Below are 488,271 nucleotides of genomic sequence, written 5' to 3' on the forward strand. Positions count from 1 at the left end.
AAGCCCTGTGGACACCCCCTGATTCCATGTTCTCATCCCAGGACTGCTTTTCAACTCTCTCCCAGAGAAGTACTCTCCCAAGCCCCAACCCACACACCTCTTATGCTTCCATTCTTGCTCCTTGCCCTACACTTGTCTAGTGTGGCGTTTCCTGGGAGGTGGGAAAGGACCTAGAGAAAAGGGACTGAGGACCTAAGCAGACTCCTTTTCCAGATAAGGGGGCGTGGAAGGTTAGGGACACTCGTGCTAAATAGTTTTTGTCCATTTGCACACACATTTGGGAAAAGTGAGGAGGGACTTCCTTTCAAAACTTATTCCTGGAACAGCATTGCCACTTGTCACTTGGAGCAAGTCCCATGACCATGTGGACTTCTAAACTGGAGAAGGACTTGTATAGACTGGGTTTTCCAAAAATTGTCATTTCGTCTACAGAAATTTACTGAGCATTTACTGTGTGCCAAGCAGTATCACAGGTACAGAGGGTGATGTGGTAGTTAATGAGACAGAGAAATTCCCTGACCTTGACGAATTTGTTGTCTAGGGCAGGTCTTGTCCCTGTCCCACAACTGGCTCTGATCCTTCATCATTACAATACACTCAGCATTAAAGGGTGGGGTGGGGACTAAATATGGAAGTGCTTGGAAAAGCTGAGGCAGATCCTGGCTGACATTGCTTGTAAGATACACTACAATCCTTGAAATGAGGTCGGCTGGGCACATGAAGGGTTGGAGCTTTGGGTACTCACACCTGTAGTTACCCTGGTCTGCCACTAGATGTCAGTGATGTGTAGGAGGGGGCGGGGAGCCAAAAGTGATGAGCTTTTTGATCAAGTTATGGAAAGTGCAAAATAATTGCTGTCTGCTAGATGCTGTTCTAAATATATTTGTTATGTCATTTGATGCTCACAGTAACCCTGTATTTGCATACCTTATCCCCATTTTACAGACAAGGAAGTTGATGCTCAGAGAGGGGTTTCCCCTTCTCCATCTGAGAGTACCAGTCAAAGATTGCCAAAGAGTCTAAAAACAACCTTGGTGTAAAAGAGCCTTTTACTGCTTCTAAACTGCTATGAACAGCATCCCCTCATATTTGGGCAGCAAATGACTACACGAATGCATGGGAACCAAAAGGCTCTGCAGTCAGTAAAAACCCCAGGATGTCCACGAGGGTTTCGGTATGAGTGCTAGTTAGACAGATGGGAGGGTGCGGGTTGACAAGAGCCAAGTGGCGGCAGCAGGGCTGTCTGTGTTCTCTGTCAGGTATGTTGGAAGCAACAACGGCTATTGCCAACTTGGGCTAGACATGAGATTACAAAAAGATCTCTGGGGACCCGTCCTTAAAGAGATTTACAGGATGTCAGCACTGAAGAGCTCTAGTCTAGGTACTTCCTAAACAATAGCTGAGCAGCTCTGCTGAAAAGTTAAAGGGTAACGTGGGGGAGAGTTCAAGATCAAATTCATTTGGGGAAAATCTGCAGATAAAAGTTCCAATGATCATTGCAATCAATAGGTCCATTGAAGACTTCATCCACCTCCTTGTTTTACTCCCAGGGGAGCAAGTGCCCCTGAGAGGAAAATGACTGGTTCAGGGCCACAAAGACAAAAAGGACACCAAGTCTGTGACCTTAGTGTTCACAGACCTTAAGTTCATGCCATGGGGCATGACAAGGCAAAGGACATGACCTATGGGATGGGATGCACCACAGAAGACTGCAGGGAGACCTTGCAAAGGAGGGGGCTGGTGCAGAGGCACAGGGGCTGGATCCCCACTGAAGAAAATCACAGCAGCACTCCCTTGAATAGAGCCTCTCCGAGGGTGGGAACCAGGTAGGGGAACCAAAACAAACAAGAGACCATCCGGGAATGTCTGAGGGAGGGGGTTGCTTAGACAGGAGAAGGGAATGCTGGCAGGTCCTGGTGTCAAGATGAAAATGTCTCTGTGGGATGTCCCAGGCACCTGTAGCCACAGCATGAGTTACCAGGATGCAGGTTTTGGCTCAGTGGGATAAATGCTTACATTTGTACTGATTAAAGTTTATAAAGCCATTTTTATATGTATCATCTCATTCCATCCAGATGGCCATCCTCTGAGGGGCTCTTATTATCCCCACTTTACAGATGGGGAAAGTGAAGTTCTGAGGAGTTCACTCATTTCCCCAAGTTCTGGAGCTGGAATTGGAATCCAGGTCTTTCTAGCTCCAGTTCCACGTTCTTTTCACCCTGAGACAGTCCAGAGATGATGATGATGATGATGTTCATGAGGTTGCTGATGGCTGTGAGGTGGGACTTGTTAGCCCTGTTTTACAGATGGGAGGTCTGAGCCCCAGAGAAGGCCTGCTCACCCAGCATGGCCCAGCTGGTAACTAACTGGGAGAGAAGGATTTGAATGCAGACTGTAATGTGCAAGCCTAGCCGCCTTTCTGCTCCTCTTCCTAGCCAGAGTGAGTGAGCTCTTCATACTGGAGGGGTGGGAGCATGTCCCGATGGCCTCTCAGCCAGCTTCCCTTTAGGGTGAGACCTCCCTAGGAGAGTGGTTTGGAGTAGCTGGTAGCTAAGGTCCCTGCTTCCTGCCTGGACTTTCTCTGACCTGCTGAGTGGAGGCCAGCACACAGGCAGGTGCTTTGCTTGAAGCAAATTCCTGGGAAGTGATGAGCAGGGAGGAGGTGGCCAGAAGCCAGGGATGGGGAGGAGGGTTCTGGGGGCAGAGGTGGGTCTTCGCTTTTGAGGAGCAGGGAAGCCAGGAGAGATAAGCAGAGCTGGGAATGATGGGACCAAACTGCCTGTGAAAGATGATTGTCACCGAGCCCAGAGATGGGGCAGGGGAGACGCAGGAGACCCACGTGGAGGTTTCTGAAGGCAGCAGACACAGGGGCCTGGGCAGCCCAGAACTGGCCAGCAGACGGTCCCAGGGCCGGGCAATTCCGTGAGTTGAGAAAAATCAATGTACCTCTAAGGTTATGCTTAGGTCTTTGCAGCCTTCATCTCTTATAGGATAAACTCTTCCCTCCTCTCCTTGGGTTCAACCTTGATGCTGCCAGTTTACTTGGGCACTGTCTTCTTCATTTTACTAAATTATCTGTATACTTGTCTGTTTTATTTGCTTATGGTCTGTCTGTTGACTCCAAATGCCAGTCTAGGTGGTGGTAATTTATCAAGGCTCCTTACCTGTTTCAGATTCTGGTTTTAAGGAAAAGCAAGATGTTAATTGAAGCCTAATGAGGAGTTTCTGGGTGAGAAATATCATCTACTGTATCCCCGAGTTTGCCAAATGGTGTTGAGACAGATTTGCATGTTCGCTGTTTTGTAATGTCCTGGAAATGCTACCATGCATGTGGATTTTTCTATTCTCAGCCCACAGGGCAAAATGGTGTTCACTTTTTCTATTTATCTTTGTAGAAAGTTCAAGGGGGGGGCGGCGGGGGGAGAAGAAATTCCTTTGGCGTGTTTTGAAGAGGACAGAAATACAACCTGGCTTTTGTGTGGTGAAAATGTGGGAAATTTGTTTCCAAATGTCTGTGCTGGAGGAAGCGAGCTGTGAGGCTTGCTTCCCGGGCTCTCAGCCCAGAGGAGGGAGGGGAACGCTGGCAGGGACTAAGCTGCCTTGGAAAAGCAGTGAGGGATTCATGTCAGAAAGTGCAGGGCAACTTCGGGTACCTTCCTGAAATGAACCTCCAGGGTCATAGACTCCAGTGGTGAAAAAGAACCCCTCTTTGTAACTTTACATACCCAAAGAAAACCTATCCAACTGATTAACTCTCTATGCATGATTGGAGGAGGTGGCCGGAGAAAGGAGAAGGGAGTCCTGGGTGCCAGGGTCTTTAGACCTGTGCTCCAGTGCCAGCTCCGGCACTGACTAGTAGCCTGGCCCTGCAAGTCAGCCTGCCTTTGTTTCCTCGTCTGTAAAACAGGGACAATAGAGCCCCTATCTCAAGAGTCATTGTGAGGACTATGAGAGATGATGAATATAATAGCTACTTTTTACTTAGCTGTTCTAATGATTGCTATTATTACATTTGTCACTGAAATCTTATTTAATCATACAGGGGACAAAATTGAGTGTGTGTGTGCGCACCCATGCAAGAATTGGTCTTTCAAGAAAAAGGATTTATGTGTGTGAGAAAGGAGCAAATTATTCCCTGAGAGACTGGGATGTCCTGAGAAAATTTCTATAAGTTGCTGAGACTATGTCTTCTCATTGCCAGAATATTCCAAGGAACAGAAGAAAAGTCAGCCAGTGGCCCAGCTGTTGACTTTACTGGGCCACGGGTCCATATGTTTGGCTGGGTTTGTCTTTCTGGCATTCCAGCCTTGCTGGGTGGAAGGAGGGACATGTCCCAAGGAATAGCAGCCCTGGGAGCCTTCCAGACAGCTGCTTTGCTGTCCTAAAGAAACAGGCCATGGGGGAGTTCTGAGGTACACCAGGGGAAGAGGAGAATTGGCAGATTCCTGTTTTGGGTGGGCCTTATAGTGTTGGTATGGGGGCGGCGGGGAATCCCTGGGGACCTGAGCTATTGGATTAACTGTCCATGCCGATGAGCTCCATCTGGAAATTCTGCCCCCATGACAATGGCACCAGCAGTTTTACCCAACGCTTTGTCAGTACATCCCCCTGATTTATCTCCTTCTCGAGTCAACAGGGCTTTCTTCATTGACTGATATCAGTGCCAGCCCTGTGCTGGGCATCGGGGGAACAGGGCTGTCATGACAGTGAACATTTGTTGATAGCTTACCATGAACCAGCATGGGGCCAGGTGCTTCCTAGGAATGATCCTTGTCACAGCAGTTCCCTGGGGTAGACAGAGAACATCCCCATTTTGCAGAACAGGAAACAGGGACCCAGAGAGGTTAAGTTACTTGTGGAAAGTTACACAACTGGTAAGGAGCAGCATGGGGGTCCAGACCCAGGCTTTGACTCTATTGTCCACACTTGTAAACTCTACTGTGTTGTTGCTTGGAAATAAGCCACCATCTGGGCAGAGAAACAAGGAGTTGACAGTCATATGACACGTCATAGACCCTCACAGCGTTATCCCAGTCTGGCCTGTGATTGGAAGCTAGGTCTTGCAATGGGAGCAAAGGGAGTTAAAAACAAAGGCAGCCAGGTTGAGCCCTAGCTCTGCTACTTATTAGCTGTGGGGCATAACCCCTCTGAGCTTCTGCAAATCAGGTAAAAATATTTACTTTCGCAGTTTACTTAAAGAAACAGTGATAACTGAGTGGTCTGGTACCTCCTGCGCAAATGTCTTTAAATGTTGACTAGTCCTACAATTGCTGATATCTGAAGAACTTCTGGCTTCAGTGAACACTGGAGAGTTTGCTTCCCTCACAGTAGGACAACAAGTCAGTCACTGTAGGGGCCACAAGCTGGAAGAGGCCTCAGGAGGTCACCAGGTCTCCACTCTCCTGGCAGGCTGTGGGCTCAGATGTTGGCCCTGACAAGGGAGAGCATCTCATTTTATAAACTTCCCAGGGCTGGATAAAGTAGTCTCCTCTCATCACTCATTCAAGCGTATGCAAAAGCTTGAAAGAGTGTAAAGGAATGAACACTTCCTATTAATGATGCAGGTTGCAAGTTGTGCCTTTGTTGGTCAAGAAAGACCTGCTGAGTGTGGGGTACTGCACAAGGAGGCAGAGTGCAAGAAGCTGGGGGTGGGTGTCAGACATGGGCTCCAACCCTGCCCTGCTGCTGACTACCTTGCCCTCTCTGAGCTACCATTTCCTCATTGACAAGGGGCGAGGCCTGCCTCCCCAAAGGGTTGCCATGAGGTTCGAGGCCAGATGTAGGGAGAGCTTGCTGACCACAGTCTGTACCCCACTTCCAAGAGCACCCTAGCCCTACTTCTCCCCCTCTCCCAATCACCTATTAGGTAGGGCTGAGAATGCCCAGGTTGACCCAAGAGTGTGGACATGGACACATCCCTGCCAGGCACAGCTAACCCCAAGCCCTCTTACAGAGGACATCTGGCCTTGTTCCAGGTCTCCCTCAGGTCCTCTGACCCATCCCTGGACCAATGCACAGTTTGGGGCTGATGCAGGCACTGATCTGGGACAGCCTGGAGCCACTGGCAGCCTCATAAATCAGGCCCTGCCTTTGAAGCTTCTGCAAGCTCCCTGGGAGAGCCCAAACAGCTTGATCTTCTTGCAGCAGGAGTTCCTCCCCCATGGTCTGGAGTCTCCAGCGGGGGCAGGGACCTGATTTATGGAGGCCTCTGATAGCAACAGCCCAGCCTGGGAGGGAAGGCCCAGGAAAGAATGAGTATGGCCTATGACCTGGCCTCCCAGGCCGGGGAGACAGTGCTGCCTGCAGGGAGGGCCACCTTCCCCAGGGCCTGTGTGGATGACGTCCCCCACCTCCAACTCCTACTGGAATTTGGCCCTCCTTGCTGAAAATATTCACCTCTTCCTTTCAAAGAGGAGTGAGGGTAGGAAATCCCTCCAAACCTGGCATCCTGAAAAAGAGAGGCATGGTACTTGGATCTGGGTTCCCAGTCAGATCTGGGTCCACATCTGAGTTCTACCATTTCCTAGGTGTGTGGCCTTGGACAAGTCTCTTCACATTCCTAAGCTTCAGTGTCTTCATCTGTCACATGGAATTAATAAATGGCACTGGCTTAGAGCTGGTGGGAGAGCTGATGAGCTGCAAGCACACTGCACAGTGACCAGCACACAGGCACATCATAGGCACTCAGGCAATGTTCTTTCCTTCTTTTCTCTTTCCTCAGTCCAAACACCCAGCGCATCTGGCCCCAGACCCCATGCATGGATCACTGTGCAGGCCCGTGTTCTGCAGGCCCGTGTTCTCCAGGCAGAATCTATGAATTATTCTGATTATCCCAAGCTTCTGGACCAGCACTGTCTGATGGGACTTTCTGCCATGATGGAAACGTTCTGTGTCTGAACCATCCAATATACCAGCCACTGTCCACATGTGGTTTTTATACTTTTGGAATGTGGCTAGCACAGCTGAGGAACTGAATTTTAAACTTTGTTTAATTTTAATTGCAAATTTAAATTTAACTAGCTGCATGTGGCTGGTGGCTGCCATATTGGACAGCACAGGCCTAGATCATGAAGACCAGACTTGAAGACGCAGCTTGGTGTTGGCTCAGGGGTATGACATCGGGCAAGTCTCTTCACCTCTCTTCACTTCTAGTTTCCTCATCTGTAAAATAAAGGCTGTTGGTAGAACTAAATGAGGCAAGAAATGTGCTTCATTCAGTAACACATGTAGACACACACGTTTGATCTGATTATTTAGTGTATATTGAGCTGCGAGCAATGGAGTTTCCAAGAGGAGGAGTCAGGAGCCCTGGCTGTGGGACTTTTGTATGATTGTAGAGATGAGACTTGCACCTATGAGATAGAGACAAGGGGGGCAGTTCCAGCCCCTCCTCCAGTGTTCTCTGACCTCGAAGCCATCCCCACTCTGGCCTGGGCCTCCCTCTTCTTTGTTCCCACAGTGTCTAGTGATTTCTTTACCCCAATGACTTTCCACACTGGACTATAAGCAACTGTTTTCAGCATCAGCATCTCCCCCGACTTTTCCATTTTAGCAGCTTAACTCTCACAGTTTATTATTAGATGGCATCTGATTAGTGGTATAGCTGCCACCCAGGAGAGGGGGCAAATGCCACAGGAATGGAGTTAGTGGAAAGGGAAAGTTAGTTGGTCCACTCCACCATCCTTAAAGCTGACTTGTGGTCCTCACACCTGTAAGCTTATGATCCCAAGATGGCCACCAGAACACACATATTACTGCCACATTTATAGCAAAAATAAGAAGGGAAGGAGTGCTATATCAGCCATTGCCCTCCCAAGCTCCCTCTTCCAGTGAACCTTCTTTTCCATCTTATTGGCCAGAATTGGTCACATGGACATTAGCTGCAAGGGGGGCTGGGAAGCTAAGTGTCTGGCAAAGAGAAAATGGGCTTATTTTGGTTGCCTTAGCAAATCATGATTCATGGCCCGGAGCTGAGCATCTTCCTTCCCCAAAAAAAACTGGGCAGTGTTAGCCTGGAAAAGGGGTAGAGAGTGGCTCTTGGGTGGGCCAGTAGGAGTGCCTGCCTCCATAGCCATCCCACTCTTAGTACAGTCCTTTACAGTTTACCAAGGACTCTGGATTTATGATTCTGTTTGAACATCTCAAGTTTGGGAGACAGCTCAGAGATTGTAACCCTCATGTTGCAGATAAGGAAAATGAGGCTCTGAGAGGTAACTTACTCCAGAAAACAATGGAGCCAGGCTAGGAACCAATTCCCCAGACTGTTGAGCTGCCTCCCGTGAGCTGGGAGAAAGACCTCAGCTGAGGGAGGCAACCCGAAGTCATTTATCTTTGTATCCCAAATATCTGCCTCAGTGGCCTGGCACAAAGTAAGTGTTCAGTAAATGTTTGATGGCTCTATTAATTAATGCATTACTTTATTAATTTATTAACTTGACCCCTGGCGCATGGGATAGGAATGACAGGTATTGGCCACCCACTCTTCCTTCAAAACAAGGAAGCACAGACCCTTTCCAGGCCAGGCTAGCTATGAGCATTTCCCTTGTGGGCACCCCTCTAGCCTTGTAAGAAGACAGAGGCCAGGGGAGAGGTGGGTCCTCCGTGGCCAGGAGATGGTGGGTCCATGCATATGACTCAGTCTCCTGAGAACTCAGCCCAGACACCCAGGGCTCTTCCTCAGGGTCAGTGTAAGCTCTGTAGGGAAAGATACACGAGGAGGGATAAGTGAGGGGGCTACTCACTTGCCTCCCTCAGCCTCAAAAATGGTTCAGCTCAGTAACCATCCCGTTCATTGCCACAAACCTGTGTGCAGAAGCTTACTTGCACTCATTACCTTGAAGGTCAGTCTGCCCCACCAGACTGGGGGTGCCCCAGGGCAGGCTCTAAATCCCATCTGCATCCCTAGTGCCTGCATAGGCACTGGAGTGGAGTTGGGAAAAGTGGATGTAAAGAAAAAAAGGCCTGTCTCTTTGCTCCAAGGCTCATCATCTTTTGAATAAGACTGACACACACCTAAATGACAGACAGCTCCCGAGCACTGGGTTAGGGAAATGGTGGGACGAGGCGGCTCCTGGAGGATTGGGGCCTGGCTGCCAGGGAAGGAGGGAGTTACAGCTGGTGCCCTAAGGGGAAGGCTATTCTAGTAGAGGGCAGTCTTTGTACAAAGGTTTGGAGGCAGGAAATGACAGGTGAGCAGGCTAGAATGGCATTGAGTATAATGTGTTTGGAGAGAGTGGAGATGAGACAGGATGGGTAACCACAGGTATCAGCAGGATGTGCTGGCATCCTACAGTCCTGTGCTTTTCAGACCCCAGTGTCATAGGAGTCACCCGGGGAACTAACTGCAGATTCTGATTGAGTAGGTCTGAGGTGGAGCCTGAGATTCCACATTTTTAACAAGCTCCCAGGTGATGCTGATGCCACTCGTCTGTGGACCACACTTCATCTCGCAACGCTTTAGGCAGTAGGGAGCCACTGAAGATTCTGAGCAGGGACATGATTGTAATCTGATTTGCTTTTAAGAAAAATTACCCTGAAGGCTGTGAAGAAGCTTCAGCAGCATAGAAGAATGCAGACAGGATGAGAGATTTATTTTTTCTGTATCTCCAATGCCTAGAATGGTGTCTGGATCATAACAGATAATCAATAGACATATGTAAAAGGAATAAATTAGCCATTTATGATGGACTTCTTAGGTGATAAAACAGGAAGAATGGAGGAGTCGAGTGATCCCAGGCTGATATTATACAAATTACTCATCCAGGCCAGTCCAAACTGAAACTATGTCTTGAGGCAGTGATTTTGTAACTTGTTTTAGCCAAAGATCTGATTGCTTAAATGAAATGCTAAATGGAGGCCCAATATGTGAATTACAGAGAAAATAACTAAGTGCCCAGGTTGGCCCAGGGGTAGGGGATCTAGAACCTGATAGCCCACCTCCTCTTTCTGCCTGCTGCCAATAGCTGGCAGATCCCTCACTGCACCCCCAGATCTCACAAGCATCCACTGCCCCAAGAAGCCAGCCTGACTCCTCCTCTGCCCCTGGGCTGTGTGAGGTGGCCCTTCTGCAGGATCCTGAATGGAGATTATCTGTTTCTGGCTCAGGTTCTCCCACTAAACAGTACAGTCCTACAGGATAGGACCATGAAAGACCCATCTCAGCATTCTCATGTCCCACACAGGGACCTGGGTCAAATGAGGCACTTAGGAAAGGAGATGGGCAGAGATGGACAGATGAGCCAGCAAGTCCCAAGGACAGGATTTGCATTCCCAGAACCCCAAACTCATTACTCCTTCCCACCCAAGCAGCAGCGGTCATATGGGCAGCAGAGGCATGAAGGGAAGGGAGCTGAGATTTTAGAGTATAACAATTTTGGCTTCAAATCCCAGCTCAGTCATTTGTTGACGGTGCAACTTTGCATAAGTCCTGAGCTCCTCTGGGCCTTGGCTTTGCCTCAATATCAGGAATAAAAGAAGTCCTCCCTTTGGAGGGATGCAAGGCAGAATGAGCAAGTTACTAGATCGAGCAGTGCCTTCTCCATGCGCTGCCCTTGCCAGCACGCAGCCCGCCATCCTTCTGCACGAGCGGAGCGTCTGTATGCTGCATTTAAGCAGGAAGCATCAGTCACACTGACAAATCTCTGTGCCCCCAGGTGGTATTCCTAACCAGTTAGAGGTTTGGCATTTATTCTCAACTGCTTGTTATATTTTTCAAATAGCCAAGTATTTAAATATCATCAGCCTGATTACTCCTGCAGATTTGTAGCCTTCATCCTGCACCGGGGAAATCCTCTCACAGACAGGTGTAACAGACAGCAACTGTGGCCTCGTGGAAAGGACACTAGGTGTGGGAACACTGAGATCAAGTCCCAGGTCTGCTTCTTGCCAGCTGGGTGACTGTGGACATGTCACTTTACCTCATGAAGGCTTAATTTCCTCCACAAGAATACAAATATTTTTGTAGTGCTTCACTGTTTCAAAGCCACGTCCACCTGCTCATGTGATACTTGCAACCTCTCTGGATGTAGCTGATCTTCATCATCTCAAAAAATTGAGACCCTTTGTGCAAGGCTTTGAATCCCAGCTCCCTTAAAAGGAGCTGTAAGTTAGGGCAAATCATTGACCCCTCTGATTCTCAGTTCATATAAAATGATGACAATATGGCAAGAAGGATCACCAGGCATCTACCAGGTGCCCAGTATATGAGCCACTGTTGTGATTATTTATGTATTATTGTCGTTTGCCTAGGACCACAGAGCCAGGTCTCAAAGTAACCTCTCCTGCCTGCTGCTCTGTTGAAATGAGGATGTGAAACCTCCTTCTTCTCAGGGCAATGGAGGCTAAGCTGAGGTGGCGTGATTGGCAGAGCTGTGTAAACTGTGAAGTGCCAGGTCCAGGTAAGGACCTGGCATTATGTTTTCTCAGTGCAGCCCTGGGCCTCCCCTCTGGTGAGCAATCAGTTGCTTTGCATAGGCTATGAATGTTAAGCCTGGACTTTTTCTAGATCACATCTTCTCCAGGCCCTTCCATTTCCTTCTTAGCTCAAGGCTCTGACTTACCCTTGTCTTGCCCTCAGGAATGGGAAGAGAAGGAAAGCTAGCAGACTCCTTCCCCCCACCATCAGGCTGAAGACGGGCACAACTCAGGAAGGCTGAGGCAAAATGGGCTGGTTTCCAGCCATCTGGCCTATATGTGGGGCCTGGTCCTCTTTGGGGCTAATCCTGTTTTGTGAAGCTCCCTTGGAGTGGCATAGAGCCTAAGCCAATTAAAACTCCCTCTGAAGGTGGCTCAGGTTTCCCAGAGAGAACAGGCCTGCAGTGACCCGAGGCAGTTTTCCTCTCCCCACCCCCCACTGCCCCCCCAGCCAGAGTGGAGGAGGACGGGCTTTGTGGTGAGGACGCATCCCATTCTCCAGCTCCAGAACCCCACACACCATGAGGGTCCTCTGGAGAGGAAGGTGGGCAGAGATATACATAACTGACCATGTCACAGGTGAGGAAGGTGAGGCCGGGACGATTTGCCCATAGCACGAACCTAGGAAATGCAGGCCTGAGGTTCAAACTGAACACACCTGCTCAAAACTGATGCCCTTTCTGTCTCTCTAGGACAAGAGCCAAACCCTTGTCACCTTGCATCCCAGCACAGATAGGGGTACAGAGTAGGCTCCTAGTAAATATTTGTTCAGTGACTAAATGAATGAATATATAATGCTGGAGAGGGACATTAATGCCATAGTGTGAGTGGGATAGAGAAATCCAGAACTATATCTGGGCCAGAGTGAAATACCTTATGATAATAACAATAATAATAATAAATAGCCAAGTGCTAGGCCTGTGCTAAGCACTTTGCACACATTAACTTACTCGGTCCTCCCAACAACCATATCAGGTAGGTACAATTACCATCTCCACTTTAGAGATGAGGCACGGAGAGGTTACATAATAAATCGCCATGGTGCATTGCAGGCCATGTCAGTGCTGGGCTATGAACCCTCGCCATGTGACTGCAGAGTGGCTGCTCTCAGCTGCTCTGCATTCCTTTCTAACAGGGAGTGTCCTGGTCTGTAAGGTGGAGGTGGTGGTAATCTCTACCCTGCCCATCTCATGCTGTCCACCATGCTAGACAAATCTTAGCTGCTGCTGGCCAGTATAGGCCAGGCTGGGCCCTAGACACCGTAACCCTCCAGCTCCTGTCCTGAGAGCACAAGCAGCCTTCTCCGCTTCCTCTGCTGGCTGGAGCAGCCTCCAACTCAGTTAACAACTGAGGTTAATGACCCAAAGTGCAGAATTGATGGAGTGACAGGCAGTTTCTCAATGAAAACAAATTTAGGGTTACAATCAAGAGAACAAAGTGAGGAGGGTCTGGCCCCAGGAAGCCAGACTGCAGTGTCCCAGGTGTAACATTAGCCAGCAGAGGGGCAAGAGCCAGAGCTTCCCCAAGGAGAAAACAGGCTCAGAGCTCTCCTGGAAGGTAGAGAGGCAGCTGCAGCCACGAAGGGAGGCTCTGCTCGGGCCATAGGCGCCCACTGTGGTGCTTGGGCAGCCTGGAGGTATGAAGGAGCACAGTGTCTGTCCTCTGCACCTGGAGGCTGCTGGAAAGGCAAGCAGCAGAGCCTTCTCTGCTACAGTCAGGGCTTCCCCAGAGCACAGCGATTAAGCGCATTCTGAGAATGTCACCTCTGTGTAGTGAGCAGCAGGGAAGGACTGAGCAAAGGGAAAGGGGCACCTGAAACAGGAGAATGCAGAGCTTAGAGCTAACATCTGCTGGTCCCTTACTACGGAACACGCGGCCTGGCCCAGGGCCAAGGGCTGACCTTTTCAGCGTTCCTATGTTTGCTGGGTGGTTTTGTGTTTGATTTGGGCACCCCATAGGGATTAGGGGCTGGATGGTACAAGTTCACACAGGACTTGGGCTAACAAGCATCTCTGATCCCAAGCAATGGGGTTCACACTGCAGCATGTTTCTGCTCCAGCTGGGAGCTTGGTTTGATCAGAATCCTCTTAGTGGGGATTGGCATTCCTTAAACATGTGGAATTCATCCAACAACATTCCCTCCTGACTGTGGGGTAGTTATTCATTTCCTTGTCTGTCTCACCCTCGGGATGCATGGAAAATTTAAGGGCAGACCTTTGCACTCAGAGTCAAAAGAACTGGGCTTTGGCGAGTCCTGGTTCCTGCCTCTTATAAGCCTGTGACCTTGAAACAAGGCACTTCACCTCTCTCAACTTCAGTTCCTTATCTAATAGAGGGTCATAACATAGCTTCTCAGAGGTGTTTGTTCATTTACTCAGTTAGTCACAGTTTACTAAATGCCTACTGTTTGCAATGCTGGAAGCTTGGGAATCCATGCTGAACGAGATAGGCACAGTCCCTATCTCCACAGAGTTTGGAGCATATGATTAAGCAACTACTTTAATATAAATATAAACATAATTTTGGTAAGTTCCCAGAATAAGAGGTACAGGGTGGTAGATTAAATCACATGAAAATGTGGAAGAAATTTACAAGTGTTGTTTAAACATTAGGCATCATTCTTATTATCCTCATAACATTTCCTCTTATTTTTAAGGTACTTTAATGATCTGAGCCTCAGTTTCTTTATCTATAATATGAAAATTATAATAACACTGTGTTCATTAGCCTTTGCTATGTAGCATATCACCCCAAGGTGTAGTGACTTAAAATGACCATTTGTTTGTTCCTGTCTCTAAGGGTCAGGAACGGAGCTGCTCCCAGCTTTGCGCTGGGAGGAGTTAGGTGGTTCAGCTAGTCTCCTCTAGGCTCACTCGTGTGGCCACGATCTACAGCAGGCAGGTCGCTCAGCCCTGTGTCTCTAGCAACAAACAGGCTAGCCTAGGCTCTTTACATGGTGGCTGTTTTCCAAATGCAGGAGAAGCCAAGCCCAAACATCAGTGGTTTTTCCTGCCTCTGATTCGACTTTGCTGATGCCCCTTTGGCCTATTAGCCAATGTTAAGTCACATGGCCAACCCCAGAGTCAGTGTGGGGGACTACACAAGGATTTGGATACAGGGAGGTATGACTGCTCGTGAGCCATTACTATAGCAATCTATCACCATACCTAAATCCCAGAGTTGTCCTGAGGATTTATTAATAAATATATGATGTCATGCTCATTGTGTTTGTATTAATACCTGTACAGCATTACTAGGGAAATATGAATCTGTGCAGCTTGCTATCTTATTGGGGGGAAAAAATTACACAGGAAATAAGTGGCAAGTGATTGGCCAAAACAGCACATAAAATGTGACATCATGGCTAGAAATCCTAAGGTGCCAGAGCAGTTTCTGATCATGAGACTGCATCAGACTCTTCCATTTTTAACCCTGGCATTTTTAAGAGCAACATTGACCAAAAGGAACTTTTTCAGGAAGGATGGCCGGGATTGAGGCAACGGGGTGAAACTGAATCAAGAGACCGCCCAGAAATATTTATCCTGGATAGTGATGCAATGCTTACACTTGTTGTTCATTAAGTCTTTATTATGTGCCAAGCATAGAGTTAAGCATTTTCATGGGTTGCCTCATTTAAAAGCCTCAAGACAACTCTGTAAGATGGTAGATACTACCCCCATTTTATAGATGAGAAAACTGAGGCTCAGAGAATTTATTTGTCCAAAGTTGCACAGGAAGTCTATAATAAGTTCATGGTTCAAATCTAGGTTTTCCTGAATCAAAACAAAAACAAAAACCCTGTTTTTTTAATTAAAAATTTTGAGATCCTTATAGTTCTCATGCAATCATAAGAAATAATACCGAGATATCCTGTGTACCCTTTATCCAGTTTCTCCCAGCAGTAACATTTTGCAAAATTATAAGAGAACAGATATTACAACCAGGATATTAACATTGATACAATCCACTTAACTTATTCAGATGACCCATTTTACTTATATTTATTTGAGTGTGTGTGCATGTCTGTGTCTGTTTAATTCTATACTATTTTATTACATGTGTTAGTATAACCAGTCGAGACAATGAACATTTCCATCACCACAAGTTTGCCTTACATTGTCCTTGTATAGCCACACCTACCTCCCTCTCATCCCTACCCCATCCCTAACCCCTACCAACCACCAATGTTCTCCATTTCTAAAGTTTTGTCATTTCAAAAACGTTGTATAAGTGAAATCACATAGCATGTAACCTTTTCAACTGGCTTTTTTTCACTCAGCATAATTTTCTGTAGATTCATGAGAATCATTAGTTCATTCATTTTTATCACTGAGTAGTAGTCCATGGTATTCCACAATTTATTTAACTATTCACCTGTTGAAGGACATATGGACTGTTCCCAGTTCTTGGCTATTATGAATAAAGCTTCATAATACATTGTACAGGCTTTCTGTGAACATAAGCTTTCATTTCTGAGATTAAAATGCCCAACAGCGCAGTTTCTATGTTGTACAGAATTGCATGTTTAAGTTTCTAAGAACCTGCCAAACTGTTTTCCAGAGGGGCTATACCATTTTATATTCCCACCAGCAATGTATAGGTGATCCAGTTTCTCTGCATCCTTGCCAGCATTTAGAGTTGTCACTATTTTTTATTTTAGCTCTTCCAGTAGGTGGGTGGCAATAGCTCATTGTGGTTTTAATGTGAATTTCCCTGGCTAATGATGTTGAACATCTTTTCATGTGCTTATCATCTGTATACCCTCTTTGGTGAAATATCTGTTCATATCTTTTGGCCATTTTCTAATTGGATTGTTCGTTTTTCACTGTTGAGTTTTGAGAGTTCTTTATGTACTTTAGTTATCAGGCCTTTATTGGTATGTGGTTTGCAAAAACTTTCTCCTCCCTGTAGCTTGTGTTTTCATCCTCCTGAGTCCTTTGCAGAGCACGGGTTTTGAATTTTAGTAAGGTCCCATGTATCAATTTTTCCTTTTTGGATCAGGCTTTTGACGTGAAGCCTGTGTTTTTAACCACTGTGCTCCACTGCTTCTGGGAGCATGGAGAAGAGAGGTCTTGATCTAGGGAGGAGGGCTTCAGCTTGTTTGTGAGGTTGTAAGGCACAATGAGAAAGCTCCTGAAGGAAGCAAATTCCAGCTCATTATCAGGATGGACTCAGGCCAAGTTTAGAGGATGCAGTTTGCTAGGAGTAGGCTGCCTGTCACCAGGGATCAAGCAAGGACTGGCTGGTGTCCGTGTGGACTCATAGAAGGAATCCAGGCATCAGATGGTGCTTAGGCAACTATATCCTTTATGTTCCCTTCTACCTTGTGGTCTTTGAATTACCCTTGCCTGGATTGGAGTTTCTAACAAATACATCCCCCAGAGACCATCCAGATTGAGAAATCTAGAAAGGCTTTGGGTGACAAGGTGGTACCAAATTCATCAGGAGGTGGCCAGCTGAAGCCACAGGTCTGCAGTGACCTTGTCTAGGGGTATAATGTACAGAGGCCAAAGCTTGCGAGGGGCTGGGGCCTGTCCCCATCTTGGGGCCAGCTGCCTGGCTGCCTGGCCTGCCTCCACCCCAGTAGCCTCTTCATTCAGACTGCCCCGGAGAATCCCTTTCTCCACAGCACTTTAGAGACTTAATTACTGAAGGCAAAGTCCTTTGAGGCCTTGGATGAAAGGGATGGGAGAAGTGTAAGGCTTGATGAGACATGTAGAACTCTGGGCACAATTAGCTTCATGAGAGACCGGCCCTGTCTTTATCTGTCTCCAGTTCGGTGTGACTTACAGCAGCTAATTATTGAAATAAAAATCGCCTGGCCACCCTGCTGTTGGGAAGAGAGCCCTGATATCTATTAAGTCTGCCTTTAATTATTGGAAACGGAAGCAGCTTCAGGAAATTAGGGTTTTCCTATCATTACAGGCCTTTTTCTCCACCCCTTTGAGGCTTGGGTACCTGGAGATGTAAGTGAAATTCTGGCAACGCCACTCAGTTCTCCCCTCCTTGCCTTCCACATGACATCGCTTTTTGGGACGCCTTCACTAACTAGCCTTCTCTGCTGTGAGGACCCCTCTTGGCACATCCCCACAGGGCTTTGCAATCATTGCACCTTACAGAACTCTTGGACCTTGACAGAGTACTTTAAATTCCTTTGCGTGTGTGCTTGTGTGTGTTCTGGAACATCGGGGCAGTCCTCAGGCATAGATCAAGTAGGACACCCCACACCCCTCTGTGTTGCAGAAGAGCGAACTGAGGCCATGAAAGGAAGCAGATTGAAGCTGCAGCTCCTCCTGGCTCTCCACTTGCTGGGATGTGGCTGACAGCAAGTCCCAGCCTCCCGAGCCTCAGCTCCCTTCTCTCTCAAAACACAAAGTCCTGAGCAGCTCTAGGAGTTCACAGTCAGTTGTTACCTTCACAAATCTAGGGGGCTTATGTGGGTTGGAGAGTGAATTTGTTCTCAAGAGAAAGCACGACCTAGGGGATGCCAAGGGAAAGAGCTGGGCATGCCCAGCCACCTGAGCATGCCGAGAGAAGGGTAGGCCTGGAGTGCTGGTGGCCGCCGGTTGCTGCTGAGATCCAAGCAGCTTTGGGGCTGTCACTAGGCAAAGAGAAAATCAGAGAGCTTTGTAGCCAAAAGGACCATAGAGGTCAGCAAAAGGTCTGGCAGACAGAGTCACAATCGAGCCTTCCCTTTCCAAGCAATCACAGGAATGGGCCAGCAGCCACTAAGCATATATATGCATGCACACATGCCTCATCCCTAAAAGGAATAGAACCCAGGTAATCCCTGCTGTTCTCTCTGCAGTGATTCATTGGACAGCCTAATTATGACTTCTTAATTTCCATCTTTTCTGTTCCTGTGATACCATCAGTGTCAGGTGTGCCCACGGCATAGATGGCATGTGTCCTGATCTGGTGTTTTATAAGAAGCTATTGTGCACCCAAGTATTTCCACATTCCATATAACAACCTAGGAGGTACAGGATCCTCATTCCCATTACACCGATGAGCAAACTGATGCTCAAGTGAAGTGCTTATCTATGATCACAGCACCTAAGAGTCACAGTAGGGATTTGAATCCAATGTGTCTGTCTCTAAATTCCACATATATTTCAGTTGTTCTGTGCTGTCTGCCCTCTGAAGAGGGGAGGTTCCTTCCCTCAAGTGCCGCTATCCACAGTCTCTGTGCCAAATTCTTTGCATGCATTATTCACTTCAGCCTCAAACAGCTCTTCCTAAGAAGATCCAATGATTATCACAGTTTGACGGACAGATGGGGAAACTGAGGCTCAGAGAGGTTCAGTGACATGTCCCTGGCCCCATAGCTGGGACACGGTAGAGCTGGAATTTGAACTCAAGGCAGCCGACTTCAGAGATGCTGCCTGTCACCACTGAGTCTGACTGCCTCCCAGGAGTGTAAGGAAGTCTGGAACATCGATGGATGTGAGGAAGAGGCTGCTCAGTGTCCAGGTTCTAAGGTAGGGTCCTCCTGTTAGTGCCAGGAGGAGCCATCTTGATATTCCCTCCCTGGGCAGCAGAGTGTCTCCTGGTCCACAGCCCGAAGAAGAGAAAGGATGTCTCTGAATCCTTCTCCTGCCCATAGACCCTAAGCTGCCCAGGACTCAGGCCGAGCATCTGGCTGAGAAGATGAAGGAAAAGAAGGACCAGCCCCTTCCCACAGCTGCTGAACTCTCCCAAGAACTTGCTTCAGGCTGAGGAATCCTTCATGCTAGAGCTAAGAGTCTCACCATTTCCAGAAGCCTTAAATTGATGCCTGCTTCTCTGGGGTGCTGGTTTCCCCTCAGGCTCACCCCTCCCCCACCTCACAAAGTGGAGCCATAGAGGGAGCCCCTGGAGATCTCAGGTGAAGGGGGTGTGTGGTGAATCAGCCTCTCTCCCCTCCCTCTCACTGTCTCAAAGTGTGGTCCCAGAATAAGCCCATAAAAATCAGAAAAAAAGAAAACTTTCTATGGAGAATTGGCACTCAATAAGCTGGGTTTCTGGCTTGACCCTTGAAGGTGTTCTCTAGGAAAAGGAAAAGTTGTCCCTTTCAGTCAGGGCAGAACTGCAGAAGAGACAGGCAGTTTCCCGAGGTGTCCTCACGAAGAACCTCAGAGTCCTAGCAGACGGCCAGCTTAACCTGAGGCCCCAGTGGGTCTGGCTTCTGAGAAAGCCACAAGGGGTTAAGCTGCCCTAAGGGACATGGTGTCAGGTGCAGGAGAAAGGGCTATGTAGAGGATATTCAGGCTGCACCAAGAAGTGCCCAGTGGATTCTGGTCAACACGCAGGAGAAGCAGGCCCACCAGCACGAGTCTCTTCCTCTCCCTGCCCCCTGGCTAACTCCCAGCATGCCTTACGGACTCAGCTCAGGTGTCCCCTCCTCCAGGCAGCCTCTGCTGCCCACCCCCACCCAAGTTGGTGTCCCCCTCCTGCCCTCAGAGTGTCTGTGTCAGTGGCTTTTTTGTGTACCTTATGTTGGAGTCACCTGTGGACGTATTTGTCCTTCTGACCATTCCGTGGGCTCCTGAGGACCAAAACTGCATCTGATCCAACTCCCTGTCCCCAAATCTAGCTGAAGCTCTTAGAAAGCCCTGTTAGATAGGAAAGAGGGAGCAAGGATGGACAAACCCCAGTGAAAGGTCACCAGGAAGATGAAGGTTTGAAGATCAGAGGAGAGATGTTCAATCTGACCACAGGACTCAGGACATACAGACGGGCCCTGTCTACAGTCTGGAAGGACTACTGCTGGGGCGAGGGCATTAGGTTTACTTCCTGAGATCCCAAGGTGTAGAGCTAAGACCCATGGAAGGAGGGAAGGTAGAAGGAGGCGGGTGTCAGGAAGCACAGTCTAGCAGCCAGAGCTGGCCCCAGATATAGGGAAATCCCCAGCTTTGGAGGTGGTGTGACTGCTTCATGGGGATGAGACTGAGGTGGGGGAGGGTTTCAAGCATTCAATAGGGCATGAGTCAGCTGACCTTTGTTGTTTTCAATCCTAACAGCACACTTTCTGGCTCAAAGATGCCAGCATTTGTAAAGGGGAATTGTTGGTTAGTGAATGGCTTTGCGGGGAAGAAAAGATATACGCCAAGGAATCTGGAAAACACAGCCATCAGAGTACCACCTGTTGATGCAGGGCCTGGTGTATCCTGGGTCCTGCACATGCCCAGCCCTTTGAAGCAGTGGGAGCTCCCCCAGCTCAGGAGCTGGGGATCAGAGGAGTGGTGCCCATACAGCAGCCGTCTGCCCTGTGATATCTGGCCTCTGACAAGCCCTCCAACAGAAGGGCAAGATGGCTCCTGCAAGCAGCAGCACCATCTGTCACCTGCCCACCAGCCGCTGATTAGGGATGTCCCTGCAGCCAGGCTGGGCACACAGCCACACTCAGCCACATTCCCAGGAAAGCCCTTTCCCTGGCTCAACAGTGTTCATTCTGTGCGGGGCATGCGTCAAGAAGCAGCTGTAAAAGCACTTCTCCCAGAAGCCCAGCTTGGGTTCATCAGAAGAATTAATACTATTTTTTTTAAAAAAATGAAAGAATAAATAGAACATTTAAGCAAATAAGAATAAGGGATGACCTATGTGGGAAGTGGTATAGGTTATGATTACAAGCTTGAGCCCTGGGGTCGGGCAGACCCAGGTTTGAATCCCAGCTCTGCACTTCATGGCTACGCCTCCGTGCAAGGTACAGAACTTCTCTAAATCCTGGTTTCTTTGTCTATAAAGTGGGGATTGTGTAGGGTGAGTGAGGATTAAATTAGGTGATGCAGGTAAAGACCCCTTCCCCACCATTGCTATGTTCACTGTCTCACTGTTTACTAAGGCAAGGGGCTCCCCACAACAGAGAGCACAGACTTGCGAGCAAGATCTCCCAGATTCCAGTCCCAGCACGTCATGTGAACTTGAGTGTCACTTTGCTACTGTGAACCTAGTTCCCAAATCCATAAAGTGGGGATAACGATGCCTCCTCTGGTTTGCGCGTAGCCCAACACAGTACCTGGCACAAGAGTAGGTGCTCTCACCCCCCATCCCCCTCCATCCCTGGTTTGAAACAAAGTACTTGCAAGACCAAAGTTTGAAGGACTAAGGAAGGTTAAATTTATGATGATTTTATACACACACAGATACTACCCAGGAACACATTTTAGCTCTGAAATATTTATGGGCCCTTTTTGACACACAAAGAACTAAAAATATCACCCTGTGCTTATGTGAAGGAAAACTTATAAAACTTTAGTCCAGTAGGAATTCAGTCAATTTCCTGTCTCGTTTCTGAGGTTGTGAGGTAACCCAAGGTGATAACAGCCCCATTTCCCTGTGGGCTTTGGCCAGGGCAGAGGTTTCTTGGCAGCATTGTACTGTCTGTGGATGTCTCCCTGCAAATGCTCCAGGCCCTGCCCCTTCATAAATATTGCTGGAGCCCATGTGAAGGGCCCAGGTTTGCTTCTTGAGTTTCTTCCCAAGCACCAAATCTTTGTCTCTGCTCCCAGAGCCCCACGCCCCTGTCATTCTTCCACGCCAGCTCCAGCCCCCCTCCCCCGCTTCCTTTCCCTCTCCCCAGCATCAGGACCTCTGAAAACCAGCTGGAGGAGACATGCTCCCTCCCCAGACTCCCTGCTGAGATCTCCCTCTGGGTGCAGGCTTTCTCTGCCACGTGTGTTTTTGCATTTTATTGTCCACTTATATTATCATTTATGGAAACTGCTTTACTTCTTCTACCAGGCTGCTCACTTCACCTCTCAAGCCTTATCTCCAACCTCTTTCTCTCCCTGAAGTCTGAACTCTGAACTCCAGGAATAACTGGGCTTCTATCTGTTCTGGGTTCATTCATTCATGCTGTGACCTAGAACAGTGTTTTTCATACTGTCAGTTGGCAACCCACTATAATTCTGTGCAAGTAGGGTAAAATAGAAAATATCAGATTCCACCCTTACAGTAAGGTGAAGTATAGCTTTATGAAATTTTTTAGTTAGAAATTTGTTGATGTATGTGCACCCTAGATTGTGATATAAGTGTATTTTTCCTGTAAGTCAGAGAAACTTGGAAGCCACAGATCTAGACCCCTTTTCTCTCCTTATCTCAAAACCGTCTGGCCTGGCTCACTTTTTACCTGACATCTTTTGGTCTTGGTTTAGATGTCACTGAGTCAGGGGAGTGGTCCCTGATCCCCTCTCTACCTCTGGCTCACCTCCACCTGGATGTGGGCCTCTGTGGGGTCTGTCTCTGCCTCTCTCTCTGTCTGACTTGCCCACTGTGTAGAAGCTACTGGGAGTTGGAAGGAAGCACATTTGTCTTGTCTTCTGCCTCAAACAAGGCTTGGCCCAGCGGGGCAGGAAGAGTGTTGGAGGAGGAAAGGCAGGAAGAGGGGAGGGAGGCAGAGGAGGCAAGAAGGGAGCCTCCTGGGACGCCCTCTTGATCTGCAGCACTTAGGACAGAAAAGGGACTTAGCAATTATTTGCCAAATGAATTAGCCTAGGGTACTAGGTGTTCAGTACTCTTCTTGAGGTTTAAACATTTTCTTCAGGTTCAAATCTAGGTCCTGGCATTTGGAAGCCATGTGATCTAGAGCAAGTCACTTAATCTTTTTGAGCTTGTTATCACATTGGTAAAATAAGAGAAAATATAAAATAATAAGAGAATTATACCTAACCTGCATAGTTGTTGTAGGGATTAAAAATGATATGTACACAGTATCCAGCCCATGAGGAGGTGTTCAATTGACAGTAGTTATTTTATTGTGGTCAGCTCTTCTCCTATCTGAAGTGATACCCTGATCTCCATCACCACCAGGTGTCTCCCAGGCCCCCCACATTTATACCCTTTTCAACCTTCCAGGTCCATCCAAGCCCAGCTCCACGTAAAGGAAAAAAACAAAACAAAAAAACACCAAAACATGAGTTTTAGAGTCAGAGAGTCCTGGGTTCAGGTCCCAGCCTTCTCCTTTACTGGCTGTGTGAACTTGATCAACCAACGGGGTCATTCAACCTGGTCTCTAAAATGAGAGATAACTAGGGTTTCCACATGGACTGTGGAAAGCTCTGAGTTCTGCGCTCCCATACATAGGTGTTTCTTCCCACCTCACATCCTGGGCCACTCTCCTTCCCCACTGTCAGACCAAAACTGATACCCATGTCAGAGCACAGGGAGAAACTTGCAAAACTGCAGTTCAGACTCCGTTAAATGCATTTGTCACTGATAGGCCCAAGATCCTCTGGAGGGAAGGTGCACTGTCACCGCAGGGCACGTGTCCTGCTCATGTCTGGATTGTGGAAATGAACCCTGCTCTGAAGGCGCTGTGTGGTGCTTGGGTTTGCCTTGGAGAAGAGTTTCAGAAGGCCATGCCTTGGGAGCAGGCTGGCAGGCTGAGACCTTGCAAGGCTCTGCACATCTCACAGATTTGGTCAGTGTCAGCATTCTCATGTGAGGGTCAGATGCTCTCTGTCTTGACTGTCATCTTCAGCTAGAGCCACAATTGGAGCCTCCACATTTGGCCCGAGGCCTGCAATGACTGAGCTGCTAGTTCTGTCCTTTAGGTGTATATTTGCTAATTGAGCTTCCCACAACACACACACCTGCTTAGTATAGGCTATGTTTAAAGTAGTTATATAATTTGTTGGTTAGAAATAACAGTAAAGCAATAATGATGATGTTGATAGTAATAATTTTCCAATCCCTACTACCTATTTAGTACATTACAGTTTACAAAGCATCTAACTAATCCAGCCCTTGGGGTAAGGGAGTTGCCGAGGGCCACACAGATAGGAGGGGGCCAGAGCAGAACCGCTAACCTGGAGATCATTCTACCACTGTGCATTATGTAGAGCGTTATAGAAAGGAAGGTTTGGATTTGGACACATCTAGCCCTTGATTCTCTTCCTGACTGTGTGATTTTAAGCCAGTTATTTAACTTCTCTAAGCTTCGAGTTCTTCATCAGTAAAATGGGACCAATTCACAGAGGTAGGTGTGGTGAGAACTAAAGGAGATTGTCTAACTGAAGCACTTCACCCCATGCCTGGCCTGTGGCAAGCCCTAAGTAAGCAGTAGCTGTTGGTATTATTTGTTTGATGATGGTGATGATAATGATTGCAGAAAGTCAACCGGATAGTAAGGGGTGGAGCTGTAGAATCAGTCAGGATCCTGATGGGAAACAGAATTCACCCCAGATGGTTTAGATGAATGGACTTTAATGAAGAGACAGAGGTGTGGCAGGTACAGGAAGCCAACCAAGGTGGTAAGACACCCCGAGTCTAGTGACAGCAGGAAACTGGCACGTCCCCCTTCCCCCTGCTCCCCATCTCCTTCTGGAGCCTCCCTAGGTGAACCCAAAAAACATGTATATAGAGGCTCAGCGATATTAAAGAGTGCAGGATGTCTGCAAAAGGGCAGGCAGCCCTCTGGGACTGAAATAGAGGGTGTGTGCCTGGGGGAGGCAGGGTCGGGAGGCAAGTTGTTCTGCGGCAGTGGGAGAGTTAGGAAGGGTCAGGTCTTAAAAAATCTTGAATGTCATACTCATGGATTTCACGGGCAGTGGGGAAGCCAGGGGAGGGCGGGTAAGGAGGGAATGAACACATCTAAGCATGGGTATGTGCTGTGTGCTTCTGCCTCCCAGCCCGTGGATAGGGGTTGCAGCGTCCGAGGTAGACACCCCTCCCCGGCATTCCTCCCATCTTCCTGCCAGGGGCCCAAGGTCACTCACTGCACTGGAGACCCTCATTCCAAAGGGGAGATTTTCTCCACCATCACTCCTCTTTTGCCCCAACCTTTCTTTCTCTATTAAGTGCCAATTTGATGGATTAAAGACTTGAATATAAGACCTGAAACTATAAAACTCCTAGAAGAAAACACAGAGGAACACTTCAGGAAGTAGGACTGAGCAAAGACTTTATGGATATGACCCCCAAAGCACAGGCAACAAAAGGGAAAAAAACAAATGGAATTATATCAAACTAAAAAGCTCCTGCACAACAAAAGAAACAATTAACAGAGTGAAATGACAACCTCCAGAGTGGGAGAAAATATTTACAAACTATGCATATGACAAAGGACTAATACCAGAAAATACAAGGAACTCAAATAACTTAACAGTAAAAAAACAAATAACCTGATTTAAAAATGGGCAAAGGAGAATACATATTTTTCAAAGGAAGATATACAAATGGCCAGACACATGAAAAAATGTTCGATATCACTGAGCATCAGGGAAATGCAAATCAAAACAACATTAAGATATCATCTCACCCCAGTTAGACTGACTATTATCAAAAAGACAGAGAATAACAAGTGCTGGTGAGGATGCAGAGAAAGGGGAACTCTCCTACACTGTTGGTGGGACTGTAAACTAGCACAGCTGTTATGGAAAACAGTACGGAGGTTCCTCAAACAATTACAGATAGAACTGCCATATGATCCAGCAATTCCACTGCTGAGTATATACCCAAACGAATGGAAATCATCATGTTGAAGAGATACCTGCACTCCCATGTTTATTGCAGCTCTATTTACAATAGCCAGGAATTGGAACCAACCTAAATGTCCATCATCAGATGACTAGATAAGGAAAATGTGGTATATTTACACAATGGAATACTACTCCGCCATAAAAAAAGACTGAAATTCTGCCATTTGCAGCAACATGGATCAACTTACAGAAAATTATGTTAAGTGAAATAAGCCAGGCACAGAAAGAGAAATAATGCATGTCCTCACTCATGGAATGGAATGGAATGGAAGTGGGAGCTAAAAAATAAACAAATGGGAGTTCCGGTCAAGATGGCAGAATAGACAGTCCTCAGTGTCACTCTCTCCCACAAATCAACAAATTTACAACTATAAAAATGTAACATCAGCCAAGCTGGGGCCGCTGGAGCTCAGGGGAAGAGCAGGAGAGACCTACGGAGTTCATGAAGGTGGGAGAAACCACGATGAGAGAAAGAAAAAACTGCTCTGATCATTTCAGGCCACGGCTGCTTTAAGACTCCAGCTGTTGAGCGCATGGAGCAGGAGCCAGCAGAAGCTGCAGCTGTGCCCTTCAGATGGAGTTACTTGGAGGCAGCAGGCGAGAAGAGAGCTTTGGTGGCCCCCAGGACAGCAAGACCACTAATAGGGTTCCCGTGGACCCACGCAGGAACAAGGAACCAGATCAGCTGCAAAAGGGGAGCCATTCAGAGGCCCATGAGTCATTGCAAGGGACTGGAGCAGGGCCCATCCCATGGGAGGTGTTTGGAGAATGGGCAGTGGGGGAGACAGGCCCACCTGGAGAACACTGGGACACAGAAAGGACAGCCAATCTGCCCCCCAGTCAGCACAGGACCACTCAGAGGAGACTGATCGGGAATGCAGAAGTGCATGGGTGCAGTTTGATGAAAAAACTCAGTCCCAGATCAGAGTTTCTACACAAACCATGTGCACCATGTCTCTGGAGAGCCAGAAGTACTATAAGGTCGACCATTAAACCCTGAGCTACACAAAAAGCCTTCCCTAGGGAAATAGCAGCAAAGCAGCAATTTAGCTCAACCACAGAGCTCAAGTACTGGTTCCCACAGGAAGTTCCCCCATTTAAGAAATAAGCAAAGGACAAAAAATTAGTTTCAGCCCAGGCACACCACCAGTGCCTTGGGGCCTGCCAGGGGACATGAGGCATGGAACCAGGGACCAGACCCTCCCCACAACCAGGCACACCACCAGCACCAAGGACAATGCCAAAAACATCACCTCCATGTGGGTGGCCCACCACAGCCACCATAATAACCATGGCTACCACCAAAGTGGCTAGACGACACAACCACCATGCAGATGGTCCACCAGTCACTGGAGTGCATTGACACAAGGAGAGTCACCAGTAGAGACCAAAGAGAAAGAAAGGGATGTCTCTCTCCACAAAACCCATTCCAGAGAGACAGGAGAAGAATCTGCTCTATGATAATATTGGGAGACCTGATCATACCTCTCAGCATTGGACAGATCATCTAGGCAACAAATCAACAGAGTAACCATTACTCTTTCAGAAGGAGAGAAGAAATCTAGGGTAATTAGAAGGGGGAGAGGGGAGGGAGAGATGGTTGGGGAGAGACTGGACAAGGGGCATAAAGAATAAGTGCGATTTGTAACAATATATACACTAGTAGTATTGATTTGATTAACATATCTCAATGTTGAACCCAAAAAACATGTATAATCAATTTTGATTCAATAAAAAATAAACAAATAAATGAAAGAAAGAAAGATACAACAATCACAATAATACATGGAAATTTCAAAAGGAGAGGGCAGAACTGAGGTTACCAGAGATGGGAAAGGAGAATACGGGGGGGGGGGGGGGTAAGGGTGGAATTGATAAAGGGCCAAAAAAATGATTACATTGTATAAAGTTGAATACAGTAATTATCCTGATTTGAGCATCACATATTGCACACAGGTATTGATATTCAACTCTGTACCCCACAGATATGTACAATCAACTATGTTACAACAAAAAAAAATTTTTTTTAAATGCCATTTGAGCATGAACCAAGACCAACCTATCTGTTCAAAAAAAAAAAAATGTAAATATTTACTGAATTTCTATATTAGGCCTAAAATGTAATAAATAATTAAATAAATACATGGAAATGAGAACGAGGCAAATATTCTCTCTGCTCTGGTTTGTGACAGGGAAACTATGAGTTTGGGGACTATGTCCTTAATAATTTGTAGTTACTGAGCCTTTGCCTTGAGCCAATGTCTTCAGTCAACAGGCACACACTGATAAGAAATAGTCATCCACCAACTTAATAGCCTAAAATGTTCCTCAGCCTTATTAACATAAGTTTCTGAGGGGTTGTTCTTTTTCCAATTATAACTGACACCTAGCTGAAACATTCTAAATTATGGCTTTTGAAAAGAAAATGTGGGTTTTTTCTAATGATAATAATAGTTAACAAATATTAAGTGCTCATTATACACCAGGGACCATATGTACCAGGGACATGGATTAACTCATTTAATCCTTAGAACAACCTTGAGAAGTTTGACAGATGAGGCAATCGAAGCACAGAGAGGTTGAATAACTTACCCACGGTCACACAGCTGGTCAATGGGGGACACATACTTCCAGCCCAGACTGCCTTTGAAATTTAAAGAGAATACATGTAAGCAATGCCCAATTCAGTCTCAGATGGACATAATTCATATTCTCCTAAAGTGAACTACCAATATTTTATTTTACTTAAGATTGGTAAGGAGGAATGAAGTTACTGTCAGGTAATTTTCTTCATTCATTCACTCAACAGACATTTTGTGAGCACTGTGGATGCCAGCCCTCAAGGAAACGTAGCCAAGGGGAGAGGCAGACCTGAAAATAGACCATCTAGTCAGCTGCGTGTACAGTGATGGGACAGTTTGCACAGTGACGGAGAGGCCATAGAATTAATGTCCAGGATGGTGCAGTGGCTCAGTAAGATGGAAGTGAAATAGGCCAGATAGACAGGAGCCTTTATGTTGACCAAGAAACTGGAATTGATCCTGAAGGCTCAGCTGGGCCGCTAGAGGGGCATGGCAGGACAGTGGCATGTCCTGGGCTTTGGAAGGTCATCTGGCACAGGCTATAGAGGCAAGACCACCTAGCAGTTCTATCTGTGTGCCAAGTTCAACCCCCTGGCTCACAGTTCTGGCTCCAGCCCTCAAGAGCTGTGTAACCTTGGGCAGGAAAACTAACCTCACAATTTCTCATCTATAATTTGCAGATAATCATAATACCTACATCATAGGATTGGCGTGAGGGTTAAAAATATTGACATATATAATCATAGTAAAAGGAAGCACTCAATAAGTATTTGCTATGAGTAATCACTGTATATTAGCTATTATTGTTAAAACTATTATGAATTATTAGTGACTGGCATTAATAATGGCTAACATGTATTAAGTGCTTACTCTTATTATTATCACCATCATTATTGTCACTCAGGGGTTCAAAGTAAAGGGCCAGAGGGCACAGGGGCAGCAGTTGCCATAAATCCTTATCCAAATTAGACCAGAATAGTGCTTTAGATCAAAAGCCAGTACTGAGTTATGACATCAATTTAGAGAGTTATAATCAGCTTTTTTTTTTAAAAAAAAAAAAAAAAAAAAAAAGAAAGAAATAGAACGAAATAGGGACTAGAGTGCACTGCTCATTGTGCAGTAACTTTTGTTAACTCTTTTCCACTTTATACATATAAAGGCACACAGTCACATCAATATGTGTATTTAGATGTAAGATGTTTTTCTAATTATGAACTGCAATCAAGATAGTTTTAAAGACCCTGGAGTATTATCACCGGTCTTCCTTGTGATACTGCGTCTCCGACACTCAGAGGAGCCTTATCGTGCCAGCTGGTGCAGGGAGGCTGAGCAGCAGGATGGCAGAGCTCCAAGCCCTGGGTCTGGGCCCCAGAAATATGATTTGATTTCTGTGTATCCCAGGTCACACCCCTCACCCCAGCATTGAGAACTAGGAGCCAAAAAGTGTCACTTACCCATTTTAATTGGCCCTAGGTACATCCCTAAGGCAATGTAGTCTATCTAGCAATGCCAGCTTTGCCACTAACTCACTATGCAGCCTTAGGCAGGAAACTGTATGGCCCTGGGTCACTGTTGCTCCAGCTCTTTAACAAGAGGTTAAAGACAGTTTTGCATTGGAACCAAGCTAAGACCTGCACTGGGGAGGGCCTGTGAGGTCTTGGGAGAGATGGGAACATCTTTAGGACAACCTCCAATGTCCATGACAAGACAGAACTTGGAAACCATTACTTTTCAGACCACATCTGACCCGCCAGTATGATTTGTTTGGCCTGCAAAGTATACTGAAATTGAAAAAAACAATAATGGATAACATTTAATAATCAGAAATGTTACATATAAGTCCAAATTTCCAGCTTGTCTTAAAAATTCACAAGCCACCCCCCCCACACACACACACACACTCTCACACTGCAGTGTGGGCAGCACTGAGCACCCACCGCCATCTTGGACAGACCCGCCATTGACACTTAGCCCCAATGCTCACACCACTGATCACAGCCCCTGCTCTGCTGTTTCTCTAATAGGACAGTGAAGCAGAAGGATGTTCAGTATACCCATGTTGCTCTGAAAAATGGAACAAAGCAGACAGAACTGAGGAGTATGTTTCAAGAAAAATCAGAGATCTCATATATCTTTGTGGTGGATATTCTGCTTTCCTCCTATACTTACTCCTGGCCTTGGAAGGGGTTCCGTCTGCTGCCCCACAGCTAAAAGGAGACATTTGGAACAAGAAGGAGTGTGCTGTCACAGCTAAAAAACAAACAAACAGAAAAACCCTGGAGTGTCAGTTTACAGCAAAAGGATCAAGATGGGGCAGAGAGGAGAAAGTGCAATTAGGAGCTTCCCACCAGTCAGACTCCCCGGCAACACCCAGACATATGCGGCAGGCACTGTGTTCCCAGGCACTGGTGGTGGCACCAATGAGATGGACAAGTGTGCAGGTGCGGGCATTCTCTGACTAGCTGGAGGGACACTGTGTATAGTAAGAGTGGGAGGGAGGGTCTCAGGGAGGCAGAACAGGATAGGAAAAACTCAGGCTTTGGAGCCAAATGGACTGGGGTTCTGGTCCTGGCTTTGCTCCTTGCCACTTAAGTGACCTTGAGGGAGGTTGTGCACTTCAGTTTTCTCATCTGTCTGATGGGGGTTAGTTAGCTCATTAATTAAACATTTATGGTGATAACCGGACCCAGCCTTGCTCTAAGTGCTGTAGATCAGGAGAGAGCAAAACCGGTAAGGCCTCTGCTCTCCTGGAACTTACATACTAGGGGAAGGAAACAGCAAATAATTGTATAATAATCTGGAGGTGGTAAGTGTGGGCTGGCTGTTTGTACCTTAGCTCATTTGCATAAAGTGATGGAGAAAGTAATAACACCTCAGGATGGGATGATTTAATGAGACAGTATACAAAAAGTGCTTACCCCAGTGCCTGCGTGTAGTCATTTATTTCACAACTTCTTAAGGAGCCCTTAAGAATTCTGAGTCAGGCCCTGCCCCAGCTGGGATATGATGGGAACAAAACAGGTGGGGTTCCTACAGAGGGGCATTTCCAAATCCCAGTGTCCTCTGGCCTTGGTTGTCAGCTTCCCTGACACGCATCACAGAGGAGAGGCTGAGGCATCTTCAAGGTGGATAGGCTAAGTAGCAGAAAGAGACAGGAGTCACAGTGCAAGTCCCCTCTGCCACTTACGGGCCGGGTGGTTGTGGAGCGGTGCCCTCACCTCTGAGGTTCTTTGTCCTTGTCGCTGCGAGGCCAGGGGAGGTCGAGGATGGACCCAGGTGTTGCCTTTGCCTCCCGAGGCCGCAGCTCATGCCCTTTCTTTGCTTTCCCGGCTCCAGACCACTCGGCCCTGAGCGCGGCGAGGACCCTGTTCGTGGATGTAGAGGAGCGTGGGCCGGAGGCCATGGACGTGAAGGAGAGAAAGCCATACCGCTCGCTGACCCGGCGCCGCGACGCCGAGCGCCGCTACACCAGCTCGTCGGCGGACAGCGAAGAGGGCAAAGCCCCGCAGAAGTCCTACAGCTCCAGCGAGACCCTGAAGGCCTACGACCAGGACGCCCGCCTCGCCTATGGCAGCCGCGTCAAGGACATGGTGCCTCAGGAGGCCGAGGAGTTCTGCCGCGCAGGTGAGGCAGGGCGGGGGGGCGGGGCCTGGCGCAGGTGCGCGTACAGGTGTGCCCCTGGGCACGAGCGAGCGCGGGTGAGCAGGCACGCGGGCCGGAGCAGCGAGTCAACACCAATTCTCTGCTATTTTGGCACCTGCATCTGGTAAAAGGCTGCCTGTAGTTCATTCTCGGTTCATTTACTTTCTTGCTCACCCGCTTCCTTGGCGTAGTGAGGTGGTTAGGGGCTGGGCTCCAGTGTGGCGCTGCCTAGCGGTGAGCTAGGCCCTCCTTTGAGCCCTAGTGCTCACCGGTTAGATCGGCATTCAGTCTCCCTACTGCGGAGAATTGCTCTGAGGACTTAATGAGATGACGCGTTTAAGTGGTAAGCATAACACCAAGTGCTGAATAAATGTTAGTTCTTATTTATTCATTTAACAAACATATCTTAGCACCTTCTTTGTGTCAAGCCTTACGTGACCTTGAGAGGATGGTCCTGAGATGGTTAGACTTTAAAACTTAGTAATTTGGAGGATATCCTGGCGCCTGGCTCCCTCTCCTTCAATTCCTATGTGCAGTAGTCACCAAAACGTATTCATTCTAGCCCGGAATACCTTTCAAATCCATCCCTCGTTTTCATTCCCTCTCTACTTACCAGTTCAAGCCACCATCACCTCCCTTGGAGGATTAACCACAACCACCCACCTTCGCTCAGGGCTGCTTCCTTTGGGCCGTTCTCTGCACTGCAGCCAGAATGAAGCTTGGTGTTAACTCCCCATTGCCCTTAAACTGAGCTCCTTAACCTGGCATTAGAGGTCTGTCCCCAAATCCGTTTCTGTATTCCTAGACGTCTTTGTGCCCTGCCTCTCCGCACCCAATCATACCTGATCCAGCCCCTCTGAGCTGCTTGTTTTTCCCACACCTGCCCTGATATCTGTTTCCTGCCCTGGTGCCCTAGTGATTCCTGTTTTTCCTCCTGCAGAGCCCTCTTTGGTGCCTGGTGGGTCACTACCAATCCCTGGCAGTTTGTGCATCCCACCCCGATTCTGCCCTGCCTTTCTCCCCCTCCACAGATAGGGCTAGCTATGCACTGTGCAATGTAATTTATACACATTTTGACAATGTCATTTAATCCTTACAACAACCCCAGGCTGAATCATTTGCCCAAGATAACAGAGGCAAGAGGAGCTGGTAGCACACACGTAGCCCACCCATGACCTTCCCATTTCCATTGCATTCCCTCCCACAGCCCTGGATCCACATGAAAACTGACCTTTTAGCAGGGCTGCCTCTCAGGCTTGAAGAATGAGGGATCCTCAGCTCTTTCCCAGCTTGGAGTTAAGAGCTTAAACTCTGGCCTCAGACAGGTCTGGATGTGAATTCTGGCTCTGCCATTGTTACTGCCCTCTGCTTCTTCACCTGTGCAAAGGGATCATAAACCCTATTAATGGGGTGGCTGTGAGGATTGATGAGGACTGTAAATACAGCATTTGACACCAGTGCCTGGCATGGAGCAAACACTTCACAAATGCTGCCTACTATTAACTGTCAGCTCCAGGTCTTAATGAGGGGAAGAGACAAATGATCTCAAAGCTTTCTTCTAGCACTTCCTGCCCACGCTTGATAGAGCTCAGCAAGCCCTGCTTGGCTTAGATGCCACCCTAGTACATGGGGCTCAGGAAAGGAGCCCCTTCTTGACTTTAGAAATAACAAATAGGAAGCATTCTCGTCTTGTAGGCAGGTATGTGCATAACAGTTTACAAATTACTCTCCCCCACATTACCACCCTGGATCCTCAAAAGTCCTTTGAAGGTCATAGGTCATAGATTATCACCTCATTTTAAAGACAAGAATGTTGAAGCCCAGAGGATCACCAGCCCATGATTGCACAGCTAGCTGTTGAGTGAGGTGGATGTCAACCCGTGTCCTAGGCTCCTCAGGAAAAAGGACAAAAGGACATAAAGCAAACAGACCATGAGGACTTTTCAAACTTGATGAAATAAATCTTTGGAACTCACACATCAGAAGGGAGGGCTGGCTCAACAGGATCACTGAGCCCTTAGAGTTAGCCCTTACTTTGCTTTTCTCTAGTCCTGAGATGTTTTGTCTCACTCATATTGACGCTGAGTATGGCTGCTTAAAAGTGTTTGCAGGGAAGCTAGATGGAAATCAATGCTGCCCAGGCTGTTTATTGCAAATAAATTTGATTTTTCACTTAACATAGCAATCATCCTTCATAACATGGGAGTGGTCTCTCTTGAGAGGAATGGCCGGCAGAGCATAGATGGGGCAGGGGTTGGAGGGAGGTACAGGACAGGAGTGGGCATTGCAGGTCAGAGAGTGTGATGTGCAGAGAGGGTGGGAAGCGGACTGAGGGGTTTAGGCTCCAATTTGGAGTTTTCTTTTTCTTAGAAGGAGAGCAAAGTAGAAGGGCAGATTGGAGGATGGCACACAGGGGTGATACTCAAAATGTTTAACATCTGGTCTGGCCCAGACTCTAGCCGATCAGAATGTCTGCCTGGCCACTGAGCAGAGCCCAGAGACCCCAGCTGACATTAATGGTTTGTTTAGTAACTGGATCATGGGGAGATGGGAGGACCTGGAGGGAAGGAGCTAAAGTAGCCAGAGCAGAGGCTGGGAGGCACTGGGTTTGTAAGGCGGCACTGAGGTGGTTTGGACACCAGTTATTTACCAACCAGTAAGAAAGTATTTTATCACTTTAGCCTCAAATCAAGACCATACCAGCATAAGCCACCTGGGTCTCAGGCTTGGAGCACACCTCCTCCCCCCCTTCCTTCTTCCCTTATCTATGCTCCCAAGTACTACCAGCATGTGTGCATTTGTGTGTTCATTTAACTAATTTTCACCGAGCACCTACTCTGCAGCAGGTGTGATAGGTGTTGGGTACAAAGACGACTAGGATACTCAAGGAGCCTGAGAGTTACTGGGTAACACACACAGTCATAAATGGATGCCATCTCTGCGCTCCCTTCCCACCTCTCTGGCAGTTCCTTCTCACTGTGCTTTGCAGGCTTAATGTATTCAATCCTGGCCCTGGTTGCAGGATGTCTTTAAAGCTCAGGCATCCAGTGCTCTGTCTTCTTATGCTGTTCTCCATTCACTCATCTGTAAACCTCTCCTCTGAACTCCCCATCCAGATATCCCACCTTCTGCTTCTGTGCTCCCAGAAAACTCTCCATGGATCTCTGCACATTGGACTTTCACCCTTAATCATGTGTCTCGTTGTGTCTGCCCCACTTGACCCTGAGCTCTGTGAAGTCAGGCACCACACCTCCTCATGACTGTAGCTCAGTAAAGGCCTAGGGCCAGCAGGAGTCAGTTTATTTTTATTTATTTTTTTTAAAGGTGACTGGTAAGGCAATCTTAACCCTTGACTTGGTGTTGTCAACCCCACACTCTCCCAAGTGAGCTAACCGGCCATCCCTGTACAGGGATCCGAACCTATGGCCTTGGTGTTATCAGCACCACACTCTCCCAAGTGAGCCACGGGCCAGCCCTGCAGGAGTCAGTTTAAATGTGGGTGCTACTGATTCTAAGACTCTTTCCTCAGATCATCAGTTTAATTGGGATATGACCCTTAGTGCCTGCATGTACTTCCTTTTTCTTATTGCCCAAGACACTCCTGTGAATATTAGATAAATGGCAGAAGCTGTCCCTGCATAGACATTGAGTTAAAACACGAAGGCTGTGTTTCCCATTACATCAGCCATTCCTTTGTTGCTCAAATACTAATCCCTGCATGAACGTCCCTCACCCATGTCTTCCCCTGCCTCAGTCCTGGACATTGCCAGGCCTTCCCGAGCCCTCAAGAGACCTGTCCCTGCTGATTTCCCATCACAGCCCCCTGGTGTGAGGCAGCAGCAGGCACAGCCTGCTTCCTTGTACAAGGTCGGCTTCTCCTTGCCGGTCACCATCTTCACCCTCATGTTCCAGACTCACCTGACCTGGCCAGAAAGGAACTTCTGGTCCCAGGGGAGCCATTTAGGTCTCATCGGCTAGGCTTCTGCCCTGCTCAGGACTTGCCAACAAGTCCTCCCTGGAAGAGGAGACCTGAAGCCCTCAATTCAATGTAACAGACATTTACTGAGCTCCTTCTGAGTGCTGGATTTTGTTCTAGGCACAGGGGGTTAAGAGTAAGCAGGACATGGCGCCTGCCCTTGTTGAGATCATCTCCAACAGAGGAGACAGACCCTTCAACCACCCTGCTATGCAGTATGACGGGGCCAAGGACTGTGAGAGGGAGCTCGGAGGAAGGAGCACTGAATTCCACACACGGCAGATACTGGGTGGGAGAGACTTCACAGAGTTGGTGCTATGAGACTTGGGCCTTAAAGGATATGGAGGATTTGGGCTGGTGGAGAAGGGGCCGAAGGAGCCCTACAGGCAGAGGAAATCGCTTGAGCAAAGGAATGGACACGGAACGCCACAGCGAGTTCAAGAACAGCTCTGAATCATGGGGTAACGGGCCAGCCTTCCTCAGGGGAGACCCCTCCTCAGCGCCTAACCCAGCTCACCTGTGCTTCCCTCCAGGCACCAACTTCACCCTGCGAGAGCTGGGGCTGGGAGAGGTGACACCCCCGCACGGGACCCTGTACCGGACAGACATTGGTCTCCCCCACTGCGGCTACTCCATGGGGGCCAGCTCCGACGCCGACATGGAGGCCGACACCGTGCTGTCCCCTGAGCACCCCGTGCGGCTGTGGGGCCGGAGCACGCGGTCAGGGCGCAGCTCCTGCCTGTCCAGCCGGGCCAACTCCAACCTCACACTCACCGACACCGAGCATGAGAACACCGAGACCGGTGAGTAGTCCGCCAGGCCCGTGCTGGGCACCTGGGTTGCAGGACCAGGGTTTTCTTTACAGTATTGATTTTCTACTCCATCGCTTGGGGTCTGGTGAAGTTGGTGAAAAACTGCTTTGTTCTCAGTGGTCAAAAGTCAGAGCCTCTTGCATAGTCATGTGAAATACCCACCCGTCGGCGACATGCCAGAGATTGGGTGTCTGCTCCTCCTTCCCTATCAGGGAGGCGCCTGAGGGACAGGATTATGCTTACCAGGTGCCTACATATGGAAGAGCAGATGGGGTACGGGACAGTGGTAACTGATACCCCATAGCTTGTCCTCTACCCAATCAGCAGTGCCTGGTCCTGCCTGAATCCTGCTCGTACAATCTCTAGCCTCCAGGTGCTCAGCAGTCCTGGGCCATCTCCAGGGGCGCTGTCCCACCCTGGTATCTTATGTTGGGGGGAGGATGGCTTCCAAACAAAAACTGTCATTTGAAGGTAACTTAAAACTTGAGGTTTAGGGACGATGATCAAAGATGTAAAGTTTCAGTTATGAGGAATAAGTTTTTGAGATCTACTGCCCAGCACGGTGATTATGGTTAATGTATCCTGTATTTCAAAATTGCTTAAAGCATAGATTTTAAATGCTGTGACCACACACACACACACACACACACACACACACACACACACACACACAATAAGAGATAAGTATATGAGGTGATAGATATGTGAATTACCTTGATTAATCATTCTACGATGTATACATATATCAAAATATCACATTGTACCCCATAAATATATGCAATTAGTATTTGTTGATTAAAAAGAAAAAAAGTGAAAAAAGGCGAAAAATAAAAATAAAGGTAAATTCAAAAAATAAAAACTTGAGGTTTTGCTCCTGCCTCCCATGATATCATGAAGTGCTGGCTCCAGACTCCTTATCCCACACTCATCCCTGCAGCTCCTTCTCCCAAGGCCCAAGAGATGCTGTGGGAGAAAAAGAAGACAACTAGATGCCTCCTTTTTACGGTGGAGGAAAGGGAGCCCAGTTTGAGAATTTTCCTCCTTCCTCTGGAGACCTTGTTGGCAGCTCCCTGAGGGGTGCTAAGTCAAACAGTCCTGTGTGGGGAGTGGAGGGGTCTCCCTTTCTCTGGCCTTTTGTGCCCCACCCACTCTCAGGCAGCTTTGTGAGCCAGTTCAGCACTGAGGAAGGTCCTGCTGGGGATCTGGAGAGAGTGGCAGAGCCCAGAGACAGCCCTGCTGCCTGAGGGAGGGCTGTTGTCTCTGGGAGGCCCAGTGAAGAGGTCTGCGGGTGCTTCCACACCAGAGAGGGCAAAGGGGATGTGGGGAGGGCAGTCTAAATTAGAACCAGAAAAGCCAAGCTGGGTGCCACTGCCCCCTACTGGCTTCCAGCTCCAAATGCAGGAGACCAGTGATTCCGACCCAGGATTCCCCCAGGTCAGGGCAAGACCAGATCAAAGATGAGGGCTTAGATGACTTAGTCTCTGGAAAGGAGGCTCCAGCTGAGTTGTGCAAGACCAAATCCAGATTGGGGATCAGGCAGGAGACCAGGTAAGTCAGATTCAGGTGGAGAAATTGATCCACTTAAAGAGTTCCAAATGTCCATCCCATCATCCTCTCAGAGGTCTCAGATGTTTTCCTAGAGAGCCTGTATACTTGTCTGGGGAAGGGGAGCAGCAGAGACTTGGGGACTGGGGACTGTCTTAGCAGCGTCACCGGGGACTGGCTTAGCAGCGTCACCCCCCCTGACCCCCAACTAGCCCTGTGAGGGGGCCAATGCCCCCAGTACCCGAGGACTTTTCCTCTGCATGGTGGGGAACCACCCACACTCCTCACCCACCTTTCCACCAAGGCCCAGGCGGCAGCCCCACCTCTCCCCACAGCACTAAACCAGAGGGCAGTGGCAGCCGAGCATGGAGAAAGTGGGGTCTGTGCCAGCACAACCCCTCCATCACTGGCCTAGGGCGTGGCCTTGGATAACTTGCTTCCTTTCCCTGGATGTTAGGTTCTTCATCTATAAAATAAGTAGCTTAAGTGAAATTAGCATTTCCTGTGTTCTAAGAATATTAATAGTTCTTAAATTAGGGGGAAAGTGTTCTGTAGTCATATGATGTACAAAACACTGAGTTAAACAAATTTAAAACTGTTTCTTTACTTCAGGACTTCTCAGAGCCTTTAAGATGTTAATGTAGATGCTAATAAATAAATTACCAAAAAGGGATATATGCAGCATTCCCCACTGTCTCAGTGCATCTGGTGGGACCAGTGTTCTAATAAACACTTTTGGGGAATAGCTGAGCTGAATGACCTGCAGTCCCTTCTAGATCTAGGGTTCTGTAATTCTAAGCACACATGTAAGATGAAGGTACACTAGAGGAAAATGATAATAACATCAAAAGATAGTAGCTGCTGCTGATTATCAGATCCAAGCACAGTGCTAAGCACCTTAGCTATACAATCTCATTTACTCCCCCTCAATCCTTTTAAAAAGTTTTTATTATCCCCGTTTCACAGGATAAGGAAAGTGCAGCCCAGAGAGGTTAAGAAACCTGCATAGGTCACACAGCTAGCAAGACAGGATTGGAACGCAGGCCTGTATGACTCTATCATCCTTACTCTTGCAGCCCTGATTATAGTGAACTACCTCTGTAGCAAAATACTTGTGTTGGTTGTTTTTTTGAAGGCTCCTTGCCATGGTGAAAAATGATCACTTTCCACAAAGTCATGACAGAGTGAATAACACACAGCTCACATTAGTGTATGTTCCCTGAGAGCTGAATTATAGCTGAATTGAGCCTCTGTCGGGCGATAATGACATATTCAACAAGCCTGAGAGTTTCAGCCTCTGATCATGCAGATGGGGAAACGGCTGCCTTCTCCCCAGCCACACCACCCTCTCCTTCTCATAGTCCATTTCCATGCTGGGAGGTGGGTAGGTGAGCTGGACAAAGGGGCTCCAGCCTCGGCATCTCTTCCAAGCCTGGATTCCCCAAACCCAGACATGCCACAGGCACTGGCACACTCCTCCACTTCCTGCTGGTTGGGAGGTTGCAGTAACAGATTTGATGAGTCTAAGTAATGACAGTGATCCTAGGAATGGCTTGCTTTTATTCACTGAGTAGCTTCACAGTGCTCTTGTTCACACTGTTATCTCCCCAAATTATAGCTGAAGAAACTGAGGCACAGAGAGATGAAGGGCATGCACAGGGCCGCATGTCTAATTGAGCTGGAGCCAGGCTCTATCACAAGAGTCTTGGTTCTTTTTGGGCTCTCCCTGCCCTCTCTAATCTCCTGTCTTTCCCTAGTTCCTCTTCTCTTTCTCTCCCATCCATCCCCCTGGCCCCAGCTCTTTTCTTTTCCTTTGATGAGAACTCAGATCTCTCTCTCAGAACAGGGCTTGATTCCACTGGACATGTTAGCAGAGGGAAGCCAATGACCTCGTGCTATGGGCCTACCACTGCACATGTGAGATTGCCTTTAATCCTCATCACAGCCCAAAGGCATTCCCATTAGCAGATGGGAAAACTAAGGCTCCAAAAATGTCAGCTGACATGACAACCAGTAAGTTAGCAAGTTGGCAAAGCTTGTATTTGGAGAACTCAGGTCTCTCTAATCCTATGGTCTGAGAGCTTTGCCCTTTGAGTTAGCCAGAGTGTTGGGCTCTCAACTGAGGCCACCAAGGTTGTGCAGCTGAATCTCAGAGATCCTTACCAGATAAATGTGAAATGCAAGACATAACCCCCAGCAACCTCCAGCCACAGGCACATTGACTCCACCTCCACACCCGGCCTTGCATCAGTCAATAGTAATTGTCAACAGTATTGATAGTGGTGGAGGCTTTTGCTGAGGTCACAGTGATTCTGCATTCAGCTGCCATCAATAATAACTTTTATGGGGTCCATTAAAGCCAATTTCTGCCCTGAAGGTTAACGACAGCAGCTTTTATGTCACTGCTTAATATCTAAAATAAATACAGAATTGACTGGGTAAATGTAAACACAAATCTCCCTCCTTGGGACCATCAGGAAGAGCCAGCTCTCAAACCTCTCCTGCCCAGAGGGGCCAGCAGGCTGGGGGGGGGCGGGCAGCAAGGCACTGGCATGCCAGGCACACAGTCAGCATCTAACAAATGTTTTTTAGAAAGCAAAGTTTGCAATTTGAGCTCCATTTCCAACTACTGGGTCAATTTGACATAGGGTCTTTTGTGTAGATTCATTCTGTAATGCATTCCATAACTGAGCTGAATTCCTTCACTATGCCAGGCATTATTCTAGAACGTAGCGTCCAGATGAATAGTGGGGGAGGTGGTGGAGATGTAGCCACCTTGTGGCTCTGTATTATAATAAAGATGTAGCAGGAAGCATCTCAAAGTGGAAAGAACGCTGGTTTCAGAGTCCGGTAAGGAGACCTGGCTGTGAGACCTTGGGCAAGTCATTTCACCTCTCTCAGCCAGTTTTCTCATTTTAAAAACAACATGCCGGTGGTTATAAGGGGCTGGAGAAGTGGATAATAGGGAGTTGCTATGTAATAGGTTCAGAGTTTCAGTTTGGGATAATGAGAAAGTTCCAGAGATGAATGGTGGTAATGCTTGTGCCACAATGTGAACGTACGAATGCCAGTGAACTGTATACCTTAAAGTGGTGGAAAGGGTTAAATTTTATGTTATGCATATTTTACCACAATAATTAAAAAAAACATAAGTGGTTTGCCTGCATCTTCCTTTCATGAAGAGTTGTGGTGAGCTGTACCACAACATTTGTGAAGCAACTGGTCTGTGTTGGTCCTTAATTCATGCTAGCTATTAATATTAATTTGTTAAAGAGCTGTGGGATGACAGTAAAGGAGCCATTCATTTTGCCCTGAGAGTGCAAAGGCTCATTCCTTCATTCCACTTGTGTTATGTACCTGGGCTTGAAAGCCAAGTTAGGATTTCACTGAGCATAAGGGATCTGAGAGAGGCGTTCCCAGCAGAGACAATCTCATGAGCCAAGGCTCAGAGGCACGAAGAGGCCTGGTGGGTCTGGGGAATAGGGAGAGCGTGCTCCATGCTTTAATCCCAGAGGCAAATTGAGAAATTCACTTGGAAAAAAAATAATGAAACAGAATCACAGGTACCTCCTCAAATTATCAAGCAACCTGGTGTCAAAAGGGAAATTATTGGTTAACCTAATTAGGCAGCCACATTGCTTATTCAGAGTCAGTAGATTAGTGAGCATCTCCAAAGCACAGTGAGAAAGGAGCTCATTACCAGTCTAACTCAATTTATCCTCTACCCTCCCTGGCCTCATACTCAGGAGACTTGGTTTTAAAAATCTATAAGAATATCTAGCATTTAGTCCCAAAGTGGTCTGAGTACTGCAGAACCCAACCCATTGTACAATGGGACACTGTCTTCTAATTCTAGAAGGGAAGTTGGGCCTATCAGCTGGGGTAGGGATTAGACCCTCACATTTGAGTACTCTTCTGCCATGGGGGCCAGCCCACACTCCCTACCAGGAATGCAGAGGTGCCTGATGTTTTCAGAGAATTAGAGTCTTCTACTGGACAGAGTTATTCATGTAAGCCCTGTGCACACTTATAAGTCCCCACATTCCAAAGAAGACTGGGCCGTGCCTAGTGGAGTCAGAACATCTCAGAATCTGCAAGCTAGGAGGGTCCTTAGAGACAACAAACCCCTTGATTCTTAACCTTTCCTCATTTTCTAGCCAAAGAAACAGATTTGGAGAGGTTGGCTAACTTCTTGAAAGTTGCACAGCTAGTAAATGGCAGAGTCAGGGTTTGAGTCCAGATCTGTCTCACTCCAATGACTATTATCTTTCTTGACCACCACACTCTACAGTTTGTTCTGTTTTAGGATAACATGTTTTTATTTACTCAATGCATAAAATATATGAAGTCTGGGGGATGATTCTAACTGTGTCCAGAACATAAACTTCTTCGTCAGTGTTAAAAACTTCCAGAAGATAAACTGAATCCATAACCTGTCAGAGCTGATCGGGTCCTAGAAATCATACTAAGCCATTCTCAAACTAGGACATGTTAAAGAAAAGATATTAGTAGAGATTGTAGGGCTGAGCCCGTGGCGCACTCGGTAGCGTGCTGCACTAGCAGCGCGGCGACGCTCCCGCCGCCGCGGGTTCGGATCCTATATAAGCATGACCGGTGCACTCCCTGGCTGAGCGCCGGTCACGAAAAAAAAAAAAAGAAGTAGAGATTGTAGAGGTTTAAGAGAAAAATTCAACCAGGAGGTATCTGAGGAGGTTTTATAGAAGAAGTGCTGGTCCCCAGGCTTTGAGGGATGGAAAGGACATTAACAGGTAAAGAGGGGGATGAAAGGGCCTTCTGTGTGGACACAGGCTTGGAAGTGGACAAGTAGAAGGTGTATCCCATGAGGCTAGAAATAAGCATGTGTAACTGGGAATATGGGGCGGAGTGTGCTAGGAGGTAAGGTTGGCAAGTTAGGTGGGTTGTCTGCCATTTTACAGCTATTCGTTGAGCACCTACTATGTGCCAGGAACTGTTCTAACCATTGGGATTCCGTCAATGATCAAAACAGACCAAACTGTCCCCTCTCGTGGAGATTACATTCTAGTGGGGAGTGTGATGATGAACAAGTTAGAAAACTAAATCACATAGGTGCTAAGTGTTATGGAAAGGGGGCTGGCCGTGTCCCAGCCTGAGGGAGGGGGCTGCAGTTTTGCATATTGCCGTTTTAAATATGGTGGCCAGGGAAGGCCTCCCAGAGAAGGTGACCTTTGAGCAAAGCCTTGCAGCAAGTGAGGGAGCGAGTTGTGAGAATGTTCTGGAAAAAAAAGTGAGCCTAGCAGAGGGAAGAGCAGGTGTAAGGGCTTGTGGCAGAAGCATGTGTGGCTTGTTTGAAAAGCAACAAAGGAGCCAGTGTGTCTGGAGGAGAAGAGGAGACCCAAGAAGTGACGTGGGGTAGGGGTGCATGCAGGCCATTGCATGGGGAGCCACAGAGGGCTCTGAGCTGAGGAGTGACACAGTCTGGCTAGTGCTTGAACAGGATCATTCTGGAAGCTGTGTTGAGGGTAGACTCTAAGGGGCAAACGTCAAAGCAGGAGGCTGGTGCAGCAATCTGGGAAAGAGATGAGGGGGACTCAGCCAGGGCAAGGCATGGAGGTGGTGAGGGTGGTGTCTGTGTCTGGTGAAGGGAGCAGAGCTGCTCATCCCTGCCTGCCATGTCTTGTTAGCATTGAGGATGACCTCAGTAGAGTTCTGTGACCAAAATGGGCTCCCCTGTACGCTAAAGGGAGGGGCTCACATCTGATCCTTCCCCTGGCCTCACAGCTGCTTCCCCCAGTTGCCTGCTCCCTTGGCCACCACCTGTCTTTTGCCGCATCCCACACTGTCTCTCATGGTTCATGGCTTTGGTCAGGAGCCACGTGCCATGCCAATTCCTCAAACCACACTCCATCCTGTGTTGATCATCTTGTTTTCTGACCTGGCTGCCACTCCCAGCCTTGCCTTTTCTTCCACAGGAGACTTTTGGCGCTGTCTTTTTTTGTTATAATCTTCGTTTTCCTCACACCATGATTTCAGCCCTTCCTTCTGCTCTCTGTAGTGAAGTCTGACCAGGGGCCTTCTCTCCATAACATCATCTCTACTGGAATTGCCTGTGATCTGGGAGCAGGGGCCTGATGGCTACTAACATTGCTGTTCTTGGGAGTTGGCCCAGATTAAATGCATTCCGCACCCACACCCCACCTCCCCTCCCCACTGGCAGGCTCTGTTACTCTCCCTGGTGGACATCAGCACCCTGCTTCTGAACTGGGAAAGGAGGGAGAGGGAGACAGGGAGATTCGAAGCCACGCTAAATTAAGACAGATTGCACTCTTGAAACTCGCTTAAGACCCACTGGGTGTGCAGAGAGGTGTGGCAAACAAGGGTTTGCTTTTAATTTGAGCCAACATGACTTTCAATTCCAGGGAAGCAACAATGTGCACGATGACAAAATTCCTACCAAAAGATGTTTGAGAGGCATTTTTTCCCCATTGGTAAGCTCAGCTTTGTCCAGGGAGAGTAGTTTCTGAGTAATCTTTCAACTTCATCTAACCCAGGATGACTTCAGGGAAGGAAGAGAAGAGCTGATGGTAGGAAAAGAGCTTCCTGCCTGCAGGAGCCTAGTTCTAGGGTTGGACATGTGGAGTCCAGAGATGCGTCCGGTATCAGTTTTAAGCTGTGTCATAAGTCTCAGCGTGACCTCAGGCCAGTCATCTTTCCTCTCTGAGCATCAGTTTCCCCGTCAGCCAAATAGGGTCATTGGAGTCTCAGGCAGTGAGATAATTTGGAAAGAGAATGGGCTTTGGAGTCAAACTCAGAATCCCAGCTCAGCCACTTAGGAATTGGGTGGTTTTGTGCGAATTACTGAATCTCACTGAGCCTGTTTCTTCATCTGCAACATAGGAACGAATAAATCTCTACCTTATAAGGTTGTAATGAGGATGGAAGGTGATTATGTACATGAAAGAACCAGGATGGTGTTTTCCAAACCATGGGCCACAACCGATCATGAAATAAAGTCTATGGCTCAGCACTACGATTTAAAATAATAATAATAAATAGAACAGAGAGGAGCAGAATATAGTATATAGCACACAGTAAGATAAGTATTATTTTGTGAAATTTAATTTCAGTTACACTTTATTCATGGCACATATACTAGGTCATCATGTAAAATGTTTTTGTTAAAAAAAAAAAGTTTAAATGATGGTACCTGGTACATAGCTGCACCTTGTGAATGTTAATTCCCTTCCTTCAAGGACCCCTCAGCTTAAAAATGCTACGCTTCATGATGTAATAGTCTTGACTGAAAACTGTTGGCCTAGTATTTCTAGGGCCCCCTTACTGATAATGAATGTGTATCTGGGAAGGGCCTCGTGATTCAGTTGAAAGAAGACAGAGACTGAAATTGGATGGACTTTGCCCAAGGTCACAAGGCTTATATAAGCTGGTTTGTAGAACTGGCCACTCTCTCTTCTCCCAGTCCCCTCCTACATAAATGGACATTAGAGTATAAATGGACATTCCCCCAAACAGAAAGAGCTGACTTAGGAGGATACCGATGCTGGATGAGTCTTAAGCTGGATCTCTCCCCATGTCACAAAGGCAGCTTAGAGAGGACCAAACCCTCCCCCAAACTCTTCCCAAAGTGACAGTCCCAACTACCTCCAATGGTGGGAAGCAGCAGTGGGGAAGAAGAGGACTTGAGCCTAACTCCCGTCTGAGTGGACTGTTCAGGAGACAGCAAAGGATTGTTTTGTCTAAAGCCCGTGGGGATTAGGAAGAGATGTGGCCCGAGAGGAAAGCTGGGCTCCATCATGGAGGGGATGGTTCTGAATCACTGGCTCTAGAGTTCAGCCTCTCTCTTGAAGGAGATAAGGAGCCACAGGAAACTTTTAAACAGGGAGAGGTTAAAGATGGCAAATACTTTTCCTGATTTGGGTGAGGACAGATGCTTAGGGTGATCTTCCCCTTGAGAAGAGTGGAATTACCTTTAGCTTTGAATTGCAAGCAATTCATTAAAGTAAGTCTGCAGGTCTGGCTGGAACCTATGTTCTTAATGCATTTACCCTGGACAATTAACCATTGACTTATCAATAATCTCAAGTTCTGCCTCTGCTAACTTTTGACTTTAAGGATCCATCAAGGGTGCCCAAGTAGTTATCAGAGTTCATTTATAGAGTTTGCTTGTGCATATATATAATCCCTGTCCTCTTGTCTTGGTAAACTTGATTTAGTGTGGGTTTCCTAGAAAACAGCTTAGGGCAAGTATAAGTGCTGATGCTTTATGTGGGAGGCACAGTCTCAGAGCAGTGAGGGGAAAGGGAAGTAATGAGGCAAAGAAAGATAAGAAGCAAAGAAGGGTGCTGTGTCCCCATGCTGGCCACTGCTTCCCAACAAGCAGCAAAGAGACACACCTGGTCTCAGCAGGCATGTCTCCTCAGGAGGTTCCCACGCAGGCTTAGAGAAATCACACCTCCAGGACAGCCTGCGGGAGGAAGGCAGCAGAAACACCTGACCGGCCTTGGACAGCAGTTCTCAGCAGGCCCAGGAAGGATCAACTGGCCACAGCAGCAGCGGATCTGTTGGTGGAGGGTCCAGCAGATGGTGGCCCCGAGAGAATCCAAAAAGTTGCATAAGCTGAGATCAATACCGCTGTTAACTGCTGCTCTCTCCCTCCCTCTCTCTTCCTTTGCCCCATCCCCCTGCCTCTTGTTCTATTCTTTTTACTCATGAGTTCTACCTGTCAAAAATTACAAGAGTAATACTATTTATTATACTTTTACAAAGAGCCTTATAGTGTGCAAGCATTGTTTCATTTAATTACCATGATCAGCCTGTAAGATAGGGTTTGTGATTCCCATGTTATGGACGATGAAACTGAGGCCTCAAAAGCTTAAGTAACTTGCCAGCCACAAAGTCACAAAGCTGATACCCAGGCCAGGGCTGTCTAAAATCAAAGCTCTTCCCCTGGCCATACTGCCTGATGGAGACATTCACTATTTGAGTGAATGACTGCCAATAATTTTGCGGGTTAAAAAGGTGTCAATATACCAGACCATCCCCTCCAAAAAAACAGTTATGATCTCACACTTATACTTCTTATATAAGTATTACACTCACACTCACACTTATGATCACAGACTCTGGAGCCAGACTGCTTGGGCTCGAACCCCTGCTCTCCCATTTCTTAGCTGTTTTACCTTGTATTATGCAAGGGAAACCTCTGAATCTCACCATGCCTCAGCTTCCTCACCTGTAAAGGGGGGATAATTCTGGTATCTCCCTCACAGTGTGGCTATAAGGATTGAAAGAGTTAAGAGACTTATGTAGCATTTCCTGGCACACAGAAAATGCTACATAAATGTATGCTGTTATTATTAATTACATGGCATTTCATGACTTAAGTGTTTTCCTTTTTTATTTAACATTTGCAACAGCCTATGAGGTAGACGTCAGTCTCATTGTTTGGGCAGGTTCTGAGATCACATAGCTGGAAAGTGGCAGAGATGGGATCCAACCTGGGCTTGTCTGACTCCATGGCCATGCACAGCTGTTCAGAACTCTCTCTGGCAGCTGGTCAGCCTGTCTCCTACCAGCAAAGATGATTCCCCAGGCACCAGGGCCAAGTGTGAAATGTCTCCAGCAAGCCTGATTTTCTCTCAGTCTGCTCTGTTGAGAAGGATCCTTCTTCTGAAAGGAAGTTCCCTTCACATCAATAGCCAAGCCTTTTATGTTCCAAATACAAAAGAGGAATTTTCTCTCCGGCCCCACTCAGCTGCCTGGCTCCTAATGAATTTGCTGTGCTTAGTTTTGTAGTACCTTGACTGCAAAACAGATTGCTTTCCTGAATGTGCCTCCAAGAAGGAGTTACGCATATGGAACAAACCAGGTTCAAAGCATGGTATAAACAAAGGGAAATTGTTTGCAATTCCAGCTCCTTGTGAAGATGAAAGAGGGAGGAGAGAAGAGCCACCATAGGTGTGAAGAGGGCCATGAACAAGCAGAGGAAGGCTCTTCAAATAGGAACCAAACAGCTAAGTCAGAAGTTGACAACACTTAGAGGCGAGGCACCTCCCACCGCACCTGGTAGCAAAAACAGGGGAACCGCTCAAGCCCAAAGGATTTGCCCTTCTTTCTACCTGCATCCACAGCCTTCAATAATTTATTACCTCAGCACCAGAGTTCGTAGTGCTAAAAGATGGATTTTATTGGAGAAAATATTGTGTCATTTTTCCCCCAGCTGGATTTAAAAAGCTCTTCAAGTCTGCTCCAGCAGCCTGGCCATTATTTCTCATATTTAGGGAGTGCATAATAGCTCACAGCACCCTTTAATACCTGACATTTCATAAATTATTACACCATCTCTTCAGTCCTGGGCACCTGAGTCTGCACTCTGACTTTGAACCCTGGCAGTGGACCTTCCAACTTGGAGCCTGTGTCAGGGTGTGCCCAGGTTCAGTGAGTCACTGTAAAGACCCAGCATATAGGGGGACTCACGGCTAAGACTTACTACAGCAAAGGGTGCAAGCAAATTAGCAGAGGAAAGAGGCACGTGGGTTGAAGTTCATAGGAAACCAGGTGTGAGCTCCCAGGAGTTCTCTCCTAGCAGAGTCACACGGGATGTGTCCATTCCTCCAGCAGTGTGTTGTGACAACACTCACAAAGTGCTGTGTACAAGGGAAGCTCAAGAGAGACCCAGGGCCCAAGGTCTTGATCAGGAGCTGGTCACATAGACACCCTCTGCCTAGCATGTACCAACTTCCAGACTCTCAGAAGGAAAGCAAGTGTTTGGCATAAACCTCGATATTTGTACAAACAGTCTAGGCACAGCGAGCCACTCTTATCATTTAGAGACTAGGGAACTGTGTACCACCCAAGGTCTCAGGCACCAGCCAGGGCCAGCCTTGCAAGCAGTCCTTTCTAAGGACGCAGTCCCAGGCCTGCCATGTGAACTCTTCTCTGCGCACTGCCGCCTGGACTCCCCTCCTATTTCACTAGTGAGTGACCCTGGCAGACCTCTGCTGTATAATTCTCAGGACAGCTTAGTAGTTCTTTCTCTACTTATCTTTCTTAGAAAGTGATGATAAACTTTATCTCTGAGAAATCACCTGATAAAGAAAGCTCACTGCTAGTGCTGGTAATGAAAGTGAAGAGAGAATGAAATGATGGATCTTGCTCAGGGGGAAGAAAACAAATCATGTTCAAATGAATCTCGCAGTGGGACAGTGCTCCTTGGCCTAGAGTGGCACTGATGAGTTGGGGTTGGGGGAGGAAGCTGTGAAAGCCAGTGACTGACCATGTGCTGCTTCCGTTCAGCCACGTAAGCCAGGCCGCATGTCTGCAGGAAGGCTGAGGAGCAGGCCTGCGCTCTGCCTCAGGGCTCATGGTGTAAAGAAGATACACACCTACGCAGGCAGCTACTCTGCACTCATATGTGCGTGCTGCAACCTACCCTGGGTGGCCAGCAGCCAGAGAATCAGCAGACAAAATCCGGCCCTGCTTGGGCAGCTAGATAAAATGATTCCTAAGACCCCCTGCAGTTCTAAGTACCTGACCAAGGGAGAACTGGGACAGGACCACAGGAAGAAGAATGTCCACCAGAATGGCTTCTCACCCCCTACCAATCCTGGAACAGTTTTTAGAACTTCCATTGGCAAAAGAGGCAGTTTGGAGGTATTGGCACCAGGATGTTTGTTGCATAGAGAAAGTAGGCTAACAGAAAGCTTTACCTGGTGGTTGGGTATAGAAAAGTCCCAAACATCTTGCTATCCTAATTCCAGCTCTCCACTAGGGCAGGATAACATCAAAATCCCTGTTAATGCCACCAGCCAAAGACCACCAGAAACTCACCGATAGTTAGTTGAATAAGGATGGGTTTCGTGACTCTCTGCAACAAGAAAGAGTGCACACTGTAGAGAGCCATGAGGATCTCAGTAGAGGGTGTTAGACAGGACATACAGGATTTGGCCTTCTGTTAGGTGATTTGGGGATGGGTTCAAGGAGGTGGAGCTTCGCTCTGGACTGGATGCTGTCAGGAAACAGGAGCAACTCTGTGCCTGGGTATCTTAATAAATCTTATGTGGAAGGCAGAAAGAATGATGTGAGGTTAAAGTGGTAATTGGAAAAGAGGTAGCAGTCACTCACATTAGGCAGGATAGGGGGATGTTTCATCATTTTGTGGTTTGCACAACGTTCTTGCTTTTGTCTAAGTTCAGACATGACTCCAGTGTGGGCTTGTATTCATCTTGATCCATTACAATCACAGAGTTGCCCTGTCTGAAGCCGGTACGTGACATTTTTATATTCAACAGGAGAATGCCACAGCCTAGCTGGGAGTGCCAGGCCAGTTCCTGGCTGTCAGGGACTGTTTTTCTCTTTCTGATCCCAAACCAAAGACAAAGGAATAGAACAACTACCAGGTGTGATGGCTTGCTTCAAGGGCCTCCAGTGACCTGGGCCCACGGTAATCTCAGTGTCCAGGGAGAATAATAATGAAAATGACTTATTTAATAATATGTACTATTACATTAATTGAGTACTCTTAAATAAGTTCTTATTTAATAATATCTACTCAATAAATAATAATTATACGTTAGGTACCATACAAGCCTCTTTAAATACATAATCTCATTTCATTCTCTTAATATTTCTGCAAGATGAATACTTTCTCTTTTTGCATATAAGAAAATAGAGGCTCAGACAGATTAAGTGCCATCCCTAAGGCCATCTACCTAATAAGTAGTAGAGGCTGAATTCAAACATAAATATCTGTCTGACTCCAAAGTCTGCATTTTCCCACTGCCCCAGGCCTCCTTGACACATAGGTGCACATGGGCACCTATGACAGCTTGCCAAGCTGTTTGCTGAGACTGGCATTAGTCTAAGGAGCATGACAAATCCAAAGTGTGTTCATGGACAGGGAGTTTCCAGGACACAGAATGTCATGGCCCACAGAAGCCCAGGCCCTGGCAGAGTGTGGTGGTTCCTGTGTGTTGTCATGGCACCAGCAAAGTGAGCCCATCCTGGCATCCCCATAGAGCAAGGGTGGGTTTGATCTATTTTTTATTCCTGCACAGCTGGCTAATTAATATGAAGGAGAGCGGCCCATTATTGACTAACTTCGTTTTCCACCACACGACGTCTTAATGAAACTCAAGAGTCTTAATGTCTATAGCTCAAAAGCTGGGGCGAAACCTCTTAAGTAGGAGTGATGGTTAACCTTGCCATCCCCTTCAGAGGCCCAGCATTGTTTCATTCGGGGGGACGGGGGTGAAGACCTTTATAAGCATGTTGCCTGGTCTGAGGCATTATTTTTCTTTATTTTTCTTTCAGTGATCCCCTTTTACTTATCTTGCCACCTTTTCACAAACCTATGTAGATTCAGGCAAGACCACGGTTTGTTTATCTATCTCAGTATCATCAGGGACTGATGCATGAGATTCCATAAATATGTATAGATTAGAATGTTCTCATTGCATCCTGGTGAATAATCATACCTGTGTTTCCGAATACCAGACTGAGGCCCAGAAAGAGGGAACAAGAAAGGCACTATATTTATTGGATGCTATATTAGCTTCCTAGGGCTGCAGTAACAAAGTACCACAAACTGGGTGCCTTAAATCTGCAGGAATTTGTTGTCTCATAGTTTTGGTGGGTAGAAATCTGAAATCACTGTATGGACAGGGCCATGTTCCTTCCCAAGCCTGTAGGGATCCTTGCCACTTCTAGCTTCTGGTGGGTCTGTGGCTGGCTTCGGCATTCCTTGCCTTACAACCGCCTCACTCCAACCTCCACCTTCATGGTCACATGCATTCTCCCTGTGTGTCACTGTCTTCCCATGACTATCTTCTAATAAGAACCCTTCTCAAATGGATTAGGAGTTTACCCCGCTCCAATATGACCTCATCTTAACTAACTATATCTACAATGATCCTATTTCCAAATAAGGTCCCATTCTGAGGTAGTGGAGATTAGGACTTCAGCATATCTTTTTTGGGGGGAAAAAGTTGATCCTAAAACAAGGTGCCAGTTAGGTGCCAGGCACTTTGAATTCCCCACCACTTAGAAGCCTGACTCCTAAGTGAAATCACAGCTTCTCAGTGCCCTGTGAACTATAACAGGCAAAACCGTTTTAGTCTGAATGATACAGCATTTGCCATTCTCCATCTGGACTTCGGAGCCCCTGGCTGCAATCCCCTCTTCTTCTCCCTGGCTTTCACCACCTCCCCGCTGAGCAAGCCATGTCAGGGCACCCAATCTCAGGCCACTTCAAAGTGAGTCACTGGAGACATGATGCTACAGAGAAGATTCCTGCCTGGGACCATGTGGGTGACCCTCTGGCCTTGCTTGTAACAGCAGGGGGTGTGAATGTGTGCGAGTGTGTGCTGATCTGAGCGTGTGATGTGTGGGAATGCACGTGTATGTGTGATTGCGGGTATAAAGCACAGACACACTCGACAGTGTGTGAGCATGGGTGCATGGCACTGTCAGTGTAATTAGTATAGCAACAAGTGAACAAGACTGTGTGGGTTTGACTATATGTGAGGGGGTGTGTGTGTGTGTGCATGCATGCACATAAGTGAAAGAGTGGGTGGGGATTTCTGCCAAATACCTTTTGTGTTTTAGAATCAGCCAGCAATCAGAGGTGAAGTCTTTCTTCCCACAAAGATGGGGAAGAAAGGCTTTGGAGGCCTTTTTTTTTTAATGTTAAAGAAATAAATAAATAAAGAGGCATCATCCAGTTAGTGGTTGTTAATTAGGAGCAGGTCCCAGGGAAGCCACTTCTGCAGCAGCACCAATAAATCACTCATTAACTGTCCATGGCTGCCTGCCTCCAAGTCAGGCTTCTCTACAGGTTGAGCTCCAGCAGCAGCCAGGCCAGGGCCCTCAATTGGAGACCTGTCAGTAAGGGGGTGGGGTTCATGTCTCCCAGTCCCTCTCCTCCTGAGAGCATCCCCAGGCCACACCAGGCAGGAGAAAAAATGGCTGAGCCTCCATTCATTGATCCATGGACTTAAATCCAGGTCTCTCTACATCTGGCCCCTCCCTGATCCAATTCCTGACCACACTGGCCTCATCTTTCCCCTCTGTGCATTGCTTTAGGTTCCAACTCCACTGTGCTCCTTAAAGTCCCCTGATAACAGCTTTATGCATGTCTAATAGAGTTGTGACCATGCATCTACCTATGCTTCCCCCAGAGATGAACACACAGTGGCTACTTGGGAAACACTTGCTTGACCAGCCCCTGCCAACTTTCTCACCAAAGCGGTGTCTGCCAGCAGTAATTTAAAGTATTGATTTTAGCTCAAACCACCATAGACTTGGGGAGGTGGGAAAGGGAGTAATTACTTAATGCATTCAGGGTTTCTTTTTGGGGTGATGAGAATGTTCTAGAACTAGGCAGTGATGATGGTTATACAACATTGGGGATGTACTAAATGCCACTGAATTGTGCACATTAAAATAGTTACAATGATAAATTTTACTTAACGTATAATTTTTTTTATAATAAAAAAAATACTGTTTAAAAAAACCAACCTACAGCCCCTTGTTCGCCTATTTCTTCAGCACATGTTTATTGAATGCGTCCATACAATCAGGCCCCAAAAATAGAAAAGTGTTTGGGGCTAAGGGATGCAGAAACATGCCACAGATACAGGTTTCCTGTTTGAACACAAGTGATCTGTGTAATCCTTAAAACACTGGAGGTTGCTGTATTTGTCCCTACTTTATACATAGAAAACTCAAAATCACAGATTTCTTAACATATGGAATAGGATATGAACCCATCCTGTTTCCGGTACCTTGGGCTTTCTCCTAGTTTCAGGCCCAGCCCTCACAAGCTAATTTAAGCACAGCAAAGCTAGAGATAGAAAAAAACATGTAGACGGCAAAACAAACATTGGTCAAGGACGCTTCGTCTGCCTCCTCTGGTTGAGGGCCCCACCATCTCTCCCCACAGTCTCCCTGCCCTCCAGGCACCTGCCCCACTCCATTCTCAGCACTGCCAACATGGAGCTCTTTCTAACCTGATTAGCTAGATGATCCCTTCTAGACATTTTTATTAGTGCCCTGACCTTCTTGCTAAGCAGTAATTTCAGGAACCTGTGACTTTGGAATGACATTCTTTATGTTTGTGTTTGTTTTTGAAAATATGTAAAATCAATCCAGAAATCACAGCCTCTGCTTTTGTGCCTAACTGAAATGTGTTGAAAGATTTAAGGATAATTACTGAATATTTTCTCCACATGCAAAAAGATATTTGGTCTAATGAGGCCATTCTTTAATCTAGCAGGGAGGTGGAAGAGCTGTTTGAATTAGGAGCCTTTGGTCCAGGGAGCTAAGGAATCCCCAGTCTTGGGACCAAGTCCAGATGTAACCCTGGAAGCATGAAGTTCAAAGTCAGTGGGATTATAGCTTGGTGGAAAACTGGCAAAAATATATCACCAGTGCCCTTCCTCCAGACACTGAGGCATAAACCAGGGTCTGCATGTAGTTTGGGTTGGCATCAGTACAGAGACACTTCAGAGAGAGGAATCAAAAGGTTAAATCCTGTCTTTGGGGCCACATGAAAATAAGAATAGCACTGTGGGGGAAAGAAAGACATTGGGTGGTTATTATAAGCTATTTTCTTTTGACATGAGATCTCATGTTCTTTCTTCTAGGCTTATTTGTTTATTTACTCATTCCTGCATTCATTCATTCATTCATTCATTCATCAGATATTTAATGGAGAACCTGATTTTTCCAGGCCCTATTTTAATGATTATAGACAGAAATAAGATTTCTGTTATTAGTCAGTATAGGTTAATGGCTAAATTAACAACCAATGGTTAATTTATTTTACACTAACAAACTATCCTGATATCTTGTTTACCAAACCAAGTGGGGTCCATTTGCCCTCGCCCTGTGGAAAGCTAATCACTGAGGCACATGTCTGCCGCAGAGAAAGAAGTTTTAATCACAAAGTAGCCATTGTGAGAAGACAGGAGATTTGCATCTCGGATCCCTCTTACCCACAACGGGGAAGTTGGTACAGTTATGGGAAAGTGGTTAGGGGTGGTGCAAGGCATGGGGGATCATGATTGGCTAACGGGTTTAAAGGAGTCCTTCAGTGATTTGCACAGACTCAAGCTGTCTTGAAGATGACAGCATCTTTGAGGTGGAACCCTCGGCCCTCTGACGTCAAAAGGTCAGACATTCATGCAGGCTCATTAGAGACGTCAGCGGGCTCAGCCAGCCTAGCCCGGTTTGGGTTGGACGAAGCTAACACCAAGAACCCTGAAAAAGAAACACTTTAGGCACACAACTTGTGACTTCTGCACTAGAGGAGTTAGTTTTGTTACGGGACAGGTATTATCTTCAAAAGCAGATAGAAAGAAACTGAATGAGTGGCTAGTTATGTAAATTTAAAAGAATGAGCAATTTAAACAGGGAATAAACTTTAACTGAAAAGCCACAATTACAGTCCCAGTGGCTTAACAGAGTTTGTTTCTCATGTTATGTACCCAACATGCTTTAGGAGGGCGGGGAAAGAGACTTTGCCCCACATAGTCTTTCAAGAGCCAAGGGTGACAGAGGCTCCACATTAAGCTACACTACCTGAAGCAAATGGCCTTTCTGGCTGCTTCTCACAGCCCATAGCCCTGATTTAGTCATGTGGCCCCACCTAATTGCAAGGGAGTAGGGAAAAGTGCTTCTTTCATGTGCCCAGAAACAGAAGATAACAAGATATGGGAGCACCAGAAGTCTCTACACAACTTGGTATAAAAAGGGCTGGGGTATGAACACAATTGAGTATCTCCCATCCAGCAGAAGAGACAAGTGAACAGACCTGCCAGCTGAGGGAAGTCAAAAGTGTGTTGGAGATGGGGAAGAGGAGTTGTGACGTGAGATCAGAGAGGAGGAAGCAATTTGCTGGAGTCTTCTGGGGTGGGGTGGGGGTGGGGGTGCTGGTGACCTAGCCAGAAAATATCCTGCATGCTCATGTGTGACTGCTGGAGCTCAGTGGGGTGGCTGTGTAGCAAGAGGTGAGTATGTATAGATAAGCAGGGCCCTGGGCACTGTATGTAGTGATTGAACCTTATTCTGTAGGGAAGGGAAAGCCATTGAAAAGCTTTCTAGGAAGTGACGTGACCCACATGTATATATTGGGAAGATCACCCTAGGTTCCAACCCATGGAGGAGATTTAGAGACAGATGGTGGCCCACAGAATCAAATTAGTGGTCATGCAGACAGATTTGAGAGGTACTTAGGTGAAAGAACTGATAAAATTTGGTAACTAAATAGATGTGAGAGAGGAAATGGACTCAAGTTTGTAACCTGCTTTTTGACTGGGTATGTCTTGGTCCACTCAGGCTGCTATAACTAAGACTGGGTAAGTTACAAACCACAGGAGTTTATTGCTTACAGTTCTGGAGGCTGAGAAGTCTGAGATCAAGGCACCAGCAGATTCAGTTTCTGATGAGGGCTCACTCTCTGCTTCATAGATCATGCCTTCACTTTGTGTCCTCACATGGTGGGAGAAGCAAACAAGCTCCTCTGGGCCTCTTTTATAAGGTCACTAATCCCATTCATGAGGGTTCTGCCCTCATGACCTAATCACCTCCCAAAGGCCCACCTCTTAATACCTCTTATTATACTTCTGAATACACACTGGGGATTGGTTTCAATGAATTGTGAGGGGACACGAATATTCAGACCATAGCAAGTTAATTGTGTATATGCAGTGAGGAAATGCTAGAGCATGATTGTAGAGAAGGATAATAAGCTGTGTTAGACATCTTTGAGTCTAAAATATCTGTGGAACCTCCGAGTCAAGTGTCCATGAAGCACTTGGATATTAGGGAAGCTTATGAGAGTCTGCCTACCCTTCCTGAGTATCTAAGAGATGACAGGAGTGGGACTAATTTCTGGGGAAAATAGTTCTTTCCTCCAGGGATCTCAAATTATGCATCTGTTGGCACCAGAATTATTTCCTAAATTGTGGATCAGTCTGGGTGCTTTCAAAATGGAGTCATTTTCTGCTGATCACCTTCCTAAAACCTAGTCCCCTAGGCTGAAGGAAGTCAGTGCTCTCTGGGTTTCCACAGCCCCCATCGTGGTCCATACCAAGTTGTTATCTGAGCCCCCAGAGGACTTATACTTGGTCATCTGGCCTGGTGCTCAATAAATGTTTCTTGAACAAATGAATGAATTAACTATAAACTATTTAAAACTGTTGTGTCCCCTGTGAGAACATAAATAGTACTTCCATTTTTCAAAATCCTTTAATAAATTATAACTCACCAAATTGAAATAAACATTTGTTTTATCTTCCAACCAAGTCTCTGGAGAATTTGACACCTTTTCATCTTCAAAGTGCTTTCAAAACAAGAGCTGGCTTCCCCCAAAGGCTGCTCTTTGGCTGTTATAGATTGTAAACATATACAGAAATGTATTAACATTCAGGAGCAAAGATGCCTAAGGCCGGTTTTAAAGAGAATCTTCTTCAGGAAAGAAAAGTAAAGTGTTTCTTTGATTTTTTGAGTGCCTTCAATGTGCCAAGAGTTGTGTTAAGGGCTCTCAATATCTATTATGTTATTCTCTCAATGACCTCATGAGGTAGGAATTCTCATTCCTGCTTTTGAGATAAGAAATCTGAAGCTCAGAGAAATAAAGTAACTTTCCCAAGGACATGGAGAAAGGGAGAACCAAGAACCAACCTTAAATTCTTGTAGCTCCTGAATTACAGACCTATCCTTTGCACGTTTGTATCTCGACATTTGGTCTGCAGGTTACCTGGATTAAGCACATGCAAGGTGAGACTTCTAGGGCTCAATCCCAGATTTATTGGAAGGAACTCTGGGGAGAAAAGCTTGGGAATCTGCATTTTGAGTAAACTTCCCAGGTCCTTATTATGCACACTAAGATTTGATATCCTACACTTTATACCCGTAGTGAGCTTCTAAAAACTTAGAGGGATTTTTGTCTAAAGGAACAAGAGAAAAAACAAAGGGAGAATAACTAGGCCCTGAACACCAGATGCCTCTCATTGAGCTTGGCAGATCTGCTTTCTGTGGACAGCATGGCAGCACCTTCCTCCCTCCCTGCCTCCCAGGCTGTGCTGGCCAAGATGGAAAACTTCCTCTGTTCCCCTGCTTTTCATGGCAAGCTTGGGTTGATGTTTTCTCTCCACTCCATATGGATTTTGCAATTAACTCACTAGAAAAGTAAATCACAGGGTGCCTGGAATACTAAGTGCTGTGAACACGAGGCTTCAGCCAAGTAGACTGGGACTGGATCCAGACAGTGACTAAGGTTTCTGGGCTGGCACGAGAAGGAGGCAGGAGGCTGGAAGCTGGCAGCTCCTGGAGGCTGGACAAAGGCAATTGATGGGGAAGAAGGAGAGGGAACTCCTTACTGGTTGAGACTGAGCACCTTTTGTGTCTGTGCAGCATCTGCTCAGTGTTTCACATTCTTTATCTCATCAATTGCACACTACTCTTTTAGGTCAATATTATTGTTCCCATTTTACAGAAAAAGAAACTGAGGCTCAGAGAGACAAAGTCACTTCCCAACTTCCAGCCTCTCCAGGAAGCCTTCACTACTATCTCCTGGTAATCTTTCCTTTCTCTGAGCAGCCACAGTGGGGGGAACGTCTTACAAGCAGGTGACCTAAGGGTAGTTGAGAGACAGTGAGAGCTGATCTCCAGGAACCTGGCTCCTTACCTGTGACGTGGGATGATGACTGTACTTAGGTGGCAGGGCTTTTGTGAGTACTGAATCCTGATATCTTAGGTGGGAGCACTTTAGACACTGCCTGGCACATAGGAGGCACTTGGAACATCGCTTCCTTTTTATTTCCACATTGCTCAGCTAAACCATTTCCTGTCACAGAATGAGGGATTCTTCTTTCAGAGGTAAAACACCCCTGTGTTACACAAGAAGTAGGGACACACCCAAGCTAGCACAAGGAATGGGGTTTATAGAAGGGTTACACTTTGATAGACAAAATGATGGATAAAAATGACTGGCACGGGAACCAAGAACAGAGTCTTAGAGACTGGAGCTAGCTGGAGGTTCTGGATTCAAGGCTGGTGGTAAGTCTTTACCTGACTGGTCCTCAAAGAGACCAAGGATCCTGCATGTGTTGTCCTCTTCTTGCTTCTCGGTGGGTCACTTTGTGCTTCCAGTTTTAATTTCAGAGAGAAAGAATCTGATTGACTGAGCCATCGTTAGCTGTGGCAACATTGCGTGGGCAGAGTCATGGGATCCACAACATGGCTGCCTAGGCCACTTCACCAGAAGCCTGGGCCAAGCTGCCTGCTTCTGAAGGGGACGTGGGCAGACATACACAGGATGGTCTCTTTGTCCCAGCTGGCCCTGTCTAGATTTTTCACTCCACAAGAAAAGGGATTTTGTCTCATGCATTTTTCTGTTCCTCGCACTGGGCCTGCACTCAGTCCTCAGGAAAGACTGGGTCAGGAGGGAGAACAGAGACTAGAGATGCAAACAGGTTCCGTTTGCTGTAGCCAGTTGTGGACTTTTCATAGAAAAGTCTTCCCTGAAAGTACACGTCCTGCCCATCTACTGTCCAAAGGGGTTCTTTGCTGTGGAAGAGCTCTGCTAGGAACCGTGTTTAGGGCCTGACACACTCCTGTGATGACATCCACATCCAAATATGTTCATTTACCAGTCAAAAGATGTCTTCTTCCCTCCAGAGCCTAAAAATCAAACTGGCTTCTTTCTGCTTCTCACAGCTTCCTGAGCAATAAAGATTATGAAATCTGAGCCAGGCTGACAGTTCCGTTGATGTATGGGAAACGTCGGGCTCGGATTTGTCCTCTGTTCCATGGCATTCACTTGGCCATCACCACAGCTTTAAAACCCTTTGGGGGCTGTAAGGCATGTGGGTATGATTCAGCAGAGTTCCAAGAGCAAGCAATGGGAATCAAGAAAACACTTGCTCTTGATGGGGTTTGAAGGTTGTTTCTTTGCCTTGCTAAAGAATACAGCAAAGGGCAAAGACTCAAAAAGCAGGTACAACTATTTAAGCTGGAGGGTAGGGACCCATTTTCTCTAGAACTGCACTGTACTATACTGTAGCCATCAGCCACATGTGATTATCAAGCACTTGATATGTAGTTAGTGCAACTAAAGAAATGAATTTTTAATTTTACTTAATTTTAATTAATTTCATTTTAAATCTAAATTTAAATACCCGTATGTGGCTAGTGGCTATCACATTGGACAGCGCAGCTCAAGCACCGAGTCTTTCTCCAGCTCTGTGAGGGCAAAGTACCTGTGTTGTATCCAATATCCTCAATGCCTAGCACAGTGGCTACCATGGGCTCAGAAATATTCATATAAATGAATGAGTAGACACTGAGAGTGATAAAATGGAGACAGTATCATGTAGAAGGTAAAAACACAGGATATAGAGTTGCTTAGATCTGAACACAAATTCTGGCTCTGACATTTACTTATCTCTGTGACTGTGGGAATGTTACTAGCATCTTTAAGCCTTTCTCATAAAGGAATAAATGAGTTGATATATACAGAGTGATTAACGCGGTGCTGGACATATAATAAGTCCCTCAATAAGTGGTAAATCCACAGAAGAGAAAGTAAAAAACAGCCCTACCGACAACCAGACTGATACTCCCAACAGGCAGAAACAATGCTCTGAACAAGACAGAGGCAAAACCTCTCCATGACCAAGTTCAAGGCATAAACATGGCCAGTATGTGACCACAAAAGTAACCACACATCCACCTCTTCTGACTAGCGTTGCCCTCCTCTGAGTGACTGCTGCTGCTTTACCTATTACAAACTCTAGCCCTTCTTCAATCTTCCTACCTCTAAATAAAAATGTTCACTAATTAAATTGTCTCCGCTTCTCAAGAGCATCCAATCCAGAACTGGCCCCTGCTTCCCTGATTCTCTTTAGAATCATCCAACACAAGTTAAAACTCTGTAAGTAGTTCCCTCCAGCCCTCACCCCAACACCCTTGCTGCAGCAAACTAAATACACAACGTTTTTATGACTCCAGATTTGATCCTGGTGGTCTTTGGGCAGTCGGTGGTCTTCATCAGAAGTTTTAAACCTTATTTTTCCATTGTGATACCTGAAAGCAGAGCAGTCACGAGAAAGCTTTGTCCCTTCGCTGTTTCTTTCCCTTCTTGTGAGGCTGGACTTCCTGCAGTCTAACTGCCAAGTTAAAACTCCTACAGAATTATAAGATGGCTTTTTCCTAAGCCAGAATTTCAACTTATACAGTCAGTGGCTAAAGCTCTTGGCTTTGTCCACTTCCCCCAAATAGGGTTCTGTTTTATTGCAGCCAGAAAAGCAACAGAGAGGGAAGAGATGGAAGAGGAAAAAATAGTTTCTGCCCTTCAGAGAGAGTTCAGCTGCCTTTGTGTTTGGCTCAGCCTCCCTTCCCAGTTTACAAAAAGCCCAGAAATCAGTTCAGACTGTAATCTATGTTTAAATAAGAAGGAAGGCCAGTGGGGAAGGGCAGGGGAGAAGTGTCCAGGAAAGGCATCAGAGAGGAGGGAACATTCGCATTGGGAGTTTTGTAGATGAAGAAGGTGAGAAAAAGTTCAGACAGTTAAAGATGGTGCTGAAATTCCAGAGCCCCAAAGGAGCAGTTTGCAGGGACAGGGTGGTGCTTGATGAGTTGGAATTTTGGATGTGATGAGTCTGAATGAAGCACCTGAGAGGCATCTAAGTAGAGGTAATCTCTAGACACCTGGAGCTGAATGACAGGCCCTGGTGATATTGATTTAGAAGTGATCGTTCTCTCACCCACTATCCATTCATTCACTCATTTGAGGGAAATGTATGCGTTACCTACTCTAGGCAGACCCTGTGCTAGGTGCTGGCAATACAGTGATGAACAAAACAGATGTCCCAGATGACAGTGGCCCCTGACTTCCTTTGCCCAGCTTTGGCTTTGCAGGACCTCTGGTTGGGATGGTCTGGCCATATGTCCTTGTATTCTCCCTGGAGATGTTCCATGAAAAGAATTCGCCACAGAGCTGAGACTGACTGTCAAACATTGGTTCTGAAGCACAAGCCCTTCACTGTGCTCCACCATAGACGTCATTTTCTAGGACTGTTGTTGTTCCAATTGGATTAGGAAAGAACTAAATCTTTCTGATGATTCTCATTCAGATGAAATTCATGGATGGTTTATTAGAAATATGTATTTAGTCCCCTCACCCCTTGCATTCTTTGCTTTGAATATCCTGATGGATTTGAATAAGCGTCCACTGGCTTCCTTGGGCAGGCTTCAGTTATTTGGGAGGAATGATATAGACAGAGAAATCATGGAGAAAAATCTCTTGCAGAACAGCAAAGAAAATTTGAGACGTGGTGGTCTATTAGGGAGGGGTTTTTTGCTAAAGGATCTGGACTTAAGCTACTCTGTAGTAGCCAACAGCTTAAAAAATGAAGCAAAATGAAATATGGTGTGCCTAACTGTGGAAACTGTAAGGAATGTGCTTTCTAGGCTCTTATTATCCTATCACTAACCCAGCAGAAATCCCAGCTCTTTGGATCTCAGAGTACAGCGGTGGAGGGAGATTCTCCTTAGGCTTCCCAGGTTGATGAGAAGTCTGACCGTGGGATGAACTCCTAGGGTATTGCCCCCACCTCTGCACCCAGTGCCGAGGTCACTATGAAGTGCCAGGGGGCTGGGGTTTAAGAACTACACTGGGTAGAAGTGGCCACGTTGTCAAGAGCTCCCACACCAGAGGTTAGAGAAGCAGGCAGTTGGCTTCTCAGTGGTCTCTTCTGCCTGTGTGCACAGCCCACCCCATGCTATCCCTGCTCTGTCACACAATGTGTGTAGACACAGTCGCCCCTTTCCTACCTGCAGCCCATCCCTACCCCCAGTGGCCTTTGTCAAAATGAATCTCGAGTGTATATTCTTTCACTAACTTTCCCATCTCTGCTTCTCAGGCTCGCTTCATCCACCACCTCTACTTAGTTGCCAGAAAGTACTTGACCACTTCAGCCAACTTGGGTGTCTAAATCTTGCTGTGCTTCTTTGAGCTTCTTTCCCCCATTGGGTTAAAACCTCCTCACTGTGGCCCCCCTTGGATGTCTTGGCCCAGTGCTCATGACACATCTTTGGAGAGTTTGGTACAGTGATGTCTTCTACTCTTCTAGATGTTTCCCCTGTGCAGAAGGGGCCTGAATACTGATTCACTTTTTGTTTTGAGACCCAGAACCTGGAAGAACCTTATACTACCAGTTACCCCAAATCTTGAGAAAGAATCATGCATTGGGCCTAATTCTGGCCAATCAAGAAAAGCTGTTGATGCAGGCATGTGTTGAGGCCAGTGCCCAACTGTGCAGATGGGTGCCCTGAGCCTTACTCCTCGGAGTGCTCCAGGGACCTACTATAGCACGAGCTGGTTAGAAATGCAGAATCTCAGCCCCATTCCCCACCTACTCACTCAGAATCTGCTTTTTAACAAGCCCCCCAGGTGGTTCATACACACACTACAGTTGAGCAGCACGGCCCTAGACTTTTAAGAAAGTTCATTTCAGAGAAAATACTAGGCTTAGTTTTAAGGTCAGACACTTTGAAAAGATGATTCAAAAGCCTTGAGAAATAAAACAGTAGATCTAAGACAATCTTTTATGCTTTTAAGCATCAACAACTGACTATAATATGGAAATACATAGGAATACATCTGTAAATACAACACGTAACGGGTTCCTCAGGACGTGAGTGGGATGAAGAGGTGGGAAGGGGAAGGAGGGCTTTTGTGTCCAGCTTGTTTCTGAATTGCTGGAATTCAAATATGCAAAATGTCAGTATTATTTTTGAGATAAAAGTTGTGCAAAGTAACTAAAAAAAAGAAAGATGGGAGATTTTGTTAAATGTAAGTATAACAAGACAGCAAAGAATAACCTCAGGAAGTTCACAGGCATTCTCAGATGAGCTTAAACTGAAAAGGAACACATTTTCATGTTAACAGGATACCTCCAAGTGGTGGAATTATGGGTGATTTTGTTTTGTTTTTCTTTTTTTGTCTGAATTTTCACAATGTTTCACAATGAATGTGTATTACTTATGTAATAAGAAAAACAGACAAAAAATGTTTTAAGGAGGAATTTCAAAAGCAGGATGGAGAATCAGAAGCTAACACAGGCACAGTAGTGACACAGAGCTGTAGGATGCAAAGGGCTATCACTGATGGCAAGCTGAGAATTTAAAAATAAAATAAAAGGTGGAAACAACAGAAGAATGTTTGGGGTATGGTGGGTGTCATGTCTTGAGCCTCTGCTGTGTGCCAGCACGCGCCAGTGCCTAGTCTGTAAGATGAGCACCGTGGCCTCTGCACAGCGGGGGAAGCAGAGGCTGGAGAGGGGGAGGAGCTGTTGGGGCGCCAGGGAGGGGTGAGCTGGTGTTCAGACCTCATCTGTGACTCTGCACCAGCACTGCTTGGCCCAGAACAATGAAGGCAACATTGTAGTCTGAAGATTAACACAAAGTTCAGGCTGCCTCAGAGGCCTCATGTCCTCATCTGTTCCAGGGCAGTGATCTTCCACGTTTTAGGAAGCCATGCTGCAGGAAGCAAGGGGACCTGTGCCCCAGGCTCTGTAGCTCCTCCGACTGCCTCCAGGAACCTCTGGGATCCTGCTGAGCTCCATGTGCAAACTAGTTTTAGAGCAGAGGTTCTGAAAGTTTGTTCTGTGAAAAACTAGTCCCCCAGATGTCCTGAGGAACAAAGATTTCGAGGTAAGTTCGAGAACCTCTGCCTGCTGTGTGTGCTCTTACAGATGTGCTGTGCACACCAGCATGGTTCACACCCAACAAGTCCGACAACCACATGTTCACTTTCTCATGCAGGCCTTTTCCAGGCCTGATTGACTACAGATGGCTTTTTATGGAATGCCCATTAACATCACACAGGTATACACATCGTGTTCCAAAAGACAGTTTTTGAGTTTGAGATGCTTTCTTAGGCCCCATAGAGAACTTTTTTAAAAAAATAAAATAAAATTTCACAATATTATCTACGTGGTGATTTAAGATTTCTTCAGAACATTTTGGTCTTTGAAAAAATATCTGGAGAGCTAAAAATGTCTGTAATTATCCCCATATCGAGAGCGGGATCTCCAGTGTGTGCCTCTGAGAGCTGGAGGTTAACAAGGATCGTGCTGTCGTGAGGCCCCAGAATAGCATCTGTGGTTACGCTGGTTAACTACGCTACAAATTACAGGGTCCTCGCAGCCCTGACATGCAGTGGGAAAGGAAAGACATTGAAATCAGAAATCGACATCCGTAAGCAATCCTGCCATTGTACACTATTCTAGGTGGTAGTTTCTATTTTTAACTTTTTCCATGTACATGATTAAAGCTACTTTGAAATCAAGTGCTCACAAGTGGGCATAAGATGCCAGAATTTCTACAACTGTGATAGCTGATGCCTCTTTGTTGCTTTGCAGTTTACAAAAATGCTTTCAAGTCCATGTCCACAAAATAGGCCGGAGTGAGCTGCATGTTATTATCCCCATTTTACAGGTAAAAAACCGGAATCAACTCGTAAATGACAGCATTAGGACCCTACCCTGCTCTCTTCATTCCCCGTCCTATATTGTTTCTATTACACTAAGTTGCCTCCCATAGCAGGTTAATGAGGTAGCAGGTTAATCGAGGTAAGCCCTAGATTTCCTGGGATAGAACTGATTTCAGGGAATTTAAAAACTAAAGTCAGTTCATTAAGTGCTTAGCAGAATGTAGTTTATTTGTATCTTTGTAGGACCTTTCAAATAAGTAATTTCATAAATCTTAAGTCCACAAATCAAATTAACTCTTTATTTATTTATTTTTATCTACTGAGGAAATAGGCTTCTGGTGTTCTGATAGCAAAAACAGCACCTTTAGTAAGTGCCTGCGTTAAATATGAAAACACCAGTGGACTGAGGCTCTGTTCTGACAGATTCCTGCCTGTCCAAGCAGGCATCATCAGGGTGTTATGGAACCATTGGAAATATATTGTGTATGGAGCAAGAGACAGCTTGGTAGAGCAGCAAAGCACATGCTTTGGTGCTTTGTGAATCCTGGCTCTGAGTATCCATTATTTCCTTGTCAATAAGCTGGGGACCATAGTACTTCACTTACAGGTATGTCAGGAGGACCAAACCTGGGACCCTAAGTGCCTCAAGCAGAAAAGAGGATAGGAAATATTAGCATCCTCCCTTCTTTGGTACATATAGAACATCAAAACAGTATCTAACTCTCCATCCCCACCACTCATATCCCATTCCTCTCCTGGTATGCACCTTCTCTTCGTGGGTACCACCTTTCCCTGCTTGACTTTCAGGAATCTGGCTTTGACAAATCAACAAATATTTATTGAGCACCTGTTGTATACGTATCCCTGTGCCAAGCACTAGGGACAGATCTCAGTCTAGTAGGAGAGACAGACAACCCAACAAACAAATTCATTACATATCAGGGTGCTGGTATAGATACAAAGGGTGCGTCACAAGGTTCATGGAAAAATAGAATTAGAAGATAATGAATCTTTCCCTGAACTTTCGGAAGTGTTCTCATATGTAAGGGTCCTCGAGCCATCAAGTGGTGCAAGTTTAGTTCTTCTTTGAGGAGGGGGTGGTGAGAAATGCCTGCTAGGGTGGGTGATGCAGGGATGAGGAGTGGATGGGGGGGCAGAGAGAATTTTACTGCTCCCTGACTAGTTAAATGACCTCTCCTGTCTGGCTGAGCTTGTGCTCTTTAATTCCAACTCCAAATGAGTCAGTCACTGCTATGTTCTCCCTGCACAAGTGAATAACAGCTTTTTAGCATCACAAGTCTCAGGGGCCTGGGTAATGGGAAGAAATATCAATGCCTATTTGTGGTGCTAATCTTTTACTTCCTAGCACTGCCTTTCCTCAGGACAATAGGGGGAGAAGTATCCTAAGAATTGTCGTTGGATATTTGGGGTCCTCCCTGAATGCTTAGGACATCTTCAAGCAGTTACCTTTCCATGGCAGGTGAATCACTCAGCCACAGGCTCCCATCAGAACTTTCTCTTAGGTTCTTGCTCCCTGAGCAACTGTCAGTCTAAGGTGAGCTGCATCTGACCTGAATGTTTGGCAGGCTCTCAACAAGTCACTAATGGGTATCACACTTCTCTCACTGCAGGTGAGGAGTCACCAGAGGCTCTTTCTCATAGAAGGAACACTAGGCTAGCAGTCCAGACACCTGGGTTCCAGGCCTGGTCTGCCTCTCACTTGCTCTGTGACCCTCAACAAGTCATTTCGCTCTTGGACCTCAGCTTCTCCATTTGTGAGATAAGACAGTGGGACCACATGCTCCTATAGGCCCTTCCATTTCTAAGATCCGAGGTTGTAGATTCCAGAAGGCTAAAGGGGAGTCGCTGGCATGAAGCTTCCCTCAGGGTGCAGTGGTGGTGGCTGGCATGATCTCAAGTCTCTGGCTGGGCTATACAATGGATTGTGTTCACGTTGGCCTTTTCTGAATTTCAACACTGTCATCTGTTTTAAGAAAAAAAATATGAGATTGCATGTATGTGCTTTTATGTGTCAGTGCTCGGTAAATCTTTATTAATGATAGTGATCTTAATTTTGTGGCTGGAGGTTAAGGATTAGGAAGGCAGTGGAGTTCCCACGGGGCTATGGAGCTGGCTTTTTCAAGCCTGACATTTTGGGCCAAATAACTGTATGTTGTGGACTCTATCCTGTATGTTGTAAGATGTTTATCTAAATCACTGGCTCTACCTGACTGGATGCCAGTAGCACCTTCCCCAAATTGTGACAGCCAAAAATGTCTCCAGACATTGCCAAATGTCCCCTGGAGAGCAAAATTGCCTCTGTTGAGAGCCACTGCCCTAGCATGAAGGTAGAGGCCATTTTCCCACACCTTTGCCCAGAGGCACCAAGTCTTAAGGCAGGGCATGTCCACCATGCCCTTTTAAGTGTCTGTGCCCATGTCACACATCACACTGCCCTTTCACAGGTACAGTCCTAAGCCCCTCACCTTGACCCCCTCATCCCACAACCCTGTTCTCATTCATTAATTCAGCAACGTTCTACTGCTGCCAGTTGCATGCCTGGATTGGTGCTAAATTCTGAGAAAACGGTGGTGAGTTCCCGACTCTGTTCCTGAGATTGGATGCATCCTGCTGGCTTCCTGGTGCCCAGGAGAAGGCTCCTTTCCCTGCTGAGTCCCCATCCCGGCTCTGAAGTCCCAGGCCTAATCCCTAGCCTAGGCCGCTTGGCTCAGACTCAGCCCTTGGCCATTAGCCCTCAGCCCTCAACATTTCCTTCCCCTGCTGGATCTACCAGGTACCTGTCCTGGAAACTGGGTATTTCATCTCTCCCCAACCCCCAGAACACTGTCTGTATGTAGGCATTTAGTCAGTCAGCAAACACTTACTGGGCTCCTCTTGTCTGTCGGGACTTGTGTTCTCTGTACCCTCACCTCTCCCATTCTCAGTTTCACTCAGTAAGCACTTAGAGCACCTCCCCTGTGTCAGGCACTGAGTGGTTGCTGAGGACACAAGAGTGAGCAGAACCAGACATGGGTCCTACGGTGTGGTGGGAGGGGCAGGCTGTCGTCATGTGACCAACCACCCACCCAAATGTCCCGATCTCGACCTTGATGTCTCCTCTCTCTGTCTTCCTCCCACTCTCCCTGCCTCGCTCCTCTTTCACCCCTCTCTCCCTTGTCTCTCCAGCAATCTCCATCCTTCACCCCATCCATAGCTGCTGGGGCCGGCTGAGAGGCTTCTCAGCAGTGCTGGATCTCGATCACATATCTGTCACCCTGGTTTCCTCCTGGTAGGAGAATTACTGTCGTTTAAGGGGGTCTGCCGAGGCTGTTTGACAGGAGTCGGCTGGGCTGTAAGTAAGAAGGATCACTTCTTCCTGGGGATGGCAGAAGAATATGTGCCCATAAATCATCCACTGAGAGCCCGGCCTGAGCAGCACGGGCCTCCACTCTGCTCCATGTGCCGCTGGGGGAGAGTCCTAGGAATGGAGAGGGATTGAGGGCCCACATTCCCGCCTGAAGGAAAACAGCTGCTGGGTTTGTTGGTGGCATGTCCAGCTGAAATGGTTCTTTAGCTTTGAAAGAGGCACAATCTTCCTGTAGAATTGGGCCAAGGTGTCTCCAAACCTAGCATCTCAGCCAAGGTGGGGAGAGAGGGTTTCTGAGACTTCCTGTAGAATTGGGCCAAGGTGGCTCCAAACCTAGCATCTCAGCCAAGGTGGGGAGAGAGGGTTTCTGAGACTTCCTGATTTAGAATGAGGACTTGGGAACCCAACCTGAGCTCCCCTTACTGTCCAGGTAAACTTGAACAGATCCCTTCATTTCTCTGAGGCTCAACTTCCCCTTATGTAAAATGGGGTAATATTAGAAGCTTTGTCATCCCATAGGTTCAAGGAGCCCATTAAATAATGCTTGTAAATGGCTTAGCACAGTACCTGCCACACAAAGTGCTCAGAAAACACCAGCTCTGGCCCCCAAGTTACTCTCTGCTTCCCAGTTTTCTTTCTCCGATTACAAGTCTGACTGCTGAATGCAAAGTAGGCAAGAATCTTGCTTTTAATCCTGGGTGGATTCTGATTGCCTCCCATTAAAGGGGGTGGAGCTCTGCCTATTAACTTTCCCTAAATTCTTCCAAGGCCCTAAACCTCCCCTTCCCTGGGCTAGAGTAATGCAGCTGGTTAACAGCTGTTAACTTACTCTGTTCAGCAGATCAAGTTCATTGTCGGGTGATATGATTTCTCCCCGTAAAGGACTAGGGGATTTCTCAAAATGAAAGCTGTTACCAAAATGAATAGTGTTATTAATAGGGCTTCCTGGAAAAGAGCCCACCTGGATAGAGAAAGCTACTTGTCACACATAACAAATTACTCTTGCCCCGTTTTATGCCCTCCCCCTGCTTTCCTTTGCCCTCCAACTTTGAAGGTACTTTCTGAATTAAGATTCCAACTGCAAAGGCCCCTCTGGGAATGGGACTGAGAAATGTTAAGGCCTGGTTTTGAGCAGTTCTAAATCATTCAGTCCTCTTGGGCCTTCTGCTCCCCCATGGGCTCTTGGGTTTCCAAGACAGCCAAACATCTAAGATTAAATAGATGACTGTATTTGAACGAGAACAATTTAATGATTCAGAAAGTAGAGAACATGGACAGAGGAGAAACTACACCAGCCATACACTGCCCTCAGACAGAAAGAAATTGATCGAGGGTTGGGGGAGGTGGCAGTCTCAGGCAAAACAAATTTGCTAACCCCATGAAAGCACTGGTTATTCAGCTCCCAGAAAACAAGTTTGAAAGCAGGTGCATCTAGCAGGCAGAGGAGGCCAGGGGAAAGATTGCAGCTCTGGAAGATGCCTTGTGTATTAGTGCTCTGCTAGACTTCCAGCTCCTTGAGGGTAGAGGCTGGGTCTTAATATATTTGTATCCCCAGCAGGTAGTGAAGATTCAAAGAGAGACAGCAGAGCTTCTAAAACTGGGTGTGGGTACCCTTGGGCTTGTGCAGAGGTTGTCAGGGAACATAATAATAGCCTGCATTTCTGAAAATAGGAGAGGAAACACTTTTGTATTAAAACAAGGATGAATATATTATAAAAGAGGATGCAAAATTGGAGTGAATTCTTAAGATGAAATATAAGAATGTAATGAAATGACCACTTAAGGCCAATTTTTCAAGACTCTTTGGAGCATTGCTTCTCAAACTTTAGAGTTCACACCTACCATGTGGGGTGCTTGTTCAACTTGCTGAATCCTAAGCCCCCTGCCCAGAGATTATGATTGACAACAGTTTTAAAGTGGTACTCAGAAAGCTGCATGTTAACTAGTGCCCTAGGCGATATCATGCCACTATACTAGCACCAATCCTGCCATGACGAGGGCGGATTACCTACCCTTCTGCTCTTCGGTGTTGTAGTGGATGCTGTGCTACACCGCTTAGAAGTGCCCCCAAGACCAAAGCACTCATTGTCCCAGGTGACAGGGGATATCAGAAGCTCATGGCTCACAGCTACTTCTCTCTCTGAGACTTGTCCTTGTATTGTCTTTGTATTGTTACAGACACTTGTATTGCTACGCTAATTGTCTGGCTAGGCGACTACACCAATTGTATTACTAGGGCAATTCATAACTAAAGCCAAAATGTTTCATTATTTTAGTTACACTAAGATTGTCAGGGCCAGGGCCCACAGACCCTTCAAACCCATTGTACAGACTGGGTCGCAGACCCCTCACATGCCAGCCTAGGTACCCCTCACATACAGGCCCACAAGCTAAGTAACTGGGAAAGATCCCAGGAGCCACTGGCAGATGACAGGAGCTCAGTCAGCTTCCTCAGCAGCAGCAGCAGCAGCTTATAGGTGCAGCAGCTTATAGGTGCAACAGCTTACAGGTACAGTAGTGGCCTCTCTGGGGCATCCTAGGGGCGGGGGCTCTGTAAATCAGAGCCACTCATTTATACTTAAGTCTGATAACCCAGGATGCCTAGGCGCACATGCACAATTACATTAGACAATAACCAAGGAACACCTGGGTGCACGTGCATATTTACGTCAAATGCTCAGCAAGATTCTGAGCATATGAGGGGCCCTGATCATTTTCCTATATTTTCCCTACAGTCCTCTCCTGAAGGGTGCTGCCATGCTCAGCTCAAGGTTAAGATCTATCCCCGGAGGCAGCCTGTATCCAGTGACTCCTCTGTGGGAAAGGTGGAGGTGGGGGTGAGGATTATACAAAAGCCCAGCTTTCTTGCCCCAATTTGAGACAACTCTGACTAAGCCAGCTCAGCTCCAGAGCTCTTGACAAGATTGGGTTGGGGGGCCTCACTGCAACTGCACTGCAGTTCAAGTCCCCCTCTCTGCCCTATCCTGCTTCCCTCCCTCCCTCCCTTACAGGGGTGCTCAGGAGAGCAAGAGACTTCCTGCCAGCAAACCTCCATCTCAGGGTTGGTTTCCCAGGGAACCTGACCTAGACAAGTTTGAGAAACATTAGATAGTGGAAAACACATAGTCTTGAGAATTAGATAACCTTAAATATAACAATAATAACATAAGAAGAAGGCTAATAATAGCAACAACTAATATTTATTGGGCTCTTACTATGTTTTAAGTGCTCTATATTTATTTTCTCCCTAAATCTGTACAAAAATCTATTACTATCTCCATTTCACAATTGAGGAAACTGAGGCAAAGGAAAGTTAAGCAACTTGCCTGGGGTCACACAGCTGCTGAATGGCAGAACTGGGGTTCAAATCCGTACAGTCTGGCCCTAGCAGACTTTTCCACTACAATCTGTTATTTCTCAGAATCAGATCGAGGCTCTTCCATGTGTTAGCCATATGATCTTCCTGCAAGTGAACCCAGCTGAGCTTCAATATCCTAATCTGTGAAATGGGGTTTGTAGGACCTACATGGCAGGACTATTATGGAGCTGAATTGAAGCTCATCAATGTCAAGTATGTAACACGTGCCTGGGGCCCATCAGCCACTAGATGAACAGGTAGGTCAGGTGATAGTGGAGCCTTGACTGGTGCTCAGTAAACATATCTCAGAGGATGCATGAAGGAAGCCAGCTCTCCCTCAGGAAGCCCTGAGCTGGCTACAGTTCAAAGAAAGTCAGAGAAGAAACGGCCAAGGAAATGAGACATATAGGTCAAAGAGGAGATGAGTGTGTGGAATAAGACTCAGCAGAAGGATAAATAAATTGCCCCAATACACAAATCGGCAGCTATTGGGAAAGTGGAAACATCAACTCAGGAAACTGAAGTTACAGCCAAGGATGCTGATTTCTGACACAGTGACAGGGAAGATTCAGGTGATCTGGTAGAATCTGGGTACTATGGCCACCTAACCTACATACACCTCACCCAAACACTGCTAGACCATGACTTGAAGAACATCTTATCCTGGGTCTGTCACAAAATAGCTTTGTGATCCAGGAAAAGTCAGCATTCCCTGATTTTGGCCTCACAGAAATGGAGGTGGGAATCAGGACTTATCTCCAAGACTCAACTGGGTCAGACACTTGATGACTACATGAATCTTTGGGCCTTACCTTAATTTGGGGAGAGTGGCTAGCCCTCTGTGGTGTGTAGAGAGAAACCACAAACTGCACACCTACTACAAGAAGCATTTTTTGCCCTAACCTCTTTCCCTGAATTTCACAAAGTTCCCTCTTAAAACTGTTATGTCTGGATAATTCCAAGTTCAAGTTTCAGGTTTAGCCCACATTCACCCCTTCTTTGCCTCCTCACTTACCTCTTACGCCTTTGCATTACACATGGGAGTATTTGTCTTTGAGCATCTTTGAGGACAAGCGTTTAATTCCTGCCTTAATTCCTCTTCCTGTTTCTGTGTCCAATTTATTAAAAAGTAACATTAGGGAGATCTCACTCAGTATGAAGTATCAGAACACCCAGAATACTGACTTACAGATCTCACTGCCACCCCAGCCATCTCTCTCTGTCATGTGCACAGGCACGTGCACGCACACACACACACACATACTCACACTCACTCCTACACAGAAAGTTTCCAGAATCTAGAGTAGCCAGCTTTGCACAAGATTGTTTGGATGGAAGGCTCCCAAGAAATTCCATATGCTTTGCTTTTTTATCAGAGTCTGAGAGGCTCTGTCCCTTCTGCTGCATAAACATCTTGATTAATCCATTTCATCAAGGAAGCCACTCTGTAGGGTTTGGGGATCAGACCACCTAGCTTTTATTCAAACTGACAAGAAGTTATTGAATCCCTTCTCTGGAAAGCTGAAATAATAATCCTCACCTTTCTTGGTTGTTGTGAAGATTAGATTAAATAATTCATTCAAAGTACCCAACAGTGCCTGACCCAAAATCAGCATTCAAAAAAGCACTAAAAGTACTGCTTCTAATACCATTGATCCGGTTCCAGAGGGGCTGATTTCTGTTTGAACTTGGAGGGCTGGGAGATGTCCTAATTGCTCAATTTCTTTTTCTACTAGATTTCTTTGGTAGAAAACAGTCCTATGCTCTCGTAGAACTCTTTATAAACCTTCCTTCTACTCGCTTCCTTCGGTGATGAGCCGCAGTTCCCTACACCCTGATTACTGTCAGAAAGAACTCTGCCTTGAATTCCATCTGCAAACATTTGCTCTCATTCCTCCCTGAGATAGTAGTGCCTGGTTTAAAAGCCTTAAATTGGTTTTATTATAGTCACCATTACATTTTAACAATTTCTGGCCTCACACCCAGGGTCATGCAGAGCTGGTAGAATACCTACAATGAATGTTACACAGAATGAAAGTCAAATACACTTTCTGTACTCCCTCTCAGCACTAGGGCACACCCTCCAGTATACACCTGTCCAAGCACTGCCCTGAATCCTGCTCATTCATGCTATGACCGCTAACATCACCACCCTTCACTGGAGCACAGAGAATCGAAGGCTTGCAGCATCAAGGAATATTTAAGAGACCTGAGTGGGTCCATTTTTGCCTCAGGGAAGACAAGTATGCACACACACACAAACACACACACACACTCTCTCTCACTCATGAGCAGCATGCACATGACCCAGGGCCAGCCATGCAGACTCACGTTCATTGTAATCGAGAGATTGGGTTTGTTTTTGTTGTTCCTATAAAATTCCCAATTAGTCTCCATTCTGCTGAGCAAGTTGTCAGCCTGACAGTGCCTCATTAGGGCGTCCAACTCCAAGCTTCAGGAATGCTGATCCGGGCAGATTAGCCCTAAGTAGAAAATGCTCAGGCTGGGGAGTCAGATCAGTTTGGCTTTAAATAAAGTTACTGACCATGTGACCTTAGGCAGATTACTTTCTGGGGCCTCAGTTTCCTCATCTGAAGAGTGGAGGTAATAACAACACCTATTATAGAGAGTTCCTATCCTTACCCAGGGTGGAATGAGCTGTTACCAGCAAAAGGCCAGTCACATGCTCAGTACATGACAGCTACTTATACTGTCTCTGTGGCCTTGGGCAAATATCCCAAACTGAGATGATAATCCTTGCCCTGGAGAAGTGTTTACGAAACTTCATGGAGCTAGGGAGATGATTATTATTATCTATTAAAAAATCATAGAACAGTTCTTAGGGCCTGGGAGACCACATCTGCTATTTGAAACCTTCTAGATGTCCCCACTGATTGAATGAATCACTCACCCATTCATTTATTCACTCCAATGTTATGCCAGATCTTCCTGGGTGTTGGCAGTGGGGGAAGTACACAGAAAGATGGCCCAGATCCTGGCCCAGGGAGCTCACAGGTTAGTGTGAGAGACAGAGTGGCACCTAAGTCACCAAGCCTTATTTCTTTTCTTTGGCCTGGAGAAAGTACCAGGAGACTACCTCCTCACTGTTCCTTACCCTGGTATCCTCCAGGGTTTCTCAAAGGATCCTTGACAATTCTCTAAATGCTGCCTCTGGCAGGTTTTTCCAAGGGTTGCTGCTGTCTTCAAGAGAGGCAGTTCCGAACATCCTCATGCCTCTTCTGAGGGAGGAATTTGTCCCTCTGAAAAGGGCTGGTGACAAGATCCCTGGCCTGGGAATCAGGAGCCCTGGGGCCAGCCCTGGCTCTACTGCTGGCTGGTTTGCAGGCTTTGGCCAAGGTTTTGGCTTCTCTGGGCTCCAGTTTACATCTATAGAAAGTGGGGATAGTAGGCATAGTATTATTCAAGGTGACCTCTGTGACAATACATGAAGGTGCCATGTACAAGTACTGAAACATTGCTTTTCATAATAATCCAAGCAACAATACTTATCAGTCCCTTTCCATGCCCCGGTCTAGTCTAGGGTCTATGGGGGATGCCAGAGAAGCAGGACATACTATCCCTGCCCTCTAGCTGCTCACCCTCTTATGGGGAAAACAATTTACACAGATGATCTAGGCAACGAATGAGAGAATACAAGGCAATATATCTGATTTTAGGATATAAGCCAGTTTTCTATATATTGAACCTGATTTTTTTCCATTGAGTAACCTACTTACCCCAGAAATGTGTTTTCTTGGATGTTAACAGCAGGAGAGTAGCTAAGTCTTTCCATGTAAGCTGCACAGACCACCTACCCTGCCTCTCTGTCTGTCCTGGGACTGTTCTTATGATCAGATGAGTTAAAGAATAGTTGAGCAATCTGTAAACCAGAGTTTTAGAAGTTTAGGGAAGCTAAAAGGGACCCAAGAACTCCCACAAACCAGCTGTTTTTTGTTTTTTTTTTCTGGGTGAAGATCCTGAGGCATAGAGAACAGAGATGTTGCAGGCAGGTGAACAGCCCAAGTCAGTGATAGAACTGGGCCTAGATGCCCTGGCCCAGACCTGTTCTGGGCTTTCTCTGACTCCTTCCCACTACGCAGGGGATGGGGAGAGCATTTGTATTTATGGCAACTCTTAGGTAAACTTACAAAGCTCATAGGCAGATACAGTCACATCTTAATTCCCTCACTAAGCGAATGACCTTAGAGAATTCATTTAACTTCTCTGAACTGTAAAACTGTTATAACAGTGCTTGCTGCTTCTTTCATGATGCCATTGTGCTGGTTCAGTATCTGGCATGGCACTCAGTAAATGCCAGGGAATGAGGCCCAGCAAGCCACCCCAGGAATAACCATGCGGTAAGCACTGTCCACATCCCCAGCCATGTCTGCCTCCCACTTGTTGGCCCAGCACTTTGAGCCCTCAAGAGCTCTTCCTGGAATTCACCTGTCCTGGTCCATGGGGCCCCCTGCCTAGAGCACAGGGTTTAGTAAAAAAACAGGGTAACCACTCTCCTTATCAACCCATTACTAAGCAGCTTTACTGCCACATCAATTAACAGAGAAGCCAATAATTGGCTTACAGGAGCTAAAAAATCATTGACGGTTCTTTTCACACTAGTTATAGGAGCAGTCATTGTGGTAAATCTTGACTTGGATGTAATTCACCCTCATTTCTATTTATTCCTAATTCAAGGATGAAGGCATTTTCTTGACATAGGAGGGATTAGAAGGGTCTAACCGCTACAATAGGTATACCTGGGACTAAGTAAATATTTATGGGATAGATAAATGCATTTGAAAAATAAATGAACAAATGAAGGAGTAAATGAATGAAGCAGTTAGGTTAGTGGTTACAGTCACAGGATTTGGAGTAATAATTCAAGCAATAATCTCCGTCAATCCCTTTGCACGCCTGGTGTGCTGACCCCAGGCAGGTTACTTCACTTCTCTGAGCTTCAGTTTCTCATACGTTGAGTGGAGAAGCTAATCCTCAACCTACAGGGTTATTGTAAGAATCAGAGATAAGGGCCGAGCCCGTGGCGCACTCGGGGAGAGTGCAGCGCTGGCAGCGCGGCGACGCTCCCGCCGCGGGTTCGGATCCTATATGGGAATGGCCGGTGCACTCACTGGTTGAGTGCAGGTCACGAAAAAGACAAAAAAAAAAAAAAAAAAAAAGAATCAGAGATAATGTACGTAAAGTGCCCAGTATAGTACCTGGGCCATTTAAGTGCTCAGGAAACGGTAGCGGCTGCTACCACCGTCATCGTTGCCACCATTATCTTCATCACCATCACCATCTCAATATAATCATTGTGATCATCATTATCCTCTTCATTGTCATCATCATCGTCATGGTTTTTTACTAAGCTTCACAGACTTTGATTAAAGCTAATCTTTGTCCTTGTTGGGAATATCGGTTTCAGAAAAACAAAACGCTATCTTGTGTGTGTGTCTTTTAGATACCTTTTATTCTGAAATAAGGGCATCTCCAGACAGGACCCTGTGTCCTGCAGTCTGCAGAGTAATTGCTGTAGCCAGTGCCGTGCTGAAAGGTTTCCAGGGCCGCGCGAGGGGAGGAATGCGTGGGAGTGAAGACTACTCTCCCCAGTCCTGGGACTGATTATCTCGTTTGCCTCTACTCACAAATCAGCACAAAGATCCTTTGCTGGGGCTGTTTACTGCATAGCTGAGCCCAGTGGCACATGCTTTGAAGGTCTGTGGAGGACCAGCTGTAGAGAAGGGCACCGCAGGGTCACAGAATGAGGAACAGACTCACATTCCCACCTTGGTTTTGTGTTTACTATTGGGCCTCTCTGAGCCTCAGTTTATTCACCTGCAAAATGATATTTTTATAACGTCTTCCAGGGTTGCTGTGAAGATTAAATGATATAAATTAATGTGTGTGAAGAGTACCTGACACAAAGTAGGTGGTTGATTGTAAAGCTACACGACTACTCCAGTTGTCGGGTTGAGGCAATAGCTACACTAATGGTATGCATTTCATAACTAAAGCCAAAATGTTTCTCAGACCCTTCAAACCCATTGTACAGACTGGGTCACAAACCCTTCACATGCAGGTTCACTCTAGGTAATTGGGAAAGATACCGGGAGCCATTGGCAGATGACACGAGTTCAATCCTCAGCTTCCTCAGCAACAGGAGCAGCTTACAGGTCCAGCAGCCCATAGGTCTAGTGGCAGCAACAGGGGCCGTGGCAGCAGCAGCCTCCAGCAGCAACAGCAGCTGCCTCCCTATACCCCCACCCCACCCCCCCGGGAGCATCGCAGGGGCATGGGGCCCTGTGGACAGAGCCACTTGCCCTTTATATTTAAGTCCATAGCCCAGGACACCTGGGTACACATGCGCAATTACATTAGACAGTAACCGAGGAACACCTGGGCGCACGTGCACATTTACATCAAATGCTCAGCAAGATTCTGAATATCTGAGGGACCCTGACCATTTTCCTTCACTTTCCCTACACTGGTAAAATGTCAGATGATTTGGTGGCAACCAGCAAGGTGGTTGGACCTCTCTAACATTTCACGTATGGACTCTAGCCCACTTATCTCTTTATTATTGGGGGTTATCTCACCATCGGTATCCCTCATTTTCTCTAGAGATCTACTTTTATATATGAGTGACTGAGCTAAACCACCTAGGTATCCCCTCCTACCCTATGTCACACACACACACCTCTCCCTGGGTCTTTTACTTGCTCAACCCAATGACAAAGGGCTTTTCTTCTGAGGATGGTTTGCTCTTCAGAAGCAATGTGACACATGGAGCCATAGCATCCTAGAATGCTAGTACTGTAAAGAGCCTCTGATGTCCCCTAGTCCTAACCTTCAGATATATTATGACTATCCAAATCCTGCTCTTCCCCTCTGGATGTCCTGGGGGGATCTCCTATCATCATATGGTCATAATTCCTCACCTTCAGCTGCTGCAGGGGCTGCCCCATTCATACCCTCTGGTCATTCCAGTGCAGCCAGCCCAATTTCCAATGCTACTCTTTTTTTTTTTTTTTTTTTTTCTTGAGGCTTTCTCAGGCCTTTGAAGGTGACTTTTACCACACATGGGGCAGATCAGAGATGACAAGGGATGAACACCCCCTGAGAGCAGCTCTCACCCAGTGATTGATGGGCATTGGTGAATAAATACTCCAGTCCCATCACTCCTCGGGTGGAATAAATCCACGGACACACCATTATTGGCTGCGTTCCCTGACCCACATGCCTCCTCCTTCATCTGTATTTATTTTATTCTCAGATACTACTTGCACCTGAATCCTTTTTTCCAGGTTTGCTCCTGGGGGAACCCAAACAATAGGATACTAGTCCTAGATAGAAGAGGAACCGCTGGAGGAGGCATGGCCATTCATTGCACAAAAGTTTCCTGAGGGCCTAGGAGTGAATCGTGAATGGCCCCTGCCTTCAGATGCATGTATTCTTGGGAGGGGACTTGGCAGTACTTACATTTAGCGTGATGAGGACTATGTAGAGAAAAGGGCCACGTTCTGGCTCATTACTATGAGAACTCAATAAAAGAAGGTATATAAAATTTCAGGTGATTCATTATAATCCACCAAACATTTGTTGAGCATCTATTGGCTCTGGGCAGGCCCAGCAGGGGGGATAGAAACAGGAAAGGTCATTTCAACACTATGCAATCTATGCGGTACGCAGCTGCAGCGGGTATCGTGGGAGCTCCAAAGAATAAGACACGTGCTCAGCAGTAGTTCTTTCCTTCCCATATGGAATTATCTTTAGTTAGGGCCTTAGGTGTAGCTCAAGGTTTGGCACAGAGTAGGTGCTCAGTGATGCTGGTTGAATTGAACTGAGCAGTTCAGTGGGAGAGGAAGAGGCCTCCGACCCCGTGATTTCTTTGCTTAACTGAGAAACACCTTTCTCCTTAGATCATTGACCTTGGAGGAGAAATAATGCCCAAGTCATTTGAACATTATCAGTACCAGTAGACAACAGGGCCAAAAATACAAATTTTTTATCTTTTTCAGGCAAAAAAGATTCACATTTATATTCCAAGGTTTAAAAGCATTTCAGAGGTGGGGTGGGGAGGAAGAATCAGGGCTGCAAGCTATTGTTCATGCTTGGCTGATATTTAATCAGTTTGTTGGGTTGTAATTGAGAATACAGCTCCAAAGACACTAAATTTGAACGATAAAGTCAAAGCCAATGAGTCTTCCTCATTATTTATCTTACAGTAGAGATAACCTTTTCATTATTGAAATATAATTGCCAAATGAGATAGTTAATATTAAAACAGAATTAGCAACATGAGCTCAATGTTTGGAAAGAAATTTCTAATAGCACTTTTTATGTCTGTAAAATTAGTGTTCACTGTCGATCTTGCTGCGGCGTTAATTGATGGCTGAGGGCTGGATGAGAGACCTGTCCCAGCTGCCCTGCTCTCTAGCAAAGGGCTTCTTTCTCCTGAATCCTCTGGATCAGTAACATAACCTGATGTTGTCTGTACCTGGAAGACAGGAAGCTTTGTTTTACCCTAAGCAAGGGCTCCTGTTGATCTATTTAACAAAGAAGTGATGAGTCTGGGAAAGGGAGAGGGGGCTGTGGGTGTAAAAAGATGCATGAGTCATGGCGGTCCCCACAAAGCTAACAAGCTGGCAGGGTGGTAAGATATTGAGATAAGTAATGGCAGCAGAGTACCAGGTGCTCACATGCCTGGAGGCCTTCGCACCTGTCTTTACCTTTCACCCTTATTCCCCCACCCCACCCCCACCCAGTCACTGCAGGCTCACCTTTCAAGAGGCGGCTCAAGTCTCTCTTCTCCTAGGAATCCTGGGTTGGGGGGTGTTCCCTTGGTGTTCCCTCAGCCCCCAGGGCTTCCTTCTAATTCCACATTGCAATAGTGTGCTGTCTATGTTTGCACCTCCTCAATCCCCTCCCCCTAGACTGTGAACTTGAGGATAGTGACAGTATCTTATTTGTCTTTGCATTCTCTAGTCCTAGCACAGAACCTGTACATAGTGCAGAACACAGTACGGAGTAAGTGATCAATAAATATTCACTGAAATAATAAAGAAACGGTGGGAGGAGTGCTGTGAGAACAAAGTAAAAGTCCTCTTAAAAGGCTTTCTGGAAGAGATGACATTGACATAGGAACTTGAAAGATAGGGATGGTGGTTCTACCTTTTCCAGCAGAGTGGGCTATTACAGCTAGTTGAGGGGAAATGGCACCCTGGATGGTTTTACAGGCACATGAGTGGGGCTTTGCAGAGGATGGGCTATCTGACTCTGTGACCACCACGGGTAGCCCATTCCCAAAGAAGTGCCAAACTCCTACACTAACTTCCATCCCTGCTTACTGCCCTGCTGCGTCCTTCTACCTGGCTCTGGTCCAGGCCCTGGGGACCTAGTGATGAGCCTAGCCTTTGGAGGAATTTACTGCCTTCAGTACAGTCGGGCAATGGCATTTCAGGTGGAGGAGTAGCTTTCACAGAGGCATAGAAGTGTGCAGGGGAAGTAAGTTATCCAGAAAATCCCTCTGCATATCTTTTGTAGAGTCTTTGCTTTGCTTTCCCATAAGTGACATCCAACTACCATGGGTTAGAGAGTACCCCAGAAGAAATCCTAAAGATGTGGGGTCCCTCAGAGTCAAGGCTCCTGGCTATGAAACCCTGGGCAAGCCTCTTCCCTCTCTGGGCCACAGCTTTCTCCTCTGGGAAATGAGGAGCTTGTACTAGCTCATCTTTAAAATAATCTTAATAATCTTTGCCAGCCCTGTCATTCTAAAGCTGCTAATTTGAAAGTCTGGCTAAAAAATGTTGATGAATAACATATGGATCAGCTTGGTTGGAGTGAATCACCTCCATTCCTCACTCCCTGCCCAGTCACGTTACACATATGAAACCCTTTCTGAAAATAAGGGGTGGGGGAAGGTCTCCGGGAAACAAGTAAACCTGTTCTGAGTAATCTCTCTCTGGCCACTCTTTCGTCCTCAGACAGAGATAAGCACATTGTTTCAATCAGGCCCGAGTTCCATTTCCTTATCTTAAAACGATCTTCTGCCACATTATAAATAATCAGCTTACTGGTGAGCTAGACCAGGCATGTATGTGTGTATATGTGTGTGTGTGTGTGTGTGTGTGTGCACGTGTGTTTGTGTGTGTGCACGTGTGTGTGCGCATGCGTGTGTGTGTGTGTGTGTGTGTGTGTGTGTGTGTGTGTGTGTGTGTGGTGTGTGTCCAGGGATAATGGACAGGAGCCAGGTAGCAACCCAAATGAATGAGGTTCCCTCGGCCCATCAGACCACGGGGCTGGCTTTTGCCAGGAGAGCCTTAGGTTAGGGTGCCCACGTAATTAGTTGTCCAAGCCAGAGCACTTCTCAGCATGAATGTGATCACTGCTAATAATTACGCTGGGACAACAGGCACAAACAAGGATCATCCCAGGCCAGCTGGAACATGTGGCCATCCTAGCTATAGGGCTCCGGTGTAAGAAGCGCCTAGTATTGGGAGGTCCCAGCATTCAGTCAGGCAACAAGATGTTATTGCAGGGGGGAGGAGTGGCTCCATCCCATCCCATGCTTGAAAATGTCCCATGGCATTCAGCCAAATGGTTTTCTAGCCCCAGCCTACATTCCCTCAAGGATGAGGACCACCCTTCCTGCCCAGCAGGACCTGCTACATAGTTTGTAGAACCCAGTACAAAATGAAAATGCAGAGCTCCGTGTTCAAAGATTATAAGAATTTCAAGACGGCAACAGCAGAGCATTAAATCAAGTGTGAAGACCCCTGTGGCCAGGGCCATGTACAGCCACACAGGGCCCTGCCCACGACGCCTGTCCCGCACCCCAGGCAGCCTGTGCCGTGTTTGAAGAGCTCTGATTCAGAATGTCCTTTCCTTCCTGCCTCCTGCCTGCCTGCCTGCTTGCTTCAATTACCTTTTTAATTTAATATTTTGAATCTGTAACATGTTAACTTAGTTCAAAAGTTAAACAACAAACATAAAATGGTATATGGTAAAAAGTTTACTTCCATCCCTTCCCCACCCACTTCCCAGCACCCTTTATCCTCTTCCCATAGGTAACCACTTTTTAGTTTCTTTTGTAACCTTTTTGTTTCTTTATGCAAAAATAAATGTATATGTTTATTTTCTCTCTCTTTTAAAATTCAAAGGTTGCGCACGACACGGGCCTTCTGTGCCCCGTGTTAGAATGTTTTTCCTGGTATCCAGTAGAAGTTTGTCTCCCTGTAGCTGTCCCCTCTGCTCACCTCCTTTGGTACCACACAAAACAAGGCCAACTCTTCTTCCCTGGCAAAGCCCTTCAAAGATATGAAAACAGAGACCAATTACCCACCCACTCCACCTCCTCCAGTCTCAACTTTTTTTATCTAGACTGTTCCTTCATCCGTTCTTTAGGGTATGGTGTCTGGACTGCTCTATTTATCTGTGACTTTCTGAGTATGCAGGGCCCAGACTGGCCATCCAATCTACCAGGGACAGTCTGCTCTGCTCAGAGTAGAAAGAAATTGATCTTTTCCATCACTGTAGTCACCTGACCTTTATGCAGCCAGCTTAATGATAATAATGGCTCCCTTGAAAATTTCCTCTGTGCCAGGAACCATTCTGCGCACTAACAAACATCACACTGACCCTCATGACAACTCTATGAGGTAGGTCTTATAGTCACTCCTTTACAGATGAGGCATCTAAAGCTCAGGGAGGTAAAGTAACTTATAGAACATCATCCAGCAAGTATGTAAATGTTAGAGAAAGGATTCAAACTTAGATCTGCCCAACTCCAAACCATGCTCTTGACCAATCTACAATCCCATCTCCCCTCTCAATCACCTTGGGATCTTTTGGTGAATCCGACATGTGGCTGACAGCTGAATGCTTCCCCCAAAGACTTCCTCACACACACAATATTTCGTTCAGCTAGTTTTTCCTGGACATGGTGAGTATTATCTCTTTTATTATCTGTCCTGTGCTTTACTAGTCCCTTCCTTGACTCTTAAATTAATCTCATCATTTACATACCTTAAATATCAACTATATTGCAGCACAATTTACAACAGCCAAGATATGGAATCAACCTAAGTATCCAACAACAAATGAATGAATAAAAAATGTGGTGTATACACACAATGGAATACTACTCGGTCATGAAAAAAGAATGAAATCCTGTCATTTGCAATAATATGGATGGACTTGGAGGTCATTATATTAAGTGAAGTAAGCCAGGCACAGAAAGTCAAATACCGTATGACCTCACTTACATGTGGAATCTAAAAAACAAAAAGATTGATATCATAGAAGCAGAGAGCAGAGCAGTGGTTACCAGAGACTGTGCAGGGGAGGGAAGAAGGGAAAATAGGCAAAGATTTGCCAAAGGGAACTAAATTACAATTAAATAGGAGGAATAAGTCCTCGTGTTCTACTGCACAGTAGGGTGACTATGGTCAACAGTTAAGTTTTGTGTATTACATAAGAGCTAGAGGACAGGCTTTTGGATGTTTTTGCCACAAAGAAATGATAAATGCATGAGGTGATGGATACATTAAGTACCCTAACCCAATCATTATACAACATATGTATGTATGAAAATATAAGATTGTACCCATAAGTATGTGCAATTAAAATGTGTCAGTTAAAATAGATGAATTAAAATTTTTAAAAATCAATCCAATTTATATCTTCAGCCCAGACCTCTCCTCCAAACTCCAAACTTCTGTCTATTGACATCTCTACTTGAATGTTAGTGAGCCTCTCAAACATAACTAAAACATAACTCATAGTCATGACCCCAAATCCTGTATCTCTCCAAAGTCTTTTCCATCTCAGCAAATGGAATGATATACCTACTCACCCAAGTTAGAAACCCATGTCACCTTTGATTCCTGCCTTTCCTTCAGCTTCCATGTCCAAATCACCAACAAGTCCCACTGGTTTCACCTCCAAAAATGTATCCTACATCCATCTTTCTTCCTATCTCTATTCAGAACCTTAAGTCAAATCTCTATAGTCGCTCACCTGAACTACTGAGATATCATGTTAATCTTCTCCCTGTTTCCTCTCTTGTTCCCTGCACAGTAGATCTTTGAAAAATATAAAACAGGGCATCATTATGTCCCTGCTTAAAACCCTTCTATGGTTTCCCTTTATTCCTAAAATAAAATCCAGAGTATTTATCATGTCTGTAAGATTCTCCCGTGTCTGTGATCTACTCTGGCTCATTTTCTACACTTCTGCTTACACTGCCCCAGCCACACCTTTGGCTCCTTGGACACATCAAGCCCAGCCTTGCCTTTGGCCTTTACACATGCCGTTCCCCTTCTCGGAATGCTCTTCTATCTGCTCTTGGCTTTTTTTGCCCCTTGTTCTTAAGATCTCACCCTAACGGTCACCTTCTTGAGGCCTTTTCTGACAACCTTGTCTTAATTAATGCCTTGGTATCCTCTCTCAAGGAGTCCTGTTTGTTTATGTTCATCGTGGCACTTTTGACCATTTTTGGTTTTTCTTTTGGTTTATGTTTAGTGTACCTCTTCTCACCAAGACTATATGCTCCATGAGGACAGGAACCATGTCTCTCTTGTTCACCATAGTACCTCCAGCAGTAAGCACAGTGCCAGACATGCAGCAGACTCTCAAATATTGTGGAATTCTTTTTCCCTCCTTTCTTTTGTTCTTTCCCATTATAGACCTTACTGAAAAGCTGTAATATAATTTTTATTACCTGTTGTTTTAATTGAATAGGTTTTGCACTGTGGGAGAGTTGAACAATAAAAATGTATCTTGGACTACACACACACACACACACACACACACACACACACACACACACACACACACACACACACACACACACACTGGTCTTTTCTTATGAAATCAGCAGTGTAGCTTTTTCCCATACATTAGTGATCCACAGTATGAAATGGAAAGAGGTGGCCATTAGCATTCCTCATGCATCATTTGATTCAAAGGGTGCCTGGGACCACTTGGTGCAGCGAAAGTGTTTGCAATTATAGTGGCTTAGACAATGGACTTGGAGCTAGATTGCCTGGGTTTAAATCTCATCTCTGCCTCAATTCCTCATCTCTACAATGGGGTGGTAAAAATAATGCATACCTCCTACAGTAATTGTGAGGACTCCATGCATTAATAGACAGTGCCTTGCAGGCACTAAGTACTTAGTAACTCATGATCATTTAGCATCATTACCATGTGCTGAGTTTTTTACAGATATTTTCTCCCATCAGCCTAATGAGGTATTTTTATTTCAGTTCAGTTTAACAAACATTTCCTGTGCCCATCTGCCAGGGCCTGGAGATACAGGGATGAATCAATCCTAAAGGGGCTCCCCACTTCTTGGGAACACCACACAGCTACTGTAGAGTGAAGCAGTCAAGTCAGTGCAATGTCAGAGGCATGCCCAGTAAGGGGCCATGTCTGCGAACACACTGCCCCTTAGCTTTCCTGGTTGTAAAAGTCACCTCCTAGCCAAGGCTGCAGGCACGATGGGTGAAGTCTCTCTTGCTCATCTTTACCCGTCTTCTCATCTCCCAGAGCCCACTTTCTGTGGTTATAACTTGATTTGCAAATGGCAAGCAAAAGGCCATTCTCCCCACAAAGAGCCTTGCTTACTCATGAACCCAGGATCCTGGAACGGCTGCCTCTCACTCTCTAAGCAGAAGAGCCCTGATGGCCACTGTGCAATTAAACCGTTTGGGGCCTAATGAAGTGAAGAGGCATTTCCCTGCCCTAGGCCCTGGAGTGCAGCAGTTACTGGCTGCTGAAAGCAGACATTAAGGAGAACCATTTTAATTGATTAGAATGCACATATGCTGTATTGGTTTAGTTCGAAGGCATTTTGGAACAAATAGGGCTGTCATTGTGGGCTTTAATTAGATAATAAATTAATAGATAAATGGATTCCAAAGTTCCGGTGGCCTCTGCCACCCCCTTGCCAGCACCAGCCCTGAGACAGAGGCTTCCTCTTGTATCCTTGCATTGCTGTGAGCTGTGGGGAGGAGGAAAGAGCTGGGTCATGGGCAATGGCTCCTAAGGTTGTCTTGGCTCAGGCATCCCATAGATAACATTTAAATTAGATGCTGAGGCAGAGAGCAGCTTTTCCTTATAGTGGAAATGGCACAGAGCATGAGTCCCAGACTCACTTGTGCACTATCAGTTCTTTTAACAAATATTTGTGGACTACCAGCTCTGTGCCAAAGGCCATGCTGGGCACAGCAAAAATCCCTATCCTCATGGACAGATTTAGAAAATAAATAAGAATGTCATAGAATGTGTTAGGTAGTGAAAAAGACTATAGAGAAAAATTAATTAGGAACGGGGGGGAAATCAAGACTATAAGGTAGGGAGGTCAGCAGGGAGGGAGGTCGCAATCTTAGAGTGGTTAGAAAAGTGACTGAGGAGGTGACATTTAAGCAAAGAATGAAAGGAGGTAGGAGGTGAGCCATCCAGGAGAAACATTTTCTCAGCAGAGGGTCGGCCAGTACAGAGGTCCTGAGTCACGAGAGCACCTGGTGAGTCTAAGGCAGAGCAAGGAGGCCTGCATGCCCTTAGTGAGCAAGGGGGCATAGGAGGTGGGGAGGCCGGACAGTGCCGCTGGATCACCAAGGCCCTGAGGGCCCCGTCAAGGCTTAAGCTTCGGCTGGGACTGAGGAGAGGAGCAGTGCAACCTCAAGTGTCTCCTCCTTGGTAGTCGCAGGAGGCGTCCAACCTGGAATGGCAGACGCGCGGCATGCATAGAGCGGCTACCCTTGGCAGGTATCACTAATTGATCACTGCCCTCTTTCTCTGGTGAGCTTGATGTGGCCTTAAAGTCTTGCTCTTCCAGCCTCGGAATCGTGCTCATCCCGCTTTTGCTCTGAGTCTGCACTCCACTGAAGCATTGGCATGCAGCTGCTTCCTCGCACGTGACTGCGCCAGGCCTGCACTGACAAGGCACACGGGAGACGGCGAACCTGGTGCCTGTCCCAGAGAGCTCAGGGAAGGAGGGCGGGTGGGGAAGGAGCATCCAAAACAGGACAGCAGGACAAGTGGGATAAGCACTGGGGAGAGACATGGGGTGATCAGGGCTGCCCAGGAGAGGGGTTTGGGAGAGCATCCTGGAGGGGGTGAACTCAAGGGTATCTTGAAGAATAGGTAGGACATTAATGTGAAAGAGCATAGCGGCCTGAGGAGACACCACGAGGAGTGCAGGGAGGCTGGGAAGGGGCGGAGGATGCACAGGTGTAGGTGCTCTGGAGAAAGAGGCAAGGGAAGAAATACGAGGAAGCACTTAATCAGAGCTCTCATGCCCCTGACTGTGTGCTGTCCCCCCAATGTCCACGTTGAAAGAGGCACAAGAAGATAAACCACGTGGAGCACATTAGCTAGGGTAATGCCAGTTACAGGAGGAAATAAAGCCCACCGTTCCAGAGGCTCACGTAGATCTGTCTTATTCACTGTCGGTCTGGCGCGGTGTTCTGGTGAGAGGCAGGATTTCTTTGTGCTGGAGGTGATTGAGAGATTTGGACTCCTTCTACCTGTGGCTCTTCTATCCCCTGGAGCTTCAGAGTCATCTGCAAAAAGGAGAAAAAGGAGTAAAGAAGGCACCTGCTTCTTAACCATCTGGACTCCCTTCTGTTCAGTTCTGTGAGTGAGATTGAGTGCCTTGGTGCCACTTCGACACAAGGGGAGCCAGGAAATGCAGTCCTTGACCAAGCAGCCACTGTCGGCCACAGCTCTGTGCTCTGGACAGGGGAGCACACACGCGAGGGACATCGGCCCTCACTCCTGTGTGAACGCGCCATAAACTCAGCAAACATTGTCCTTCATCTCATTCAGCACAGCAACCTACATTGACGATGAGAGTTATAACTCTTTGCCTTTTCATAAAACTTTATCATTTCTCAAGAGCTTGGAGATAAGTTCAAGTTGAAAAGCATTTATTAAGCACCTACTTTGTGTCAGATAGTGAGAAAACTTTGCCTCAGTTTCCACCTCTGGAAATAAGGGTAAATATGCTCCTCAGCTCAGGGTTATTACAAAGATTAAATGGGGAATTGCCTGGCACATAATAGTGCCCAGTAAGCGTCGGTAGCCATCCTCTCTTCTTTCAAGCTTTTCCAGGAGAGATCCTGAGGGTAGGTGGGATGGTCCAGCAGCCTTCTCTCTTCTTTAGGACCCTGACTTGAAAAACCTTGTCCCACCACAAGGAGAAGAGTCTACTTGCAGAGGCAAGCCCATCAGGGGAAAGCTGAATGCACAGAGATTAAATAGCGGTGACTCTCACGGCAACTTCTCTGAGTCTTTCTATCTCAAAGATCTGGAATTGTGCTGATGGAATTTAACTCCATGTTCCCCAGGACAATGGAGGCGGTCCCATTTCTCTGGATGCATATTGTGGGGCCTTTGCTCCTGTGAGGACTGGCAGCTTGGATTGCTGTTTGTCACGAAGGCTCCGGCAGGCCACTTGGCTACTGCCTGCCCACTTTATGCAAAGATGCTGGGGAATAGGCCGGGAGTTCCTCTCAAGGAGAAGGGGTTTCATCCAAAGAAAGGAAACTGAGGGAGGAATTATAATCAGAGTTTGGTCTCCTCAATTAGAATGAGAGTCAGAGCCATTGGATTTTTGAAAAAGCAATAAAAAAGAGAGGAGCAGGGTCCCCTTCATGAGGAAATTGCCTGTTCTTCATGCATGGCGACTGTGCCGGTGATATCAGTTGTAATGTTCCTCTAAATTATATTCATTTCTGGACATAAGTTTCTCCCAAGGATCAGGAGGCATTGGGCACTAGGCGACTCCCTGGAGCTGGACAGAGGTTGCCAAGCAAGAGGGGTGCAGACCCCAGCCGGGGTTCCAGCCAGCCACAATTGGGATTCTAGGCACATAGGCCAAGGATCCAGGGAGGTCAGTTTTAGAAAAAGGTCTCATAGAAGCAAGGCAGAACTGGCCTAGGAGGGCCTTGGGCAGGGATCAGAAGGGTCACTCAGAAACAGGGCCAAGGCCAAAACAAGGCTGGAACTGGGACCCAGAACTCACATGTAAGAGCTTCATTAGCAGAATGAAGGCACCTGGAAGGACCCAGACTGTGCTGTGATTTCGACTCGGAATAATTCATGGGCCCAGGAGCCAACTTAATGGAGGGCTAGAGTCAGATCAGTGCTCAGCCAGAAGGGAGCAGGCAGGGGAAAGGAGGAGCACCCTCTAAGGAGCAGGGCAGGGTGGAGCCCATGGGTGGGCCCTTTAGTTCCTGATTCAGGGAAGTTCTTTTTAAAGAGAATATTCTAGTGGAGCTTAATATGGATGGAACAGAGAAGGGAACATACCTACTGTGTGTCAAACACTCTACCATGTGCTTTATTTCTCACAGACAACCCAGTGGCCCATTCTAGAGATCAGAAAACTAAGGCCCCAAGAGTAAAGCAACTTGCTCAAGGAGCCACAGCTAGTAAGAAGTAGAGCCTGACTCTGAAGCCTGTATTCTTTCTCCAAACCACTGTGGGCCAGGTGCTGACGTGGAGCTTTCTGCCGGGACCTTAGCTCTGGCCTTCCTTGCTTTGTGTCATCTGGCACACTAAGGGGAAACTCCCCAGGGCAACGTGAGCCAAATGAAGATTTCCACCCTGACCTCCCCAAGTCTCCTCTGAGCACCCGTGGCCCAAAGTACTTACTCTGTATTCCTCTCATTACTGATACTGTCCCCTCCAAAGCCCCCCTCCCCACTGATTCTAAGTTACATTGGGGCAGAAACCTTATTTTTAACTCCATGTCCTGGTGCTTGGCACACAAAAGGTATTATGTAGAGGTAGGCAGATGGGTAAGGAGAAGGAGGAAAGGCTTGTAAGTAAAGAAAGACATTGAGGTACTCACAAAAAAGCCTATACTGGGAAGCAGGAGAGACCTGGATTCCAGACCAGCTCTGGCATTAACTTACCCCAACAATTTGATTATGTCACTGCCCTCTCTGGGCCTCAGTTTCCTCATCTGTAAAATAGGGATGTTCAACTGAACGATTGCTAAGGTCCCCTCAACACCAACACTGTGTGATCCTGTGGACTGAGTCAGGGTTTCTGGGTTCAAAGACTGACCATGTGCTCTACAGAATTTAAGAAGCTGAATCACAGGTATTGGGGCCATACTCCTAGCAAATGGCATTTATTGCCCCCTGCCTCAGACTCTAGTCTGGCTGTACTCGTTTTATCTCCACCTAGGCTACAAGCTCATTGAAGGGCTGAGTCTTCCTTGTCTTCACATCCCCAGGATCTGGGCACATGGGGTCAGGTTCATGAGAACAATACGGTAATTGGTCAGGGACTGGCAGCTGAATCTGGGCCCGAAGCTAAAACACCAAACCCCACCACCAAAAACTGGGGCTTAGGGCACCCATGGGGTGATCATTGTACAGCTAAACATCAGTAACTGGAAATCCATGTGTGCCCAGCTTGGGTTGTGCTTCAAAAGTTTTTCAGGAATAACAAATTGGTAAAATTAGTTTTCTTTTCTTTTTTGGGGGGGGGAGGGGTCAGCAGCTGGGCAGTGTGGAGATCTGAACTGGGTAAAAATATTTTTCTAAAAAATATGACAGACAGTCCTTTCTGTAGTAAACAGGAAAGCACTAGGACTCCAAAAGAACAGAATAAATGCAAACAGGTGATACACAAGTGAGCAAAATGTTCAACCTTGCCATTAATCGAAAAATTCAAACTAAAACAGTGAGATGGCATTTTGTACTTAACAAATTAGTAGATACGTTTAAAACAAAAGATCTCAGTGTTGACAGGGGTGTGGTAACAGAGACATTCTCATGATGGCCTCTATGAAAAGCAGGTTGGCAATTTGTATCAGGACATGTTAAAATATGTCCATCCCTTGGCCCAGTAATTCTGCTTCTAGAAGTTTATTCCAAGGAACTCATTGGAAATATGAGCAAAGCTTTATGTTGATGTCATTATTTATAATCACAAAAGGGAAAATCAGAAACCAGCTTTGTTTCTAACAATAAGAAAATAATATCACCTTATGCTATATCAATCTAATAAAATATTATAACGTTACTTAAAATTAGGTTCTACAAAGAGATTTTCATGACCTCAAAAATGTTTATTATAAAACATTAAACAAAAGTTATAAAACTGTATCATAGCTGTGTACAAGCTATGTCAAAAATATATGTGTATGTATAACAAAATGTTAACAATAGTGTTGTGTAAATGATGTCATTACAGTTCATTTTCTTTTTTTCAAATTTTTTATTATTTTATCTTTAAAACGTATGTTTATAAAAGAAAGGAAAAGAAGGGGCTGGACAGTTAGGTTAGCTCAGCTGCTTAGAGCACAGCCTTATAACACCAAGGTCACAGGTTCAGATCCCAGATCCACAGAAGAAAAAAAGAAAAGAAAGAAAAGAAAAAGAAAGGAAGGGAAGAAAAGTTTGCTGGCAGCCAGAATGGGTAGGACCCATTTGTCTTTGCAATCACCATAGACCGCCTGCTAAGGAAGCCTGTTAAATCCGGGGTGGCAGAGCCCCTGTGCTGAAATCGCTCTGTCTCTGGAGCATATTTTTTCTTTACTGAGGAAATTGCTTTCCATAAAACCAGCTCTCTGACACCTCTGAGTACCAGGAAACCATGCAAGCCCACTTTCCTGGGGACATTCTCTAATGGGGAACTCCATCACGTTCCAGCTTGGCGCTTCCAACAAATCCCAGCCAGCCATAAAAATTTTTAGCACCCTGTATGCAAGACTGATTGTGGCAGCCTCATAAAAATCCCATTCACCCACCAAGAGCTGAGGTCTAAAACTCTCAAGTCCCCTGCTGTTTTAAACCCAGTGGCATGTTGCATTGCTAAGTGACGCCTAGCAGAACTCCACACAGCAAGCCAGGACTGGGATCTGGGGCAGAACTAGTATAAAAAAAAAAAAAAAAAAAAAAAAAATCAAAAAATTGGGCCTGTGCAGAACGTGCAGTGTATGATCATGATAAAAAGCCACCTTCTCGCTGCTCTTTTGGGAAGGGTAAGTGGATTTGGCTGAGCAAGGGAGAGGTTTAGGGAAGCTTAAAAGAAGGGGGAAAAGTTGTAAGGGGTGTTAGAGGAGGAGCCAGCCGTGGGAGCATCCTGCCCCCTTACATTTTGTAGCTCCCTTGGGATGGGGATGCTCTCTTCTTGTCTGCCTCTAGATGACAGTGGAGGGGGCACAGGCTACTCAACGCCCCCCTGCCCCTCCCACACATACCCTTTCTACCCATCATATTAAAATTTTATCATAAAATGCTTCAATGCTCCAGTCAAGTAAAATCTTTCAAATGTCATTTAAGCACTGTTAGCAGTCAGGTTCTCCAGAGAAACAATAGGATGTCTGTATAAAAAGAAAAAGATTTATTTTAAGAATTTGGCTCATATAATTATGGAAACTGGTAAGTTCAAAATTTGCAGGGTAGGCTGGCAGGTTTGGGACCCAGAAAGAGCTGATTTTGTAGTCCAAGTCCAAAAGCCATCTGCTGGCAAAAATTCCCTCTTGCTTGGTCTTTTTTTCCTATCCCGGCCTTCAGCTGATTGGATGAGGCCCACCCAAATAATGGAGGGCAATCTGCTTTACTCAAAAGTCTACCAATCTAAATGTTATTCTCATTCAAACACACCCTCACAGAAACATCCAGAATAATGTTTGACCACATATCTGGGCACTGTGGTCCAGCCAAGTTGACACATAAAATTAACCGTCATAAGAACTCATCTTTAATGTTTCTTGTGCTCCTTTGTATTCAGAATTGTCTGCACCTCTGTTCTCTACAAAAGATAGCAGTTTCTCTCTAATGTAGGCCTCAAGGCCTGTGCCCTATCTCTAAATTTGGCAGGTATATGTCCCATTCCTGACACTTTCTATACTACTTTGGGTGACTGACTTAACCTAGGAGAGGAATGGAGAAGCCCTAGATTTCCTTTTGTTGGTGATTTCTAATATAATCTATTCTGGCCAAAATAAACACAACCTGTATGATCTTAATCCTTTTATATTTATTGATATTTGTCTTATGATCTGACATATGGTCTGTCCTTTAGAATGTTCCATGTTCACTTGAAAAGAATGTGTGTTCTGCAGTCCTTGGGTGGAGTGTTTGCTAGATGTCTGTTAGGTCTAGTGGGTTTGTAGTGTTGTTCAAGTCTTCTACATCTGTGATGATTTTCTGTCTAGTTTTTCTATTAATTATTGAGAATGGAGTATTGAAATTTACAATTATTGTTGAATTACCGATTTTTCTCTCAATTCTGTCAGTTTTTGATTCATGAATTTCAAGGCTCTGTTGTTAGCTAGATCTATGTTTATAATAGTCAGATTATAAAATGCCCCTCTTTGTTTCTAGAAATAGTTCAACTGGTTTTACAGTAGCCACTCCACCTCTCTCATGGTTATTATTTGCATGGTATATCTTTTTCATTCTTTTATTTTTAACCTATTTTTGTCTTACAATCTAAGTTATGTCTCTTGTATAGACAATGTATAATTGGATCTTGCTTATTTATCCAGTCTGACAATATCAGCGTTTTGATTGGGTCACTTAAGCCATTTACATTTACTGTCATTATTAATATGATTGGATTTACATTTGCCACTTTTCTATTTGCTTTTCATATATTTCCTGTCTTTTTAATTCCACTGTTCCTAATCTACTACCTTTTGTGTGTTACACAAAGCTTTTTTTAGTGTCGCATTTAATTCCTTTGTTGATTTTTTAACTGTATTTTGAGGTTTTTTTAGTTGTTGCTTTAGAGATGACAATATGTCTCTTAATTTATCATGATCTGCTTCAGATTAATAATAACAATTCCACTGAAACCTAGAAAATTTGCTCTAACAGGACTCTATTCATTTCTTCCTTCCTTCTTTATGCTATTTTTGTCATATATATACATCTGTACATGTTATAAACCTAACAATACAGTGTTATAATTATTGCTATACTCAATCTTCTGTTTTTGAAAGATGTTAACAGAAGAAATTAGAACATTTATATTGTTAGGCCTATTTATATTAACCCACATATTTTGCATTTATCTTGCTCTCCATTTCTTCCTGTGGATTTGAGAACATCCCAGCATCATTTCCTTTTAGCTTAAAAGACTTGATTTAGACACGTAAGGCAGGTCTCCTAACAATAAATTCTCCCAGTCTTTGTTTATCTGGGAATGTCTTTATTTTGCCTTCATTTTTTAAGGATAGTTTTGCTGGATATGAAATTCTTGATTGACTGTTATTTTTCTTTCTGCTTTGACCTGGTTTTCATTGTTTAAGAATCCATCTGATAATTTTATTGATGGTTTCCTGTAAATAATGAGTCATTTTTTCTCGTGGCTTACAAGATTTTGTCTTTGTTTTGGAGTTTTAACAGTTTGACTGTGATGTGTCTATACACAGATCTCTTTAAGTTTATCTTACCAGGGGTTATTTTGCTTCTTGGATGTATAGATTAATGTTTTTCATCAAATGTGGGAAAGTTTCAACCATTGTTTTTTAAAATATTTCCTCTACCCCCCTTCTGTCCTCCTTCTGTTTCCTCTTTCTCTCCTCTCCTTCTGGGGCCCTTATTAATATATATGTTTGTTGCATGTTTAATGTTATCCCACTCTCAATCAGTTTATATTGACTGATTTTCTTCGTAAGTATACAACACACTTTCCTGTTTCTTTGCATGCATATGTTGTAATTTTGTTGTTGTTGAAAACTGGATATTTTGGTTACTATATTGTAGCAACTCTGGATTCTGATTTTCCCTCATGAAGATTGTTGTTACTACTCTGTTTCTTTGGTTTTTATCTTTGTTTAGAATATGCCTATGCTAAATCTGTGAATTCTTTCTCTTCCCCCTAGTGTCTCTAATCACTTATTTTTTTATTCTTGCCTTTAAGCTTCTTTCTGCATAGCTCAACGGTAGAACAATGGTTGGACAGAGATTGTGTTCAAACACATCCATCCAGGTGTTCTGCCAGTGGAGATGCAGGGAGAGGAGCACATTCAAAGTTCAGGTCATTTTAAAATCTGTCTGGCTTTTGATTTCCACTGGATCCTTTTGCATTTCCTCTATGCATGCATGCATCCTCAGAGTTGGCCAGGAGTGAGTGGACATCCTGGGCCCTCTCTGGTCTGCTTGACCAACCATGGCCTTACGCTAGTAAAGTCTTTAGCGCACCCCACTTGCCTGCCACCATGGATCATTACTTCTACTTACAATGCCACTGGCCATGGGTATCATTGGCCATTGCTCTTATCAACCTCAGCCACCAAGTTGCCAATCCTCATGGCACTTCACTGTTGCAAAACCTCTGTGGTGACCAAGCTATGGAGGATAGGACAAGCCCAAGGTGATAACACCCCTGAGTCCCACTGTTCTCACCTAAAATTTAACAGCTTTTAAAGCATAAATCACTTCTGAGATTATTGTGTGCATTTGGTCAATTTCTGGAGCACTGAAATGATTATTTTTGTCAGTTTTGTCCATCTTTATAGTTCCTTTTGAGGGAAGATGATTTGCCCACCTCATGATTCAGCCATAGCCAGAAATCCCCCGTGTAGTTTCTAAAGTTCTTTTATATTTTATATCTATGGTTTCATTTGATTGTAACTCTACATGAGATAAGCAGAGCAAGGGATGTTAGTCCCATTCCAAAAATAAAGAAAATGAAGCTCAAAGAGGTTAAGTGACTTGCCCAGTGTCATCCAGCTTGAAACTAGCTGAGCCAGAATTCCAGCTTGATCTTCTGTCTTTCAGTGTCTCTTCTCCTACGCCACGGAGCCTGAGTGGGGCTCCGTTGTACACTGAGCAAGGAAGCTATCTTTGCTGGGGGTGCTATAATAAAATACCATAGAGTAGGTGGCTTAAACAACGAACATTTATTTCTCACATTTTTGGAGAGTGTGAAGTCCAAGATCAAGGTACCAGAATATTTGGCTTTTGGTAAGGGACTGCTTCCTGGCTAGCAGACAGCCGCCTTCTCACTGTGTGTTCCTGTGGCCTTTCCTTGGTGTGTGTACATCAAGTAAAGAGAGAAGTCCTCTCTTATAAAGGCACTAATACCATCATGAGGGTCCGGCTCTCATGACTTCATCTAAACCTAATTACCTCCTAAAGGCCTCACCACTAAATGCTATCAAATTGGGGGTTAAGGCTTCAACATATGAATGGGGGAGGGGGAAGAAGGTGCAACGGGGCACATGCAACCCATAACAGAAGCCAGTCTCAAGCTTAGCTTTTTCTTGCTGCCTTGAGGCCTGTAGAGTTTCACTCAGTCTTCATATTCATCAAAAGCCAAACCTCAGGGGGAAAGAAACAAAAGATAAACTCCAGCTGTGGATTCAGATGCTCAAAGCTTTTCCTCTTCTCACCATTAAGGTGAGAGCTGATAGTGGGACTTCCTTTCTTCTACAGCCATCCATCCAGCTTAGGGACAAGGCACTTTCTCTGTGGGTAGCCCCTGAATTATAGCTATGGCATTTTGACCAGTCTTAAAGTTGTAACAGTCATTTTCTTTTTACAGCTTTCTCTGTTAAATGGTGCAGCAAAGAAAGGTGACATTTGCTTTACGATTCAGAGATTCATAACCCCCCATATCAGAGTATTGTTTTCTGTGCTAAAACAAGGCCTTACATAAGCAAACTTTGGAGACTGATGGGATTTGCCTGAGTCTCCAGAGCATATTCTGAGCTCTGCATTCTTGGGGTGACTGCTGCTGCCTCTTAAGTGACCCCAGAGCAGTTGGCAGGGGCAGAGTCTCATGAAGAGGAAGTAGTGCACTGCTCTGGATATGTGGGCCACTTCCCTAATGATAAAGGCTGTCAAATACTGAGCACTTCCCTTTACCAAACACTATGTTGGGAGATTTATATATAGAACATGAATGTCCCCTGACCTCACCATGGTCACATTGATGGAAAAGCCCAGATTTCCTTTATACCCCCCACTCTCACCCCCAACAGCTTGTATAGGACCTACAACTCACGCAAAGCCTCATTCCGGGCTTTCTGGAAACCCCCAGTGGCCTCGCATTTGTTCAGGAGGAAGTCTACTATGGTACCTTCACATCACACTCCTTGTTAATATCCTGTCGACCCTCAAGCCCCTGGGAGGTGGTGCCATGCCTCTGCACTTACAGCTGGAGCCCTCCATAAGACCGCTGTTTTGCCCAAGGGGCTAGCTCTAAGTGGTCCCGAAGATGCAGACCTTCAAGTGCCACACTGTCTACCCTGTACCATAAACATTCTGTTCCCTAGAGAAAGAGGGAGAAGGAAACTCATGCCCAATCTCTGCTATGCCTTGGTGCACTGCTTGGGTCTGGAATCTAACAGCTCCTTCAGCTTCCCATTCAGGCTCAGACCTGACCCTGAGCCCAGGCAGGAGAGCAAGCCTTCCTATCTCTGCTGGGTATTCTTTGCAGTGTAACAAATACCCTAAAATTCAGTGGCTTAAAATAACAATCATGTATTATTTTTAATAATTCTGTGGATGGACTGGGCCTCTCTGCAAGTCCATCTCAGCGTTTCTCATGAGGCTGTAGTCATATGGTGTCTGGGGCTAGGACATCCAAGATGGCTTTACTCATGTGTCTGGTGCCATAATTAGGCCAGCTGGAGGGCTGACACCTCTGTCCCTCCATGTGATCTTTCCACTTGGCTAGCTTGGACTTCTTTTCATGATCACTGGATCTCAAGAGTGAACATTCTAGTAGGGAGGAAGCAGAAATTACTGGCTCTGTTAAGGTCTAGACCCAGAACTAGCATAGCATTACGTCCACTGCATGTAATTAGTTAAAATAGTCACAGGGTCAGCCAGGATTCAAGAGTAGAGGAAATAAGCCCCACCTCCTGATGGGGCTGGTGACAAAGAAGTAGTAGCCGTCTTTTATCCACTACCATCCCCCCGCTTCTTGAGGCTGTTCCCAACGAAACAGTCCTCCTTGTGGGCTCTCCCCTGTCCATGTAAATCAGTTGAACAACTGAGCAGCTGAGGACTTGCTCAGTCCTCATATTGCTCAGTCTAGGCTCAAGGGGAACCACACCACTGATCTCATATCTGTCTTATTTCGATCCAGCAAGGTGGGTTTTATTATCCTCCAGTTTGTAGATGAGTAAACTAAAACTCAGAGAGCTTAAGTGATTTACCCAAGATCATGTCTAGTAAATAGCCAAGCCAGGATTCAAACTCAGGTCAGCCTAACTTCAAAGCTAAGAGCTTTGCCCTCTACATCTCATGTCTCTGGGTCTCAGTTGCCTCCAAAGTAATATATTAAATTAAGGGAACAACGGAATGATTTCAAGAGCCATTCTAACTCTAAAATTTTATAATTCCTCTCCACCCACCACTTTCATGAAAAAAATCTCCTGCTGCATTTGTTGCTTTTCTGTGTCACTGTTGAAGAGAATTTGACCCCATAAGATTTGTTTGTAACTGTCTTGTACTATTTTTTAAAAACTCCAAATAGCTCTTATGAAAGGTCCTTCAAATTCCTGGTGGAAGAGAATTAACTTCTAATAGCCTTCCCCAGTCCCATAAATCACCTTGGAGTACTCAGTACTTTTCCTGCCAGCTGGGAGATGTCAAGGACAAGAGTTTGGGGAATATCACTCCCCCACTTAAAAACTTCCCATGGCTCCCCCATTGCCCCAGAATAGCATCTGAACTCTTGAACAGCATACGAGGCCCCTGAAGATCTGCTGTGCCTCTCCAGTCTCGTCTCAGACGGCCACACTGTGATGTGTGCCGTGTCGTGTGGGTGCCTTGTGTCTGTGCCTCTGCTCATCTCGTTGCCTTGTTCAGAAGGCCTCTATCCATCCCACCCCACCCAATCCTGGTTAACTCTTACTCATTCTTGGAGACACAGTGCTTATGTCACAGCGGAACCTAGACCTACAAGTCCACCTCTCCTCTCCCATAGCACCTGAGACATAACTTTGTTACCTCACTCACTACTTTATGTTGAAAGCAACTCTATTCATCTCTCTCTGCCCCAAAAGAGGAGTTGTGTTTTACTCTTCACCACCTTCCTGTAGCAGCATGGTGTCTCACACAGCGTAGACATCCAGAGTATGGTTGAACAGAGATCAGAACAAGCTGTCAACTCCATTAGGGAAAGTCTCCATTTGTCTTATTCACCACAAAATCCCCAGTGTATCACACACAGCAGGGGCTCAGTAGATATTTGCTGCTCTTGCTGAAATGAGCCTCATTTATTGCCTTATGTCTAGATTCTACCTATTCTTCAAACAACTATTCCAATTCTCCATTTTTCACCCTTCCATTTCTAGTCATGATGTAGTAACTGGATCTGGAGTAGCAACCCCACCATAAACAACTGTAAAAATGGACACAATACATGAAATGATTGTCTTCTTATATTGCACAAAACTATGGTTTCCAAGAGAAAGGAAGCAAACAAAATGAGCCACATAGTTGTCCCAGCTTTCGGCTTATAGGAACTTTATGAAACCCTAGGGAAGGAGAGGTCAGGCAGAACTCAGCCATCCTACTAAGTTTATGGCCATTGACAAATCTGGAATTTATGGAATAGGATACTAGAGAGAAAGGGCTGCAGAAATCTGCTTAGAGATCCTCTTGAGTCTTTGATTAAATACTAAGCTTCACGTGTACAGGGAAAGGCTCCACGTGGCTGGAGAAAGAGCAACTGAGGGGAATGAAGAAACCACCAAGCAACTGCATGTTGAAGCTCACACAAGGTTGACAGATGTTTAAGTTCCAACTATCCAGAGTAGAAAGACCTTGTTAAACACTCTAGGCTTCCAGTAGACTGCATAAAGGCCGTGTTTTAGGAATAGGGTTAATCTAGCAGTAAAGGATGCTTGAGGCCTATTTTATTTTATTTATTTATTTTTCTAATTTTTATTTTGTCTATATACAGTGTGGTTGATTATTGTGGCCCATCACCGAAACCTCCCTTTCTCCTCCCTCTCCTCCCTCCCACCCCACAATGTCCTTTCTGTTTGCTTGTCATATCAACTTCAAGGAATTGTAGTTGTTATATCTTCATCCCCGCCCCCCCCCCGGTTTTTTTGTGTGTGTGTTTGTGTGATTTTATTTATTTATTTTTAGCTCCCACCAATAAGTGAGAACATGTGGTGTTTCTCTTTCTGTGCCTGACTCGTTTCACTTAATATAATTCTCTCAAGGTCCATCCATGTTGCAAATGGCAGTATTTCATTCGTTTTTATAGCTGAGTAGTATTCCATTATGTAGATGTACCACATTTTCCGTATCCACTCATCCGATGATGGACATTTGGGCTGGTTCCAATTCTTGGCTATTGTAAAAAGTGCTGCAATGAACATTGGGGAACAGGTATACCTTCGACTAGATGATTTCCATTCCTCTGGGTATGAAGCTTAAAATAAGCCTTGAAAGAACTGGGCAAAGTCTATGAATAAGACCCCAAAAGCACAAGCAACAAAGGAAAAAGTAAACAAACGGGATTATATCAAACTAAAAAACTTCTTCACAACAAAGGAAACAATCAACAGAGTGGAAAGACAACCCACAGAATAGGAGAAAATATTTGCCAACTATACATCCGACAAGGGATTAATATCCAGAATACACAAAGAACCCAAACAACTATACAGTAAAAAAACAAATAATCCAATTAAAAAATGGACAGAGGACATAAATAGACATTTTTCAAAGGAAGACATATAGATGGCCAATGGGTATACAAAAAAATACTTAGCATCACAAGTCATCAAAGAAATGCAAATCAAAACCACATTGAGATATCATCTCACCCCAGTTAGACTGGCCATGATTAAAAAGATTGAGAATAACAAGTGCTGGTGAAGATGCAGGGAAAGGGAAACTCCTCTACACTGTTGGTGGGACTATAAATTAGCACAGTCATTATGGAAAAGAGTATGGAGGTTCCTCAAACAGCTACAGACAGAACTACCATATGATCCAGCAATCCCACTACTGGGCATATATCCAAAGGAATGGAAATCATCATGTCGAAAGAATATCTGCACTTCCATGTTCATTGTAGCTCTATTTACAATGGCCGAATTATGGAACCAACCTGTGTCCATCAATGGACAACCGGATAAGGAAAATGTGGTATATACACACAATGGAATACTACTCAGCCATTACAAAAATGAAATTCTGCCATTTACAGCAACATGGATGAGTCTGGAGAAAATTATGTTAAATGAAATAAGCTAGACAAGGAGAGAAATACTTCATGTTCTCACTCATAACTAGGAGGGAGGGATGGAGAGAGGAAGGAAGGATGGACTGAAGGACCACAACAATACTTTGAACTTACAGAAGGAAAGAACAAACCTAAGGATATTAGAGAGGGGGGAGGGAGGGAGGGGGTTGAGGAATGATAGTTGAGGGTAAAGGGCATAAAGAAAAATCACAATTTGTAATAATAAATATGCTAATAATAAATAATTTTTTTAAAAAGAATCAAGCTCATTTACAAGTAAATTAACTGCCTACCTAAGCAAAAACTCAAGTCTTCTTTTAAAGAAAACAACAAAACTCAGACCCTGAACATTCTAGCATTCATAATGTGCAGTGTACGATCAAAAATTAGCATGCATGCAAAGGAGGAGATAGCACCCTAACTAAGAGAACAATTCTGTCAATAGAAACAGAATCAAGAGATGATGGGATTAGCAAACAAGGACTTTAAAAATGGGTATATGTTCAAGGAGTTAAACATACGAACATAATGAGTGAGCAAATGGAAAATCTCCATAGAGAAATAGAACCAAATGGAAATTCTTGAATTGAAAAATATAATATCTGAAATGAAGAGGTTACTGATGACTTTAACAGCAGATTATACACTGTAGAATAAAAGATCCATGAACTTGAATACAGGGCAATAAAAACTATCCAAACTGAAACAGAGAGAGAAAAGAGGAGGCTGAAAAAATGAATTGAACTTCAGTGACCTGTGGGACAATATCATGTAGTCTAACATGTAATCAAAGTCCTACAAAGAGAGGTAAGAGAGAGATGAGGACAGTAAAAATATTTGATTAAATGATAGCTGAAGTTTTTCCAAATTTGATGTAAACTAAACCCCCAGATCAAAGAAGCTCAACAAATCCTAAGAATAAACACAAAGAAAACAATAATAAAATTGCTGAAAATCAATTATAAAGTGAAAATCTTAAAAGCAACCAGAGAAAGTCATAAATTCCCCCTTTTAAATACACTGACCTCCTTCTATAATGCTCCCTCTTCCTCAGCCTTCCTTAACACCCTACCTTCAGCTCCCCTTTGACTCTGCCTCGACCACACGTCCATGCCTCATGTCCCCTAGAGATTCAGATCTTTCTGATGGCTGGGAAAGATCTTTTCTGATTGCTCTGAGGCTATCACAGCATATTGCAACATCTCGCCAATAGTAGTTGCTCAATGAATGAATTACATTAATGAATGATGTACATTAATGAGTAAAGATAAGAATAATACAGGTTGGTTATCAAATGCTGGACATTTAAGCAAACATTGCTAAGAAGCAGTAGGACCCAGGTCATCCCACAAGAGATATATCTCCCTGTTCAGAATAATAATATTTAAAACCACAGTGTACTGAGTGCTCACTGAATGCCTGGCACTGTGGTAAGCCATTTATACAGACCTAATTAAAGTCTTATGATGAGAAAACCTAAGGGCCAACAGTGAAGTAAATCGCCTCAGGCCACACAGATAGTAAGTGATGCTGCTACATTATTGTCTTGGGACTGATTTCAAAATCTGTGCTTCTAACCACTTTTCTCTACTCCCTACTCACAGCTCATTTCTTCTTCGTGCATTTCCATAACTCTGTGCCTTTGCTGGGGTCATTTCTTCTACCTGTAATGCGCTTTCTCTCATCTGCCTGGTGAAGTCCAATTCTTGCTCAAGATCCATATCAAATACTATCTTTGGCAGGAAAAATGAGTTCACACACCACCATGAATCCAGAAGTCTGAGCCCGTACTGAGTGCTCACACTGTTCTAAGTGATGGGGATCCTGAGATGAATAAGATATGCTTTCTGTCCGAAAAACACACATAGTTCAATCAGAGAGAGAGAAAGTGTCCTGTGACAAATGAGATCAGTACAGGAAAGAAGGCAACATTAAGGACTTGGAGAGCCCTAAACCATCCCGGAGTGGTGAAGGGGGCTTCCTGGAAGAGCCCACCCTGATGTAAGTCTTAAGAATATGAGGACCAGCCAAAGTGTAACATACCACGGTGAGAAAAAATCCGTTGTGCCTGCATTAGAGGACGCAATGACAGGGAAGCCTGGGTCTGCGGGGTGGTGTGAAGAAATCCTTTTAGAAACTGCTCATTCTCCGCAGTGTCCTTCTCCAGCAGGTTTTTGCAGGTCTGAATTTTCCTAAGAGGGGTCTTCAGTAATTCTGACTCCTGGTCGCCTCGTAGCACAGGGAATTAAATTCCTTCTGAATAGACCTACCTTAAGAGTGAGAAGTTAATGACTTACAATTTTTCAAATTTAGGGGAAATCTATAGTTGTCCCGGTTTTATAGCTTGATATTATTGGATAATCAAACACAACTATTTTCTCAAAATAGAATGGGGTTTCCCCTGCCCCCTCCCTTGCCCTTCCCAGCTGCCTGCATGGGGGAAGGGGGTGGTAATTTTGCCTGGGTCCAGGCCTACATTACTCTTTTTATTCTAGACTGTCTAATTGGCCCTTGCAGACAGAGGTTAATTTCCCACTGTGAATTCCCTACCAATGTAGTGTGGGTCCTGGGGGGAAACCAGGAGAAATTGCTTCCAGGTGCCACCTGGTCTCCCTGCACCACTGTGAGGGAGGCCATGTGGGAAGCACAAGGAGCACGGGCTTAGAAGCCTACACACCAGAGTCTGAGCTGAGCCACTTACTAGCCAAGGGCCCTGGGGCTGGCTCAGTTTACTCATCTGTAAAATAGGGATAATACCACCCTAGTAACTGTAGTAAGAGATGTAATGGCTTGGCACAGTACTTGTATGAATAAGCATTCAAGAAATGCTGTTGCCTCTTGCCCGCTTGGTACAATCCTGCCACCATCTGCCTCTTTCTTTCTCAGGGAATTCTTTCTTTCTGAGGCATTCAGGTCACCTACCTCCCAGATGTTTCTTCTCTAAAACTGAAGGTAATGATAATTTTTTTTTTTTTTTTTAGCCTCTAAGGGAATGTGAAGTTCAAATGAGGGACTAGATAGAAACATTTTGAAACTCTATATTTAAATATTCTACCAGTGTTTCTTCGCAGGGCTCACTGGCATTTTGGACAAGACATTTTTGGCATTCCCAGCTCCAGAATATTAAGTGCCAGTAGCTGCCTTCTTAGTCATTGTGACAACCAAAAACAACTTCTACATGACTCCAGATACACCCAATACACACACTCTCACACACACACACACACACAGAGACTCCCCCAACCCATCTGAGAAGTCACTGCCAGGTGACAACCTGATCTCACTTGTGCAGAGCGTATCATCTCTCTGTGTCCTGTGTCTTAAAAGCCTTGCTACAGAGCCAGTATTTTGATGTAGAGCATAATATGTATTAATTTTTAATATCTTTTTTCTAATCACACAAGTAATACATGGTAGTTTAAAAAGCCAAACAATAGAGAAGTGACACGTAAAAAAAAAAAAAATGGTAGTCCCTGGCATTAACAATTAAATATTTATACTATATTTTTATTATAAAAGTAATAAAGTCACCTCGTTAAAAATTCAAGCAGTGCTAAAGGGTATAAAATGAAAAGTAAAGGTCTTTAGCATCAACCCCATCCTGTCAATAACAGTTTTACGTGTATCTGTCTAGAAATTTCTGTACAGACTTTCATGTCTGTGCATACCCTTTTCAAACACGAATGGAATCTTGTACTCTATTTGCTGTTCTGCAAGTTGTTTTGCTGTTGTTGTTATTTTTTTTCACTGAGTAATGTATCTTATAGATCTCTCCCTAGCAGCACATTTAGATCTTCCTCATTCTTTTTAACGGCTTCGGAATATACCACAGAATATAGGGCCCTGGCTGTTTCCATGTCTTCAATCTTATCAATAGTGCTGTGTGGTGGAGATTGTTGTCTGTGCCAGCTGCAAGGTCCTGCGGTCCTATTGTTGTCAGTGGTAGTAAGAGGATAGACGTTCAGAGAATGGAGATGTGTGATGGGAAATCATCATACCTGGGTTCCAGACTCAGCTCAGCTGCTCTGTCAGTGGGTGACCTTAAGCAGTCTTCTTTGGGCCATAGTTTCCTCAGCTCTACAATTAAGGGGTGGGAGAAAATGACTGCTGCACCTCTAACATATCTGCGAGTCTAAAACTGTGAAAAAAGTTCTAAAATGATCCCGTGATCCAGTAAAGGAGCAGAAGGGCAAACCCGTGGTCCTTATGCTCTGTGCTGGGCCAGTGCACTCATTAGGCACTGCAGCTTGGAAAAGAGGAAGCATTCCTGAATGGCCGTGCATGGGATGTAAGGAATGGGGAAGAGCCCCGGGAGGTTCATGCAGAGGAGACAGGGCTGTCTACCCTGAAGATGAGAAGCCTGCGCTGTGATTTAATTGCTCTCTGTGAACAGATGCAGGGTTTCTCTGAAGAGAGTTCTCGACACTTGTTCTTTATGTTCTCAGAAGATAAAGCAAAAGGAACTGAAACGAAAGCAATAGAAATTTGTGTGAGATGGAAAGACATTTATTTAGTTATTAGAATTAGACAAAAAAATAGGAAGAAATTGCTACCAAAGGATATCATGTGGGTCTCTGACTCTGGATATATTCAAACATAGGTAAAACATCTGCCTAGCAACAGAAGGGCTGGGCCAAAAATATGTCTAGGTGCTTTCCCACATCCTGGAATTCTTCCACAGTCTTTAAATGCTAAGTGCCAATGAAAAGGTAACCTCTGGGGCCGGCCCATGGCTCACTCAGGAGAGTGTGGTGCTGATAACACCAAGGCCACAGGTTTGGATCCCATATAGGGATGGTTGGTTGGCTCACTGGCTGAGCGTGGTGCTGACAACACCAAGCCAAGGGTTGAGATCCCCTTACTGGTCATCTTTAAAAAAAAAAAAAAAAAAGTAACCTCTGGTTAATGAGTAGAATCAGGCAAATCTTGACACTAATGATTAACATTCTAATGAAAAGAGCTGGTATCAAATACATCTAAACTGTTGATATGCTCTGCGTCTTCAATAGGGCTAACTTATTAATAAACAAGTTGCAAATTTTTATTTCTTCTTTGTAAGATTTGACATTATTTGTGCCTGCAGGATTAAGGTTGAGAGGATACAGCTAAAGTATGCAGTGGCTGAGGTCTGGACCTTAGCTGTGTGGAGATAGCACAAAATCAAAAAGCTAAAGAGAATCATGAAGACCTGCGAACAACTAAAAACTAAGCTATACATTGAGAAGCAGCCACCTGAGTCTTAGCCCTCAAGCAGGGCAGAGATTATTGGCTTGGTGATTCTTTTGAGACATGAACTCAATTGTGAGAGCTGCTCACCATTTAATTCGAATGGCCCTTCTCTTATGCATTAGTTTTTAATTGCTCTGTAACAAATGACCCTGAAATTTAGCCACGTAAAACAACAACATTTATTACCTTACAGTTTCTGAGGGTCAGGAATTTGTGAGCTGCTTAGCTGGGTGATCTGATTTGGTGTCTCAGCCAGGATTGCAGTAATCTGAAGACTTGACCAGGGCTGGAGGATCCATTGCTGAGAAGGCTCACTCACACAGCTGGTAAACTGGTGCTGGCTGTTGGCAGAAGCCCTCAGTTTCTCACCACATGGACCTCTGTAGCTGCTTGAGTGTCCTCACAATATGGCAGCTTGTTTCCCTGAGAGCAAGTAGACTGAGCAAATACCAAGAGAATACCACAGTATCCTTTAGGACCTAACCTTGGAAGTCACACTGTATGTTTCCACAATATCCTATTGGTATCACAGGTCAGTTCAACAGCGAGGAAGGGAATTACACAAAGGCACAAACACCAGAAAGTGAATATCATCAGCAGCACTCTTGGAGGCTGGCTATACCTTACATGGAAGTCCCAAGTGCTGTCAGTGGGTATTAGCACAGGACAGGCCTTGGGGAGACACAGACCTGACCCTGAGTCCTGGCACTATGTGGGAGTGGCCTGAGGCAAAGAATATAACCTGTTTTGCCATCAGCTTCTTCATCCAACAAATAGAAATAATAATAGTACCTACTCTTGGAGTAATGAAGAATAGATGAAATAGAATATATAAAGAGCTTCACAACATGCCTACAACACAGAAAGTGGACTGTAATAGTAACTACTATTCTTATTATTTAAATAGGATACCTTCACATTTATCATTTTTTAGATTTCCTCTTATTTTCTCTCCCTTGAGAATTTTTTTGAGGAATAATGTGTGTACATTAAAGTATATAAAGTATACTTAAGTGTACAGCTCAACAGTATTTTACAATGTATCTATCCCTGTAGCCATAATCCAGATCATGATAGAAAATAAACCTGAAACAACCACTGTCCTGACTTCTATAAATATTTCTCAGCTTTGCCTGCTTTCGAATTTTCTAGAAACAGATTCATACAGTATGTGTTCTTGTATCTAGCTTCTTTCACTTGACAGGACTGAATCTGTGGAAATCTGTGAGATTTATCCATGGTGTTGCATTTATCAATACTTTTTTTTTTAATTGCTGTGGAGCATCCCATTGTATGAATATACTATAATTTGTGTATCAGTTCACCTGTTGACAGACATTTGGATGGTTTCCAAACTATTACGAATAAAGCTGCCGTGAGCATCACTGTTATTATATCATCATCACCACAGAGTAGACTAAGGATATGAAAGTATGCATCTGGGAAGCTCTATGATTCATAGAGAAATAATATGATGGGGAAGAAGGCATGAAGTAGCTTTTGCTGCTGTCATTATTGTTATTATTATTATTCCTAAAATGTATTAAGCCATTTTTGTGTGCCCGACATGAGATACGTGTTTTATATTCTTTTTCCTATTTAACCCTCACAGAATCCATATGAGAGAACATAATTACCTTCATTTGACGGTTGAGAAAACTGAGCTCAGAGAGGTTAAGTTATTTGCTTAAGATCAAATTGACAATAATCCAAAGAGCTAAGATAAACTTTGCCCATTTGGCTCCAGAGCCCTTACCCACTATGCCAGGAGTCAGAGGGCCTGGGCCCAGGTCTCTCACCCACATACAGTATGATAAGTTCTTGTGTGGTCTCCCCAAGCCACCAACCCTCATCTGAAAATGGGGATGATTCTACTCATAACCACAGATGGGTGAAACTTTTATGAAAGTAAAGTGTAAAATCCCTTAGCTCAGTATCTGAATATGTAGTATGTGTTGAATTAATATCAGATTTCTTCCTTCTGAAAAATTAAAAATCTTTAACGTTAGATATGTTTCTTGAATCTTCTAGAACTTGCAAAAAACATCAATCTACTTCTTTAACAAACAACCCAAATTAGAATTTCCTGGGAAACTGTGGATTTTATTCACATTTTGTCTGCCCCTCCATCCCTGCTTCTCCAAATTAGAACAGTTCATGAAAATGTTTATAATTTCACAAGACTGTCATCACCGTTCTTACACTTACCAGTGTCATAGTGATGCTGCATCTGACAACAGTGAGAAGCTTCAAGAAATGCTAATGGTAATCCTGTTTTATATAAATTGTTAGCAATTTATGGCTTATCTACAACCTCACTTCTTCTTTTGGCCCACGTTCATTTTCCTTTAGGTCTTGGAACCTGAGTTTATCTGTGTGGCTGTTTCCCACCCACTTTATATAGTCTCACTGGTAAATAAATCATTTCCAATTGGGTTTGGTCTCCATTCCAGGGAGAAGAAGAGCCCAATAGAAAAGAGGGAATTGCTCCTGGTATATTCAAAATGAAAATCCAATTTTCTGAAGGGATTGTGCTCCTTCTCCTGGTATACCCAGGAAGGAGACTGGGGACTTGAAAGGCAAGAAAAGGCTCTCTCAGATGCAGAGGGTCTCCTGAGTGCACATGGGGGGAGTACCTGGGTGCTCCTATTTTGTCTCTATGCTGCTTTGCTGGTCTTTAGACCTAGAGGGAGCCTGAGCAGATCTGACAACAGGAAGCAATTCAGGAAGTTGGCTGACCTTCACAGAATCCAGAAACCATAAAGAAAAAGACTGAGAAATACGAGTTAAGCATTTCTGCATAAATAAATAAATAAATATTTAAAAGAACAAAAACCATAAGCAAGGCCAAACTGGAAAAATATTTGCACTATATGAAATATACTAATTTCCTTAACATACTGAAAGCCCTACAAATCAAAAAATAGAAAAAATAAAGAACCCAATAAGAAAAAAATGTGCAAAGACATATAGTAATTCACAGACAAGTAAATGCTGCATAAATATCTGATAAACAGAAAAGATGCTCAAATTCACTTATAGTTAAAGTAATGAACATCAAAATGGCTTTAAGATATTTTATATCTATCAGATAAACAAAGATCTAAAATGTTAAGACTATCCAGGGTTGCCTAGCCTGTGGAGAAGCATGCATTATTAGCTTTCCTTTGGCAGCTAGCTGGTATGGGGATCTGAACACAAGACCTTGGTGTTATAAGGCTATGCTCCAACCAACTGAGCTAACTGGCCAGCCAAAGCATGCATTATTAGTGAGAGTATAAAATCTGTACATTCTCTTTTGGAAGGCAATTCAGCATTATCTTTTTTAAATATTAAGTATCCATGTTCTTTGGCCCAGCAATTTATCTTTTAGCTTGCAAAAAGTACTCATTTCAGTATGAACAAAAAATGTCTGTATGGCATGTGTTCCTCAAATGCTGGCACAGAGTAGGTACCAAACCAAGGATGGCTTTTATTAAAAAGCAGACACACAAAACCAGAATATTTCTAAGCACTGTACATGTATTAGTTCATTTAATTCTTACAAAGACCCCATGAAGCAGGTCCCATTTTCCCCCCCATATTACAGATGAGGAAACTGAGGCACAAAGAAGTTAAGTAACTAGAGTAAGAACACACAGTTAGTGAGTGGCAGAGCCAGGATTCTATCCCTGACAGTCTGGACCTAGAGCAATGCTATCCAGTGGAACTTTGTTATGATGGGAATGTTCCATAACCTGTGCTGTCCAATACAGTAGCCACTAGCCACATGGAGCTATGGAGCACTTGAAATGTGGCTAGTGTGATTGAAGAGCTCAGTCTCTAATTATAATTAATTAAAATTTAAATGTAAAATGGCTACCATATTGGACAGCACAGCTCTAGAGTCTATGTTCTTAATCACTATTCTGTGTTGCCTATGGTTACTATTCTGTGTTGGCTATAGCAGTGGTGGTGCTGGTGGTGATAGGAGCAGCAGCTGTAGCAGTAGCGTTAGTACTTTGGTGTATTAGAAGGAAGAATTTTATGGTACTCAGAGCTGAATGAGAAGGGAATAGGGTTGCCTCTGGAGTGAATAGTGAATTCCTTGTCATGTCAGCAGCAGCCATGTTGCAGATGAGATTCAGGCATTGGATCTGGGAGGGGTGAGAGGGCAGAGAACACTAAGGGGTCAGACACTTGTTGAAGGTCCAGTCCATCAATGAAACTCTGATCCTAAGAGGCAAATGCAGCCCACATCCCTCATCCCAGTAACATATCAGGTAGGAGTCTGTGTCACCAAAATTTTTCCTTTTAAGGACTCTCAAGGCAGAGGTTAACATTTTCTGGGTATTTACTCTGTGCCAAGCACTGCACCAAGCTTTATTTATGATTTTCTAAGCCTTTTACCAATATAACAAGGCAGATGTAAATGCCCATTTTGCACTGGAGGAAGCTAAAACTCAGAGAGATTAAGTAACTTTTTACAGATCACAAAGTGCAAGGCAGACATGAGATTTGAACTTAAACCTCCCTGATTCCAAAGCCTGATCCCCTCATTTTCCAGATGAGACACCTGAGGCCCAGAGCAGTGCAGAGAAAGCCAGAGTCAGGAGGGGCCAGAGCTTCGTCTTGGTCCACCCCTCCCCTCCTTTCCATTGCTAAAATCCCCTCCACATGATCCTTGACTGATAGATGACCATCCACTTCCTCTAGAAATTCTCTGAGGCCTTCCTTTTTATAGCTGAGAAAAGGCTGTTGATTTGCTGAAGGTCACAAAGAAAGTTAATGAGAGGATTAGGCCAAAAGTCAGGGCTCCTGACTCCCTGTGCTGTGTGGCCTCCCCACTTACTGCACTCCATCCCACAAGGATAGGAAACTACCCAGGAGAGAGGCCTGGCCACAGACTTCTCTAGAGCCAGGGTGGCCGATTCAGGAGCAGAAGTTGCTGTTCCTTCCGATTCATCTCTTGGGTTGGTAAACACTCCCTGATTAGAGCACCTCCCTTGTCAAGTTTGGCACAAGGCCTCTCCCCACCTTAGGAAGCCCCAGGTCTCCAGCAAGTACTACACTGTGCTAAGTTCAATAGTTTTCACATCAGAATCCCCAATTAGGTGGTGAACTCCTTGAGGTCAGAGCCATGACGCATCCATCTGTGTCCCTGGTGCCCAGGGCAGGGCCCGGCACACAGTAAACATGAGTAATGTGTTGTTGAATGGATGGCAAAACAAAAGCACAGAGGAGGGCACAGTTTAGCAGACATGTGGCATTAACAGCAGTTTTCCTCATCTGTAAAACAGGCATTAAAATACCTAATAGGTTTGTTGTGAAATAATGCATTTAAAGTGTTTGGCACATAGTGCCAAACACTAGTCTATAAGTTTCCTGAGGGCAGTGCCATTGGCCTATCCCCAAAGCTTGACACAGGGCCTGACACATGTGTGGCTTTCAAAAAATGCTTATAGAATGAATGAATGAATAGGTGAGTGAATGAATGAGTGATTTAACAAATGAATATGAATAAGCTGTGAGATTTTGAGGACCTTGTATACACTAGTGCTTAAAAAGTATGAGTTCTCTTCCCTCCTCTCAAGAATGTGGCATTTGACTGGGCCTTCAACAACAGATATTGGAAAGGATATTATTGAAGATCAAAGGAACAGCTCAAGTGAAGGGCAGAGGCCAGGAAAGTGCCAGGAGCCTCAAGAAAGGTCCAGGGAGCTAGTTCCTCAGGCCCAGGCCATTATGTGGTTAATAACTGCAAGAGTGGCCATGGAGACCCTATGCAGGGGACCAGCAAAGACAGTCCTCGGGGCTGTTTTTAAAAGGGGCCAAGCTCAGAGGCTTTCCCAGAGCGCCTCAGAGAATAACAAATTTCCAAAGAGCAGGAGATGCAGAGATTTAACACCAGTGGGCACTGCAGGTCTGGGACATCTCAGCTGGGCATCAGGAAATAATTTTTGACATGGAGAGCCATCTGTTGCGCCTTGGATAACTCCTCTGAGGGAAGTGTACAAGCCCAGGCCTGGCTGGATTGTTGGCCATTGCAGCTGGGTGGAAAATTGGCATCAAGAAGAGGAGCAGTCCCCGGTGAGTGTGAGCACATCCTAAGGCTGTCGGGCCCACTGGGGGTGTGTGGAGGGTGGGAGGGGCAGGGCCCAGCTTGACCACTTGTCAATCACGGATGCAGACAGGAAACAGGAACTCAGGGGGAAGGTCCTCAGACTCTGGCCTCATCCCTGTGGTAGAGGGAAAATCCTGGCCACTGGAGATCAGAAGAGGCCATAGCCCTTAGTGGGTCTGGGGCTAACATGGGGGCAAGGCCTCCAAGTGTGTCACCTTATTAGAGGCACAGTGCCACAAGAGCAGGAGTGGCTCTATTTGTCACCACTGTTCCTAGTGCCCAGCATGTGGTACTGCCAACCAGAGGCCCAGGAATTATTGCTGATTAAGGAAAGTGGCATTTCCTTGGAAGGAGGCTGAGGACATCACCCCCTTCCTGTCCCACAACCAGTCTGCAAGGTGAGTATTGTCCCACCGAAGCGTTGAGGAGGCAGTCTCAGAACTGTCATGCAACTGAACGGACCAGGCTTCTTGTGAGTGGGTTCCTTCTTGCCTGCCCTCTGGCAAGCCCTGGCCCAGCAGCAGACACTGGGAATGCAGGAGAAGCTTATATTGGTTGGGAGGGAACCCAAGGAACCGAGCTATGGTTTGCTGGACACTGAACGAGAGCCACAGAGGCATGCCTAGCACAGGACTGGCTCGACCACAAGGTGAAAAGGAAGCGTAGTGGGAGTGGATTTTTATGAAGACCCTGTCCACAGTGAGGAGGATATCTTCTACAGAACTGCAGCTCAGACTGGCTTCAACAAGCATCATTAACTTCAGCCTTTATCATGTCACTTAGTAAGAAGTCCTGAGCCAGGGCAGTTTCAGGCATGCTCATCAGGCTCAGATTCAGCTTCTTGGCTTCAACTACTGAAGTCTCAGGCATTGTGTCCAGATGGCTTCAATCTCCTGGGAAACCCCAGACCTCTTCTCATATCCGATTGGCCAGTGGCTCACGTTCTCCCAAGAAGAGTGGGACTGTTGTTGTTTGCCAGTCGGGATCTACCAGCTGAGACACGTAAGGGAAGCATGGCCAGCTGAACAAAGTCAGGGTTCTGTAGCGAGGGCAACGGGTGTTGGTAGGCAACCAAGAGTGGCTGCTACGAATGGAAAATAGTATAATTAGCTCTGCACCCCACCCTACAGGGCTGTTATGGAGATGCGTTGAGATAATGGTATGAAAGGGTTTCCTGAACCATAGAGGGCTCTGCACATGGGATGGGTCGTTGTTATTCTTATAGAATAGTTGTAATTCTATTACAGAATAATAGATGATACTCGAATGCAATCACCCACCCTATGTTTCTTGCTCATCAAACACTCCTCCCCCCCTACACACACACACCCCTCTCATGGAGATATAAGAATTATCAGCACTTAAAAATAGGCCAGATACTTCACAGTAATGAGATAATGGATGTCAGCGCTCTCTGCAAAGCCGTGTGCATAGAGGAGAGATTATGGTGGAAAATAACATGACTCAGGGATCAGACAGTCATGGGTTCCAATCCAGCTTTTATGGCATCCGTGCCGTGTAACTTTCAACACAGTTTAAAATTTCTCTAAGCTTGTTTCTCCATCTGGAAAATAGGAATAAAAATGCCCCTCACAGGTTGGTGTGGGAATGAGAAATAACGGACACCAAGCTCAGTGCCTGGCACAGAGCAGGCAGCAGACCAGCAAGCAAACAGGAGCTAGAGTGTTCACGCCTGAACCCTTCATCCCTGTATACCCTGGGAGGCAAGGACGTTACTACCTCTTTTCTACAGAGAAAGAAACCGAGGCCCAGAGAACTTTGAAAACGTGCCCATGATTGCACAGCTAGTAAGTGGCAGAACTGGGGTTCACACTCAGGCAGTTGCCTTCAGAGTCCATGTTCCAAACACCCTGCTGGGCTGCCCCCTTGTTCTGCTACTATTACTGAGATTAAGGGCACAAAAACATTCTGCTGCTGCCCTATTGTAGGACACTGGGCTCATTCTGTCACCTCTCCAGGCTTCAATTTCCTTGTGTAAACCTACAGGTTCTGCTAGAAGAGCTTTGCCCTTTCAAGCCTCACAGAGAAGTGATCAGGAGCTCAGGCTGTGGGGGAAGCAGCCACTTGGGGCCACCTCCTGCTCTGCCCAGCTGGCCACGTGACCTTGGCCAAGTTGATTGACTGCTGTAAGCCTGAGTTTCCTCATCTCTGAAATGGGGATAATAAAAGTCCCTACCTCAAAAGATTGTAGTGAGGATTAAAAATGAATGCGTGTCTAGGCACACATGGTACAATGTTTTTGGCAAAGAGAAAGTGCCTGATCAACAGAAGCTATTATTATCATTGTTATTATTAACAAGTCATCTTTCTCTTCCCTGCATAAAATTCCTCTGAGAACAAAGAACTCAGTTATCCAGGCAGAAAGCCTGCGGCAGTTTCTTTCAGAAAATCATAGACTTACAGAATGTAGTCACTTAACCTTCTTTGAACTTCTCTTCCCCTCATCTGCTAAATGGGGTAATAAAGAGTAACTCAGAGAGCTGATAGGAGGATTTGGCGGGATAGCACAAATTGGTCTTGCTAGTTTTATTATTGGAGCTCTAAAAGAGCTTAGAAGGCAACTGTTGTAACCATGGTAATTTTCAACTAAAGAGACCCAGAGACGTTTGGTGGCTCAATTCAGGTGGTGCAGACTAGTTGGTAACTGATGCTGGGTCTACAGCCCAGAGGTTAGGGGCAGGCCCTGGATTCTACAAGAAGCCCTTCTTTACAGGATCTAATTTCTGCCTCTCTCCCCTCTTATTGCTTTACCACTTTCCCTACCTCTCCTCCAGACATTTTCAGCTCTTAGTCCTCATAGTTCCCTAGCAGTAGTGTCCTCTTTTGGGCCTCAGCACATGCAGTTCTCTGCCTGGATGCTCTAACCAGCCCACCCCTCTGCACACACAGCACACACGTGCATGCACAGCACACATGCGTGCCCACTGTGCCTCCTTACCTTGGCCAACTCCTAGCTCACCTTTAGGTCTCTGTTTAAACATCATTTCCTCTAGGAAGGTGCCACTGAGCTTGAGTCTCCATGATCGACAGCCTTCTCTTTTGCTTCCCACTCTCATAGCACTGTGGGGCAATTGCCTTTTGGGGTCTGCTTGCCCACTAAACTGGGAACTTCTCAAAGTCTGTCAAGGGACTCAATCTGACTTCCCTCCATAACTCTACTGGGTGCTGGTTGGAGGTCCCAGCACCCCCACCACCACCTTGGGATTGCTGAGAACTGGTGGTGGGACACTCTGGAAGGATGCTTGGCCTTCTTCCCCAAATGGCTGGCTTTCCCCTCCCCTGACTAGCCCAGGGACCTGTGACCAATTACACAGAACCAGCCACCCCTCCCAGGCTCACAGACCACTGTACTCCATGGACTTGGCATGCAGGAACATCCTAAATGTATTTCCTACCCTGTGGGCACCTTGCTCTTCCCTCATTTCCCCAACCACATGAGATCTGAGGCAAATGTAGTCCATGTGTGCTGGCGCTGAAGTCACGGGATGCTGCTTCTCAGGATCTGCCCACAAAACTCCAAGAAGCTTTGTACATACACAGGCTTTGCCCAGTGTCCTCCCTTCCAGAAGGCAAGAAATCTGTTTTGCTAGCAGCAATTGTGTATGCTACCCAAGGAGTAGAGCTAGATATGAACTCCTGGGCTTGGGATATTGAATATCTTTTGCCAAAGTATGAACTCTTCTCTCTCCAGATGAGCTTTTTTGGTTAAAAGAAACAAAAGCAGTCAAACATTTATTTATTTTTCAACTCAGTGCCCTCAGTCAGGGTGACAAGCCTTCCCAGGAAGCCTTGGGGCTTGGGCCTTTTCATTAGCTAATTGTGTTGATTTCTGGCTCCATTCTGGGGTATGATCGCCCTCCCATGATACTATAATCTCCTTGGTGTGGATGCAGAAAAAGCATGGGTAGAGAGTCTACCCACTTGGGTTCAATTCTATTCCTCTTATGATCAACTGACCCCAGTCTTTCTGGGGCTCCTTTTCTTTGTCAGTAGAATGGGAGCAATAATACCTCTCTCACAGAGGCGTTGTCACAAGGACCAAATGTGTTGACGCATGTGAAGCTCCTTTTGTACAAATGGCCACCAAATAAGGAAACCCCACAGTGGCAAGGCAGGGTAGTATGGTAGAAAGAATGTGGGCTCTATCAGACTGGGATTTATGATTTACTCCCTGTAGATCCTGAGCAAGTCGTTTGGCCTCTCTGTGCCACAACTTACTCATCTGCCAAAGGGGCTTCTATATGATAAGCTCCACAAAGAATGTCATGGGTTGAATTGTGCCCCCCAAAAAAGATATATTGATGTTCTATCCCCCAAGACCTAAAAATGTAACTATACATGGAAATAGCATAGTTGCAAATGTAATTATTTAAAATGAGGTCATACTGGAGCAGAGTGGGCTCCTAATCCAATGTGACTGGTGTCCTTATACGAAGATGGCCATGTGAAAACAGAGACACATGGGGAGAACACCATGTGCTGACAAAGGCAGAGACTGGAGTGATGCAGCTGCATGCGAAGGAACGCCAGAGCTGGCCCGCAACCCACTCGGAGCTGGCAGGAGGCGAGGCGGGACCCCGACAGGTTTCAGAGGGAGTGTGGCCCTGCCAGCACCTTGAGTTTTGGACTTCCAGCCTCCAGAGCTGTGAACATTCATATTGATTATTCAATTTCAATTGATATTTATTGAGTGAGAGATGGCCCTTGTGGAGACACAATGGGAAGCACGTGTACCGTGAACAGTGCCTGACGCACGAATGATACTTGGTAAATGCTTATTCCTATCATCTCAAAAGCTCCTTTCTGTACAGTGTAGTTTCCGATAAAAGGCAAGTCTGTTTTTCTTCTAATTTGTGCCTGTATCCTCCAAAAAGCCCCTGCTTTGCGAACCTCCCTAGGGGAAGTTCACAGCCCAGGTGAGACACGGTCACTTGGGGGCAGACTTGGGCAGCCTTTTCTCCACCTGTCCACGCTCTCACTAACTGCTTTCCTTGATTTTCAAGATTTCCTGGAGTGAGAGTAGAGGGATTTCTGGAACTCTTGGCCCTTGCCACATTTGTGTTTTCCCCAAAAAATTCTCAAGAATCTTTACAGAAATCTAATGGGAGCAAGAGGCTTTGGCACAGTGAGTGGCTCAGAGAAAGCTGTTTTGAATCAGGGCATTTACTGGAGAGAAGCTGTTCGAGGAAAATGTCTGTCTATATGCTTACACCCACGGCTTTCTGTTATTTTTTTAAACTTTGTATTGAAATATAACAGATATGGAGAAAACTCTACAAATGATATATGGCTCTGGCTTTATTTTACATGCTTTGTTTTTTCTTCTTCTTCTTCCTGGTTGGTTTCTGCCTAGTTCATTGGTTACACTAATCCCTGACTCCCACTCTAAAACTCTGAAAAACAGAGTGAGTCCCTGGAAAGAACTCCAGCTGAGGCTTAGGTGGCTGGCGTGTGAAGCCCCGCCCCATACCTCTCTAGCTCTGTGGCTTTGAGCAAGTGGCTTACCTTTGAACCTTATTGTCCTTTTCTCAAGGCTGATAAAAGATCAGGGAAGTAAACCCATGAACTGACAAATGTACATTCTTATGCTTTTTCCTAGTATTTGTTCAGGTTATTTTAGTGGGAAGAGTGTGGGCTTAGGGTCCATCAGCTGGGTGACCTTGAACAAGCTCTCTCGGAGCCTCAAATTCTGCATGTGTCAGCTGGAGACATTCAGGAGGTGTGAGGATTGATTAAGATGATTTATGTAAAGGACCTTCCACAGTGCTGGACACATAGTAGGTGCCCACTGAATGTCTGTGCCCTCCCCACCCTCCAACAACTCAGCTCTTCTCCCCCCAGAACTCCCTATCTCTTGCCTCTTTCCTCTGTATCTAATACCTCCATCACCCCTCCAGTACCTGAGCAGAGGTAGGGCTTGACAATCAGGTTGCGCTCTTCCTTGGTCTTGGGGCCTGGAATTTTGCAGCTGTGTAAATTGAGTGAGGGGAGATACACACACACACACACATACACACACATATACATACACACACACACACACATACATATGTATCCACAGGAAGTAATAAATGACTTTAAACAGCTGCTTGGAAGCACTGTCTTAATCAAATCTCAGTGCAAAAGTGCAAAGGCTGAGCCTCCCTGTTGAAGAGAGCGCTCTGTGACCACAGATTATTCAATGCCTGCCATAAATTTAGTGGCTCCTAGGTCACGTTTGCCGGCAAATTTTGACAAACAGAGATAATCCAGCTTGCCTTGTGCCTTCCTTCTCTCCCACATCCCACAGAAAGTGGCCTCTCCATCCGGCCCAATTTGAGCCTCCAGAGGCCCGGATGGACCATCTTAATCTCCCCGGGAGGCAGCTCCTGGGAAAGGTTAGAGCAGCCTGTGGGAGACCTGGGTTGCAGCTGACACTTGGAGCTGAGTTTTCCCATTGCCCCCCTCATCCCTCAGCACCTCCCTCACTACTCTCCCTCATTCTCCAGCATCCTGCCTGTCTATATTAAAGTGATGCATATGTCTTCTCCCTCCGTGGGACTGGGTGCCCCTCCAGGGGAAGGGCTGGTCTGAGCTCTGTGTCTCAGGTGCCCAGTCAGAGCCTCACACAGAGGGTCTGCCTTGGCTAGATTGGTAATGAAAGGGAGATGGGAGAGAGCTACTACTACTGAGCTCCTGCTATATGCCAGGCCCGTGGCTGGCCCCCAGACAGGCATGCTCTTCTTTATTTACTCTTCATGGGACTCCGGTAAGGTAGACCCAGATCCTAAAGATCCCAGGGCTCTGAAAGATGAAACAACCTGCCCCAAATCACAACAGTTTTAAATCCAGATCTTACTTGCCTCTCCCTGGGTTGGAGTCCCAGGGAGACTTTTGACCCCTTAGCAGTTGCGTGTCCCTGCACAAGTTATATCACCTCTTCTAGTCTCAGTTTCTCTATCTGTGAAATGGGTGTGATGAGGATCAAATCAGATCATGGATGTGAAAATCCTGTGGAAACTGCAGAGCAAATACTATTCACATGGAAATGTTTTTATTAGGAACTCAGCAAGTTAAAATCGACTCTAATATGTAGTGAGTGCCCACTATATGGGAAATTACTGTGTGGGCTGTAGACATATGGAGATGAATAAAACCAGTCCCCACCCTCAGGGAACTCACTAATAAGAGCAGACATGCATAGTAGCCCTTATTTTAATTATTTATTTATTTTTATTGTGGTGTGTGTAACGTAAAGATTGCCATTTTCATAGTGGCCTTTAGTTTGCAGTATTTGCACGTCTGTAACCTGGCCCTGGCAACATCTCAAGGCTTATTTCCTAGCATTCCCCTCCTTGTTATGCTCCTCCAGCCGCATTACCTTCTTTGCTGTCCCTCAAATGAACTTGGTCCTATTGCAGGACTTTACAATTGCTGGGCACTCTGCCTGCAAAGTTATTCTGCAGGTGTTTGCATGGCTCATGCCTTCACTTCAGGTCTCTGCTTGAATGTCACCTCCTCAGAGAGGCCTTCCCTGACCACCCTATTTAAAATAGCATGCCCATCGCATCACTCCTAGTCCTGTATCCACCTCACTTTTCTTCATAGCATTTGTTACCTCTTGATCTTATTCTATATAGTCATTTGTTTATTGATTTTCTCTTCCTTTAGAACATAAGCTTCTTTGTCCTCCTTGTTTATCAGTGATACTTAGAACACTGGCTGGCTAGATAGACACAAAATAAATATTTGAAGAAAAAAACCAATGCCTACAGCTCAATAATGACATGACAAATGACTCAAATAATGGGCAAAGGATCTGAATAGACATTTCCCCCAAGAAGATGTACCAGTGGCCCATAGGGACATGAAGAGATGCTCAACCTCATTAGCCATGAAGGAAATGCAAATCAAATCACAGTGAAATACCACTTCACACCCACTAGATTGGCTGTAATCAAAAAGTGAGATAATAACAAGTGTTGAGAAGGATGTGGAAAAATTGGAACCCTCACACACTGCTTGTGGGAATGTAAAATGCTATAGCCACTTTGGAAAGCAATCTGGCAGTTCCTTAAAAGGTTAAACATAGAGTTACTATACAATCCAGCAATTCCACTCCTAGGTATATACCCTAGAGGAATGAAAACATACTCCCACACAAAAACTTGTACCCAAATGTTTGTAGCAGCATTATTGATGATAGCTCAAAAGTAGAAACAACCCAACTTCGAATCAACCCAAGCTTGAAATGGATAAACAAAATATGGTATATACACACAGTGCAATGTCATTTGGCAAAGAAATGAAGTCCTGATCTTTCAACATGGATGAACCTTGAAAACATTATGCTAAGTGAAAGAAGCCAGTCACAACAAAGCACATATTTTATGGTTCCATTTTTATGAAATGTCCAGAACAGGCAAATCCGTAGAGACAGAAGGTAGATGAGTGATTGCCCAGGGCTGCATTGGAGGACAATGGGGAGTGAGTACTAATGAGAGTGGAGTTTCTTTTTGTGGTGATAAAAAATATTCTAAAATTGATTGTGGTGATTGTTACACTACTCTGTGAATACACTAAAAACCATTGAATTGTACACTTTAAATGGGTTACTTGTATGGTCTGTGAACTATATCTTAAAGTTTTTTGATATTACAAAAAACTTAATAAATGTCCTCAATGAATATGTCCATGTCAGACAAGCAGACTAGCTGGTAGTCTGTCCCCAAGTGATGACCAGAGAGACCTGAGCACTCTCTTCTTTGTGTTAAGGAGGCTTCCCAGGCAGGCAGGCAAAAACAGAGCTCGGTTCCCCGTGAAGGCTTAAAAAAAATTTTTTTTTTCAAGTCCCTGAGAAACCTGTGAGGAGGAGAACTGGAGATCAAATGACCTGAGCCTGAGAAATTTACTGTGTCCTGTTTTCCAGACACCATTTTCCCAGCATCAGTCACAGAGGCAGGTGGCCTAGGACCGGCTTCTGAAAATAACCGCTGTCAAAAAGAGTTGATTTTGTGGGAGCTGCCGGGCCAGGGGAGTGAGCTCACCAGATTTAATAGGCTGGAAAGAGGCGAGTTTGGAGCTGGGAGGCTGTGGTTTTGCCAAGCTCACCCGTTACTTGTCTGACTTTCTGTGCATGTGTATTTTCTTCCCTTTTATAGTAAATTTTATTGTTTGTTTTAAATCTCATTATCACATTTGTTCCTTGAAAAAATAGAAAATATAGAAAAATATAAAGAAAAAATAAAATTCATGCATAATTCTGCCCTAAAATAACTGGCATTAACATTTTTGTACAGATTGCACGTACACACAAAGTTAAACAAAAGTCAGAATTACTTTTTACACACTTTAGCATCATGCTTTTTTTATGTCCTATTTCCCAAGTCACTAAATATTCTTTACAAATATGTCTTACAATGTCTGCATAATATTAGCATTGTATTCATGTGCCTTAATTTACATAATTACGTATTTACTTTTTAACGTTAAGGCTGTTTTTCCTTTTTGACATTTTTTAAGTTTTTTACTATTACAAATGATGTTGTGATGAATATCCTTACAAGTACATCTCTTGAGAAGTCATAATTTTTGGAGTAAACTCGTAAAAGTAGAATTGCTCAGCTAAAAGATTTTTATGTTTTAAAAATTAGTTTAGACCAAATTATACTACCAATATCAATGCATAAAATCTTGTTTGTATTTAAAACTAACATCTTTTTTAGCACCTATTAGGTGACAGATGTTTTCACATCTATTATTTTATTTTCTCTGTACTTTAGAAAAAAAACCTTTAAAAGTATAAAAAGAACAATATATGCTCATTGTAGAAAATTTTGAAGATATAAGAGCATATTAAAAATTCAAAATTGGCCACAACAGTGATAACCATTGTTAAAGTTTTTTTTATTTTGGGGGCCGATTTTTTTCCTATGCATTTATACAAATTCATTCATTCTATAAACATTTTATGAGCATCTACTATGCTAGAGGAATCTGACTTTACATTGTAACTGAAGTCATTTATATGCTTAATTTTTTCCCATAGTTTCCTTTAATCCTCATATCAACCCCTTGAGGTGTAGACTACTGTGATTCCTATCTCATATAATGTTGGACCACAAAAGAACCCACATAGTGTCAGTACAACAGAGAGGTAAGAGGACTTGCCCATGATCACACAGTGCTTTATTGACCTGCACCAAGATCTCTTGACCCTCATTGCTGCAGACTATAGCCTCTGATATGGAAATGAATCTACACTTTACTGCCCTAAAACAGGGTGGTCGTATAATTAATTGTCTAAATCAAGACATTTTTGTAGTAAACAGGGGCACTCTTATTAATCAATGAAGGATAACAGGTGTTTATTGGGACTATAATTGACAAACCAGAATGTATGGTCGTTCTAGATTTTCAGATTTCCAGCTCTTTGAAATGCTCTACATGAGTGGATTCCAATCCATTTCAAATAACTAGGGGAACAAGTTCTGCAACCATTTGCTGAACTGTGACTCAGCCAGAACACAGAGATGAGCTGCAGGATAGTCTGTTCAAGCAGTAGCCACGAACATTACTCCCTGGGATAAAAAACAAGACATGATACCATACTGCAGGAGTTCCTGACCCTTCAGGGGCCCCAAAAAACCTTTCTATCAGAAGGAGACCTAGGTTTTCTTCAGTGCTCCATCCTCCACTCGCAAGTGAGTATGATTTTACTTATTCATCAAAGCAACTGGATGCCCTATATGTTGGTGCATGAGAAGAGAAAGAATGCATTTGGTTTTAGTGTTTCTAGAAAGGAGAGCCAGAAGATGAAACACAGTTAGCTGTCATACGAAGGATGACTCCATCAGATCAGTGTTCCACTGAGGTGAGGTATCTGTGTAGGCCTAAAGGTCTGGTTTTGTTTGTTTCTAGGTGTCACTTATTGAGTAATGGCTGTGTACTGGACTAAGCGTTTTACATACAGACTTCTAAATTACTGGGCTAACAGTTAAAAGATTATTAGGAAGCTCTTTCCATAATCCAGGGAATTGCCAGGAAGAATGTGCCTTCCCTGCAGCCCACAGCTCGTGCTCATGTTTTACATACAAGGACTCACACCTTCCTATTGTGTAACAAGCCATGAATTTCCCTACCCTTAGCCTACATGGAGTTTTAACATAGATCAATAAGATTCCATTTGTGCATTTAGATGGATATCTCAGGACTGCTGAGCAAAGTATAAAAAGGTGCATTTTGTTAATGGTCTTTCTTTCTTTGGCAAAGTAAAAAACATTTCCATCAGCTAGCCCTTCACACTTTTAGTCTCATGGCATATCCCAAAGACACTCTCAGAATCCAGAATGCTAGAAGGTTCTTTGAGAACTGGCTTGCTCTAGTTATATGTTAGATTTGAAATGCAAAAGAAAGCTACCATCAATTCACACAAAGGTGTGAATAAATAAAATTGTTCTTTCTGCAGATCTCGGGATTTCTTGTCTGTGTTCTTTTCATATATCATGGCTGTCTCCCTAACAATTTTCCTTTTTTTAACATCAAGTAACACATACTGATAAAAAGTGTCATTGGCAGGCTTGTCAGTTTGTCATTGTTTCTTCCCAAAAGCCACTCTGTTCTCTCTATGACAGACCTACAGCTGGAGGGATGGCAGAAGGAAACAATATTGGTTGAGCTTTTACCATGAGCAAGCAAACTGCTGAGCTCCTTACAAGCTTCGTATCATCAGTCCCTCAGCAACTGTTCACAGTGGGTATTAGCACTCCATTTTTCAAACAAGAAAACTGAACAAAGAAGTAAAGTGACTTATCCAGAAGTAAAGTGACTTATCCAAGGTCATAGACTCGGCGGTGAAACTGGACTTTGATCCTTAGTTTGCCCTGTAAGAAGTTCATGGTCTTTCCACTTTAGCTGTGTTTCCTTGTTGGACAGTCCTCTCCCTTTCCCTATGCCTAGTGGAAAATCCAAACCAGGGCTGATAAATTTCATTCTCACCACTTAGTGGAAATAGCATTACAGTTCTCATTCAGGTCCTGTGACCACAGACAAATTACTTCACTTCTCTAAGCTTCCATTTCTCAGCCTTGAAAATGGGGATGAATTTTTCTATCCATAGTGTTGTGAGGAAAAGATCTTATAAAGCATCTGGCCCAATTCGTGGTCTCCAGGAGGAGTTCTGCAAATGTTTATCCTGCACCCCGTCCCAACCATATGGGTGTCTGCATTTCTTCACTGTTTCCTTCCTTCTCCGTATTTATCTACTATAAGCCAGATGTAGGCTCACCAAGACCTCTCAAGAAACTTGGGTGGTTCCCCTCGACCCTTCACTGGTCCCCTTGGTTGCTGGGGTGGGGTGTGGGGAGGTTCATTCCAATCATGTCGTCTCACTTTAGCAGTCACAGCAGAAGAATCTACAATAATACCAGGTTCCCTTCAGTTGACAACCAGGATGAGTGGGAAGGCACACCTAAATCCAAGTCCCCTGGCATCAGGCATCTTTATTTGCCTATACGAATGTGCATCTGGGCCCTACCCCAAAGACAAGCCCAGATCATCTGTATTTTCAACATCCTGGCTGAGCTGAGCCAATTAGAAAGGAGATCTGGGTGAGTGAACAGATGCCATCAGTTGAAAGAGCAGATCCTTCTGAAGCACAGCTCTGGTCTTGTCACCATCCTGCTTTAAAAACATCTATGGCTCCCCAGTTAAGGTCTGATTTCCTTTTTCTAGTGTTCAAAACCTAAATCTACTATTCATTTCTCACTACTCTCTTTTGTGCCATAATCAAGGTACTCTCCTTCTTCCCTACCTTCCTTCCATCCTTTCCTCATTTAACAGATTTTTAGTAGTGACTTCTTTGTGTAAGATGTTGTTCTGGGCATTGGGAAATATGGTAATGGGGAAGCCAGGCAGGCTAGTGGGCAGACACAGACAAGTAAACACTGCAGGATGAGAAATGTTGCAACCAGGAGAGTCCAGGAGCTGTAGGAGCTCCTGAAAGGGGTGCCAACTCTGGCTTGAGGCCAGAGGGAAGCCTTCCTTGGGGAAGGTAACCATGAGATTAAGCTCTAAGGATGAGTGGAAGCTTGCGAGACACACAGGGTGGCAGTGATGGGGGAAGGGAAGAGGAAAGTAAATGCTTAAGGGAGAAGGAACAGCACGTTCAAAGCTCAGAGGCAAAACTTTCTGTGGTTGTGCTCCAGGGGGTGTCATTCCGAGAGATTCAATGCAAATAGTGCTCTGGAGTTGTGCAAAGTTGGGTGAAGAAAGAGCAGTGAGTCCATGGAAATTACAGTAGACCAGCATGTCTTAGCAAGTCTCAGCAGACTTGGTGAGAAGATAACGAAAGTTACGGTAACGCATGAGACTAGAGAAGTTAGGGGGGCAGGGAGTGGACAGATGGCCTGAGACCAGGTGAAGGATGGGGGCTTTGGGCTGGACTATTCTCCCTCTGCCATGGATGTTCATGACCCCATCTCCTCCCACTGGAATCCTCCATGGCTCCTTAAAGCCTTTCTCATTTCATCTCCCCATGCACTGGGCGGTTTCTCTGTTCTGAACTGCCGCCCACCCCGCCTTGCTTACAGCTCCACGTGCACACCCTCCCTCCCTACCCACCAGCTCCCTTGTGGCTGTGTCTCTCCCAGTTGTGTCCCCCTCACCTCCTAGCGCCTGATCAGGGGGAGTTTAGGAAATGTTTGTGGAATGAAACAGTGTTCACCATACTTCTGCGATCATACACTGCTCTTATAAAATAGAAAAGATGAAGAAAGTTAGTGTCCCTCACTTTACGTATCCACATTTATGCACAGCAACATCTAACTTGTATTGGGTGTTTACTGGCTGCCACACACTGTTCTCTGCATGTTACTTGTTTTAACTCCTTTAATCCTCAGAGCAACCCCAAAAGAGAGTAGGCACTCTTTTTTTTTTCTCTCCTCCATTATAGATGAGGAAATTGAGGTGCAAAGGGTGAAGTAACTTGCCCAAGGTCACTGAGCTAGCATGTAGTAGAACTGGATTTCAAGTGCACGTGGTCCAGCTCCAGAGCTCAAACTCTCATTACAACTCTACCCTGCTTTTGTGCATGCTGAATTGGCGCAGCAGTGTGTTTTAGCACATGTATTTCAAGCACTTACATATTATGCACATTATAAGACACATACTAAATAGAAGTTTGAAAACGATGAGTTAAAAAAATAAATATTTTCTAATATTTTCTTGCATCCTAGGAAGTCATTTTATGCACCCTGCCTTGGAGACTACTTAAATTAAAAGCTGCCAGTGAATAAGAGGAAGGGGATTAACATGTTTCCAATAATATCTGTATCTCACAGAAACTTCATGCACCTACTAAGGGCCTGGCCCCTCTTGGGGGGTTTTGTATATGAGTTATGAATATTCAGAGTGACCCCAGAGGACTGAGGAGAGGCTGGGAGATGGGATGGAAGGAAAAAGAGGTGGGCACAAGGCCTGGGAGGGTACCGTGCTGTTCTCAGCCCAGCGTCCCTGACATTTGTAATGGAACAATTTACTTAGTTCTGGAACTATTTATTTCATAAAGCTTGACAGATTTACTCAGGAAGAGGCTGTAACAAGCACCCTGGAACAACGTATCTTGTTTCTTAACTTTGTCTGAAATTCTAACAACTCAGCATGGTATGGTGCTGGTTATCTCAAGCTCATCAGAAGCTCTGATTGGAGATTATAAGATGTCTTTGGTTAATAAAAGATGAGGAAATGAATGTCTGTTTACTTAATAAATGCAGCCTGGTAGACAAAAATCTTTCCAAAACTAGGACCGCAGGGGAAAGGGAGTCATGAATGGGGTCCTTGGTGGGGTGGTTTTGTTCAATTTAATAAATATTTGCTGAGCACTGACCATAGATTCCTCCTAGCTCATGCATACTGTGTGCTCACATACGAGGGGTCTCCAAGAAGTTCATGGAAAGATTTGTATTCTCTTTTAATTCTTTTATTCCATTAACTTTCGAAGCACTCTCATATAGTATCTTAAGTTCTCACAGCAACTATATCAAAGGCCAGGGTGTATAGTGTGGACAACTTACAAATGAGGAACTGGAATTAATTTTCCCAAGATCATACATCTAATAGGAGGGATAGGCTGTGATGCAAACTCCAATTCTGCTGCAGTCCAAAGCCCACTTTAAGAATGCACCATACCCAAGAACGTTCTGTATGCTTTTACATGGGAGACAGATACAAATAGCTGCAGATACAGCAGGACAAATGAAATATCAGAAGTGAAGACAAGGTTAATTCAGAGAAAGGAATGCTTAGCCCTATAGCACTGGGTGGTAAGTGGTATCATGGAAGGCTCTCAAGGTGATGAATTGGAGACACTGGTTTAGATGATTATAAGGTGAATCACAGACAAATTTTTAGGTAAAGAAACCAGAACACAGAGGAAGAAGCCACCCAGAAGTTGTATCTTGCTCACTGATCCCCGCTGCCTCAATTGTTCTAACTGAATTTCTAATATGAACCAGCCAAATGGCATACACAGCAATTCTATAAAATGTTGTCACAGTTAGGCTCAGGGGTTGCATTAAGAGTCATGGAATCTGCAAAACCCTTTAGGATTTGGTGACTGTGAAATGAGTAGTCTTCTCTTGTGTGGACAAACCACAAAAATCTTTTTTTTCTCCCCCAATCAGCAGTTCTCTGTGCCACCTCCCCCTTAGAGTCTTGCCTAATCTTGCAATAGCACATCAGGGCTGCATTATGTTTCCTAAGGTTCAGTCTCTTTGAAAAGCTGGATGGATATGATTATGTTATAAGCCTTCTATCAGTTAAGGTGCGAGGAAATGAGTAGCCCTTGCTGTCAAGTGGAAGTATTGTCTTGTACTGTATACTTTTATATGTCTGTGCTTATGTTCCCTCTCTTGTAGACGATGTACTGCACATGTTGAAAGGTCAGCCACAGATAAGACTGCAAACTGAGCTCAAAGGTGATGTCCCAGGCCATCACGTCCTCCTTCTGAAGAGTTGGGAGTTTGCTCATAGAACTATAGAAAGCTGCGATTTTAGAACCATGACATGGTAGAAACTTGGAGTCAGAGTTACTTACTGCATCTTGGAACTCACAGAATGTTAGTGCCCTAAAGTTATAAAATTTTCTTATCTTTGACTATTGAAATGTAAGGATCCTAGTATATTAGATTCCTGGAATTAATCTATTCAGCAAGTGTTTCTTTAGTGCCTATTACGTACTGGGCACAATGTAGATTCTGGAGATAAAGACATAAACAAAACTTCTAAGGTTCTTGCTTTCAAGGACTTTGCAGAGACCCTCAAAATTTAAGAATCATAAAATGTTAGATTCTTAGAAAAGTAAAACCCTGGTTTGTTGTCGAAATCCTGGAATGTCAAAGGTGGAAGGAGTCTTGGATCATTCTCTCTTGCTCTCTCTACCTTTTATGAGGCCCAGAGCCTATTCCAGGCAAGTCGGATTAAAATCTCACTAATAACATCATTTCAGTTCAGTGATATCACAGAATGGCCGGCTTGTAGGGGCTCAGCGATCACTCAATCCTGGCTGCTCCTTTTACCAGCAAGGCCACTGAGGCTAAGAGAGGGGCAGCTGTTTGATAGATAACATAGCCCAGTCAGGGCTAGACCCCAGGCTTGCTGGCGTCTCTCAAAGAACAGGCAAAACAGGGAAGGCTTCCCGCGCGTTTCCAAGGTGCATCTTTGCAAGCCGTGCAGATTTCTGCACCGGGCCGGCTCTTCAGAAGGAGTTTGCACCAACTTTCTCTGCGGAGCTTCCGCCCGCCCCGGGGCACGTGTGCAGTAGATCGCCCAGTGATGGGAGCCCCCTCCCCCGTTGGTGCGTGTTTTATTTTGCTCCCTCCCCTTCCCCGTGTGCCTCAAAATCAATTTTCATTTTTTTTTTTTTCTGTGTTTGTCTCTGTGGTTCGCAGGTGCGCCCTTGCATTGTTCGTCCGCTTCATCAACCCCTATTGAGCAGTCCCCCTCCCCGCCCCCCCTCCCCTCCGGCCAATGAGAGCCAGAGGCGGTTGCTAGGCAACGGTGTGGCCCAGCCAACCCCGGACTCAGACTCTGAGGAAGAGTTTGTCCCTAATTCATTCTTAGTTAAAAGTGGCTCCGCCAGCCTGGGGGTCGCGGCGAACGGTAAGTCCTTCTCTCTTCCTAACTTTTGCGGGTTTGTTTGTTTTTTTCCAAACGTTGTCGATGCCTGCTCGGGCCGCTTGCTGGGGCGGAGGGGCCTGGTGCACGGTGGGCTCGCGGGGGAGTCGGGGCCCTGGCGCGGCTCGGCGCGCTCGTGCAGCCCCACTCCTGCCTCCCGGCGCCGCTGGGGTGTGCGGGGGCGGGAGGTGGCTGCTGCTGTCCCCCACTCCCATGACAGACATCGGGCAGGCAGATGCACGGACAGAGATACACTCGCAGACACCATGAGACAGAAACATCAGGTAGAGACCGAGACAGGTAAAGACACAGAGACAAAGACTGACACAGGAAAAATAAAAGGTGAAAACATAGATAGCATTGGCCACTATGTGCCAGGGACTGTGCAAGGCACTGTCACTTGTTACTTCATTGGATTCTCCTCACAGCCCTGCCTGGGATACTCCCCATTAACAATGAGAAAACCGAGAGAACTGGTATGTTACCTGAAGCACAGGGCTGGCTTTGAAAGTTCACACAGCTGGAGACAGAGGGCCCTGAAGTCCCAGGCCGCTGCAGGGCTGGACGCTGGCCCCTGAGAGAGCTGCTGGGTTTAAGCATGGATCTGCCCATTATGAGCTCTCTTTTTGCAAGCTCTGGTCTGGCTTTCTTACAGAGAGGAGGTTTGGGGATATGGTGGAAGACCTCTAAGCTGATCAGGTTTTAGCCCCTGATCAGGTGCTGTTAGACCTGAGCCAAGGTGGGTTGCCCTCTCTGTGTCCAGCAGAGGCCAGTCCACTTCTTTGCGAGCATGTCCTGGAGGGGATTCAAGCTTCTAAGAGGGGAGAGGGGGGAGGGGGTCTGAAAAGGGAGGGGAGGGAGGGGGTTGTACATGAAGTAACCCAGGATCACCCTTATGGACCCAAGAGCTCCTGATTCGAGAAGAAGAGGAAGGGAAATGAGACAATTTTCCCACAAATAACACTGTAGGTGTGTGTGTTGATTTGGCAAACATTTATTTACAGGTGCCTGTATGGCACCAAGTTCCAGGCCAGATTCTGGAAAAGGAGGCAGAGATTCAAAAAGGTTTAAGGCAGAGTCCCTGAAATCAGACAGCTTTGAATTCAATATACGCTTTGTTGCTGTGGGACTTTGGATAAGTCACATTGCCTCTCCAAGCTTATTTCCTCAAGTGTGAAGTGAGCAGTATAGTGCCCACCTCAGGATAAGTGCCCATCAAGTGCCTGGGACAGAGAAGGGTGCATTGAATAAATGTTCGTCATTGCCCCAGGCTCCTCACACCTCCCTCTAGAGGATTTACAGACAACTTGTAAGTAAGTAAAAGCTCCCAGCCCACTGCCTGGGTTTAGGAATGCTGAAGAAATGTCAGCTACCTTCTGCTCTCTTGGGAGTAGGTCATTACAGCCCAAGGTGATAAGGGAGGTAGGAACCTGGTGTGCTGGGTGAGGAGTGAGCCTCGACTCTGCCTGGGGGAATTAGGAAATGCCTCCTGCAGGAGGCACCCTCTGGATCTGAATGAATAAGGAGGGTGAGCCAGGCAGAGATTATCAAGGGCATTAACAACCAAGGACATTCTGGGCCAAGGGAAAACATGGACAAAGAGACTGAGGTGGGGAGGTGGGAGCCTGCCCTAGTTCTGTAAACCTAGGAACCTGAGCAGAAAATAGGGATTAACCTTGAAAGGCCACATGGTAAAAGTGACCTGAACTACTCTAGGTGCTGAGTCCAGGCCCCCCACCACCAAATAGCAAAGAAGGGTCATTTATTACGCACCCTCACTTCCCTAGCCAGGACCTCTCACAGCCTGTGCTCTCTGAAAATCAGAGATCTTTGGCCATGATAGTTCTCTTCTGGCAGGATTTTAGGCCCTGTATTCTCTATGACCAAAAACCAAACCATCTTCCAGGGCCTTTTCCCTCTCTGCTCCTGAGGGTGGGGTTGTCCTTTCGATGGTTCAGTGTTGCTGTTCTTGTATCTTTTATCTGCTGATGTTTCAAATGATGCAAAGATACAGGAACCCTGGGCTGAGACAGAGAAGACCTGGGTTTCAGGCCCAGCTAGTGGCTCACTGGCTATTTGTCCTTGGCAAATCACTGTCCGTCTCTGGGCCTCAGCTTCCCCATCTTGCCAGTGATGGAGCAATCTCTAAGGTACTCCAAATGCATGTCCTGTGGTGCTCATAGAGTTGTTCCTGCCGGTAGCCTTCTTAAGTTTACTGGGGAAATATATATACGATGATGTTCTTTGTTCATTTCTGAGTAAATAAGCGTTGCAGGTAAAAGAGAAGGCAGGAGATTAAAGTCCTTAATCTCTCCTTTGCTAATTAACTGAACAAGAGCAATTCCTTTGTTGCAAGTTCTGGGGCAAATTGATGGCATCGCTGCATTATTGATGTGCAGGGAAGATGGGGGGACTTTGGCCTACAGCTGTCTGCTCAGTTCTGCTCCTCTGTACTCCTCCCCAGGGAACCTTGAGATACTTTGGATTCCTTCCCTGGGGTCTTGCTCTGAGTGTCACTCTAAAGGTTGGTAATAAATGTGTCCCATGCCTAAAGGGAGAGTCTGGGTCCTTACTGGTCTTTTGCTCTGGGGTTGGGGTCATGAGAGAACCCAGTGAATCTCACCCTGGAGCTGAACCCTGCCTGCCTCCTTCCTGTCCCCTGAAACACCAAACCAAGGGGCCTTCTATGAGCCAGACGACCTGCTGGGTACTGGCAGGACCCAGCACTAACCAGTGAAGATGAGTAGGCCCTGCTACATTGTGGGCCCAATAAATGTAGTTTTGCTTGATTTCAAATTTTTTCCTGAAAAAAAAAATTATTTTAATGGATTATCTTTGTTTTTGCCAATTATAAAAGTAACAGTGCTTGTTAACATTCAAGTAATACAGGGGCCGCCCGTGACTCACTCGGGAGAGTGCGGTGCTGATAACACCAAGGCCCCGGGTTCGGATCCCATATACGGATGGCCGGTTCGCTCACTGGCTGAGCGTGGTGCTGCCAACACCAAGTCAAGGGTTAAGATCTCCTTACCGGTCATCTTTAAAAAAAAAAAAAAAAAAAAATTCAAGTAATACAGAAAGGTAAAATCTAAAGTTCTCTTGTAATCCTTTCTCCCAGAGATAACCATGTTTAATAGTTTGGTACGTGGCTTTAAGGGTACTTTTTATTTAGTGTTAATTTAATGAGTGAATGAATGAACCATTGAGCAAGCAATACAAACTACTTAAAAACCATGGTGTAGCAGAGAGAGTGAAACTGGATCCCAGATATGCAACCTTGAGCAAGATTCCTAACCTCTCAGATCATCAGCTGATCCATCTGTGAAATGGGGAAAACCTCCCAAGTTCGTTCTGCAGTCTAAAAACAATAAAGCTGATAAATTTCTCTATCTCCCTTCCCTATCTTCACACCTCCATCCCTTCTACCAACATACAGCTTTAGAGACCACCCTACTTAAATCAATTGCTTTAGGGCCTACTTCCTGTGAGACTTAATTCAGAATTTATTCTAAATGACAAAGGATGCCCCTCTGGCTCCTAAAGGGTGGAAAACAAGGCAGTTTCCTGTGCTTAGAGCCTACCCTCTTGAAACCAGGAGCCTGGGCTGTTTTCTCCAGCAGCTCCCCTAGAGGCCCTCTGCCTACAGCTGTGTCAACTCCAGACCCAGGCTGCGATCCCAGGTCTGCTGCACCTCAGAACTGCTCTAAAATCCCCATGTAAAGTGCAAGGAGAATGCGTGGGGCACCATAGAACAGCTCGCTGTCCCTGTGGAAAAGAAAACAGAGAAAGTAACTCTTTCTGTTATCAAAAACCTAATCCACCCCCAAGAGTAATCATCCAGAAATCGCTGATACATATAAAGAAAAATTTCACTAAAATATCAACTAGTCACAGTTAAAAAGCTAAGGAAGTAGTTAGGATTCAGTTGGTATTAAACCCTATCCCACAGAAACTTTTCAGAATAAATATTAAATGTTTCTAACCAAATTCTAAAGTAAAGGGGATTTAAAAACTTGAGGGTTATTTTAGCTCAGAGAAGGCTGTTAGTTTCTCAAAGCCTAAGGTGAGGTAAGGGTGGGTGGGATAATTTACATTTAATGAGCACCTTCTGTGTATAAGCCTTGTCTTTATATGCATTATCTTACTTAAGCATCAAATTATCTCCATTTCACTTTTCAGGAAACTGAGGCCCAGTGAGGGGCAGGGGCTTTCCCAGTGCCCCACTGCTCTTAAGAGGCATGGCAAAGATTCAGACCCAAGCCTGCTTGACTCCAGAGCCCGTATTTTCTTTCTTTTTCATTTGTATTGTTTCCAATACCAGATCCTATTATATCTGTCTCCTCCTTAGTAGGAGGCTGGAGAATCTAAGAGGAACTCCACCAAAGAAAAACTGATTTTATAAGAATTCCAAGTTGTTGGATTCCTATTACTCGCCTCACAAACCTTTAGGAAGCACCTCTTATTTGAGAAGCATTTTACCTCATGGATTCATTGACTGTTTTATCTACCCTGTGACATAGCCCGTTTTAATCTCATTGAAGCAATAGAAGCCCAGAGAGGTTAATACCGTCCTCTGAATCACACAGCTTCTGAGAGATAAAGTCAGATTTGAACCCTAGATCTGTCTGATACCGTAGTATGGAATCTTTCAGTTGTGTTTTTGTGAGGACTGTAGGAGTATCAAAGATGAATCAGACCAAATGACTCAGGCATTAGATTTGGGGGAAGCTTCCTGAGAGCCAAGCCCTTGGATGCTGGGCTGTCCATGTCTATTTTCTGTTTTCAGCACTGGGCCCTTCTATCTTGCCTTACAGATTTCTCACTGGTGAACATCACTGTTGTTTGGCAGTTTCATTGACTTTCTCAGGTCTTAAGCAGCTGGGATTATTTTGTTTTGACTTCCAATCCAGTGGAGGAGTGTTTATTTTTCTTTCTAAATGGAAAACACTGCTATGTATGCAAACCCCTTCTGAAAGTTGTTTTTGTGTGTGTGTGTGTGTGTGTGTCGTTTTTTCCTGACCGGCACTCAGCCAGTGAGTGCACTGGTCATTCCTATATAGGATCCGAACCCGCGGCAGGAGAGTCGCCGCGCTCCCAGCGCAGCACTCTACCAAGTGCGCCACGGGCTCGGCCCTTTTTTTTTTTTTTTAACAAAACAAAAAATTCAACTTAATTTAGGACCTATCCAGAGTCCTTGGAAAAGCCTGCCTGGGTCCTTTTAAGTCAGTTTATGAAATCGGAAGGCAAAATTGTCCCTGTGTCTAACTGTTAAGAGGAAGTGTCCGGTGAGATTTTTGTCTCCATTCACAATGAATTTTGTGGAAGCTGTTTTTGCTGTTCCCTGCCAACTACAGTTACTTGGGTCTGCATGTTCACCCAGTTCCTAGGGTAAAGAACATTGGGGTGTGTGAAGTTTTCAGGCAATTTTGTTCACCACTTCTCAACTCTCGTATGAAAAGACACTTGTTGGTAAATAAATTCTTATTACACCACCTGTGTAGAGAAGTTAAGCACCTAACTCCCAGTAGCAAGACAAATTGATTTCATTCATTCATTCATGATATTTTAAATGTTTGTGGATGTTTTCCAGAGAGATGAGGAGTGAAGGCTATTCTAAGCAGAGTGACCCTATAAAGTAGATATTTAATTTTTAGGCTCAAAATTCCTTAAATGAAACCCTTGGAATCAGGTGCATTTCAGAATTCAGAAATTTTCAGATTTAAGACAGAAAATAGAGTACGTATTCTCTATTCTTCCTAACGCTCCCACAGTAATGAAACAGATCACTACTTCTGCAGTGAAACATGAATAGTTAACACTGGTGCGATTAAAAAAAGATTCCAAGCCTCATGTCAGTTCAGCCAGGTTTTGCCACCAAATGAGTTCTGATAAAACATTTGGTCTTAGAGTTTGGGTGTTTTGGAATGGTGGCTAACAGATGGTGATCCTGAATTGTGCCTTTTTTGAAATGAGGGAACCAGGGCTCAGAAAGGTTTAGTAACTTACCCACAGTTGTAGAGATAACTAGGTAACTTGAAAACTAGAAGGCATGATGCAGGTGCAGGTTGCTGATTGGGAAGCTCTATAGAAGCGCTTGTTGTTTATCCACAATTACTGCTTGGAAGGGCCTGGCCCCCTTGCTGTAGAAGTGAGAGCTTAGGAGGCCTGTCCCAGCAGGCTGGCTAGTTCAGGAGGAAAAGGCCAAGCGGTCAATTCTCCAAACTCTAGAACTCGGCAACTCTGAGGTCTTAGGGAACATATTTCCTGACAGCCTCTATGGTCCCTCTTTCCTTGATGCCTCGTTGTCTTCTCCACGGAGTCCTCCCTAACAGTCTGGGACTAGTTAGCCACATGTCTGGTTTCCTCATTCAGCTCCATGTTCCTTGAGGTAGGCCTTATTATCCACACTCTATCTCCAGGGCTGAGCACAGTGCCTGGCACCTGTAGTTGCTAAAATCAAAATTGGAAAAAAAATCGATTTCCTTTCTTCCTTCTTTCCACCAGCACCCTATCCACACGCATACACAACCACCCTGGGAATAGTGCATCGAGCCACATACACGCTATAGCTGCGGAGGTTCACAGAGATGAAGCCATTTGCCCAGTGCAGAGTGGAGATTGAAAGCATGGCCCCAGACTCCAGTGCCCTTTCCATTCTGCCAGGTGCCTCCCTTAACTAGAGGAGCTCCTACCTGGGCCTCCCACTGGGGGCAGACAATATGCCACCTAATTGGAGGCACTGAGGACGACCTCCCAGGCGTCACTTGTATCTTTCTAACAGTTTACAAGGCCCTTTTTCAGCGTTACCTCAGGCAAACTCTGGTGACTCTAATTTAATTGCCACATTGGCTTTCTAGGAGATAAGTCTTCCTGACCTTTGCAAAATAAACAGGTCACACTTTGAATTAATGTATCCGAACATCCTGGGAGAACGAGGGCCCTCTAATTAGCCACTCATGTGACATGATTGTTGGACTCTATGGAGTTCCTTTTCCACTAATTTCCCCAAATACTGTTGCATTAAAAGGTACAAAAATAATATTTTTGGTGTGTGCCTTGATTGGATCTAGGAATTCCTGGACCACCCCCCAAGGAAGGCACATCAGCCATGTGTCTAGGCTTTTTCTATCTGGAAACTATGCCTGGTTTGTGTCCCTACTGAAATGTTAGTGGCCTGTTCTGGGGAGCCCTCATGGACACCAGACCACATCTTAAAGCATCTTCGGACACTTTAGGGCCCAGACCGTTAAAGAGGTGCCTGGAAGGAGGCCAAGGAGAGTTTGGGAGATTAGTATAGTGAACACTTGCTTAGCTCTCTCATTCCCGAAGCTCCTTCACATCCATCATCTCACTGGATCCACAGAACAGTCCTGTGAGGTTGGCTGAATGTGGGGTCTTGTGAGCGCTGTGTATGTTTGAGGAAAAGTGGCCGAGAGGGGAGTGGCTTAGCTCAGAGCTGCCCCTTTGGCCACACAACTTTGAACCTGTCTTGGATTTTCTCATGGATGCTTGGTCTACCCTGTGAAGCCCACTGCCGGCCAGGGAAGCCCAGTTTTCCATTTATAAACCTCACCTGGAGAAGCTTCATCATAACCCTGCCTGAGTTACCAGGGACACCTGCTTGCGAGGAGGCACAGGCCAGGCAGACAGACACCTGGCTCCTGACCCCGGCTCGGCCTCTACCCTGCTGTGTCACCCTGCAAGAGCCTGTTCCTTCGGTTCCTCAGCTTTCTAGTCTGGGCGGTGAGAGATCTGGATTAAATCAACTTTTCCCAAACCTTATTCATTTGTGTGTCACTGTCACAGTGTGTACCATAGCGGTGTGCCCACCTACATTGTATTTATGTTCTTTAAACGGCCTCCTGTTTCAAACTTTTTTTACTTACGTGAATTTATTTAGTTTTAAAGGAAATTGGATATCACTGCTATAATTCACTTGCCATATGGCAAGTGTATGACTTGCCATAAATAGCAGATAACTGTAAAAATAAATACAATGAAAGCAGGTTATCACATTCTGCAGGAATTCTGGTGAGAGAATGCCTGCTGAAGGCCACTGAGCAGAGATTTGCTTCTCTTTGTTCAGCAGGGACATTGGCAGGACTTAGGTGTTAAAAACACTCTAGTACCAAACTGAGACTTCCTCCTCAACATCATCCAAAGGGAGAGAAAATGGAAGCTGACCTGCATGTGACCTGGTGGTATTTAATGTTTGTTCTCACTGACCACCACCTAAGATCATGTCCATAAGGTACACAGCTCCGTGTCTTTTTGGAGTACTCTGTCTAGGCTTTTAATGCTACCCCCTGGTGCCTGCTCACCTTGAGAATAAACATCTCTTGCTGCTCCCAGAACTCAGCCTTCTTCCCTTTCCTAAACATGGTCTTTTCAGAGCCATCTGTTCCCACACTCCCCTGGCAGCCCTGGGGCAGGGGGGGCACCCCTGTCATCAGGTCTGAGCTGGGTGATTTGAGCTCAGCTGGATCCCCCATTACTGGCTAATGGCTCCCAGTTTAGACCAGGAAACCATGTGGCTTCCTTTTCTCCCTCCTCTCCCACTCCTGCTTCATCTCCTCCCTCTCCCTCTGAACTGCCACTATTTATATAAGTATTTGAGATTAAACAACCACAAAAATATTCCCTCTGCTTTACAGTGTCTCAAAGGATCTAGGCCAGAAACAAAACAGAAATGGCACAATATAGAGCCATGGTAGGGAAAGATAGATTAGGGAGGCCTACGGGCCCTTGCTGTGCTGTGTAGCCATGGGCAATTTGCTTAACCTCTCTGGGCCTCAGTTTCCTCCCCTGTAAAATGGTGATAGGTTTTAATAGTACTTCACGAAACTCTTGTGTAAATGAGACAATATGGGCAAGGTTTCTAGCACAGTGATTGCTACACAATAAATACCCAATCAGTGTTAATTTCCTTGTTTACCTTCTGGAACCCAAAAGTTTTTGGCCAGATATCCTTGGAAGGAAGGCAGATTCCTACACTCTTTGTCCTCCAGGCTTGCAGGAGCCACAGCAATTAATAAGTGCCTGGGAGTCCTGAGCTTTAGTCCCCTCCCCTTCCTGGTTATTTCCAGAGATTTAGGGTGAGAGAGTAAGCCCAAGGCAGGAGCTAAACAAACATAGCACCAGGTCTTAGAAACAGAGCCTTAGCCTCCGTGCTGGAGCCCTGCATTGCTTCCACTCCCCGCAGTTCCAGCAGCTGAGTGTTGATGTTTGGTACCAGATGAAACGCCCTGATGCATTTTCCTTCTGGTCAGCTGGCCTTCCCTCTGGAGTTGAAAGGAAAGGAAAATGACTGGTAATTCATTTATGCTCCACTCTCTCTTTCCTGATGGATCATATTTCTATAAATAACTCCGGGAAGCTGCTGCACCGCTAACAACCATAATACATATATTTGCACTTCCAGAAACCTCTTCTTAGGTGCCCCAGCAGAGACTCTGGGGGAATACACACTTGACCTGAACCAACCTCTCCTCCCCATACCTGTGTGACCTCACCACAATCGCCTCTCTCACCCAGTTTCCCATCTGTGAAGGGGAAATGAGAACAGCAGTCTGGAGGGTGTTTCAGAGGTGAGAAGGGACAACACCTAAGACATTGAGACTAGAGCAGGTGCTCAGTGTTCACTGTTCTCCTCTAGTCTCCCCTCTTACTCTTTGGCAAAGAATGGAGAACATGTGTAGGATGAGGAGGTTATCTGATCAAAACTAAAGTTGTGATTATCTGTCTGCTGTTGTCCTGGGAAGGAGCAGGAATAGAAATTGAGATGATACCCACCTGCAGAGGGTTGCAGAATGCTGTTCCCCTTAGCCAAAACGTGTCCTTCTATGTCTTCATTCCCCTGTACTGCTGCAATAGCATCCTCCCTGGTCTCCCTGCCTCCTGTCTCTCCCTTTAACCCATCCCTCACACCAACCAAGGGTGAGCCTTCCAAAGACCAGATCCCTCCCACAGAGCCCCTGCTAGCACCACCTCTCCTTGTTTCCCACTGCAGCAGTGCAGCTCCTGACTCCTTAGCATGGTGGCCCAGGCCCTTCTTCATGGAGGCCCTCTCCTCCCTCCAGCTGCTTACTTTGGTGCTGTTAGGGTGCAGAAAGCAGACTTAACACAGTTCCTGGGACAGAGAATGTTCCCTGTGCCCTGTACAGGGCCTGTGGTGAATGTCTGGTGATGCTGGGAGCAAAGGCTTCCGAACACAGCAAAACCTTATTTATTTAGACTCAGAACGGGAGAAGGTCTTTCTGATTTGTAGTGATATGGGAAGAAACAAGGCTTGTTTACCCTTCAGAACCAATTCAATTCAGCAAATTATTATTAAGGTCCTACTGTGCACCAGGGCCCATGGAGAAGAGAAAGCAGCTCACCTACTGGCTGGTGGGGAGATAAACCCACACCTAAACAGCTTTGCCATAAAGCAGGCATCAGTGAGGGGAGCCAGGCAGGGGCATGTGTCAGGGTATGTGGGGCTGCAGAGTTTAATGCAAACTGAGAGGCTCAGGGGAGCTTCCTGGAGAAGAGGGCAACTCCCAGGGAGCACAGGCAAGTTTCCACATCCAGCCTCTGCCCAGAAGAGAGCTTTAGTTTTATGGTTCTGTTGGGCTGATATGGATTGAACTTCATCCCCCCAAGACTCATATGTCGAAGTCTTAACCCCCAGTGTGACTGTATTGGAGACAAACCTTTAAGGGGGTGATGAAAGTTACATGAGGTCATAAGGGTGGCACCCTGAGCCAGTGAAACTGATGTCCTTATAAAAGAGAAAGACACACCAGAGATCTCTCTCTCCTCCATGTGAGGACACAGCAAAAAGGCGGCCCTCTGCAGGCCAGGTAGAGACCACCAGAAAGCAGACCATGTGTGAACCTTGATCTTGGACTTCCCAGTCTACAGAACGGTGAGAAAATAAATGTCTGTTGTTTAAGCCACCCAGTCTGTGGAATTTTGTTGTGGCAGCTCAAGCACACTAAGACAAGGGCTCTGGTATAAGGAGGAGCCTAGATGTTCATACTTTGCATGTCAGTGAATTGTGTAGAATCAAATGTTCCCAGCCTAACTGTGGGGCCTGGAAGTATTTATTTCCTCAAACATTCATTCGTCCATTCACTGAGCAGACTTTTCCTGGTGTGCCCTCTGTGTGGGGTCCTCTGCAGGAGTGTGAACTTAGGTCGCCTCATCTGTGTCTCCATGTGCAGCCATGGGCACAGGGCACAAGGGAAAGACACCCCAAGGCTGGCTGCAGGGGCCAGTGTGGAAGGCAAGGTCCTCTTCCTCTCTGTGGGAAAGAGCCAGGGTGGCAGGGGCCCGCCTTACAGCCCATCCTGCACTGCTCTCTTCCCAATCCCGGGGGGCAGCCCTTTAGCAGACTCAATTTCCCTGGGGTTTGATGTGGGCTTGGGGTGAGCAGCATGGCCTGAGGGCCGGTCCTCTCTGTTGCTCTGTATTCCACTCATTCCAGAGCTCATTGAGGAGGGTGAGGTCTCAGAAATGGGGAGGGCCTGATCACACCTTTGGATTGTGCAACAGAAGAGCAAATCCCATGACTGAGCACCTCTAGGTGCCAGGTACTACTGTGCTCAGGTGCTTCACCTTTCCCATCCCATTGGGTCAGCACAGCTGGGAGTTTCTAGAGCAGAAGGGTGAAGAGTGTGGGTCTGAAGTTTGGCTCCATCAGTATTAGCTGTGATCTTTAACAAATGATTTAACCTCTGAGTTTCAATTCATTTCTCATGCGTAAAATGGAAATAATAATACCTACATCACAGGTGTTTTTAGAATTCAATATGGAATAATGTACTTAGCAAAGTACCTGGTTAAAGTCTTAATAAATGGAAATTTCCATGATTATCGTTGTTGTTCTGGTTCTTGTTTTAATGAGCTGAGCCTCAGAAAGGTACAATAACCTGCCCAACATCACACAGACGTTAAGTGGCATTGTGCATCCTTGGCTGCACGTGTCTTTCAGCCCACCCTCTGCCCACCCCACCAAGCTGCCTTCCCTCCTCTAGTAGCCATCATCCCTCTTTCTCGACAACACTCAGGAAGCCATGGGATGTCAGGGAGCCTCCACAGCAGATCAGAGATTTCTCTCCCCACTCCCACCCTCCTGCATGCACACTTCGGCGGCAATCCCAGCCCTGGCCAGAGGCCCCTGAATGGAAACTGCTGAGTTGCACTCCGGCTCTCATCTCTTTTAAGATGTCCTTGTTGGGCCCCTGGGTGGGTGACAAGATGATTCATGAGGTCTGGCTAAGCAGCTTATTTGTCTGAGCTGGTGATGGCTTTTGTCCCGAGATGGGTTAATGGTAAGGGGCAGTGGCCCTTTAAGGCCTGGACAATGGGCAGGCTTCTCAGGTCATCGAATCACTCAACAGAATGGCCTGGAGCCCCTCAGAGCATGGGAGGCCTCAGCCCCCTCCACTCTCTGCTAGCCCTGCCCATCATCCAGTGATGTGCCCCCTCCCAGCAAGAAGGAGAACTGGAATAATGGGGAGAGAGAATGAAAGAGCATTAGATGACAAAGGACATGAGAGGAGGACAGTGATCATTCCTGACTTCCCGCCTCGCCTGTGTACCCCATTCTGCACTGTGCTTCCCTGGCTGGCCTTTTTCCCCTCTCATATGCATCGGCCCCACACCTAACCAGACCGGACCAACTTCCCAGCTGCTCCGTTCACTGCTGAAACCTAATGCTGCAGATTACACTTGCAACTTCTTCACTTGGCAGGCACAGCCCACTAGAATTTTTTACCCCTTTCCCTCCTTGAACCTCTCTGATCCTTCCCCAAGCCCCCCAGTCTAGTGAGGCACATCATTTGGCCTTTACTGCATGCTTCAACCAAAGCAGCTCTCTTTTGTCAGTTTCCTACATTTGCTTCTGAATAAGATCCTATTTAAAGAACACTTCTAATATTAGACTTTTTCAAACTATGAAAACCACTGATTTAAATCAACCCTTCCTTTGTATGGAGAGTGACAGAGTTGGGATTCAAAAGCAGGCCTTCTGATTCCCCATCCTGACTCTCTGTCAGTGTGTATATTCACCTACTCATTCTACAAAGATTTCTGAAACGCCTACTGTGTGCCACATACTCACTAGCCCCTGGAGTACTGACATGAGTAAGACAAAGATCCTGCCCACCAGGAAGGGCCTGCACAGGAACATCCATGAGCAATCCTCATGATTGCTGAGGGATCAACAGTGCAAATGTGAAAATGCCCATTGACTTTGCCATCTATGTGGCCACTGGAGACCTTGGTCAGGGCATTTTTGGGGTGTGGAGGCTAAAACCAGAGGAGGACGGATGAGAGCTGAAAGGGAGGGGGCCATTGAGATAACTGATTCAGAGCCTGGACTTTGTATCACAGATTACTTACTAATCACAAAGGTAAAAGGATCAGGAATCACCACTTTCACCAAGTGACTAAACTTAGCCCTCCATTAGTGAGCCACACCGATACAGTGTGATAAGTACGTTCATCACATGAGAGATGTGCCTGTCAAAATGTGTAACCTGAATCTAATCATGAGAAAACAACCAGACACATGTAGGGCATTCTATGAGACAACTGGCCTGGACTTTGCAAAAAGGTTAATATCATGAAAAAAAGGAGTCGGGGATGGCGGGGGAGGCTCCTGTAGATTAAAAGATACTTTTAAAAAAGTACAACAGCCAAATGCAATGCTTGAATCTTGATTAGATCCTCATTTTTTTTAAAGGCTATAAAGAAGCATTTGGGAAGAATTGGGAAAATTTTTAAATATGGTGTGTATGTTAGGTGATATTATGGACTAGTTCATTTTCTTAGTTGTGATATGATGTTGCAGTTGTATGGGAGAATGTCCTTATTCGTAGTAGACCCACGCTGATACAAAGAGCACTGATGTCTGCAACTTTCTTTCATGTGGTTCAGAAAAAAAAATTGTATGTATAGATAGAGATAAAGCAATGTGGCAACGTATAACAATTGACAGATTTGGGTAAAGAGTATATGTGTTTTTGTTCTATTTTAACTTTTCTATAGAGTTGATATTTTTCAAAATAAAAAATGGGGGAGACTGTACTTGGGTTGGAGAGAGATTGGACAATAGCAAATGGATTTTTAGAAAAGTTTCTTGAGATGAGTGTGATTGGGTGCTTTTTGCAGCAAGAGCCCACCCTCACAATCTCCCCCTCCCCTTGGAATACAGACACCCTCCAAACCCTTAGAGAGAATTCATAGTTCGGCAGTTGTGATAAAACAGGCCCTTCCTGGGCGTGGGGGAACTTCAGCAAGGCTCTGGAGCTGGTAATGGGAACCACATTGGCAGGAGTGTGGGGAGCCCCACCCTAGAAATAGCCCTTCTGTGCTGAGGCAGGACAACTGGAACAAATTATGTGCATTCATACTTGTTAAACTGCCTTGGCACCAGAAGTGATCCTCGTAACCTGAGCTTTACAGCGGCACAGCCATAGTTAAAGTCGGGTCAGCCTTGCCCCCACCTTCTCTCTGTCGCAGGTTTATAGTGAAAGCATAAAACAATTCAGCATGAGCTGAAACATGAAAAACTCCTCCCGATTGTAAAGTCAAACTCTTCTTTTTATAGTTTTCTGGGAAGGCAGTGTTTGGGAATAAAATCTTGTCTGTCTCCTGCTTTTCCAGCCCCTGGCTAGGCCCCCAAACACCCCACCTCCATCCCCACCCTACTTCCTACCTCGAGCCCAGACCACAATCCAATTAAACACAGAAGCTGCTGCATTGTGTTGTTGGAGGGTTCTATAGTAGCCAGAGAATTGAAGCTGTGTGTCCATGGACAAGTTGGTTCCCCTCTCTGGGCTTCAGCCTCTTGGTTATTTATAGACAATATTTATTACGGGGTGTGGTCATGAGTTTGTGGAGCCTGTACACACAGTGGACATTCTGTAAATATTGGTTTACTGATTGCATCAAAGTGTGTCAAATACGTAGAGATCTATAGAGAACAGTTGTCATATTTTGATCACGAAGAAAAGGTTATCCAAAATTACTCTGGTTGTTATCTAAAAGGTAGCCAAAGTACAGTTCTTAATGGAAGGTAAATCACATGGAAAATCACTGAAAAAGAATTTGGCTTTATCCTTTTATTAAGAGTTTTTGGTAAAAGGGGAAAAAGGCTTTGAAGTCAGATAGGCCTAGGTTCAAATCCCAGCTCTAACACCTACTGGTAGAGTGATCAAGGCAGATTATTAATCCATTCTGAGCCTCGGTGGCTGCATCTGTAAAATAGTGTATAATAACACCAAACCAGCAGGGTGAAGTGAGAAAGCCAATTGCTTCATGAAAAGCTCTTAGCCTAGTACCTAGCAAATAGAAAGCACTTAATGAACAGAACTACAATTAGTACTAAATCTGAGAACAGGAAAGCTCCTGACATCCAGACCTGTCTCTCAAGTGTTGTTCTTAAGCACCAGGAATGACAGAACAGGGGCAGCCAGCTGACATCAAAAGCCCTGCCCTGCAGACCTTCAAATGGATGATGAAAATGCACTGTGATTTCTGCCCTTTTGAAGCTATCTCTTAGCCTAGCCCTTCAAGCTGCTAGGGTTTGATGGGCTGGGAGCACATGGAGGATGAGAAGAAACTTCAATTTGTTATTTCAGAGCAAAGCCACTCCTTCAGATAAGGCAAGCTGGTTTGTTCAGAGGGTAGGTTCCTAGACCTCTGGTCAAGCGAGGAAGACAATCTTCATTGGCTTTTTTCTTTTAGCAAACACACTAGGGATGGGCAGGAAAGAGTGGGCCAGAGTCAGGCTCCTTGTTTTCTGCTTGCGTCAGGACTGAGAGCCCCAAACTGCTTCTGTGCAGGCTCAGCATTTTAATGAGTCACCACAGTGTCAGTTCATCTCGGGCAGGTTTTCGCTTCCAATCCCAGCTCTGCCCCTCACAGCCAGGTGACACTGGAAAGTCACTGTGCCTCCTCAGCCCTCACTTCCTTATCTCTAAAGAAAAGAGAAAACCGCCTGCTCTGCTGGCCTCTCCAGCCTGTCCTGGGCTTCTGTGAGATAAGGCATGTCAAAGTATGAGCAGTCACAAGGAGCAGCAAAGGAAGGCAGTCCCTGCCCACGTGCTCTGCAGCCAGGCAGGCCCAGGACACACATACACAGCTTTTCCCAAAAAGCTGGAAGTACACAGAGTTGTGTTCTTACTAAAATGCACAGCAAATAGAACATTTAGTAAATAGAAGCATTTTAAGTATGGCATAGGAGATAGAAAAAACTAATATTTACTTACCATCTGTTACTCTTAAGTCTAGTTTTGGCATCTAGATTCTTGACTGTGTCAAGAATTTAATTTTTGCACATTAAAGTAGCACACCTGGATTGTCAAGACTTTCACATAGGTTGTCCACAATATCACTAAAGATCTAGGTACATTTCTTTGCTAGGAAAAAAAAGTGGTTTTAAATATGCCTTGAAAATTGCCATCCCTCTGGACTGATGAGAATTTATGACAATTAAATGATGTGTATTTGCTGAATGTGGATTTCTCCTGGTAAAGCAGAGGAAGTAATAAATAAAGAGGGGCAGACAAGGGTAGGAAAGGACTGAACTTGTTTCCTGCTCGTTTGCACATTGGGTTAAACATCTCCAATCTCTGCATTTCTCAGGGTAAGAGTCCCCTGCTCACACCCACTCCCAACCCCTCACCCCTCACCAGGGTGTCCTTTCCTTTTGTCTCTCTTCTTTCAAGAGTCAAGATCCTTCCTGGAACACACCTCAAGATTCAGAACATACGCCCCCAGGACAGGAAAATTACCTAAAAGTTTAGATGTGAAGTTGCCCCCTTCCTTCAGGGCCTCCTGCCCCAGCTTGTGAACTTGAGAGAACATCTCAGTGTGTTGTCTGAAAGGTGCACGTTCATTAGGGATATTAGGTAAAGTCCCCCATTCTTGGAGTTAGCAGCAGATGCAAATTTCTGGGCTGGAAGGAAAGAGTCTGTGCTAAAGACCCTCACAGGAGCTTGTGCCAACTCTTGAGGAGAGAGTTTCATTGAATTTGAATGCCTGGTTAAAACTCCCCCTGCACTCAGAAGCTGTGAACACTTCTAGCCTTACAGGGATTCTCTTGGAAAGACACACAGTATTGTGGAAGGGCACAGGCTTTAGAGTCAGCCAGCACTTGCTCAGATCACCACTTCTCCAATGGCCACATAGCACTGGATCGATTTCTCCCTTGCTGAGGTTTATTTATGTCTATTGCAAAATAAGGATAACAATTCCTACCTGGGAAGGGGAGAGAGGGGCTGTGGGCAGGGCGAATTAGGTGGGATCCATGAAAAGATGAACAAGGAATCTGGCACGTGGAGGGCACGAGTCCATCCTTGCACCCACAGGTTCCTTGAGCACAGACACCGCCTGTGTTGCTCACGGGGCATGCACATAGGAACAGCTGAGGGCTCCGACAAGTGGGAGGCAGATCAACCTTTGCTCTAGAGGGATGCCAGCCACTTAGCCGTGACCCACCACAGCAGTACTCCAGGCTGTCCTAGGTGTGGCTAATGCCATGGTTGTCCACATCCAAAAGACCTCATCCCCAAGCCTCACTGCTGCTCAGGGATGGGAGAAACTACTTCACAGGATTGTCGTGGGGATCCAATGCACTCCTGTGCACAAAAGCATCGAGCACTGTGCCTGGCGTGTAGTAGGTACTCAGAAAATACGGAATCTTGCAAAAAAAAGAAATCTGGTTAAAGACAGGCCAAGAATGCAGTCTGTGTTCTGTCAGAGTCGGCTCCCTGCCCATTCCGGGGACAGCTTTGTGAGGTGAGAGTGAGCCAGGGCAGCCCCGAGCTGCAGGGAAAGCCTGCTCTGAATTGTACAACACATCAGGGTGGGCCCCTGCCGAGAGCTAAGTGGTCCCTGTTCCCACGTCCACCCTCCCCAGCACCTGCTTCTCATGGGGTCCCAGCTGGTTCCCTGCCAGGGCTGGCCTCCCTGCCTCACAGCCTTGAGGCCAGGCTGCTTCCAAGCCACATCTGCATGGGTGTTGCCAAGACCTGAACAGAGCTGCCTTTCCCTGTGTGGACACTGCTGTCCCTACCCTCTCTCGGAAGTCCTGCCAAGAGCTTTAGGCAGATCCCTAGGCCTTCCTGTGGATGCCCACCTGCCAGCCCCCAATGTGCCACTTTCTGTTCCTCAAACACACCTGGCTCTTTTCACAGCTCTGCAGTTTTCCACAGGTGCGCCTTTGCTAGGCACATATGGTGCTAAGTGCTTCCATGTCTCTGTCTCATTTCATCGTCATAGCAATTCTGGGACACCAACATTGTTCCCTTTTCGCAGGTGAGGCAACTGAAGCTCAGAGAGATCACACAGTTTGCCTGAGGTCAGGCAGCTAGCAAGTGGCAAGCACACAGGGGTCTTGTGCCTAGCTCACAGTCTCTGCACCCACCACAATGTGGGCTCCCAGGAAGAGCACATGGCTCCCCTGGCATGGGGTAACATGCCTGCACGGGCACTCAGATGCAGGATGTTTGTTCACTCTTTCATTTGACAAAGTGAGGCAATTTGCAGGTTCTTTTAGTTACTCTTTTAGGCAAAGGGGCTCAGGCAAAGACAGCTCTGGGCTTCAACAGAGAATGGCTTGATGTTGCTATTTCTGGTGGGTCTAGGACCAGGGAGAAGAGAGAAAGCAGCTGTAGAGATTGGGGTAAGTGCTTGGCTTGTCAGAAAGATAATCTCCCCACACCTGTACCCTGAAAACGCAACCCTGAGATGCACTTTCATCTGTCACCAGGGCGTCCCCAGGGTGACCTGCCCAAGCTTATCCAAGCAGGGGCTCAAGTTACAGGGCCCATTCTCAGGGCCCTTGAGTCCCAACAATGCCTGTTTGTCCTTTGGAACTGCCATCTCCCAGGAGGAATGTTAATGGAACTGAGAATGGAGGGGGCTGGGAGGGAGAGGAGACTGGCTTCAGTCTGAGCCCTCTCCTGTCAGCCTCTTGAGTGAGCTCATCCGTGAATGTCTACTAGTCCTTCCAGGAGACACTTACACCATCCCCAGGGAAGAGGGATTCATCCTCTGCTCTTCTTAGACCAGACCATCATTACTAAAGGGGGCTGGGGGGCCTCTGTTTAATCTGGGACTTATACGGGTACTTCAAAAAATTCAGGGAAAAATAGAATTAAAAGATAATGTGAACCTTTCTATGAACTTTCTGAAGAACCCTCATATTCTACCACTTGGCAGAGCTTACAATTCAATTCAAGAAATATTTTCAAAAGCAAAAAAACTGAAAATGACTTGGATGTCCAGTACTAGGAATTTGGTAAAATAATATTACCATATGTCCATATGATAAAGTTTTAAGTAGTTATTAAAATCATGTTTTCAAATCATATTTAAAGATATAAGAAAACTCTTATAGTATAATGTTAAGTGGAAATGAGACAGAAACTATATTACAATATGAGCTAATTTGATAAATATTTGCTTACATATATTTGCTTACATGTATAAGGAAATATACCAGGGAGTATTAACAGTGGTTATTGAGTGTTGTGGCTGTGATAGATTGTTTTTTTCCTTTGTATTTTTCTCCTTTATACATTTTCTAGTGACAGCATGTTACTCTAGAGTAAAAAGAAAATTAATTTCGTAGAAATTAATTTATCTCTGGGCCAACCCCGTGGCGTACTCGGGAGAGTGCGGCGCTGCTGCACTCCCGCCACGGGTTCGGATCCTATATAAGGATGGCCGGTGTGCTCACTGGCTGAGCACAGTACGGCTGGTCACAAAAAGACAAAAAAAAAAAAAAAAAAAAAAAAGAAATTAATTTATCTCACTCCTACTATCTAACTGATATTTGTGCTAGCTGCTGGAGATAAGAGATTTAGAAGAACCTAGTCTCTGCCCTCTATGAGTTCATAGCCTAGCAGGGCATAAAAAATACAAGCAGATACAAATATGATGTTTTTAACAACAACAGCAACAATGATTATACTGACGCATTTGTTAAGTGTTATGCATTATTCTAAATGCTTTATGTGTATTTGCATTTAAACCATACAATTCCATGAAGTGTAGGTAGTTATTAACCTATTTTACTAATAGTTTTGACAGGCTGCTGTGGGAACAAAGACAACAGAGAGATTGATTTTCTCTGTGGGAGTCAGGAAGGCCGCAGTTCTCCAAGCAGAGCAGTGAAAAGTTTTTCAGGTATAGGGAATACCATGGACAAAGAGACCAAGGGACAAAAGAGCAAAGACATCGTTATGACACTGCTAAGACCACACTCCTTCCTACCCAGTGAGAAGCCAGAAAGGCCTTTGGGGCCAGTTTGTGAAGGGCATAGAAGATCATGCTGTGAAGTTTGAGCATGATTCTATTAGGCAGAAGTGAGTCATTGCAGAGCTCTGACATGGTCAGCTCTGCACTGGAGAAAAATCGTCCTGGGCTTCTTAAACCCCATGAAAACGCAGCCATTCATGGAGAGAGGTGTTCCTCTGGAGACTGAGCATTGCAGGAAAATTCATCTCCGTTCCAGCTGAAGTAGCAGAGAAGGAGAAAGGAAACAACAGGAGGCCACAGAAATGTGCGATTTCCGTTACAGTTATCTGCTTGTAGAAAGTCACTGCAGCATGTGGAATCCAGCCCTGGGATGGGAGATCCATGTGCACAGAAAAGTGTTTATAACCCAGACTGTGAAAAGGTCCCTCTGGAAGAGAGACTTGGGAACTCCGAATGGACTTTAGGTTTTGAATGCTGTTTCTGGGCTTAATTAGTCCAAATCACTTCTGGTTTTGCCATAAGAACAAGAGAAAGTCTTGTGTGGCCATGCTATAAGTACTTATATTCCAAGCTTGGTTGGAGCTGCATTTATCATAGAAGTCCCAAACCCGTCACCATAAACCTGACAAAGTGCTGAAAAGCCAGGGGGTAGGGAAATGCACCTTGGTTCCAGTTGCCATGCCTTTGGCCTACCAGACCACAGTCTGCTTGACCACAAGGGTTCTGCTTGCAGCAGAAGAGACAATCAGAATGATGTGGGCAGTTGTTCATCAGGATTGTCTCTTACTCTAACGTTGTCCTTGCTATTAAATGTCCCTTTTTCAATGAAGTAATGATGAGTAGAGGCAAGTTTTCTTTGTTATTTTTGTTCTTGACATTTTTAAAAAAAACTTTCCTATGAAATGCAAAAGTCTGAGAACCACAGAGCCTGTGCCTTATTGATCTATACTGTATTTAGTGCCAAGTTCTGGGAGAGATGCAAAAATGAATCAGACACGGACGTGGCCTTTAGGACAGTTAGTTAATCGTGAATGGCAACCCAAGGTGGGAAAAGATGAGTATCATGTAGAAAAGACATTGACAGTCGCTGGGTGAAAGGAACACAGGAACTCTTTGTGCTGTTTTTGCAACTTTTAGGTGAATCTAAAATTATTTCAAAATAAAAAGTTTTAAAAAAAGACAGGCACTGAGGGTGAGTGGTCAGGGGGCCCGAGGGTAGAATATAGAAAGAAGTAACCTGGGATTGTCGTTTAAAGCTGCATTAGGAAAAATCATGAATGTCAGGCTAAAGAGTTTACACTTTATAGACAAGTTACAGCCATGGAAAGTTTTTGATTAAGGGTAACACATGGTCAGATTTTCTACTAGAATGCTCTCTTGATAATCAAGGCAGTGATTGATTATGTAGAGAAGTGAGCCTGGGGGCAGTTGAAATAACCCAGGTGGGAGAGGATGATCTTGAAAAGTATCCCTATGTTGGAAGATAGCATTACAACAAACAACAAAATTACAACAAATACTTTAAAGTTCTTAATTGGCTTTTATTTGTAATTCTAGAATCTGTAAAATAGAATGAACGTTCAGATGAGCTGAGCAGAGGAGGTTGGCTTTATAAACAGAAAAGAGCTGAGAAAAGAAAGAGTTAAAAAGTAGAGTGGCCCTTTAGGTTAAAGCACAGGAAACTTCTTATCATGCTGGCTAAAACCACCTATTTGGGGATTTGGCTATTATCTCTCTCTCTCCTGATTTCTTCAAAGTTTAGATAAACAACTAAGCAGCTTGGTACTTAGCATTTAGTACAACTTAGTAGCTTGGTACAACTTAGTTTAGTAGCTTGGTAGCATGGACCTTTAGCATGAGTGACTCCATTCTGGCTTGGTCTGTTGGGCCTCATGCAGGAGCTCAGTCCAAACCAATGGCCTCCTATAAATTTTATTTAACACCTAAGAGAACTAGTTCTGCAGGAGTTTAGGTATTCCTTGAAATAGGCGTTGCACAGACAAATAAATTTGGGAAGTGTTAATAAGCTTAAAGAGATTCCTTAGTGCAGGAGTTCTCAGATGATATGCAGTGTTTACCAAACTATTTTGGCCATGGAACCTTCTTAGGGACTACTTAAAGGACTTGTATTCAGAAAAACATACTTTGGGGAATAGCGGCTGGCAAAGAAATGGAGAGGAGCAGGTATTTGTAGCACAATCCTTCCTTCTATATTCTGCAAACTGGAAACATGGCCAAACATACTTGGATCCCTTTGCACTGGGGGAGCAGGTGCCCACCAGGCCCCATTCTTCCTTTCCCAGCTGTCTGATCCCCCCCAGATTCAGACATGCCTGGGACCACCACCCCTTCCTGTATACAGAAGGCACTTCTGTGGTTTGTTAACAGTAGGGGAACAATAACATCACAGATGCCTAGGATATATTTCCGACCCAATTTTTTAAAGTTGCCATAATGAGAAATAATTTGGTGTTTTCCTAAGAAGGGAAACATTTTTGAAGAGTTCTTTAAATGTCATTTTCCAATTAAGTTTCTTAGTTAACCTCTTTTTTGCATTTGAATGGAAATGTATGGTCATTTTTAATCCCCTTCCCCCTTATAAATGAACGCTACCTTGACTTCGACCTGTGTGCTATAATTAGTTAAGGTGGCCTCCTTCCCCACCTGCTTTCTTACTCTAACATACTACCTTGTGGTTGGAATAACAGAGCAGTTGTTGAAATGCTCCAGTTATTCAGCATTTTCATTTTAGTTTGTTAAACCTTCTGATCTTGTCACATCTACTAGCCTCTACCAGTTGGTTGACCTTTAGCAAATTATTTAACCTCTTTAAGCATTGCTTTTCTTATCTTCAGTATGGGAAGAGCAATTCCTACCTTCCATAGCTAGTGCAGAAAAGTGCTAGACACATAGTGTATTTAAGTACTTGGTAAATACTCTTTCTGGTCTCTTTTCCAGTGATTAGCATTGTACTCTTCACTTCCTGATTCCTCAAAAATGCTTGTTGAATGAACACAGGTATTATGCACAGCTGTTGTTAGCCTAATAAAGATGTTAATTAAGGAGCTAATTACACCCTTTAAGATCTTTATTTTTTCTCTCTCTTTTGCCTTCCTTTCAAATAAAAACACTTAACTGGGCAATAATAATAAGCTATAAACAACCGCGTTAGGTAGGTATTATTGCTCCCATTTATAAACGAGGAAAACAAGGCTCAGAGTGAAGCTGTATTAAAATTTAGATCTCTCTGATTTCTAAGTCCATGTTCTTTAATATTGCACTAGGAGTGATAAGATCCATTCCTTCTTTCACTCTTCCAGTCAACTCAACAGTTATTGACATGTGCTGGGTGCCATAAGACACATTCCAGTCCTCCAAGAACTCACCTTCTAGTTGAAGGAGATGAAACATGTGTATGAAACTTACAAGGCAGCCCTGTAACACCTCATTTATCCCTCACTGGGGAATGAGCTGTTACATTAAGTGAGTTTTACAGATGGAATCACAGAACTTTAACTCAAAGGGGCCTTAGAGATCTCATTGTACAACCCCATTATTTTAAGGAGAAGAAATGCTGTCTCAAGGACACTGGGTGACCCTCTAGAGGTGGTTCTGTCCAGCTATTGTAGGACCAAGACTAGATTCTAGCTCCTTTGACTTCTAGCCTAGGATTTTAAAAATGTGTTAATCATTTTCTTAAAATGGAGTACATATTTCTTTAAAACTTGTGTCAAATAGATGGTTGCAATCTTAAATTTTTCTGCATGTCTTTGTATAATTGTTATGATCAGCATTGTAACACTATGCTAAAACACAGCAATTCCTTTGAACCTTCTTAAGTGTGTATAGGATAGTTTGTTCCTTACTCTGTAGCTCAGATAGCTTCCTTCCCAAGCTCATTAGGTCATTTCCAACCTTTAGAATCATTTTTCTGTTTTCTTTTTATACACATACATATACAAAATTTAACAAACTGTGGGAACTGTATAGTGAAACAGACTTGTTTGGCTGATTAGCTTTGGTCCACTTTCATTCTCTGAACTCGTCTCACCTGTAAAATGAGCAGAGTACAATAACCTATCTCAGAGGACTGTCATACAAAGAGTAAAAAGTGCTTGGAACTTAATAGGTGCTTAGCTCCCTTCTTTCCTTTCCGTTTTTCCAAGTGTCCAAGAAACTCTTAAAAGTTGCACACTTCCTCACTCACAAAATGCACAGAAATAATGAAGTAGAATCAAAATAAGTGCTGGTCATGAAACAACCCTCTTATGCATGGTAAATCAAAAGTTCCTCTACTCCAAAAAAAAAAAAAAAAAAACAACTCATATATAGTATATCTAGTTTCTTCCTCCCAGGAGGATAAAGAAGGCTTTACCACAAAGCATAATTCATATCATCTCCAGATTTGGGGCCATAGCACCTCATGAAAACTATTAACACATCTCCCACCGCCTACTTTATGAACTCATATAAAAGCGGATCAGGTGAGCTTGCTCTAGGTAATAGCTGAATTCCCGAAGCATGTGAAATTTGACCTTACGTGAAGCAATTGTTTTAAATTCACCCTGGGAAGAGAGAACGCCTCTCTGTGATGTGCATAAGCACTCTGAATAACGCTATGGACTTCATAGACTCAGGTCCTCTAGTATAACCCCTAAGACATAAAAAAACTCAGGCCTGAAGAATGCCTAAGATGTCCCCAAACACAGAATCTGGGACAGATCCCAAGTGATTCATGTTTTGCTAAGAATCCTCCACTCATCACATAGCAAAACAGTGTGGGACAATAACTGAGGTCTTTTTATGGACTTTGTGCCTTTGTTTAAGGGTTTGGATTCCCTTTTTTAAAGTGACCATGTCAGACTCGATTGCCTCTCTGATTTTGTAGGTTTGTGAGAGGTGAATAAATGAAAAAGTAGACTATCAGAGCCTGGATCAAAGCCCCAGTATTGTGACTATATCCCCAATTTGTCCTTTTGAATTATCTCCCTTCTTAGCATCTCGTCCTCTTGGCCCCCTCCCCCACTTGGCCTTTATGCCAACTGGACCCATCCTGAGGACCCACACCTTTTACCATGCTGGGGCTCTCCTCCCTGCTAAAAATACTGCCCTGAGTACTGCCTAGGTGATGGGTATCTTTAAATTCCCCACAGTATGTTGCACAGTCTTTTTTTTTTTTTTTTTTTTTTTTTATTAAGCATTTTTATTTTTATTTTTTATTTTTTATTTATGTTTTATTTATTTTTTTTTATTTTAAATTTTATTTTGTCGATATACATTGTAGCTGATTATTGCTTCCCATCACCAAAACCTCCCTCCCTTCTCCCTCCCCCCCTCCCCCCCGACAATGTCCTTTCTGTTTGCTTGTTGTATCAACTTCAAATAATTGTGGTTGTTATATCTTCTTCCCCCCCCCCTGGTTTGTGTGTGTATGTGTGTGTGTGTGTGTGAATTTATATATTAATTTTTAGCTCCCTCCAATAAGTGAGAACATGTGGTATTTCTCTTTCTGTGCCTGACTTGTTTCACTTAATATAATTCTCTCAAGGTCCATCCATGTTGTTGCAAATGGCAGTATTTCATTCGTTTTTATAGCTGAGTAGTATTCCATTGTGTAGATGTACCACATTTTCCGTATCCACTCATCTGATGATGGGCATTTGGGCTGGTTCCAACTCTTGGCTATTGTAAAGAGTGCTGCGATGAACATTGGGGAACAGGTATACCTTCGACTTGATGATTTCCATTCCTCTGGGTATATTCCCAACAGTGGGATGGCTGGGTCGTATGGTAGATCTATTTGCAATTGTTTAAGGAACCTCCATACCATTTTCCATAGAGGCTGCACCATTTTGCAGTCCCACCAACAATGTATGAGAGTTCCTTTTTCTCCGCAGCCTCTCCAGCATTTATCGTTCAGAGTCTTTTGGATTTTAGCCATCCTAACTGGGGTTAGATGGTATCTCAATGTGGTTTTGATTTGCATTTCCCGGATGCTGAGTGATGTTGAGCATTTTTTCATATGTCTGTTGGCCATTTGGATATCTTCCTTAGAGAAATGCCTACTTAGCTCTTTTGCCCATTTTTTAATTGGGTTGCTTGTTTTCTTCTTGTAAAGTTGTTTGAGTTCCTTATATATTCTGGATATTAATCCTTTGTCAGATGTATATTTTGCAAATATTTTCTCCCACTCTGTTGGTTGTCTTTTAACTCTTTTAATTGTTTCTTTTGCTGTGCAGAAGCTTTTTAGTTTGATATAATCCCATTTGTTTATTTTTCCTTTGGTTGCCCGTGCTTTTGGGGTCGTATTCATGAAGTCTGTGCCCAGTCCTATTTCCTGAAGTGTTTCTCCTATGTTTTCTTTAAGAAGTTTTATTGTCTCAGGGTGTATATTTAAATCCTTAATCCATTTTGAGTTGATTTTAGTATACGGTGAGAGGTATGGATCTAGTTTCAATCTCCTGCTTATCGATATCCAGTTATCCCAGCACCACTTGCTGAAGAGGCAGTCCCTTCCCCAGTGAATAGGCTTGGTGCCTTTGTCAAAGATCAGATGGCAGTAAGTGTGTGGGTTGATTTCTGGATTCTCTATTCTATTCCATTGGTCAGTGTGTCTGTTTTTATGCCAGTACCATACTGTTTTGGTTATTATAGCTTTGTAGTATAGCTTAAAGTCAGGTAGTGTTATGCCTCCAGCTTTATTTTTTTTTGCTGAGCATTGCTTTGGCTATTCGTGGTCTTTTATTGTTCCATATAAATGTCTGAATAGTTTTTTCCATTTCTGAGAAAAATGTCTTTGGAATTTTGATGGGGATTGCATTGAATTTGTATATCACTTTGGGTAGTATGGACGTTTTCACTATGTTGATTCTTCCAATCCAAGAGCATGGAATATCTTTCCATCTTCTTGTATCCTCTCTAATTTCTCTCAGCAGTGGTTTGTAGTTCTCATTATAGAGATTTTTCACATCCTTGGTTAACTCAATTCCTAAGTATTTTATTTTTTTGGTGGCTATTGTAAATGGGCAGGCTTTCTTGATTTCTCCTTCTGCATGTTCACTATTGGAGAAAAGAAATGCTACTGATTTTTGTGTGTTGATTTTGTATCCTGCTACTGTGCTGAAATCATTTATCAATTCCAACAGTTTTTTTGTAGAGGTTTTAGGCTGTCCGATATATAGGATCATGTCATCTGCAAACAGGGACAGTTTGACTTCATCTTTTCCAATCTGGATGCCCTTTATTTCCTTCTCTTCTCTGATTGCTCTGGCTAGTACTTCCAACACTATGTTGAATAGAAGTGGTGAGAGTGGGCATCCTTGTCTAGTGCCTGTTCTTAAAGGAAAAGCTTTCAGCTTTTCCCCATTCGGGATGATATTGGCAGTGGGTTTGTCATATATGGCTTTAATTATGTTGAGATACTTTCCCTCTATACCTAACTTATAGAGGGTCTTTGTCATGAATGAGTGCTGAACTTTATCAAATGCTTTTTCAGCATCTATAGAGATGATCATATGGTCCTTGTGTTTGAGTTTATTAATATGGTGTATCACATTTATTGATTTGCGTATGTTGAACCAACCTTGCATCCCTGGGATGAATCCCACTTGATCGTGATGAATAATTTTTCGTATGTGTTGCTGTATTCTGTTTGCTAGTATTTTAGTGAGGATTTTTGCATCTATATTCATCAAGGATATCGGCCTGTAGTTTTCTTTTTTGGTTATATCTTTACCTGGTTTTGGTATCAGGATGATGTTTGCTTCATAGAATGAGTTTGGGAGATTTGCGTCCGTTTCAATCTTTTGGAATAGTTTGTAAAGAATCGGTGTCAATTCCTCTTTGAATGTTTGGTAAAATCCTGCTGTGAATCCATCTGGTCCTGGGCTTTTCTTTGTTGGGAGCCTTCTGATAACAGCTTCAATCTCCTTTATTGTTATTGGTCTGTTCAAATTTTCTACGTCTTCACGGTTCAGTTTTGGGAGCTTGTGTGTGTCCAGAAATTTATCCATTTCCTCCAGATTTTCAAATTTGTTGGCGTATAGTTGTGTATAGTAGTCTCGAATGATTCCTTGTATTTCAGATGAATCAGTTGTAATATCGCCTTTTTCATTTCTAATTTTTGTTATTTGAGTCTTCTCTCTTCTTTTTTTTGTTAGCCATGCTAATGGTTTGTCAATTTTATTTATCTTTTCAAAAAACCAACTTTTTGATTCGTTGATCTTTTGAATTGTTTTTTGGTTTTCAATTTCATTCAGTTCTGCTCTGATCTTAATGATTTCTTTCCGTCTGCTAACTTTAGGATTGGATTGTTCTTGTTTTTCTAGTTCTTTAAGGTGAAGTGTTAGGTTGTTCACTTGCCATCTTTCCATTCTTCTGAAGTGAGCATTTAATGCAATAAATTTTCCCCTCAATACTGCTTTTGCAGTATCCCACAGGTTTTGGTATGATGTATCATTGTTTTCATTAGTTTCAATAAACTTTTTGATTTCCTGCTTGATTTCTTCTTGGACCCATATGTCATTAAGTAGAATGCTGTTTAATTTCCATGTGTTTGTATAGTTTCCAGAGTTTCGTTTGTTATTAATTTCTAGTTTTAATCCATTGTGGTCTGAGAAGATACATGGGATAATTCCAATTTTTTTGAATTTATTGAGACTTGATTTGTGACCTAATATGTGATCTATCCTGGAGAATGATCCATGTGCTGATGAGAAGAATGAATATTCTGAAGTTGTTGGGTGGAATGTTCTGTAGATATCTGCCAATTCCAATTGGTCTAGAGTCTTGTTTAGATCTTGTGTTTCTCTACTGATTCTTTGCCTAGATGATCTGTCTAATATTGACAGTGGAGTGTTCAGGTCCCCTGCTATTATGGTATTAGTGTCTATTTCCTTCTTTAGGTCTAATAGAGTTTGTTTTATAAATCTGGCTGCTCCAACATTGGGTGCGTACATATTTATGATTGTTATGTCTTCTTGATGGATCAGTCCTTTTATCATTAAGTAGTGTCCCTCATTGTCTCTTTTTATGGTTTTTAGTTTAAAGTCTATTTTGTCAGATATAAGAATAGCCACTCCAGCTCGTTTTTCTTTTCTGTTTGCATGGTAAATCTTTTTCCATCCTTTCACTCTTAGTCTGTGTGAATCTTTATGGGTGAGGTGGGTCTCTTGTAGGCAGCATATAGTTGGGTCCTGCTTTTTGATCCAGTCAGCCAGTCTGTGTCTTTTAATTGGGGAATTTAAGCCTTTAACATTAAGAGTTGTTATTGAAAGGTGTTGATTTATTCCTAGCATTTTATTGGTTGTTTGGTTGTCTTAGGTGTCTTTTGTTCCTTGCTTTCTGATTTACTGTTTGGTTTCTTTGTTTGTTGGTTCCTTAGGTTGTAGATAGTGTTTTTGTTAGCTTGTTTTCTCTTCATGAATGCCATTTTTATTGTACTAGCAGGTTTAGATTTTTCTTGGGTTTTTATGGCAGTGGTAGTTATTTTTCAGGAACCAAACCCAGTACTCCCTTGAGGATTTCTTGTAAGGGTGGTCTTGTGGTAGTGAACTCCCGCAGTTTTTGTTTGTCTGAGAAATATACTATTTGCCCCTCATTTCGGAAGGATAGCCTTGCAGGGTAGAGTATTCTTGGCTGGCAATCTTTGTCTTTTAGTATTTTGAAAATATCATCCCATTCATTTCTAGCTTTTAGGGTTTGTGATGAAAAGTCTGATGTTAACCTGATTGGGGCTCCCTTATAGGTGATTTGACGCTTCTCTCTTGCAGCTTTTAAGATTCTCTCTTTGTCTCTGAGTTTTGCCAATTTGACTATGACATGTCTTGGAGAAGGCCTTTTTGGGTTGAATACATTTGGAGATCGTTGAGCTTCCTGGATCTGAAGATCTGTGATTTTTCCTATACCTGGGAAGTTTTCTGCCACTATTTTGTTGAATATGTTTTCAATGGAATCTCCATTTTCCTCCCCTTCTGGAATACCCATGACTCGGATATTTGAGCGCTTGAGGTTGTCTGATATCTCTCTCAGATTTTCTTCCATGTCCTTGATTCTTTTTTCTTTCTTTTTGTCTGCTTGTGTTATTTCAAACAGCCCATCTTCAAGTTCAGAGGTTCTCTCTTCAACTTCGACAAGCCTGCTGGTTAAACTCTCCGTTGTGTTTTTTATTTCGCTGAATAACTTCTTCAGTTCAGCAAGTTCTGCTACATTTTTTTTCAGGACATTGATTTCCTTGTATATTTCCTCTTTCAGATCCTGTATACTTTTCCTCATTTCATCATGATGTCTAGCTGAGTTTTCTTGTATCTCATTCAGTTTCCTTAGAATTATCACTCGAAATTCCTTGTCAGTTATTTCAAGGGCTTCTTGTTCTATAGGATCTAGAGTATGAGATTTATTAACTTTTGGTGGTGTACTTTCTTGATTTTTTGTATTTCTGGTGTCTTTTTTTTGGTGTTTATTCATTGTGGCAGGGGGTTTCACAGTCCACCGGTTTGAGACTAATGACTAACTAGGATGTTGCTGTGGTTGCCAATTTGGTATGGCTCCCGCCGTGACAGCTCAGTTGGCCTCTTAGTGTCTTGTGTGTGTGGTTGCCTCGGGTCTTGGGCTTCTCCGGGGATCCACCTTTCTGGTCAGCTTGTACTCTGCTGGGCTGGTGGATCACGCACCACAGGGTATGTGATCTCTGTTGAGCTTTCACTTTCTGTACAGGACTTCTCCCCGTTCCGTGTGCTCTGGCCCAGGCTGTTAGATCGTGCAGTGGCGACCCCACCGGGTGTGTGGTTTCTGTCGAGTCTCCGCCTCCCTGGCCGCACGTCTCCCCCCTCTGAGCACACTGTGCTGGGCTGGGGTGTGTCTTCTGCACCCCTCGTCTATCAGCTGGGCCTTCAAGACCCTGCTCAGCACCGCCTCGCCCAGGAAGTCTACCAGGTTTCTGCTAGGCACAGACGACCGGTCTCTCTGGGTGCCTTTGTAGCACTGTGTAGATCTTTCTCGGGTCTTGTTCACCTTTGTATCCCCCCGGTATAAACCGAGTCTAGTGCCCGCCTGCAGCCTGCTCTCCGGCAGGTTCAAGCGGACCTGGGAACTCTCCTACCACACTATTCCCAACCAGAAATTCGTTAGGCTTTTTTCCAAACTGGTGGTCGCAGAGATGGTATCTGCCTCCCAGTAACAGGAAGTTTACCGGGCCGGAGTCCAGGGTGTGGTGGAGTGACAGTCGGCCCGCCCGTATTTCCTAGCCCTCCCAACACTGGTCGGGATGCCCCACACCCCCAGCCCCGCCAGAGAACCGCGGAGGGAGTGGGAGAGGAGGCCGGCCCGCAGGGTCCGGAAAGCCCCGCGCCAGGCCAAGCCTGCACAGACAGTCTAATCCCCAGTGCATCCTTGTGCTAGAAGCCAGTTGAAGGAATTTCGTCCCCTCCTTTTTCCCCAAGAAGGTATTTTAAATTTGTGTCTGTAGCTGGTAGATAGAAATGGTCAAATGGAAGGCCCTAAGCTCTTTGCAAAGCATAGAAGGGGAGGAGAGAGCTTGCATTTATTGAGCACCTGCCAGGAGCAACATGTGTTCTCTCTTCTCTAGAGGCAGGTATTCTTACCCTCACTCTACAGAAACTGAGGTCCAGGTCTGCTGCACGAGACCCCCAGCTTGCACGTGGAGCCCTGGATCCCAGCTCGGGGCTGCCTGCCCTCTATAACTACCTTACACTGCCTCCCCAGAGTGCTTGGCCTCACTAATGCACTGAGATTAAACTTAACAAATCTGCAGCAGTGTTCTCTAACGTTAGATGTTGCCAAATCTCATTGGCATTTAACGTGGTCAGATGTTCCAGTGTATTTTTATGTCTTGCCTGGGGTCTGAATAAAAGCTACAGGCAGCACTGAAGACCAAACCAAGAAAGAAATTGTGGGCAGCCAATCTTGTAACCTTAGCTAATCTTTAATTGTGCCTTAATTGAGGACCTAGGAAGTAGATATAGGAAGACTAATAATAATATGTTGAGTTTATGTAGCATTTTAATTTCCCAAACTCCTTCACATGTATTAAAATAATAATTGTTTCCATTTACTGATCCCAGCTGGGTGCCGGGTACTACGTAAAATTCTTTATATTCTTTCTTATTTCTCTCTTCAACCCTTTAAGGGAAGTACTATCCCCTTCATACAGATGAAGACACAGTCTCACTTATCCAGAGGAGAGACACTGGGCCGCCAGCCTCTTGTCCAGTCACAGTCAGGAGGCCAGGCTGCACGAGATGGCCTGTCCGGTTTCTAATGTATAGGTGGTGGTACCTGCAGAGCTTGGTCTTCTAAGAACACTTCCAGGATCCTTCCCACTCCGCCCCTAGACTGCCGCACCCCTAGACTGATATACAGAATGATTGGCCGGTCATCTCACAGGACTGAGCCCCCATAACCGTGGGGTGGGGGGTGGTTTTTGTTTTCTGGCTTGTTTATTTCATTTTGAAAAGATCGGGGACTTTGACAGGTAGAGGAAATGGAGTTGAGGCATACAGTGGGAGCTTTGTCCAGCAAAATCATCTGCTTTATTCTGTCCTTCACAGTAATGGCAACAATGGGTAACATTTACTGAGTCCTTTCTATGCCAGGCAGTCTACTCAGCGCTCTACGAGAACTATTATGCTAAATCCTCCCATAACCCTGAAATTACTGTTATCATTGCATTTTTAAATGAAGGAACTAAAGCACAGAGTTTCTGTTAACCTGCTGAAAGTCACATAGCTAGTCAAGAGTGGAATTCACATCCAGCCTAGGCAGGAATACCAATTTGTCTGATTTCGGAACACAGTAATAATCTTCACCATTCCACACCGTGGCTTTACCCCTTAGCAGCCTAGTGACCCAGGTCAGTCATTTAACCAGATACTCCACAATGGGAACGTGACACCTACTTCATTGGATGTTTTGTCAAGATTAAATAAGATGATGGTTTGCCAAAAGCTAGTAGATGCTGGTAAATGTCTTTTTCCTTCCTTGTGGGATCAGTGGCCAGTAAATACTTACTGATTTAGTTTTTAGATGCTTTGATACAAATGTCCTACCCACTATCTGTTTTCTACTGTGCCTCTTTTTTGTTTAACAGCTGAGCCAGTGCTTTAGGCTATGTGGTTTAGAGTCAGACAAGCCCCCGGCCCCAGCCAACTGCCTTCCTACCATTCCTCCTTTCAAGGCTGTGTATATCTTTTCTTCTTAATATGCATTGGAGCTGCTGCTAGGACTCAGAGATTGAGATCAAGATCAAGAGAGAAAGAGACAGAGAGAGAAGCCTTGCAAGCAACATCGGGAAGTTGTAGGTAGGGTACTTCTCCACAACCTGTTTTGTAATTTTTAGCATGACTGGTGGGCAGAGAGGATCCATGTAGAGCTGGCACCTTTTGGGCTGCTCACAAAGTGCCATAACCTCCCTAAAAGGGAGAGTTAACAGGCTGGGTAGAGTTGCTGGCAGCCATCAAAATGATGAAGTGCAATTTCAAATTACATGAGATGTTTGCTTAAGGAGCAACAGATGAGGCCCTGTGGATTCTCAAATCCTCTTGGCAACACTGCAAAATGAAAGCATAACCACTTGGAATGCTTCCCCTGGACTGTATGAAGTCTGGGCCGAAAAGATGACCTTTTAACGATAGCTTCCTGCCTCGGAAGGGTTAGAGTGTGTCGAATTTTTCTTTACTAAAGGTCTGGTTTTAATCATAGCCACAGTCAGAAGAAAGGGCTCTTATCCATACTATCACTTTTTAAAATATCTGAGATGTTCTTTGAGTTTACAATCAAGATTTTTTTGGATAAGATTCCCTGTCCTTTACCTGGTAATCTTCAGTGTGACCATTGTCACATTCGGCAAGCTTTCATTGAGAACACACTGTGACTCTGGCCACTTCAACTGGGTGGGTGAATTTCATCTTCCCAAGGATCCTGGCCCTGAGGCTATGCATTTTTCTTGCTTTATAGATGAACACACCAAGGTTTGGAGAGATTAAGTCACTATAAGGATCAAACACATCTATGGATAACACTTAGCCCTGTGGAAAGTATTTCAGGCAGAGGGACCTGCTTGTGTGTGCAAAGACTAATCCGAGTCTATTGCCCTCTTACTACACTACAGCTAACTTTCTAATTACGGGGAAATTTGACTGTATTCAGTGGGCTATGGGAACCCACCGAAGGTTTCTGAGTAGGGTAATGGCATACACAGAGCTTTGGGAACATTGATCAGTTAGCTTCTCTTTCTTCCTTTCTAAGTCATGCATGTTTAATAAACTCAATATTATTCTGACATTAAAATCATGTAAGGTACCTAGAGCAAGTGTGCACATTGTGCTGATGTGGAAAATGAGACCCAGAAAAGTTGTATAAGCTGCCCAAGGTCACAAGCCTAGCGTTTATGCAGGACATTAAATGATAGTCCTTCTGGAACTGTAGTCCCCTGGGCAGCACCAGCTCAGCAGACACTTCTCTAGTCCTCAGAATCCCATCCATCTCTGTAAAGCTCTCCTGGTAAAATTAAAATTAGTCCTGGACAGAGGCACAGAACTGCGCCACCCAGTCTCAGTTGTTCAATCCTTCTGTCCCCCACCCCACAATTGCAATGGGTTCTGTTCTGTCCAGAATTTAATTAGTCTCCAAAGAAACTTTTACTGGTAAAATAGGCTCCCAGCAGAGAAGCCTTTGTTTTCAATGTTTAGTGGCTAAAAAGGGCACATTTCGCACCAAAATGACAGAGTCTCGGGGTGGTGAACTTTTGACACAAGGAGAATAAATCCTTCAAGAGAAAATCTACAGCCACCTGAAGTTTGGCTTGGCTGTATTTATGCAAATAGGCCCCAGCCCCAGCAGGATATTACTATTATAACAGGGTCCCCTCTTTACCACCTCCCCCAGGGCCTTGATCCTTGGCTTAATTCGTGCATTTCCATAATAAAGGCCACCATCTCCCATTTCAACACTTAACTCCCCAAGAACCATTTAAAGACCTAGGCAGCCCCTTTGTGGGAGGATTTCCCTGGATCCCCTTTCCTACCCTCCCTCCCTCTTGTCTCTTCTGAACCTGCGGGTTTTTCCAAGGGAGAGATTAAATCAGTTGCAAGGAGCTGTTTAATTAAACTTTACCCCTCCCACCTCTGAAGTTGCTGGAGACTTCTTTTGACTTCTCCTTGGTGATGCCTAATCACTGTAATTTAGCAGATTCTGTAATTACCTGCCGTACACGGAAACAGTGTGATTGCTGTTTCTTTGTCCTGCCGATTTCAGCCTCAACTGACAGCTCCATGAATGTCTGGAATATCCTGGCGGAGGCAGGGTGATGTTAATTTACAGGCAACCTTTGCGGGGTCCAGATTTATTGGCAGATGGGGACCAAAACGAGGGTAATGAGTGTTCTGAGGGTGAGGTGGGCTTCCCTTCTGTGCTTAGTGACCCACCAGGCTGCAGGTGCAGGCAGGCACCTGCCAGAGCACGGAGGGGGTAGGCTTTGGGTGCCCAGGCCCAGCCATCAGGTTCACAGTTCACTCTGCTCTCAGTCCTCCTGCCAGAGAATTTTTCATTCTGCAAGTCGCAGACACAAAAGTGTAGGAAGTACCTGTTACCACCCTACTGGGATCTTCACATTCATAAATGTAGCCATTGTCTCCATTTTACAGATCAGGAAAGTGAGATGAGACTTTCCAACCAGTAAGTGGCAGCAGGCACCTGGATTCAAGTCCTGGTCTGTGTCACTCCAAAGCCCACCCCACTCAGTCAGTGCTCGCTCAGTGGGTGCCTGTACCACACTAGGGTGCCTGTCTTATATTTCTTACTTCATCCTTACTACAATGATTTATTAAATAATTATAGACTAGGTTTAATTGTTTCAATTAATTACAAGGAAAATGGGATTCAAAGAGTGACACAGTATGTAAAAAACCACGCAGCAGCAGATGAGAGCTGCAGAGTGATGGGGGTGGGTGTGATCCCACAGCCCACAGTGACACCATACTTTCCTCCCTCTCTTGTAATAGTGACTGTGCATTCCAAAATGTATTTCAAGGCTATGCAATGCATTCCGTAAGTCCCTTGCAGATTTTTGAACTATTTCCACATTGCTTTAATTGCTTGAGCTTTATCAGTACATTTAAATATCGAGAGTTGGGGCCGAGCCTGTGGCGCACTCGGGAGAGTGCGGCGTTGGGAGCGTGGTGACGCTCCCGCCGCGGGTTCGGATCCTATATAGGAATGGCCGGTGCACTCACTGGCTGAGTGCCGGTCACGGAAAAGACAAAAATAAATAAATAAATAAAAATAAATATCGAGAGTTGTTACATTAGGGATTAGTGGCAGAATGGTGTTTTTCTCCCAGGTGTTTCTACTGTTTATACCTTTGGTTTTTAGACTATGGGAAAAATCCTTTTTTGCTTCTTAAAAAGTATAATGTTGTCCTCTTGACACTCTGCTGCCAGGTGGGTGGGACAGCCTCTGCTGCATCCTCTGTCCTTCCTCCCAGGGCCTCCCAGTCTCCTTCCAGGAAAAAGTGCTGCAGGGCACACAGCTTCCAGCTCAAGACAAAGATCCAGCAGCCCCCTGGGCTTCTCTGTTTGGAGGGCTGCAGAGCAGGGAGAGGAGAAGGTTGGGGCCCTGTGCTCTCTGCTTGTGGGGCCGGTGTGGGGGTGGGTGGTGATGGTGGTGACAGTTTCAGAGGAGGCAGTGACCTCATTACAGGACTCTGTCTTCAGGTGGCAGGAACCAGTTGGCAGCGAGAGATGTGGGTTTGGTGCTCTCCTTGGGAGAGGCTTCAGGGATCCCAACAAAACAGACCTAGACAGGACACCAAACCCTTGTGGTATCAGGAAGTTTGAAATGGGAGCTCTGCTGTCACTGAGGATTGCTTTGAGTTAAGTGTGATTAAGAGAAAGAGAGAACAGGACTTTTTTATTCCTTCTGGGTTTGAAGGCAGAGAGCTGAGCCTGGTTGAGTGCCAACTGTCTTACAGGATCTGTGCTTTGACATGGTTCCTGAATCGAAGGACAGTGTTAGCGAAGTTGACAGAAAACTGTATACACATGTTCTAAGCCTTCAAAATGAAGAGCTCTTTGCCTCAAGACAGGAGTGTGTGAGTGTCAGTCGTGTGTGTTTGAGTCTAGTGAGCACTTTGGGATAGAGCTAGCCTGATTCTGAGCAAAAGGGAGACAGTGATACCTCTTGTATTTTGGATAAAATCTCTGAGTAAAACGTTCTGTAGCCATATTTGCCACTGTTCAAATCCCATTTCTTCTCCAAGATATCTCTTTTATTATTTTTATCTGGATAAATTTTCTCCCATTTACATTTCTTACCTGACCACATTCTAATGTTTCTCGACACCTGCTTAATTATCTTTGGCAGAAGAATGAGGAGAGGGGTAGTGTAGAGACAGCTACTTTTTTTTACCAATTTTGTTTGTTTCTAATATAAAAGTAATACATCACTGGTTCTTTTCTCTGAAAATAAATAGGAATAAATTGCTATGCAATCCATGTAAACAAAGCAAATATGTCAGTAAAAAAATGGCACACAGCAGCTAGCAAACTACTTTAACATTAAATCCATTCCTATGCTAGTAGCCGCAGTGCACACAAGCAAATAATTCACCAGAAACAAGCTCCAAGCATAACAGCAAAATAATCCATGTGAAGAAATTCCAACATCATGCTCACACATGAACTACAAGCAAATAGTTCATTGAATATTAGTGCACAGCAAGCAAAGAAAAAAAATTTAATGGTTTATAGGAAAAACATATTTTAGTGAATAAATGCTTTATAACAAGCAGCAAAAATGTACAGTATCATAAAGATTTTAATCGTTATCCTCCAAACCTAGGAAATCATCATCTGCAAAGCCAGGTAAATAAGCATTTCTAAAGCTTTCAAAAGCCCAAGTCACTGATGGATTCCAGATGATTCTCCTAATCACTGGTGTTCACAGCATAAGAAAGCAAGTTATCTTGATCTGTAAAATACCACCCTGCAGCTCTGTTTACTGTGTTCTTTCTCAGTGTGTTTATAACATTAACATTAAGCCTGATGTTAAAGCTCTGCCTCTATAGCTTTTTTAAAAAACCTTTTATCTGTAATTATCTTTTAAAGAGAGTGATATATGCAGAAAATTTTAAAAGTTAAATTTTAGTAAAAGGTTTATAATTAAAAATAGCAGTCCCTTTCCCCACTTCTCCCCACTCTCAGGTCCTCTCCCAAAGAGACAACTCTGACTTCTTCTAGCTGTTTCCCCTACTATTTACTTCCATGTTTCTAAATAATGTTCATGTACTGCTATTTCTTCATTTATCAATTTTATTCACTATCTGTTGACTTCATGCAATAGAAGACTCTCACACTACCTCCTCTCTTGCTTTCCCTCTCCCCACAACTCTAAAATAATTGTTATAATCATTTTTGGTTAGATAAGTAGTCATTGGTTATATAATTATGATTATGTAATGTATGGGTTCTTTGGTTTTGTTTTTCACTCTTTTGTTCCTGAGCCAAGTAGTGCATTATAACCATCCCTCCTTTATTTTTCTTGGAGTTGTTAATTGCCTCTTTTTTTTTCTTTTTTCTTTTTTCATTTTTCTTTTTTTTTTTTTTTTTGTCTTGTTTGAGAAATTACAAATAGTTCAGTGTGGCTAGACCAGGATCCTTAATATAAGGGATGTAGTGACAGACGAGGCTGTTAAAAGGGATCAGACTTTAATGGACCTTGAAAGACAGGATAAGGAACTTGGACTTCAGGATAATGAGGAGCAAGGAAGGACTTTAGGCAGGCAAGTGACCTTCTGGAACATTCCTGTGATGACTGAGAGGACCATATGGAAACAATTTTCAAACTAACATGAAAGGGTGTGTGAAAGCATCTGCATTTTTACCATCTTTCCAACCCAACTGGTGTCATCTTTGGAAAGCTCCCACACTTGGGTAGGTGTTTGTCAAGTCACTAACAGACTCCAGCTCTTCTATATTTCCTTCCCTACAACTATAGATGCACTGTAAGGAAGAGTAAAATCATCTCTCTGGTGCACCCAATTAGAATTTCCCAATATTCATTTGGAATTATCCAATCACAAAGTGGTCCAGGTTACAGGCAACAGGAAAACTACTCTTACACACACACACACAGACTTTTTTTTTTTTAAGTAAAAATACCTAAAACGCTGATGGATAGAATTTGTACACCACCCATTACTAATGAATTGGAATTTATTCTACTTTCAAAATGCTACTCTTAAGGTGAAATCACACACATCTCAGTTGGTGCTTTTCACTCTGTTTTGTTTTATTTAGGGAGAAAGGGAGAAAGGCTAGAAATTTTCAAGAGATCAGAGTTAGGATACAGAATAAGAATTAAGATTTGGAAGATTACTCAAATAAGAATAAAAACTAGTGTATGTATCAGTGGCAATAGGTATGAAATTATTTTTAATTTTGTAGAATCACAGCTTTGCCGTCTCAGCCTGTGTAGCTGAACCTTGCAGTTAGCACTTATAATGAGGAAAACCCCACTGTGATGGGCAATCAGGAAATATCCAGATTTCTGAGAGGGCATCTCACCAAGTAACTGCTTCTATAATGTGCAATGTGATTGAATTTGCTTGTCAAGTTCTTTAAATTCTATTAGTGTCATTATAAGCTGCTATTTATGCAAAGGAAAGATATTTTTTTAAAGATTTCTGCTGGTTTTTCTTACAGTAGGGAAATTCAGCTCATAACCAACACATCGCTGAGAAATGTAGTGGCACACAGCTTTCTGTTAGGTCCAAACATTATCATCATCGTAATACCCATCATTGAGCCCCTGCTGTGTGCAAAGCACCGTTCAAGAATCGTCACTAGCATTACCCCCTTTGATCTTCACTACAGTCTTATAAAATGTGATCACTTACCCTTATTTTTCAGTAGAGGACAAAAAATGGGACTTGCCCAAAGACGTACTGTTGGTAAGTGGCAGAATCAGGACTTAAAATGAAGTTGGTCTGACTCTGTGTCAGTTGATACTTTGGGCTATAATTAACAGAAAACTTAACACTAAATGTTAAGACATATATTGTTTCGCCTAAAAGGAAGCCCAGAGGTAGGGTGGGCCTCAGGGTTGGCTGCTCCTGATTCCATCAGTATCATCAAGGACCCAGGCTCTCTTCATGGTTTTGTTCTGCCACACTCAGGCTGGTTTTCTCTGGTAGCTGCAGGATGGCTGTAGGATGCTACATGCTCGCTCATTTAATGTCAAGAGAAACTGGCTTCATTGCTCGGTATTAAAAACAAAGAAGTTTTTTTTCCAGAAACTTCCAGAAAACCATCCCTGAAGTTTCACTGGCCCAAACTGGGTGACACACTCATTTCTGAACCACTCATGGGCCCAGGGAACAAGATCACCCTTAGATCACTCAGACACTTTCAGTGGAGGTCAGTTCCCCAGACCACATGGCTGCTGCTCAGGGGAAAGGGCAGAATGGAAGTTGGAGGGCAAAGCTCTTTCACCAGATCCAGGACGGACTATGTAGCTTATGGGGCTCAGTGCAAAATGAACATACAGAGCCCCTCAAGCTGGTGACGGCACTTCAAACCAAGTATGAGGCTCTCTGAGCACAGGCCCCTGGGGCCTGAAGAGGTCACACACCCATGGGCTGCCCTGACCTTATGTGCCTGCTGCACACAGTTTGCAATTGTTCACAGCTCTGCCTTCCACTTGACAGCAGGGACCAACTGCTCTTGTTGTCTGTCACCGTTGTCCTCTGTGCTTCGTCCAACACTTGGCATGGAATAGGTGCTCCAGGAAAAAAATATTTGAGAAAGGAGCACTTGGCTGAGACACTGAGGATGTCCTGAGCACCAGCTGGATGACTAGCATTAGGCTGTGCACTCTACACGCCACCTCTACCCTCGCCTGACTCTGACACCAATCCTGAGATTTTCCCACCTCCCCACTGAACCTTCCTAGTGCTGTTGTTTCTTTTGTACTGGAACAACATTTTTGTTTAACTTACTTTCCTGATATTTCACAGGTCCTTGGCCTTTGGGGCTATGATTCCTGCTGAAGTATAATCACACGTTTGACACATTTGACCAGGATTTTCACACTGTTGCAGTCATTCAACTGTAGTCTTTGTATCAACATGCAAAGGATTTTCTTTTGGATGTTAAAACCTGCCTTGGGATAGGATATTCAGAAATGGCATTTGCTCTTGTGTTAGTCCCACCAGTGCTCTTTTCTCTTACAGGAGCATAGGCCTTATTTTGTTAGGAACAGTCAAGTCAGCTTTTGTTGCAAGCAGAGCACTGTGTGGACTCCAGGGAGAAACAGTGATTTCAAGAAGTGTTTAGACACATTGGCCTAGTTGGAGACACTGGGCAAAATCACAGGAAGAGTTAAGTAACAAGTACTGTCATTATAGACACATCATGAGGGCAAGGCTTAATTAAATTAATTGCCTTTTGAATGGTACAGACCACACTCCCTTTATTTTCTGCCTGCCTGCTGCCTCTGCTCATGCTGTCCCTGCATATTTTATACATTGTCTCCCATCATTTAATTCTGTCCAGCCTTCAAGACCTCCAGAAATCACCTCTGAGACCTTGAGTAGAAATGTTCTGCAGAGTGCCTGCTGCATGTTGGCACCTGGTGGGCATTTATTGCCTCCTCCTAGGCAAACTCCCAATTTTGCAGAGAACATCAGTCCCCCCCATTACACTCAATACACACCCTGGATACTGGCACTTCCCCTGCCGTGTTCAGTTAGGCTTGTTATCTCCAAGCCTGTCACCTCTGAGAGGCTCAGTGCCTGGACAGCAGGGTGGACATTTGTTGCACTCTCTCTCACACCATGCCTATCGCATGCCCTTGCACATAGTAGGTACCAGTAAAAGTTGGTTGACCTCTGTACTCTGACATCAGAGAAGAGAGAGAGTGGGTTTGAAGGCCCGAAGGAATTCTCATGGTCCTCAGAAAAAGCCTGAGGTCACAAGTGGAATAGGCAGCATGTGATTTCAGTCTAGTGATAGGCCAAGGATGCTAACCACCTCAAGGTGTTGTCTGAGTCCACTTTCTGTTGCTATAACAAAATACTGAGACTGGGTAATTTATAAAGGAAAGAGTTTTATTTAGCTTACCATTTTGGAGGCTGGGACATCCAATATTGGGCAGCTCCATCTGGCTGGCTTCTGGTGAGGGCCTTATGCTGCATCATAACGTGGCAGAGAAGCAGAAGGGGAAATGGGTATATGGAAAAGAGACCAAACACCAGAGGCAGACTTGCTTTATGACAACCTGCTCTCAAGGTAACTAATCCAGTACCCTGAGATCTACTCACCTCTTAAAGGCACCACCTCCCAATACCACGGCATTGGGGACCAAGCCTCAACATGAGTTTTTGTGGGGACAAACCATATTCAAACCATAGCAGCTGTCAATCAGATACCAGGCCCCCCAGGACTAATGCCTCCCTCCTTGCCTTGGCCCTGTGCCTTCCATCTCCAGGCCTTCCCCATTAGTCTGCTAAGAAGCAGGATTCCCCAAAGAGCCTGCCTGGGATGCCTGACTGCGTTGGTTACAGCCCTGCCATGCTGTACAGATGGGCTCAGACAAGGCAAATATGGAGGGCCAGTGAGGAAGTGTCGGTAATTATAGCTCAGGCCTCTCAGACCTCAAGTGTGTGTGAAGGGGACAGTCAGACTTTATTTTCATGGAGGTTTTTGACATTTAGAAATATTCTTAAATGCCACATTTCAGTTCTAGAGAGGGAAGAACAGAGATGTATTTTTGAAGTTCCTTTGGGCATGGTCCACTTGTCTTTGGACATGGTCACTGTGCCATGGCATTCCCTGCCCAGACCTCAGCTCTTGGGATATGCAGATGACAGACCGAGGCATCTCCCCCATTTCCCTATAGGCCTAAGTGATGCCGGGCAGTAGGTGGGACCCAACACATTGTATAAATGCCAGACTTCACAGGACTCTGTTCCCAGTTTTACTGCATCCATTTAACATACAGAGTCAGTGGGAGGCAATGGGGAGAGGTAGAAAGAGTCTGTGTTTGCAGAGGCAAGCTAGTCCTAGGTTTGAATTCACCACTTACTGGACAGCCTCAGGCTAACCCTCCACTTCCCCGAGCCCCAGTTTCCTCACTTGTGAAATGAGGACAATAGTGTTAAAACCTCACAGTGCTGTAACTCAGATGGGAGAACACAGATTTAAAGGGCCTAGGACAGTGCCTGCACACAGGAGGCTCAGCACACGCTTATGAGGAGAGACTGGCTGGCACAAGTATGCGCTCCCTGGTTGACTCAGCACAAGGAAGGGTCATGAGAACAGCCACGGGCTCAAGTGCACTTTTCCCCATTTGGAATTATTCTTCCTGATTTGCATGGGCAGTTAAGAGAATGGACATGTTAAAAGGTTTTTTTGTAATATCTTGTTTGATGTCTTCCTTTCTGGGTGATGCCTAACATGTATCCGATGGCTGCTTTCACCTAATTTCAGTCATTAGATTAAGGAGGGATGAGGTCGTTTGTCCTCGGGGAGAAAAACAAAAATCGATGTAAGTGTGATTAGTAACAGTGTCTGTGAGTAATGCAGCAGGAGCAGGAGAACTTGAACAGAGCCGGGGACCGCATTACTGTGGGCCGGTGCACGGCTCTTCTCTGCCTCCCGGCCCAGCAAAGCAGCTTCTCCCATTTCCACACAGGTCATGGTCTGTCCACCTGGAAATGGATGCTCTCCCATATTTAATGTCCACAGATCATTATAGCACAGTTTTCTTATGCAGTAGCCATACTTTGCAGTAGCAGAGCATTTTTTTAAAACTAGAGAGGATGTTTGTGATCATTTGCTTAAGTATTGGTGATGTCTGAGAAAATGATTCCTGCTCATTTGTTCACTCAGCATTTGCACCTCCTTTGTGGCAAGCATTGGACTGGGTGCGAGTGATGTGGGAATGAGTAAGAGTTATCTCAAGAGGCTCACAAATCATTGGGGGTCATAGGCATGCACAGGAATTAGTGTACTAGCTATGCACTTCATTGTGGTTTCAGCTTCATGGGCACAAGGAAGGGTGTGGTCAGGTCTATCTGAAGAGTGAAGAAGGGCTTGGATGTGGTATTTCAATCTCTGAGTTGAGTTTCAACCTCCTGGATGGAGGAGAGGCTAGGAGAGATACTAGGGTCACATATTTCTGCCTGAATCAGACACCCTGACCAGAGGAATGGGGGTGCTCTCGTGGGCTACCCAGTTCCATCAAAATTCATAGGCTGAGAGTAAGACTCCCCAGAACAAAAAGATAACTTCTATTATTAGGAGAAATGGCAGGCAAGCAAAAGCCACATAGGTACACTAGACAGGCAAAGGCATGGTAGTTGGAAATAGCTTTGGGCAAGAGGAGTCCTGCAGGACTTCCCAAGGTGGGAGGCTAGACCGACGGACCTGCCGCATTTTCTCTCCCATCCGCTAAAGTTTTTGTGGCAGAGCCAGTCCCTGACAGCATGTCATACTCAATCCCCAATTGCAATTCCTGGGCCAGTACGGATTATGTAGATATAAGGGTGCTGTGAGCAATTGCCATTATTGCAGAAAGCCCAGCCAAAAAATGTGCTCATCATCCTGCAGTGAGGCTGCATTGGCCAACCTTTAGGGCTTCTGCTTAGTAAGCACGGTAGTCAACATGCACTGTGCTAGGCACTTGGCGAGACATGCGAAGCAGTCAAGTGTAAGGGATAAGAGCACACACTGTAGAGCCGGATGGCCTAGTTTTAAATCCTGTCTCTATCATGCAAATCTGTCCTCGGGCAAGTTACATAATATCCTCTTTGTACTTCTGTTTCTCCATCTGTAAAATGGGAATAATACTAGTAACTACCTCAAAGGGTTATTATGCAAATTGGGTTAATATGTATTAAGCATTTAGAATAGTGCCTGCCATATAGTATGTACTATATATGCATTAACTATATTTTTTTTTATCATGATGGTTATCATTATTCTTCAGCTTTACAACAATCTTGCAAGACAGATCTGTCTTCATTTCATAGTTGGGCCTCAGGGAATATAAATGACTTACCTAAGATCAAACAGGTTATAAATGGTAGAGCTGGAATTTAGATCCAGATCTTTCTGACTCTATTTTTCCACCACCCAGTGCTCTTCTGCTTAGGATCAAGCATTCTTCCATGCATTTATTCATTTACTCCTTCATTTAGCAAACACAGGACCTCCTTCATGTCAGCAGTGGCCAGGTGCCAGGGATCTATTCACTGAGTTCTCCTATCAGAAACTCTGATCACCGGCTTTACTTGTGTTTGATTTAAAAAATGGGAAAACAATTAATGATTAGATCATGAATATAGCTCATATGAGGAACAAAATATTTTAAAACAGGGTAATAAGGGGAAAGGAGAACATTAATGGGATCCTAGGAGTGAAGAGTTTAGAAACAAATGACAGATACATTTGCTGAGCGAATGAATCAGTACTAACACTCTCCATTTACACAGAAAGGAACTGAGGTCCAGAGAGGTGGGGTGACTAGACCATGTACCAGTAAGATCATGGCAGGGCAGGTACTAGAACGCAGGCCTACCACCTGCCATCTTGGGACAGCGGGCAGGGCACAAGAAGGCTGAATCAGACTCACCTGGATGCCTGCCTGGGTGGACACCCCCACCAAGTCATTTAAAAGAGTTAGATTTTTCAATTTCATTTCATCTAGATAGTCTAGAAATCTACGAAGCCACAGCATGGATAAAAGTAAAAAGTTACTCTCTGCCCAGTAACCAACACAGAGCAAGCCCATTGCAGACGTTCAACTGATGTTGGTTGAACATGATGATTAATCCTCTCTGACATATTACCCTGATTTCTTAATTACCTCAAGGAATCCTAGAGGTTGAAAGGAGAAAAGGGAAATAACATTCCCTGAGAATCTGCTGTCTGTTGTACATGGAGTTTGATGGGTACTGTAAAAAGAGGGAAGGATGGAGAAGCAGAGTCAGCAGGCTCTGCCTCTGTGATCTTGGGACCCCCAATGACTCATTGTCTTATAAGTTGTGTGATTTTGGACAAATCTCTAACTTCTCAGAGCCTCAGTTATCTCAAAGCTGGAAAAGGAATAATAATGCATGCTTTGCAGAGTTGTTTTTAGGATAAAATAAGTTCATGCATATAAGGAACTTATCACAATTCCCGGCACAGTAATGACTCAATAAACAATAGACATTAGGATTGTACGTATAGTCAATAAACATTTATATTAAACTTAGAATTACTTAGGTCTTATGCTAGGCATTGGGAATACAAAGCTCACAGTCTAGTAGGAAATTCACTGTTCTCTCATTTAATCTTCAGTCTGTGAGTAGGTATAGTTATCTCCATATTATAGATGACACTCAGGTTAAGTAACTTGTTTAAGTCACACAGCTAGTGAGTGGCAGAGCCAGGATTCAAACCCATGTCAACCAGACTCTGAAGCACTTGTCTTCTCCAGGACACTAAGCCTGCATGGTCTTTCTACTTCATTTCTTCCAGAAAACATAGGAAGCAGCTAGGTAAAAGTCTACTCCCATTTCCTTATTTAAAAAAAAGAAAAAGAAAAAGTAGTAGGACATTTGGGCATGGGTGGAATTCCTGGGGGACTTACGTCCAAATCCAGATTTGCTTCAGATTCATCAGTACACCAGGCCTGGAGATCTACACCCCTTCAGCAGTATCGGTTCACTTTTTCATTGCATCTCATATTGTCAAGAGACATTTTCTTTAGGAGGCCCCGGGCTGTATAAATTAGGCAGAGCAGTGATTACTGTGGTTACAAACGTAACTGTTTGATTAAGGTTCAATGCCGGCTGCATTACTTGTTTCACAAACCTGAGCTGGGCTGATTGGATTTTTCTCTCTTTCTTTTTTAACATAAGTAGATTCTGAAATTGGAAAAATAAAATATTCCACAGCTGAGAGAAAAGAATTAACTTGGGAATGAGCCCAGGTGGTGCCCACAGTATGTACACTTTTTGCATTGAAATAAAGCTAGTGCCGTCTGTGCCCTTGCAGGGGCTTGTTCTGTAAGCAGCACATGATGCTGTGGCAAGAGAAGGGGCAGGAGCAGTAATCTTGGGAGGGCATAGATGCAGCTCATAGCACTTAAGAGAGCATTCTCAAATATGAAGAAGAATAATACCATTTACAGAGCATCTACTATGTGCCAGTTGAAGTGAATGGAAGGGTAAAGTGTGGAAAGGATGCCATCACTATTAAGAGCATGGAAGTTGAAGCTGTACAGACTTGGATTCCAACCTTGGCACTTAGTAGCCATGGAGCATGAGCAAATTCTCTCCCTGAGCCTCAGTTTCCTCCTCTGGAAAAGAAAGATAACAATAGCTAACATTTAGTGAGTACTTGCTGTGTACCAGACATGCTTTCAGCACTTTACATGAGTCCTCTCACCCACCCTAATGTCTCTGTATTTTAAGTCAGGAAAGTGGAGCACAAGAAGAGCTAAGTGACTTGTGCAAGGCCACACAGTTAGGAGGAGGTAGAAGAGCCAGGATTTGATCCCACGCCATGCACCTTCACATTGCATTGTGTTCCCTCGCATGTGCCACAGAGGATTCTTGGGAAGATGAAATGGAAAAAAGCATGTTAAAGATGCTTAGCAGAGTAACTAGCAGCCCGGTAAGGCTTCAATATTTTGAGGCCATTATTAGTATTATTAGTACATTTCTTTTCTCCGGGGATTGAGCCAGGCACTTTGCAGAGGACTTCAGGAGGACAAAATTCCTTTTATCTGTTTCTAGTATGACTTGACTTATGGACATTGATGGATAGAATACCTGCCCAAGATCTCCTGAGCTTGTGTCAAAAGGAAGCCCACATGTGGTCATGTCATAAATGATAAAAAGCATCCCTGTGATCTGTATAATTAGTTGGACACCTTCTGCCTTTCCCCCCGAGTGGGGCCTTTTAGGGCCTGAGGCAGCAGGTAAAGATCATGTGAGCAGGGGGCCTTGTGACTTGCTGGGGCTGGATGGTCACTCTTTGGCTGATGTGGAAGGAGTTTGCATGCAGCTTCTTTAAAGGCTGGCAAGCGTACCTGTTTATGGGCTCTGCCACCTGGGCAAGGTGCTTAGCTTTGTAGAGCCTCAGTTTCCTCATTTGTCAAAGGAGGATAATTACACCTCTTAGGGTTGTTGTTATGGTGTGTTATCAAACACTAAAACTTTTTGTGGTCCCCCAAACACCTCATCCATATAACTATTGATATGACTGTTGTTCAGTCATAAAAATACATGAGAGGCTTTTGCATTTAATAAATTGCTCAATGCATATAGCTTATGTTCTTCAGAATTAATTTTTTCTTCTTCTGTCTCTCGGAGGTATTAAGAGTTTTAGCAGCAATCAGAGGGACCTGTGTTGGGATCTTGGCTTTTATCATTTCCTGGCAGTGTGACCACAGGCAGGTTTTGTTGGGTATTTGGTTTTAAATTAAGATGTCACAGTTAATAAAGTTGTCCCAAATGCTAGGGAATGAGATACCCCACTGCTGAAAGAAAATTGAAAGTGAACCAAATTTTATAAACAAAGACATAAGCAGGTTTCTGAGGCTGTTTCCTCATCTGCGAAATGGAGAAATTAAGACCTATCTTACCATGTTGCTCTGAAGATGAAATGAGGCAAACTTCATAAAAGCCCTGCTCATAGCCATGTGTCAGTAAATATTTATTCTCTTCCTCCCTGACAACCTCCCAATGCCCAGACTTAAAGACCCTGTATGGACAAAGGCTTAATTTAGTTTCATTCAACAAACATTTATAGACAGCCTAGCCTCTGCAGGGAAGACAGTTGAAGGTACAGGGAAGTCCAAGAACTAGGTGAAAGGACAAGTAAGATCTCTGCCCTCGAAGACCCTACAACCTACAGGGAAAGTAATTAGAGGTAATTCCAAGGAGCTATGAGAGTGAATTAATAGTTAGCTCCAATCAATCCTTTCTATTTGCCAGTCACTATGCTAAGGACTCTACGGGCACTAACTCACTAAATCCCTACACCACCATTGAAAAGTAGATGGCGCTATCATTCCCATTTTACAGATGAAGAAATCAAGGCTTTCAGAGGTTAGAAGCTCACCCAACCACAGAACTAGTAAGTGGTGGAGACTCGTATTACACGCAGTTCCATCTGACTCGGCACTTGGTCTGCTGGCCACAGGGCTACTTGAAAAAGGTTCATGGCATGAAACGGGGGTTCAGAAAAGCTTTGTAACGTGGCCAGACTGTAAGCAGGAGAGGTAGAACTTGAACCCAAGATAGCTTGAGCCTGAGCCATGGCTCTTACCCATCATGCAATACTGCTCTGTGGGTTCAAGCAACCTTTTAGCCAACCTGTCACTTTCATCTAGGGATGTCAGTGTCACTTCCAAGAGAAAGCAGTTTCTTCACAATTACTGATGGATATAAGATGGAGGGAGGGATGTGAACATGATGGATGAGAATTCACCTCTCCATGTGCTGGTATTTAGCCTCCTGCAGGGCCCATGTAATGGGGGAGTAGAATTAGGAAAGCGACCTGATAAACTGCCCTGACCTTCAGTGCTGGCATCAGTTTCAACAAAGTAGGCTATGCCCTGCAGGAGACTGGAGATTTATTGTCTTGATTTCCTTTTCATGGCATCTTCAACTGCTGATAAAAATATAAGGAGTTTATGCCCACCTCAGTTATCAGCTGTCTTTAATGTGCAGTTTGGAGACTGTAAGGCCAAGTTTACAGAGAAAGATCAGGGTGCCCAGAGTGCCCAAATCACCCCATGCCCCTCAAGAATCAGTGGCAGCACTTGGGTAAAAGAGCCCACAGACAGGAGCCTACCATGTACCCCAGAGGAGTCATATACTTCTAACCTCACAGCCTATGATGTATTAAGTAAGTTAACTAAGTAACCTTGGAGTGTACAGTCTGGTGGAAGGAAAAGACCAATAAACAAATGGTGACAATTCAGAGTGAGCCACGGGGTCCAGAAGAGCCCAGACAAGGGGCCTCTAAGCCAAACTGGAGGTGGGGGTGGTCACAGAAGGCTTCCTGGAGGAGGTAACTTCTAATCTGAGTTAAGCAGATAAAGGAGTGAAGAAAGGCTTCCATGCAGAAGAAAAACAGCATATGCAGAGCCACAGCAAGTAGTGAGCAGTTTTGTGAGTGGCATAGAATTAGCCTGTTACCCTTGGTGCCTTTTTGAAGACATAGGTGGAGAGCTGAGGGTACTGCCTGGAGTGGTTGGCTTGGCCAGATGGTGAGTGGTCTTTTCCTGTGGGTGATAGAGGGCCACCAAAAGGCTTTGTAGCAGGGGAATGACATGATCAGTTTCCTTTTAGGGAGCTCACTCCAGCTGAGCTGAGCACAGTTCTTCAATCTAGGACTCTCTATTACGCCATGTAATTGGGTGTTTAATTTCCTAGCATGTGAATTGTGTGGGCATACCCTGTGAGACTTGGAGAGTTCATTATAAGGCATTTAGCATGTTTCAGCTGGACTCTTAGACACACGGCCTTTCTTTAAGCCCTTTCCCTAATCCTTCTCTCCAGGCTAACAGTATTGGTCCTCTGCCTACCTCCATAGGAACACAGTTTCTAAACCCTTCACCATCCAAGGAAGCCACGGGAAGTATTAACTAGCTCCAGAGACCTCAGGAAAATCAGCCTCTACTGTACTGAGATGACCCACAATCCAGATTCCCTCCCCTGGACCCACTGCAGCTAATCAGCACAGATGACCATCACCTCCCTCATTCTTAGGGCTTTACCTCAATGAATGCAGCCTACCTTCATTTCCATGAGCTTCTTATCTGCTTCAACACACCACTGACTCTTGTAGAAATCAGAAATCTGAGTTCCACCCCCCACACTCACACACTCCCCTACCTTACATATCAGCTATGAGTTCTTTGTTGATTTGGGACTTGACCTAACTGTTTATGGGTCAGACCATTTTTGAAAAGGGTAAGAAGGTGACAGTGGAAGGAAGGAAAACTCACTTGACAGCCAGAAAGCTTTCCCAGAACAAATTCTGCCTTGAGGTAGACACAGCTTTAAGTTGGGGGAGAGTGTGTACTCAGAAAAGATCCCCCCCCCCGGCCACAGCTGGCCTTTTTCAACAAGTATGTTCAAATTTTACAGGCAGGAACTCTGTCAAATCCATCTCCATGTCCAGTATCAAGTACAAGGCCTGTAGAGAGTGATGTTTGCGAAAGGAATGAAAGCAGGAAGCAGGGAGGGAGGGAGGGAAGAAGGAACCACTACATTTCTCTTTCTTCCATTCCAAACTTTTGCCTTTTTTGGTGCCCAGTCACACAACACAATCCAATACACAACTGCCATGCACATCTTTTGCAAGCAGATGTTTGTCAACAGGTATCACCAGTTCATCTGCCTAGAAGGATGCGGTCTCAGATTTTAGAATTGGAGGGGACTCCCACCACCTCCCTTCCCTGTTTGTCACTTGGGGAAACTGGGGCTCTGTTCAGATACGTGCCTTGCCCAAGGTCACAGAGCAAATTAGCCACTGATAGGGACAAGCACAAGAATGAAGTTTGTGTGTGTAGATTTGGGGAGGTATTTATACTTCTGAGTTCAAATGGTGGTCCAACCAAGTCATTCATGCACCACACTTAGAAAAGATAGGTTTTGATGCTCTTGGCTTAGTCTGTCTATACATTACCATGACCCTGGGAATAGACAGCAATGTTGATTACACCTCTCTCTCTGAAACTCTGCTCTTCCCTCACTTGTCTCATTAAAGGCAGCAGGGTCCTCTCCTCCAAACCCCCACCCAGGAGAGCATTCATTGCTGGATGAGAAACCTCATGTACGAGTCACTGAAGCCTGGGAGTTCTGGTTCGCTCTTATGACTACTCTTGGCTTTAAAAGACTGGAAGTCGGGGTGAGCCCTTAAACCTCTGAGCACCCTTAAAGCTGCCCTCTGGCTCCAGCCTCATCTCCCTCTGTGGCCCCTTGCCAGACCTCTGTTCCCCTGTATCTTTCAGCCTGTGGGCCAGCCCCTTACCTATTCATACACCTCAATCCTGCCTCTACTTCAGCACCCACTTCAAGTCCTTGCTCTTCCTAGAAGCTTCCCGAGACCACTCTAGCTGTCAACTGTTGTAGGCTTGAGGGATGTGGCTCCTACCTGAGACACACAGCTGAACAAAGCAAGACTGCTATGGGATAGGGGAAGAGGAGGTTACTTCAGCCTCTCTCTCCTCCTACTTTCCAGTGTCCTGCTGTGCTCGCAGTTAGCCAGACCTATCCAGAAGCCAGGGGCAAGGGAGCCTGAGCCATGCAGTCCTTAGCAGACTTTTTCCTGTAACACAGAAGGGCAGAAAATGATCTGGAACTGAGGATGGTGGGGGGGAGGCAAACAGAATAAAGTGTTACAGTGGCTGTTTACCCACCCTACTGCTCCTGGATGGCACACCCCCTGGATCACTGGGTCCCATTCACTGCATGCGCCTGGCTTCCCCTCCTGCCAGATGCCAGGCATGCTTCCCAGCATTGTGACAGCCAGAAGACACCCTCTTCCACGTTTCCAGACTCCCCTATTTGAAAACCATTCCCAGCCACTGTGACAGGCAGAAGACACCCCCTTCTAAATTTCTAGACTCCCCTATTTGAAAACCACTGCATCATACATTGAGGCTTTTTCATACACTCTCCTTTCATTACTATTTTTTAAATGCAAAGCAGTATAACAGCCTGAGTGCTCACCTGTAATTCTGGGCTGATTGAATGAATGAGGAAGTAGAAACAGCCATGTTGTGACCTCAAGCAGCTCTTTCTTACTCCCCATCAAGAAAACTGGAAGGGTGGCCTCAGTAAGCTCCACAGTCCGCAGTCCCAGCCTCTGTGGACTCTTCCCTCTCTATGAGTCCATCTGGGGTTTCAGGCCAAATACCATTTAGAATCCCTGAGCATTGGCCATGACACAGAAGGACATCAGTGAAAGTGAACCAAAGCGTCTTGTTCAGAGAGGGAATGGGTGGGTAGAGGAAACACCATGAAAAATTTGTCCCCTAGCCTCATGCTCAAACCAGTGGTTATATTTTGGACTTCATTGTTTTTATCTATTCTAGGTTAAGGTAATAATAATAATAGTGGTAGTTATCTCTAACTCTTGCATGAGATTTTACAGTTGGCAAGGTGCTTTCATATACATTTGACATACATCTCATATACATTTTTCATGTACATTTAGTGAAGAAACTAAAACTCAGAGAGGTTAAATAAATTGCCAGAGATTATACAACTTGAAGGAGGCAGAACTGAGACTGGAAGTCAGGCCATCAGATTCCAGCTGCCAACTGCAGTGACAAAGAGCTTTCTGGCCTCTTTAAATTGGTCGTGTAGGCCAAGGTTCATTAGCTAAGCTCTCAGCACTGCTACATCACCATTCTGAGTCAGTGGTAGTCGATGGCATTTTAATGGAAGCCAAATAACTCTTTCTGTTGGCATTCTCAGGCAGCTGGAGTTTTTGTGTTTTATGATAATTAAATACCATCATCTTTCATATCTGACAATCTTTAGGACCCGATTAATCAGTGCACGCTGGGGTCATCATTAACTCAGTAGCAAGGAGCCCTTCAGGCACCTGTCTGCCATTTTGCAGGGTCGGGTGTGGTCACCCAACCTGGCATCCTTTCTTGGAGCCAGTGCTGGCCTTAGATTGCAGGGCTATTGACACGTTTGAGTTCTTGCCTGAGCCAAAGTTCTGGAAGTTTATGCCTTTTTCTCATGAACGTGATCTTAAAAAAGAATAGTAACGTACTCTGCTGGAATCCTTCTACCAGTAAGGCACCCTGCAGTCAGTCTGGGGCAAGCTTGTAGTGTGCCCCCACCTGGGTCATCCTCCACATAGCCACCCGGATTCTTCCTCAGATACTAATGTGATTGTGGCACTCCCTCTAACCTTCTGAACTGAGGACAAGTTCTTTAGCCTAGCACCTCCAGGCAGCCACCACCTAGACCTGTTCCCAGTGTCTCCACCTCACCCCTGGCCACTGCTCCCTCACAGCCACTCCACACTACTTACAACAAGTGGCCCCAGCTGGCCTTGCCTTCTCAGGCTTCTGAATGTGCATCGTCCTCTACCTGGAATGCCCCTTAGACACAGGTCACGTGACACTTCTGGTGAAACCTTCCCCGACCCCAACAGTCAGAGCCTGGCAACCCCGCATGGTGCTCCAGTGAGGCTGTAGCATAAGCTAAGGAGGATTGGAGTAGTCAACACGTGTAAAGTATTCACCATGGGACAGGGGCTGATGGAAGCACTTTACCTGTATCAACTCATTTACTACACATAAAGCAGGGTGCTGAACAGCCCGGGCTCTGGAGACAGCCTGCCCAAGTCCAAATTCTGGTTCCACCACTTAATGGTTGTGTAATCTTGAGCAAGTTACTTGGCCTTTTTGTGCCTTGGTTTCCTCATCTACAAGATGGGGAGTAACAGTAGTACCTTCTTTACAGAGTGTTAAAAGGATTAAATAACTAAAGCACTTAGAAAGTATCTGGCACATATTAAGTACTCAGTAAATGTTAACTGATGTATATATCATGATGTATAATGATGGATTATTTCATCATAATTACCATTTTGTAATGTCTGTCTGTATGTCTATTATCTTTACTAGGCTATCAGCATCTCACAGTCAAGGAACCTATTTGTTTGATTTCTGAATCTCTGCGTATCTAATCCATGGCAGTTCATCTTCCTTCTTTTCCCTTTATTGCCATTACTATTATATACATATTTTACATGAGTAAACTGGAGGCTCAGAGAGGTAAAGTGACTTGCCCAAAGTTGTGTAGCTTGTAAGAGACAGAGCTAATGCAGAACCTAGGTCTGTGAGACTCCGTCTGTCCCTCCAAACACTGTCTACTTATCGAGGATGGGGCTCTTCCTCATCTTATAACCCATCAAGTCCTTGACACCACAAAGGGCCATTTACTATTGCTGTTGATTGAACAACACCAGGGACCTTCTCCTTATGGTGCATCTTGAACCCAGGACAGAGAGGTATGGATTTGGGTGGCAGCCCCTGGTTTGTTTTGAGCTGCTTTTCTAGTGCAAAAAGGAGCCTTCATCTTGGAATACGTGGAGAACCCATGTGTCTGGTTTTGTTCTGAGTGTCAGGGCTGCAGCCATTCTCACCAGCTTCTGAGCTGCAGGATGAGCTACAGGCACCCTCCTGAGACTGGGGCCCTTAGGAGCCAGCCGGTTGTTGAGAGTGGGATTCAGCTATAATAAAACAGTATGACATATCACATTTCCATTGGATAATTCCCTACTCTTTCTCTCTCAAGATTTTCAGCTTTGGAACCCCTGTTATAAATGCTGAAGAGGAATCACCATTGTGACAATTTAGTGCTTTATGATTTATTCATTCAACATGCCTTTGTTTTAATTGTGAAATTAATAGTTACCATTTTTTAGAATTACTGCATTCCAGGTACTGTGCTAAGCACTTTATATGCATTATCTCCTTTAATTCTCTCAACAACTCTATAAGGTGGGCATCATCTACATTTAGTGATAAGAATACTGAAGTTCCAGAGAAGTTAACTGATTTGACCAAGGTCACACAACTTATCATTGACAGAGCCAAAACTTGAACTCAGGGCTGTCTGACACCAAAGCCTAGTCTCTTTCTGTTACCTACTGCTCTGCCCAGCGCTCGGAAGAAACCTCACTATGAACTTGGTTCAGCGAGATACCGGCAGGAGGCTTCAGTGTTCAGGATTTTTGTGCATATAAAATGAAAAATGTTTGAGGTGTTGGAGGGTACCAGCAACTACAAATGTACCTGAGAACTTGTAGGAAGCAAAAACACTTCCCGGAAAACCAGGCTTGCAAAACTCAGATAAGCAAGTGGCCTTTACTGACAGGGGAGTGCACAAATAACAGTAAAATAGCTCACATTTGAGCTCGATTCAGAGATATACTTGGTAGCTGTATCTGTGAGAAGAGGGTATAAATTGGAATTTACAGCACAGCTTTGCAAATGTACCAATGCTTACTCCCAGGGAGCAGGAGAGAAGCAACTGTTTGTGCAGGCAAGAAGTCCAGCTACCTGATTTGTTGTTCTTTCCCTGACATTCTGTAAATATTTACTGAGGGCCTACCGTGCAGCAGGCCCAGCGCTGTGCTGCCCCTGGGGATATGGAAATGAATGACACCTGGGCCCTTCCCTCAGGGCTTTGCAGGAGTCCACTGTCTACTTGGCACTTGAGCAAAGGCCATAGCTTTTCATCCTCCAGAAAGTGGTGAGGTAGGGATGGGTGGGCCCTTTCACAGATGCACCGGCTAAGGACCAAGGAGGTGAGGCAAGTTGTTGGAGGTCACCCAGCCAGTAAATAGAAACCAGAAGAAAGTTCTCTCTTAGAACCTATCTATCCTGTTCAGTGTTTTATTCCCAACACATGCTTTACAAGACCTGGTACAGAACAGGCACTCAGTAAATGCTGAATGAGTGAATTGGTTCTGAAATTCCCTCTAAAGAGGGGAGTATGTACTGGGGCAGGGATAAAAGAAGGCCCCTGAACAGACTCTCACCTCTGTTTTGCCTCCTGGCCACTGGAGCAGAGAGTCCATTCAGACCAGAGGAAAAAACATTTGCTCCTTAAGAAAGTTATATTTCATTCTGTGGTTTGTAAGTGAAGCTTCCATTGCTGAGCTCCCAAATACAGAGCTCTTCCTTTGTGAACCTAGGAAAAACCTTTCTTAGGGTTCTCAGACTGGAAGGGGTAAGGGAAAGGAAACAAAGGGCCCAGCAGAAGCATCTGCAGCCCTGCCCCCAGGCAAGTAAGTAAAGGCCTGTGGAGGCCCATGGTCTAGCGTGCCCAGGGTGATCTATTTTTTTATGCACAAATGCGAGGGTACTTCAAGAAGTTTATGGAAGATTAGTATTATCTTTTAATTCTACTTTTCCACAAACTTTTTGAAGTACCCTCATATCCCCGCACTAGCCTTACCCTCCTGGACAGGCTGCCAAGCCATTCACATGAGCCATTCACTCAAGAGACCTATACTGAGCATCTGCTCAGCTCAAGGACCTAGGACCATGCAGCACAGAGGGGAGAGAAACTTTTACACTTACCAGAGGAGGTGAGAAGGGGACATAGGTATACATGGTCTGGGTTGCCTGCTGTCAGCATTCAACAGGAAAAGAGAACTTTGGGGAAGGTAGATCAAGGAAGGCTTTCTGAGTGGAGTGGCACTGAGCTGACCAGAACATTCCTTATCCCCATAGGAGAGTTTCCTTGTAGAAGTTAATTTTTAGATCCGTGACCAGTGATCTTATACTTAAAACCTCATCATTTTAGGATTCTTGCCAGCTGTTCTCAACAGTTATCAAGCCAAAGCCTGGTATCCCCACTTAGTCACAAAGCAAGGGTCTATAGGCTTGCAGGCAGCCCGTCCTGGCCCAGACCTTGATGCTACTTTCTTCAAAGGCGGTCTTCAAAGGCGGTCTTTTTACCGCCTTTGGCCATGGACTGAGACACTCCAGTGTCTGTGTTTTATACAAAGGCAACATGGTTTGGTAGACAGAATTCAGGCTTTAGATTTATGAGGACCACTTAATTGGTTTTGTAAGCCTCCACTTCTTCATCTGTAAAGTGGGAATGATGCTAATACTGCCTTCTAGGGTTGTTGTTGGACATTTAAAAAGTTAAGGATGTGAAAGCACACACAGTAGGTGCTTAAATACATGGCAGCAACTATTAATCTCAATTAAGTAAAATGCCATAAGGAGGCTGACTCCTAGGGCAGGGGCAATGACTGAGTCACCCTTCTCTGCTGGCCTCCTGATAACCATTGGACAGCAGTTGTTCAGTCACTGCCTCTCATTGCTCTGGTGTCCTGGACTGCAGCCTGAAAGGCCAAGCGTGGGGGGACAATCAGCCCAGGAGGATCCTTCTGTCGCTGGCTATGTCCCAGACTCTGTCTGCCTCCATTAATGTGCTGCCTGAGGACAGCTGGACAAAACAAATGACCCTGCACGTTCTTGCCTTCTCCCTGGTCCAAGGCTGTCAGAGTGGGACTCTCTGCCTGGACAGGTTGTATTGGCCTCCAGATTCTCTCTCCTCCATCAAGGACATCCCTGCTAGCTCCCTTCTGGCCCAGGAGTACAGTACTGCACATCTTCACGGGGCACCATTCACATTCTGTGGCCTTCATGGGGGACCTTCCGCATCAGAGTTGAGGTTTCAGCCACTTGAACTGCCTTTATGGATCTCCTGGCCTCTGGGGAACGGTGTGGCTGGAGTGGAAGGTACAGAGAGGGACCTGATGAGAGATGAGTCTGGAAGACAGGCATGGATCAGACTCTAGAGGGTTCTGTAGGCCCCGTGTGGGAGGTATGCTGAAGGTAGCAGCTTATAATAAGGAAGTGATCTGCTCAGATAGTTTTCCGTTTCTTTCTCCCTTCCATCCCTAACTCCCCTCCTCAAATTCCCCACCAGATTTGCTTCATGACTCTTTGGTATAAAAATTGGGTTACCCAAAAAGCAGAAAGTGATGCATCTTCCACTAAAAATATCCATAACACTGATAGTGATCACATTTGGTAGTATTTGATGGTTTCCAGAAAGCTGTCCCCTGATCCAAATGAGGAACAACTAAGCAGAATACTTTGTAAACTTCAGAAATACTTCTTTCCCATTCTTTGCCTCATTTGATTTTACTGTAGCTCTGTGATCCCTGTAACAGACTCTTTTTCCCATTTTACAGATGAGAAACTGAGGGTCAAAGAGATTAAGTGGACTTGTCCATGGTCACATGGTTAATAAGTGACAGACTCTAGACTAGAATCTAATTTCTTGACTTCACCCCCATGCTTTGAAAGGCTAGGCTGTCTGTGAGCATCACTTAGGTGAATGGTAAAGATTTACCTCTCACACACAAATGAAGAGATACCTCATTCGTGGCATCACCAGAAATTTTGTTTACTTTATATATTTGCAAATAACATCCACTTAGCCATATACCCTTGGGCACTTTACTTACTGCTCCAAGCCTAAGTTTTTCATCTATAAATTGGTTGCTCTGAGTAATTGAAGGGAGTAAATAAAATATTTATCTCAAACTCTTCATCTGTGAAATGGGGATAAAAGCAGTCCCTGCTCTGTAGTGGGTCGTCAGGATCAGCTGCATTAACAATGTACAGGGCTCAGAACAGTGCCTGGCACATAGTAGTGCTCAATAATGTTAGTGGTTGTTTTTAACGACCTAGAGACACCAGCATGGCTCATTTTACTCAAAAATCATCTTCTCCCTGAGGCCACCCAGTCTAAAATCTTACCACCCCATCTAAAATTTTACCACTGCTCCTACATACACATACACAGGCCACAGTCCTCTTCCTGGCTTTATATGTTCTTAGATTTATCACCATCTTAGTAAACTATATATTTTATTTATTTATCTTGTCTGTTTTATTTACTATGTACCATTATGTACAATCGGTAGCTCTCAAATTTCAGCATGCATCAGAGCTACCTGGAAGGTGTGTGAAATCAGATTACTGGGCCCCACCCCAGGGTTCATGATTCAGAGAGCCTGGGGCGGGGCCCCAGAATGTTCGTCTCTGACTAATTCCCAGGTGATGCTGAAGCGGCTGATGGGGGACAACAAACCACAGCCCTGTGAATATGAAAGAAACACTGGGAAGTTGCCGGCATCAGCAGCTAGTCTTTTTTATCTTGTTTATGGTCTCTCTCCCCCGCTAGAATTTAAGCTCAATGGGGATGGGAATTTTTGTCCCTTTTGTCCTCCCATCCCCAGCACCTAGAATAGTAGGTGCTCACTAAATACATGCCGAGAAAACATTTACCGAACGCATCGCCGTGTACGGTTTGCTCGGCCCGCGGCCGTCCGCCCGCTGACCGCGTGTTTGTGCCCTAGATCACCCGGGCGGCCTGCAGACCCACGCGCGGCTCCGGACGCCGCCGCCGCCGCTGTCGCACGCCCACACCCCCAACCAGCACCACGCGGCCTCCGTTAGCTCCCTGAACCGGGGCAACTTCACTCCGAGGAGCAACCCCAGCCCGGCCCCCACGGACCACTCGCTCTCCGGAGAGCCCCCGGCCGGCGGCGCCCAGGAGCCCGCCCACGCCCAGGACAACTGGCTACTCAACAGCAACATCCCCCTGGAGACCAGGTGCGGGGCCGGGCGCGAGGGCCGGGCGGGCGGAGGCCGGGCGGGGCGGAGAGCCGGGGTCTCCCCACCCATGCTGGCCAGAGAAGCCTGGTGCACAGCTTTGGGATGCGGATCTCTGACTGACAGAGGAAAGGGCGGTGGACGTAGGGCAGAAAGCATGGGCTTTGGAGAGCAGCAGCCCTGGGTCCGGTGCTAGCCTGCTGCTCACGAAAGGTACGATCTCGGTCAAGTTGCTAGACCCCTCGGTGCCTCACCTCCCTTGTCCGCGCGATGGCTAGGATTCTGGAAGACTGTGAGTGCCGACACGCGTGAACGAGGCTGGCACAGGCGTGTGGCAGAGAGCGGAATCTCAGTCCGGGTTTGGTTGGCGCCCTTACCCCTGACTTTCCCTAGGATGGTTTCATCACCCCATGCCTAGCCCGGGACTGCCTGGCCCGGGGAGGGTGCTCAGCAGTCCTCCCCCTCTCCCAGCTGTCATCTCTGGGTTACAAGGGCTTTCATATCTGTGATATTATATAATCCTCATACCTGTAGGAAGAGGGTTTATTATTGTGATCCCCCTGTGGGAGTTTTGGAAGCCAAGAATCAGAGTGTGTCCATCACTAGCTCAAGGGTCAGATGGGCAGTTGACGCACACCTAGGATTTGAACCCAGGTTGCCTGGCTCCCTGTCCAGTGCTGCTTTCCCTCCACCTCCACCGCAACCACCTCCTGCGGGTCTCTCCTGGCCTGCATCCCTCTGCCCACTCCCTTCTTCCAGCCTTGCTGTAGAATGCTTCCTTCACCTCAGGGATTTGTATGGGGGGGGTCTGTACCCATCCTCCTTACCTCTGCATAGCCACTATTTTTCCAAAATGGAATATTTTCATGATTATAAAAACCATACAAGCTCACTGCAGAAAATGCAGAAAGATATAAGGAGAAAAATTAGATCGACCCATAATCCTACCACTGTGAGATAAGCACTGTTGGCTTTGGGGAGCATAACTATTCCCTGCTTTCTCTAGACTGAAGATGAAGTGCACTGGCACACGTGTAACATCTTCGTCTTCCACCTGTTTCTTAAAGCAGTGGGAAACATAGATTTTATTTTCTCAAACTCCTGTTCTTTATCTGTGAAGATAACAAAAGTCATACACATTTAAGAAAGTGAAATTACCTGTACATGGAAAGTGTACCCATCTGACTCTGCCTAGCACATAACTATGATATATTCGCATATTGAGCTTGTGGGGTCCAATGAGAGAAAATCAGTATCGTTTTGTACCATTGTACTGTAGAATCGTTTTTCCAAAAGCAGTTTCTCAGAGATGCAGCCCAACCAGCACCCCAGTCTCTTAATTAACATTGTTTCTGTTGACATCCTTTAAAATCTTGTGTGACTTTTCCCTGCGTGCCTCCGTTGCTCTCCTTAGGAACAGAGTTGGATAATTGTATGTCATCCTGCCCAGGGTAGCTTAATCAGCTCTCCGTTATTTCCAACATGCTTATTGAATGCCCATGGCTGAAAGAAGCCAGTGACTAATCGATGGTTCTGATTCTCTGCATGGACCACAGTTGCCACTCCCACTGCTTGGATGTTCATTTTTCTCACTTAGAATCAAAGCAGGACTTCCTTCCTGTGTCAACAGGTTTTCTAGGGGAAAGGAAGATTGTGGATGAGCAGCAGGGAGGTTTTCCTAATGGTCAGCTCGAGATTCAAAGGAAGTCCCAGCTCACCTCTCCTGCCTCCTCAACCATTGCTCACCTGCCTTTCTGACCTCTGTTCTCCCACATTCATTGTTCAAACCGCCTGGAACCTTGTTTTCTTTTCTCTTATATTTTATTGCCCAAGTAATAGATGTTCATTGTAGAACAGTTAGAAAATAAAATAAGCAAGAAGAAAAGAAAATCATCTATATATACCAAAAGGTAACCATTGTTAACATGTAGGTATAGACTCACATACTCCATTTTATATATATCCATACACATACATAACATAATTATATATATTATTATATTGCATATTTAATATTCAGCATGTGCACATACTCATAATTGTATTTATCAGCATTTCCCCAAGCCCAAGCCCTTTCATGCCTCTGTGCCTTTGTATATACTCTTGCACAGCTCTGCTGGACTTTCCCTCCTCCTCACTTCTTGGTCTAGCAAAGTCCTACTTACTCTTGAAGCCCTATGAAATGTTTGAGAAAATCTTCCTCCATGATCTCAAAGCTCTGTGCATCTAAGGATGTCCTAAAACTGGGACAAGTACCTTATACAGTGGCTAACACAGTCAGAGTTCTGGATCTTAATACTGACCTTAACTGGTTGATGGCACAAAACTAATACGGTGCAGTTTAAGAGGGATCAGTGTCAAATCTAGCAGATAGAATCACAAGCTGCACAGCTTGGTGAGGTAGAAGGAGTATGGGCTTTAAAGTGAGATGGACCTTCATTTCTATCTAGGCTTTAACACTTTCTTAATGTCTCTGAAACCTTCATTCCCCCGTCTGTAAATTGGGATAAGAATTCATGCCTCTCAGTTAATGAGATATCATGTATCAAGAAATACACAGTACAATGCCTCGCATTTAGAAGATACACTATAAAAGCTACTTCCCGTTTTTTCATATACTTCCCACGTCAATCCTGTGAATGAAAAAAGTCATTCCAAAAATATTTATTGAGCCTTTACTCACCAGAGGAGTTGTGAGGAAATTGTAGGTTTTATCTCTTCTCTACTTTGGAGAAGTAAGTTTGGCCCTGATAATCTGAGGGCATAAGTGATGATCTATTCGCCATAGCAAGTTGTTCAAAGCACAGGTTTTAGGGTCAGACATACCCTATGCTCATACCCCCACCCTAGTGCCCCCACTGTGGACCTAGACCTTAAATTTTTTCACATCTAAAATGGAGAAAATAATAGTAACTTCCTGTTCTGATTATCTATCACTGCATGACAAACACTACTCCAAAATTTAGTGGTGTAAAAAACATCCAGTTGATTATACTTCACAGTGTGAGTTAGGACTTCAGGAAGGGCTCAGCTGGGTTATTCTTCTGATGAACATGGTGTTGACTGGTCAATTGGTTGTACTCACTAGCTACTGGACTGGTCTGAAGGATCCAAGATGGCTTCACTCACATGCCTGACATCTTGGTGGGGGGCACAGCTGGAAAACTGGGTTCAGTGGGACCCCTCTTCCTCTCATGTAGTCCCAGGGCCTTTCCATGTGGTCTTTCTAGCAGGGTAGTTATACTTCATACTCGGTGGCTTAGGGCTCCAAGACACTGAGACAGAAGCTGTTGATCCTCTTAAAGTCTTGGCCTGGAATTGGCACAGTGTCACTTCCATCTTTATTCTTTTGGTCAAAATAGTCATAGGCCAGCTAACTTCAAGGGGAGGGGAAACAGACCCCATGTGTCAATGGGAGAAGTGTTAGAGAATTTGAAGACATCTTTAATCCACCACACTACCACATAAGTCTGTTGTAGCAATTATACTAAGATAATGTCTGAAGATGTCTTAGCATACAGTAAGTGCCCAACTACTTATCATATAATACTTGTTATTCAGTAAATATTCACTGAATGCTTCTATGTGCCTAACAGGTAAAACATTTAGGAGAACAGGCTCTTGCAGTAAGACAAATGCTTTGATAGAAGTAAGCACAGGGAATATGCTGTGTTTTAATCACCTTGGGAACTCCAGCACTCAACACAGGGCTCACCACACATGGTGGGTGCTTGATAAGTATTAACACACAGGTGAAGTGAATGAATGTTGGAACAGATGAGTGAATAAATATGCTTCACTGAAACTTGAGTGGGGAAAAGGGAAGGCTTCCCAGTGGACCTGGTGCAGTGTGACTGAGAATTGAAGAGTAAGCAAGAGTCCCCAGTTAGAGAAAGGAAGAAGAGAGGGCCCGAGAGAGATACAGAGGAAAGGCCTAGAAGCCCAAGAGAGTAGGGTTTGTTTGAGATGGTTGTCCTAAACAGCTTTTGCCAAGCCCCACAGACTGGGCACCTCCTGATACCAGAGAAACAGTCACAGGCCTTGCACTGATGGTTAAACTGAGTCTGTGTTGAGAGCCTAAAGTAAATGGCTAAGCAAATACTGTAACAGTTGGTAGAATGACCAGGACAAGATTTAGCTTTGGTGCTGGCAGGAAAAGAAAAGCTAGCAGAGAAGGGGCTTTGGTAAACCTGCTCTTCTCTCTCTACCCACTGTACCTCTGGGACTCCCCAAGCTTGGGCCTACCTCTGCTCCTTAGAGATTTGCTTTAAACCCCACAGGTACATCTGTGATCCACTCTGGTGGGAGCCATGTGGTCAGGGTTCCCCAAACCCTAATCCACTTCTTTTGTTCTCTGAAGCATGAGATGCTCAATTGATTTCACAGGGACTATCTGAATAATAACCCATCAGGCTCCTGTTGGATGAAGAGGAAGCTAGAGCAGAAGGCTTCCAGACCTTGGTTCTAGCTCATCTGCTCTCAGGCCTGGTTTGGGAGCTTGGGGCCCATTTTTTGGTCACACGGAATTTAGGGAACAGCCCTGCCCACCCTCAGGGATGGGGGCCACCCTGGTGGTATTGGGCCTAGCCCTGCTATGGTTTGCAGGACGGCACACAGTGCCTTCTGGTGGGCCAAGCCAACCCCTGATCCTTGCAGAGAGTTGGGATGGACAGTCTTCCCTGTCATTTGGTGATTCAGTCGCAGACATGTGTAAGACATAGCCTACTGCCATATAAGAAGCTCAGAGTCTTTTGAGGGAGACAGACCGGTAAATGAATGAAGACAGGCCCTGTGGATAATGCTCTGACAGAGGGAATACTCTGAGCGGAGAGGAGGGCATGGTTCACTCTGCTTGGGAGCATCAAGTAACTATCATAACAGACACACATAGAGCCCTTCTAGGAGTAGCCAGGTGCTGTTCTGAGTACTTCACACACATTAACTCTTTCATCTTCACAACTCTCTTATAAGGTAGTGTGTTAAGGGTTCCCAACACCACCCCCAGGTTTAATGATTTGCCAGTAGGACTTAACAGGACTCAACATACAGTTGTACATGGCTCTGATTTATTACTGTGAAAGGATACAAAGCAAAACCAGCAAAGGGAAAAGATGCATGGTATAAAGTCTGGGGGAAACCGGGCACAAGGTTCCAGAGACTTCTCTCAGTGGAGTCACTCAGGACACAGTTAATTCCTCCAGTAACAAGTTGTGAAAATGCATGTGAAATGTTGCCAGTCGAGGAAGCTTGTTACAGCTTCAGTGTTCAGGGTTTTTACTGGGAGCTGGTCACATAGGCACCTCCTGCCTGGCAAGTACCCAAATTCCAGACTCCGAGAAGGAAAGCAGGCATTCAGCATAAACCATATTGTCTACACAAATAGTTTAGGCACACTTAGTTAGCCACTCTTATCAGTCAATGGTGGGAACACTCTTGAAAGCTAAGTTCCCAGACGCAGGCCAAGGGCCAGCCTTATAAGCAGGCCTTTCAAAGGACAGCAGTCTGGACTCTTGTCTGAACTCTTTTCTGCACAGATAGGTGGCCTTATCATCATCCCCATTTTAGAGATGAGGAATCTGAAGCACAGAAAAGTTGGGTAACTCGCCTAAGGTCCCATGGCCAGTAGGTGGCAGGGCCAGGATCCACACCTGGGCTGGGGCTCCAGAGCCCCATGCACCTAACCACTGTCTGATGCCATCCTTCTGACTGTTAAAAGTAGTTTCTCAAGGCATCCATTGGTAGGAGTTTGTAGGCATTTCTGAGTTGAGGGACAGTGGACAGAGGCACAGAGCCAGGAGAGAGCTTGGCATTTTGGAAAGACAGCAAACAGTTGGGCAAAATAGGAGCACAGAGCACTTCCTGAGGATGAAAGAAAATGGAGTTCACCACTGGAAGATCTTGAGTTACATGAAAAGGAGGTTGCGCTCTTGCTGCAGGCATGGGGGCTGGGGGTGGTGGAACTGGGGCTGAACAGCTATCAACATCTTTCTAATCAGAGAGTGACATTATGGGATTGGCCTTTTGGAAGGATCACTGTGGCCTGGAAGACCCAGTATATATTTTTGTTTCTTTGTTCATTCATTTGTTCAAATACCAGCCCCATGACTAACTCTTTGTGTGGTCTTGGCTGAGTCACTGACCCCCTACACACTTCGGGGTCTCAGCCACAGAATGTGGGTGTGATCCCTGCTTGTCCTGCCCCACTCAGTGGTTGTGAGGATCAGGTGCATTGGTTGCTGTCCCAGGGCTTTGGGGTGGAAATACAGCCTGGGACAGTGGCTCACTGTGAGAAGATGGGCTGTTGAATAAGGCAGTTCCGAAGAACTATGGCATCTGCCATTTCCCGGCCACTTCCCTCCCCAAAGCCATTTGTCTGCCCTTGAGTGGTGAGCTCAGTGTGCCCTGGGACTGGAAGCCCCTGGTTCAGGCAGCTCAGGGACTGGTCCACATCCTCCTCTGCGGCTTAAACGGGAACCAGTCCCCTCTGCACTCTGAGAAGAGCTCCAAGAACAGCATAGCACGTGGCTGCAGGCCCCTCTCCAAGTACTCTGTGACCTCCTTCCTGAGGGGCAGCTTGGGGTGTGAGGTCACAGTCATCTAGTTTGAGTCCCATCTCTGCCTCTTCCTTGCTGTATGACCCTGACCAGTCACTAAACCTATCTGACCCTCAGTTTTCTTCTCTGTAAAATGAGGCAATAACACCCACTAGTGTGAGGGTCCGATGAACCAGGTGTTCATACCTGAGCTCCCAGCAGGAGTGAGTAGGAGACCATGCAAGGCTAGGACCCAAGGTGGGCTCAGCGGCTTAGAGAACTCCGTACAGCTTTGTCTCTCAGAAGAACTGGACACCTGGAGTATTGGGGCAGGGAGCCTTGAACTGGGAGTCGGACAGCTGCGTTTCAGTTTCAGCTCTGCCCCTGCCTTGCTGTGGGTGTGGGAGCAGGGCACATCTCTCCGTTTCTTCATCTGTCGAATGAAACCAAATAATTTGACCTAGAACCAAGGGTTAAAAATACAGAATAAGGCTATCTCAAGGCAGTAGTAGCATTCCAAATGGCCAGCTTTTTCAGCAAGCACTCTTATTCCCCAAATTCCCGAGTGACCCAAATGATTAAGATCCAAGTTAACATGAGTGTGGAAGCTCTTTCACAAGATCTGGCTCCTTGTCACTCTAGAAATCTTTTATTCTGTTGCATTGCCTCATTCCTTTTCCTAACACATCTGTGCTTTTATGACAGCATCATCTGCTCTCTCCCCTTTTAAAAAGAACTGGGGTTTTTTTAATTATAAAAGTTAAAATAAAAATCAGTCTTTATCCAAGGACTTGAAAATGCCCGCTGTTAACCTTCTAATCTTTGTCCGTTATATCTTTTTTCTCTGAATATGTTTGTTTATTTCTGATGGTTTGAAGGTATAGATTTGACTCCCTGAGAGCACATCCTAGCCTGGTGATGTCAGCCAAACTCCCAGGTGTCTTGGCGAGCATGCCACGCAGCCACTTCAGGTCCCAGGGAGGCAGCAAGAGCTCTTCCATGGCCCTCTGCTTACCCTGAGCTATACGGGCTGTAAAGAAACTGAGTTCCTTCCTGAAATGCAGGGGAAGGGGGAAATGACAATAAAACCCTGCCTGCTGCTACATTCAGTTAAGAACCTACTATATGCCAGGCATGCTTCCTTTGTATGCCCTGAATTCAGCAGTATTCAACATAAATTAATGAATACCTACTACTGTGTGCCAGGCATTCATCTAGATTCTGGGCACATTGCAAGGAAACAAGATATATAAGTCTCCTGCCCTGTGGAACTTAAATTGCATTAGGAAAACACACAATAAGCAGATAAACACATGTGCTCACACGTGGAAAAATAGAATTAAAACATAAAACAAATCTTTCCATGAATTTTTTGAAGACCCCTTGTATATGTTTATCTCTTCCCAATCACTCCCTGGCTCCTCAGACTGCTTTATTTTTTCTGAGAGCACAGATACAAATATATAGACATACATTTATTTATCTATATATCTATATGTATAGTAAGATTAAGAGAGGTCTATAGATATATAGATAGATAGACGTAGTGTCAAGTCCTGTGAGGAAAAACAGAGCAGTTCGAGGTCCCGGGGTGATTGGGAAGAGGGGATGGGAGCTATTATCGTTAGTGGGAGAAGGTAGTTGTTGAGAGGGGAGGTTATGATTCATGCACATATTTGGGGAGGTGACTCAGGCAGATGAAAGTGAAGGCTCAGCTTGTTTGAGAACAGCAAGGAGGCCAGTGTGTGTGTAGCTCGGAAAATGGGGTTTGGGAAGTAGGAGGGGGCCAGATCTTACAAGATCTTGTGGGTCTTGTAAGGACTGTGGTTTTATTCTAAAAGGCTTGTGAAGCCGTTGGAGGGTTGGGAGCAGAGAAGTGATATGATCCACATTACACTCCTGGTTCTATGAGGTAAGCAATTATCTCCTTTTATGGATGCACCATAAAAGGTGCATCACCTGCCAAGGGCTGGTAAATGACAGATCTGAGACCTGCACCGAGATCTGTCTGGCCCCAGGACCTGTGTGCCTCCCACTGGGCCCCCAGGCATCCATCAGCAGGGCCACCTGGCTGGAGGCGGAAATGAAGCTACCTCCGCAGCTCCTCCCAGGCACTGTGGGAGGCCTCAGGGGCCCTGAACACCAGCAGAACAGCCTGCTACCCAGGCTGCGGGGCCCAGATGCCACTTCCTGACTCACCTGAATGAAGGAGAGACCCCCACCACACTGCAGTGGTCAGTGGCCTCGGCTGCAGAACAGTGTTGCCTGTGTTCTCACTGTCCTCAGGAATGTGAATGATATGGGGCCTTGAGATAGTACTTACAGCCCCCCCTCATTTTGTTCTTTGGGGCTGGCCAGGGGTGACAGCTGCAAGGCTGTGCAGAGTGACACACGGAGGACCTGAGCTCTGGGATCAGACAAACCCAGGTTCCGGTTCCAGGTCCGCCACTTGTTTGCTGCATGATAGGACCTTAGAGAAGTTTATTCTCTTAGTTTTGCTGTGTCAGACTACAAAGTGGAGATGATAGTACTGACTCTGTATGGTTGTTGTGAGGAATAAGATTTAAATTAGATAGTTGCAGAGCTCCTAGAACAGCGAGTAATATATTGTAGCTATAGGGTAGATAGCAGCTATTATATTCCACATTGTACTTCTATAATATTTAAATAGCTCTTAAAAATTCTACCAACATTATCTCAGTGATCCTTATAGCAACATGGTGAACTTAGTATTGTAATCCCCATTTTACGTGAAGGAAGGAAGATTAAGAGAGGTCGAGGTTTGTACCCAAAGTCACACAGCAAGAATGTGGCATCAAAGGGACTTAAATTTGGGTAAACTGGTCCTCAAGACCTGGTCAAAGTCAGAAGGAAGGTCTCTGGCAGGGGAGGCCCAAAAGTTGGCTTTCTGCAGTTAGTCCTTCCCTCAGGTGCTGCAACAGGCTGAGGCCAACAGGACTGTTAGAAATGATTTACTCAGGGTCTTGAAGTGAAGTGGCTGCAGTCCTGAAAATATCAGAAGACAGGATCCAGTGTGCTCAAGTGTGAGTGACGTCACTTAGGCATGAGACCAAAAAGGGCAAGTGTGTCTGTCTTCATTCTGGGTTAGAAATAGTAATGACATAAAATGCTGCACTGCCCTCAGTGCACCTGGGGGACAGAGAACATCCCCTCTGTCTTCTGTGGGGCACCATCCTTACTCATCTGTCATCACCCAGGTCCCTGGACAGCTAAAGGACCGTGATACTCCAACCATGGTCAGCATCAACCGGGGGGGGGGGGGTTGTGAGAGAAATGCAGATTCTCTGGCCCCACCCGCTGACTCCATCTCTGGGGCAGCCTCAGCAACTGTGCAGCTCTCCAGATGGTTCCAATGCTTACTCCATTTGGAGAGCCACTGCTGTAGAAGACTATGGCCAAAAATGCTTGGTTTTCTTTTTTCTTTGGACTAGCAAAATGAATGTAAGCAGATGTAGGCAGTTTCAAGTAGAGGAAAAAGCACAGGCTTTCGAACCAGAAAAACCCAAGCTCACATTCCTGCTTTGAAATTTGCTAGCTGGTAACCAAGTGCTGTTACCTCTCCACATCTCAGTTTCCTCCTCTGTAGAATGGGGATAACACTACCTTCCTGGCATAGCCTATTTTGAAGATTTGCAAGAAAGTTATAATGTGCCTAGTTCAGTGCTGGATGCATGTCAGTTCTCCGTGAGAGCTGTGATTTGATGCACACACTGCCAGATATTTGGGTTGGTTGGTATAGAGAATGCTCCCTCTGGATGCTCTGTGCCAGGTGGACCCCTGCACATGTGGCTTGCACACTGACCCATCGCCTGGAACCATGTCCCACTGGTCTCACGCACAGCTGCACCAAACAGCCACTTCGTGTGTTTCTCTACTGTCCCCCTTCATCGATGCATGACTCATTGCTTCATTCATGTCTCCATGTGTGCGTAGAAACCTAGGCAAGCAGCCATTCCTAGGGACATTGCAGGACAACCTCATTGAGATGGACATTCTCAGCGCCTCCCGCCATGATGGGGCTTACAGTGACGGGTAGGTGACATCCCCATGCTCTTCTTCTCTGTGTGTGCTCTCCCTGTGGCTCCTGCACTTGCATGCAGACCCTGAGACCTTTCCCTGGGATCTCCTGGGTGAGGTGATGCCATGTTGCATGCCCATCCCCAAGTCCACGTTCAACTTGCAACAGTTTATCCTTAGAATGCCTTGCCCTCCAGCATATTAACAGCAGTCTTGTTAATATGCAGCTCTTGGCATCTCATTGGCTGCCTTTATCATTCTGAAAACCATCTCATGTAGCACTTTTTATGCAGCACAGACCTTGTATTGTATGTATTCTGGCCCTGAGTATGTATTCTGTGGCCTGCACTATCTGGTACCCCAGTAGGGATGGGTTTACACTAAGACTTCGGAGGGATGCAGTGCAACTAATGCACCCCATTTCCCAGGCTGTGCACAGGTCCTCCCATGGCCATGGTTAAAGCCAGGCTGTGGAGGATTCACTGACACATCATTTGGCCACAGCCATGTGCTTTGACTGTGCTCCACTGCCCTCAAGACTGTAGGATGCAGTTGCCTGTCTGTGCCCCCCACAGTTTCACCTGGCGCTTGGAAGGCAGCCATCTGTCTTCCCAGCAGAGTGCTTTGATGGCATTTGCTGCCATCGGCTGTGTAACAGCTGCCAGCGGACTCTTGGCCATGACAAAACTTAGTGGTGGTTTCTTGAATTCAACTCCAAGAAAATCCCCTTTTAAAAGAAGGATACCCTAATCTTCAATCAACGTACACTGGCAATGTAGCTACTGGAGAGAGAAGAAAAATTTTAGGGCCCATTATCTCCAGGGGGCAGAACAGGATTTTAGACACTATCCAAGTTACTATAAGAATTTTAGAAATGTGTAGTCTACTCCCCAAGAAACAGCATTCCAGCCCCATTCTTTCCCAGGAAAAGGATCTCAACACCAGTCTTCTGTTGAGTTGGTAATACCTTCTACCTTGGCTTGGGTGGGTTTTCCATGGGTAGGGCTGTCCCATCCGTGTTCCGTGGAAACGTGTCTTCATGTTGTGTGGTCTGGTCCCTCCCATCTTCTCTGGGGTGATTCTCTCTCTCTCCAGGCTCCTCTGCATGCCTCTTCTACTGCTGCCTCTACCCTCCAGGTTTATCTGGGTGCCTGATCAGTTGGCAGACCCTGATGCCCCCTTGCTTCTCTCCATCCACAGACACTTCCTCTTCAAGCCTGGAGGCACCTCCCCACTGTTCTGCACCACATCTCCAGGGTACCCACTGACATCCAGCACCGTGTACTCACCTCCGCCCCGACCTCTGCCCCGCAGCACCTTCGCCCGCCCGGCCTTTAACCTCAAGAAGCCCTCCAAGTACTGCAACTGGAAGTGTGCAGCCCTGAGCGCCATCATCATCTCGGCCACTCTGGTCATCCTGCTGGCATACTTTGTGGGTAAGCGCCACCTCACCCTGGTTTCCCTTTATCCCTTTAGCCCAGAGGGCAGTGGCCATGACAGCACTGAAGGCTGTCAAAGTGTGCAGGGCGAGCCTGCACCCCCCGACTGTCAGGGTCAAACCTTGGGGCCCTCCTCCCCTGCCCTCTGCGCTCACTCCAGGAAGGAAGCTAAGCATCTGTCCTTTTTGTGTTGGATGCCTAGCACTGAGGCACTGCACTCAGTATGACCAGCCTCTGAGCTGCAATCTGTGGACTGAGTGCTACGGATTGCAATCTCTATAAATGAAAGGACAAGTTGGAGAGTCTGGACAGCAGGCAGGCCTCACCCATTGGCACCACATGGCTGCAGGAAGAAGGTGGAGCACCCTGGGGCTGGAGGGAAACTGGCAGGAAAGCACAGCTAAAGGCAAGGGTCTGGTGGGGCAGCCAAGGGTACTGTGGGAGCCAAGGTCCAGAGTTCAGCCATGGTCAGGATCCCAAGGAGATTCCTTGGAGGGGTGAGGAGCGGTGGGTTGCAGTGAGTGAGCAGAGCTACAGAGACACGGTGTAGCACTGGCCACGTGCTTCTACCCAACCCCGGGGCACACACATGGCTGTAAGAAAGCCTTCCCAAACTGCTTCCTTGCCATACAGCATGGCTCCACTTGGCGTTCTTCTGATGCATTTCTAAGACAGTCTGATTTCCTACTCCTGACCCCTCTCTTTGGTGTTCTCCCAGGAAAGAGATTAATCTGAAGAGATCTATGGGCACTGTGTAGAGTTTGCTGCCTCTATGCAAATTAGCATCTTAGAAAAGGCATCCAAAGGGAGGTTGGCTTAACCCTTGGTATCCTTTCCAACTTTCAAATTCTATAATTCTAAGATTTAAGATAGATCTGGCCAGCTCAAGAAGCCCTTGGACAAATGCTAAGGAATTCTGAGACAATTCTGTAAGCAAAGGAGACTTTTTCAGTATAAGCCCAGTAAATAGAAATAGAACTAATTGGCAGAGGCCAAAGAAAGAGTGCTGCCTACTGTGAAAAAGAACTTTGTAACAAGCAAAATCATTGTGGATGGAAAGGGACTGTCTTGAGAGGTAGTAAGACCTGTCACTAGAAATGATTAATAGAGCACAGGCCACCACTTGCTCAGGATGTGTAGAGAAGGGATTTAAGCATGGATGGGGATTGGGTGATGTAAGCTGCAAGGTCACTTCCCTCTCAAGATTCTTGAATTTTGTAAAAGCAAGTGATCAGGAAGATGATAGTCCTATAAACAGGGAGGTCTCCTGAAATATCTTGAGCTATAATAAGCCTCTTCTGGTAGGTCAGGTCTCTTTTCCCCTTGTGAATATTGGTTTAGAGAATTTCACAGCTCCAAGGCCAGAATGGTATACATGTTTCATCTCTCCTTCTATCTGATTGATTAGTTTTTGCTGCCTAGAAAGTTATGTTGAGAAGGAGCCTGGGGCTATATTCAGACTCAGTGGAAAAGAGTTTCTGTGATTGATTAGGGATGTCTGCCATGGTCGCAGGAGTGGAAAATATTGATGACATATCAGATGTTTGCCATTCCTGCTATGGGTCATTGAGTAAGAGGAACAACCAAACTGGGAGAGGTCACAGCCCATTCAGGCTCTGTGAGAGGTGCATGATTGATATATACTAAGTTACAGGTGAGAGTTGTGGGGTTCCACACACCATCTTGACATGAAAATTTCTTCTGGCACCACCACCCACTAGCACAGCTCTTGCTTTTGACTGAAATTATTATATTTCCTAAATGAGTAGATTTTTGTACAGCCAGTGTCACTGTTCAAGAGTTAAGTAGTTTGTTGCATGCAGACATCAACTTGTTTTTCATTGAAGTCTTAAGGTTTATACCATGGAGCCTAGTTCAGAAAGAAAGAGTAAATCCTTATATGATTAAACAAACTCTCCTGTTTTCCATCCCATGGCTTCTTCCTCTCCCATTTAAAAAAAAAAAAATACATGATCAGTCTTCAGTATCTAAAGATAAGGGCTACTATGGGAAATAGTGAGCTCCCTGTCATAGGAACAAATAGAGCTCAATGGCCACTGAGCAAGAATAAGATTCAAGCACTGACTGGGGATTTTTACTGGATGACCTTTAATTTTCTTTCAATCATTGACAGTCTTTGAGTCTATAATTTTGTGAATTTTGTTTGTCATTCAGCAAGCCATACATGCTTTGAACCAGGCACTGTGCTAAGTTAAAGATATAGTCCCTCCTCTTGAGCTGTTTGTTAGCAGGTAAATCTAAAACAGTGATTGATTTACACAGCTGCTCAGGGGCTGGGGGAATACCCAACCCCAGCTAAGAGGACTAGGGAAGGTTTCCTGGGAAAGGTGATGCTTGAGCTGAATCTTAAAGTAGGACTTATCCAGAAGTAGACACGCAGGAAGGGTATTTCAAAGCAAGGAAACTTTCAAAGACTTGAAAGAGGATGATGTGGCAACAAAGAAATTTTCTGTTTTTGAAGTATTTGAGGAGTGTGAGGTGCACCACTGGAGCTAATGCAGGAGCATTTTGTCAGTGATGGAGATCAACTTAGAGGACAAGTTGAGACCTTATTGGATGGGAAATTGGGAAGCCATTGAACAGTTTTAAGTAGTGGTGAGACACAGTCAGATTCTTATTTTAGAAAGATAAGGGTAGAAGAAGGAAGGAGTAGAAGGCAGACCTGTTAGGAAACCATTGCAGTAAGTTAGGAAAAGCTGATAGCTCCAACTAAAACAGTGACAATGTAGGTAGAGAGGAGGGGTAGGTCTATAGATGATTTAAGAGAATTTGTGTCTCAAGTTAGGAGTGGTCAGTTCATTGATAGTGTGTCCTTGCCAAGCATCAATACATCTTTCTGATAAAATTCTATCTGTGAGGAAACATTGAGACTGGCCTCTAGAGTTCCTATCCAAGGATCAGGTCAGAAAATTGGGGGGGGGAGGAAGCTACTAAATTAGAGAAAAAAAGGATCAGGACAGAGAAGCAAGCCTGGGGACTTCCCTTTGTTACCTGAAGACCATCAAGGTGCTGGGGAAGAGCTAAGCCCTAGCCCTGGTTTGCATTCCTGGCTCTGGCTGACCACAGCTGGTCGCCCTTGGGCAGCTCACATCTCTAAGTTCTCATTCCCACATCTGGAAGATGGGCTCAGCCCTCTACCTCAAAAGGATGCTGGTGAGGCTGGAGTAAGTGGATGCAGGTGAGTGCACCGCAGGTGTGAGGACCAGCCCAGCGTTTCTTCAAGTCTGGGGGTGGCGACCTTGAGGTTTGGTGTCTTCCAGCAGCTGAGGACAGGGGATAAGCATCTTGTTGCCTGACCATAATTACAGGCCGTGATGACTAACTGTAAGGAACCATCAATTATTAAAAATCAAATTAATTGTCTCAGCCGAGCTCAAATATCCTTAACAAAGACTCTTCCAGCAGACCAACAGATCTAATCAACAGGCAAAAGCACAGATATTTAATTAGATTTTTGATGAAAAATTGTGTTTAATTTCAAGTATAATCAATTATTAATTACTGTAATGAGTGAGTCTGACTGGGTTTACTAATTAACTCATTTAAAAATTATGAATAACCTTTTCATTTGTAATTATTTTTCACATCCTATCAAGTTCCAGATGAGAATTACATCACCTCACCAGCAGAGGGGGAGGCAGAAACAGAGGGTGGAAAAGAATTTTTCTTTTGCTGGTATCTGCCCAGGGCTGCCATATCTGGATGGTAATTCTGGCAAATGCATTTGATGTTTAGTTTCTTAGTAGGAAAGTTTCCTCAGAAATGAGCAACCAGTGACCTTTCAATTGCAGATATTTATGGTGTGTTGATGGGAGGATAGAGAAGTTGGAGACAGGACTTACGAGGCACAGAGACTTCAGAGCCCAGGGCCTTACCTTCAGACCCTCTCCTCCTCCCCTGCGGTGTTACTGGGCTGCTCAGGCCTGGGGTGGGAATCTGGGGGGGACCGTGGCTTGGCATAGCTGTGGGGTCACTTCAGAGAGAAAATGTGTATTTTTGTCTCCAAAGAATGTCCATGCAGAAGGGCAGCCATTGAGGATGAGTTTTCATTGTTTTATTCACTGATTCTCCCTATTAAGGTTTTCAGGTTGTATTAGTCTGTTTCTGTTGCTTATAACAAAATACCTGGAACTGAGTGATTTATAAGAGAATGGAATTTATTGCTTACAGTTTCTGAGGTTAGGAAATCCAAAGTCCAGGGAACACATCTGGTGATGGCTTTCTTTGGTGGTGACTTCAGTGACATCAGGATATCACATTGCGAGAAAGGTGAAGCAGAGATTGCTGAGAGAGAGTAAGAGAGAGAGAAAGACAGACTCTCCTCTTCTTTTAAAGCCCTCAGAACCTGACCACCATTTTTAATCCATTCATGGTCCTACAATCTAATCTCCTCTTCAAGACGCCACCTTTCAGTTACCATAATAGGATTTCCCACCCTCTTAACAGTCACAGTGGGGGCTAAGTTTCTAATACATAAAACTCGTGGGACACAATTCAAGCTTTAGTGAGTTTTGGGGGGGACAAAATTCAATCTACTACATAGGTCCTGTTAGTCTCCATTTGAAAACCTGGCCTCTTCTGAAGAAATTTGTGTGCAGAGTAAAATGAAGGTAGAGTGTTAAGAGGGGAAGGCTAGTTTTAGGTCAAACCACTGAGGTGTTTACAGCCATGGTAATAATGCTTTATTTTATAGCTTTTAATTGTTTTTGAAACATTTTCACCAAAAAAGGTGTGGTGTAGAGTAGTAAAAGTAACATTGGTCACCATTTATCATTAACTATAAGAGCAGTTAGCTTTGATTGTGTGCTATCCACGTGCCTCTTTCTGTTCTAAGCACTTTGCTTGTGTTTTCTCACTAAAATCTAAAAACCCCATGGGTTATTATCCCCAATTTACAGATGAGAATACTGAGACCCAGTGAGCTTAAGTAACTTACCCACTATCATGTAGTAAATGTAAGGTCTGTGATCCACCCAACTACAGGCACTCTAGCTCTTCAACTGGTTTTTAAAATGTTTTCTCTTTTGAGTTCACGGTCTTAACCCTTATGCTATAACTTTTCCATCTTATTATTTGCTTTTTTGAAATTTTACTTTGTGCCTAGTATTGGGCCAAGCTCATTACATGTATTATCTCTCTGGACCAACAATTCTGGAGGATGAGTATTTTCTGTATTTTCTAGGTGAGGAAACTAAAGCTCTGAGAAGTTTGTAACTTGCCAGGGTCACACAACCGGTAAATGACATAGCTGGGATTTAGGTTTCAAAGGCCATGCTTTCAGCCACTGTGCCATAGGTGCTGGGCTTGCACAAATGATGTAAAATCAAAAGACCCCACTTCAGACCCTGGCTCTGTCACTTGCTGACTGTGTAAACTTGGGCAAGTTGCTTAACTTCCGTAAACTTCAGTTTCCACTTTCCCTGTGGTTCTTATAATGGGTGTGGCTGGAATGATTAGCCTATTTTACAGGAGAGGAAACCAGGAGTCACATCATGGTTGAAAGCATGGGTTCTGAAATTAGGCTGCCTGCTTTCAAGTCTCAGCTCTGCTGCTTACAGGCTTTATGACATTAGAAGAGTTTACCTAACCCCTCTCAGCCTCAGTTTCCCTATCATAAAATGAGGATAATAATAGTGGTTACTTCACAGAGTTGTTGGGAAATTCTAGTAAGATAATTTGCATAAAGTACGTAGCCCACAGCCTGGCACAGAGTTAGCACTCAATAAAAGTTAGATACTACTATTATTAATAGCAGTATTAGTGCTATTAGCATCACAGTAAAAGAGTATGAGTAACTCTTGAGTGAGAACTTGGACCAGACCTGTGTCACGGCAGTGCCTATGGGCTTCCAAGCCTGTGTTAATCACAAGGGCAGCTGGCAGAACTACCAGAAGGACCTGTCAGAAAACATTTGTAGGGATGTCTCACTGTTTGGGGAAACAGCCGCAAAAAGAATCATCACCTAAAAAGTCCCTGCTGTCATTTCTTTAACTAGGACAAAGTTGATTTGTGCTTCACTGACAGTTGCCTCTATCCAGATAAAACTGACCATGTCCTTGCAGTCTGAATCTCTATGTACAAAGCAGACATTGAGTGCCACAGAAGAGCTGCAGATTCATATCTTGAGGACTCTTCAGCACCTGTCTTGCCAGATAGGCCTTTGGACCAGGAGACATAAAAGGCTTGTTAATAATATGAAAACCAGGAATAACTTTACATTTAAACAAAGACCCAAGAGTGCCCTGGGGTGCCATTTCTTGCATTATCTGGTCCTGGTCCACTATGCAGGGCAGCAGTGTTATCCACTGTGATTTCCCTAAGGCAGCGTAGTTTTCTCATCAGAAAAGAAGATGGGATTTGGACTCTGACTGACTTATGGAAATCTCAGGTCTGCCTTCTCTATCTGCACAAACTTTTGAGCCTTGGTTTCTTCATCTGCAAGTTGAGAAGAATAATAGTACTACCTTACGAATCTTTTTTTTTTTATGGCAGCTGGACAGTACAGGGATCGAACCCTGGACCTAGGTGATATCAGCACCACGCTCTGACCAACTGAGCTAACTGGACAGCCCCAATGGTATTACCTTCATAAGGCTGTTGTGCAGGTTAAATAAGCTGATGCTGGAAAAACACAGGGGATGTGATAAAGGAGATGTCCCTTGCTGGGGCCTTGGGAGATTGTTATTCCCCCTCCTTGGACCTCAGTTTTCTGAACCCTGAATACAGTGGGAGTAGATGATCCTGTAAGGTTCTTTCTGGTCTGTGGTTTTCTGCCTGTAGGAAATTACACCAGGACATAAAGGGCAGAGTCACAAATATGGCCTGCAGCAGCCTCTGGGTAACTACAGTGGAACATTCTAATATGTTCAATAGCAAGAGGGATCCTTTTTGTAATGAGGTTGCATATTTCTCACCTCCACCGGAAGCTGATTGTGGGTTGGGGAAAAAAAAAAAATCAGAACCCTTGCTTAAAGTGGTGATAGTTTAATTTATAAGTGAGAATGTTGCTAGGCTTAATTGCTGCTCTTCAAAAGGCAGCTAGTAGAGAGCTTTACTTGTTGAAATATTATTGCAGTTCTTGGTCTGGAAGAGCCTTGGGTCATCCAGTTCTTGAGGCTACCTGGGAAATGTTGATAGAGTTGAACTTGGGCATTAAGTGTGACTTCTTAGAATCGTGCGGGCTGTCTCTGTGCAGGCAGACTGGACTTCAGTATGGCAGCAATCCAGTTAGAAGAGACATCAGGCTTCTCCTCCATTCTCCTGCATTTCGGGATGCTGTTGCCCACTCCCCTGTCTCCTATTGTCTTACTCTCTGCTGCATACTCTGTCCCTAGCATAAAGCCTGGCACAAGGCAGCTATGCTCAATAAGACTTGGTTGAATAAAAGACCTTGCAAGATGGTTAAGTATGCCTACAGCAGTCTTGGCAGAAGAACAGTGTGGGGAAAACCATGGTGGCAGAAATGTGCCTTTTATGTTGTGGGGTTAAGGTACAGGTGAAAGGGACACGAGATGAGTAGAGAAAGAATTAGAAATAAAAACCAAGATGACTGTACACCACCTCCTTCCCGTCAGGTATTTCCATCTGGTTCAGCTCACACAGTATCAGGATATCGCATGCCATTTGCTTCATAAGCACAGGCCTGTTGCACTTTGGGCCTGAGTGTTATTCGTGCACAATAATGCTCATTTTCTCTCTTTTCTCTTCAACTTCACATCAGGTCTTTTGGACAGAAGCCATAGATTTAGCTTTATAGCCCAAAGAATGGGAAACGGAGATGATTGAACTTGGTCTTTTCGGAGGAGGAAAAAGTGATAAAGATACAGGATCTTGTATTAACGACTTTCTCTCCAGGATTGATTCCTTCACGCTGCTCTGTGGGAATTGCTAATAGCAAGATATATAGAAATTGTTCTCTTTACAACAGACCCCGGACAGATATCTTCCAGCTCCCCTGAAGGAAGACTTAAAAGCGAGCATGGCTTTCTGCAGTTGTCCGAAATGCTGCCATGGAGGGAGGGGGCAGACTTGCTCTGTGAGGCTTCAGAGGGCAGAACCGAGCATGAAGGGTGAAAATGATGGAAAGTCAGCGCTGGCTGTGCAGGAGAAGGCTGCTCTGACAGGAGAGCTGCCGTGTCTGGAGTGGGAGGAGCAGGGCAAAGTGCCCAGACTCCACAGACTGCTGCTCTTGTCTGCTTCATCCTTCTGCCATTACTAGTCGTGCCACCGAGGCAAGGACTTATCCTCCTTAAGCTGTAGTTTCCTCATCTGTAAAATAGGAATAAAAACAAACAAAGACTGACTGAAATTATTAAGTCATTCAGCACATTTCAACTCAGCATGAAAGAACATTTTCCCATTTGCAGAGCTGCCCCCCATGGTATAATGGCTTGGTAGTGATCTTCCCGGCAATGGAAGTATTCAGCCAGTGGGTTGCTAGGTTTGCTCGTTGGATTGGTTGGTTGATGGTTCAATTGTTTTTAATTTGAGGAGAGTTTAATGAAGAGGCTAATTTACAAAAAGCAAGGCACCATGTCAAGGAATAGTACAACCCCAGGATAGTGACCAGGATACTGTCACTCCCCCTAGTCATTAAGGGATAGGAGAGGGAGTGGTGACCAGAACCTGGAGAACGTGGCCATCAGAGAGGGCTGCTTGACAGCAGCTGGGGTGTTCCACGGGGGGGGGGGGGTGAGGGAGCCAGAGAACTGATATCCCGACCCTACTCTCTTCCCACCTTCTGAGCTCCTCGCACTGGTGGAACCCAACCAGAAGCCAGAGCCCGGGGGAACCACCCATTGATCCAGGCCATGTGGCTCAGACTTCCAGGACAAGAGCAGGGTGGAGAAGGATAAAGAGTGAGTCTGAAGGGCAATGGATGACGTCATAATTCCTTTCCTAGCCATGTGCAGGGCTCTGCCTGTCCTGCTAGGGAGCTGACCCTAGGATCGAGACCCAAATCACTACTCATGCATGTCTCCCTTACCATCATACCCACTCTGCCACAGGCCCAGATCACTTGCTTTTTAAATGAGATATATTGAGATAGAATTTATATACACAAAATAAACATGGCTTAGCTGTACCATTCTATGAATTCTGACAAATGAGTGGAGTTGTGTGACCACCACCAGAATCAGAACTCAGAACATTTTCAGAGAGGGACAGAAAGTTCCCTCGTGCACTTTGTCGTTAGTCCACAGCTGCTCCTCTATTCTCTGTCTCTAGTTTTAGGCACTGTTTTTGAGATGGTAAAGAAGTGATGTATTTACTGTATTCAAAATCAGGTATTACCTAAAATAGCCTTCAAACTCGAAGATATTTAAGCGTTGTTGAGCAAACATTAAGATGTAATTCGGAATTCAAGATATCTTCTCAGGTTTTTTGTGTGCCACACTTGACCTCTTTGAAAGCTGGCAGCCAAAGCCTCCATGTAGGCAGCATGAATGCACAGATTTATGTTCTGCCTTTTTCGTGGGTCACTGTTTCATGCAAATGTTTTCAAGTACTGACATAATTCTCATTCTTGTCAAGTTTAATATCTGTGTTATATTTGTGCCATTACTACATCACTGGATTCCTTCTGTTTCCAGTTGTTTGCTATTGTAAATAGCACATGTATGAACATCTTTGTGCCTCTGCTCTGTTTTCTTCTCTTGAATATTTTGGTGAGGGTATATTCCTCAGAGTGGGGTTCCTAGGTCTCAAGGAATGAATAATTTAAAGGTCCTGTTACCCGCTGCTCAAGCCTCTTCAGAAGAATAGGACTGAATTCCAGGGTCCCCAGTTAGGTATCCCATACCCCCACAGTCCTGCCAGCATGGGACTTTGTGTCTGACCTTGGGTCAGCCAGTTTAACTGGGGTTGGGGAGGGGGGTGGTCGTAAGTGTCTCTGAGACCCAAGGAGGCTAAAGGATCTTCATTCCTCGAGGGAGCCACCTGCCACATCCCACCCCAGCCTTTTCCCAATCAGTTCTTTTTCAGGAGCTTAGCTCACATGTCACTTGTTCAGGGAAGCTCCTCTGACCCCCTCACACTAAGCCAGGAACACAGTTATATGCTTTTATAGTGCTCATGGTGCTCATCACAATTGCAACTGAACGACTGTGACATTGGTGGTTTAATATCTGTCTCCACCATTAGACTGTAAGCTCCATGGGGGCAGGAACAATTTTCATCATGCTCAGCATCATAGGCACAGCTTCTTATGCCCAGGTCTGGCCTGATGCAGCATGTGTTCAGCAAAAGTTTGCTGAAGGAGAGGAGGAGGTCAGGACCAGAACCTAACAGATGGTGCAAGACATGGAGTGGAGGGAAAGAAAAAGGAAAGAGTGGAGGGTCCATGTTCTTGTGGAGATCAAAGGTCGTAAGTCTAGATATAACATAAGAGTAAAAAATGGCTCCTGGAAACTAAGGGGAGGGAAAACCAGAGGTGGCTGCTGAAATGTAGTCAGCATGGGGCACAGACCTGACTTCAGTCCCTTGTCTGTTCCTAACTACTGTTGGACTCTAAGCAAGAACCTTACTCTTGCTGAACCTGCTTCCTGACCTGTGAATGGAGGTAATAGGCTGTTGTTGGGATGAAATAATTATCAGGCACCTAGTTCTTACTAGTAAAAGCCACTAGTAAATGAAATCTGTCTCCCCCTCCCCCTGGCAAACATGATGTGTTGAATTTGAGGGTCAGACTGTGCCTGAGTTTGGAAATGTTGCCTCGAAAAAGAAAGGACCTGGGTTTACTAGTATATTCATACAACAGTAGCAGCTGCAGAGACTAGGCACCCTCCCAGGGCATGGAGGCCCCTGAGGAGGCAGCGTAGCCGTGATCAGTTATGAAGTGGCCCACACTTTATCTCCAGGGTGCTCCTTCTACAACTTCACACAGGGAGTGTGGAAAAGGAGGTGATTTTACAGATTTTTAGCATCCTTGGAAAGGACATTTTCCCCAAATCTTGTTTTTATTCCAGACCAATTACTGTGAAATAACATAATTTAAGTGCACTTAAGTGCAGAGAGAAAGAGAGAACAATCCATCTCCCTGATGGCTCTTCTTTTACTTTGTAAATACTCAGCACTTGTGGAGGAGAAGTCCGGGCACACTTAGGGCTTCCAGGGCCTGGGACAGAGATGTGGAAGCAGAACTCAGCAATTCCTCATTGCAGGGAGGAAGAGAGGGATGGGGAAAGGGGCAGTGAGCTCAGGAGAGATGTCTGTATAAGCACAATACTTTTTTTTCTTCCACTCAGTGCTTCCTCCCATCAGTAAAACAACAAAACCATAACTCAACAGCTTCATCCTTCTAAGGACAGCGATACAGTCTAGCTGCAAAAAGCACAGACTTCAGGCTGAATAAGACCTGCATTCCAGCACTGCTTAGATGAGTTTTTTAATCTCTGAGTCTTGGTTTTCTCATTGGTAAAATGTCAATTAATATCTAAGTGATGTTTTGAGCACTAAGGGAGAGAACTTCTGCAAAGGGTCCAGTCCAGTGGGTGGCCCATCATGAGTGTTGAGTAAATGCAGTTCTCACCCTCTGGGCAGCTGGATCACCTAGAGATTTTAAACCCTCTCAGGTTCCGCAGCCCAAGGCTATGCCTGGATGCAGGGATTTCAGGTAATCTGGGATCAGGTAAAGAGAGCTTCCCTAGACTCAGGTTTTACATGGTGGGGAGCACTCGCTGAGCCTGTCTGCTAGAGCTTGCACCAGGCTGTGAGGGGCAGACAGAGCCGGGCAAGCTAGCATCACTGCCTCTGAGTCATCCATAGTCCCTGGACAGGCAGATGTGCCAGGAGCTGATGCAGTACTGGACAGGTGACAAAAGTGTGATATGGAGTGTGAACCTTATCCCTGTGTGTCCCAAAGGAGAGAGCAATTCATTCTAACTAGGAAAATCAGATAAAATTTCTCCAAGGCATTGAGCATATGAATCAAGTAAGATATTCAGAAGATAGGAGTGGCTTTCTGGAAGATGGAACAGCCTAAATAAAAGCAGAGGACAATAGATAGAAATGTTGGCTATTTGGGGCACTTGTGTCAAAAGAGTGTACATTAGAATGTCCATTTGTGTGTTTTGTCTATCTGTGGGCCTCAGCTTCTATTTTATTGAAGGCTTTTGGATGTAGAACTACAGAAATCGCAATGACTGCTGCTGGACACTGGCTGCCTTCCTCCTTAGAAGAGAGGCTCCACTAGGCAAATGCATAACGAATACCTGGCCTTTGTGTGAGGCCTCTCAAGTCTACTGATTCTCTCCAGCAGTCTGTGTACTATATAGAATTATTAACTGCATTTCCTTGTCCTAAAAGCCCCAGATATGGAAACTGAGGCCCTCTGCAGTTAAATAACTTGTTCAGCTGGAATGCCTGGTAAGTAGTAGAGCTGACCCTCGAAACCAGATTTTCTGACTCTAAATCCTGTATAGACCATTCTGCCTCTAAGAGCCCTTCTCTAATGTCACTGTGCCTCACACCTGAGGCTCACAGCAAACATCTTGTCTGGGGCTTTCCTCTGCCCCTGCTCCCAGCCACCCCCAGCAAGGCCTAACCTATCATTAATTGTGCTGTGGGCTCCACTTTATCACATTGTCCCAAATTTTACCACTCAGGCCATCTGCAGAATTCTACAGCAAGACATACTCCTGAGGTACCGGTGTGCGTCTCAGTCTGTGTATGTCTCTGTATATGTGAGCACACACATGATCCCACCCAACCATGCATATAAAAAGGGTATTTGAGAGGAGATGGAATAGGAGAGTAGTAGCAAAGCTTTAAATAAAAATTTTAGGATAAGAGATGACAGCTCTCATGAACTGAGAGCTTTCCATGTCCCGGGCAGGCACTGTTTTGAGCGTTACATGTTTTTCCTCATTTAATCTTCTCAACAGTCTTATTCAGTAAATATTTGTCAAGTGTCAACCATGTACTAAGCACTGTGCTATTTTTATTTCCATTTTTATAGATGAGAAACTGAGGCCCAAGAAGGTCATTTGTCCAAAGCCGCATCACTAGTGAGGGTATCCCCAGAGTCTGTGCTCTCTCACTGTGTTCTGCTCTTTCCATAGCTGGGGTGGGGTAGGGAGGTGGGCAGCATGAGCTTCTCCCCATCTGAGCTACTGAGAGGATGCAAGAAGCTGCTTGCTAAAGAGACTAATTTCTTATGGAAGAAAAATTAATGTCTGCTGCCCTGAGCCGTGCACTATGACAGCATTGTCATGGGCTGTGCATTGAATGCAGCTGTGGTAAATGCAGCAAACAGCAGGCCCTGGTGATGTCTGGAGACCTCAAGACCATCATTTATTGAGCACCAGCACCTCATGGTATCTGATTCTGCTGTTCTCCAGGCTTTATCCAGCATGAGTAGGTTGTCACCGGTGTAACATTTCACTTTGGAGAAAGACTTTCCTGCTGGTGTGTGGCAGGCAGCTAGATTTATCATGCCACAGAGGCTGCAGTTAGATTTTGTTCACAGCCTCCAGTGGGGAAAGAGAAAAAAATGCCAGTATCATTAATTGTGTTGTGGGCTCCATTTCATCACATTGTCCCAAATTTTACCACTCAGGCCATCTGTAGAATTCTACAGCAAGACATACTCCTAGGATGCCTGTGTGTGTCTCAGTCTGTATATGTCTCTGTGTATGTGAGCACACACATGATCCAACCCAACCATGCATGCAGAAAGGGTATTTGAGAAGAGATGGAAAAGGAGAGTAGTAGCAAAGCTTTAAATGAAAATTTTAGGATAAGTAGCATTTTTCTTTGCCTGGAAGCTGGAAATTCTTCCTACTTTTTATGTCTCCTAACTTTTCTGTAATGCATTAAGTCTATTAAACAGTACTGTACATACACCTAATTGTGTAGATCTGAGACTCTGTTGGTAGTTTAACGTGTAAATCTTTGCATCAGTCTGTGTATTAAATGCCGACTGTGTTAAGTTAGAACATTTGGGTGTTTGTTTTTCCTTTCATGAACTAATGAGCAATGTAATAATACTACCTTATATTTTTCAATACACTTTATAATCTGTAAAAAAAAACCTTCATTAAATTTAGTTCTTCTAAGAACCTGGGAGATGGTTTTATATTATTTCCATTTCCACAGATGAAAAAACTGAGGGTCAGAGTGGTTAAGTGACTTACCTGCTGATGCACAGCTAGCATAGGTCATAGCTGGGAGCCTGGCTCTCTCTCTGCAGATCTGCCCCACTGAGTACTAAGTCTGGTGGAGAAACCAGCCAGGGACAGGAGGCACAGGTATGCACACCAGCAGGGCAGTGCATATGGGAGAGGTGCAGAAATAATGGGAAGAGCATAGGGCTGGGGGTGGGATAGGGACAGAAGTCACTTTTGATTGGGAATGATGGTGGAAATCCTTACATAAGTGGCAATATTTGAAGTAGACCTTAAACGGTGGGGAATTTTTTTTTTTTTTTTTTTTTTTTTCATGGAGAAGGTGATGGCCATTCCAGGCAGAGGACATTGTATCAGCAAAAGCACAGAGGCTGGACAGGTAGGTATGTTCAAGGGACAGAGAAATCCTTGCAAAATGAGACTCCTAAGCAGGAAGAAGTAACATGGACCATCACATGTTGTGTCCAACAAGCATTTAATATGCTTTTTTAAAATCATTTCTGTTCTGAAGAGATATTGCCTCAAATGTCTGTTGTCAGGGAAATATTGCCAACAAAGTTTGAGCATTAGTAAGGCAGGTTCATGTAACAATGAAGTTGGATCTTTTTTTTCCATTTTATCATTTCCACAGTTTTATACCTAATCAGAAAAGCAATGTAGTGTAGTGGTTAGGGACAGGTTCAGCCCAATCTGGATTTGACTCAGATCAGAATTTAGTCTCTCCCTCTTATTAAGTGGTAACCTTGGGCAAGTCCTTGAACTTCTTTGAACCTGTTTCCTCATCTCGCAAATGAGGGTAATAATAATATCTACCTCAGGGCTTTGTTAATGAAGCATTCAGCCCAGTGCTTGGCACAGGATAGCTTCCAATTAATGACAGTGGCCATTGTTAACATTATCATCTTCATTTTCATTGTCATGATTACTGTAATTGCCATGGTGCCTGGAATTCCATACCGCCTTAAATTTCCTAATGGAAGGACTGAACCAAACCAGGGGTCAGTGCATAATCAAAGAGGGAAAAAAGGGAACTCGCATGCATTGAGTGACTTGCTCTGTGCACAGATAAGGTTAGGGAGGAAAGGAAATGTGATATGGTCCCAGAGGGTTGGCAAATGCCCACCCCTGGGGCAGGAGACTGGGAAGCTGTAGGAAGTAAAGGAGGGACATCAAACACTGTTCTGTGAGACTGTAAAGTGCTCTTTCAAAATGCTTCTCATTATAAAGAAATATTATCCCAAGTTACAAATCCAGGTGGCAGGCTCCACGTTAAGCTGCCTGCCCTCATTCCTCTCACTGAAATGAATGTTCCAGAGGGAAAAGACCTATCCTAATAATATATACACAAATTAAAACTCCACTCGAAGTACAGTGGGGACCACCTCCTAGTCAACTGTAATCATGAAAAAAAATCAGTTATATGGATGATGTGCCAAAGGAAATCAGGAAATGGAAGGGTCGCTCTGCAGAGCCAAGTAACAATATGTTTTCTAGTAGCTGTGGAAATGGAACATAGCAACAGCCATACTCTTCTTTCATAAGCTTCCAAGCACTAACCAAACCCACATCTTTCTTCTGCCGCATGAGGAGGAGTAACGCATCATAAGTGGGAGTCAGGTCCTTTGCTAAACTGAGACACCTTCATGGAGAAATGCTTTAGATAGCCTCATGCATAGTGTTGGCACTTGGATACAAGTGCCGCAAAGAAAGGATCTAACAATGGCAGAACTTTACACCAGCTTGTCCACCTCTCAGGAAATGTCAGGCACTCTCCCAGTCCTGGCCCTGCTATGCTGTGTTGCCCGGAGTGCAGTGCCACCTGCTCACCCAGGCAGAGCAGTTTGAATGGGCAGGTGATCCCCTGGGTTTCTTTGATCCCTGGATCATTGGTGAGGCATTCAATGTTAAGGGCAGACAGTGAGCCTTTTAATTAGGTTTAAGCACTTTCTCTATGTGGAGTCACTTGCTTGAATGTTTGTTCCGTTGGCAGTGATTTGATCAGAAACTATACTTGCATTCTGACCAGGACTACATGGAAGCCTGTCCTGTGCTTATTTGATGACAGTGTGAGGAGAACTTGGGATTTGGAGGCACCAGGACCTGGTTTTGGATCTTGGCACTGTTATGATGAATGGTGTAATTATAGACGATTCTGGAGCTTTGGTGTTCTAGAAATACAAAATTAGATTAGTAGTATCTACTTTGTAGCTATTTTGAGGCACCTAATCTATAAAATGAAGTTACTAATGGTATCTACCTTTAAGAGTCGTGCATTTAAACAACATAATGAATACAAATCCTCCAGCATTATATCATGCATGGGGTATAATTTTAATAAACGGGAGCTGTTATTGTTTTAATAATAACCCCCATTATGTCTGTCTCCTTTTCCTCCCTTTCTTCTTCACCCTTCTACACCAGGTGCTGGGGAATAGAAATGGAAGGAGTAATCCCCCCCTGAATAGAGGGTCTTGTGATGGCCTGACACGGCCTGTCCTGTGGGTTCACCCCCCTCACTTTAGGCCCAGGGAATCAGCACCCTCCCTCTATCTGGGAAGCAGAGCCTGGTAGAAGAGCGAGCAATAAGGATGGCTTTCCTGCTCTTACAGGATTTTCTGCTGTGACTTACTAACAGGGTCATTTAGCAGAAAGAACTCAGAACTAGGAGTCTGAAGACCCGGGCTCAGCTCAGTCCCCAGCCCTGCCACAAATGTACTAATCAAGCCTGAGTCTCTTCATCTGTGCATTGAGCAGGTTGGCTGATCCCTGGGACCTGGAAGATCAGTTGTAGCAACATCTCCCGACACAAGAGCAAAAACTCAGGCTTCTCAGCTCCCCTGAGTCCTAATATGTCCTTATTTCATTTTCTCAGTGAAAACCATGATACACAATAGCAATCATGATGATAATGATACCAGCAAGGAAGGCTACCATCTGGTAGTGAACTTCAGTAAATACCAAGCTCCATAATAAACTCGTAAAACATGTCACTTCCTTTAATCTCCAGAACTCTTGGAGCTAGGAACTATTCTCACCATTTTATAGATGAGGAAACTGAAGCTCAGAAGAGTGAAATAGTCACATAACTATACACATCAGAACCAGAGAAGTAACACAGGTGTGCCTGGCCGCAGAGGCTGTGCTCATAACCACTACACTCCACTGCCATTTTCCTGACTCTGGAAGCAGCACAATGTGGGGAGTCCAGCAGGGAGAGGTCAGATGACGGGGCTGAGGCTGGTGCACAGGCTGGTGAGAGGCGACCAACTCCAAAATTAGGTCTATACAGAAGAGGTCTTAGTAGAACCTGCCAGATGCATGGTGCCAGAAAAGATAGCTTTCTCATTCTGTTACTGCAATAAGAGCAGCTTATTCTGTATGAATAAGATTCTGCCCTGGTTCTCCTACAGCTTGCCTTGTCACCGGGTTTTGGTGCCCTCCAGTTAAATTGCTGTTCCTCCTCTGTGTTGACAGTGGGCACGCCTGTTTTCCACTTTCATGGCTCACTGCACTTGATCCTCTGGCTTGTGACCGACTCCACCCTGATTTACAGAAATATTGAGCGGCTGCCCATGAATTCGTGCTGAAAGGCCTCCTTCCTCACAACAGTGCATGGTGCAGAAAAATGATTAACTGTGTCAGCATCCATTTTCCCAAAAACACTTAATTTGGGAGTGAGAGACAGTAGCCCTGCTTGTTGTGGTCAGATTTATCGAGAGACAGGAGGGAAGGCAATATATTTACTTGACTTAAAATTAACCCCACAAAGTCACCAGTGGGATCCTGTCAGTCTGCTTTATAGCACTTCTACTTTTAAAAGCTGTTTTATGCATGGGACAAATATCTCTAGTTCCCGTGCCCATAGTCTGTCAGCTAATGGGAGGAGAGAGCCCTCAGTTTAAAGAAATTTGCAATTGGCATGGAAGGGGCATTATGGGAAATATATATAGATGTAGGAATTAGAGAAATCAGCATAGCAAATGACAGTGATGATGACAGCTGCCATTTATTGAGCTTCTCCTGAGTGCCAGGCATAATTCTGAGATTAAAGTCCAGATTACATGCCTTATCTCATTTAATCCTTTGAGGTAGGCATTATCTTTATTTTACAGATGAGGAAACTGATATTCAGAGGGGCTAAGAACTTTGCCCAAAGTCGCAAAATCAATGTATAATGAGGCTCTGAGTGCTTCAGACTGATTCTGCCTGTAGACAAGTTTCTTGCCTTTACGTGGTTTTGCTTATGGAGACTAGGCATGCCTAAGGCAGCCAGAATGTGAAAAGAGGGGGGGTCCCATGCTTTATCCCTGAAAGCCCCCTAATACACTGTCTCAAAAGAGCAAATCTGGCTATGCCATCTGCAAAAGCTTTTTCTTAATTTTTTTTTTTTAATTTTAATTTCAGGAATTGTAGCTCATCAGCAGTGTGATGTACTAGGAGGAGAGCCTGGACTTTGGAACCAATCAGATCTGGGTTCAAATTTGACTTTGCAATTTGAAAAACATGCAATTTTGTGTCCTGCTTTTTGTTTTCTCCTTAACATTATATCTTAAGCATTTTTCCTCATTGCTAGTTGTCATGGTTCTTTTTTATGATTGCCTTCTATGTCATCCAGTACCTGTACCATAATGTAGCCAAGTCATTCTCCTATTTTTAAACATCTAGGTTGCGTCCATTTTTTTTCTGTTACACTGCAGTGCACATCTCTAGTGATTTCGATTTTATAGAAAGGACTCTTTAAAAAACAAGAAAACAAAAGCTGAACACTAATATAAAACAGAGAAGTGGGCAGTCATGTATCTAGGTTTTTTCCACTGCCTTTTGAAACCTTTAAAAATGTGACTTGAATCAACAGTTCCTTCTGGTTCGTCTCTAGTCACTCCCTGGAGCTGCCAGGGTGCAGATGCAAGTGGGTTCGTGCATTCGATTTTTGGAAGGGGAGCATGCATCCTGACAACGGAAACTCTCCTGTACCGATTGGTGCCTCCTGCATAATGACTTTGTTAATTTCCTCCTTCTGGCTGGGTGCGGGGGGAGCCTTCAATGTCTGAACATCTACGGAGCATTTCTTAAAAATGTCAGGATGGAGTTTGCACGTTCTGAGCCATCGCTCATGTCTTGCTGGTCAGGAAAAGGGGACGGGAAAATGTCAGCTCTGGGATCAGATTGACCAGAGCCAAGGAAATCAGAACTTCCCCCACCCTGGCTCTTGGCTTTTAGAAATCATTAGCATTTCGATGTGGGTGGACCTGTGAACCTGCTACCTTTCCACAACCTTTCTCTGAACTCTTTAGCATCTTTTCACCTTTCCATTGAATTACAAACTAATCTAACAGGAAAACCAAGATCAAGTTTCTTATCTAGGTCTTTCAGTGTACTTGAGGAGGGTTGGGTACAGTAGTTTTAAATACACACTGCAGGTTGTAATTTAGATACTCCTGTGATGTACATGGGTGGTGGCTGGTTACCATTAATTCTTCAGGGAACAGGGAATGCAGTGACTATAATCTGTATTGTTTCAGTGGTCTGTTCCATCCTGAGCAGGCTAGGGAGAACCATTACATTTCTTAGCCCCTTTTTGATCCATGGCTCTTACTTCCAAATCATTTGGATAACAAGCATTTACAGCAGTAAATTTACACAGATTTAAATGAGGGTTGCTGTGGGCCAGGGAATTTTTATTATCACCATCAGCCCCTACCCCCAAACATTTATTTCAGCCTTTATTTGCTGGTGGCATTATGTTGCCCATATTTTATCTTCTATTTAAAGTAAAATATATGAAAGAGGAAGCTTGGTGTCAATTTTTTTGTTGCATTATTTGGGTTATTATGAAAGATAAAGAGTAGTCGCTTGAGCTTACGTACTCCGGGGACAGGCTTTGGCTGAGCATGTGTTGTGCCCTTTGAAAGAGGATAGCAGAGCAAACTATTTCTCTTTCTTCTCTCTTCCCCTGCCCCATAACCAGAACTGTAAAATTAACCACCAGGCAAACAATACAGTAAAAGAATTGCGGGGTCCCTAGCATGACTTACATTTAAGACCCTCGATAACAGATTAAATGTCCCTTTTATTTTGGCTTTAAGATGCTGTTGCTGGTTGAACATCACATCTCTGAATTTCTGCCATATCCCACTCCTGTGTCTAAATCTTACCTTCCAGCTAGCCACTTCTTAGCCCAGTCTTGGTGACCCTGGGTTCAATTCCCTACCCACCAGCCTTCAAATTTATTTCTGGATGGCTAAGTCTCCAGAGAGAGTCAGTCTATACTGGAGTTGGATACGGAGCTTTGCTTTCCCAGGTGGTCTTTAGGAGTGCATCTTCTGCAGGTCACTGAGACCAGCGGCCAGCCTCACAGCTGCATGGGCCTCTGTAATTACCAGGGAGGAAGGGGTGACAGTATCCACCTGGAGGCCTTACCCTCCCCCACCACCACCCCCAGCTGTGGACTGCCCTGCTCTAACCTAATTAATGTCCCCTGGGACCCCAGACTTACCGGACTTAGACATCTGCAATACTTTTCTCTGGCATTTTTCCCCCTGAGTGTTTTTTGTTTGTTTGTTTTTTGTTTATTTTAAAGCAAGGACTTTTGCATCTTCTTAAAACTAAGAGAAAGCTCTGACGATAAAAATGTTTCTCTTCACAAAGCTGTGAGAGTTTTATTCATTCTGGGATTAGTTAATTCTCATGACCTTTGAACAAGACAGCACTTCTGCACACTTAGATGAGATAATTGATTCTAATGGGGAAAGAAGCACTGCTCATTTAACTGCCTGTATCTGAGTTGTCTGTAGTTCAGACAATTTCTCCATTACCTTTGGAGTTGCCAATATATAGATTAAAGCAGAAGGTAAGCAGAAATTTGAGCTAATTCAGCCTTGGAAATAGTGAAGTATTCACTCCTTCCAGGCAAGTTAAGGGTAGTGGAAAGCACCTCTCACAGGACCTCGTACCTAAAAAGGTGCCCCATAAATATCAGCTCCTAGTGTCATTATCATTATATTATCAACAGTATAGACATCATGGTTAAAAAATACAGTAATTACATATATGTACAGTTTGCAAAGCACTTTGCCCCATATTACCTAATTTGATACAACAATTACTTGAGGTATTTTTATCCCCATTTCTCAGATGCAAGTACTGCAGCTAGGAAGTGGCAGTTAGGATTCAAAACCAGTTTTCTTACCTCTGGTTCAGCACACTTTCCCCTCTTACCTCTGGTTCAGCACACTTTCCCCTGTACCGCAGCAACCAAAGAGAAAGCAAAGGGTCTGTTACCAGAGCACAGTCTCACGGTTAAATCAGCTGCATGTGTGTTCCCTGGACAGCTTGTGTTTGGACTAGAATTCAGCAGGATGTGCTGTGTCCAGGCTCCGCTACAGTTTTTTGCCTTGAAGACAGCCACACAGCCCCTCAAAACCACCATCTGTGACACCATCCATAAACCACAGCCAGGTAACACACCCTCTTCTGGATCCTGTGTTGCTACCTAAAGAAAGACTTAAAAGCCTTGGAGGAGGTTTGGTGTGTAAGTGGGGTGTCTTTATAAGGCTCACCCTGCTAGATACAGCTAGCGAGAGGCAACGTGGCAAAGTCGGGGAGCTGAGCCTTCAAGCCAGAAAGTATAATCTATGTTTTCAGGATTTGACAGTTTGGGATCCTAGTCTAGACTCTGCCATGTGTAAGCCATTTAACCTTGCACATGCTAACTAGTCTTGTGCCTTAGTTTCTTCATCTGTAAAATAGGTTTTTAACACTCACCTTCTAGGATTGTCGTGAGAGTTGAAGGAAATATTACTTTTAATACACTTAGCACAATGCCTGGCATATGGTAAGCACTCGATAAATGATAGTCTTATAATTATCATAATTTCAGTTAATTTTCTGAGATTTAATGTGCATCTATGTAAATCGGGTCTGGTGTTGTTGCCGTGAAGATTAGACATAACATATAGAAGTTACACAGCACCCACCTGTCACATGGTAGGTCCTCAGTAAATATAACCACTGTGGGCCTTCATGTCTCTATAGATCCTATCCTGTGTTCCTCTTGCCATCCTAGTGGGTCAGTCACCACCTCCTCTGGGCCTTCTAGTCCTCCTGAACAGATTTTGTTATTTGTCCTTCCCTACTTGACTGTGAGCTCATCAGAATTGTCTGGTTTGGGCCGGCCCGTGGCTCACTCGGGAGAGTGTGGTGCTGAGAACACCAAGGCCCCGGGTTCGGATCCCATATACGGATGGCCGGTTCGCTCACTGGCTGAGCGTGGTGCTCACAACACCAAGTCAAGGGTTAAGATCCCCTTACCGGTCATCTTTTAAAAAAAAAAAAAAGAATTGTCTGGTTTTCAGAGTCTGCCGTAGAGTGGGCTTTTAGATTATGTTCATCAATGGAACAGAGGAGTGAATGCTATACACAGGCTGCTGTGGGAAGTCCAGGGACTTGAGTGTTCAACTCCATGTGTGGGGAATTGGAGTAGGCATCCAGAAGAAGTGAGTCTGGACCATTGACAAGGCCTGTCTTCATTCCAAAGATGGGACTTAAGCAGACTTTTTGGACTAGATCACAAACCTTTTTGGAAATAGGCTTCCTAGCATTCTCAAATATTGTGTATCTCAAGGGACAGTGTTCATTCTTTTGTATCTTAAAGTTTCTTCTACATTGTTGTACAAGACAGTTTAGCAGTTGCTACCTTGGAAAAGAATTTTTAAAACAGAAGTATATGCACATGGTACAAAATGGAAATGTACAAAAGATATGTAGGGAAAAGTCTCCCTCCTGCCCCCGACTCATAGCGTCTCTGTCCTTCATAGGACACACCCACTGTTACTAGTGTCTTCACATCCATCAAGAAATATTCTACACATATACAGGAATTTTTTAAAACTCAAAGGTAATATATCAAATATACTGTTCTGTATGTTATAGTTTACCATCCAGAGAAACATAAAGAGATTTCTCACTCTTTTCTATGGTCGCACACTCTTTTGCTGTGTGGTCATGACTTACTTATCTAGCTAGCCCCTTATCAATGGGCTGGTTTCTAACATTCTGCTATTATAAATTGTGCCACAGTGAGTAGCCTTGTATGTATATCACTTAAAACATGTGTGAGTATATCTGGAGGAGAAATTTCTAGAACTGGAATCTTTACATTCCAGGGTAAACTGTGTGTGTATTTTAAATTTGATAGCTTTTATCAAATTGCCCTCCTAGATTCCGTACCAGTTTCTGCTCATATCAGCAAAGTATGAGAGCTTGCTTCTCATTCTCTGCCAATAGAATATATTTTTACCTTTTTTATCTTTGCCAAATCATATGTGAAAAACTGTATTTCTGAGTTAAACTTACATTTCTTTTACTATGAGTTTGGTCAAGAGTCTTTACATATGATTAAGAGCCATTTCTATTCTTATTCTGTGAACTGTCTGTTCATATTCTATGCCTGTTTTCCTATTGAGTTTTGTTGGGTTTTGCTTATTATTTGTAGAAGTTATTTTATATTAAGGAAATTAACTCTTTATAATATAAATGGCAGTTTTCCCCTCTAGATTGGTATTTATCTTCCAAAGCAAAAGGCCAAGACCTCCTGAGCCCCCCCATTCTCCCCACCCCCAGCTCCACTAGACTGTGAGCCCCTCGAGGGCAGGGCATCTCTGTGCCCCCAGTCCTCTGTGCAGGGCCTGGCACTACAAGAACTCTCTTCAGGGGCTGTTTGTTGAAGTGAACTGAATGCCCGTGTTGCCCACCCCACCCCCCTTTCCCTTATGGCTTGGGAGTCCCATTTCCACCTCCAGCAGAAAAAGATGACTTTTCTCATTGCTCACCACAGCCATGCACCTGTTTGGCCTAAACTGGCACCTGCAGCCGATGGAGGGGCAGATGTATGAGATCACGGAGGACACAGCCAGCAGTTGGCCTGTGCCAACGGACGTCTCCCTGTATCCCTCAGGGGGCACTGGCTTAGAGACCCCTGACAGGAAAGGCAAAGGAGCCACAGAAGGTAGGGTTGCTGCGTTGTCCGTGTCGTGAGTCCTCTGTGTCGGCCTTTGAACCGAGGAGGCCTCCGTCATTCGCGTCATGTGCCCGGCTCACAGCTCCATGCTCTGGTGCTTCCTCCATCCCTCTGCACTCCATGCCGGCTGCCAGTCCACCTGTGTCTTCATCGCAGTTCCTTGTCACTCAGAGCTCATAGCAGGGCTCGGGCAGGGCTCCTGGTGCTCACTGGTATCCCATCCCATGCCATGAGTGAAGCATTCCTGGTTTTCACACTGCTGGGGTGGCCATCTCTATGTGGGGTCAAGACAAGCTCTTCTGGGGAAACCTCATGGGAGGAATAGGCATCTGTGGGAGTGGGGTGTGGTGAGGTGGGCAGAGGGTGTGTTGTAATGAAAAGATTCTTGGACCCTTGTGGTTTAACGGAAACACCAATTCAGGTGGTCTAGCACTTACCAACCATGTGATTAAGCAAGCCACTTCATTTTCCTGAGCTCATTTCCTCATCTGCAATAAAAACAGTAACCATTAGTGTTTAGGCAGCATGTTTTTCTCAAAGCTTTTTGTCAAGAGCATTTCACAGTTAATCCTCACAGAGATCCTGTGAGGTAAGTATAATTATTCATACCCATTCTAGATGCAAAAACTAAGGACCACATTAAGTGACTTGGCCAGAGTCACACAGCCAGTAAATGGTGGAGTCTGGGATATGAGCCCAGGTCTGACTTCAGAGCTTTTGCTGTATCGTAAGCTTTCCTACCTGACTCACCCCAAGGTTACAAGACCCTGAAAGAGATGTGGATGTGAAATCCTATTGTACAATAAGACACAAATATTTCTCTATCAATGAGGAAAGTGGTGGTAGCATTTGGGGTTTGGTATTTTTGAACAGGACATTCATAAACCCATGTTCTGAATTTCTTAGGGGTTTTTCTAACATGCTATGGACACAGATTCTTTCACTGTCAGCCAAGAGTGGCACAGACTCACAAAAATTGGCACCAGGAAAGATGTCTGAGCTAAGAGGCCAGCCTGGTTGTCATTCTGGGCAGTGTGGCTGCCCCATCTCCTGCATCTGCTGTGACCTGCTTTATCCCTCTGGTGTCCCCTCAGACGCAGAGTGCCTATAGCTGCCCCCAACCTTCACTGCTTACATCTTCTTTCTTCTTATCTCAGTTAACTTTGGAATCATGGCTTCTGAGCCTCTCTGTCCTTTCAAGGAATTGCCTTCCAGCTATAAGTTTGGTTAACAGGGTGGCATATGCTTGGTTAGAGTATCTACTCATGACCTCTGAGATGATGACCCTGAAGGCCAAAGTCAACTCTTGGTCTATGGTCATCTGCAAGGGAAGTGAGAAGTGGGGGCATTTCCACAGAGCCAAACCAGAATCTCTGCCCACTATTTGAGGGGCAAAGCCAGTCCTCTCCGTTGCGAAGATTTTAAGCCTTGAATAATTTACACTTTCTTTGCCCCTTAATAGACTATGGAGGGAGACAGCATGAATGGGGCCTTGGGAAGAGCTCTGGGCTAGAAGTCAGGAGTCCTGAGTTCAGTTCCAGCTGCTGCCAGTGACCTGTAGCGTGACCTTAAGCAAATCCCTTGAATGGACTTTCTGGGCTTCGTTCCCCTCCTCTTCAATATTGAGCTACATTCTCTCTAAGGTGCATTCTAATTTGTAAGTTCTACATATGAGATTAGTAATAGCTCATCGCACGACTAACCAGGTGGTTCTTCAGAATTTTTTTTTCCAGTTGGCCCTGTCCATGGTCCTGCCTGTTGGCTTTGATTGCCCACATCAGTTTACAGTGTCAGATGGCATAGGTGAACACCATAAAGTGAAGAGTATCTTTAGATCAGCTCATACAAATGTAGATATAAAATTAGTTTAACCCTCAAGGAATTGGTAAAGAGTCCTATTTAACAAAATGTATTTTCTTCCCTCCATGATCTCTGTCAAACATTCTTTAAACAGGAGTTGGATCCATCTGAAATCTCCCACTCTAATGAAATTAGTTTGTGGGTTGTTTAGGTTCTGTTTTGTTTTTTCCAAGGAACAGGAGGTGCAGATAAGAGACAAAATAAAAATGCACCAGCTTATTGGTTTATTTTAATTGGAGTATTTTTGCTTAAAGGGATTATCTGTCTTTACTGATGCAAATGGAAATCCTGTTTACAAACCCCTTAAATGCAGTGCAGCGCTGGAAAGCGGTCAGCATCAAAAGCAATTACTGTAACGAAAAATACATCGGTCTGGAAAAACAGAGGACAAAGCTTCCTATAGTTTATGTGAGACCATGTGGTTCTTAATTTCTTTTGCCCTGGTCAAACTGATGTTTACTCAGTTTATGTTTTTCCTTGTGATGTTAAAAATCTAGTTCCTTAGACATATCTCAAGGGGAAAAGTCTTTAACCCTGATGTGAGTGCATATTTTTCATCCCTTCTGAGGGTATCAGAGAGGAGAGCTGATTCCAGAAATAAGATTAGAGCCCCTGCTCCACAATGACGGGGGAGCAGTGGGTGTGGTAGAAAGAGGGTAAATGGGCCTTGGAGCCAAATGTCCAGGATTGGAATCCTGACCCTGCCTTTTATTGGCTCTGTTAACTCATGCTGGTTACTCCAACATTTTTGGCCCTAGTTTCCTCATGCAAATAGGATAGAGGAATAATAATACCTATCCTTTCAAAGCCTAATGGTGAAGAGGCACTCAGCAAATATTAGTTCCCTTTTGGTGTCCACTCCAATTCCAAGCCATGCTGTATCAGCTGTTAAAACCCCAGAAATCCAGGCTAATTAACATTCCCCCCACACCCCCATAGATTCTGCAAAGGTTTGGCATATTTTTAAATATTTTTAAAGAATATTTATTCTTAGTTATGCACATTGAATATATGATAATCCCCATATTGTAAATGTTCATTATGTCTTTGAGAATAACACCAAACTACAATTCATACTGTATTTTCAAAGTGGCTATAACCATTTCAGGTTGTCACAGGACAGAAACCAGATATAGCAGCTTTTCTAAGTAAGCCACAAGAACTTGTGTTATGCATTAATGGGGAAGAGGAAAAAAGCATTGAATAAACAAGCATTTCTGATGGTTGAATTGGTGGGCTAGGGATAGCATTTTCTTCTTTCTGCAATGAAATCAAAATTGCCCATCAGTATGAACCATGCAAATTGCTGCATGCAGGCTCAGCTGGGCTCTCCAAAATGGAACAGCTTATTTTGATAACCAAATAAATTTCAAACAGTTGCTAAGGAAACTAAAGGACTCTTTGTGCAAGTTATTGCATTGAAAGAACCAAAAAGGTGAAAGGAGGGGGGAGAATGTTAGTTGATTAGGAATTTAGAACATATATAGATAGGTCTCAGCTCAAGAAAGTAAAGACTGTTATGGGGAAGTGCATGGAATTTCAGTTCTTCCAAACCTTCCTTATTTGACTGAGCTATCCAATCATTTCAGCAATTTGTTGAGAAATTTTTATAGACATGATTGCATATTTGCACAGCATCACTATAGGATGCCTGAATCTGTCTACTTTACAAAGAAAAGAAGTGTGACCAGTGGAACCTGCCCTATGAAGCCTAATCACACTGCTGGAGGACCCTAATTGTGAGCTCTTTGTATTGTTTGTTAAGTCTCTGGTGACACCCGATGATGTTATAATGTCCTTCTCATGAATGTGTTGAGACCTTGACTGTCGCTTTTTAACTTTGGGGCCTGTTTGCAAATTTCTAATTTATGAAAATGATCAATTTCTTGTACCCTAGGATGCCAGGAATTTCTTAAATGGGCCTTGGATTTACCTGGTCTAGCCTTAATGTTTAGCCTGCAGAGGCTGTGAATTCAACTGGACTCTGGCTTTCTAAGAGGATCAGTGTACCCCGCCACCACTGAGAATGTCTTTGTAGAGTTTCAATTAATTGTTCATCAATCTAATCCTCTTGGAAGCCATATTCCAATAAATAAATAGGGGCCCCAAATGGCTTCATCTCCAAATGGTTTCTTAAATATTCTGAGCCTCAGTACATAGATTTTAATAGTGTGAGAATTTACTGAACTGGTATCCATGAAGGTGTCTGCCAATGTAGTGGAGCTCATTAAATGGTAGCTAATATGACTACTAATACTACTACCTCTATCTTTATTAGTATTTCTGCTACTGATATTTACTGTTATTATCATTATTGTTATGGTGGTTATTATTTCCAGAATGTAGGAAGGGATAGGAAGAATTTTATACATAGGACTTTTCTCCTCCAGCTGCCTCAACCCTCTCCCCTCCCTCGTTACTTCACTGTCGGTGGGTTTTGCTTTGCCGTGGGACAATTTACATCCTAACACTCACAGCTTGGTGCTTGGAATTAAGGACAAAGTATCTCACAGGATCTGGAAGGGAAAGGCAGTAAGGGTTTTTGAAAGGTGAGAAAGGAGGGAGGCGTTTCGCATTGCCAACCCTTAATCCGGCCCGTCTAGTGCCTCTTTCCCAGCAGGTAGAGGTGATCAGCAGGCTGTTAGCTCTTTTCCCCCAACAGCCCCCATCCCGTCCCTATGGAGGTTCCAATGTGGAGACCACTGGGTACCAGAGGCCCTCACAGACTCAAGGTCCTTGTCGGGGGTACACCCTACACCATATTTCACCAGAATTTGTTATTTGATTTCATTGTATACATACCAAAGACAATTTTTTTTCCCTCCCCTATGGCCCTCCTAGGTGAAATAGACTGCTAGAAAAGAAAAATCCTTTTTTGTCACCTCGGGGGTAAGAGCCAACTTATTTATGCCTCTAGGGCCTGCAGACCTCTGGAGAATCTGTGGGCTTGGCCTCCAACCTATAAGGCCACAGAACTTAGCTGGCACAGTGGCCATCTCTAAAAATGTGCTCACTGGAGGAGAAAATGAACGGCAGGGCTCTCCAGCAGCATGCTAAAACGGGGGAGCAGTTTTCTGTTACTTATTTTCAGACATGGGAATTATTTGAATGCAGACAATTCTCAAATCCTATCAGCTCTGACTCCCACCTACTTACAGAGGAAATGAGTTCTTGGAATTAGCAGTTCTGTGCTTATTTCTTTGCAGTTTCTGGGAATAACAAGCTCAGAACTCACACTGCTTTTGTTTCATACTCCCTCTTAGGCTGCCTCCCTAGCAGAATTAAAAGCTGAGGATATACTGTTTTCTACCTGGATATAAAAGGGTTGTGGTATTGGGAACCGAAAAATCAGATCGGGAAGAATGTGAATAACTCCCTCCCATCTTAATGCTTTGTGAATGTGACTTCTGTCTTTGAACTTTGTGGATCACAGTGTAGTGGTTTGGGTGTCTATATTTCAAGGTAAAAGTCTGGGGCACATTCCTTACATAAAGGAATAAATGCAATCTCTTTCACATGCTAATCACAGAATACTAGTGGTACATTTATGGATAATGTGCATTTTTTAACATTTTTTGTTAGCATATTTTTAATTAAAATAACATTTAATGGTTTGAAGCTAAAAACCTGATGTTTCTGCCTAGGAGTTTATAAGGGAATGATAACATATGGAGAAGTTTAACATTTAAATTGAATTTTATTATTTAAAACAGTAAAATATTTTATGACTACAACAATGCCCTGCCAAGCTCCATTTCAGCATCAAATGTGCTTTGTAAGGAGTCTTACAAAGCTAGGGGAAAAAAAGACATTTTAATTTATTACTCCCCAAATGCTTTTTATAAAAAGTTCCACAAACGTGTTTCTTTCACAAATGAATTCTTGTCTCTAAAGTGTCTCTTCAGACATCTCCAACAACACAAAAACCAGGATACCCAGGGGTTCCTTTCTAATGGCAGATGAAATGGAGCCTGTTGACTTGATTTTGGTTTTTCAATGTCCTAAGGGGTCTTCCCAACACCCCTGCAGTCTCCACCAGCTCCATCCCAACCCTTCAAAAGGTTGATGTCTGGCAGGAAGTTAAGGTTTATATTTTTCACATGTGAGTGTGTTTAATTACTAAATAGAAGAAGTTAGATAAGCAGCCTTCCTTCCTGCCACTTGCGGTGCCCCCAAAAAGCTGTCACTCACCTGATTGGTGACAGAAATGGACAAGAGACCTTACTCCTGACCCCCTGCATGGGTGCTTGGCACAGGGCCAGAGTCTGGGTTGAATTTCCAAGTATGGCATGGACTTTGTGTATGAATTTGAGAAATTCCCTGTTTGCCCACTTTAGCACAAACATGATATTCACCCCCCTGCAAAGACAAAGAAGCATTCTCCAGAAATGGTTTCCCCCTTCAGAAGTACCCTCTTCCTCATCTTCCCCAACCATGACCCTGCCCCAAAGACAAAGCCACATCCACGTATCTTAGCCTCAGAATTTGGCTTCCAATTTGTACCTAAACTCATGAACTTTTAAAATAACCTTATTCCACTTGAGTCACATTTCCTATTATCGGGGGAATCTTTCTGAGTTGGAAATTTAATATCAACACCTCATTCCCTCTATCCTTTCTATTTTACCAAGCACCCCTTCACATAAATACACACACCCCCAATCAGTTATTCTCATGTAACTACAAATGATTATTTTTAGGATCAAAATATATCTTAACAAGCTGTGGAATTATGCAGTAAACAGATGGCCGCCAGGGAGGACCCATACTGCTTTAGAAGAATGCATATTTTTAGCAGAACCATTTGAACATCACCGGGAAAAAAAAGTTCTGGACTTTCTTACTTCTCCATGGTGGTGGCAGGGGGTGGGGGAGGAAGCTGGCAGCAGGACACTGTGGACAGGAGAGCAAGGCTGAGGAGGGGCCTGGGTGTTCAGATGCTCCGGTTCCTTGTTTCATGTGTTGCTAACCAAGATGCTCTTGTCTTCCTTTCCCTGTGTCTTGGTAGGAAAGCCCAGTAGTTTATTTCCAGAGGACAGTTTTATAGACTCTGGAGAAATCGACGTGGGGAGACGGGCTTCCCAGAAGATTCCTCCTGGCACTTTCTGGAGATCTCAGGTGTTCATAGACCATCCTGTGCATCTGAAATTCAATGTGTCTCTGGGAAAGGCAGCTCTGGTTGGCATATATGGCAGGAAAGGCCTTCCTCCTTCACATACACAGGTAACCAGAACCCCACTTACCCTGTTGATCTCATGTGCTCCCACCTCAAATCATACCCCAAAGTTATGAAACCCAGACTGGATCCTTGAGCCTGAAGGAATTTCATGTTTTCTAGCCTGTTCATCCATTTGCCCTCTCTCAGACCCTACCTTTAAGATGAGTATGGTTATGTCCCTGGGCTTTTTAAGAGGAAGGAATTCTAGGAAATCTCTCAATAGCCTTTCTGCTATTATCCAGTCCCCTAAGTTAAATTACCCAGGACATGTGATCTAGAGAAAAACACATGTACTTTGGAGTCAGATCTGAGTTTGAATCCTCTTGTTATCAGCCATGTACCTCAGTTCCATTACTCGTCCTCTCAGAGCAAGTTTCCTAATCTATAAAATGGTGATAACATTTCCACTTTGCAGGGCCATTGTGAAGAGTACAGAATTACATTTGTAAGGGAGCTAGTGCAGGACCTGGCTGAGCATGTTACGTCTCTAGTCTCTTGCATTCCTTCTCTCCTTCAGGTTGCACATTTACTCAGATACATGCACATCAGAATCCCTTAAAAAACTTGTCCGAGATGACTGCCATAGAACCAGTGATGACCGGTAGAGAACAGAGACTTGTGCAAGTCCCTCCCAGCTATGGGGCTGGAGTCATACACATCATAGGCATCCATCGGCCATTCCCAGGCCAAGTGCATTCTTCCTCGCCCCATAGCTATTTAAGATGTTTAGTTAAAAGCTAGAGAGACACATTTGCTAAGTATGGAATCACAGGGAAACTGAGGGAGCCCAGAACTGCCATGCTAGTCCTGGACTTCATACCTCCAGACAGTTTTACATGAGCTAGAAAAAATAGCTGTTTTGTTTGTTTTTTTAAAGCTAGCTAGCTGGATAGATAACTACTCAATTTGTGTGCTAGTAGGCCAGTAGCACTTAACCACCTACCTGTTGTTAACACTGCATGACTGACTTCTCTGGAGTTTCACACAAGCAAGTCTCAGATCAATCAGCAATTGCATTTGACACAGCATGTAATTATTGATAGAGTTTTGCGCTAATCCGGTTTAGTTCCCCTAAATTTGCTCCCTGAAACTGGAGCATTTAGAAAGGAAAATAGATATAAACCAAACTTCCATTTGCACATGACTGACATTCCGATTACATCCAGCACTCCTATCCCAGTCCCAGACCCCAGAGATTCCCGTCATTATTTGCAGGGAGTTCAAACAGTCATTAAGTGGCTGAGTTTCTAATCACATGCCCACCACTGAAAAGACATGGTTGTCCTTGGTACAAACTCGGCCCAGTAAAGAGTCACTACCTACAAAACAGAAATTAAGACAAAATGAGACTCAAACTAATCCATATGCCACACTCCCAAGAGAGTCAGGAGAATATTACCATGAAAAAAAAATGGGGTCTGGGGAGGAGTTTGAGTTGGTTGATCAATCTTCCTGCAGTTTTAGCCTCTCTCAGTGTGTGTGTGTTTGTGTCCTCCCCAGGAGCAGACCCCCTGCTAATTATGCTTTCTTTGTACTTTAGTTTGACTTTGTGGAGCTGCTGGATGGAAGGAGGCTCCTGACCCAAGAGGCACGGAGCCTGGAAGGACCCCAGCGCCAGTCTCGGGGAGTCGTGCCCCCCTCTAGCCACGAGACCGGCTTCATCCAGTATTTGGATTCAGGCATCTGGCACCTGGCTTTTTACAATGATGGGAAGGAGTCTGAAGTGGTTTCCTTCCTCACCACTGCCATTGGTAAGGCAGCTCCACCCTCTGGAGGCTGTGGGATATTGTCTCTTTGGGTGGGTTGACACTGACAAGGGGACATTAGAGCTGTATGAACCACCCAGAGTCTGGCAGGAGATGTGGGGTAGGGAAAGTTAGGAGGGGTGGGAAGGCCGTTCTATTGGCCCCTGAGCCCAGGGCAGCACCCTTGGCCTTTTTCATGCTGTGTGTGGTTTGGCATGTGGCATGGTGACTGGGTTCCAAGGACAATGGGGTGGCGAGGGAGGGGGACTGAGCACCAGGCAGGAATCCTGAGTGACAAGCCATGTGGAGACAGCACCTCTCTTCTTGGCACTTCTCTCCCACCTGTTTGTCTTTGGAGTCTCTCTTGGTTCAACCCACTAAGCTGTTGTTTGGGTTTTGGCTTTTTTGTTTGTTTTGGAGTCAACAACTCCTGGCAGATGAGAAAAGATAAAGGGTTGAAGAGAGAGTGAGATTAGCAGTGCCATGGGCTGGATGAACAGTGTAATCAGTGATGGGGATTCATCGAGAACAGAGATGTCCTGATCTCTGACAGAGAGTGCGCCTGAAGTGTTAGACACATGCCTAACTCCTGCACGGTCCCTCCCAGTGGAGGAGGGACTCAGCACTCAGCCCAGAAGCCTGTGAGTGTCTGGGTAGCCTGGCGCCCTAAAGAATTTCTCTTCTTTACCAGCACATTCCACAGAATTTCCCCCCGCCCCTTAGGTCACCACGGTGTGCTGTAGGACATGATGGTCATGATGGGTGAGGTCAGAAAACATTTTTCCTGAGTTTATGTTGGAAGCACTGTGGCATAGCCTGGAGATAAAATCCCCTACAGGAAAATGAAAATTATAGAAAAACATAGCCCCATTAATCAGAACACCTGGGAATGGGTTCCATGTGGTTTAAAGTTGACCTGAAAACCCTTTGTTTTCAACCCTTGGCTGGGAGTCTCTCTCACATGGAAAAATAGATTAAGGAAAATCTCTGTATCTGGTACTAGCTTTCCAAAACTCTAGCAAGACCCTCATTTTTCCTTCTAAACAGCAGTAGTCATTTTCAAGCCATTTCCCACTGTAGGGAAAATATAAGAAAACGGTCAGGGCCCCTCAGATGTTCAGAATCTTGCCGAGCATTTGATGTAAATATGCACGTGTGCCCATGTGTTCCTTGGTTATTGTCTAATGTAATTGTATGTGTGCACCCAGGTGTCCTGGGTTATGGACTTAAGTATAAAGGATGAGGGGCTCTGGTCCATGGTTCTCCCCCTGGCCAGGATGCCCCCGGGGGGCCACAGGTAGGCCGCTACTGCTGCTGGAGGCTGTTGCTACCAGTGCCCCCAGGATGTTCCAAGAGGCCACCGCTGCTTCTGCTGCTGAGGACTGAGCTCGTGTCATCTGCCAATAGGCTCCTGGGATCTTTCCCAGTTACCTAGGGTGTGGACCTCTGTGTAAGGGGTCTGGTGACCTAGTCTGTACAACGGGTTTGAAGGATTTCTGTTAGCCCTAACCCCTAGCCTGGACAAACAGATGATAAAACTTAGCGTAACTAAAATAATGAAACATTTTGGCTTTAGTTATGAATTGCTTAGCCATACAAATAGGGTAGCTATTGCCTCACCCTGACAACTGGCATAGTCGTGGAGATTTACACCCTCTTATTTACAATTTTGCCCTTCGTGTTGAGACAGTACCTTTCCTTTAAATATGGGGTATGATTAAGCTTCTGCTATAAACACAGCCTCTGTAGTCCACCATCTTGGCACAACGAAGGAGGTGGGGACCATCAGGCAACCAGCTCCAATGTGGGAAATGCCACTTTGTGCTGTCCTTGCTTTGGAGGTGTCTGTCCTAGCCGCTGGACTCTGAGCACCTGGAGGGCAGGGATTTAGACACAGTCCTCTCAGCGTTGTCAACACCCAACCCAGTTTCCGGCACACAGTGTCACTCAGTCGCTAAGAGAATGAGCATGAGTGTGGCCTTTCCTCTGCCCAGACTCTGGTGGGACTGTCAGCATCCATGGTCTTGGCAGCTGCAGGGCTATTTGTTTCCTCCCCAAACACCTTCTTGTGAGGCGTAGTGGAAAGTAGAAGCAATTCAGTTCTGAATCTCTGCCACTGACTCGCGTTTTGACCTTTCACAAATCACATAGGTTTTCCAGCTCTTTGTTTCTCAAGATTCTAGAATGTGAGGCTACAGCTCGGTGTTACTGGTAACAAGGAAACGAATGGCACAGCCCCCTCCCCTGTCACCGGAGGCCTGGTGTGGGCCCTCACTGTCAGTTAGACTGTTTGTTACTTTGCAGTGTTTGTAGGCCCACAACCCCTGTTTCTTTTCTCTTTCTGGACATGGTGGCTTCAGTTTAGGGACACGATCAAGTCAGTGTTGTTCAGTTTGCCTTAGGCACAGTTCACAAATAAGCAGTATCATACTTGCACAGAATTCAGATTTTACAATCAGAATTCTTTATTTTCAATAACTGAGTGTAAATATGAAAGGATATTAATACAACACCCCCCTCCCCAAAGAACGCTACTTCTAATTAGGATATGCATCTAAGAGAAATAAAGCATAGGCACAGTGAAGTACCTTTCCCGACTCTTGGCTTGTCATAGCTTGCTAACCTGTTCTTCATAATAAGCGAGATGGCCTTGCTTTTCCCTCTGGTTCCTCTGTTCTCACCTAAATGATGAAACCTGTCTTCATCTCCCCTTAACCCTGTAAGGATAGGCTATACCATGCTTCTCACTCCTTAATGTACTATCAACTACCTGCGGGGTCTTGTTAAAATGCAGACTCTGCTTCAGCAGGTCTGGGTGGGACCTTAGATTCTGGGTTTCTGAGCATCACCCAGCGACGCCAATGCTGCTGTGATCACATTTTGAGTAGCAAAGGGTTATAGTACCTTATGGGTGGTTCTCAAACACTGTCGAACAAAGGGATCACCTGGGAAGCTAGGTAAAAATTTGGATTCCTGGGTCTTCAGAAATCGTGACTGCATGGGCCTGAGGTAGAGCCAGGTGGTGCTGATTCTGGGGGTCTGTCAGCAAAGCTTGGAAAACAAATGCCTTATGAGAGCTGCTTTCCATTCCTTCCTCCCCTTACCGTCCTGTGTAAGCTCTGTGGTCAGGGACAGTCATGTCACCTCTCTGAGCTTCATTTTTCTTGTCTGGAGAACAGAGTAATGCAGATTCCACTGTGAGGATTAGAAAGAGAAATACAAAATACTTAGCGTAGCATAAAGCTACACAACTATGCAAGTTGTCAAGTAAGGCAAATCATAACTAAAGCCAAAATGTTTCATTATTTTAGTTATACTAAGTTTCCATTTACATCGTCAGAGCTAGAGCTCAGACCCTTCAAACTCATTGTACAGACTGGGTTCCCAGACCCCTCACACGCAGGTCCATGCTAGGTAATTGGGAAAGATCCCGGGAATGCTGGCAGATGACACAAGCTCAATCCTCAGCAGCAGCAGCAACTTACAGGTCTAGTAGCTTGCAGGTCCGGAGGTGGCCTACTCAGAGGGTCCTGGGGGCCCTGGCAACAACAGCCTCCAACAGCAGTAGCGTCTGCCCCATAACCCCCCCACCCGAGGGGGGGCATCCCGGGGCTAGGGAACCCTGTGGATCAGAGCCACTCATCCTTTATTCTTAAGTCCATAACCCAGGACACTTGGGTGCACATGCTCAATTACATTAGACAATAACCAAGGAACACCTGGGCACACGTGCATACTTACATCAAATGCTTGGCAAGATTCTGAACACCTGAGGGGCCCTGACCGTTTTCCTTTATGTTCCCAACGCACAGGCTTTGGGCTACCCATAAGCACTGGATAAATGGAAACTGTTAATATTCTCTCCCATTCTCCTTCTCCTTTCACCTTTCTGTCTCTGACTTTCTGACCTGTCTGTCTCCCTTCAAGCTGCAGTGATTGTTTAATGAATACCGGTTTTTTTTTTCTTTAATACAAAAACAGACTGATCCTGATGTTGCTATTAATCCATCTTTCCCCAAGAGTCTCTGGCATTGAGTCTCAGCTGTCTGTGATCATTACCTATGAGCTATGAATTGTAATTTGTCTTGGCAGGTTAATTAAAAGTTTAGGTCTTGTTTTGGTGAAGTCATTATGGCCCCAATATACAATTGTAACTCTTGGGTTTGCTTAACACACAAATTGGAATATGACCCTCCTTTCATTATATGTCAAAATACAGATCTAGAATTTAAAACTATTTGAGACATCAGAATCCAGAGTATTTATGTCTGTTTGTAATTAAGTAACAGGAGAAATAATTGTGTTTAATTTAACAAATGGCTATATTGTGTACGTTTTCGCTTTTCCCTCCATTTAATGCAATCCAGCTGATGATTTTAAATTAAGTGAGTTTATCTTTTGCCTTGAAAAAAATCTAAAAGCACTTTACAAACTGTATACACAAATATATACACACAGAAACCTGATGTTGATAGAACTCCCACCAAACTAGATGCATTTATACACACATGCGCACACACGTTCCACTGAAACTGAATAAGTTTTGGAACAAAATATGGCAGCTCTTTTCAGAAACAGTAGTCTTTCCCCCACATGTAGAGATTCAGAATCTGAGAGTGCTATTTCTGGTCCTGGCTCCCCTAGAGAGTGGGTAGCCTTGCTGACCCAGGTATTGAAGGAAGTAGGAGAATATATCCTACTAGCTAAAATGTAATTCACCCATGCAGTTTACAGAGGGTTTTCATATGCATTCTTTTTTTTTTTTTTTTTTTTTTTTTTTTTGTCGTTTTTTCGTGACCGGCACTCAGCCAGTGAGTGCACTGGTCAGTCCTATATAGGATCCGAACCTGCGGCGGGAGCGTTGCCGCGCTGCCAGCGCAGCACTCTACCAAGTGCGCCATGGGCTCGGCCCTTCATATGCATTCTTTAAGGCTTGCATCCGTGAGGCGATTATTCTTGTTTTTATTATCACCTCTCCCCTTATTGCAGATGAGGAAATTGAGGTTCAGGGATGTTAAAAGACAAGCTAAGCCATGAATTTGCATCTGTCTGATTCCAAAGCTTGTGATCTTCCTTCTTTAGCAATTTTCCTTCTTCTAGGCATCAAACTCCCTTTTATGGTATTACAATTTCTGTTTTCCATCTATTCATTTATTCAACAAACATTTAGAAAGCACCTACTGTGTGTAAGGAACCATGTTTAGTTCTTTTTGTATGTAACTTAATCCTCACAAGAACCTTAGACAATAGTGTTTTTGGACTCACATTTACAGATGAAGAAATTGGGGCTCAGGGAATTTAGTTGACTTGTCCAAAGTTAAGGGCAATACTAGGATAGGAACATTTGGCCTCCACATTCCATGCTGTCCCCTACTATGCCACAGCCTCTCACTATTTGTCATGGTTACTATTAAATATTTTATTTTCATTTGTATTATATGGAATATAATTTCCCCCTTGTTAACTTGCCCCCAGTTATAAGTAACCATCTTACATCAAGCCAGGAAGTTTTGTTGAGAAGTCATTAAAAAGACCATGAAGAAAATCTCACAGCATCCAAAACTCTTAAATTAAAAATACCCTCATACGTATTGCTTGAAACCCCAAGACCTAACAAGTTAGTACTGCAGTGTTTGGGGTTTTTAGATAACATCTTATCTTTTCATTTTGGTTGATGCTGAATTATAAAAGGACAGATCAACCTGACATTTTGGCAATGTGAGCCAAGCTGGAAAATAACAGAGGTGCCCTACAGTGGATTTGGAAACCCAAAGAAAATAAACGAGAGTCATCGTTAGGAAACATAGGGACTGGGAATCTTTATAAGAAACGGCCTCTAGTCTTCCTGGTGCTGATTGAAAGTGAGAGTCCTTTTGTTTATGTCCAGCAGCCATGTAAATCAATCTGTTCTGTGTTCCAGAGACTAGAAGCAGATTTAGATCCTTTGCTCCTTCCTTCCATCCTTCTTTCCTCTCTCCCGCCTTTCCTTCCTTTACCCAACAAATATTGCATCCCTGCTCTTTCCCAAGCTGGGGATACAGAGAAAGGATGGCATAGATTCTGGCAAAAGGAGCTCATGGTCTAGACTAAAGGAGATAAAGGATTTATACACTGAGTGCCTCTAAGCCAAGGAAAAGAGCAAGAAAAGTCACTCCTGGAGTCATTGGCCAAAGTGTTAGGTGGGTTGGAGGAAAGTGAGGGCTTCTCCAGCTGGATAAAGAAATATTTGATCTGGACCTTAAAGGACGGGTAGAATGTTCACATTCAAAGAAGGAAAATGGAAGAAGGGCAGGTATTAAGGAAACCATTCCCGGTAGTGGGAACAGTGTGAGCAAAAAGGTAGGTAGGCAGAACACTAAGAGCTGCTGTGAGGAGTGAGCGGTTCTGTCCGACTAGAGCACTGGATGCCCTGGAGGGGAGAAGGGAGCTATCAAGGAGAGCCTTGAGTGCCGTCCTAGGCAGACAGTTTATTCTGTAAGTGCTGGGTGCCATGACAGGCTTTTGATCAGGGGAATAAAATGATTAGAGCCAGAGGGTTTATTTTATGAGGTCCAGGACAAGAGCCCACTAATTTATGTGTCAAGGGGAGGTTACTGGGATTGAGCTTTGTGATTTCATGAGGGGAAAAAAGGTGAAAGGGAGGGAAAGAGGGAGCCAGGAAGGACAGATGGATTCGTTCAGTGGCTCTAGTGGCTGTTGACATTTGCTTCCCCTGCAATCCTCTTTTTTCCTAGGTGTGCTTAGGTACTTTCACCTAAGTTTCTGTTTTCCAAGGGTCATCAGAATTGAGTCCTACATGATTTTCCAAAGACCACTGGACTGTGCTGTTTCTTTCTTCCCCTTTCTTTGATTGGGCATTAGACTCTGAATGCACTTGCAAGGATCTGGAGAGAAAAATCCCTGACATATACTTTAATTTGTGTGCAAATCTGTACTACCTCAAAGAATAAACTAAGAAAAGTGATGGAGAAGTGATTTTTAGTTTTTAATAAGCTCCCTCCCCACCTCTCCCCATATCCCCTTTCTTTGAATTATGCTACAAGATATAAATACAACAATAAAGAATCAAGGTCTCTTGGTAATAAATTAACCTTGTAAATGACATTGGCAGCACTTCGTGAAATTTCTAATGAAAATACTCCTTTGGAAAAGTGCCCTGTGAATTCACCTCTCTCTGATACAGTGATTTATTCGGAGCAGTCTGGAGTAAGTGGAATGAAATTGTAGGCTGAGGCACAACTCAAGTCAGCACATTGGAGACAAGACTGTGGCCACAAATCTGTTCAGTGGAAGAGAGTAGGAATATGGCGTGCTACATCTGCAGACGATCCCTGCCAGCGGCCGTCTCTGCTCTCCGAAGGGCAGGGCTCCCCCCACCCCCACCCCGCCCCCTCCACTGCCCTCGGGATCTTATCTGGGACTGCTGAGCCTTCTGAATTCTCTGCCTGGAACCTCAAAGACAGGAAAGAAGAAGAGGTAGCCCAAGGACACTGTGGGTGCAAGCAATGAAAGCTTGTCTTTCTGTGGGAAATACTTAGAAATGTGTTTCGTGTGCCAGTGACCAAAACCTCTAGTAGAGTGGCATTAAGTGGGGTTTGGGTGTCCTCTTGCATGCTCTCAGTCTCGGGTTGTCCATCAGGGCTGGAGCAGCAGTTCAGCAGTGGCATCAGGGACCCTGTGCTCTGCTGTCCTAGTTTTCGTCCTTGCCGCCTCGTGGTCATAAGGCGGCAGCTGCACCTCCCAGACATGTGTCAGCATGTCAGGCAGAAAGAAGAAGGGGAAGGAAGCAGGAAAGCAGAATTTTTCCCTAAAACATTCAGCTTACATTTCATTGGCAGAGCTGTGTCACTAGGACACTCAGAGCTCTAAGGAAGTCTGAGGAAGTGATAGTTTTAGTTTGCCACATTGCCACCGAACAAACTCAGGGTTCTCTCAGGAAGAAGGGACATGAATGTGGGTTAGACAGTAAGCAGTGTCCTGTCTGCCGCAGGCTTCATCAGGTCCATTTGATTCAACAAATACCAACTGAGAGCCCCTCACTGTGTGCCAGACGCCGGCATGGGCAGGAGGTGCAGCCGTGAGGCAGACATGGTGCTTGCCTGGAGGTTCTCAGGGGCTGGTAAGTTAGGGCAAGTGAAGCCAAGAAAAAGGAGACGCCACCACGTAACTACAGAGGAGGAAGATGGCTTGGTTCAGTCTCTACATCACCCAAGGAACCAAGGACTTTTCTCATTAAGCCTTGAAGCCCTTTGCATAATGTTTTAAGGGGGACAGACAGGAAGAGCAAGTCCAGAGTGGTAGCCACTATCTCTGTTCATTTGTTCATCCATTCATCCATTCAATTGCTAATTGCCTTTTACATGCCACATCCTGAGCAGACATTCGGCGTCAGTAGTCATGCTTCCTGCGCTTGTGGTGTTTATAGACTTGTCTGAGATGGTTTGAGACAGATTTTCAAATTCAAATGCAATCATCAAAAAAATGTTTATGTATCTACACACACACACAGACATACATATATAGGTATATGTAAAGGTACATAATGGTAAGTGGTAAATATACATTATGGCAAAGAAGAGGGTACTTTAGAGAAAGAAGCAGTAGGTCTCATTTAGAATGTTGGGGCAGGAGTATGAATAGGAGTTGTTCAGATGAAGGTTTGAAGGATGAATATACCAAGCAGAGGGAAGAGCATATGCAAAGGCCCTGGGATAGGAGAGAGCTGGGAGTGTTCACAGAACTTTATGATGGTCCCATTGTGGAGAATGGGGATCAAAGGTCCAAATGTAGCAGGTAAGCCAGGAGCCGAACTGTACAGGGCCTTAACGTGGCATGTGAAGAGCTTTGTTTTTAAATTTATCCTAAGGGGAACAGGAAGCCACTGTGGGACTTTTGGTCACTTCATATGAGGTACAATATATATTTAAAAGTTTACTCCAATTGTATGAGCTGGGAAACTTGTTAGGAGGCTCTAACAGTCATCTAGGCAGGTTGATGCTGGCCTGGGCCAGGGGGGAGGCCTTGGACATGGAGATAAACAAAGAGATTTGAGCCATATACTGACTCTTGGCAATGACTGGCAAACCCCAGGGGTTAAGCTGACATTTCCTAAGGGAAGAGACTAAATCGAGAGGAAAAACAGGGAGAAGAATGGTGTGTTTTAGGGGGTGAGTGAAGACAAGAAGCTGGCAGAGGACACAGTCAGGGCCAGAGAGCTGGGAGGAGGGCCTGGAGGAGTTCAGTGGAAAGAGGCCAGCTGCTCTGAGACTCCTCCATTTCAGCGTTTCCACCATCTTGCTCTACCCGTAGCCACTACAGTCTCTATTTCACATTTGGTTTATTTGCCACTTTAAGATATGTCATGCCAGGATCCTTCACAAACCTTTTGTTTATCTGTTGGTGGCTGGCCCATGCAGGGATCTGAACGCATAACCTCAGTGTCATAAGGCTGTGCTCTAACCAACTGAGCTAACCAGCCAGCCCTAATTCTAACACTTTTAAAGGTGAGAAAACTGAGACTTAGAGAAGTCACATGACTCGTGGGGTCACACGGATGCTAAGTGACAGAGTTAGGATCATATTTATAGCAGTATGCTGATTGAGCACTGATTCTATACCAGGTACCGTAGTGAATGCATTATCAGTTCCCAGACAACTGGGGAGTTAGATTATGCGTATTTCCATGTTATAGATAAAGAAATTGAGGCTCGGAGATCTGATGCTACTTGTCAAGATGTCATAAATGGGAAATAGCAGAGTTAGGTTAGCAACTCAGTGTGCATGCTCTTTCTCTTACATCTCAGTGACCAGGTCTAAATCCATGTTTCTAGTGTGGTGGCATCAATATGTGTCCTTATACACTGTCATTATCAGAGAATCATAGAGATCAGTGGGGTCTTGGAGATTATGGCACTCATACATCTCAGGTTCGCAATGTTCTGGCAACATGCCTGCAGTCAGCGGCCACAGGGGACTCACCCACCTTGTCTTTAAGAACATCTCTGACCTGGGACTCACTCCTGCTGAAGGAGCCCCTGCTCTCATCCTCCACTGAGATGGAGTTTCCAGTGGAAAATGTTTGATCAGTAATGGTTTAGCTTTCACAATTGATGATTAGGTTTTATTTTTTGAAAGCTGTCTTCTCTATCAGTTGCTACAGGCAGTTGCTCATCCCCATCTTGCCAACTGGCTTTTTGACTGCCAGAACAGCAGCTTTGAGAGCATTCTCACACGGTGCTACCTTTTTTCTTTCCCTTTACGGTACCACTGATATGTGGGCCATAATTACATGCATGGCCTCCTGTTCTGTAACACGCTCATAGGAATAACCTCGCTGCAGTTAGCATGTGGATCTCTGCTGGAACTGGCATTGGTGGCAGACAGCTGAGGTTGTTGGAAGCAGAAGTACAACTGGGGACAGAGCATTGACCAGAGAGGTGCTATGGTCCAGAGAAAGGACAAAGGCTTTGGAGTCAACCAGCCTGGGTTTGAATTCTGGCTGCGTTATTTATGAATTATGGGACTTTGGATAAGTCATAGCCTCACCTAACTCACTGTAATTAGGAATCAAGCCTACTTTAGAGAATCTGACAGTGATGTGAAAGTGTATGATTCATGGTAGGTAATCAGCATCGTTTTAAATGTCTCTTAATTCTTCAACATTTGCTGAACATCTACCTTGCCGAGTGCTGGAGATTTGGCAGAGAATTAAACAGAAGCCTTGCCCTCAAACAGCCTACAATCAGTTGGGAAAACTGACCCTTTCATAAATGATTCCAATAGAAAGTGGTCTGCGCCAACAGAAAGGTCTGTGTGAGCTCTTTTGGAAGCAGAGAGGAGGGCCACTGCCTCTGCCAGGGATGTGGGAGAAGGTTGTGAGGCAGAAAGGACTTACTGTAAGAAAAGTACTGAGTGAGCTAGAAAGCAGTGTACAAATATTATCAGCAACTTGGGGCCAGAGCAGAAGTGGTAACCCAGAAAGGAAATATAAGGAGAGTCACCCCAAAAAAGGAGAAAAAAGTGAATTAGTCTGCTCAAGTTGCCATAACAATGCCACAGACTGGGTGACTTAAAAGAGAAATTTATTTTTCACAGTTCTGAAGACTGGACATCTAAGAGCAGGGTGTCATCAGGGTTAGTTTCTGATATGGCCTCTCTTCTGGCTTGCAGACTGCTGCCTTCTTGCTTTGTCCTCATGTGGCCTTTTCTCTATGCAAGTGAGGGAGAGAGATGTCTGGTGTCTCTTCCTCCTCTTATAGGGACAACAATCCTATTAGATTAAGGCCTACCATTATGACCTCACTTAATCTTTATTACCTCCTTATAGACCCTATTTCCAGTTACAGTCATATCGGGGGTTAGGGCTTCAACATATGAATTTGGTAGGGGGACACAAATCAGTTCATAACAAGGAGAAATTGAGAAGTTGCTAAGATTAATAATCTCTGCTCAACCACTCTGATAGACTGGCTGGAAAAATCATTATTTGTATTCTAAAGATGAGGAAACAAGTCCATGAACAGGGGCTCACACAAGGACGCAAAGCCAGGTCTTTTAAATCCAATCCCAGTAACTTCTGGAGCCCAGTTGCCTAGCAGGGCTCTGAATGTGGGAGACCCTCATCAGAGGGTCAGGGAATGCCAAGTGAGAAGATCAAAAATCATTGATGTTCCCTTCAGCCTAGAACCTTCTGCCACAGTCGTGAACTTCTCATGGGAAGCTTTGAAGGAAAGCAAACACAACTGGCAATGCAGGGCACAGCCAGGCCCCTGGCTGAGGAATGCACTTTCTGCCCTGAGGGGTTTATGCATTCCAGGCTGCTGGATTAAGGGGGCAGCGTTACTCTGGAACTGGTTCAAGTCCTGCAATCTTTCTTTGCTGGTAACTGCTGCAAATCACAAATGTATATGTGGGTTCCACAGCATTCCAAGACTCATTTGTTCTTATTAATTTGACCTCCTTCCAATTCCATAGGAAACTTCTCAAATGTCCCATTCTAGTTTCAGGGTTTTTTAATCTTTACAAATTCCTCCCAGCCTCCCTGGAATTACTTGACAAAATTAATAATATTAATAGTTACTGTTTATTCAGTGCATACTATATCTAAGTATTGTCCTAGATGTTTTACATAAGCTATTTCAACCCCTTAAAACAGGCATACAAAGTAGGTTTTTTTCTCCCAGAAAAAAGCAAAGCTCGGAGTATTTAAATGACTAGGCAGACGTAAAATACCCAGTCAGTGGAGGAGCTGGAATTTGAATCCAGGTCTGTCTGGCTCTAATACCCACACTTTTCTCCCCATGTCCTTTCCCACTCATGCCTTATGTGAGAGTGGCCTCCTGTGTCCAGGAGACTGGGAGTAGGGAGAGTGCACGTGGGGGATGGTACCCAGAGAAGAACCTAGAAAATGAGGTCAGAGCCAACCTGGGAAGGGCTTTGTAGGCCAGCTTGAAAGTCTGGTTTTGAAGGCAGTGGGGAGCACAGGAGGGTTTTTAAACAAAGATGTAGCATGAGTTGGGTCTTGGATCTCTTTGACAATGGCATATAAAAATGGGTTGGTTTCTCAGTCTGAGACAGGGAGACCAGTTGGAAAACTGCTTCTGTAGCCAGTAGGATCAGATGAAAGCAGAGGACCTGAATTGGGGCATATGCCACTGATTTTGTATAAGGGAGGGGATGCCTTCCAGGACATTCTAGGCTGGTTTTCTTTGCCACTTGTATTTTAGCTGTAAGGGAGAGGCAGGCAGTTTCAACCCTGGAGAATAGATGGATGGTGATATCATTAATTAAGTTAGGAAATGAGAAGTAGACTTGTTGGGGGAAGGTAGATGGTAAATTCACATGAGATTTGAGCTGCTAATAGAATTTCCAAGTGGATATTAGTTGTCAGCAGGTACCAACCAATGGGTGGACAGATCAGTAGGTCTTGACTTGGGGATAGCTCTGACCTGGAGACAGAAACCCAGTGGGCATCATTGGTGTGAGTGTGAGAGGGAAGAGGTGGGAGGGTAGGGTGCCTATGGAGATATAGAAACTGAGAGGCAAAGCATCAAGGATGGAACCCCAACATTCAGAAAGTGGGCAGGGGAAGACATACGCAGAGATGAACCTTAGAGAAAAGCTAGGGAGATGATTACAAAGAAGCTGCTGGACTTGGTCATTAGGAGGTCACTGGCACCTTCAGTGAGAGCAGTTTCCACCCCTGGTACAGGCGGAAGCAGGGTCACCACAAGTTCAGGAGTGAATGAGAGGCGTAGAGTGGAAACAATTCCTTCCAGACAGAGTGGGGGAGACAGATGGGAGTAACCTGAGGAGGAGGCAGGTTCAAGGAAAGGTTTATATAAGGTGGGGGAGCCTTGGTCGTGTTGTCAGTTGTGGGAAAGGAGCCAGGGAGAAGACTGGAGGCCTGGAAGAGATGATTAATGGAAGGAGGTGGAGGCAGGGCAGAGACAGAAGGAGGAGCCCTAGGAAAGGGGGTTAGGGCTGGGGAGAGGGCAGTGAAGATGAGAAAAGATCAGAATACAGGGTTAGGAGGTCATGCTGCCCCGGGGTCAGCAGTGCTTTCTAGAAATCGACTGCCTTACAAGGTAAGCCACTAACCTGACTTGTGTGTGTTCCCTTTTGTAAAGGCAGCCTCAAGGCAGCACTGAATCAAATATCGTGCAATACAACAGTAGAGAGAGGCAGCGTGGCTTAGTGGTCAGAGAGTGGATCTGAAGCCAGATGGCCTGGTTTGAATGCACGCTCTGCCACTTATTAGCAGTATGACCTTGAGCAAGACAGATAACCCATCAATGCCTCAGTTTCCTCATCTGAAAAATGGCAATAATACTAGTGCCACATCATGGGGGTAATTATGAAGATAAAATGAATATTTGTAAAATACTGAGAACAGTGCCTGGCACATAATAGGTGCTATACAAGTGTTTGCTACTGTTAATTGGCAATAATAATCACTAACTTTTTTTGAGTGCTTACAGGGTCCTGGGAGCATGCTAAGCATTATATATGCCTTACCCAACTCAAAGTTTGTAACAGCCCCAGGGAAGCAGGAACAACTATAATTTCCTTTACATAGATGAAAAAATGGGGTTCAGAGAAATTCACAAACTTGCCACAGTCACACAATGAGTAAGAGCAGAGCCAGGATTTGAAGCTAGGCCAGTCCAACTAAAGAATCCATGCTCCGACTATACTGGCTTTCATTCCTGGGCCCTCCCAAGTCAGTACCCATTTCCCTGGTACCTCTTACTTCCCTTTCCCAGTACAGCAGAAAGGTGTTTCAGGCTGTGCTTTGAGGACACTGCAGGGTGCGCATTTTGTCACTTCCTGACAAAGAGGGGCTGAAGAGTGTGTATCAAGCATCTCAACTTGTGAAAAGGGCTCCTTTACAATCAAGCTAAGGTTTAGTGATGGCAAATTTGACAGAGGTTTGGGCTGGTTTCTTGCTGCTTAAACAAAGCAGAGGACCTTCTGTTGAAATGACAGGAGAATGAGTGTTATATGAAGGGCTATAAAAATTGTAAGCCAGAAACCATGGAACATCTGGTTTCAGTTTAAGTAGCTGCTGGTTCATGCCTTTATGTGAGCCGCGTTCATGTTCTAGGCTAATAGAAGCACAGTTTGTTTCATTCCTGGTTCATATTACATGCCTGAGTTTTTTATTTTCATTTGTGTCATAGGCCAAAAGAGCCTGCTCCGGGGTATAAGAGATGGACTGTATATTTTGGAAAAGTGAGAAAAAAACCTATGCACTAAAGTAGGAAGACTAAGGTGGTATTTTTCACAAATGGAGTTTGAGTTTTCTCAAGCCTGTACATGCAGGCTATTCCCTGAGAGCTTGCATTTGGGGGATTGTTTGTACTACCCTTATCTCTTTCTTTGAAGTGGCAGAGGAGGAAAGTGAAATCGGTTGAGATTTTCCTAGGTTCCTAGTACCACACTAGCACAGTTATTTACATTAATTCATTTTAATTCTCATAACCAACTTGCACAGTCAGAATTATTATCTTGTACCAGCCAGCCACAAAAACAACAAAAAACCCAAATAACAAAACAAACAGAAAAAAAGAATTATTACCTCCATTTTCCAGATAAAGCAGGGAGTTGTGTTCAAGGTCACACAGAGGCAGAGCAAGGATCACAACAGGTATGAGGGTACTTTGAAAAGTCTGTGGGAAAATAGAGCTAAAAGATAATATGAATCTTCCACTTTTTGAAGACTCCTCATATGTCCGTTTCTTATTTTGTAAGCTTCCAACGCTTTGTGAATGCACTGTGCTGAGATGTCTTTTGCATTCAACAAGTGACAAAAATACCTCTGATGACAATACTAAGTCATAAAAATACTGAAAATGAAAGACAAAAAAGAAACAGCATAATGGAGAACACCAATTTCTACTTAAAAGCCAATATTATGCTTCCTGGCTAAATACTACAAAAATTATCTTTAAAGTCACTAATAAAATAAGGTATACCTATTAGTTAGCATTGTTTTAGAAGCTTTGGCCAATACCAGGCATGAAATTGGAACAAGAGGTTGAGACAAACTTGTCAGTATATATGTGTTTGTATTCCTAGAGAACACAAAAACATGAACTGAAAAACTATTTTACTTAATAAGAATTCAGAACTTGTAACTGGGACACAAGATAGCCTTTCTAAAGTCAATAGATTTCCCATATACTTGGAATAACTACTTAGAAAATATAATGAAAAATGTTCCAGTCAAAAAAATCAATAAAAATTAAAATATCATCTTAATGAGAACTATATGTGACCTGTGTGACAAAAACTGCAAAATTTTATTGAGAGCTATAAAACAGGACATGAATAATTAGGAAATATAACATGTTCCTAGATGGGAAGGTGAAATACTCTAAATATGTCAATTTATAGTTTTAATGGAATGCCAAACAGAATCCTAAAGGGAATTGAGGAGATTTGATTGAATGGTTTAAGACTTCATCTGGAATAATAAACAGATGAAAGTATGGAAGAAATTCCAAAAAGAAGACTAATGAAAAAGTATTCAAGGAGCTTAACATATCATAAATCTATAATAATTAAAAGATAACAGGAGCCAAGCAGATGAATAAAGTAAACTTGCCTAGAAATATTACCAGTTATATGTAAAAATTTGGCATTTTGTATTTGAAAAAGGAGGAATTACAAGTTAATGGGGAAGAGAAGGCTGAGTCAATAAATGTTGTTGGAGTAACTTAGAAAAACATCAGCTTAAACCAGAGGTTGCAAGGTGGCATTCAAGGAGATGGATGTGGTTGATAGACACAGAGAAGGTTTTTTAGCCTACACTGTTGGCCCACTATTTTAAAACTGGATGATTTTTCACAAAACTAAAAGTTTATGGCTTCCCTTAAAAAATTTGAAGACCAAAATTCCTGCAGGAACAAGCCCCTGCCCGCTTTGAATGGAACCCATACTCTGTAATCCACATGTCTTCACCGCATCGCTGTTCCTTATACGTTGCCTGCTTTCCTCCTCTATTTACCTGCCTGGCCCCTAGGAGAATTTAAGTTTTCAACCTCTGATTCAGACTTCACCTCATACCATATGCCAAAATAAATTCCAGATAGATTAAAGAGATAAATATTTAAAAGTCAAACTAAAAGAGGATAAAACCCAATATTTACATATCTCTGGCTTGGAGAGGACTTTTAAGATTAAAAGTCATTGAGAAAATCACAAAGAAAAAGACTGAGAAATGTTTACATAATTATGTAAAATTTCCATAGGTCTTGTAAAACTTATCAAAATAAGAAAAAAAGTAAATTGGGAAAATACTTGCAGTAAATATGAGAGACCAAGAGTTAAATGTGTATTATATTAAAGCTCATATGCTGTGGGGGGGAAAAGCATTATGATCTTACAGGTAAATGGCTAAAACTCATGTATAGAAAAGCTTCCAAAAATGTATAGTATGCTATAAAGATACATGAATTATGTTTAACCTTCCTAGTAATCGAAAAAGTAGAAATTAAAATCATGATGTATCTTTTTTTTTAACCTAATAAGTTAGAATCTCCTAAGTTAATACCCAGTCCCATTAAGACTACAGTGGAACTGTACCTGCATATGTTACCAGTTGCACTATAAATCAGTACAACCCTTTGGGGAAGCAATTTGGCATTGTGTATTAAACCATAAAAATGCTCACCTTCTGAGAGATTCTCTTAAAGAAATAAACCAGTACCTAGAAAAAGTTGCATGTTTATCACAGCTCTGTTTACAATTTGGAAGCAATCCAAATGTCTAATAATAAGGAAGCATATAAGTCAATTGTGGAATATTCACTTAATGAACATTATACAGTCATTAAAAACTACAAAAAGCCTGAAACATGGAAAAATGCTCATAATTTTCAGTCCCAGAAGTAGGACATGGAAGTTGTATTTATGTTTTAACCGTATCTATTAATAACAATGTAATTTGTCTAATTGACATGGGTTAGAGGTACAGTTTGAACTTGAACTTGGGTCTTTCAACTCTGAGACTACTGCTTTTCCCCCCTGTCCACTTCCTTCCTGCTATGGAAGCCCAGGCATCGTTTACAGACTGTGGGCCAGGAGCAGGTTTGTCAGGCTGACCAGCTGGTGCTCTTCCAAGCTGAGCCTAACACAGTGCTTCAAAGATTCTAATAGACGGAGGATGTGAAAGATGAAACTTTTGTCAACCTTACAACTTCTAAGAGCTGGGATTTTCTAAAAGTTTCCTCCTCTCCCCATTTGGTACAGTGATAAAATGCACAAAGGAATCTAGGGGAACAAAAAAGGATCTGAGTGAGCAAAAGTCTTCCTGCCTTCTTAAGTGCCACAGGTGATAGGTACACACGTATGTTTCAGCTCTCTTTACACACCTGTATATGTATAAATATTTTAAAGATTTTCATTGTTTCTTGTTTTTGTTTTTTAAAGAATTGCATTAAAACCATTAATCATGAAGAGACCCACTATGCTTTCTAAACCAGCTTTGCTTGAGGTGAAAGACCCCAGGTGGTCTCTACATCTTGCATACCTAGTGTTAGAGGATACAGAGAAGGCTTAGTAGGGATTCACTTTAAGAAAGAAAGCAAGTTTTAAAGAATCCTGAGATTTGAAAACCTGAGCCTGCTGTTCTCTTTCCTGCATTCCCCATTCTCAAAACAGACAAGAATTTCTGTACAGCAGAGTTTGCCATGACAGTAATAATCCCTTACATTTTGTAGGACTTTTAGCTTACTGGGCTCAATGACATACCATTTATTTATTTTATTTTATTTTTTTTTTTTTTTTGATCCTCACAACCCAGTGAGGAAGGATGGTACTAGGATTTTTGTCCCCATTTAGTAGAAGCAGCGGCTGAGGTTCAGAAAATTTAAGGCTGCTTTCTGAAAGTCTCCTGTATTGGTCCAAAATCACACAGCAAGTACATGGACAAGCCAGGGTTTAAATGCAGGTCTCTTATTCATTTCATTCATTCAGTCATTCGTGTATTCTTGCAAGCATACATTCATTCGATATGTGTTTCTTCTGCAACTTCTGTATGCCTTGCACCTTGCTCAGGCTGTGGTCATCGTAATGAGCAAGGCAGAGAGGGACCCTGCCCTAGCGGATCTCGAAGTGTATCCAGGGAGAAAGACATTGATCAGTAGTGTGACTGTGGTGAATTATAAAGGAAGAGTGTGGATCCTAGGGCGGGGTTAACAAGGGATGTTAGCCTAATTGGGGTGAGGGTCAGGGAAGATTTATATTGAATACATGGCATCTGAGCTGAGGCTTCAAAAAATTGGATTGAGAGAACTAGGTAAGTGGCAAGAGGTGAGAAGAAAGGAGGGTATGGGACAGATTCCTGAGGATCACCAACACTTAATAGTAAAGGAAGAGCCAGAAAAGGAGAACAGGACAAGTGATAGAAATATCGGAAAGTGTGATGTTTTTAAAGCTGAGGGAAGAGAGAGCTTCAGGAAAAAGGGACTAGAAAATCGAGTCAAATGCTATTGGGGGAAACTTGTGGTCAACTCTTACATATATCTCTCCCCTGGAGTCCCACTATAATGAGAGTAGTGATTTAAAACAAACAAGGAATGAACCTACAAAGGCAAAAGGAATAAGAGCAGGAGCCAGCAAGAGATGTCAGCAGTCCTCTGGAAAACAGAAAGTGGACGGAGTTACCAGCGTGGAGAAAGGGGAATGCTGCACACCTGCTGACCGAGAGATCAGTGAGAAGCGGAGCAGGACCTCAGGAACGGGAGGCGCCGGGTGCAGCAAAGGCAAGGGCGTGGCCCAGTGCTAGGAAAGTGGATGGATTCCAAGTCTATGTGATATGGAAGCAGTGGAAGTGAGGCCCTGAGGTCCCCTCCTCATCTCACACAGACAAGTGACACTCCTCTCCCACCCTAGCAGGGGACCAGAGGCTCATTCTGTAGAGGTACCAGCCAGAAGGGTTCCAAATTCAGGGAGAAGGCATAGGAGAGGCACGGGAGAGTCACCATACTGAAAACGAGAAATAAGTATAAACTAAATTTTTTTTTAACACTTTTTTTTTTAAATTTTATTTTGTCGATATACATTGTGGTTGATTATTGTTGCCCCTTACCAAAACCTCCCTCCTTCCTCCCTCTCCTCCCTCCTTCCTCGCTCTCCTCCCTCCCCCCCAACAATGTCCTTTCTGTTTGCTTGTCGTATCAACTTCAAGTAATTGTGGTGGTTATATATTCTCCCCCCCCCCGGTTTTTTTTTTTTGTGTGTGTGTGTGTGTGTGTGTGTGTGTGTGTGTGAATTTATATATTAATTTTTAGCTCCCACCAATAAGTGAGAACGTGTGGTATTTCTCTTTCTGTGCCTGACTCGTTTCACTTAATATAATTCTCTCAAGGTCCATCCATGTTGTTGCAAATGGCAGTATTTCATTCGTTTTTATAGCTGAGTAGTATTCCATTGTGTAGATGTACCACATTTTCTGTATCCACTCATCCGATGATGGACATTTCGGCTGGTTCCAGCTCTTGGCTATTGTAAAGAGTGCTGCAGTGAACATTGGGGAACAGGTATACCTTCAGCTTGATGATTTCCATTCCTCTGGGTATATTCCCAGCAGTGGGATAGCTGGGTCATATGGTAGATCTATCTGCAATTGTTTGAGGAACCTCCATACCATTTTCCATAGAGGCTGCACCATTTTGCAGTCCCACCAACAATGTATGAGAGTTCCTTTTTCTCCACAACCTCGCCAGCATTTATCGTTCAGAGTCTTTTGGATTTTAGCCATCCTAACTGGGGTTAGATGGTATCTCAGTGTGGTTTTGATTTGCATTTCCCGGATGCTGAGTGATGATGAGCATTTTTTCATATGTCTGTTGGCCATTTGTATATCTTCCTTAGAGAAATGCCTACTTAGCTCTTTTGCCCATTTTTTAATTGGGTTGCTTGTTTTTTTCTTGTAAAGCTGTTTGAGTTCCTTATATATTCTGGATATTAATCCTTTGTCAGATGTATATTTTGCAAATATTTTCTCCCACTCTGTTGGTTGTCTTTTAACTCTATTAATTGTTTCTTTTGCTGTGCAGAAGCTTTTTAGTTTGATATAATCCCATTTGTTTATTTTTCCTTTGGTTGCCCATGCTTTTGGGGTCGTATTCATGAAGTCTGAGTCCAATCCTATTTCCTGAAGTGTTTCTCCTATGTTTTCTTTAAGAAGTTTTATTGTTTCAGGGTGTATATTTAAATCCTTAATCCATTTTGAGTTGACTTTAGTGTATGGTGAAAGGTCTAGTTTCATTCTCCTGCATGTTGATATCCAGTTATCCCAGCACCATTTGCTGAAGAGGCAGTCCCTTCCCAGTGAATAGGCTTGCTGCCTTTGTCAAAGATCAGATGGCAGTAAGTGTGTGGGTTGATTTCTGTATTCTCTATTCTATTCCATTGGTCCTTGTGTCTGTTTTTATGCCAGTACCATACTGTTTTGGTTATTATAGCTTTGTAGTATAGCTTAAAGTCAGGTAGTGTTATGCCTCCAGCTTTATTTTTTTTGCTCAGCATTGCTTTGGCTATGCGTGGTCTTTTATTGTTCCATATAAATGTCTGGATAGTTTTTTCCATTTCTGAGAAAAATGTCTTTGGAATTTTGATGGGGATTGCATTGAATTTGTATATCACTTTGGGAAGTATGGACATTTTCACTATGTTGATTCTTCCAATCCAAGAGCATGGGATATCTTTCCATCTTCTTGTATCCTCTCTAATTTCTCTCAGCAGTGGTTTGTAGTTCTCATTATAGAGATTTTTCACCTCCTTGGTTAACTCAATTCCTAAGTATTTTATTTTTTTGGTGGCTATTGTAAATGGGCAGGCTTTCTTGATTTCTCCTTCTGCATGTTCACTATTGGAGAAAAGAAATGCTACTGATTTTTGTGTGTTGATTTTGTATCTTGCTACTGTGCTGAAATCATTTATCAATTCCAACAGTTTTTTTGTAGAGGTTTTAGGCTGTTCGATATATAGGATCATGTCATCTGCAAACAGGGACAGTTTGACTTCATCTTTTCCAGTCTGGATGCCCTTTATTTCCTTCTCTTCTCTGATTGCTCTGGCTAGTACTTCCAACACTATGTTGAATAGGAGTGGTGAGAGTGGGCATCCTTGTCTAGTTCCTGTTCTTAAAGGAAAAGCTTTCAGCTTTTCCCCATTCAGGATGATATTGGCAGTGGGTTTGGCATATATGGCTTTAATTATGTTGAGATACTTTCCCTCTATACCTAACTTATAGAGGGTCTTTGTCAAGAATGAGTGCTGAACTTTATCAAATGCTTTTTCAGCATCTATAGAGATGATCATATGGTCCTTGTGTTTGAGTTTATTAATATGGTGTATCACATTTATTGATTTGCGTATGTTGAACCAACCTTGCATCCCTGGGATGAATCCCACTTGATCGTGGTGAATAATTTTACGTATGTGTTGCTGTATTCTGTTTGCTAGTATTTTAGTGAGGATTTTTGCATCTATATTCATCAAGGATATCGGCCTGTAGTTTTCTTTTTTGGTTATATCTTTACCTGGTTTTGGTATCAGGATGATGTTTGCTTCATAGAATGAGTTTGGGAGATTTGCGTCCGTTTCAATCTTTTGGAATAGTTTGTAAAGAATCGGTGTCAATTCCTCTTTGAATGTTTGGTAAAATTCTGCTGTGAATCCATCTGGTCCTGGGCTTTTCTTTGTTGGGAGCCTTCTGATAAGAGCTTCAATCTCCTTTATTGTTATTGGTCTGTTCAAATTTTCTACGTCTTCATGGTTCAGTTTTGGGAGCTTGTGTGTGTCCAGAAATTTATCCATTTCCTCCAGATTTTCAAATTTGTTGGCGTAGAGTTGTTTATAGTAGTCTCGAATGATTCCTTGTATTTCAGATGAATCAGTTGTAATATCGCCTTTTTCATTTCTAATTTTTGTTATTTGAGTCTTCTCTCTTCTTTTTTTTTGTTAGCCATGCTAATGGTTTGTCAATTTTATTTATCTTTTCAAAAAACCAACTTTTTGATTCGTTGATCTTTTGAATTGTTTTTTTGGTTTTCAATTTTATTCAGTTCTGCTCTGATCTTAATGATTTCTTTCCGTCTGCTAACTTTAGGTTTGGATTGTTCTTGTTTTTCTAGTTCTTTAAGGTGAAGTGTTAGGTTGTTCACTTGCCATCTTTCTATTCTTCTGAAGTGAGCGTTTAATGCGATAAATTTCCCCCTCAATACTGCTTTTGCAGTAGCCCACAGGTTTTGGTATGATGTATCATTGTTTTCATTAGTATCAATAAATTTTTTGATTTCCTGCTTGATTTCTTCTTGGACCCATATGTCATTAAGTTGAATGCTGTTTAATTTCCATGTGTTTGTATAGTTTCCAGAGTTTCGTTTGTTATTAATTTCTAGTTTTAATCCATTGTGGTCTGAGAAAATACATGGGATAATTCCAATTTTTTTGAATTTATTGAGACTTGATTTGTGACCTAATATGTGATCTATCCTGGAGAATGATCCATGTGCTGATGAGAAGAATGAATATTCTGTGGTTGTTGGATGGAATGTTTTGTAGATATCTGCCAATTCCAATTGGTCTAGAGTCTTGTGTAGATCTTGTGTTTCTCTACTGATTCTTTGCCTAGATAATCTGTCTAATATTGACAGTGGGGTGTTCAGGTCCCCTGCTATTATGGTATTAGTGTCTATTTCCTTCTTTAGGTCTAATAGAGTTTGTTTTATAAATCTGGCTGCTCCAACATTGGGTGCGTACATATTTCTGATTGTTATGTCTTCTTGATGCATCAGTCCTTTTATCATTAAGCAGTGTCCCTCGTTGTCTCTTTTTATGGTTTTTAGTTTAAAGTCTATTTTTTCAGATATAAGAATAGCTACTCCAGCTCGTTTTTCTTTTCTGTTTGCATGGTAAATCTTTTTCCATCCTTTCACTCTTAGTCTATGTGAATCTTTATGGGTGAGGTGAGGTGGGTCTCTTGTAGGCAGCATATAGTGGGGTCCTCCTTTTTGATCCAGTCAGCCAGTCTGTGTCTTTTGATTGGGGAATTTAAGCCTTTTACATTAAGTGTTGTTATTGAAAGGTGTTGATTTATTCCTAGCATTTTATTGGTTGTTTGGTTGTCTTAGGTGTCTTTTGTTCCTTGCTTTCTGATTTACTGTTTGGTTTCTGTGTTTGTTGGTTCCTTAGGTTGTAGATAGCATTTTTGTTTGCTTGTTTTCTCTTCATGAATGCCATTTTTATTATATTAGTGGGTTTTGATTTTTCTTGGGTTTTTATGGCAGTGGTAGTTATTTTTCAGGAACCAAACCCAGTACTCCCTTGAGGATTTCTTGTAAGGGTGGTCGTGTGGTAGTGAACTCCCGCAGTTTTTGTTTGTCTGAGAAATATACTATTTGCCCTTCATTTTGGAAGGATAGCCTTGCAGGGTAGAGTATTCTTGGCTGACAATCTTTGTCTTTTAGTATTTTGAATATATCATCCCATTCCTTTCTAGCTTTTAGGGTTTGTGATGAAAAGTCTGATGTTAGCCTGATTGAGGCTCCCTTCTAGGTGATTTGATGCTTCTCTCTTGCAGCTTTTAAGATTCTCTCTTTATCTCTGAGTTTTGCCAATTTGACTATAACATGTCTTGGAGAAGGCCTTTTTTGGGTTGAGTATGTTTGGAGATCGTTGAGCTTCCTGTATCTGAAGATCTGTGATTTTTCCTATACCTGGGAAGTTTTCTGCCACTATTTTGTTGAATATGTTTTCAATGGAATCTCCGTTTTCCTCCCCTTCTGGAATACCCATGACTCGGATATTTGAGCATTTAAGGTTGTCTGTTATCTCTCCCAGATTTTCTTCAATGTCTTTGATTCTTTTTTCTTTTTTTTTTTTTTTTTGTCTGCTTGTGTTATTTCAAACAGCCCATCTTCAAGTTCAGAGGTTCTCTCTTCAACTTCGACAAGCCTGCTGGTTAAACTCTCCATTGTGTTTTTTATTTCGCTGAATAACTTCTTCAGTTTGGCAAGTTCTGCTACATTTTTTTTTCCGGACATTGATTTCCTTGTACATTTCCTCTTTCAGGTCCTGTATACTTTTCCTCCTTTCATCATGATGTCTAGCTGAGTTTTCTTGTATCTCATTCAGTTTCCTTAGAATTATCACTCGAAATTCCTTGTCAGTCATTTCAAGGGCTTCTTGTTCTATAGGATCTAGAGTTTGAGATTTATTAACTTTTGGTGGTGTACTTTCTTGATTTTTTGCATTTCTGGTATCTTTTTTTGATGTTTATTTATTGTGGCAGGGGGTTTCATAGTCCACCGGTTTGAGACTGTTGACTAACTGAGATGTTGCTGTGGTTGCCAATTTGGTATGGCTACCTCTGTGACTGCTCAGGTGGCCTCTATTGCCTTGTGTGTGTGGATGCCTCAGGTCTTGGGCCTCTCCGGGGGGCCACCTCTCTGGTCAGCTTGGACCCTGCTGGGCTGCTGGATCACAGGACGGTACCGCAGGGTGTGTGGTCTCTGCTGAGCTTCCACTTCCCATGCAGGACTTCTCCCTGTTCCCTGCGCTCTGGCCCGGGCTGCTGGATCACGCAGTGGTGGCCCCACAGGGTGTGTGGTTTCTGTCGAGTATCCGCCTCCCTAGCCAGACGTCTCCCCACTCTGTGTGCACTAGGCTGGGCTGCTGGATCTCGCAGTGGTGGCCCCACAGGGTGTGTGGTTTCTGTCGAGTATCCGCCTCCCTAGCCAGACGTCTCCCCACTCTGTGTGCACTAGGCTGGGCTGCTGGATCACGCAGTGGTGGCCCCACAGGGTGTGTGGTTTCTGTCGAGTATCCGCCTCCCTAGCCAGACGTCTCCCCACTCTGTGTGCACTAGGCTGGGCTGCTGGATCTCGCAGTGGCGGCCCCGCAGGGTGTGTGTTTTCTGCCGGGTCTCCGCCTCCCTAGCCAGACGTTTCCCCGCTCTGTGCGCACTGGGCTGGGCTGGGACGTGTCTTCTGCAACCCTCATCTATCAGCCGGGCCTTGAAGACCCTGCTCAGCACCGCCTCGCCCAGGAAGTCTACCAGGTTTCTGCTAGGCGCAAACAACCGGTTGTTCTGGGCGCCTTTGTAGCACTGTGTAGATCTTTCTCGGGACTTATCACCTTCCTCCTGGTATCACGGTTATTTGTGTACTTGTCTTATCTCCCACAGCAGAGCGTGAGCTCCTCGGGGGAGGAGCCCGCAGCACACGGTTCACCTTTGAATCCCCCCGGCATGGACCGACTCCAGTGCCCGCCCACAGTCAGCTCTCCAGCAGGTTCAAGCGAACTCCGGAACACTCCGACCACACTATTCCTAACCAGAAATCGGTTAGGCGTTTTTCCGAACTGGTGGCCACAGAGATGGTATCTGCCTCCCGGTAACAGGAAGTTTACTGGGGGCCGGAGCCCAGGGTGCGGTGGAGTGACAGTCAGCCCAGCCCGTACTTCCTTGCCCTCCCGACACTGGCCAGGGATGCCCCACGCCACCAGCCCCGCCAGAGAACCGTGGAGGGAGTGGGAGGGGAGGCTGGCCCGCAGACCCCGGGAAGCCCCGCGCCGGGGCAAGCAAGTGGGAAGGCTCAGTGAGGAGCCGAGCCAGGCGAGGAGGACAGGCCTGGCCGAGCCGGGCCGGAGCCGCCACCACCTGAGAAAATGGAGGCCACCCCGGGGCTGGTGAGTGGCCTGGTGGGGCAGGCGGAAGCCGGGCGGGCGTCCGCCCCCCGAGCAGGGCCGGGCCGGGCAGCTCTCTCTCTGCCTCCGTGTCATCGCCGTCCTCGGCCGCCGCTGCCTCGGGCTGCTCACTCGGTCCCGCGGCACGGCTTGGGCGCTCCCGGGAATCTTCTTTTATGCCGGCCTGAAACCTCGAATCCTGAATAGGGCAGCTGGCCGCTGCAGCTAAGAAACAGTTATTTTCCTGCTCCACACTTCAAAGCTGTTGCCTGTAAACGAGGCAGCCTCTCCTGCCAAGGGCAAAGTGGCGGTCAGCCCCCACAACCGGCCACCAGCAGCGGTCCTCCCTTAAGAGACGGCAAGAGCAGTATAAACTAAATTTTGAAAATGCATTTCTAGACTCCATTTTTGACAACCAAATGTATCATGTCTCCTCTATGAAGAAAGGAGATTAGACAGATTCTTTGAGGGAACCAAAGTACCCTGGAGATAGTGCTTTTTGTGGATTCTCCACAAGATGTCTGTGTTCCCATCCTATCACCCTATAGTGACAGCATTTTACACAGAGCTTTTTAGTATCTCACTCTTAAATATAAAAGACAGAGGGTCATCAGACATCTGAAGAAACCTTCCAGCAAGTACGGAAAAGACCAAAATGAATAGAAAAAAGAAAAAGAACTTAAAAGAAACAAAAACAATGTAGGGAGCAGAAAAAAACTCTAAAGAAATAAAACTATAATCTTTCAAGATATTAGAGAACAAATATCACAATCTCTATAAAATAAGAAGATACACACATAGAAGAAATCAGAGAATAAGAAAGATCTCTTGGACACTAAATATAGGAAAGTTGAAATAAAATTTCCGTAAATGGGATGGAATAAATGAAGGGCGGGGGACAGGTATGCTAAAGAGAAATAGGAAAAAGTAGATAAGAAAATTAAAGGATCAGTTCGGCAAGTCTAAAATCTGGCTAATAGGAGGGAACAGAGAAATAATATAAGCACATTTCCCATAGCTGAGGGACGTAGGTTTTTGAGTTGCAATTGGCCAGCCCAGTTAATTTTTTTTTTGTCACTGATCTTCCTGAAAGGTTCCAAAGGGGGAAGGGGTTACATGCAAAGAGGTAGGAAGCAGATGCCAACAGACTTCTCAATAGCAGTGAAAAGCTTAAATACAAACACCTTGAGAATTCCAAGGGAAAATTACTTCCAGCTTAAATTTCTACACCCAAATTATCAATCAAGAGTAAAATAAAGATATTTTCAGCCACGCAAGGTCCTGAAATTATACATCCCATTCACCTTTTCTCAGAAAGCTGCCCGAAAAGGCACACCACCAAAATGATAAAGTAAACCAAGAAGAGGGGTCCAGGAAACAAGAGGTTTAGTAAAGAGATAGGTGAAGAGAAGTCCCAGCTGATGGCTGTGAACAGGCCTAGAAGACAAGCTGTGCAGACTGTGGCAGGGCAGAGGGCTCCAGTAGGGAGGGCTCCAGCAAAAGACAACAGCAGATCAGGCAGATAAACTGGTGTGTGTGACCATGTGGAAAATTCTATTGCAGAGGGATTTTATAGTTCTGTTGGACAGTTCTGGTTGAGTTATTAATAGAAAAACAGTAAGCAAAAGATGCTCTTCCATGAGATTATACTGGACAAAGGTAGTAGATAATGCAATGCAGTAGATAACATCAAGTATCAATCCAAAAAAATCACTGTGTAAGCACATTATTTAGAAATATTGAAGTAAATTTTAGAAGAAATAGCAGGAGTTGAGAGTAGTGGCAGTCAGGTGTACAGGTGGGCCAGAGGACTGCTGTATTTCATTATAAACATTATAGTATTTGGCTTCTTGAACCATGTACATATGTTACTTTGATTTAGAAAAAAACATTTTAATGCTTCAGAGGCCAAGAAAGAAAGGATATTGAAAAGTATGCACTGGAGGGAGCAATAGAGACTTCAACAAGACCAGCTTCTGCATCTGCTCACTTAGCACAGTCCATTTGGATGGCTTATTTGAGGGAAAGCTCCACATCCAGCATTCCACCCAAATAAGTGGGCATTTATTTCACTCCAGTAAGAAACTATGTGCTTTCCAAACCTTTATTACTCAGAATAATCCAAGTTAAGGATACCATAGTGATTGAAGCATGTAGATAGTCTAGCAACCTTTCCATATACTGTTGTAATGGTTCAAGGATAAGTTCTGGAGCCTGAGTACCTGGCTTCTAATTCAGGCACCACTCCTTATTAGCTACATCCTCTTGGGCAGACTTAGCTAGGATAAGTCAGGACATGTGAGTAATACCAGGCTCAGACATCATGAGGATTACACGAGTTGAGCTAACACATAAAAGCATGCACAGCAGGCCCCCCACTAAGTGTGCAATGGATGTTAGTATTGTTATTCCAAACTCCTCTTTCTTATTTGTTTTCACACAATTATGAACGTCACACAATTGTCCAAATTTGGATTGTACCTTTTTATGCCCAGCTCTACTAATTCAGATAAAAAGAAAATCACTTTAAAAACATATGTATTGGTTGTGTGTGTGTGTGTGTGTGTGTGTGTAGACAAAGGCAGTGGAAGTCTGGGGTCCTTGTCCTCTAAGAGCTTCTCACAGCCCGAGAAGTCTTAACAGTTGACAGCGTTGAAGACAACAAGTGGGGGTATCATGTAGCACAAGGTGAATTGTCAAGGAAACTTTGAGAAAGCCAATAGTGAGGGTTACTATAGGTTAGGGTGGACCAAGAAGGCATAGGAGGATTTGGATAGGAAGAAAGGAAAGGAAGAACCACAGAACAAAAATCCAGTACAGGAAGCTTCTTGAAGTGCAGGGGAGACTGGAGAGGCTGGCTGGGAACCAGAGAGTGGGGTTCCCAGCCAGGTTCTGCAGCCACCCCACTGCGAGACCTTGAGAAAGTTTATTATCCCCCGAGCCTCAGCAGGATTAAATGAAACAGTGCAATGCCCCATGCTCCACCTGACACACAGTAGGCACTCATTTTCTTTAATTTGTGCTTCTAGTCTGAATCTCAAAGCAGAAGCATGTTGACTGGCTGAGGGTCCAAATGAGGACTTTTTTTGGGGGGGGGAGTCAGAGCCCTAGGCACAGACCTGTGGTTCCGGCCACCCTGGTTGTTGTCAGTCTCAAAAGGCTGCTCAGAGAAGAGAAATATTTACAACACTGGGCTAAAGTAAAGCTCCTTTGGGCTTCTGGCTCCACCTGTGGGACCTCTCTTTTGCCCCTCCTTACTGGCACATGTCAGCTGACTGCCTTCCAGCCTCAGTTCTGCTGTTCACCCTGAGCTCCAGCCCTGCTGCACCACCTGCAGTTCTGAGAACACCTGCCTTTCAGTGTTGTTCTTTCTTTCTCAATATTCCGTGTGCCCTCTCTGCCTGGACAGTATCTGCCCAACCCCCACGGTTGAGCCACAGTGCCTTCCTGGACTTCCCTGAGATGCTGCTTCCTCTTCTGGGCTTTACACATTTATTCACTGCAGACACTTACAGCCGTGATCCCTGTCAGACTGTGAAGGCAGAGGCTGTGCCTTCTTGTATCTCAGCTGACCATTATCAAGAACTTGCTCTTTTCCTGGCCATGAACTGGGAGCTGGGGCTACAGAAGGACTCAGACCCTCTCCTTGGCCCTCTAAGCACATATTGCAGGGGAGGACACAGGCCTGGAGATTAGTAACCGCAATGCACTTTCACCTGCACTGTCATAATACTTGGCGCATGCTGGGGAAGCCAGAGAAGGGATCGATTAAGTCTGTTAATGCACTGCACCTGGCAGATGGTAGGTTTTCAGTATCTAGTTGTTTGGGAGGCTTCATGGTTTCTGGTTCTACAGTCTTGGGCAAGCCATTTCTCTTCTCTATGCCTCCATTTCCTCGTCTGAAAATGGGGATAATTATGCCTAATTTTTGGTGCTAGGGTGAGAGTTAAATGAGATCCTGCATGAGATTAGCTTGCTTAACAGAATGCCTAGCACAAAGGACTCCATAAAAGGTGGTGGTGATGGCTATTATTCTTATCGTTACCTTATTGAATGTCTAAATTCATTACTTGATTATTAAAAACTTGGATCTGCACTAGAAATCAAAGAAGTTTAAATGGGAAGAGTGAGAGGCCAAATATTCTAGCACTCGTTTGACTTTCAGAGACTGTTTTTGAAGCCACTGCCCAGTCTTTCTCTTAACTTACTGTCCTGGAGGCTCTGTGTGAAGGCTGGGATTTCCCCAGGGCCTGAGAGGGAAAAGGGTTTACACTCAGCCATCATTACAGCTGCTCTCTCTAAAACTTTGCAAAGTCATCAGACTATCAGATGACCAGAGCAGCAGCCACCTCAGGCCCAAGTGCTCTGGAGGGGACGTGCGCCTGCGTCCTCTGGAACACTGGCCATCCACCAGGAATGGAAGGCAAAACCATAGAAAGGCTTAATGCAGGGAGAGTTACTGTCTCTACAGGTGCAAAGCTCAGGATCAAGGGGCTCAGCAGGGGGGAGTCTGTTCCCTGGGAGAGTGCACTGATCTGTTTTTCCTTTCTGTTAGATCCCTTAGAAGCCTCAAGACCCAGCAAGCCTAGCATCCGCCCCCATCCCCCTCAGTTCACAGGGAACAGTGAGCAGGCCACAGCTTCCACGGCTTCTCAATTGCATCCTTTTTTCTTTTTGGACAGTGAACCCTTGACCTTGTTGTTATCAACACGACGCTGTCCCAAGTGAACCACCAGCCAGCTTCGCAATTGCATCTTAATAATATAAGCCAGTACCGTGTGGAGACAGTATTGAGCATTAATTGCTGCTTTCCCAGGCTGAGAGCCAGGCTCACTCTTATCCTGTTGTCATAAATTACACACATCTGCAGGCACAGCATGCTGGAAGCCGCTGGTAAAGGAGCAGGAGTGAGCTAAGGTCAGCCAGAGAACAGCCATGGAAAACTAACCCACATAGAAAGGTCCAAGGCCCCCTATCCACAGCTTTCAGTTGCTAATACTAATACCTACTGCATGTCACGTGCTTTATAATCACTCTCTTTTACAGACGAGGAAACTGAGGCACAGGGAGGTGAAGTGACTTGCTCAAGTTCACTCAGGAGGTGGCAGAGTAGGATTAGAATCCCTATGGTCCTACACTGAAGCCTGTGCTCTTTCCACTGTACCACATAGCCTCTGACTTGGAATATCCAAATGGTTTGCTTTGTTTGGTTTGTTTTGACTTGGTTTCATTTGAGACATTTACTCAAATGATGATCTCAGATGCCGCTGATGAGACATTTACTGCAAGCCCCACTAAGTGCTTTACATGCATTTATCTCATTTAACCCTCCAATCCCCCTGTGAGATAAGTAAGTGAGGAAACAAGAGTTCAGAAATGCTAAACAATTTGTCCAACATTGCACAGCTAGTGAGAGTCAGAGCTGGAAATCAAATCCAGGTCTGTCTGATGGCATAGTCCATGCTCAGCCATGGATCAGGGAGTTCAGCCCTGTAAAGTCTAATTAGGCCAGGACAGCTCTAAGGAACCGAGGAACAGGTTGGAGACTAAGCAAAGCGAGTCAGGGCCCCAGATGGCCACGCCTGGGTTAGCGGTCACATGCCAGCCAGTGGATAAGTAGAAGCAACCAAAGGCGGCGGAGGAAGGCTGGCCAGCCATGAGGGCTGCAGTCTGGTGCCCAAGGGGCTCCTTGGGCTCTCTCTATCCAGTCATGTAGACAGCTGAGTGTAGGAGCTATAGACACCTCCAAACCTCTCACTGGGTAGAGAGCAGATAGCCCTGGAACATGGACAGGCCACTCTTTCATTGGTCAGGGAAGTGGGGAGACTTCTCCTTTAGGCGAGACCCAGGCAGGGACTAGTATTTATATTATAATCTAGTCAATGGTGGTTTAAAGTCCTGCTGCTGCCAGGGGGTCAGAAGTAGCCAGAAGGTTCTATAAACTTTTTACAGTAGCAACTATTTCTTAACTCTTTGCAAGATATGTAGCTATCACTTTTTGCCTAGAGGCTGAAGAAACAATCTGTCTAGGTGGCTAGAGCAGCTATAAAATATTTAACTTGAACAAATAATTATATTACCTTGATCTCTAACAGGATTTGGTGTCAAGCAGAAGTCCAACTTGGCCTCTGGCCCAAAGATATAGACCCCAGTTATTATGTTGAGTCTTACCTAGTAGATAAATAAGAAAGAAATATTGTTCAAATCATTGTGCATCTGACCAACAAGCATTATAATTATTGTAAAGAAAAATCCACCAGAGCCTAGAAATTTATTTATCTTGCTAATCAATTTATTGCATTATATCTTGATAGAAGTAATTCAAGTACAGATTTCATGGAAGCATCTTGGCAGCTCTTGCTAGAGAAAAGAATTGGGGCCCTGAAATTTTATGACTGCATGTTCCACAAACACATGACTAGTGCTGTTTTGGTAGGAGCCTCCAGTACAGTGTCTAGCTGAATACAATAGGCCAGGAGGAAAAGAGATGACAATGAAGCCTCAGATCTGGAAAAAATTTATAGAAGTGAAATTTCAAGGAAGTCAGGAGTCCGGGCCTCAAAGGAGGAGGCCAGCCTTAGGATTAGAGGCTGAACACACTAAAGGACATGAAATCAACCACAGATTGCCCTTTGTCATTTGATACTTTACAAGTGTTGACCAAGCAGCTGCTCTAGACAAAGCAGTGTGCCAGTCACTGGGGTGGCACAGATAAGAGGGAGAATTATTGGAAATTGGATCCCTTCCGCTCAAGGAATTTGCAGTCTACAAGGGGAAAACAGCCATATTCATAAATAAGTAGACTGTAAAGTAGAAAGCAGTAGGTGATAAGTGAAAGATAGAATTGCCTTTAGGAGTCAGAGGAGAGATCCATCTTGCTAGGAGGAATCTGGGGAAGCTTCATGAAAGAGGTCATAAATAAATTGGGCCTTGAAGGTTGGCTAAGAGTTGGATAAGCAGATAAGAGGGAAAAGGGATTTTCAGATGGAGTTACCAGCATGGGCTCAGTCGGGGAGGCTGAGAAGGGGGTACGGGTTCAGCTGAAGGGTGGGAATAACTTGGCAGCAGCACAAAGAAGACATGAGGAAGATCTTTGTGGCTAAGAAGTTAGTTTACAAAGGGAAGTTGCGGCCTTAAACTCTGGTTCAGAAATTTGTGTTCCAAAAAAAATTTTTTTTAAAAGGAAAGAAATTTGGGCTCTCTCCTCTCCAGTCTTTCCTGAAATATAATTCTAAAGATTATTTTAGATTACACATAGATTCTATTTCAAAAATTATGTAAATTATGTATTCATTTTAGTAAATTGGAAAAAATGTAATTAGGTATGTTGAATTATTATTTCATAGCGATATCAAATTTGTTTTAAATAAATTTAAGAAAATAAATGAATCAAAAAATGCTAAGTGAATGATAGGACAAGATGGGGTGTGAATATGGCAGCAGCATAAAGGCATATCCAAGTAAGTAATGTCTGGAAAACACTGCTCTAGGCGCAGGTGGTATATTCAGATGCCTGGGGACCAGGCAGGTGACATCAGTAAAGGAGGCTGCAGAGAGGGCCTGTGGCTGACCACAGGGTCTGAGCCTCCCTTAAAAAAGAGGAGATTGTTGCCATGCTGGATCTTCCAATTTTTTAAGAAAAGCCAACATTGATTTTTCATAGATATCTCCTTTTTAAAAATGCTGGCAACTAATTCCAACTTTCAAAACACTGTACAAACAAAAGTGTCCACAGGGTTCTAGTTTGTGATATCTACTCCAGATGATGAGAAACAGTGGCCTTATCAGTGGCCTGAAAAGATTCAGTTCTAGGATGACAGCTCTGGCTGACAGGTAGGACAGACTGAAAGGGACAGGGCTGGAGACAGAAGTCCACCACAAACGCTGATGCAGTGGTCCAGACCAGAGATAACACGGCCTGGACATTTCCATCTTCCAAGCGAAAGTCCAGTCCAAAATGGAGATTTTTAACTTTAGGGTGTTTAAGTTACCATTGCATAGTTTTGTGCATTTTCAGAACTGATTGTGCTGACTTAAAAGGGAGGAGAGGGGGACTTAGTTTTCTCAGTGGTTTGTAAGCAGTGATGAAGTTGGTAACAAGCCTGAATCAATGATTGGAGAATAATTAGCAACTCTGCCCCACAGCACCCCTCCGGAGCCTGTTTCTGTTCTTGTGTTGTCTGTCATCACAGGATACGTCAACACAGAGTGATGCTCTTTAGATGGAACTCTAGCCAACAGCTGAGTTCAGCTTTTAAAAAAACTCATTTCTTAAGTAATTTGTCCCAAAGACAGACTTGACATGAAGTTGGCATGATGATCAGCAGGTCACTTCATGGGAGCAGCAAAGATGATTATTCTGGATCTGGCTCGTATTCAACCCCCATCTTGCCCAGAACTGCTTTGCATTTCAAAAGGCTGCCTATTCTTTAAGGGCCATTCAAGTACTACCTCCTGGAGAACCGAGGACCAAGCTCTCCTCCTTGGAATTGGTCCACAGTTCTTTTGCATTCTTGCATAGTTTAGATCTTTCTGTCCCTCTGACTTGTTTCTACAAACCTATGTTAAAGTCTCAGTCTGTCCAGACCATTGTTTCACAGAAGCGGCACCCAGATCAGCATCACCTGGGACCTTACCCTAGACCTATTAAATCGGATACTCTGGGGATAGGGCCCAGCAATTCATGTGTTAACAAGCCCTTCTGGTGACAGACATAGGCTAAAGTTTGAAAATCACTGAGTCTATACTGGGGACAGCAGTAAATAAGGTGCGTATATATGGTGGTTTTATTTAATTTTCACAAGTGTACAAGGCATGTGGTTTTCTCATTTCATTGATGGGCAAACTGAGACTCAAATATAGTGACTTTCTTTAAATCTCACCCTCAGAAGTAAAAGAATTGGAATTCAGACCCAGATCTGCCTGATTCCAAAGCCTGAAGCCTTTCCACTGCTCCTTGAGAATTAGGATCACGCTTTAGGTCCTCCCAATGACATCAGCACAGTGGTGTCAATAGAGATTTGTTTGAATGAATGAACGATCAATGAATAAATGAATCAGTATTATTTTCCCAGCAAGATATAGTTGTGAGTGGCTAGAGCTGCATTTTGATTTTTAAATGCTGGTAGGCATGTTTTAAAACCAGAATTTCAATTAACAAAACCAAAATAGGTACTAACGTAGTTCGAATTTGCTGGCCCTGGCAGCATCTCTGGGTAGTCCTGATTCTGTAACTGACTAGAGACTAGAGGCAAAAGGAGCGAGATCAGCATTTTTTTTAATTGGATTGGCAGTTGTGGTATAGTGGGAAAATCCCTAGGTTAGGTAGGAGTAGAAATTTAGGTTTTAATACTAGCTCTGTCACTAATCAGCTACATGAACTTGGGCAAGTTCTCTGTGCCTTTTGTTCTCACCTACAAAATGGGGAATAATAAGTAACACCTTCTCTTCCTACATACAGAGCTATTGGAAGGATCAAATAAAACTATGTACAAATGCCTTAAAACCATTAAGTTCTGTACATATTAATTATCATCAAAGCCTTCAGACTATCAGGTAGATACTGATGAGGTGCCCAGGTATCTGGATGTGTTAGGATTCTTTCAGTTGCAAGGAGCAAAAAGACATTCAATCAGTCTCAAGGAAAAGCTGGTGTGGCAGTGAAGTAGTTTCAAAAAGACTCCCATGCTGCGGGACTAAGATAGGCACTGAAAAGCCTCTGGGAATGTAGGCAGCTCCAGGGGCCCCATTCATTCTCTTCTCTCATGGGCTCCATGGCCTTTTGCTGATCCTGCCTCGGCCTCTCTCTGAGCTTTGGCTCCATCCGCCATTCGCAGTTGACAGGCCAGCTTCCCGGCCTCACTCAGGATTGCTTCCTCTTAACCGTGGCTCCTCCTTGGCAATGATGACCTCCCCAGCCCTTCTCTTTCCGTCAGATCCTTTGGCTCTCGCTCTCACCACCAAATGCCACCTTCCTGGATATTTTTTAGTTCAAAAACTAGAGAGTGGGACTGATTGGCCCAGAACTGCTGCACACCAGGCCACGTGACACTGCGGTTCAGCCTATGAACGGCCTCTACTTGGGTCAGGTGATCCTCCAGGTCCAATCATCTGTAGGCGGTGGGAAGGCGATGTCATGTGATCCACGTGTGCCAGCTGGGCAGTGGGAATTGTGGACAGAGCAGTGTTCCTCAGAAGCAGCTGCAGGTGACACACCGCAGGAGGGAGAGGCATCTCCGAACTCCAGCACTCGCCTCTCCTTTGAAAGCCCTTGTGCTCTTGAACAGCATGGCCCTTGTCAGTCTGGTCACCACTTCCTGCGTGTCTCTGGCTTAGGCTCACAGAGCGTGGCAGGAAACCGTGCCCACGTGGCACCCTAAGGGAAGGACAGCAGAAGCAGAGCCAAGGCGGCACTCTGATGGCTGAGAGCCGCTGTGCTCCTAACGCCATCCACTAGTCCTGCCCCTGTGCATTGGAGGCTCCCTTCACAGAGCAGGTGATAATGGGATGCTGGTGATCTGAGGACACAGCAGGGAGGTCTGAAAAGTTAAAGTCAGCCCTTGTAATAAGCAAACTTCTCCCACATCCACCTCAGCCTGTAAACATGATGACTGTTTCTCAGCTCTTTCATCTATTTGTCTAGTTTTCTAAGAGCTAATTTGGTTTGATTCGTAGATCACAGGAGTTAGACCTGATAAGTAAATCATTTAGGCCATCCACTTCTCTAGAAACTTCCTGAGCTGGAGTACATGCTCAGTAAATACTTGCTGAGTAAATTTAATAAATTTTGTAGATGAAAAGAAAGGCCCTGAGAGAGGAAGATTCTTGGCCAAGTCACCTAACAAGTTGGTGGCAGGAGTAGGACTAGAACCCAAGTTTCTTGGCACAGTCACAGTATGTTCCTTTACACCATGACTCGTAGAGTCATAAGATTTCAGACTTGGAAGATTCCGTAGGCTTCATCTCTTATCCCCCCAGAAATATCCCTGCCAGTCATTAATTTTCCCTCCTTGAATACATCCAGTGACTGAAAGTGTGTAATTTAGTCTTCAACTAGCAAACACCTGCTTTGAGTCAAGGATGATACCATAGACTGGAGATTCAGAGACGGATAACACATTTCCTGCCCTCAAGAAATTTACAATATTTGGGCAAATACATACACATAAACAGAATGTAACCCATTCTAGTAGTAAACGGCAGTCAGCTCTAATTCTTACAAAGTTCTTTATTCATTTGAACCAAGTCTGTTTCCTAAGGACTGTAGTCCTTTTTCACTGGACCTAGGGGTACAAAACAAAGTCTCATTCTTACTTCATGTAGTAGCCCTTCAGATATTTTAAAACACATGTCATACCCCCTTAGTAAGCTAAATTCCCACTTCCTTCAAGGAGTCTTTATTTGAAATGTGGTTTTAAGTTCTCTTATCTTTCTGGTTGTTCTTCAATGAACATCTTTTAGTTGATTGTATCAGTCTCTTAAACGTGGCTCCCAGATGTGAAGTGCTGAACTCCGAATACAGTCTGAGAGCGCAGTGCAAAGTTGAGCTGCCTGTCACTCTGTTTATTCTAGGCCTTGTAACCTGAAAATATAGGACAAGAAAATAGCTTTGTTGGCTGCCAAACTCTTCTTTTGAATCTGATCATTGTGCCGTGCCTACTTCTCTGACCACTTTCCTCTTTTCCTCCTTATAATCCTGCTTGGTTTATCAGTACAACAAATGTTATTGAGTACTGATTCGTGTTTAGCACTCAGCAGACTCTTTGGCGAACCAGATATGATACCTGTCTTCAAGGAGCTCAGTCTTATTGGTAAAGTTTGGTTTGCCCCCAAAGAAATAATTAACAGAGAACCAAGTTGAATATAATCAAGGAAATGACCTTTTTCCTAGACCCTTTCCTTAGAGCTGCTCTTAATGGTGATTGGTAGACTTGTGGGTATGACTGGAAACAGATCTCCCAGTTCAAATGCCAGTGCACAGCTGGCTTCAAGCCCAGGCTGTCAGGGGTTTTATCAAAATTTTGTCATTGCACTGACCTCGACTGTTGCAGACTGAAGGCCTTTGAATTCCATCATGTGCAAAAAAAAGCTGGGGTGCCTACAGAGACTGACACCTCACAGGCCATGGAACAGCTTTCCAGCACCTGGCACCTGCCCAGTGCCAATCTAGAGTGCACAGGGAGAAAGTTCTCTCAGATGTTGGCATGAGTCTGTCTGTGTTTGGGCTTCTGGGAGACAACGGGTTTAATTTGCTTTGACAGTGCTTTCCCCCAGGAAAAATTTATCCAAACACCCTGCTTTCTTCACATTCAGAAACGTTGCTTGTTTGTTTTCCCATTTTTACCATGGGGAGCTTCTCTGTGTTTTGTGTGTGTGTGGTGTGTATTTACCCCCAGAAGCCCACATTTCTTTGTTTGGATTCATTAGCCCAAGTCAGGGTGGTGTTTTAGTTCACAAATGGAAGGTTGTGTGACCCTTCCTTCAAACCAAAATACCAAGTCTTCAGGTCCTGGGCAAACCTCTTTACGTGCACAGCTCTACCCTATTTGATCTTTGTGATAATTCTCTGAGGTGGGTACTGTTAATAACCCATTCTGCAGATGAGGAAAGCGATGTGGAGAGATGACTCCTGCGAGGCACATAGCTAGTGAGAGGCAGCCTGGCTCTAGAGCCCACGTTTTGGTGCTGGCCACATACCACCAATGATGGCTGCATATAGAACATGGTTCACCTACCACAGTCACCCTTATCAGCTGTGTGACCTTGAGAAAGTGACTTTATTTCCCAGTCTCTGAGTCTACAAAATTGTGGCAAAGATACCTATTTCTCATAACTATTGTTAAGATTAAATTTGAATATACGATATGCCTCTTTCATTCCATTTGAGAGAATGTGAAAGTCTCTATTGGACTCTTCTTTCAACCTTGAGTTGCTGTAGAATTAAATCCCAGCAATACTATCTAGTATGTTTCCATCTCTTCTTTTGGTTGCTAATAATAAACCCAATTCTTCTATTTCAGGAACAAAGGGGATATAATAGATGTAACCTAAAGTATAAATTTCACTAGCTGCTGTCAAGGTGATATACCCAGTCATCCAAATGGCTGTTCTGAAGCTCAAGTTCCTCCTTTCCTGTAGCTTTAGCATCTATCCTCTTGCAGAGCAGCCAGGAGGAGGCATCAGAAGGTAAATCTCTGTAAGGCAATAGGTGGACATGATACTTCAACCTGGCACTCCTAAAGAGTTCCCAAAATCACTTGTACAATTTAGGGAGAGACAAGAGAAAGAGAGGAAGGAGGTGTAGGTAGCACATGCAGGCTTCTATTAGTGTGGACACATCACAGAGGAACAAGACATAGAGGAGGTGCTGGGAGGGAGGGGTAAGTGCAGGGTGAGCAGAAGAGAAAGACTGAGGATGGAGAGAGGGCCCTGACCTCCCTCACACAGCTGGTTCTGTCTTTGGTGCTGGGTCCAACATCAAGCTCGCATGACCACAGACCAGGGGAAAAGGCAGGTGTTCACGTGCCATGGTGAGCTGATGGAGGAGAGCAGCCACCTTTCCTTTTCCAGTATTACTGTCCCTGTGAAACAGGAGTCCAGTAGGCAATGGAGCTGCTTAGATAGTCCTCCTCCAGACCCGGCTTTCCTCTGTGGTCTCGCCTTGTTTCCTACAAAATGATGCTTCAGGATTTCAAAAAAGAATAGCAGAAGGTGGCAAATAAAGGCAGGCTTTCCCAGGCATCAACCCTAGACTCAGCAGGACTTATTTATCAGCTATGATCATCTTTCACCTTAACACGGCAATGCTAATGATTTGTTTCTGAAAAATTGTAGTGAGCAGACAAAATGGGCACTGCAACAGGTTCCCCCAGGCCTCTGTGGCTTCCTGATTCCCATGGCTCCTCTGGAAGGAAGTATTGTTGTCTTTTCTACCTTCTGCAGATTCCCCTTTGTATTTCAAGCAATATTTTGTTCGACATCCAGAGAACACACCAACTCACAACATATGTGCAGAGAATGAACTAAAGAAACATTTCAACTCTACATTCCAATATTGATGGAAGGAAAAACAAATTCCTGGAAATCAAATTTCCTACCAGGGCCCACTGCTGTGATAGAAAAACAAAGGCTGGGGGAAAAGGCCCCTGTTTTCCAATATATTATACACCAATTATGAAAATCAGTTACACATAGGCAGCTGAATTTTTAAGTCAGATGCAAGCAGATCTAAAGGCACACCTTCTGCTAAGTGAAGGCAGCTGCAGTGTGGATGTGAGCAAAGCAGGAGGGGCTGTAGGGGAAAGAAATTCACCAAACACTAATTGGGAACATACAATGTATTTATGCAGTAAAGTTCACACCTCTCCCAAGCCAATGAATGTCACTTCTGCACTAGAGTTTAGCATAGAGAAATCTGGTCAATGGAGACTAATTTGTGGGATCCTAAGTGGACCCCAAGTTGTTGAAATTCCTCCAAGTGGAAGAAAAACTATCTACATAAACATTTCATCAAGAGAAAATATTCTCCAAGTGTCTCCCTTCCATTTCCTTGTTGCCATCTTAAAACCACTTTCTGTCTCCTAAAACTTCTTCCTTCTCTGACGCCAACAGCCTGGGGCAAGCTTTGTAGCAAAAAAAAAGCCTCTGTCAGATTTAGCAACCGATATTATATCAGTCCCAGAAAATATACTTTCCTCTCTTTTTCATTATGAAGGCTTTTTGGCAGATGATAAGCAGGTTTGTATCTTGCAGACTTCATAAATCAGAATTTAGAAAATGTGTAACTCTTATTTGCAGTTGATCCTATTAAAAATGCAACCGGTAATTATAGTGATTTTATTAGGAGACATATTTTATACCATTGGGTTTGAAAAGGACTGAACCATAAAATTTTAGATCTGGGAGGGATCTCTGAGATCATCTTGTTGAATTCCTTCAGTGATAGCAACAAATGTTTATTGAGACTCCTCTCTGTATTAGATACTAGGGCAAATACTTAAAAGAATAAACTCAGTTTATTTTTTTAATTTATTTTATTTTATTATTACACAATGTAAACTTTTTTTGTGAATAAACTCGGTTTCTGTTCTCAAGGAGTTCACAGTCAACAAAGTAGACTATATTGTACTTTAGTAGAGATGAGGGGAAAAGAGTCCTGGAGTAACTTTGATACTGGAGGAAGGGTCTCGGTGGTTTATTAGTCAGCCTCAGTCCATTCCCATCCTCTCACCAGGTTCTTGACTCCACCACAGGACAGAATTAGAAAAGAGTAGAAAGTGAAAACAGGTTTAATGTAACAAATAATTGAAATACAGACTTCACAGAGAAGGTGCTGTCTAGCTCCAGAGACTGAGCAGGGCCCACACCAAGTTTAATACAAAAGTAAGAAATACACATTCACAGACAAAGTGCAGGGGGGCTCCAGAGTGAACAGCAGCCTGCTAAAGGCAGGTTTGATACAAAAAGTAAGAAATACACACTCCACAGGCAGAGTGCAGGCTGGCCCCAGAGGGAGTGAGCAACAGTCCCACCTTCTGCTGGGATTCTACTTTTATAGTTTGGCTATTTAATACATATTCATGCTATCTAATGAATAATCAACTAAGGGGTGGTTCCCAGTTATGTAACATAGTCTTGCACATGCTCAGTTGGTCTCTTTTTAGGACATGTACATTGATCAGATTCTATCACATGCACTGAACATTTTCAAGAATATTCTGCGCTCTCTAGCACCTCTAGAGGAAGCTCATTCAAAGGATAAATTCCACTTTACTGAGCATGCTTGGCTATTATAGTTATATAACCCCTACTGAACATGCCCAGCCACTGGATTTGCATTAGTTGGCCCCCTGGGGTCTCAATTTCCCCATGTTGGTGCTGAAAATAGGTCCAATAAGCAACAGTAACTGTCCTCTTCGGGAGGTCCTAAAGGAGGGTCCTGAGACCTTAGGGAGTGGCTTGAAACTCAGAGGCGTGTCCTGAAACCTGAAACCGAGCACCTCCTAGCTCAACTTAGCCTGTTTAGGATGTTTAGAAAGGCTTCTCAGAGGAGACAGCATTTGAACTAGATTTGAAAGAAGGAGTAGGAGTTGCCAAGTAGGGACATATGGGAGGAGCAAGTGCAATGATAAGGAAACAGGTACAGAAAGATCAAGTGACATGGCCAAGGGTCCACAGCCATTCAGTGGCAGAACAAGACCTAGAAGGCAGAACTTCTGCCTTTCTGTCCTGTATTCATGCAGATGGAACCATCCCTACAATTGTACAACTAGCCAATAGCTTAAAATGAAAATCTTGCCTTAAACTTTACTCAAAATCCTTATTATTAAAAAAATTTTCAAAATGAACTTCCTAAAATGATTCTTCATAAAAACAGTGTTTAGGAAGCCACTATTTATAGAAAGACCTTAGGAACATGGATTCTTTGAGGCGATGCCAATGGAGAGCAGAGAAACTCAGGGTCTAGGCCTATGAGCCTCACTCTGCTGGGACCCAGACCGCTTTGCCTGAAAGTGGCCACGTGTTGGATTAGACCCTCTTGTTCTTAACTCTGTGTTAATGTAAAACAGTGCTTGTGTTAGCAGAGAGACAGAATCAAGTCAATGGAATTTCCCACTCGCAAATGGAACCACACATTGGACCATTCTTCCAAACTTTTAAAATAACTTCCAATTTGATACTGGAAGACTTTGTGGAAAGACCTTTCTTGGATGTGTTCCGTGCCATAAATGTAGCCACCTCCTCTTATACATCACCAAGCCATTCTCCAAGCCCACCTCCTCCTAGAAGCCTTCTCTCCGCTGATTTTGCCCCATTCCAGCTGCCATTATAGTATCCTTAGGTGTTTTGCTGCATTTAAGTCTTGATGCCTTTGTCTGGATGCCTTTTCTTCACAGTTGATCTCTTAATTAATTATACACTCACAGAATTTTAGAATACGAAGCAGTCCCAGGGAATCATTTCTGCCATCACCTTCATTTCACATATGAGGAAGGCGAGGCCCAGAGAGGGGAAGGAAATTTCTTTAGGTCGCACAGCATGGTACCAGAAGAATGGATCCTGAAACCCAGTTTCTTTACCCCCAGGAAGAGCTTTTTCTATGCCTCATGCTCCTGCCCAGGTGACAGTTCACTGATTATCTTGTTCTAGTTAGGCTGCAAATTCCTTATAGACAAGGCTTGTGTCTTTTATAGTAACATCTCATTTAACAGAGACCTTAATCTTGGCTTTATGACTTAAAGTTATGAGCTAAGGCAACAGGTTGAATCCTTAACCTGTTCACCTTACTAAGCTTTTCTTCTACTTTCAAGTCTAACTCTACTAACTCACTCTGTGACCTTGGGCAAGTCACTGCCCTTCCTCTGGGTCTCAGTTTCCTTCTCTATTAAATGAGAGTAATGGACTGGATGGTCTCTAGGATCCCTTCAAGCTCTAAAAGTTCTAGAATTTTCCACCCTCCACTGGGTCCTTTGCTGCTTGAGGATTGGCCTCACTGTCCCACAGATCTGCCTTGTTCATTCCCTGACTTCTGCTGTAAAATAAGTTCCTTCAAAGCCGGATAGCATGATATCATGGAAGAAGACTGGGTTTGGAGTCAAAGGTCTGGGATTCAAATCCTGCCTCCATGATTTAGTATCTGTGATCTCCAGTAAGCCACTTCATCTCTCTCAGATACCGCTCTCTCTCTATCTCTCTCTCTCACTCTCTTTTTCAGTAAAATGGGAATAAAAATACTTGCTTGTAAGATTTGGTGACACTGAAATGAGATAAATTTTGTGGAAATACATGACACAAAGAAGGCGTTCAGTATATCATTGTTTCTTTGCTTTAGTCCATATCCAGCATTGAGAAATAAGCTATTCCAAATAAACAGATTTCCTAGGTAACAGGTTTACTAACTGGAGCTACAAAACATTGCCTAATTTTTTATTAAAATCTTTCTGAAATTGATTCTGTATTTCCAGGACACGTCATACAGAGTATATACCAAAGGTATTTGGAGGAATTAGAGAAAGTAAGATCCCTGCAAAAAGTGGGCATGATCACAGATTCTGGGGATACAGGTAGAGCAAAGAGAAGAGGAAAGAAAATTTCTATGCTTTTGCAAAGAGCTTGGATTTTTTCATCTCAGCACATGGGGAACCATTGAAGGGTTTTAAGCAGGAGAGTAATAGGATCAGATTTGTTTCAAAGAGATCACTCAGGCTGCTTGGTGGTGGATAAATCAGGGTGGGGATCAAGAGAGAAAGCTGAAAGGCCAGCCACAGGCTGTCGTAGCAGCCCCAGTGAGAGATGGTGGAGACCTGGACAGGTATATGAAAAATCAGAGGTGGGAAAAGTCAGATTTGCAAATACCCAGTAGCTTTATGAAAAACAAATAAGTGGAATATCAGCCCATTATGAGAAAAATGTAAAACCCACGAAAGTGTAAAGAAAACTACAAGAATCACCCCATAACTCATCACCCAAAGATAACCCCTGTGAACCACTGCTTTCTCTCAACGTTTTCTAACTGAAGAATTTCTAATGCATTTGCAGGTACAAATTTGATTTATAAAAATTTTGGTTCGGGCAGACATTTTCCAGAACACAGCTCCCAATGTCAATTGAGCTGTGTCTCAGTAAGGGTAAAAATAACCTATAATTTTAATTCTATTGGTTCATTTCAGTGACTGGGCCAGAATAGCTCAAATATTGGGTCTTAGTTAACCTGAGGCTGGTTCCAGGGCTCTCTGCTTGGGTAGAGAAGTTTCTGCTTTCAGCTCTGCTTCTCTTTTCTCCCCCAGAATCGGTGGATAACTGCCCCAGCAACTGCTATGGCAACGGCGACTGCGTCTCTGGGATCTGCCGCTGCTTCCTAGGTTTCCTGGGCCCCGACTGCGGCAGAGGTAAGAACCATGTGCAGGGGCTCTCCACTTCCTTTCCGCACATCCCTCGGGCTGCTCAGGTTCCACTTCTCAGAGCAAGTGCAGAATTCCGGGCCACCTCATGACACTCTCAAGAAGGAGGGAACTGTTCTTCAGAAGCCCTTCGAGGGAGGTCAGCAGGCAGAGCTGTGGCCTTGTCAACTGTGGGTATCCACACGTGGATGATTGGGGAGGTCAGGAAGGGAGGCTTTTTACAGGGCAGCCACAGTGAATTGAGTGTCTGTTGCCGGGCAGGTGGAGTGGCAGCGGGGTCCTTTTAAAAAGTTGATTTCCTCGTAGAGAGTGACCAGCCCTTGCCAAGCATCTTTGATTCAGACTAGTGTGATTTCTCTGTGGCTGTGGATGGAGGCGTGAGGAGCTGCTCTGTTACTGCCACCTGATAGCGTAGACAGAACCTCGGCTAAGCCCACCAAGCGGAGGGGCTTGGGAGGCTCGGCTGCTCTTCTCCACACATGACGCTAATGCTGTGTGATACCGAGGCACATAGTGGTGCTAGTGATGGCTAGTGAGATCATTTAAAAGGCTGCCCATGTGCTTTTTGACCTTCATGTTTATCCTGGAAGAACTAACAAGGAAAATGCCAAAGGAGATCTGTAGCCCTAAGAATTCAACACTCTCCTTGGGAAACTAAAGAAGCCCCTTCTTTTGGTTTTCCCACCTCTTCACTCATTCAGCAGCCAGGTGTTTCTTGCCCATTTATTTAGTTCCTGTGGGCACTGGGATTACAACACTGAGTAAGACACAGTTCTGGGAGCTCTTGGTCTGGTCTGGGAGACAGACAAGCACCTGTAATAAGTGAAGCATGCCGTGACAAGGCTAAATGCAAGAAGTTTCTGTCAGAGTACAAGGGAGGACTGTCTCAGCTTGGAGGGGATGAGGATCAGGAAAGCTTCCCAGATGAGGTGACATTGGACTCGAGTCCTGAGATTTGACAAGTTAGTTGTTCATGAATGGAAGGCAGAGGTGGCTTTCCAGATGGAGAGAATAATGCCCTGCAAATACTGTGCCATGATACTGCTTTGGGGATTCTGCTTATTCTTCCTAACGTGAAATAGATTCAGTTTGAAGCAACAAAGCACAGTGATTACCTGCTGAGTGTTGTAGAAAGGAAAGAAGGCAGGTGGGGGTTGGAGGAAGGTGGTGCAGAGAGAGGAGATGAGTCATTCTTTCTAACGAGAATTACTGTCTCATCCCATATGCACTTAAAGTTAAGAGTCATGTATAAAACAGCCTTATTGTATCTCAGTAAGACTGGTAAGTACTTACAGCATAATGCAATATAATTTATTTTTATATAGTGTCCTTCATAGAGATGATCGCAAAACCCTTTACGCCAAGAGGCAGAGGGGAAAAATAATACTTTAAAGAGCCAAGTTGGGCTCAGCTCTCCTCTTAAGGGGGCAGTGATGTACAGGCTGGAGTGGAGGCCTGAACGGCAAGGAGAGCTGAGATTTGCTGGATTAAAGCTGACAGTAAGTGGTGCTGCAGACAGGTGTGGGGAGGTGAAAGTGGAGTGCTATTAGAAGGAGGATGCTGGAGGAAGAATTTGGGGTAGGCAGGAGGCCCAGCACTGTCTTTTCCAGTGAGGCCACGGAACAGACTGAAGCTTCCTCTCCAAGGCTCCTGGCAGCCACTGTACCGCCTCAGCATACAAAGGGGTGGGGGAGAGCAGCATTCGGTGGGCACAGGCTCTGCCAGGCCCTGCACTGCACATCCTCACCTGCAATTCCAGATGTGTTTAAACTGGAATGAAATAAAACCGGAGAAGCAGACACATGGGCACACATGGGTATTTGTGGCAAAGCAATTAAGGCTATTGGTCAAGCCAGACAGGCCAAGGGGAGAAAGAGACAAAGGCAGCTGGGGTGTGCTGGAGGCTGATTCATGCCAGGCTTCCGGTGCTGTCTCCTCAGCCTCCTGCCCTGTGCTCTGTAGCGGGAATGGCCAGTACATGAAGGGCAGGTGCCTGTGCCATAGCGGATGGAAGGGCGCTGAGTGCGACGTGCCCACCAGCCAGTGCATCGACGTGGCCTGCAGCAACCATGGCACCTGCATCATGGGGACCTGCATCTGCAACCCGGGCTACAAGGGCGAGAGCTGTGAGGAAGGTAAGACTCATGGGCAGCAGCTCCAGCTCCTTCCTCTGAGATAGAGGCCAGTGCACAGTGCCAACAGGGCAGCCAGGGAGCAAGGCAGTCTCCTGTGACCCCACCAGCAACAGCAATTTATCTAAGGGAAGGGGTTGAGAACTGTTGTTTATTGAGTACTTACCATCTACAAGGCTCTGTGCTAGGAGTCTCATGTCATTTAATGTCAGACCCCATCAGGGAGTAGTCATCTCCTCTTAATAGTTGAGGAAACTGAGACCCAGAGAGTCAAATGACTTGCCCAAGGCCACACAGCTATGGCAGAGCTGGGTTTGAGGCCTGTTTTTCTGGCTCCATAGCCCAAGTTCTTTCCACTCCCCTCTAAGTGTGTCTGCTCGTCTTCTATCTCCATTGCTGACATCTGATTCTAGTATAGACCTCCAAACTCTGCCTTCCATTATCACACTCATGTGTGTTTGTTCGTGTGTGTGGCTCTTCGGTGCTGATAAGCATTTCTCTCCCCTTCATAAAGTAAATAAATGGCTGTGTAGATTGAGGCTAGAAAGTGACAGGCTGATTTAACAGTAACATCTGTCCTTTCCTGGAGAATCTAACCAGGTAAGATAAATGAGTATCTATTTTACACGTGAAGAAGCTGAGACCCAGGAAGGGCAGTGACATACCCGATGGCCATAGAGCTGACTAATGGCAGGGCTGGGATTCATCCCAGGTCTTCTCTCTTTAAATCCAGTCCTCTTCCTTCTTGACTGTGTGGGGTTTCCAGATGGGAGAAAGAGCCTCATTCACAAGCAATATAAAGTAGCTTTTTATAAGCGCACGCTCTGGAATCAGATGCAGGTTGGAGTCCTGGCTCCACTGCTAACTAGCCTCAGTTCCTTCATCTATAAAATGGGAGGGCCACTGTGAGGACTGAATTAAATGACCCTTGTAAAGCACCTAGTGTAGTGTCTGACACATAGCAAACACCCCATAAATGTGAGCTCTTAAACGTTATTAGTATTATTCTGGGGACACTTGAAGCACATTTCTGTTTCATCCCACTCACTGCATCCAAGGTCTTTTCAAATGGATGGACTTTGCCATCTGCACCCAATGGACGATGCTGTGCGCTCATGGTGACCACACGTTCTCCACCATCTAGCACCCTGGCACTTTCCCCAGTGGGTGGAAAAGGCTCCAAGGAGAGCTGACCTTCTAAACCCATTTGGTATTTAACAGAGAGCCTCCTCCCAAGGCACCATTTTCTCTAAAAAGGGAGAGAAAATGCTAATAGGCCCATTTTCAAAGAATGGGGCACAAGAAGGGATTAGTGTCTGAAAAGCATCCCCTCTCTGAGACAAGCTGCGTGTAAAGCCCAGGCTTGGCTGGGGTCCTGACTCAGACCTGTTAACTTTGATGGGGATTACTCTGGGCTGTCTGAGGGAACAGGAGCGCCAGTCGCTGGCACAAAGGAATTTGGCTTTTCTTATGCAGAGAATGGTGACCTGCATCTGCTTTCCTTTCTCATTTTAGTCACTTGAAGTGAAGACCCAGAGAAGGGAAGAGAAACAAAGAGGAGATTCCTCTAGAAACTGTCCCACCCATGTCATGCAGAAGAGGGGGATTGTCCTTTCCCAGATAAGCCGGGGCTGGACTGTGCCCCAGAGCTGCAGAGTTATTTACAAAGAAAGAAAAACTGTTGTTTAGAACTTTGATTTACATTATCTGTTTGAAAAGAAATGTTTTTACTCCTCCTTTCTTTTCTGAGGCAGGCCATCTGGTGCTGATTCCTTTTATTACTTCTGTTTCTCTAGTGGAGCGTCATTGCACAGTCCTTGTGTTTGTACTGGGGTTTTCTTGGGGCCTTCGTCCTCCTCCCGCCTCTCCCCCCTCCCCCCTCAGCTCTGTGCTAACGGGTTTCACTGTGTTTATAAAACATCAGCTAACAAGCTTACTTTTTTCTCTCTCTTCCTTCTTCTGAAGTTTACTGCCCCATATTTTTTAAAGCTTGAACTGAGCCAGTAGGATGTTGGAGGGAGACGGGGGAGGGGCAGGAAAGAACACACTTAGACGTTTTGCAGTGAAAAGTGAGACACTGTGTTTTGGGTCTTGAAGAGTGTCTAATAGCTTGTGTGGTCACTGAAGCATGGAACATTTGGGGGAAAGGGTTGTGTTTGCAGCCCGCTCATGCAAGCCTCGTCATTTCATTAATGGACTAAGCTTCTGCCAGAAATTTTGGCTTGAGTTGCAAGCTCTGCAAAGGGAAAAAACATATAACTGTTTGGCAAGTCTTCTAAGAAGGAACTAAGTTGGACTGTTTTCTAAACTCAGTTCAGCCCACCTCCCTGACAACTTCTTCCCTCCTTCATCACAGTGCCCTCCACCCCAGGCCGGCTGCTCTCTCCATGTTACACACCACTCCCTGGAAAATAACTGTTGTTCATGAAGCTATCCTACTGTGATGGAAAGACGGCAACTTTGATTACATCCCAGGGTTCCTGCCACCCCAGAGGCCCCAAACAGGGAGGGCAGATCTAGAGTCTACCTACAACCTCTTTGGCAGAGCATCACTGTGGCATAGACAATGGTCCTAGGTTTAGGATCAGTAGAGCTCAGGACAAAGTCTTCCCAGCAGGAATCTCAGCCAGTTTAGCCTAGGTGTCCTGAAGCTGCCTTTCCTCCCGAGATGCAGTCCTCTTTTGAATTTCCCTCCCACTGCATGCTCCCTTTGCCCAGTCTACCATCAGAAGCAAAGACGAATTGCCTGGCGGTAGCCTCTCATCAGTTTCTTCTGATTCTTGTTCTCTGCCTGGACCATCTGCTGAGAGAATGGGATGCACTTTGCTGGTTCCGGGGTCTCTATTAGACTTATTATGTCTGAGGAAGAACCGGACTGTGGCACCAAGAGCTTCTTGCTAAACTTGGCAGCCTCTCAGCCCGCTGGCTGACAGTGGAGATTTATATGTTTGACCTTCAGGGTGCCTTGGAACTCTCAGAGGCAGCTTCAACCCAAAACTGGGGTCCAGGCACTCACAGAAAGGGAAATACTCAAGAAAGAATTGCTGAGTTGTTTCCTGTCAAATTGGAAAGCTCTCTAGATCTAGGGAATTATCATAGTAGCCTAATGGGCTAGAATCATCCTTCTGAGGTTCTGAGATCTGAGGCAGGTCACAAGAATTTATCACTATTATTATTTTCATTATTTTTACTTACCAGGAACTCTAACAGGGCATGGTTTAACGATTTTTAAATAATGTCCAGAGACTACAGAAGAAATTCTTTGCCTTCATTTGGCTTTATTAATTCCCCACATTGCCCTTATTTCTTTTCTTGTTTTGTTTTGTTTTGATTTCTATTTTTAAACCACTTTAGGTATTTATGTAAGGATATATGAATGCATGTATTTTTGAACCAGTAAGATTGTAAGAGGAAATAGCAAGAGGCCTATACCAGGAAAGAGTAACTCAAATTAAAATTTCTCTACTTAATACTGTGTGATCTTGGGCAAGTTATTTAACCTCTCTGTGCTTCAGTTTTCTCATCTGTAAAATGAGGATAATAGTAATAGCTACCTTATACATATGTTGTTAGGATTAAATGAAACAATGTATATAAAATGCTTAATAGCAAAATATGGCATAGAAAAGGGAATAAATTAATGCTAATTATTGTTGTTGTGATCATTACTATGTTTTTAGCAGATGGTCACTCCTGGCACCTGATCTTCATATTTATCATTTAGGTCATTAAGTTCAATTACTTTAAAAACCTAAATAGTAAAACCTAAATAGTGAAAACCTAAATAGAGCTGTTTTAATAATCTAGTCTTCAAAATAAACGTTCCCAGAATGTTGTGCTTTGTAAGTCTCTGCCCATTTGTGTCTGTGACTCACATACTGAGGGTGGGTTTCCCAGTCTTTTGTGCAAAAGTCAAATATACTGGATTATAAAATATATTTAATGAACAAATTAGAAAGATGTCTGAATTATAAGTAAGTTTTGACCACGGTTTGCCCAAGTCATGCTACTGAATGCCCTGATAGGATGGAAAAATAACTTCTTTGCAGCAATTTACAGTTTATACAGTCCTTTCAAATCCTCAATGTCATTTGGTCCTCAGCAATCTGAGAGGTAGGTATTTTTACCATACCTGCTTTATAGATGGGAACCTGACAGCAGGCATGTAATTTGCCCATGGTTTTAGAACTAGTACAGCTTGTCCCTTGACCCTTGAACCTAGGTCCTTAGAGGCCAAATGCTGCATTCTTTCCTCAGAGCATAGGGCTTCCTCATGAGCTCTTGTAAGGCGGATCCTGGCTGCCCTCACTGCCGTGCCATCAACACTCTTGTTCCAAGGGCTGCATGTTGGGCCCCACCAGGACAGCAATGTCCCCTCACCATTACAAAAAGAATAGAATCCCCTACCTCCTAACAACTTTCTGGTAGAGTAGAGAATATGAACTAACCTCCTTTGCCAGTTCTGTCTTTTCTCCTTTCCCTCTTTCTGGATTGTTCTCTTGAGACCACTTTGACCTTGGGCCCTAGGAGCCCTGCCAGGGCTGCTGGGCTGTGAGCACAGCTGTGCAGCTCACCACCACGTGAGGAGAAGCTGTGCAAAGTCAGCACATATAATTTTTAACAGTCATTGAAGTGTTTGCCCTCGGGAAAGTAAAGTTTGAAAGTTCATATAACTCACAAGAATTTGGGGAAGACGATGACATCTAATGGAATTGAATTGCTAAATAAATTCTCATTTAAATCAAGGAATCTATTTTAGTTTCACACTCACATAAATGAAACTGCATTGTTAAGAGGTAAACAACAAAAATTTGTTCTGTGAAGATTACTGAGCACCTCCTATGTGCTGGGCATTGTTCTAGAAGGAAGAAATACGGAAGTGAACAAAACACAGTCTTGTCCTCTAGCACTGCAGTTATTCCAGACATAGTAGGCACTGGGGGCTATGCTGATGCTTGATGTACATTTCTGACTCTGTTCATCACACAAACCAAGAGGTAGGAATTTATATCCACATTTTACAGGTGAGGAAGCTGAAGCTCACAGAGGCAAACAGTCCCTGGGCAGAGCTGGGAACCCAGGTCCACCATTTGCTAAAGCACCGCTCTTCACCATACCCAGTGGCCTCTCCACAGGAAGTCTGTGTCCTACTACCAGTGTGCAGAGGTCCTCAACGAGGAAGTTTAGTAGTTTGCTTAAAGATGCCTCACCTTTGCTGGTCAGATGCTCACCTGTGCTCTCTTTCCTTCGTGTCACAGTGGACTGCATGGATCCCACATGTTCAGGCCGTGGCGTCTGTGTGAGAGGCGAGTGCCACTGCTCTGTGGGATGGGGAGGCACCAACTGTGAGACACCCAGGGCCACGTGCCTGGACCAGTGTTCGGGCCATGGAACTTTCCTCCCAGACACCGGCCTTTGCAGCTGTGACCCAAGCTGGACTGGACATGACTGTTCTATAGGTAAATGCGGGGAGAAGAAGGGCACAGCGTGGGTGGAGGGGGGAGGCTTCCCCTGTCACATGTTAACTATTCGTTCAGTCCTGATCCGTGACATGACCCTGCCTCAATCCCATAGCAGCGGATTCCTCTTGTCTCTGAATGCTTTCTTCTTTTCCTGAATTCTAGCCTGTAACACCTCTGCTCTTGGGTGGAGAAAAGATTCAAAAATTACCTCCTCATGTCATTCCTTCCATAGTGGTGGCCTTGAGATTCTAAACGTTGCCTCAGAACAATGTTACTTACAATTATAGATGTGTTTCACTGAAACCTTGTCTCTCACGTTAAGACGTTATCCCCACAGGCAAGGCCACAGGGAAGGTGTTCCTAGTGAAGTCTGTGGGGCTGGGGCTTTACAGTATGCGTGAGCCAGGTTGAAGTCCAAGCTCAATGTAGTATTGAGGGCTCTCTGGGATCTAGCCCCCACCTGCCTTTCTGGTGAGATGCTCTACTAGATGGTAAGCTCCATGAGGGTAGCAAACATGTCTCATTCTTCTCTACAGCCCCAGGACTCTGCTTAGGCCTGCCCCCCAGCAGCTGCTTAATAAATATTGATGAGTGTGAGTGGATGAACATGGTTGAATGTGTTCTTGATTGTGGTGTCTGGTTCACTACAGGGTCTATACATATAAAGTTCAGAGGATAACTATGTTCATTTCCTCCTGTTTGCAAGCACTTTATGCTTTAGAGACCCTCTCAAAGTAAGGATGACAGGAGAACATGTGAGAACCACCTCATACAATATGGGTATGTAGTGGGTTATGTTCACATCTACTATCTCATATCTCATTTAAACTACACAAAGACCCTCTGAGAAAGGTGTCATCACCCCTGTTTCGCCAGCTTCATGACACTTTAGTCAGTGAATACCTATTGAGCACCTACAGTATATTAGGCACTCTTCTAAATCAGAGGGGTACAGAGCCAAGAAAGTGCCTACCTTTGTGCAGCTTGCATTCTGGAAAGGGGGGAGGAGAGACAACAAATAAACCAAAGAAGATAAATAAACTCAGGAAGAAGCTCAGGCTCAGAAAATTTAGGTAATCTTGCCCAAAGACACACAGCTAAAAAGCGATAGCATCTCTAGCTACGTTTTGGTTTTTACTCTAAATCCCTTTCATCACCACTCCATACTGTTTAAAGTGAGGCTTGAATTAGCTCATTATGTTGTGTATTAACAGTTCTGATTGTGATCAGGAAAGATGGTGTAGACTTTTGGCAAAAATGAGATCCACACAGCATTTATGCCTTTGGAATACTTTGCATTACCTTTCCCAGATAATGGAGAGTTGATGTTCAATAAAATAGTAAGTCTAAATTGGACTTTCATCCTTGTTTGCAAAGCTCATGTAAAGACATGATTTTGAGCACAGATGTGCAGGTCTCAGGAATAATTCTTTTTATATAGCTCTGTTTATAGCAATATAATAAATGGTCCTCTTAAAGCTACACTGGCTTGTATTGCTAATTATGTGGCTGCAAAGCTAATTTATGATAGGTGTATAACTGCCTTGCACTGTTAATCCCTGATGAAACTCCACAGCCTCTGAGGAGGCAGGTATAACTTTGGGTCAGATCACTAAGTATTCTTTCATTGGCCCTATAAAAGGAGACAAAAGAACCATTGGAAGGGACTTTGAATAGAACTGTGAAATCTCATCTTCCTCAATCCTGGGTACACCACTCCCCATAACTGGTATCAGACATGTATGTGGCCTCATGTCATATGCAAAGGCAAAGGAGAAACATGTGGTGAGAAGGGCCTAAGACACCCAGACCTGGGTTCAAATCCTGGCCCTGCTATTTAACTTTGGGTGAGTTACTTCACCTCTCTAAGCTATCAAATGAAGATAATGATAGTTCCTACCTTCTGGGCTTATTGTGAGAATTATTTAAGATAATGCAAAAGAGAGCTTTGCATGCTCCTTGGCGCAAGATATAGGCTCAATAAATGTTAGCTATTGTTATGATTATGATTTAAACACCCATTGTGAGAGCACTAGATATTAACGAAGACATTTGATAGTAAAAAAGCAAGATGAAATGTGCCCTTTCAGACATGTGGGTTATAGTTTTTAAATCTCTAACCTGTAACTGACTAAAATGGTGTCAAGATTGTCACAAGGCCAGGAGTTTAAAAGACAACTTCAAAGTTATTGTCTCCCCTTGTGATAGTAATAACAATTCATGCTTGTTGAGTGCCTCATAGCATACAAAGATATTTCATGCAGAAACATACCCACAGCCCTGGGAGGTAGGGATGGCAGGTGTGGTATTGTCCCCATTCTTGTGACTGATGAGGCTTGGGGACTTGCCGGGACTTGCCCAAGGTGTGCTGGTGAGTGAGGAAGCTGGGAGTCACACCCCAGCCCGGGGCTCCTAGCCTGCCTGCCTGACACCCTCTGACCACCCCCCCACACACACAGGCTGATGTCCCTCAGCTGTCACCCCCTCTGGAAGTCAGTCTGAAGGATCAGGAAAGCACTTCAACTGGGCTGTCCTCATCCCCTACTGCCTGGGCGTCACCTGCCTGGGTTCCATCCTGGTTCTGCCACACGCTAACTGTGTGACCTTGGCAAGAAGCTTAACTTCTTTTGACTTCAGTTTCCTTGTCTGAAAAATGGAGATAATAGTAGAACCTACCTCAGTGGGTTATGTGATTATTAAGTTCTGTCATTTTTGTAAGTATGTAGAACAGTGTCTGTCATAGAATAAGAACTTTATGCCTTTGTGCCTCCTCCCTTCCAAGGGTGTTTCCACTGAGTGGAAGCTATTTCAAAACTTTTGCAGCAAAGCTAAGCAAGAGATGCCTCATTGCCTGGATCCACTATAGCCCAGATATGTAGCCATGTATCTTTATGTTCAGGGGGTTAGCTATAGGGCAGGGGGGCAGGCGCTGGGCTTTACTTCAGAAGACTTGCTCCCCACTAGCTGAGTGTCTTCTGCAAGTAGTTTAACCTCTCTACCCCATAGTTTTCTCCTAAGTAAAATTACCTTATGGAACTGTTGTGGGGATTAGGTGAGGAAGATAGAGTGGTTACTACAGTATCTAGCACAACTCACATGCTGGGCAAGCGGTAGCTCTGTTCATGTTATTTATGCTGTTTGCTGCCTGGCATGGCAGGGCTGGCACAGACACTGCCCAGACCTTCCCATCAAGGGCTGCAGGCCAGCAGACACAGCCGAAGTGGTCCTCGCACCATCAGCCTTGATCGTGGATTGTTGGGTTGGCAGAGATGGGCCCCCGCCATCTGCCACCTCCCAGGAAGGAGAACTGTCTTCTCCCTGAGATGAGTATCTTGCTGTTTGGCACCAAGAATAGGATTTAATGAAAGCAGCTTAAATCAACATGCCCTGCACTCAACAACTAGCCCTGTAATGAAATGTGAGCTGACAAGTTCCCCAGCACTTTCGTTAGGTTTGTGGAAACAGTGAAGTCAGATTTTCTACAAGTGTTTACTCAGGTCTCTGGGTTCCCAGCAACTTGGCTTCCAGTCCTGTTCCAGAAATTCCTCCTTAAATCCAGCCTTATTCATGTGGGCTTCCTTCCTGATACACCACACAAGGTAACAGTTTGAACAGATTCCTATGGCCCAGAAGAACACAGGCAATATGCCCCAACCCCCACCCCCCAGCATACCTCAGTCTTCAACTCTGGACACAGTGGCACTTTGCTTCCTGAATCATTTGGGACAATGGTAATGATGATGCTGGTGGTAGTGATGGTGGGGGAGGTGCTTACTGCTGCTGCTGTTTTTCTAGGTAGAAAAGAGTTGGAGAGGGGAAATGACTTGCCCAAAGTAATTCAGCTCACCAGTGGCAGAGTTTGAGTTAAACCCAGGCCCTCTCTTTCCAAGTCCTCAGCTCTTACCTCAAGCCCCCTTTCCCTCCAAAGAGGTTTCCTTGTCAGTAATCCTGTCTTTCTTCCTCACAAGCCACAGGATGCAGTGTTAAAGAGCCACCTGGTTCTTAGTGCTTACCATGTACCAGGCACTGAACTAAGTGCTTTACAACCATTATCTTAGTTAAGGTTCATACGAAGCCTGTGAAGGAAGGATTACTAGGATTATCATTTTCCACATGAGGAAACTAAAGCTCAGAAAGATTAAATTACTTGCCAGCATTCCCTACCCACTCTCCCTTTGTAAATAAGTGGCAGAGTCCAGATTCAAACCAAGTCTGGCTCCAAGGTCTCTCCTAAGCACTGTGGTTTACTGAGCCATGTATTGCAATCGTGTCGCTCTCTAACCAAGCTGTGCATTCCATGAGACCAGGGTCTGTCAGTATCCCTAGCACAGAGCCAGACATGCATAGGTTCTCAGTGATTACTACATGAATGACTTAACCAGTGAATGGTCAAATTGAGAAAAAGAGAGCCTGCTGGGACCACAGAGGAGGGAGGGGCTCAGCTGAAAGCTCTGCCCAGGAAGATCTTAGCGCACCACCAGCCAGATGGTCTAATCCCTCCTCTCAGGACCCCCCCTCTCCAACTCTCCCCACAACTCCCTTCGCTCCCACCCCACACACACTCTGCAGGGCTAAAACCAAATCTCTGGGTTCTTTCTCTGTCACTTCCCAGACCGAGCTCATGCTAGTTTCATGTGCAGTGCCAGCCAGCCAGAACCCCTCCTGGACAAGAGCTGGCATCATTTCACCTCCTTCAAGCACCTTCCCCAGGGAGCCACCCTTCTGGGCTGGATGCCTCATTGGCTTTTGCATAAAGTGGGCACTCTCAGCACACTGCTGAGCAGAAGGACTCCTCCCACCCCACCCCCTAGGTGCTTTTCATCCTCTTGGCTCAGGGCTGTCTCAGAAAAGAGAAGGAATTTAACCTCTTTGAGGTGGTGCTTAGAATTGGAAAGCCTACCTTTCTTTCAGAGCCTAATGACTTTTAAAGAAGATTCCAGGCTCACTGGCATTTTCCTGGGTACCATTCCAAAGACCATCCCTTAGAGTCGTCACTTGTCCCTCTGTTAGTCCTCCTTCAGGTTTTCCTTCCCTACCCCCACCCCTCATAAATTCATTCCTTATTTCCACTGCTGCGTGAACTCTCTCCAATCTTGTCTTCCATAAATGATTTTTATTTCTGAGGGCGCTCTCACTACATTTTATTCCTTTGGGTTGCTGGCTCACAGAAGCAGTACATGGCAGAGATTCTGCCTGTAAAATGCTCATGCTGGTGGTTTATGATTCTTATCATTTCATTGCTATTGCATTTCATAGAACAACAGGTAGAGATGTCTTAGAGATTCAGTGGCACAGGTTTGCAGGTAGCATGTGCAGTCAGTAAGAATTGCATAAGATTTGGAGTAGGACCAACCTAGATTTTTAAGATTTAGATTTTTTAAGACTCAGCTCATCCATAGAAAATAGCAATGATACCTGCTTTGCACAGGGTGGTTTTCCAAATTAGTTTCTATATGTATACATAACATTGCCTAGCATGGTGGCTGGCATTCAGTAAGCACTCAATAAATGAAGTATTATTGTGTATGTTTAGAATGTATGATTAGATCTAAATTAGTCAGTCTTTAGACTCTAACAAATTTAAGTTTAAGGACAGTTTGTACAGAGAAGGTTTGGAGCCAGAAAACCTGGATCTGAGTCTGTGTAACCTTAAACAACTTGCTTTCTCTTTCAGAGGCTCAGTTTCCTTGTAGTTTCTGAGTCTCTCTACAATCCCCTTTCCCCATCCCCCAACAATGGTCACTGGCTCTAGGCGAGGAGTCATTAATGTGCTGACACATTTATCCCCAAACAGCTAGGTCAGTGGCCCGCAGCACAAGGGCCACACAGTGAGTGTCAGCCTCCAACCAGGATAATGAGCTTCCTGAGGTCCATTCTAGAGAAGAGCTCAACCTCCACAGAGAGAGCCCCCAGAACAGCCCCACACCTGCACCCGCTCTGATAGGCAGACATGTTTGTTTCATTCATTCATGAACCTTTCTGGCCTCTCCTGTGTGCTGGGCACTGTTCTAGGCACCGTGGACCAGCAGGAGCCCTGCAGTCTTTTCAGGAAGCACGACACCTGATTATGCAGCATGATAAGAGCTCTACTCATGTTTGTACAGTAGCATTTGCAGGAGGCCAGGAGCAGTGAACTTGGCCGGGAGGGGGACAGGAGAGCAACTGGGGAAGGTCCTCACCAAGACAGTCATGTGAGCCAGACCGTGAACAGGAACTGAAGAGAGGCTGCCTGGTGGCCAAGGAAGGGAGGGCAGTGCAGGCAGAGGGAACAGCATGTGCAGAAGCAGAGCTGTGCCAGAGCCTGACCTGCTAGTAAAGTCCTACCTCGGTCTGACTAGGGAGTAGGAGCCACAGGGCTGGAGGCAGGAAGTAAGGCCACAAGGTAGGCAGGGTCCAAATCATGGAGCCCACTGAATACTTCGCTGAAAATCATGGATTAAAATTTTTTCAATGAACATTGAAGACTTCCCTTTCAGACTGCACCTCAGGGCTCTTTCTTTGGCTATCTCAGCTCAAACTGGCCTAGGTTCTACCTTAGCTTAGGGAGACTTTTCAGAATTCAAACTCAGATCCTCTGATCCCTTACCCAAAATAAAAGAAAATCATAAAGCTTGAGTAGTAACAATAGCAACTCGGTGGAGAGGAAGCTGGAAAAACTCTCTTATCAAATTAAGTCACAATTGACAGCAAAATAAACCCAATAATTTTTTTAAAATAAGCTGAAAGTAGCAACAGCGTTGAAAAATTTAAAGCTCTAAACATAGCAGTTGCATTAGTGCTAAATTTTGAAAATGGTAATTCAATTTTATTTACGAGGCAAAATATAATTACATTTAAATTTGAGGGAACAAAATTTAATTCTTATTAATGACAGAAAGACTGAGTGAGATGCTTTTATGCCAGGGAAATTGTCTTATGTTCATGGATGGGAGAGAAAATTAGATTCAGTGTCGAGCATTCTCCCCTGTTACAAGTCTCATTTGTGTAGCCGGAATTGTTCCCTCTCTGAGAAGCATTAGCTTCTCAGCCCAGAAAGCACAGCACTGACATCCAATTAAACATCAAAAGGAAATGATCAGCCTGGGCTATTTCTCTATAGGTATGTTATAGGAGGGGAAACTCAAGGGTAGAATTTCACCCTAGGAATAATATCTATTGAGACTTGACATTTCCTGTACCCATTCCCAACAGCAAGTGACAGCCTAAAATCAAAGTTCAGAATAATAAATATCTGAGAGATTGACACTGCCACAGAGAAGGAAGGGGAGTGTTGGAGGGAGGCGGGGAAGAGCCAGCAGTCATCTGGGAAGTAGTGTGAAGGTTTAGACACAATGAGATGGTCAGTTCCTAACATTTAATCAAAGACTGGAAAATTGGGCTCAGACAGGCATACTGCTAAATACTGCCAGAGTTAAAGGTTGATAAACCAAGAGCTGGCAGCTTTGTAATTTTGTAGAAGTTCCCCCAACAGCCCTGGAACATTTTCTGTCAGAATTGGAGCTCTTCAGTATGCAAATATAAGCCCTCCTGAAATTGGGCTTCAGAATCAGGTTTCTATCTGGATCCCCAAGCTGATATCTCATACAAAATCTCCAGTTGTCTTCCTGAATCAAACTGCTGTTATGATAACTTATAATTTTAAAGAATAACTGTTCTTTGAATGGAAGCTTTACATTTTATAGAGCTCCTTCATGTGTGCGCTTCATGATTTATCCAAACAACAAATACGTAAGCCTCTGACATTGCAGGTGGTGGTGTTTCCAGGAAGCCAGGGTCCAGAGAACTTGTGTGACTTGCCCAGTGACACTCCAGGAAAACAAAGATTCAAATCCAGGCTGCTCTGGCTTCAGAGCCCGTGTTTGTCCAATGCACAATTCTGCCATTGGCCGTTAGCAAGGTTTGCTGAAACTGCCCATGAGTCAGGCATCATGCTTATAAGGAGGTATCACTTCGTTTAGTAATACTACCAGGAAACGTGTAAATTGGATCACGATGACAGTGTACCTGGCAGTACTACAAGGGTTTAAGAAAAAGAACATTTACTTTCAACTGGGGTGATCAGGGTGACTACTTGGAGGGAGTGGGATTTAAGGTGGGTGATGGAGGTTGGATGTGAGCAGGCAGATAGAAGCATGAGGCAAACACCTGGCAGCAGCCCATTGTAGAAGTCAAAGGTTTGCAACATGTACAGGCATGGGACAGATCAGGACAGATCAGAGCATTTTCTAGGAAAGACCAATTGTTTGGAATGGCTTGGAATGTTTGTGGCAGCAGTGAGAGGAGGAAGCGGGGAGGGAAGCCAGCAGGTGTTAGATCATGAATGGCCTTCAAAGAGTTTAGGTTTTATCTGTCATTTAAGCAGAGGTGTGACATGGTCCGGTTTGGTTTTTAAAAGTTTGCTCTAGTATCAGCATGCAGTTTGAAGTGCCTGAGGGACATCCAGGTGGAGGTGTCCAGGAAAGAGTTAGACAAGCTCATGACTGGGTGGAGAAATGGGCCTTTCTACAAAAGGATATCAGGATCAAAGGTCTTTGGGAAGAGGATTTCACATTGGCTGTCTCTTAAGTTTACTCAGTTGGGCCCTTTTAGTGGGGTTCTGTTCCAATCCTGGCCAAAAGTGTACATCCCAATCATGTTCTTAGGCTCCCTCACTCACCAGCCCTTTCCTGGCTTGTTATCCTTCCACAAAGTCAGACCCTATTTGGAGGCCTCCTCCAAGTGAGGTTTGAACTCTTCTAATCAGGAAGTCAGATACCCTCCAATTAAGATGAGTGGAAGTGGCTTCCTGCTTCCTGCAAGAGGTGCTTCATAAAGGCTTGAAATTCTAGTCCCTGGGGGAATAGATGTGGAGACCTGCTCTGCAGCAACATACTGGAACCCACATTTCTGCTTGGTTTGAAAACTCTGCAGTCTCCTTGAGTGAGGTGAAAGGCCATGTGCTTTCCAAGGCTCATTAGCTTTCTGCCATCTTGATCTGTGGAACAGAGCTGTGGCTTGGAGCAGCTCTGACTCTCGGTGATAGGGAGGGAAGTTGAAAAGCACAGGAGAGCAGCTTGGGTTTGGCCTCGATGTCTAAAGGAGACTAATTACTGTAAGGAATGAAGAGGCTGTAGCTTCTTACCCCTCTGGCTTCTTCCTGAAACCTGCACTGAGACTAAAAAGCCATCTGCCCAATTTAGTAAGGGAGGGAAGGAGAGAGAGAGGGTACCATACTTGGAGAATGCTAATTTGCTCAAAATATAGGAAGATCTGGTGTGTGGGAGAGAAAGTTAACTTGTAATTAGCCTACTATGTGCTGGGTGCATTGTGCTCATTTGCACGCATCTTGCAGATAGGCATAATTTCACATATTCTTTATATCCCCAGCCTTTAGAAATATCTGGCACATAGTAGGTGTCAGTATATTTTTAAATCAGTTTTAAAATTCTGGTGGATAGGTATCATTATCACCATTTTATAAATGATGAAGATAAGTCTCAAAGGCATAGAGTATTTGTTTCATATAGCTAGGAGGTAGCAGAGCAGGCTCCTGAACCCAGCTTGCCTGACCCAGGCCTCTGCTCTCTGCAGAATCACGGAGCCTTGAATATTTCTGTGGAGCACGCTGGCCTGTCCACTGGAATCTGGCAGTATACGGATGCAGTCAGAAGACGACTTTCCTGTGTAGGGTTCACTGGGGAATGCAGAGATTAACCAAATGACGGCAGGGTCCTTGAGGCAACACAGTAGACCAATGACCCTGAGAAACAGAGATCCACATAAAGTGTTCTGGGGAAGCAGCAGAAGCCAAAAGCCCTTTCAGCTGGGACACTGGGAGGGGTCTCCCAGGAAGAGGTGACATCGGAACCAGGACTGAAAGCACATTTACACTGGACGTGTGGAGGTCAGGGTAAAGGAGAGCCTAGACCGTAGAAGCAGCAGGTGCAGAAGCACAGAGGAGGGGCCAAAGAGCACACTGGCCCTCACAGGACTGTCTCCTCAGGCAGCCAGAAAGTTCCTGCGCAAGTGCTGACGCGCATGTCATTGTGTGATATAGGATGAGACACTTCTTACTCTGGGTGCTTGTTTTCCTGCCTGTAGAAAGGAGAGAATCTCTGAGATGTCTTCTCATGCTCTAGCCACAAAACCCGCTCCTCTAAGTTTTACTCCTCTTTTTCTTCCTTGGACCTACATCTACCCCATGGAGATGTCCTGGCCAAAACAGGCCACCTCCCACCCAGTGTCAGCTCTCTCCCGCTTGCCCTCCTTCATTTTCCACGTTCCCATGGCCCCTCCCCTCCAGCCTGCTCCTGTCATCACTCACAGTTCCCTTGTCTCTGGGCCTCTCTTCCACACCCACCTTGCAAAACCCAGCATTGTTCCAGCCACTCACTGTATCTGACCTTACATCTGGGCTTCTGGGCTCCAGTAAGCTAAGTGGCATTGTGTTTGTGATCTTTAGCTCTCCCGAGCCCTCCCAGCTGCAATGCTTCTTGCACTTGGTGAGCTCTTGCTCTCCTCCCTTTAAAGGGGCTCTTTAAAATGTCTACATCTCCTCACCAGCACCCTGCTCAGCAGAGACTCGACTCCCACTGCACTGAGAACACTGAGGCCATTAGTTAAGTACTCCTCCAGTGTTCAGCCTATGCCCCAGAAGGAGAGGTGCCCACTCAGCCTGTCCCCACGATGATGCTTCAGATCCAGGCCTCCCCAGCTGTTGAGAGGCACCTCAGTCAAGCATCATCCCCGTGCACTCCCCAGTAGCTTCAAACCTTCCCTCCTCCTGGCTCTTTCCAGCACAAAAATATGACAGAGTTACCATACAGTGGGTTTTTACTCCATAAAAGATGTGTGCAATACTAGGCACATTACCTAGTGTTCATTTAACCCACATCTGAACCTGAGATGCTGGTATCTATACCCTGTTTTGCAGATGAGAAAGTTGAGGCACAGAGGGATGAAGTCACTTGCCCAGGTCCATGGCTGGATGCATAAATGAATGGACAGTTAGGTGGTCTGGTGACTGGATAGCTGGTTAGATGATGAGACATTTGGGTGGATGGACAGATAGATGGGCTGATAGATGGGCAGACAGATGGATGGAGGATGAGCAGACAGCTAAACAGACAAAAGGAAGAGTATGTCATGCAATAGGAGTTGGGCTGGTGTGAGGAAGGAGACTCAGACTCTGGTTTCAGAGATCCTGCAGTCTGGCTGGGGCAGTGATCTAATGCATAGTTAACAATCAGGGAATGCTGTCAGATTACACCTGAGGTTTTGCCTAAACCTGATCCTATAATTCACAGATCAAAAATCTGTGTTAATCGTCGTCACCTCTCACTCTAGCTGAGTACCTTCGAGCAAGTCAATCTCTCCAGGCTGTTTCCTCAACTGGGACACGGGAGTAAAAGTATCATTGCAGGACTGCTGTGAGCATTTCATGAGGTAATATTTGTGGGACACCAACAGCAGTTCTGGAGCACTGTAGATACTCCACTTTCTCCTTTTTTTTTTGCCTCCAACACCAACTAGTTTGGCTTGAACTTTAAGTACGCCGAGATTTCAGAGAAATTTCTCGAGTTATGCAGTAACCCAGAAGAGCTATTGATGAAATGGAAAATCCTAGGAGGAATCATTTTAAATTATTTGACCCTCTATTAAAATTTCTAAATGTCATTTTCAGAACCTCAGGTCCTAAACAAAATAGAACAATTTTACTTATTATCCCTTTTAGTGCTAAGTACAGACTTATAAGAGGTCTTCCCAGGAGGTCACGTGGTGCCAGGACTCTGTGTCCACATCCCTGGAATTTTAAAAACAGCTTTACCCAAATCTGCTCCCTGCTCAGGAGGGAACTGCAGATCTTCAGGTGGGCTCCCCTCTATCCCCTACTTGTATCAATTTTTAGTATCTTTCCAAGTAGAAGAAATTTAATGGAAAAATTAGGCATAAGTCTCTCCCTTTAGGGGAAAGGCACAACTTCCCCTACCAGCTATTTTAATGAATAGGATCGTAAAGTAAGTCCAGACAAATTAAAACATAGCTGTGATAGGCCCCAGGCTTCATCCAGGCTTGTCTGGGGATTAACATTTAATGAGAGGAGCCTGGGGCAGCTTTTCCTGTATGTATACATTTTTTGGCATAATTAGCCAATAGCCAAACCTTATATCTTTTCTCTGTCTTTTCACCTCTTCCTCATGTGTGTACCTCCTTTCATGTTATAGAAAGAACAAGTGTGGTTTGGGTATATGTGTCTGAGGGCATTAAGGACTGAGACACTTTTTTAAATTACAGAGTGTGCACTCAGAGGTGGGAGAAAATGAGTGTCTGACAAGCTAAGGTACAAAGGAGACTGAGCCTCTACGTGCATATATTTAACAAAAGAACTTCTGTACAGTATGACCCCAAGATAGTCAAGCCAACTGATATACGCCTCTTCCATGAACCTTTTTATTTATTTATTTTTTTTTTTGGACTCATCTGTTCTTTCAATAAATATTTGTTGAAAGCTATGCTGTGCCACACCTGATGGCAGGGCACCAAGATGGATAAAAGTCAGGCCCGTCTGTCGGGTGGGCTTCTGATCTAGACAGAAGAGAGCCATGTACACAGGTCAGGCAGGGAAGGGGAAGTGCTGTGGGTCTAACTTTCTATAGGAGAGGAGATAATGTGTCCTTGAGCCTGGCCAGGTTCATCTCCAAGGCTCTATACAGTCTAGGCAGGAAATTTATAAGCTTGGAATGAGAATTTTAGGACAGTTGGGGATTTTCCCTTGATTCCAAGAGGAAGCCCAGGCTACAAAAAAAAGAGCTCCTAGCTAGTCTTGGCTGATGGTGCCATGCCAGGTGACCGCAGGAAGAGCTTCATATCCAAATGTTGAGGCTGCTACTAGCAAAGCAAGTATTTTTCTCTTTAGAAAGCTGCTCCTCTGCTAGGTTACTTGGAGTTGTGCTGATGTAGTACTCATCAATCAGTTTTATACACAAAATCGTTAGCTTTTCATATACACCGTTTCCTTCAATTATCACCACCTACCCTGTAAGGGGACCATTATTACTCTTCCCACTTGAGGGGTGAAGAATTATGGCTCAGAAAGATTAAGTAATTTTCCCAAGGACCCACAGCTAGGAAATTGGGGAGTCAGAATCTGAATCCAAGTCCACCCTATGGCTTGCACACTCCATAATACTTCTAAAGATCCCTCCCAGACCCCAGCCCTCTAGCATTCAGTCAGAAAGCTCTGAGTTGGTCACGTGGAAGTCAGCTAGCAATTATCAACTGCTCCCTTGTGCTGGCTACGTTGTGGAAGTCAGAAGTCACATCTGATCTTCTAACTCCAGTCTCACGTGCTTGCCACAACATCTCGTTTCCTTTCTCATAAAAATATGTGCGTGTGTAATTTATTGTATCCTGGATGTGTGCCAGGCACCATGCTAGAAGCTTTACTTTCATTCAGTTAACTGGTTTAATTGATTTAGGTTATGTTGTTCGCCGTGCTAAAATGTAAACTCCTTGAGATCAGGAAGGAACTGTGTCTGTCACAATCACATTGGATTCCAAGTGCCCACTGTAGGACTTGCACATAGTGAGCGCCTAAGAAATCAACCAAATGAGAGTAATTCCTACAACAAACTTCTGAAGTAGTTCATGGCATCCCCGATCTACAACGAAGGAAACCGGTGGCGTAGAGAGGAGCTGTGACCCAAATTTCACAAAGGACCGCTTATATTACGTAAAAGGCATATGAGTTGCCAAAGCACATTCTTTAACATCATCCTGTTTTGGTTTTATTTGCCACTCTGGGAAGTTATATCTGCTATAATGTCAAAGCAGAATCTGAGAAGGAAAAATAAAGCAGTTCCTTGTATTTCGAGGAAAAAAAAATCAAAGTATTTGAGAAAAAATAAGAACAATAGGGACTACAACTTGGGGCCAAATGATGAAGTAGCATCTCAGGTTCGTGCTCCCATCATGAGTCAGTGGTGCCTTCACTGGTCAGACAGGCCCATCTGCAGAGGAGAACCTGAGCGCTCACAGGTTGTGTTACCATCAGTTAGCACCCCGTAAACATCAAAGGCCCTGTTTGGGCCCCTTCCATTAAAATGTGTGAGAGCTCACAACCCAGCTTGTAAAGGGCCGGTGGATTGGTGCCCAGCCACCAGGCAACTTAAGCTTTGTGCCAGGAGAGCATGTCTAGTGTAAACTGGCAAAGAAATGAAGGGTTTGGATAGACAGATCCGCAATCTCCAGATGCGAAGAGCGAGACCAAGCGTCTGGGAAGCTCTGCAAGGAGGATCTCATTTCACTTCACATATATCCAGGGTCTGACTTGGATGTAACAAAGGATAAGCAAGGCCAGAAGTGGGGGAGGGGGATCTACTGGAAAAAACAGGAGTTTCCCTCAAAGGAAAGCCTACCCGTGATATGTAATTTTTCTTTGCCTATTCTGAGGCTCAGTTTCCTTATCTGTATGATACCTGTCTTGCTCTTTTGTTCTGAGGAGTGTCAAAACAAGGAAAAAGTATTGGATGACCAAATGACCTTGTAGAATGTCTTCATACTTTTTGGGTCTCAGATTCCTCACCTCTTAGAAGGAAGTTCACAGCATTGTCGTCAGGTGTTCTCACAACATTGTTGTGAAAGTTAAATGAGAAATTAGAAGTGAAGACTGCTTTGAAAACTGTAAAATCTGAAATAAGTGTTAGTTAAGCCAAAAATGGCCTTCCCACATATTACTTCATTTGACTTAATGCCAGTCTGTGAAATTGGTGAAGTAGGAACTATTATCCCCATTTTACAGAAATGGAAAGCAAGGCTCAATAAATTGCATAACTTGCAACTTGCAGATTATCCAGCCAATAAGTAGCATAGCCAAGGGTAGATCCCAGATCTATCTAATCCACGTTTTTTAATCCATTGTACATAACCAAAAAGGTGCCAACATGAGTAATAGCTATAGATTATTTGGATAATCTTTGGAATGCCATATCAGTGTATGCTTTATCCAGACTGTGATCTCCTTGGCGATAGAGATGATATCTTATTGACCCCTGTATCTCTAGCATCAGGTACAGTCTCTGGCATATAGTAGGCATGTGTGGAACATTAGTAGAAGACTAAGTGACTCGGTAGGAATTGATTTGTATCTACTACATATCAGGCACTAAGTGCCCTCTGAGGGGTGCTAGCATCATCCCCATTTTACAGAGAAAGAAAACGAAGCTCAGAGCAGTTGAGCCGGTCACACAGCTGGCAGAATGAGATTTGGAATCGCATCAGATTCCACATCTTACTCTCTGTCATCCACACTGCCTCCAGATCAATTAACAAAACAATGAAGTACCTGTTAGCTGAGACCTGGTCTGAAAGTTGAGTGTGGGAAGAGCCTGCCTCCTCTGCTCCCGGCCCCTTCTGAACTCTTGTGTGCCAGGCTGCCTGAAAGCACCGTGGCATTGGCCCCAGCAGCGTCACTCTCCTGGTTCACACCTCGGTGAATAGAAGTGCTGTTTGCTGTTTACTTTCACACCACAGACCACCACCTGGGAAAAGTGCTGAGTAAACCCAAACAAATACTGAGCCAATCTTCTCTCCTGGGGCTCTCAGGGGAAAGCTCCAGCCCTGAGCCCAGGCCCAGCCTCCAGAGTCACCAGGAGGTCATTGCTCTTTCAGTGTTGTGCATGAGAGGTGGCAGTTTCAGAGTCCGGACCTAGGGAGACCTGGGGCCTGGAGGTTGTCATTCTTTGTCTTGAGGAAAGCCCAAGACCATGCCTGTGTGAGCAAATAGGGAGGGAGCTTGAACAGCATCCTGGAGGGTGGAGGGGTGTGGTGACACTTAGCCATAGCCCCACCCTCACATGGGACATTTTCATACGGACAGGTCACGAGAGAGAAACAAGCAGGACAGGACGGGCTTTCAGCCAGGCTGAGCAGGGTGTACGAGAATTGTTTTCCATTCTCAGGCATATATAGCCCTGGACACATCCTGATTCATCCATTATTCCATGAACCTTAATCAGGGATCTGTTCTGTGCCAGGACCTGTGCTGCATATCAAGGATAGAGGTGATCAGAGGAATTAGACCCAGCCTCAGGTTGTGCCTAGTGTGACAGTGAGACAGACACAGAAAATCACTCTACCGTGTAATATGGGAAGGAAAAGAGCAAGAAAATAACCACAGGGTCAATCATAGGAGGCTTCTCAGAGGAGGAGGGACATTTGAGCTGAGTCTTGAGGGTGGATTATACTGTATAACATGAAAGATGCTTATATCATAGAATCCCACAGTCTTAGAGCCTACAGGGACCTTAGACACCATCAGGTTCCCCCTGCAATAGTTGAGGAAACTGACATCCCAAGAGAGGGAGTGACCTTCCCAAGGTCACACAGCAGCAGCTGCGCAGGTCTGGACCTCACGAACCTCCTTGGACTCCCAGTCTAAAGCTCACCATCCTGACCTCAATTTCAGGAGACCTTTCTTGAGTTACTTGATCTTTGCCATGACCTTCTGTGTCGTTCGCTTGGCTGGGTTCTCACCACAGCCCTGTTAGGTCAGCAGGGGGCTGCTATGAGGCGGCATCGTACTGCCCATGGTCTCCATGCCAGGAATTGTGGCTCAGTGGAGTCAAGGGACCTGCCCAAGGTCACACAGCTCAGAAGCTGCTGAGCCTGGCATAGACCCCAGGTCCCCAGCTCCAGGTCAGAGATGTCTCTGCTCATCTTACAGCAGCCACCCTGCCCTCTGGGCAGCTTAGACATCAATGTGTTACTGCATGTAGTAAGTGCCTCCCTTGTGAGGTAGTGTTCTTGCCAGGGTGTCTGGCATGGGAACACACCATAATTGGTTACTCTTACTCTTTTATTTTTTTAATTCTCGAGCATTTTATCCATTGTCCTCTATATTGGTGTGGAGGATCTGAGCCACTGAGATCTAATTTTGTTTTCTTTTCTTTTTCAAAAGTAGCTAGAATATTAGCAGCTTCTAAACCAGGAGCGCAGCTTGGAGGAGAGTAATGGGCAAACGCCTCTTGTCACAGGTGCCAGTTAATTTAGTTTGAAAGAAATTAGAAGAGTTGGGATTTTCACATGAATGTGAAAAATGTTTGGCCACGAGGCATGAGAAGCAAGTCAGGGTGTCCCTCGGAGCCCTGGCAGAGAGCGTCTGTGGTCACAGTTGCTCAGCCCATTTCCTAAAGAGCAGTTGCATTCTGGAGGCCTTCGCCACCTCTGCCTGCAGTAAGCGCGGTGCTGGCCTGGAGCCCAAGGGGCTTGTGAATCGAGCCTGTGTGTTTCTCACATCTCACAGACGGCCTTTGTGCAGGGCCTGGCAGCTCCACTCTGGCTGTGAAGTGGCCCCGCAGCTGTTTGCTTTGGATCTGAAAGCCCATTTACATGGTGCTTGAGTTGGGTGAGGAAGCAGTGAGCTGGACTACGGAGAACAAACCCAGCAAAAGCAGAGAACAAACTGCAGGTTTCAGATGACAACCCAGAGTCCACCCATGGAGTGGGGGGGCCCAGCCTCCATTTCCCCCCACCTCAATTAGCAGCAAGGCTGTGATGAAATGTGGGCCCCAGGACTGTTCCCGGGCCCCAGCCAGACCCACAGCACTCCACTTGGCGATGGAGACTCATCCTCACTTTGTTTTCACACATAACCGGTTTTTAATTAAACTGGACTTTTCCTCACATCTGTTCAGAAGGCCGGTCCCTTTTGGAAGTGGTGAGCACAAAAGCGGGAACAGGCTGGCAATAGGGAGCGGCAGACAGAACAGAGCCCTCCAATCCCTGCTATTTTGCTGGGCAACAGGCGCGAAGCAGGCTTCAGCCCAGAGAATTGTTTTCGCCCCTGGGTCATTGTCCACGGAGATTAGTCTCCCAAGCCTCGGGAATCCCGATTGCTCACAGAACCTAGGTAAGTAGCCAAGTGTGACCCTTGTCCCCAACAACAACTTCTCAATGTGTGTTTTCTTCTCTCTCCTCCCTCCCCTGCCCCCCTGACCCTTCCCTCCTCCTCCCCACAGAGATCTGTGCTGCCGACTGCGGCGGCCACGGTGTCTGCGTGGGGGGCACCTGCCGCTGCGAGGATGGCTGGATGGGGACAGCCTGCGACCAGCGGGCCTGCCACCCGCGCTGTGCCGAGCATGGGACATGCCGCGACGGCAAGTGCGAGTGCAGCCCTGGCTGGAACGGCGAGCACTGCACCATCGGTATGGCGGGCCGGGCCCCAGCGTATCTTCTCTGGTCTTCAGGACACCTTTGTCTGTTGAGGCACTTTAGGGCCAGCCTGGGCCCCCATTGCATGTGGGAATGGGGCATAAAGTCCTTTCATCTGGCAGCATTATGACTGGCTTTCTCTAGATGTCAATTGGATTTAAACTCACTATTTTACATTTTCAACCTTATTTCTCCCAATTTGCATTTTCCAGGTCCCAGTTAGCTGGGTAGCATGCCTTGCTGTTTAGCCCTTAGTAGGCTAAATGGAGTATAGCTGTGCATAAAGGAACTCTGTGGTCAGAAATGGGGCAATAAGTGCCACTTAGCAGCTGTGGGCAAGTCCCATTGCCTCTCTGAGCCTCAGTTTCCTCACCTATAAGATGAGGATAATCAAACATGTGTAGAGTTTAGCATAGACTGGCACACAGTGGAGTGCTCAATACATGTAGGCATTATTATCAAGTTCATTATTTGGTTAGAATGGCTCGGCTTAGCTCTGAGCCCACCACTCCCACTGACCTACTAGGCCAGAGTTCCCAAAGAGGCCTGGAATCCTGGGGAACGCTCCCCACAGGCCCCGAGGCCACATCTGCATCCCATTAGGCCTGGGATGCCTCCCTCCCCTGTCCTCAGCTTCCGTCCTGTCTGCGTTTGCCTCCTTTCTCCTCTCTTGGGGGTTCCTCGGCACCAGACCCTGCTGAAGCAGCACTGTTGGCAGCTTTAAAAACAAGCTGATCACTTCGTTCCCTTCTTTCTGCCTTCCCTGCTGGTTTTGTTGATTTTAAACTCAGCCAGACGTTTTGCTTGGTTTATAGTCCTGGAATGAACACTCACCAAAAGCTCTTTATTGAACCAACTGGTCTTCCGTGTATGTGTGTTTTAACTTTTTCCCTTCCGTTTTTTTTTTAAAGGAAGGGTCTGTGATCAGATGGTGAACACATGGCTTGAGAAGGCAGGATTTGGGGTGCCTCTCCAGCTCAAAAAGTGACCTCTTGGATCTTATAGAAACTGGAAGACAAGCCCCAAAGCTTTTGAGGAACAGAGGAATTTTTGAGCAAACAGAGCTATCTTATCTCTCGTGTCTTTTTTTAGTCTTCCTTCTTTTTGTTTTGCAGCCTTACATTATTTTATATCCTTGGTCCCTACCCCTGCAACATCACTGGGTTTGTAAATGACTATGGAGCACCTTACATTATTAATATTAATAATAATAATGACTTCCAATTTTTAAATACTTACAATATGCTGAGCACTGTGCTAAGGACTTAAACTGGGTTATTTTATACTCCTCACCATCACTGGTGAAGAGGTCTGTGTTATTTCCTCTTTTTCAGAGACCTGAGACTTAAGGTCATGTAACTTTTAAAGAGGTGGAACAGGAATTTGAAGCTCAGTTTTCTCCTCGCCAGCACTGGGTCCTGTCCCTCCCAGAGGTTGTGCCTTATTATTACAGTCGCACTCAGAGTTGCTCACCTCACTCACCCCAGCCCACACTCAGCAGACCACCCCAAGGCGATGGAGGCTGTCCCTGCTTCTCCACAGCGGGATGCACTGTGTCATATTACTGCATGCCACTTGTCGGCTGCTTTATGTCAATGTCACCCTACCTTATGATTGTCCTGGAAACCCCCTAATGAGAAGTAGCCCTAGTCATCCGAGGGGCCCTCTTCTTTTCTGCATGACTGAAGATGGACTGACCTTTTCAGCCTCCTAGCCCAGAAGGTGGCCCATCCTTATTCAAAAAAAAAAAAACAGCAGAGCCCAGAGAGAGAGCATTCTGTTTTCTATCACTTGCTTACTGAGTCTTTTGCTCACTTTACCAAATTCCAAAAAGTTTATAAATGTCAGACTCCTATAAGATGAAAGCATCGCATCTGAGTCAAATGACAAAGGACTTGGGGAACTTCTCCCTTAGTCCAGTCACAGATGATTCATGACAGGGCTTGTGGGCAGGCTGTGCTGCACCTCATGTCTTGTGGACATTCATCAGCCTGGCTTTAAGAATGTCCCTTTTATTTTGATGTCAAGAAGTCAGACATGCTCTCCTACCTCCCCTACACACCTTCTTGTCACTCTTTAATAACAGATTCTTCCCTGGAGTTGCAGATGCTTTTTCCCCTCTAGATAAGAAATACATCAAGGTAAATGTGCGCAATATGTAAGAGGAAGGTTGACAGTCCTAAATATCAGAAAAATGTCACAGGACATTGAAGAAGTAATGCACTAGTCATGGTGGCTCAGTTGAAAGGACTTTGGCTCAGAATTCTATTACCTCTCATTGTGTGGTGAGCATTTTCTTTGTCCTTGTCTGATTTCCCTGCATGGCGACCTTCTCTCTGTGGGCCTCTGCCCGTGGCCAGCTTCATCCCATGAGAAACCCAACACCCTCTTGCTGAAGGAAAAACACTTCAGTAACCTTGTAGGGTTTAAGGGAAGGGGAGGGGAGGCAAATGAGAGAAATAACGGTGGGTGCCTTCCTTTATTTGTTGAAACAGAAATGAGAAAGAGAAATCCTTTCTTAAATTTTGGTGGTAACAGGATGCATTTTCTCATGTTTCCAGGGAACTTCACTCTCTGTGAGGGTCATTTAGGAAAAGAAAAAAAACCTGTGTGTGTGAAAAGTTAGAAATTCAAAGTGTTAAACTTTCTCTTGTTATCAGATTTCATTATCATACAGTAGGTCATTTTCGTGCAGCAAATTCCTAAGCAGCAATATAGCTGTTTCCCATACCAGAGAGAGAGCGGGTATTCATGACCCTGATTCAGAGACCTGCAGGCAGTGGAAGCGGAAGAGCCGGGCCTGCTTGTTTACACACTGCTGCCCTCCATCAACAGGAGAGAATGCCCTGTTCACTTTACAGCAGCAATAAAGAACTTAAACAATAAGACAGATCTGGGCTCCTTATGGCCAAGTCCGCAGCATAAGAACCTTTTTACCCCAGTGACATTTCCCAGAGCAGATTATTATAGTAAGAATTAAATATCTTCTTTTGAAAGCTTTGACCCACCTTACCTTTTATGGAAGCTACCTGCTTTTTCTCAAAAGCAGTTGGTTTTCAGAATAAAAGGGAATCCAACAGTGGCATCCTCTTTAATGACAATATTTTTGTCAAATAACAAGAATTCTTCATGTTGACTTCTAATTCCTTACCTTGGGAATTACCTGTCTCTTTGCATCTTGAAGAAAGGTTTTTGGTAAAAGCACGTGGCAGACCACGCAGTTGCTTCAGGCTTCAGTTTCTCTCTCATGAATCACAGAATAGGGTGTCTGGAGGAGCTCCCCAGGGATGACAAAATCCCATCCCTCTCCTTCACTGCCCACAGAACTGCACAGCCATCAGCCCAAAACTGAGTTGCCTGCCCCTAAAAATACCCCGCAAAGTAAAAAGGATTCTTCATTTTTGCTCTTGCTTATTCAGCATTAATACTCCCATTTGAATATATGGAACCCAGTTTTCCTAGTCCAGAAGTTAAGGTAAGATCGACTGATTTGGATCTGTCTTTCAAGTATATAGTCAACACAGAGTCATCAAACACATATTTTTGGATGTGTTTTCCAGGAATTTTATGAGTCCCTTAAGTCAAGGGCTTAACCTCTGATTTCCTTAGAGAAAGCTGAAAATGATAGGTAAATTTAAGAAGGTGTTTAATTTTTTCCTATCACTTTGAAAGCACTACTAACACTTTGGATAAATTCTATGATGGTTATTTTATTTGTCTCAGTGTCTCTCATCTATAAAGTCTCAAAACACCTGTGGAAAATGCCAGCTTCTGATTACATTTGGAAAATTCCAACCTTGACCCCAAACCTGTGACTGTTCAAGATGCCAGATATACAAAAGTATTTACTAGACTTCAAGAGAGCTGTCCAATCATATAAATCCTGATTCTTAAACAAAAGCCTCCTCTGGGAGTAAAGACCAAAATAATACTCTGATGGTACAATTACTCGGGTGAGCAAAACCAGACTTCACAGTGAAGAGAAATTAAAAACAAAGACCACAAAATCTTCTGGAGTGCTTCGTCCACTTTTGAATGGTAGCTCCCATGGTCCTTTTTTGTAATAAGATAATCCTTAACTGAGAGCTCACAAGTCACCCGTGAGGTATCAGCGCCTCTGTGACAACCCTGTGCTTATCCCTCCTCAAAAGCATTCTCTCACAACAGGACCTATGATCTGCCAGGACACATGCTGACAAGGAGAAAGAGAAAATGTACAGGGATCTACCTCAAATCATCGGAACAAGAGTTCGGATAGCTGATGGTTCTGGGAGATTTCAGCATACACATGGTAGTTGTGGGCAATTGGAGGAAAGTTACTGGGCTTTATGAGTTTCCCTCAGGATGATGATGCCACTAACCACTTATTCAACGATCCTTCATCCAAGAGAGAAGAGCATTATTGTAGTCAAGATTTTAACAAGGACATCTCTTTGGTGGTTTGTCATCCTTCTAAAGAGCTTCAGGAGGTTTCAAGATGGCGGCGGCTGCGTCGGCTGGCGCGGAGTAGCTGAGGTGGAAAAGGTGGCCGCTGGGCCTCAGGCAGCCGGGAAATTTGTGGACCTTCCTCTTGCCATCTCTTAGGGGAGGACCGCTGCTGCTGGCTGGTCGTGGGGGGTGACCGCCACTTTACCCCCGGCAGGAAAGGCTGCCTCATTTACAGGCAACAGCTTTGAAGTGTGGAGCAGGAAAAGAACTGTTTCTTAGCTGCAAAAGCGAGTCTCTAAACAGGGAACGCGGCACCAGGGCTGCTGTGGATGCAGCCAGGATCCCGGAGGCCAGGGCCGCGCTGAAGGCGGCCAGCTGCCCTATTCAGGATTCGGGGTTTCAGGCCGGCATTAAAGAAGATTCCTGGGAGCACCCGAGCCACGCCGCGACTGAACAGCCCGAGGCGGCAGCGGCCGAGAACTGGGAAGGCAACAAACCAGAGACAGAGTGAGCGCCCGACCTGGCACAGCACTGTGAGTGACACCTGGCACAGCTCTGTTCGGGGGGTGGATGCCCACCTGGCTCCCGCCTGCACCACCAGGCCACTCACCGCCCCGGTGCTGCCTCCATTTTCCCAGGTGTGGGCAGCCCCGCCCAGCTCGGCCATCACTGAGCCTTCCCACTTGCTTGGCCTGGCACGGGGCTTTCCGGAGCCTGCGGACCGGCCTCCGCTCCCACTCCCTCCGCGGTTCTCTGGTGGGGCTGGTGGCGGGGGGCGTCCCCGGCCAGTGTCGGGAGGGCAAGGAAGTACGGGCAGGCCGACTGTCACTCCACCACACCCTGGACTCCGGCCCCAGGTAAACTCCCTGTTACTGGGAGGCAGATACCATCTCTGCGGCCACCAGTTTGGAAAAAAGCCTAACGAATTTCTGGTTGGGAATAGTGTGGTAGGAGAGTTCCCAGGCCCGCTTGAACCTGCCGGTGACCAGGCTGCAGGTGGGCGCTAGACTCGGTTTATACTGGGGGGATACAGAGGTGAACAAGACCCGAGAAAGATCTACATAGTGCTACAAAGGCACCCAAGAGAGACCGGTCGTCTGTGCCTAGCAGAAACCTGGTAGACTTCCTAGGCGAGGCGGTGCCGAGCAGGGTCTTGAAGGCCCAGCTGATAGACGAGGGGTGCAGAAGACACGCCCCAGCCCAGCACAGTGCACACAGAGTGGGGAGACGTGCGGCCAGTGAGGCGGAGACTCGACAGAAACCACACACCCGGTGGGGTCGCCACTGCACGATCTAACAGCCTGGGCCAGAGCACACGGAACAGGGAGAAGTCCTGCACAGGAAGTGAAAGCTCAACAGAGATCACACACCCTGGGGTACATGATCCACCAGCCCAGCAGAGTCCAAGCTGACCAAGCTGCCTCGGAGAAGCCCAAGACCCGAGGCAACCACACACACAAGGCACTAGAGGCCAACTGAGCAGTCACGGAGGGAGCCATACGAAATTGGCAACCACAGCAACATCCTAGTTAGTCATTAGTCTCAAACAGGTGGACTGTGAAACCCCCTGCCACAATGAATAAACATCAAAAAAAAGATACCAGAAATACAAAAAATCAAGAAAGTACACCACCAAAAGTTAATAAATCTCAAACTCTAGATCCTATAGAACAAGAAGCCCTTGAAATGACTGACAAGGAAATTCGAGTGATAATTCTAAGGAAACTGAATGAGATACAAGAAAACACAGCTAGACATCATGATGAAATGAGGAAAAGTATACAGGATCTGAAAGAGGAAATATACAAGGAAATCAATGTCCTGAAAAAAAATGTAGCAGAACTTGCTGAACTGAAGAAGTTATTCAACGAAATAAAAAACACAACGGAGAGTTTAACCAGCAGGCTTGTCAAAGTTGAAGAGAGAACCTCTGAACTTGAAGATGGGCTGTTTGAAATAACACAAGCAGACAAAAAGAAAGGAAAAAGAATCAAGGACATTGAAGAAAATCTGAGAGAGATATCAGACAACCTTAAGCGATCAAATATCCAAGTCATGGGTATTCCAGAAGGGGAGGAAAATGGAGATTCCATTGAAAACATATTCAACAAAATAGTGGCAGAAAACTTCCCAGGTATAGGAAAAATCACAGATCTTCACATCCAGGAAGCTCAACGATCTCCAAATGTATTCAACCCAAAAAGACCTTCTCCAAGACATGTCATAGTCAAATTGGCAAAACTTAGAGACAAAGAGAGAATCTTAAAAGCTGCAAGAGAGAAGCGTCAAATCACCTGTAAGGGAGCCCCAATCAGGTTAACATCAGACTTTTCATCACAAACCCTAAAAGCGAGAAAGGAATGCAATGATATTTTCAAAATACTAAAAGACAAAGATTGCCAGCCAAGAATACTCTACCCTGCAAGGCTATCCTTCCGAAATGAGGGGCAAATAGTATATTTCTCAGACAAACAAAAACTGCAGGAGTTCACTACCACACGACCACCCTTACAAGAAATCCTCAAGAGAGTACTGGGTTTGGTTCCTGAAAAATAACTACCACTGCCATAAAAACCCAACAAAAATCAATATCCACTAGTATAATAAAAATGGCATTCATGAAGAGAAAAAAAGCAAACAAAAACGCTATCTACAACCTAAGGAACCAACAAACACAGAAAACAAACAGTAAATCAGAAAGCAAGGAACAAAAGACACCTAAGACAACCAAACAACCAATAAAATGCTAGGAATAAATCAACACCTTTCAATAACAACTCTTAATGTAAAAGGATTAAATTCCCCAATTAAAAGACACAGACTGGCTGACTGGATCAAAAAGCAGGACCCAACTATATGCTGCCTACAAGAGACCCACCTCACCCATAAAGATTCACACAGACTAAGAGTGAAAGGATGGAAAAAGATTTACCATGCAAACAGAAAAGAAAAACGAGCTGGAGTAGCTATTCTTATATCTGACAAAATAGACTTTAAACTAAAAACCATAAAAAGAGACAATGAGGGACACTACTTAATGATAAAAGGTCTGATCCATCAAGAAGACATAACAATCATAAATATGTACGCACCCAATGTTGGAGCAGCCAGATTTATAAAACAAACTCTATTAGACCTAAAGAAGGAAATAGACACTAATACCATAATAGCAGGGGACCTGAACACCCCACTGTCAATATTAGACAGATCATCTAGGCAAAGAATCAGTAGAGAAACACAAGATCTAAACAAGACTCTAGACCAATTGGAATTGGCAGATATCTACAGAACATTCCACCCAACAACCTCAGAATATTCATTCTTCTCATCAGCACATGGATCATTCTCCAGGATAGATCACATATTAGGTCACAAATCAAGTCTTAATAAATTCAAAAAAATTGGAATTATGCCATGTATCTTCTCAGACCACAATGGATTAAAACTAGAAATTAATAACAAACGAAACTCTGGAAACTATACAAACACATGGAAATTAAACAGCATTCAACTTAATGACATATGGGTCCAAGAAGAAATCAAGCAGGAAATCAAAACATTTATTGAAACTAATGAAAACAATGATACATCATACCAAAACCTGTGGGATACTGCAAAAGCAGTATTGAGGGGAAAATTTATCGCATTAAACGCTCACTTCAGAAGAATAGAAAGATGGCAAGTGAACAACCTAACACTTCACCTTAAAGAACTAGAAAAACAAGAAAAATCCAAACCTAAAGTTAGGAGACGGAAAGAAATCATTAAGATCAGAGCAGAACTGAATGAAATTGAAAACCAAAAAACAATTCAAAAGATCAACGAATCAAAAAGTTGGTTTTTTGAAAAGATAAATAAAATTGACAAACCATTAGCATGGCTAACAAAAAAAAGAAGAGAGAAGACTCAAATAACAAAAATTAGAAATGAAAAAGGCGATATTACAACTGATTCATCTGAAATACAAGGAATGATTCTAGACTACTATAAACAACTATAAGCCATCAAATTTGAAAATCTGGAGGAAATGGATAAATTTCTGGACACACACAAGCTCCCAAAACTGAACCATGAAGACGTAGAAAATTTGAACAGACCAATAACAATAAAGGAGATTGAAGCTGTTATCAGAAGGCTCCCAACAAAGAAAAGCCCAGGACCAGATGGATTCACAGCAGAATTTTACCAAACATTCAAAGAGGAATTGACACCGATTCTTTACAAACTATTCCAAAAGATTGAAACGGACGCAAATCTCCCAAACTCATTCTATGAAGCAAACATCATCCTGATACCAAAACCAGGTAAAGATATAACCAAAAAAGAAAACTACAGGCCGATATCCTTGATGAATATAGATGCAAAAATCCTCACTAAAATACTAGCAAACAGAATACAGCAACACATACGAAAAATTATTCATCACGATCAAGTGGGATTCATCCCAGGGATGCAAGGTTGGTTCAACATACGCAAATCAATAAATGTGATACACCATATTAATAAACTCAAACACAAGGACCATATGATCATCTCTATAGATGCTGAAAAAGCATTTGATAAAGTTCAGCACTCATTCATGACAAAGACCCTCTATAAGTTAGGTATAGAGGGAAAGTATCTCAACATAATTAAAGCCATATATGCCAAACCCACTGCCAATATCATCCTGAATGGGGAAAAGCTGAAAGCTTTTCCTTTAAGAACAGGAACTAGACAAGGATGCCCACTCTCACCACTCCTATTCAACATAGTGTTGGAAGTACTAGCCAGAGCAATCAGAGAAGAGAAGGAAATAAAGGGCATCCAGATTGGAAAAGATGAAGTCAAACTGTCCCTGTTTGCAGATGACATGATCCTATATATCGAACAGCCTAAAACCTCTACAAAAAAACTGTTGGAATTGATAAATGATTTCAGCACAGTAGCAGGATACAAAATCAACACACAAAAATCAGTAGCATTTCTTTTCTCCAATAGTGAACATGCAGAAGGAGAAATCAAGAAAGCCTGCCCATTTACAATAGCCACCAAAAAAATAAAATACTTAGGAACTGAGTTAACCAAGGAGGTGAAAAATCTCTATAATGAGAACTACAAACCACTGCTGAGAGAAATTAGAGAGGATACAAGAAGATGGAAAGATATTCCATGCTCTTGGATTGGAAGAATCAACATAGTGAAAATGTCCATACTACCCAAAGTGATATACAAATTCAATGCAATCCCCATCAAAATTCCAAAGACATTTTTCTCAGAAATGGAAAAAACTATTCAGACATTTATATGGAACAATAAAAGACCACGAATAGCCAAAGCAATGCTCAGCAAAAAAAATAAAGCTGGAGGCATAACACTACCTGACTTTAAGCTATACTACAAAGCTATAATAACCAAAACAGTATGGTACTGGCATAAAAACAGACACACTGACCAATGGAATAGAATAGAGAATCCAGAAATCAACCCACACACTTACTGCCATCTGATCTTTGACAAAGGCACCAAGCCTATTCACTGGCGAAGGGACTGCCTCTTCAGCAAATGGTGCTGGGATAACTGGATATCCATATGCAGGAGAATGAAACTAGATCCATACCTCTCACCGTATACTAAAATCAACTCAAAATGGATTAAGGATTTAAATATACACCCTGAAACAATAAAACTTCCTAAAGAAAACATAGGAGAAACACTTCAGGAAATAGGACTGGGCACAGACTTCATGAATACGACCCCAAAAGCACGGGCAACCAAAGGAAAAATAAACAAATGGGATTATATCAAACTAAAAAGCTTCTGCACAGCAAAAGAAACAATTAAAAGAGTTAAAAGACAACCAACAGAGTGGGAGAAAATATTTGCAAAATATATATCTGACAAAGGATTAATATCCAGAATATATAAGGAACTCAAACAACTTTACAAGAAGAAAACAAGCAACCCAATTAAAAAATGGGCAAAAGAGCTAAGTAGGCATTTCTCTAAGGAAGATATACAAATGGCCAACAGACATATGAAAAAATGCTCAACATCACTCAGCATCCAGGAAATGCAAATCAAAACCACATTGAGATACCACCTAACCCCAGTTAGGATGGCTAAAATCCAAAAGACTATGAACGATAAATGCTGGCGAGGCTGCAGAGAAAAAGGAACTCTCATACATTGTTGGTGGGACTGCAAAATGGTGCAGCCTCTATGGAAAATGGTATGGAGGTTCCTCAAACAATTGCAGATAGATCTACCATACGACCCAGCTATCCCACTGTTGGGAATATACCCAGAGGAATGGAAATCATCAAGTCGAAGCTATACCTGTTTCCCAATGTTTATCGCAGCACTCTTTACAATAGCCAAGAGTTGGAACCAGCCCAAATGCCCATCATCAGATGAGTGGATACGGAAAATGTGGTACATCTACACAATGGAATACTACTCAGCTATAAAAACGAATGAAATACTGCCATTTGCAACAACATGGATGGACCTTGAGAGAATTATATTAAGTGAAACAAGTCAGGCACAGAAAGAGAAATACCACATGTTCTCACTTATTGGTGGGAGCTAAAAATTAATATATAAATTCACACACACACACACACACACACACACACAAAACCGGGGGGGGGGAAGAAGATATAACAACCATAATTACTTGAAGTTGATACAACAAACAAACAGAAAGGACATTGTTGGGGGGGAGGGGGGAAGGAGAAGGGAGGGAGGTTTTGGTGATGGGGAGCAATAATCAGCCACAATGTATATCGACAAAATAAAATTTAAAAAAAAAAAAAAAAAAGAGCTTCAGATGCTTCTAACCAACGCACACATCACCTGCTGTAATGATCCTGTTTAACCAGGCCTAATGTATACCAATGATGCAACTATGAGAGTTGACCTGCAGCTCCTGCAGAATAAGAATGGAAAGCCTCTTGCTGTGTTCTCCATGGCCTTTGATAGGGGGCCCCTGAAGCTCCTTGAGATGATCCCAGGGGAAGCTTTTGGAGACCTCTGTTGGTCCAGGCAAGTCAAGAGAAGAAGTTTTCACGTTGGTAGTCATTAGAAACGCCAGCGACCTAAGGCCTCACAGACCAACCTCATGCCAAAGGCTAAGAGTCTGTTTCACAAATAGCTACATGTCACCACTATCTCCGGCTTCTCACACAGTGACAGGAATATAGCAGGAGCATAAGAGACATTTGTGCAATGTCAAAAAATAAGTGAGGCTCAAGAGGAAAGATGACTACTGTCACCGTCTTCATTGTGAAGTCCCGAGGAGAGAGATACAGGAATTTCATGAAGTCCAGACTCTACCTTCCATAATGCAAACTTGCAGACTTTACATCTTTTCTAAATGTTAGTACTTTAAAATCATGAGTTTTAAAATGATTGTACTCAAGAGCTTATGTGCCAAGATTTTCAAACAATAAAGGCAACAATGGTATGAACTTCCATATATGCCTTTTATAAATAAATGGCACTGGACTTCAAAGACTCAGTTGTCACTTCTATTTTTATTAGCCAGAGACAAGGAAACTCTGTTCTATCCCCAGAAAACTCTTGGAGTTGGTATTGTCTGGCTTTTATCAGCTTTTGGATTTGCAATGTGGCTTGTGGTCTTTTTGTAGCAAGTGAATCCCTTTTGATTTGTGGAGTCAGGATTGGAAATATTAAATGTCCACTCTTCTGAAAACCCACAGTGTGAATTGCAACCTGAGCCTGCCTCAATCACTTCCACTGGCTTCTGTTTCTACCTGTGCTCTGGGGAAATTAGTAAGCATTTCTAAAGGTATTACAACATATTTGTGTCTAATAGAGATCTTTATTACTCTGTAGTTCTTAAAAATGAAATGCTATTAGAAGAGAGAGAGCTCTCTGAAGTCAGCCTCTGGACTTGCAGAGATTATCCTATAGAATGAATATCGTCTTTACTTACCTCCAAAGCCGTGATACCACCACTAAGTTTGGAGACAATCAAGAAAGTTTTTCTCATCACAGAACTCCCTCAACGTGGATGCCGCACAGCGGTATGAATGTTTGATCCTAGTGACGGTGTCTCATCGAGCTTAGCCATTCCTGGAGAGAAATCTAGGCTCACTCCATGTCTTCTGTAACTGGATTCACAGTTATTACAAGAACTTATAATTAGGATCCTCCAAAAACCTCTGCAGATCTGAAAGCTAAGAAAACCACCTGAGCCAGGAGATCCTATGTGTTCTTCCTGTTTGATGGCATATACTGGGAGATGATGTCTAAGAAACTTTAGACCACTTTGCAAAGTTAGGTTAATGTGCTTGACCAAGACTAAAGTGACAGATGAACCAAGAATCAGGAAAGGGATTAGCCAGAGGTGTGTCCTAGGCCATTTTTCATGTGGGCTGTCCCAGTTTTTCATTGTTTGTTTGGCATTTCACAGCTTTGTTTACTCACTCCTGCCTAATAAGCCACTCTCCTTTGTGTTCCCGCCTTATACCCTGGTATCTCGTGGACTCCGCAGCATCTGTAAGAATAAAGGGAAGCCTGTAGGACCAGTTAAAATCTCCTCTTCCCAATTTTCCATTTGGCTGTGCAGCCTCCAGGAATATATTTCATCTTGAAACAGAGACAACATGGATAGCTGAACTAGGAATATAGCCTCTCATCCACCAGTCTTTTGAAGTAAATATATATTGATGACCAGCAACAGTGTCTGTCCTATCCAGAGGACTGAAAAAAATTTTTTTATATTTTTTTATGAAGAGAGTAAGAATGTTCTTACAGTTTATAGAACCCTAGGGCTTCCAGATAAGGCTGCACCATTGCAGTCCAGTCCTGTTTTATGGACTTTTGATTTATGTGTGAAATCAAACTGAGGATGGAGGGAAGCCTGGCTGAAGGCATCAGGTCCTTCAGGAGACTGCCCTCTGTCTGGCCTTTGTGGGAACACACAAGGGAGAAGCTTAGGGAGACGGGAAAGGGCTGTGCCTGCAGCCTAGGTGGGGAAGGTAAAATGGCATTGCTGATGTATGCTGGGAATGTAGGGGCCTGTCCTGCTCTAAACATGCACCCAGGCACCTACATACATGCACAGTGGGGGTTATTTCAGAGCAGTGTTTGACACCCATCTTCACTGATAAGCTATACCTTAGATTACCAAATAATTCAAGGCTTGGACACAACCCCCCATTGGAAAACCAAGCATACATCATTCTTTTGAGCAGTAAGTACTGAGAAGTGGTCAGGTTTTTTGTTTCTTTTTCTTGCTTTTCACAGTGACATCCATTGACCCACACCTCATTCTGTGTAAGATGCACACAGGATGGTTGCATCTTACCTAGAACACCAAGCATTCTACATCCATGTCATGTGGACACCTGTGTTCATGGAAAATCTAAGAATGGCAAACAGATACTAGCAGTATATTGGACCAAAGATTTAGCCCACTTCCCTAGTGCATATCAGAGATGATTCAAATTTTGCATATTTCTAAATTCCAACTTCTTGGGTAGGGGCCCAGACAGGATGCACTTGTTCTCAGTACAGCTGCTTCCCCTGGAGGGATGTTGGATGCTGCTCTGGGTAGACAAAGAGGCAAGTTCTAGTTTTCCATAGAGCTGGGCAAACCTGACGGAGCAGGAGTGTGGCCACATCCGCAGCTTCCCATCCTCCTTTCTCCTGTTTTCCTTTTCCATGTGTCTTGTTTATATGATCACGTTTCCAAACACCTGGATCACAGAATGAGTTGAAGTTCCTTTTGGCCCTTCCTGGAGAATGTGCTTGCTCCCCTTTCTCCTCTCCCATGTCATCCTGTCTCTGGTTATTTTCCCCACCATGGCAGAGGCCTGCCCAAACGTGGGGCACATCCCCCTTTGTCTCCTTAGCATCTGGCATGGTTGTGTGGCAGACGGTATTGCACTTACTCAATCCTACCTTAAATGTCCTGTCTTTTATCTCCCAAGCTCACTATCTGGATAGGGTAGTTAAAGGTATGGTCTTCCTTCCTCTATTTTCCTGTTGTCTTTGTGTGCGTGTTTGTATATGAGCATAAAAGAAGAAATGTGTATATAAAAATGTATATACACCCATAAGCATGATGTCTAGAGGCTGCCACATCCCCAGCTTTGTCACAGCATCCACTGCCCAAAGGGGGCGGGGTTTTGGTCAGTAGGTGGTTGATATACCTGGAATGTCATTCTCCCCCCAAGTTGCACAAATCTGTTTGTAACATTGCCATCTGCCGTGGTCCTCCCCTCCCCACACCCATGTACCCTTCACCCTTTGCACCTCATCTCATGTCACCCTGCCCACCCCTTATGGCCCCTGGTCCATCAGAATTAAGATGCTGGGAACCAGGTGGGGGCCTGAGAGAGCAAGCTAAGAAATCTTAGAGCTAACATTCTGTTACTACAGTGTTTATTCATTCAACAACCACATATGGAGCACACATCCCCTGTGGACTAGGTACATGGGCCAGGCTAGGGAGACAAGGGGAAAAACAGACCTGTGGCCTCAGGGAGTGGATGGTTTGTCTGCTTGTTTGTTTGTTTTCCTTTTCAGAGAAGGTCTGACTTTGGTAAGTTTTATCTTTGAAGAGCATTCCCTAAAGGCAAAGTAATACCTTCCATATTAAACATTTACATTAATTAGGCAGTGCCTAATTTTCCCAATAGGATTTATCGCTCTAAGAATAAGTCTCAGAATGATCAGATATGTATGCTCTTAGCCTCTAAGCTCCCCCCAATACCATGTGATATTTATGTTTTTATCCTCACGCCCTAACACAGGTACAGAACCTGGTACAAACCTGGTACAGGACCTCAGTAGCTAGGAACACAGACTCAGAGTGCCTGAGTCTGAATCCCAACTCTAACACTTAACCAAATGGGTGACCTTGGGCAAGTTACTTAACCTCTCTTCACTTCAGAGTCTTCATCTATAAAGTTAGGATAACAGCAGGACCTACCTCCATAGGGTTAGTATGAGGTTAAGTGAAATAATGAATCTGAAGTCCTTAGTGCATGGGCAGGAATGATGCTCATTAAATGTTGGTTATGCTATTTTATCATCATATTCTTATTCTCGCCCTTAATTTGGAGAAGGACTTCTTTAGCCAGATTAATTTTTGAAATTGTAAGGGAAAAATCTAAATTGGCTTCTAATAAGAGATAGCAACTGCTATTTAAAAACTTACAGAAAGAGTTTTGGGGTAATTTAACTGACTAAATGCTTTTCAGCTGGGACCACCTTGCCAACTACAGCAGAGGCGTTGTGAGGACCCAGCGAGTGGGTGAGAAGCAAGGCTCCCCACATTTCACGTGGCCCTCACCTGAGAATGAAAGCATTCCAGCAGGAAAGAGTAGTGCCTCTGACCTCTTTAAAACAGCCATTTCACACACTATTGTTATCAGAGGAATCTTCAAGATGGACCAAATTTAATAATGTTACCATATATTTGATGGGATTTTTTCCTACCGTGTGAAGTCTTCTCACATCTGTGAGTCTTAAGTGAGTCCTGTGAATTTGTTTTAAGGGAACCGATATACCCATTTGATTGAAAAAGGAAATTGAGATGGAGAAAGTTGAGCAACTCATCCTGAGTTACACTTGTAGTAAGTGGCAAAGCTGGGACTTTGGATTTCCTGGCCTAACCTGTATTTCCAACATTCTACCTTCTATCACCGTAAGTCACTGAAAATTTCCTGTAATTTCCCGTATTTTTTTCTCCAAATCACATCTTCCAAACTGGCATCCTCACCGGCAAGTGGCCCATATTGTCTCTCTAACCACTTGTGTTGATGTTTAGTTCAGAAAATTCCACCAAGGGCCGAGCCCGTGGTGCACTCGGTAGAGTGCTGCGCTGGGAGCGCGGCGACGCTCCCGCCGCGGGTTCGGATCCTATATAAGAATGACCAGTGCACTCACTGGCTGAGTGCCGGTCACGAAAAAACGACAAAAAAAAAAAAAAGAAAAAAAGAAAATTCCACCAAGCCTTAGTTGGATTAGGTCAGTGAATCATAACTTGGTTTAAAAGACAAATGTTTCTTGGCAAAATCTAGGTCTGAACCAAGCTCCTATCTGGCTCACATTCTGGTATAATGGGTACTGATTAAAAAAAAAAAATTCAGAAACCTGTGCCATGCAAGCTCAGGACTTGTCAGAGTAGAGTGTTTTAAAGTTCAAAGACAAAACAACTTTTATTCTTTGCTTTTCAGTTGCATTGGTAGAGACTAAATATGTTGAACAAATATGTTGAATGCCTTAAGTGCCAGGAAATGTGGGTACCACACAGCAGAGATGGCCCCTGCTCTCAGGGTGCCTGCAGTTTGGCAAAGAAGACACTAGAACAAGTAGTTCCAACAGAGTATGATGAGGGTTATGGTGGGGAAGTCCAGGAGCCACCTAGGAAGGAGCCAGCCGCCCCAACTTAGGCAGGGTCTTGTAGATTGTAGAATCTAACATAAGAGTACAAGGGAGCCACTGAAGGTTTTTAAAAGCAGGATAGTGACTTGATCATATCTGTGATTTGGAAGGATCATTGTGATCTATGGTGGAAAAAAAAAAAATGAGGGGGAATATGGGAAACAAAAAGTCCAATTAGCAGACTTCTGCTTTCATCTAGGTAAGAGATGATGGTGACCTTGTCTAGGGAAGTGAATGTAGAGATGAAAAAGTCAAGAGGACCAGAAAGAGAAACATAAAGAAATGGGGCATTTGATATGATAGGTGTGTTGCATAGCCCCCCTTGCCACTTAGCTAACAAATAAATGCCTTCAAGGATTCTGAAAGACTTCTAGTCACACCTGATGCTAGCTGCATCCGTGGGGCTTCTTCATAGGCTTAAGCAGAAGGTTGAAGATAAAGCAGTCCCTTGTCACTTAAAGGGCATCATTTCTTTTGAAAAGCTTAGCTCTTCTCTAAACCTTAAAATTACATTAGCTTGGCGCTAGCAAATGCCTGGTGTGAGTCCTTCCAGAGGGGATTGTTAATGTCACTTGGGCTCTCTGAATTATTGATGAGTTTCAGGGTTTGTGGAATTAATCATCTTCAGCAGCGAGTAAGGATGAGCATACTGCTTTAAGAAAGTCAGCAAGTCACCCCAGAGGAGGCTACCTCATGCTGGCTGATGGGGGTGTGATTAGCACACAAGTAAATTGCTGGATGAGAGCAAACTTCATCCCACTCACAAGTACTCAAAGTCCCTTTGAAACTGATAGAGCAGTGCAGATCCTCAGGATATAACTTAGTCTATTTGAAGAAACTGACTGTGGCTAAAGCATCCCTGTGACTGCACATCTAGAGCATACCCTCCCTGCGAACACCTGCCCATCCAGGTAGCCTCAGAGCAGCATAGGATGTGTACACAAGATGCCCTGTGCCTACAGGAGCCCTCTAGAATAGGGCTTCCCAAAGGGGCTTTCATAGAATGGAATGGAACATTTATTACAAGAGTTATGGGGGAAAAGAATTCTCAGGTCAAATTGGAAAATGCTCTGGTAATCAAATCAGCAGGTTTCTTTAAGACTTCTAAGAGCCTCCAATATATTAATATGCAGTGTGACTTTCTAGGATAAGAGTGTAGGATGCAGTGTTTTCCAAACTTGTTTGAATACAGAAACTTGTTTTTGAGGACCTCATAGAACTAGTATTTCACAAAGTTCACTTTGAGAAGTACTGTTTGAGATTATAAGACACATTTTAAATCCTCCCTAGAATAAAGTAAGATATAGATAAATTGAATATAAAATTCATGAGGGCGGAGTATATATGTCATCTCTTTATTCTCAAGAATTAACATAAGTCTGGCATTCAGTAGTTGCTAAGTAAATTTTGTTGAATTTAAGAACAGAATCATCGAATTCAAAGTTGTTTTGACCTTTTCTATTGGGTCAATTGTGCTAGGTAGACCTAACTGATCATTTCATCCAAACCCTCATTTTGTACATGAGCAAAGTGAGGCCAAAAGAGGGAAAGTAACTTTCCCAACTCCCACAAGTTAGTCTGGCAAGAGGTACCAGAACCTAGGTCTCTGTTTCCATCCTTGATTCATTTCAACAAACATATACTGAGTACCTGCTACTTGCAGGCATTGGATTAGGCCCAAAGTTGCCTTTATGGAGTTTACATTCTAATGGAGGGACTAAGACCATTAACTTAATTGCAAAATTAATAATTTAAGTGTACTTGCCACAATGTATATCGACAAAATAAAATTTTTTAAAAAAATTTTTTTTTTAATAAATAAATAAAAATAATTTAAGTGTACTTGGGACAGTTGCTGTCAAGAGAAGGACAGTTTGCTAGGAAAGCATGAAATGGTGGGCCTGGGCTGGGATCAGGGTCCTGAGCCCACCACACACCTCCCACTGCACTGCATGTTGACCACAGAGCCATTTGCTGCTGGCTTGTCATAGATCTTTGGCGAGGTTTGTATTTATGAGGACCAAAGCTTCTGACCCAAATATTCACACAATTTGGACTGGTAAAGTGTTATTTTCTTGTTCATGAATTTCTTAGTGAAGTTTTACAAAGTAAAAATAAATAAATCCAATAATAATAATAACAGCTCCAATTTTATTGAATGCCTACTTATGTTACCCACTGTGCTAAATAAGTAGTACATGTTATCTCCTTTAACCCTTTCAACAACTCTTTGAATTAGAACAATGAAGCTTATAGTTAAATAATTTGCCAGTCATCACACAGGTACTAAGGGTAGTAAGTAAAATGGTAGTGCTGTGATTCAAACTGAAGTTTGTCCAACTCCACAGTCCTTACTCTATTGCAACACATGGCTTTTATTCAGAATTTAGAATTAAATGGTGTGCAATTGGAACTCAAAATGCCCTAGAAAATCAGGATCTGAAAATTTTAACAATTTTAACAGTTTTACATAGATTGGAAATAATCTGTATAAAGTGGTTAGCATGGTGACCAGCCATAGTAGACCCTAAATGGATGGCAGTCATTGTCATCACTGTCCTGAAGCATCTAAACCAGGGGTTGTCAAATTACAGCTCGCAGCTGACATCATGCTCATCACCTATTTTTGTAAATAAAGTTTTACCGGAATACAGCCATGATTATTCAATTACACATGGCATATGGCTGCTTTTAAGCTACAATAGCAGAGTTGAGTAGCTGCAACAGAGTCCATATGGCTCACAAGCCTAAACTACTATGGGACTTTCACAGAACAAGTTTGCTGACTCTGATCTAGATAACGGCTTCAGTCTCCTATTTTGCCTTTCTATGAGCCCTACCTGAAGTTATGGGTACAATTTACGATTATATATGCCCTCTGCCCAAAATAGAAGGTAAGATGAGTAGAAGACTCAGATACTGTGTTTGAGGTGTATGCCAGGCTTTGCACATCATGCATATGTGGGAACTTCAAAAAGTTCGTGGAAAATCAATATTATCTTTCAATTCTATTTTTCCACGAACTTTTTGAAGTACCCTCGTATATTCTTATTAAACTCTCCCAATACCCCCTTTCATAAATAAGACTGAGATTCAATGGATTTAAATAACATGCCTTAGTCATGCAGCCACTGAGTAGTAGAGCCAGCTTTTGATATGGCTCTTAAGCTTGTGCTCTTAGAAAAGAGGTATTCTTTGCATCTTATAGGAGGCTACATTTTAGAGCAAAAGACAGCAGACAGCTTCCATGCTTAAAGACTAGACCTTATTTCCTCCAAGACTAAATCCAAATATGATTGAGGCTTAACTGAAAACGAGTCCCAGCCAGAAGGACAAAAATTTAAATGAGATGGGGACTGAGGAGGCTGTGATTGCTTAGATCACTAGGGGTGGCTGATGTTGGCTACTGAGTCAGAATGCCTGGGCAGTCATCTGCCTGTCACAGCACTGCTCCTGGGGCCCACTTGTGCAACTTCTTTCTTGATCACTTGATCACTTTTGGAGGAGACCATGCTGGTGGCTTTTCATCTTTTCCAACAGCTTTCTGCTGTGTAAAGACCATATACTCTACATTTGCTTGTAAAGTTCTGGAGGAATCCCTCTTACACTAGGGGTGCACACTCAATAAATGTTTCTTCCTTGAATGGAAAACACAGTGGCCAGATTGATTGATTGGTTGCTGTGTTGAACATCTCAAGTGGAAATGAACATGTTCTTTTCTTTCACTTTGGAATAACCATCAACTATCAAAAGTCCTTGAAACACTACAGTTTTAGATTCTGATTGATCAGCCACTGAGTGAGTGCCTACTTTGGGCCAGGTCTTATAACAGCCACTTTCACATTTGTTGTCCCATTTAAGAAAAATGGATCAATTTTCCATTATTTCATGGCAGAAAATTCAGTTTGTAGCCATATTTGGAACAGTTTGCTGCTGGTAATAATAAAGCAAATTAAGCTTTATAGCTGACAGTGTGCTGTCATGTCCATACCTTTCCTCGAGACTGAGCAGGGCGAGCAGAGATGGAAAGCATGCCGGCGACAGGTGTTTTTTGATAGTCCCTCAGAGAAGGGGGTTAGCAGATTTGTTAAAATGGGGACTTGAGTGAAAACCAAGTGGCGAGATAGAAGCTAAAGGAACCATGTAACTTAACATATTCTCAGACATAGCTTCCTGAACCACAAACCCAGAGGGGTTTGAAAAGGTGGAAATCAAAAACCTATAAATCTGCTTTAATAGTAATAAAAACTCCCTGCTTTATAATATGGTCAAAGCAGAACCAACAGAGTCTAAATGTTGCCTGACCCCCCTTGATTAAATCATCCATAGCCCTCTCAGATGGCCACACCTGTGTGAGATTCCCACCATATATTGTCTCCTTTAGGGCATTTAGCAGTGACATTTTTCTGCTTACACAAATTGGTCTCCTTTGATAGGCTGCATGCTCCTCAAAAAGAAGAACTAGGTCTTCTTCATCTCTGTACCTCCAGTGCCAGCCCAGAGAGGTACTTAGCATGACAGACAGGCGACAGACACACCGGTAAAGAAACTGCATGCAGAGCAGCCTGCTATTGCATTCACAGACCACCCTAGTCAGTCTCTTTCACGACAGTCATCAGGCCCCTCTAGGTGCAGAGCCCCTTCCAAGTGTAGCTATAGACAAGATGGTAAGAAAAAGACCCAAGCCCTCTTCTTCAAAGCAAAGACAGTTGTTTAGGAGAGAATAGGACAAAATAAATGAAGAGCCTAATGTCCAATAAAATTGATATACTAATAAGAGTTGGAAAAAGGACAGCCCTTTAGAATGATACCCAGAGTGCTGAGGGACATGAGGAGCAGACAGAAAGATGTTTCCTTTGTTCCAACAGTCACAGATAGGAGGAACATGTGAGAATGAACAAGGAGCAAGGACCAGGCTCAAAGCTCCTTTTGTCACATTCTGACCGGCCTGCACCCATGCACTCCAGTTCTAGGATCCCAGTGACTTTTGGAAGAGGGGGTCTTAGATGCAGAAGGTGTGGGTTTCAGACCTATCCCTGCCACTTCTCACTGTGCACCCTTAGCAAATCCTTTCACCTCTCTGAGTCTCAGTCGCCTTCTCTGTAAAGTGGCAATTCCTAATGACCCCTGTCTCCCTGCTGTGTGCATCAGAGTGCTGATGGATATGAAAGCGTTTTGTACATTGGCAGATAGAGTGTGACTGTGTGTGACAGCAGTTGGCTGTGGGCGATCAGACCTGGACTCTGTGCATTTTGTCTTGCAGAGGGTTGTCCTGGGTTGTGCAATGGTAATGGCAGATGTACCTTGGACCTGAACGGGTGGCACTGCGTCTGCCAGCTGGGCTGGAGAGGAGCTGGCTGTGACACTTCCATGGAAACTGCCTGTGGCGACAGCAAAGACAACGATGGAGGTAGGGCTCTGGCACCCATGGGCCCCAGGAAGCTCTGGGGGTAGGAGGCACAGAGTAGAGGGTAGGCTTCTCTGAGTTAACAGGACACTGACACACTAGCTGTCCAGCCGCGGGAGCCTGCGGGGCAAGCAGAAAACTGCACATGTGGCCCAAAGGAATGAGTGCATGTCAGTAGTTGTTCCATTTGAATTCATTAAAATGAACAGACATAAATGAAACTAATTGCCATCCAGTGGCCGGTACAGAGAAGATGACCTATGGAAGAGTTTCTAAACAATTCAGCAGTGGGATGAGTTGTCTGGCAAAGTTATGAGTCCTCCCTCACTGGAGGTGGATAAGAAGAGTCCACCCGGTTCTGTATCACAGAAGCTGCAGAGGGCTGCTTCTCCAGGGAACGAAGGTTGAGTTACCTCTGGTCAATGTCCCTCTCCTCTGATTCTGGTGGTAACCCTCTCTAAGCCCACCAGGGGACACCTTTGCCCCCACACCCTCTGTTCCTGTATGTTTATAATAGAAGTTGCCTTTGCTTTGGATTTTTTTCTAGTGCTAGACAGTCAAAGCCCAAGGAAGGAGGGGCTAATGTTATGGAACATTTATTAGCTCAAAGTGAAGAGACCTGGGTTCTAATTTCAGCTCTGACTTGGACTGTCTGTGCATTCATAGACAAGTTACTTGATTCCTCTAGACCTCACTCCCTCTCTTTATAAAAGGGAGACACTTGGACCATTCAGTCCTTGTTTTAGTCATAGAATTAGGCTTCATTTTTCTGTTGTATAAACTTGGATAAATACAGCCATGATGTGCTCTACTTTCCCACCTGGATGTGGATTGATCCTTCCTGATTCCACCAATCTCAGGAAACAGGAGAATAAAAAGATTGAGATATGAAAAAATAAAAGCAGTTAACCCTTCCTTTCTAATGATGCTAACAGTTGGCCTAGTCCAAATGTGTTTATACAGCTCCCTTATATTTATACCAGTGGACTTTCTAGTATACTGCACAGAGTAGAAATCGATAGGCCAGAAACAGCATCCCAACCTCTGCGAATTTTCAACTTAGAATGATTCTAAAATCTCAAAGCACCGTAAGAATTAAAAGGCCCAATGTGTGATATTATGATTACTCTGGTTCATTTGCCTTGTGTTGGCTCCAGCAGCATAGAAAGGGCTGATTCAGATGCTGGTCTTTGTCTGGGCCAGCTTTCAGTCCTTCCATCTGCAGCCTAAAGCCAGGAGGTAGCCAGGCTGATCCACCCAGGCCTGGGCCCAGTGGAGTAATTGTCAACAAGGAGCTAGTGGAGCTGGGCCTGATCTTGCAGGGTTGGAATGTCCCTTAATCAATCTGAAACTTGTGGAGTTCATTAATTCTTGAGATCCATAAATATCCAGAGTTCCTATTATGGGACCAGGCCCTATGCCAGGCAGAGAGATGAATAAGTCCTGTCCCTGTACTCCAGGAACACAAATGAGGGAGAAAGACCCAAAGTTAAGTGCTAATGGACTGTGATAAGTGCTGCTGTAGTTATGTATTGGTGGTTGTGGGAGTGACAAAACATTCATCAAGAAGGTGATAGTTGAATAGGCTATCATTGATAGAGATCATCATGGGCAAAGTCAGGGCAAAGCAGGGAAGGGCACAGTGTACCTCTGTCCTCAGGCGAAATAAAGGGTGATTATATTTGCTCTTCATGGGAAAAAGATGTCAGTGTAAATATAAAGTATCTGCATGATTTCCTCAGCACTCCCCTTCACTTTGCCTGTGTGGGCACATTTCCAGTGACTAGAAATAACATTCATGTAATAGAAGAGAAGGGGAGAGGAGCCACACTGCGAAGTCATTCCCTTCTCAAGGGTCCAGGGTCTTGGCCAAAGCCTTCAAACAGCTGTTGAACATCTGGACAGCAAAAGAACTGCATCTTTTGGGGAACTCTGGGGAAAGAGTGCACCTCCCAACACACATACAAGAATAGGTCACAAAACAAAGTTCATTTATTCCCTTACATGAAACACAATACTAGTGTGTCTTCTCTTTAGCATACTTCAGAGCCAGCCCTCCAGCACTAGAACTCACTGGTACTTACATGGAGCGTGGACACACGGTAGCCTGAAGCCCGACAGCTTCTGTGGGAGAAAAAGCTTCTTGTCATAGGATATGGGGCTGATCCATTCCCAGGGGAATGGAGCCCCCTCCAGCTACTCGGAGAGATGAGTCAGAAGGAAGCAGAAAAGAACAATCAGAAAATCCCCAATCGTGATAGACCTCTTGCATTTTGGGGCCATGTTTATGAACTGAAATGAGCTTATACATACTTTTTAGCAAAGCTATACTGTAGCACTGTAGCATGAGTTCATTTACTCCCTCAGCCAACATCAACTGAGTGTCTGCACTGAATTGGGCCCTGTCTTGGGTCCTGGGGTCTTAGAGATAAATAAGACACAGTCCCTGTCCTTGTGAAGTTCACAGTCTAGAGAGCGAGAGAAACAGCAGGTAATTGCACAATGCGGTGGGATAGTTGCTGTGATAAAGGAGCATCAACTCATTCAGCCGATATTATCAAATGCCTGGTTGCCCTTTGGGAACTCTGATATGGTACCTGTACCTAGGGGCTTCCAGTCCAGCAAAGAAGACATCCCATGCACCATCACGATTGGAAATACAACCAGCTGGGGAAGCCACGTTGTTGAAGCTCTTTGGCCTTTGGTTCTCAACTGTGAAATGAGGAAACATCTCACCTCAGTGCCCTCTCAGTCCAGTGGGCCCTCCACCCATTGGGGGAGGAAAGGGAAGGTGCAGAGGGCCCCTGTTTTGCAGGGAGGCACAAATGCAACAATTGCATGGGATGGACTGTCCCTAACAGCCAGAGGGGCAAGGCTTATCCTTACGGCCTATCACTCTGGGCATTGGCCAAATGGAGACAGCTTCAGTGAAGAGAGAAACAGGGCAGACTGTGCATGGAGCACAAGAGTGAGCCGTATTTAGCACTGGGCTGCTTCCAGTTTAGTCAGGCATACATCAGCTAGGCTCCTGCTGTCTGTAAGGCACCATGCTCCTTTCTGAGGGGATATAAAGACCAATGAAAATGGCCCAGTCTTTCTCCCTCAGGAAGCTCACAGTCATTTGGAAGAAGTTGTCATTCAAATGACTAAGTCTAATGGAGACAGAATGAAATAAATGCCTTAATTTCAGCTATGACAGGGGATGTAGCATAATCCTAGATAAATAATTCAGGGTGGAGGGAAATAGTGTTAGAGTCTCACCGACTGGTCGTTCTTGGCTAATGTGACTCAGGGGCTTGGAGAAGGAATTAGTAGAGTTTAATGTCAAGTAAAAGGACTGGAAGGGACATCTGTTCCCCTGCATGTTACAGACAGGGAAGCTGGAACCTAGAGAGGGGACAAAACATCACACGTGTCATAGTCACACAGAAAGGCATTAACACGGCCTGGACAAGGACCCAGGCCTCTTGAGCTGTTCCACATGGCCTTCTGAACGTAGAGCACCTCCACCTTCTCCTAGTGGTTTATTCTCCTAGAAATGTAGCGTGAGTATATTATACACTCTACGTAGACTGTTAATAGGCTGCAGCACTGCCACAAAACCTAGCAGCGTATGATAATAGCTTGCATGTCATTTCACAGTTGGCAAAACAGTTGTGCACCCATCTGACAACACTGGGCGGTATGTGGTATTGTTATCCCCTGACTATTTCCTTATGATGAGGAAGCAGAGGCTTAGCAGGGATTTTGCCCTGGTTCCATGGCTGGCTGGTGACAGAAACTGCTACAGTCTTTGAGGTCTGGCATTTGAGAGCTGTGCACCGTGCCCAGACCTCAGACACGTGGCTCCATCGTAAACCACTGTGGCCTTTCAAGAGATCCAACAACTCCCAGTTTCTCTTCTTTCCCAATTTGCTAGGCTTAAAGAAACCCTATTCAAATTAAACTTGAATTTCAAGGTTCGTTAAGAATACCACTGCAGTGTTTTTAAATTGAGACAAAAAAAAAAAAAAAAGTTACACGATATGGCTGAGTTGGGAGTAGCCTTATTGATTTGTCTTTGTTTTCGTGAATTGTTGTCTAGATTTAAAAATGGAAAACAGATCCTAAATGTGACTTGGTGACTGCCAGTCTCCTGATCCTCTGTCAGGGCTGCCCAATCCCTCTAGCATACCTCCAGATTTCACCCGGGCACTGAGTGGTAAGAGGGGCCAGCAGGGCAGGCACAGGGGCCCTGACTTACCCCCTCGACGTCAACCCCTCTGTGTGCCCTCTTCATATCGTACACGTTGTGAAGCCCTTATGAAGCACTGTCACGTGCATCTTTTCATCTGATACAGGCTCACCCTCTCATGGGGATGTTCATTTCATGCTCATTTCAAAGGTGAAACTGAAGCTGTGGCCCAATGATGCTAAGTGACTGTAAAATGAAGATAATAATGCCTACCTTGCAAGGTTGCTTTGAGGAGTACAGGTTGTATATTTAAAGTGCCTAAGAGACAACATAGCACAGTGATTGAAAGTGCAGGATCTGTGCCCAGATTGTCTGGATTCAAATCCTGGCTCCCCCATTTGCTGAGTTTGTGACCTTGAGTGAGTTACTTAACTTCTCTAAGACTTAGTACATCATCTTCAAATGCTGATGCTCCTGCTTCTTTCCACCTGCCATCACAGAAGCATGATGTCTATTATAAAATATTTGTTCATATATGAATAATTATTTTTCAAAGTTATGATGTATTTCTCCATATAATAATGCAGTTTGAATTTTTTCATTTTCTTTGTTAAAATCTACATTCCAAACTGTGACATGCTCTTTGCTAGAATGAAAACAATCCGAGTGTACATAAAAGAAAACAATAGTCATTGTTCAGAGCATGTTCCTAAGTGGCAGGCACTGTGCTAGACACTCTGTGTACATAACCTTTAGCCCTCACAACAAACTTGCCTACATGCAAAGAAACTGAGGCTCAGTGAACTGAAATGATTTGCTTGAAGTCACACAGTGGATCAGTGAGAGAGCTAGGACTAGATTGGAACCTGTGTTTTAAAAGAAGAAGCCAGAATAAAAATTCCCCTGGAATTTAAACAACCAGACTTCTTTTGATAAAGGATCTTTAAGTGGCTTCAAGGCATGATAATCTCGTTAGGTGCTCTTGGCCCCGTGAAAAATAATCATGGTTTGCAGTACAGATCATTGGTAGATGAAACCTAGAAGGAGAAATTTCAGGAAAACTGAGAACAAAGCTCTCTGTCCTCCCTTCTCTTCCCCATCTCCCGTTGCTGGAATGGAGAGTTCACATAAAGCCATAGAATTTGGTCACCCTTCACATCATCTCTAAACCCCATTTCTCGTGATAAGAAACAAGAGAGAAATTGACCTTTAAAAGTCTTGTGTTCCAAGGGGCAGATAAAGATTTTGCAAGCCTTTTGAAAGAAGGCCCAGAATTTATTATAGCAAATGACAAAACTTCTCCTCAATGTGTACAGAAGGGGAAGGCACATTTCACCCACTACCCCCAGGGCCTCTCCAGATGCGGCGCTCAGCCTGTTGTAAAACAGTTCTGTGGCCGGACTGCAGACAGCAGCGAGCTGAGGCTGGCTCATGCGCTGCCTGGCAGAGGGGAGGGTTAAGCCGGGGGAGACACTGATGGGCTTGTTATACACAGTGCATGGGACCGTCAAGCAAGGAACCATGCAAGCAACTACAATACAGAGTTTACTAGTCCACAAATTTCCCAAACTTTCCCCAGCCCACATCTCTGTTCTCCTTTTGGCTTATCCTCGTCCATCCTTCAAGTCTCAGTTTAAGCATTCTCTCTTCCAGGGAATATCCCAGCCCCCAGCCTGCGCTGGGGTCCCACCTTTGGGCTTCCACAGCCCCGTCTGCTTCCTTCTTCCCCAGCAGGCTTGTTTATGAGAGAGGAGGCATATGTGCTTCCTTCCTAAGGAGAATGAGCTCTTTCTTCCTGCAGGAAATGGCTTCTATCACACCCCATGGCCTTCGATGGGCCGCGCCACACTGATGGAGCTGTTTGATTTGGGATCCTCACATAATCATTCAGTCTTTGTTCGTTCATTCAATAAATATGGTGCTTACTGCATGCAAGGCACTGTGCTATGCATTTGAGATACAGAAATAAATGTCAGTTCCTGCCCCTGTGGAGTGGGGACAGGGTTGGAGGAGCCACAATACCCAAAGCATTGGTTGGAGGAGTTGTAGTCTGAGGAATAGTGCCTAAAAGCTGGGTGTGGAGAGAGATAAGGGACCGAATCCCCAGCTCTGCCACTTCACCAGCAGCGTGAGGTCAGGTAAGTCACTTAACCTGAGCCCCATGTCCTCATTTGTAAAGATGAGAAAGTCAGCTGGGCCACCAGCTCAAACCCAACTCCCCTGGCACCTTTCACTTTGTGTGAGTCACAGCAGGTCAGCCCCCAGGGGAAACGGGTGTGAAGCATATTAGGGCCAGGAGGTGGCTGTCAAGCAGACAAAGCCCAGAGACCACCCCATCCACCCTCCCCCTCACAGTGAGGACCCTGACATGAAAGAGGGCAGTGAGTCACCAAGGTCCTGCCACACACTGGCAGCTGTTAGACCACATAACAAACGGGAAGGCCTTCTGTCAGAACTGCGACTGTCAAGCAGCTAGCAGAGGATGTCGCCCATTTCTCTGTCTGCAGAGAGGTTCCAAGGAACAGCCACAGGCATGGGAAGGACGCCATTTCTTTTGTTGACACATTTACTCTTTACAACCCAGGAACCTTCAGCAATCCTGAGAGGTTGGCAGAGCTTACTTTCTTGGATTTACATGACTAAATTGCGTCTCGGGCACATGAAGGGATGTGCCCAAAGATGTGCTCATGGCTGGAGAGTGACAGATCCAGGGGAGGAGCCCCACTCCCATCTACAGCTGCTAGCCTGGATGGCTTTCTCCCACACACCCCTTGCCCTAGTTTTCCACGTAGGTTGACACTCACCTGCAAGGTAGGAGCTGACAGGGGACACGAGAGGGACCAGCACATGGATGGAAGTGCTGGCAGAGGCCGGTACTCCAGGCACCAGCAGCATTGAGCACCAGGGCTTCAGGTCCAAGGGGCAGGAGCATGTGAACCACCAAGGAATGTTTCATTTAGTGCCCCAGAGACCTAGCCCCCGCCCCCCTTTTTTTTAATCTCTATTCTGCCTTTTCTCTGGCCTTTCCCTCTTTCCTCCTTGCCCCACTTCACTCCCTACCACTCCCGTGTGTGCACTGCTACACCACCACCGCCAGCCTCCTGAGCCTGAATGGCCTTTGTGACATTTTCTCCTGCCCCTTTTCACTTTCACCATGTAAAGGGGGAAAGGTTCTCAGAACTTCTAGAAAAAAAGAAATTTCTGGGGAAAAAAATCTTCTTTCCCAAAAATTGGGTTTTAAGATTTCAGAGGGTTTTACTGAAAATGTGAAGGAAATAGAGAAAAATCCTCCCTATTTTCCTGGTGTTTTTTCCTGCTGTGATAATGATGGTCTTTCAATGGGAATAGCATACATGTGAAACATGGACATTTTATAAGTCAACCAAATTATGTGTAATATACGATTGAGTGCGATATGAAGTACTTGGAAAATATAAATGTTTCCAAACCAGCCAAAACCAGAGAATCCCAAGAACTATATATTGAAGTGTCTAGTCTACCCCAAAATGTACTCTTCAGTCCCCAGAACATACTTTTCCCTTTATTACTAATCTTCTAAAATTTGTCATCTATGCCTAAGAAAATTGTGAAAGATTCTCCCTAACTGTAGAGCAGCCATGTGCATTGTTTCAGGCTGTCATATACTGCATTTGAAAATATAAAGAGGGCTTCACACAAAAGCTAGACTTGCAAACTGCAGCCTTTGAGAAGAATTTTGTGGGCTCCACTCAAAAAAACTACTTTAAAACTATATATCTCATTTAAATATGATTTTCTCTTTTAGTGGAAGTTTTGCCCACATTTACTACTCAGAAAATATTTGCTAAGTATCAACATAGAAAAGGGTAGGCAGACAGAATTCTTGGCCTGTGTATTAGTCCATTTTGTGTTGCTATAACAGAAATACCTGAGACTGGGTAATTTATAAAGAACAGAGGTTTATTTGGCTTACGATTCTGGGACAGCTGCATCTGGCACGGACCTCCGGCTGTTTCTACTCATGGCGGAAAGTGGCAGGCAGCCGGCGGGTACAAGCAGATCACATGGCAAGGGAGGAAGCAAGAGAGAGAGAGAAGGTGCCAGGGTCTTTTTAAGCAATGAGCTCTTGGGGGAACTAATAGAGCGAGAACTCACTCATTAATCCTCCCTCCCCCACGGAGAGCATTAATCCATTCATGAGGGATCTGCCCCCATGACTCAATCAGTTTCCAACACTGCCACATTGGGGATCAAATTTCCACATGAGTTTTGGAGGGGACAACACATCCAAACTCCATCAGCCTGGCATTAATTACTCTACAAAGCATACAGTGAACAATTCTGTAGTCATAGGGTCTCATAAAAGCATGATTTGTGTGATATCTCCATTTCAGAGAACCCCAGTCTGCAAATCCCGTGAAGTCTCTCCAACTTATATGTGTCTTGCTATGGGTCATGTTTATCCAATTCAGTTCTCTAAGGCCAAACTGCATCCAGAAAGGGCTTCCCTGGAACATGTGCACAGGGAGCGTCCAGGGCAAGGCCACATGTGGGTGTGTTACCAGGATCCTGTTTCAAGGGAAGCACCTGCTGGGAGCTAATAACTATCGTTTACTATGTACTTACTTAGGTGCTGGTTGTCGTGCTGACTGCTGTCCACTCATGATCTCACGTAGTCCTCACAGCATCTCTGTGAAGGAGATTTGATGATTCACTCTGCAGATGGGAGAACTGAATCTCAGAGCTATTGCTGGGACTTTTATTTCCAGCAAAATGGCCAGCTAGGTTGTCGCAAAGACCCTCTGACCATAGGGTACAACAATTTGTTTTTTAAATTCAGCAAAGAAGAAAAGAGGGGACAGGGGAGCCCCAGATTCCAGAAGCAAGGTGAAACTGCAAATCAGAGCAGTAGGCATGGGAGTGGAAGCAGCAGCAGGCCTGGTGGAGGTAGAGGATCAGCACCAGGAGGAGAGGCTCTTAGGATATAACCCAACAGACAGGGCACATTCAAAGTGGGGAATTGGAACTGAGGCTCTGCATAAAGCTGGGACCCTCAGAGGCTGCAGCCCATATGAAAACAGGACTAAAAAACTGCTTAGCAGACCAGAGGGATGACACTGAGGCATTTCTCTGCCCTGGCTCAGGCATAGGGGGGACCAGAAGGTACATCTACTGAAAGAGATTGAGCCTACACCTCCAAAAGTCTTGAAACTGAAACTTGCATACCAGAGTGGTCCTAGAACTCCAAGCTACGAAATCAACCTGAACAGTGGGCCCAGACTAGTGGTACCCCTGGGTGGCAAGCAGAAGTAATCAGAAAACCACTCCAGAAGGTTAGTTTTACCATTTCAGCCACACAAGATTCCCATAAAAAAGGTAAGACACCCCAGAACTGACAGTCAGAATCATAGAACACACAATCATAGCCGGAGTCAACAACGGCAACACAGAAGAGGACTGCCACTCCCAAGGATTTAATAATCTGAAAGAGACTATAAAATAAATAAGTTTTTAAATGACCAAAGAGATAAAGTGATGTATTAAAAACGTGGAGCAAGATACTACTATACCAAGAAAGATACAGGCAGATTTTGAAAAGTTCAAAATAGACTATCTAGAAATCTTAAATTATGGTAATTTAAACTAATAACTCAAAGGACAGATTAAACAGCAGACCAGACACAAATGAAGGGAAAATAAGTGAAATAGAATATAGATCTGAGGAAATAAATTAGACTAAAACACAGATAAAAAGATGGAAATTAAGAAAGAAGTTGAGAGACATGAAAGATAGAAGATCCTATAAGCATTTAGAAGTAATCCTGAAGAAAAGACTGGAGAGAAAGAGAAAGAGGAATATTTAAAGAGTTTATAATAGAACTTTCCAGAACTAATGAAAAACACAAATCCTAATGAAAGGGCCTATGGTGTGCAGCATGTGTGCATGCTGGGTCCCATGCTTGGAGACAGATTCTCATCCTACAGGTTATCTGAAAAATCTTCGTTTCATTGTCACAAGACATCCAAGGGAAGCTCTGTACTTGGCACCTGGCTATGGTGGCAGATTGGTGAGTCTAAGGAATTAACCATCTTTCATTTTCTCCCCATATGTGCATGTGAAAAAAGTGAGGTTTAGAGAAGTTAAGCAGCTTGTGCAAGGTCACACAGCTCTCACAGGAACTGGGGTTCAAATCCAGGTGGTTTGACTGGAGAGACTGCTCCCTTAACCACTGTGCATTCTGCCACTGATCATAGAGTGAAAATTTCCTTCCAGTCCTGGCGTCCTGTGATTCTGATCCTGGGTCAGTGGAGCAGCCCTGGCCTGGATCAGCCATTTATTCATTCTTCAAACCTTTATGGAGGACAGTCTCTGTCCCAGTCCAGTTCTGGACCCTGGATACTGAAATGAATCAGATAGCCCCTGATCTCCAGGAGCTCATTGTCCAGGGAGAGAAACAGAGAGAAGATCAAAATTACAAAATTGGGAAGAGAAGTGGTGTGAGGAAGGTTGCCCAGGATGCTGGAAGAGTGTAGAAGACTTCAGTAAGATTCATAAATTCATATTCTCTGCTTACGAAATAGTACCTAACAGTTTCTCCAGGGCTCAAGGAACATTCCATACTCAGAAAGAAATGAGTTCAAATTGGGTCAGCTTCCTCACTGACTGACTATGCGACCATCACCAGTTACTTTAGCACTTTGAACCTTTGGTTCCTTCTCTCTAAAGTGAGGGTGATGACAGTGACTACTTCACAGTTGGGAGGATTCAGTGACACATTCCTTGTTAAGTAGCACAATGCCTGGCATTCAGTAAATGTTGTGATTTATCATCATCATCATCATCAGTTCAATATAGATATTAATAATAACAACCATCATTCCTGGCTAACTTTCCCCCAAAGCTAGAGAGTAGACATCCCTTCTCAGCAGGAAGCAGTTCTTTCCAGGAGCCATAGAGCAGAGTGTTTATAAAGAGGTAAAGACTGGCTTCCAGGGGCTGCTTCAGTGGTAAACAAGAGCAGGCAAGAGCTAATAAAATTTCAAATTAGCCATGACTTTTCACGGCCCCTCAATTGTGCTAGCTGATTTAATGGTCAACGTCCCTGCTCGCTGGGATTGAATAATGGAGCATTTCTTCAGAGTTATGGATGCGGCAGCTGAATCTGTCATGCTAACATCAATAGCAGAATGCAAATAACCCTCAGCTTGGGCTGTAATTATGTGTTTAAGCAATGTCTGACGGGCTGCATGAGAATGCGGGATGGAGCCTGCTGGCTGCAGGAGAAGACAGGAACTCTGCTAGGCAATTAATTGTATCTGAGAGCAGGGACAGGAGCCACAAGCTAGGATCCAGAACAGTGCTGGGACAAGGGGAGGCCTCCCCCACATCTCAGAATGAATAGACAAAGGTGAATAGACAAAGGACGAATGGTCCCTTATTTTGGTGAGCTATGTGCTAGGTTCAGGATCGAAAAGAGAAACCACCCTTCATTAAGCACTGTGTGTCAGACACTGTGCTAGATTTGGGATACTTTTTATTTATGAAACAAATACTTATATGGCACTTACTCTTATTATCCCCCTTTAAGAGATGTGGGAAACTGAGGCCAGAGAGATTAAATTTCCTCCAGGTCACACAGTAGTAAATTTCCAGGCCTGGATTTGACCCCAGTCTAGCTCTGGAATCCATGCTCTTTATCATTGTGCTGCCTTCAAGGGGGCTACAAGCTCTTGGGCATCATGCAGAAATGGGAGAGAAAGACAGGAATTTTTGTTCCTGATTTATTAAGGAAAAAACTGGTTTTAAGGGTGGTCACGTAGCTTGCCTGATGCGACACAGCTAGGATGTAGGATCAAGTCACCACGTCTAGCCAATGAACATGAAGCACTCTGGTGGGTAGTATCTGTATTGCAAACTCCATGGTGACAGAAGTGAGGTAGGTTTATCAGTGTTACTCCCACATTATTGATGAGGAACTTGTCCACGGTCACTCTTAGGGACAGTACTATGACTTGAACCTCAGTCTCTAAGCCTCCTGATCCTCCCGCCACATCACACTGCTTAACTGAATTAAATAAAGATGGTTTTCTGACTTTTGTAGACTGGCATGTGGTCTCATCACCTGCTTCATCTGTTAATTAATTCATTTAGTTTTCATTTATTCATTTATTTAACCATCATGTTTTAAACATCTCTCCTAAGCACTGGGGTTACAAAAGAGATGACCAGAACAGATCTGTGCTCCCAGAGTGGTGGGGAAGTCTGCCCAAAGTCACACAGCTAACAAGCCAAACAGCCAGAATTTGAATCCAGTCAGGAACTCGCATCATTACACTGTTCTCTGCCTGCAAAGCACGCATATTATAACTCTGGGCTTTTCCTGTCCCCCACTTGGGTCACTATCCTCTGATGTCTGGGTTTATTATCCCTTTTTAAGCTATTCTATTGGGTGCCTGTAAGAGTAGTTTGGGATGATGATACCAAAAATCTGTGATCTCGTGGAATTTCTTTCCTTGCACTTTGGGAAGATAGTAGAGCTTTAATATAATTTTCAGTCCTGAAGAAATCCATCCATGTGGTAAAGAGAATTGCTTGCTAAAGGAAACTCCGTCAGAGATCTGAAACCATCCAGCCAACTCAGAAAGCATCAGCATCCCTAAAGTCCCCTCTCTCAGAAGGCTGAGCCAGGCCACATGGTTACACCACAGCTGGAAGAGATGCTGAGAATCACAGTACCCTCACTCCCAAAGCCAGGCAGCCACCAGGTCTTATAGTTTTACATCCTAAATGTCTCTCAAAACCATCTACTTCTCTGTCTGCACTGTTACTGCTCTAGTCTAAGCAACCTCTATGTTTCACCTGTGCAACCTCAGCAACACCTTCCCTCCACCACCAGTCTGGCCCCCAGCTTCCACTTTGAGCCCCCTTGAGTTTCTACAATGCACATTCAATGGGATCCCATCCCCCCAACCCCGCCCTACCCCGCATAAAACTATTCAGTGCTTCCCAGTGTCCTGAGGGTGAAATGCAGACTCCCTCACCTGGCCTGCAAGGCCCAGCACAGTCCACTCCTGCAGCCTCAGCAGCCTCTTCTGTGCTGTTCTATCACCTGAGCAGCAGCGTTTGACTTTAGAAATCCAGATATCTTGTATGTATGTCACCTGCCTGGGCTTTCCTACATACAAGTCCTTCTGTCTCTTTGAAAGAGAAAAGAAATACAGCACAGACACTGCGAACTTCCCTGTATGTCTCTCCTATTAGACTGGTGGGCAAGGAACAGATCTGAATCACCTGGATCCCTTTGATGCCCAGCAAGGGCCTTGGCTTATGTCAGCATTTAATAAAGTTTTTCAATGAGTAGAAAATAGAGAAGAAATGAATGATGGCATTGTGGATACACATGGCCAATTGAACACAGCAAAATAAACCACATGCTCTGTCACCCCTGCAGATGGCTTGGTGGACTGCATGGACCCCGATTGCTGCCTCCAGCCCCTCTGTCATGTCAATCCACTGTGCCTGGGCTCCCCCGACCCTCTGGACATTATTCAGGAGACACAGGCTCCCGTGTCCCAGCAGAACCTCCACTCCTTCTATGACCGCATCAAGTTCCTCGTGGGCAGAGACAGCACACACATCATCCCTGGAGAGAACCCCTTTGATGGAGGGTGAGTCTGTTGGGCCCCAGCTCCAGCTGAGGCTCTCTGAGGGAGAACTACATCACCTCCAGGGACACATTCAAGTGGTGTGGGGGGTGGGAGGAGGCCAGGAGGGTGGGCCTTGAAGGTTTCTGATGGAATGTGAGGAGAGGCAGAGAGCAGCCTTAGGTACCACATTTATACAGCTGCTATTCAATGCACTTGGAATTTTTATGAGCAAATTTTGTTGCTCCCGCTGGGTGATAGATGGAGAGAGTGAGAAATCAAAGGTCCAAGGGGAATCTCAAATCAATACCCACTTTGCAGTCAGCTCTTACTGATCCTGCGGTCTCCAGATGAGATAAAGGTTTGACACTGTTCACCCACAAAGCTGACATCCAGGAGACTTTGCTAGGCTGCAGGTGAGGGTGTATCTGCTGGTGTCCCAGGCTACATTCCCACACGTTCCTTCTTTTCTCAGTTGTGCCATCCATTGGACAGTTTTCTACTGTGGTCTACTCTGTGCCAGCTCCTGTGCTAGGATCACAGAGATGAGTAGAAAACAGTCCCTGCCTTTGGTCGTTCACTGTCCACTGGTGGGACAAAAGTTACAGTGTGATAGTTTAGAAATATGCCCCCAGGGTACTCTGGAGCTCATAGGAAGTACTCCTGGATACGAGAGAGGCCAAAACTAAAGAACCGAGTCTTAAAGATGAGAAATAGTTAACTAGGCAAGGAAGGGAGAGGGTGGTCGAGGAAGAGGGAAGAGCTCATGCAAAGACCCAGAGGCATGAAAGGGCACAGGATCCAGCAAAAGATAGCTCTCTGTTCTCTGCTCCTCAGATCAGGGTGGTGAACTGGGATGAGGTATCGAAGAGGAGGGATTTATAATAATTTCTTCTGAATGTCTTCCAATGTAGTGATGCCTCATAAGTGCAGAGCTTTCTCTAAAAGTCAGCACAGTTAATTCAGTGGTCACAGACTGTGTATCTTCTATGTTCATGACTTCTGTGCCAGAGTTCCTGCCCTAAGGGGACCCTGGGGTAGGGATGAGGGGTGGGAAGAGGGATATCAGCAGGGCCTGGTAATTGGGCCTGAGGGATGCTGGAGAGAAGATGCGTGGATGCCTGGGTATCAAGTGCTGCTTTTACCAGCATGAGGACCTGAGAGCAGGGGCAGGTTGGGAGCAAGGTGATGCCTCCACGTTGAGCACGGTAAGGGCGAGGAGGGGACACACCTCAGGAGGACGCCCAGAGGAAATGTCTATTTGCAGTTAGTAAGTAACCCTGGAGCTCACACAGAGGGTGGGGCCTAGAGTCCTTGATTTGGCAGCCATCAGCAAGCAGGCCGTAGTTGAAACATGAGCACACAAAAGTTTGCCCAATGGGGATGTATAAGGGGAGAAGAGCAGGGACTAAAGGAGGAATCAGGGGTCTCCCTGTGAGGCAGCTCTTATCCCCAGAGCATAACTGGGGAGACCAAGCTGGAGTCTCTCTGCTAGCAGTGACAGAGCCAGGACACAGACATGCAGGTCTTTCAGACTCCAGCCCACTCTTGCACAGAGCAGTGAACAGATGGGAAAAGTGAAATGGGGGAGTCCTTTGAGCCCAACAAGAGGGGCATAGTACGAATATGTGGTAGGTACCTCAAACTTTAACCTTTTTAGTAATGAAGATACTTTAGAGTCCAAACCCTTCAACTTTCCCCAAGAATACTGAGAACCTGAGAGGTGAAGTGACCTTCCCAAATTCACAAGGCTAGTCAAATCACCAAGCTGCAGAAGAGAAGGAGGAAAAACCTATTCATTTATGTTGGCCACAAGTGTTGCTTTTGTCTCTGGGTAGGAAGCTTCCTGCTGTTTTATTCAGTTGTGTGATTTTGTATGTATGCTTGTGGGCCTTCCCATGGCATGGGTTCTTTTCATCAGCTGGAGATAGAAATAATATTCCTGCCAAGAAATATGTTACTTGCTCAGCCTTTCCTTACTGGGCCCATTATGGAATCTGACTAGGGCTATGGCTTCTTGGCTGCCTGTGGCTGTTCTGCTTAACTGGTGCCCTCACCATGCCAGCCTGATCAGTGTCAGCAAGGACATGTCCTCTGAATGTCCTCCTGGTCACTTACTGAGCCTGCTGTTTAAGCACCATGAGTCACTGCAGGACCTGCACAGGGATCTCAGTATTGTTGCTACAGTAGGTTGGACTTGCCTCCAGGTGTGAAAGTGGAGAAGCCTGTGCTGGGAGAGATGGATGCCTCAGCAGGAGAGAAGATACAGGCCTCAGAGTGAGGCTGACCTGGGTTTCAGATCCTGGCTCTGCCACTCCTGGATACTTGGCTCTGGGCAAGTGGCTTAACATAGTGAGTCATGTAAATGTCTGTCAACCCCTCTAAACTGAGTCCTCCAGGGAAGCACCACACCTTACTCATTCTAGCACTTTAGTAGTTGCTCAGGATGTATTTGCATATATATTGCCTTGAAGAGTAAAGAAATAGAAAGTAAGTAGGAGGGAGGGGGGCAAATGGATACATTATTTTACTTAATTTTATGCTAAAGATTTTGAGTCCAGAGAGGTTAAAACACCTGCTAAAAATCACATTACAGGTTAACAGCAGAAGCAGGAGTAGAAAGCTTCCAGGCCATTGTTTATATATCTGTCACCTTCAGTTAAATTACATACATTTTATAAGCAGGACCCATTCATTTCTCCAGTCCTATAATACCTTGGGCAGGACCTGGAATATAGTATTTGTTCTACTATTGGTTAGATAATGGAAACTTCCAAAATGATGCTGTAAAAATTCCTTTTACCTAACGTTTGCCTGAATTATTATGTTCCTGCTCCTCACTGATCTAGATTCAGAAGTAACAGCTATCTATCACGAAGGATCCCTAAACAGATTCCTACGTAAAATAAGCCAAAGTGACCAGTACAGAGACCTCAGATGCTTTTCTCATTAGACTATGTACTTGGTATTCCATGATCTCAATCTGGGCCAGTAGTGCAGTGCTTATTTGCACAGTTGGGATAAAGTGAAACCCATTACCAAGTTTGAGTTGCTGCTTTCTTTCTCCTCATCTGAGGAAGTGTGGTATAGTAGAAAGTACCCACAGTTTCAGTCCTGGCTTTACCTCCCACCAGCCTTGTGTGACCTCAGGGAAATGAGTAACCTTTGTGCAGGTGCCTTCAGATATAAACTGACAATAATAGTAACTATTTCATGAAAGCCGTTGAAAAGATTCACTAAAATAAAGCCCCTAGCCCAGGTGCAGTACTTTGGTGATCAGTGAATGGTGGGTTTTATAGCAGCAGCATGTCATAGTGAAAAGCACAAGCCTTGGAATTACACAGACCTGGACTGAAGTGCTGTTGTGTCCACTTTCTAGCTATGTGACCTTGGGAGAATTCCTTTACTTATCTGAGCTCCAGTTTCATCATCTGTGAGATTGGGGTTATAACGTCTATGTCACAGGGTTGCCATGAGAATTAAACAGGGAAAAAACAAGTACATGAACTCTCAACCTGGTACCTGCCACACAAAAACATCCTTGCTAATTACGTGGTGGTGGTGGTGGTGGTGGTGGTGGTGGTGGTGGTGATGATGATGATGATGATTGTAACAAACAACAATGATGTTACAAAGAGCTTCCAGGTGCTGTCCGGTTAGCTCAGTTGGTTAGAGCATGAGAGCATGGTGCTAATGACACCAAGGTCCTGGGTTCTACCCCCCCACCCCAAAAAAAGCATCCATTTCCTTAATTGGAAGTGAAACTTGAAAGTAACCTGCTGTCCAGGAAAGTCCAGCAACCCCCAAAGAGGAGCCAGGTTTAGATTGTAGAATCATTATTTGAGGAAGGGAAAAGGCAGCATTCTTGCCAGCCAGCTGTCAGCCAAGATCCTTGTTAGAGAGGAATCCAAGGCACTTCTCCAGAGAGTGGAGTTTCTGATGGGCAGGCAGACATGACTTGGTGTCTATGTATAATAATAATAAGGCCTGTTCCTGACAGATAAAACCCCATATCTTCCTGCACCCCATAAGCTGTACTGCAACTTGTATAGTTTGTCTGGGATTCCATTTAGCCTCCAAGAAGCAGGCTGTCACCCAGAGACCCAACAGCATTTCTGAGACCAGCGAGGAAAGGCAGTCCTCAGAGGTGTAGCTCCTTTGCTCTGCAGATTCCCAGCTATGTGTCAGGCTCAGAGAGCCTCAGGTAGGAGGCATGCAGGGACCTAAGCTGCCAGGACCATGGAAGGGAGAGGAATTCAAGGCCAGAGCTTGGAACTAACTGGACCACCCTGCAGTGGTGGAAGCAAACAAGCCAGTCCTCATTGCCGGGACTCTCCCCAGAACCCATTTCCTCAGCAGCCTGACCCCATGCCTGGGATGAGAAAGCAGAATGTTTTCTAGAGCAACACGGAACACCAGGAGTTCCGCGGGGGCACCCCATGCTTCTGTGCGGCACCCCAGCTGGTGCCAGAGGTACAGAGAAGGGGTAGCCCTGAGGGGAGGATGGGCAGGAGCTCCCTAGGGTGTGAGGGCCCCAGCCAAACAGTGGGCACTGGGCTGGGTTCCAGGGGGGAAAGCACAGAGCTCAACCAGAATGGAGACGGGAGCACTGCCAGATGGACTTAGAGTGAGGAAGGCCTCCCTCAGGGACCCCGTGTGGTTCATCTGTGTTCCCAGAGCCCAGCACAGTGCCTGGCGCAGTGTTTAGTACAGGTTTAGTGAATACAACAGTAGCTGTCTCTGACATTCTGCCACTGCTGTCCTCGGCTTCACATAAAGTGATGGAGTTTGAATAACCTCTGCTGATCTGAAGTAGGAGGAACATGGCAGGCATGGGAACCACCATCACCAGATGAGGTGGCTTGAGTATCGTCTTTCTCTCGTGGCCTGGGTGCCTGGGCCTCCTCTGCCTAGTGGAACACCTGTTCCTCAGCCAGAGTCATGGGGAGAGTACAAGGAAGGGTGCCCGCCATTGACACTGGAGCGGGAGAGGAGGAGCCACTGGAGTCTGTCGGTAGAAGAAGGATCTCCAACTGGATTGTCCGTACAAAGAGGACAAATAACAAGATGCAGACTGTGGAGCTTGGGATTGGAGAGCTGAAAAAGGGAAGGCCACATGAAACATTGCCTGGAAGAACACTCAAGGCCAAGCTATCCCCACTGTTGGTTGTGTCTGTTCTCTTGGGAAGGGCTGGATGTGGGGCAGATATCAACTCATGAATAGTTGCGGGTTGCCAGTACTAGACAGGTTAGCAGATTGCAGGAGAGGTTCTGACAAAAGAACCACACCCAAGTTATTTGAATATAGGTTCAGAATATGCTTGAGGACACTTTATTGGTCTGAGAAATACAGTGATATTGTTAAATCTTGCTGGGCTCCTCTAAGCCCAGTAGTTATGAGCTCACTCAGGCAAGTAGATGGGTGTAGACAGGGAGCTGCAAGGTTCAGTGGACAGGAGACACTATCCAAAGAGAGAAGCCTCAAAGAGCTGGGGGACTTTAGAAAAAGGAAGAATGGGTGACCAAAGCATTTGTCTCAAAGAAGGCAGAGGATCATATCCTGTAGAGAGGGTCAGATCCTATGAGGAGAAACTTAGGGCCAGAGCTGCCCAAAACACACAAGCTCCCACTGCTCAACATGGACCAGCACCTACTCTTCATTGGGCTTAGAAGAAGAATATACACATCTTACCCATTACTTTGGGGCCTTTTTGTGGGTCCCATGCCTTATTCATCATTGAACTCCTAGTGCCTAGCAGGGGGGTTGGCACAGAGTGAACCACAGTGAATGATAGAATGTGTCAATGAATCAGTCACTCTGTCCCTGCTGAGTGCCTGCAGAGAAAGAGACAGTGTTCTCCGAGCATTCAAAGGCAGGACCATCTCCCCACAGCAAGCCTGCCTCACAGCCCACACCATGCGAGCCGCCTCTGACGTGGCACAGCAGGCTCGAGGTGACAACAGTGAATGTTTGTTGAATGAACTCATGGATGGATGAACGAATGAAGACTTCTGGAAGGAGGTGGCTTTTGACCTGCCTGAGACAAAGATTTCAGTCCAGGAAGGGTTAGCCATTAGACCATCATTTTTCAAGCTGCAGGTCACAACAACCCATTAGTGCATTATAAAATCAATCTAGTGGGTAAAAAAACTATTCTTTTTTTTAAGAGAAGCAAATTTACATGGAATGGAGTAGAATGGAAAAATATCAGTACAACACTGTACAAAGAACATGTATTTCATGAGACTTGTTTCAGTTATGTGTGTGTGCATGTGTGTACTACTGGAAAAGCTGTATTGCTCAATGTGCTTTTCAGTCTAACAGGGTTTAAAAACGCATCCTAGACTGAGGAACTAGCAGGAGCAATGGCATGATTTTCCAGGACAATCAGAGAATGGAGAGAATATTAATGTGACTAGAGAATGATTATGGCGATATTATTTTCTAAATCGAAATTCAGGAGACATGCTCTAACATTTGAAATCAAGATGGGCTTAGGACATCTGGGGTACATGATCCTGCAAAGGGAGTATGTGAGAAAAGAAAGAACATAGGGGAATATGAAGCCAGAAATGGTTTAGGTGCAGGAACTGAGAAAGATCTGATTCACCTGTTCACAAACCAAGTTAGAGCATTTCATTCATTTCATCTCAGTCAGGAGTTAATTCAGCTATAAACAGAAGTGAAACAACCTTGATGCCATGCAAGTCTTCAGAAATCCTTTCATACCCTTCATATAGGCACAAAGTTTCCCAATTTTGAAAGCAAGAGTTTGCAAGAGGAAAAAACAATGGAAAGGAGGGAGGAATGATCATGTCTGCAATATAATTTTTATCAGCCCACTGCAGATTCAAAGCCATATGCAAGACTCGGTGGCACAGCAGCTCCAGAGGGGCACCTGATGCCCACCCCCAGCCCACCCGGCCTCAGCGAGCCCCAGAGAGCCCTCTGAGAGGCCAAGCAACAGAGATCATCTAATGGACTTCAAATAAACACCAGCTTCCTGACAGCTGGCCTCTGAGCAAATTTATTATTGAATTATACTCCTGCGTTTTCAGAACAAGCTGAGCTGACAAGAGTACCCCATCAGTTTAAAAAAAAAAAAAAAAAAAAGGAAAGACAATGATAGATTACCTGATAGAAAATGGAAGAAGGTAAAGATCCAGCTTCCTCCAAAATGTCAGGCATTATATATTATTCATGTTGGTTTTTTAAAAATCCCTCCCCACACTGAAATGAATGTTTATGATGATAAAGCAACTAGGTGAATGCGATTCAGGATGCAGGCAGCGACTTCTCACATCATCCTGATGAGCAGCTAACAACTCCTCCTCTGCAACTTGATCATCCCTTTATTGATTTCAAAAACGAATTACAATCTCTGTTTGCTTTGCAGCTTAAGCCCGTCCCTGGTTGTCCATCACAGGAAGCATTAGCAGAGAATGCTGTGGTGAAGCAGAACACAGGGTGCAGAGGGAGAGGGCCTGGATTTGAGTCTTTGGGCAAGTGAGGCTCCATTTCCCCGTCTGTCATGTGGGGTTACTAATTCCCACTCTGCCATGTTGTTTGGAAGGTAAAACGAGGCGAGATACCCAAAAGCCCAATGGCTGGTACACAGCAGGCATTCAGTTATAATGCCTAACATTTACTGAGGATGTTCCATGTGTCAGGCATTATTTGAAATGTTTTATATGTTTTATACGTAGTAACACCTTTAAATCTCTCCCAGACCATATGACATAGGGACTGCATCAACCTTGCTTTACAGCTATGAAAACTGAGGCAGAGAGAAATTGAGTAACGTGGCCAAGGTCAAGGAGCTTGTAAGTAGCAGAGCCAGCATTGGAAGCCAAGCCTGAATGGCCCTAGTGCTCACATGCTGAGCCCCTGCTCTTCTCTGCCAAGTCTCTTGCATTCCCAGCTCAGTATCTACAGTTCAGGAATCTATACAGTGTCGTGCTGCTACAACCGTACAACCCCAGCTGGCCCTGACCTTCTCTCTAACTCTGTACATCACCATGAAAACCTAACATCTAGTAAGGCTTAGTCCTGAAGAGTGCTGGCCTCAGAGTCAGGTTTGAATCCCAGCCCCACTGTTTGCTAGCTGTGTGACTTTGGACAAGTCTCTTAATCTCTCTGTGCCTCCCGTCCCTCCTCTGTCATATGAGAATAACACTCTATACTTCATGGGGATGTTGTGAGGATTAGTATGATGTAAAACATTTAGGTGTCAGGGCAGTAAGCCTTCAGGAAGTGTTAGTGTCCATTATCACTAATAGCCGTGGTGTTGATATTAGCATTAGCAATAGCATTAGTATTCATGTAGGGTTTAGTGAAACTAGAGGGAGAACTGAGAAAACATGAGACTCTTAGCCTGAAGCATCGGTGTAGTTCTGTAATAGATGCAAATGTCCTAGCACCATAGGATAGCAGAGGTGAATGGATGTTTGAGATCATCAGCCCTTTGTGGTGGAAGTCCAAAGAGAGCCCTGGGCTCAGCAAGTAAGTAGCTGGGCCTGAGCCTGGAAAACCTGAGTCCTAAGTGAGGGCTCTTGTATCTCAAACTATAATTCTGCTGTTAGTATGTCAGAGAATATCTGTATTTCCATCCAACACTGTTAAATTTAAGCAATAGGAAGTTAAAATATTTGGAGAGCCATGCTTCACATCACTGATATTGTCCTCAATGGAGAATATCCAATGGAGAATGAGTCCAGGGTCAGGACTTACAAACACCTCTGCAGTGAGTCTAATTGGCCTCCAGTCAGATCCCAGAGGCATCAGGAGTTGGCTTCAAGTGCCGCCCACAGTGAGGGGCTTGATGTGGAGAGATCCGACCTCTTCACAGTATTTTGGCAGAGGAGAGGGATCTGGCCCCACATGCCTCCCCTGTCTCTGCCTCCTTCCCCACCACAGTGGAGGCCACATCAGTGCCCACTGTGGCCCTCTAGAAGCAATCCCAATCTGAGGAGAGGGGCTCAGAGCAAGCCCAGCTGCTCAGCCTCAAGTCCTTCTGACTGTTTCTCTGTCTGCCAAATGGGTTTCTGCCTTGTCCCTGAATCCCAACCTCGTTTTCTATGCCTGATTTCCTGGTATGAGCAGCCTGGTGCCCCTGCACCCGAAGACTCGAGCCTTGCTCTCTCTCACCAAGCTCCCACCCCTGCCACATTTGGGTCTAGAGTTCCATCCCTGCTTTGCCTGGGGACCTGGGCATTATTACCTGATGACATATGGGACATTCACATCCAGCTGCCCCTGGGATTCCTTCATCAAGCCTGTCTCCCTGTCAGATTCTCCTCCATTGTCTCTTGAATTAGTGTTTCCCTTAAATGCCACCTGTGTACTGCTGTACATCTCAGATCCAACCTGCTGAGCTGGACCTTCTGTTTCCTTAGCTGCGTCTTAGCCCGGCATCAGCCCCTACCCCAGGACATGGGTCTAATTGTAGTCCATCTTAGTCTCCCCTTTCCTGCTGAAGCAGGACCTGTCCTGTGTCATGACAGAAAGGCAAGACACATAATCGTGGGACGAACTTGTCTACCAAGAGACTATGTATGGAGTTACATTTTAGCAGAATGCCTTGAATTTTTCTAATAGCACAGACCATCTCCTGGGAAGTCTTCTTAGAAACAGGGCTCTGGCTACCTAGCATCAAGAACAACCTATCTAGACATGTACCACACATCCCCCATCCCCAGGCACAATGACAGTGCTTCCCAACAATGTCCCCAGACTTGGCCAGCCTGGTTACCCGGGGGCAAGAGCCTTGCTCTCTGCTGACCAGACTCTCTCAATCCTGCTTCTTCCTCTCCACCATCAGCAGGCTCAGTTCCCTGGAATCATACAGTTATGAACAGTCTAGGGCTCTGTTCTTGTGTACACCTTTGTCAGACAGCAGAATATATTCCAGGAGATTCCTACGGGAAAGGACTCAGCCCAAAGCGTCAGCATTCATCAGGGACATTGCCCGTAGGCTTAGGTGACTGAAGCTGTAGTCTGGGAGCCCATGCTCCCTGACTGTCTGAAGGAGCTTGACAGCCACAGAAAGCTACAAGGCCACAGAGCAGTGGCTTCCAGCTCTGTACAAGGCACAGCCAAAGATCCCTGAAGACAGTAATAGTTGCTGGGCCATCTTGGCGCTAGATGGCCGTGGGTGGTGACCCAGCCTCAGTGGGTGATGGAGGGGAAGCTCCACCCCATCTCCAGAGATCACTTGGCTCACCTGTAAATGGGGAGTTTGGACCCAGTCACTCTGAAGACCCCTGCAGCTTAAACGTTAAACTCCTCATATCCATCTGAAGGAGTCTGATTTCTTCTTCCCTCACCTAAAACATACACAAATGGTCTGAGGGGAAAAGCAAAGGAGGAGCTTTGAAATAAGTTATAAGAATGAAGCACAACAAAAAGTTGGCTTTTGAATTTAATAATATGGAGCATATTAGAGCTTATTTTTCATAAAAAATAAATCACACCATTGTAACTCTAGTGCAGTGCGGTCATCCCAAGATAGATACCCAAGGTGGTCCGTGAGGTTCAGAAAGAAAGTATTAAAACTTCTAACTATATTTACTTTTATCTTAAAAAATAAGAAAGCAAGAATGTTTTATTCCTGTGGAATATTGGATTTTCCCAGGTTTGCTGCTTTGATCCCTTGGTTACGTGTCTGAGCCAGCACACAAGTCATTCTGAGGAAGATCGGGATCCACTCCTTAGAAAGAGGGACAGTGGACCCGTACTGGCTTATTGTAGTATATTACACCGTAATTGTGTGTGTGTGTAAATCTAGCCTTAACCAGACTTACTCATAAAATGGTCAAGTGGCTTAAAAAGATTCCTGCAAAATAAGTACAAATGGAAGATAATCCTAACAGAGCAAGTACAAGCAAAGAAAATGACAGACTGATAGTTCTCCTGTTCCTAGTACAGTCTTTCTCAACCTCACTGTGAGGTGCAAACAGCCATGATCATGCTTATCATAACAAAAGCTAACCCAGAGATCCAAAATGATCAAAAAGGCTGTTTGAAACATGAAGTCTTATCCGTCAAACTTTGTACCAAATATATACTATGCTTTCCAATATTGTTTATAAATTGTATACAATTTATAAACAAATATAGATACACAAAAGGAGTCTGCTCAAAAATGTTTACAGAAAGGGAGTGCAATCAAAAAAGAGTTTCAAGAGCCCCGCTCTAATGACTGATTTTGGAGGCATCTAAGACAAATTGAGATTCTCGGTTAGTTAGGTACATACCTAGTTAGGTCAGACAGTAATTTGAGAGGGGACGTGACTTTTCCAAGTTCTCATGAATATTAATTGCTGAGTCCTGTGTTTGAATCCTGGCTACCCAGCAACTCTTTGCAAGAATGGGCAAATCTGCTTCCTGTTTGGACTTTATTTTCTCACCTATATCATAAGAAGTTTGAAAGAAATGATCTGGAAGGTCTCTTCTGACTCTAACATTTCATGATTAGGGGGTTCCCAAGAATAAGTATGTAGGTGAAAGATGCACCAGGCTGAAAAAGCTGGTTAAGGAAACTGAGGCAGAGCATCAAATAGAAGACTAAGCAGAGAGCACTGCAAATCAGTCTTTGTGACCAGGCTGGAAGAATGCTTTTGGAAGCTGCAAAGAGGACAGTGTCAGGCTCTGACTGGAAACCCCTTCAGTGGTGGTAATTCCACAGGCTGTGAAGTGAGGCTTCTCATTTGGGCCTGGGTAATGTTCTTACAGGACTTTGGATGGATTGTAGTAGATGCTGAAAAGATCCTCGTTCGATCAGCAGGAGTTAGCAGAAAACAGTTTAAGTGTTTGTATAAATCGGGCATAGAAATCTAATGCATAGGAGTGATTTACATAACCAACAATGGCATAGAGCAGCAAATACTTTAAAGCAGAGAAAGTTATTCTTTGCCACTTAGATCCCAAATGATTATTCCAATCTCCTAAATACCACCATAAGTAGCAGTTTTTATTTAATAACAAAAAAAGAGCCGCAGTTTTCCTCCCTTCACCTTCCTTTATCTGCATGTACAATAAACATTGAGTAATAAATCTAACTTAATTTTTGGCATTCTTTTTTTTAAAGTCTTCCAAACAAGAGGTGGTACAGAAGCCAAGTGAGTCTTCCAGGGGAAGGGACCCGAGCCCAGGGAGGCAGCTGGGGCTGGCCAACCGGAAAGGCCCAGTCCTTCCAGCCCTAGGTTCTCTAACCATATCCCTGTCAGGGTCAAGTAACTCAAAGTTCTCTGGCATCACCCTCACCTTAAGTAACAGAAGCACATCAACTCACTTACTCCAGGCCCAACTTACTCTGTGCCCTGCGTTCAGATTCCAGGGAAAACACCTGTTTTGGAAGAGGTTTTCTTTCGCCCACTCAGAAGTGAGCATTACTCATGCTCAATGCTGGGAATACAGCAGTGAGGGAGATGTGGTTGGTCACTGTCTTCAAGGAGCTCATGGTCTGCTGGGGGAAAAAGGTTGTCCCGATGGTGTGACAGTACTCAGAGTTAATACAGAGGTAGCCCAAAGGGGCAGGAGTGGTGGATACCACTTGGCAAGTGTTCCAGCTGGGTCCTGAGGGTAAGCAAGCAGTGTTCAGGTGAACAGGATAGGGGGAAGGTTCCAGATAGAGGGAACAAATGAGAGATAAGTATAAGCAATGTATGAGCTCCATTAAGATTCTGAAGCCATGTATAGTAGGACTACTTGAGCTGGGTTGGGTAGACCAGATGAAAACAATTATAAATTATTAAACATATGTTGGATTCTGTTTTATACCAGGCTGGGGAAAACTTCAGCCTGAATTTGGCAGTTGATGGAATAGAGGTTTAGAGAGATCAGATGACATTCCAGGGTCACACAGTTAGTTACCAGAATCAGGAACTATGGCTCCCCACCCAATGCTCTTTCCACCATACGCTTCCCCTCTTCCCTGAGTGACTGTTCAGGTTGGCTTTTTATTCACTTGATTCTGTTTTGTGGTGTTTTGTCTGTCCCTCTCTTGACCCAAACCTTGCCGTTGTCCTCAGGAAGCAGTCAGGCAGATCTTTTCCCCTCCTCGGTGTCAGCAAGGACACTTCAGTCAGGCCCTGAGTGTGCAGTTGGACTCATGCCAGTATGTTTGACTCCCCCCTTGCCCTGGCAAGAGCACTCCCTCCTGGCAGAGTTTACCCATCCTAATTGCTTGTTTTGTACCCCAGCTGCCTGACATATGCCCAACCCGTGTGTCGACTCACTGGTGTCAGAGACAACTACGCAGGGCGTTTCAAGTTGGCTTTGGTGAGCTCTAACAAGCAACTGGAGACCGTAATTCATGCATTTGTATAACCCCAGCACCTAACACAGTGCCTGGCTCATAGTAGGTGCCTGATTTTTGGTTAAATTAAAGTGAATTTTAGTGACCGTGAGTACCTCCCACGGTGGTAGGAGTAAGGACGTGGAAGTAAGGAGGCCTAGCTTTGAGTGTCAGCTCAGCCAATTGAGTTCACTTCTGGTGACCTTGAGCAAGCCTTTTCTCTCTGAGTTTCAGTTGCTTGATCATTTTTCACTTAACAAACACTCGGGGAGCAAAATCTCATGCTTGCCCTAGCCACTGGAGATGTGTTCCTAGTCCTCTAGCTCACGTGCAGGCACTTGAGACAGCTGTGTAAATGTGAGTGATGTGATCATAGACAATCACAGTAATGGAGAGATGCTTGTAAGGTTTAGAGGAGCCCTGAGAAGGGGGTGATTAATTGTGTCAGAAGGAGTTGGTGACAGCCTTACTGAAGTGATGACAGCTTAGATGGGACTCTCAGGATCACTAGAAAATAACATCCCAAAACTCCATTATGCCAAGACAGTGGCCAAGGGAAAGCAAAACACATCAAATAGAGGACTGGTGATACGAGGATTGAATGAGCTAGCTGGGAAGTCAAGTTGGTGACAGTGATTTGCTCCCCATGTTAATGGTTTCTCACCAAGGCGGTCTTCCATTATGGAATTTCATATTCAAAGCAACAACTATTTCATAGCCCCAGCCCCAGCACTGAGCAAGTGCCTAACCCTTGGTGTGGGGGTCAGTGTTCCAGTGGTGTGCAGAAGCCGGCTCATACCAGCTCACCAGTTATTAAATGTTCAGGAATCCTGCAAGCTATTTAACACAGACATTATCAAAAATTAAATTATGTAAAATTCAATAAATGACATTAAAAACAAAAGTAATACTCAAAATGTATCACTTCATAATTATTTTACTGTATTTTACTGTTATCTTTCCTCCTGACGTTATCTACGACTATTGTATCTCTGTGCTGAAAATACTATATGATGGTGTCCTACTATGCATCTCTTCCCAACTCTGTGTTCTGTGGCATCTAGTTGGTAGCTTGAAATTGGCCACGATGGGAGTATTTACACCACAGAAATGGAAAAATGCTACAGATAAAGCTGTTTTTCTTTTCTTTTTGTTTTTCTTTTTTGAAAGTCAGTTGTTAAACATTTACCAGTACACCACTGGTGGTATCCATTAACTGTATGCACGCAGAAAGCAAGCTTTGGGAAGCCCAGCACTAACATCTTTTCAAACCTCCTGGACAAAAGTTTATGGCACAAGACACATATCAGAGGCCTCCACAGGGCCAACTTCCCCATCTCCTTTGTTCCAAGCTTTATGTTAAACCAGGCTTTCTTGACAACTGAAAATCATGGTCAAACAGAAGGGGAATAGAAGTGTTTTTCTCCAGGACTTAATTCCTGAGCCAAATGCCTGCTTTGGCAAGAGGCCTCAATGGCTTACAGGGATATAGGGAGTCAACTTAATCTTCTGCGGAATCCAAAAGCAATCCACAAGCCTGGGCTAAAATTACATCTGCTCTGGCTTGCCGAATTGGAGGCTACATGATAGCCAAATGGTGCTGATTTAATGTTTCCCTCTTACACCAGGAAATCCCCACTGAGAGATAAATCAGAGGAGGTTGGCCTGCATCTGTACAAGAGGAGCCATCAGGGCAGCCCCAAAAGGAACCATCCCCAGTGGGCTGACAATTGTCTGGGCAGAATCTGAGGGTACATGTGTCGGAAGGCTGGAGAGTAGCCAGCATCAGGAGATGAGATCAGTTAGCAATTCTCTGGAAGGACAAAGTTCCAGCAATAAGAAACTTAATTGTCCTCCATTAAAGAAAGCATCTCTAAGTACCAGCTGAATACAATTGATGGAATAAATCTTCCCCATTAGCAGAGAGATAATTTCACATAAATATATTGGGAGACCTTCAGAGCAGGACTGAAAGTCTTTGCTGAGCCTCACCCGCTTAACTTGTTTGCCATGTAATTGCATTTAGACCAAGGGCCTCGGAAGGAAACCACTGACTGAATTAGCATTAACCAGATTGTGTATCGTGAGGTGAGGCGGGGTGGGGTGGGGGTGGGGAGCCTGGGGCACTGTGGGTAGTTCTTGCCTTCAGAAAGGACAAGCTGACACTAGTGAGACCAGCTGCCTACAAGCCTGGTGTTAATTGCTTTTCTCATCAAACAGAGAAAAGTTTATCACTCTAGGAAGGTAGAGATGTGGGTACTAATAAAGCAGGGACTGAATTTGAGATCTTTTTTATGAATGCCCATGGGCCTCTTCAGTATCTCTTTCCTAAGCCAGAAAAAAGCCTTCTGAACTGAGGTGAATGGAGAAAGTTATCTCAAAACCAGTGCCTACATTTTTGCCAGGTCACTGAGGGCTGTCTCCCCAGTGCCCTGATCCTTTAGGATGTTGACACCAGTTAGCACCTTCATTTCCACCCATTGCCAGAGGCAAACAGACTGGTCTGCAGTTAGACCCAGAGTTATGAGGCCCACATTCAAGATCGACTGTACTACCACCTTCCTGGGTGGTTTGGAAAAATAGTATAATCTCTCTGGACCCCAGTTTCCTCTTCTATAAAATGAGAGGGTTCCACTAAGTCAGTGATTTTCCATTGACTTTTCTAGAGACTAAGGCTCACAGGGTTGCCTCCCAAACCACCCTAAGGGGAACAGGGCCTCCACCTCTACTTCATCTAGAGCAGATCTTCTTTTTGTTTCCCACTTTGGGGTCCTTATAAAATGTCATCTGCTAAAAAAGTTTCTATTTCTGAAATATTTGAAAAGCCATCATTCTAGATGATCTCTGATTGTCCCATTTATTTGCTCAATCTACCATTTTTTTTAACAGTGACCTAGTACTTGGTAGGCATAGTCCAGGCACTGTGGAGAGAAAGAAAGAAACCCTGACTCTGCCCTCAAAGAGCTCATGATCTAGTGGAAAGGAGAAATATGTGCAGCTTGCTAGGATATCGAGGTGTTTGTGTCAGGTTTTGGAGGAGAAAGGAAATAGTTCTGATTAGGAGCATCAAGAAAGGCTCCAGGGAAGAGATGTCATTTGAAGGCAGGTCTTTAAGGATGAGAGCATTGCGAGAGGGGTACAGGAATGTCGACGTTTCGGCAGGTGGAAGAACATCACACAGACACAGAGGCTCTAAGCAACACTTGCCTGGCAAGTTTGGGAAAAGCAGAGGGTTTGTTGTCTAGAATATAGAGAGAGAGTGGGAAGGGGATATTGGGAGAGGTAATAGGTTCCAGAACCCACCCTAAGGGGATGTTTGCACCTGCCCTTCTCCCATCTCTAATGCTAGATGAGAGGAAGTATCTTCTATCCTGCTCACTATCTTGCATGTTCACTTCCAATGAGACTGTTAGTGACAGTAACAGCCATTGCCATTTATGGAGCTTACTCTGTACCAGGATGAAAAAACAGAGGCTCAAGAACTGTCACATACCTACACAAGTTCAGAGAGCTACAACGTGACAGAGCTGAGATTTGAACACTGGTCACCTAACTCCACATCCACACACATGACACACTATATTGCGCTCTGGGATCAGCCTTATCTCCTTATAGCATAATATGAGGGATCTTCAAGAAGTTCATAGAAAGATTTATATTATCTTGTAATTCAACTTTTCCACAAACTTTTTGAAGTACCCTCGTATAGTATCCTTAACAAATAACCTCTGGGTGAGATATCAGAAAACACTTCCCAATAGCAATTCTCTGGAGGACACTTTGATGCCTTAAATTGAGGTGATATTTTTTTTAAGTTATTGTTATCTTGAGTGAATACCTGAGCCTCTGAGTGCAAGATGTGTCTGAGTGACCAGCCTTCCCTCTCCTGACCTCCAGGGGTTCCTACCATTCAGGGCTCTGACCTTGAAAGGTACATCATGTTATTCTCTCTCCTCTTCCCACAGGCATGCATGTGTCATTCGTGGTCAAGTGATGACATCAGATGGGACCCCACTGGTTGGCGTGAACATCAGTTTCGTCAATAACCCTCTCTTTGGGTACACAATCAGCAGGCCAGATGGCAGGTAGGAGACCTTTTATGGGCCAGGAAGAGTGAAGGCCTTGCTCTCATGGTCTTGCTACATAGCTGCTGCTGGAGTGACAACATGGAAAGACGATGGGACTTGGATTCAGAGAGCCTGTGTTCACATGCCCAGCTCTACAACTCACTAGTTGTATGACCTTGTGTCTGACTCTAGCCTATGTCCCTTTCACTGTAGATTAAACAGTTTCTTCTCATTTGGTTCTCAGAGTAAGCACAGGTTACTTTATACATATTATCCTGCTCCATGATTTATGATATAAAATACTGTCATGTGGACCCTTCCTATAAGCCAGACAGCTCCAGAGATCTCAGCCATTCCTATTGTGTGGTTTTTATCCTGTAACTGCTTAAGTCTGTGGAAGCCATTTAGGTGATGACAGAATCTCATCAGAAGAATGAAGCAAAGCTTCCTTAATAGGCCTAGTTCTCCCATCTGTTAGCTGTGTCCTTGGATAAATCTTACCACTCTAAGCCTCAAGGTCTTCATCTGTTAAATGGCCCTAATACTTTCCATCTCACAAACTGGTCACGAGGATTAGATGACATGGCGGATGGAGAATCACCTGGCACATAGTAGGCGTTTAATAAATCTTAGTTCCCTGCCCCACTCTGACTCATTGCTGTATATTTCCAGCGCCTGGCACATAGTAAATATACAATAAATATTAGCTATTTGTTAAAATTACAAATTATTGAATGATGAGAAGGTAATGGTGACAGGACAGGCAAGAAGTATATTTTGGAGAAAAGGGAAGGAGAAAGAGGAAAGTGGAATATTTAGGCTGTCAGTGGTGACAAGTCCTCTATTTTTAATAAAATCAGGTGGTAGCAGTCCATCTGGCTAAGTGTGGGCCCATAAGGTTGATTTTCACTCTGTGCTGCAAATTATGCTCCAGACTGATTGATTTTAGCACCTCTTTAATCCAATATCAGATGTGAACATGTCCTGGCCGAGGTGATAATGAAGTCGAGGCTCATCTGTTTGTAGACATGTGTGCCTCTTAGACTGGGTTAGCAAGCTTGGCATGGGGAGCCCCTGCCCCCTCCTCTCATCCATGTGAGTGGGCTCAGCTGGAAGAGGATGGTGGCCAGTCCTCAGGGTTAAACTGTCCAGGCCAGGCCACTGCTTCCTGCCCTGCACACCTTCCCAGGAAGCAGCTCAGTGCAGACACCCACTACAGCATGAAGGAGTCCCTTTGTTATGCCTTTTCTTTACTGCTTTCCAGTCAGGGCTGTGTGTTTTATGGAAATGGCAGATGTGAGCATGCTAGGCAACAGGTATTCCAACTACATAACTGCCTGCTGTGAAAAAAACCATCAAAAAGGAGCCTTTGCAGACTGCTTTCTTTTTTTGCCATGCAACCTGCCAGTCAGTCATGTGAGATGGCGAATCATCAGTCCTTTTGCCCTGCTGTGCTTGATTAGGGTACGTTCATAAAACACACCAGAATCTTGCATATGTTTGGTGGCCCTTAGGGAAAGTTCACACTCTGGCACCTCTGGGCTTTGATTCCTCCTGTTTGTGCTACCCCTCCAATCTCTACTGCCTCTTGAGAGCATGGAGGTCCTGGGAGGGGAATATCAGCCACATTTCCTGCATCAGCCTCCTAAATGACATCATAGTAGTCAGAATTGCTGCAGCTTAGAGCCTGAGGTTCAGATCAGTTCTTACCAATACGTTATGGGGCTTAAATTTTCTTTCCAACTTAGACACTGTGTGGGAAAGTCATCACTTGTTCTCCTAGTGTTGGAAAGTCCCTGTTAGTTATGTATGAATAGGTAGCATCTTACCCATTTCCCTCCCCCTCTTCCTTGACTCACCTTATTTCTTACCACTCATACCTTAGGAGAAACCCTAAGTCTAGAAACATAGTCTGGAGAGAACAGTATGTGCAAGTGGACTGAAAATCCAAGCACCATGTCTAGCTCATTTTTGTATTCCTCACTTTCCATGCAGGCACCATGATGCTGGCTCCCCCACCCCCTGCACACACACACACACACACACACATACACACACACACACACACACACACACACACACGCTTAAATACCAGACTTCAAGTCTTAACAAGAGCTCATAAACAGAAAACAGTAGCAGAGAAGTTAGCTAAAGTGATCGTTTAAAAAGATTGAAAATAGAAGTCATGAAGAAAAACTAAAAGAAGAGCAGACAAGAGAAGCAGTTCAGGCTCATTGAATTGAGAATGAGGTTAACCAGAGCACGATGCCCAGGAATGTGTGGGCCCAGTGCCTTTCCCATTCATTATTCCATCTCTAAAGTTAAAAGCCTTGCCAAGTGATTATGATCATCAGCTTCATTTTGCAGATGAGGAAATTGAGGCTTGGAACGGTGACCTAACTCACCTATGGAATAAGTAGCAGTTCTCAGACTGGCCCTAAGCTGTCTGGGCTTCATCTGAGAAACAGGCCTTTGCTTTGGGGTCAGATGCACATTCATATCCACAACAGAATTTCCCCTCCAGAAGAGCAGGCCTGTCTTCAGCCCATTACACCCGGCTCCTGGCAAGGCCAGCTGCCTCCCAGCTTGCTCACAGCCTTGGGAATGTGTCCTTTCACGTTTGTCTCCCCACACAGCCTCTGGTGCAGGGAGCTTACAAGTCTGGCCAAAATTCTGTTTGACAGAAATGTTCTGTCAAAGCACAGATGCTGTTCAATTTTGTTCTCTGGGTATTTCCCCAAAACCATGGCTATTCTCCTGGAAAGCCAAAACTTGAACTTTTGGTTTAAAATGAACACCTTCCCCAGATGTTTCTTTATCATTACTTATCGAAGGATGGTGGCACCCAACTTCTTCCACACAGAAAGGGCTGAATGAAGAGCCCACAAAGTAGGTGAAAAGTTTTTGCGAAAGACAGAAGAGTCAGGCTTTGGGTGACTTTTTAAGGACCCAAATCTGGAGGTGCCATCTACCAAGAGCAGGTTTAGGCTCTAGGGCAGGACAGTTTAATACAAAATCTTTTTAGTTTCTTGGGGAGGGAAGAATAAGCTGGAACAAAGGACCCAACCCCAGAAGGTAGATTTATCAGGGTAAAGATGAGATCCTGCATTGGGGTCTCTCAAACCAACTACACAGGCGAACATTGTGTTGATTTGCAATAACACCCAAAGTAAGATGAGACTTAGGGTATCTGGTGGACGGTCAGTTCAGAAAACGTTGACGGTGTGACTCATACATTTGTTCTATAAACTTTTAACCAACAAGCATTTGGAAAGGCAGAGGATTCAGTGTGTCTGGGAAGAGAGCTAATGAGCAAGTACAGTGCGTGCCATGTGGGCTATACGGAGGAGCGGTGAGGGAGCTTGAACTCTGGCGGGGTGAGGCTGTGTTGAGGAAAGGAAGTTTGAACCATCCAGTCTGATAGTTAGAAGGAGCTCTCCTCCTAAAAAAGCAATATGAGACAGGCCATGAAAGTGCATCCTAAAATGACTTTCTCCAAAGACACTACAGCTGGGGGTGGTAGGTGGACAGGATCACTGTTTCCCATCCTGAGGGACTGTCAAAGGGCAGAAGGTACAATCTAGTTTGAAGTCACCCTAGCATGTAGAATAGGCCCAGAGAATAAGGAGATAGAAAGAGAGGGAGTCAGGCTCAATTTTTAAAAAAAAGAGAAAAAAACAGTCCTAATAGAACTAACCAAAGATGGGACAGTCCTCTTGTGGACACAGCAAGCCCCTCACCACTAGAAGTGTGCAAGTAGGAACTGAATGGGTCTTTGGAGGTGACTCTGTAAAAGGGACTCATGCACCAAATTGGGAGAGGGGACTAGGTCAGATGACCATTAAGTTTCTTCCAGTGGTTCAGTTGTTACTTGATTTTAAACGTTACCTTTTTAGGAGGGGAAAGGACACAAAATTCTAGTCTGAGATTTTGTTGCACACTGAACATAGAGCCATAAGTAGCAGCCAAGCACTCTACTTAGCTAAGCAGACCCAGCCTGCAGGGTTTGGTCTATAACATTTATACCTGAGCTTCCTTTCCTGTGTTCTATAATCTGAGTTTAACTGGCCTCTGAGCATGTGACTGCAGAACCCTCAGATCAGGCTCTCTGTGAGGATGGACATTGTCAGAAACATGGGGACTCAGTTTCCTCAGATTTTTTAAAATAAAAGGTCCATGCCAAGGCTTGGATGGGCAAGTGCCTTGTTAGGCTTGTCTGCAAATGAGGGGAGTTAAGATGCTAGACCAAACACAGCTGCCAGCTTGTTTCTGGCTAGGTCCTGTTTTGGCATAAGATATTTTGGGGTGAGGCAAGAAAGGCTCTGCCTGTACAATCCCAACAGGGGGTTGAGGCCTGAAAGAGAGGCCTACCAGGGGGTCATCTGGGTTGGGGAAGGGCCTGGAGACCATCACAGAGCAAACCTATTTGGTGTGATGTCAGAGACAGAACTAGGACTAGAAAGGCTGCTTGCTGCTCAGACCTTCCCATCATCCTCAGAAGACAATAAACAAAGGCTGGGCTACCAGCTCTCAAGATGCTGCACAGTGATATCAGCTCAACTGGGAGGTTGGCACTCTTCTGGTTTCCCCTTTCAACTTGTGAGATACTGTGATTCCAATTGTGCCATCTCTAAATGACTTAGCTATTTTGTAATTGCAAAGGTCTTTGTTGAGTGGTCTATCATAGCCAGAGCTAAAACTGATGTAGAGTCATAGAATCTTAGTGACTTAAGAATAATTCATTTGAGCCATGGCATTTTACAAATGAGAAAACTGAAGATCAGAGAGGCTAAGTGACTTACTCAAGATCACACAATAGTTCATGGCAGAGCCAGGACTAGGCTTAGGGTTCCTAACACCCAGGTCACGGCCTATTCTGCTTTATTCTGACTTTTTACCAGGCTTCCACTCTAGTACAGTTAAAAGGCCATAAGTACCAGGAGCACCACAGCAGAGGACTCATTGGCCGTCCTGTATCCTGGCAAATGGTTCTCCATAAAGCGGTTAATTTGGTTTCAGCAAATTCTCTATGGTGATACATTTCATGATAAAAAAAAAAAAAAAAAAATTAACTTTCTGGAATCACTATCACTGTTTGTGGCTGCAGTCAAGTCTTTAAGTGTGAGAATGTCCCCCAACAAGTTCTCAGACCCTTTGGTGTAATTCTTCTCTCCTTTCTCTGTCTCTCTTTCTCCTCTTTCTCCTTGTCCCATTTCCTGCTTTTCCTGCTCCCCCGCCTCTCCTTCTCAACCCTCACCTCCCAAACAGCTTTGACTTGGTCACCAACGGCGGCGTCTCCATCATCCTGCGGTTCGAGCGGGCACCTTTCATCACTCAGGAGCACACCCTCTGGTTGCCATGGGATCGCTTCTTTGTCATGGAAACCATCATCATGCGGCATGAGGAGAATGAGATTCCCAGCTGTGACCTGAGCAACTTCGCCCGCCCCAACCCTGTCGTCTCCCCATCCCCGCTGACATCCTTCGCCAGCTCCTGTGCAGAGAAGGGTCCTATTGTGCCAGAAATTCAGGTACCCAGCTTTCCCCAACTGCATTTCATCATGCTTAATTTCATTTGGGGGTTGGGAGAGGATCTCAAAGACAGTGGAAAGAGAGAATGCATCTCTATGGGGCTGGGTCAGACCCCATCAGCCCACCATGCAAAATCCAGCTGCCAACCCCCACAGCAGGCCTGGTGTCAGGCCATGAGGGCCACTATCTTACTCACTGAAGACACACAATCACCTGTTAACTGCCTGGCACACTCTGGCTTATAATAAATCCCTCTCTCTTTCCACTCAACCTTCCACCTTCCTTTTCCCCAGCCTCCAGGGTCCCCTCTCTCATTTTTTTCTGTTAAAAAATATTTACAATGATATGTTCTACCAAGAAGAATAAGCCAGAGCATCACAAATAGTGAGCATTATAATAAAGATTAAATGAGAAAAATGTATATGAGGTGCTTAGCACAATGTCTGGCACCTAGTAAGTGCTTAATAAATTTTACCTATTATTATTCAGACTATTTAACACACATTGCATTCATGCCAATTAAGAATTGCCTAGGCTCATACCTATACATGCAAATGCTTTACTTAACTATCATTAATGGCAAGTAATTGGGAAAGATGCATTTTAATCTGATGGAAGTCAAGATAGATTCTTTGCCTAACAAAGCTCTTCAGAGTTGAATTTCCTCCGCCATCCCCAGCCCAATTTCTAATGGCAAAAATGAAAGCTGAGGTAGGGGAGAGATGTCAGTGGAGAAGCCCAGGGGAAGCCCCGTCCACTCGCCTGCCTAATGAGAGTTCAGGCGATGTGCATGTTAACGGATTGCTGGCGCAGGTGGAGCAGGGAGTTTATACATTTATGTGTGTGCACTTCATGCCTGGCTGAGCAAACACATCTCCACGTGTGCCCTGTTGAGTGGCTTCCAGTGCCAGCCCACAAGAAGAAAATGCAACATTCCGAAATTCTCATTACACTCACAGGTTGAAACCTCAGTCCTTTTCAGGGATTCAGTGCCTATCTCCTGTCTCAACTTCCAGGCTGACCTTTCCTGTGAAATGGTTGTCAGTGGAGACAGAGCTTGTTGGAGAGAAGTAATTTGTTCCTCAACCCTGGCTCAGCTCCAGCTAGACATGTTTCCCAGGAGTAGGGACTTTGGAATAAATGAAGTTAAAGGTTGCACCCTCCTTACAGTGCTCCCTGACCTGGGTGCCCAGTCGGGGCACAAACCTTGCTTATTATCAGAATCAGGAAATACATGACAACAAACTCTTGGGTTTTCTCAATCCTATCATTGGTTAGCCTTTGTGAGTGCTGGGAGATATGCATTAGGGAAAGTAAATATTTATGAGAGCATCAGGATGGCACTTCAGTCCTGCCTGTGGTTCACCAGGTGTACAGCCTGCTTTACCTGGAACTTATAAACTGTAATTTAGGCAGATTGCCTTGGAGTTAGCCCAATCCCTAAAATTTCCTGTGCTTAGAAGAGTGGGATTGGGATGAGGGTTTACACGCTTCTATGAAATGGACAGAATGAAAAAAGCCCAAGTCCTCTGTGAACATAAAGGTAGAATAATCATTGTCCCTTTAAGAAATACGTTAGCCTCTATTGATTTAATGTACCCTTCTTGAAACAGAGCCCAGCGCATCAAGCTGATAAAAGTCCAGTGCTTTTGCCATGTGCCTAGGCATCCTGGCATTCACTGAAACCCCCCATCTTGAAACTGAGCCCGTTGCACCCGACAAGTGCTTCCCTCCCACCACTCTGTTCATCTAACACGGCACTGGAGCCGGGTGTGCACAGAAATTCCACGTGCCAGTTCAGCCTCTCTAGGGATGAGCTGGGGGCCTTAGCCGCAGGGGCTCACCAGGCTGTGCTCTCAACTTTGCATAATTATTGGTTTGTTCAACATCTCATAGTCTCTGCTTACTTTCCTGATAAGGAAGGCCATTTGAAGCCTATCTTATTTTAGGGAAGTTTTGGAAGAGAAACTCTCCTTCTTGCTTAGGCAGCTGTCCACATTAGTCTGGTTTTTCTTCCTAGTGCCCCCTGCTTCCAGCACCAGCAGCACTGTTGTCCCACTGATAACATTTATGTGCTGGGCACTTTATATAAGTGACCTGACTCAATCCTCACGCTCATCCAGTGCGGAAACTGAGATTCAGAGGTTCCTGGAATGTTCTAGGATGACACAGTTCGTGAAGCAGAGGCTGCATGATGCTAGGTATTTTACATGCATTATCCTCTATGTTCCTCTCAATAATGCAATGAATTAAGCATTATCATTCCTGTTGTACAGAGCAGGAACCTGAGGCTCATTGAGGTGAGGCGCCTTATGCAGGGTTACACCACGTGGAACTGGCCCTGCAAACCAGCTCTCTGACGTCTTTTCCTTCTCCATCACCTCCTTTTCTCCCTCCTCATCCTCCCCTCCCTGCACCCTCTGCTTCCCCCTGCTCTTTATTCTTTCTTCTCTTTTGTTCTCTTGTCCCCTTCTCCTGTTCTGCTTTCTCCTCTGCCTCTTGAACACTTATAGTCCATGGGGCCATGGCCATCTTCTCTCCCCCGGGTGATTCCATGACTGTCACTTGCTGTGATCTGTCTCTGCTCTCTAGGCATTGCAGGAGGAAATTGCCATCTCTGGCTGCAAAATGAGGCTGAGCTACCTGAGCAGCCGGACCGCGGGCTACAAATCTGTCCTGAGAATCAGCCTCACGCACCCTACCATCCCCTTCAACCTCATGAAGGTCCACCTCATGGTGGCGGTTGAGGGCCGCCTCTTCAGGAAGTGGTTTGCTGCAGCCCCAGACCTGTCCTACTATTTCATCTGGGACAAGACAGACGTCTACAACCAGAAGGTGTTCGGGCTCTCAGAAGCCTTTGGTAAGCCTCCCAGCCCCAGGATTCAGCATCGTCCTCAGAGAGAGAGTAGCACTCGCAGGGGGCTTTTCTTCCACCTCCCTGGTTTTCTTCTTCCTCCCTTCCTCTTCATAGATCAAAAATACCTCAGGCTTAGTTGGCCTTTAAGACCTCACAGTGACCATTCATGACCTAAAAAAATGTACTGAAAGACCTGAATGTGGAAAACTTGACCACTAAAAAAAGGTTATGAAACAAAACGGCCCTCAAAAAGCACTACGGTGGTCTGTGATGGTCTAATAGATACTGTGTCCCATAAAGGTGGGACCCTGTGGCATTGCCTGTCCACCCACAGCCACCTGCCTCAGCTTCCTCATTAAAACAGGGGGGCTGGCAAATGTCCATCATCAGATGAGTGGATACGGAAAATGTGGTACATCTACACAATGGAATACTACTCAGCTATAAAAACGAATGAAATACTGCCATTTGCAACAACATGGATGGACCTTGAGAGAATTATATTAAGTGAAACGAGTCAGGCACAGAAAGAGAAATACCACACGTTCTCACTTATTGGTGGGAGCTAAAAATTAATATATAAATTCACACACACACACACACACAAAAAAAAAAAAAAAAAAACGGGGGGGGAGAAGATATAACAACCACAATAACTTGAAGTTGATATGACAAGCAAACAGAGGGGACATCGGTGGGGGGGAGGCGGGGAGGGAGGAGGGAGGGAGGTTTTGGTGATGGGCAACAATAATCTGCCACAATGTATATCGACAAAATAAAATTTTTTAAATAAAATAAAAAATAAAACGGGGGCTGGACAATGGTTTCCTTGATTCTTTTGAAGTGTAGGAACTAACATTCTTCCTTCGTCAGAAATGCTTTTTGGCCTCTTCACCTTGTTTCCAACCAGAGAGGTTGTCTCTTTGTTGTTATTATTGCTGCCTTTTTAAAATATGAAGCAGAGCTTGGCTGTAGCCTCACTCAGACTTTGGGCTTCCAGGGGCTGGGGGGACTCCAGCCAAACTAGAGCAGGGTCCAGAGCTGAACTGTTCGCAGTCCTCACACTGCAGGGATAATCCGCCAAGCACTTAGGAGTAACAGCCCAGCAAATCCCTTCTCATTTTGAACCCTACTCTGATTTTATTCCCTTTCTAGGTTCATCAAAGGCAGAATGAGGAAGCAGAGAAGTAATACTGTATTTAGAAAGGAAGGGAGGGAATGTCGGTTTGCATCCTCACCCTACCCCACAAGGATACGCTGGGAGCAAAGATGCCATCTGTCACTGTTCATGCTCCCTTCTGTAGATCAAGCCATTTCTATTGTCTCTTTTTAAAAATGAGGCCTTATAACCTCTTCGGATGAACTGAACACATTTAGCGCCACTAGTCCACTACAACCCAAATCACAGGTGACCAGTAGGAGACATAGTGGCTGCTAAAGCGACTCAAGGTCATGGGGAAGAGGTCACAGGGACAACTTCCAGCCCATTCCCCTATTGTCATAGATAGTCAGCAATCTTTTATGGCACTTATGAGAAACTCTAAGGGGCTGCCCAGTTGTTAGTTCCTGTATTGAACATGTGGTAGGATGTTGTCCACTGGAAAACAACACCTGCACAAAAAGATACTTGACAGAAATAACATTCCTGTCCTGCTGGTTCCTTTCCATAGGTCAGTGGCAGGGTTTTTTATTACAAACCCAGGCTCAGGGAGCCTGCCCCATGTTTAGCCTTCATCCTAGTGACCTCCTTAGGGGGCCTAGATTTGTGAAATAAAAGTAAAATCAGGGGATTTTCAAGCTTTGAAACCTCCAAGCAACTTCTAGCTTTAAAAGCACCCCAGCTGAGCTCCTTTTCTATGTATTCATTATAAATGATTTTAGGTTTTTTCTTTATAAAAATAATACTATATTCATTAATAAAAATATAAGAAATGGACAGAAATGGGACAAAGTCATACATGATCCTATAAATAAGTACAACTACTTGTTAACATTGTAATTTGTTTCCTTTTTTCATATGTAGTTTTTTAAACACAGGTAGATTGCTGTATATAACTAGTCTTTTCAACTGAGCATTATTTTAGGAGCATGTTGCATGTCATCACATGGTCATATAACTGTAATTTCCAGTGGCCATGTAACATTCCTGGAGTGGACACACTTGGGTGTGCTCAGCCTCTCGCCCCTTTTGAACCTTTACATTATTTCCAATTTTATTCTATTACAAATAATGCTGCAGTGAAGAATTTTGTTCATAAAGTATTTTCCATACTAAAGGGTATTTCCCTGGAATTGATTTACCTGGTCCTTTTAAACTATTTAGTACATTTGCTTAATTTTTCCCAATAATGTACAATTTCTCTTCCAAAAAAAAAAAAAAAAAAGGTTATTAAGGCTCAGCATCCCTGTGTCAGTATTTCACATAGTATTTCACAAAGTTCTGGTTCCCACTTAGAAATGTGATCCTTTTTTCCTCTTCCACAAAGATAAGCAGCAGGGCATGCCTGCAGGTCTAGAGGCCAAAGAGGAGGCTTTGCTCACCGGTGCATTTTGCTTCTTTGTCACCTCCAGTCTCCGTGGGCTATGAGTATGAATCCTGCCCAGACCTGATCCTGTGGGAAAAGCGAACAGCTGTGCTGCAGGGCTATGAAATCGATGCGTCCAAGCTTGGAGGATGGAATCTGGACAAACATCATGCCCTCAACATCCAGAGTGGTCAGTGGATTAATAGAATTCCTTGATCCAGGCTGGGGTGTGACATTGTCTCATATCTTTTGTCCCCTGCCAAACAAAAAATGCACACTTTGAATTACAGAGGCTCCTGTATGATCGGTCGGTCAGAAGGCTCAGTCAACAAATATCACTTGGTACCTGCTCTGGGCCTGATGCTGTGCTAGGCTCTGGGGATGCAGAAATGAAAGGCCTCAAGACTTTACACTAATCAGAGGCAAATACTCATCAGGCAGTTTCAATGCTGGGCCATGGACTGTGCCGTCACAGAGGGAGGCACGGGACACTGTGGAGGCTCAGGAGAGGAGCCCCTCACTCAGCATCTTGGTTCACCAAGGCAGCCCTGAGTCTCAAAGGGTCTATAGGATTAGCCCTGTGTATCAAGTAGGCAGAGAGCACAGTACTGAAGCTTGAAAGAAGAGTAATCGGAGAGAAGGCTCACTGTGATTCAAGCAGAGGCCAAGGCAAAGGGAACAGCAAAAGCTGAAGCTAGGGTTTGAGTGGCCGGAGCCCAGGGTAAGAAGAGTAGAAATCTGGACTTCATCCAGAGGCAGATGCCAAGCCTCTGAAAGGTTTAAAGCCTGCAAGTGACATGGTCAGATCTGTATTTCAGATAACTCACTCTGACCGTGTTCCGTGAAAGGACAACTAAATATGGTAATAATGTCTCCTGCCTAATCTAAAGCCACAGTGAATACCTGTCAAAGCCTCAGCATGTTTCTGGGGGAAGTTGACAAATTAATTCTAAAATTTATGATAAAATAAAGATTTGTAACTATCTAAGGCAGTCTTTAAGGACAAAGAGGGACTCACCAGATATTAAAGTATCTTAGAAAAATCATAATATCTAAAAGTGTATGGTGCTGGCATAGGAACAGATAGATTCTGTGGGGCAGAACAAATTCAGAAAGTGACCTGTGATTAGTAATTAAAACTAGGTTTGGCTACCAGTATTAGAAAAGCCAAAATGATAGTATTGCAAACAAGTCAAGGTTTGTTTTTCACTCACTTCCAAGTCTGAAGGTAGATAATCCAGGGGTGCAGGGTCAGAGGCCCCGGCTCCTTTCTCCTTGCTCCACTCAGGCCTTCATCCTTAAGGTCATGGTCCAAGGTGACCATCAGCTCCTGCCTTTACATCCACTTTCCAGCCCTAAAGAAGGAGAAAAAGGGCAAAGAGCAAGCCCCATCCATTGTAAATATGCCCTGCAGCTGCCCACAACATCTCTACTTACATTGGCCTGAACTTAGTCATAGATGTAACTGTCCATGGGGCTGGGGATTGTAGTCTGTTCGAGGTGGTCGTGTGCCCAGCTAAATGTCAGGGGTTCTGTAACTACAGAAGAAGGAAAGAGTGGATCAGATGGATATCAGTGGGCAAGTAAGGTTTCTGCCCACACCACATATACTGTGTGTAAGAACGTGGTATACGTTAAAGATAGCATCATGTATCAGTAGAGAATGAATAGGTGTTTTATAAATTGATATTGGGAAATTGACTCAATATGTGGAGAAAAATTAAGTCCCCACTTCACACTGTATACAAAGTAAATTTAGATGTTTTCTTAAACATCTCATTGTGGAAGATAACTCTTTAAAATTAAGGGAAGAAAATATAACAGAATATCTAAAATCTTAGGAAAGGATTTTCTAAAACATAAAAAATTACAACTTTAAAGTGGAAAAATGATTGACTAAACTACATAAAAATTAAAGATATCCATTCAGTAAAGAACACCTTTGACAGAGCTAACAGGTGGCAGCTTGTGAGAAGGTTATTGTGACTTATAAAAGCCAAAACTCACTTGGACTTCAGTACAGAAGGGGAGGCAGGAGGCAGAGTCCAGCTTGGAGACTGTGGCAATATGCAGGAAGGAAAGGATGAGCTGGACTGAAAATAAACAGTGTAGATATGGGAGGAAGGTTACAAGTCACTGAGGACCATCCCTTCACTTTATTGTTGGGGGAACTGAGACAGTTGAAGCAGTGAAGATACCTATGCAAGATTTGGGATCAGCCTGTTAGCAGCAAAACCAGGTAAAAACCCAAGTCTCTTGACTCTACCTTGTTTAGAAGAGATGGAGAGTTTCGCTCATTCGTTTCTATAAACATTTATTAGTATCTTGTCTGTGTAGGCTCCATGCTAGGCACTGGAGGTACAGAAAGGAAAGAGACACAGTCTTCATACTTAAAATGGTATCGATCTAAAGAGAGAAAAACAAGTCAGTGCAATAGAGAATTTATGCTGTAATAGAGACATGGAATCAGTACATGAGATACACACAACCTACTTGAGAGGCAGTGTAGCCTAATGGTTAAAAGCCAAGATGTGGAGTCCTTCCATTTGTCATCTCTGTGACCTTGGCTGAGCTACCTGTTCCCCCTGCTACAATAGGAATAATAGTACTGGCTATCTTATGGAGTTGGGGTGAGAATGCAGTCAGTAGGACAGTACGGCCTGTTCAGGACACTCTGGGTTTGACACTCCAGGTTTCATTAAGGGGGTGAGGCACAGCCTTGGAATATGAGTCTAGAAATGGTTGGCAAAGATCTTGCATACCTTGCAAAATCAAGGCGACTCTGTGGTCAAGCACAGGAACAGAGACCCATTTCCTGCTCTGTAGGTGATTCTGTTCTCCCATCCTTGTCCCAGGCATCCTGCACAAAGGGAATGGAGAGAACCAGTTTATATCTCAGCAGCCACCTGTCATCGGGAGCATCATGGGCAATGGGCGCCGGAGGAGCATCTCCTGCCCCAGCTGCAATGGCCTTGCTGATGGCAACAAGCTCCTGGCCCCTGTGGCCCTCACCTGTGGCTCCGACGGAAGCCTCTATGTAGGTGATTTCAACTACATCCGAAGGATCTTCCCCTCTGGAAATGTCACCAACATCCTGGAGCTGAGGTATGTGAGGTGATACCTTTCTCACAGTCCTGATAATGTCCCTTGGCCATCCTGTGAGTCCCACTGCATTACCCACTGAGCGCAGAGAAGTGAGACGGAACAGAGCCGCGCCTGTTAGACGGGGACTTTGTGCTTTCCAGCTCCAGCAGGCGCTGCTTCCTCCAGTGCACTGCAATGGAGACAAGCCACTCTAGGGATAGGGAGATGTCCTTGGTGTCCAGATGACATAGAAGGCTGCTAGCAGCCGAGAACTAGACTCCGTAGAAGCTATCTTTCTTTTGTTTCCTTGCACTAAGCCAGTTAGAATTAGTCACCTGAGTCTTTGTATAATGGCGGAGGCCCCCACAGCAATGTGACCAAGTTTGGCCCTGTGAGTTAACACACTCATCAGAGTTAGCAGGCATTCCCTTCAAATGACCAATACTGAGATGAGGCCCACAGGCCAAAACAGGGCAGCACCTCTCTGCTCCTAAGGTGCTGCAGAACCAGCTGAGTCAGGTGCTTTTCCCCCTCCCTGACCATGAGTGATGGAACACAGCCACACTTAGCTCAGGCAAGGGCCCGATATATTGGATTTTTCTCTATGCCTTCCTAAACCAGAGCACTGTCCTAGGGTGGGCTCTGAGGTCACAGAGAAGCTGCGCTTTAGAGATAGGGGAGCCCCACTATCCCTTTCAAAGAAAGTGCACCAAGTTGCCTCACAACTGTTTTGGGGAATGGCAACCACCTGTCTCTTGGGTTGGGGTCTATGTGAGCAGGCCTGGTCCTTGAGCTGGGATGCCTTCCTCCAAAGTGGACAGGGGGAAGGAAACTCACTTTTCTTGGGCTTCTGCTATTTGCCAAGTATAACATTATCACCCTTTGATAAATGAGAAGGAGGCTCATGGAATTTAAAGAACCTGTCCAAGGTCCTGCTTCATGAATGATGGACCCCAACCAGAAGGCCGTTACCCAGCTCTGCCTTGCCAGAGAATTGTCACCTGGCCCATTGAGATGACACTTTGACTTAATGCCTTGTTAAGTTATTTCCTGGGGGCAAGTCCCTGCTGAAAGACTCGTGCCGCAGTGCACGTATAAAAGGAGAGGAAGGCTTGCTGGTGCCCAACAGCTATAATGGCCCTGAAGAGAGAAGTGTTAGTGTTCGCCCACACACAAGGACAGATGAGGGCTGCTCACATGCTGTGGGCTCATAGGAAATCAGATATCAGGCTGAATGAGAAGTGGACCACCAGTGGAATATTCTCTGTCTTTCTTCTATTATGAGTTTGACAGGCATGGACATATGTGAAGGAAGAAGTCATCCTTGAGAGCCTTTGCCTCAGTCAGCTGCATGTATGTACTATGACGGAAAGAGCCCTGGACTAGGGGGTCATCTCACCTTAGTACAGCTGGACAAATCACTTAACCTCTCTGGACTTCCATTTTCACATCTTTCAAATAAGAGATCCCATTTTCCCTGCCTGATTCCCACAACTGTTGGGGAGATCATGTGAGACAGTAGGTAGGAAAGGCAGAAGTAAGTGAAATCTGGAAATAAAAATAAACTTATTAGTATATTATTATGTTTATATATTCTCTTCCACTTTTTGTTTTGTTTTGTTTTGTTTTTACATAGGCCTGTTTCTCTGTGTCATACATTCCCTTCTAATTATAGTATATCTTCAACTCTTTATCCAAATATGATTAGGCTCTTGGTAGGCTACCCAAGTTTTGATACCTGATTGTAAGGAAGCATGCATGCAGACAGACACAGAGCAGTGAGCACGTGTATCTCTGGGTATGTGTCTGTACAGGGAAGAGAATCAACTGTTCCAGTCTCCTAGTCCTTGTTAAAGAAGCAGAATGTGTCAACCCAATCCTCTTCCCCCAAAGTCAGCAGTAGTGGTGCAGGTGAAACCATGCCTCCTCTGTGATATGTAGCTGTTTGTAAGTGAACTCACTGACAAGTGATATCCAATATAAAATATATCAGTGTCATAGCTGCTAAGTCTTTATTTATTATATAGTATTGCACAGTACCATTGCTGTCAAGTTTTCAGGCTGCTAATAATGCTTCTAACCCTGCTGCTAACACCTCATTCTTTCTTCTATTCCCTGCTTTCCTGTCTTCTGTCAGAAATAAAGATTTCAGACATAGGTAAGCCAACCAGTGGAGAATTTCCTGTCTCTCCCCTGCCTTGTTGCATGTTGTATGGTAAGCTGCACGCGTCAATTTCAGATGGCTCAATGGCAAAGGTACCCTGTGTGATTGAAACTGATTGGGGATAATCAGTTGCAATGAAAGGAAGTCATTAATAATGGCAGGGTGAGTGACAAGAGCGTGAATTCCTTGAATCTGTAGCAAATTCAGGCAGGTACTTTGGTAGTCTGTGGACATGACAGACTGAAGTAATGAGGGAACGAATTTAAACCTTGGCATAGTAATTTGAATGCCATGGTCTGCTATTCCTTAGAATAAATGAGAACATCATCCAACCTGTGTTGAGTGACTTTGATGGTCATGATGGGAAGTCCTGAGAACATCTTGATCAGGTGAAGAATCTGGAAGAAGACAGGTTCCAGATTTGCCCTTCAGTAGGCATTCTTTGGGATGCCAGGCAACCCCACCAGAGGGTTTGCCAGCAAGGACAGAGCAGACCACAGGGACTGCCTGCAGAGAGCAGTCCCCAAACAGGAACTTTGTCATGGAGCATATTTGTCATATAGGCTTACAGTGACACTGCAGCAAGCAGGAGTGGGTCTAGTCAGACTAACCAAAAGAAGTGTCTGCCCATCAGCATCACCCGTCATTGTAGCATTCATCTGACCCCTGGGTGACAGTCCCTCGACCTCACACACATTGGGGTGATTTGGAAAGTAACCATGGGCACATAGAGCTGTGGCTAGGGTGGCCACAGAGGTGGCTCTCATCCCCCTGTGGCTCAGATCAGAGTGGCATATGGGAGGTGCTAAGTTGGGATAAGAGAAAGTCTTGGGGATGGTGGAAAGAGTCAGACAGACCCAAAATTCAATTCAATAATGATTATATCTGTTTCTAATATGTAGTATTGTTTATGTAATAATTGTAGCATTAATTTAAGATGAAAATAATTAACATATATGGAGCACTTACTATAGCAGAGAGAGGGTTGTTTACATAGATGGTAGCATTTTATCCCCAAATCACTTTCTGAGGTAGGTACCGTGATTATATCCAATTTACAAATGAGAAAACTGAAGCTCCACAATTGTGTGGCCTTGAAAAAATTGCTTCATCTCCCTGAGCTCCAGTTTCTAACTTGAGGGTAATAAAATCTCCCTTGGAGGGTTGTTGTAAGGATTACAAAAGATGTCTGTAAAGTGTTCAGCATTTTCAGGCATAGGAAGGAGCTCCAGAAATGGTAGTAGTAGTAGCAGTAACAACAACAACATACTATATATTTATTGTTATTATTAACATTATAGTTTATTATCAAAACAACAATTATTGTATGATAATGATGGGTATGATGCCCCCATCTTTCCCAAGAAGGAATTGAATCCTCTTATACCTGAAGATACATGTATTAAGGTAAATTAAACAGAAATTGGGACCAAAAGAAAAAAGAAAGAAACACATATGTGGTTGTACATCAAATTAGACTCTGAGCTTCCTGGTGACCAGAGCAAATTCGGAAACATAATTATTTTCATGGTTTGTATCTTCAGAAATTGAAAATATGACCACTTCTCAGAGGAGAAATATTTTTTCCTGCTGCTGAATCTGAAAAAGATTTTCAATGAGATTTGTATGGATGATACTGATTTATGCATTGATATGTGACCTCAACTTAAGTTTTACAGAAAACACAGAAATTCATTTCACATAAAGATCTTAGATTAAAACTGAAACATTCAATCAGTGGTAGTATCTGCCTGGAACGCAGCTATGACACAGGGGGACATAGCTCGGAAGAGTCAGGCACAGCCCTGCTGCACATTCACTGTGTGGTCTTGAGCTGGTCACCTAGCTTTTCTGGTTCCTGAAACCATCGTCTATAAATTGAAAGAGTTGCAGTTTGGATACCTATTGTTTCTGATGTTCAGTGATTTTTTGATATATCCATGGTATGATTTCAAAGGCAGTTTCCTGCCTTCTCTCAATTCATTGTTTTCTCAGGTGCTGAAAACTATTTCTAGAGTAAACCAAAGTGGAAGGGGAAAAAAAAATCACTTTCTGCCTTCCAGTTTTCTAAAGACAATGAGAAGCCAGAAAACTGAGTTCCGGCTCTGATTTTAACTGGCACTTGGATATTGGCAAATCTCTTCCTCTCTCTGGGCCTCAGTATCCCCATCAGTAAATGTTGGAGGTAGATTAAAGAAATTCTAGGATTTTGTCTTCTTTATCATTAGCTGTTTCATCTGCTCCCAGTAATAGCATTTGGCTCCACAGCTGGTGGCCTGAGCCTGTGAATGTGTTCCCCCAGGGCAGAATTGTCCCTGCCTTTGGCCTTTCCGGCCTCAGTGCCAGGTCACTATGCTGGACTTGCTCAGAACAGAGACTCATATCTTTTGCACATCTTCTTCTGTGAATGCCTTCAGGAAACAATTATCCTCACTTCTTCCCAGATCTCTTCCCTAGGGTCATGGAGGAATGTTTGAAGCCTGTTCTTCAAAAGTACATTTGAACTCAAGTCTCCATCAAACCTAGCTACACCTATGAACTCAGCAGAGCACTTAACTGTCCGAGGAAATAGGTTGGAATGGACAGTATTAACTCTGACATACTTAGCTTTTCCATTATGCAGCAGCATAAATATTCTGGAGATTTCTCAAGGGGACCAGCTTTACCTAAAATCTGCCATTTATTGGGTATTTTATTTTTTAATGGAACAGATCCTATGCTCAGAGATATACATTCTTCATGTAATTTTGTCCTCAAAATAACCCTTTGAGTAAGTGTGATTGTCCCCATTTGTCAGAAAACCTGAGGCTCAGAGTAATGAAGTGATTTGCCCAAGCTCACTTAACCAAGTGGGTGGTAGAACTGGTATTTGAACTGGTGTCTGTGTGGCTCCAACACTCAAGATCTTTCCACTGATTCTGAGAACAAGGGAATCAAGTTCTACCAGAGCTGCCACCTGATGTGGTTGAAGGACACTCCTTTGCACAAGGAAGTCCTTACTCTGACACAAAAGGAGAATTCTCATTCAGAAGCAAGGACTAGATCACCTTTTGTCCCAAGACACTCTTGGGCTCCCAGCTCCTGATGGGAAATTCCCTACTCCATCCATAAAGAGGGTAAAGTGAGGCTTGACTTCAGCTCATTAACTTCAGGAATGGGACCCTGAAAGCCTCTAAGATTTTATGTCACTTTCAGAGGGGCCAGGGTTATGTTTGATAAAGCAGAAGAGAATGTAGGTCCTCATGTACACTATGGCAAACTCTGGAAATAGAGCTGTGATCCTACTTTGTGCCCAACCCTGCAGAGGATACTGGAGATCAGAATTGGATCAGACATGGTCCCTGTCCACAGAACTGGGCCTGGGTTCTCAGCTGTAGGCCATCTTCCATCTCATGACGTGAAGGCACTTATGTCCTTGCTACTCAAAGTACAGACAGCCAACACTGGCATGCTCTGAAAACTTGTTAGAAATGCAGACCTCAAGTTCAGCTCCCCAGAACTACTAAAATCCAATCTGCATTTTAGCAAAATTTCCAGGTGGTTCATATTCACATTAAAGTTTGAAAAGGACTGCTCTAAGATGTGGTTCCCAAATCTGGCTGTGCCTCAGGGTCACCTGGAGAGATCTCAAAGGTATAAATGACCAGGCCCTTTGGTTGTTATAGGTAAGGCATTTTTTTTTCAAAGCTCTCCAATGATTCTGATTGGCAGCCGTGTTTGAGAACCATCACCCTAGAACAGCTAGCAGTGGGTGTTTCCCATGTACACTCCAGTCAGGAAGGCAGGTATTCACTCATTCATTCATAAATTCAGCAGAACTTCCTAGAGTATTTATGCTGCATGAGCACAGTGCACAGCACCAGGGACTTGAAGTCAGTCACTTCCCTTGAGGAGTTCAAGATTTTATTGAGGAGACAGAGAACTAAATAGAAAAGTTGTCTTAAGGTGCTACTGATACTAAAAGTACAGCATGCCTAAGCTCTATGGAGACCCAATGAAGGAAGTGGCCAGCTCTACCAGTGGGGCAGAAGTAGGGTCCAGGAATGGTATTACAGACGAGGTGATGCTCAGGAGATGAGCAGGTGCTCCCAGGTGAGTAAGGGCAGTGGAGCTTTCTAGGCCCTGAGCAGCAGTGTGGGGAAGTAGAAAGAACACAGACTTTGCAGTTAAACAGATCTGGATTGGAATTCCATCCTGCCATTTAGCAGTTGTGGTCCTAGTCAAGTCACTACACCTCTCTCAGTCTCAGTTTTCCAAAATATAAGAAAAAAAAGGACCTACTTCAGCATGCTAGTTGTGAGGGAAATGAGGTCATGCATGTGAAGTCTTACAGACTGCAGGACAATCCTGCCAGTGCCACCCTCTCCTGGAATTCACTGATCTGAGAAACTCTACATGAGTGACACTTCTCTGGGGCAATGCAGGGAGACATGAGCTGGAAACTCAGGGGGCTAATCTAAGTAGACAAGGCCCCCCACCATATTCCCTCAAGGGCCATTTTCTGCCAAGGTAGATAGCACCAGCTTGTGATGAGTGATGTGCAAAGAAATGAAATAATCACCCTGCCTCGCAGCTTTCGACAGGAAAGCAGAAAGATCAAGGCTGCCCCAGCATCGCAGAACAGGATCTAAGGTCGCTGCATTTTATTTAGCCAGAATCAGTGTCATCTGAAAAGATTAAATCTGTGCTACATTATGGGATAAGTCACCAGGTCATTTTAAGATAAATAGGGCATCCATCCTGTCACCACCACCCCCAAAAGAGAAATAAAAGAAAAGCTAAATAAGTTGAATGAAAATACTACCAAAATAAACTAAAAATGGAGGTGCCATCTATTTAAAACTAGTGACTATTGTGGGCTAGAAGGCACCAAGCTGAACATTGGACATACAAAAATGAACAAAATCCAATCTCTTCCCTTCAAGTATTGACGGTCAGGTTTGAGAGGCAGACACATAAATAAATAGGCACAGCATTATGTTAAGCCTCCTATAATCCAGATATGAACTAATGTGAATCTCAGTGCACAGACAAGAAGGGCTGGGAAAGGTTTGCTAGAAAAGGCACCCTTTGAGCTGACACATGAAAAATGAGTAAAATGGGGAAGGGGACAGGACATTTCATGGAGTAGGAACAGCAGGTGCCAACAGGCATGAAGGCAAGTTGGAGGGCTGCGTGGTCAGTGCAGCTGGAGGACAGGGTGTCTGTGAGTGAGGGGCAGGCAGACAGACTGCGTGAAGGGCCTTGTGCTGCTTAGCTGGGGGTCTGAACTTACTCTCTAAGAAACAGAGAGTCCTAGAAGGGAAAGCATTGAAATGACCTATTGGCATTTGGATTAGATCAGGAAGAACAGCTTGAAAAGGACCCTGTATACAGGCAGAGAGACCTGCCCTTGATTTGAGAAGGTAGTGATGGGACAGGAGTATTAGGACTAAAGAGGAAGGACAGTTGGAGGAAGTCATATTGGGTTAGTTAAATACAGAGAGAAAAAACAAAGGAAGGAAAGCCTTGGGTCTGGGTGCCTGGCCCTGTTAGAAGCAACCAGTCCTCAAGGACACTGTCCAAAGCAAGGGACGTTTATAATGATGAGTAGTCTGAGGCAGATTAAGACCCTCAGTTACCTAGACATTGAAAAGATTATGGTGCCCCCAACCCTCACATGTAAATCGAAAGAAACCAATCTCTAAAATAAAATTTTGTTTTTCAAAAGTACCTAAAACTTACATGCCTGATGAATGTAAAATGGCTTTTTTCTAGACTTTTCTGATTGTGTTACTCACATCTTGAGGGGGTGTGCAGTGCCCGGCCTTGCTGGTGCCCTAGGCACTGTCTTCTGTCCCCTGAATCCCCCAGCATAGTTTGTGCCCCACCATGCAGTGAAAATGGCCAACTCTAGGATTTCCAGTCTGAACAGAGAGAGATTCCTTTGAACCAGAAGGTTTTCCAAAGACAAGGAAAGAGCTACCAATATTGAGATGCTGTTTGAGGGCCTGGCGAATGGTCAGGCAATGCACAGAAACTGAAAATTAGCTTCCCAGGAGTGATGAGTCCAACTCCAATCTGCCCTAGACTTGGAAGAAATTGTACCGTGGGATAGCAACATTCAGGCTTATAAGAGTTGCCTACTCTGAAGTCATCTGCAAATGCAAAAAAAGGACACAACCACTGGTAGTTAAACTAGCAATTATGATTATTGAGCACCTACTATGTCCATGCACTATACTAAATACTTTGCATTTATGATTCTATATAATTTTTCCATTACATCGGTTAGCTGTTAACATCCCTGTTTTGCAGGTGATGAAAGTTTGAGGTTCAAGAGGCCAGGTAAATTGACCAATTTTCAGAAAATTATACAGCTGAATTTGGAACACAGACTGGCCTGATTCCAAATCCTGTGTGTTTTCCCTAGCCTGTAGCTAGAGGCAGTGCCTTGCCTCCTTAGTGCCTCTGTGCAGTCGAACTTCTCTTTCCTCTGTTAGCATAGCTTAGTCTTTATGACTGTTTTCCAGAAACAGACCATCATCAGCGCTGCTCCTCTGTTTTGTTTATTTTTCCTTGGGTTTTGCTGCAAATTACGATTCATTTATATCTGACTGCAGGAGGGAGACTCCTGGGCTCCTGATAAGTATAGCCCAAGTATCAACAGAAGACAGTGTTTACACTGACTATGATCTTGCCAGGGTCTTATCTGTCAGTACTATGATGGGGGTGAGGGGCTGCCGTAAAAATTTTGTGGAAAGGGGCTTATGTTTTTGAATTCTTGAAGGTTTTTTAAAGTCAAGTGCCTCTGTGTTTCTGGCTTGAATTAATGGCCCACCTGTAGTAAGCCTCATTGGTCATCTTTTTAAGAAAACATGTATTTAGCACCTGCCTGGCAAGGTATTGGGCCAGTCATCAACATCATTGACAAGAGGGTTTTGCATTAGTACTTGGGTGGGAGGGATAGTTAGGCCAATCACTGAGGTCAGAAAAAGTGGGAAACCATCATCCAAAATAGGGACATTGTTCCCATAAGACTTTTACTTGAATTCCAAAGGGCCAGGGATTCAAGTTGTACATCTCTAGCTACCCGATAGGAAAGAAGAAAGTGCTCACCAACTGGCCATGTCTTTGTTTTCTAGTCACAGTCCAGCACATAAATACTACCTGACCACAGACCCCATGAGCGGGGCCGTCTTCCTTTCTGACACCAACAGCCGGCGGGTCTTTAAGATCAAGTCCACTGTGGTGGTGAAGGACCTTGTCAAGAACTCAGAGGTGGTCGCGGGGACAGGGGACCAGTGCCTCCCCTTTGATGACACTCGCTGTGGGGATGGTGGGAAGGCCACAGAAGCCACGCTCACCAATCCCAGGGGTAAGGCTTTGCTTTTTAAACACTATCAATAACATTTATTGGGGGTATTTTCCATTTCCAAAAGAAATACATGGAAATCATTCCAAAATCTTTAAGAAAATACCAAGTAATATATAGAAACTACCTGCCAGATATATTCCCAGTTAACATTTCCTCTCTTTCCTCCTAGTCTTTTTTTTTTAATTTAATTTTATTTTGTCGATATACAATGTGGTTGATTATTGAGGCCCATTACCAAAACCTACCTCCCTCCTGTCTCCCCCCTCCCTCCCAACAACCTCATATCTGTTTGCTTGTTGTATTAACTTCAAGGAATTGCGATTGTTCCTCCTAGTCTTTTTCCTAAGTGTTCATGTGTATGTAATGTTCACTATAAACAAACAAAATGAGATCACATTAAACAAAGTATTTTAGTAACCTCCTTTTTACCCTAAATGATATATCATGAACATTTCTCCAAGTCATTAAATAACCTCTGTACTCATTTATATACTATTCCATCAAATGGATATTCCATCGTTTATCAATCCCTTACTGCTGGACATTTATGCTATCTCTCAAGTTATTGTTATACAAAAACATTATAGTGTATCATCTTTGCATATGTTCACGTGATATAGGGTGGATTAACTACAGGTTTCAATTTTGAGTCCAGCAAAAAGGTGAACCTCTAAATGCCCACAATCACAATTTTTTTCATTCACTTATTCAGCAAGTATTTATTGACGACACAGAGCAGTGCAGTTGCACAGATAAGTTCATTGTAGCAAAATAAATAAGACTTGGACATGAATCACTCTGATATCAGAGAGAGGGAGAAGTGTTTTCTGAGATGCAAGAAGAAAGCTGTGCTTGGGGGTTCAGAGCTGAGAAAGACCCCTGTGCCTTGGAGACTGGGAAGGCTTTTTAGAGGTAAATCCATCATTATTAACAGACATCCTTCAGTGGAACATTTACTTTGTTGCAAGCCCTACAGTCACTGACTTACAGTGTCTAAGCCTCAGGGTTCTCATCAATAATAATACCATCTGTGTCTACCTCCTAGAATTGTTCTGAGGGTCAAAATTAATATATTTCATATGATATCCTATAAAAATGTTATGAGTAACTGTATCATTAAAAAGTGCCAGATTTCAGGGCCTGGTTTCAAATCAAACAGTAGATTCCAGTGAAATCAGGCATTCAAATTCAGACTTTGTTACCTAGTAGTTGTGTGGCTTTGGGCAAGTTGCTTAACCACTCTGAGCCTCATTTTCCTCTTCTATGTAATAAGGATATACTGCACAGTGGTAGTATAGATTAAATATTGTCAGGAATGTAAATGCTTAGTACAAAAGTAACAGGCACATTGTAAATATCCCATAAATAGCTGTTCCTATTATTATTGTTATATTGTACAGTGGTTGGCCTATCACACATCCCATCCCATCATATCATATAGCATATCATCATATCATATCATATCATCACTACCACATACCTGGAGTGGTGAGGTGGTAACTCTGAGGGTAAATAGTGTGTCATCAATGGTTAATCTCCCTCCTAATCACGATTTCCTAATACTGAGGGAGTAGCCAGGAATAGAAAGAACACTGGGCTTTCACTTAGGGACCTTGCATTATGGTTTTTCTCCACCACTGGCTGGCTCTAGGACCTCCTCCTCTGGGCCTCAGTTTCCCCATTGGTGAATGAGCAGGTTGGGCTAAATGATCCCCAAGACTCCTTTCAGCTACAACATTCTGCTCTCTTAAAATTAAGGTTTTTTCTGGGAGTTTTTATTCTCTCCAAGCCTTCCTCAGTTGCTCGACAGGCATGTGTGTTCTCTCCCTGTCCCCCTCCCCTCACACAGATATAGTGGCAGTGCAGTTACCCAAAAGCCTGTAATTAACCCAGATAGAAATGACAAGGTTGCCACAATATGCAGACACTTTGCAGCAGGGAGGAGAAAAGATGTCCGTCTATTTAGCACAACAAAAGGAGAAAAAATGAAGTAATTAATCGGGGGATGGATCATTTCTATTGGCCTGTGCAGCCAACTTTGTAAACAAGAAAACCGATTATTCATGGAGAAGTCATCAGTCCTAGTAGATGGAAGAGAAAGACAGAGCATAGCCAGGCAGACCAGAAAACTCCTGTCTTGGTACTTAAAGAATGAAATCCATTTACATTCTAGGCAGGCCCACAAGAAAGGCTTCCCAGCCTTGAGGCTGCATGGTCTTCTGTGTGGAATCTCTGCAGCCTGACCAGCCCAAGGAGAGGGAGGAGGAACCGTGGTGCTCTGGGGGGCTCTGCCCGCTCACAGGCCCTTGAGTGTCTTCCACCCCCCTGCTGGCTCATCACAAACACATGGGCCCCAAGAGCAGGGCCTTGAAACCCACAAAGTGCTGGCCAGTCTCTCATAATTATGACAGTCATTAATAATTATTGAGGGCTAACTGTTACAAGTCGGATGTTAATATTGTTGATATTATTTTATCAGTGAGGAAACTGACACTTAGAAGTGAAGTAACTCGCCCAAGGTAATACAATTTGAAAGCTTTGTAGTTCACGCATCTCCACCTTGGTGAAGCCTCTTCCGACCCCTTGTCCCAGTGCCTTCCCCAGAGAAAATAAAACAGAACAAAAGTGATCAGAATCTCCTTCATTTCACCACAGTCCTCTCAGATTTCCTGTGGCACTCCTCATGGTGTTTATTCATTCCCGCACCTCCCCATCAAGCAAAGGTCCTTCTCAGGGGCATGTCACCCCTGAGCAGTTCACAGCTTGGTAGGGGGATGTCTGTCACTTGTAATTCCAAACCTAGGATAGAAACCATCATCCCCCATGTACATTTTTAAAACGTGCCTTGGTCCCAGTCCTAGCCACCCCCTGAATTAGTATTTCCAGGAGTGAGGCCAAGCAGGTGTACATGGGGAAAACTCTTCAGGTGACTCATACACATCGCTGGCTAAGTGCTGATCTAGTGGAGTGGTTCTCAGACTTTGGTTTGTAGCATTATCATCCAAGGTGCTCGTCAAAAATAAGGATAGATGCTCAGGCGCCACTTGAGATATTCTGAAGCAGCTACCTGGGGTTGCATTTTAACAACTTCCCAGGTGATTCTCACACACATAAAAGAGTGACAAATACAGATCTGGAACAATCTTTTTATTTGACAGATAGGAAAACAAATGCAGAGATGCTCGGTGGCCTGCCCCAGGTCACACAGCTGGGTTGGGGAGAGAGTTAGTGGGTGGGACAGTCTAGCAAATGGAGGAGATCATGTTGAGTCATCATTCTGACTTCTCAATGTGCCTGCTTTAGAAATTAAATTCATAATAAAAAATAAAAAAATAAAATAGAATAAAAAGATTTTTAAAAAGAAATTAAATTCACCGCTATTCTCTATGCAAACCCATAGGATTCTTTTTAGAGTCTATACTTTTGCAATGATCAATGAAACTAAAATAATAAGGATAAAACAGGATGATTATCTTGAAAGAAAAAAAAAATTGTTACCGAAGGGGATTTGATTATTATAATTACCGGTCTTTGGAAGTAGGTTCATTTCATTAATTCAGTGTTGATATTTAAAAAGATCCTCGTTACCACTACCTCTAGAGTTTAACACTACCAGAAGAATGAACAGTTTTAGTGAACAGCGATGGTGATAGATAAAAATCTCCTGCGGCAGCAAGATGGGAAGTCCTGAGCCCGAGAGGATCTGAAAGCCTAGATTCTAGTCCCTGCTTTGAACAAGTCACTCAAAGCCTCTGAGCCTCCGTCTCTTCATCTTTAAAAGGGGAACAAATGTTGTGGGAGAATCTAATCAAATCATGCAAGGGGTGCCTGTCAACTCACAAGACTCCACGAATGTGTGGGTCCTTATCATCTCTAATGCTGGACTTTCTGCTTTGGTTTCTCTGCTCCCAGGCATTACAGTGGACAAGTTTGGGCTGATTTACTTCGTGGATGGCACCATGATCAGACGCATTGATCAGAATGGGATCATCTCCACCCTGCTGGGCTCCAATGATCTCACATCAGCCCGGCCCCTCAGCTGTGATTCTGTCATGGATATTTCTCAGGTACAGAGAAGGCTTCATCTGCTAGAGCCCTAGGTCTGCACCCTCACCATCTCATCTGCCAGCCAGCCAGCCTACTGGCCATCATCTTTGCACTGAACAAGCCTTTTAAGGGCACCCATGTGGTGCTGGGCTTATGATGAGCACCAAGGACTCACAGATGAGTAAAACACAGCCCTGTGCTCTGGGAGGTCACCATCAGGGGCAACACATGTGGCCGTAGTGGTATCTCAGGGGACAGTGAAGAGATCTGTCCAAGGAAACTTCAAAGGCAGCAGAGCAGGATAGACAGAGCTTTACACACTGTGAATTTAAATCCATAGCCACCTGAACTTCCTCTGTGGTAATCCTTATAGGCACTTGTACATTGTCTGTTTCCTTTCTAGACTGTAAGCTACATAAGGACAGGAATTCTGTCACTCCTTTCCTCTACTGTACCCAGGGTGCCTGGTACACAGTAAGAGCACAGCCCATATTTGTTGATTGATCGATAGATTAAATCCTAGCTTTGCCACTCACTGGCTTAGTGACTTTAGGCAGGTTTCCGAAGTCTTTTGAGTCTTGTTTTTTCTATCTGTAAAATGGAAAGAATTCACTTCAGCCTGGCAGGATTGCCTTGAGAATACATGAAGCAATGTATGCAAGGCTCTGGCACTGCTTGGCACTTCAAAGGTGAGAAATAAACAGAAGTTCTAGAATCCACTCTCATGAAGGAGGTGACATTTGCCAGGCTTTGAAGATCGAATAGGGGTTTACTGGGCAGCTAGGAAGAAAAGGAGTCACTTCATGCAAAGGAGACAGCATGTACAAAGGCCCTAGGATGTTAATGAGCCTGGCACATTCAAAGAACATTGGAAAATTAAATGCCAGAGCATCAGGTGCTTGAAAGGAAGTGGCAGGAGTTGAAACAGAAAGCACGGTTTGGGGCCAGTTAGGGAAGGACCTTGCCATACCACGCCAGAGTTTGGACCTTAGCAGGTGGACTCCAGGAACCTAGTATAGAACCTAGAACCAAGGGAGACACAAGTGACTGGCCATCCAGCATGTCCTTAGTACATCCTATGCAAGGGGTATGTCCTTTACCGCTAGATCCTTTGGCAGGGTCTGGCCTGTGCCAAATCCATGAACATCATCTTGCCAACATTACCAAAACTCGAGAAATGAGAAGTCTTGAATTACATCAAATTGTGAATTGATTTCAGCTCCAGCAACACTTAGCTTTTAAACCTCCTCCCTTCTAAAGGAGCCAGCACATAAAGGCTCTTTGCCCTGTGGCACCTGCTCCCAGCTTCACTGGTCATGCCTCTATCACTGATACATATCACTGAGCCTCTTCTCAAAGCACCACAGCTGCTGGCGGTCCCAGCACCCATGTCGCACCCCTGTCAAATGCTGGTACGGTTTCCCTCTGTGCCAACTAATGTGATTGTTATGCTCCAGAATGGAATCTGTTCTCTGCGGCTCGTCTTTGCAATCTGGCAGGCTTCCCCTTGCTGGCTGGAGAGCTCCCTGCTCCAATCTGTGAGCAAGCTTGAATTACCCATCAGGAAGCTGCCACAGTGTAAGGATGTGCACACAAGTATTTTCAGTTCTCAAAATGGGCTCTCAACCAGCCAGCACAGGGTGCCGAAAATTTTCAATCCACACATAGGAAAACTGTTCAACTTTAGATAGAGGTACTGCCAAGCAGTCAGATCAAAAGCTTGGAAGACAACGGGCATATAGTGGAGAGGGGAAAAAAAACAAACCCACATTTAGATTCAGAAATCCTGGACTGAAATCTCTGTATACCCCGGCGCTCAGTACCTTCGTCTAAATCTAAGCAAGGGACTTTTATTTACCACACTCGCTGACAGGCATATATTTTTACACACACACATGGGCAGGAGGTACTGCTTTTGTTCTCAGAGCATCTTCTGTTACGAACACCTGGCTACTTTGCTGTACCATGGGGAGCAGGGAGGTAAGCCAGAGAGAGGACACAGCTCCGAGGCAAGAGTGTAGAGGGAAGAACTGGGAACGGGGGCCAGTGCCTCAGGGAGGAGTCAAAGACCAGGCCCAAAAAGAAACTAGAGGAAGGCATAGAATAAAGGAGAGAAGATGTCGCAGGCTGTTGAAAACGGGAGATTAGTCGTCAGGTCAGCAGGGTGTGTCCACCACAGACAGAGTAGAACTCTATAACCCTGTTGTCAGGGGCCAAAATGAGAACTTACTATGTGCCAGCTTCTCTGTTAGAAATGGGGATACAGAGATGACTGTGACTTCTCTTTTCTTATTTGTCATCATAATCCCACGGTGTAGATATTATCTACACCATTTTATAGATGAGGAAACTCAGGCGTGGTGAAAGAAAATGCATTTATAAATGCAGAGCCCTGTAGTAAGTTCCATCAGAGATGTGGAAATGAGTTTTTTTGTGAAATCACATACACAAATTGCCTAGCACGGTGCCTGGCAGCTAGTAATGGGATGTAAATGTGAGTTCCCTTTGTAACCTACAAAGAACTTCCTTGTCCACAGTCTCATTTGATCCTCACATCTAGCCTACGTAACATTTATTTCTCCCTTTCACATGAGGCAAGAGAAAGAAGTTCAGTGTTTAAGAAGCTTGAGTGAGAAGACACATCTAGTAACTGTGGGACTGGAGTAGGAGGTAACCAGTCCCTTGCTCACTCTGTGCCGTTTGCTGGCCCTTCATTCGTTCATTCTTGGCAATCTATTTTTGTAAGCAAATCACTGCAACGAGGCAGTCAACTCAAAGTGCTTTAATAAAAGCACAGAATTATGCTCCGGAGGACAGGGAGAGGGAGCGTCACTCCACACAAGGACCTCAGAATGTGGGAGCTGGAGGGCCTCAGAAGTTATAAAGTCTCATATCTCCATTTTGGTGATGGGAAATTAAGCCTCAGCATGATCATCACTAATGCAGAAGTGACATCTGGGAGGCTTAGGTAGTTGGTCTGCTCCGCTGTCACCATGCAGGCAGCATGACAGAGTGAAGACCAACTCGAGGAGCAGTGCCCCTCCTGCTCTCCCAGGCACCTCTGTGCACATGGCACTAGGGGAGCACGTAGGAAAGGACTTGCTGTTTATTTTCTCCTCTCTTTCCTCTCCCCTCTCCCTCTACTGGCTTTCTCTCTCCCCTCCCACCCATCCATGGGGAGCCATCTTTTCATCATAATGACAGGCAGGAAGGTCTCTGCAAGCAGGTCCCTAAGGTGCCACAGGACTAGAGGGCATAAAATATTTAGCGGCCAGTGTTGACAAGAAATGGGTTTTAGGAAATTGAAAATTCCCCTGTCACTTTAGAGCAAACTGTGTTCTTGATGCGGCGGAAAGCTGCCCGGATGCTGTGCTTCAGAGAGCACTGGGGAGTGGGGCAGCCCCCCTGGCCAGCAGCTCTGGCGAGCCTGCAGGCTCCCTTGCTCTGTGGGGACAGAGGGACAGGGCTGGGAGGGAGGAAACAAGAAGGCTCAGGAAGCAGGACCTGAGCACCTGGCTCTGAAGAACTGAGAGAGGGTCTAACCCGTCCTGAGAATGGCCCTGAGCTGAAGGGGACAGAATGGAGGTGGACTCATGTCCTAAGTATATAATTTGTTAGGGTTTCTCTTTACATTGGTAAACCATCATACATACATTGTAGAAAATAGTAAAAGTTAAAAACAAAGAAGAACATTAAAATCACCTTTAATCCCACTATGGTTAACATTTTGATATATATCGCTCAAGCTTTTAATCTCTCTAGCCATAATCTTAGTGTATTTTTTCCCCAATTGGTATAACACTGTGCTTACAGTTCTGTAACCTGTACTTTCTACTTAATGCATAGCAAACGTTTTCCATATCATTAAATATCAATCCAGAACATCACTTTTAATGACTACAACACACAGTATTCTACCTTATGGGGAAACTAAATTTATGACAATTTATTTAACCAATTCTTGGTTGTTGGGCATATGAGTTGGTTCCCTTTTATCACCATTATTAAAAATAGCTATGGTAAGCACTCATGTAGACAATAGTGTACAAGAGCACATTCCTGGAAGAGAAACTTCTTATCTAAAGGTACCAACTTGTTTATTAAGCCCCAAATTGGATTGAATGTCAAGTTTGTTGGGGGCTCAGGAACCCTAAGGCAATGAGTCTTTAGGTGAGATACAAGAACTAGCAGGAAGAAACACCAGTCAGCACTTCCAGTCCACGTCAGTGTGGCTAGACCTCTTAGGCACACAATTGGCAAAGGGCATCCCTTAGTGCCAGCACCTCCCAGTGTGATATAGCCTACGCTCCAGCCTCCACGTCCACTGAAAAAAACATTCCTCATCTCAGACCCTGCCAGCTGCAATCCCCTGGGTTTGAAAGGCTCACTGTGATCACTGCAAGTTTCCCAGCCTGGCCCACAGGAGGCTCAGCATGAGGCCCAGAACCTCTGAACCCCTGGTTCCCATTGCCGGCTTCATTAATCCCTTCCAGGAGGACCTGTTCTCTGAGCTCCTAGAAACCATTATATACAGCAGAGCTTCATAAACTTCAGTGTGCACAGAAATTGCCAGGGGACTCTGCTTAAATGCAGATACTGATTCAGTAGGTTTGTGGTGAGGCCTGTCACTCTGCATTTCTGACAAGCTCCCAGGGGATGCCGATACTGATGGTCTGATTATCACACTTGAAGGAGCGTGGATCCGGGTGTGACTCCTAGCCGCACATTAGAACACCCAGGAAGCTTTTTGAAATAATGCCAATGCCCATGCCCCACACCCACTGATCTGATGTAACTGACCCAGGGTGGGATTTGAGCACCAGTGTTTTCTAAAATCTCCACAGATAATTTGACTGTGGGGCCAGGATCAACTTAGATAATTTGATTTGAGAATCACTGGCCTAGAACTTGTCAGACAGAGGCCACGGTTATTTTGTCTTTATTCCCCAGCGCCTAGCAATGTATTAATCCATGAACTCAAAGAATTGAGAAATCATCTTTCATACGTGTATCATATCAATCATTCATGAATGTCTTTCCTCAGCCTCCAGACTGCGTCCACCTTTCCCTCTCAACCCCATAACACCATCTACCCTTGTTTGAGCACTGATTGTGGGTCAAGCACTCTGCACTATTGTCATTTCTGTTTTCCAGAGGTGGATATTGAGGTTCAGAGAGGCAAAGGAACTTGCCCAAGGTCACAAGTGGTGAAGCCAGGATCTGAACCCAGGCCTGTCTGACTCCAAAGTTTAGCCTCTTGCCTACTCTTCTATTGTTGTTGTTGTTATCTCTTTCTTTATGTTTTCTTAGTCTAGTGGAGACCCTCAGATGTCTCAGGGGAAACAATTTCGTGGTTTCACTCTGATTAGGGGGCTTGACAGGCTGCATGAGGATCAGGCTAGACCGTACATAAAGGCGCACTTTTGACACTCTTACGGGCTCCATGGGGTGTGGGATGATTAGTAGTGTGCATCTTTCCAGTCTTTTGAGTGTTGGTGTCTCCATTGTCAGGTTCGGCTGGAGTGGCCCACAGACTTAGCCATCAACCCAATGGACAACTCTCTCTATGTCCTGGACAACAATGTGGTCCTGCAAATCTCAGAAAACCACCAGGTGCGCATTGTCGCTGGGAGGCCCATGCACTGCCAGGTCCCTGGCATCGACCACTTCCTGCTGAGCAAGGTGGCCATCCACGCAACCCTGGAGTCAGCCACCGCTTTGGCTGTTTCACACAATGGGGTCCTATATATTGCTGAGACTGATGAGAAGAAGATTAATCGCATCAGGCAGGTCACCACTAGCGGAGAGATTTCACTAGTTGCTGGGGCCCCCAGTGGCTGTGACTGTAAAAATGATGCCAACTGTGACTGTTTCTCTGGAGATGATGGTTATGCCAAGGATGCAAAGCTGAATACCCCATCTTCCTTGGCTGTATGTGCTGATGGGGAACTCTACGTGGCCGACCTTGGGAATATCAGAATTCGGTTTATCCGAAAGAACAAGCCTTTCCTCAACACCCAGAATATGTATGAGCTGTCCTCACCGATCGACCAGGAGCTCTACCTGTTTGATACCAGCGGCAAGCATCTGTACACCCAGAGCCTGCCCACAGGAGACTACCTATACAACTTCACCTACACTGGGGACGGCGATGTCACTCTCATCACAGACAACAACGGCAACATGGTAAATGTCCGCCGAGACTCTACTGGGATGCCCCTCTGGCTGGTAGTGCCAGATGGCCAGGTATACTGGGTGACCATGGGCACCAACAGTGCACTCAAAAGTGTGACCACACAAGGACATGAGTTGGCCATGATGACATACCATGGCAACTCTGGCCTTCTGGCAACCAAAAGCAATGAAAATGGATGGACAACATTTTATGAGTAAGTATCATTTGATGGTTTTGTTTTATTAGGTGTATTACAAGATTAGAAGTGAATTGATAGAATGTTAATTTGGGGATGTCTTTCATTTTAATTCAGGATTTGGGATGTAAATCTTTGCCTATAATATCTTCTGCGTGGTCATATTCCTAATTTCTCCTAGGAAGGAAATAGTGTAGCAGAGGAGGCATGAGCTTTGGAGTCAGAGGAGGTGGGTTTCAATCCCAGCTCTACCATTAACTTAATCTCTTTAGGCCTCAGTTTCCACATCTGTAAACTGAATACAGTGGATACCTGCCCAGCATTTCACAGGGAGATGATGTAGATGAAATGTCCTTGATAAAGTGCTAGCATCTTCTTATAACCACTCTCCAGAAATTTGGCAAAGGGAAAAGGAACAGTTCCATGTGGATGAATTTTCCACATAATTGAAGCACATCTCCACAAACATTTTTTTCACTTTAACCAATTCAGATGGAACTTCCTTTTTTGTTTGTTTGTTTGTTTTTCAGCATGTAATCTAATGCTTTCCTTTTTTTTTTTTTTAACTTTTTACTATGAAAAGTTTAATACATATACAATAAATCTGGCTACAGCAATCAACAATTCACAGCCATGAGATGGAACTTCTTATGAAGAACCTTACGTACCTTCCTTCTCAAACACATAATGAAACCTTTCTTCTTATGAGTCGGGGTCACTCATAAGGAACAACAGCCATTCATATTATGCTGTACTATGAAGACATCTTCCAGGAAGTGGAGAAATGAGGACACAGAACCCCTCACCCCTGCCTGAAGTGATTAAGACTGTTCTTTTATTAGCACCCGTATCGAATGGGTAGAGCTTCCCTGTCTCTCCTTCAGGTACACAATCATGTCACTATTTGTTTCAGTCATAGGCCCACGTCAAGTAGCTCATTTCCCTGCTCTTCACCCAGTATGGGACTTCTTAAGTGATGTGGTCAGACAGCCAGAAGTTCAGCTGATTACATTCCTAGCCAAAATTAAGTATATAGACAGACAGACAGACAGACAGACAGACAGACAGACAGACAGACAGACAGACAGACAGATAGATAGATAGATAGATAGATAGATAGATAGATAGATAGATAGATATGAGGTATTCCTCTATGAGATATTTTAATGAATGGACTTTGAAACATCTCTTTTTCTCCTTAGATATTTTTTAAGCTTCTTTTTAAGCTTTTAGCCATGGTCCAGACAACTGAAACTGCTGAATGTGTCACACTTAGACAAGTATGCAGGAGATGGGGAAGGCACCAACCTTGCTGAGTATCAGCTATGGGCCAGGAACTACATCATTGCACTTAATCCTCACAACAGCTCTGGAGGATGGGTGATATTATCCATGTTACAGAAGGAGAAACTGAGGTCGAGGAGAGGCTCATTTGCCCACTGTTGTATAGTGAGAACATGGCAGAACAGGGATCACAACCCGAGTCTGTCTGACGCAAGAGCTCATACTCTTTCAGCTGTGCCCTGCTGCCCTCCCACCTCCTCGATTAAGTTTGTTAATCCCAAATGAACTTGAATTCTAGAATACTCAATTTTTTTCAAGCTTGAGCAAGCACTGGTTTCTTACAATCCTAAAATCCAAAGGAAAATTGATCTGTAATGGATTTTTAAATATAATTTGTACAAAAAAGTCACAACAACTTGTATGAAGTTCACTGGCTAAATTCCTGTCTCCAAACAAGGACCTTGTTAATAATAAAGAAAATACAAAGATCCAGGGAAACAGCAATTACCTTGATTAACTCATTGAAATGGAAATATGCTAAATAATTCAATTTTCCCCATTGCCCAGTGGAAATGCCTTATACATTATTTAGCCAATACAGGGGTTTCTTTGTCAGAGCAAGTCTGTGCACTCAATTAGTTCTCAAGGTCATTTCCTCACATCCCAAACTGAATGCTTGCACATCATTGCAACAGTTACTCTCCACCCCCTTGAAATCTAAAACTTTCCTACACCTCTACCAGGAAGGATCCTTCTCTGTCTTTCCTTGATGAAATATACAGCCATAGGCCATGTTTTTGAAGAAGGGAAAGTTATTACAATCACGTTTTATGAAATGGCATCTGAATCCACCTCATAACAGTACTCAGAAGGAGTGTTGATCCTTGGTGACATAAACCAGAGTAGAAGATAAAATCCCTAAAATAGAAAGAGAGAGAGAAAGAAACAAACAAACAACAATCATAATAATATGTTGAACTTTTAGAAGGAGAGAACAGAACTATAGTTACTAGAGGTGAAAAGGGGGAGGGGGAGAGGAGAGGGAGGGGGTTTAAAGAGAAATTGGGTAACAGACACAAAGAATGATTACATATTGTAATCATTCTTGATGAATAAGCTAACTGTCCTGATTTGACCATCACACATTTTACACAACTACTGATAGTCAACTTTGTACCCCACTAAAATGTATAATCAATTATGCTTCAATAGAAAACAAATTGAGGGGGGAAAAAAAAGGGAAACTCACTTTTTTTGAGGTCCTACTATGTGCCAGGCTCTTTCCCATTCAATCTTGACAGCAAGACTAAGACAGAAAAACACACAGGGTGTGTATATACCAGAGCCATGTTCTTTCAACTGCACTGGCTAGGTTCACCTATGTTCTTTGTGACTTATCTGTATAATAGGCATTAAAATAGCATCTATCTATTTCAAAGGGATAGCCTGAGGTTCAAAATTTCAATGAAAAAAAATTTCAATGAGATAAAATATGGAAAGCTCAATGTCTGACTCATCCTAATACTCAAATGATTGCTGCTGTTGTTATTATTTCAAGCAATATTAGTGGCAGTACCAGTAATTGCAGAATGTTGTTTGGGCATGAACTGTATTACCCAGGAGCAGTTGCAAATAAACTAATCAAAGGAGCAGACAAAAGTTTTAATTGAGGTAAGGAGGAATCTGAGGTCAGGTGAGAGGAGGAAAATCAAGTGTCAAGTTTGAGATCAAGATATGAACTAGGAAAGCATTCAGGTCCCTGAGAATATCCAAAATGGGCTGGAAAATGGTTCTCAGAGTGAGCCAAAGCAAAATGATTCTGTGAGACTAACAGCGAGGTGCAGATAGCATTTCTCACTGATGTTTGCCACGTGACTCGGGCAGGCTGGCGGGCTTCCACATCAGGCCTCAACCAGACAGAAATAATCCCTGCCCTACCCCATTTCTGGGCCATTATGAGGATCAAAAAACTAAATAAATACTGAAAATGAAAATACTTTGCAAACTACGAAGTTCTCTAGAAGTAAGGGTGTGGTGTTATTTATCATTGTGGTATTTCTTAAGCATTTGGACAGATTTTGCCCATGAACCGTTGCTCTAGTGGATTTTCTACTATTAGCTCTATGAAGCAGCTTAGTGGATTCCAATCCAAATGTTCTAATATAAAAAAAAAAAAAAAATCAGCCCAGGCTTGCCTGTGACATGGGCTATTACTGAAACAAGTTTTAAGGTGGCTTTATCGATCCTCTTAACAGATTAAATAATACATCTAACATAAACATCACATAGCTCAGAGCACCTTAACTAAAAGAGCCCGCAGTTCTGGGGAATTGAAGTTACTTTCCTTCCCTCAGCCCACAGGTCAGCTGGAAGGAAACCTCAAAGGAGTCTATAGTGCAGTCTTCATCTGCAGTATGTGGCATCATTACTTTCAGACTTGGCTCCTGGTCAGATGACATTTGGTGACTAGAAAAGAGGTCTGATGAGCAGGAGGCAGGTTCCAAAATTGACTTGCTTGGTGGGCATGAGCCACCAGCTTCCCTAAGTTTCACAGGGCAAGTATCTCCGGCTTCTGTCCTGTGACAGCTCCTTTTATAATTATGCTCACTGTAACTACTGTGAGACCCTTACTAATTTATCTCTGTATCAAGCTTAGGGCTTGAAACTTAGCAGGTAGGTGCTCAGTAAATATTTTATGAATGAAATGTAAACTCAGCAGGGAAGGGAGATAAAGAAGGGGAAAAAAACATGCTGTAGTGAGAAGAATGCTGGCCTCAAACCCCAGCTGCAGCACTGTCGGCGCTCCCGGCAGGACACGGAGCTCAACTCACATGGTTCCAATGAAGAGACTTGGCTTCCGGTTTTTGCTTGGGAATATAAGAGCTGGAGAGAGAGTCATTCCCAACCTTACAGTGAAAATAAGCCAGACGAAAGGCGAATTCATAAGTTTTCCTTGAACTCCTTCCTCTGAAGTCACGGGGCAACCAACTGACCCGTATCCAAGGAGAGACAGACTTCTGCAGAAAGAGGCAGATATAAGCACTAGCTTACCTGGGGTAGACACAACCAGACACTGGGAAGAAGAGTTCAGCCAGGGTGGTCAGCAAATGGGTAAAGTCTAAGTGTGGACTGGCAAGAGAGTGTGAAGCCCTTTAAGGCTACAGAAATTGGGGGAGTTCATACCTTCTTCAGGATTTTTCTCCACAAACCCCACCAAGAATTTTCCCACAAAAAAGAGTGGAAAAAGGTTGAAGAAAGTGTCTCTTTTGGTAGACCTGGGGGAGGAGCACCCACACGCTTCTCACCTTTTCTCCCAGAAGGAACAAAAGCCTTAATCTGTGAAGAAAAGGGCAGCTAGCACTGTCCTACTTAGGCACTAGTGAAAACCCACTCAGCTGACTGAGAGAAGAAAATGGAAAAAAAAAAAAAAAAAGAAAAAGAAACAACAAAAGAAAAACCTACTGCTGGGAGCAGAGCAGGAATATGTAGTGAGTCCAGCACTACAGACTAAAAAGAGGCAGGAGCACTGAAGAGGCCACACTCCCGAGGCTCAGGGACACGTTGGTACCTAAACTGAGACTACAAAGCTCAAAGCAACAACGAAGAGCAGAGTATGCGGGGAGAGGGATAAAAAAGGGGCAAAAGTATGGAAAGAGACCCTCTCAGATGCAGCACAGAAGGAGACCCTAAAGCTGAGGGTGGAGTAGACACTGAGGGAAAAAACACCCTCCAGCAAACCAGTTGCACGCCCTAAACACAGGAATTGCTAGAGGAATATAAACCCTATGATGCACTGAGTTAACCATAGAAACAACATACTTCAAAGCCAGCCCAAATCCTGACTAAATTAACTCAAACCCCCTCACTAAAGTCCCAGCAGAAGGAAACTCATACCCGTTTCCAGGCATAAGCCTATTCTCTCAGTCTCTGCTGGGCTCCATAGGATACCACACTTGCAAGTGAACACGCAGAAGGGCAAGGGAAAGCAGCACATTCCCAAGAGACAGAGGAATCATCAGAACCATATTCAGATATGACACAGATTTTCAAACTATCTCTCAGGGAATTTAAAATAACTATAATTATAATAAAGGCTGTAATGGAAAAGGTGAGCATGTGCAAGATCAGATGGATCATTTCAGCAGAGAGAGGGAAACAAAAGAAAGAATTGAATGGAAATGCTAGAAACAGAAAACACATTTGTAGAGGTGAAGAATGCTTCTGCTGGGCCCATCGCCCTGGTGACACAGCTTGACACAGCCGAGGAGAGAAGGTGGGTGAACAGAAATTACTCACACAAACACACAAAGAGAAAAGAGTGAAAAAATCCTGAACAGGGCATTCAAGAGTTATGGGACAATATCAAATGGTCTAATATACATGTAATTGGAATTCTAAGAGAAGAGAGAAAAATCAGAGCAGAAGAAATATTTGAGGAAATAATGGTCAAGAATTATCCATAATTAATAATGGACACCAAACCACACATCCAAAAAGCTCAGAAAACACCAGATAGAATACACACACACACACACGCGCGTGCGCACACACACACACACACACACACACACTTCTAGGCATAACATATTCAAACTGCTGAATACAAAAGAAAAAGAATCATCTCGAAAGCAGCCAGAAAAAAAGGCATTTTATAAGAGGAACATAGATAAGAATTACAGCAGACTTCTCATCAGAAACCATGCAAGCTAGAAGACAGAGATGCTGAAAGAAAAAAACCAAAACAAAAAACTGTCCACCCAGATATTATACTCAGCAAAAATGTCTTTCAAGTGGAGACATGTTATAGAGGTATAGGCAGGGATAAGAGCACCAAGAAAGGGTGCCGAGGCACCCAGGCACTCAAACAGTGAACAGCCACCACCAGCCCTAGAGCCGAAGGGCAAGGTGGGGAGGAGCAGGATATTGTTACTGAAGCCCAGTGAGAGCTGTAACCGTGAACACGGAGCCACCTGGTAGAAGCTGTCAGCATGGATGGATGCAGCCACTATGAGAGAGATGGCATTGAAGGAGAGAAGTAAGGAAAAGCTTCTCCTCCTGACCTCCAGTCTCTTGCCATTGACTTAACCCAACCAGAAGCAAGGCAGCAAGGGTGCCCCAGGGATACAGTCTTTAGGATTCAGCCTCTCTGGGCACAGAGAAGGGCAGACAATGGATCTGAGTGGGAAAGAGAATAACCAGCACAGAATCTGACTGGCTGTGTGACATGTTAGATGTAAGTGGCAGAGCCAGGATTCATTCCCAGATCTACCTGAATCCTAAGCACCAGATGCCTCCAGTAAAACCTCCATGAGAGATGAGACCCCCAGTGGTAGGGTGGGCCAGATCTTGGGAATGCTGAAGGCTAGAATTCATTGTTGGGACCTAATTTTGCAGGAAATGGGCAGCAAGGACAAGTTTTTACTGCAGAAGCCAAAAAATGCCCTGTCTCTGATACGGTTTCAGAGTAGCTAATGATGTGGTGCTGCCATCTATCACAGTGACCTGAGGCCAAGGGAACTATTGGTGTGCATGGACTATGGACTCTAACTACTCACTGATGTTACAGTGTCCAGTTCCCCTGGTTGATGATGGTGTTATTTGAAACCATCATAGATGAAAGTCAGAAAAATCAAATCTTTATTTTCCAACCAAGAAGTTAAGATCAGCAAAAGTTTAGTATCAGAGAGGCAATTTGGCATTTTCCTCGCCAGCTGCACATAGTAAGTGGTTTGAGATGAAGTATCGAGTGTGAAGCAGAAAGCCTTGCAGTGTGTGTGAAGATACCCTTTAGCGGCCCGCTTCTGAGAGCCAAGTTCACAGCAAGTGTATGAATCTTTTATGTGTTTTCTTTCACTGTGCTCCAAGGATGCTTTGGGAAAATGAAGTGAAGAGAAGTCAGTGGAAGGAAATAATGAAAAGCCAATCATCAGGCCATCTCTATCATACCCCCAAATTGGGGCTCGGCATTGCTGTGAAGTCAATTGTACAGGTAGCAAAGCATCTTGAAGAAAAAACTCAGTCTTCTTGACCCACTTGAGACTTCCAGACACAATTGTTCTTTAACAGTGATGAACACAAAGGTTTTGATTTGAAACTGCATCCTTTTATAGGAAGCTTGATGAAAGAACCTGACTTTGAATCTGTATTCCTCTACTAACTGTGTGATCTTAGGAAAGTTACTTATCCTCTCTGAGCCTCATCTTCATCATTTGTGAAATGATAATAATAATGCCTACCTCAGAAGATGATTATGAGCATAGTGCTTGATATCTACAATGTACCCTGTGAATATTAGTGAGATTTCCCTTCCTTGTATGGAGATTAGGAGGTAAAATGGACGAAGTTCTTATTTGCTCTCAGTCCATGTCTTGAAAAATCGACAATAATATTTACTATTTGCTTATGTCTTTATTCATTCATTCATTCATTCAGTAAATATGTACTGAGTACCTTCTACATGCTGGTTACTCCTCTAAGGCACTGAATACAGACAGGGTTCCTGTCCTCGTGGAGATTATATTCTAGTAGGAGGAGACATATAAACAAGTAAACAAACATGATAATAAGTATAATGAAGACAATACAGTAAGATAATGTGGTACAGATGGGGGGACCTACCATTTTAGACATGGTGGTCAGGGAAGGCCTCACTGAAGTGATGACAGTGAATGAACCATGAATAGTGAAAGGAACTGGCCATACCAACACTGGAGGGAAGAGCGTTCCCTGCAGAGGGAACAGCACGTGTGAGCACCCCCAGCATAGATTGAGCTTGGCATGTTTGGGGAGCAGGAGAAGATGCAGTGAAATGCAGGAAGTACAGAGGAGTAAGACTCAAGGTGAAATCAGAAAGAGAGGCATGAAGGAATCAGGTCATTCTCCCAACGTTCACTCACATTATTGTGCATCTACTGTATGCCAGGCACTCTAAGTTCTGGGGGTGCAGCAGTGACCAAATGATGTCTCTGCCCTCAGGGAGTTGACTTCCCAGTGAGGGAGTCTCCTGAGGTCCTGAAGACCCTAATCAGAAGTTTGCATTCATTTTAAATATATTACCTCTTTTGGTCTTCATGAGATAAGTAAAAAAGTACTTCAAAAAGTTCGCGGAAAAATAGACTTAGAAGATAATGTGAATCTTTCCATGAACTTTTTGAGGCACCCTCATGTTATTATTCTCATCTGTAGAGGAGGAAAATGAGGCTCACCAAGGTTGTGTTATATAACCTGCCTGAAGGAATATCATTTGTGGTGGGGACTTGACGGTTAGTGGGAAAACTGAATGAGTGCCTGTCCTCTGAGATCACATTGCTGGCAAGTATAGAGTCTGGATGCTAAGCCTAGCCCATCTGGCTCCAAAGACCTTCTCATACTAACCATTCCTTCCAGTCCTCTTGGTTAGAAAGAAAGCAAGCCAGTGCTTTGTGCGTTCTCATAATTAAAGCTATAACTGACATAACTAAGCCATTGTCCAGAAGTCACCCAATCATGGGACCAGGGCTTGAGACAGCCACTTGGAGTCCAGAGAGTGCAGAGAACTGCCCCTTCTGGGTCCTGCACCTTGTTGGAGCAGCTCTGGAGCAGAGTAGAAAAGGTTCTGCTGAGGCGGCCCACAGGGCAGAGGTGTCAGTGTCCAGAGATGGGCAGCTCCAGTTCTTCCCATGCAGAGTGAAAAGGAACAGTGTTCTGATGGGATAATCACGGGTATTGATCAAGTAGCAGAGAAATCCAGTGACATTTCTCAAGCTCTGGAAGGCAGTGAAATGAATGAATAGGAGACAAGAAAATTTTATAAATTGGTTGTTCTATCTGATGTTCATTTAATTAAGACATTCAGTCCTTCTAATAGAAGATGTGAGGAGTAGAAATTACTGTTTTTTTGACCATTTCGTATAAAATGAAAACCAGATCTTGAAGCCATGGGGCCTTTTCATTGTATCTCCTTCAGGCTCAATTTAATTATGCATTACAGGCTACCTTCAATAATAATTACGATTGTCAGCCTTTATCCAAAGCCTCTTTCTGTCTTGGAGACTAAAACTCTGGGAAGATGTCTAGGGAGATTGCTAAAGTATCATTTAGCTAGAGCGGTTGTTTCCATGTCTGTGCATTCAGCAGATGTTTATCATGACCTACTGTGTGCCCAGCTTCTGTCAAGTCCTACAGGAGGTAGCACGTGAATGAATCATGGAATAGGAAAGAGGCTTTGCACATCCAAGCCTGCATTCATTTGTTTAGCCAACATTCCCTGCCTGTCTTCTCTATGCCAGTCCTAGTGTTGGTGACACAGAGATGGACCAAGAGCCAGTCTTCCAGGGCCACATTGCTGGCAGGTCCAGGTGGTGTAAATGCACATGCCCAGCCTGGTGATCTGACTCCTGACCTGTCCTGACTTGTCCTGACCTCAAGCACTGAGCGTCCAAAGAGAGAGACCACCTGTCCATCAGCCTTACAATACAGGGGAGACAATCTAGGATAGAGTTGTGCACAGAGTATCCCTGGGAGAAGAGACAGAAGAGACCAGGGAGGGCTTTTTGAAATGACACTTGAGGTTTTCAAGATGGCGGCGGCTGCAGCGGCTGGCGCAGAGTAGCTGAGGTGGAAAAGGTGGCCACTGGGCGTCAGGCAGCCGGGAAGCTTGTGGACCTTCCTCTGGCCATCTCTTAAGGGAGGACTGCTGCTGCTGGCCGGTCGTGGGGGCTCAACGCCACTTTGCCCCCGGCAGGAGAGGCTGCCTCATTTACAGGCAACAGCTTTGAAGTGTGGAGCAGGAAAAGAACTGATTCTTAGCTGCAAAAGCGAGTCTTGAAACAGGGAACACGGCGCCAGGGCTGCTGTGGATGCAGCCAGGATCCCGGAGGCTGGGGCCGCACTGAAGGCGGCCAGCTGCCCTATTCAGGATTCGAGGTTTCAGGCCGGCATTAAAGAAGATTCCTGGGAGCACCCGAGCGGCGCCGCGACTGAACAGCCCGAGGCAGCAGCGCCGAGAACTGGGAAAGGCGGCAAACCAGAGACAGAGCGAGCGCCCGACCTGGCACAGCACTGTGAGTGATCCCTGGCACAGCTCTGTTCGGGGGGTGGATGCCCACGCGGCTCCCGCCTGCACCACCAGGCCACTCACTGCCCCGGTGCTGCCTCCATTTTCCCAGGTGCGGGCAGCTCCGCCCTGCTCGGCCATCACTGAGCCCATTTGCTTGGCCTGGCGCGGGGCTTTCCGGACCCTGCGGGACGGCCTCCTCTCCCACTCCCTCCGCGGTTCTCTGGCAGGGCTGGGGGTGTGGGGCGTCCCGACCAGTGTTGGGAGGGCTAGGAAGTACGGGCGGGCCGACTGTCACTCCACTACACCCTGGACTCTGGCCCCGGTAAACTTCCTGTTACTGGGAGGCAGATACCATCTCTGCGACCACCAGTTTGGAAAAAAGCCTAACGAATTTCTGGTTGGGAATAGTGTGGTAGGAGAGTTCCCAGGTCCGCTTGAACCTGCCGGAGAGCAGGCTGCAGGCGGGCACTAGACTCGGTTTATACCGGGGGGATACAAAGGTGAACAAGACCCGAGAAAGATCTACACAGTGCTACAAAGGCAGCCAGAGAGACCGGTCGTCTGTGCCTAGCAGAAACCTGGTAGACTTCGTGGGCGAAGCGGTGCTGAGCAGGGTCTTGAAGGCCCAGCTGATAGAGGAGGGGTGCAGAAGAAACACCCCAGCCCAGCACAGTGTGCACAGAGGGGGGAGACGTGCGGCCAGGGAGGCGGAGACTCGACAGAAACCACACACCCGGTGGGGTCGCCACTGCACGATCTAACAGCCTGGGCCAGAGCACACGGAACGGGGAGAAGTCCTGTACAGAAAGTGAAAGCTCAACAGAGATCACACACCCTGTGGTACGTGATCCACCAGCCCAGCAGAGTACAAGCTGACCAGAAAGGTGGATCCCCGGAGAAGCCCAAGACCCGAGGCAACCACACACACAAGACACTAGAGGCCAACTGAGCAGTCACGGCGGGAGCCATACCAAATTGGCAACCACAGCAACATCCTAGTTAGTCATTAGTCTCAAACCGGTGGACTGTGAAACCCCCTACCACAATGAATAAACACCAAAAAAAAGACACCAGAAATACAAAAAATCAAGAAAGTACACCACCAAAAGTTAATAAATCTAATACTCTAGATCCTATAGAACAAGAAGCCCTTGAAATAACTGACAAGGAATTTCGAGTGATAATTCTAAGGAAACTGAATGAGATACAAGAAAACTCAGCTAGACATCATGATGAAATGAGGAAAAGTATACAGGATCTGAAAGAGGACATATACAAGGAAATCAATGTCCTGAAAAAAAATGTAGCAGAACTTGCTGAACTGAAGAAGTTATTCAGCGAAATAAAAAACACAACGGAGAGTTTAACCAGCAGGCTTGTCGAAGTTGAAGAGAGAACCTCTGAACTTGAAGATGGGCTGTTTGAAATAACACAAGCAGACAAAAAGAAAGAAAAAAGAATCAAGGACATGGAAGAAAATCTGAGAGAGATATCAGACAACCTCAAGCGCTCAAATATCCGAGTCATGGGTATTCCAGAAGGGGAGGAAAATGGAGATTCCATTGAAAACATATTCAACAAAATAGTGGCAGAAAACTTCCCAGGTATAGGAAAAATCACAGATCTTCAGATCCAGGAAGCTCAACGATCTCCAAACGTATTCAACCCAAAAAGGCCTTCTCCAAGACATGTCATAGTCAAATTGGCAAAACTCAGAGACAAAGAGAGAATCTTAAAAGCTGCAAGAGAGAAGCGTCAAATCACCTATAAGGGAGCCCCAATCAGGTTAACATCAGACTTTTCATCACAAACCCTAAAAGCTAGAAAGGAATGGGATGATATTTTCAAAATACTAAAAGACAAAGATTGCCAGCCAAGAATACTCTACCCTGCAAGGCTATCCTTCCGAAATGAGGGGCAAATAGTATATTTCTCAGACAAAAAAAACTGCGGGAGTTCACTACCACACGACCACCCTTACAAGAAATCCTCAAGGGAGTACTGGGTTTGGTTCCTGAAAAATAACTACCACTGCCATAAAAACCTAAGAAAAATCTAAACCCGCTAGTACAATAAAAATGGCATTCATGAAGAGAAAACAAGCTAACAAAAACACTATCTACAACCTAAGGAACCAACAAACAAAGAAACCAAACAGTAAATCAGAAAGCAAGGAACAAAAGACACCTAAGACAACCAAACAACCAATAAAATGCTAGGAATAAATCAACACCTTTCAATAACAACTCTTAATGTTAAAGGCTTAAATTCCCCAATTAAAAGACACAGACTGGCTGACTGGATCAAAAAGCAGGACCCAACTATATGCTGCCTACAAGAGACCCACCTCACCCATCTAGATTCACACAGACTAAGAGTGAAAGGATGGAAAAAGATTTACCATGCAAACAGAAAAGAAAAACGAGCTGGAGTGGCTATTCTTATATCTGACAAAATAGACTTTAAACTAAAAACCATAAAAAGAGACAATGAGGGACACTACTTAATGATAAAAGGACTGATCCATCAAGAAGACATAACAATCATAAATATGTACGCACCCAATGTTGGAGCAGCCAGATTTATAAAACAAACTCTATTAGACCTAAAGAAGGAAATAGACACTAATACCATAATAGCAGGGGACCTGAACACTCCACTGTCAATATTAGACAGATCATCTAGGCAAAGAATCAGTAGAGAAACACAAGATCTAAACAAGACTCTAGACCAATTGGAATTGGCAGATATCTACAGAACATTCCACCCAACAACCTCAGAATATTCATTCTTCTCGTCAGCACATGGATCATTCTCCAGGATAGATCACATATTAGGTCACAAATCAAGTCTCAATAAATTCAAAAAAATTGGAATTATCCCATGTATCTTCTCAGACCACAATGGATTAAAACTAGAAATTAACAACAAACAAAACTCTGGAAACTATACAAACACATGGAAATTAAACAGCATTCTACTTAATGACATATGGGTCCAAGAAGAAATCAAGCAGGAAATCAAAAAGTTTATTGAAACTAATGAAAACAATGATACATCATACCAAAACCTGTGGGATACTGCAAAAGCAGTATTAAGGGGAAAATTTATTGCATTAAATGCTCACTTCAGAAGAATGGAAAGATGGCAAGTGAACAACCTAACACTTCACCTTAAAGAACTAGAAAAACAAGAAAAATCCAATCCTAAAGTTAGCAGACGGAAAGAAATCATTAAGATCAGAGTAGAACTGAATGAAATTGAAAACCAAAAAACAATTCAAAAGATCAACGAATCAAAAAGTTGGTTTTTTGAAAAGATAAATAAAATTGACAAACCATTAGCATGGCTAACAAAAAAAAGAAGAGAGAAGACTCAAATAAAAAAAATTAGAAATGAAAAAGGCGATATTACAACTGATTCATCTGAAATACAAGGAATCATTCGAGACTACTATAAACAACTATACGCCAACAAATTTGAAAATCTGGAGGAAATGGATAAATTTCTGGACACACACAAGCTCCCAAAACTGAACCGTGAAGACGTAGAAAATTTGAACAGACCAATAACAATAAAGGAGATTGAAGCTGTTATCAGAAGGCTCCCAACAAAGAAAAGCCCAGGACCAGATGGATTCACAGCAGAGTTTTACCAAACATTCAAAGAGGAATTGACACCGATTCTTTACAAACTATTCCAAAAGATTGAAACGGACGCAAATCTCCCAAACTCATTCTATGAAGCAAACATCATCCTGATACCAAAACCAGGTAAAGATATAACCAAAAAAGAAAACTACAGGCCGATATCCTTGATGAATATAGATGCAAAAATCCTCACTAAAATACTAGCAAACAGAATACAGCAACACATACGAAAAATTATTCATCACGATCAAGTGGGATTCATCCCAGGGATGCAAGGTTGGTTCAACATACGCAAATCAATAAATGGGATACACCATATTAATAAAGTCAAACACAAGGACCATATGATCATCTCTATAGATGCTGAAAAAGCATTTGATAAAGTTCAGCACTCATTCATGACAAAGACCCTCTATAAGTTAGGTATAGAGGGAAAGTATCTCAACATAATTAAAGCCATATATGCCAAACCCACTGCCAGTATCATCCTGAATGGGGAAAAGCTGAAAGCTTTTCCTTTAAGAACAGGAACTAGACAAGGATGCCCACTCTCACCACTCCTATTCAACATAGTGTTGGAAGTACTAGCCAGAGCAATCAGAGAAGAGAAGGAAATAAAGGGCATCCAGATTGGAAAAGATGAAGTCAAACTGTCCCTGTTTGCAGATGACATGATCCTATATATCGAACAGCCTAAAACCTCTACAAAAAAACTGTTGGAATTGATAAATGATTTCAGCACAGTAGCAGGATACAAAATCAACACACAAAAATCAGTAGCATTTCTTTTCTCCAATAGTGAACATGCAGAAGGAGAAATCAAGAATGCCTGCCCATTTACAATAGCCACCAAAAAAATAAAATACTTAGGAATTGAGTTAACCAAGGAGGTGAAAAATCTCTATAATGAGAACTACAAACCACTGCTGAGAGAAATTAGAGAGGATACAAGAAGATGGAAAGATATTCCATGCTTTTGGATTGGAAGAATCAACATAGTGAAAATGTCCATACTACCCAAAGTGATATACAAATTCAATGCAATCCCCATCAAAATTCCAAAGACATTTTTCTCAGAAATGGAAAAAACTATTCAGACATTTATATGGAACAATAAAAGACCACGAATAGCCAAAGCAATGCTCAGCAAAAAAAATAAAGCTGGAGGCATAACACTACCTGACTTTAAGCTATACTACAAAGCTATAATAACCAAAACAGTATGGTACTGGCATAAAAACAGACACACTGACCAATGGAATAGAATAGAGAATCCAGAAATCAACCCACACACTTACTGCCATCTGATCTTTGACAAAGGCACCAAGCCTATTCACTGGGGAAGGGACTGCCTCTTCAGCAAGTGGTGCTGGGATAACTGGATATCGATATGCAGGAGAATGAAACTAGATCCATACCTCTCACTGTATACTAAAATCAACTCAAAATGGATTAAGGATTTAAATATACACCCTGAGACAATAAAACTTCTTAAAGAAAACATAGGAGAAACACTTCAGGAAATAGGACTGGGCACAGACTTCATGAATACGACCCCAAAAGCACGGGCAACCAAAGGAAAAATAAACAAATGGGATTATATCAAACTAAAAAGCTTCTGCACAGCAAAAGAAACAATTAAAAGAGTTAAAAGACAACCAACAGAGTGGGAGAAAATATTTGCAAAATATACATCTGACAAAGGATTAATATCCAGAATATATAAGGAACTCAAACAACTTTACAAGAAGAAAACAAGCAACCCAATTAAAAAATGGGCAAAAGAGCTAAGTAGGCATTTCTCTAAGGAAGATATCCAAATGGCCAACAGACATATGAAAAAATGCTCAACATCACTCAGCATCCGGGAAATGCAAATCAAAACCACATTGAGATACCATCTAACCCCAGTTAGGATGGCTAAAATCCAAAAGACTATGAACGATAAATGCTGGCGAGGCTGCGGAGAAAAAGGAACTCTCATACATTGTTGGTGGGACTGCAAAATGGTGCAGCCTCTATGGAAAATGGTATGGAGGTTCCTTAAACAATTGCAAATAGATCTACCATACGACCCAGCCATCCCACTGTTGGGAATATACCCAGAGGAATGGAAATCATCAAGTCGAAGGTATACCTGTTCCCCAATGTTCATCGCAGCACTCTTTACAATAGCCAAGAGTTGGAACCAGCCCAAATGCCCATCATCAGATGAGTGGATACGGAAAATGTGGTACATCTACACAATGGAATACTACTCAGCTATAAAAACGAATGAAATACTGCCATTTGCAACAACATGGATGGACCTTGAGAGAATTATATTAAGTGAAACAAGTCAGGCACAGAAAGAGAAATACCACATGTTCTCACTTATTGGAGGGAGCTAAAAATTAATATATAAATTCACACACACACATACACACACACACACACAAACCGGGGGGGGGGGGGGAAGAAGATATAACAACCACAATTATTTGAAGTTGATACAACAAGCAAACAGAAAGGACATTGTTGGGGGGGAGGGGGGAGGGAGAAGGGAGGGAGGTTTTGGTGATGGGGAGCAATAATCAGCTACAATGTATATCGACAAAATAAAATTAAAAAAAAAAATGAAATGACACTTGAGCAAGGCTTTGTTAGAATTGGTACTGAAGTGACATCTGATCCCTAATTAATCTCTATCAATTCATATCTGTAAGACTCCAAAACTGCTTTTTAAGTGTTTTGCATGGTATAATAAAATATTTTTTACATGGTTAGGTCAGGAGATTTGATAGTCTGAGTAAATAACCTTATTAATACGGTGTGTACTGGGATAACAGGTGTCCAAAGACTCAGGCTAGAGCAGCATCCCCACCCCACGAGACTGTTGCACTGAAATGGATCTTCCTGTTGATTTAAAAGATGACTCAGGATCCAACAGGACTCAGCCTGATCATGAACAGATACAGTTAAGATAACCAGGCAGAACCAGTTTCTGAGGTTTTGATTTCTAGCTCAAAAACTTAGGGTGCCCTAGTAATATTTTGCTCAAAAGGCCTGGGGCCTCTCATTGGCAACTTGCCCTGTAAGTGAGGCCTTATAAATGCTGGTAATTTAAAAGTTCCACTTCCCCAGGATGGCCATATTCATGAGCTCCTGCTCATGGCTTTACTCGTGTTGTCACGGCACTTTTCTGACTATGAAAATAATTCGTTTATTATAGAAAATCATGGAAATATAAAACATATATAAATAAGCAATTATATCACCTGTAATTCTACCTCCCAGAGATAACCACTGTAAACATTTTTGTGAATTTCCTTCCTGTTCAAATTTCCAGCAGCCGTAAGTTAAAAAGGACACCAGCCTCTCAGAGTTGAAGGGAACAGAGCTCTGAGAGAGTTTCCAGATGCAAGAGGCCTTAAGACAAACACCTCAGATCTTTACCCCAAGACTCGCCTTCCTTCCTAGCAGGTATCTCTCAGCACTGCTCCTTCCTGCAGCTCTGAGGGGACCTCTGCTCCTGTGGCCCCACAGGCCAGACTAACCTCTTCCTAGAAGAACCTGACTCAGTACTAAGGATAAGAAAGGAGAAATGATATGAAACAGTTTGCCAACGCCCCCTAACTGCCTACAGGAGAGCCCCGATACAGCCTGACAGCCTTGCCCCACCATGCCCAGGCCTAGGAGGCATAGCAGAGACCACTGTGTTGCCAGCCATACTGGAAAGGGCTTCTGTTCCTCTTCTGCAGGCCTCAGCAATAGATTCAACTTTCCCAAAGCCCCTTGGCTCCTCCCCCAGAATTGGTGTTAGGCCAAGAACTGGGGTGATTCATTCAAGAGGCCTTTACCAATGGCTCCTCTGCAGCAGAGTGTGCCAGGGACTGTTATGTGCAGTGTAGAGGCTGTGATCTGTGACAGGCACAGGTACAGAAGGAAGTAGCAAATGGCAGAATATGTGGCGCAGCACCCAATCGGATCTTGGCAGAAAATTGCTCAGCAGAGGCCTGCCTGGTCTCACCTACCAAGTCTCACCTGAAACCATAAAAGCTACAGACTCAGGAGTTCCAGCAAGAAGCTAGGCCCAGCTGAAAGAATCACAGGAAGAGCCAGGACGGAGCTGAACTACCTGACTTTTCATTTTGCTATTGTTAAAACTCTCTCAGGGACCCAGCTTTACCCCAGAAGTAAAAGCAAAGCGGTAAAAAAAACAAGTCCAGTCGGGAGACCCAGAGTACATGGGGGAGACATACAACTGAACCCATGCTGAACCTCACCTTGCATGTGAGCAGAAGTCAGAAATATTGACAAGTGGAGGAAGAACTTTTTCTCCATTCACACCTAAGTGCAAAAAGGCTATTTAAGCCTGCCTTTTTACACTTCAGCCTCCCTTAATTAAAAATAATTAAAATGTTCATTGCTCACTTCTGCCATTTCCCAGCTACATCTGCAGCAGGGAGAAGAGCATGAGATGGATACTTGCAAATGGATGGTACAGAAATGTTCATCAAAGACAGAGAGGCAGGTGGCAGTTTGGAAACAAATAGGTCTGAGTTTGAATTTTTATTCTACCACACTTATTAGCTGGTGACTTGAGCAGGTGACTTCACTTTTCTGAGCCTCCTCCAAAAAGGAGATAATATCATTATATAACCTTTAGACTAGGATTAAATGAAAATGTATTAAATGATGATTAATAAAAGAATGTGTGAAAAACATCTAGCACCATGCCTAGAACATTGGAGGTATTCCATAATGGTAGGTATTTCTTTTATTATTATTAGGAGAATGGTAAAGAGAATTAAGATTCAATTATGATGCTTCAGAAAGACCGTACCAGAGCAAAGCTGTGGGTTCTGACAGTTGCAGATGCATAGATGCTTAGTGCCATATGTGAATTCTAGATAGGAAGGACTTACAAGAGCCCATCTGTCTATCCTGAGTCCTAGTTTGAATTCAGAGCCCCCTTTTCCCAGGGTCTGTAGTGTCCTGGGAAACCCCTGAGTAATGGTTTCTGGCTTTAGTGTTTTTCAGGAAAAACCTGTATAACCAGCACATGGAGGTTTTGCAGAGGTTATTCAAGCATTAACATTGACTACATCACTTCTGGGGAGACTCCCAGCTCTAAGATTCTGGGTCAGCCTCTCATCAGGGCCACTGTCATCTTACCCCTTCACAAGTGAATTCTAATTTATAGCTACAGGGCACTTCACATGTTTCTCACAGTAATCCTGTGTAGTAGGCAGGTCAAGGGTCTCAACACCATTGTTTGGATTAGGAAAGGAAGACTCAGAAAGGTCAGTGATTTTCTTGCAGGTGAACATCAGCAGGTGGAGTCATATCCTGTAATCTCTGTGCCAAGCCTCATGCAAAGAGATATGGGAGACAGGGAATGCAGCTGAGCGGAAAGAAAAGCAGAACATGCCAGACTATGGCATGAACTAGAACATGCTGAGTTCCAGTGATAACACCATTATATTTCTGTTACTCAGTGCCACCCCTTGGTTTCCAGGTATGACAGCTTTGGCCGCCTGACAAATGTCACCTTCCCTACTGGCCAGGTGAGCAGTTTTCGAAGTGAAACAGACAGCTCAGTGCATGTCCAGGTAGAGACCTCCAGCAAGGATGATGTCACCATAACCACCAACTTGTCTGCCTCAGGTGCCTTCTACACACTGCTGCAAGGTAAGCCAGGTGGGGGCTGGGGACTGTGAGTCATAGGGGTGAGAAGACCCCTTTGGAGAAGGATGACACAAGAAACAAGCTGCTGCTGGAACTGCCCAAGAATAGGGGAAAGCATTACAACTGGGTTCTCTGTGTATTGCCACCTAATTTGCAAAACACCCCAGCCTGAGAAGCTCCCAGAAGCTTCATAGTAATATTTTATTGTCCCATCCTATTACCATCAGAACAAAGGGGAGAGAGAATCCATTAGCTGCTAATCCAGGTGACCTCGCTATTTTGCCATTCTAATGGCTTCCAGATTAAAAGACTTACACTCACCCTGGTGCAGGGGAGGACAGAGGACAGGAACAATCACATCTAACTATGAAAGGGGGAGAAGGTTTGTGCCTCTGCTAGGACTCAATAGAAAAGAGACACTTCCCTGCACCTCTGATATGGGTTAGTCTTTTAGCTTCAGGCAAATCACAGTGAAATCTTGCTGTGAATTGTCTGCCTCAGTTGTTCGCATGGGATACGATGACCCAGGGTGGTCCTTGAAGTTTTGCTGGATATAGTAAGCTTGCCAAGAAAGAAGCCGTCACTAGGGAAGGCCTTGACTGATTTTTTTCCTGCCCTCCAGATGGCTCTTTGTACTCCCAATGTTTTTGACACAAAGTAGTAGAAGGAGCCTTGGGCTGGGAGTCAGAGGCCCAAGTTCTAGTTCTGACTGTGGCATCACATTACCCAACGTGCCCTTGGCTTTCTTCTCCAGGAAAAGAAAGCAAGTGGAAGCTGTGTCGAATGATGTGGGCAGAGGAGGAGCAGAGGTTCTGGGTAGACAGACCAGGGCCCTGTGTCTGCTGTGCCAGTTCTGACCTGTGTGAATTGGGTGGAATTGTTCTTCCATGAGCCGTGGTTTCTGGGTCTGGGAAAGGGGGCTAAATTACAATACCTGCCTCATAGGGCTGCTCAGACAACATGTGTTAAGTGACTAGCATGGGCCAGGCACATAGTATTGCTCAGTGAGTGTTTGTTGGATTAACTAAGTCATTAATTAATTAGCAAGCAGTTTGATTTACCATAAGAAAATTAATATTTGTATATTTTTACAACCACTTTTATTCCCAAATGTAGTCCTTTGCCTTTCAAAGGGCTCAGAGAACAATAGAGGTTCTCAAAAAAACCACCCTGGAATTCCTTTCCCACCAAGCTCCTTTAATGTGGGTTGGGACACACCCCAGGTGTTTATGCTCAGACTGGGTTATTGCCAAGAGAAGGTGCTAATTCCACGGCAGCCAGGATTCTGCCTGACAAGGATAGCAGGACCGCTGGTTACTTAGACATCTTGTCCTTCGGGCCTATTTTCTTCTCTGTGGTTAAGAGTTGTCTCATCCATCCAGTCCAATACTGCTAAACTGGCTTTGAGTATTTTTCTCAAAGGTTGATGCAGGCTTTCTTATACTAGTACTTGGGTAGCTTTTTTTAATTCAAAAGTGCCACATTCCTCAGTTTTAAAACATACCATCAATTTAATAACGACTTTTCAGGTGGAAGGGAAAAAGACACACTACTGGAAATGCATACATGGATTGTAAGACACACTCCAATTTCTGAAACGTTAAAATGTGAAAAGAAAAAGCACGTCTTGGAATCAAGGAACATGCTCCCTGTCATTCTTCTTTGGTACCTCTGCCAAGCTCCCTTTCCTGCTTGCGAACCAGGCTCAGATGCTCAGCTCTGCAGCCGCCTCAGTCGAGTCTTTGTTGAAAAGCTCTTTCAGTTTCATCTTATGTCTGAACTATGGGAAGTAATAAGAAGTAGCCACTAATGAGTAGCCGCCTTGGGTAGTCACAGCCCACATTAAATGGGGCTCATCTGAGATGGCCTCTGCAGATTCCGTTCCATCCAGAGTTACCATTAATGGACATATGTGGATTCCGCAAGGAGAGCTTTAAAAGATAAATTGAACAGGCTTTTTCACTGTTCAAAGGAAGTAAAATATAAATTGTCAGTGAATAATGCATAGCAAGTTTGAGGCAGGTTTTAGAAAGCTCTGTATGTGAGAAAAAAAGGGAGAAAATGGAGGGGGAAGGAAGTGAGAGGGAAGGGGCCAATTTGATGCCATTCCAGGGGCAGATTCGGTGGGGGTGTCCCACGAAAGCATATCCAGTTCAATCCAGCAAATGTTTACTGAGCACAGTCTATCATAACAGTAATGATAGCTAATGTTTTGGGAGCACTTATAAACTGCAAAGTATATTTTTAGCATTTTACATGCATAGTCCTATTTAATCCTCACAACAAACCTCTGAGGTAGTTATTATTTATATCTCCATTTTCCAATGAAGATATTTCCAATGAAGGCAATGAGAGGCACTGAGAGATTAGGTAGCTTGCCCCAAGTCACACACCTGTCAGGGGATTTGGACCCAGACAAACAGGTACTGGAACCCCCTCTCTTAACCGCTAATCCAGAGGCAATGGGGAGCTATTGAAGGATCATGATCAGTATTGGAAACTTTCACTATGACAGGTGTGTGACATGGGGTGGTGGAGATAGAGGAGAGACAGAAGAGATACTTGTGACAGTGACTAGCACAGTGCCCGGTACATAAAACAAGTAATAGCTAGCATTCGCATAGCACTGACTATATGCCAAAGACTGTGCTCAGCTTGTATTTATCATCTCACTTAATCCTCAGAGCATCCCTGTGTGGCAAGGGTACAATTATTATCCCCAATGCACAGATGCAGCAACACAGGAATGACAGGTTAAGAACGTGGCCAGGATCTTAGAGCAAGACACTGGCAGAGCTGGAACTTGAGCCCATGTAGCCTGCCTCCAAATGTTTCTTATCTGTATGTGAGAGTGCCTCCCACAGTGAGCACTTAGATATTCGAGAATTTCTTCATTAACAAAGTGCTGAACCCTACACCCCTCAACCGCAAGACCACCGATGAGGCCCATGCAGAGGCTGAGGCATGTGTAGGAGAGGGAGGCGTTTGTTCTGAATAGAGGAACAGGGCAAGCTTCTAGAAAGGGATGACACTTGAGCCTTGAAGGAGAGACTTGGGCTAGCATTTACTGAAGAGAGGGGCAGTGCAGACAAAGAGAACAGCCAAGGGAGGGCAGAAAGCAGCAGAGGACGGCACAAACCCAGAGGTATTGTTTCCATTTTTAGAAAAGAACTCAGTGTGCATTTTACAGTTGAAATTTACTTTTTTCTCCAGAAGTTTCTGTAGCTAAAGATACAAATTAAAATGTTTTAATCATACTTAAAATTTCAGATCAGGCCTATTTTTAAATCATTGTTATACATGTATAACAATAATTTTAAATATATATAGTTAGCATTCTGTCAGTGATTTAAGTATTACAGTTATTTTTCACCTTGTTATAAAGAACATATACATCAAGAGCCTTAAAAAAATGTTTGGCTCTTTCCTTTAGTAATCTTACTTTTAGGAATCTATTTTGACTGAATAATCTAAAATGAAGATATTGATTTATCCAAAAAGTGTATTTTTAAATTGACATATAATTCACATACCATAAAAAGTACTCTTTTAAAGTGTACAGTTCAGTGGCTTTTAGTATACACATATTTACGAACTTGTGCCACCATCACCATTACTAATTCCAGAAGATTTTTATCACCCCAAAAAGAAATCCGAGACCCATTAGCAGTCACTCCACCTTCTCTCCTGCCCTCCAGCCCCTGACAACCACTAATATACTTTCTGTCTCTATGTACATTTGCCCATTCTGGACATTTCATATAAATGGACTCATACAATACGTGGCTTTTTGTGTCTGACTTCTTTCACTTAACATAATGTTTAAAATATATTCGAAGTGTTACTTGTAATTGTGAAAAACTGGAAACAAAACCGAATATGTATTTGAGGTTTCATGAGATAAATTATAGTATCCCCATGCAGTGGAATACTATATAGTCATTAAGAAAAATGCTTATGAAAAATATTCAGTGGCATGATATAATACAATGATCTGTGAAAAACTCTATCGGCAACTATTTTAAACTGTTAAGTACGTAGAAAATATCCCCAAATCTACAAATATACAAATATTTACAATGATTTTCTTTGGGTATTGAGATTATGGATGACCTTCTCCATATATTTTCCTGGTTTTCTTCAGTGATAAGGCATTGCACCTATAGTTAGGAGAAAAAACACTCCAATTCCCACCACTGCCTGCTCTCCCCACACGTCCCTCCACCCTCGCTCCTGCTGAGCACTGTGTGCCTGTCCTCTCTCAGACCAAGTCCGCAACAGCTACTACATCGGGGCCGACGGCTCCCTGCGGCTGCTGCTGGCCAACGGCATGGAGGTGGCGCTGCAGACCGAGCCCCACCTGCTGGCCGGCACCGTCAACCCCACCGTGGGCAAGAGGAACGTCACACTGCCCATCGACAACGGCCTCAACCTGGTGGAGTGGCGGCAGCGCAAGGAGCAGGCTCGGGGCCAGGTCACTGTCTTCGGGCGCCGGCTGAGGGTGAGAGGGGGCTCCGGTCGCATCCTGTGGGGAACGAAGGAGGGGGCTGGAGGACCGGGTTTGTTCTTGAAACTCTCCCTGGGACCACAGTTTCCTCATCTGCAAAAGGGGGGAACTAAAGCAGGGAATCACGTGTAATAAGAGGATCTTATAGTATACCTTTTTGGTTTTTACCTGTGGAAAGATCTCTGGCTTTGGTGTTTGTTAGGGCTAAGTCGAATTTCCAGTTTCTATTATTCCCTGAGTGAACTTGGGCAAATCAGTAAACTTAGAGCCTCAATTTCATTACCTGTAAAACAGGGAAGACAAAACTAATTTTACAAGTTGCTACAAGGATTAGAAGTAATATAGAAAGTGACTCATACAGAGTCTGATATATAAGAAGTGGTCAATAATAGCTATTCTTATTGTTGTTATTGCTATTATTATGACCATTATGGTTATTATCATTGCTAATATGTCCCAAAATTTGCTTTGGCTATTTGGAACCTAAGTCACATTCTCCACTCTTTCCAAGCAGAGTTATCCTTCCTAAATGAGCACAATGACCTTACCAGAGCTGTTACCACCAGGGGGTGGCATCGTGGTCTGGCACTTCAGAGTGCTTTTTGGTCTGCAGATGCCCTGACCCAGCTCCTCTGCTCATCTCTCACGTTTCTGTAGAGCGTGACCTCTGCCCCAGGGCCTGACCGCCCAGCCTCTTCTCCCTCCAGCTGCAGAAAGGAAGGAGGCAGAGTGAAAGCTGATGATCTAGCTTGGCTTCCAGCACAGCACCTTGCAGACTACACTTGTTCAACAGATATTGCTGAGCTGAAGTGAACCACAGAACTGGGCTTGATTTCTAACATTCTGAAAGCCACAAAAGTATCCTTATAGCAACACAGCTCAGACTCTCTGGAGTCCCCTGCCCTTATGCAAAAAAAGTTCATTTAAAACCCTGTTTTACATATGGGGCAACGAACGTTCAGAGAGGGTATGCAATTTTTCCAGAGTCTTATAGCTAGGCGGTAGTAAAGACTACAAAACAGGTTCACAACAGATACAGAAATGTTAAGAGACTTATCCAATATCACACATCTAGAACCTAGAAAACCAGACCACCTTTGTTCCCTCAACAGCCAAGAACTCTAGTAATTCCCTAACGTAGGAAATAGACTCCCACCAGTTGCCTGAGGAAGGCCTGGCTGTCTTTGTTCTCTGTGGCCTGCCACCATATGTGGCCTCACTGAGCCCCCTTCTGAATTCTCAAAGAGCCCTTCATGCACATGAAGCAGGGCGATAAGTGGAAAGTTTGACCTGGGTTTGATTCCTGCCTGAGCTGTGTGTGTAGCTGTGAACAACTCCCCTGAGCCTCGAGTTCCTCTGCAGGAACAAGATAATGAATTCAAAGCACCTAACCCAGTGCTAGTAGACCCCAGGTGCTCAATAAATGGTAGCTATTAGTACTACTAGGATTTCCTCTCTACCATGTGAACTGGACCAAAAGTTTCCCAGGCTTTAATTAGTCCCTCTCCCAGCCTGAGATTCATGGTGCTCTAGTCCAGTGGCCACAGTTCTGCGTCCTCCCAAAATAAATGGCCACCCACAGCAATGGCATGTGGAATTAGAATGTTAGCCGGGTGTGCCTCCCTGTAATGGAATTCATTTTTTATACAACTGGGAACTTTTTTAATAAAGAAAGATGTAAAATAATCTCTGAATTCAATTTTATTAATTTTGCCACAAAGGTGCAGCTCCCTTTCACTAGGGGGTCTTCCAGGAGCTGAGGGGGGCAGCTGGCTGGGCAGCATCACCCTGGGGGGAGTTGGACAAGGCCCTTCCAAAATATGATTTTAAAAGGCCCCTGTCATTGCTGGGAGTGCAACCCCCGTATCTTCCTTTGCCCTCTCTGCAAAGAACACTGCTTCAGCCTCCACCGCCTCTGATTTTTCATGGGAATTGTCTGCCACACTGTTTTTGCTTCTGCAATTGTGTTTGATTACCCCAGGGAAGGCAACCTTATTATAACCAGGCCATTCACAGCAAAGTCGTCTCAGCATTGTCATCATAAATCCTTATTTTCAAGGCCTTAGTATTTGTATGGGGAGAAGGGGGAGACACACATGTCACTTCTTCCTCTGAGAATGACCATGACCACTTGCTGGCATTAAATGGAAATAATTGCAACCATTTATTCAGCACCTTCTCTGTGCTCTACTCGCTAATTTACTTGTTTCTTCAACCTCGCAACTCTGTTGTTATGCAGAGGAAGAAACTGAGATTCAGAGAGGGGAAAGCACTTTCCCAAGGTCACACAGAAAAGTTGGTCACAAAGTTGAGGCTGGAATCCTGGCCGTAATTCCTACATCTTGGCCCTTTTTTTTTTTTAACCACACAACGTGCCAGAGGGCCTTTCATTACCTCAGTCCACACGTGCTGTTTTGTATCATGTGATCTAATTATCTGCTTTCCTCTTGGGGGGCTTCCTTACTACTAGTTAAACTTAACCAGTGACAGAGGCAGAAAATATGCCCAAATGCCCCATAAAGTCAGGCACTAGTTCAAGGGAACCAGCATTTTTATAGAGTACCTGGCAGTGTTTCAGGGGCAGCCAATGCCTAAGAGGTGGATCCAGATATAGAAACAAGCCCCTGAAGTATTTATTAAAACACGAAAACTGTGGCTTACTGCTTCCTCTGTGAGAGCCCTGTATTTCTGACTCTGGAAGGAAATTGAATTGTGTGCTGACCTAGTAGCCTAGGTAGAAACTATACAAGGGGCTTCCGATGCTTGAGGCAGGAGCAAAGTGTTCCAAAGCTAGGACCGCATCCCTAGCCAGAGGAGCCACCCCAGACTCCAACACCCACTGTATCCCAGGACCTCCAGGAAGAAGATGATGATGTCATAGGAGCTGGCTGAGGTGATGGAGAAACCCTGATTGTGGGGGCATGGGCAGGAGAGACCCCAGAGGGGATGGGAAATCCAGAGCCCCAAGGAGGGTAAGACTTGCTCAGGGGACCACTGAGTGTTTGTTGACACGTTGCAGTGGTGAAAGTCAAGTCCAGGTTCAGTCATTCACCAGCCACGAGATCTGGAGCAAATCCTTTCACTTCCCTGAGCTTCAGTCTTCTCTGTGTCAAACACTAGCACAGTGTCTAGCATAGAATGGATGGGTCAGGCAGTTATTTGCTGGGCCCACGTAGTGGCTCCCTTTTTAGGAGACAGCCAAGAAGGATCTGCCTTTTTTGTAATATGTCCTCATTAGAAGAATCATATTAGAACATTATGTGGATCCTCTTTGGTACTAGCTACTATTTGCTCAAAATCTACATTGCCTTTATCCTCACAACAGCCATATTCAATTGGCATGATTATCCCCATTTTACAGATGAGGAAACTTCACATAACTGACAGGTGACAAAGCCAGGACTCAAACCCACATGTGATGTCCAGGACCTATGTTGCCTTCTACTCAGGAGCTTCTGAGCACAGCTGACAGCCACGTTGGCCATCTGACCAAAGTTCTCAATGTCCACATTAATTTTTTCTTTCCTTCCTGCCCTTCTCCAGGTTCACAACCGAAACCTCCTGTCTCTGGACTTTGACCGCGTAACACGCACGGAGAAGATCTATGATGACCACCGCAAGTTCACCCTTCGGATCCTGTATGACCAGGCAGGGCGGCCCAGCCTCTGGTCACCCAGCAGCAGGCTGAATGGAGTCAACGTGACATACTCCCCTGGGGGCCACATTGCTGGCATCCAGAGGGGCATCATGTCTGAGAGAATGGAATATGACCAAGCAGGTCGCATCACATCTAGGATCTTTGCCGATGGGAAGACATGGAGCTACACATACTTAGAGAAGGCAGGTGTCTGTCCCCCTCAATCGCTGGCCTGCCATGTAGAAGGCCAACCATTGTGGCTCAACCCATGGTCTGGCCCAGCCTGCTGACCTCAAGGGGATAGATCTGACCCATGTGGTCTCCAAAAGAAAATGACTGGGAAAATCTGCTACAGAGGACCAGGGGTTCCCAAGAGACATCTGGATAGATCGTGGTGATGGCATGGCAGGTGGGGGCTCTCAGACAGGAGAATATGAGAGACCTGTCTGACAGAGTGGAGCTGGGAGCAGGACAAACACTAACTGAGAGCAGGACTTGGGGTCCAGACCCAGGGCAGGGGTCTGCTCCCAGGTCTAGGGCACATGGTGCTATCCAGTCATGGAGAACGAGGCAGAAGCCTAGGGATCAGCACTTTGGCAGGAGGTACTTAATCCTGAGCTTCAAGTGCTGGGTGTGGCCTTAATAAATCCCTTCTGCTTCAGATCTTGATTAATTTTATCCCAGAAATGACCTAAAATCACAAGTTGGTCCCAAATAGGAGAAAATGGTAGCTGTGATGCCTAGCCACCTCTAGGCCTGTTATCTGCTGACTTTTTCCTGAGAAAGAATCTGCACTCCATGCCCAAGTTCTGCCTTGTTTGCTGCTCCTGGTCACCTGTACAGGACCAGGCCCTGCTTTGCTCCGTGGTGAGTCTCCCCTACCCTGTGCTGGGCGAGTATCTCTGAGAGCAATCTTCTGTGATAGTGCTAAGAGAGAGCCCTTGGAGGTCATCCAACATACTGAAAATCCAAACTCAGAGAGGGGAAGAACTTTCCCAGAGCCACACAATGAGTCCATTGTTAGAAAGCAGGTTCTTGCATTCTCATCACACCCTGCCCACCCCAGGGTGGACATATAACCTGTTACTACATAAACAATTGTAAGGGCAGCCTTAACTGCCCTTTTCAGACATGGTCTTTATGCAGTAGGCTACAGGGGGTCAACAGAAACTGACCATGTTTTAGGGAGCTCATTCTTGCTTTAGGAGGAAGATTGATTGGAAAAGTCTGGAGTAAGGAAGTCTGTTGCACATATTGAGACCAGTGTTTCCCAACCTTTCTCACATCCCATCACACACAAAAGTGATCAGGTCTGTACCACTCGAAGGGGCAAACACACAAGGATGCTCACCATAGGAAAGCAAATGGCCTGAGTATTCTGGGGCCCCAGGCTTATCTTAGCACATCTAAGGTATCTTAGCATGTCTGTAACCTATTCACAGCATCCTAGGGCAGGCCAGCTGGGAAGCCCTGGTTTGGGCATAACTCAGGAGAATCTATGGTTGCCTTGGACTTTCATTCCTTTCCTTTAAGTCTTGGGTACACAGACCTACCCTTCCTCCTCACTTTTTCCTCTCATCTCTTGGTTTTCCTCTCCCTCCAGTCCATGGTGCTGCTCCTCCACAGCCAGAGGCAGTATATCTTCGAGTTTGACAAGAACGACCGCCTCTCTTCAGTAACGATGCCCAATGTGGCCCGACAGACACTAGAGACCATTCGCTCAGTGGGCTACTACAGGAACATCTACCAGCCCCCTGAGGGCAATGCCTCAGTCATACAGGACTTCACTGAGGACGGCCACCTCCTCCACACCTTTTACTTGGGCACTGGCCGCAGGGTGATATACAAGTATGGCAAGCTGTCGAAGCTGGCCGAGATGCTGTATGACACCACCAAGGTAAGCTTCACCTATGATGAGACAGCAGGCATGCTGAAGACTGTCAACCTACAGAACGAGGGCTTCACCTGCACCATCCGCTACCGTCAGATTGGGCCCCTGATCGACCGTCAGATCTTCCGCTTCACTGAGGAGGGCATGGTCAATGCCCGTTTTGACTACAACTACGACAACAGTTTCCGGGTGACCAGCATGCAGGCTGTGATCAACGAGACCCCACTGCCCATTGATCTCTATCGCTATGACGATGTGTCAGGCAAGACAGAGCAGTTCGGGAAGTTTGGTGTCATCTACTATGACATTAACCAGATCATTACCACAGTAGTCATGACCCACACCAAGCACTTTGACGCGTACGGCAGGATGAAGGAGGTGCAGTATGAGATTTTCCGCTCGCTCATGTACTGGATGACTGTCCAGTATGATAACATGGGGCGAGTAGTGAAGAAAGAGCTGAAAGTGGGACCCTATGCCAACACCACCCGCTACTCCTATGAGTATGATGCTGATGGTCAGCTGCAGACTGTCTCCATCAATGACAAGCCACTCTGGCGCTATAGCTATGACCTCAATGGGAACCTGCACCTACTGAGCCCTGGGAACAGTGCACGGCTCACTCCCCTACGGTACGACCTCCGGGACCGCATCACCAGGCTGGGGGACGTGCAATACAAGATGGACGAGGATGGCTTCCTGAGGCAGCGGGGTGGTGACATCTTCGAGTACAATTCGGCTGGCCTGCTCATCAAAGCCTACAACCGGGCTGGTGGCTGGAGCGTCAGGTACCGCTACGATGGCCTGGGGCGGCGGGTGTCCAGCAAGAGCAGCCACAGCCACCACCTGCAGTTCTTCTATGCAGACCTGACCAACCCCACCAAGGTCACTCACCTCTACAACCACTCCAGCTCGGAGATCACGTCCCTCTACTATGACCTGCAAGGACATCTCTTTGCCATGGAGCTGAGCAGCGGCGATGAGTTTTACATAGCTTGTGACAACATCGGGACCCCTCTTGCTGTCTTCAGTGGAACAGGCTTGATGATCAAGCAGATCCTGTACACGGCCTATGGGGAGATCTATATGGACACCAACCCCAACTTCCAGATCATCATCGGCTACCATGGTGGCCTCTATGATCCACTCACCAAGCTCGTCCACATGGGCCGACGGGATTACGATGTGCTGGCTGGACGCTGGACTAGCCCAGACCACGAGCTGTGGAAGCATCTGAGTAGCAGCAGCATCATGCCATTTAATCTCTATATGTTTAAAAACAACAACCCCATCAGCAACTCTCAGGACATCAAGTGCTTCATGACAGGTGAGGATTGGGACTCACTCAGAGGGTGGGACCCACTAAATTGCTCTGATTATCTGACAAGACTTAGTCTTCCTTGAGCAAGCTGGTATGGGGTGGCAGGAAATGTTGACTTTCTCTTAGAGCAGCATTTTCCAAAGTATATTTGAAGAAACACTAGTTCAGAGACTACTCTGGAAAAAAAATGGTTCTGGCGTCAAATAAATTGAACAGGGCCACCACGATCCTTAAATTTTCATAATACATTTCGGTTTATGAAAGGCTCTGACAAGTTCTGCAGTAAAGAGAACTGTTTAATATTTACTCACTATTTCTCAAATTTATTTGACCATGAAAGCCCTTTTTTCACCATGAAATCGTAATATCTCCCTGGATGTATCCCTTGGAATGCGCTTTGGGAGTTTTTGATACAGAGATCAAGCTGGCTATGAGTCCCTGATAAGTTGACTTAAGGTATGGCTTTTTTTAAAAAAGTAGTTCTTGATTTGGGATGATGTTATGGAAAATTCAGACTTTGAAGACAGACAGAACTATGAGAAGGATCCACCATTTCTAAGGTATAACTTGTTATAAAAATTACTTACCTGCCCTGAATTTCAGTTTCCTGACTGTAAATTGAAGTTAGAATTCTTACTTTGACTCTAAGTTAAATATGCATATTATAAACCCTAGAGCAACCACTAAAAAATAAAATTAAAATTAAAAAATTAAATAAAATAGAGGCATAGCTAGGAAGTCAATAGTGGCGACAGAACAGAAGACCAAGAAAATAGCCAATCCACACAGGGGAGGAAAAGACGGAAAAAAGAAGCAAAGAACACATGGAACAAAGAGAAAACAAATACCTACTTGGCAGGGTGGTTGCCGGGGTGAAATGAGATGCATTTTATAATGTGCCTAGTGCTCACGGTGGTTCCCTTTCCATTAGCCTCAGGTTTTAAAAAGTAAGTGTTGCTTTCCACTACTATGAAACCAACTTGAGTAGAACGTCTCCCATAGGTCCCCCAGGCAGGGATGTCTCTGACAGCCGCAAGCAAGAAGCTTTTCCCAGTTTAGCCACAGAGGACTTCGAGTGAGAGTGGCTATGGGATCTGGATAAAGCCAGGACTTTTTATATAAGAAAATTTGCAGTGGGCAAAAATGGGGCATATCCCAACTTGCAAACCTGGTAGTCTCCCCCTCTTTTACCCTATGACGCAATCCTCTTGCCCCCTCTTTTATGGCAGTTTCCTTCATGCCACAAGTGCCTCCTCTGTGCAGCCACTGTCTTAGGTGCTGGAGATAGAAAGATGATCCCTACCCTGCAGGACCTCATGCTGTTAGAGAAGAGACAGACAATTGCTGTCCAGTGTGGGAGGGAACGTGAGGAACGTTTGCATACAGTTATGAAGCACAGAGGAGGAGCAACTGGCTTCTTCTGGGAAGCCTTCATGGAGCAGCCGACACTTGAGGCCAGCTGCCGAGTGGGCATTTGGCAGGTAACGGGGAGAAAGGCATTCCAGGGAGAGGGTAGAGCATGTACAAAAACACAGGGAGGGTCACACATATAGCTCACATGAGTGCCCCTTACAGACATGGCTTCCCAGCCCCCAAACTTGGTGGCCCTGTCTGGACCCTGTTTCTGCTGACAGCAATAGGAGGATTCCTTTCTCAGGGAAGAATTCCAGGTTGTCATGTTGAGAGCTGGAGACCCAAGCGTGGGGAAGAAGAGAGAACAAGGTGGTGGACAGGCATGATGAAAACATACTTGGGGCCTTGGGTAAACATGAATATCCTAACTGTTTCACAGCAATCACCACGCTCAACTTGGCTGCTGGCTCTAGAGAAACTTGACGGATTGAGATGACATTTCCATTACATCTGTCTGCATTGAGTACACCCCTGCCTCACCCTCCAATGAGTTTCCTGTGAGATGTCCTGGCAGGTTACTATAGCTGAAAAAAATGGTGCAGTAGGAAGTTTACTTTTCTATCCAAAAAAAATGTTGTAGCTTGCCAAAATATTCTTACACCCTCCCCCCTTTTCCTTTGTACAGCACCATATACATATGGTCTCTTTCCAGAATAGCACAACATGGCTAACTACCCTACACTAGGCTCTTGGCAGATACGATCTCTTTTAAACTTCACAACAACCCTGTGAGATCACTGTCATTATCTCTGTCTACAAATGAGACACGAGGCTCCAAATGATGAAGGATTTGCCTAGAGTCACACAGATGTAGTCCAGGGAGCTGGGATTCTAACCCAGGGCTCTCTGACTCACTTTTCATGACAATCATGCTGGTCTCCAAATCCAGTTTTTAGCAAAGCAACCAACCACCCACCCAGGACATTTTAGGTTTGGGTTTGATTTCTCAGTCAGTTAGATGATCCAGCAAATATTATATTATTTATGCCTACTCTGTGCCAGACCTGTGCTAAGGATCCAGAGGGCAGTCCAGCTTAGTGCCCACCTTTACAAGTGCGCAGTCCAAGACAGCTTTTCTCAAATTTCTCTGATGGTGAGACCACTATATGAAAAGATTTTACATAGCAGTAAAACACTAAAACAAAATGTTTCAAAGCATTACCTAATTGCGATACACTCTTACGTTTTCTAGTCTAGTCTACTCTATTTCAATAAAAATGCTGGTCATGATCCACAAAATGGATTTTACTACACAGTGGTTCATACCCCACAGTTTGAAAAACTGTGCTGTGGAAAAGAGATTTTATATAAATAGTCAAGTTTTTAGCAGATTGGAAATGATTTGCAGTCACTAATAAGAAACTGAATTAGTACTAATTCTCACTAAACCTTACCTTTTAGCTTCCATGTGAGCTACACACATCCTTTCACATCCAGCAACAACAATGAAAAAACAGCATCTTTTTTCCCAAAAATTTCTTTAAGGGTCCTGAAATACACCCCAATTGGATAGGCTTAGGCCACACGACAGCCCCTGGAACAATCACTATGGTTGGGGAGATAGAATGTGCTGCTTGGCTTAGCCTAGGTCATGTGATCCATTGCTGGCCCCTTAGGTGGAATTGGCTTCTCCAAAACTATACGGGTACCCCAAAAAAGGAAAGGGAGGACAGAATGGGATGCTGGGAAGGGAACCACAAATGTCCACCCCAGATACATTGTGTACATCATTGCACTTAATCTTCACTTAAAGCCTGCGAGGTGGAGATTACTGACCCCATTTACAGAGGAGGAGAGAGAGGTTCAGAGAGGTGAAGCAACTGGCCCACTGAGAAGTGGCAAGGCTGGGATTAGAGCTCTGCTCTGAGTCCAAAATCCTCATTCTTGGATTAGATACACTTTATAAAGAACAAAGCTGTGTATGTGTGAAAGGGATTATTGTTCGCATTCCATCACTCTGAGGTGGCAGCGCTGAAGTCTGGGATAGATGAGTAAAGAGGAGCTTTTGAACATGAGGGAAATGTCCACCTATGATGTCTTAAGAAGGAAGAGTAAAATTCCCAACTCTTCAGAAAAACGCTGTAGAAAACTTATGAATAAGTACATTTTCAGCATTTTTCCTAGGAAAGTTTCCCACCTTTCATCACTTGTAATTAAAGCCCAGGCCTCTTTTCAGTCCCCTAGTTTCCTGGGAATTTTCAGTATTCTTGATGGAAGCCTTCCTTTGCAAATGTAAATTCAGATGTAAGTTCTCAGCCTCAGGCAAAATGACTTTGTAGGGTATTTTTTTCCCCTGTTCTATTTGTTTTAATTTCCCAAAGAACCATCTGCCAAGATTCATAGAATCAGAAACTCAATAAGCAGAGGGATTTTAGAGAAAAGTTGGTCCAAGCCCCTTCTGCTACAAATGAGAAAATGGAGGTCCAGGATGTGGAGGCATGGGTTGGGAGAAATAGAGAAAACCTTCTGTGAGCCAGGAACTGAGCTGTGCAGTTCAAAATACACTAAACCCAATAATTTATATACAAGCTTAGAACTGTTCCTGCCACATGATAACTGCTCCCAAATGGTAATGCTATGAGTAGTCTTCTCCATGACTTGGTTAAAACCATTTCTACTGTCAATATGCAGATAAGGAAATCAAATCTCAGAGAGGGTAAGTTAACTGTCCAAGTTCACACAGTTTGTAAGCTGGGAAGCCAGAATTTGGAGCTACCATGTTCTTTCCCTACAGGGATCTTGCCTAGTAAGACTGAAGGGAGTAGACCGAGGTTTCTAAGCTTCCCTTTCTACCACCACTCCACCTCAGCACCTGCAGGTTTCACAGCCAGGAGAGGAGTCCTGGGACAATCAAGAAAAAAGAACAAAAACGAAAGTAGAGGCAAACATGAGCTTCTTGAATGGGAGAGTGACATGGGATGCAGTGGTGACAGGGACACAGCTGTTGGCCCCCACAGCAACACCCGCCACTGGGATGAACTCAGTGTGTGGTAGGGGAAGGTGGTTCCGCCTATGCATGGACCTAAACGGGATCTCCCTTACCAGGGATCTACCTCTATTGGAAAGAAGCCGAAATCAGGCCTGGCTCTGACACTCTATTCAAAAGCCTGCCTCCCCCAGACTTTGGATTCCGAGTCTCTGGTCAATAACTGCTTTGGCATCTTGAGCTGCTCTTTCCCAAGGAAGGCTGAGCCATACTAGGACACAGGCCATCTGTCTGTCTCTCTCCAGCCTGCCATCCCAGGCTCTTCCTGCTCCAGCCACAGTTTTCCTTTCCAGTTCTTTCGCAGCCTCGTTGAGCTGCTCTCTGGTCACCTGAGCACTCCTACACTCACCTCCCCTCTCCAGGCCTTGCCTTGTACAGTGGCCTTTGCCTGAAATGCCCCTTCATCTCCGTCTGTGCCTAACAGAATGTGCACAGCTTTCAGTGGTTGGCTTAAATGTCACCACCTTCATGTGGACTTGTCAGGCTGTTCAACTAAAAGACTTCCATCCTTCTCTGATCTTTTTTCTTGATCAAAGTTATTATTCATGTCATGTCTCCTCTCCCCTCAGTGTCCTGAGTGTATAAGGTGGGGGTGTGTATGACATGGTGCTGGGCACATGCACTCAGAACAGTGTGCCAAGAAACAGTGGCATATCCTCAGGCCTCTTTTTTGTCCTTGTGTCTTGGTTTCCTGACTTCATTCTTCAATGAGCCAAATGCTCACAGCAAAATCCTATTTATGCCTGCACCTAATATTTTATAATTAGTAACCCCGAGGAATGTTATAACATCAATTAATCGCATGCCTGTGAGATGAGACCCTCAAGCCCAATGTAAAGGCTGGAAAATGAAGGCACAGGGAAGTTAAGTGATTTCCTGGGGCTGAGGCAGGAAAAGGCAGGAGCTGGGGGAACTCATTGATCTCAGGTACAGGCTGTCTCCATGCCCAGTGGCACTTTGGCCCTCAGGCTATAATCATTGCAAAGAGAAGTGGGGGATTCTTTCTTAAGTGAATTTTTTCTTCACAGTCAGTCACTAAAATCTTCCCTTTGTGTCCAGCTGTCCTTTGCAAGTGTTTCCTATTGATGTTGGGGGTGGAAGTGGGGGATCTTCATCTATCAACAGCTACCCCGGGTATGAGGCTGGAGGTCCTGGGGGTTGGAGTGAGAGTAGAAAGGGAAGTTTGGAAACCTGGGTTCTACTTAAGTTTCATCTCTATTGGGTACATACCTGTGAGGGGGATCCCTGAGCCCCAGGAGTACGTCTGGCTTTAATACTGTGAAACTGTTTTCCAAAGTGTCTGTAGCAGTTGACTCTCCACCAGCAGCTCCCCACATCCTCACCACCACCTGCAGCCCAACTCTAGCTGCTTGATTGGGACAGTCACATCTGAAGTCCACTTACTCCACAGGGATATTTCTGCTTCTCTCCCACCCAGATGTCAACAGCTGGCTGCTCACCTTTGGATTCCAGCTGCACAATGTGATCCCTGGCTATCCCAAGCCAGACATGGATGCCATGGAGCCATCCTACGAGCTCATCCACACACAGATGAAAACTCAGGAATGGGACAACAGCAAGGTAATTTTTGTACATGGCTGCCCACTGCTCAGGCCATGCAGATGTTGCAGGAGGGGGTCCCACCAGCTTTTCAGGAAGGCTTGGGCCAATAATGGAAACATGTGGTGCCTCCACAGTGCTAGAGACCATTCAACAAATTCTTAGTAACCCTACCACTAGGCAAGCCACTGGGGACCCAGCTGTTACTGCACATAGATACAAGCTGCATTAAGGAAATTTGTGTGTTATACTGAGTTTGGAGTTTCCCAATGATAATAAGCCTTTGTCACTATCAGAACAAATATGCACATTTGTGTTCTAAATACAAATGTGACATTTCCTGAGCACCTCAATGCACCTGGCCTTGTGTGAGGCATTCTACATAAGTTAACTCACAAATATCACATGGTATTGTTCTCATTTTATAGATTTAATGCCTGAGGCTTTCCCAATGCCACAGAGCAAGGAAGGAGTAAAGCTGAGATTCAAACCCAGATCTGTCTCTTCTGTATCAGCATGCGAGTACAGTGCCTGGCATACCATAGCTGCTCAAAAAATGTCACTCTTTCTTATCTTCCTTTTATGACCCAATTTCAAATGTTCAGAATTATATAACCGGAAGGTCTAAACACAGTCTCATCCCACCCCCTCACTTCATGCATCATTTGCCCATTTCTTCCCTCTTCCCTCCCAACCCACCACATTCATAAATTCTATACTAGGAGCCGACTCTGTGCCAGGCCCCAAGCTGTGCCCAGTGAAGGCAGGGATGAGTCAACAGAGACCAGGCCATCAAGAGGATCCCAGCCCCTGGGACAACACACTGAGGAGGACAGCAGGGTTGCCAGATAGCATACTGCTGGCAGTGAAAACTTTCATATCCCTGATTCCTACTCCAGACTGATATCTTTAGGCCTCAGCTTAGCTGTCTCCTTTCCTTCGACTCTGGCAAACATAATTCTGTACCTCTCTGCTCTGGTGGCACGCTATATTTTCTTCTTGCAAAGCACTGCCCACCCTATATTTTAATTCCTCTTTTCTTTCTCATCTCTCCACTAGACTGTGAGCCCCAAGAGGGTAAGTACTGGGTCTCCTTTGGTACCTAACACAGAGGCTAGCACATAGTAGGTGCACAGAAAACTTTTGTTGAATGAGCAAATGGTTGAAAGAAGTAAACCGATGGAGGCGTGAGGTATCTTTCCCCATTTCACAGATGAGGAGACCAGGGTTCAGAGAGAAACTTGCCCAAGGTCATTCAGCTGAAAGTAGCAGAAGACAATAAGAACCCAAGTCTGCCCGGCCACAGAGCCCTTCCTGCTTCTGCCAGACTCTGTTGTTCTCACTTTCTTCATTCCCCACCACCAACCAGGCTCTATCCCAGATGTCGCAGCATTTGCTGTTCCAAGGACTGATCCAACAGCACAACCCTTCCCCTGCCCGCCCCCCGCCGGTTCCCCTTTCCACTCCATGTAGCCCCAGTCTCTGACTGCCTGTTTGCCAACCTCGCCTGTCAATGAATTATTGATTTCTGCCCTTGGCAAGCATCGGAGATCTTTGCTGTTGAGCACTCCAGCTTTCGTGAAACTCTAGGAAATAATTGTTCACAGACAGGGTTCTATTAATTATAAAGAAGACTTAATTGCAGTGAAAAGCTGATGGGCCTGTTTCTAAAGCCTTTCCCTGAGTTGCTGATCAGGCCCTAAAGCCTTCCTGAATATGGCTTCCCCGAGATCCCCGAACCATGGGAGAGGCAGGCAGATGGAACACCACATTAGCATGGCCCAGTCTGCCCCCGAAAGCAATCAGGAGCAGTGGCACCTGAGGAGCCCAAAGGAAGCAACGTGGGCAGAGGCCCTCCATGAAAATCGTGTGCAAACACGGTAGACAGCAATAAAACAGGGTAGGAGGGTTTCTATAAATCACTGCTCTCATCTCCTTGTGCCTTCCTGCCAGTCCTCTGTCTCTTGGCACCCCCTCACCTTTCACGTCCCTACTCAAGCTTCCTCCACCCTCGGGCTGAGATTCTTTGGAGACTTGCTTGCTCCTCCCTATTCCAGCCCTTGGAACTGAGCCTCTAGAATCAGACAGGCCTGAGTTTGAACACTGACTTGCTATTATGTTACAACTGGGCCAATTACAACCTCTGTGAGCCTTAGTTTCCTTAGATGGAGAATGAGATAACCTACTATGTAAGGTTATCATGAAGACCAAATGAGATGACAGATGGGAAGATCAAGAATGTTAGCTGTGGCCATTACTATCACATCTCTTAGACCACCAGCTATCACACTGGACTGCAATTATTGTCACATCTGTCTTTCCCCACAAAACAGTGAGTTCTTCAAGGGCAAGATGTCTGATTCATTTTTGTATCTCCAGTGTGCAGAAAAAGACCTAGTACAGAATACATGCTCCCTGAGTGGTTTCTGAATGGAAGGGTGGGTGAATGGATGGATGAAATATGGCTGGGCGCCTGGTGATCAGCAGTAGAGCTAGAGGCTGCAGGTTAATAGTATGCATGGATTTGACTTACTTAAGCTGATTCTCCAGGCCCTTAGATTTTTCTCCCTTTTCCTTACTCTCTCTCTCACTCTTCTCCCCCATCAGTCTACCCTCGGGGTACAGTGTGAAGTGCAGAAGCAGCTCAAGGCCTTCGTCACCTTAGAACGCTTTGACCAGCTCTATGGTTCCACAATCACCAGCTGCCAGCAGGCCCCAAAGACGAGGAAGTTTGCATCCAGCGGATCAGTCTTTGGCAAGGGAGTCAAGTTTGCTTTGAAGGACGGCCGAGTGACCACAGACATCATCAGTGTGGCCAATGAGGACGGGCGGAGGGTTGCTGCCATCTTGAACAATGCCCACTACCTAGAGAACCTGCACTTCACCATTGATGGGGTGGACACCCACTACTTCGTGAAACCAGGGCCTTCAGAAGGTGACCTGGCCATTCTGGGCCTCAGTGGGGGGCGGCGAACCCTGGAGAATGGGGTCAATGTCACTGTGTCCCAGATCAACACGATGCTCAGTGGCAGGACTAGACGCTACACAGACATCCAGCTCCAGTACGGGGCACTGTGCTTGAACACCCGCTACGGGACGACGCTGGACGAGGAGAAGGCGCGGGTGCTGGAGCTGGCGCGGCAGCGAGCCGTGCACCAGGCCTGGGCCCGCGAGCAGCAGAGACTGCGGGAGGGGGAGGAAGGCCTGCGGGCCTGGACCGAGGGGGAGAAGCAGCAGGTGCTGAACACAGGGCGGGTGCAAGGCTACGATGGCTTCTTCGTGATCTCTGTCGAGCAGTACCCAGAACTGTCGGACAGCGCCAACAACATCCATTTCATGAGACAGAGCGAGATGGGCCGAAGGTGACAGAGAGGCCCGAGGCCTGGACTTCTTGCCAAAGACAGCTACTCTTTTGTGGCCGCATATCTGACTGTGTTGTACTTAAAAAAAAAAAAAAAAAATCTTTTTTTTAACAAGTGCAGAAAACACACAAAAAAAGATACTGGTTGCGTTGTAATTCATGCAACATCCTTTTTTTTAAGAAAAGAAAAACACAAATTTGGCCTTCACACATTTTTTGCAAAGAACAGAAGGTATTTTTTTTTCTGTAGTGTGATCACAATGAAAATTTTGTCTTTTGCTCCCTTTTTCCTTGTTGTTTGGGGTACGTTTCTCCTCTCTGAGGCGCACCTCCTGGGGTGTGTCCTCATCCATCCCTAGTACCCAATGTGATGTGAGACACGAGTGTCTGTGCTAACTTGTCTCATGTGCGGCCCTTTCTTCTTCAGTCAGGGTCGGGCAGAAGTGAAGGTGCAGAGTCAGGGGCCGATGCAACAGCTTTTCCACAGGGCCTGGGAGGAGGGTCTGTAGGACCTGAGGATCTCTGGCTAGGCTCCTGCAGACGAGTGGTGGGATTTTAGTCACTGTGTTCTGTGCCTCTGGAGGACCACAGATGGCTTCATCTTGCTCCAGGCAATTTCATGATGTCGTTCAGCACCTTTTTCAAGCTGCCCCAACTCCTGTCCAGGCTTTATATTTTGATGCTAAATGAAACCCCCACCCCTTTTGCAAATCCCGTGTAGTTGTTGGTGTGACACCCATGCTGGGAAAAAGTGTCTCCTAGGTCCTTTCCCCCGGTCTGGTGACATAACATCCTGGGGGCAAGAGCCCCATCATCCCCAAGAGGTGAAAGCACCCAGGATGTCTGTGATTGGTTGATCCTCCATGATGTTCCTTATTCATCTCCTCCTCTCTCCCAAAGCCAGACCTGAGAACCAGCACTGCACAGCAAGCCCTCCATATGGGCGCCACATCCAGGGAAGGGAAGGCCACTGTGGCAAAGGGATGGCATGGTGGCAAGAGCACCAGCCTGCCTTCCAAGGTGAAGCCCTCTCCCCACGACTTCGGGTGTCTTCCCTCCACTGCTCAGCTGCCACCACTGAGAAGTAGGAGCGTGGAGAGAGGCGCTTGGTGGCCTTTGATTCTGGAAAGATGCTTAAAGGAAAAAAGTCAGCCAAAGAGAGGAAGATGTGAGCCAAGCATCCTTCTAACCAGCTCCTGAAGTCTCCTCTGCCTCCCCTATGCAGGCTAATGGGAGAGCTGGGATGCAGCAGGATGAGCTTTCAGGAAATTCCTTGTGTGAGGTTCTTCTAAAACAGCTTCCCCTGTTGAGAAGTCCAGCCAGGGCTATCTAAAAAGATAAGGAGAAAGGAAGAAGAGCCAATTTGGTATGGCCTGCCAGTGTCATACAATCCCCCAGGATCAGGGCAGTTCCCGAAGCTGGTGCCCATGGGTTTGGGAGGCCAGGCTGGCTTTGTTCTTGTGCCTTTGTCACCAGGAAGAGGCATGCCCAGGGAGAAGCAACAGCCAGCAGGCAATGAGGGAGGGAGGAGGAAGGGCAAGAGCTAGGCGCCCCTTTTTCAAGGAGTCCATTCCCGTTGTCATTAGCACTCACACGAGACTCTGGGAGACCGGAGGGGAAGCCAAATGCTTCCTTTTAAGCTGGGCTTCTTAGAAAATGGGACTTTTATGGGTTACATTTACATTAAGTGTGGAAAATGAATTCTGAGTCTGAGCTATTCCCCATGGAAACCCTGTTGGACTGATAAGCTCATGGTACCTTTATAGCCTTACTCACGGAGTCTTCAGAATATTACACAAGTTAATGAAACCAAGAAGGTCTCTTACTGCATGAGAATCGGAGCAAAGTGTAGTCTGGGTTCTGCCTGGCAGAGGGAGGCATCCACAGCTTCTCGGGGAAAGGAGATTTCGCCTTACATTATCCCACTGGGATCAGAGGATGTGTTTCGCTAAGTGCTCTTCCTGTTTCCAAAAAAAAAGTCACACTGCCACAACAGTGTGCCTTGGCCTGTCTGTCCACTGGTTGCCCGTCGCCTCTGGGTTCAGAGCTCTGCTGAGGCAGATACAGTGCTCCTCAGGCACACATGCATGGCTTGAGCTGGCAATGGGGGCTTCCATCTGGCAGGATCATTCTTGGATGGGATGCAAAACACTTTGGCCTGAAAAACACAAGTTTTTTGTGTTTTTTTTTAATCCAAAAGAGACTTATGCCTCTCAAAATATACTCTTGATATAAGAGGGCTTTGGGCAAATCTTTTCTACCTATGGCCTAGTTGATCCACCCCATCCTGGGTGCCTGACATCAGTCAAGACCTGCTAGGGACAGCTACTTGGAAGTCAGAGACAGCATGTGGTCCAAGGGAATGATTTCCCTACACCTCCCTAGCCCCCTTCCTCTCCTCCAATGCCCCCTCCCCAAAGGAATAGTGTGGACTTTGAAGGATCAAAAACACAGAGAATGATTGGGAATTCCTTTTCTTTAAAGGAATGATCTTATACTTTTCCTGAGCTACATACCACCAAGGAGGCCCAGCTTCTGTTGGGGGAGAAGCTGAAGCATCCCCAGGCTTTGGAGAAAGGGTCTCAGCTGTGGTACAGGCAGCAGGCTGCACCTCAACTTTACAATGATACTGTGTAGTGGACTTGATGCTTCTGGCCTTGGCCCTTCTGAGTTGGTTTCCATTTGGGCTGGCAGGTGACTCGGTGCCTCCCCTCCCAGTCTGTCCTCCTGCTGAGACCAGCCGTCACAATCCCATGGCAAAGGTGAGTTTGAAGGTGTAAGCCAGAGTTCCCTGTGTCTACTTAATGGCTACAAGTATCAAATTTCATCCTCAATGACACCTGCCCTTTTGGCATTAACCAACCAAAATCTGTTCACTTGTCAGAATGACCAGCCCTCTCTCACTGGTCCAGGATCATGATTCTGCAGGATGGTGGCTTCTGACCCTAGAAGAAGATTTATTTTAAAACATTTCCTGCCTTCCCTACCCTCCACAGCTGCCAATCAGGTTCTTGTCCTCAGCCCCTCTGCCACTACCTTATAGGACTTCACTGATTCCCCAACTCTGTTTTTTATAGGATGAGATTTCCTTTTTACCCACCCTCAAACAGACATGGCTGGAGGACAAAGCTGTGACAACAGGAGGAAGGGGAAGGAACTCCATGGTAAATTACACTCTTGTCAGCCTCTGAGACTTGTCTCAGAATTGCTGGCTGAGAATTAACCCAAAGACCACACCAGGGCCTGATTTCTACTTAGGGATGGAGGATTTGAAACAGTCCCTTAGAAAGTGGCTGGGGGTTGAGAGTGGCGGGGAGGTGTGCTCTCAGTTATTAGGATGGGGTGGGGCTGGCAGCAGAAAACGACAGCGAGGCTAGGGAGGTGGGTAAAACTGGGCAGTGTTTTACAGACACAGAACTTAAAAATAAAGGACCTTTTCATCTGTGACTTTTAAGTATCACCCTTACAGATGGCAGGGATCTCTATTATACAAAGACAAGGCTTTCGATGTGAAATCTTAGAGTGCAGTTTTACCACTTACAGCCTGTATTTGCGGTCCCACGTGGTGAGGGCAGTGACGTGAGCTTTGTGCCCTGGAGGAATAAGCTAGCTTTCAGCAGGGTCCCAGGCTTCGGGATTCCATCACCCCAGTGCTCAAAGTCGAGTCTATTCTCCATTCTTCACAGCAGCCATGAAGCCCTGGAGGTGGCTCATGGTCCTAGTCAGGGATCCCAGAAAGACCCCAATCTCTCCTTTTCCTTGGGATCCTCTTTAGGACTAAAAGCCCTCCAGTGAAGGCACATAATTTCCAGCTAGGTTTATACACTTGTTTATATTTTATTGAAAGGGAGGGGATTTAAAAAACTCTGTAGTTCAATGCCCTTTCATTTAACCTTCCAAAAACAGCAAACTCACTCATTTTAAAGACTCATTGCTCAGGTGATAGAGAAACTTTATCCTCTCCAACCTTTACATTCTCAAATACCAGCCTTGTGTACTTGACTGCCCCAGACCGTGGTGAGCTCTTAGGTTTCATTATGAACGTGGACGATAAGAGTGGGGGAGGCCTGGGTGGCAGCCACTGTTGTGTTTCTTGCCCCCTCTGGAATGCCAAAGGCACGATACTGGGTGACCTCCTGGTCCCCACGAAAATGTGATTTATCCTGAGGGCAAACTGCCAAGGGAGGACTAACCCTCGAGCAGGCTCAGCTCTCCTGGCAGAGCTGAGTAGCAGGTGTCTAGCGGTACCCCAGCAGCCCTGGATTCACCCAACGCCAGAATCCTACTTTTCTAAATCTGCCTGTTGTTCTGAGGACTTCTGAACCCGCAGCTTTGGGAAAAGGACTTTGTACCAAGCTGCCTCTGGACGACCAACACTGGAGACTCTGGCCTTACCATGTGGAAATAGTTTTCCTGAAGTCTGGAACTAATTTTGAGAAGTTTTTTTCTCAACACTTTTGTGTTTCTAACACTGTATTCTTGACTGTGTAAATACCAACAAAGCTGTAAATAAATGCAGATGTAGATACCTTCTAGAAAAAAAAAAAAAAAAAGCATAAAAACAAAACCAGAAGTGATCCTGTGTAGCCTTCGTTGACAAATAAAAGAATATTTTGTGTTTAAAGGTGTTTGCTGGACTTTGTTTGGAGACAGTGGCTTTTCTTGCCAATCCAGCCCCAGGCTCCTCCTCTACTTTGCACTTCTTGATGCTGATTGTTATCAGGACAACCTGAAAGAAGACTCACTGCTAGGCTCAAAAGTCCTTAAGCCTTCCAGGGCACAGCTGTCCTGGAGAGAGGTTTCCAGAGGGTCATGAAGACCCTGAGGCTTATCCTGCAACTGGATGAGATAAATATCAAAGCACCTCTGACATCAGCTAGTGCTGCAGGGCTCCCGGCTGCCAAGTCCTGTCCTGGCTGCTCTCCTCCCAGCCTCAGAGACAGACTGCAGGGGGCAGGAGAGCCAACACTGCCCTGAGCGAGAGCCTGTGCTCCACCGCTGGGTTGTCCACACGAGGCTGTCCACTCTGCCACTGCCTTCCACTAAGGGCATGACTGGTTGCACTTGAAAAATAAACAAATGCATATTCATCATATGAATAATGATAACCACATAACTACATAACACAACTTAGGGAAAAAGAAAGAAAATTCCTTTAGCATTGGGTTTTCCCCCTCTGTGTGTTCTTAATGTTGTTGTTGTTTTTAATCTAAGGTTGTTAGAATCACAACATGGAGGTAAGTTTTCACCCTAAGAGTCAGGGAGGACAGCTGGTCTCTTGGAAAAGTATACTTACTAAGCCCAGCTCCCCAGTGTGAATGGCAAACCTTATGAAAATCTAAATAATTGTCCTTTGAGCACAGGAATAAGTGCAGAATCTCCTGTTAGCCTCAGGACTGGCCCACCACCAGGCCCTCAGGGAAGGAGCTTCAAGCTTCAGACCCCTTCCTTCTACCCAAGCTACTTTGGGCTCTCCACGCACTGCTTGCTGCTCAGGCCATCACACTTCAGTGGTGCCAGGAGGCACCAGCAGTGGTAGGAAAAACCCTGCTTTTGGAATCAGGCCAAATTGGGTGCAGAAGTTGGCTCTAGCGCTTACTGTGTGATCTTCAGCAAGTCGTTTTACCCTCTAAGCCTCGGGGTACTTCCATCAGTAATTAGGGTACAGTGAAACAGACCCCTCCTGGTTACTGCTTAGATCACTTACAGGAGAGGACACACACTGGGGCACTTTGCTCAGAACACAGTAGACTGTCATCCAATGTAAGTGGTGTCCCTGACCCCTCCCTCTCCACCTTCCTTCAAAGTCTATTATGCTTTCCACTACACCAGGGGTGCTCAAACTTTGGCCTGCATCAGAATCACTGGGGGCTTATTAAAACATAGACCACTGGGCCCCACCCTAGACCTTCTGAATCAGTAGGTCTGGGATGTCGGCCCCATAAGTTGCATTTCTAACAGGTTCTCAGTGAATGCTTTGAGAACCCCAGCTGACTACACTATCCTGTATACTGTGTGCAGAATAAGCAAGCGACTTTGCTTGGCACTTAGAGGCCCTTCGTCGGGGAAACCTGCCATTTCCAGCCAATGGAGAAGATGCACCTCCTCTGCTCCCTTTCTCTTCCCCACACGTGCTGCAGTCAGCTGTGTGGGGATGTGCACCAGCCCGCAGGTGTGCCCACAGACTCTCGCACCTGGGGCCTTTGCACACTTTGCTGCTTCTTCAAGCCCCGCTGAAATAAGCTCCCCAGGCCCTCCCGCGGCACGTCACCCTCTCAGAAGGCGCACATTGATCATGTGCCGTGTGCCAGGCACATTTCAAGACTGGTTACTCTTGGATGTGAGCTCCTCGAGGCCCGCCGAAGCTTTGTCTAATCTTTTATGCGTCCCCAGGGCCCAGAACAGGGGCTCAGCCGTGGGTCACCCTAAAGTCAGCTTTCCCTTGCTTTAAGGGCCCACTCTGAGGTATTTGAGAAAAGGGGGTTGTCTCCTGTCCCCTTCCGAGCGGAGGCCACGCCCCCTCCGCACTGGCGCCCCGCCCCCTCCACGCTGACGCTCCGCCCCCTCCGCGGCCCTCCCTGCACAGCTGCGGCAGCCGCTCGGAGAACAAGGGCCACTCCTTCCAGCGCGCCCAGGGCCTCGCGTCCCTCTGTGACCCCGCCCGCAAAGCTGTATGGGCGATTCGGACTTTCCTGATCCGTTGGAGGCCACGGAGAAAATTACAACCTGTGAGGAAAAAGACTTTAAACGTGAGTATTATGTCTTTTCCTATATCCAGAGAAGTATCTAAGAAGTTAAACCCTTTACAAGGGCTTTCCGCTTGGTCAAATCCCACCCTGACCTCCTTCTCACGCCTCATGCTGGCATCTCTGTGGGAGTCTCTCCTTCCAAACTCCACTCTAGAAATCTCTCTCTACCCTCGAGAAACTCCATCCCTACCTGAGGGCCCACCCCGCCCCCCCCCCCCCCCCCCCCCCCCCCCCCGTCAGGCAATCCAGCAGTTACTTCTCAAGGCTGAATTAATGTCTGTGATAACCCCAGGGTGGGCTCTAGTCGACGCCCCCAGAGCAGTTATTTTCCAAGGATTCATGGTCGGTAGGAGTGGCCAATACGTTCTTTATCCTTTCAGGAATCCAAAACGTATTTGTGGAGTTACACGCACATACTCTGCAAGGACAAGTATCAATTCTCGGGGACAATACAGTCTTGACACCATCTGGAAGAACAGAAACATTTTCCTACCTACCCTGTAATCTGCAAGCCCATCCTGCCCACTGGGAAGTCAGTACTGGAGCAGACATTGCATGTAGAGCTTTCAAAATAATGCCCACTCCCAAGACTACCAGACATATGAAATGCACCCCTTACTGGGCCAAAACCCAACAGAAACTTTGAAATTCCTTCTTATGAATATTTAAGTTCTTAGACAGGGTAACAAACTGTGATATGGGAATGGAGGAAATGAAGCCATTCTTTCAGATACAGATATCTATTATTTGACTGCGTGGGTGGGTGGGTGGGTGAATGGATGAATGGATGAATGGGTGGGAGGAAGGAGAATGATTGATTGCATGAATGAATACCATAGCCAGGCCCTCGACAAGGCCTGGAGGAGGAATTGTAATTAACCAACAACCATTTAATGAGCACTTAGGGTTTGTAAGGTACTACCCAAGCAACCTTAGAAGACCTAGAGATGTAAGACAGGACCTTTTGCTTATAAAGATCACCACCCGATCAGAGAGTCTAGAAAGATTCAGAAAACAGACTCTGATACCAAGGACCATGCACTCTGTGTCCCTTCTCCAGAAGTCTCAGCATCCAGGATTGGTGGAACCCAGAAGTCTGGGAGAGGTGACCAGAGGCCCAATTTCTGGAGTCAAGAGGCATCATCAGCTTGAGCTCAGTCAATAGGATGGGAGTTGCCAGTTTTATAGCAGAGGCAGAGCAAGGCAGCCAGGGGCTCTATCACCACAGAGTATAGGGGGTGTAAACTGGATGGTGCAGGGCTAGTGGGGACAGAACCCCATTAACATCCAAGGGTCAGGTCCAGGCCCTGAGGAGAGGTGTCTGGGTCCAGGCAGAGGGGCTGAAAGGGTGAGCAATGCAATGCTCCCAATCTGGCAGGTGAACTGGGTGGATAGATGCCCTGGTGCCCACATTTGACTGACATGAGTTTGGTCAAAAAACAAGTTCTGGGGGACTTAAGGTCATCCTCACCCATAGCCATGATTCTGCAACTGCAGGACCAGTCCCAGCCCCCACCTCCTGCCTGGGCTAAGGCACCTAATGTGCTCCTGGGTGATCAGCCTGTGATTTGGGCTAGAAACTCAGACATTCCAGCTAGCTTGTGGGCAGGGGGAGGGGAATGCCCAAGTGCTAAAAAAGTGGTTCCAAAAGATGCTTCTGAAGACAAGCATTGTGGCTCAGTAGACATGGTAGGTGTATTAGTCAGGGTTCTCCAAAGAGACAGAACCAATAGGATATGTATATAAATACATGAGAGGGGATTTTTTTTAGGGCAATTGGCTCATGCAATTGTAAAGGTCGAGCAGTCCCACCACAGGCTATCTGCAAACCGGATGCCAGTATTGTGGCTCAGTCCAAGTCCGAAGCCCTCAGAACCAGGGAAGTCAATTGGTGTCCTTGGTGTAAGTCCTGAAACCCAAAAGCCGAAGAGTCTGAAGTCCACAGACAAGAGAGAAGAGTGTATCCAGCTCCAGCAGATACAGAGAGTGATTCGCCTTCTTTCCCTCCATTTTCATTTTTTTTAATTTTTTTTATTTTGTCGATATACATTGTTGCTGATTATTGTTGCCCATCACCAAAACCTCCCTCCCTCCTCCCTCCCCGCCTCCCCGCCACCAATGTCCCCTCTGTTTGCTTGTCGTATCAACTTCAAGTAATTGTGGTTGTTATATCTTCTTCCCCTCCCAGCTTTCCCTCCATTTTCATTCTCTCCATGCCCCTAGCAGATTGGATGGTGCCTGCCCATATTGAGAAATCTTTTCCATGCAGTCCACTCAGGCCTGCATGCTAATCTCTTCTGGAAACACATTCATGGACACACGTAAAAAGATAGCTTTAACAGGTTTCTAGATATTCCTTAATCTAATCAAGTTGACATGTGGAATTAACCATCACAGTAGATGTGGGCTCTAGACCCATGCTTTCTACATTTAATCTCATTTGAACTGACAATATTTAAGGTAGGTGTTATTACCTCTTATTTTGCAGATGAGGTATATGAGGCCTGGAGATGTTCATGATTTGTGCTATTAAGAGATGGAATCAGAATTCGCAACCATGTGTACCAACTCTAAGATTTAGGCAATTTATCTTATGCCCTAAAGCTGGGGAGTAAGGGAGTTTCTGATGTGGAGGGCTTCATACACTAAAACGTCTAAAGATAGCCAGCCACCTTTCAAGCAGCTAGCAAGCAGGTCACCCGTCAACAGACAGTTTCACCTGAAACTATGAAACTCAGCTCCAGACTCAGGGCCGGCTCCATGGGCATGTGACCTGTGCAGCCACACAGGGCCCTGGGCTTGAACACTCTGTTCTTGGTTTAATGCCCCACTGTCACCATCCTGAAAGATCTTAATTTTTGAACAAGTGATCCTGTATTTTCATTTTCCACTGGGCTGTGCAAATTATGTAGCCAGTCCTACCCACACTGCTTACCCAGTGCGGACAAACTTTCAGCATTCTAGAACATTCTCAAGACCCTGAGGCAGAGGATGAACCCTGAAGTCTCAAAGGGGTGTGGGTGCTGTGGGCAGAGAAAGCCCCTACACATGTGTTGGTTGGGACTGGACGGAACTAGCCAAAACCTTGCCACCGACACCAAGCCAGGAAATTCCCACTCAGTGCTAAACATCTGCATCCCCTAGAGTGGAAAAGCTCTGTGAAAGGAGGAGGTAGGTGTAGGGCAGTGGGGCCTAAAGAAGCTACCAGCAGGTTCTGCCCTGGATGATTCCAGGGGGAAGGCATGGTGGGGTTAAGGCACCAAGGCATCCAGCAGGCAATGGGCACATCTCAGGAGTGAGGCAGAGAAAGGGCCTCAGGAGTCAGGATTTGACAGGTGAGCAGAGGCCAGACAACCAGGTAGACTTGACTTGTCCTCCTCCCCCACTTTTCTTACACATTTGTGCATGTTCTCGTGGGTCAGTCTCCATTTCCACCCAAAATCTTACCACATGGTTAGAATGTATTTAAACGAGAAGTCTGATTTTCTCCAATAGATGTTTATCTGCTCTTCCACTCTACGGGGCGGGTGATGGAGGCACGTCCACACTAATGATTTCTTCACATTGATGACACCACCTAGTGGTCACCCATCATGCTTTCTCCGCTCTCCACACTGACATGCAGAAAAATATAGGTGAGATCATGTAAGACCATAGCAATTCCCTGTCCTGCTCCTACACTTGGTAGAGTTCAGATGACTTTCATACAAGAACCATTTTGACCTGCATAACAGCCCCAACGTTGAGCAGTGACTCTCAGAAGATGCTCCAAAAGCAAAATACACACACGCACCAGAAAGGAAAAGGAGGAAAATTAGTTCTGGACGTCCCTTCCTGCTCTGCCTCAGTACCTTTGGATCCTTGGGCCACTGTGAAGAGGATCCTTCAGTTCTGAATGTGATGTCCCAAGCACCAGGCAGACAACTGCAGAGGCCACTGCTGAGCCTGAGATTGGAGGAAGGTGGACAAATTAGCACTGATGACTCACAGAGCTTGGAGACTTACCTTAGGCATCTTCAAACAATCAGCAATGATAATAGCAATAACAAGAATAACAAGAAGGAAAAGGAGAAGGAACTGCTATTTCTTGAGAGCCATCCTTGTACCAGACAAATACACTAGGCCATTTACATATCTTCCGGGAATGCATTTTTGCAAGCACATTAAATCTTTCTCAGAGCAAGACAAATTTCAAAAGCCATTTAACATGTACTGGGTACCTACTTGTACTGGGTGCCAGGTACTTTTGTAAGAGTTTAAATGCATTTGCTCATTTAGTCCTCACCACACTACAACAAGAGAGATACTGTCGGTATCTCCAGTTTTCAGGTGGGGAAAGTGAGGCACTTGTCCAAGAACCTGCAGCTAGCATATGAAGGAACTGAGGTTTGAACCTAAGCAATCCAGTTCCAGGTGATGTAGTATTAACCCAGGCTACCTCCTAGGCTGAGAGACTAAAAGAAAATGGATATACGATGTCCTAGAGTCTGCTGGTGTACTGGGGAGGAAGGATATGTCATCAAATATCCATAATGCATTTACTTATTTACTCATTCAACAAACTCCCTTTGGGACATCTTACACCAGGTATGTGTGGGTGCACAGGTGTAAATTACCCCCAGCCTGGTGAGGAAGAGAAGCTGAACCAGGTTGGACCTGCACACAGGTGATTCAGGATGGGGCCAGGGGCACTGAGAGATGAGACTCTGAAGATGAGAAGTAGGGTCCAGGCACAGCCAACCAGGCTGTCAAACCCTGTCTGTCAAACCCTGGTCTAACTGCGTCTAAGGAATATCCCTCTGCCCAGCAGGTGATGAATTCTCAGCAAACTGCTAACCCTTATTACATCTAAAAAGCTCCAGCGATTCTCTTCCTTCAGCTTTATGCCTCCTACCTGGGAAGAGAAGGGAAACGCTGGCTGATGGGTGGTCAGGTAGAATCCAGCTTCTCACAGCAAAAACCCCACGGTCCCAGGGCTCCAGATAGACTGGCCTGAGCTGCCATCTACTGGCCAACTGTACACACTGCACAGACATTGCGGGGTGCCACTTTCCTGCCCAGGTGCAGAGGGAAGGTAGCCTAAAATAGCTGAATTCTTTGATCCTTAAGCTGCCTTGAGAGGGAGGCTGTCATCTGCTATGTTTTACAAGTGAAGAGGAGACTAAGACTCTGAGAGGTGACACAAGGTAGTAATCGTTTTTATTTACCACTTGCCAAGCACTGTGTTAAACGCTTTATTAAGCATTCTTATCTCATTGAATTTTCTCAAGAATCCTGTGAGTACTAATATTTATCCCTTCTATTTGTTATGTCCCCAAAGTCTCTTTATTCTGCAATAGTGTCCTCTTCTTTTCGGTGCCATTTATTTGTTGGAGAAACCAGGTCATTTGTACTGCAGAGCGTCTCCTAACCTGGATTTGGCTGATGGTTCTTGCTATGGCACTTTGCTTGTTCTTAGGCCTTCACATTCCCTACAAACTGGTATGTAGTGCTAAAGGCTTAGTTAAATTCAGGTTCAATTGTTTCAAGCAAGACTCATTCATGTGTACTTTTATTACGTCAAATCAGGAGGCACATGATGTTTTGTTGTCCTGCTTCTAGTGATAAGATTTGGTGATGTTAAAGCAATGTAAAAAATGCTAAATCTATTATTCCTTTATTAACTGGAACTCTCAAGAAAAACTTTCAGGTTCTGGTGTTACCAAAACCCCAAAGGTCTGTTTGCTTGCCACTCAATAGCCAATAATCGAGAGACAAGTGTTGGTATAAGGAAAGGCCGCCTTTAATCAGGAATCCGGCAGCCTGGGGAAATGGTGGACACATGTCTCAAAGACCATCTCCTCTTTTCCCAGACTTGCCAAAGGGTTTTATAGCGACAGGTGGTAGGGGGCTGATTCATCGTGACCTAAGCAGGGATGTGCAGGAAAATTGCAGATGAACATCAAAGAACTTCTCAGGTGGGAGCTGATTCATGGTGACTATCCTCCATGAAGTCCAGTCACAGATTCAGTTCCTGTTAACCTCAAAAAGATCTAGTTAGTAAGCTAGTAAAGAATGGCCACCTAGGTTAATAATTTCTTCTATAATTATTGTGTGTACAGTGTGAGCAAAAGTCATTATGTTCTAGCAATCATGTGAAAAAGAATCATTGTATTCTAATGTCCAGGTGCAAGATATGCAGTTCAGGTTACAAGAGTAAGAAAAAAACTTTAATTTAGAAGTTTAACAAAGTGGAGTCGCTTCTGTTCAGCCTGTTATACTGGTACCAAGTAATATCAGGTAGCTTTAGAACCCGGACAGAATGCATAGAGCAGCTACACAAGAACTCTGAAAAGCAAGTAGTAGCAGCCAGATTGGGGAAGAAAACCAGAATATGGAGTGCCTCTGACAGTGAGTTTACCTCTTTTTTTTTTTTTTTTTTTTTGCCACATGGTATCCCCCAGCCTTGACTCAGGCAGTCAAAAATCCAGAAGTGAGCTTTTCCTCCAGGAAAAGCCTCTATTTCAGGCTGAAGAAGTTGGAAGGGGCCTTCTGAGAGTGGCAGCACTGGCAGCCAAGGCAGCAGACACACAAAACCATAAGGGAGGGACAGCTTCTTTCTGATCAGAGGAGCAGTTGTCCCAAAAGTGTGGGTAAACCTCTGATACTTTTTTCTCTCTGTCCTCCAACCAATTGGCCCCAGATGCAGGTGCAGTAGTTGTGGGAAATGTGTGTCAGAGAGGGGTAAATAGAGCCCCCGATTTCTGGCTGGAAAACCAAAATGGGGAGCCTCAGGGAAATAGAAAGTACCAGGGAGATGGTGGTGGAGGAGCTCAGGACAGTGAATTCATGAAACTGTGAATGCCTAGACTCATCCCTGAGCATCGCGTGCATGGATCTTACCCTAAGTAGTGTACCATAAACTTTGAGAACTAAACTAAGAAACATACCATGGCCCAGGTCCCAGACTGGCCTCGGGTGACATACATGCAGAACTGACCCTCTCAGATAGCCTAAGAAAGGCTTTGAAAACCAAACAGACATTGAAACCACAATCTATAGAAGGTTTGTCAGAATTTGTGGTCTGAACTCAACCCAGCCAATTGCTTGCTTAATAAGAAACTCTCCATGAAATTCAAAAAAAATCCAGTCTCATAATGTTCAAAATATTCAGGATATTTGGCCTTTGAAGAACTAGGTGCTCCCTTGGGCAGCACACATACTAAAATTGGATCAATACAGAGAAGATCATCGTGGCTCCTGGGCAAGGATGACACACAAATTTGTGAAGTGTTCCATTTTAAAATAAAAGTTTACACTATTAAAAAAAAAAAAAGAACCAGGAAAATCTCAACTCAGTCAACCAAGATTTTAAAGCAGCTATTATATAAGTGCTCCAAAAGTTAGGATGGACACTCTTGAAGACTTTCTATCTATGAAAGATACAAAGTCTCAGAAAAGGTATGAAGAAGAATGAAATGGAAATTTTACAACTGAAAAATACATTAACCAAAAGTTTAAAAACTGACTGGATGTGCTCAGTAAGGCAGAATGGAGATGACAGAAAAAGAATCAAGGCACTTGAAGATAGATCGATTAAAAGTATTTAAACAACACATCTACGAGCAGGGAGGCAGAAGCATGTCCCACTGGCAGAGGGTGTAGTGAGGCATTGGCTACGAGACCACGCTGAGCCGAGCTTGCAGCAGGCTTGCCTCTGAGCTGTAGGGGACACTTGTGCCACCATCCACGGTCTCCCGTCGGTGCCTACATGTGTAGGGGTCACAGCCTGTGGCAGGCCGGAGCAAGAGGGCAGAGGAGCCACCCTGTACCTTCAACTGGTGCTGCTGGAGTTCCTGGTGTGCCCATTCTCCAAGAAGCCTCTCAGATATGAAGCACTGACAAATGAATTGATTAATGAAGAGTTGGGAATAGACTCTCCAATTATTGGTGGGATTCCTAATATTATATCACAGGCAGCTAGAATGAGTTATCAAAGCAAGAAGAAGAAATGGAACAGGGCTACATCATAATTTTAATAAAAACAAACTAGACTTTCTTTTTTTTTTTTTTTTTAAAGAAAATGTAATTTTTTTTTCCTGCCTCGGGTTTATTCGTACAAACACAGGAGGACACCAGCCCCATGCAGACAACAGCCCAGGGGTCACACCAGTCCTTCTGTCCTCACATTGGCAAACAGAGGCCTCTACTCTGGAGCCTTTGTGGGGGCCTGGACACCTTTTGGAGCCTGACCTAGAGCTGCAGCTGAAGCCACATCCTGGGCCTTGGTTTGAGCCTTGGCCTTGGCCTTTGGCCAGCAGAGCCTGAGACCCTTGACAATGTGGGCACGAGCACGCTTCCGAAGCTTGGGTTGGGCAGTGTAGGCAAGTTGATGAAGCTTATGGCTGGCGCCCTTTGGGATCTTGGGCTTGACCTCCTTGGGCTTTACAAGGACCTTAATAGCCTCAGCATGTCCACTCATGGCCTTGGCATTGCTGGCCTGCATTTTCTTCATGCCCTTCTTGTGCTTCTTGGCAAAGCACATGTTCCTCAGGAAATTGGGGTCTAACCCGTTAAGGGATTCATATCTTTGTGATTGAGGTTTCTTAATGCCATTTCTGTGCCATTTCTGGGATTGGTTGTGTATGGTGTGGTTCTTGGACTTGGCCATGTCTGCATAGTCACCCATGGCTGCCGAAGTGCCTGGGACTGGAAGAGAAAATTAATATTAATGTTATTCTTTTATATTTTAGGATGTGTTGCAAAGCCGTTGGGAGGGAGGGGGAGAGGGGAAAGGGGAAAGAAATGTGATGGAAGAAGGAGGAAGGAGGAGGGGCGGGATTGAGGCCTGTAGCACCCCCCTCATTTCCACAGGAGAGACCAGGGGGCCTCCAGTGGTGGCTTGGTCATTGCCAGGCTGGGTGCAGATGTCAGGGGAGCATGGCAAAAGCCATAAGAACCTGGGGCCCTCCTTGCTGCAGCTTGGTGGTCATTGCTGGGCTGGCTTTCGATGTCTGTGGGGTGTTGCCAAGGCCCAAGACCCACCACTACCCTGGCTCAGGAGAGCCTGGGGTGCTTCCTGCAGCAGCTCAGTGGTCATTGCTGGGCTGGTTGCAGGTGTTGGGGAGGCGTGGCTGAGGCTCTTGTCCCCCCACTGCCCTGGCTCAGGAGAGTCTAGGGCTCTTCCTGAGTCAGCTTGGTGGTCACCACTGGGCTGGCTGTGTGTTGGGGGGGGGGGTGGCTAGGGCCCAGGGCACTTTCTGCAGTGGCTTGGTGGCCATTGCTGGGGTAATTGCACATGTTGGGGGTGTGCGGCCAAGGCCCTCATCCCCCACCCTCAGGACTAGTTGCAGATGTATGGGGGCATTGCTAAGGCCCCCGGCCCTCACCCTTTCTGGCTTGGTAGCCCAGGGGACATCCAGTCCTTCTAGGTGTTATAGGCATTCGTTGGTGAAAGGAGACCTTTACTAGTTAATATCAAACTTTGTCTCTGGTTGTGCGTACTTTGCTTTTTCTTTCAGTTCTGTGTTGGATTATTTGCTCTTCCCACCACCTAACCTCTGCACTGGAACTAATTTGTTGTCCTTTGCTTACTTATAAAATGGGGGAACTTCCTATGGGGACTAGTACTTGAGCTCTGTGGCTTAGCTAAATTGCTGTTTTGCTGCTGATTCCCTAGGGAAGGTTTTTTGTGCAGCTCAGGTTTTAATGGTTGACTTTATAGGTACTTCCGGGTCTAGTGAAATCTGGTGCACCTGGGTTGTATAGAAACTCTGGTCTGGGCCTTAGTCTTTTCATCAAACTGCACCCCATGCAATTCTACATTCCTGACCAGTCTCATCTGAGTGGTCCTATGCTGATTGGGGGGCAGATCAGTTGTCCTTGCTGTGTCCCAGTGTTCCCCTGGTGGGCACATCTCCCCCACTGCCTGTGCTGCAAACACTTCACATGGGATGGGCTGTGCACAGGTCCCTTGCGATGACTCACCAGCCTCTGAGTGGCTCCTTTTTTCTTCAGTTGTTGTGGCTCCTCATTCCTATGTGAGTCCACAGGAAACCTGTTAGTGGTCTTGCTGGCCTGGGGGCCACAAAGGCCCTCTTCTCTCTTTCTGTCTCCAAGTAACTTCATCCAAAGGGCACAGCCATGGCTTTTGCCAGCTCCTGCTCCATGCACTCAGCAGCTCCAGCCTGGAAGTGACTGGGGCTTGAAACGGTCAGAGCAGTTTTTTCTTCCTCTCATAGTGGCTTCTCGCACCTTCATGCACCCTGTAGGTGTCTCCTCCTCTTCCCCTGAGCTCTAGCAGCCCCAACTTGACTGTTGTTGCTTTTTTATAGTTGTAAATTGGTTGATTTGTGGGAGAGAGTGATGCTGGGGACCATCTATTCTGCCATCTTGACCAGAAGTCTAGATTTTCTTAATACCATATACCTTTTAAAATAGGGTGATGGATAATAAGCGAGGGAGAAGAATGTTTCTGTCTCTTCCTACGTTGACTATTGTTATTCTACTGGTCTCTTTAGCAGGACTGTTGAACTCAGCCTCTGTGGAACAAAACTTCCCACAGGGCTGTATTAGCACAATCAGCCTTTGCTTTTACAGTCTGCTCTTGCCAATTGCTGTACCAGTGTATGTGTTCTTCCACCTTTGGACTTGGATGGGTATTAAACTCTTCAGACATAATTAATGCAACCAGAGCCAAGATCATATGTGTATTAATGATACATGTCTTGGGCATCTATCTCTGAAAGCTCAACTAGGTGGAAATACTAAAGACCAATTTAGTTTGCAGGAAAGATGCTTTGCCTTGCTTATGCCAGACTTAGGACTATGGGAAGTTTAACCTGCAGAAAATTCTTTTATTGTACTCTTATTCTGCCCTTGTTTTTTGAAAGTTCTGACTTGTAACTGATGTATCAGAAGAAATATTTCAACAAAGTGTCTTCTCCAAGAATTAACACCCCAGATCATCATGTGATCACTATTCTTATTCCATTCATCTAAAAGTCATTTGGAATTTTATTTGTTTAGCCTCAAAGGTCCTTTCATAAAGTCAGATGTTAGGGATGATTAAAACAATTCCAAATGAGCTATGTTGGAATAGTTGTAGAGAGATACATTTGGACTAGTGTGATATAAAACCATATAATAAAATGGAAATTTCATGTACTTAAAAAAAATACAAAAATAAACAACACATGCCGTGAGCCATCCTGCTATATGGAACGGCATGGGAGCCTGAGTGACACCCCTTGTTCTGCAGGCTACAAGGGGGTCCCATGTGTGTGGTATGGCTCCGTGGAATTTCTTGTTTGTTCACCTTTGGTTGCTTGACAAGGCTTTCCAGAATTAAGCAGCCTAACCTTTTGGCTTAGTATGGCTTTGGGAAATTCCCTGGAGTTTCTCAAAGGACGTGTTAAAATACATAAAAATTAATTGGTTTATTTAAAAGGCATTGTCAGTACTAAAGGTGTTTTTGATGCATGTTCCCGGTATGGGTTAGCTCCATTTAATTTTGTTATTAATCTTCCTTGTTAGTGATATGTGCATTAACCCATTGTGGCTGTGGTCATGCTCTTGTACGTGTGGAATGAAGTTATTATGTTGGATTTCTATCCACATCCCCCAGGGAGGTGGTGGGTCCGAGTGCTGTGGAGTTTACAATTATTTGATCATTAACCAGTTACAGATTTCTTTGTCTTCCACATTCCCACAGTTTCACTTGACTTACCAAGAATATGTTGTTTCCCTAGTAATAATAAGAATGATGTAATGTGTTTTTGTTAGTTTGAGTAGGATCATTTAACTTTTTACTTTGTCCCCTGTGCTGTTCCCAGAGTCTATTGGCAGGGAAATAAAAGGTATAAACATTGTGATTTTGATTACAAATTAAAATGATCAATATAGGGTATAAGCAATATTAAATTGTTAACCATAACTAATCAATGTTATTAAAATTAAGAGTAGTAAGTATAAGTAAGATTTAAAAAGGGTTAAATTGTAAGTTAAGAAGATTAAGAATTATAGTTTAAACTAGAAGTCTGATGCTCTTTAATGCCAAGCATGCTGCTATTGTATAGTTTCCTGGCCACAAGCCACAGGCTTTGGGGTGAACTATTGATGCATGAGAGGGTGCTTTTATCACAGCATGAGTGCTTTGGAACATTCTGATTTTTCTTTTTCTATAGAGATAAAATAATAAATGTTTTGATTTAAAGAGAAATCATCATGTAAAAAGTTAAGTTAAAAAATATAAATAAAGCAAGATTCTTGTGGTTGTTTTCCACACTTGCACTAGACATCTGTGGTCTGTCTCTTTCTTTCCTCACCAACGCCACACCACCTGGTTCAAGTCCAACAAATCCTGCGGAGCTGGTCTCCGGCAAACACAGAAGGAAAAAGATTGAAAAAAATGAATAGAACCTCGGGGATCTGTGGGACCATAAGAAAGACCTAATTATGTCAGAGAGAGGAGGCAGTGTACTGCGGAAAACATGCTTGAAGGAATAAGAGAAGAAAATTTCCCAAATCTGGGGAAAAACAAAATAACAGATTCATGAAGCTCTGCAAACCCCAAGCAAGATAAATCCAAAGAAATCCATGCCCAGACACATTATAATCAAACTACTAAAACTAAAAACAAAAAATTGAGCGCATCCAGGAAAAAATAACACATTACTTATAGGGGAACAATGAATCAATTGACTGTGAACTTTGCAGCAGAAGCCATGGAAGCCAGAAGGAAACAATATAGTTAGATTTCTACATTCTACTTAAATGATAATATATTATTTCTTGTTATTTCTGAGCAAAAAGTTAAGGACATCTATTTTAATCCCTTGAGCAATGACTAAAAACTAAACAAAGATAAATAGTAACAACGAAATAAGTAAAATAAAACACACACACAAAGAATGTTCAAAGAACCCAGAAGATGTCAGGAAAGGAGAAACAAAGAAAGAAAACAAATAATAAAAGAGAGAGCCTGAATATAAACATTTCAATAATTACATTTAATATAAATAATCTAAGCACACCAATTAAGACACAGATGTCAGAAAGGATAAAAATGTATGACCCAACTATATCTTGTACAAAAGAAAATCACCTTAAATATTATATGCATACATTAAAAGTAAAATGACTGAAAAAGATATACCATGAAAACACTAACCAAAAGAAAGCCAGGGTGACTATATTAACATCAAACAAAGTAGACTTTAAAGCAAAGAAAATTACCAGGGATAAATTACAATGATGAAAAGAGTCAACTCACCAAGAATATAACAAACTTAAATGTGCACACATGCAAAACAGAATTTCAAAACACATGAGGCAAAAACTGACAGAACTGAAAGTAGAAATAGACCAATCCACAGTTATAGTTGGAGACTTCAAAATGCCTTTTTTAGTAAACTACAGAATTAGTGAACAGAAAATCAGCAAGGATATAGAAGAACTGTAAAAAACCATCCACTAACTAGATCTAAGTGACACTTATAGAATACTCTGCCCAACAATGGCAGAATTAATATTTTTCAAGTGCACATGGGACATTCACCAGGATAAAGCATATTCTAGGTCATAAAACACACTTTAACAAATTTAAGATAATTGAAACAGAGTATGTAAGCTTTCTACCCTAAGAAACTAGAAAAATAAGAGGAAAGGAAACCTAAAACAAGCAGAAAGAAGGAAATCATAAAGAGCAGAAATAAATTAAATTTTTAAAAATACTGAAAATCAATGAAACCAAAACGTGTTTCTTTAAAAAGATGAATAAAATTGAAAAACTTCTAGTAAGACTGACAAAAAAAAGAGGACACAAATTACCAATATTAAAAATGAAATGAAATATCACTACAGAACCAACAGAAATTAAAAGAATATAGAATACTCTGAACAACTCTACATACGTAATTTGAACAACTTTAATGAAGTGGAGCAATTCTTTGACAACCACAAACTACCAGAACTCACTTAAGATGAAATGGATAACTTTAATAGTACTATAATAATTAAATTGAATTCATAGTTTTAATAAAACTTGTGAAAAATAAATTTCTAGGCTCAGATGTGTGCTGAAAACTACAAAACACTATTGAAAGAAATCAGAAAATATCTAAACACTGGAGAGCTATACAATGTTAATGGATTGGAAGACTCAAGTAGTAAGATATCAGTTCTTCCCAAATTGTTCTCAGATTTAATGCAATTCTGATCAAAATCCTAAAAGGGTTTTTGCAGCTATAGATAAGCTGCTTCCAAAATTTATATAAAAGGCAAAGGATCTAGAATAGACAATATAATTTATAAAAAGAAAAGTATACCAGCCAGCTACCAAAAAAAAAAGAGAGAGAGAAAGAAAGTTGGAGAAATATACTACCTGATTTTTTAATATGTAACTTTATCAAAACATATTTGCATATCGTATAATTCACCCATTTCAAGTACACCATTCAGTAATTTTTAAATATATTTACCAAGTTATACAACCTTATGCTACCTAACTTTAAGACTTATCATAAAGCCACAATAACCAAGGCAGTGTGGTATGTGTCAGCAAAAGGACAGACACATAGATTGATGAAACAGAACAGAGAGGCTGGAAATAGACCCACACAAATTCAACCAATTGATTTTTGGCAAAGGTGCAAAGGAAATATAATGAGATATAGTCTTTTCAACAAATAGAATGTTGAAAAAATTAATATTCATATTTTTTAAAAACTTCAAACTAAACTTCACATTTTATACAAAAATTAACTCGAAGTGGGTCATAGATCTAAATGTATAACATAAAACTATACAAATTTCAGAAATGAAAATATTTTTTGTGACCTGGGATTAGGCAAAGAGCTCATAAACATGACTCTACAAATAAGACATAAAACAAAACATAACAAAAAATATAAACTTTATCAAAATTAAAAATGTTTGCTCTGTGAAAGACTGTTAAGAAAGTAAAAAGACAAGCTACAAGCTGGGAGATAATATGTGCAAATAACAAATCCAACAAAGGACTGCACCCAGAATATATAAAGAACTTTTAAAACTCAACAAGAAAACAAACAACCCAATTTTTTTAATGGGCAAAATATTTGAAAACACATGTCACTGAAAAGATATATGGGTGGTAAAACAGCACATAAAATGTTGTTCAACATCGTTAGCCTTTAGGGAAATGCAAATTAAAACCATTAGATACCACTACACTCCTATTAAAATCACTAAAATAAGAAATACTGAAAGTACCAAGTGCTGGCAAAGATTTGGAACAAGTGGCACTTGTATACATTGTTAATGGAAATCCAAAATAGTACAGCCAGCCACTCTAGAAAACAATTTGGCATTTTTTTAATAAAATTAAACATAAACTTACCATGTGACCCAGCAATCCATTCCTAGGAATTTACCTTAGAGAAACAATTGCTTAATTACTGAAGAACTGCGTTATGAAACTGATCAACTTTGACTGCCAACTGTGTAATTCAGTTGCCTGACAATAATGCTGGGAACCTAGATAAATCCAGGAGAATTCTCAGTTCCTCACTCACATTTGGCTTATGTTCCTACCTTTAACTATGTAGAATTACCTCAGTGTTGGTGATGTCTTATTAACTATTGCTCCCACAGATTCATGATCAGTCCCCCAAATGTCAACAGGCTTGGAAGGTAGTCATTACAACCAATATTATAGAAATACAAAGAATCATTGGAGACTATTATGAACCACCGTCCACCAACAAATTTGAAAATCTGGATGAAATGGATAAATTTGTGGACACATACAAACTACCAAGACTGAACCAAGAAGAAATAGATAACCTGAGCAGACCAATAATGAGCAGTGAGATTAAAGCAGTAATCAGCAGTCTCCCAACAAAGAAAAGACCAGGACCAGATGGCTTCACTGCTGAATTCTACTAAACCATTAAAGAAGAATTAATACTAATCCTTTTCAAACTACTCCAAAAAATTGAAACAGAAGCCATTCTCCCAAACTCATTTTATAAGGCCAGCATCACCCTGATACCAAAATCAGACAAAGACACAACAAAAAAAGAAAGCCATAGGCCAATATCCTTGATGAACATAGATGCAAAAATCATCAACAAAATATTAGCAAACAGGGCCGACCCCATGGCACACTCGGGAGAGTGCAGCGCTCCCGCCGCGGATTCGGATCCTATATAGGGATGGCCGGTGCGCTTGGTGCGGCTGGTCACAAAAAAATATATAAATAGGGGCCGAGCCCGTGGCGCACTCGGGAGAGTGCGGTGCTGGGAGTGCGGCAACACTCCCGCCACGGGTTCGGATTCTGTATAGAAATGGCCAGTGCACTCCTCACTGGCTGAGTGCCGGTCACAAAAAAGACAAAAAATATATATATATATATATATATATTAGCAAACAGAATACTGGCAGCACATCAGAAGGAGAGAACAGAGCTGTGGTTATTAAGATATAGAAAAAGAGGAGGGGGTGGGAGGTTAGTGAGAAATTGGTTAATGGACACAAGGAATGTTTACATTTTGTAATGATGAACATGCTAATTATTCTGATTTGATCATCACACACTGTACACAGGTATTGATATTTAACTGTATACCCCACAAATATGTTTATCAATTATTTTTCAATTAAAAAAGGAAGTAGGTTTTGAATCACATTCATGTAAAATGTTCAAACAAATTTTAATTTCAGAAGTTTATTCCTATAAATTAATGTCTAATAAATTCAGAAGCAATCCTATTTAATGAGTTGGTCATATATTTATTGATAACTCTAAAGGGAAGTCCACACATTTACCTTTCATTCAATGAATTCCCAAAAACTTCAAGCAGTATATAATATTTTGAGTACCCAAAGGGAAAGACCAAACTGTTTAATCAAAAATTCAAATTTCTGTATAAATAAATTCTTATAAGAAGGAAAAGACAATTAAAAAACAAAGAGCTCCAAACCATTCTATCAGTGAAGTGTTATGGTAAATGGAAGTTTACGATATTGTTTTTAAAAATGAATAAACTAATAGAGGATCTGGTAAGCACCAATGATATTAGTATATATAATTACGATTAATGCAATTTGATACATCTGAGGTTTGGTTGGAAAAAATAAAATAATTTCTAGGAGTGTAAGAAAAAAAGGAGGAGAAAAAGGAGGTAGAGGAAGAAGAGGAAGGAGAAAAAGAAGAATGTTTCCTTTTCAACTATTTTGTAACTCAGAAATACAGTTTATATAGGAAAGACAGGACACGTTCTTGATTCTATCCTTTGTTTATCAATTTTCAAATCAATTAATTAGTTCTCTGGTTGTTTTACATATATGAGGTTTAAAAATAATTTTTTTTCAAGTGTCAGCACGAACTAATGAATTTTTATGATGTGATGAGTTTCTTTTCATCAATTGCATTTTGATACACAAATTGTCCTATCTTAGGCCAATTGACTCCTATGTCATTTTGACATGACCCCAATAGTCTTATAAAGCTTCTTTCTTTCTAATAGTAAGATATCCCAAGCTTGCTGTATATATTTCATGTCACAGATTTAGAATCAATCATTTCTCAAATGATCCCTGTTCCTTTTATTGAGAAATTGAATTTAGATACTGTTGACCTAAAGGAAAAAAACTGAGGCAGTAATATACAAAACAAACAGTTTATTTAGGCCAGATTTTAGGATGGCAGCCGGGGAGATGCAGATTCATATTTCCCTGAATATGCATTCCACCCAGCAGTAGTTACAAGCAGATTTTGAAAGGGAAAAAAGAAGAAGAGGCAGTTTCAAAGTTGTTTCAAGAATTTACATTGACGCCAGCCCCATGGCTCACTCAGGAGAGTGCGGCGCTGGTGGCGATGAGGCCACGGGTTCGGATCCTTATGGGGGTGGCTGGTGCACTCACTGGCTGAGCGTGGTGCAGACCACACCATGCCGAGGGTTGCAATCCCCTTACCGGTCAAAGAAAACAACAACAAAGAAAAGAATTTACATTGGTTCAATAAAGTAACATAAGCTACATCGTTCTTTGTGTCATAGATTCCAGGAAACGTTGCAACAAAGAAACATTGTACAGCCTGTGGTAACATTTGGGTAATTTATATCCATTGGTTGCTACAGCTAATTTGGAAACTATAGCAAAAACATGCCTTTCAGCGATCATCTTGAACATGGTCAGGGGCCCATGACTGAGGTCTCAGGCTCATATGTCTCTGGGCCTGGTAAATTTAGCAAACCTCACCTTCCTCAGAATGCTGAGTCACTTTTCTTTCTCAGTACTGAAGTCTGGGAGATATGGGGACTTACTGCTACAGGGTTGTCACAGCTTGTAGACCTTTTCAGTGAACAGAACTAGAAAACTTATATTTTTTAAATGTAGGGGGAAATTATAAATCCTTACTGTATTTGAGATTTAAATATAAAATTACACGGGGTTTACTTAACTCTTTTGATTTTTATACTTGGTTTCCTTTCTTTTTTTTATTATTTTTTTATTTTATCAATATACAATGTAGTTGATTTTCATGTCCCTTTACTGATTCCGTCCTGCCCACTCCCTCTCCCCCCTCCCACCCATCAACACCATATCTGTTCACTTGTCTTAAAAAGTTCAAGGAATTGTGATTGTTGTAACTTCTTCCCTGCCTTCCTCCCATTTGTTTGTGTATTTATTTATTTATTTATTTTTAGCTCCCACAAATAAATGAGAATATGTGGTATTTCTTTCTGTGCCTGACTTATTTCACTTAATATAATTTTTTCTAATCCATCCATGTTGCTGTGAATGGTAGAGTTTCATTCTTTTTTATAGCAGAGTGGAATTCCATTGTGTAGATATACCACATTTTCCATATACACTCATCTAATGATGGACATTTGGGCTGTTTCTAACTCTTAGCTATTGTAAATAGTGCTGCAGTAAACATTGGAGAACATGTATCCCTTCGACATGATGATTTCCATTCCTCTGGGTATATTCCCAGCAGTGGAATAGCTGGGTCATATGGTAATTGTTTGAGGAACCTCCAAACCATTTTCCATAAAGGCTGCACCATTTTGCAGTCCCACCAACAGTGTAGGAGGGTTCCTTTTTCTCTGCAGCCTTGTCAGCATTTATCATTCTCAGTCTTTTGGATATTAGCCATCCTGACAGGAGTGAGATGGTATCTCAGTGTGGTTTTGATTTGAATTTCCCGAATGCTGAGCGATGTTGAGCATTTTTTCATATGTCTGTTGGCCATTCATATATCTTCCTTTGAGAAATGCCTGTTCAGCACCTTTGCCCATTTTTTAATTGGGTTACTTGTTTTTTTGCTGTAAAGTTGTTGAGTTCCTTGTATATTCTGGATATTAATCCTTTGTCAGATGCATATATTGCAAATATTTTCTCCCACTCTGTTCATTGTCTTTTAACTCTGTTGTTTCTTTTGCAGTGCAGAAGATTTTTAGTTTGATATAATCCCATTTGTTTATTTTTTCCTTTCATTGCCTATTCTTTGGGGGTCATATTCATGAAGTCTATACCCAATCCTACTTCCTGGAGTGTTTCCCCTATGTTTTCTTTAAGGAGTTTTATTGTTTCAAGGTATATATTTAATTCTTTAATCCATTTTGAGTTTATTTTGGTATATGATAAGAGGTATGGGTCTAGATTCATTCTCCTGCATATGGATATCCAGTTTTCCCAGCACCATTTGCTGAAGAGGCAGTCTCTTCCCCAGTATGTAGACTTGGTGCCTTTGTCAAAGATCAGATGGCTGTAGGTGTATGGGTTGATTTCTGGATTCTCTATTCTATTCCATTGATCAGTGTGTCTTTTTATGCTAGTACCATGCTGTTTTGGTTATTATAGCTTTGTAGTATAGTTTAAAGTCAGGTAGTGTTATGCCTCCAGCTTTATTTATTTATTTATTGATTGATTGATTTATTTATGCTCAGAATTTCCTTGGCTATTCATGGTCTTTTGTTATTCCATATAAATGTTAGGATAGTTTTTTCCATTTCAGAGAAAAATGTCATTGAAATTAAGATGGGGATTACATCGAATGTGTAGATCACTTTGGGTAGTATGGACATTTTCACAATGTTAATTCTTCCAATTCAAGAGCATGGGATATCTTTCCATCTTCTTGTGTCCTCTTTAAATTCTCTCACCAGTGGTTTGTAGTTCTCATTGTAGAGATTTTTCACATCCTTGGTTAACTTTATTCCTAACTATTTTATTTATTTATTTTATTTTGGTGGCTATTGTAAATGAGCTAGTTTTCTTGATTTCTTTTTCTGCATGTTCACTGTTGGAGTATAGAAATTCTATTGATTTTTTTTTTTTTTTTTTTTTTTTCGTGACCGGCACTCAGCCAGTGAGTGCACCGGTCATTCCTATATAGGATCCGAACCCGCGGCGGGAGCGTCGCCGCGCTCCCAGCGCAGCACTCTACCGAGTGCGCCACGGGCTCGGCCCTTCTATTGATTTTTGAATGTTGATTTTGTATCCTGCAACTTTGCTGAAATCATTTATCAACTCTAAGAGTTTTTTTGTAGAGGCTTTAGGCTGTTCAATATATAGGATCATGTCATCTGCAAAGAAGGACAGTTTGACTTCATCTTTTCCAATCTGGATGCCCTTTACTTCCTTCTCTTCACTGAGTACTGCTCTGGCTAGTACTTCCAACATTGTGTTGAATAGGAGTGGTGAGAGTGGGCATCCATGTCTAGTTCCTGTTCTTAAGGAAAAACTTTCAGCTGTTCCCCATTCAGGATGATATTGGTAATGGGCTTATCTATATGGCTTTAATTATGTTAAGATACTTTCCATCTATACCTAACTTGTAGAGAGTCTTCATCATGAAAGAATGTTAAATTTTGTCAAATGCTTTTTCAGCATCTATAGAGATGATCATATGGTCTTTGTCTTTGATTTTCTTGATGTGGTGTATCACATTTATTGATTTGCATATGTTGAACCAACCTTGCATCCCTGGGATGAATCCCATGTGATCATGATGTATAATTTTGTGTATGTGTTGCTCTATTCTGTTAGTATGTATTTTATTGAGGATTTTTTTTTATTGAGGATTTTTGCATCTATATTCATCAAGGATATTGCCCTGTGGTTTTCTTTTTTTGTTGTATCTTTGTCTGGTTTTGGTATCAAGGTGATGTTTGCTTCATAGAATGAGTTTGGGAGAATGGCCTCTGTTTCAATCTTTTAGAATAGTTTATAGAGAAGTGGTATCAATTCCTCTTTGAATGTTTGGTAGAATTCTGCAGTGAATCCATCTGGTCCTGGGCTTTTCTTTGTTGGGAACCTTCTGATAACAGCTTCAATCCCTTTTATTGTTATTGGTCTGTTTAGATTTTCTACATCATCTTGGCTCAGTTTTGGTAGTTTCTGTGTGTCCAGAAATTTATTCATTTCCTCTAGATTTTCAAATTTGTTGGCATGTAGTTGTTTATAGTAGTCTCTAATGATTTCTTGTATTTCTGAGGTATCCATTGTAATATCACCTTTTTCATTTCTAATTTTTGTTATTTGGGTCTTCTCTCTTCTTTTTTTAGTTAGCCTTGTTAATGGTTTGTCAATTTTATCCATCTTTTCAAAAACCAACTTTTTGATTCATTGATCTTTTGTATCATTTTTTGAGTTTCTATTTCATTAAGTTCTTCTCTGATCTTAATTATTTCTTTCCATCTGCTAACTTTGGGTTTGGATTGTTCTTGTTTTTCTAGTTCTTTAAGGTGAAGCATTAGGTTGTTTACTTGCCATCTTTCCATTCTTGTGAAGTAAGAATTTAATGTGATAAATTTCCCCCTTAGTACTGTTTTTGCAGTATCCCACAGGTTTTGGTATGATGTGTCATTATTTTCATTAGTTTCAATAAATGTTTTGATTATCTGTTTAATTTCTTCTTGGACCCATATGTCATTAAGTAGAATGCTGTTTAATTTCCATGTGTTTGTATAGTTTCCAGAGTTTCATTTATTATTGATTTCTAATTTTAATCCATTGTGATCTGGAAAAATACATGGAATAATTCCAATGTTTTTGAATTTGTTGAGACTTGATTTGTGACCTAACATGTGATCTAGCCTGGAGACTATTCCATGTGCTAATGAGAAGAATGAATATTCTGAGGTTGTTGGATGGAATGTTCTACAGATATCTGCCAAGTCCAATTGGTCTAAAGTGTTGTGTAGATTTTGTGTTTCTGTGCTCATTCTTTGCCTAGATGATCTGTCCATTATTGCCAGGGAGTGTTCAGGTCCCCTGCTATTATGGTATTAGTGTCTATCTCATTCTTTAATTCTAATACTGTTTGCTTTATAAATCTGGCTGCTCCAACACTGGGTGCATATATATTTATGATTGTTATGTCTTCTTGATAGATAAATCCTTTTATCATTATATAGTGCTCTTCTTTATCTCTTTTTATGGTTTTTGGTTTAAAGTCTATTTTATCAGATATAAGAATAGCTACTCCAGCTCGTTTTTCATTTATATTTGCACAGTATATCTTTTCCCCTCCTTTCACTCTTAGTCTATGTGTGTCTTTACAGGTGAGGTGAGTCTCTTGAAGGGAGCATATAGTTGGGTCCACCTTTTTAATCCAGTCAGTCGGTCTGTGTCTTTTGAGTAGGAAATTTAATCCTTTTACATTAAGAGTTGTTATTGAAAGGTATTGATTTACTCCTAGCATTTTATTAATTTTTGTTTGGATGTCTTAAGTATCTTTTGTTCCTTTCTTTCTGATTTACTGTTTGTCTTCTGTATTTGTTGGTTTCTTGGGCTGGTAGATAAACTTTTTTTTCTCTTTATTGTTAACATTTTTATTTTACTAGTGGGTTTCTTTTTTTCTTGAGTATTTATGGCAGCAGTGGTTGTTTTTCAGGTACCAAACCCAGTACTCCCTTGAGAATTTTTTGTAAGGCTGGTTGTGTGGTAGTGAACTCCTGCAGTTTTCTTTGTCTGAGATATATACTATTTGTCCTTCATTTTGGAAGGATAGCCTTGCTGGGTAAAGTATTCTTGGGTGGCAATCTCTGTCTTTTAGTATTTTGAATATATCATCCCATTCTTTTCTGGCTTTTAGGGTTTGTGATGTAAAGTCTGATGTTAGTCTGATTGGGGCTCCCTTATAGGTGACTTGACGCTTCTCTCTTGCAGCTTTTAAGATTCTCTCTTTGTCTTTGAGTTCTGCCAGTTTGACTATAACATGTCTTAGAGAGGACCTTTTTGGATTGAATATGTTTGGGGATCTTTGAGCTTCCTGAATCTGTGTCTTTCCCTATACCTGGGAAGTTTTCAGCTATTATTTCATTGAATATATTTTCAATGCCATTTTCTTTTTCCTCCTCTTCTGGAATACCCATGATTCGGATATTTGAGCACTTAAGGTTATCTGTTATCTCTCTTAGATTTTCTTCAATGTTTTTAATTCTTTTTTCTTTTTTCTTTTTTTTTTTTTTGTCCACCTGTGTTATTTCAAACAGCCCATCTTTAAGGTCAGAAATTCTCTCTTCTGCTTGTTCTAGCCTGCTAGTTAAATTCTCTGTTGCATTTTTAATTTCGCTGAATGAATTCTTCAGCTCCACAAGCTCTGCTACATTCTTTTTCGGGGCATTGATTTCTTTGTACATTTCTTCTTTCAGGTCCTGTATACTTTTTCTCATTTTATTGTGTTGTCTAACTGAGTTTTCTTGTATCTCATTTAGTTTCCTTAGAATTGTTCCTTGAAACTCCTTGTCAGTCATTTCAAGGACTTCCTTTTCTATAGGATCTAGAGCTTGAGAGTTATTATTATCCTTTGGTGGTATCGTACTTTCTTGATTTTTCATATTTTTGGTATCTTTCCTTTGATGTTTAGTCACTGTGGCAGGGGATTTCACAATCCATTCATTCATCCCTAATGTCTGGCTAGGATCCTGCAGGGACTGCCAATTTGGCACAGCTGTCTCAGTGCCTGTGGGTGGGAGGCTTGGGCCTCTCTGAGCTGTGGGGACGGGCCTGGGCTGGGAGTCCTACAGCAGCGCCTACCTGTTCCAACGCAGGTGGCTCAGGGTCCCGTGGACCTGGTGCCTTTAGGGCCTCTATGGGCAGCACACACTGACCTGAGCTGGAAGTCCCGCAGTGGCACAGGTGGCTCAGGTGGCTCCGGCACAGGTGGCTCAGGGCGCATGGGCCTGGCAGCTCTCGGGCCTCTCTGGGGGCCTCTCCTTGGTATCTTTTCGTAAGCTGAAAAATCTTGATATTAAAACAACTTAACATAATTACTTCTTTGTTTTATCCCAAAGTGAACCTGTAATAGTTTCAAAATGACAGTAACAATAACACTACTGATTTAAGATTTCCTTGTAGTAGTTTTTGTATGTTTTTGTTGTAGTGTTTTAAATCACTTGAAGAAATTTGTCTCAGTGTGGTTATGCCACCACCTTGGTGGATTCAGTTGTTTCTGTTTAGTTTTTATTAAGAACTAGTACTATTCTTTCTTCATTTAATTTTGTTTTTTAACTATGTAAAACATTTACATGGTTCTAAAGTCAAAACTATGTAACAGCCTCAATTTGCAGAAATATCACTTCTATCTCTATCTTCTTGTGCTGTTCTTTTCCTCCCCACATACATAATAATTTATTAGATTTCGGTTTAACATTTCATTCTTTTTTTGTTTGTTTGTATTGTTTTTGCTTTTTGTTTGTTTTTGCAAAAAATAGCACACTCTAAACCCTGTTCTGTACCTTGCTTTTTTTTTTTTCACTTAATAGTAAATCCTAGAAATAACTCTTATCAGTAGATAGTGATCTTTTCATCAGTTTTAGAGCTTCTTAGTACTTCTTTGTGTGGGATGTACCATAATTTCTTCAACTAGTTGCCTATTGATGGACATTTGGGCTATCTCCAATCATTTGTGGACTAAACCACAATGATGTACATAAATCATATTTTATTTTTGTCAGTGTATCTTTGTCAATGTATTCCTAAAAGAGGTATTGCTGAGGTCAAAAGGTAAATAATATATAATTTTGTTAATATGTTGCCAAATTTCCTTCCAAAGTTATTATATCATTTGCATTTCTACCAGAAAGGTATCAGAGTGCCAGAGTGCCTTTTTCCCTCACAGCCTTCTCAATAGAGTATGTTGTCAAAATTTTAGGTTTACCAATTGGATAAATGAAAAGCAATGCAAGCAAGAAGAGAGTGAACTGAAATATTTAATGTGTTGAAACAAACAAACAAACATCAACCCAGAATTCTGCATCCAGGGAAATCATCCTTCAAAAGTGAAGGTGAAATAAAACAAAAAATTTAGACAAATAAAAATTGAGGAAATTTTGTCATCAGTAGACCTGCCTTATGAGAAATGTTAAAAAGAAGTTCTTCAGAGAGAAGGTAATTATACAAGTTAGAAACTTGGGTCTACAGAAGGAGAGGAAGAGAATCAGAGAAGGAATAAATAAAAGTAAAATAAAATCTCATATTTTTATTATTCTTAATTGCTGTAACAAATAATAGTTTGTTCAAAATAATAGCAACAATGTATTTGGTGATTATAACCTATGGATAAGTGAAATAATTGACAGCAATGTATGAGTGGAAAGCAAAAGAAACAAAGAACAAGAGAAGCAAATAGAAAATAGTTACAAATATGGTAAATTTAAACTAGCTATATTAATAATCACTTTAAATGTGAATGCTATAAATGCATCAATTAAAAGAGAGAGCCTGTCAGAGTAGATAAAAAGAAAACATGACCCAACTATAGATTGTCTATAAGAAACCCACTTTAAATATAAAGACATAGATTAAAAGAAAAGGGATAGATTTAAAACATCATTCTGACACTAATCAAGAGAAATCTAGAGTGACATCACAAAGATTGCAGACTAGATGATCCATGGCATCATTCCCCCCCCCACAATAAATCAACTTAACAACAATTAAAACACAAAACTGCCATCCAGAAACACCAGAACTTGGGGGAAGAGAAGAGACCCACTGAATCTACAAAGGCATGGAAAGCCACAGTGGGTAGGAAGAAGGATTACTGCAATGCTGATGAGTCCCAGGCCCAGCCACTCCCTGAGCTGGTGTGGCACAGTGCACAGAGAAGCTCCCTGGAGGTGGCAAAACTGCCACAGCACTTTTTGCATGAAGCTACTTGGAGCCTGCAGGGGAGAAAAGTGCCAAGACTGCTGGCAAAAAAAGATCACTTCAGAATGCCCCATCCCATTTCCTAAACCAGCATACCTACTTGTAAGGTTCCTCTGCACCCACATAGGAAGCAGGATCTGCATCCAGCAGGAGAAAATAATCACTTTGGAATGCCCCATCGCCCACCTTCAAGGCCAGCATAGTGTCGTGCATGGTGAAGGCATCTGGGCCTGCTGACTCAGAGGTGAGAGGGAAGAGTAAGAGGAGGGTGTCTGATTTGCCCAGAAATCTATAAGTCTCCATGGGTGACTTGTACAGGGCCTGCTCCACAGAAAACATTTGGAGAGCTGGGGAGTGGGGAGGCTTATCCACCAAGGTTGCATTGAGGTGCAATATCAGCAGGTGATCTGCCTACTGATCAGCATGGGATGCCACACAGTTGAGACCAATTGGCACAATAGAACTGCAGGGGGCACAATTTGCAGGAAAGACTCACTTGCTGGCCAGATTTCCACACAGCCTAGTTGCTTTTGTGGAGTCTCCGCATGACCCGGGAATGACAAAAAAGCCAACAATTAAAATCTAGTCCATGCAAAAATTTCCCACAGACTGAGAAACAATGGCAAGGCAGCAATTTAGTTCAGGCACAGTGCTCAAGTTCCAGTCCCTGCAGTAAATCTTCCCCAATCCAGGAATTAACAGCACATCAGCAAATTAGTTCCAGTGCACTGTTTAAGTGGTGGTGGTTGCTATTCATCCACCAAAAATGGGAAAAAACACAGACCAGAGCCAGAATTCTGAAACTGAGCAGTAAAGGTCTAACACAACCAAAGAACACCTACAAAACCTAAAAGAAGTAACTGTCTCCTCAAATGCACAAGCATTTACATAAAGATACAAAGATCAAGAAAGTACAGAGAAATATGACACCATGAAAGAAAACAACAAAGTGACAGCAATAGACCCAGAAGAATAGCAGATTTATGAAATGTCTGTAGAGAATTCAGAATAATTCTCTTAAAGATGTTCAAGGAGTGACAAGAAAATACAGGTAGAAAATTAAATGACATTTGAAAAACAATCCAGGGGCAGAATGAGAAACTTGACAAAGAAATAGAATCAATTTAAAAAAAAAAAAATAGAAATTGTGGAAATAAAGAGTACATTATCTGAACTGAAAAACTCAGTAGAAAGTTCCAACAGCAGACTTGATCAAAGAGAGGAAAGAATCAGTGAACCTGAAGACAGAACATACAAAATTACTTAATCAGAGGAACAAAAAGAAAAAAGAATAAGAAAAATGAAACAGAACTGCAGCAATTATGGAAGACCATCAAGCAAAATAACCTCTTTCTAATTGTTATACCCAAAGGACATGAAAAAGAAAGAAATCTAGAATGCATATTTAAGGAAATAATGGCTGAAATTTTTCCAAATATAGAGAAGGATGACAGCATCCACATACAGGATGCTCAGAGCTCCCCAAATTCAGTCCAAAGAGGAATACCCCAAGTTACATCATAATCAAATTATCAAAAACCAAAGACAAGGACTGAATGGTTAGCTCGGTTACTCAGAGCATGGTGCTGATAACACCAGTGTCCAGAGTTCAATCCCTGTACCAGCCAACCACCAAAACAAAAAACAAAACAAAGACAAAGAAAGAATACTGAAAACAGCAAGAGAAAAGAAACATATTACATTAAATGGAGCCCCAATATGGCTCTCAGCATATTTCTCAGTAGAAACCCTACAAGCCAGGGGCCAAGCCCGTGGCGCACTAGGGAGAGTGCAGCGCTGGGAGCGCAGCGACGCTCCCGCCACGGGTTCGGATCCTATATAGGAATGGCCGGTGCACTCACTGGCTGAGTGCCGGTCACGAAAAAGACAAAAAAAAACAGAAACCCTACAAGCCAGGAGAGGGTAGGATGATATATTGAAAGTGCTGAAAGAGGGCCAGCCCCATGGCTCACTCGGGAGAGTGCAGCGCTGATAGCGCTGAGGCCATGGGTTCGGATCATATATAGGGATGGCCAGTATGCTGACTGGCTTAGCATGGTGCAGACAACACCAAGCCAGGGGTTACAATCCCCTTACCCATCAAAAAAAAAAAAAAAGAAAAATACAAAAAGTGCTGAAAGAAAAAGACTGTCAAACAAGAATTCTGTATCCAGCAAAACTAACCTTCAAGTATGAAGGAGAAATTCTTTCCTAGACAAACAAAACCTAAGGGAATTCATCAATAATAGACCTGTCTTACAAGAAGTGCTAGAGGGGAGTTCCTCAATCTGAAAGATGATGCTAATGTGTAATAAGAAAACAACTGAAGGTATAAAACTCACTAGTAAAGTAAATACACAGACAAACTCAGAATACTCCAATGTTGTAAGGGTGGTGAATAAACCACTTATATCTTTAGCATGAAGACCAAAAGACAAACCTACTAAGATAATAACAAATACAACAACCATATAAGAGATAGGCAATATTAAAAGATGTAACTTGAAATAACAAAATGTCAAAAAGTGGGTGGAATGACATCAAAGTTTAGTGTTAGCTTTGTTTCTTCTTTTTATCTTACCTATCAAAGTTCACTTGTTTTTAGTTTAAAATAATCTGTTACTTTATAACTATAACATGTTATTTGTAAGCTTCATGGTAATTATAACAAAAACTTATGAAACATAATAAAAATAAATAGTGAAAAATTAAAATATACAACTAGAGAAAACCACCCAACCACAAAGAAAGACAGTAAGACTGGAGAAAAAGAAAAAAGGACCCACAAAACAACCAGGAAAAAAAAAAAGTAATTAAATAGTAGTAACAAGTCCCTATATATCAATAATAAGCCCAAATGTAAATGGATTAAATTCCCCAATTAAAAGACATGAATGACTTTTATGGATTATATAACAAGAATGGATGAATGGATTATATAGCAAGAACCAAAAATATGCTGCTTACATAAAAACTCACTTCGCCTATAAAGACACACATGGACTGAAAGTGAAGCGATGGAAAAAGATATTTCATGGCAATAAATGCCTACACGAAAAAAGAAGAAAGACTTCAAATAAACAACCTAACATTACACCTCCAACTAGAGAAATGAGAAAAAATCAAACCCGAAATTAGTAGAAGAAAAATAACAAAGATCAGAGCAGAAATTTTGAATTACAGATTAAAAAACAGTACAAAAGATCAATGAAACAAAGAGTTGGCCTTTCAAAAAAATAAGCAAAATCAATAAAACTTTAGCTAGACTAACAAAAAAAAGACGATTAAAATCAGAAATGAAAAAGGAGACATTGTAAGTGATACAACAGAAATACAAAGGATCACAAGAGACTGCTATGGAAACAACTGTACATTAATAACTGGAAAACCCAGAAGAAATGGACAAATTCCTGGTCACATATACTTGCCAAAGTTGAATCATGAAGAACTAGAAAATCTAAACAGACCAGTAATGAGTAATGAGATTGAAGCAGTAATAAAAAGTCTCCCAACAAGAAAACCACAGGATCAGATGGCTTCACTGCTGAATTCTACCAAAACATTGAAAGAAGAACTAATACCAAACTCTTCCAAAAAATTGAAGAGGAGGGAATTCTTCCAAACTCATTCTGTGATGCTGTCATTACTCTTATACCAATATCAGAAAAAGACACAACAAAAAAACTACAGACCAATATCCCTAATGAACTTAGATGTGAATACCCTCAACAAAATTCTAGCAAACCGAATCCAACAACACATTAAAAAGGTTATTCATTTGATCATGGAATTCATCTCAGGGATACATGGATGGTTCAACATACACAAATCAATCAATATGATACTGGAGCTGGCTGATTAGCTCAACTGGTTAGTGTATGGTCCCAATAACACCAAGGTCAAGGATTTGGATCCCCTTACTGACCAACCACTAAAAATTAAATAAATAGGGCCAAACCCGTGGCTCACTCAGGAGAGTGCAGCGCTGGGAACGCAGGGCGCTGGGGGTGCCAAGGCCGCAGGTTCGGATCCTATATAGGGATGGCAGGTGCACTCACTGGCTGAGCGCGGTTGGGGTGACACCAAGCCAAGGGTTATGTTCCCCTTACCGGTCACAAAAAAAAAAAAATTAAAATTAAAATTAAATAAGTAAATGAATGTGATACATCATATCAACAGAATAATAATAATAAAAAGATCAATTTCAATAGATGCAGAAAAAGCATTTGATAAAATCCAACACCTTTTCATGATAAAAACACTCAACAAATTAGGTATAAAAGGAATGCACCTCAACAAAGTAATGGCCATATATGACAAACCCACAGATAATATCACACTGAATGGACAAAAATTGAAGGCTTTTCATCTAAGATCTGGAAAAAGACAAGGAGGCACACTTTCCTCACTTTTATTTTACATAGTCCTGGAAGTTCTATCCAGCACAATAAGGCAAAAGCAATAAAGGGCATCTAAATTGGAAAGTAGAAAGTCAAACTATCCCTATTTGCAGATGACATAATCATATACATAGAAAACACTGAGGACTCCACCAAAAAAAAATCATGAGAACTAATAAATGAATTCAGTAAAGGGACATACATATACAAAAATCAACACATGAAAATCAGTAGAGTTCCTATATGCCACTAATGAAATATCTGAAGAAGAAATCAAGGAAGTAGTCCCATTCACAATAGCTATTGAAAAAATGAAATATCTAGGAGTAAATTCAACCAAGGAGGTGAGACCTCTACAGTGGAATACTATAAAACATTGGTGAAAGAAACTAAAGATGACACAAATAAATGGAAAGATATTCTGTGTTCATGGGTTGGAAGAATTAACATCATCAAAATGTCCATATTACCCAAAGCAATCTGTAGATTCAATTCAGTCCCTATCAAAATACCAATAACATTCTTCACAGAAATAGAAAAAAAAATCTTAAAATTGGCCAAAACAATCTTAAAAAGAACAAAGTTGAAACACTACCTGACTTCAAAATATATTATAAAACTGTAGTAACCAAAACAGCATGGTACTGGCATAAAAACAGACAAACAGACCAATGGAACAAAATAGCCCAGTAATAAGCCCATACACAAGAAAGCCTGCCCATTTACAATAGCTACGAAAAAAATAAAATACTTAGGAATTGAGTTAACCAAGGAGGTGAAAAATCTCTATAATGAGAACTACAAACCACTGCTGAGAGAAATTAGAGAGGATACAAGAAGATGGAAAGATATCCCATGCTCTTGGATTGGAAGAATCAACATAGTGAAAATGTCCATACTACCCAAAGTGATATACAAATTCAATGCAATCCCCATCAAAATTCCAAAGACATTTTTCTCAGAAATGGAAAAAACTATCCAGTCATTTATATGGAACAATAAAAGACCACGCATAGCCAAAGCAATGCTGAGCAAAAAAAATAAAGCTGGAGGCATAACACTACCTGACTTTAAGCTATACTACAAAGCTATAATAACCAAAACAGTATAGTACTGGCATAAAAACAGACACACTGACCAATGGAATAGAATAGAGAATCCAGAAATCAACCCACACACTTACTGCCATCTGATCTTTGACAAAGGCACCAAGCCTATTCACTGGCGAAGGGACTGCCTCTTCAGCAAATGGTGCTGGGATAACTGGATATCCATATGCAGGAGAATGAAACTAGATCCATACCTCTCACCGTATACTAAAATCAACTCAAAATGGATTAAGGATTTAAACATACACCCTGAAACAATAAAACTTCTTAAAGAAAACATAGGAGAAACACTTCAGGAAATAGGACTGGGCACAGACTTCATGAACACGACCCCAAAAGCACGGGCAACCAAAGGTAAAATAAACAAATGGGATTATATCAAACTAAAAAGCTTCTGCACAGCAAAAGAAACAATTAACAGAGTTAAAAGATAACCAACAGAGTGGGAGAAAATATTTGCAAAATATACATCTGACAAAGGATTAATATCCAGAATATACAAGGAACTCAAACAACTTTACAAGAAGAAAACAAGCAACCCAATTAAAAAATGGGCAAAAGAGCTAAGTAGGCATTTCTCTAAGGAAGATATACAAATGGCCAACAGACATATGAAAAAATGCTCAACATCACTCAGCATCCGGGAAATGCAAATCAAAACCACACTGAGATACCACCTAACCCCAGTTAGGATGGCTAAAATCCAAAAGACTCTGAACGATAAATGCTGGCGAGGTTACGGAGAAAAAGGAACTCTCATACATTGTTGGTGGGACTGCAAAATGGTGCAGCCTCTATGGAAAATGGTATGGAGATTCCTCAAACAACTGCAGATAGATCTACCATACGACCCAGCCATCCCACTGTTGGGAATATACCCAGAGGAATGGAAATCATCAAGTCGAAGGTATACCTGTTCCCCAATGTTCATCGCAGCACTCTTTACAATAGCCAAGAGTTGGAACCAGCCCAAATGTCCATCATCAGATGAGTAGATATGGAAAATGTGGTACATCTACACAATGGAATACTACTCAGCTATAAAAACGAATGAAATACTGCCATTTGCAACAACATGGATGGACCTCGAGAGAATTATATTAAGTGAAACAAGTCAGGCACAGAAAGAGAAATACCACATGTTCTCACTTATTGGTGGGAGCTAAAAATTAATATATAAACTCACACACACACACACACACACACACACACACACACACAAAACGGGGGGGGGAAGAAGATATAACAACCACAATTACTTGAAGTTGATACGACAAGCAAACAGAAAGGACATTGTTGGGGGGGGGAGAAGGGAGGGAGGTTTTGGTGATGGGGAGCAATAATCAGCCACAATGTATATCGAGAAAATAAAATTTAAAAAAAAAAAAAAAAAAGAAATAAGCCCATACACAGCCAACTGATTTTTGACAAAGGGGCCAAAAGTACACACTGGGGAAAGACAGCCTCTTCAATAAAACAGTGCTGGGAAAACTGAATATTCACATACAGAAGATTGAAACTAGACCCCCATCTCTCACCATACACAAAAATGAACTCAAAATGGAATAAAGACCTAAATTTAAGACCTGAAACTACGAAACCACTAGAAGAAAACATAGGAGAAATGCTACAGGAAACAGGGAGTGGGCAGCACTTTTTTGAACAAGACTAAAGGCACAGGCAACTAAAGCAAAAATAGACAAATGGGACATCAAACTAAAAAGGTTTTGCACACCAAGGGACACAGTTTACAAAGGAAGAGACAACCTGCAGAATGGGAGAAAGTGTTTGCAACCTATATATCAGACAAGGGGCTAACATCCAGAATATATGAGCAACTCACAACACTCAACAGCAAAAAACCAAGTTACCCAATTAAAAAATGGGCAAAGGACCCAAACAGACATTTCTTAGAAGAAGACATACAAATGGCTAACAGGCACATGAAAAAATGCTCAATATCACTAATCATCAGGAAAATGCAAATTAAAACAACAATGAGGTATCACTTCACTCCAATTAGAATGACTATTATCAACAAGACAGAAAATAGTAAATGCTGATGAGAATGCGAAGACAAGGGAACCCTCCTTCGTTGTGGGTGGGAATGTAAATTGGTACAGCCACTGTGGAAAGCGGTATGGAGGTTCCTCAGAGAACTAAAAATAGCACTACCTTATGACCTAGCTATTCCAGTACTGGGTATATACCCAAAGGAAGTAAAATTAGTATATTGAAAAGACACCTGCACTCCCATGTTCATTGCAACACTATTCTGTATCTATGCTCCTGACTTTAACAAATTTTCTCTTTGTCACCAGCTTTCAAACTAAAGCCACAAAATGGGAGATGCCGTTTGCTCTGATTTTGGAGCTCTGGTTTTCCTCCTGCCTAATGCTTACTTTTCATATGATTTTTTTAAAAAAAGAGAAGGGACAGGGCTCTAGATTTCTTGAAGGAATCAGACCCTATTACCTTCAGAACTCCTTTTTTTTTTTTTTTTTTTTTTTTTTTTGACCAGTAAGGGGATCGCAACCCTCGGCTCGGTGCCGTCCACACCACGCTCAGCCAGTGAGCGCACCAGCCATCCCTATATAGGATCCGAACCTGCGACCTCGGTGCTCCCAGCGCCGCACTCTCCCGAGTGAGCCACGGGCCAGCTCAGAACTCCTTTTATAATGTCAATATTTTAAAACTATCGAACTAAATGGGAAAATTTAAACAAGTTTACAGATTAGAATCTTTGCAATATGTTACAGCTAAATGTCAAAACTGGATAATGTCAACATTAATCAAAATGGCTAGCAAAGAATTGAAAAAATATAGAAACTACTTGAGTCCCTAACATTCAGGAGGTAATGCTGCATTAGCAATGTGAAAGTAAACAATGTTAGCCAACTACACCCGGAACTTCCTGAGCATATGTTGGATGTTTGCTGATTGGCATTGATACTAATCATCTTTTTGTTCTTAGACAGACCATCTATAAACACCCAGTTTGCATCAAGAAAGAAAACTGATTTTATTTTCTTCCATTGTTTTTCAAGCCCTGATCATATTTCTTGTCATACCTGAAATAAGTTTTTTGACTACTTTCCATCTACACCTTGTACATCTGTGTTAAAATTTACTGTCATCTATTATAATTTTGTGTTTATCTGTCTCTCCCCTACACTAGCTTATAAGATTCTTGAGTGCAGGGATTGTAGTTTACTAATATCTGCCAGGCCTGCAATGGAATAAGCAGAGGCTTTTTAGTAAAAAAAGGCTTGGATTAAAATCCTGGCCCTAGAATTTACTGTTTCATCATGGGCACGTTTTTTAACTTCTCTGAGCCTCATAGTATTAATTTGTAAAACAGTGATTTTGCTACCTACCTAGAAGACTCGATTAAAATAAAATGATATAATTTTCTATATCATAAAACTTCTTTGGTTGTAAACTACAGAACAAAACTATTATTAAGATTCTTTGGTTATAAGTGACAGAAATAAACTCTGGCTAACTTGAGGGAAAAAAGACATAACAACTAAATGCAAGGTGTAATCTGAGATTGGATCCTGGGTCAGAGGGGGAAATTGATATAATGGACATTATTGGGACAACTAGTGTAATCTGAAAAATGACTGTATATTGTAAAATAGTTTTAGTTAATCTTAAATTTTCTGAATTTGATCATTATACTGTGGTTATATGAGAATGCCTTTGCTCTTAGGAAATATACAATGTAGGATTTGGACGTAAGGAAGCATAATGTCTGAAACTCTCAAATGGCTCAGGAAAAAAAATATATATATAATATACATGTATATGACATATAATAAATGTATATAAAATTATGCACACATTTATAACGAGACAAAGAAGGCAATAAAGTAAATATGGAAAAATATTATCAATTAGTGAATCTGAGCAAAGGATATGGGAGTTCTTTAAACTGTTCTTATAACTCTATATTACTTTGAAATAATTTCAAAATTAAAAAATTAAAAAGAAAAAAGGGGCGATTTGATTTATTAGAAGAATCATGGAGCTCTCAAAATAAACAAGACGGCTGGAAAACCTGGCTTCGAAACTAGATAGGAACCAGGACAGGGACTATTCAACTATCAGAGTACAGCACTGGTAAAAATGACTCTCTTCCTTCTTTTCATCACTTTGCACATGACTCACAATCCCAAGAGAGATCTGCTCAATGAGTCAATTTGGGGCTAGGGGATAGTATCTCACAGGAGTTTCCAGAAGGGTTCACTATTGTATCCCTTGAACCCAGAACAGTGCCTAGCTCAGCACATGGTAGGTGCTCAAAAATTGTTTTTTTGGAGTCTTAGTTTCCTTACTTCCCTTTTGTAACTCCAGTTCTGAGCATTTTACCAAGCACATAGCATGTGCTCTAAAATAATTGCTAATTGTAGCATTGACATGACTGCAGTAAGTGACAGTTGTGTGGGTGTGTGCATGCAGGAATCATACTTTCTTTGTTACTGATAAGTAGGTTGTCCTTGACTCATGGCTTGCTTCCCAGATGGGCAACAGCTTCTATGTGTCTATGCCAAAATATAGGGAGAAGTGCCAAGAAAGTATAGAGGTCTGATTTTAGAGTGACTACCATTTAATCACTTTGAGATTTAGGGAGTAAATCTCTTAAATCTCTCGGAGTCTTTGTATCCTCATGTATAAAAAAAAGATGTTAAATAGTCCTTATATTATGGCTACTAACCCCCAAGAGAACTCCCTAATGCTGCCAAGTAATCAAAACATATTTCCCCAGTGCGTTTACTCTTCCACTCTCCTAGATAATTATTTTATGCCCTTTCCTCCCTCTTTCTATCATCTACATCTTCCGCCTTCCTCAGTCTTAGCTGATGAACACTCCCATTAATGATTCTTCCCAGAAGTTGCACAAACCACTGGTAACGAACAAGTCCCATAGGATTTCCCCAAACTGCTCACTGCTATAGGATTGTAGGATCGCCAACCACACCCACCAGACAGAATTTAAAGTAAAGTCTTTTTATTTTGGAAGACATCGATAGGGAGGCAGAGGGTAAAGTCCCAACTGCCTCCCTGATTAACTGACGGCTGGAGTTTATATAGGTAAATGTATGGGGGATACAGGATGTCTTCAGGTGTAATGGACAGCTCCTTCCTACTTTGAGAGATGTATCGCCCAAGACAGGATATCTGCCTTCCATACAATCTTAATCATTAAGGGCTAGCTATAAAGGGAAAACAAAGTTAGTTCTGTAGCATATACATGAGAATAGGGTGTTTCGACATTTACACCCCTTCTGTTATATTCTGTTTACCAGAATTTAGTTACGTAATTACCTGACCACACTTGCCTGCAAGGGAGGCCGGGAAATGTCTTTATTATGGAAAGTTGTGTACCCAGCTACAATTCTAGGCTTGTATCATCAAAGGGAGGAAAATGAACATTGACAGATACTAGCAGTTTTTACTGTAATGGATTTATTATATTGTTTCCTGAGGCTAGGGGCATCACTTCAAAATTGTAACCTATAGCTTCAAGTGGGCCCTAATTCTATATAGCAAACTATCTTTGTCCGGTCCATTCACTCTCCCACTCTCTTAAATGATTATTTCAAAACCTTTCCCCTCTTTTCAAAATTCAAACACCTACTTTGCCATTCTCTCTCTCTCTCTCTCTCTCTCTCTCTCTCTCTCTCTCTCTCTCTCTCTCTCTCAGACCTTACTTCCTATTTCACTGTGAAATAAAAGCAAATTAAAGAGGACTTCCACCAGTTCCCATTACCATATATATCCATATATACTCACATATATATAGATACCCACCAACCTGCATGTGTGCCCATGTACTCTATCTTCTCTCCTGTTACTATAAATAAACTGCATATAATGTTCTTGGCTAAGCCTAGACTTCCACTTGCACACTAGATCTCACCCCTTCTCACCTACTTAAACACGCTACTCCAGGAATTTTCTTCTCCCTTTCCTGCATACAGTTTTCCTCTTATCTGGATCTTTCCCTTCTGATTTCTGGTCCAGCATGTAAGGAGCTCAGAAGACTCCTGTCCTCACACCAGTAAAAAAGCTAAATGAACTAAAAATCAACAACTCTTCTTAGAACCATCAGAGAATTGAAATCACAGGGAAAACTGCTGTCCTTAAAATTGGAGATACAAATAAAGCAAAAACAGAGAATCATAGCTTGCTGGAGCAGAAAATTCTGCAGAAAAAAGTACTGGGGTAGAAAAAACCTAAATTGTAATGAGTGAATTGTTGGAAACTCAGTGTGGACAAGTTTGAGAGTTAAAAACTCCAGGATGGGGAAGGGTGCAATCTTACTAGATTTTACCTCCACTTTTGTGAGTTTTACCTCTGGAAACCCTACCAGGTTCTCAGGATAAAGATCAGAGAAAAATGCTGTCATGATTTTAGTAACGGAAAGGGGAAGTAGCATTTAAAAATATGCCCAAAACATTCTGTTCTTCTTAATAAGACCTGCCCTCATGGGAAGCTATTTTACCAGAGCCTAACCTGCATAGCAGAAGGAAAATACCCAACTCCAGGCCCTCTTGTCAACTTGTGGTGGGGCGGCCGGGGGTGGGGGGGTCTTAGAAGTATTTGTGAAAGGCGCAGGCTCACTAAAAGACTGAGACCTAATCATAGGTCTACAAAATGCTTCCCCTCTCCCCACACCTCACCACTGTATCAATAGGGCTTCTGTATAATAACAGAATACAACAGAAAGAACAGCATGTCTCAGACCTTATTTAAGAAGAAGTCTCTAAGGAAACCCAAAGACAACAGGGGAGACAAAAACAAGGACACTAGAGGAAATGTTAGCTTCTGACACCTACAGCTACAGCAAACAGTAAATACAGTCTAACTCCTAGCCAGAAAAAGATAAAACCTCATATTAAAGGTGTATTTACCTCAGTTCCTTTTATCTACTACATTAAGTTTAACTTTCAAAAGAAGAATTTACAAGATATTCTAAAAGACAAAAAACACAGCTTGAAGAGATAGCAAACATCAGAACCAGACTCAGTCATAGCAGAGATGTTGGAGTTATCAAACTGGGAATTTAAAACAACTGTCATTAATATGGTAAGGGCTCTAATTGGGAAAGTAGATCTCTTTCATCACCATCCAAACATGCTGTTATTTCTCACAAATTAAAAAATACCGCTTTCATGACCACCTTCCCCCACCAGTTACCTCAAGTTTCCTGCTCCCCTTACAGCAAAACTTCTTGAAACACTGTTTCCAGTTTCTCCCCTCTTCTTTTTTTTAAAAAAACCTTTTTATTATAGAAAATTTTTCAAACATAAACAAAAATGGAATAGTGCTATAAATCCCCATGTATGCATTACCCAACCCCGATATTTTTCAACCTTCTACCAGTCCTGTTTCATCTATTCTATCTCTACTCTTTTATTTTTTCTGAAATATTTAAAACCAATCCCAGAGCACATTTCACCAATAAATCTTTCATGATTTTATATTTAACAGCTAAGTATTTTTTTGTATATAATGACATCATATTACCCCTAATAAAATAACAATTTCATAATGTTAACTAATACAGAAATTAAAGAAGAACCAGCCAGCTGTTCTGTAGGCTCTTAAACAGGAAATGGAAATAAGATTGATGGAAATTAAAAAGTTTCTTATTTATTTATTTATTTATTAATTTATTGGATCGTAATTGAGCATACATATTTTTGGGATTCAATGTTGACATATGTTGATCAAATCAATATTACTAGTATATATATATATTGTTATAAATTGTACTTATTCTTTATGCCCCTTGTCCAATCTCTCCCTATCACCCTCTCCCTCCCCCCTCCTACCACTGATAACTCTAGATTTCTTCTCTCCTTCTAAAAGAGTAATGGTTATTCTGTGATTTGCTGCCTAGATGATCTGTCCAATGCTGAAAGTTGTGCTCAGGTCCCCAAATATTGCCATAGAGTAGGTGCTTCTTCTGTCACTCTGGAATGGGCTTTGTGGAGAGAGACATCCTATTCTTTTCTTTGGTCTCTACTGGTGACTCTCCCTGTGTCAATGCACTCCAGTGGCTGGCAGACCATCTGCATGGCGGTTGTGACGTCTAGCCACTTTCACAGCAGCCATGGTTACTGTGGTGGCTGTGGTGGGCCACCCACGTGGAGGTGATGTTTTTGGCATATTCCTTGGCACTGGCAGTGTGCCTGATTGTAGGCAGGGGTTCTGGTCCCCAGCTCAATGCCCCAGGCCCCCTGGCAGCCCTGAGGCACCGGCAGTGTGCGTGGTTGTGGGAGGGTGGGCCGGAACTAATTTTTTGTCCTTTGCTTACTTCTAAAATGGGGGAACTTCCTGTGGGAACCAGTACTTGAGCTCTGTGGTTGTGCTAAATTTCTGCTTTGCTGCTGTTTCCCTAGGGAAGACTTTTCGTGCAGATCAAGGTTTAGTGGTTGACCTTACAGGTACTCCTGGCTCTCTAGAGACTGGGTGCACCTGGGTTGTATAGAAACTCTGATCTGGGCCTGAGTCTTTTCATCAAGCTGAACCCCATGCAATTATGCCTTCCTGACCAGTCTCCTCGAGTGGTCGTGTTTTGACTGGGGGGCAGATCAGCTGTCCTTGCTGTGTCCAGTGTTCTCCTGGTGGGCCCATCTCCCCCACTGCCAGTGCTCCAAACACCCAAACAGTTCCCATGGGACGGGCCCTGCGCTGGTCCCTTGTGATGACTCACCAGCCTCTGAACAGCTCCCTTTTTTCAGCTGTTCTGGCTCCTCACTCTTACGTGGGTCCACGGGAAACCTATTAGTGGTCTTGCTGTCCTGGGGGCTGCCAAGGCCCTCTTCTCCCCTGCTGCCTCCAAGCAACTCCATCTGAAGAGCACAGCTGCGGATTCTGCCGGCTCCTGCTCCATGCACTCAGCAGTTCTAACTTTAAAGAAGCCATGGCCCGCAACACTCCAAGCAGCTTTTTCTTTCTCTCATTGTGCCTTCTCCCCCTTCATGAACTCCATAGGTCTCTCCTCCTCTTCCCCTGAGCTCCAGCAGCCCCAACTTGGCTGTTGTTACACTTTTATAGTTGTAAATTGGTTGATTAGTGAGAGAGAGTGATGCTGGGGACCGTCTATTCTGCCATCTTGACAGGAACCCGGAAAATAAACAGTTTATAAACACAAAAACAAAAGGAGGAGAAGAAGAAGAAACAACACTACAGCTCCTACAGACACTGACAAGATGATAACATAAACAACTTTATGCCAAGAAATTAAGCAACTTAGAGGAAATAGACAAATTTCTTGAAACATACTACTTAAAAAAAACACAAAAATAAATAGAAAATCAATACATCATATTAATAAAACGTATTAAATGTGGAATTTAAAACCTTTTCATGAAGAGAGCTCCAGGCCCCCATGTCTAAACTAGTAAATTCTATTCAAATATTTAAAGAAAAAAGATAATACCAATCTTTTATAATCTCTCAAGAAATAATATCCTGTGCCTGTTGAAATTGCTCTGTGTCTCAAATATATACATCTTCTTCCAGCTAACTTGTTTAAATCAAGATCCACATGTTGCGTTTGGTTGCTATGTCTTTTAATTTTCCTTTAATCTGTAATGTTCCCTCTCCTTTTAAAAATTCTTTTAATTGTTGAAGAAACTGGCTCATCTGTCCTATAGAATTTCCTACATTATAGATTGGGCTTATTTCTTCTTCATGATATTATCTAATTTGGTCCTCCAACTCTCACATTTTCTGTAAATTGGTATTTAATCTACAGCAAGAGTTGGCAAACTTTGGCCAGCAGGCTAATTCTAGCCATAGGCTGTTTCTGTAAGTCCTAAAAGCTAAGAATGGTCATATATCTTTAAATTTTTCCCATATAAATTTTCTCTTCTTTTCTTTTTATATGTTATAAATTGACAAATAAAAGTTGTATGTATTTACAATGTACAACATGCTGTTTTGTTATATGTATACCTTGTGGATGATTAAATCAAGACAATTAACATATCCATCACTTCACATGTGTGTGGTGAGAATATTTAAAATATACTCTCTTAGCAATTTTCAAGTGTACAACACATTAATATTAGCTGCAGTCACCAAGTTGTATGATAGATCTTCAGAACTTATTCCTCTTAACAGAAACTTTGTACCCTTTGAACAACATCTCCCCAGTTCCCACCCCCAACCCACCCCCAGCCACTGGTAACCATCATTCTACTCTCTGCTTTTCCCAGTTTTGTAGATGACAACTTTATTCCTTCATTGTTCAATTCAGAATCTTGGTGTCATCCTTGACAACTTTCTTACACCCCATGTCCAAATACTTAAGGAAATCCTCGACTTCAGAATATATCCAGAATCAGAGCACTTCTTAAGACCTCCGATGCTATAACCCTATGCAAACCACTATTATTTCTCTTCTGGGTTATTGCAGGAACCTCCTAACTGTTCTCTCTGACTCTGCTCCGCCCCCTCCCCCTTTGATCTGTTCTCAATACAAACAGCCATTGTGTTTCTATTAAAACATAAGCCAAATCATGTTACTACCCCTGCTGAAAACCTTCCAGGGGCGCCTCATCTCACTCAAAGTAAGAGCCAAAGTTCATCCTAAGACTTATGAGTCCCTGTGTCATCTGCCTCCTAGTTACCTCTGTGACCTCTCTTCCCGCCTCTCTTTCTGCCCACATTACTCCAGCCACAGGCTTTTTTGCTGTTGTTCTTTGAGTCATGCTCCTTGGTCAGGACTTTTGAACTTGCTTTTCCCTCTGCCTAGAACCCTCTTCCTTCAGATAATCCTCACAGTTACTCCTTAACTCCTTCAGACGTTATTTTCTCAGCAAGATCCTCCCCAATCACTCTATTTAAAATTGCAATTCCCCCCAACACTCCCTTCGCCCTTCTCCCTGCTTTAACTCTTCTTGATAGTACTGAAAACAATCTAACACACTATATGGTTTATTTATTTACGTGTTTACCATCTATCTCTACTACAGAAGGTATGCTCTATGAAGGCAGAAATTCTTGTCTAGTTTCTTCACTCCTACCTCCTTAGCACCTGCAAGAGTGCCTGGCACATACTACTTTTTAAATAAGTGGATGAATAGAGTTGTTGAGAGGGTTAAATGAGATAATGTATCTAAAGTCCTTAGCATAGTGAATGGTAACTACTGGTATTACCATTGTTATTATGAACCATTTTATTTCCTCTGTTTGAATCCATTTACTAATCTAAGTCAATAGTGACTTTTCAGAGAAGAGGAAGGGGATTAGTATAGGCCCAATACTCTGATGGAAATTATATAATTGATTTCTCCTGGGCTGTATTCATTAGTAACTCAATATCTACACCTCTTTGGATCATGTCAGTATGAGGTTAGTAATAGGCTGTTGTTTTTTCCATATAAGGTTTTTCAGAAAAAATTTTTGTTTTTAAAATCTTTGTTATTACAAAGTCTCTTCGCCCTGGCCAAAAACAAAAAATATTTTCTAAACCTAAAAATAAAAAATGTAAAACAAAACAAAACAATGTCTCTTTTCTGTAAGTGCTCAATAAATTAAAAAATGAGAACAAGACTATTCTTAAATTCAGAACGTATTGCTGTGAGCTTCCAGCTCCTGAGTGGAATAAAGATTCATTTATTGCAGTTCCTTTTCTGTTTCTACCACAGATGGGAGGAGTACATAATAAGCAGTCCTTCCTGGTTCTGCTAATTTTGTATATAGGGAAAACCAATTTTAACTTGGATTTCTATGAAGAAAATGTTTATAAATTCTCTACAAAATCTCCATGATTCTTTCCCCTGATAATGTCAGAAGCAGCTCATGATACTCTGGCTTTTTTTTTTTTTAACGAGGATCTTCTGCTTCATAGCCATCTCCCCAGAGCCGTCTTGTGCCGACTTAGGTCTCCAAGAGGATTTATTTACCTCTTAGAAAAACATCTTCCCTTGCAATTTATATATGCCACTACTAGGTGGAAGAAATGTTTGATGAACCCTGAAGAAATTCAAATGGTTCACTTCCTGCAGATTTAAAATTATGAATGACAGCACTATTTTATAGCAAAAGAGCAAAGCATATATCTTTGTTAGAACAGTTTAACTACAGCTAAGTTATTTGATTTTTTTAAAATTTTTAGTTTAATGAAAGATACTATTTATTTTAATGAAGGGTATGATCATACAATTTGCCAGAACTGCCTAGGTATTTGGAATAATCAGTGAACAAAATAAAACCCAGGTATCTCTGCTCTATGACAGTCACATAGTGTTTAAGAGGAAAGATTCTGGAAACAGACTACTTGGGTTTGAATCCCTAGTGCTTGCTATTTACCAGCTAACGGACCTTGGACAACCTACTTAAACTCTTGTCTCTCAGCAGCCTTATCCATGAAATGAGGACAATAAAAGGACCTACCCTTTGAGCTTAATGATTAAATAATCATAGTTTATTTATTGTCTAATATATTATCTTATTTGCTCATTTTAACAACGCTGTGAGACAAGTATTGCTACCTCCATTTCACAGAAGTAACTCATCTCTTACCTATGAGAGGGAAAGTCTTTGCCCATGGTGACCTGGCTAGTACATGGCAGAGCCATGATTTAGTTAAGATCTGTCTGGCTATACAGGCCATAGTTTGTTCCCTCTGTTCACTACACAACCAACACAATACAGTGAACATAATGTTTTTAAAGTAAACTTTTGATTGAAGTTTAACATATGAGTATTTACATAAAAGTGCACAAATAATAAAGTTTACAATCCCATGTCTCTACCTCCCTTTCAGATTTAGAAATAGAACATTACCAGTACCTCAGAAACCTCCCTCATCATTCCTCCCAGTCATTCTTTCCCCAAAGTTAACTATGTTTTTGGCTTTATTACTATAGATTTGTTTTGCCTATTTTTATACATTATATAAATGAATCATACATAATTTTTCTTAAAGGCCCATAGCTACATAATTCTGAAGGCATTTGGCTGTAAGTTTCCACTTTTCCTTTCTCAAGGTCCAAGAATTACCCAACCATTTTCATGGGAGATGTTTTCTAGTCTGTCTTGAGGACAATTTTATAATTCTTCCAGGCCATTTGCCTTCCTGACAACCTTTCCTGCCCACCTTCTGGCTGGAAATATTCTTATATCCCCACATGGCAAAATTCTGATCCTCCCCAAAAACTCAGCTTAATTATCTCTTTCTCTACTCCACTTGGCTCATATCTCTATATGTGCACTTATTGATTTGTAGTGCAGTGATCTCTTTTCTTGCCAATGTCCTCTAGAGCATGAACTCTATTATGAATTGAATTGTGTCCCCCCACAGTTTAATGTGTTGGAGGCTTGGTCTCCTCTGTGACAGTGTTAAGAAGATGGGAAATCCTATTGATGTATTTGAAAGGTGGGGCCTTGAAGAGGTGATTGAATTGTGAGGACTATACCCTTGTGAATGGATTGATCCATTCTTGGAATAATGGGAGTGGTTCTGGTGCCTTTAAAAGAAGAATAGTCTGGCTGGTTAGCTCAGTTGGTTAGAGCACAGTATTATAACACCAAGGTCATGGGTTCAGATCCCCTTACTGGCCAGCTGCAAATAAGTAAATAAATAAAAGGAGAGTGGATGAGGTTAGTCTCTCTTTCTGCTCCACCATTCTGCCATGTGAGACCCTTTTGTTACTGTCATCATCAAGGCCTTCACTAGATGTGTTCCCTATACTTTGGACTTCCCAGCCTCCAAAACTGTAAGCAATAAATTTTGTTTTCTTACAAATCACCCAGTTCCAGGTATTTCTGTTATAAGCAACAGAAACAAACTAATACAAACTCCTTGATGGAAATCACCATGGCTTTAATTTTCCACCTTGGGACACTGTATAGAATAATAGTTTAGTGCACAGAGCCAGGACTTCTGGGTTTAACTCTCACACTTATAGGATTTGTATCCTTGAGCAGGTCATTTAACCTTTCTGTGCATAAGTTCTCTTATCTGTGAAAGGGGCATAATAATAGTGTCAACTTAAGTAACTAGCCCTCACTTCTACCTTTTATTGTTTAATTTGACAGAAACCTTTTTATGAGTATCACTGACTTACAGAAAAAAATTGGGGCGTGGGGGGATAAATTTAAAACATAGTGTAATATGTAAAGGGTCATTGTTTCCAGGTCAAATAAATGCAGATAGCTGTGTTGGAAAAAAAGAAAGACTTGAAGATCTGGCAGATAATGCTTGGCATTCCTCCAGTCTCTCTCCAACATCTTCACACTCTCATGCCCTTCTCTGACTCCCATTTTCAAAGTCTCTTCAGTTCCTCTTCTTACCTGTCAGAGGACTACCTTCTCCAGAAGCCGTCTCTGGCATCCCACACTTTCTCCCTGTCAGGCAAGTGATCACCCTTTTATGCAATTGTCTGTTTAGATGTCTCACATCACACAACTGTGACTTGAGCAGGAGCTATATCTGGTTTCTCTCCCTGCTCAGAACTCAGAACAACTGATATCCTCAGGCCAATCCTCTCGACAACTAAGCATCTCCTCCCGA

The 488,271-nt window shown here is 44.2% G+C and overlaps 3 protein-coding genes and 1 non-coding gene across 4 annotated transcripts; 3 read left to right on the forward strand and 1 right to left on the reverse strand.

Moving 5' to 3' along the window:
* Window positions 1-31,854: 31,854 nt before the first annotated feature.
* TENM4 (teneurin transmembrane protein 4) lies at window positions 31,855-435,346 on the forward strand. The gene is given in 30 exon segments (XM_063092724.1): window positions 31,855-32,077; window positions 36,605-36,874; window positions 131,126-131,184; window positions 131,186-131,336; window positions 191,555-191,810; window positions 202,298-202,396; window positions 203,582-203,817; window positions 227,803-227,973; window positions 234,854-235,068; window positions 236,604-236,814; window positions 281,792-281,893; window positions 283,846-284,040; window positions 289,296-289,496; window positions 307,496-307,681; window positions 329,782-329,928; window positions 343,531-343,747; window positions 360,987-361,106; window positions 366,357-366,618; window positions 369,212-369,479; window positions 372,048-372,191; window positions 374,857-375,106; window positions 384,374-384,606; window positions 388,519-388,673; window positions 394,165-395,042; window positions 414,496-414,668; window positions 418,931-419,166; window positions 422,716-423,012; window positions 424,413-426,027; window positions 431,859-432,001; window positions 434,588-435,346. Coding segments are annotated over 30 exon segments (8,472 nt in total).
* Window positions 435,347-449,267: 13,921 nt separating this feature from the next.
* Window positions 449,268-449,374, forward strand: LOC134377417 (U6 spliceosomal RNA). Its single transcript, XR_010023464.1, has one exon. It is a non-coding gene; the product is annotated as a U6 spliceosomal RNA (small nuclear RNA).
* A 901-nt stretch (window positions 449,375-450,275) lies between these two features.
* LOC134377377 (large ribosomal subunit protein eL29-like) lies at window positions 450,276-450,745 on the reverse strand. The gene has a single exon (XM_063096033.1). The coding sequence runs from the start codon at window positions 450,738-450,740 to the stop codon at window positions 450,276-450,278; it is 465 nt and encodes a 154-aa protein (XP_062952103.1). The 5' UTR covers window positions 450,741-450,745.
* A 1,792-nt stretch (window positions 450,746-452,537) lies between these two features.
* On the forward strand, window positions 452,538-452,753 carry LOC134374712 (phosphatidylinositol N-acetylglucosaminyltransferase subunit Y-like). The gene has a single exon (XM_063092637.1). It carries the CDS (start codon window positions 452,538-452,540, stop codon window positions 452,751-452,753), a length of 216 nt encoding a protein of 71 aa, XP_062948707.1.
* The last annotated feature ends 35,518 nt before the right edge of the window (window positions 452,754-488,271 follow it).

This window comes from Cynocephalus volans, chromosome 4 (assembly GCF_027409185.1).
Source record: "Cynocephalus volans isolate mCynVol1 chromosome 4, mCynVol1.pri, whole genome shotgun sequence".
Taxonomy (NCBI): Eukaryota; Metazoa; Chordata; class Mammalia; order Dermoptera; family Cynocephalidae; genus Cynocephalus; species Cynocephalus volans.

What these genes read in the sequence shown, in the direction of transcription:
- LOC134377377 (XM_063096033.1), bottom strand. Translation starts at nt 450,740, where the DNA reads ATGGCCAAGTCCAAGAACCACACCATACACAACCAATCCCAGAAATGG.
- LOC134374712 (XM_063092637.1), top strand. Translation starts at nt 452,538, where the DNA reads ATGTTTCTGTCTCTTCCTACGTTGACTATTGTTATTCTACTGGTCTCT.